We start from the raw sequence: 576716 nt of genomic DNA, 5'->3' as shown, positions 1-576716 counted from the left end.
GGGAAGGGAAGTTCCCTTCTAGGCCGCTCCGATTTCGGAGCGGTCTGGGAGGGAACGGAGGAAGGCAGCGTGGCTTGGCGCATGCAAGGTGTTCAATTGTGCACCCCCTTGAGCACACCAACCCCCAATTTTATAACATGCGCGTGCCAGTTTTTTAGGGTGCTTAATTAACAAGGGCAGGGATTTGGACATCCTTTGTTTCCTATTGGGCTTCCTCTCCCTTAAGACCCCAGTGGCAAATGATATCCTCTTCTTCCACAGACAGTTGGTATCACAATATCTGGCTGGTTGCACTCAGCCTCCCAAGTGAGTCTCCTTCTTCCTTTGAACTCGAGAAAGTCACTCTGCTGTGCACTGCTTGCAGAGCTTCACCTGGAACTCTCCAATCCATAAAAGAAAATGAACACACTCTCTCACATGGCAAGAAAAAGCAGTCTGTTCTCTCCTCTCCTGAAGCCCTAGACAGCACAGGCACTTCCCAGCTGACAGCTCCCAGGGACTCATGACAGCTCTTTTATAAACTTAGAATACATCCCACCCTTTTGGGGAGAGACTAGAACTGTCACTCAGAAAACCTCCACTCCCACTGTAAATTGTAAATCTTTACCTTCTAAACCTATGGTGAAAGCCCTGGTGGTCTTTAAAGAGGCTATTGGGAACATCAACCCAGTGTATGCAGTAACTCAGCATTCTCTCCGATCGTGGGTGCAATTCACCCCTGTCATGACCAGTTACGAGGGATCCATTCCCCCACTTCCCCTGTGGTGATAGCATGTCTTGTTATTGAAAGTGCAGGATTCATCTACCGATGACCTTATTCATGTGAGCATTTTCTCATCTTTTTCTGCTGAGGGAATACTAGTCATAAATGGTTCTGAAAACCTTAATATGAAGCTGCTGAGAAAGGCAGTAAAAAATACCACTATTGCTACCTACTATTAATAATTTATATGGTGTTACAAGACACAATATGGTGCTGTTCCAGCACAAATAAGAGACAGTCCCTTTTCCATGGAGCTTCTGCCCAGACAAGACAAATTAGAGGTTCTATGAGCTTTATGTTGAAAATGTCTAAAATCAAGGGGGCCATGGTCTGGGATAACTAGAGATCAAATTTTAAAAGCAGCCTCAAAAAGAGGAGCTTTTAGGCAGGACTCGAATATGATAAGAGAGGAAGCATGACATCCCACCTGAGAAAGGCTCTTCCAGGCATTCAGTACAGCATCCTGCCATTTAAAGGGCTTGGAAGAAGCTGCACTGAGAGAGTGACCGAGAAAAGCTTCCAAAACACCCAATCCATAACATTTTTCCGGGAATCCGGTACGGGTCACCACCTATGGCAGCTAATTGAATTGTAGGGATTCTTCCTGCGCTAATGACTTACAGCAGCATTGCAAAAAGTGATACTAAATTTGCTAGTGCAAGCCAGTTACTACTTCCTCTGACGTCTGGTTTTACATCATCCCGCCGCCGGGCTCAGCCAGGCTTTCGTTGAAGCAATCTACTGCTTGGTTTGAGTTTCCGGTGCTCTGCATGGTATCTCCGGTGATACTGGAATGCCTCTATGATCTCACAGGCCATTAGTGAGAGACTGGGCTTATGATTTATACAGCAATTCAGTGACAGCAAACATCCCAACCATTCCTCCTTAACACCATTAGATATCTATTTTCCGGCGTATAAGACGACTGGGCGTATAAGACGACCCCCAACTTTTCCAGTTAAAATACAGAGATTGGGATATACTCGCCGTATAAAACTACCCCTCTTCCAATGCATTCCAACATTTACAGCAGGAGGGAGTGACTCGAGGAGTGAGGGCGCGCTGCCCAATTGGCCGGTGCTGGGCAAAAGGGGCTTGCCGAAGCAAGCCCCTTTTGCCCAGCACCGGCCAATCGGGGAGCGAGGGAGCGGAGAATGAACTTTTTTGGGGTTTTTTGTAGAAAATGAAATTGCCTCTTACTGATTGTTGTCAATTTCATATCTTCAACTACAGGTACATATCTTATACACTCATGTAAGTAGCAAGCATCTTTCTTTCCATACCAATCTTAAAAATGTGAAGCCAGATTACATGAACCAGATGAACTGTTCATTTCACCTTCTTGTCCCTTACTTGTCACACCACTGGTATTGCCAAGTTACTGTGTCTTAAAGCTCTGAAACCGAAGCAAATTTTTTCTTCTAAGGTGCTAAATCCTGAACTTTGCTGCAGTGTAGACTTTTCTTTAGCTTTAATCGCTGGAATGACTGAAAATAAATGCTTGACTATTCACACTTAAAAAAAAAAAACAAAAACATTTTTACAGCATCCGGTGAGGGGAGGGAGTGACTCGAGGAGCGAAGGTGCACTGCCTGATTGGTCGGTGCTGGGCAAAAGGGGCTTGCTTTTACAGCATCCGGGGGAGTGACTCGAGGAGCGAGGGTGCGGGAAATGCACCAGACGCTGTAACTTTGGATTACCGACGACAACTACGGTATACGCCCTATAAGACGATACCCGGCGTATAAGACGACCCCTGACTTTTGAGAAGATTTTCAGGGGTTAAAAACTCATCTTATACGCCGGAAAATACGGTAATCTCTTTTCTTATTTGAAAGACAAGGTAACATAAGCACGTGTAGTCATACAGATCTTCTGAAAAGTAAGACAATGCTGTAAAATATAATTGTTTTAAAGGGATATGAATTGAGATTAAGGGCCTGATTTACCAAAGTTTTTTCCCCCCATTCTGTGCTCAGTGGGAAAATGCTTAGTGATTCAGGCCCTAAGAAAGCAAGAAAATAGCAGATATTCAGCTAGTTGTATGGTATATCCATGCAGGGGGCAATAAATTAATCAAAGGTTTTTTCAGTGGGTAAATTATCCACGGAAAAATGCTTATCTGATTATCTTCCCCCCACCCTCACCCCCATGCAGGTAAGTGCACTGTGAACAGCTCTTAAACTTTTAACCATGGAGAAAAGTGAATAGGGTTAGATCAAAGGAGAGAAAGAATGAACAGAGGTTTCATTTTGAGACCTCTGTGGATGCTTACCTTGTGCCTGCACCCATGCATGTGCCCAGGGGCACTCTGAGCCCGCATTGTGTGCACTGGTGGATCTGCAAGGCCCGCGAGGAGGCTCATTATTACCTCACCACCCCCCCCCCCGCCCCCCCAAGCAGAATAGCACACAGACATTTGAAAATTGAATGTACTTGTCTCGTTTTCCTCCCCTAACGTAAAAACCCCCTCCCTTATTTTTAACCCAATTAAAAGTATGTTCGCTGTGGAAGCCCGCACAAAGCCAGGCAGAAATAAGCAATTCTCAGCCAGGCCAATTTACCCAGGTAAATGGCTGTGATAATTGCCTTCCACATAGCAGATCAAATCAAATACACAGAAATGGAATCTGTCAGCTACAGAGTATAAAATAGAGATATTTTATGTTCTTAACTAACATAATGCACGAAAGGTTCTACATTCCAAATCACCTGTCGTTCCCTAAGAATTTGCCTATAATTGTGTAGTTTATCAAGATAATAAGATTACTGCATATAATATGTAATGGATTCTGCTTTTGCTGGTAAATTCCCTTGCTTCTCCTTTTCATTCTAGAGCAACTGCACCAGAATATAGAACCAAAGGACTAACTTCTTGTGCCAGGTACCTCCATGTCCTTCATTTATTAGCAAAATATTTCATTTGATTTTTTTTTATAAGTTTGTTGCCTACAGATAAAGTAAACATATATAACCAGTGGTCTCCAAGTCTGGTGCTTGTGACCTAACCAAAGGTCTCATTTCAAGATAACAGCATTGAATATTTGGACATGTAAACTTAATTTACATATTTTGGTTACATGGAAAACTAGACCAATGGTTTATCCAGGAGAATTAGAGTCAGTCATCAGTCATATATTTGGTAGAGTATAGATTAGATAGATACAAGTGCAGTAATTCTTACTGATAAACATGTAAAAGTTTTCGGTAAACAATTCAAAAAGTAAGTTAATTTTGCAAGTATGACTATTTAAGTTGAAGAGGAATATATAAATATTTTTTCATTCCTGACTATTTTGATGTGGGGACTGTTTTGCAAACCTGTTTCTCAAACCTAGAATATTGCAACTCCCTATTTCTAGGTCTGCCCAAATACCTCTTAAAACCATTATAAATATTGCAAAATGCATCTGCAAGACACTTACTAGGAGCCAAAACATTTGATCACATTTCTCCAGCACTAATCTCATTACACTGGTTACCAGTTCACTTCCGAATCCAATTTAAAGTACTAACATTAATATTTAACATCATTCACTGATATGAGTGGCATAAGATTACAACCTTACAATCCTCAACGATCATTAAGATTCCCAAAATAAGGGTTTACTGTCTGTCCCCAACATACGAAGCACACTCTTGACACAGATAAGAAACTGTGCCTTTTCCATTACTGGACCAAATCTGTGCAACTCCCTACCTGGAAGGCTATAACTGATCCCAGACAAAAAGAAATTAAAAAAGGAGCTAAAAACATGGCTCTTCAAAAACGTATACAACCTAACCTAACTCAATTAGAAGAAAGGAGTTTCTAAATTGACACTTAATGAACTAAAAATTACATTCTCAAATAATTCCCACTCAGATACACTCAACCTAAAGTGAAGAACGATTATTTATGTATACTCTTCATCAGGAACTATGCCTTTTACTCACCATGTCATCTACTATTCCTCTTTCAAATATTGACTGAGTTATGAATGTATTGAACTGACCCATGAATATATAGACCCATGTCATATACTATTCATCTTTCAAGTATCGACCTGAGTCATGAATGTATTGATTAGACCCTATGAATGTATAGACCCATATTATGAATGTCTCATCAAACTATCGAATAGCCATGATCTATGAATGTCTCTTGTGAACTGTTGTGATCTTTATTAGGAATGACGGTATATAAAATGCTTAAATAAATAAGTGTCTTTCTGAGTCTTTCATAAAGTGGGTTGTCAACATGGAGTATACACTAACAGGCTGATGTATTAACCCATATTGCAGATTGAGAAAATGTACCATTAATGTAAAACATTTTTATAACAATAACAGCCCATTTGCATGATATGCACATTGGTTTTATAAGCATTTGTTTTGTCATGAATTTTGCATGAAATCATGGACTTTACATTTTGCAGAAAAGTACCAATTTCTGCAGTTTTCTATGAAACAACTAACTGCAAAAATTGCTAATGAGCTGATTTGCATGGTTCTTCAGCTCATTAGCAATTTGGTATAATTTATGCAAACTGCTTCAGAAATGCAAAATTGTGCACAGAACAATGGCAAATAGTGTGCTTTAAAATTTGCAAAAGCAAGTACATGCACTAGTTGCCATTTTTCTATGCGTTCTCATGTTTGTGAAGCCATTGGTTTTTAGGAATGATGGTATGAAAAATAATGTAGTAGACTGAAAGATAAAAACATTGAGAACAATTTTGAAAGTCATTTCCTTGGGTAAAACTGTTTTGCCTGCAAAAATAGACTTTTTGTAAATAGTCCTTCCTATGTGCTGGTGAACGGTCGTGAGTAATCATGGAACTTTACTAGCCTCAAGGAGTTCCTGGGGATGGAATTGGGGAGGTGTTTACATTGCACACTTACTTTTGAATTTTCAAATGCATGCATTTTTTCTTGGGTAAACTGCCCACACAAAATAGCAGGTATTTACGGGTGCCAGTAGTTTTCCTGAAATAATTTTCAAAGTGAAAGTCTGGGCGTACATTCACTTGAAAACTGGGATAACATCTGTGGTAAAAAGTACCCATGGATTTAGCATAAATGAGGGCAGTTAGACAATTACTTCCATTATGGGGGAAAATATTTTAAATTTAGCCTCTCTGTGAGTGTTAGCTATGAGGGAAGGTGGGTCACATTCAGTCCTAAGGTTTTACCCTTGCAAAGTCCCACTAAACCCTGGCATGGATTCTACGAATGGGGGGGGAGGATAGAGCTCTATGTCTATGATCCCTTATTCTCTTCACTGTGTGGAATACAGGGCTACCCAGAGTGCATTAGAATGGATTCTCCTACCCTCATGGATCTCTCTTTCCCAAATACCCATAGTCCAAAGCTTATCTCTGAAACCTCCAAACCTCTCTTTTCTGCTTTCCTCTTGGCAGCAGCTCCTTTAGGGAGCCTCAGATTTCTCCTCTCTCAACCTCCTCCTATCAGTCATAGTGATCCTTCAGCCTCAAAGATACAAAATGAATGCAAAAATGCAAAATAAAACCCTTCTTTTTCCCCACTCCTCTCTCTCAGAGACAGGAAAGGTAGTTAGAAAACTTCCTCCCAAGTAAAATCACCAAACATCTAAACACTGAGATCCACAGGGGCGTAGAAAGAATTAGGCGGGCTACTCTGCTGCCCCCACCCACTTCTGGTGCCTAGGGCACCAGAAGTGGGTGGGGCAGCAGAGTAGCTGGTAAGGGCAGCAGTTTTGAAAGGATGGATGAGATGAGATGTGGCACAGGTGAGGCATGGAGCTGGAGGGTGTTTTCTGTTTTTGGGCAGATATTTCTTTGAAGAGCTGGGGTTGTTTGTCGTGTGCGACTTAAGAGAGAGAAAGTTCACGTAACGACATCACCGCCTAAGGCGGCCGGACACCCTTCCACTGGCACTGGAGATTCACCTCCCAACCACTGGATATGGGTCAGAAGATGTGGTTTTCTCACTTCCTAAGCTACTAAGAACAGGGTTATAGCCAATACTGGCTAAGGATAAGGGAACTAACAAAATGAGACCCTGCTCATCCAACTTCAAACTCAAAATGCCACATTTGACCTCTGGATCATCTGTTCCTATCTAGGCAGGAAACTACCACTGCAACAACCTCCATTGGGGTATTGTGGTAAAATGATATAATGATAATCCTCCTCTAACCTGCACTGCTTGGTCCTAACACTAGGCCAGCGTATGTAGTGGAAATCCCTATGGGATATCTACATAAGCATTCTTTTTTTTTTGAGAGAGAGAGAGAAAGGAAGTAGTTAAATTAAACTAGTTCAAATAAATGAAAGTAACAAAACTATAAATTTAAATGTGATGACCTTTTTTTGTGATTCAATAGTCCACCTCTGCATCCCTTTCCTTCTGGGCTCTCTTGCCAATCTCACAACTAATTTAATTCATTTTGATTGCCCTTTTCCAAGTCTCTTATTGAAAAAAAAATAACATAACTTAATTGTAGACATGAAGATGCAGTCTAGAAACTGTAAAAAGAAAAGGTTAGGAAATTGAAAGCACTTTAACGCCAGTAATCAAAAAGGCCAATGCACTAAACTGAGAAAAGTATTGTGCCATATTTCACTTTTAGCGCACACTATTTTGCTAGCAGAAATAAGTCCAATAGCAAAATAGAGCATGCTATTTTATTATGGACTTTATCATAAAATCTTTAACTACAACGTGAAAAACATCTACAAAGTTATTTTCATGTGTTATTATTGGGGTGGGTAAACTGGGGAGATCAGGTTGAAGAACCAGGAGGACAAACAGGTAGCCAAATGGTAAAACTGGTAATTTCTTGAGAGAGAGGAAAAAAGTCTCTCTATAGAGTTAATATGACATGATATATACATATATATATATATATATATATATCATGTGAGACAAGATACTTTCAACTCAAGGTGGGTTTAGGGGTGTGGTTTTACATACACAGTCAGAGGAATTAACTGCAAATTTGATATGACTGATGAATTTCTGTGATTTGAATCAATGAAAGGTACCAACAAGAAGAGTTGAACCCCCCCACCGAGTTGAAAGTGTCCCCTCTTATAGTGGTATATATATATATAGCATGTCACATTGACTCAATACAGAGGTGCTATCTCTCTCTCTCTCATTCTGCCCTACACACAGGTACAGTAAAAATAACAAAGTTCCAATTTGCAGAATTTTTTTTTTTTTTTTACGATAAAGCCATGCCTACTTTTTAAATGTATTATTTTCCTGGAGAAAATTATAACTGTTTATTCCATGGTACTTCAATCATATCTTTTCCTTTGATTTCAACCCAGCTAGCATGATACTGTATTTCCAAATACAGCAACCATACAGAATGACTTTCAGAACATATTCCAATTGAGATAAATACTTTGGTTTCAGTAGCTACAGTAATCTGAACAAAAAGCAGGAGTTTATGAGCCTGTCAGGAAAAAAAAATCGTATTCACTGAATACCTCAATCAAGGATAAGGATTTTCCTTTTATAATGGTAGTTCCATTACTAAAGCAATCAGGTTCCTATCAGGTCACAAAATGTAGGGAGCCCCAGAGCAAATGATCACTAAGACTTAAGTGCCTCAGAAAAGGAAGAAAAATAAAACATAAGTAAATCAGTTGCTTATTGTGTAGAAAAAATAAACTTTTTTAAATAATTGCTTCATGGTCTCTCTGTTACAGAGGAAATATGATAAAAGCATATGCCGCACCAAATGAAAGCTTTCCAGTTTAATTGGCATACGAAATAAATTAGTTTTGAGAATAAAATGCTTCATTGTTTTTATTCTGTACAAAGGTAACACATTGGAAAGAAAATGAGCCATGTGCAAGTTATTCACTGGTAGGTGTAATGAACACATTTAGAATAATGTTCTTTTATCTTAGCTTCCTCTCTATCACAAAAACAGAGAAAGACTAACTGAAGTAATGCTGGGTGGAAAAACAAATGCTGTAGTAAAAAAGCAATTAAAATTGAAAGTATATATGTGTATATTGCAACCAAAAACAAGACTGAGCACACAGCATGATCTGTTCTTACCCAAACCCATTATAGTTTTAAGGTCAGATGGCAAAACTAAGTTGAAAAAAATGCAAAATGCATACAAGTCAGTTTGCTTCCAAAATTTTAAAATAGTGCAGCTTTTGCGCGAGTTAGCCCAGAAATTCCCCTGTGATTTTTGCATACTTTTTCTTGAGAATTTTTTTTCTATGGAATTATTCCCTTTCCAAAGTTGCAGAAAATTAAACATCTGAAAATTATTTGTACTTTTCTATTAGCATATGAGCACAATAAAGCCTTTGTTGAATGGGAAGGCCTTATCTGTGGTGGATCTTACTGTAACAGAGTTAAAAATATAATAATTTATTTGTGTGGGCCCCTGAAGAATGGTCCTGGGAGAGAGAGAGAAGCAGAGTTGCATTAGCTCTATTGCTTGCTGACCTGTAGAGCCATTTTAGGGGATTATTTTCCAACTCACGTTATGGCCTCTTCTCATGCATTAAGGTGTTTTAGTAGTGCAGGGGTTAGGTGCCACTTTGACATGCAGAGTGAGATGTACGAACAGAACAGTACACGCTTGTGAAGATTTGATGACCTTCAGAGTGAGGAAACTCACACAAAGATGAGATTTGTACAATGTTCTCTCAGCCTAGCTTGATGTTTCCCAGCTAGAGAGTCCATCAAGCTAGGTTGAGAGAACATTGTACAAATCTCATCTCTTTCCTCACTCCAAAGGTCAGCAAATCTTCACAAGAGTGTACTGTTCTGTTCGTGCGTCTCAATCTGCATGTCACTGTGGCCCCTAACCCCTACACTACTATCTAATAGGGATGTGCAGACCAAAAGTTTAAGTTCATAAGTCCATAAGTCGAAAGGGGGTCCCATTTGCGGTCAATATGGACATATGGAGAATTCCATATGTGCAAATAAAAATTTAAACCCCTCACCCGCCTTAATCCCCCCCCCCCCCCAAGACTTACCAAAACTCCCTGGTGGTCCAGCGGGGTCAGGACGCCATTCCTGAACTCCTTTGCAAGGAGCACGTGACGTTGGCGTCACGTCGGAGTGACGCGGCGTCACGTGATTCCCCTCGGGTTCGCTCCGGGACCCCTCGTTGGGCTCAAAAGGAACTTTTGGCCAGCTTGGGGGGGCCTCCTGACCCCCCCAAGCTGGCCAAAAGTGCCTTTTGGGCCCAACGAGGGGTCCGGGAGCGAACCCGAGGGGAATCACGTGACGTCGGCGTCACGTCGGAGTGACGCGGCGTCACGTGATTCGCCTCGGGTTCGCTCCGGGACCCCTCGTTGGGCTCAAAAGTCTTGGGGGGGGGGATTAAGGAGGGTGAGGGGTTTAAATTTTTATTTAGATCAACAATCGCGATTTCTAACGTATTCAACATAGCTATGTTGAATAAGTTGGAAATCCGATCGTTTACGCCTCATCATTTTTTTAAGTAAAAAAAAATAATAAGTTGCGTTTTCCATTTAAGTTCAAAACGAATGTGCACCCCTACTACCTAAACCTCACCTTGAGTTACTAGATGGGCCTCCTATAGAGGTATAAATACCTAACTACTAGCAAGGACTTATAGCTAGTGTCTCTCTCTCTCTCTCTCCCTCCCTCCCTCCTAAGCACACATTATGATAAATAAGCCATTAACATAAAACATGCCCCCTTCCTATTGCATACAATAGTTTGATGAATCTAGCCCTTAAGAAGGAAATACAAACTAATAGCCACAGGGGAGGGGGGGTATAAAAGTAATCCTGCATTTGAGCTGATGTTTATTGTTTCTGCAGGCGGAAAGGGAATCTTTGAAGAGAGGGTAAGCAAAAGGAAATTTAGTTTAAACCTGCAGAGATGTGTGGAAATATTTGCTGCAGTTGAAAGTTTGAGTGAAGAATGGAATCTGTTTAATGGTGACTTTGAACACTAAATCTGAAGATTTGTCCTACTTAATTACTGGGGAAAGAAAAATCTAAGGGAAGATTTTCTGCTAAATAAAATCCTTCCATACTAGAGCTGTCTGCCAGTAATACTGACAGTTACATAATCAAAGAAAGAACGTAAATTTGAGTAGCTGGCAAAAGTTAGATAAGGATGCGTGTCTTTTAATGTTGATTTTCATTAGTCTGTTTACAGTCCATCTCAGCGATTCCAGAGAATGAGGCATACATATACCTAGATTTTTCCAGAAGATAACACACATAAAGAATAGATAGTCTCTCCTTTTCATTTGGTAAAGCTCAGGATAGTAGGTGGTATGGCCAGACGTGGACCCAAGGACCAGATGATCAAATATTTCAAGAAGAAGAAAGTGCACTAACACTCAAGCAGAAATGAAAAACCAAAGAAAGGAACATGATATTTACATACAACATGTAAATGTGGTGATCCATTTAGCCCATCAACTCTATAAACAGATGCAGTCAATAGTCCTTTCAATAGCCCAGTTGAGAAAAAGAGTGGAAAAATGTGCATGTTTGTATTAATGGGGACTGAGTATAATTGGATTTGCTATTCATTGTAAGTTGTGATTTTGTGTTGCTACTTCTCAATATTTTATTGTATGTATAATCAAAAGCTTAGAAAGGGCTCCATAAGAAGAGATACTCACTAGCGCAGGCATCTTCAATTATAATACTACCCAAGAAAAAGGACATCACAACCAGGTTCAATTATTGTAAGATATGATTTGGTCTTAGGCTTGTGTGCTCTTAATATATTATGATTTTTGTAGTTGCTGCAAATTATTATATATTCTTCATGCAAAATGGGAGAATTCCCCCTTGACTTCATGAAAACTGCACCAGAAGCCCAGTCCCAGCTATATATTTATTTAGATGACTTGTAGCCTGCACTATCTGCAGTCCTATAAAAACTTCAAATGGCACAATTCTCTCTCAAAATGCTGTCCAAATTCCAGTTCTTTCCCAGTAAATACCTTCTCAATTGTCTCATCTCATAGATAACATCCCCTCCTCTCAAAAACTCCATTGTCTAATGTGCAATTCAGTGCCCTGCAGGATGCTTTCTGCATTTGTATTCAAACGGAGTAAAAATTTAATGCAGCTATAATGCTGAAATACAATGGTTTTACTCTACATAAGTCAGTAAAGATGATCCTGCATCATATCCTAAGGAAGTATTTATTATATGTGACCGGGCCAGTCTATCACTTTATGCCTTACTTCCATTCCCCTTTCTTAAACCATCTTGAGGTTTCCATCCTCCCATCCAGGAGAGCTGGGATTGGTTGCTCATGCCATTTATAACCAGCCATTTTGTGACTAAGGTTGTGGCTAGATTCAGTGCAGAGCAAGCACCAGAGAGACAAGGCATAGAGATTTTTCCCTCTCTGGTGAGGCCTCCTTGCCTCATCAGTTTTCCTTTTTGGAGGGGCAATCACTGTGCACAACCTGCCAGTGGATTCTAAGTATTTAGTTACAGTAAGGATATCTTTTTGGCCTGACTCCTTTCGGAACTTGGACTCCTTGACTGAAGACCAGTGAGCCCATTCACTCTGTGAATGAGTCAAGCACCTGTGACAAGCTTGGCTGTGTGAGGTGCATGATGGCTGGAAGAACTCTACCACAGAAGGGACTGCATTTCACTCTGTTCCTTTGATGAAAGTCATCCTTGTTGGCTGGATTCAGAGTGCAGAGGCTGAAGACCAGTGAGCCCATTCTCCCCATGAATGTGGCAAGCACCTGTGACTGCACAAGTCCAGTCTAGAAAGGTTTTGTAGAAGAAAGTATTTCTCTTTTGTTGTGAGAAGGTTTTTGGCCACCCTTCCTCACTGGGAGTCTGGCTGGGTCAGCAGGTTCCCACCCTAAGACTTTTCTACCTGAAGAGTCACCAATGCAGAACAAGTACAAGGAGAGAAGTAAGATCAAAGAGATCCCATCCAGATTTCTAACAACATGGGACCAAGATACAGAGCTAGGTGTTTGGGAAGATGCTGGACTGTAAGAAAGGATTATTGCTATGCTAGAAGGGACCTCTAACCTAGGAATCCTGGTTAAGCCACTGGGAGAGCATTGAGTGCACAATTTACAACACCATGGGAAGCTCAACCAGTGTGCTGAAATAAAAGGACACCTACCCACAATGAAACACTCTAACTCAGTGGTTCTCAACCGGTGTGTCGCGGCACACTAGTGTGTCACGAAGCACCGACAGGTGTGTTGCACACATGCTGCTCTTCCCCCACTTTCACCTCAGCGAGATGAACACTGCTGCCGTTCCTGCCCAGGCTATCAGCACATTCAAGCCCAGAGGGGAATAGCAGCAGTGTTTGTGGAAGCCAGCAACAGGAACATGACCTTTTCTTCTTCCCGCCCCTGTGGCCCGGAAGAGGAAGTGATGTTTACCAGGCACGCGGGAAGAAGAAAAGGCCATGCATGCATGCTGCTGCTGCAGAAATTGCACCCCAAGGCTCTCCCCGGCCCCGCTACACTCAGCAGTTTGCCTGTGCTGCGATCATCGCGGCACAGAGCAGTCAGCTGAGAATATGGCCCCTAGGATTTCCTGCCCTGCGACTGTTGAGGAAAGCGTCCATCAGCTGCCCAGACCCGGAGCTGAAGATCGATGCTGGCTGGCCACTTTGCCAGGGGCTGCAGGAGTACAGTGCCGCTGCCCTCCCCTTGGCCTGGCTCTGACCTCCCCTTCTCTTGCCAGTGCAACACCAGCAAGAAAACATTAAAATAATAATAATCAAATTGTAAAAAAAAATAAAAGGCTGGGGTGGGGAGAAAAAAAAGCATAGAATTACATTTTAGGCTGACTGCTCTGTGCCGTGATAGCAACACAAGCAATCAGCTGAGTGCTGCCTTTTTACCACTGCAGGGAGGGGAGGTCATTCCTGCTGCCATTTCTAGCCTGTCAGGACTCTGCTTTTAATAGCAGAATACCGGCTACCTTGTGCTATAGCTGCCATGTGTGCCATGGGTGTGGGTGAGTGAGTGAGACAGAGAGAGTGAGCCAGCATGTGTGTAAGTGTATGAGAGAATGTGTGTGTGTGTGTGTGTGTGTGAAAGTAAGAGAGAAAACATGTGAGAGCAAGATACTACTCAGGAAAGACACTGGTGTGTGTGAGAGAGATTGGTCAGGGAGGTGACCATGTGTGTTAGAGAAAGGCATTGGTCTGGGACGTGACGTTTGTGTGTGTGTGTGTGTGTGTGTGTGTGAGTGAGAGAGAGAGTGTGAGAGAGAGAGAAAGACATTAGTCAGGGAGGTGACTGGTTTGTGTGTGTAAGAGAAAGAGACATTGGTCAAGGAGGTGATGTGTGTGAGAGAAAGAGAGATTGGTCAGAGAGGTGACTGGTGTGTGAGAGAGAAAGTGTGTGTGTGTGTGTGTGTGTGTGTGTGTGAAATAGACTAGTCATGGGCCCTAAGGAAGAAGAACATGAGGACAGAGCTTCAGCAGCCCTTGCTGCTTCTGGTATGTGCTATTGGCCTACAAGGGAAAGGAGTAGGAGAGTTACTGGAGAGGGTAAATAAAGGTGGCTTTTTAAGTTTATCTTTCTTGATTGACTGCCATTTTAATTACACTAGGCAACAATGAAAGGGTTACTGACCTAAAAAGGTCCTACTCTGTAGTATCTTGATGTGCTGAACACGAATATGACCATGAAAAGTTTTTATTGGCTCTCGTTTTGAAGATATTTAATATAGTTCATTTTCTATGTTTAGTCATGTAAATTTATCCAGGACTGTAAATAAGCCTAGAATGATGTAATATTGCATCATATTGCATAATACCATCAAGCACACATCATCCAGAGTTTATTACATCATTTTCTGATGCAATGCAGTTCTACTGCCATGCTGCTGCCGAGTAAGCTGACGTCAGCAGTGTACTATATGAAGCCCAGTCAGAAAGGGTGAGCATTTGAAATATTCATGCTGGCTGACTACTGCTGGACACTCCGCAGAGATGCTCCCAAACAGGTGTACAAGAGACAAGCAAAGAAATCTAAGACATAGTCTATGACTTCATTTTTCAAACGGTATTAATGGTAGGTCTCCTACTATTGGCATACAATTCAAGATGTAATTATATTATTGCATATTACAAAAAAACTAGAGCCAATTTTGCATTTTCACAGTCACATTCATGTTTAGCACATGGAAATGTATAAGAATTGACTAATTTCATTTCAGTAACATGACTTTTGTGAAAATTTGTTGCCGAGTGAGCTATTGGCATACAGTTCAAGATGTAATTATATTATTGCATATTACAAAAAAACTAGAGCCAATTTTGCATTTTCACAGTCACATTCATGTTTAGCACATGGAAATGTATAAGAATTGACTAATTTCATTTCAGTAACATGACTTTTGTGAAAATTTGTTGCCGAGTGAGCTATTGGCATACAGTTCAAGATGTAATTATATTATTGCATATTACAAAAAAACTAGAGCCAATTTTGCATTTTCACAGTCACATTCATGTTTAGCACATGGAAATGTATAAGAATTGACTAATTTCATTTCCATAACATGACTTTTGTGAAAATTTGTTGCCCACTGTTATTGGGCATTATGTGATGTATCTGCTTTTAGAAATATTTTATTGGTGTTTGGAGAATTTTTAATAATTTTGAAAATTTTTAATGATTGGATGTTGTTCCATTTATCAGTTGTTTTGAAACATTTATTGTATTCTAGTTTTAGAATTATTTTATATTTCTCGAGGAATGTATAAATATAGAAATGTGGAGACAAAAACTGAACTGGAAACAGCAAGAAGCCAAACTCTGTATGCAGTGCAATAATGCAAAAACAAAAACATTAGCTTTATGGTCACTTTATTCTGTATTTGGTGAGGGTCTGACTGTATTCTGCATGTGTGACCCAGCTAAGGGTGTTCTGCAAGCTTGTAGTTTCTTGGTAGGGATTTATAGCAGCTTGGCTTGTTCTGTTTTCCTAATAGGAGGTGTTTTGGTGTTTAGGCCTGGTGTAATTTTTGCAGTGCTGCCTTTTCATAGGTAGGGTTATTACTGTTTGAGTTCCATAATGCAGGTGTAACTTTGTGCGCATTAGTTTGTGTGCATTATTGCAGATCCTGAAAGTCTGTTAGGTGCTATATTTCTGTTTTGCACAGAATGCAGAGTGGCTTTTTTGGGTTTCCATTCCAGTTTCTGTTTCCAGGTAAATTGTGGTCTTTCTGTACTTGGTGAAGTTCGATTCTATGTGTGTGACCGAGGTGAAGTATTTTACTAGCATGTAGGCATTTGTATCAATATTATTTATTGTGTTTTCTCAATAGAACATGCACTGGTGGGAAATTACTGTTTTTTCATAAGGAGGGCTATTGCACCTGGTAGGAGAAAGTGTTTATGTTGCTGTTACTGAGATGACACCAGAAATATCTGTTTTGAATAGTAAATTGAACGGGGAATGTCCTAGTTCTGTTCTGTAGCCATTGTTGGGGGTCAGGGTGGATCCTGTAGATACAGAGTATATGTTTACATTTAGCCCCGTGACGATCATGTGTTCAGTGTGTCACGCATATAAGAACCATCTGTCAGGTGGTTGAGAACCACTGCTCTAACTGTACAGAAATCAGCTGTAACTGAACAAGTATTTAAAGATGGACTTTTTTTGCCTTAAACTAATCAGGACATTTTTATTTAACACCCCATTCCTGGTCCTGCCTATTTATTCATAGCATCTCCCTCCCTGGGATGCCACAGCTACAAGCATACACCCAGGATCACACACCATTGCCTGGGCCATAGACAAGAATCTCCCCCATAGAAAGAATCCCCGCAGGTATCAAGATTCAAGCTTGGGAAGAAGTCAGCTAGCCAGAGCAGCCCCAAAGTTTATAAATAAGATTGTGTGCCCTTGGAACTAAACATCCCGAGTAAGGGTTATAGATATAGATATATACCCTCATAGAAATCTAGAAATCTAAGGAAGGGAATATCCAAAACTGCTTGTGGAAACAATTTCAGATGCTTACATAAGGGGCTCATAAGGACATTGCTAACCTAACCTAACCAAGGAAGAGAGATGGCCCTTATTGCCCTGTTGGATGGTATCCTCAGATACTGAAATAGAAGCCAGGCAACAGTTCTAGTGCTAATAGGGATGTGAATCGTTTTAGGACGATTAAAATTATCGTCCGATAATTTTAATATCGTCTTAAACCGTTATGGAACACAATACAATACAGATTCTAACAATTTATCGTTATAAATCGTTAGAATCGTGAGCCGGCACACTAAAACCCCCTAAAACCCACCCCCGACCCTTTAAATTAAATCCCCCACCCTCCCGAACCCCCCCCCCAAATAACTTAAATAACCTGCGGGTCCAGCGGCGGTCCGGAACGGCAGCGGTCCGGAACGGGCTCCTGCTCCTGAATCTTGTCGTCTTCAGCCGGCGCCATTTTCCAAAATGGCGCCGAAAAATGGCGGCGGCCATAGACGAAAAAGATTGGACGGCAGGAGGTCCTTCCGGACCCCCGCTGGACTTTTGGCAAGTCTCGTGGGGGTCAGGAGGCCCCCCACAAGCTGGCCAAAAGTTCCTGGAGGTCCAGCGGGGGTCAGGGAGCGATTTCCCGCCGCGAATCGTTTTCGTACGGAAAATGGCGCCGGCAGGAGATCGACTGCAGGAGGTCGTTCAGCGAGGGTTCCTCGCTGAACGACCTCCTGCAGTCAATCTCCTGCCGGCGCCATTTTCCGTACGGAAAATGGCGCCGGCCATACGCGTATGGCCGGCGCCATTTTCCGTACGAAAACGATTCGCGGCGGGAAATCGCTCCCTGACCCCCGCTGGACCTCCAGGAACTTTTGGCCAGCTTGTGGGGGGCCTCCTGACCCCCACGAGACTTGCCAAAAGTCCAGCGGGGGTCCGGAAGGACCTCCTGCCGTCCAATCTTTTTCGTCTATGGCCGCCGCCATTTTTCGGCGCCATTTTGGAAAATGGCGCCGGCTGAAGACGACAAGATTCAGGAGCAGGAGCCCGTTCCGGACCGCCGCTGGACCCACAGGTTATTTAAGTTATTTGGGGGGGGGGGTTCGGGAGGGTGGGGGATTTAATTTAAAGGGTCGGGGGTGGGTTTTAGGGGGTTTTAGTGTGCCGGTTTTTCGATTTTTCGATTTTTTCGATTTTTAACGATGTTCCGGCGAGGGATGGGGTTCGGGAGGGTGGGGGATTTAATTTAAAGGGTCGGGGGTGGGTTTTAGGGGGTTTTAATGTGCCGGTTTTTTCGATTTTTTCGATTTTTAACGATTTTTCACGATATTTTACCCCCCCAAACGGCAACAATACGATTCCCTCCCCCTCCCAGCCGAAATCGATCGTTAAGACGATCGAGGACACGATTCACATCCCTAAGTGCTAATGGATTTCTCATATGCATTTGACTGCATAGATCATAACATCATGCTATCACTATTAGCTGTGGCTGGAATAAATGGTAAAGTCCTCATTTGATTCAGCTCCTTTCTGGCTGACAGAAGACAATCTGTACATTTCACAGACACCCTGCCAGCACCTTGGACATTGGAATGCAGGGTCCCCTAGGACTCTATACTATCACCAGTTCTTTTCAACATATACCTAAGGCTACTAGCACAGCCGATCTAAACCTTTGATGTAAAAGCATATATCGATTCCAGCTCATACTCTAATGGACGCAAGCCCATCAACAGCTATTAAAAAGCTAAGTACCAATCTCACAGCCATCCATGAATGGTCTAAGTCCAAACAAAAGAGAGTCTATGGATTCTAGAATTTACAGACATGTTCCTGATCTGAAACATCCCATTTGGATCTTATAAGCTCATTCTAAAAACAGAGGTAAAAAGTCTCAGAGTTATGCTAGACTTAGAACTAACCATAGGCCCACAAATTCTGGTAAAACTACATAACTTACAAATTACCACCTTTTCATTGAGAAGATGAATCTAATCATAGTGGCCCATGCCATGGTAACCAGATGGCTGGATTACTATAATGCTCTCTGTACAAGGGTCTTACAGATCGGGCCCTCCACAAACTCCAGATAATGCAAAGCTCTGCTGCATGACTGATAGAAGGATGCAAGCAGTGTGATCCTATCACACCAGACCTATACAAACTATACTGCTTCAAGCCCCATAAAGATCCTGAAAACCCTGATATTGATCTTCGAGGATCTAAGAGGAGATGATCCTAATTACTTAGGATCATCTCCTCTTAGATCTCTTAGGAGAGACTGTCCCTATACAAGCCCTGCAGACCAATAAGAACCTCACTGGGAACCTCCATAACCTTAAAAGAAGTCAAAAAAAGAAGTCAAAAGATCAGATACTCAACAACAATCCTTTCCAAGAGCAAAACAAGGGGCTTCCAGGTGCTGCCATGAAGCAGTTACAGCTGGTACAAAAAAGAGATATCGTATTAGAACATAAGAACATGCCATACTGGGTCAGACGAAGGGTCCATCAAGCCCAGCATGCTGTTTACAACAGTGGCCAATCTAGGCCATAAGAACCTGACAAGTACCCCAAAACTAAGTTTATTCCATGCTACTGTTGCTAGTAATAGCAGTGGCTATTTTCTAAGTCAGCCTAATTAATAGCAGGTAATGGACTTCTCCTCCAAGAACGTATCCAATCCTTTTTTAAACACAGCTACACTAATTGCACTAACCACATCCTCTGGCAACAAATTGCAGAGCTTTATTGTACGTTGAGTGAAAAAAGAACTTTCTCTGATTAGTTTTAAATGTGCCACATGCTAACTTCATGGAGTGCCCCCTAGTCTTTCTATTATCTGAAAGAGTAAATAACTGATTCATATTAACCTGTTCTAGACCTCTCATGATTTTAAACACCTCTATCATATCTGTACTGCTGCACAGATTGCCGGTAGAGCTGCCTATATAGTTTAAGTTTCTGTTGATTGTGAACAAATGTGTTCGTTCAGCTACTCCTAGCTACTTAGTGGATTTTCTTGTATCCTGTGTGGTCCCAAGCTTGCTAAAGTCTTCACAGTTGGATATTTTAGGTTCTTTGCCCCTTTCACAGGCAAGATCGAGTAGTACTAGAAATTAGGGGTGTGCATTCGTTTTGAACGCATATGTAAAACGCAACGTAATTTTTTTTTTTAACTTAAAAAAGTGATGAGGCGAAAACGATCGGATTTCCAACTTATTCAACATAGCTATGTTGAATACGTTGGAAATCGCGATTGTTGATCCTAAATAAAAATTTAAACCCCTCACCCTCCTTAATCCCCCCCCAAGACTTACCAAAACTCCCTGGTGGTCGAGCGGGGAGTCAGGACACCATTTCTGTATTCCTTTGCGAGGAGCACGTGATGTCGGCGTCACGTCGGAGTGATGTGGACATCACGTGATTCCCCGCGCGTTCGCTCCGGGACCCTCGTTGGACACAATCGGAACTTTTGGCCAGCTTGGGGGGGAATCACGTGACGTCCGCGTCACTCCGACGTGACGTGGACGTCACGTGCTCCTCGCAAAGGAATACAGAAATGGCGTCCTGACTCCCCGCTCGACCACCAGGGAGTTTTGGTAAGTCTTGGGGGGGGGATTAAGGAGGGTGAGGGGTTTAAATTTGTATTTAGGGAATCGGTGCACGTATGGACATAGACTCAACTTATAGAATTCTACATATGTCCATATTGACCGAAATTGACCCCCCCTTTCGACTTATGGACTTATGAACATAAACTTTTTGTCTGCACATCCCTACTAGAAATTGAGAGGTCGATATTCAAAAGCCATTTAGACGGATAGCTAAAATGTTACCCAGGTAAATGGCTTCTGAAAATTGCCCTCCCCAAGCCAGATGTACTAGACGGCTTTTTCTGTTTAAGGCCTGAGTCATCAAGGTATTTTCCCAAAGACACAGTAAAAAAGCCTTAATCAGGAGTCAATGGGAAAAATTCTTAGGAAATCTGATCCTAAAAAACCACAGTGCTAAACCTCAACAAATGCCCTTTTCTCTCCACATATGAAATATTCAAGGTGTATTGATTTTAGATAATAAGATTCTACCGTCCCACAGCAATGTAAGTATAGGCTAAGCATGGGCAGGAGCTGCTCTTTTGTTTTTGCTGTTTTAAATTGGAGTACCACAAAGCAATAACGAAACCACCCGTAAAACTATTTTTCAGAAAATTCACAATCTGATGCTCTGGAAACAATAAACTATGGCCTCAATATAATTTTTTCTGCTGGGAAAACTATGTCTAATCTGTTTGAATTCCCTGTAGCGTTTGATACCACAGTAGGAAGTAAAGTAGTCAAAATGTATTTTACCCCTCCATCTGTTAATAATGAAATGTTTTATTGCTTTTTGCAATCTTATACCTAAAAAAAAATGAAGTAATCCACTTGCTTATACAAGACCAGTGTTTAGTTATAGCTGTCATTTTAAACAGATGAAAAATGTTGGGCTGAGTACAGAGTCGCATTTTTCCTTTAGAATAGCAACCGTGTTATGTTCAGAAACAGCTGCAGCGCTTTGTATTTCACGCAGTGCACTCTGTCCAAAAGTTTTATATTCAAAGATATTAACTCACCTATGTGTAAACTCAGCCTGGGCTCTCCTTAAAGACTCACACTCAATGGCGAGGAAAACACTCCAGCAGGACTTCAAGGGACATTAACACTTCCTGTCCTCATCCCTGATGAGAAGGAAGGTTGATCTAGTTCCTTTGCCAAATCTGACATGAATGGGGAAATGGAGCCAGTAAATTAGGCATGGGCTGCATTATCCATACAGCTAGACCCGAGAGCATGAAAAGCAGTCCCATTATTTCAGAGCAGCTAGGATTTTTTGGATAATGATGACTCTGAGTGACCTGACAAAATCACAGTGAAACAGGAAGATGCAATAAATCAGATTGGCAGACTAAAGAATAACAGATCACTGGGACTGGATAGAATTCACCCCAGAGTTCTAAGGAACTCAAACATGAAATTATTATGGACCTGTTTCTGGTGATCTGCAACCTCCCATTTAAAACATCCTCAGTCCCTCGAGACTAAGTGATCTGGGAAATTATGGACCAACGAGCCTGATGTCAGTGCTGGGTAAAATGATAAAAGCAATCCATAAAAACAAAATCCGGGGCTCTCTGCCTGTGTAAAACTGCTGCGGACAGGGAACTCTCACTCTGGCACCCACCTACACTATTCCCAAATCCAGCTTGTTAAAGGGAAGGAGTGATGCCCAGTCACTCCTCCTAGTCACAGCACTTTAGAAATGGCAGCAGCTGCCTGGAGGAGGCCACCAAAATGATATTACTTTGGCACTTTCCTCCAGTATGGTTGGCATCATTTTGATGTATGACTTGTTGCATTTGGCGGTCTGCGGGCAGCTCCTGCAAACCACTACACTCACCTCCCCTGGCCATGCTTGTCTTGTTGCCTCTCAATGCAGCAGAACACCGCCAGCTACAGACACGGCAGGACGCCTCCAGCCCCGACCAGCTGCATTCCTCTTTAGGCTTGCGCGCCCGATGCCATCATATTTAAAGGGACCACGGTGAGAAAAGCCCCATGGCGCCTCTTGATGACCTCACCGGCTCGGTCCTTTAAAGGGCCCTCTCTGTCTTTCCCTCAATGCCTCAGCAACAGGTCCAGCTATTGTATAGTAGTGCATGTTGCATCCTAGTGTTCCTGCCTTTGTTCCAACCTGTCTCCAGTCTGCGTCCCAGCCTGTCTCCAGTCTTCATTCCAGTATGTGCCATTCTTTGCTGCCCACTTGTTCCAACCATTGCCTGCCTGCCTAAGCCTATCCGCCCCTCTCCCTCTCCTTCAGACAGATGCCCGGTTTGACCTCTGCTTGGACTCCAGATAACACGGATGGCTGCCTGCATTTGACCTCTGCCTGAACTCCAGATATGCCTGACCGCCCCCTGCCTCTAACCTCTACCTGGACATACCTGATCATCGCCTGCCTATGACCCTAGCTGACATTGGACCTTCTCTTCTATCATCAGCAGAGACCCCACCTAAGTCCTGCCGGCCTCAGCATCCAAAGGCTCAACCCAAAGGGAATGTGGACTGATATAGGTGAAGGTCCTGACCAGTCTCTGCTTCGCCGGGGTCCACCTGCCGATTCTGAGAACCTGCAGGGTTCCTCCCTGCAGGTAGAGTCAATCTTGTCAGCCAGTGTTTAAGCCTCAGTGCAAAGTCCAGCCCAGGCCTAGGTCTCGACACCAGGCATGTCCCGGACCTAGGCCTTGGCATCAGCAGGCAGTTTTATGGTCCAGAAAGGCCTGGCCAAGACCACCAAAGGCTCATAGTTTTTAAAATAGGCTTTTTTTTTGGGGGGAGGGGTTGTTTTGCTGCTTAATGTTTTATTCAGTTGACAAATAAACTGAACCAAAACTAACATTAAACTAACAGAATAGAAAAGAAAAAAACAAACCAAACTAACTTTCAAACCTATTTGAGGTATAGCATTTGTGCACATATGTGGGCATACAGAGATTTATCCTAATATTTTATAAACTGCAGCGGGAGCTACACATTTTATAACATACCACATAGTTCTGCTCTGAAAGTATGTGCATGCTGAAGTACGTGGAAGTATTTCCAATGTAAGAAAGTGTATAACATGCATGCATAATAAATACAATTTGTACAAAGAGGCAGGTAATTTATAAAGTATAGATATATACCATTTCAAAAATATATACTTGTGCCGTTCACTCAGTCCAGCTCCAAGTTCATCTAGACCTTCTAGCACTTCACCCTGACCCCCCACCAATTCACCATTACTTCTTACCCAAGTAATTGTCTGCAGCCAACAGACAAGTCTGATTAAACTTGCACCAGACAATGAGCAGTTGTAAAATTATATGAATAAGTTTGGTAATATATATATCCACATTTCTATTTTCATCTCTCTACTATGATGCAGGGTCCTCTGTCAAGGGAAGGATTATCTCCTGGGTCCTAGGTATTATTTTTCTGTCCCTTAATAAATGCCAACAGTGAAACTAGACACAATACTGGTATTCCGATATAACTTTACTAAGGAAATAGTTCAAACATGAAAAACGGCATATTCTACCAGTCTCTCTGAGATTATACATCCATATACTGAAATCTAAAAACCTTTGATTATGTGTCTAGTTAAAACTGTCATCCTTTGGTCCATCCCATGTGTTTCTTCCTTATCCTTGAACTGAATATGAAGCTTTCCTGGACAACTTGGTAATCCTTTCTTTAAGGACTCCCCTTGAAATACCTGGGATCCACAGCTCCTCAAAGCATTCTCCCTCTTTTCTCTCTCCTCTTTCTTCTGGAACTGGATGTGCAACTTTACCACAAGTAGCTGATGATGAGCCCCTAGTAGGTGACTCGTTTCTCGTCTTTCATCCCAGACTTTGGAACCAATTGGACAGCTACTTCTCCTTTACTTGCTGGTTGAACAATTTGATCCTCTGGATTAGGGAAATCACAGCTGAAAAACAGCTCTCCAACTGGGGTGGAAGGATGGATAGAATCTTCCTTCCAAAACAAAATCAGTTTTCTCAAAAATATACTCAAAAAAATCACTTAGGAGTCAATCTATTACTCACTGGTTAAGTGAGTTTAAGATTTTAAAACCTCCTTACTTCTTCTAGGGTTAATTACCCTAAGGCTCAGGGCCTTACATTTACAAATTAACAGAAAGAGAACATAAAAGCTCTTTCCTTCTCAAAATAAAACTAAGAATCTACACTAGGGGCACCTGCTTTTATAGCAAGAGGATCAGCCCATGGTAACAGTCTCAAATGGGGATACTGTAATAGACAGGATACATTCCTCTCTCCTCCTCTAAGCATCTGACCCGTTTAAAAGGTCACATCTTTGTAGGGATCTCAGTGAGGTCCTAATTCTCCCTCAGCTAGAACAAATTTTGGGAAATGTTACAAATTTATTTATATTACAACATGCATGATGTATATTTCATTAATACACGAGACAGTCATAAAATAATACAAAAACTCATTTAGGAGAGCAATGAAACCTATTCTAGATTGTATAGAGCTTTTATACAAACAGGTCCTGCAAATGGTACAGGCATTAGAATTCACTTGCTTAGGCTCCTTCCCTAGAAAGTAAAAAGCATGTTAAATACCAATAACATAATACACAAGTGAGTTGATCAAATTTGCAGAAGACACTGTTGGATTCGTGAAACCTTGAGCTGGTTGGGACAGATGAAGACTCACCGTGGGAAGACCCACAATGGATGTCGAAGCCGGGAGGCGGCACTGGGCAGGAGACCGGAGGAATCTTCACCACTGGAAGCCCGAGGTCCCCCCAGGAGGAGCCAGTGAGGACCCGAGCCGCTTGGACTTACGTGCGGTCTCCTGTGGGCCGGTGTCTGAAGAGGAGTTCCAGAGGATCGAGAAGAGTAGGACTGAAGCCTGGAGACCAACTGGAACTTCACCACTAGAAGCCCGCGGTCCCCCCGAGAGGCGCTCATGAGGACCCGAGCCGCTTGGACTTAGGCGAGGCCTTCTGGATGAAAGCTGGAGTCAGGAACCAGTGGACGAAAGCCGGAGTCAGAAGCCAGGAACAAGCCAAAGTCAGAATCCGCAACTAGCAACTCAGGATGCGTGAACCTCGTTGCAAGGCAAGGCATAGGCCTAGCTGAAGGGTTTAAATATCCCTGCAGCATCTGACATCATCTGTGGGCTGTTCCCTATCTTACCGCGCTGGCCCCTTTAAATCCAGAGCCCCTGTGTGCGTGCATGCCTAGGGGGCAGGGCCAGGCGTGGCGGATCGACGATGTCTCCCTTGAGAAGGGAGCACCACGGCAGAGGCCGGGACGGGTCTTGCCAGCCGAGGAGGAGTTGCAGCGACCCAGGCCGGCCCTGAGGTAGGTGAAGGGACCGGGGCATGGCCCGGGACCGTAACAGACACAAAATTAATAGAGTAGTTAAATCACAAGCGGAATGTGAGGAATTGCAGGAGGACCTTGTGAGACTAGAAGATTGAGCTTCCAAATGGCAGATGAAGTTTAATGTGGACAAGTGCAAAGTGATGCACATAGGGAAAAGAGCCCACACTGTAGAAAACATAAAACATAGAAATGACAGTAGAAAAGGACCAAATGGTCCATGCAGTCCGTCCAGTGTAGTTACATGTTAGGTTCTATATTAGGATTTACCACCCAGAAAAAGGATCTGGGTGTTATTGTGGACAGTACTTTTAAATCCTTGGCTCAGTTGCAATTGTGCTTAAAAAAGCAAACAGAATATTAGGAATTATTAGGAAAGGTATGGAAAATAAAACAGAGAATATCATAATGCTCTGTATTGCTCCATAGTGAGACCACACCTAGAGTACTGTGTGAAATTCTGGTAGCCGCATCTCAAAAAGGATATAGCTGAACTGGAAAGGTACCAAGAAGGGCAATCAAAATGATAAACTGGATGGAACGGCTCCCCTATGAGGAAAGGTTTAAAGAGGTTAGGGCTGTTCACCTTGGAAAAGAGATGGCTGAGGGGGGATAGAGGTCTATAAAATCATGAGTAGAATAGAATGAGTAAATGTTAATGGGTTACTCTTTCATAAAATACAAAGACTAGGGGACCCTCCATGAAGTCAACAAGTAGCATGTTTAAAACAAATAGAAAATTACTTTTCACTCAATGCACCATTAAGCTCTGAAATAATTTGCCAGAGGATGTGGTTAAGGCAAATCATGTAGCTGGATTTAAAAAAGGTTTGGAAAATTTCCTGCAGGAAAAATCCATAAACTGTTATTGACCAGGTGGAATTTGGGAAAACTACTACTTATTGCCAAATATTAGCAATAGTGCTTGGGATCTTGCCAGGTACTTGTGACCTGGGTTGGCCACTGTTGGAAACAGGATACTGGGTTTGATGGACCCTTTGTCTAACCTAGTATGGCAATTCTTATGTTCAAAGCTACAAGGCATTCATCCAAAAGGTAAACATATTAAGGAAAAACCTCTTTAAAAACATTCTAGTAAGCAGAATCCATTCTATAATCCAAGAGCATTAGGCTACATACAAATAAATTACAGAATACTACTTCCAATCCCACGAATGGATTTACTTCCTCAGCTATCATAAACCTTAATATCTTTTTTTCCTGTGTACATCTATCTTGATGAAGACACCGAAATTATTTTCTTCCATAACTGCATCTCTTCCAGTAAAACACTAAACAACATGTGGAATATACAATGACATGAGGTAGGAGCTAAGTATTACTGTCCATCTGCATGCCACTGGATGACCCAGAAAATATGCCTCAAAGCCATATTAAAATATACTCTCACTATGATGTCATGGATCAGCTCTCTCACTGCTCAGTGAACACTCTCACTGTTCTCTGGCTGTAATCAAACCAGTTATTATAAGGCATTAAACAATGCACATTAATAGCAGCAACTCTTCCTTGCAATGGGAAAAGCAAGATGCCTTTGAATCAATATATTTGTGAAATCAAACGCTTCTTCAACAGTGAAAATAATTTAACACATCACCTAAATTCTCCAAAGAAATACTCTTTTTCTACTATAGTAAATGAATAAAATGTGTACATAAATGCTCCAAATTCACTGATCTGGCCAGTAATAGGAACCAAGCTCATACATAGCAGTTACCCTTCTCATCTGCATTACCGAGGTGAAAAACAAAATTAAATATCATCATAGAATTTCATTTACTCATCCCTTTTAGGAGTTTACAAAATAGATCAAAACTACTTTTAAAGATTATCTGAAGAGATCCACTACCTCTCAAACTCAATCATTGCCAAATACTCTTGACAACAGCATTTCTTTTCGTTTTTCTAAATGAGGTACAGGTACTTCTGATAAACACGTTTCTCTGCCAAACCTGTGCAAGGAGGCAGACATTGAAGGATCTTACAGATGTAACCAAGGCCTAAGGATTCACTCCAATCTTTATCTTTATTAAAATGTGTTAATCACCTAAATACTAGGCGATGTACAAAGGATAAACATACATAAAAAATTTTAAACAGAAATGTAAAAATATCTAACCAGCCTGTTCCTAGTTATTAAAAAGGTACATAAAAACACACTATAGACAACTAATAAAATGCCTTCCTAAATAGCCATGTCTTCAGGGACTGCTTAAAGATCCTTAAACTGTCTGCCAATCGTAGAAATTCAGGGAAAGTATTCTAAAGGGCCGGAGCTGCGATCGAGAAGGCACAATCTCTTGTATAACAGAGCCTGCCATTTACCGGCAAGGGTACATTGTTGTTATTATACAACAACCTGTAGCATTGAAAGCACTCACTGTATGGACAACATCCAACCATATACAACCATATACTTGATGCGCTCAAGTATAAGAAGCCACTGCAAGTTAGTGAGTACAGGTGTGATATACTCATGTCTGTTGGTGCCAGAAATAAGGTGCACTACAGCATTTAGAAGCAATTGAAGAAGTTTCACAGTCATACTATAGGAAGAATGGATGCCTGTACTATGATTTGGAAATCACCCTTATTTGATAGGTTTTGCGACCACAGATAATGCAAAGTTTAAAGAAACCGGCTTTAATGATGTTCTTGATATGAGGATGAAATGAAAAGGCAGGGTCAATCAATGCACACAAATGATACAGGAGTTGAGCGCAAAAGAGTTATCTTAATCGTAATCATGGTGTGTTGAATTTTAGCATGAGGGTACTGAATTAACACATATTCGGTTTTAGCAATGTTGAGAGATAATTTATTAAATAATAGCCACCTCTTGATAGTTGACATACACCAGGTCAACCATCTCAGATCAAAAAGGTCAGAGCCGGATGAAAAATTGGATATCATCTGCATAAATCTTATAGCCATCATAAAGTCCCACTAGAACTTTGTGCAGAGGAGTTAGGTACAAATTAAGCAACATTGTTGAAAGGGCTGACCCCTGCAGCAGGCCTAATATTATCTTGGGCCAATCAGAGTTTTTATTGTTGAACTCAATTCTTACGGAACGATGTGAAAGAAATGAAGAGATCCACTGTAGGACTGTCCCAGATATACCATAGTCTCATAAGTGATGAAAAAGGATTGCATAATCAATAGTGTTGAATGTAACAGTAATGTCTAGGGAAATCAGGATGTAACTGTTACCGGAATTTAAACTTCTTCTAAATGAGTCCAGAAGGGATAATATAAGCAATTTGACACTAAGAGATTTTCTAAAATCATACTGATGAGGGTCAAGTATTTGCTTAGTCTCAATATAATCAGTTTAGTAAGAACTCTACTGTCTATCAATTTACTCAAAGCTGGAAGCGAGGAAATAGGTCTACAATTGTTGGGATCAGACAGGTCCAAGTTGACTTTCTTTAGAAGAGATTTGATAGAGGCTTTTTAAGAGAGTTTGGCAAAGCCCTGTCAGATAGAGAAAGATTGCCTAGCAATAACAAAGAGGGTAATAGAGCCTCTTTGATTCCCTTCAGTACTGAGATATTACAGGGATTCAATGAACAGTAGGCAGATTTAATCTGGAGAGTACCTGGTCGAGTTCCAGTGAGGAAACAGGCTCAAATTCACTCCAAGAAGAATCCCATTCAGCTGAGGGAGAAGGAAGCCAATTTGGCACAGAAGAGAAGGAAACAGATAATGAAGCAACTTTCCCTATAAAATGGTCCAAGATGTCATTACATTGAAGTCTACTCAGGTGAGCCAAAGATGCACTAAAAGATCCTGACAGAATATTGCTAAGAGCTTTTGCTATTTTGAAAAGTTCTTTTGGATTGTAGCCAATGTCGTGGATCCTTTTGGAATAGAAGATGAACTTTGCATCCTGAATTGTAGAATGGTAAGAGTTCAACAGAGAGTGATACTTTGTGATACTCGTTAAAGCCTCATTTGAATGATGTTTATGTCATCAGTGTTTGCTCCGATGCAATTGAGATTTGAGGAATCTAATCTCAGGGTCAACCAAGGGCAAAATTTCCTAGCAGTTTTATGTTTCGGTACTAAGGGGGCAATGTAAAATCTGTTATTCTAAATGCATAATTTTATTCCAATCTCCCAGTGAATTCTAGGGAACTGGCTACAGTGTCCCAGGGCTATAAAGCATTCATCTATTGTTGCATTGAACTGTCCAAATTCCTTATGTGCTGTGATAATTAACTATTCATGTTCAATAATGTGCAACAAGAACATGCTACTGTTGTAATTGCAATTTATTGTCCTAGCTACTTTAAAAACAAAAAGAGGATAACTTTCAAACAACTGTGTGTGGTGGCATATATGCATGTGTATGGCCACATGTAGAGTTACTATAGTATTTTATAACAAGTTTGTATGATATACACGTGTGTTATAAAATACGCGTATCTCTACCGTACAACATATGCACATCTGTAGGCTTACTCGTGAATACATGCAATACATTGAAACCACAATTTTTTATGTGTGAAAGTAAAATAGGACTGTGGTAGCTCGAGCAGTCAGTGGCTTGGCTAAAGCCAAAGGAAACCACCAGTAAACTTTGGCTGTGCGTCAGTGCTCTTTATTTATAGTGTATTCAAACAAACAAAATGGTCACTGGCCTTCACTTTGGATATTTCAGGACAAGAAATGCAAACAAAAGCAACAGTGCAGTAGTTCACCTTAAATCTCATGACAGTGCAGGTAATACATAGTCTTTTTACAATAGCAGCAACAAGCGACAGCCCAGTTTATCTGCGGTCTCAAAAACAGTAGCACAGCTTAGCACTTCAGATATTGCAAGTGCTATCATACGGGAACTCTCTCCATGCTCCCTGAGGTCTGTCTAACCCTTTTAGGGCCTGAGGTCTTATCCTCTGAGGAAAAGCTCCTCCCTTTACCCAGGATCCCTGCGGCTCTCTATCTGAAGGGGGACCAGGTGGGATAGCTGTGCCCAGTCCTTTAAGGTAGATTGAGGGAGTTTCCTATACACTTCCTCACACACTGTCCTTCTCAGCTCAGTCTTGCTGGGATGAGCATTTGCCTGTACAAAGGATACCTCTCTTGACAGGAAATCTGCATTTGTATTCTTCTTTCCTACCCTGTGTTGGATCTTGTAGTTGAAAGGCTACAGGGCCAGGAACTATTGCATCACTCTTGCATTGGATTCCTTGTTCATATAGATCCATAAGAGCAGTTGATGGTTTGTTATGAGCATAAACTGCCATCCCAGTAAGTGTGGGCCTCTAAGACCTACTTATTTATTTATTTATTTATGTATTTAGCATTTTTCTATACCGACTTTCCAATAACAGAATTATTGATCAATTCGGTTTACATTCTAAACAATAACAATGACAAGTAATTGTCTTACAATGAACAGGTCGAATTAACTTGGATTAAGATATATGGGGTTAATAACATAATTAAAAGGTACGGTGCCTAATGTAGTCTTGACTACTTGACTGCCAAGAACTCCTTCTCAACAGTTGAGTAGTGACTCTCACGTGGCATCAGCTACCGGCTAATATATGCCACAGGATGTTCTTGGCCATCCTTCTTCTGGACCAAAACAACCCCTAATCCGACCTCTGAGGCATCGGTTTGCACCATGAAGGGTTTTGTGAAGTCCGGGCAGATCAGGACCAGTTAGAACATATCACCTGCTTCATGGCTCTGAAGGCCTTCTCCGCTTTCTCTGACCACTGGACCTTCTCTGGTGCTTTCTTTACCAGTCCTTTAGCAGTTGACTATGAGAATGTCTGAAGCATACATGAAGCAGCCCATGATAATAGACCATGCTGGAGAGGCGGTCCCTTGCCATGGCACTGAGCTGCAGGGCCCCCTGGCGGTCCTGTGGCTCGGCAGTGATGCAGAAAAGAAGCCTTTTGTGATTCTCTCTATATTTCTGTTTAGTACCACTAATGTCCTCTGCACTTCCCTTATACTTTTTACTGTTTAAACTTGAATTTTTTAGCACTTATCTCTCACCTTGCTTGGTCTGGGAAGATGTCACTTTAAAGACCATCCCTGCATTATATGTACATAAGAACATGCCATACTGGGTCAGAACAAAGGTCCATCAAGCTCAGCATCCTGTTTCCAACAGTGGCCAATCCGGGCCATAAGAACCTGGCAAGAACCCAGAAACTAAGGGGTAGATTTTAAAAGGGGTACACGAGTAAGATACGCGCGTACCCCCCGAAAACCTACCCCAAACGCCCCTGCGCGCGCCGAGCCTATTTTGCATAGGCTCGGTGGCGCACGCAAGCCCCGGGACGCGCGTAAGTCCCGGGGCTTGCATGGAGGGGCGTGTCGGGGGGCTTTTCAGGGGCGTACCGGGAGTGACGTGGCATTTTGGGGGCGTGTCACGAGTGACACGGCGTTTCGGGGGCGGCACCATGGGCGTGGTTTCGGCCCGGGGGCATTCCGGGGGCATGGCTGCGGCCTCCGGACCAGCCCCCAGACCGGAACATGGAGCGCATCAGCCGGCCCTGCGCGTGCAAAGTTACGCCTGCTGGAAGCAGGCGTAACTTTGCTGACAAAGGTAGGGGGGGTTTAGATAGGGCGGGGGGTGGGTTAGGTAGGGGAAGGGAAGGGAAGGGAAGGTGCGGGGGGGGTGGAAGGAAAGTTTCCTCCGAGGCCGCTCCGATTTCGGAGCGGCCTCGGAGGGAACGGAGGCAGGCTGTGCGGCTCGGTGCGCGCAGGCTGCCGATTTTGGGCAACCTTGCGCGCGCCGACCCAGGATTTAATGGATATGCATGGCTATGCGCGTATCTATTAAAATCCCGCGTACTCTTGTTCGTGCCTGGTGCACGAACAAAAGTACGCGTGTGCGCAGATTTATAAAATCTGCCCCTATATATAACAAGAGTCCTGGGGAATTCTACATTTAAAATCTTCTGGTCCTTGGAGGTCAGGAATCCGGTCATTGAAGCAATCTTTAAAGAGATGGTCGGGTCCTCAGAGAGCCTACGATAAAACGTAGAGTCATTTAATTGTTGTAGTATCTCTTGTTGGTATGCCATATGGTCCATGATGACAACTGCGCCACCTTTGTCGCCAACATTGCATATCACTCCAGCACTCATTCGAACAATTCAAATGGCTCATCCTTGAACACGTTGCCCCATCTTGGCATGGCGGTGATAGACAATCTGCGCTTAACTTTAAAGAAAATCAGTGGATTTACCGGTTTCATTCAGTGGAACCTAGGGACTTAAAAGAAAACGTTGAATGATTCTCCTTAATTTAGTCCTTCTATGGTTTCCTCATTTCCCAATCTTAATTCATATAGATTTCTGGGTCTCCCCTTAGCAACTCAACAGTGGAATCATCGCCCATATCCAATGCTGTCTATTTAACAAAACATTGACAGTTTCGACAATGCTAGCATTGATGTTTTTATAACATGAGGCACATACTCGTATCTGAACAAGCATTCTTTTTCTTTTTCTTTTTTTGACAGCGAGTAGATAAAAAATGGCACCTGTGACACACCTGCCCATTTTCAGACATCCTGGAGTCCAAGAAATCACTTGGAGCTATTGACTACAATTAAAATGACGCGTCGATGATGCATATATCCATATTTGGACACCCATTTGAATAGACATCCGTTTTCTTATTTTGACAACGAAGTAGATCCAAAATGGTATCTCCGATGTATAAGCCCAGCTTGGACATATAGAGTGATAGCGCAAATAACTCATATGGCGCCATGATGATACACATATCTTCATCTGCACAGGCATTCTTTTCACGTCCTGACAGCAAGAAGATCCAATATGGCACCCGTGATGCACATGCCTATATTTGGATAGCTCACAGCTTGAGAGATGTTTAGGTGACAGCGCAAACAATCAAAATGGCGCTTTGATGACGTATACACCCATACATGGATAGTTTCTCTCTTCACTTCCGACTATTAGGTTTGAGAAATTGGCGGGCTTTGGATCTTTAAACGTCAGCGTCTTTTTTCATCGCTGTCACTGACAGATCTCTCATGGCGGGGCAGCAGACAGCCTTTTGGCATCGCGCAAGTAAGTTTTTTATCATTCAGGTAACGTAAGAACCTCTCGACCGATATGGCATCTCTTATGGGCAATTTATATTTGTTGTTACAGCGCTCATTGAAATACATGGTCGCAGTGACATAAGAATTTTTTGTGAAGTAAGTGTTCTCCAAGACTGGCACCATTTCTTTAAGATGCTTTGTTATGGGGTCAAATTAAACACACTTTCTGTTTTAAGTTCACAGTCTTTGTGCCAGCAAGAAAAATCATCCAACTCTCTGAAGAAGGAGGTTTCTCCGAAACACCACAGTGTCGGATATCGTCGGATTAATCTCATTTAGCCTGGCTCTTTATCTTCATACGGACTATACCTTTTTGCCACTACCAGCAAAACTTGGACTGGAGGGCATCTCAACACATTCAACAAGATAAGTGTTTCTTATGATAACGAAGTATCTTCCAACACTGTTTAGCTTCCATTGGGAGCATTTGTCAAAATATTCTCAGTGACCAATGATTAAAAAGGCCTAACGCTCCCCAGAGCTTTTTGAGCCTGTAGCTTTCTGGGCATTTTATATGAGGTCACTTTGAGAATAACATATTGTTGACCCATATACACACACAGCAGGATCTTAATTTTGTGTTACAGATTACATCCAAGCAGCCTTTGTGTCAAAGCAAAAGTTAGGTGCTGCATTCATTGAATTCTCCTCAGCTTAGGACACTGTCTGTCATACTGAGCTGCTTCAAAAGCTGGATTAATGCCTAAAGGATTGCCACATGAGAAGGGCAATCCAAGCTAGCACCATAAACTGCTGCTTTCCTGTTTTAGTAAATGGACAGATTGGCTGGACCAGGACCACTAAAAATGGTCTTGCACTTTACAGTCTTCCTCATGCTATGGGCATAAAATTTGCATATACCAATGACATTGCTATCCTCCATGCCAGCAAGTCGACTGAGGATTGGCAACAGTCTCTGGAGAGAGAAATATCTATTACCATCAGTGGTGGTTTCACCTCAGCACCTAGCAGACCATCAATAAACATACTCATTATTCAATAAACATACTCACTGTTAATTCGACTCCAACATTGCTCTATGCTACAATGGCAAGAGGAAATGTGGAAAAAAGGATTTGCATTCACAAAAAAATGGGGGAGTAGCTTGCTTGTTGCGGAGGTTACTACACCAAATCAGATAAGACTGATACTTCACTTTCAATGCATATCCAGCGTAGCTCTCTGCTTCAATGGCAGGGGGAAAGAGGAAAAGAGGATTTATATTCAGGCAATAACCATCAAGGACTGAATTACATAGTCTGGGTAAACAAATAAGCATGGGTGTAGCTTGCTTGTTATGGCGGTTACTACCCCGAATCAATTAAGCCAGATACTTCACTTGGAATACATATCCAGCGCAGCTCACTGCTTCAACGGTAGGGGGAATAAAGAAAAGAGGATTTATATTCAGACAACAACCAAGGACTGAATTGCACAGGCTGGGTAAACAAATAAGCGAGGGAGTAGCTTGCTTATTGCGGCAGTTACTACCCCTAACCAATTAAGCTAGATACTTCACTTAGATGCAGCTCCAGCACTGCTCTCTACATCAGTGGTGGGGGTGGAAGGTAACTAGAACCAAAAAGTTACTAATAAGGGCCAAGAGTAACAGATAAGTAGGAGAAAAAAAATAAGTGTGAAAGTTTCTGGGCAGACTGGATGGGCCGTTTAGTCTTCTTCTGCTGTCATTTCTGTTTCTATGTTTCTATCTGCTCAGTCTTCCAGTTGAAAAACAGGAAAATACTCAGTGTCTGACTCGATTGAATTCCCCTGCCATTGGATAGAACTCTCACTTTCTGTTATCACATTGATGGTGTCACTGAAAATGTGGTAGGACAGATCAGTTTGCTGGGAGACTGTGCAGTAGGGATGTGCTTTTAGTTGGAAAAATAAAAACACAGAAACATCAACATTTGTTATTTCATTTCATGTCATCTTCAAAATGTAAGTACAGGAAAAAAAAGCAAGAAATTTCCCTTCATTTTGGTTTTCATCTTTGATCATTGTAAAACATTTTAGAACATGGTAAAACCATTTAGCATGCACTAAAATGAAACGAAACTCCAAAAAAGCAATGACATAAAAAATAGCATTCAAGATAAATTTTGGACTGCACACACTTAAAGGTAAATTTTAAAAGCCAGGTGCACGCTAAAATCAGGAGGTGTGTGACCATGTAGGACATGTGCATGTTCACCTAATTTTAAAAGCCACCCACGTGCATGCTCATCTCCCGATATGAGAACATCCTACTCGGAACAAAAAAGGGTGTGATGTGGGCAGGGCATGGGTATTCCAGGGCAGGGCAAACAGAAGTGCGCACAAGTACTCACATGCCTAGGTGTTCACCCAAGTACAGTGCTGCGTAATTTTACTTCTGCTATGGAAGAGGTGGAACCAGAAAAACAGCCATTTCTTAGGGATTTAAAGGGTCTGGGGTAACTAGCTGGCGTACAAGCTATTAAACCAGGGTGTGGAAGGACCTAGCTGTACACTGGACAAAATGGTGGATGCACTGATGATGGCGTGGAAATGCACCAGTTAGAAAATTTCTCCACTTAATGTGGCTCAGACTCAGCTGTGTATGGCTGTCTGCGCTCACCTCCAATATAGGGTGCACACATACTTGTGCCCGGGCTATTTTATAACTTATGCGTGTATGTGCACATAGGTTATATAATAGCCATGTCCCTGGGCGTGCGCTGATTCACACACATCATTGTGCACCCGTGTGCCCCTTTGAAAGTTACCATCTTAATGTGAAGTCGTGATTGGACAGCAGACTTTGCTACCCTATGCTCTTCTTCACTGAATCTTGTGTACACTCCAGTTGAATGCTGAGGGGTAGATTTTAAGAAAGTGCGCCTTCGCGTACTTTTGTTGGCGCACCAGGCTCAAACAAAAGTATGCTTGATTTTAGTAGATACGCGCGTATCAGCTAAAATCCAGGATCGGCGCGCGCAAGGCTGCCGATGTCGTGTAGCCGGCGCGCGCCAAGCCGCGCAGCCTGCCGCCGTTCCCTCCGAGGCCGCTCCGAAATCGGAGCGCCTCGGAGGGAACTCGCTTTCGCTCTCCCCTCACCTTCCCCTCCCTTCCTCTATCTAACCCACCCCCCCGGCCCTATCTAGACCCCCCCTACCTTTGTCGGGGGATTTACGCCTCCTGGAGGGAGAAGTAAATCCCCGCGCGCCGAGACGCAACCTGGGGGCGGTTCCGGAGGGCGCGGCCATGCCCCCGGACCACCCCGGGCCGAAACCATGCCCCCGGGCCCGCCCCCGAAACGCCGCATCCCGCCCCCAAAACGCCGCGCCGATCCGACACGCCCCCGACACCCCCCCTGACACGCCCCCCTCGAAAAACCCCGGGACTTACGCGAGTCCCGGGGCTCTGCGCGTGCCGGTAGGCCTATGGAACATAGGCGCACCGGCGTGCAAGGCCCTGCTCGCGTAAATCTGGGCGGATTTACGCGAGCAGGGCTTTTAAAATCCGCCCCTGAGTGCTTGCCTGGGGCAGGCGAGTATATGCATCAAAGGTGGATATACATCTGAACTCTGCCTTTCCTGTGGTAAATGGCTGACTGCAGCCAACTTCAATCCATGATTTGCACATTTTGTCAGGTGTTCCAACTCATTATCTGAGATAGATAGCTGCAACTAGAATGGAAGCACTTAAAACTACTACCAATCCAGCCCACCCCCTCATGATAAGATCCTTTGTGAACTTACAGCATGATGCCTTAAGAACTAAAAGCCTTTCATCAGAGTGGTTCAGGCTTTCATTCAGTCAGACTGCTAAAGAAGAACTAAGAGTGAATGGAGAAAAGAACAACTCTGAATAGCTGGTGTGGATGGGCAGACTTGATCTTTATCTTCTATCATGTTTCCATGTTTCTCTGGCAGATTGCAGCAACTGCTGACCATTTCCTTTATTCCTCTAGACTGCAGACAGCCACATAAGGAGTGGGCCTATTTAAATTATTAGGGGCAGATTTTCAAAGGCTACGCGCGTAACTCGAGAAAATTTGCCTCTGCGCGTGCCGAGCCTATTTTGCATAGGCTCGGCAGCGTGCACAAGCCCCGGGACGTGCGTATGTCCTAGGGCTTGCAAAAAGGGGCTGCCCAGGGGCGTGGCCGGGGGCGTGGTGGTGGATTGGGGTGGTCCGGGGCGTGGCTAGGGCATGGCAGCGGTCCAGGGGGTGGGGTCAAGTGCTCTGGTACAGCAGCCTGTGCCAGGGCATGGCGCGCCGGCACGCGCAAGTTATGCTTGCCTCGGGCAGGCAAAACTTTTTCAACAAAGATGGGGGGGGGGGTTTAGTTAGGGCTGTGGGGTGGGTTAGATAGGGGAAGGGAGGGGAAGGTGGGGGGGGCCGGAGAAAAAGTTCCCTCTAAGGCCGCTCCGATTTCGGAGTGGCTTTGGAGGGAACGGGGAAAGTCATTGGGGCTCCCCTCGGGCTCGGCGCATGCAAGGTGATCCTGGAGGATCGGCGTGCGCAAGGGGGTGCGCACACATGTGCACCTTGCACGCGCCGAGCCCGAGGGGAGCCCCGATGACTTTCCCCATTCCATCCAAGGCCGCTCTGAAATCGGCCTTGGAGGGAACTTTTTTTTGTTTTTTCGATCCCCCCCCCACCTTTCCCTCCCTTCTCCTACCTAACCCACCCCCCAGCCCTAACTAAATCCCCCCACTACCTTTGTTGAAAAAGTTATGCCTTTTGACTGCCCCCGGCCCGCTGCCACGCCCCCGGCCCCACCCCTGGACCGCCCATTTTTGAAAGCCCCTGGACATAGGCGCATCCCGGGGCTTGCGCGCACCGCCGAGCCTATGCAAAATAGGCTCGGCGCGCGCAGGGGTAGGTTTTCGGGGGTTACGCGCATTACTCTTTGAAAATATACCCCTTAATCAATAAGACTGATACTTTGATGCAACTCAAACATTGCTCTCTGCATCAACAGCAAGGCATAATGAGGAACTGTGTTCAAACAGCAACCAATGAGGGTCCTGACTTTTACGGTGTGGAAAACTGATAAGCATGGGGGAACCTACATGGCACAGCAGATACTACCATAAGCTTATGGACTGGTTGGACCATTTGGTCCTTTGCTGCTGTCATTTCTATGTTTTTAGAAATACAAATGACTGAACTCTGGTCAAGAAATGTTTTCTTCAATGATCTGAAGGATGATGGGTTTCTCTCACCCAGCTTACTACAGGCGCACTAGACTGGCTGATGACAACTGCCAAATTCAGCTGTTGACTATTCATATTACATGGTAAATTTCAAAGACATGTGTACATAAAACCTGGTTTTATGCACATAAGTGGCTGTTTGAAAATAGCCCCCTTGTGTAGGTGCACAAAGAATGCATTGAACATGATCTCATACATACTTTTCTGTGCATACTAAATAGACATTCTAATTAGTGGAGTTGGGAACGGGATGAGGATTCACGCGAACCCCAAAACACAACTTTTCAGTGCTAATGATGTCAAAGAATTTAAAAACAAGATGTTTGTAAACATTTTTATATTTTCTTTAATCTATTATGATTTTGTAGTTTTCTCTTTTAAATTTTTGTTGTGAACTGCCATGATTGTATACAGAGTGACGGTATATAAATAAAATAAATACATAAATAAATAAAGATTTACATGCATACTTTTGATTTTCAAACATATGCACACAGGGAGACTAACCCTCAAACAACTGCACATGGTGGCATATATGAGTATATATGGTTGCGCGGAGATCTACAATAGCATTTTATAACCCGCGCATATCACATAATGCGTGTATTATAAAATATGCAGATCTCTACACGTGTATGCATGTTTACATGCGAATAGATGCAGGGGTAGATTTTCAAAGGGTTATGCGCGTAACCCCCGAAAACCTACCCCACCCCCACCCCCCCCCCGTGCGCGCCAAGTCTATCTTGCATAGGCTCGGCGGCGCACGCAAGCCCCGGGAAGCGCGTAAGTCCCGGGGCTTTCCTTGGGGGGCATGCCAGGGGCGTGTCAGGGGGGCGTGTTGCAGCGGCGTGTCATCCGGGGGCGGGGCCGCAGGCGTGGTTCCTGCCCGGGGGAGTTCCGGGGACATGGCCGCAGCCTCCGGACCCGCCCCCGGACCGGAACATGGCGCGCCAGCAGCCAGCCCGAGCAGGCGTAACTTCTGGAATAAAGGTAGGGGGGTTTTAGATAGGGCTGGGGGGTTGGGTTTGGTAGGGGAAGGGAGGGGAAAGTGGGGGGAGGTGGAAGCAAAGTTCCCTCTGAGGTCGCTTCGATTTCGGGGCGGCCTCAGAGGGAACGGAGGCCGGCTGCGCGGCTCGGCGCGCGCAGTCTGCCGATTTTCCTCAGCCTTGTGCGTGCCAATCCCGGATTTTAACAGATACGCGCGACAACACACGTATCTATTGAAATCCCACGTACTCTTGTTTGCGCCTGGTGCACGAACAAAAGTACGCGTGTGCGCAAATTTGTAAAATCTACCCCGCAATGCGTTGAAAACAAGTACATCAATGCATTAAACATCTGTATTTTTCCTACCTATTTAAAAAATATATGTGTGAAAATAAAGTAGGATTTATATGCATAAAACCTGATTTAAACACCACAAGTCAGTGTATTTTAAAACATGGACATGTAATTGAAATTATCAGTTTATGAATTACTCCATCAGTTTTGCCCAGTCCTTCTCCAGGTCTTCAGCCTGAACTCCCCCCAGTTCACCCAGACCAGCCACCCGGCCAGTACTATACAATAAACATGTTTATTATCACTTACACATGAAAAGCAGCAGAAGTAAAATTAGGCAAGTTGCCAAATCCATGGGGTAAATTTTTAAAGCCCGTGTGCGGGTGTCCATGTGCGCGCAGTTCCCGGTACGCACACATGGATGCGCCAATTTTATAACATGCGCACGTCGCCGCACGCATGTTATAAAATCTGATACCTGCGGGCATATGCGCGCCCAATTTTGTATCGGTGCACACATATGCGCGTAGGTGCCCACTTGCACGTGCGAGGGGGGGGAATTTTTTAACTCACACATGGCAACACAATCGGGCTTTTGCTCAGTTCTCTCCCAGTCCGCTCCAATTAAGGAGCGGACTGGGAGGGAACTTCCCTATCCCCCTATGGAATTGCTGATTTTGTAAATTTGTTAATTTTTATACTCAGTTTTTAACACAGTTCCTTTCAATTTCTCTCTCTCCTAGCACTTCACTACCTTTCTCCTTCCCGCAACTTCTGCGCTTGCTGTCACCTGGCCCCCATCCTCTCCATTTTCCTTTCCTGCTCCACCTCCCCCCTCCCTGTTATTTGTAATTTCCTCTTCCGCCTTTCCAATGTTGATTGTGAACCGGCATGATATGTCCTATGAATGTCGGTATATTTTAAAAGCATTTAAATAAATAAATAAATAAATAAATAAATAAATAATTGACCTTCCTTCCTTTTCCCCTCTCTACCTCGACCTCTAAACTGACCTTACCTACCCTATTTTTTTTGTTTCAAAATTTACCTGCTCCTTTGAGCAGAAGTAAGTTGCGTGTGCTGTTCCAGCTGCCCCCTGCCCTGTCCATACCCCACCTTCGGCCCACCCCTTTTCAACAACCTGGCAATTCCGCACGTACCGGGAGATTTTGGAAATGTGCTTGTCGCGCAGTCTGCCCAGCCACACATGTATCTCCCGGTATTTGCGTACCGGGTTTTGAAAATGTACATGTATGTGCGTAAATCTCTTTTAAAATAGCAATCTATACACATAACTGTCAGTCTTGATCCAGAACACTCCAGACCATTCTCTTTCTTACATACATATATATATATATGTGCGCAAAATATAATGTTCTTTTGGGGGCCGATATTCAAGCGCGAAGCAGAAGGTTAAGTTAGCCAATTACACCTGTCTGGCCAACATAATCGGGATATTCAGCAGCATAGCAGAGCCCCTGAATATGCCCAGCTATCTTAAAATTAGCTAGATAAATTAAGCATATCTGGCTAACTTTAGAACAACTCTGTGGAGCAACCAGAGTTAGGCATATAAGTGAAGCAGCTAATTCTGCTCCTTTTGGTAAAACCTCACCCCCGCTGCGATTTATGCGGCTACATTCTAGCATTATGTGACTAGAATCTAGCCGCATACATCTATGAATATGTTGTACTTGGCAGTCCGCAGGCCTGTCCCACAACCTGCCACTCTTACCTCCAGTTTGGGCCCATCCTGGCAGCCTCCTGACGGAGCAGCAGACCCTTTTAGCTGAGTGGTGACGGCCCAATGCAGCGCAGCCTGGACGACGCCATTGCTGCTGCTGGTCCTGGAGCAGAGTCTCCCTAGGTGTGTGCGTGCCCAACTTGCCAGGATTTAAAGAGCCCACAGCGGGAAATCCACCGCAGCACCCTCTGATGATATCACAGGCCCTCCAGTATAAACAGCCTGCCTGGACACTCCTCCAATGCCTCGGCAATAGGACAACTCTGTTGGAGAAATGCTTTGCCTCTGTGGTCCTGGTTCCTGATCCTTGCTTCCTGGTTCTGCTGTGTGTCTGTCTTGAGTTCCTGTGTCCTGTTCCTGGTTCTTGGCAGTCTGATTTCTCTTCTGAGTTCTTGCCTTCGTGGACAGTCTCCCCTTCGTCTGTCTTTAGTATCTCATTTTGCTCCTATAGTCCCTCATCCTTCTTCCCCCTCTTCGTTCCTCATCTCATTGGATTGGACTTCTGGCTTGACCTTGGATTAGACCTCGACACTGCTTATTCTGTGCCTGCCCCTGACCACTGCCTGCTCACTGTTACTGACTGAACTCTGCCTGCCCTGACCATTGCCTGAACTACAACACTGAATGAACTCCATCCATCTCTGACCACAGCCTGTATCTGTCTCCATTTGCCTGCTGCCTGTCCCGACCACTGCTTGTCCTAACTCCACTTTTCTCCATGCTGGCCTGCAACCTCTTCTACGCAACCGATCTTCACCTTCACAGAGACCCGCACCTAAGTCCAGCCGGTCCTGGCACCCGAGGGCCCAACCTAAAGGGAATGAGGGCTAGTATTGGGGAAGCTCCAGTTGGGCCTCTGCTCCAGCCAGCTCTTCCTGCCAGTGGTGGGGATCTACAGGGCTCCTCCCTGCAGGATGTGCCAACTCCATCTCGACCTAAGGGTCTACTTCTGCAGCAGAATATCACAGTTTTGCCATTTAGACGAATAACTTTTCAGTTATCCAGCTAAATGGCTTTTGAATATCGACCTCTTGATGTTTATAAAATACAGTAGGCTACTTTCGTGCATATATGCTGATTTTTACATTCATAACATTTTGAAAATTCACCCCCTTTTGTGCACTTTGAAAATTTAGGATAATGTCTGCAGGTACTTTTGTCCTGCAGACTTTAGCCCTGCACTGGCTACTGAAAATTACCCTCTACATAAAAACATAAGAACATAGGAAATTGCCATACTGTGTCAGACCAAGTGTCCAACAAGCCCAGCATCCAGTAGTCAATCCAGGTTACAAGTACCTGGCAAGTTCCCAAGCATTAAGTAGATACCATGCTACTAATACCAGTAATAGCAGTGGCGCTATTCCCTAAGTCAACTTGATTAATAGCAGTTAATTAATGGACTTCTCCAAGAACTTATCCATACCTTTTTTAAACCCATCTACACTAACTGCCCTAACCACATCTTCTGGCTAAATATTTCAGAGCTTATTGTGCATTGAGTGAAAAAGAATGTTCTCCAATTTATTTTAAATGTGCTAGTTACTAACTTCATGGAATGCCCCCTAGTCCTTCTATTATCCGAAAGAGTAAATAACTGATTCACATTTACCTATTCTAGACCTCTCAAGATTTTATAGATCTCTATCATATCTCCCCTCAGTCATCTCTCCTCCAAGCTGCCTCTAACCTCTTTAGCTTTACCTCATAGGGGAGCAATTCCATCCCCTTTATCATTTTGGTCACCCTTCCTCCAGTGCAACTATATCTTTTTTGAGATGCGGCAACCAGAATTGTACACATTACTCAAGGTATGGTTTCACCATGGAGCAATACAGAGGCATTATGACATTTCCATTTTATTCACCATTCCCTTTAGAATATTTCCTTTTCCTAACTTTTCTGTTCGCTTTTGCGACTGCCGCAACACATTGAGCTGAGATGCTCTTTTTCCTGGGAGGTAGCTCCTAATATGCATCTTTTTCCTGGGTGGTAGCTCCTAATATGGAACCTAACATTGTTTAACTACAGCATGGATTATTTTTCCCTATATGCAAAACCTTTCACTTGTCCACATTAAATTTCATCTGCCATTTGGATGCCCAACCTTCTAGTCTCGCAAGGTCCCCCTGCAATTTATCATAATCCACTTGTGATTTAACTACTCTGAATAATTTTGTATCATCTGCAAATTTGATTACCTCACTTGTCATATTCCTACCCAGATCATTTATAAATATATTGAAAAGCATAGGTGCAAGTACAGGTCCCTGAGGTACTCCACTGTTTACCCTTTTCCACTGAGAAAATTGACTTTTTAATCCTACTCTTTGTTTCTTGTCTTTTAAACAGTTTGTAATCCACGAAAGGACATCGCCTCCTAATCCATAACTTTTTACTTGTTTTAGAAGACTCTCATGAGGGATTTTGTCAAACGCCTTCTGAAAATCCAAATATACTACATCTACCAGTTCAGTTTTATCCATGTTTATTAGAGATGTGAATCGTGTCCTCGATCGTCTTAACGATCGATTTCGGCTGGGAGGGGGAGGGAATCGTATCGTCGCCATTTGGGTGTTTAGAGTATTGTGAAAATCGTTAAAATCGTGAACCGGCACACTAAAACCCCCTAAAACCCACCCCCGACCCTTTAAATTAAATCCCCCACCCTCCTGAACCCCCCCCCCCCAAATGCCTTAAATTACCTGGGGGTCCAGCGGCGGTCCGTAGCTAAATCGGGGGAAGGGGGAGGGCAGGAAAACCGGCACACTAAAATACCCTAAAACCCACCCCCGACCCTTTAAATTAAATCCCCCACCCTCCCGAACCCCCCCCCCCCCCAAATGCCTTAAATTACCTGGGGGTCCAGCGGCGGTCCGGAACGGTCTCCTGCAATTGAATCGTGTTGTCTTCAGCTGGCGCCATTCTGCACCGCCATTTTGCAAAATGGCGGCGCAAAATGGCGGCGGCCATAGACCAACACGATTCGACTGCAGGAGGTCGTTCTGGACCCCCGCTGGACTTTTGGCAAGTCTTGTGGGGGTCAGGAGGCCCCCCCAAGCTGGCCAAAAGTCCCTGGGGGTCCAGCGGGGGTCCGGGAGCGATCTCCTGCCGCGAATCGTTTTCCATACGGAAAATGGCACCGGCAGGAGATCGACTGCAGGAGGTCGTTCAGCCGGGGTCCGGAGGGTTCAGGAGGGTGGGGGATTTAATTTAAATGGTCGGGGGTGGGTTTTAGGGTGTTTTAGTGTGCCGGTTTTCCTGCCCTCCCCCTTCCCCCGATTTACGATTTTTTGACGCTAAATCGGGGGAATTGGTATTGTATCGTGGCCCTAACAATTTTTGACGATTTAAAATATATCGGACGATATTTTAAATCGTCAAAAAATGATTCACATCCCTAATGTTTATTAACCCCTTCAAAAAAGTGAAGCAGATTTGTGAGGCAAGACTTCCCTTGGGTAAATCCATGTTGACTGTGTTCCAATAAACCATGTCTTTGTATATGCTCTGTAATTTTGATCTTTAGAATAGTTTCCACTATGTTTCCCAGCACTGAATTCAGGCTCACTGATCTATAGATTCCCGGATCACCCCTGGAGCCCTTTTTAAATATTGGAGTTACATTGGCCACTCTCCAGTCTTCAAGTACAATGGAGGTTTTTAATGATAGATTAAAATTTTAACTAATAGATCTGAAATTTCATTTTTTAGTTCCTTCAGAACCCTGGGGTGTATGCCATCCAGTCCAGGTGATTTGCTACTATATGGTTTGTCAATCTGGCCTACTACATCTTCCAGATTCACAGTGATTTGGTTCAGTTCATTTGACTCATCACCCTTGAAAACCATCTCCAGAACCATTATCTCCCCAACATCCTCACTAATAAACACAGAAGCAAAGAATTCATTTAGTCTTTCTGCAATGGCCATATCTTACCCAAGAGCCTCTTTAACCCCTCGGTCATCTAACGGTCCAACCGATTCCCTCACAGGTTTCCTGCTTTGAATATATTTTAGAAAGTTTTTATTATGAGTTTTTGCCTCAATGGCCAACTTCATTTCACACTATTTCTTAACCTGTCTTATTAATGTTGTACACTTAACTTGACCAATGCTTATGCTTTTTCTGATTTTCTTCAGATGGATCCTTCTTCCAATTTTTGAAGGATTTTTTTTTTGGCTAAAATAGTTTCTTTCACATCACTTTTTAACCAGGCTGCTAATCATTTTGCCTCCCTTCCACCTTTCTTAATGCATGGAATGCATCTGGAATGCATTTCTAAGATGGTATTTTTAAACAATGTCCACGCCTGTTGTACACTTTTAACCTTTGGAACTGTACCTTTCAGATTTTTCTAACTATTTTTTTCATTTTATCAAAGTTTCCCTTTTGAAAATATAGTGTTAGAGCTCCAGGTTTACATATTGTCCCCCTTCCAGTAAATTAGTTCAAAATTGATCATGTTATGATCACTATTGCCAAGTGGCCCCTACCACTGTTACCTCTCTCACCAAATCCTGCGTTCCATTAAGAATTAGATCTAAAATTGTTCCCTCTCTTGTCTGTTCCTGAATCAATTGCTCCAATTGCATCTTGAATGAGATGCAAGAAGAACTGAGGGAACAGGAGGAAGGACATTATTAATGCCCCATTAATACCCCCTGTTCTCTCCAAAGACACCCATTTGCACAAATACCTTTCTGCCTTTTATTTTTTTCTCTGGCAGCCCTCAGACCTATTATGTTGAAACTTGTTCCAAGGTGACCTAAGTCTGGGCCCGAGCTGCATTACAGCCACTCCTCTCTAATTTAAGTCCCTGGGAGTGTTTTTGATAATTTCTAGAACTTTTACACTTGAGAAAAAATAGAAACTTCAACTGGAGCAAAAAAATATTGGATCAAAAAATTATTAACACGCTTCCCTTATTTCTAAAGATTTCCTACATTTTCTCATGCAAAAACTATTGTTAATGGATCAGTGAGGATATATTCAGTTTATCCAAGATTACCAGAGCCTCTTAGTTTTATATTTTTTTAATTTAACATAAAATGTGATTAATTTTATTCAGTAAAGTTCATGAATAACTTCCTGTCAGAAATGTTTCTCAGTACCAAATTGAGTGCTATCCCTTTATAACCCATAATCACTAAATCTTTTAAGCTTATGCAGAGTAATGTGGGTATTTGTAAGAACTTGAAATTGTGCATGAAAGGGGATAAAAAAAGACAAAATTATAATTATAATTCAATGTACGCAAATGCCTCCAGTGTTATTAAAGAGTTAAGGTACCTTTCATTTGCTCTCCAATAATACACCAGGAGCTTCTTTGAAGTATGCTTGAGTTAATCCAGTACTCAGGGATGGAGGTTTGATCACCAGACACTGTACTGTAACTCAGACTTCTTTTTAATGTAGACCTGCGAGTTTCAGTGCTTTCATTAGAATATTTATTAAATCATTGACAGAAATCACCAAATGTAACTTTTCATATACCATTTTCTGATATTCAAAGCTAATTTATTAAAATGTTTTAGAATAACACCGCTTTGACTCTGATTGCTGCTCCAATTCTGACATCTCCATGCTTAAAAGAAACAGATATATTTTTATGTGGGTGGAGTGTGGGTGGAGTGAGGAGTGTGTAATTCTGAGGGAAAATCCCTCTAATCACTGAATGAATTGCCATGTTTATTTTTTGGGGAGAGGGGAGTGAAAGGTGGAGAACCAAGTTCAGATTTTGGTGATTTTAATTCAGTAAATTAATTGCCAGTATTTCCAGTTTATTACATTTCAAAATTGGGGATAGTGTGTTATGAAATGTTCACCTTCACAAGGGATTTCATTAATGTATAATAGTAGTTTTACACAAAAGACAAACTCAATGGGGCAGATTTTAAATACTTGCGCGCGTGTGTACTTTTGTTCGCGCAGCAGGCGCGAACAAAAGTACGCTGAATTTTATAAGATACGCGCGTAGCCGCGCGTATCTTATAAAATCCGGGGTCGGCGCACGCAAGGGGGTGCACATATGTGCAACCTGCGTGCGCCGAGCCCAGCGTGCGCTGCCTGTTCCCTCCGAGGCCGCCCCAATTTCGGAGCGGCCTCGGAGGGAGCTTTCCTTCGCCCTCCCTTCCCCTACCTAACCCACCCCCCCGGCCCTATCTAAACCCCCCTTACCTTTGTCGGCAAAGTTACGCCTGCTTTCAGCAGGCGTAACTTTGCACACGTCGGCCGGCTGCCCCGCTCCATGGTCCGGTCCCGGGGGCTGTTCCGGAGGCCGCGGCCACACCCCCGGAACGCCCCTGTGCCGAACCCACGCCCACGTCGTCGCCCCCGAAACGCCATGCCCCGCCCCCTAAACGCCACGTCATCCCGCCACACCCCCGCCACGCGCCCGCCACGCCCCCAACAGGAAGCCCCGGGACTTATGCACGTCCCGGGGCTCGGCGTGCCGGCGCGCAGGGGTTTTAAAATCCGCCCCAATAGGTTCTGATCCCCAAACAACCCGTGAATGTCTACTTATGACTTATTTAGGCAATAAAAGCTATCTGGCTTGCATTGTATGTGTAATTACTCTCAGCTAGGTATATTAAGTCTTGAGGCCAACTGCCATTGGTTCATGGCATTAAAATGAGAAAAATTATAATATAATAGAGATGTGTTTTCCCACGGTTTGGGCTGAAATTATTTCGTCTGCCCCCGAAACGATGCACGAAACCCACCCCAACCCTTCAAATGTAATTCATTACCATAGAAATGACGGCAGAAGAAGACCAATAGGCCCATCCAGTCTGCCCAGCAAGCTTTCACACTTATTTTCTCATACTTATCTGTTACTCCGATCGCTGAGTTCAGGGCCCTTAATGGTAACTTTTTGATTCTAATTTCCTTCCACCCCTGCCATTGATGCAGAGAGCAGTGTTGGAGCTGCATCAAAGTGAAGTATAAGGCTTAATGTTTGAGGGTAGTAACCGTTGTATCGAGCAAGTTACCCTGATGTTTGTATACTCATAGGGGCAGATTTTTAAATCTACGCCCAATTTTATAACATGCGCGCGTGTGGGAAACAGTTGGCGGTATGAAGGGGGTTTTCCCAATCATGTGCATCCATGACAGATACAATGTATCAAGTTAAAAGCAGATTCAGTTTGAGATGTGACCATGCAGTTGGTCCACTGTCTCCGTGAACAGTTTTTCACTATAATAAAAAAAGGAGTTTCCTCTTTCCTGCATCCACCGGTGTCTAGTCTGTTTTATTCACAGTTTTCCCTAATACTTCTTTCATTCCCTCTTCCATCCCTACATCACCTTTTCATTCTCTTCTTCTGGCTCTCCATCTCCCTCTCACTACTATACATCCGCCATATCACTACCCCACCTAATATCCCCTTTCATCCCTACTAAAAGAGATTTTCAAAACTACCCAAATATTTTGACACAAAAAAAATGTTAATTTTCTAACATTTTGAAACAAGCATAAAGGGACTTAATAGGGACATTGGATTTTTTTTCACCCATTACCAAACATAGTCCTCTGGGAGCTGTAAATTCTGTCCCCCCAGAGCTTTTTCCTGCCACCTCTGCAAACATGTAACCCCAAAAGTCACCCACCAACATCCTATAAATGTACTGCTCCTTACAGTTTTGAAATACAAACTAAAATGTATTTGTATATTCAGGCAACATTATCTTTAGCTCATTTTGCATTGACTTGATGAAGGAAGTATAGCTGTTGACAGTAAGCCACAGATGTATTTGTCCAATGAAAAGATATCACCTATAATGTGTTTGTTATCCATTATTTCTACATACCCAAGCAGACTAAAACAGAAGCCGTACTACTTCTATAAAGAAAACATTTTCTGTAAGGTAGATAAACATAGCAAAAGAATAAACATTCTTTTTCACTATCAACCAACAAAATTTACTGTCACTGGTCTCTGGGGTCTAGAAAAGAGATGGAGACTCTAGCATTCAAGATTTTCAGTTTCTTGATGATTGCATCAACATAACAGTTGCCTGTGATTCTTCAGACACAGCAAGGGCCAGAAAATCCAGTTCTTGCCATGAAATTGCCTTGTCTCCGCTCACCAGATGTTGGGTCAGGGGTGGCGGGAATGACAGGCCAGCCATGAAAACTCTTCTTTACCCTGATCCCCAGTCTTCCAGCATCCCCCACTGGTCCACCCCAACCACCTGTCCTCCGTTCCCCTTGTTGATAACCCCGTACTGATCCTGTCTTCTAGAAGGAGGAGAGCAGAGGCACTTCAAGCCATGTCCTCCTTCTGGGGCCTTCTCGTGCTTTGCACTGCACCACACTTTGGTGTCATGAGTCAGGTCCCAGTGACTGAGAAGGATAATGCAGTCCAAGGATCCACTTCTTTCCTCTTCCTCCTGCCAGCATGAAGGAGAGGAGATCAAAAGGAAGGAGAGAGATGGAGAGGAGAGAAAGAGAGGGAGATCAGTTGGAGTGGGGAAGGGGAGGGAGGTTGATAAAGGGGAAGGTCTTGGGGCATGAAAGAGGGAATCAGTTGGAGATGGATGAGAGTGGGGGTCAGCTGAGAGAGTAAGAGGGAATTGACTGAGTTATGTATGTGAAGGAGCGAGAAAGAAAGACTGAGAGAGGGCATTGTGCTGGTGGGGGGGGGGGGGGGTATGTGCAAGAGTGAGAGGGAATGGGTACTGGAAGGGTGTGTGTGTGTTGGAGTGTAAGAAGGGGAATAGCAGCAGGAGAATGTATAAGAGAGAGGGGAGCTACGCCAGAAGGATGTATGAGAGTATGGGGAAGGGGTGTAAGAAAGAGAATATGTGAAATTCAGGGGAGGAGTTAGTAAGAGGTCCAGACTTAGGGGAAGAAAGGGAGAGGAGGAGAACTGGGGAAGATAAGACTGCAGTTTAATGGGGCAGTTTGTAAAGATTGTGATAATAAAGAATCCCTGGTGTTTTTACCAATCCACTTCTCTTTGGTCGCTACTTGCAATTTTGGAGCGGTTTCCGATCTGTTTCAAAGGAAGAACATCTCCCTTCCCTCTATTCAGATCCTTCTTCCACTGATCCTAGATTCTTTCCTCTTCCTCATTCTGTCCCCAGAACCCAGAACTTCCTACCCCACTGATCCCAATCTTCCCTTTTTCTGCCTTCCTCCCACCCCTTATTTCAGAGTTGTCCTAATCTTTCCCTCTACTTCCCCCTTCACTGATCTTCCTTCCCTCTCTCTCCTTGCCTCTTCCCAAATCCTTCCTCACTCATCCTTGATTGTCTCTCCTTCTCTCCCACCTTGTGACTCTTTTCCTTTCCCTTTCCACCTATATCCCCAGGGGTCTCTCCCTCTCTCACTCTGTTCAGATGCTAATCAGGCTTACCTAGAGCAGCTAGGTCAGAGTCCAGGGTCAGCAGCACACAATCTCTGGTCAGGGCCATGCACAGGTCTGGATACAAGAGTTTTAGTGCATCAGATGGGCAAGCAGAAGCATCGGCAAAACAGCAACTCTGAGTTCTGGAGTCAAACCTACAGACACAGGAAAATCTAGAGACATGAGAGCAGGACTTGCTGGGGTCAGGCATGCCCAAGGTTCAGATGATAGCACACAAGTGCTATAGAGACAACATAGAAAGATTTAATTCCTGTCGCGATTCTGCCTCCTAAACAGCCCTCCACTAGCAGAGATCATCAGCAAACCCTCCACTAGCAGAGATCATCAGCAGCCCTCCACTAGCAGAGATCATCAGCAAACCCTCCACTAGCAGAGATCATCAGCAGCCCTCCACTAGCAGAGATCATCAGCAAACCCTCCACTAGCAGAGATCATCAGCAGCCCTCCACTAGCAGAGATCATCAGCAAACCCTCCACTAGCCCTCCATCAGCAGAGATCATCAGCAAACCCTCCACTAGCCCTCCATCAGCAGAGATCATCAGCAAACCCTCCACTAGCCCTCCACTAGCAGAGATCATCAGCAAACTACCCAAAAATTTTGACAAAAAAAATGTTAATTTTCTAACATTTTGAAACAAGCATAAAGGGACTTAATAGGGCATTGTTTTTTTCACCCATTACCAAACATAGTCCTCTGGAAGCTGTAAATTCTGTCCCCCCAGAGCTTTTTCCTGCCAGCTCTGCAAACATGTAACCCCAAAAGTCACCCACCACCATCCTATGTTTGGTAATCTTCTTGCTAATCCCATGAGGCGGCATCTCCAGCCCTACTTAACCCAGCCTATCCATTCTGTCCCTGCCTCTTCATCAAGTTACCTTGACATGGCCATTCTTGCCTTGTTTCCTTGCCTTATGGCATTCCAGGTCTCCCTGCCTTGCTCTGCAGCCTTCCAGGCTTTCTTCCTTACTCAGTGACCTCCTGGGCCTCCCTGTCCTGCCTTGTTGCCTTCAAGCCTTACCTATTCCAGCCTCGTGCCCTGTTTGGGGCCTTCTTGTTTATTGTTGCTTGTTCTAGTCCTATCCTTGTCCAGTCCAGTCCTGTTTCCAGTCCAGTCCTTACCCTCACTTCAAGCCCTTGTTTGCCAGTCTTCAGTCCCTGCATTATCTCCTGTTCCTGGTCTTGTCTCTAGCACCAGCCTTGCCCTTGATTACAGACCATGTCTTTAGCCCTGCCTGTATCCAGTTCCTGCCTGCCCTCAGTACCAGCCTTGCCTCCAGCCCCGCCTGAATCCAGCTCCCGGCCTGTGCCGTTTTCCAGCTAATCCTTCCAGCCACCAGAACCCAAAGGCTCAATCTGCAGTGGAGGTGGCTTCTACAGGCAGAAGACCCAGCCCGGCTTTGCCCCAGAGTCTGGCCCTTCTCCTGCTTGAGGTAAATCCCAACCCAACCTGCCTGACCTGTGACAATTCCATAGTGGAGATGGCTAGGTAACCTTTTAGCTGCTGGCATCATTTCCTTCTTCCCAGCCTACCTTTTTCACTTGTCAAAAGGCTAACCTCAACTTTCAGATGTGTTCTGTGCTCTTTATTCCTCTCAGATCCTGAATCTCTCCCTTGTGCAGTGCATTTGGCCTTGTGGCAAGGGCAGCTCTCTCTAAACCCCTGGGCAGTTGCCCTTTTACCCCCCCCCCCTTCTTTCTCCCATCTCCAGTCCTCATCTTGCTGTTCCCAATATCCCTTCATTCTCCCCCAAATCCCAAGATCCCCTCTATTTGCTGATTTCAAAGATCCTTCTTCCCCACCTGAAAAAGCAAAATAAATACTTCAGACACACAAGCAAATTAGAATACTGTTTGTAAAATGTAATATTAGATTTACATTATTTAATGGTTAAAAGATGCAAATGTATGCAAATATGGCATTTCAGAAACTTTGCCAGAGAGCCTTCTAATTCTTGCTGCATAATCTACCCCTGAGCAGCTGCAGGAAGCTGGAGGCTGGGAAGATATATAGAGATAGCAGAGCCAGATAACAGAAGAATGGAACTTGCCATGGAAAATCACAGCATCATTTTTAAAGGCATGGAATCTATAGGTCAGTGTTCTATTTTGAAAAAATAAAAAAAAAATTCCAAAGAAATACTTTCCTAGCTTATTTGTCATGAAGTAGAAGTACCTCAATGAAAGAGAAGACTGTTTCTTTAGGAAGGAAAAAAAAAAAGCGATTGCCCTTATTTCATATCTCCACTCATTTTATCTGCCTCTTGTCCAATATCAGTGATACATTTCTCATGCTTTCTAATGAACGTCTTGTGGCTGATAGCGAACCTGCCCTGTTTGACAGAAAATCTATGAAGGAAAAAAAAAAAAAAAGCCAAGATCAAATTAGCTATTGAAGAAGAGCCCAATCTATATATGATTATACCCAGCCTACTCTATTAAAAGGTACTTGGGTCTACCACCGCTGAATTACCTTAGCCGTCTATGCATTCAATTTGTTTTTGGGGGGGGCGGGGGGTTCTGATTTCCTTGAAAAAAAAACCACTTGAAATCTAAAAAGTCTGAATTGCATAGTCAAAATATAGTGAGGCAGTTTATTACGTTCTTTATATAAATGCCAGAAAGGCTGCTTTGGGAGAAAAAAAAAACAAACAACCATACAATTATTATTATTATTTTCTTTTTTTTTTGCTAAAGCAATAAAGAGTCTGCTTTTACAAAGACCAACCAGCCAGGCAAGTGAAGCTATTGATGGCCTTTGTCATGGATCACGGTAGCCTGCCAGGCAATTCAAAGAACAAATAGAATTTAAGTCTTGCTATGGATAAAGAGGGCAATGAGCTGCATCAACAGACAGACAAGGAGTCTACCTTAATTAGTCACTGATTACATCAACAAGCTACTCTAATTTTAATGTTTTCCAATTTACACTCAACTTATTATGGGGGATTTTTTTTTCCACTTCCTTTACCTGACAAAATCTTTGCAGCTAAATATTTTAACTTATTAAAGAGAGAAATGGAAATTTAAGCAGACAGTATCCAGAATGTGAGAAATACAATCACGGCATGTTTTTTTGTCATCTTGTACGTTCCTTCCCAAATGATGAAATAACTATGAATTACACAGAAACAGAGAGTTTTGTTTAAAAAAAAAATCCTTTCTGGAGTATATTGTTATTGGCAAGTGCCTCCTGGTTTCTGCTTTATCAGTGAAAACCTTGCAGCTTGCCATTATATTACGATAAAAACGCATACTATTCCTGCGAAGGAGTCCCCACTAGACATTCTGATAATTGCTGTCAATGCCATCACCCAAGTGCATTTTACAGGACGCCCCGGGCTTTTTTTTTTTTTCCCCCTCATTATTAATATCCACCATTTTCTTTTTCTCACTAGAGATGAACTCGTGTTTGTCAAAGTATGCATGCACCTCTGAATATATGACTAATTAAAGTACACGTTGGAGGCAAAAAGGAAGGTATGAGTTGCAAATTATTAACAAATATTTAAACAAGATCTGCCACCTTGGGAATATTGTCTGCAGAAAAAGAGTACTGTTTAGGAAGACTTGCAAGACAAATATGCCATCCTAAAGAAAAAAAAAAAAAAAGCAAAGTATTACTGAATGTACTGTAATTTGTATTTTGGGGGTTTTTTTCTGTTCCCTTCCTTTCCATTTCCCTTTGCTCTCTTATATCCCCGTTTTTTTTTGTCCTGCCCTCTAGCTTCAGCATCCCCCCTCCCATTTTTCTTTCCCAATTCTCTTATTTAACATGTTATTTGTTCACTTACTTCTCCCTGTCTTGTCTGTCCTCTTGTATTTTTCTCTCATTATAATTATTATTCTACGCTCTCCATTTGGAAAAGGGAAACAGAGGAGGAGGAATGACATAAGAAACATGAAGTGTAATTTATTTTCATAGCAGCAGATAAGGTCCATCTGGTTTGCCCGGTTTCATTCCTGATGCAATACCCTATTATTCTCGGGGAGGGGGAGTCCCCCTCACTACTGTACTACTAGGGGGGTCCTCTGTGCCTCTCCCATGCATTCTTGCATTCCTTTTCTTTTCGTGGGGGAAGGAGGCAGGGGGAGTTGCTTGGCAGTTTCCTCCTACTCTTTTGGTTTCCAGCTCAATTAGAACCCAAGACTGGGATCCAGCAACATTAGCCTTCATTTGCAAGTTCCCAGTGATTTTCCTCCCTCTTTTATATTCTCATCTAATCCAGTCCTTAGCCAGAAATCATGCAACAGGGATCCTTCCAGGACCCTGAAATTCTAGGCACAAAATTCAGCCACTGAGGATCGCCATTGCATGATGACTGGGACTCCCCTCCACCAGGGGCAACGGATGGTGCCTCTATAGCATCCGCAGCCAGGACCAGTGCAAGACGACTGAGCACCTTAGGTGAATCTTCAGCTTTTCGCTAACTCCTCCCACCCTCTCTCCCCCATCTGACTTATCTACAAGCAACAGCTCCAGTATCCTCCTTATCAGGGAAGATGGTGGCTCTGGTTCAGCTTTTCCTCCTTTAACAACCGTACTCCAACATAGCATTTCCCCATTCTTGTCCCCCACTCTCTTCCCAGGATCACTCTTGTCTCTCTACCCAACAGCACACAAGCTTTTTCTCTTTCTCCCCCAGCCCGGAAACATCGTCCATTCTCTCTCTTTCTCATCCTCTACACAGCCCAGCACACAGCTTTTCCAACTGAGCAGAAGATATAGGGGGACCTCGATTCCTATTTTTACCCCTTGCAACCACCAATCTTCTGATTTGCTTTTCTGCAACATCTGCCATCCTGCTCCTTTCTTCAGAATCCACCCCATTGCCTTCTTTTCCTGCATCCATTCTTCTTGCCTCTTTCTCATTCCTCAGAACAAATCCCACCTTCCTTCCAGCATCTGCCCACTGCTTCTTTCCCCTTCCTTCTGCATCTACCAATACCTTTTCCCTTCCCTCAATCTATCTCCCTCTCTCCCTTCATCAGCATCCACCTACTGTATCGTCTTCAACTTTTGCCCATTGCCTCTTTCCCCTCCCTCCCTACACCCTGCCTCCTACCTGATCCCCTTCCCCAGTATCTGTCCCACTTACTCCTCCCACTCTCTTCTCTTTCTCCAACATGAGTCCGGCATCTGCCTCCCTACCATTTCTCCCCCATCTGACTGCTGGCTACCTTCCTCTTTAATAATTGATTGCAGTAGCCTGTGCTGTGTCTTTTCACCACTCAACCCTCTCAATGTTCAAAACTCATGGGCTGGTGGCAATACTCCCTGATGCTGATCTTGTGAATTGCTGTCATCCAGAGGTGTAATTTGCCTGCTTAGTTTGGGGGCAAGAGCTAGGCAGGTCATATTGGTAGGGGGAAGAGGGGGCCCAATTCAGCACTGGTGCCTGGAGCATTTGGGAAGGCACTGCCTCCCCCCAAATCCCCTCCAAACTACGCCTATGTCGCCACTGCTCTGCACATACTCGCAATGCTATTGAGGAGATAGAGCAGTGAAGGTCATGGAATAGACCTCCGACGTTCTGTTGTTCAGTAGTTCTTTCAATTCTTTGGCTGGTGGGGCCTGGGGATGCGGCTCCTCTCTCTCTCCTGCTGACAGGTCATGAATATCCCCACCAGCCAAGTTGCCCTATCCTGTGGCATCTTTCTCTTTTCAGCTGATGGGGACTTGGGATACCCATGAGCCACACTGATCTGCCCTGCAGCACTTCTCTCTCTTTGGCTGGCAGGTCCTGGAGATTCCCGCCAGCCACCCTGCTTCACCAGATGTCTTCTTATCTTACACTGGCTGGACCCCAGTAGCGGAGCATTTTTTTTTACTGCCAACTCCCCCCCCCCCCCCCATTTTGGCACGCTATGTTACCATCCATTTGGCTTAGTTGTAAGCCTGAACAGGTCCCCAGCCCAGTGAGTGGAAGACCCAACTCAGGGACCAAACCCATATTCCTCTGCAGGGCACTATCCAGCACTATCACTGAACCACCAAGCCTGTCATGCTTTCTTGAATTCTGTTACTGTTTTTGTATCTACCACCTCCACTGGATATACCACCCTTTTCTGCGAAGAAATATTTTCTGATGTTGCGTCTCAGTTTATCCCCTGAAATTCCATCCTGCTTTTTCCTCCCCCCACTAATTCTACTACAATGAATTCCATTCTTAAAGGGGACAATATGAGCAGAGGAAAGGGCATTGAAATATTTGCATGCCAGAAACAACTAATAATTATAGAGAAATACTAAAGAAAAATACTATATTTTGTAAGCACTTTTCTATAAACACAAGAGTTCTCTCAGTTGGTCACGCAGACATTCAAAAGCTGTGTATAACTAAATGACAAATTTCCACCGTAGGTAGACTATTTCTGGACAGCAGAACACCTTCTTAAAGAAGAAGGAAATAATATATTAGCTCTTTTTCTCTTTCTTTTGAAATATTTATTTACACAATGCACAGTTATGTTGTTATATTTGCATACCGCCTTCCTTAGGCATGATCCAACCCAAACCGATTCACAGAAGAGGAAAATACTACAATAAACAGCAATACATCGTAAAACTAGTACATCAGAAATACAATAAATAGCAATGTACATCATAAAACAATGATGGTGGGGTATGGTTGGTTAACTTACTTGTAAAACATAATTTAGAATTAAATACTCTTTAGCTTGCCAACATTTTTAGGACGATGTACTGTAACTGTGAATTATTTTGTACAGTGCTGTGTATAGGAATGACTCTACACACAGAGTGCAGCAAATTTCAAAATGCCAGCAATCAGAGGACTCCCATGATGTCCTGTCGTTACCATGGAAACTTGCATTCGCTTCATTCATGGGACAGCCATGAATTGCTTGGCAGTTGTGAATTGCTGGATTTATATTAATAGCAAATCATTTAATAGGACAATAGGACTGGTAGTTCTGACCGTTTTTTGTTTTTTTTTTTTAATTTATATTCTGTACTCAGTGAGAACGTAGGCACATCTAGAAACATTAACGATAACAGCGCTTTTTATTGTACCAGTACACAATGCAGGGATTAATAAAGCCACATGTAGCAGAGAAAACTGAAAAGAAAAATAACCTTAGGGCTCCTACTGTGTAAACCTAAAAGAATGTGGGGTTGTCAAATCCTGTTACTTTACCATGCAGGTTAAATCTACTATGGCTGTTCAAGCTCCTCAAAATATAACCATTTAAATCTATACAGAAAATACAGAAAAGCATGCCTAAAAAAAAAATAGCTGCAAAGAAGCAAAGTCTGTTATACCCTCCTTATGCAAATGATACCAATGTTTAATGTGCTTTCTTCTGCTCCATCCTATTGCCTCTTGTTTACCAGCTGCTAACAGGTCAGTGTCATAACATTATCTTGTCAGAAGCCACTAAATAAGAATGGCTGCGTTAAACTTTTCCCCCGTGCGCCAACCACGCTCCCTTTTCTTCTTAACCTCTGGTCCCCTGTTCATTAGCCAAGATTTTGAGAGTTTTCTGAGTTTCCCCATTCCCCCCACCCATGCAATGTCAAAATCAGAAAGTTCTCTTCATGTGATGCATGGAAACCCTTGATCCATGCCCTCATAATATCCCCAATTTGGAACTGGCTGGTTTCCTTGCATCTACACTCTACACTCAGCCTCGCTCGTTTATTTAAAATGTCACTACTAGACTTCTCTCCAGCCCTCCTATGCAAGGCTCGAATCAATCAGCTTCTTCTCAGACTGCACTGGTTCCCACTGTCTGCAAAAGTCTGTTTTGATTACCCACTCTTGCTCTCAATTACTTTCAGTCCTCTATGGTTTTTGTATTTTTTTTTTCAGGCAATATTCTGATAGGACATTCTGCCTTCAGGATAAAGCAACACTCAGACACTTTGAATGACCACATGCACATCATGGTCCTACTCTTTTTCATTATTATCAAGAGGCTGGTAGAATCAGTTCCTTTCTGCAACACATGTAGGACTTCCTCTAAGGTGATCGGTCTTCTGTTTTCCACATCCTTTCTGGATTTCTCTTGTTTCTACATAGCCTGCATCCATCTTCTCAAGCAATTGTGCAACTGATTCATTTACATCTGATACACTGGAGAAATGCCCAGCGTAAATAACTTGCACCAGTGATCAAGTAATGAGATGTTTCTGGGAAAATACTTGTCTTACAATATACAATGTTTAGCTACTAACATTTCTAGGGTGCCACCATACGTAAACACATTTAATTTCTTTGCTTGGAATCTATTCTAAAAAAAAGGGAACATTTGGTATATTTATTAGGAATCTGCAGAAAAAAAAGATGTCATTTTTGGTTTGCTAATCAAGTTCGTTTGCCTCCAAAATTCATTTTGTTCATTTCAAACAGTGGCTTGAAGTCCCCCCCCCCCCCAAAGCACCAGGAGGGGGTGGGGCAAAGCAGCCATCCAAAATGGCAAGAACTCCTGAAGGCATTTGTGAGTGGGGCAAAGCATCCTGAACAGGGAGCAGAAGTCAGAGGAAACCATGGAGGAAGCCTGGGGCAGTCCTGACACACACAGGTTCCCCACAGCATCGATGGTGGTGCGACGATATTACTGGGGTTGGGCTGGGGGTGACAGAGTAGGGGAAGAGTGCATGCGGAGGACTTGTTTACCTATCTTTTTAACGGGCAATTCCAGTTGTCTTGGCCCCTGCAAATTCTTGGGATTGTCACGATGAGTCCGAGAGAAAATTATGCCGCATGTTTTTCTTCCTGCTCTGTACACCTGCAGGTGTACTGGTTACCTTGTTTGCTGAGCCCTTTTTTTAGAATTATATGTGTGACGGGGCTCACTATTTCAACCCCTACCAGTTATTCCAGCTAGGACTGATGTATTAAGAAAAATAAATTATACCATCCTGGCTCCATTTTTTTTTTTTTTTTTTTTTTGTGGTCAGGGAGGAGTGTAATGGGGGCTATGCCCGTCACTATTTCAGTCCCCACCAGTTTTTGCAGCTCTGGGCAGTTGGAGCGATGTTTGCATTTTTGGACCCTCCCCTTGCATTATCCCCACCTTTTTTTGGCGAGGCTTGTGTGGGATACAAATATCCCCATGAGCATGCTCAGAGTCAGAGGGCAGACGATAACTGGAAGAGAGAGGGGTGGAGTTGGTGGACATCCCTGATAAGGCCCCTCAGGCCTGGAGAAGAGAGGGAGAGGAATGGGAGTGGAATTTCCTGAATGGTCATAGCCTCACCGCTTGGGGTTTTGATCAGAAAAGAAGGAGCCTGTGGTAGGTTTGAAAAAGGCTTCAGGACTTTCAATTTACCAGCCTGGAAGGTAGGGCTCCCCCACTGTATCCGGAAAGGCTGAGTCGCTGATCTTTAAGTCCAAGATGCAATGCAGACGCAAGGGCAAAGAGATTTATAGAGTTTGTGATAATCATGGACTCTGTTTTTGGATTTTGGTACTTTCTATTTTCCTAGTTTATGCTAGAACTGTCCAGTACCCTACTCTCCAATGGGAAGGGATCATTAGGCCTGGATGGTGGTGCAACAGGGACATAGAAACCTCAGTTTTGACTATTATGATTTTTTTGCAATTTGATGTTTTCACACTGGTTGGGACTTTATTTTTTCTGCAAATAAACTTTTACTTTGAATACCAAAATGGACTCTGCCATTTTATTTATGCTTCTATCACATGTTTGATGTTATTTTTCAGTGGGTATTGTGGTTACCCCTGTACCTAAGTGGCACCCCAGAGTACAGAGACTTGGAGCAGTGGAGTTTTCTTAGATAGATCTAGGGCCCTGGAAGTTTACCCCCCCACCCCCCACCGGCTACCAGACAAACCCCAGCAAATGTAGTTCCCTGGATGCAGCTAATAACCCAAATGGGGACCCTGCTATCTATGCAACCAATAAATATAACTAATTAACTATTAAATAACTAATTAGTCATAAAAAGTGAACATGAGATTTGATATGCCTTGTCAAGATATGTCAGACCAAGTTTCATCAAGTTTAATTTCCTGTCTCCGGCTGTGGTCAGTCTGGGTCACAACAAGTACTCATCATTCTGGAGTTGGACTGAGGTGAGGAAGAGTCTTGCAGGCTGGAAATGAAATCTGCATGGATGATCAACATATGTGACTTACAGTTTCTTCACATCCAATGTTGATGTCCTGCATGAAGAAATAATATGAGGAAATTTGTAGAAATGGTACAACTGGCTTTTCAGGTTGTACTTTTCTGACTAATCCTTATTATTGTGAAAGTATGGCCGATGCTTTGAAAAGCAGATCCCCAATATTTATTAAAGTATTATTTGTACTTGTTACAGCCAACTCTGTGCAATTCAGGTCTACATGATTTGCTGAAGAACCGTCTACAAAGTCCTAAGAGGCTAAAACTACTTCTTTATCCCCAAAAAGGGATCACTGTGAGTTGGTTCAATTAAGATAAATGCTTGAAGCATCAGGAGCACTGGCATTTAAAAGCATAAACCATAGATGGAAAGCAATTCAGCAGGAAGAGAGATGTCAACACCCCAAGGCTTGCAGAATACAGCTAGTGGATTTTAGTCTTACAATATACCAAGTAGTCTGCACTGGCATCATATATACACACAACAGACAATGACTTTTGTTAGAAAAAAAATCAAGAGTAGCATCAACATTTGCAAAAATTGAGACAGGAGTAAGACAAGAAGCACAGTGTCATCAAAACCTCAAGCCATATAAGGGGTATGGCAGTAAATAGTGGTATCAAAACCTAAAGACATAGTGAAAAGGGCAAAAGGAATCTTTTGTTTCAGTTTTAATGTGGTGCATTAAATTAGAAAAAAATCAGAGTGATTGTTCTTATTTTACTTGATTATATATTTTGAAACTGTAAATCACTAACAGAGTCAATTTTCAAATTGCATTAGGGCATTATCGTGGGTGATAGGGCCCTAACGCCCACGATAATGCTATAACGTATGTGTTATTTTTCGCATCTCGCGATGCAAATGCTAATTTTGAAAATGTATTCAAAGGGGAAGAGTTTGGGTGGGGTTTATGAAAATGAGGAGTGTTTAACGTTGTGTGTGATAGCACCTAGGTAGAGAGTGCCTCAAGCTAGGGGAAGAGTACATTGTAGAAATCTCATCTTTGTGTTCCTTTCCTCATTCCAAATCACATCAAATGTTCACTGATGTGTACTGTGCTCTTCATACATCTGACTGTGCATGTAAAACTGGCCCCCAAATCCTAAGCCACCACTAAAATCTCACTTCCAGTTACTAGTTGACCCTCCTACAGTGATATAAATAGTTGCCTAATAGTGCAGGTGTTTGTAATATACCTAACCATGCCCCTTTTTTTTTTCGTGGGCACTATTCATGCAAAATTTCTAGCAAAATGATAAATCTAGGCCTTAGAGCCTTGGCAGTTAGGCAATAAATTCAAGTAAATAATAATATAAAAATAATAGTTAAATTACCCAAAGCAAAGCAGCCAGCCACAGTGGCAAGAACACCCTAAGGCTTCATATGAGGAGCTATGGGCACCAATAATATTGGTAGAAAGACCCCAGGGCACCAAAAGAGATGCAAATGGTACCAACCAGTGGTAAGAATAAGAACAGCCCAAGGCACCAAAAGTGCAGGAAACAGGCCCAACGGTGGCAATGAATACTCAGGACACCTTAAAGGAGCAAAATGATACCAACAGTGGCAGGACACCTACAAGACATGATGAGAGGGCCAGGAGCAGGCCAGGCAGTAACAGTGGCAGACTAAAAGAGCAAGGCCCAGAAGCGGAATAGAGGTAGGGTCAAAGAAGAAACGTCCAACTTGCAATTTTTTTTTTTTCCTTTTAACAATTTTTCTTTTTGGGACAAACCATCTCAGTATAATCAAGAGAGAAGCAGGGTGGAAGAACTAGCCTAAGATTCTGTAGTGGTGTAAGAAAGCAGAAAGGCGCAGAACCAGGAAAGAGGCAGGAGGGGAGGAAAAACTTGTACATTTTTTTTTTCCCTTTGGAGACAAAACACCTCAGTATCACCAAAACAAGAAGCAGAGTAGAAAAACTAGGCCGGGATCACAGAGTGGTATAAGGAAACAGAACCAGGAAAAAAGTGGGGTGGGAGAAGGAACTCGAAAGGGGCAAAACAACCACCCGTAGTGGCAAGAACACCTAAACGTATTGTAAAGGGGGCAGAGTATCTTGATCAGCGAGCAGAAACCATAGGAAACTCTGGAAGAGCTCAGTAGCAGTCCTGCCATAGATAAATTCCCTGTGGCATTAATAGTGGGGAGAAGAGAGTGCTGAGGATGAGCTGGAAAGAGGTGAGATGGGAGGAGAAACTTGTCATTTATGTATTTTTTTTTTAATATTTTTTTCTTTTTGGAGAAAAAATACCCCAGTATAATCATCAGAGAAGAAGGATGAGAAAACCAGGCCGGGACCTGAGAATGGTACAAGGAAACAAGGCACAGAACCAGGAGAGTTGCAGGATATGAGGAGTGAGCAGGCCAGTGCAACAGCAGCAACAAGAGAGGCACCTGGCAAGGACATGGCAAGGTGCTGAGAGCCAGTACAATGGGTATTGGTTTTATGTAGCTATTCACTCAGTCCTCCTGCCATTTGCACAGAAATTCCTGGAACTCCAACAGAGAGAGGTTTATTTTACGAAAGACCAACTTTTCCACCATCTCTGAAGTGGACTTACAATGTCTCTGCCATTGAGAATACCCATTCACTAGGCACACTGGTGGATCAGAACAGGACATTTTGGGCCACATTGACAAGATCTAGATAGTTCATGGCATTGTTTGCCTAATATGCCAATGGATCTGAGCCTTGCCCTATAAGAGCTATATAGTGTGCGACTGATATTTGTGCTGGCATCTCCTTTGCTGGGGGAGGATAGTTTTCCTCTGCTGCCAACTGCTGTTCTGTTGTAGCCACAAAGTGGGATGTATAAAAATGGAGGAGAAAGTGGTAGCTGACAGGTGGTTGCTCTGGCTGCCACTACTGTATGAGGTATCTGCTTCCTCTACCACATCCCCACTCACTATCTGCCTCTGGGCTCTTGTTCCTTTCACCCTAGGCAACTATGTCTCTTTCTACTGAATTAGGTGTTAGCTTAGAGGGCAATAGTCCCTTTCACCCATGGGTCAAACAGTATGGCTAGCCTATAAATATCCTTCTGATTAATAGGTTTTGTCCTATCTTGCACTTGTTACTGCAAGGAGTCCCTCCTTTTCCTGCGGGAAACCCTCTAACTTATTCTGTAGGAAGTTGACTATGGGAATCACCTCACCCAGGGTGGCTCTTGAGGAATTGAGATCCTCTGAGGCTTCCTTGAAATGCTTCAGAACTTGTATCAGCTCTGTTAGGAACAGCCAATCATGATGCTCCGGGGCAAACTGCGCCTACCTCGCCTTCCAGAGCCAATAAATGAAGGTCTATCCATTGCTCCACTAATCTCTTCCCCATTAGATAGGTGGAATTCTACTTGGTGTATATATTCTGAATTAGCTAGTACATACATAGGCAGACTCACTACTTTCTGATTCTCACATCAATGCTGCCCACCCTTCAAGCTGCAGTGAAAGTGCCCCACTATTTCCCTGCACCTCTTCTATCAGGACCAAGCTGCCAAATTGTTTCTTAGACCCCCCCCCCACAATGTCTTTTACTTCCAGATGCAACACATTGCAAAGCAATGGATCCCCTCATAGCCCCCATCTTCCATTGCCTTTTCCATATTTGCACCAATGTTTCTCACAAAAAAAAACTAGGAACAATAGTCCTGTTTCTCTGCTCTAGCTGCCAGTCCTCCATCATCTTGCTCACTGCTGCTAAGAGAGTCACCCTTGCATGGTTCTTGTCCATCACCTGTTTGTTAAGTTCAGCCCACCTGTACCCTGATACTCCACCCCCAACAGAGCTGCTGCCTGCCTCTGCCTCAGACAGTTGTCAGCAGTGTGCATCAGGGAAAGATGGCATGTGTTAGGGATGTGAATCGTTTTCCATATCGTCTTAACGATAGAAATCATGTGGCAGGAGAAGAAAATCGTGTTTGGCACGATTATTTCATTGAAAAATCGTTAAAAATCGTTTTTTCCGATTAGTGCGCACTAACTCGAGTTAGTGCGCACTAACTCAAAATGATACAAATAGACACTTTCCAGGTCACTGAAGGTCAGTTAGGAATGAATATGTGTTCCTATTGGCTGGCAGCCCTCTTATCTATTGATGTTACCAAGGTTTCCACTGAGGTGATGGTTGGGGGGGATGGGAAATGGAACTGGAAACTCATGAACACCAACAGAAAATAGGGATGTGAATCGTTTTAGGACGATTAAAATTATCGTCCGATAATTTTAATATCGTCTTAAACCGTTATGGAACACAATACAATACAGATTCTAACGATTTATCGTTATAAATCATTAGAATCGTGAGCCGGCACACTAAAACCCCCTAAAACCCACCCCCGACCCTTTAAATTAAATCCCCCACCCTCCCGAACCCCCCCCCCCCCCAATAACTTAAATAACCTGCGGGTCCAGCGGCGGTCCGGAACGGCAGCGGTCCGGAACGGGCTCCTGCTCCTGAATCTTGTCGTCTTCAGCCGGCGCCATTTTCCAAAATGGCGCCGAAAAATGGCGGCGGCCATAGACGAAAAAGATTGGACGGCAGGAGGTCCTTCCGGACCCCCGCTGGACTTTTGGCAAGTCTCGTGGGGGTCAGGAGGCCCCCCACAAGCTGGCCAAAAGTTCCTGGAGGTCCAGCGGGGGTCAGGGAGCGATTTCCCGCCGCGAATCGTTTTCGTACGGAAAATGGCGCCGGCAGGAGATCGACTGCAGGAGGTCGTTCAGCGAGGGTTCCGGCGCCTCGCTGAACGACCTCCTGCAGTCGATCTCCTGCCGGCGCCATTTTCCGTACGAAAACGATTCGCGGCGGGAAATCGCTCCCTGACCCCCGCTGGACCTCCAGGAACTTTTGGCCAGCTTGTGGGGGGCCTCCTGACCCCCACGAGACTTGCCAAAAGTCCAGCGGGGGTCCGGAAGGACCTCCTGCCGTCCAATCTTTTTCGTCTATGGCCGCCGCCATTTTTCGGCGCCATTTTGGAAAATGGCGCCGGCTGAAGACGACAAGATTCAGGAGCAGGAGCCCGTTCCGGACCGCTGCCGTTCCGGACCGCCGCTGGACCCGCAGGTTATTTAAGTTATTGGGGGGGGGGGTTCGGGAGGGTGGGGGATTTAATTTAAAGGGTCGGGGGAGGGTTTTAGGGGGTTTTAATGTGCCGGTTTTTCGATTTTTCGATTTTTCGATTTTTAACGATTTTTAACGATTTTTCACGATATTTTACCCCCCCAAACGGCAACAATACGATTCCCTCCCCCTCCCAGCCGAAATCGATCGTTAAGACGATCGAGGACACGATTCACATCCCTAGTGTTCACACTTCCCAGGTCAGTAAAGGTCACTTAGGAATGAATATGTATTCCTATTGGCTGGCTGTGCTCTTATCTATTGATGTTACCAAGGTTACCACTGAGGTAATGGTTGGGGGGATGTGAAATGGAAACAGTTGGAAGCTTGACATGTGATGATCAGCACTCACGTGACTAGAACTTCTTTGTTTATTATTTTTGTTAGCAGGCACCTGAAATGCTAGTGCATGTTGAATTTGCCAATCACTGTGCATTTTAGAAAGGTGGTCCTGGCTGGAACTGTACACAGTTCAAATATATGTAATTGATTGTTGGTAAGTGTATTTTTTAAGTAGCCACACTGGCACAAGTATGTTTACTTTTCCTCCTACTTAACTCACTAGCTCAGCTTTGTAAGAAGGGCTTCTCTGCTTGAGTGAGGGTCAGGCAGCTCCCCCCTGTCTGTGAAGCCAGCCTCTCACTAGTAATGCAGGGAGGGAGCTGTCTCAGACTTCACCATCCTCCTCCCCCCCCCCCCCTCACCCACACACCATTCACTAGCTGGGACATGGGGGAAGTCAGGAGTGAGGGTCAGGCAGCTCCCCCCTGTCTGTGAAGCCAGCCTCTCACTAGTAATGCAGGGAGGGAGCTGTCTCAGACTTCACCATCCTCCCCCCCCCCCCTCACCCACACACCATTCACTAGCTGGGACATGGGGGAAGTCAGGAGTGAGGGTCAGGCAGCTCCCCCCTGTCTGTGAAGCCAGCCTCTCACTAGTAATGCAGGGAGGGAGCTGTCTCAGACTTCACCATCCTCCCCCCCCCCTCACCCACACACCATTCACTAGCTGGGACATGGGGGAAGTCAGGAGTGAGGGTCAGGCAGCTCCCCCCTGTCTGTGAAGCCAGCCTCTCACTAGTAATGCAGGGAGGGAGCTGTCTCAGACTTCACCATCCTCCCCCCCCCCTCACCCACACACCATTCACTAGCTGGGACATGGGGGAAGTCAGGAGTGAGGGTCAGGCAGCTCCCCCCTGTCTGTGAAGCCAGCCTCTCACTAGTAATGCAGGGAGGGAGCTGTCTCAGACTTCACCATCCTCCCCCCCCCCCCCCCTCACCCACACACCATTCACTAGCTGGGACATGGGGGAAGTCAGGAGTGAGGGTCAGGCAGCTCCCCCCTGTCTGTGAAGCCAGCCTCTCACTAGTAATGCAGGGAGGGAGCTGTCTCAGACTGGTATCAGGGTTAGGGCACTGTGTGCAGGAAGATCACAACACTCCTGGTATTAATAGGGATAGGGCACTGTAAGAGATGACTGTAGTAGATTGAATAAAGATCTGATGTTTCTGCTCTCCTCACACCAAACAAAAACAACACACAAGCAGAGAAGCCCTTCTTACAAAGCTGAGCTAGTGAGTTAAGTAGGAGGAAAAGTAAACATACTTGTGCCAGTGTGGCTACTTAAAAAATACACTTACCAACAATCAATTACATATATTTGAACTGTGTACAGTTCCAGCCAGGACCACCTTTCTAAAATGCACAGTGATTGGCAAATTCAACATGCACTAGCATTTCAGGTGCCTGCTAACAAAAATAATAAACAAACAAGTTCTAGTCACGTGAGTGCTGATCATTACATTACTTTTTTTGTCAAGCTTCCAACTGTTTCCATTTCACATCCCTCCAACCATTACCTCAGTGTTAGCCTTGGTAACATCAATAGATAAGAGCACAGCCAGCCAATAGGAATACATACATACATATTCATTCCTAAGTGACCTTTACTGACCTGGGAAGTGTGAACACTTTGTTTCATTTTCTGTTGGTGTTCGTTAGTTTCCAGTTCCATTTCCCATCCCCCCAACCATCACCTCAGTGGTAACCTTGGTAACATCAATAGATAAGAGGGCAGCCAGCCAATAGGAACACATATTCATTCCTAACTGACCTTCAGTGACCTGGAAAGTGTTTATTTGTATCATTTTCAGTTAGTGCGCACTAAATCGAGTTAGTGCGCACTAACTCCCCGTTAGTGCGCACTAACTCGAGTTAGTGCGCACTAACACGATTTAACGATTTTTAACGATAAATCGTTAGAATTTCTATTGTATCGTGTTCTATAACGATTTAAGACGATATAAACATTATCGGACGATAATTTTAATCGTTGAAAAACGATTCACATCCCTAGCATGTGTAGCGTTCTGGCAGGTCCAGATGTCACTAGCGAAATTAATGCTTCCCCTCTCCATCTTGGCCAGCTGTGCCTGCATGTGAGCCTGACACTGAGTGTACAGGCTGGAGATAACCTGCCTTCTGAATGTTGTCTGGGGGGGGGGGGGGGCACTTTGTAATTGGGGCCAACAGCTGCAGCAGCCGCTTAAATCCCATGTTCTGTACCATCTGTAAGGGCTACGCTTCCAGGGCAATTATTTTCCCAATGCAGTGTGTGACCACGTTTGATGCTGTCTGCCTTCTATTACAGGACAGTGAGGTGATAACCACCCCCATCTGCTCCATCATGTGCTTTGCCACTGACATGAGGTTGGTGGCTGCTTGCCTGTCACCTCACTGCTGAAAGAGGCTGGAGTGTCAGCTTGGGACTCCCCCAAGCTGTTCTAGCTCTTTCCTGTTTCTGCTGCTGCTGCTTCTGCTTCTTTGACTAGCAGACAGAAGAGTAAGCAGGCTAGTACAGGCTTGTACAGGTACCCTTCTCCTGAAGTCCGTGCTAATGGTTGTTTTCTTTTGACATGATGCTGAGTGTCACTATGTATGAGATGTGCTTGTATCTTTCATTTCAATATCTTGGTGAACGACATTGCAGAAGGGATGGAAGGTAAAATTTGTCTATTTGTGGATGATACTAAGATCTGAAACAGAGTGGACATGCCTGAAGAAGAAGGGAGAATAAAAAGTTATTTAAGAAACCTTGAAGGGTTGTTGAAGATTTGGCAGCTGGGATTCAATGCCAAGAAGTGCAGAGTAATGCATCTGGGATGTAGTGATACAGAAGAGCTGTATGTGATGGGAGGTGAAAGACTAATGTGCATGGAGAAAGAGAGGGATTTTGGGGTGACAGTGTCTGACAATCTGAAGACAGCAATGCAATGTGACAAGGTGATAGCTAAAGCCAGAAGAATGCTGGGCTGCAGAGAGAAGAATATCCAGAAAGAAAAAGAAGGTGATAATCCCCTTGTACAGGTCCTTGGTGAGGCCTCACCTGGAATACTGTGTTCAGCTCTTCAGTCCATATCTCAAAAAGAATAGAGACAGTATGTAAGCAGTCCAAAGAAGACAACCAAAATCATGGTGGATATCCAGAAAACCCAATTGGCTCTGGGGTCACCAGGATAAGTTTGAGAAATCATGAGTTTAATCGTTTATAAGTAATATCCTCACAATCTCAATTTACTACTAAAAGTTAGGTGCTCTTTACACTGGCAACATCAGTTTGTTCTAAATGGGCTTAACCTATAACTTAAGAGTGCAGATTCCATCAGTCTGGCCAGTATCTCAGAACAAATGAATTTGTGGTGTCTTTGGAGTATATGTGCCCAGTTGTAAAACAAATACTATAAGGATCCTAAATTACGTCAGGAAAGACAGGATGAATTTGTTTGGTTAATCCCTAAAGAGTTCCACTTTTTAATGTATTTACTAATGAACTTGCAAGTGACTAAAGGTGTTCTCCCCAGAGATCTGATCCACAGATAATAACTACTGGTTGCTAAATTGGGAATAATCTCTAAGTATGCTAATTTGAGAGCATGTCTTTCTTAACTGTATTTCACTGGGACTGTGCCACAAGGAGGCGTATGGACCATGAATTATCTTTATGTCCATGTAAACTAAGCGTAGCTAGCGCTTTAGAACTTACGTCTGAATGTTTGACCCGATGTCTTAGGATTTGGGCCACACTTAGCTCTTATTTATTGCATAACTTTCATAGTTGTCGTTCTATGTATACATCTACATTTCCATCGTTACTATTTCTTACTGACTTCTTTAAAATGCTGATATTTTCCTGGAGACCCTCACTACAAATAGCTGAACTCCCATAAGTTCATTTGCTGTCCCAATTGCCATTCCAACCACCTGAAGATAAAGTTTGCACTCAAATAGAAAATAATTGTGTTTTAGAGCATTTTCTATCAATTCTAATAGTTTCTTCTGACTCAGAGCAAGTGCCAGTAGAGAGCCTTTGATTAAACCTTGCACATGGTGATGTGGCATCCAAGCACACTGATTTAAAAACCCTTTATTCCATATGATCAGATTCAATTTACACATTAACCCTTGAACGCAACAGGTTTACCAAATAATATGAGGACAATTTTCAAAGCCATTTACGCATGTAAATTAGGGTAGTGCATGGCAAATGTTGTCCTTTCTTTTGCTTTTCATTTGTTTCCCTTATTGTTGTTTCATTCAATTTTGTCATCATTTTATTGTGTTGTGTTTCATTTCATTAAAGTCATTGGGGAAAACAATTCTTATTCAGCCCAATCAGTTGGACTGCTGAGCAGGTCCGGCACAAGCATTAGGCAAGGACTAGGGGCTGGGCGCTGTAGTTAGACTCAAGGGCGCCATTTTTTAAATGCATGAAAGCGGCTGGAGACACGAGCGGGGTATGAGAAAGATTGCGGTGTGGGAAAGGAGGTTTGTCAAGCAGGAGCAAGAGAGAGAGAGAGAGAACCATGTGATACTGTGACGTCATCATCTAGGGCGGCTGCAGACCCTTGCACCAGCGCTGGTGCTGGGAGAAACTACGGTAATCAGTTACACAAAGTACAGAACTGAGGAAGTAACAGTTTTCATTTATTTGAGAGCATTTTTTTCTTAAACTGTATTTTTTCTCTTTCTTACTTTAGTGTCAAGGATTGGATGATCATGGCCCACTATGGCGATTGTGACCTTTTCTTGGCAGAATACTGTAGAAGCTTGATTCTGCTTTCTGGCAGGCTTTACCCTGCTTAGCTTTCAAGATTTAACTGCAGGTTTTTCTGATACTGATCTGGTACAATCTTGTTGTCCAGGGTTAGACCTGGGTATGTACAGCAGGAACCCCTACTCCTCCAGGAGAAACACTAAGGGATACATTTTATAACAAGTGGTTCCAGGCATGTACACATGTACGTGCCGATTTTATAACATGTGCTCGCCGGTGGCACACACAGGAGGGGGGGGGGCTTTTGCAATTTCCAAGCGGCGACACAATCAAGCCTTCCCCCGTTCCCTACCCCTTTTCCTCCCCACCCCCTAAACCCTACCTATCTATCCTTGGTTTTATTTTTTGCTTTAATACTTACTTTAAAGCTCAAGCTGAAGTAAGTTTAATTTAATTTAATTTAAAATCTTTTCTATACCGTCGTTAAGCAGATGCCATCACAACGGTTCACAATAGGGCACATAACATATGTTGTAAATAATGTCTAGAATTCTAACAATTGCACAGGTGCCATCAAAATACTGTAACATAGTTTCATAATAAATATTGTTTGGTGGGTGTTATAATTTGTGCCCAGTTTTCTCTGTCTCAGCTATAAGATAAAGTACGAGTCTTTGGGATAGCGTTCAATGGCGCTACCCCGGCCTGCCCCGCCCTGCCCCCACCCCCCAGCCCGCCCCTTTGAAGAGGCCCAGCACTTGTGCGTGTACTGAGGTTTACAGCTTGGCCGGGCCTCTTTGAAAATTTGCACGACACTCGCAAGGCTCAGCCACACGCATAAGCGCCGGATTTTACGCGCACAGGCCTTTTAAAATCCAGCCGTTAATGTGAAGTAGAAATTTTTATTTATTTATTTTATTTTAAGTTTTTCTATACCGGCATTCGCGAAAAATATCGTATCATGTCTGTTTACAATTAACAAGTGGATAGGGAACAAAAGGCAAAAAACAACATTGATATTAGTAATAATAATAATAATAGTAGTAATGACTCACGCTCTTCTCAGGCAGCATGCAAGGACATTTTACCTGGGAAACAGGGATAGAAAAATAATTATATATATGCAGTTACATGGTTCTGAATATAGTGACTATGCTGGTCTGATCAGAACAAAATAGGCAGGCAAAATAGAGACTCAAACTCACTGGCACAGGGTACATCCTATCTAGGTAACCCTTAGAGTCCCAACACTTCCCATGCAAGGTCAGATGACAGATCCAGAGAATGTTAACACCTAGTTTCCAGGTCTGGAGCTTGACCTATTGCTATCAGTTCTCCAAAGCCAGGGGCCAATATCTGTATTTTTGAAAACTTTCTATTTATAGTAAAAAGATATTGTCTGCTTATCAACTTTGATAACATGCAGTTCATCTAGTCCTGTACCAATCTTCACCTCCTTTGTTTTGTTGGGCCAGCATTCCAGTATCTTACAAGTAGATGTTGTGGGGGTTTGGGCATGCTTTCCAAAATCATTGTTGACCTTTGCTCTATAGCTTTCAATGGATCACTTATTCAGTGCATAGATTTTTATTTACTTTTCTTTTTTGTAAACTGAAAATGAAATCTATAGATAATAAGCAGGAGTAAAAGTATATGGACAAGTTCGGTAATTTATGTGCATATAGGGGTGAATTTTAAAAGCCAAAACTAGGAGATGCGCAAGTATGTCCAGCCGATGCAGGCTGCACTGATTTTAAAAGGCGCCCATGTGTGAGCATATCTCCCAGTACATGCACAAGTGAGAAAGCCCAAAAAAGGAGCGGGGTGGGGGCATGGTCTGGGCAGAGCATGAGCAGGACATGAGCGTTCTGGGACTTTAACATATTTGTGCATATTGATGCGCACAAGCTCGCACCGGTATCCCTTGCCGCGTAACTTTACTACTGTTATGGATGGTGTATAATAAAATAAAAAATTCTAGGCTAGTAACTGTGCTTTTAAGGGTTGGTGCTAAAAGGGTAAAAGGGAGACTATTTAACTAGGGGGGTTAGGAGGTCCTATCCCTTACCTAGGCGGTCTGGGAACAAACTGGATAAACAGATAATTGCATCAGCGTGCGTGTCTACTAAAATCCCCCACTTATGTGGTAGAGGCAGCATTTGTGTGCACATGCACACATCCATATAAAATTGTGCACATGTATGCTCGTACAGCCTACTTTGTACTGTGTGTGCATATACAAGCATATATTATAAAATGGCTGCATCCGGGGGTCCGGTTGTGGAGCTGAGAGGACATCAAGCTGCCTGGTTGAGTCTCTGGGAATGAGAAGCGCCAGCTGATTTCCAACCAATTGAGCGTGGTGAGCAGGAGAAGAGAAAAATCAATAACAGCTGATTCTGAGACTCGGCGTCATCACCAGGAGACCGGGACTTTAAAATCCGAGCCACGCCGGCGGATCAGTGGGGTCCAGTTGTGGAGCTGAGAGGACATCAACCCACCTTGGTTGATTCTCTGGGAGAGAGAAGCGCCAGCTGATTTCTAACCAATTGAGCACAGTGAGCAGGAGAAGAGAAAAATCAATTACAGCTGATTCTGAGACTCGGCATCATCATCAGAAGACCGGGACTTTAAAACCCAAGCCACGCCAGTGCACAGCCGGTGCCGGCGCACTGCCTAAGCCGCGCATGTTGAAGGCACGCACGGCTTAAACTGGCTTTCACCGAGATTTGACTAGAAAAATCTGAAGTTATCTTGAAAGATGAATGGGACGTAAAAGAAAAGCTAGATTTGTTACATTCTCTCCAACCACAACCAGAATAGGCCCCATGGATGCCCATGTAAGTCGGCCGGGACCACCATTAATGGACAGTATGCATGACTCGTCTGAAGCCTCACTTAGTCCAGGCAATGGGCCTATTCCCCCACAACCACAAAGAGCTCCGAGAGAAGTACAGCAGGATGAGAAGGAATCGCTAAACGTGAGTGCAAAGGTATTGCAACTAGCATTAGCTGATTCTATTTCAACCCCTTGCCTCAATATATCTTTGACTGAGTCTCGAGAGGAAAATCTCGTGATAACCATTGGTAATTCCCATATAGACTCTGGGGATCCTAACAAAGTGACTCTTGCAGATTTGTGGAGGGTATTGGTGAAATTAAGAACATAAGAAAATGCCATACTGGGTCAGACCAAGGGTCCATCAAGCCCAGCATCCTGTTTCCAACAGTGGCCAATCCAGGCCATAAGAACCTGGCAAGTACCCAAAAACTAAGTCTATTCCATGTTACCATTGCTAATGGCAGTGGCTATTCTCTAAGTGAACTTAATAGCAGGTAATGGACTTCTCCTCCAAGAACTTATCCAATCCTTTTTTAAACACAGCTATACTAACTGCACTAACCACAACCTCTGGCAACAAATTCCAGAGTTTAATTGTGCATTGAGTAAAAAAGAACTTTCTCCGATTAGTTTTAAATGTGCCCCACGCTAACTTCATGGAGTGGCCCCTAGTCTTTCTACTATCCGAAAGAGTAGATATGAACTTGACTCAAGTTAACTCATCTCTCTCATCATTAGTAAATGTTAATAGAATTTCTATACTGGAACAGGGTAAAAGATTGAGTGAAGTAGAATCAACGAGTGTGAAATGTCTGGGAAAATTAGTAATATGCAAAATTTGGAAAATGTGTTAATTGGAGATAATACTTCTTTACATACTGAATTAGAAAATGTGGAAAACTTACTTAGAGTTAAAAATGTAAGATTAGTTAACTTTCCATTGACGAGGTTACTATCCCCAAAAGAAATGTTTGCAAAATATTTAAAAGAAATTCTAATGTATGAAGATAAAGATATTCCATCTATCTCTAAGATATATTATTTTTCTTCTCGATATAATAATAATAGGTCAGCTGAAGAAAATAGTATTGGTGTTACTACTTTTTTAGAGGAGTCGACAGACATTATTAATAGTAGGGCTACTCTGTATCCTTTATGTTAGAGAGAGAGAATGAGTACTTGTTAGAAATATTTTTTAAGAATAAAGATCTGCAATTTTGTGGCCAAAAAATATGTATTTTCCCAGATGTCTCAAGACCTACACAGGTCCGTAGGAGACAGTTCTTGGCATTAAAAAGTAAGACCCTTGAAATTGGAGCAACATTTTATTTGAAATTTCCATCTAAGTGCTTTATAAATTTCCAGGACAAAAACTTTATTTAATTTAATCTTGATAATTTCTTAAAAGATAAGACATGTCTAAAAAGTAACCAAGAAACAACATTAGAAAAAGCCCAAGAAAGTGAGAAAGATAATGTTCCTTCTCATAATGATTAGTTATGGAAGATTTACTGATTAAATAAAGTGGGCCCCCCCCCCCTTCATTATTAGTACTTAATTAGAAAAAATGTTGGGTTGTTATTTTTATTTATTATGTATTTTTATTTGTATTTATTATGCTTTCTAGTTAAAGATTGCCTATGGTTTTGTGATGAAACATGTTTTATGTTGAATTTTGGAAAATGATTAATAAAGAGATAATTGAAAAATAAATAAATAAAACGGCTGCATCCTTTGGTACAAGTCGGCATACGCGCATTCATGTGTGCCCGTGTGACTATTTAAAGGTTGCCGTCATACTGCTTACAAAATATCAACTTCCAACCCCCACCCCAGAATGACCCAAACCACTCTGCTACCCAAGTGAGAGATCTAGGGGTTCAAATTGATGAAAGTTTTACAATGAAATCACACATAAGTAAACTGATTAGATCTGGTTTCCACAGACTGTGAATTCTGAGCCAATTAAAATCTCTACTAAGCTCAACAGATTTCAGAACAGTTTTACAATCTCTCATTTTCTCAAACCTCGATTAAAACCCCTGCAACTACTACAAAATGCCACTGCTAGATTATTATCTGGGGCAAGAAAATTTGACCACATCACCCCAATTCTGATGGCTCTACATTGGCTTCCTGTACAGTCAAGAATACATTACAAAGTTCTAACTATAATATACAACAACATCAACCTGAACAACGACGATCTGCTGGGAATATCATTCTAACCTCACATCCCCCCCCCCCACCCCGAGAACTCTCAGATCACAGAACAAAGGCATCCTTGAAATTCCGAATTTAAGAGGCTATCATCTAACACTAACTAGAGATAGAGTGATTTCAATTGCTGGCCCAAAAATCATGCCAGAAGAACTTCAAACATTAACAGATAAAAAGAAATTCAAAAGCGACTTAAAAACTTGACTATTCAAAAATGTCTTCTACTCGACTGTAACACTTAGCCCCCCCACCCATGACTCAGATAACATAAATAATTCTCGTTCAAAATCCCACCTCCCCTGACTAACCCTTTTTATCTAGCTCTGTTTCTATGTTAGATGTCTACCTTTGTACTACTACCATTTCTAAGAATGTCTATCTCCCTTGTAACGCTCATTTTATTTATGAATGTTTTACAGGTAAACCGTTGTGAACTACTGATTCTCACGTGGAATGACAGTATATTAAAGCATTTAAATAAATAAATAATTAAATACTGCAAAAGTATGAGCTAACTCTTGACCTTTATGAAATAGCATATAAGGGGTGAATTTTAAAAGTTCTACATGTGCCAAAGCCAGGAGATACACACAGAAGTTGTTCGGTGCGTGCCATACAGATTTTTAAAAAATGCACAAGTATGCACGTATCTCCTGGTACGCACACATTTTTTTGGCAAAAAAAAAAGGGTAGGGCATGGGCATGGTCTGGGCAGGGCATGGGCATTCCTATATTTCTCAATGAAATCTGTGCGCAAGTATTTATGCGCACAAGTGTGCACTGGGGTCCCCTACCTCGTAACTTTACTTCTGCTATGGATGGCGTGGAAGTCCAGGAACAAAAAAAAATAGGCTTAGTCAGATGGGTTTTAAGGATAGGATCTAACAGGGTAAAAGGAAGGCTATTTAATTAGGGTAGGTTAGGAAGTCCTATCCTTTACCTGGGCTAACTGGGAATGAATTGGGGAAACTGGTAATTGCGTTGACACACGTGTCTACTAAAATCCCTCCACTTACGAGGTAGAGGAAGCACTTGCGTGCACATGCATGCATCCATATAAAATTGTGTACACATGTATGTGTATACAGCCTATTTTATACCATGTGGGAATATATGCACATATGTTATAATACGGCCATGTCCTTTGGTGCGACTTCAATACGTACATACATGTGTGTCCACATGGCTGTTTCAAAGTTACCATCTATGTGCGTACATACTACTTGCACATATAATGCTAATTTTACATGCAGAATCCCTGTGTAACTCTTTGAAAATTACCTCCTATATATATAATGCAATCATTGATCGTTGTGAACATTATTGAATTAATGCAAGTTTCTGTGTCTATAAGTCATGAAGATATAAGCACAGTAGCATTCCTACCTTTCAAGTAAAGCAGAAAAGATTGATTCTAATGGGGGTGAGTTGTTTTTCATTTCCCTATAAAATAAAGGAAAAATAATGTATTAATGAGTGTGTCCAACCTCCCATTCCTTTGCACCATTCCTTTGATCTGTACTTCCTGTACATTTCATATCGTATTTCATCAGTGGTGTTATAGTTTGGATATATTTGTATCTCTCTTCTATGTATGCTTCTTTTTCTATATTCTGGTCCATATCTGTGATTCTCTGAACTAGTTAACTTAAAATAACCCCTTTTTTGCACTAAGGTAAGGGTTTAATTTACAGAACAGGAAATGTCCTGGAAAATAATGTTAAAAGACTTTGTCTGTCTCTCCATTAGGATATTCAGGCCTGGCAATCTATAGAGGTATTTTTTTTATTTATTTACTTTATTTATTTTAAAAGGGGTTTTTTTGTGCATTCCACATTTAAAGGTGGGGTACATAAATAAACGCTTAGGCTCAGAGAGGCAAGGAAGATGGAGGCAGCTACTGTGAAAGTGCGTGCCAGCCAATGGGCTCCAGGGAAGGAGGGTGCTGATTGAAAGAAGCACCTCTCCGACCCTGGGGCTGGAGAGAATCCCCAGCATTGCCATCGGGAGGTGGGGGAGCAGAGACTGCTGAGGGAGAAAATGGGGAAAGAAAAAAAAATCTTTTCAAATCAAAATCCACATAACCATTTCATAATTACCAGCAGTGCACAGTTTGTGATGCCAGGTACCATATGCATGCAGTGGTAGTGAGCCAGTTACTGATTTGGGAGAAAATGCATGCCCATTCCTTCCCCTTGAGGATTATCAGCATTGGATAAAATCACAGCCAAACAAGAGACCAAAGCAGCTGTCATTTTGGGTACCCGGGATGCAAGTCACAGCTGCACATTAAAAAAAAAAAAAAAGACAAGCAACCTCCAAATTAATGAACATTAATATAAAGAAACATTTGTCTCCAGTGAGATTTAGTGCAGGTATCAATTATTCATGTAATTGTCTTTGGTATTATAGTGAAATCTCCTATATGAGCAGATTTACAGCAGCTGGCATGGGTAGAAAGAGTTTTACTGTGGAGTGAATGCACCACGGCAATATGCGGCTCTGAATCTGAAAGGAAATTCTCCAAGAATGAGAATCGGTCAACTTAATCAAAGCTGTACATACAATTTGTGCTCACATAAGATAACAAAAGTAGAATCTGTGTAAAAAAAGAATTTCTCATGTACTTTCCATATTCAGTAAGCCAAAGAAATGTAGTTTCTCCCTCTGATGGCACTTCGAATACCTAGAATGCAGTGGTAAATTTAATTTCCAAATTTCCAATGTCGCACTGAGAGCTGATGTCTCATATAGTCTCAAATAGGAACGGTTAGGTAGAGTGATAATGTCTAAGAAGTGCTATAATGCAGTGCATTGGTTTTTGATGCAAATCTATTAAGGCACCGGATGGCACTCGGTCCTGGGAACAACGGCCTCATGAATACATTGCCCAGGGACATGGCATAAGGAGCCAGTGTACTACTGCATAACTTATTCATGAGACTGAGCAGGAAACTGCTGATCCGACACATCTTTCTGGAGGGAGGAACTGAATTTAATCACCTTTTTCTACTTTAAGTTAAAAAAAAAGATAAGAAAAGAAAAGCACATACTACTTCAGCTTTCAAGACTTCAGGATTTATATTTCATCCTAATGGATTATGTATTTCCACTAAGCAGGAAATTAGAGTGACATTTTAAAGAAATGAGTACTTGTTCCAACTTTTCTGTCTAAATTACCCACAGAACCCACAGACCTCCCAGACCTGATGTGGTTCACCTAAAGCTCATTATTCCTGTTGCTGAGTGGGTTGTAGAGTGATTCTTGCTAACACAGCCTTTCACCTTTGAATGACAGGTACCAGAAGATCAATACAGAAGGCACCTGCAGAAAAAGTACAACATACACCAAACTTAATCATAACCACCTAAGGAAATAAAATTATCCTTTGTAAGAGATTTTTAAAAAATTGTAGAATCAAAGGTAGACCAGAATACTCAGAATGAAAATACTAAATACGGCAGACCAGAAAAAGAACATTATAGAAAACAGTTGTGCATTGAAAATATACCTAATGGCCTGTCATGATGTTTTCAGTGCTTAAACCTAGTACTAATAGTAGATTATTTTTTTTAATTAAATAGTTTTGCTCTCTTTTCTTCAACATTGTCAACTTTATGAATGCTAGTTAGCATTTCCAGAATGGTAGTTTTGTACCTACCGGTATCTATTTTTAGATGAAAAGATTATTGATAAGGAGAATGTGAAGGAAATAGAAAGGAAGCAAACCCACTAATCCCACAGACCACGGTAGCCACAGGATAGTGCTAGCAGGCTACAACTCACTAGGAACCAACTGGGTCAGTGACAATGGGAAGCTGGTGGCTGGGAACATCCAGAAAGGCCATGGGGACTTTAGAGGCCAGATGTTTGGGCAATAGCCTCACTACATGGGTGATTTTATAAGACTATCACATGTGAAAAGTTGCCGAGAGCGGAGTCGGGGCCGGAAAGGGGAAGGGTCGGGGTGGCGAGGAGGCGGATGCGGCGGTAACTTTTCTGGCATCAATAAGGTAAGACCCGTTATTGCCGCCAGTTGCGCGCCCAATAGCATCACCTTTCACGGTGGCGCTACTGGGTGCGAAAGCCGGCATCGATAACACCGCGGTGGTGCGATCGCTGCCGGCTTTCGCAGGCCTGCCCCTCCACTTCGCGCCCCCCCACCCCCACCCCCGTTACCGTGGGATTCACTAATCTTTGCGACAATAGAAAATCCAGGCCTGCGTCTTGGTAGCTGTTTAGATTATTACAATGCTTGATAAGACATGGGTGGGCAGGGTGTTGGATTAATTATGGAAATTGGTTACTCATCTACCCAAGAGGGTAGAGAGCAATGAGGAAGCAAAAAGCTGACTTGGATTTCAGGTGATATCATACAAGCAGTCAACTTCTACAGCTGGCAGCTGGGATATACAGTACCCTTAGCAATGTGCACAAAAATAACTGGACTGACTGAATGGGGCCAAATGGAAATACCTAAAATTGCAATTAGAATTTTGTTTTGTTTGGTTTTTTTTTAATGCATTCTGCATCAGTCTCATGAATGTTTTGGAAAAATATGCACACTCATCTTGGTGGAACTTTAGTAGCAGTTTCCAGGACAACTCTATAATATATTTGACTGTCTCTTTAAAATGATAAGAAGGTCCAAATTCAGCACCTTTGGCACTTGGCTGCACAAATGCCAAGATTTGAAAATTCTGCCAGTCTGACTGCCCCTGACATAGCTGGATAAATGTTTTATCTGGCTAAAAACATATCTAGCTGTGTCAGGGATCATCTAGGGGTATTTCAAGACAGCGCAGTATTATCCAGCTAACCCCTTCATTTATCAAATACTCTAAGGCGTTTTTGCATGCGTTAAGGGCTTATTGCATGTGAAAAGTGCCATTAATGCATGCGATAGCACCATATCGTATGGTACGATGCAAATCTGAAAAAGAGGAGGAGTTAGGGGGCTGGGTTTACTGTTTTGTGAAGCCCTATTGCATGGCTTTAACTACAATGTTTTCAGGAGTGTTAAGCCATATCACCTGTTGCAATGTTTGTTGTGGATGCCAGTTTTGAGCTCCCAGAGTATCCACCTAGCTGAGTGAGAGAGAGAGAGAGAGAGACTGAGACTAGCCATAATACCCTGCCCCTAGATAGGTATTTATATCTCTATGGGAGGCCCACCTAATAACTCGAGGTGAGGTTTAGGTATTAGTGTAGAGGTTAGGGACCATTTTGACATTCAATGTGAGACGTACGAACAGAACAGTGCTCTCTTTTGAACATTTGATGAACCTCGGAGTGAGGAAACTCACCCAAAGATGAGATTTGTACAATGTACTCTCAACCTAGCTTGATGTTACCCTCTCTCTCTCTCTCTCTTCCCCAGTGGTTGTATGTAGGAAATACCAAAAAGTGATCACAATTTGCAGTAATTTAGCTCTTTGCATAGGTATTAGCACAAATTGCAATAAACTCCCTATTACCATAAAAGTTGCCCATCACATGCAATATTTACTGCATTTTGATAAATCCAGGCCTAAGTTAGCCAGACAATTTTCAGCATTGTCTGGCTAATATAGCTAAATAACTTTAGGACATCCAAAAAGCAGACTTAAAGTTATCCAGATAAATGTATCTGGCTAACTTTAATATAGCTGAGTAAATTCAGCGTCATGCCCATGCCGCTGAATATCCCAGCGAAGTTAGCTGGATTAGTTTATCTGACTTCACCAGTTGCCCAGTGGCTGAATATGAAACTGAAGAAGCTTATAATAAAATAATGAATGCAGCAAACGCCATCTTCTTTTTTTGGCAAATTTTACATCAGGCTTTCCAAATCTATTCATAAGAGATTTTAATGAATGAGAATAAACTGGTAAATATCTATCCATTGTGCTGTTTTTACCCATACATTAAAGAAATTTAAATATGTCAATAGATTAGGACTATGCCAGGGGGCAGATTACAGGAAAATGTCAGCCCAGGGGAATTTTTTTCACAAGCAGCCCATCGGATATCTGACTCCTTTGCACGCTTTTCCTACAGCAAGTGATTCAACAACTCCTAAAATTCGCCCCTTGAGAGGTACATCATGTGACCTGGAACCTGGCAGAATTGAGTCAAAAATGCTCCTACATAGATTTCACATTTTCCCTAAACAACTAAGTAGTAGATCACATTCTAGACTAGGAGAGAACAAACAGAGCTGCAGTCCCCTTCCTTCCATCCATTCAGTCACTTGGGCTCTCCACAAGCTTTGGTTACATCTCTCATTTATATATTCTGGATTCCTGTTCTGGGGTTAGTCATTTGCCAACTAATCAGCTCTTAAATTAGTTGCCAAATAATGAGACGACCGCGCTGCAGTCAGCGTCAGGCACACACACACACACATACACTCTCTCGCTCTGACACAATGACACATTCTGTTGTTCTCACTGTGTGGGTGTATCTGTGCCAGAAAGACTTGCACCCACAAACTCTCTCTGACACAAAGGATGAGTGTGAGTGGGGAGAGCCACTGACTCAAAACCACACAGCTTCAGATGGACTCCTGCTTTCCCACATGCAGCCAGGGCTGGTGCAAGAGTGTTAGGCACCATACATGAACCTTACAGCCTTGTGTCCGCCCGGCCACATCCTCTTCACACACAATTAATAGACATGGAACCCATATTTCTCCTCAATAAACTAAAAAGCCAAAGGAAAGGAGGCATTGTCTTAATGTGGACTGGTAACTGGTTAAAAGACAGGAAACAGAGTAGGACCCAGTGTTCCCAGTGGAGAAAGTTGAATCGTCCTGGGACCAGTGCTGTTCAACTTCTTCAGTAATGGTCTAGAAAGGGGAGCTATGAGGGAAGTGAACAAATCTGCAGGTTACGCACAAATATTGAAGATAGTTAAAACACAGGCAGATTGTGAGGAACTACAGAAGAACCTTGAGAGAATGGAGAACCCTAACTTTAGATACACAATAATGGATCCTGCATTAACAGTAACTACCCAAGAAAAAGATCTAGGAGTCACTGTGTGGACAGTACATTGAAATCCTTAGGTCAGTGTGCAATGGCAGCAAACATAAAGGAGTGGATTAGGAGGGCCCTCCCTAACCCTCCCTTCCTCCCCTCTCTTCCCCGACCTCTAAACCCTACTTAGCCTAATTTCTTTGTCCCTGAACTTACCCGCTCCACAGAGCAGGAGAACGTTCCGTGCGCCGGCAGCTGTCCCAGCCTGCCCTGCCCCTCCACCCCTTTTTTGTAGCCTGGCACTTCCACATGTACCAGGAGATATGCATGTGGCCGGGGCCATTTCGAAAATGCACTCAACGCACACATGGCCCAGCCACACGCGTATCTCCCAGGATTTGCATGTGATGGGCATAGCCTCTAGCAGGCTCTTTATCCTGCTGGACTCTATGCCATCCTGGCATAGAGTTGCTCCTCTCTGTCATTGCGATATAATTTGTACCTTGGTATAGCAGTGTCCCATTGGTTATCCTCCTTCGACTATGTCTCTGAGATGTCAATTAAGTCTAAGTCATCATTCACTGCTATATACTCTAACTCTCCCATCTTACTTCTTAGACCTCTGGCATTAGCATACAAACATTTCAAAGTGTGTTTTTTGTTTGTATTAACATTCTGCTTTTCAGTTGTCAGGGATAATTTGAAATCTTTTAGCTCAGGTGATTCTTTACTTATAGTCACATGGACTACTTTTATTATTAGTGGAACCTCTCTGTTGGGATTCCCTAACTCTAATGCTTCATTAGTATCCTTTGAAGATACCTCGCACCGAACCATGCGCTGCTGAGTGATTGTCGGCTTTCCCCTTTGTTCTAGTTTAAAAGCTGATCTATCTCCTTTTTAAAGGTTAGCGCCAGCAGCCGGGTTCCACCCTGATTAAGGTAGAGCCCATCCCTTTGGAAAAGACTCCCCCTTCCCATTTGTCAATGGGAGATAGCAGCAAGAAACTAAATCTACTTTAGGGACTGGCCATTGTTGGAGACAAGATTCTGAGCTTGATGGACCTTTGGTCTGAGTCAGCATGGCACTTATGGGGTAGATTTTCAAACCGGCGCACATGCGTACAGGTGCGCACGCTATCCGGCGTGCACATATGTACGCTCGATTTTATAACATTCACGTGCAGGCAGATGCATGTTATAAAATCAGGGGTCGGAGGTCACGTGATGCAGTGTAGGGGAAAGCCGTGATTTTCCCTCACAGCGCCAACCCTCCTGAATCCAGCCCCATCCACGCCATCATGTCTTAAGGAATCTCGCAAAAGCACTTAAGAACGTTTCCTGTGCTCGTCTAGAGCCCGGTAAGTGCCATGGCGGCTCATTTGAAGCAAATAGAAAAGGAGAAAGAAAAGCCGCGTGGCCCGGAGATGCAACCCAATATGTGCCGGATACCCTGCCCTCGTCGGCAACGGTGGCGATTACTGAAATTAAAGCAACGATCGTGGAAATGCTGGGGCCGGAGTTAAAAGGCATTTCAGACAAACTTACAGAACTCACTACAGCATTTGCCAATTACGAGACGCAATTCTCTGCCCTGGAACAACGCGTATCCAACCTCCATGATGAAGCCCAGATCTCGGGGGGAGACATAGCAGCGCTTAAAATGGCGATCGGGAAGCATGTGAATGCCTTGAAGATTTAGAGAACAGGTCCCGGCGGTCCAATTTACGTTTCTTGGGGCTTCCAGAGACCATTTCGGATATGGACCTGCCATTATTTTTAGAAGGCTGGCTACAAAAGGAACTGGGCCTTTCACGCGATCCTGGCCCCTTATGCATTGAGAGAGCGCATCGTCTCGGCCCGAAAAGGGAGTCGGATCCTCAGCCACGCATTGTTATTGTGAAGATCTTAAACTTTGCCCATAAGGGTGAAATTTTAAGGGCAACCAGGGCTGGGAAATCTCTGGTGTATGACAAGAAAAAAATAATGTTTTTTCAAGATTTTTCGGGCGACCCTGGCTGCTAAATGCTGTGTCATGGCTCCAATATGTACTCAGCTAATTGAATCTGGATTTCAGGCCACCTTGGTTTACCCAGCTCGCCTGCGAGTGGTCACTCGAGAGGGGATTAAATGGTTCATGGAGATTGATGAGGCGAAGGCATTTTTGAGCACTTCCCCTAATCCGGGGCCCCACAGCTCTCCTGGAGGAAGTGGGCTGACCTCCCTGTGGACTGACAACTGGCATGGTTTCTTTCTGCTGTGTTTTTGGCCTGTTTGGGGGAGGGGGGAAGGGCCAGGGTGGGAGGGCGGGAGTTCTGTGCTAACTTTGCTAATGTTGTTGTCTAGGTCTGGGTAGGGTTCAGAGTCCAACTCTTCTGGGCCACAGTTATTTTTCTGTATTATTATCAGTGAAAATCAATAAAAATTATTTCAATCAAAATTGGGGGTCGGCGCACGCAAGGGGGTGCACAATTGGGCACCTCACGTTCGCCGAACCCATGCCAAGCCGTGCTGCCTTCCCCATTCCCTCCTCCCCACCCCACCTTTCCTTCCCCTCACACCCCCTGCCCTTTCCCCCCTACCTTTTTCCTTTTTTCACTGTTGTTTGAAAACTTACTTCAGCCTTGGGGCTTTTAAATATGGCTTTTAAATATGGCTTTTAAATATCTACCTGTATACTTTTAAAAATCAAACTTTGCTAATAGTTTAGGTGGGATTTGTTAGGAGGATTGACTCTCCCCATTGGGAAGGGTCTGAGTTTGATAAAACTCCTGCACTCAGCGGATGCAGGAGGAGTTTGGAGTTGCAGAAGCCCATTCTGCAGCTTGCAGTTTGGTGTAGCCATCTCTCTACAAAGCGATGCCAAGGAGCCTTTAATCACTGCACGGGGAAGCTTCCAAGAGCGAGGAGAAGCAGAATTGTTCTTGCCCTCAGAAGGTGGCTGGAGCCCAGGGACCAGGTTGGCCAGTACATCAAGGAGTTGTTAGCTGAATGGGAAAATCTAGAGGAAGTAGACAAGCAGTGGGCAAATCTTAAATGAGGTATTATAGGGGCAACTAATTATTTTGCTAGAAAAGTAAATAAAAGGTAAGAGTTAAAAGAGATCACCATGTTTTTCTAAAGAAATAGCTAAAAAGGTAAGGAAAAAAGATTAGCGTTCTTATAGGAAGGAGTTTCAGGGTTCCAAAGGAGTAGATGCTTGAGAGACTGGTGTGTACCTGGTAAGTTTTGGGAGGGTAGGTGAAGAAGGATACCTTAGTCATTCCTGAGAAAATTCTTGATGAAGTGAATTCCCTAGAAGACTGGTCTTCAATGGGAGTTCTTAGAGGAAGGCCATTACCCACCAGAAGAGAGGTCCTGTGGGAGCTCCTGTCTGATATAGGAGTTCAACCAGAAAGTCAGTTGAGTGAAAGACGTTGTTGAAAGAAAGGAAGATAGCTGCCCTACCAAACAAGTATTGGGGAGGAGTTCCTACCCCAGGGAGCAGATCCTTTAGAGAGAGAAGGTACGTTTGCTGAAAAAGACCGAGTTTATTTGTACTGATTTTTTTGGACTTGCTGTAGATGGGTGCGCCATTCTCTGGTGTACCCATATTTTGGACTTTGTGTTGCCTATCTTCACTACCAGTAAAAGAACATTTATTTTTTGAACAATTATCTTGGAGGCTGAGCGGTGTTTTGGGTATTCACTGGACTGTTGATTTGAGGAGCCCCAGAAAAGAGAAAACTTAAGATCTTTGAAAAGAAGAATTCTCCCCTCTGACCAAGGACACCCAGGAGGTCATGGAGCTTGCCCTAGGTCCTAATCCTCACTCTGAGCCCCTGTGTCTGGGCCTAGATTGGGGCAGGAGCTACATACATGTCCCAAAACTGACCCCCCCCCCCTACTGATTGGCATCAGTGCCTCTATAGACACTGAATGTGACATCAGAACAGGTGTGATAGAAGAGTTCTGACACTCCCCAGTGGGAGATGTCATTAGTTTGAAAAAAAAAAAACCTCCTGTGCCCTTGTGGTTGCAGACTCATTTCTAACTATTTCAAGTTACTACTATTCAAAAATAAATTGTTATTAGCTCCTACTGTTTAGCCTTGTTACTCCATTGCTGGCATTAGTGTGGTTGTGTGTCCTTGCAGACTTTTCCCTGCCGTTCGCCTGGGGCCGCTCGGCATTGATCAGCCCCACCGGGAGACAGCAGGAACCAGGACAGAAGAATGGATGGACCAGTGATCTCTGAGAACTACAGACAAGTGCCAACACCATCAGGAGCCACAGTATTACCAGGGCCAGGACTGGGACTGAAAGCCACCAAAGTAGTAGGAGCGATTGCAATCAGTAAGCCCCGAGCACCTCCAGACAGGTGCTTTCACTTAACTCCTTTCCTGACCCAGGCACTAAAACACCTGCACTAATTGTTCTCCCTACTAGTGCATAGCTCGTGCGTGTGCAACATTGCTATTGATTGGGACTGTGATCTAATGGACTTCTGTTCCCTCCCTTTTTCTTTCTCCCTCACATGCTCCCTTCGTCTCTCTCTGACCCACACATATGCATTGCTTTCCCACTCTTACACATTCCCTCCCTCTCTTTTACACACTTACACACACACACAAACACGTGTCTCCACAGTGTATTTGTATATTTCTTTAGTATTCTGCCACTCTGTATCAACTTGTGAGATTGCTTTCTCTGTCGTGATTTGTTGTTGTTTGAATGTTTCTGAACTTCTTATTGGATCTATTCCTGCTTGCTCTCTCTCTCTCTCTGTCCCTCTGCTCTTCCTATTGGCCACCTGACTAAAAGCAGCCTAGGACAGTTTACTTCCACGAAGGACTTTCAGTTGGAAGGCAGCTCTTGGCTTCATCCTCTGACAAGCTCTGAGAAACATCTTTTCACCATCCACTATTAACCCATAGTTATTGTCACCTTTCAGAACAATCTTACTACAGCTATATCAGTGTTTTCAATCTGTGTGCCTACTCTTGGTACTTTCTCATCCACAATGAGTGTTGAATTGTTATTCATTCAAATAAATGTTTTTTGGTAACCAAGAACTGAGTTTAACTGATATCTGAAGCTGGAGAAAGGATTAACTGACTGGCTGGGGCTCAAGCTATGAACTGAGTGCTGAAGTCAGTACTCACACATTTTCACTCATAGCACGGCCTCTCTCCCGCCTTCCTTTCTTTTGTCACCAACTGAATGGGTTCTGCTGGCAGCCCTACCAGGGCTTCTCTCGCACCTTTGTTTCTTCTGCCACTGACCCTCTCTCTCTCTCTCTCTCCTTCCTTTCTTTCTTTGTCTCTCATGGCCATACCCGGCCTCTCTTTCTCTTCCACTGCTGTTGCCACCCCTCACATATGCTGCCCTATGCAATTGCACAGTTTGCACATGTGCTAATGCTAAGCCTGACTCCCCATCTTCCATCTCACTCACCAACACCATCTTCCCTTTTCCCTCTCACACCATCTTCCATTTCCCCATTCCTCTCCCCTCTCACTCACACTGTCAATCTCTGCTCCTTCACCCTTCCTAACACCCTCATCCTCCTGTACCCTTCCTCTATCTCTCACACCCTCCTCTTACTGGTCTATTAGGACATTGCTGCTTTAGTTTCAATGGAAAGGAGGCTCTAAAACAAAGGGTCATGGGATGAGGGTGAAAGGAGGTAGACTCAAGAACAATCTTAGGAATTATTTCTTTACAGAGAGGGTGGTGGATATATAGAATGGCCTCCCAGTGAAGGTGGTAGAGAAAAAAGCAATATCTTAATTCAAGAAAGCATAGGATAAATACAGGGGATTTCTAAAGAAGTGATGGGAATTGTAAAGCTAAATTAATTAGGAAGATGGGCAGACTAGATGGGCCATACAGTCTTTGTCTGCCACCATGTTTCTAAGTTATTCTTCTGCCAGGGGAGGAGGCAACACCGCCAGTATATGGGTCTACCATAGGTCCCCTCCCTTCAATCACCTCTGATATTCTCCCCTTCTCCCCTCTCATTCACTCCCTTCTTTCTCACCATTCTCTTCCTTCTCTTTCTGTCCTCTCCCTTCACTCTCACTCATCCTTCCCCCCCTTTCCCTCCCTTCATTCACCTCACTCCACACATTTCTTTCTCATTCCCTCTCCTCCATTCACTGCATTCCATCTCACCCTCTTTTTCACACCCCTTCTCACACACCCTAACCTCCATTCACTCAGCCCTTTCATTCACTTTCTCCCCCTTCCTTCTCACTCACCACTTTTTCCTTCCTTCCCCTCTCATTCCTCCCTCTGGTCTCTCATCCCCTCCCCTCCCTTTCTCACTTACCAGGTCCAGCCAGCAATTCTTTTGCAGGCTGAGCTTGGCCTCTCTACCCATGGCTATCTTTCACAGTAGAAACAAGTGGCAATTCTTTTGCTGGTGTGGGCCTGGCCTCCCCTCCAGTGGCTGCCTTCCAAAGTAGGACTTTGCCTCCCCACCAGCAGTTGTCCTCTCCAAAGGGACTGTTTCTTTCACTGGTGTGGCTTGGCCTGCCTATTAGTGGCTATTTTTCCTGGCAGACTGATGGCTCTTCTTTCGCTGGCAGGGCTTGGCCTCCCTTCCAGAAGCTGTCTGGGACTGGGGTGAGATGTTACCTTCATGATGAGAACCTCACCAGCATATCAATATATCATGCCCGAGGACTCACTTTTCCAGTGGCCACTTTCACTTCTTTGTCTGGTTTGGGAAATGAGGAAGTCACCATTAGGAGAATTTGTGGGGGACACTTGCTGCCACCCCAAAATTTTGCTGCCTGATATGAGTCGCCCTTGCCCCTAACACTAATATATCTAAAAAAATGTTTTGTCCCCTTGTTTTACCATCTTAGCTTTTTTTATTTCCATTTGCATCTTTGTTCTTCTTATTACTTTCCAAGCTTTCCTTTGCTTTTCCAGATATTGACACCTGTCTTCCTATCTCTACAATCTCTTGAAGTTTATGAACGCTAATCTTTTTTTCTTACCTTTTCAGCTATTTCTTTAGAAAACCATGGTGGTCTGTTTTAACACTTATCTTTTATTTACGTTTCTAGCAAAATGGGTAGTTGTCCCTATAATATCTCATTTAAGAGTTGCCCACTGCTTATCTAGCTCCTCTAGATTATCTCATCCAGCTAACAATTCCTTGAGATACTCCCCCATTTTAAGAAAGCTAGGGCCTGAATTACTAAGGCTTTTCTCCCATTCTGTGTCTATGGAAAAAAATGCTTAGTAAATGAGACCCTTAATCTTCCTGAAGTCTAGGACCCTTGCCTTTGAATGAACCATCACCGTCTGCACTCTAACACTGAACCACACTGGATTCCATTCCTTTATGATAGGGTGGGCAACTCTGGTCCTTGAGAGCACCTAATAGGGCAGGGTTTTCAGAATATGCATGAGATACATTTTCATATACACTGCCTGAATTGTATCTATTTCATGAATATTCATTCTGATTATACCGAAAATCCATTGATGTTTATAGGTAGTATACATATAAATTATATATGTTCGTAGAGAGTTAACAACATAAAACCATGAATGTTTGAGAAGATGCATACTGGAAAAAGATTGCAAATATCAAAGCTATTTACAAGATTTAAAATATTTAACAGCATCAGATACATACTCTGAAGAAAGTAACACGCACCAGATAGTCTTATAATGTTGCGATATCAGAGAGGCCGAGTTTATCACTGTTTATTTATTTATATACATCATTTTTTTTCTGGTAAATCCACTGAGTTATTCCCCCTTTGAGCCTGCATTCATCAGTGGTTAATGCTTTAGTTGTAGCAGCCTTCTCTGTCCTTATATTTTTTGTATTATAGTGTAAATAATGTTTGCCTTGGGATGTCTCTCCTGACGCAGCCCTCCCTTCCTGCCCCAATGACATGCAGACCATGTCGGGGGATCTACTTTCTATGTTATGATATACTCAGCTCTCAATAAATGGCATCAAATAATTGCAACTTTTGTGACTAAGAATTTTTTCCATGGACAGTGCTTACATTATTATAAAATTTCCAATATTCAGTATTTTCTATACAAAGTCCCAATAGTGACCAACACATGAGACTGAAGGAAGTATTGTCGTGTTTGTGTAGCTCTAAATATCCAAGCAAAAACATTATCTTGAGACTGATCTCTTTTTCTCTGGTAAGAAAGAACAAGGTGTTCCAGGTGTATTGATGTTCTAATTCTTTTTTTTTTTTTTTTTTTTTAAATACAATATATTAAGTACTTAGGAGTAGATTTTCAAATGGCCCGGCCACACATGTAAGTCCGGGGGCTTTAAAATGGGGCGGGGTGGGGAAGACCGGGGGCAGGGCTAGAGGCATCCAGCACAGCGGCCATTTGCTGCTGTGCTGGCGCGCGGAACTTTCTCCTGCTCCTTGGTAGGAGCAAAGGGTACAACAAAGAAAACTGGGGAAGTTAGGATAGGGGGAGGGGGAGGGCAGAATAGGGGAAGGGGAAGGGAGGTTATGGTAGCGGGTTGGGAAGTTCCCTCCCAGTCCGCTCCTTAATTGGAATGCACTGGGAGGGAACTGGGGAAGGCCCTGATGTGTTGCTGTGCGATTTTGCAGAATTTGACCTCCCCCCCTTGCACGTGCCGACCCGGCATTTTATAACATGCACGTGCCAGCGCATACATGTTATAAAATTGCGCGTCTATGTGTCCGCACCTATGGGTAGCGCATGCATTTTTGTTTTGAGAATCTACCCTTTAATGAGTTATAGTTAACATTTTTTGCCATAATTTAGATAAGTTAAAGCATTCATTTTATGGAAAACATTGTTTCCTGTCTAGAAGTAATGTGGTTGCTGTGTCAGCCCACTCAATGCATAGAAATAAAGGTTAATAAACAGACCAAAAATGAAAAGGTGATACTTTTTCATTGGAGAACTTGTATTAAAGTTTGTCCAATAAAAATGGTATTGCCTTATATTAATGTTTGAGTTGTTTGCTAACCCGAAGCAAAAGTAAAATTCTCCATAAACTGATGAGTGTTTAACAAGTACTAAGCGATAGCAATAAAACAACAAATAAGAAATGTACTGAATTAGTAGATTAATCATATTTTACACATGCATGCATTCAGCACATGCACCACTGGCTTAAGTATTCCATTATGCCTAATCAAAACCAATAATTATGCAATTACAGTTCATTGAAAACAGTGAATTGTGATCAGAAATTACTAGTAAAACATTCTTAATATTACTTCTGCGATGAAGAGTAATTTTAGCCTGAAAAAGTCTTGTTCTAAGCTTGTATAAAGAAACTGAGGTATATGAAACCATATTCTGAATGAATAAACTAGGACTATTCAGTATACGTACAGTATGGGGCAGATTTTAAAAAGTTGCGCGAGTGCGTACTTTTGTTCGCGCAGCAGGCGCGAACAAAAATACGCCTGATTTTATAACATACGCGTGTAGCAACGCGTATCTTATAAAATCTGGGGTCGGCGCGCGCAAGGCTGCGCAAAATCGGCAGCCTTCGCGCGCCGAGCCGCGCAGCCTGCCTCCATTCCCTCCAAGGCCGCTCCGATTTCGGAGCGGCCTCGGAGGGAACTTTCCTTTGCCCTCCCTGCACCTTCCCCTCCCTTCCCCTACCTAACCCACCCCCCGGCCCTATCTAACCCCCCCCCTTACCTTTGTCGGCAAAGTTACGCCTGCTGGAAGCAGGCGTAACTTTGCGCGCGTCGGCCGCCAGCCCCGCTCAGTCCTCCGGTCCCGGGGGCTGGTCCGGAGGCCTCGACCATGCCCCCGGGCCCGCCCCCAAAATGCTGCGTCAGTAGGCCCTGCCCCCGACACACCCCCTTACAAAAGCCCCGGGACTTACGCACGTCCCGGGGCTTTACGCGCACCGGCGGCCTATGCAAAATAGGCGCGCCGGCGCGCGCGGGCCTTTGAAAATCCGCCCCTATATGTAGAAACCTTCAGGTCTCCACTAGGTGGCCCTAGATCCCTGCCCTAGGTATTTTCCAGCATGGTGGGAGAAACAATTCCCTTACAGCACCTCCCCTTGAGAGTGACTGTGAATGATAGCTCCTTAGTTCACTTGAGGGGGGAACTAGTGGCTTACAGAGGGTGGTCATTTTGAGTTGGCTTGTGGAGAGTAAGGTGCCAGGTTTTGGGATTTGATTAATTTTTTAGGAGGTCTCTGCAGTGCACCCCTTGCCTGTCAGGGTCTGCCTCCAGTTTAGGACTTTGGGCAGGTTTTCCTGAGTTTACCTGGGTGCAGGGCCGGTGCATCCATTAGGCGAACCAGGTGGTCACCTAGGGCGCCAACCCTTAGGAGGCACTAAAAATTCCGGCACAAGCTTCTGTCCCAGTGGCTAAAGAGCCTGGAAAGAAAGGCCCAGCTGGGGCTGCAGCTGACAAGCCGGGGAGAAAGGCCCAGGCAGTGAGGCTGTGGGCTGAGCCCATTCTGCCCATGACCAAAGAAGCAGAGAAAAAAGGGCTGTGAGCTGTGGATGGAGCCCACCCCAGCCACAGCTGAAGAGGTAGGGGAGAGAAGCCGGGGAGAGATGTGGGCAAAGGCCATCCTGGATGCAGCTGAAGAGCAGGGTAGAGAGCCCCGGGAAATCCACAGGTGGATCCCATCCTGGCTGCAGCTGAAGAGGAAGAGGAGAGAGGCCCGGAAGAGCCATGGGCGGAGCCCATCCTGCCTATGGTTCAAGAAAGAGAGCTCTGGAAGCTGTGGAAGTGCCTGGCATCCTGGAAGAGCTCTGGAAGTGCCATCCCGGCAAAGACACAGAGAAGACAAGCTTAGAATGAGAGACCAAGAAAGGCTGCGCATTTGTATGTGACTGAGACAGAATTATTGTGGGGTATATAAGAGAGAGAGAGAAAAGGGAGTATGTGTGAGGGAGAGAGAGAAGGCACCTGTGAGCAGTGAGGGTATGAAGATATGTGTGTTATAGAGCGGGAGTGTATAAGAGAGTGTATGGGAGTGTATGGGAGTGTATGAGAGAGTGAGCTTGTTTGTTTGAGTAAGAGAAGGATCCTATGTGTGATTGAGAGAGAGAGAGAGAGAGAGAGCCTTTGTGAGTAAGGGTGTGTTTGTGTGTGTGTGTGTGTGTGTGTGTGTGTGTGAAAGAGACAGAGTGAGAGTATGTGATAGTTAGAGAGGAACCTTGTGCGAGGGAGTGAGGGTTAGTGTCTGAGTAAGAGAAGGAACCTGAGGGAGTGTGAATGAAAGAGAGAGAGGGAGTTTGTGGGAGTGAGTGAGGATGTGTGTATGTGTGAGAGAGAGCCTGTATAAAAGAGTGAGGGTGTGTGTGAGAGAAAGAGAATGTGTATATATATGAGAGTGAGAGACCATATGTACAGGAGATCCTGTGTGCATGGAAAGAACATGGATGTGTAAGAACATAAGAAATTGACATGCTGGGTCACACCAAGAGTCCATCAAACCCAACATCCTGTTTCTAACAGAGGCCAAACCAGGCCATAGGAGCCTGACAAGTACCCAAACACTAAGAAGATCCCAATCTACTGATGCCAGTAATAGCTGAGGCCAAAAAGACCATTCCCTAAGACAACTTGATTAATAGCAGTTAATGGATTTCTCCTCTAATAACTTGTCCAAACATTTTTTAAATCCAGCTACACTCACTGCACTAACCACATCCTTTGGCAACAAATTCCAGAGCTTAATTGTGCGTTCAGTGAAAAAGAATTTTCTCGATTAGTCTTAAATGTGCTACTTGCTATCTTCATGGAGTGCCCCCTAGTCCTTCTATTATCCGAAAGTGTAAATAACTGATTCACATCTACTCGTTCAAGATCTCTCAATATTTTATAGGCCTCTATCATATCCCCCTTAGCTATCTCTTCTCCAAGTTGAACAGCGCAAACCACTTCACCCTTTCCTCATAGAGGAGCTGATCCATCCCTTTTATCATTTTGGTCACCCTTCTCTGTACCTTCTCCATCGCAACAATACCTTTTTTGAGATGCGGCGACCAGAATTGTACACAGTATTCAAGGTGTGGTTTCACCATGGAGCGATACAGAGGCATTATGACATTTTTCATTTTATTAACCATTCCCCTCCTAATAATTCCTAACATTCTGTTTGCTTTTTCGACTGCTGCAGCACACTGAGCTGACAATTTCAAAGTATTATCTACTATGATGCCTAGATCTTTTTCCTGGGTGGTAGCTCCTAATATGGAACTTAACATTGTGTAACTATAGCAAAGGGTTATTTTTCCCTATATGCAACACCTTGCACTTGTCCACATTAAATTTCATCTGCCATTTGGATGCCAAATCTTCCACTCTCACAAGGTCCTTCTGCATTTTATCACAATCCACTTGTGATTTAACTACTCTGAATAATTTTGTATCATCTGCAAATTTGATAACCTCACTCGTCGTATTCCTTTCCCGATTATTTATAAATATATTGAAAAGCATCGGTCCTAGTATAGATCCCTGAGGCACTCACTGTTTACCCTTTTCCACTGAGAAAATTAACCATTTAATCCTACTCTCTGTTTCCTATCTTTTAACCAGTTTGTAATCCATGAAAGGGCATCGCCTCCTATCCCATGAACTTTTAGTTTTCTCAGAAGCCTCTCATGAGGGACATGTAAAATGCTTTCTGAAAATCCAAATACACTACATCTACCAGTTCACCTTTAACCACGTTTATTAACCCCTTCAAAAAAAATGAAGCAGATTTGTGAGGTAAGTCTTCCCTTGGGTAAATCCATGTTGACTGTTTTCCATTAAACCATGTCTTTCTATATGCTCTGTGATGTTTCCACTATTTTGTCTGGCACTGAACTCAGGCTCACTGGTCAATAGTTTCCCGGATCTCCCCTGGAGTTTCCTGGATCCCCCCTGGAGCCCGTGTTAAATAGTGGGGATACACTGCCCACCTCCAGTCTTCAGGAACAATGGATGATTTTAATGAGAGGTTATCAATTTTACCTAATAGATCTAAAATTTTATTTTTTAGTTCCTTCAGAACCCTAGGATGCATACCATCTGGTCCAAGTGATTTGCTTCCTTTATTTTGTCAATCTGGCCTACTACAACTTCCAGGTTCAGAGTGATTTTGTTCAGTTCATCTGACTCATCTCCCTTGAAAACCATCTCCGGAACTGGTATCTCCCCAACAACCTACAGTACCTGAATGTAATCCACTTTGAAGTGCTGAAAAAAGTGCAAAAAGAGGAATATAAATCTTAAATCTAAAAAATCTTTTAAAAACCTCATTAGTAAACACAGAAGCAAAGAATTGATTTAGTCTTTCTGCAATGGCCTTATCTTCCCTAAGAGCCCCTTTAACCCCTCGGTCATCTAACCGTCTCCCTCATAGGTTTCTTGCTTCGGATACATTTTTAAATGATTTTATTAAGGGTTTTTGCATCTATGGGCAACTTCATTTCAAATTCTCTCTTTGCCTGTCTTATTAATGTTTTACACTTAACTTGACAATGCTTATGCTTTTTCCTATTTTCTTCAGATAGATCCTTCTTCCAATTTTTGAAGGATTTTTTTTGGCCTCTTTCACCTCACCTTTTAACCATGCCGGTAATATTTTGCCTTCCTTCCACCTTTCTTAATCCGTGGAATACATCTGGACTGCACATCTAGGATTGTATTTTTAAACAATGTCCATGCCTTGTTGAACACTTTTAATCTTTGCAGCTGTACATTTCAGTTTTTTTCTATTTTCCTCATTTTATCAAAGTTTCCATTTTGAAAATTTAGTGTTAGATCTGTAGATTTACTTTTTGACCCTCTTCCAGTTATTAGTTTAAATTTTATCATGTTATGATCACTATTACCAAGTGGCCCCACCACTGTTACCTCTCTCACCAAATCCTGTGCTCCATGAATTAAATCTAAAATAGCTCCCTCTCTTGTTGGTTCCTGAACCAATTGCTCCATAAAACAGTCATGTATTCCATCCAGTAATTTCATGTTTCTAGTATATCCTGATGTTACATTTACCCAGTCAATATTGGGGTAATTAAAATCTTCCATTATTATTGCACTGCCAAATTTGTTAGCTTCCCTGATTTCTCTTAGCATTTCATCATCCGTCTGACCATTTTGTCCAGGTGGATGGTAGTATACTCCTATCATTATACTCTTACCCAACACACATGGGATTTCAACCCCCTCCCCCATCCACTTCAGAGCATCTGTAGACTATTAATCAAAGTTCCCATGTATGGAGAGCTGGTGGATTTCTATCCTTGTTAGTTTTAATCATTGGGTGTTTTTTTTATGTGTCTGCTGTTTTGCAATATTTTTTTGGTTTGAAATTTTATTTTAAATGAGTTTTTAATTATTGAAAGTTATTCTGTTTGTCAGCTATTTTTAAATATTCTTTTTCAAAGTATTGGTTTTAATTTTATTGGGAAGGAGGTGATCAGGGTCAAGGCAGGGGCAGCAAAAATGAAGGTTTGCCTAGGGTGTCTAATACCCTGTTCTGGCCCTGCCTGGGTGAGACCCTAGCCCCTTTTTGGTGAGGGTCAAGATCCAAATCCATGGGCCAGGGGTGAGAAGACCTGTGTATCCTTTTCAGCTGAAGTGGAAGGGCAGCAGTGACTCCTCACCTCAGAGGGAGTTTTTGGACTTTGGATAGACAGATAAAAGTTAGCTGAATAAGTTGGAGGCGTTCCGGGCAGAGTTATCTCAACCAGATAACTTATCTGGCTCATTCCAATATACAGAGTGAGATGATTAACTTGTTATCCAGATAAGTCTGTTCATGCCTAATCAGAGCACTCTGCTGAATATCCATGAAAATGTATTTGGCTAACTCTAGCAGGAGAAACTGTATACCTTGCCATTCTGCTGAATTTTGATCTCACAAAAGCTAAGCTCCCATTCAGAAGAAATTGTGTGTACATGATCAATTAGTATGAAGGTCAAACAGAACATTCTGTTCTGGGCTGTGCCCTACCCTCTACATTATGGTCTCATCTCACCAGCTGTTGCTATTAGCAAAGCTCGTACAGCTGATGATAAACACTGAAGTTAGCAACATTGAAAGGTACAGTCAAGAGTGCTATGAAAGTTCTCAGATGGACAGATTTAGTAAAGACCAGGCTGATGTTCAGGGCTGACATGGACTATCTGACAATAAAATATTTTTGAATTACACAATATTTGGTGCTATATTGCATTAAATTGAGTTAAAAGGAAGCTATTGTTCTCAAGAGGGCACATTGATGATTTCTGGATGCATTAAATCTTGTTAGAGCTCAGCAAAATATGTAAAGTTCGCAATTAACCCATGCCACTGGTGTACACTATTTGATTAAATATAATTAAAAGTCAAATATATGTTCCAAGTACCAAATGGCCTCCCCTTGCGGCTGCTCACTGTTTTTGTTTTCAAATAGGAAGCTTCATGCTTTGTTGATTTTCAATAACTTATCAATTTATAGTTTCACAAATAAAACTATAACCAATAACACATGCATGACGAGTGTAATCTTCAGTTTCTCAGGGATCTTGATTTTGCAAACTTCAGCCCCCTGACCGAAGTGCCCTGCTGCTGGCAGTGCTGACTTCCTGCTGCTCTTGTTGGCTGTGTGGGTTTTCAGAATTTCATTTAAATGTTCAGATGGCACTGCTGGCTTCTTTGACTTGCTGATTTAATGGAACAAAATGTATAATAGGATCTACATGCGCTAGTGAGAAGTAAATATGCAAGTGTGCAGGTGCTCCTTGAAGAGAAGCACTCATGCCTGCACACATAAATGCAAACTTAAGAAAAGAAGCACAATATCCACTATTATTGTATAAATACAACACACAGCCGGATTCATCAAAATTGATGTCCAATGCCAGTAGCAATACAGGGCAATTTTTAAATTCTCTCTTCTGACTCTCTCTCTCTGATTCTTTAAGGAATGCAACATGTTCCTTTTCCCATACATATATTCATTTTCATTACTGACAAATGCATAAGTGGCTCAGCTATGCTAGATGAATAGAAATTTTGTAGCATGAGCCTGATTTTAGGAAAACTGATTTACCTGTTTGTGCATTTCCTAAGTGACTAGATCTGGAGAAGGAACCAGGGTGATCTTCAAAGTTCATAGACTGCATCGCCTTTGTATATTTTTTATTCATTCTCAGGTGAAAAATAAAAAAGGAACATCTTATATGGAGATCCTGTCCATTCATCCATGTGACTATGACACCATCTATGTGCAGTGGTTTGGTGTCTGAGATATGGGGGTGTGTTACTGGAGTTAGAGACTTTGGGGTAGATTTTATAATTTTGTGCGAGCGTGTACTTTTGTTCGCGCACCAGGCGCGAACAAGAGTACGCGGGATTTCAATAGATACGCGCGTAGCCGCACGTATCCATTAAAATCCGGGATCGGCGCGCGCAAGGGGGTGCACACTTGTGCAACCTGCGCGCGCCGAGCCCAGCGCGCGCTGCCTGTTCCCTCCGAGGCCGCTCCAATTTCGGAGCGGCCTCAGAGGGAACTTTCCTTCGCCCTTCCCCCACCTTCCCCTACCTAACCCACCCCCCCCCCCCCGGCCCTATCTAAACACCCCCCTTACCTTTGTTGGCAGATTTACGCCTGCTGAAAGCAGACGTAAATCTGCGCGCACCAGCGGGCTGCTGGCGCGCCATCACCCGACCCGGGGGCTGGTCCGGAGGCCTCGACCACGCCCCCGGGCCGGTGCCTCGCCCCCGGGCCTGCCCCCAAAACGCCACATCACGCCCCCGAAACGCCGCATCATTCCCGGAACGCCCCCGACACGCCCCTTTTACGAAGCCCCGGGACTTACGCGCGTCCTGGGGCTCTAGGCGTGCCGGCGCGCAGGGCATTTAAAATCCGGCCCATAGACTACACCCATGGCACCTGAAGCTCAATGCAGGTATATCCAGAAGGCCATCCATGTAAGGAAAGAGAGAAAGTTGGGTACGGCTGCAGCAAATGACCAAACGGGGTGGTAGAGTAGAAAAGACTTTGAAGCTACCCAGGGCAACAGAGACTGGTTCCCATGGGCCTAGGAGAGAGGAGAACATAGGCAGGTCAAACCCTGCCGTGGACTCGTAGGTAAAAAGGGGATAAGGGACACAGTGCTCGGCTGACAATCAACACCACAGCTAGGGCGTCACTGGCATCTAGAATTCCTTTTCCCTGGGAGGACAGCTTTTCTACTTGTTCATGTTAAGATTATAAAAATTGTCACGACTTGCAATTCGCAAGTTTTCCCCAGGATAACTACGGCTACCACAACTGTGGAAAAGAACAACTTCTGGGCTGCAACCTGCAAAACCTATTGAAAGAGTCAGTGTGTTCTAGAAGCATGTTCATTTAAAGTTGTTAAAATGTCTTTCCTCATCCCCGGAAGATGGCTGGCTAGATTGGTTTCTGTCTGAATTTAAAAAAAACGTTATCTCATTTTCAATGAATGATGTCTGCCAGCACTATTCTGATTGACAGTGTCTGCAGGGCAGGAGTGACTGGGGATTACGTCTGCTCCCAGAGAAACCCAAGAATTTAGATTTTGGATATGGAGGGAAACATTTGTGGGGTGGGGTTTTAGGAAGAGGGAGGGGCTTCATAGACATTTCTCAGGGGAGTAGGATATGGAAGAGAAGATAATTGGCTTTATAAGAGTGCTTGGGAGAGTGGGAAGGCTAGGGGTTTACTGCCCTTTAATCAGCATGACAAAAACTGAAACAATTGAAAATGGGGAAAATACAAAATGAAAAAATGAGTTAACAAAACATTTTCCTCCATGTATCCCCCTGCTTGGGGCTGTCCTGCATCCTTCCTGTTTCTCTCCAGTGCATCTATTTCATCCCAAGGCATCCCCATTTCTCCTGGCAAGTTAACTGATAAGGACTCACATTCCATTATTCAGATGAGCAAGCATGTTTTCACAATGGAAGAATCTCAAGCCTGCAAAACAATCGCCTTTATTCTAATAAAACAGGGGGGGGGAACGGTTTCTAAAAGTATTTTTATATAGATTTTGAAGACTAATAGATTTAGCAAAATAATATAATGAGAATAGAAAGGTCTCACCCACAAAAGCATTTGACATACAGTATGTACCCAAACATAAGCCATTTTGAAGTTATCTGATTCCTATAGTTGTATGCAAAAATTCGGCATCCCTGATCAAACTAGAGTTTCAATGAATCTCTAGCTGGTGGATTTTAAAAGCACTATGTGCACCAAAACCATGAAATATGTGCATGACTCGCACCTCATGAATTTAAGAAAATGCACGAGTACACGTGTATCTTCTGGTACACAAGCAAAATTAAAAGTTCAAAAAGGGGTGGGCCTGGGTGGGGCATGGACACGCCGAGTCTGTGCATAAGTGCATGCCAGGGTCCCCTACCATGTAACTTTACTTCTGCTATGGATGACCTGTAAATAATAAAATAACAAAAAATAGGCTAGTTAGTGGGGTTTTAAGGGTCTGGGCTAATAGGGTAAAAGGGAGGCAAGTTAGCTAGGGGGATGAGGACGTCCTCTCCTTTATTGGGGCAAACTGGGAACAAATTGGGGAAACAGGTAATTGTGTCGGCACACGAATCTAAAATTCCCCCTACTTATGTGTGAGACAGCATTTGCGCACACATGCATATGTCAAAATAAAGTCACATGCACATGTATGCGCATATAGCCAATTTTGTAACATGCGCGTGTGTGCGCCTGCACATGGGTCTTAAAATTTACCTCTAAATGACAAGAAGTTAACATACCCTCTAAATCAAAATTAAACACATGTTTCTGCAATGTTTCATACAAAATTACTATTTGCTGATTTTAAAGATTACAAATAATTTAAAAAAAAAGGTAAAAATAGCATGTCCAAAAGTTTGGGCATGCTTTAAGATGATTGATTTTACTATTTTTTTAAAAAGTTGTTAGTAAGGCTCAAAACATTGATTGACTCATTAAACCTTCATTAGTCAGGTGAAGACAATTTCATGGTTTAACAAATATGTTTATTTATATTATTAACATGTACACCATGGAGATAGAAACCTGTTTTCTGTATAATGTTATAAAAAAGCTGTTTAAATAAATAAAATAAAATAAATACACTGATTCTGATTGTTGCTTTATTACTTTCAATAACCATGGGCTCTTCTAAGCAGCTGATTAATCATATCAAGAGTAAAATAATTCATTCTTACAAATCATGGGAAGGCAATAAACTCTAAATGCTTTCAGCTAGAAAATTCGACAGTCAAAAAACTGCTAAGAAATGGAAGGTACATGGAAATGTAGCAGTCAGGGCAAGATCTGGAAAACCAAGCAAAATTTCCGCTAGAACTGCCCAAACACTTGTCAGATCTACAAAACAGAATTACGAGATCACTGCAAATGAACTGCCAAAATGTTTAGCTGACACAAGAGGATTGCAAGAAATTACAGGAGGACCTTATGAGACTGAGAGATTGGTCATCCGAATGGCAGCTGAAATTTAATGTGAACAGTTGCAAACAAAGGGAAAAGTACTGCAAACTGTAGTTACACAATGTTAGGTTCCATATTAGGAGTCAATACTCAGGAAAAGGATCTAGGAGTTATCATGGACAATACATTGAAATATTTGGCTTAATGTGCAGTGGCAGTCATAAAAGTAAACACAATGTTAGGAATTATTAGGAAAAGAATGGAGAATAAAAAGAAAATAGCTCTGTATCACTCAATGGTTTGACTGCATCTAGAATACTGTGTCAATTTTAGAAAGTACTTCCATGAGGAAAGACTAAAATCGTTAAGGCTTTTCAGCTTGTAGCAGAAATGACTGAAAAGAGATATGATAGAGTTCTATAAAATAATGAGTGGAGTGGAATGTGTAAATTTGAATTAATTGTTTACTCTTTCAAAAAATAGAAAGATTAGGGGACACTCTATGAAGGTAATAAGTAGCATATTTAAAACAAATTGGAGGAAATACATTTTCACTCAACACATAATTAAGCTCTGGAATTCACTGTTGGAGGAGATAATGTAGTTGGGTTTAAAAAAAGGATTTGGACAATAGGGATGTGAATCGTTTTTTAACAATTTAAATTATCGTCCGATAATTTTAAAATCGTCATTAATCGGTAAGGGACTCGATACAATAGGAATTCCCTCGATTTATCATGAAAAATCGTTAAATCGAGTATGGGAATTATTTGGGGGGAGGGCGGGAAAACCGGCACACCAAAACAACCCCTAAACCCACCCGACCCTTTAAAACCAATCCTTTACCCTCCCCCACCCTCCCGAACCCCCCCCAAAATGTTAAATTACCTGGTGGTCCAGTGGGGGGGGGGGGGGTCCCGGCGTGATCTCCCGCTCTCGGGCCATCGGCGCCATTTTGGCTACCACTATGCCCTCACTATGTCACAGGGAGCGACCGTCGCTCCCTGTGACATAGTGAGGGCAAAGGCAATCGGCGCCATTTTGAAACCAGTCCAGCACCGGCACCGAGGGTATGATTGAAGGGATGGCTCCCGGACCCCCCACTAGACCACCAGGTACATGTAAAAGGTTTTTTGGGGGGTCGGGAGGGTGGGAGAAGCAAAGGGGTAATTTGTAAAGGGTCAGGGTGGGGTTTTTTTTATCGGGCCATCGGCGCCATTTTTATCAGTGGTAGCCAAAATAGCGCTGATGGCCCGAGAGCGGGAGATCGCACTGGGACCCCCGCCCCCCACTGGACCACCAGGTAATTTAACATTTGGGGGGGGGGTTCGGGAGGGTGGGAGAGCAAAGGGGTCATTTGTAAAGGGTCGGGGTGGGGTTTTTTTTATCTGCTCAGGCCTCACTAAAAAATTAACGATGTGAATTGGAATCGGAACCGATTCCAATTCACATCTCTAACGAACTGATTTTTTTCTCCCTCCATCCGAACCTGATCGTTAAAACGATCGGGCACACGATTCACATCTCTATTGGACAAGTTCCTGGAGGAAAAATCCATAAACCGTTATTACCTAGGTAGATTTGAGGAAAGCCACTGCTTATCTCTGGGCATGGAATCTATTAGGGATCCTGCCAGCTGCTTGTAACCTGGATTGGCCACTATTGGAAAAAGGATACTGGGCTTGGTCCTTTAAGCATTTGAAGAAAAGAACACCTTGCCAACCACAAAGAACAAAGGTGGATATATTATACTTTGGAGATATATGACAGCCAGTGGAACAGAAAATGTTGTGCAGGGGAAAGGAAGAATGGAATTAACTAAATATCAACATATCCCATAAGCTAATGCCCCACTTCAGTGAAGTGGTTGAAGCTGAAAAGAGGTTGCATATTTCAGCAAGACAACAATTTGCAATATTCCTCAAAATCAACCATGTAATACTTATAACAAAGAAAGAAGAAGGTTTTGGAATAGCCCCAAATTTGAATATTATTGAAAATCTATGGGGAGATCTCAAACATGCAGTGCATGCAAGGAGTCCTAAGAAAATTTCTGAGCTAGAAGAAAAAGCAAAAACCCCAAAGCAAGAAAAGAAAGACTCTTGGCTAGCTACAGGAGATGTTTGGAAGCTGTTATTTCTGCCGAAGGAGGTATAATAAAGCACTAGCTGAAAAGATGCACAAATCTTTGCTTCTGCCATGTCAACTGTTTTCTAGGGGTGTGCATATGAAAAGTTTGTATTTAGTTTTGCTTTTCCTTTTTTTAAATGTCATTCCCATTTTATTTTGTATATCCAAACAAAAACAGAAAAAGAAAACTATCCCCTCTTCTGCCCATCAAACTCACATAACCAAAGTCCACCCCCCCCCCCCCAATTCCCCAGAACTCCCCAGATTTTCCACCACTCTAGCTCTTATTCCATCATGGGTTTGAGGATCTTCCAGGGGCATGAGTGATCTCCAGTTGCTCCTGCCTCATTGCTCTGGTTTTCCAAAATAGCAACTGGTCAGCTTGAGGCTCCTGACATTAGGCTATATGATAGAATCTTCCATATAGAATCTGCTGTACAACACAATGGCATCAACCTCAGGTTTATCAGTGACCATTTTGTAAAGGCAGAGCAGCAGGGCAGGAGCAACTGAGGATCGCTCCTGCTTCAGATAACATATGGACCCACAATGGGGGTAAAAACAGGGATGAGAGGAGGTCAGATGGTCCTGAGAGCCTGGGGTGTTTCATTTGCCGGCAGCAGCAAACCCATGGCCCGGCCCCCTCACCTCTCTCAGACGAATCCAGTGGGAGCACTGAGAGGAGAGGATCATCTTGCTGGTGGCTGAAAGGAATCAGTAAGTTTTTGCTTGGGACATTGTCTTTTTTTTAAAGTATTGGAGCAAAGTTAACTATTTGGGAATATTATTTAGTGTGTTTGTGCTTTTAATAGTCAGTAAGGCAGCGAATAAACAAGTTAGACTGTTGTATTTTTAAATAGTCAGTCGGTAAAGCAGCTAGTAAGCAGAACTGAGTGTTTGTATTTAAAAAAAAAAAAGAAGCCAGAAGCTAGAAATAAGCTAGGAGCAGTGTATACCTAAGTAAAAAGGTTGAAAAGTTCAGTTCAGTTACTCACCTTGGAAAGGTGTTGAGGTTGTGTGATTTGGTTTGATTAGGTACCAACATTTGTAAATCAAGAGAGCAGTGAGTCACTCTGGCTGACTAACTGAAGTTATAAAATCAGGCATACACCTTTTAAAATCTACCCTTTTAAAATCAAGCCCTGAGTTAAGGAAACTGTTGCAAAAGGCTACTTGAGGCCTAACATTACTTTGAAAGAACTACTGAAGTCTCTGGCTGACACCGGGGTAAATGCTTCCTGTTCAACAAATTCAAGAAATCTAATTCCATCATAATAGTTAACCATACTAATAAAAAAATATTCCCTCACCAAATACAGAATAACTGACCACAAATTAGAAAGAGAAACATGGAGATAAAAGCTGACCTGGAAATCCCAAATAGCCAGACTCTGCCTGCACTATAATACCAGAGAAATAAAAATGTTTTCCCTATACTGTAAAAATATAGAAATTTTCAGAGGCAAATTTCCCAAAAATGACAGAGAAAAACAAATTCTTCCTATTTTGTCTCAGAAGCAATAGCAGTCTCACCCTCCTACCCTCACAGTCCACAGCAGTCATGCCCCCAACATTCAAGCTAGACTCATATGCAGTGCAATAATGCAAAAACAGAAACATCACCATTCCTCATAAAACAAAATCAAGAAATATACTCCATCATAATAGTTACCCATACCAATAAAAAGCAATATTTCAAAACAGATAACTCATAGACCATCTGATAAATAGTAAGGATAAAATCAACTTTAAACATTTCCCATAAATCAATTAAATATTTCAAAATAGCTAACATGTCAAACACCCAATAATTAAAACTAATAAGAATAAAAAAAAATGTTTCTCCCTCCATAACTGGGAATGTCTGATTTCCAGTCACTCTGAGATTGTCTTGGATTAGTGGAGGACAGCTGTAGGGGAGGAGGGTTAGAGGCAGGAGAAGAAGGAACACACATACTTTCTCTCTCAGATATATATATATATATATATATATATATATATATATACATACACACACACATTCATTCACACACAGGCATCCTCTACCCTCTCCTTCTCAATCCTCCTTCCACCCTTTCCTTCCCTTTCATTCACTTGTCAGTCACTCACCCTCAACCTTCCCTCTCAGTCACTCAACCCTTTTTCCCTCACTCTCACTCTCTTCCAGTCACCCCTCCATCACTCACCACCCTCCCTCCCCCCTCAGTCACACATCACCCTCACCCCATCCCTCTCCCCCCTTGCCCGGTACACCAATGTTTATGTACCTTTTTGTGTAGCAGTACTGTCCATTCCTCAGTGATGTGTTTGAGCTACCCTGGCCAGCCCAGGCACTGGTGGCAGTTCAGCATCTGTAGGACAGACTCAGCAGAGCAAAGCAGGAGCAAACCCGAGAGCAAGACAGAACAGGAGCCATGCTGCTTTGCTCGTCAAGGAAATGGACAGCTCCAGGCAGGTAGCAGTAGCAGGCCAACTTCAGGAGACTCCAGCAGAAGTTGCTTTGCTTGGGAGACCGTCAAGACTCGACAAGGTGGTCATGGCCCGGCAGCAGGGCTGAAGAGGGATGGAGGGAGTGCCAGGAGCTAACTCGTGCGTGCGTGCGTTGCTTGAGCAACTGAGCACAGACTGCTGTGCGGACAAGGCTTCCCGCGTTGCACCCAAACGCTGCTTTGCTTGGGGGGGGGGGGGGGGCAGTTGAGGCTAGATGAAACGTTAATGGCCAGGCAGCGGGTCTGGGGGAGGGGCAAGAGCTAGTTATACAGAGTGCTGTGCAGAACCAGGCGCCCAGCGGGAAGCAGCGCTGACAGAGTGGGACTACTCGGAGCATGATATTTCAGATCATTTCCATTTTTTTTTCAGCATCAGGACAGTCCAGAGAAAATCTGGACAATTAGCCACCCTAGCGCGGGTGTACATTGGTGAGTATGCATCAGTATGCGCCCAGAGACGGGCCATTTTCTAAGTTACACATGTATATGCGCACATGTTATAAAATAGCCTAGCCGCACGCACATGGGCCTAATAAGTGGGCACGCAAATCCCATTTCTACAGCATAAATTGGGGGATTTTAAAAGGGGCGTATGCCCATGCCATTGCCAGTTTTACCAGTTCTTCCACCAGTTGGCCTAGTTAAGAGCTAGATCCTCCAAATTCCCCTCATTTAGCCCAGACCCTTAAAACCCCTCAGATATAGCTAGCTAGCTTTTTTTAACTTACACCTCTTCCATAGAGGAAGTAAACGTACGCGGCACTAGACCTGGGTGCGCAGCAGGCACACATAAGGATTTGCGTGGACAGCTCTCGGCCCCACCCCGGAACGCCCCTTTTTGAATCTGAGCGAGATGTGTGCCCTGCGGGAGATACGCACATATATGGGTGGCTTTTAAAATACGGTGGGCACGCATCCCCTAATTTATGCATGCGCAGGGCTTTTAAAATTCACTTTTTAGCATTTTTCTATTTGTTGCATTATTATTTTCATGTGCATTAAAAACCACATGTGCGCGTCCATGTGCAGGTGGCCCACGACTCGTGTGCACGGAGAGGGAGGGGGGGGGCGCGGATTTTATAACCTATGCGCGGCGACGCAATCGGGCCTCCCTCAGTTCCCTTCCAGTCCGCTTCAATTAAGGAGCAGTCTAGGAGGGAACTTTCCTATCCCTAACCCTATCCTTCCTCTCTCCTCTGCCACTCCAAACCTGACCCTACCTAGCCCGAATTTTTTTATTTGTTACTTACTGCTCCTCTGGAGCAGAAGTAATCTCCGCGCGCCGGCCGGCTGCTGGTGCGTGCTGTCCCGGCCCACCCCTTTGGAGAGGCCTGGAAACTTCGGCGGTAACCAGGGTTGCACGCGTGGCCGGGCTCTTCCAAAAATGTACGCAGCGCGCGCAAGACCCGGCCACACGCCTAACCCCCGTTATTTACGGACATGGCCCTTTTAAAATTGGGCCGTACATTTTTGTTTGTTCAGGGCACATGAAATAAAAAAAATAGTGCATGCAAAATCTATTTAGTGTGTACTAAAAACTGAAAACAAATCTACTAAATGCACATCCCTTAGAAATGCACTCACAACTGGCCTCTTTATATCAATACCTGTCTCACACTTCTAATTTATTTAAATTCCACCTTTTAGCACTTCCATTCAGGCACTGTGGCTATTGCCTCATCCCCAGTGGGCTTTCAGTCTAAATGAGGGCCCGATTCATCAAGGCACTTTCCCATAGACCCAGAATGGGAGAAGCGCCTTAGGGAATCAGGCCCCAAAGTTTGTGCTTGACGCAATGGAGAGGTCACAAGGATTGGTGGTGGGATTTGGACGCTGGTTTTCCTGGTTCACTGCCCGCTGCTCTAACCATTCGGCTACTCCTCCCCTCCGGATATTTCTTCATGCATGTGGAATAAACTAAACTCTTTTTACTTACAGATGAAAGACTAAAGCGGATTACAGCAGTAAAAATAAAATGGTGCGGAAACTGAGGGATTTTTTTTCCCTCCAGGTAAAATTATTCACTGCCACCTCTGCACCACGGCTGTTCCTGTTCCTCCCACACAATCAGCACATCAAGTGAAGCACAGACTGGGAAAGGTTAGCAAGTTGCTAAAAGAAGAGCATCGATCTAGTATGAGTGTTGTCATAATACCTGTTATTTTATTACTTTACGTTAAACGTTCTAATTTTCCAGGAATAAGTGGTGATATTTGACGGATGAGCACATAATTCCCCTTTGATGAGACATCCAAGAACAGCTCCACGTGATGAGCCAAAGCACTACACTTCAGCACTAACCAGGTCAGATTTTGACATTTAAAAAGAAAGGAAGCTCTTTTTAGCAATACAATGTCTTGCACTGAACCCTGATTTCTGGCAAGGCTGCTCCATGGAGAATTCCGCATGCACATGTGAATCCTGACCCTACAGGTTTTTTTATGCAGAACGTGAATTTAAAATGGAACGTATACAACAAATGAAGTGGTAAGCATACAGTACTAGTATTAACAAATTACAATTGAATAACACAGGCAATTGCTTGAATGGATTTTTAACACAGCAGTAAGTTGGAGGTTGGGTTGTTGTTTTTTTTTTCACTTTAAAACCCAAAACATTTCCAGCTTTGCTTTTGTTATTGCTTTCTTACAGACACATTACATTAAGCCATTGATGTAGAAAATGCAGGGAAAAAATCAAAATAAGATTTATACCTGATTTTATTTTCGAAAGTGACAGTAATCCTGCAAAGTAGTGTTTTATAGCACTATATAGACTGCTGTGTGTTTATATATTTTTTATCGAGTTTTATATACCATCATTCGGTTTCGCCATCACAATGGTTTACAAAGTTTCGATGTTTAACAGAGTGTTCAAAAATTCATACGCTTGTTAACATAGTTATCTTAATCGTTATACATAGTTTGGTTGTAAATTGAATAGGTTAAATTACGTGCTTTGGATTGGTTCAGCATGTTTATATGGGCCGATAGGGAGGGAAGTTGTGGCATAGAGTCATAGAGTGTTTTGGTAGGCTTTGGTGAACATCCAAGTTTTTAGTTCTTTTTTGAAGGTTTTTAAATTTTGTTGTGTTCTCAGTTCAGTTGGGAGGGAGTTTGATATCAATATCTGAAGATGGCTGCTACCCACAGCAGCTCGACACTTGGGTTCCATGTCCTCATGATGTTTCTTTTTGGCACTTTTTTTTTTCTTAAAAAAGGGTTTAAGGTACATTTTAAAAGGGCCTCATGCACGCGCCCATAAACACGTGTGTCTCGCCGCACACAGTGCTCCTTGTTAGGCACAGGAGTCCATCGGGTGGGGGAGAGAGAGAGTACAAATCAACTCCTTTTCATCACTTATAAGGTCAAAAATTCTTTAATGAGGTCAATTTTACAATGGATACCTTTGAATGTGTCTGTAACACACAGGACTGGAGGAACCACTAGGCAAGCTAGGCCTGTGCCTAGGGTGCTGAGATTTAGGGGGCGCCGCCGCCGCTCGCGGCCACTTCAGGCGACAGAATTTTGAAAGGGTAAAAAGTGCCCCTTCAAAATTCTGTCCAGCCCCCACCTCACCCTGCCCCCCCCCCCCCCCCCCCCCCGGTCATGCCACCCTCCCGAAGCCCCCCCTGGTGATCCAGCGGAGGGCCCAGGAGCGATCTGCCACTCCCGGGGCCTCGGCTGCCACTAACCAAAACAGCGCCGGTGGCCTTTAGCCCCTACCATGTGACAGGGGCCAACCAATGGCACCGGTAGCCCCTGCCACATGGTAGGGGCTGAAGGCCACCGGTGCCATTTTGATTAGTGGCAGCCGACGACCCGGGAGTGGCAGATCGCTCCCGGGCTCCTTGCTGGACCAGGTGTTTTGTGAGGGGTTTTTTTGGTGTGGAGGGGGAGGGTGGGGGAGTGGCGGCATGTGGTCCTTGCCCCTGGAATCGGGGCTGCGAGTGGAGGCGGGGCTGGGGGTGGCACGACTGGGGCGGCGCAAGGCTGAAGGTGCCTCGGGTGCCCAATTCCCATGCACCGACCCTGGTAACACCCCCCCCCCCAACCCATCCCGAATCAAAGTGCCCCCTTAAAATGGTACATACATATAGAGAGTATCAGACTGAAACCTATAAAGAGTCTGTCTGTCTCTCTCTCCCCCTCCCCCTGCAATGTTCTCCTGACTCCTGCATCTAACAAGCCAACTGAGGAAAACTAGAGGCTACGTGCGTCAGTGCTGGCTCCGCCTCTGGAATGCCCATGCCCTGCCCCTTTTCTGGGCATGTGTCATCGATGTATGTATGTAAATGGCTGTTTCTGCGCAAGCAAGTCTTTTAAAATCTACCTTTTTATGCGCAATGATTAAGAGAAAGGGTAAGGTGCGCGCCTATCCTCCCTCAAGAGCCCATGGATGCTTTTGTTCCATCTTTGGTGCAGTCTTCAAAGAGCAAGTCAACAGAAGGACAGCAACAGGCCCCTTTGGGTTTGGCAGTTCCCTCAGCTCAGAGGTATCACTGAGTTACACGGACCAGACTTCCCCCGCCTCATGCCTGGCTTTTATGAGATTGACTGTTGGTTCGCTTCTCGCCCTCAGCAGATTTTGTCCAGGGTGGTGGGGAGAAGGTGAAGGTGGTTCCAGGGGTCCCCCATCTAGGGAAACAACAGAGCCCTGGAAGGAGCGATCGCTAATGCCAGGGGAAATGGGCCTGAAGATGCCGGACTCTCTTACTTCCCAGTAGTTGTGATATCAGTGGCAAGAATGCAGACTGCACTAGGGATGTGTATCGTTTTTCTAATGAATAGAAATATCGTACGTATTTTGTTGTTGATACCTATGAGCTGAGGGAACTGCCAAACCCAAAGGGGCCTGTTGCTGTCCTTCTGTTGACTCCATAAATGGGTAATAGCCTTATTGACTCAAATACCATTTTTATTTTTATTTTTATTTGTGTTATTTCATATTCAAATAGTGATGTCCTTCCACTGAGGGTGTTCCTTTAAAAATATTGGTCTTTTTATCGAATAGCCCTCTCTTGTACGGTCACCATGTATCGCCTTATTTCATGTTGTTTTTTTACTTAGGTGTATTGAGTAAGAAGTGATCTTCTCATATAAGTCTTTCATGATAGCGAAATTGGAGCCGTCAGCCCGACACTGGCAGTGTTTCGACCATTCCATCTTCCTCAGGGACGTGGTTATATTATGAACTGGGCAGTCAGAAACAAATACAAAAAAGTGACAAAACTGTAGGAACAAAGGGGCAGATTTTCAAAGGGTTGCACATATAACACACATGCATAACCCCCGAAAAGCTACCCCAAGCTGCCCCTGCGTGCACCGGGCGGCGCGCGCAACCCCCTGGACGCGCGTATGTCCCGGGGCTTCAAAAAAGGGGCATTCCGGGGGGTAGACCTTGGGCGGGGTGCCGTTCCGGGGGCGGGGCCGAGACCTCAGGAACAGCCACTGTGGCTGCATGTAGCAGCGCGCGCTTGTTATAAAATCGGGCATAGATTTGTTCGCGCAACCCGGCGCAAACAAATCTACGTCCGCGCGCAGGTTTAAAGATCTGCCCCAAAATGTACAATTTATTTACCTTTTAAGACCTTGTAGGATTCTTAATCTGGATTAAGGATTAAGAAAGTATTTATTTAGTCAATGTACTGTGAAATCTTTTGACAGAGAATATAGCTCAGTTTGAGAAAAAGGTCTGGACAAATTTTAGATGGACAGGATCATATTATAGCTGGGTAAACTTAGGCATCACAAGGAGGAATGGAGCTCCCTATCTGGATCTGTTGGGTACTTCCAAGAGCTATGGACTGGCCACTGGACCAATAGTCTGACCCAACATGGCGCTTCTTCGTTTTCTCATCTTAATTTCTCTTTACTACTACGTTTCTTAGCTAAGCCTGCCAGTGTCCTTTTTATCAGGAAAGCCCCTTCCAGTCTTTTTCTCTGTACTACTTTTCCCCAGAAGAATTACAGGAAATGGTGACTTTATTACTACTACAAAAAAAGAACAGTAACAGAACATGCAATCTAAAGCTGCAGCATTCTCAGGGGCTAGATAAAGATGCTTACTGTATCCAGGGACAGTTTTGAGCTAGACAAAATTGTTCCTAATATCTGAAAATCTAGCCTTCAACTCAGTTTGCTTTGGCTGTGCCACTTCTGCCATTTCAGTTATAAATTTGTTAACCCTCGCACTTCTTCAGGGTTATGTGCTTGGCCTACTACAACAGCTAGGCTCTTTTTCACCTAGATAAAAATAAAATAAACTTCCATATATTCTATTATTGTGTATTGCAGTAAACTCATAAGAATAATTTGATCAGAAAAATAACATTTTTTTCTAAGAGAAACAAATATGATAATAGGATGATAAAACCAAAATCAGAACAGCCAACAATCCAGGAATTTAGCTCAAGTCCTCAACATAAGAAAAATAAGAAAAACGGAGGGCCTTGGAGTTGGGGGTGGGGGGGGGGAATTTTTTATCAAAGGGCAGAGGTAAGGCGGTTGGGAGTGGGACCTGAACATGGGAGTTTTATAAAATATATTATTTTTGCAACTACAGCCACCTCCAGGGGCTTCAGGGGGTGGGGGTGTCTCTAGAGCCCCAGGGGTCTTTTCCGCACTTGAGTGGGGTATTAGTCTTTAAGGCATGACCCCCCCAGGAGCTTTGGGATGCGCACTGGCATCATGATGCTCCCAGGGGAAGTTAGCTACAACTCAATTGCAGCTAACTTTGAATCAAATAGCACAGCTTGCCAATTTGCATTATTTGATTTGCATGCATTACGTAGTAATGAGCCGATTAGCATGCATTTGCATGCATGCAGTGCTGGGGGAAGAATAAAGCATGATGATATAAATACCGTGCGCTATCTCTGTCTTAGGCCATTTACTATGTGATAAATGACCTAACACAGCTTTGTAAATGAGGTCCTAAGTTTGTCCCTCAGGCAGTAGAGGTTAAAGTGGCTTGCTTAAGGTTCACAATGAGCAGTCAGTGGTTTTTGAACCCTGGCTTCCCTGGTGCTCAAAGTGCTGCTCTGACTACTAGACTATTGCTCCACTCCATTTATAATTTTATTTATTATTCTCCTTCCAGTGATTATGACAAATTTGATTTTGTATGATCACAATTGCCAAGGAGCTTCCATTCCTTGTACCAGGTCCTGCATTTCACTGAGAACTAGACTAGAAGTAACTCCCTTTCTCATTGAATCCAGAAGCAGCCATTAATGGTGTTTAGAAACTTTTCCTACGTGGCATATCTTAATAAGATATTCCCCATTTAACATTGGCATAATTGAAATCTCCCATTATTGTTATATTCCCAAGGGTACTAACCTTTATAATCTTTGCTAACATTACACATTACAATCTATTTCATCATCCTGATGAAATGGGTAGTGGTCGTGTACCCCTATTACCATACTATTCTCTATCACACCTCAAATTTCTATCCATAGATTCCACATGCAGTTTGTTTCCTCCAGCACTTTTATCCTACTTTACTCTATGCCAACCTTAACATTTAGGGGGTAATTTTCAAAGGAGTTACACACTTAAAAGTGGGTTTTACACATGTAAATTCACTTTACTCGTGAAAGTGGGCTTTTGGAAATTGCTACAATATACGCCATTGAATTGTCCACAGGTTTTACACACATACGTGCACTTTAAGCAAGTAAATGGACTTTAGAAAATTGCTACAATAGTATGGTACATTTACATGTGCAACTCCTTTGAAAATTACTTCCATAGTGCTACCACATCAACTTAATCTGCCCTGTCATTTTATCTTGTACCCTGGTATTATAGTAACTCATTAGATATCTTTCACCAGGTCTTTGAGATGCTTAATACATCTATATCTTCATTTAGAGCCATATATTACAACTTTCCAATCTTTTATTTATTTATTTTTAGACTTCTTGCATTTCTGTAAAGAGAAATAAATCCATGCTTTTTATTCCTTTTCACAACCTGCTTATTATTAGCAGTTCATTCAGATAATTTAAAATCATTCATATTTGCCTGCTCTTCATTTAAATCCACCTGAGCTACCTTGGCTATTACCACATCCTCTCTATCAGGATACCCTAACTGCCCTGTTTTTACAGTATCCTGATAAAACACACTGCAAACCATGCATTCCTGAGTGACTGCTGGATTTCCCCCCAGTCTAGTTTAAAAGCCTTTCTCTCTCTCCTTTAATTGTTAGCACCAGCAGTCAGGTTCCAATGTATTTAAGATGGAACCCATTCTGTCATAAGAGACTCCACCTTCCTCAAAAGGTTGCTCAGTTCTAAACAAAGCTAAAGCCCTCCACCCTCTTACCCATGCATTGAGACTCCATAGCTCACTGTGCCTCTATAGTCCTGGGTGAGGAACTATGAGCATTTCAAAGAATGCTTCCTTTGGATTTCAATCTATCTAGAATCTCCCTCCTGCACCTTTCTGTGTCATTGGTACCTCCATGTACCTGAATAGCAAGTTCCTACCCAGCACGCTCTAAAATCTTATCATGGTAGAGAGTAAGGTCTATTATATTTGTGCATGCAGGCAAGTTACTAAACAATTCACATGGCCAACAGTCACCTATCTATATATTTAAAGCTCAAATTGCCAATAACCACAACAGTCTTATTCCTACTCTTCTGGGTAACACATCCTTGAAAATGTATCCTTAGTGCGAGAAGGTATCCTTAGTGCGAGAAGGTAATGCATTGCCTGGAAGGAGAGGCCTAGCTACAAGAACAATTCTGAAATTGTCCTTCCTGGAGACCTTGCTTCTCCAAAACAGCACATGGGATGCCAGAGTGGAGGTGAGAGCACTCTAATATGCCCCTGAAGGTGTCTGTTATATACAGTAGGGATGTGAATCGTGTCCTCGATCGTCTTAACAATCGATTTCGGCTGGGAGGGGGAGGGAATCGTATTGTTGCTGTTTGGGGGGGTAAAATATCGTGAAAAATCGTTAAAAATCATTAAAAATCGAAAAATCGAAAAATCGAAAAACCGGCACATTAAAACCCCCTAAAACCCACCCCCGACCCGTTAAATTAAATCCCCCACCCTCCCGAACCCCCCCCAAATAACTTAAATAACCTGCGGGTCCAGCGGCGGTCCGGAACGGCAGCGGTCCGGAACGGGCTCCTGCTCCTGAATCTTGTCGTCTTCAGCCGGCGCCATTTTCCAAAATGGCGCCGAAAAATGGCGGCGGCCATAGACGAAAAAGATTGGACGGCAGGAGGTCCTTCCGGACCCCCGCTGGACTTTTGGCAAGTCTCGTGGGGGTCAGGAGGCCCCCCACAAGCTGGCCAAAAGTTCCTGGAGGTCCAGCAGGGGTCAGGGAGCGATTTCCCGCCGCGAATCGTTTTCGTACGGAAAATGGCGCCGGCAGGAGATCGACTGCAGGAGGTCGTTCAGCGAGGCGCCGGAACCCTCGCTGAACGACCTCCTGCAGTCGATCTCCTGCCGGCGCCATTTTCCGTACGAAAACGATTCGCGGCGGGAAATCGCTCCCTGACCCCCGCTGGACCTCCAGGAACTTTTGGCCAGCTTGTGGGGGGCCTCCTGACCCCCACGAGACTTGCCAAAAGTCCAGCGGGGGTCCGGAAGGACCTCCTGCTGTCCAATCTTTTTCGTCTATGGCCGCCGCCATTTTTCGGCGCCATTTTGGAAAATGGCGCCGGCTGAAGACGACAAGATTCAGGAGCAGGAGCCCGTTCCGGACCGCTGCCGTTCCGGACCGCCGCTGGACCCGCAGGTTATTTAAGTTATTGGGGGGGGGTTCGGGAGGGTGGGGGATTTAATTTAAAGGGTCGGGGGTGGGTTTTAGGGGGTTTTAGTGTGCCGGCTCACGATTCTAACGATTTATAACGATAAATCGTTAGAATCTGTATTGTATTGTGTTCCATAACGGTTTAAGACGATATTAAAATTATCGGACGATAATTTTAATCGTCCTAAAACGATTCACATCCCTAATATACAGTATCTCTTTGTCTAAGGACATGTGAGCAGAGGATGAAGAGAAGGAACATACAAACTTGCATGCTAAGCAAAGAAGAACCGTGAAATAGAGGATGAGAACTTGGTAAGAGAAAGAAACCTGCATTAGTTGCTAGAAGCAGATGAGGACACCTTGTAATCTTTCTGTCCCCTATGTCCACCACAGCTGTGTTGGATTGAAGCCAAGCAGTGCACTGAGAAATAAAGATATAATATTCTATAGAAGCCAGAGGTCAGAGAGTATTTCTTTACTTTACTGAGAAGATTCATGAGACTGCTCTAGTGGCAACAGTGAACCAAGAACAGTGTTACTATATCATTACAGCTACTTGCCTGATATAGCAGTAACATGCATTTACATTATTAATACATTTGCAAAATTCCTTTAATTTGTGTGGAAATTTATTTTAAATAAAAATCTCTAAATGAATATTTTTTAATTATGGTCTCACAAAAAATGGGGGAAAACAACTAACAATTGCTGTGTTAGGAAAAGGTAAAGGCTATGATAGGAAAGTGTCACAGTGTGAGGATTTAATGTTTTTGAAGAAAGGCCATGTATTCATATTTCTATGAAGATTTCACACAGAAGCACAGTTAAGGCAGGAGTCAGAATCATTTCTGTGAAAAACTGGATTGGTTTAACCACAAATTTAAATTTCCATTTTGACTTTGATTGATGGAAGAAATTGAAACTACTTTCTTCCCCTCTACTTTGTGGCTGTTATATGATCTTTGGAGCACACCATGGGTTAAGAATTAATTTACAGAGCAAGTGAAATTGTAAACAGCTCCATGGCAGATGTTACAGTTTAATGCACTAATGCCTCTGGCATTGACCTTTAGGTTTCTGATGCTTCTCACCAGAGTATCAGCAGGGGAAATCGAAGAAAACAGGGATTTGTCCTTCACTTTAGACTACTCTACTCAAAGAAAGAAGAAGATTGGTCCAGAGAGGCAGAACAATAGAAATGAAATCGGAGTTTCTACAGAGTTTGTTGCTTACGGTTTTTCAGAAACAATAAAAAAAAATTTCTCAGATCCAATGGCTATGTTTTTTTCTTTTCATTTTGATGTTTACATCTGTCCATCTTAGGAGCTGTCCAGACTATGGTGCTGAACAGCAGAGAAACAGGTTTTTATAATCCTCTAGGATTACTGAACATTCTTGGGGGGGAGGGGGGGAGACAGGGGCTTCTTAACACTGTCAATACAAGATTTTCCACAATTTGTTTGCAACACTGTTCATTTCATAATGGAGCAAACTAGCATATGATTGGTGACATCAAACTGATTGTAAGTTGAGTGAAAACGGGAGTTTGTAGCATCACCCATGAATAGAATGTGATTCTTGATTAAGATCATGCATCAACATCAAGAAAGCTAATGGTGTTTTACTTTTTTTTCAAAATGAATATATGATGTAGGGCAATATAAATGTGCAAGATGCAAAAATCTATTTTAAGATGAAAGCAAGAGTCCACATTTAAATATAATTCTAAACTGCTGAGGATGCAGAATTTAGGGGTGGGGAATGCAGATTTCTGATTTGCTGCTTGTGTACATGATGTCCCATTTTCCATTATACCTAATATGAGAAATGCTTTAGAAAATGAGTCCTACCATTTCACTAGTCAAGAATTGTGAAGTAAACAGAATGCTTATTATAACAGAACTGAAGACTAGAGCTGCATTTCTATCATTAGTTTGGCTTTCAGTAAGGACTGATGAGGTAGGGGATGGGAGGGAGGCAGTAAATGACTTGATGGGAGGATCAGAGGGCCCTTTTCCTATCAGAACACTAAGATGAAGAGTCCTAACCTGAATGTCTTCATTGCTAAAAATCATCTCAATGTAAAACACAAACAATATAAAACAAATCATTGCTTCAATCGAAGATTTATTTTACAAATGTTGTAATGAACAGGTTCAAATCTAAATTAGTGGCATTAACTCCCAGCCCTCGAAGGGCATCATCAAGGCAGGATTTCAGGATATCCTTAATAAATAAGCAAGAGAAATATTTTTATACAATGGATGCAAGTTGATATCAAATCTATCTCATGCATATTCATTAGGGATATCCAGAAAACCTCCTCTGTTTGTGGCCCTTGAGGACTGGGAGTGAATACCACCGATTTAAACCATGAAGTAACCTCAATTAAATATAATGCAGATTTTTTTTTAAATAGTTCTAATAACCTGGCTTTGTGCATTTCTTGTTAGTGTGCTGATGAGTTAATAGGGTACTTTGTGCTATAGTGCCTTTCAACTAAGGTAGTATGTGGAAGGCTTTTTATGCGTAATTATTGTGTAGTAGGATACTGCAGTATTTCCCAACCTTCTCCTTGAGGCACAACTAATAAGTCAGGTTTTCAGGATATCCATAACTAATATGCATGAGATATATTTGCATACACTGGGTCTCAATGTTTACAAATCTATCTCATGCATATTCATTGTGGCAATTCTGAAAACCTGATGAGGTAGATGTACCTTCAGGAGATGATTGGGAAACACTGAGGTACTGCACAATAATAACTTACATAATCAGATGTATTTTGGAAGACAGGGGTAACAACTAAATGCTTTACAGGGTTATGCTTACCACAGATCACATCAATCAAAAAAATAATATAAACAATTTAATTGATGTGTGGTGCGATAGAACAGGTAGTGAAGCCTATTTTTTGTGAGTCCATAAATCACAGGCGTACTAGTCTGAGTTTGAAGGAAAATAGAAGGTGAAACAGGACACTTCAAGCCAACATTGGTGTGGCTGTGTTTGACAGCTGATGAGCTTTTGGCTATTACATGCCAATCTTTTTAACTACGAGTATCCAGCTGATTTTAAAAGTAATTATTGCGGAGCACCAAACTGCTCAGAAATAACTGTATTAAAAAGCTCCCAATGACTATTTCTTTGATAGGAACCCTTCAATATGAAATGCCTCATATAGTATCCACAAATCTTTCCATCATGGCATTAATTACCAGATAATGAACTTCCCCATCAGTCATTAAGATAAACTAAATAAACAATATCTATATAGTGGAAAAAAGTATGATAGCACTGAATTTTTTTCCTGTAATTTAAATGTGCTATTTTTCTGGTTTACTTTGCTTTTTTTTATACAGCATATACATCTAAAACATCTTTTGGCTAGTGACCTTATCATGGAAAAAGTGACTACAATATAAGGCACAGCTCTGATACCATGAGGAGTAGAAGGCATTGTCCAGTAGTGTCTGTTGAAAGAATCAACATTAGTCCTAATACATGTTTGCTACTCAATAAGTATAGTTTTTAACCAGTACATTGAGCAGATATGGCCCATAAGGCACAGAACAGTTGTAAAAATCTCAGTTTTACAAACTGTTATCAGTAGAGTCTCACTTCAGAGTAAATGAGACATTGCTGAAAAATAAATACAGTAATTTAACAATTTCTTTAAGGAAAAATGGCTGTCTTCTGTTGTAGGAAGAGAACTGAAATTATTTTTGCAATATAGTAATATCAAATAGCACATCTGAAGAAGGGACCTATCTAATGCCACAACCAGAATAGAACAGAATTTCCCCCAGGACCAGCACTACCTGGGCAATATCAAAAGTATTGCACTAGACACAAGGACCTCATTGAGCTGATTCAGAACAGCTGATATGAAGTATTTGTTAAGAAATATAATTGTATGAATAGAAACTTAAAAATAAGATATTGCATTATATTATATTTCTGAGCATATCCATCAAGAAATCTAATACTGCTGTGTGCAGATTATTAGTAATCTATTTTGGTTGCAGTGGATACCAATTCAGCACAGGCTGAAAAACATCTTTATTCAGGACATGGACAATGTTTCATTTCTAAATGTTGACAATTTGCAAGATTCAGCAGCAGCTCTCTCAGGGAGTAGGATTGCAGTAGCTGGTGGCAGAATAATGAGTAAGGATAAAAGCAAAGGCAACCAGGGAGTGTCTTGCAAATCAAGAGCTAGTTAATTCCTACCTTCAACCACTGGGGGGGTGGGGCACAGGGAAGAGAGAGAGAAAGAAAGACTATCTCTATAAGGCCCTTGTAGTAGTTAGCTATTTATATCTCTATAGGAGGCCCACCTAGATGAGGTTTAGGTAGTAGTGTAGAGGTTAGGGGCCACTTTGACAAGCAGAGTGAGATGTACGAACAGAACAGTGCTCTCTTGTGAAGATTTGATGTCCTTCGGAGTGAGGAAACTCACACAACGATGAGATTTGTACAATGTTTTGTCAACCTAGCTTGATGGACTCTCAAGCTAGGATGAGAGAACATTGTACATCAAATCTTCACAAGAGAGCACTGTTCTGTTCGTACATCTCACTCTGCATGTCAAAGTGGCCCCTAACCCCTACACTACTACCTAAACCTCACCTCAAGTTACTAGGTGGGCCTTCTATAGAGATATAAATAGCTAACTACTACAAGGGCCTTATAGATAGGCTCTTCCCCCCCCCCCCCCTTATGCAAAGCACTAAGATAGCCTATTTATCACAATGGCCCTATTACCAGAAAACATGTCCCTCTTCCTATCTCATGCAATAGTTTGATGAATCTAGCCCTAAGTTTTTTAATCCAAGTCTTTCATGAGAATTTACTGTACCAATGATTTGCCCAATTTGGCTGATGGCAACAAAACATATATAGTCAATACTGTCACACTCCATTTGAAAACATCAAGAATTATTACCCAAAGAAACAGTAACTTCAGACATAAGCTCACGTTAAATCTTTCTTATGTATGGAAAAAAAGCAAAGGAAAGGATGGTGTAGACTTGTTTTAGAGAATTAGGGTATATATATTATGCCTGCTCATCCCATCCCCATTTAAGGACTTTGCAAGACTGGGAGACTGGCCATACAATTGGAAGATGATATTTAGGACCTGATTCATCAAAGCATTTTCCCATAGGCACTGAATGGGAGAAAAGCTTTAGGAGTAGATTTTTAAAGAAGGGATGACAGGCACATGTTATAAAATCGATGGGCCATGCGCATATGCATGCCGGATTTTGTGCTGATTTGCATGTGTGGCGCATGCAAGGGGGGGGGTAGATTTTAGCAAATTTCACGCAGCGACAAGAACGGGCCTCTCCCAGTTCCCTGTTCATACTCCCTCTCCTCTTTCCCTGTCCTTTCCACCCCCTAAACCCTTTACCCTACCTTTGGTAGAGGAGTAAATGGCCACTGTACCGGCCACTTCAAACCCTGCCTCGCCCCCAGACCACCCCTTTTCTTTGGACCGGCACTTCTGTGCGTAACAGGAGTTATGCACATGGCCAGGCCACTTCTAAAATGCGCGCAAGACCCGGCCGCACACGTAACCCCCGGATTTTACACACATGGGGGATTAAAAATCAGGCCGTTAGTGAATGAAGCCCTTAATGTGGACAAGTGCAAAGTAATGCACATACAGGCTAATTTTAAAAAAACCCACGTGTGCAGATCCTGGCAGATATGTGCGTGGCCGCACCAAGCGCATTTTCTAAATGACCTGGCCACGCACGTATCTGCCAATATGCGCGGAAGAGCCAGGGTTTAGAAAAGGGGAGGGCCAGGGGCAGGGTCTGGGCGGGATGGGGGTGGGCCGGAAGCTGGTTGGGACAATAACATTTTGCGCTGTCCCGGGGCAGCATGCACCGGCAGCCGGCCGGCACGCATAACTTACTTCTGCTCCTTAGAGCAGGTAAGTTGTTAAAAAAAAAATACAGTTGATAGGTAGGGTTCAGGGGTCAGGGTGGAGAGGGGAAAAGGGAGGAAGGGTAGGTAGAAGGATAGGGAATTGGGCAAAGGCCCAATCACGTCACCGCACATACTTAAAAAAATCCCTCCCCCCCCCCCCCGTGCACGGAAGTCGTGACCTGCATGTGCGCAAGGGTATCGTATTTTATAACATGCGTGCATGTTATAAAATTGGTGCGCCAGCACGCTGGGAACCACATGCACATGGATGCCTGCGCGTTTCTTTAAAAATCTCCCTCATAGAGGATAACTTTACTACATATCTGGGTGTGAGCACCATATGCTAGTATTTTGCATCATTCACACAAGTGCATGCAAATTTTACAAAATACACCTCTTCATATGTGTGCTCCTAATTTTAAGCACTTGCACGAGGAAATGATATTCGTGTATTTTCCTTTGCATTTGCCAGCTTTTACAAAAGCAAATCAGCACATTTTGTAACATGTGCGCATGCTGGAAATGACCAGTTTAACCAAATAATCCACCTGTTTGCCCAGTCTATCTCTAGATCATCTAGACCCTCCCTGGGGGTGATCTAGCTTGTGTTCCCCCCTGTGTACCCTGATCTTTCACCCAGTCAGTAACTGGCTATAAAGAGTATTATTCTGACTTACACCTGATAAATGGAAGTAAATGGGTGCACGTAACAGCCGTATATGTGCCATTTGCACTGGTTATGAAATAGCAACTTATTCTCATGATTGTTGGCCCTGCTCCGGAGCGCCCTTGCTCTGCCCCATCCTGCCTCCCCTTTTTTTTAAAAATGCACCAATTTATTTGTGATCCAGTACTTTATCAAATAGGATGGACATGTGTCTGTGATATAGGAGTCTGCATCTCTCTCTTAAAATTCACATTTTAGGTGTCATGGACCCTGCCCGCGGGTCCTCCCGCGAGCAGGCACTGCTTACCTCTCTGCTGCTCCCTCTTCCCGATGTGGCCGGACGCTGCAATTGGGCCTTTCGGTGTGGCCAGAGCCATGGACTTTCCTGCTTCTGCAGCCTGGAGGCCGCCCCTCATGCCTGCCCTTTACCGCGGCCGGAGCCGTGGACTCTAATCCCTTCACTGCGGCTGAAACCCGCGCTTCATGTCCATCTTCGCGGCTGGAGCTGCCACCGCCGTCATCTTGATCTTCGCGGACAGGAGGCCGCATCCCCGGGCTGGATTAGCGGCTGGAGCCGCCCCTGGGGCCTCCTGCAGCGGCTGGAGCCACTGCCGTCATCGGGGCCTGCGTTCAGGCCCAGTCCTGCTGCCTCTGACGCCGACGTCAGTGCAGGCCGCTGTCCGCGGTCCTGCACAAGCTCCTGCTTCTTCCTCTAGGCGCACGGCCGTGCCTCTCTTCAGAATTTAAAGGGCCAGCCACAGGAAGTGTTGCTGGCCCCACCTATGGACTGATTTCCTGCGTGAGCCCTATAAAAGGGCTGTCTTCGCACTACGTCTTCGCCTTTCATCGGAGTTACTTCACTCTGGAGGCTCCTGCCTGCCAGAGCTCCATCATGTCTTCTTCATGGAGCTCCTCTTCATTTCATCTTCATGTCATGTCAAGTCATGTCTTCGTGCCTGAGGTCCTCGTCCAGGTGTCCTGCCCTTCTTGTTGATCGCTTCAATGTTCCTGAGCCTTCTGGTCCTGTCAGGCCGTGCTCCCTCTGATGATGACTTTCCCGAGCGTGGAGAAGCCTACAGGTGGAATCGTTCCTGTGCTCCTGAGCCGTTATGTCCTGCCAGCCTTTGTGGTGCTTCAGACGACATCTGGCTCCGTCGTCGAAGTCCAACCTCGACTGGATTCTTCCCTGCGCTCGTCCCGCTCTCCACGTGGTCCGTGACCAGCCTCCTCGGGCTGTGTAGGGCGCGCAGTGGGACAGGGTGGTCCGTGACCAGCCCATTGGGTCCGCCCGTGAAGGTGGGCTGAGTAGGGCACCCTGAGAGACAGTGCCAATGTCCTCCTGCCCAGTTCTCGTCTCGTCTGGTCTTTGTCAAGTTCCTCGTCATGTTTCTGATTTCATCGCATCGACCCTGGTCCGTGATGTCTTCGCATCAGCCCTGGTGTCATGTCTTCAATAGCCCTGGTGTCATGTCTTCAACTACCTTGGTGTCATGTATGCAACAACCCTCGTCTGTGATGCCGTTGCATCAACCTTGGTGTCATGTCTTCATGTCAAGGCCCGTCTGCCCTCATCCTCAGGCTAGGCCTGCTGCTCCATGCCGATCCAAGCGGCAGGTCTGAAAGGGCTCGGAATGGTCGGAGGACCATTCACATTCCAACATCATATTTTTGGCCTTGGGTGCTTGCAGGCCTGGCAGAGGGTAAGACCGTCTGCCATGCTGGAACATGCCGTCTACCCTCGGATCGCCCCTGGATTCGTCTGGGGTCGAGCTGAGGCCCAAGGGCACACTAAATCACCCCCTTCGTAACATTAGGGAAGAGCAATCTAAATTATAGCTACACAATGCAAGACTTCACAATAGGAATCACCATTCAAGAAAAGGATTGCCATTCTGGATAATATGTTGAAATCCTCTGCTCAGCATGTGGCAACAAGCCAAGAAAGCAAAATAGAATGCTAGGAATTATTAGAAAAGGAATGGTATTGCTCCATGGTGCGACCTCATCTTGAGATTTGTTTGTAGTTCTGGATACCGTATCTGAAAAAAAAAAATAGCAGAATTAGAAAAGAAACAAAGAAGGGCTAACAAAATGATAAAAGGAAAGGCCAAAGAGGTTAGGACTCTTCAGCTTGGAGAAAAGATGGCTGAGGGATAATATGATAGTCTATAAAGTAATGAGCAGAATGGAATGGGTGAACACAAATCGGTTGTTTATTCTTTCAAAAAGTGCAAAGACTAGTGAAAGTTACTAAGTAGTATATTTAAAACAAAAAGGAGAAAATATTTTTTTACTCAATGCATAATTAAGCTTTGGAATTCATTGCCAGAGGATGTGGAGAAAGCTATTAGTGTAGCTGGATTGAAAAAATGTTTAGCCAATTTCCTGGAGGAAACCATTATTAAATGTGGACTTGGGGAAATCCATTGCATGGAATCTATTTACCTTTTGGGATCTTGTTAGGCACTTCTGACCTGGATTGGCCACTGTTGGAAAGAGAATACTGTGCTTGATGGACCTTTGGTCTGAACCAGTATGGCATATCTTATAAGTTATTCCTTCATCCAATTACTCCTTTTACACCTACTTTATTAACCTTCTGGTTGGCTAATTCTCCAGTATGCTTATTAGCCCTAGCTCAGGTCACTTGCTATTTTACTCTCTTAACTTTGCATTCCAAGAAGTTATTTTATTCTTTAAAATAACTTCTTGCAATAAAGTATAAATAAAGCTCATAATCAAGACAATGAATGACATACAAATAAGATGAACTGCTCTGGAGTCACGTTAAATGTTTGTTTGTTTGCTTGCACCCTCCCTTCCTCAACAACAGATATTAGCATTTACTTAATTTCATAATTGGTTATTCTTGACCTGTTTTTGGCTAAGAATATAGTGTTGGGTTTAAGCTTTCAGGGATCATGATGGTCCCTTATTACCCTTTTGGATAGGAGCAAATACTTGTACAATATGCTGGGTACCACCTGATTCCATCAGGAGAATAATAATATTACAACCATTGCCAAAGCAGAATGAAACCTGCTTTTAAAAACATGTCACATATGTCATAAAATAAAGCACCTCCTCATAAGGGTTCACTACATAACCCAAAAATAAGAACATAAGATCTGCCATACTGAGTCAGATCAAACGTCCATCAAGTCCAGCATCCTGTTTCTGACAGTGGCCATCCAAGTCAGAAGTACATAACAGAATGCCAAAAAATAGATCCAATCCTTCTTGGGATAAACAACCAGGGATAAAGCAATGACTCTTTCAAGTCTACAAGACTAATAATGGTTTATAGACTTTCCTCCAGGAACTGGTCCAAACCCTTTTTAAACCCAGCTATACTAACTTCTTTCACCACATCCTCTGGCAACTTATTCCATAACTTAATTGTATGCTAAGTGATAAAAAATACTTTCTCAGATTTGTTTTAAATGGGCTGCCTATTAGCTTCATGGAGTGTACCCTAGTCCTTGTACTATTTTAAAGGGTGAATAAACATTTTCTGTTTACCTGTTCCATCTCACTCATGATTTTGAACAACTCTTATCTCCTTGTCAGCAATCTCTCTCCTCCAGGCTAAAGAGGAATCATGTGTTTATTACTCACCTCATAGGGCAGCCTTTTATCATTTTCCCACCCGTCCCTGTATCTTTTCTAGTTCTGCTAGATTTTTTTTTTTAGATGGGGTGACTAGAACTGCACACAGTACTCAAGGTGTGATCGCATCATGGATCAATGCAGCGGCATTAAGATATCCTCTATTTTATTTTCCATTCCTTTTCTAATAATACCTAACATTCTCTTTGTTTTTTGTTTTTTCTTGACTGCTGCCATGCACTGGGCTGAGGATTTCAAAGTATCATCCACAATGATTCCAAGATCCTTTTCCTGGGTGGTGATGCCTAATACGGAGCCCAGCATTGTGTCCCTATACTTTGGATGAATCTTCCCTATATGTATCACTATGCATGCACCTAATCCACATTAAATTTCATCTGCCATTTAGATGCCCAATTTCCCAAAGTCCTCTTGCAATTCCTCACAATCTGCTTGTGATCTGACAACTATGAATACTTTTGTGTCATCTGCAAATTTGATCACCTCACGCATCACTCCCTTTTACAGATCATTTATAAATATATAAAAGAGCACTGGCTCCAGTACAGAACGCTAAGTTACTCCACTATTGACTTTTCTCCATTGAAAGAACAAAGTGTATTCAAGGAAGATACTAAATGTAATACTTCCACCTTTATGAAGGGTTGAAGTTCTTTCTGAAATAAAGTGAAATGGCTGAGGTATTATTCATTCACCCCTCGATAGCTCAATACTACATGCATGATTGGTTTGCATAGGTGCCTTTACTGTTTTTGACGGATTATCAGTAGTCAGGTCTGGTGCAAAGGCCCTAGGCAGACCTAAGAACGTGCATCTCCCCCACCCCCCTCCCAAATCTGATTTACCTACTGGTGGAAGCTCCAGCACAGCATTCACTCCTGCTGGCAGTACCAGCTCCAGCACAGCACACTCTTTTTTGGCAGTAATGGCTCTAGCACAGAACCCCCCTCAATCTCTTTCATCAGCTTCTGCTCCAGCTTCCCCCTCTTTTTGCCCTCTTCGCCCATAGCATTTTTTTCTTTCCCTCTATTCCATGCTTGGCATCACCCCAATCTCTTTGCCTTCTTTCTACCCTAGCTTAATCGGTCCAGCACCCTCTCTCTCTCAACTCAGCACACCTTCTTGCTTTCTCTATCCTGTCAGCCTCTCACTATAATCTTCCTTCCCCCGCCCCCCCCCCGCTCAGCATACACTCTTCCTCCAACACTCAGTTACCATTCTCTTGCCATCCCACCCAGAACTTCTTTCTTTTTCTGTAAACACCCCCCCCCCCACACACACACACACCTATCCAGTAACCCTCTCTCTCTCTCTCCATCCCTCCACAATTACCCAGTATTCGTTTCCCTCCTTCTCTCCTCTCCTAATGCGGAAGCCCCTGGACTCCTTCCTGCATTCATCTTCTGGTGGGATGGGCTGCCCCAGTGGTCCTGAGCCTCATCTTTATCTTCAACCAATCATCAAGGGAACTCCCCAATGTGTGGTGATGTGTGGTTGCTACACCTAAGACAACCACTTTGTGATTGTCTCAACGGGTACCTCCCGTGTTTATTCTTCAAATCCTTTATTGTATACGTTTTTCAATTTTTTATGTTTTACTTTTTACTTCCATGTGGTTAATGATCTCTTGAAAAAGGGAACGAAGTTTGGCTGTTGTTAAGTGAATACTGGATAGTAGAACCTCAAAAAAATGACCACTACCACCACTTGGGACAACACACTCTCCTTTTCAGAAGCGAGACTACAGGCATTACACTTACTGCACCATTCATTTTTGCAACACAGAATGGACTGAAGCAGGACCAATGGAATTCAGTCACAGCATCGCAAACATGACTAATACGAACGGAATTTTATGCAGGCACTCTCATTGTATATTGTCACACACAATGGATTCCTAGAGGGTTAAGAATACAAAAAGAACCGTGACTGTATGGAGAAGATCCAGAATTCATACAAAACTGGAATAAGATCCTAAACAAATGCTCCTTGGATTCATACAAAAATGCAACATAAACCTGCCATCTCTTGAAAAGAGACCATTAATGATCTCTTGAAAAAGGGAATGAGGTTTGGTTGTTGTTAAGTCATCTTTATCTTCAGCAGCAGGTGGGAGGTTCTGCCAGTGGCCCTGCCTCCAGACCTTTTCCTGTTCTTCAGCTGCTGGCAAGATGGGCTCTACCAGCAGCTTCAGGCTTTGCTCTGGCAGGATTATGGTGCCCTCAGAATTTTGGAGCTCTACAAAGCCATCTCGTTTGCCTAATGGAAACACCGGCCCTGTCAGTAGAAATGGATATTTCATAGATTGATCAGAAGGCTATTTTGGCAGAGAAGAGACAATTATGGAAGCACTGTGCCTGTAGTACAATGAACAGATACGTTTGCTTTGATAATGTGCAAACTAATTGGGTTCCTGGGCTGCAACAACAAAAAAAAAGTGTAGGTAGCTTTGTATAAGTATTTGTGTGAGTGCATGTGTATATCATATATAGATAGATAGATAGATATACACACACAAAGAGATATACAATTTGCTCACTAGGAATTCTTTGGTGGCACATATTTAAATGAAGGACATAACATCTTTATTTATAACTGGCCATCTACAGTAAATCAGAAGAGTTCCTAATGCTATTGTGTTAGATATAATTGAAAAATGCAAATGTTATTGCCTCAAACTAGTTAAAGTTGATAAGGTTCTGTAGCGATTGGCAAACTCACTGAAAAACTGCACATTGTTCTATTTTTCTAGCTTTGTAGGTAGCTTTGCTGGCTTTAAATTTTCTTTTCTATTTTTTTTTTTTTCGAAAGGCAATTAGCAAAAGGTCAAAGGACCCTACTGAGGCAGCTCTGTTCCTAGTACACTTCGATAGAAAAAAAAGAATAAAAATGTGGGTATGGGGAACCTATTTACAAGCTGAAGATGACTACTGAAGAGCTGTTGGCAAACAAAGAGAACAGGGGAGTAAAAATTAAAAGTGAAGGCAATAAATGGAGGACTGGGAGTCAAGGAATAAAGAACTTTTAATTTTAATGTGCCCGTGGAGAAATTACCACATTGTTAATGAATGGCAGTAGAAAAAGTTTCAACCAAACTGGATCGCTGACAAATATTTAGAAAATTGCATTCCTTGCATTCCAAAAAACTAGTTTTCTTTGATAAATTTCAGTGTCGTAGATTTATTTTAACTGCAGTAAAGTATGATTAGGAACCTTCATTTTCTTTTATTTTTTTAAATGTTCCCAGGAATTTATCAGGGTTTATTATGACAAGAACAAAAACTGGAGAAAATCAGTGGGAAAAAAGTGACCTTTTTCTGAGTAAATATTGGAGTTTATTTTTGGATAAGAGGCTAGGAAAATAAAATTAAGCAAATTCACCTTTTCACCCACTCGGCAGCATCCCTATCTCTACTCCCATCTCCTTTCTAGTATTTCATTTTCGTTCTCCACACCCCCAACGAGAATCTCCCTCTTCCTCCCCTACCCCCAGCTGCACCAGCATTCCTCCTTCCTGGCGGTGGCTCCAGCTATCTCCTCTCTCCTTCGGCAGCAGCTTGCGGAGGCTCCTGTGCTCTGCGGCACTTCCCTTTATTTTTATGGAGCCAGGGAGCCCACCAGCAAGTGCTTCTGCTGGGTGCGGCCCACTTCATATGCTGCATTGGCGGTACCAAGCAGCAGGTACTTTGGCTGCTTGGTGGGAAGGGGGAGGCGGGACGTGAAACAGCACGTCGACGGCACTGGAGGGCGAGCGCCCTTGCTGGTAGAGGGAGGGGACTTGAAACACTGTAGGTGTTTTGGCCCATACTGCAGTCCAGCAGTGGCTAGAGACTTGTTTGACTGCATCTGTAACTCTGGAGCTGCTCTTTTTAATCTGCTTAAATTAGGTTTAGACCAAATGTCACTTTTAGAAAAATCTGGGAATTTATGATTGAAACTGAAAACGAAGGACCCTAAGTATGATTTTGGATATGTTTTATTTACTATTTTCTTCTGTTTCTGGAGATCCATGACAATCTATATAATAGATATAAGTCCATAGATTAAATTAGTGGAAGAGCATGCACAATACTGCTGATCTTGTACTTCAAATACAATTGATACACTACATGGTATCCACAAGATTCATAGTCTTTAAGTCATAATTAAATGCACTTTTATTGTTGAAATAATATTGAATAATAGTTATAAGCAATATGGATTTGTTCTAGACCCACTGTGTTTCATGAATGCTATCTTTGCACCATTACCTGCAGAAACAATATATTAACACACAATGCATACAGTTGGCATTATAGCTCAAGAGTTAGGTGTTACCTCCAGAAACTTATTGGGGTCAATGCATCACTGTATGCATGGCTTTACACGTGTTTCGGTCACTCGTCCACAGCCACCAATGCAATTCAGGAATTAGCATGTCCAAAATGTGCATCCAAATCATTGTGTAGTTAACAATACTCATTACATGTAAATTCCATGTAGATGAGGTTATAAACTAATCCCCACAATGCAAAAAATTTCCCGTGTGGCCAATGCACCCATTGCAATGTGGCTGGCATAAACGTATGCCACACTGAAGGGAACATTGAAAAATAATGAAAAATGCTGCTTTGCTTTCTGTGCTTCCTCCTAATAGTATTATCACGATACTAAATAGGAGGAACCAAAGAAAGCAGTTTTAGATTAAAAAAAAAAAGGGGGGGGTTTATAAAAAAACAAATTCTGGATTCCCAACAGACATACACACAACATACATGGTCTAGGCTATGTTTCTTGTGCATGTATATGCTGGTAGCAGGCGAAAATGGACACTTGTAGATTGGATGTCCAATTTCCCAACCTGCACTGACAGCCACTTCTCCTATGCACCCGATGCGAGGAGGCACTAGGGATGCATAATTTTCCCTAGCGCCTCCTTTTTTGCATGAGCCTTAATTTAAATATTGCATCACATGCCCAGGAGAGGTGGCTGGGTGCACATTAGGAAAACAGGTGCTCAACACTGAGTGCCCGATTTCTGCGCACACATATTGCATCGGCCCCATTATTTTACAGTTTAGCATTCACATCCCTAAAAGGAGGACAAAATGACAATCTTCATTTATATTTTCTGTCAGGACTGGATCTATAGTAGCCTCAAAAAATATTTATTTATTTATTTCGCCATTTTATATACCGTCATTCCAAATGACAATCACAATGGTTTACAACATGTCAAACATATTATAGATTGACAAGTACATTGACTTGATGTGATCATATAACAATCATTTTAAAGACCAACACATACTTTGACATATGTATTCAGGGGTGAAAAAGTCTGCAGGGATGTACTTAAGTGGTAAGTTCAATAGTTAGGTTCTTAATGAATTTGTCCTTGTAGGTGCCTGCTCTGTGTTCAGATAATCTTAAATTAGGTTATAGGCATTTTGAAATAACCACATTTTTAGGTCATGTTGGAATTTCTTAGTTTCTGGATTCAGTCGTAGAGTCACAGGTAGAGAGTTCCATAGTATTGGGCCTGCTATGGAGAACATACGGTCTCTTATTTTTGTTAGGTATGTATTCTGTAATGATGGCACAGCTAGTAATCCTTTGTTACTCAAAACCCAGGCCCTAGGGCTGAATGGAAGAGAGTCCTACCACTGACAACATTTCACATTTTTATGAGGAGGAATATGCTTCTACATTATGAAGTCAAACTTTTGATGAAAGGAGGAAACTACACATATAAAGTGAGTTGAATACGATTGTCCGAAAAGATATATTTAATACATAGTGTTGCGCTAATCTAAGGTCCTCTTATTCTGACCTCATTTGCTGGCATGCTGTTCTCTGTTATTCACTGATCTCCTAATAACTACCCCTAACATCAAGTTTCTTAATTTTTCCCCCATGAAGTTTTAACTGGCATGATTCAACTATTCTCAGTTTCTTAATATTGACTCACTTATTACAACATAAGAACCAAGGGTCCATCAAGCCCAGTACCCTGTCTCCAACAGTGGCCAATTCAAGTCATAAGTACCTGGTAAGATCCCATGCTACTAATGCCAGCAACAAGCACTCGCTATTCCCTATTGATTAATAGCAGTTTATGGACTTCTTAAATGACTGCAAAAAGCTTTACACAAATGAGGTTCTAGCATCACACTGAAAAAGAAAATAAGATTTTATGATGCTCAGACTTTCACTTAGAATCCTCAGGAGGAATTGTATTATAGGCCAATAGCACCTAAACCTGTTTTCAGAGACTTCCATCCAGTAGGATTTTCAAGACATTTACAATGATTAAGCATACTATCTCCATTTTATGTAAATTGTGTTATGCATATTCATTGTTGATATTCTGAACATCCAACTGACTGGAGATCTCTGAAAACAGGTTTGGGCACCAATGACATAGGAAAATGTGGGAGAGAGGTTCTGGAAGCCAAATTTAGGATTTAAGTAGGAAGCTGAAATCCAGAACCTCCAGGGTGGTATTCTCTGAAATGCTTCCTGTTCTACGTATAGGTCCCCAGAGGCAGGAAGAGCTCCAGAGTTTCAATGCGTGGATGAGACAATGGTGCAGGGAAGAGGGATTCAGTTATGTAAGGAACTGGGGAAACTTTTGGGGAAGGGGGAGACTTTTCCGAAAGAATGGGCTCCACCTTAACCAGAGTGGAACCAAGCTGCTGGCACTAACTTTCTAAAAGGAGATAGAGCAGCTTTTAAACTAGAACAAGGGGGAAAGCCGACAGTCACTCAGCAGTGGATGGTTCGGAGAAATGTATCCTTGAAGGATACTAATGAAACAGGAGAGTTAGGGCATCCCAACAGAGAGGTTCCAATAAAAGCAAACGTAGTCCATGTGCATATTAGAGATGTGCATTCGTTTATCACGAATTAGGCAATTTCAATGAAATGCCCATAGGTATTTAGCTGGATAAAAGGAACTTATCCAGCTAAATGGCAGCAGCTGAATATCTGGCTATGTTCAGTAGCTACTACTTAGCTAATAATTTATCCTGCTAAGTAGATAGCAGATATATTGGGGGCAGACAATGGGCAGATTGGGGCTATTTATTCAGTTACCTTTATTTAATGTATTTATTTAATTCTTTTTGATATACCAATACTCAAGACACATGTCTTATCGTACTGGTTTACAGCAAAACAAGGGATAACCAGCGATATAGGCGAAAGTTACAAAAAACAGGGTGACGAATTCAGGACAATTAAGATAGGTAGAATTAGCTTAAAATAGCGCTAAGATAGAGTAAGCAACAGGCAATTTAAAATTTTAACAATTTAAAAAAATTTTTAAATGGTAAACAACAAGCAAAAGTAAACAACAAGCAATTTAAAATAGTAACTTCACATGAGACCTGGATGGCACTTAAACAGTTCTTCAAGGGGAGATTAAATCTATACAGAGCAATGAAAAAACGGAATTTGTGTTGAGTCTTAGGGGAGGATGGGTAAGGAGGGAATGGGCTAGAAGACCGATGAGGTGGGTGAAGGAGGAACAAAGGGTTGAGGATCTAGCGGGGTGGATTGCATTATTACAGGTTTGGGACCAAGAGAGCAGCAAGAATAATGAAAGTTATTAATGGATCAGTGTAGTTCTGACTGGAAATTATAAATGAAGATTTTTGTACGATCCTTATTTGAAGTGTGGCCAATCAAGGGAAGGCTTGTTTGAAAAGCCAGGTTTTCAGTTTCTTTCTGAAGGTGAATGGGCATTGTTCCAGGCGAAGTTCAGGTGGTAATGAATTCCATTGAGAGGGTCCGGCGGTGCTAACCGGATTAGTGCTAATATTCAGATTTATCCGGTTAAGTTAACTGCATAAGATAGATATGCTTAATAGCAGGTCTAAAGTTAGCTGAATTTATCCGGGTATATTCAGTGGCTTATCCGTGCTGCTGAATATTCCTTCCAAGTTAGCCAGATAAATTATATCTGTCTAACTTAGATAGTCGGATATCTTTAAACATTGGGTCCAAAATGTTTTCCTCCACATACCAGAATGGACAACATTGAAAACACATCTTTAGAAATATTTTTGCTCCTCCTGTACTCTCCAGCTCTGCACCTCTCTCTGTACTGTCCAATCCACTGTCTACTACCACACAGTACACCTTAGCTCTGCCTGAAAATTGAGCTCTGCCCCTCTCTCTGGTTGTACTCTCCAGTAGAGATGTGAATCGGAACCGGAATCGGTTCGGATTCCGGTTCCGATTCACCTCGTGTTTTTTTTTTTCGTCCGGCCCAATCGCGGTTTTGTTTATCGGCTGCACCCGAGCCGATAAACAAAAAAACCACCCGACCCTTTTAAACTAATCCCTTAGCTTCTTCCACCTTCCCGACCCCCCCAAAAAACATTTTACAGGTACCTGGTGGTCCAGTGGGGGTCCCGGGAGCGATCTCCCGGTCTCGGGCCGTCGGCTGCCACTAATAAAAATGGCGCCGATGGTCTTTGCCTTTACCATGTGACAAGGTATCCGTGCCATTGGCCGACCCCTGTCACATGGAGGGAGCACTGGATGGCCGGCGCCATCTTTAAAAATGGAGCTCCCGGGACCCCCACTGGACTACCAGGTACCTGTAAAATGTTTTCGGGTGGGGGGGTCAGGAGGGTGGGGGAAGCTAAGGGATTAGTTTTAAAGGGTCGGGGTGGGTTTAGGGGTTATTTTTGTGTGCCATTTTTCCCGCCTAATCGTACGATATTTTCAATCGTCCGAAGCCCGATTCACATCCCTACTCTCCAGCTCAGCCCCTCTCTTTCTCTGAATTGTCCAGTCCCCTCTCTACTACCACACAGTATACCCCAGCTCAGCCTGCACTTTCTGCAAAGTATGGTAGTCACTGTGATTAAGTTGTAGGCAATAACTTATTTCACTAACTTAATACATCTGTGACAAGCTTTTCAAGAGCTAAGCTCCCTTAATCAGATCAGTGAGAAACAGTACAGTTACACTGGGTTTAAGTAGTGTTGCATCAGCTAGGCCATAGGTGGTTTGCATATGCTATTACAGCTCAGCAAAGAGAAACAGGGAGTTTGGGAAAAAGGGGAAAGGCCATTTTGACAAAGATGACTGACAGCCTATACCTGATAGAGAGTGAGAAAGCCAGTTTCCTTGCTAAATACTTCTGTTAGTTTCAATGTGTCTGATCATCTTCATTTCAAATAGGCTGCATTCTTGAGTAGTTCTGAAATTCCCTTTTAATGATTATGTGGCCATAAAGGACATGATCTTCTTTTGAGAAAGATTTACCTATTCAGGTGTCACTCTGTTATTTTCTTTTATGTCTGTTGCCACCTATTCAGACTGTTGCACATCTGTTAGATCCAAAACACAAAGGTACAAATGTTAGTAATTATTAGGGATGTGAATCGTTTTTTGACGATTTAAAATATCGTCCGATATATTTTAAATCGTCAAAAATCGTTAGGGCCACGATACAATACCAATTCCCCCGATTTATCGTTAAAAAAATCGTAAATCGGGGGAAGGGGGAGGGCAGGAAAACCGGCACACTAAAACCCCCTAAAACCCACCCCCGACCCTTTAAATTAAATCCCCCACCCTCCCGAACCCCCCCCCCCATGCTTTAAATTACCTGGGGATCCAGCGGTGGTCCAGAACGGCGGCGGTCCGGAACGGCCCCCTCAATTGAATCCTGTTGTCTTCAGCCGGCGCCATTTTGCAAAATGGCGGCGGCCATAGACAAAAACGATTCGACGCAGGAGGTCGTTCCGGACCCCCGCTGGACTTTTGGCAAGTCTTGTGGGGGTCAGGAGGCCCCCCCAAGCTGGCCAAAAGTTCCTGGGAGTCCAGCGGGGTTCAGGAAGCGATTTCTTGCCGCGAATCGTTTTCCGTACGGAAAATGGCGCCGGCAGGAGATCGACTGCAGGAGGTCGTTCAGCGGCGGTCCGGAACCCCCATTTTGCGGCGGCCATTTTGCAAAATGGCGCCGGCTGAAGACAACAGGATTCAATTGAGGGGGCCGTTCTGGACCGCCGCCGTTCTGGACCACCGCTGGATCCCCAGGTAATTTAAAGCATTGGGGGGGGGAGTTCGGGAGGGTGGGGGACTTAATTTAAAGGGTCGGGGGTGGGTTTTAGGGGGTTTTAGTGTGTCGGCTCACGATTTTCACGATAGTTTACACACCCAAATGGCAACAATACAATTCCCTCCCCCTCCCAGCTGAAATCGATCGTTAAGACGATCGAGGACATGATTCACATCTCTAGTAATTATGACATTGCTACTGCATCTGATTGGATTACCAAGCAAACAAAGGTACTTGCAAATGTTGCAGAATACAGATTAGCTGCAGGACCAGCAGTGCAATGTGGGAATCTGCCAAGCACATTGCTCCTGCAGCATATAAAACATATAAATTAGCAATCTACAACTTGACTAGTAACCTGCGCATTGTGTGGGAGTGGTTATTAGGCAGCTCCTTTTATGCAAATCTTTCTGTTGACAGGGCTTTGGTGGCCCCTCTGGACTTGTGGTACATCTTGCAGGCTCCCTCAGACAGTCTTCCACCCTCTTTACAGCATAATTTTCTAATCTCTCCACTTAGAAAGACATAGATTCACTTAACCAAGAGGATGGAGATTTCACAGTTATGTTCTTACTTAATGCCACTTCTGGGAAACCTTGGTCAGGCAGGTGACTGGTGTGTGTGTGTGTGCAAGAGAGAAAGAGAAATTGGTCAGGCAGGTGACTGGTGTGTGTGTGTGAGAGAGAGAGCAAGAGAAATTGGTCAGGCAGGTGACTGGTGTGTGTGAGCAAGAGAAATTGGTCAGGCAGGTGACTTATGTGTGTGTGTGTGAGAGAGAGAGTGCAAGAGAAATTGGTCAGGCAGGTGACGTGTGTGTGTGTGTGTGAGAGAGAGAGAGAGAGAGCGAGCAAGAGAAATTGGTCAGGCAGGTGACTGGTGTGTGTGTGTGTGAGATAGACTAGTCATGGCCCTAAGGAAGAAGAACATGAGGACAGAGCTTCAGCAGCCCTTGCTGCTTCTGTTATGTTCTATTGATCTATAATGGAAAGGAGTACGAGAGTTACTGGAGAGGGTAAGTAAAGGTGGCTTTTTAAGTTTATTTATTTATTTAAAATCTTTTCTATACCGTCGTTTAGTAGTGCACCATCACAACGGTTTTCAGGGCGGCACGCATATATGTATTTGATTAAATTCTTAATAACAAAGTGCCAAAACATTTACGGTAACAATTTTCATAATCTAAGGTATATAATGTGAGATCCGGATCTTGTCTTTTATATGATTAATAGGAAATCATACAATAATTGAACTTTAAACTGCATGTTTCTTAAATTATTCTATAATGATGATAGATATACAATTATGCTAATAGGGTGACTTTAGCTTTGTGTAGATGTTCATTCGCTTATTCCTTTAAACTTCTTGTTCCCCATTCATATTGTAGAATGCTTTTTTGAAAAGCCATGTTTTTAAACTTTTTTTTAAAGCTTTTTAAATCACTTTGTAATCTTGTTTCGAGTGGCAATGAGTTCCATAATGCTGATCCGGCTAAGGAAAGGGCTCATTCTCTAACTTGGGTAAGTTTTGCTGTCTTGACTGAGGGGATGGGTTAGTAGAGCTCTGTTGGCTGATCTAAGATTTCTTTGTGGGACGTGTAAGCGTAGTGCTGTGTTTAATCAGTCTGATTTTTCTTCGTTGATCAGTTTGTGAATTGTGCATAGTGTTTTATATTGCACTCTTTGTTCTATTGGCAGCCAGTGTAATTCAGCCAGTGTTTGAGTGATATGTTCCCTTTTGTTTTTACCAGTCAGTATTCTGGCAGCCGAGTTTTGTAATATCTGAAGAGGTCTTATTGTTGAGTATGGTAGTCCCAGAAATAGAATATTGCAGTAGTCTGTGCTGGAGAATATAAGTGCTTGTAAGACTGTCCGGAAGTGCGCTTGGGTTAATAGGGGTTTAAGCCTCCTGAGGACCATTAGTTTGGCGTATCCTTCTCTAGTTTTTTGTGATATGTGTTGCTTCAGGCTGAGTTCCGTGTCAATTATTACTCCTAAGTTCCGAGCCTTCTCGGTTAGTAATATTTCTTGATTGTTTTTAAGTTTGATTGGGTTTTTAATTATCTCAGAGCTTTTATGCTCTAGGTGCTCTAGGTGTATAAATTCAGTTTTTTCAATGTTAATTACTAGTTCCATTTGGTTTAGTAATTGCTTAATTATGTCTAGGTACATCAATGCTAGGTTTAATGTCCTATCAATTGTGTCCTCTACTGGTAGTATTAATTGGATGTCGTCTGCATATATGTAGTGTATGATACCTAGTCCAGCCAGTAGGTGGCATAGAGGCAGGAAATAGATGTTAAAAAGTGTCGCCGAGAGTGCGGATCCCTGAGGTACTCCATTTTTTAGCTCAATTCTGTCTGATATTGTGTTTTTAATCTGAACTTGGAAAAATCTGTTGCTTAGGTAAGATCTGAACCATTTTATTGTTTTGTTTTTTAGGCCTATTTTGTTTTTTAGGCCTATTTCTTCTAGTCTTTTTAGTAGTGTGTTATGGTTTACTGTTTCGAACACTGCTGATAAGTCTAGTAGTATCATGATGTAGTGCTTCCCATTATCAAATCCTCGTAGTACGTTGTCAGTTAGAGAGATTAGTAGTGTTTCGGTGCTATAGTGTTTTCTAAAGCTGTGCTGTGAGGGGTAAAGTATGTTATTGTTGTCTAAATGCTCAGCTAGTTGTTTTTGTACTGTTTTTTCAATCAATTTAGCAAGTAGGGGTAGGTTTGAGACAGGTCTGTAGTTACTTAGTATCTTTCTAGATTGACTGCCATTTTAATTATTAGGTATTATGTGATGTGTCTGCTGTTAGAAATAGTTTATTGGTGTTTGGAGAATTTTTAATAATTTTGAAAATTTTTAATGACTGGATGTTCCATTTATCAGTTGTTTTGAAACATTTATTATATTCTAGTTTTAGATTATTTTATATTTCTCAGGGAATTGATAAATAGAAATCTGGAGACAAAAACTGAACTGGAAATAGCAAGAAGTCAAACTCTGTATGCAGTAAAACAACGCAAAAACAAAAACATTAGCTTTATGGTCGCTTTATGGTCACATGTCCCCACCCCCACAACTTGCACTACCCTGGATTTTCTAGCTCTAGGATTTTAATTTTTATTTTCATTGATTTTAGTAAAGTAAAGATTTGCATGTCTTGAGATCAGCTTCTCCTCTCTTTCACTTGAGTCGGCTACGCGCGTATCTTATAAAATCTAGCGTACTTTTGTTCATGCCTGGTGCGCGAACAAAAGTACGCGCTCGCGCAAAATTATAAAATCTACCCCTGTTCTTTTATCTTTTATTGTATCAGCCACCTCCTTTGTGAACCAGATAGGTTTCATTCTTTTCTTGCTTTTCTTTACTTTTCTAACATATATATTAGTCACTTCAATAATTGTTCCTTTTAGTTTGGCCCACTGTTCCACATCTCTCATTTTCTCCCAGCCTTCTAGTTCTTCCTCCAGGTACTTCCCCATTTCAACAAAGCCCGTGTTTTTGAAACGCAAAACCCTGGTTTTTGTGCAACTTCTCCATATCGTGTTAGTGATATGAAACCATACTGTTTGATTATCACTGGTGCTGAGGTGGGCACCCACCCGGACATAAGAACATAAGAGACATTATCTCCATTAGTGAGCACTAAATCGAGTATAGCTCCCTCCCTCGTAGGCTCCATTACCATTTGTTTGAACAGAGCCCCTTGCAGGGCATCCACTATCTCTCTACTACTGTTAGATTCCTCAGAAGGGATTCTCCAGCTTACATCCGGCAGATTAAAATCAACAATCACCAATTCTCCCTTCCTACCCATCTTTTCGATGTCTTCAACCAGATCTCTGTCTAGAACTTCCATTTGATTTGGAGGTCTGTAAACCACACCAATAAAAATGGATGTCCCATCATCTTTTTTTAGGACGGCCCATAAAGCTTCTTCTTTGCCCCATCTTCCTTGCAGCTCGGATGCTTGGATATTGTTTTTGACAAAGAGCCACTCCTCCCTCTTTTCTGTCCTCTCTGTCCTTCCTTAATAAGTGATATCCTGGTATGGCAGTATCCCAATCATGTCTCCATGACAGCAACAATGTCCAAGTCCGCCTCCGCCATTAGAGCTTGCAGGTCTGGGATTTTACTGCCCAAACTATGAGCATTTGTGCTAATAGCTTTCCAGCTATTCTGGTACAGGTTAATGCTTTTCTTGGACTTTCTTTGTGACTTATTTGGCTGACTTTTGTTATCCCCTTTGCCCTTTTTCATTGCACTTGTATTTGTATTTGGGTTTGGGGGGTGACATTCTAATGTCCTACTGTCACTCCTGTCATCTAGTTTAAATGCCTTATGACATAGGATTTGAATTTATCTCTCGGATCCTTTTTCCCTGCACAGACAGATGTACACCATCTTTGACAAAGAGCTTTTTTCTGTTCTATACACAGCCCCAGCCCCCAATATATCCAAAACATTTTTCTTTTCACCAGGATTTGAGCCATACATTGAAGTTATCAATACGGCTTAGCCTCTCCTTCCCCTTTCCATGGACAGATAACACTTCTGGTTGTTGCCATGTGACTAATCTGCTTCGCTAGAGCCTGGAAATCTCTCTCTGTACCGCTTGGATGCTGTTACTAGCAGGGTCTTTGGTTCCCAGATGGATGATAATATCAGCTTTAGAATCTTTGCTTTCTTCTTTGATCATGTTGACTATCTGAATAGCACTTCTGCCGTCCGATGATCCTGGAAGGTATTTAACTGTAGTGTTTCCCTCTAGAAGAGTTCCCAATAGTGCCTCTGATGACTGAGTCACCCAGCACAATGAGCTATTTCCTTTGGTTATTGATTGTATTTTGGAATTTCTGTATGCATTGGGTTTCTTCTTTCTTTTCAGACACCATGTCAATCTCTTTCATCAGAGCTTAATCCTTGTGTGATACAGATAAGGCATTTTTTTACTTGTGTCATTTGAGAGAGCGTGTGTTTCCACATCACCAGTCTTAGTCTATCAGAGCCCACAGTAATCTTGTTGATTTTGGGGTTTCTTGTCACACTGTGTAATTTGAGGGGGGGGGGGGGACATGTGGGCTGTGCAATTGTGTAGAATGGGTGTCTGTGGGTCACAGGACTTATCCTACCTGAGCCCACTGTAAACTTCCCTTTTCTTGAGTTTTGTTTTTTCTGTGTAATGAGGAATTAAATTCGGAATAATGTGAAGTGGGTGAAACTTTCTTTATTGCAGCCAATTCAGCTTTAGCCAGCTCCTTTTTGAGGGAAGAGAGTGCTGAACAAATGGGGCAAACCTTAAGTTTCCATATGATTTCCCTCAATATAAAGGCTGCACAACAGCTGCATTGGATAGTAGGGATGTGAATCGTTTTTGAATGATTAAAATTATCAGATAATTTTAAAATCGTCCAAAATCGTTAGAGTGCACGATACAATACAAATGCCCCCGATTTATCGTCAGGGGCATTTGTATTGTATCGTTAAATAGGGGGCGGGAAAACCGGCACACCAAAACAACCCTAAAACCCACCCCGAACCTTTAAAACAAATCCCCCACCCTCCCAAACCCCCCCAAAATGTTTTAAATTACCTGGGGTCCAGTGGGGGGTCCCGGCACGATCTCCCACTCTCTGGCCACGGCTGCGTTAAGAGAAATGGTGCCGGTGGCCCTTTGCCCTTATGTGACAGGGCAAAGGTAGCGCTGGCGCCATTTTGGTTCCTGGCTCCCGACGTCACGCATGCAGGAGATCGCTCCCGGACCCCAGCTGGATCCCCAGGGACTTTTGGCCAGCTTGGGGGGGCCTCCTGACCCCCACAAGACTTGCCAAAAGTCCAGTGGGGGTACGGGCGCGACCTCCTGCACGCGGGCCGTATTGCCAATATTCAAAATGGCGCCGGCGCTACCTTTGCCCTCTAAAATAAGTTTGAATTAATAAACAGTTATTCCTTAGAATTAGAAGTGCTTTTCTTAATACAGTCTCCAGGCTCTTGCCCGCAATGGGTTTCAACCAGTCTCATGTACAAGCACTAGATGTCAAGTCATTTACTTCTTCCCATTTAAAATCTCATTTCATTTTTTTACTTTTTGTTGTTTTGCAGTAATTGACTCCTTACTATTAGAACTACTTTCCCATAAAGTGAACACAATTTTCATTAACTTATGACTCTAACATAAAACTTCTCAGTCTCTTGCTGACAATCAGATCATTGTAGATTAACTGCTTCTACTGCTGCTGCCCATTGCGTTACTCCTGTTCTTAAACACCCAACATTGGCAATGTTTTGGCATGCAATCATGCCTTCTTCAGGGGACTCAACCTATTCTTTTTGGCCGAACTCGGCTCTAATACCACAGTACTCCTTCAAAAATGGTGCTCAACGCTTGCTGATTGTCAGCAAGAGACTGAGATAAGTTTTATGTTAGAGTCATAAGTTAATGAAAATTGTGTTCACTTTATGGGAACGTAGTTCTAATAGTAAGGAGTCAATTATTGCAAAACAACAAAAAGTAAAAAAATGAAATGAGATTTTAAATGGGAAGAAGTAAATGACGTGACATCTAGTGCTTGTACATGAGACTGGTTGAAGCCCATTGCGGGCAAGAGCCTGGAGACTGTATTAAGTAAAGCAATTCTAATTCTGATACTAATTCCTTATATTAATATAATATTAAGAAATTGGTGTGATTTGTAAGAGGTTTCCTCACATGGGTAGTTGTTCTATGTGAATTTATAATTGTGAGGGTTTTTAAGCCATTATTTGGATATTTTTTGTAACTCATTTGACAGGTGCAGTCAATAGTGCAACAGCATCAGGTGTCCCAGTGTGCACTATTCAGTGGTTAGGGAAATGGTGCTCTGCAGCAAGTGTCTCATATCAGACACTAAGATGGTATCCCTGGAGACATTAACCAAGGCATGCATTAACTTTTCTGTTGCTTCTCATCCTCAACAGGTGACAAAGGTGAATGTCAGATGGTTTGGTTCTTGGATCATTTCTTCATTTGAAGTGCCCAAACATTGGCACAGCTAGTCTGTCTTGGGATGAAGGGAGTGTCACACCTTGAACAGTGGTGGACAGGCAAGCCGGGAATGCATTGGACAGAGTTGGTCTCATTCCTTTGATCCCGGTTCACAAGCTTGGCTAACCCAGCAGACTACCCCACAGTCCTGGTTATTCACCTCGAAGGAAGTGATATCGGCAAATACTGTACATGTCACCAGCTCTTGAAGGTGTTGATATACAACATGGCCATTTCATCTTGAATGCCACAAACTATTATCTTGTTAGAGATCATTCCCCACATTAAGTTTGCTGACTTGAGGCTGTGGATGAGGTGGGTGGCTAGGATTAATAGCCAAGGGGTAAAGCTATTACTATCAGGCCGATACAGTAAGGACGCGGTAGAAAGAGTGCGGCAGTGCCGGGCGCACCCGCGTTTGCCGCAAGCACAGTTCGGATGACATACCGCTCGATACAGTATTTAAATGGCATGCAAATGCAAGCCGCATCCAAAGCGCGTCCAAGAAGCGTCCATGAAGCGCAATCCATTTTACTGTATAGGCGCTATACAGCGCCTGTACAGTATCCTGGGTGCGCTGGTACCTGTCATTTCAAATGTCATTTCAAATGACATTTGAAATGACATTTGAAATGACAGGTACCAGGAAGTGGATACAGGAGAAGGGCTGCCTGACCCCCTCACTCCCCGGGACAAGACCAAAGTGAATCGGGCAAACTTTTCCCCAGCCCCCGCTCACCTGCCCTGGCCGCGTCCATGGGTGCCGATCTCCCGCGCTAACAGCTCCGGAGCAGCCCCAGTCCTCTCTCCCCTCCTCCCTCCTCCCAGGGACAGCCGGCGGCGAGAGCGGCTTCAGCAGCCCGGAGCGGATCAGGCGCTCCCCATGGCTCCCTATTCTCTAAAAGGTAATGAGCGCACGCCGTGACCTCGGACATCGCACACGTGACCTGAGCGCCCGGCTGGACGTCCGAGGTCACGGCGTGCGCTCATTACCTTTTAGAGAATAGGGAGCCATGGGGAGCGCCTGATCCACCCCGGGCTGCTGAAGCCGCTCTCGCCGCCGGCTGCCCCCGGGAGGAGTGTCCTCTTCCGTGCTGCCCCCTCTGCCCCTGCTGGGGCTCAAGCACGAGGTGACCGGGTAGCTCCATGTCGCCCAAGAAGGCCAAGCCAGTCCTGGCTTTGCCCCCTTCCATTGCACGGAGGCGTACGCCCGCTTTTCTTTGTAATACATGCGGTGGGGTCTAACCTGTCCTAAGTAACCTGGAGTCACCCGGTAGCTCCATCTGTTTGCCTGGCTGACTTGGAATAGCTGGTCCATGCAAACTACCGCACCCCACCCCTTTTCCCTCCACAAAAAAAAGGGCATCGGCCATGAAAGTTCACGATGCACGCTCCAAGGACCGGGTTTTACTCTGCGTCCATTTCCTGTTGAGAGGGAAGGTGGTTCTCAACTGGATCATGGACACGGCCAAGGCAGGTGGAAAGTTTGACCTATTCACTTTGGTCTTGTCCCGGGGAGTGAGGAGGTCAGGCAGTGAAGCGGGGCTGACTGGGGCTGCTCCGGAGCTGTCAGCGCGGGAGACCGGCACCCATAGACGCGGCCAGGGCAGGTGAGCGGGGGCTGGGGGAAAGTTTGCCCATGAAATTTCGTCTCGGCTTGCCTGACGCTCCACACTAACGCAGGGGTAAGGGTAGGCGGTAAATTAGCAGGTTAAACATGCGGCAAAACTGCAGGTTAAAAAAGCGATAATCGGGGCGCACGTTACCGTATGGGAGGGAATAGCTAATCCGATCGTTTACATCTCATTTACATGCCGCGGGCGGAAAGGGTTACCCGTTGATTTAAAGAAGCGGTAAGGATGGGTTAAAAGGTATAGTGAATCGCGGGTTGGACTTACGCGGCCAAATTGCGGGTACAAAGCGGGTTAGAAACGGGGTAATCGGGACCGCGCTTTACTGTATCGGCCTGTATATTAGGTAGACGCCCTGTATGGCATGGCTGAGTAATCTGTGATTCCATAGATTTGTACAAGGATGGAGTTCATCAAACCTGAATGGGCATGATGCTGTTTCTAAATTGTTTGAGGAAGGTTTTCTTAAATCAGTTCTGTGTGCTCATTAGGCCACAGCTCTGTCCCAGGTCTTTAGGGGTGAACCTTCTCCTGGAGCCACCCCATCCTTCCAGGGGGCACATCGAGAAAGGGACCACCTATGTCGGGTGTCTGAGCCTTGGTTGGGGGAGAGAAATGGGGGGGGGGGGGGGGCAGGTCCTGCCGAGTCAGGGTGGTGAGATGTCATCTTCCAAGCCTCAGCTATAGCCCAGTACAAGGCCTTGCGATGCGGCTGCAGGAGCGGGCCTCAGGGTCATTGCTTGACAACCCTGGTGATCAGCTCCTAGATTTAGGGCTGGTGCAGGACCCCAGCAAAGGTGGTGTTGAGGGTGGGATGAACAAGTTAGGAGGCTCGGCACCTAGTCCTGTGTGATTTGTTGATTGTTATAATAAAAGCGGTGGCCATCTATATTTCAAATTGAATGACTGACTCCTATCTATTTGTGGTCCGTCCGTCCCTCCCCCCCCCCCCCCTGTTTTGTGCTTGGAGGGAGGGGCGCAGCCCACTGGTCTGGGTGCCCCTGTTGCCTCTGCTCTAAAGAAGATGAATTTCCTTTTTCTTTCTTTTTTTTTTTCTTTTGCATGGAAGAATTATTTGATATATAGAGGGTTCAGTAGAAACTTTGCAAAATACCTTACAGTAGGTGTCACTATAAAAACACACAATTAACACTTTACAGTTATTGCTGTTTCTATATTAGGTACAATAAGGTTTGGCGTTATACAGATGAGTTGAAAAAATATTTAAATTTTTCAACCATTGGCATCAAAGTCTGGTTCTAAATAAATGACAAAACGATACCAAAAACCTTTTCTAGGCTTGCAATTTGCTCAATTCCTAGACATGATTTTCAAAACTACTCACCGGAGAGGCAACTAAATCCTTATAAGGCAATACGTACGTCGGATGAAAAATGTTATCCAGCCACAGTTGAAATGAGTTTCCAATAATTGAAGCGGGACTGTAAATTCCCAAACCAATCATCAATCCACAGTAACAGTTTGTTAAATATTTCTGAACCTATGTAAGGTAATTTGATACATGCAGAGATCCAGGCTTATTGAACTAAAAGGCTAATTTTCAGAGGGAGAAAGCAATAATCGGTGGTTAGGGACAATCAAAAATTAGTGAACTTTAACATAACCAGTAGTGACAAGTACTGCTCCACAGCTGTCATTGCATTAAAAAGCCTCAATAAATGTTCTTTGCCAGATAGCTGGTTAGCCACCTACAGAATGCAATACAAAGTAAGATTATTTAAATCAATATCAGATCTAACTCAGAGTACAGTAAAGTAAAAATCCACATCAAGTTTTTTTTTTTTTTTTTTAAAGGACTATGCCTTTCACACCTTTAAAAATAAAATGAGTGCAACATAAATTCTCTACTATAGAGCACACTGGCTTGCAAACTTTAGCCTCATAGCACATGAAAATCTTAAATAAGAATTTCTGCTAAACTATTTGGGTTTCTTGATTGGCTAAACATTTCCTAGCAGAATTTAATGTAGAGGTCCCTTGGATCCCTACTAGGAGCAGGTATAGGAGCAAACCACTTTTGTTCTGGGAGGAAACATAACAACAATAGTCTGGGTGTATTACTCCCCCATGTGGAAGCTGATAAATGATAAGCTCCTCTGGCACATTAATCTTGCCAGCATTTTAAGAGTGTGGATTTTAGTTTCTTTTTCCTGAGGCAGCATGTCTTAGCTATCCTCTGCTATTTGCTGTTGATGCTTAACTTCAATCAAAACAGCATCCAGATACCCTACAGTTGTTTAAATGAACATTGTTATTTATTCCTGGAAGTATTTTTAACATATATAAGAGGCATCATAACATTTGTTCCCAGGTATCAAATATTATATGTACCTTTGATCTCAGAGGATCATAAGTAATCATCAGTCCATATTAATGGACATTTGGATTAGCATACAATTCAGAACTTTTTTTGTTTTTCTTAATGCACTTAAAAAAACAATAGCAGTTCTTTCTTGCTTCTTTCGAACAACAACAAAACAGGGTCCATCAATATCTACTGGAGATTTGGAAAAGGGGAGTAACAGGAGTATCATTTTGATACTGGAAGGTGTCATTTGATACTGGAAGGTGTCATTCAGGTACTATGAGGAAACGAGTTCAGAGGAGAAAATTACAAGGAATGGTAAGAGATAAATGACAGTGTAATTTAAACACCTTCAAACAAGAGCACTTGATAAATTATTCTATTTTTATTAGCAACATTCGATCAGGCATTGTAGAAAATTAAATATTAAATAGGACCTTCATACCATCCTGGCACAGCTTACTTTTATAAGAAAATTATCTTCTAGCACATTTGGGTCACATTTAATCATTGGTCCAGATTATCCATCAACATGTTTTGTACAATTTCTGTAATTTTTTGTTGCAAATAAAAAGGTGGAAAAAGAGTACTTCTCCATACAAATCAGGAAGAAAACGCCCAGTGTAATATCACGTGTCATAAATGCTGCATCAGGGGCTTGAATTGAAATTCCATCATAGTATCATTTCATGCAAGCCGCTGCTATATCGTATGATGCTATTCACGGCTTTCTGAAAAGCACATAATGGGAGAAGTTATCTTCAGGAGCAGGGCCAGAACTGAGTTTCTTATATATACACAAAAATTAGGAATTCCAACATATGTGTACTGTCCCTGGTGTATGATTTTGCATTTGGGACAAATGGTTTGAAGCAAAATATCCAAACACATGGATAACTGTCCCAGGACCGAGTCCTTAACTGATACTATAAGTCTTGCTGGTGGTTTACTCAACCATTTATGCATCTTTGGTACAATATACAGCACTGGATTATCTTCTATCTTCTTCTATCTATATAAATAAAAATGTAAAATAGTTTGTACGTAATCGATAATCTCAGAAACTACTGCACCAATTGCTTTCAAATTTGGACACAACCTTGCTTTCACTTTCGGCAAGGTTCTTCTCTATCTAGATTACATAGATGTCACACGGTTACAGATAAAAACATGTTTTTACATGTGTGTGGGGAAAACAGTGACATCTGTTGGACAGACATGCAACACACGCTATCTACCTTGGGAAATGAAGCTGCTGTACTGCGCATGCGCGGGCGGGAGCGCACTTCGGACACAGCGAGACCAACATGGCACTGGGAGGAGCAGCAGCGGTGCACATCGGGCACAGCGGAACCAACATGGCGCTGGGAGGAGCAGCAGCGGCGGACCGGCGGTGATAGTGGGCTTGGTAGTGTCGGCCAGCCGAACTTCGACACCTGGGAGGAGCTGTGGCAGCGATCTGGTACGGCTCACGTGCACGACAGGGAGGGATCCTCGCTGACCTCGCGTCTTCAGGAGCGGGCCGCGCAGAACCGCACAAGAGGGAGAGGGGACGGGGGGGGGGGGGGGGATCAGCTGGGAGGGCATTGCGAGCGGGAGGGAATCAGAGTCAGGGAAGGAGATTGAGAAAGGGTGTGCTGTCACTGACGAAAGGGTAGGGAGTAGGCGGGGAGAGGTGACAGTGAGGGGAGGGAGAATGAAGGGGGTGGTGAGTGTCAGGGGAGAGACACAGAGGGGAGGGGTGAGAGTTGGAGTGGGGACAGGGGAGTGAAGGGGGGGTTAGTGACCAAGGGGGAGAACGATGTGTGACTGAGGTATATGAGCAAGGGGAAGGGGGAGGGGGGGAAAAGAACCTGACTCTGCCACTGCAACGCGTAGCGGGCCACTGCTAGTCTTTAATAAAAAAAAGTTTCCCCAAATACAAAATCATTATATTAACTCTCCATTCATAGTGGGCTTCTAATTTAATAGCACTATTTGCGTACCATGCATAGTGTGTTAAAAATAGTTGATTGTCACCGGCCAATCGAGTTCAGCCACTGGGAAGAGAGACACACGGAATTTCACCAATCACAGACAGCCGTGTCAGTGTGTTATGGAAACAACTGATTGTCGCTGGCCAATTCAAATATGGCCACCATTTAGACAGGCGCTGAACGGTATACTTTCACTTTGAAATGTTGATAAAATTGCTTAAAAATTATTTAAACCTATTTAAGAATGGTTACATTTGTTTCATTAGATCATGAACGATGAAATAATTGTTTGTATAAATAAGAAACTTAATTCTGTCCCTGTTCTTGAAGATAACTTCTCTCATTTTGTGCTTTTCAGAATGCCATGAGTAGTATCATATGATATACTAGTGACTTGTGTGAAATGTTACTGTGGTGGAATTCCAATCAAGCCCCTGATGCAGCATATATGAAATGTGATATTACATTGTAATTTTTTTCTGATTTGTACAGGGAAGTACTCTTTTTCCACTTTAATTGCAACAAAAAATAACAAAAATTGTACAAGTAGTTTGGTTGGACACTCTGGACAAATAATTAAACTTGACCCAAATGTGCTAGAAGGCAGAAATATTTTTATAAAAGTAACCTGTGCAGGTGTAGAATGAAGGTCCTATTTAATATTTAATGCTTCATTTTCTACAATGCCTGATCGAGTGTGGCTAAAAAAAAAATAGAATAATTTATCAAGTGCTCTTGTTTGAAGGTATTGATATCTGCATTTCATTCATGCGACTCCTTTTCTGTGGTATTGTGTATTTAAACAAACATCCAAAAATGGCTTTCACCTTTAATACTTCATCAACATTGGGAGGACAGTATAAAGCTTGCCCTATAATCAATGGTATGGAGAAATATCAGATTAAAGACTCAATCTGCCAACAAAGGTAGGGGGGGGTTAGATAGGGCCGGGGGGGGGGGGGGGGGGGGGGGGTTAGGTAGGGGAAGGGAGGGGAAGGTGCGGGTGGAAAGAATGTTCCCTCCGAGGCCGCTCCGATTTCGGAGCGGCCTTGGAGGGAACAGGCAGCGCGTGCCGAGCTTGGCGCGCGCAAGTTGCACACATGTGTACCCCCTTGCACACGCCGGCCCCGGATTTTATAAGATACGCACGGCCTTTTTAACAGGCTTGAGCTGTTTCGGTTCTTTGGCCCTCTTGCTACTGCTGACATCACCTGACACTGTTGATGAGGCAAGTCATACCTGGTCTGGGCAATGGAACTTAGGGCAATGGAACTTCACCCCCCCCAAGGACGTCCTTGGGGGGGTGAAGGTGCATAGGATCCTGATGCCTCCTGAAGATTCAAGATCTTGGCCACCCTCTGCTGTTGCACTCTGGGGGACATTCTCCCTCAATCTCTGCAGGCCTTCTGGTTATGGTCAGAACTGAGACACAAATAATAATTGTGTCCAGTCACTGACATCATCTTCACACACTGGCAGTACCTAAACCCCAGCATTTTCCTCATCGTAGCACTTAAAGTGATTTTCTTTTTAATGAGAAAAGAGGAGAGACTCGTCCATGTGTCCGTTGTGAAGCATGGAAGAAAAAGAACTGAGAAGACTTGCACAAGATGTGCCGGAGGAGATTCTAAAGAAGCCTGCTTATCGATGGAAAAAAATAAAAGGTGAATTTTAAAAGTTGTGCACGTAAAAATAAGTACGAGTGAACAAACAGCGCATATTCATGCAACTGCTCTTTTATAATCCTCAAACATACACACGCAAGTAATGATGCATGAATACATTTGCTCATATAAGAAAGGGGAGGGCTAGCGGCAGGGCAGGGCAGGGGTATTCCATGGTTGGGGCTTAGATCTACATGTACAAGGTGCTATTTGAAAATCTTCAAATGCAATGCACATGTGGCTGTTACCTGTGCATATTTACACCTAATAATCAGGTGTAAGTCAGAATAGATTTCTCTACAATCAACTACTGACTAGATGAGGGGTCTGGGTAAACTGGGAGAAGTTAAGGCTGAAGAATCAGAGGGATCTTGATGATCTAGAGATAGACTGGGCAAACTGGTAGACTAATTGGTTTAACTGTTAATTTCCTTCATGTGCGCATGTTAAAAAGATTGATAATTTAAATGCACAGAAGCTGATAAGTATTAAGGAAAATTTCCTCCTGTCTTGAAAAGTGCTACATAGCCAGATAAGTAAGGTAGTCTGATAAGTCTTCAAACGCCAGTTACCAATCTATATTTATCGTCTGCCTACGTAGCACTTTTCTGTTACTTATACAAGCTATCTTAAGAACATAAGAAATTGCCATGCTGGGTCAGACCAAGGGTCCATCAAGCCCAGCATCCTGTTTCCAACAGAGGCCAAAACCAGGCCACAAGAACCTGGCAATTACCCAAACACTAAGAAGAACCCATGCTACTGATGCAATTAATAGCAGTGGCTATTCCCTAAGTATAATTGATTAATAGCCATTAATGGACTTCTCCTCCAAGAACTTATCCAAACCTTTTTTGAACCCAGCTACACTAACTGCACTAACCACCTCCTCTGGCAACAAATTCCAGAGCTTTATTGTGCGTTGAGTGAAAAAGAATTTTCTCTGATTAGTCTTAAATGTGTTACTTGCTAACTTAGCCGGATGTCTTAAACCACTCTATTTATTGTGGTCTATGGCTAGGTTTTGGGGTTTTTTTTCATTATTTATATTGTTTCTACTGAGAGTATTTTTCCTGTGATTAGCCTTTGCTTGTCATTTGAATTTGGCTATGTAATGTTAATAAATTCATAAATAAACAGAAAACAAACAGCTCTACTTAGCCAGATAAGTCACCACAGTGCCACTTAGCTGGATAAGTCAAAACTTGTGTCTATGTCTAAAATACATACCATGTATTTTTTGATACGCAAAGACATTGTTGGGTATTTTATGTGTGTGCATTTGAGCACATGATATAAGATACATGTTCATGTGTATACGCATTGATAGAGCTGCATATATAGTCATGCTCGCACATGTTTTTAAGTTATCTTTCCTCTGTTTATTGAATAAACACCAGAAAAAACACTTCCCCAAAAACACTTACTCCTTCACTTGCCTGCCTTGGATCCTCCACTCTATTTTTGTGCCTTTTCCACACGGACTCCTCAGCTGAACAAATGTATAGGAACATAAGAACTGCCATATTGGGTCAGACCAAGGGTCTATCAAGCCCAGTATGCTGTTTCCAACAGTGGCCAATCCAAGTCGCAAGTACCCAAACATTAGATAGATCACAAGCTACTATTGCTTATTAATTACCATAGCAACAGTTTATGGATTTATCTTTGAGGAACTTATTCAAACCCAGTTACACTAACTGCTGTAACCACATCCTCTAGCAATGAATTCCAGAGCTTAACTATGCGCTGAGTGAAAAATAATTTTCTTCGATTTGTTTAAATGAGCTACTTGCCAACTTCATGGAGTGCCTCCTGGTCTTTCTATTATCTGAGAGAGTAAATAACTGATTTACATTAACTTGTTAAAGTCCTTTCTTGATGTTGTAGATTTCTATCATATCCCCCCCTCAGTCGTCCCTTCTCCAAACTGAAAGCCCTAACTTATTTAGCCTTTTCTCATAGGGCAGCCATTCCTTGCCCCTTATCATTTTGGTCACCCTTCTCTGCACTTTCTCCAGTGCAGCTATATCCTTTTTGAGATGCAGTGACCAGAATTGCACAAAGTATTCAAGGTGCGGTCTCACTGTGGAGCAATACAGAGGCATTATGATATCCTCTGTTTATTTTCCATTCCCTTCCTAATAATTCCTAACATTCTGTTTGCTTTTTTGATTGCCACAGCACACTGGGCCAACGATTTAGCAGAGTCGCTTACCTGTAACAGATGTTCTCCCAGGACAGCAAGATGTAGTCCTCACATTGGGGTGACGTCACTGGTCAGAGCCCTATCACGGAAAACTTTTCTTTCAAAGTTCCTAGAACTTTTGACTGGTACACTGAGCATGCCCGGCATGCCACAATCCCTATAGCTACAGGGGTCTCCCTTCAGTCTCGTTTGTAGCAAAAGGTGGGAGTGCAAAAATAAAATAAAACATTTTGGACCCCTCTCCGTGGGTTGGTTTCATGAGGACTACATCCTGCTGTCCTGGGAGAAAGCAAATGTTGCTTACCTGATGTAACAGGTGTTCTCACAGGACAGCAGGATGTTAGTCCTCACAAATGGGTGACATCGAGGATGGAGCCCTGTACGGAAAACTTTTCTGTCAAAGTTTCAACAAGCTTTGACTGACACTGGCACACTGGGTGCACTGAGCATGCCCAGCCTGCAATTATCCCTGTGAGCCACAGGTGTCTCCCTCAGTCTCGTCTTATAGCTAAAAAGCGCAAGCGAAACTAAAATAAAAGTATACAGACCCAACTCCGCGGGGTGGCGGGCGGGTTTCGTGAGGACTAACATCCTGCTGTCCTGTGAGAACACCTGTTACATCAGGTAAGCAACATTTGCTTTCTCACAGGACAAGCAGGATGGTAGTCCTCACAAATGGGTGAGTACCGAGCTGAGGATGCCCGGGAATGCACCAGATACACCGCAGATGCGCAAAGGCGTAACGACTGAGGTGGAAATGGGAACGGAGGGCATCCGCAACACCATAATGGGTTCGTGGAAGGATGTTGGGTAGTGAATTGAAAAAAGTAAGAGTAGGCGGACTGGCCAAACATGGAGCATGCCGGCTAGTCAAATGTAAGCAATAATAGGCTGCGAAGGTATGGAGAGGACTCCAGGCTGCAACCTGATAAAAAAGTACAAGCAGCAGTAACCAAAGGGAAGCTGTTAAGGCTAAGACGGACACAACAGTATGTGGATACCCACAGTGTTGTAGTGAAATGTCTGCTTGTTGGTAGGAAAGGAAATATAGACCACTTAATCAGAAGGATTAGGTCTGTGTGGCCACTGGAAGTAGCAGCTTGACCCTTGCATGAAGGAAAGAGTCAAGTGGAATTCACATGGAATGCAGTGCAATGTAGATAGAATGTAAGCGCAGCATTACTGTCCAGGAATGTGGAAAACCCAGTCTCTCCCTAGGGCGAGAGAGAGAGGTTAGGAAAAATTAATAGAGTATTTCCTGAGGAAAGGAGATACAACATCTACCTGAAAAGGATAGAAAGTTGAATGCGTAGAACTACTCAGTGGCAGAGGAACGGAGTCAGGTGAGTATGGAAAGAGTGCATAACTCACGGACCCTGCTGGCAGGAATGACATTAAGAGGGAAAGAAGTTCCCTTGCCAAACTGTGGAAGAGAGGAATGGAAAGGCTCAAACGTAGAATGTATGAGACTTATAAGGAGAATATATATGTTCATTCCGTGATTAGAGAAATAGAGGCGGCTTGATCAGTGGATAATCCATGGTAAGCCGACTCAGAGAGGATTACCGAAAACGGGAACCCAACTCCCAAAACGATACACCTCCTAAGAGAAAGGTGTATCTATGTGGAGGATGTCTGGAGAACAGAATCCGAGGGAGTAAGAAAAAATGGTGGAAAAGTAAAAGGGGTAATACCTCTTTTTTTTTTTTTTTTTTTTTTTTTTTTTAGCGTCAGGAGGTAAAGCCTGCCATATTAAACGGCAAGATTTATGTTTAGAAGGTTTTGTGACGCTACCAGAACCTAAGAACATCAGTAAGTCTATGATTTGGGACTGACTGGTGAGGGAATAAAAGGTTACTGATATGATGGATTGAGAAGTATGGGAAGCATACTGATCTCAGTCAGGGAGTGGGGAAAAGAATACTGAACCCCATCCCAGTTCAACATTAGAAGAATGCTGGCTACGAGAGGCAGCAGAAGAGATATATTGAAGAGGCCTTTGATGGAAGAAAAGGCATCTAAGGGAACGCATAGGAAACATGTGTAGGGAGCAGAACCTGTGCATCGTATGGAATGATGCAGACGCAGAGGAAAGTTTAGTTAAACTCAGCGTTAAAAGATTTGCCCTGTACACATGTAATTGAGACCATTCGAGAGGATAGAACCTACGTGGAGAAGGTCAGATAGAGCGTTCATTAAATCTCTTAGATATGTGGCCCAAGGACGCATGAAGTGAACAAGGGCCAAGGGTAGAGCTGCGCAGCTGTCTAGCAGAGCAGCTAAGAGGTTGTGCGTGCTTCTGAGTTGGAAAGCACATTGTCCCTATGCTGTCTGTCTGTATGCACAAAGAATTGTTGCAAAAGCAGTATTGGAAGGCATAAGGGCATAACTCATGGGTGCAACGTCCAGGAAGTTTATGAGAAACTATGCTGGAGTGCAATAGATGCATAATGGGTTGACAGCTTTCAGGAGAAACTTTATAACCCTAAGGAATTGCGAGCATGAGTCGAAGGAGACTAGGTCCTAGTTCGAACTGGGATAAGAATCAGGGACGAAAGCAATGAAACCACTTAGGTCCATTGAGTATAGAATGTCACTGAATATAACACATAGCAGTTTTGAATTATGAGAAAAATGCATAGTGGGAAGAAACCCCATAGCCCAACCATGAAAAGTTGAAAGGTTGAGGTTATGGAAAATATGCGCAGGGACATATAACAATGTATCAGAATGTCTGTGCGCATGCTGGACAAGAGGGTCTTAAGACTGTGGTGTCCAGAAGTGTTACAGAAGGGATTTATGGCAGTGACAGTAATCCCAGTTAGTAAATGTATAGTGAGTCCTGAAAAAAGTGAGAGCTCCTTGCATGTACTGAAAGTGGTTAGCAGTAGTCTATGCAAGGAAAGTGAATGATGTTACACTCCGCAGAGAAAACAGCATTCACCAACAGTGATGCAAGAGACAGTTCACTTACCGAAGCTGGTGCCGGCGGCAGAGCTTGGGGTTGTAATGTTGACTCACCATAAAGCACATAGAAACATTAAAATAATGTACTTACTGCAGTATGGAGTGATGGTAACCAAAGATACCATTGTACCTGTGACGTCTAAAGAAAGTTGGATTTTCTTAGGTCCAGGATGTGCGGAGAGTAACTATTTTCTGTTAAAAGAAAGAATAGTGCAATTAAAACTCCCCAACCCCCCTCCCTTCTCCCCTCTGCACTTTGTAGCGCCTGGGGGAGTGTACCGGGACTTTGGTACAAGGTGGGGTGGCCGCTCTGATATCTGACCAGATGGGAGACCAGGAGGTGTCCCAATGGAGGATATCATGTAGGCTCCTGCAGGTGTGTGAGCGGTAAGTGGTACCCGCATTTCTGTATGCTGTACAAGGAGACACTGAGACCTGTGGCCAGGCCTCAAGGTGGACTTGTACATGGGGCAATGGTTGCTGAATCTCATGTTTAGCAGATCAGCCAATGCAGCTGGACCTTGGTTGGGAGGGAACCAAGAGTCAGAGCATTGGTCGGCACAGGGACTTGTTACTGACAAGAGAAGAAGCCCTGCTGCAATCCCAAGAAGATAGAGGGGTTCTCCCGATATTGTGGCTAACATAGCTAACATAGTGATATGTGACACTAATACAGTTCTAAAAGGCACATGACCCAGAACTTTTCGAACCACGGTCCGAATGGGAGAACACAACTCTATGGGAATGCCGCCGAAGCGGGTACTTACCATCCGACGTGGATCGCCGCAAGACGAGCCGGTGAAGATTGTTGACCCCGACGGTCTCCGGAGTCCTCGAGGGTAAGGCCGGGGACGTAAACGTCCATCTCGCTCTGAAACCCAGTATGGTGGCACAGGTACAGAGGAGACAGGCCAGGCGTGAGTGGCGTTTAGACTGCTAAGTGTAACAGATGGCCATAGTCCCACACCACTTGACGGTGGGGGCACGCCAGGAACAGAGGAGCCCTAACGGAACTCATGTTCCCTTCCCTCGTCACAGCGGCTCGATGTGTCGTGACGCCAATGCAGAAGCTGTCGGACCTGGATCCGGAAGTTCTGGATCACCAAGGACTGCCAAAACTGTAGGAACAGTGCTGATGGCAGTGGTGATGTCGCTCTGCCCGAGCGTTGTCCAGCCTGGAGAAGGATGGCACCGATGTGCTGGATGGCGTCAGCGGCGGACGATCACGATGTCGGCGATGATGGGTGCCACGGTGCTCGGCCCGGTCTTTCCCCAGCGCCGAGATGGAAGCCCTCGTCGTCCTGGAAGGCGATCGATGACGAACTGTCAGCACGCCTGCTCTGCTCCTGACACAATGGAGTGTCTTAAGCTAATACGGGGCTTAAAAAAGAACCCAAAGCGTGGAGCAATGTGAGGAGGCGAGGGTATTATGTGGCGGTGCTATGTCGGTATTGACGATATTGAAGGCAACCTAAGGGGCTTCGAGGATATCATCAAAATGGGTATGAAAAATCGTCGATGACTGGCCAGGAGAATGATGACAGTGACGGGCACTGACAGCAGTGGCATAGGTATCTTTGAAACGATGTGGAATCGAATAATCGAAAAACATTGCCGTTATTGAAAAAGATACCGGCATCGACTGAGTCGAAGTCGAATCAATAGGGCGTCAAGGACACCGAAGGAAAACGGAGGTGTCGAGGGCATCGATGCATGGAGGCGGGCATTTATGCCGTTTGTGGCATGGCCACGGGCATCAACTATAGGGCCACAGACGTTGACGGTATCGATTTGGACAGACTCAGATTTCCAAGTGTACATGGCATCGGTGCCCCAGACACATGTGTCGGTGGCATCGATATGGACACATATGGAATCGATGGCATGGATCTCCCAGTCGATGAATTCCATCCCGGCATCAACGCCAGTCCTGGAATCGGCATGGGCATCGATGCCAGCCATAAGGCTGGCATTGGCATCAACGCCCATCCACGGAATCGAGCCGGCATGGATACCCACCGATGGGACCCACCTGGGCATCGAATTTCACCGATGGGAGCAGCCTGGCATCGACTGCCCTCGATGGATGCATTCTAACATAGATGCCCATGGATGAAACACCTGGGCATCGGTGTCCATCGATGCAAAAGGACCCGGCACCGATGCCATCGACGGACGGCCATCCGGCACCAATGCCATCGACGGACAAGCCATCCGGCACCGTTGTCCATCGATGGGGACCATCCGGCACCGATGTCCACCGATGGGGACCATCCGGCATTGATGCCCACCGACGAATCGATGTGGCATCGATGCCCACCGATGGAAAAGGGCTGGACATCGGTGGGGAGGATGGGGCATCGATGGCATCCCCAAAAGGGGGGGTGGCATCGATGAAGTGACCCTGGGATCGTTAAAAAGTGTCTCGGGCAGCGGTGGCGGCGACCCGAGTATGCATGGCAGTGACTAACAGCGTGTGCGTCAATGGCATGCATCCGGGTAGGGACGGCACCGAGGAAGCCCAAGGAAAAAAACAGTGCGTAGGAGGAAAAAGCCTGGTAGCACTGAAAAGCAAAAAACATGGATAAAGGCATCAGGGCACCGTGGGGGGAGGGGCGCTGATGACATATAAAAGCCCAGGGCGGTTTAGGAGGGTCCCGGTGTAGCAATAGGGTATCGACTGCGTGAGGGTACCAGGGAACGAAGGACTTGAAGCTACAGAAGTCCTAAAGTTAAGGAAAAAATCCCTACCCCACTAGCATAAGCAAGCAGAGTGTCACAGAGATACTCGCAAGCTGTTTAAAGCTAACTGAAAAATGGGGGAAGGGAAGGCTTCAGTCAGTTAACAGCCTTAAGATAGTGACAGGAACCGACCGAAAAATAAGAATTAGTACTCACCGAGCGTCGTAAAAACGTACGCGGAGGGAGACCTGTGCAGGGAAAAGTGTTTTTTGAAGTGAAAAGTTAAGTGTTTCCATGAGGTAATTAGTTAAAAAATCCTCACAGAGCTCCAACCGCTATGCTGACTGCAGAGCGGAAAAAAGAAGACTGAGGGAGACACCTGTGGCTCACAGGGATAATTGCAGGCTGGGCATGCTCAGTGCACCCAGTGTGCCAGTGTCAGTCAAAGCTTGTTGAAACTTTGACAGAAAAGTTTTCCGTACAGGGCTCCATCCTCGATGTCACCCATTTGTGAGGACTACCATCCTGCTTGTCCTGTGAGAACACCTGTTACAGGAAAGCAACTCTGCTTTCTCCCAGGACAAGCAGGATGGAAGTCCTCACATGTGGGTGATTAGCAAGCTACAGGCTGAGTCATATTTGTTTTGGACCAACAGCGTACAACTTGTGCAACAGGCACAACAACTGGTGTACTGTTGGGAAAAAGGAGGCAGCCTGAAAATCACAGCAGATGGATGTGGAAGTGTTATCATCATGTGTGTTTTAGTGGATCCTTGAGTGCTGTGGAGATGACCACGCCCACAGGGAGGAGCCCCGTGAGGAGCCACAGCACTAGGCTAGGCTCTATACACAAAACACCAGGCTTGAACTCTTTATTTATACAGCTTGTAGATAGCCACCAGGTGGCAGTGGTGAGTCGTCTCAAGGACCTCGGCAGAGGGCGCCCTTCTCTCCTTGTTGACCTCAGGAGGTTCCGCAGCAAGGGTTACTGTGGATGAGACAGATGAGATATTAGAGTACTCACTCGGTGTTAGCTGTTATGGATGCAATTTCACCAGATAGTTGTTGTAGGTACAGGCACTGAGGCAGGGAGAGCAGGCCCTCAAGGAGCGAGTACCTGTTCCCTGAATGGCACCTGAAAATAGAACAGAGGACCCCTGAGAAGCAAGTACCCAAGTTAGTAGTAAAACCCCGAAGGGCAGAAGGAGAGCTTCCTGCAGGCAGCAGGGAAGCGGCAGACAGGACCAGTTCGTGACCATTTGAGCCTTTACCAACTCAATGAGCTAGAAAAGGGTACCCAGCAATAGTACCTGCACCATGAATCCCCCAATTTTTTGTACTCTCAAGAAACTCTAAATTAGTTGGAAAATAAACACTTAAATTCACAATTTATAAACACCTAAAAGAGAAGCCCTACTCATAATACAATATCAAAATATTAAATTTCACACAAAAAATTGTTTTCCTGCAACAGCTGGCATTAGCCTGTAAAATTCTTTTCATCCTGAACAACCCAACAAATGTAAAGATATTATTGTAAATGCTTTTACGTGTAGTATCTAAGATTCCTAAAAGAAAGAAAATGTTCTTATAAAAAATGCTCTTTTTTGTGCTGTCACATCAGAGAATGATAAAGAAAACCAGAAGCGTATGTACTGAAACTCAAGACAACTTTGTGGCAGATGAACACAGAAAAGGGTCATTACACCGAACACTACAAGAAGGAGTTAAAATTTCTGAGGCTGCTAATACAAGATTGATATCTAATACAGCTATTTAGAGATTACCACCAATCAAATGCCCTTTCTTCTCCAATTTAATTGAATACATTGAATAAATCTGTCATAATAATATATTGTCTAATGACATTCCCTATAGGATGTAATATTGATTGCCAATGCCTACTGATCAACAAAGGCATTTTATGTTGCTTTATACCAGGCATGATTTTAATTGATGTTTAATCACTTTAGATTTGACAATTCAAAAAACATTGTTTGCCAATAGAACATGGCATAAGTATAAACTAGTCGTGAAACAAATGCTCTGATTAGAGCAAAAAAGGTGAATATATTTGATTCTCAGCCATTTAACTAAGCTCTGAAAAGGTTCAGACTGGGAAAAATGATGCTGATATTTGTTGAAGGTATAGTTAAGTTCTGAAATGAAAAGGAATTAGGAAAAAGTGAAAACCACATGTGTTACCATATCGACATTACATTTGTATTTTGGAAGAACTACTGAAAATTATTTATTCACTTCTGCCAAATATATTTTGCAGCCTCGGAGAAATTCCCTATGACGTGTGATATAATAAAGTGAATGCATAGTCACATAAAACAATATTTTGCAAAAATTAATTATTTTGAATGTCTATCATTTGAGTGAAATTGTGAAATTTCATTGGCTGAAAAATGTATCAATGTAAGCATCCATGAATTGTTTAAACCACAAAATATTTTTCCAATAAAAATTAGTCCCTTATTAATGTTTTAAACATTACAAGCAAGACAATACAGAATTTTCTGCTGTTTGTTACAGATTCCACACACTACATGTTCATTAATATATAACCATTAAAACAGTTACTCATGTAAGAAAGTTTGGTAGCACTTGTTTTCAGCCAATTTTGAAACATTTTAAAAATATTTCCTATTTTATCAACAGAGTCAAAAATATGTTTGTAGCTTTTTAAATGTGAAATTTTTCTAATAATCTTAGGTGGCAAATATGTAATATAAGTTGACTGCGGATTTTTTACATTTCCTTAATTTTTTATGAGAGCTTTACTGTCATGCACACTACAGCTTTAAACTTTGCAGCTATTAGATTAGTTGGCTGTCTTTATACACAGGTTTCTGTCATAGGAGATAATAAAGGTCAATGCAATGTTAAGACTTGATGTACTAAAATATTTCTGATATTTTCTCTGTAGAATATATTTGGTGGAAGTGAATAATAATTTTTCATTAGTTCTTCTGATTTACATATGTAAATTCCATATGGTACAAATTGTGATTTTCATTTCTTTCTAGGTCCTTTCTTTTCAGAGCTTAACTATACCTTCAACATATATCACTGGAATTTTTCCAGTCTGAACCTTTTAAGTGCTCCGTTAAATGGCTGAGGATCAAATATATTCACCTTTTTTGCTCTGATGGGAGTATTTTTCTCACTAGTCCATTCCTTTTTTTATAGCCTCTAAAAGCAAATTAATGTTTGTTTGTATTCTCTGCAGGTGAATTTCTTGCATTTCATAATCACAGTAGTAAAAATGTTGAATTTTGTACTCTTTGGGGCGGATTTTCAGAGCCCTGCTTGCCTAAATCCGGGCGGATTTAGGCGAGCGGGGCCCTGCGCGCCGGTGCGCCTATGTTCAATAGGCCTACCGGCGCGCGCAGACCCCGGGACTCGCGTAAGTCCCGGGGTTTTCCGAGGGGGGCGTGTCGGCAGCGTTTTGGGGGCGGGCCCGGGGGCGTGGTTACGGCCCAGGGCGGTCCGGGGGCGTGGCCGCGCCCTCCGGACCCGCCCCCAGGTCACGTCCCGGCGCGCTAGCGGCCCGCTGGTGCGCGGGGATTTACGCCTCCCGGAGGGAGGCGTAAATCCCCCGACAAAGGTAAGGAGGGGGTTTAGACAGGGCCGGGTGGGTTAGGTAGAGGAAGGGAGGGGAAGGTGAGGGGAGGGCGTTAGAGGATTCCCTCCGAGGCCGCTCCGATTTCGGAGCGGTCTCGGAGGGAACGGGGGTAGGCTGCGCGGCTCGGCGCGCGCCGGCTATACAGAATCGATAGCCTTGCGCGCGCCGATCCAGGATTTTAGCGGCTATGCGCGTATCTACTAAAATCCCACGTACTTTTGCTTACGCCTGATGCGCCAGCAAAAGTACGCCTATTCGCGCGGTCTGAAAATCTACCCCTTTATTCAGATTGTTTCTATCTATTGTCACATTTAACCTATATCTCTTGTCATAACTGGGAACTCAATTTGAAAAGTAGAAAAGTGCTCCTCCAATGTATTTTAATCATTTGATTTTATTTCAGTGCATGCATTTTGTAAATTTATTTTTTTGTTGTAGTAAATATGGTTAAGTAAATTATTGTTTAACTTCGTCTAAGTGCTTTAAATTCAAACATTGTTTATTCATTAAGAATGACAGTTTGTTTACAAAAGTTTGACATTATCAGGAAATAACTGTACATACTACTTTTTGTTCAAACTGGTATATGGCTTCAAGAAGTCAGCATTGTGTTTCTAATCTGATTATTAAAATTATACTAATATTAGCCTCAGCCCAGGAGGGCAGGACTTCCTGATAAGGCAATGAGGTGTGAGGCTTTGGAAGATGTATCCTGTAATTTCAAGGGTTCAGTGGTGCTTAATACATCTAAGTTTGTGGATGTGTGGGAGTGGTAAGTGGGTGCGCATATGTGCAGAACCTCATAATGGACACTGGTATAACCTTTTTCCACTTATAGTTTTCACGGATGATGAATAATACTGTACAAGAGCTTGGTTATAACATACAGTCAATGTTGCAAATCACTGCACACAATTTACTTAGACTTGCATGTAAGCATAAAAGAGAGCTCACAAACAATCCAATCAAACTTTATGAGAAGCATACAAGTAGTCATCTATTCATGCAGCAGAAACAAACAGTGCACAGCAAATTTCCCTGCTGACAATCTAATGCACAGAATTTACCAGTTCAGCTTTAAGTCAGTATCCCTGGGTTACATTTATAGTCACAGAAAGCAAGTGTTGCTTACCTGTAACAGGTGTTCTCACAGGACAGCAGGATGTTGGGGAGGAGGGGGCAGCTGGGGTAAGTCAGGGTTTTGTGTGGTGTAGGGAGGGAGTGAACTGTGATGAGTGAGAGATTTGTTGGGGAGAGGTGTGCACAGGGGTAAGTGATGGTTTTGTGGGAGGGATAGGGTGATTGAGTGGTTTTTGGAGGTGACCCAGGTGAATGAGGGGTTCGTAGGGGGTGAGGATTGGACATAAATGGGGATTGTGAGGGAGTCAACTAGGGAAATAGATGATGCTAATATTGTGCAATGTTTCTTAATGAACTGTGTTTTGGATTTCATGTTCTGCATTGAATAAATGTTGACTATATGTGGCAGGGTCCTTGCCCCCATGAGCCTTGGTAGTTCTCACAGGACAAGCAGGATGTTAATCCTCACATATGGATGACGTCAGTGGACGGAGCCCCGCTACGAAAAACTTTTCTGTCAAAGTTTCTATAAAGCTTTGACTGACACTGGCACACTGAGTGCACTAAGCATGCTCAGCCTGCAATTATCCCTGTGACCACAGGTGTCTCCCCTCAGTCTTGTCTTATAGCAAAAAGCGCAAGCGAAACTAAAATAATAAAACGCCGGGTGGCGGGTGGGTTTCGTGAGGACTAACATCCTGCTTTCCTGTGATAACACCTGTTACAGGTATGCAACACTTGCTTTCTCACAGGACAACCCAATGGGTGAGTACCAAGCTGAGGATGCCCGAGAGTGTACCCAATGCACCCTAGATATGCAAAAGGCGCAACATTGGGGGTAGAATTTGGTAAGGAGGGCATCCTGAAACCCTTAACGGGTTGGTGGAAGGATGTTGGGTAGTTAAACCGAACAGAAGAGGAGTAGAAGGACTGGCCAAACATGGAAGCATGCTGTCCAGTCTTATGTAAGCGATAATGGGCTGCTAAGGGATGGAGAGAGCTCCAGGTCGCAGCTTTACAAATATGTACAAGCGGCACTGGCCGAAGGTGAGTTATTGAGGCTGGTACGGCCCTAACAGAGTGTGGTTACACACGGGGTTGTAGTGAAATGCCGGCTTATTAGTAGGAAAAAGAGATACACATCGTCAATTAGGAGGAATAGGTCTGTTTGCCCACTGGAACTTGCAGCTTGGCTTTTTCCACAGGAGGAAAGAGTTAGGTGTAAGTCCTATGGAGTGTAGTGCGGTCTGGACAGAATGCAAGTGCACTTTTACAGTCCAAGGAGTGGAAAACCCTCTCGCTCTGGTGAGAGAGAGAGGTGTTGGGAAAAAGTGGGCAGAATATATTCTGAGTAAGGTGAGATGCTGCCTCTTCCTTAAGAACGATATGTGGTTGAGTATGTAAAACCACTCGGTGATGGAGGGCCGGGTGAGTATGTAACAAGGTGTGGAACTCACTGACCCTGTTGGCAGAAGTGATGACTACGAGGGAAATAATTTCCCATTACAGACTGTTACGTGAGAGGAATGGCAAGGCTCGAATGGGGAACGCATGAATCTTGTAAGCACCAATATATAGGCCCCATTCCGTAACCAGTAAAAATAGAGGCGGCTTAATCAGTGGATAACCCATGGTAAGCTGACTCGGAAGGGGTTGAACTGGTAATCGGGTATCCCCACTCCCAAGTGGTACGCCAATTGGAATCCAGGCATACCCATGTAGAGGATGTCTGGGGAGCAGAATCCAAGGGAGTAAGAGAAAAGAGTGGTGTAAAAATAAAGGGGGTAAAACTCCCTTTTTTCTTTTTCTACGACATGTGGTAAATCATGCCATTTTGAATGGTAAGATTTTTGTGTAGAAGGTTTTTGAGACGCTACCAGTACCTGAGAACATCAGTGAGTTCATGATGAGACTGACCTGTGAGAAGGTGAATTGGTTACTGGTGTGATAGATTGAGAATTATGGGAAAGCATACTGGTCTCAGCCAGGAAGTGGGTCTGAGAACAGTGAACCCTGTCCCGGTGCAGCATAATAAGGATGCTGGCTATGAGAAGCATCGAAAGAGACACATATAAGAGGCCTTTGTTGCAGTAAAGGCATCCATGGGAATGCATTGGAGACATGTGTAGGGAGTAAAATCTGTCCACCGTATGGTTTGATTCAGACGCAGAGGGCAAGTTCCGTTGACCTCAGCGCTAGAAGATATTCTTCACTACACATATAATCCAAGACCATCCGAGAGGATGGAAACTTATGTGGAGAAGATTTGCTAGTGCGTTCAGAAAGTCTGTTAGATAAGTGGCCCGGGGATGCATGGAGTGAGCAAGGGCCAAGAGTAGAGCTGCACAGCTTCCTAGCAGAGCAGCTAATAGGTTGTGCGTGCTTGTGTGTTGGAAATACCACAATTTCACTATGCTGTCTATCTGTATGCACAAAGGTTTGCTGCATAGGCAGTATTGTAAGGCATAAAGGCATAACTCATGGCTCAAAGCTCCAGGAAGTTAACGTGAAACTCTGCATGGAACGGAAGAGACGCATATTGGGTTAAGAAGATGTTAGTTCGAACTCTGCAACCCTGAGTAAATGCGAGTATGAGCAGGACCAGTCTAGGTTTTGGCTCTAGATCTGCAATATGGATCATGGACGATAGCGGTTGAACAGCTTAGGTCCACTGATAACTGAATTTCACTGAATCTTACTCATAGCAATTTTTTGGGACCTATGAGTAAATGCATAGTTGAAAAATGCCGTGGCCAAGAATGAAAGAATTGAGGGGCTGAGGTTATGGTGTATGCGCGCAGAGACATATAAGAATTTGTCAGAATGTCTGCGCGGTTGTTGGACAGGAAGGTCGTTGTGACTGTGGGGTCCAGAAGTGTGCTATATGGGATTTATGGTAGTGAACAGCAATCCTAGGTAATAGATTTATAGTGAGTCATGAAGACGGTAGAGCTCCTTGCTTGGGTTGACTGTTGTTATGCAGCTGTCCTTGCAAGGAAAAGCGTGAATGATGTTTTACTCCGTAGAGAAACAGCTGTCAGTGCTAGTGATTTAATGAAATACCCAAGTTACCGAAACTGGTGCAACCGGCAGAGCTTGGGATTATAATATTGTTGATTCACCATGAATCACACAAAGAATAGAGGAGAGAGGCAACCTACTTACTGCAGTATGGAAGCATGGTGACGAGAGATACCATTTTACCTGCACCTTCTGAAGAAAGTTGATATTTCTGAGGTCCAGGATGGGCGGAGAGTAACTACTTTCTGTTGAAAGAAAGAATAGTGAAATTAAAACTCCCCCCCCCCCCTGCGCTTTGTAGCATCCGGGGGACTGTACCCTGAACCTTGGTACAAAGTGGGGTGGCAGCTCTGATATCTGGCAAGTTGAGAGACCAGGAGGTGTCCAACTGGCAGGGCTGACGTAATCAGGATATCATGTAATCTCCCACGGGAGCGTGAGCGGTAAACGTCATTCCCACATTTCTGTGTGCTATACAAGAAAACGTCGAGACCTGTCGCCAGGTCTTGAGGTGGACTTGCAATGGAGACAGTGTTTGCTGAATCTCGTGTTTAGCAGATCAATGAATGCATCTGGAATTTTGGTCCTTAATTAGGAACCAGAAACCAGAGTATTAACCAGTACAGAGTCCCGTTGCTAACAACGGAAGGATGTCTGATGTAATCCCAAATGATTGGTAGAGAGGTTCTCTTGGTATTGTGTCCGACATAGCTGGCAATAGCGATATGTGACACTAATACGGTTCTTAGAAGGCCAGACAACCTAGAACCTTTCGAACCATATGGCCCGATTTAGAGAACAGGTCTCAATGGGATTGTCGCTGAAGCAGGATTAGAGTACTTACCATTTGTCGTGGATCACAGAAGGACGAACCGGCGAAGATTGATGGCTCCGTGGATTTCAGGAGTCATCAAGGGATAGCCTAAAGGACGTACATGTCCGACTCAACTCTGTAACCTGGTATGGTAGCACAGGTACAGAGGAGACAGGCTGGGCATGTCTGGCGCTACCACAGTAGTTTGTGGAGGGTCAGAACCCCGCATCGGTATCGGTGGGGAACGCCTCAGGTACAGGGGAGCCTATATGACTCATGAACCCAGCCCTCTTTGCAGCGGCTCGATGTATCGTGATGCCAGTGCAGAATTCCGTGGAACTCGGTCCGGTCATTCTGGAGCATGGAGGACTGCCAGCGTTGTGTGGAACAGTGGTGGTGGCAGTAGCAATGTTGCTCGGCCCGGGCATTCTCCAGCACCGAGTAGGATAGCACCAATGTGCTGGATGGCGTCAGTGGCGGACGGTCACCGTGCCGGTGACAATGAGTGCCACGGTGCTTGGCCCGGTCTTTCCCCAGCACAGAGGTGGACGCCCTCACTGTCCTAGATGGTGAATGATGACAGACTGTCAGCATGCCTGCACTGCTCCTGGCAATATGTAGTGTCGTAGGCTGATATGGGGCTTTAGTAAAAAACCCCAAGCATGGAGCACTGTGTTTAGGCGAGGGCATTCCATGTAGGTGCTATGCCAGTATTGACGGTATTGATGGCAGCATGGAGCAGCCTCAAGGGTATCATCAAAAATATATATGAAAAAATGTCGATGGCCTGGGCAGAGCAATGATAATGATGGAGGCACAGACGGCATCGGTATAGGTATCAATGGCAACAATGTGGCATCGAAGGATCGAATAGACATCAATGGCATCGGGAAATTGATACCGGATTCGACGGAATCGATGGTTGCATTTATTTATTTATTTGAAATTTTTGTATACCGACATTCGTTAGGCAAACATCACATCGGTTTCCATGTAACATAAAAACTGGCCAACATGGCTTTACAATGAAACTGATAATGGAACTGGGTGGAGGTAAGGGAGGGGAAACAAAAGGGAATTACTGAACGAAAAGAATATAAGCTATAAACATGATGATATATAAGCAATAAAAATTATAAACAAAGGAATATTTACAAGTAAATTGTTTACAATGAATGAGTTCAGGGTTAGGGGGGAGAGGAGGGGGGCAGGGGAGGGGTTTGGGGAGGGAGAGTGACAGACAGAGGGGTTCATGTGTAGGCTCGTGCGAAGAGCCAAGTCTTGAGATTTTTTCTAAATTGTTTGGGGCAGGTTTCATGGCGTAGGTAGGTGGGGATAGAGTTCCATAGTGAGGGTCCGGCTAGGGAAAGTGCACGTTGTTTGATGGTTGTTAGGTGGTAGAGTTTAGGAGATGGCGTATGAATATATGCTGTGTAGGGTGTTCTGGTGGGTCTGGAGGGGAAACGGATATGTAGACTGTCTGAGAACCAAAGCATGTTAGGATTGTGGACGGCTTTATGTATGAGGGTGAGGGTTCTAAACTGAATTCTGGCAGTGATGGGAAGCCAATGTAATTGCTTGAGGACAGGGGTGATATGTTCTTTTCTGCGGGAGCCGGTTAATATACGAGCGGCTGCATTTTGCAGTAGTTGAAGGGGGGCAAGGCTGTTTTTCGGGAGGCCTAGGAGCAAAGCGTTTGCGTAGTCTATTTTGGATAAAATAAGGGCTTGTAAGGCGGTTCTGAAGTCGTTGAAGTGCAAGAGGGGTTTAAGTTTTTTGAGTGTGTGAAGTTTGTAATAGCAGTCTTTGATGGTGGATGTGATAAATTTCTGTAGATTGAACTGGGGGTCAAGTGTGACGCCTAAGTCCCTAACAGATTGGGAGAAAGTAGGTGGAGGGGGAGGAGAGTTGGTTGCAAGTGTGGTTAATGAATTGATGGATTGAGGAGAGATGATCATGAGTTCTGTTTTGTTGGGGTTTAGGGCTAAGTTGAGCTGGGTGAGGAGATCGTTGATGGATGTGAGGGCGCTGTCCCATCTTTTTAGGGCATTGGAGATGGAATCTGCAATAGGTATAAGGACCTGTACATCGTCGGCGTAAACAAAGTGTGGGAGACTAAGATTTGAAAGCAGCTGGCAAAGGGGGAGGAGGTATATATTAAAGAGTGTGGATGACAGGGAGGAGCCTTGGGGGATGCCCCTTGTGATGTCAATTGGTTCGGATTCATGGTTTTCTATTTTTACCTTGTATTGTCTGTCACTTATGTATGATTTGAACCAGCGTAGGGGAGTCCCAGATATGCCAATGTCCGCTAGCCTATCGAGTAGAATAGTGTGGTTGATGGTATCGAAGGCAGCTGAGATGTCTAATAGAGCTAGGATGTAAGTTTTACCTTGGTCAAAGCCTCTGATGACGAAATCAGATAGGGAGAGAAGAAGTGTTTCAGTGCTGAAACACTTTCTGAAGCCGTGTTGTGAAGGATAGAGTATTTGGTGTTGGTCTAAGTAGTCCGAGAGTTGGGTGTTAACGGTCTTTTCAAGGATTTTGGCAACAAATGGCAGGTTGGAGATGGGGCGGTAGTTGGCTAGGTCGGAAGGGTCCAGTTTAGGTTTCTTAAGAATAGGTTTGACAATGGCTAATTTGAGTTGTGTGGGAACAACCCCAGTGGCAATGGAAATGTTGATGATATCAGCTAGAGGTAGGGAGATGCTGTCAGGGATGGTCAAGAGTATTTTGGAGGGTATCAAATCATAGGGATGAGAAGAGGGGCGCATTTTCTTGAGAATAGCGTGGATTTCAGTAGAGGATGTGTTTTCAAATGCATCCATTTTGAAGTTAGAGATTTTTGGAGTTGAGTTGGTCTGAGTGGGAACATGGGGAAAGCGGGAGGCGATGGTGGCGACTTTGTTGTGAAAATATTTGGCGAGTTGGTTGCATTTGGAGTTAGAGTCCTCGCATGGTGAAGTAGTTGTGTGTGTCTTGGTGAGGTTTGAAATGAGAGAGAACAGGGCTCTCGGGTTGAACTGAAAGTCGTGAATTTTGGAGGCGTAGTGGTCACGTTTGGCTTTGAGGGTGTTAGTTCTGTAGTTGTGTAATAAGGTTCTATATTTGGCGAGTTGCTTGGCAGAAGGGTCTTTGCGCCATGTTTTTTCTTGGGTTCTAAGATTGTGTTTTTGTAGTTTTAGTTCAGGGGTGTACCAGGGTTGCTTAGCTTTAGTGTCGAGGCGGATCTCTTTGGTTATTAGAGGGCAGAGTTTGTTGGCTGTTTCTTTATTGATATGGTTCCATGTGGTTATGGTCGTTTGTGTGTCTGAGAGGTCTAGGTTTTTGAGGTTGACGGAGAGGGTGTCAATAAGGTCATCTCTGGTACAAGCTCTCCTGTATTGAATTGTAGTTTTTGTGTTAGATTGTTTGGTGAAGTTTTTGATTGTGCATGAGGTTTTAATGAGAAAGTGGTCTGACCAGGGAACGGGAGTGTATGTGGTGGATTGTGGAAGGAGGTGGGAATTCATGAAAATGAGGTCAAGGGAGTGTCCAGCTTTGTGTGTGGGGCTAGAAATAATTTGGTGGAGGTCCATCGCATTAAGAGCTGAGAGTAAGGATTGACAGCTGTGAGAGAGTGGGAGAACATCAATATGGAGGTTGAAGTCTCCAAGGACTATGGCGGGTATGTCTCTGTTGATGTTTGCTGCAATGCATTCGATGATGGGGGAGATGTCGGCATCTAAGACGCCTGGGGGGGTGTATACGAGGCAGATTTGTAGTTTGGAAGATTTGAAAAGGCCTACTTCATATTTGGCAGGGAGGCTTATTGGAATTTGTTTTAGCTTGAGGTGTTTCTTTGCAGCTAGGAGTATTCCCCCCCCCCTCTTTTTTTAGGTCTGGGAATGGAGTGTATGTCATATTCTGTGTTGGGTAGTTGGTTGACAAGAACAGAGTCTGTGTCCTTCAGCCATGTCTCTGTGATGGCACAGAGGTCAGGTTTCTCGTCATGGAGCAGATCATTTAGGATAAGGGTTTTTTTGGTTAGCGATTGTGAGTTGATCAAAAGCATAGCTATGGTTGAGATGCCTAGAAATTGTGAGGGGAGTGAGCATGATAGGGAGGAGGGAGTTGTGTTGACGGTGAGCTTGAGACTGGGCGTGAGGTAGGGGTCTGAGGACGTTATAGCGGAGTTTGGGAATGGGAAAAGTGGCCATTGTGGGGGAAGTAGTGAATCAGGGTAGGACAGGAACAGCACTAAGCTGTTAGTCAGGTCAGGCTTTAGTAGATGTATATAGTTGAAGCACTATAGTGAGCCTTGAATTGAGAAGTGTATGGGCTAAAGAAGATGGAGTGTTCAGAGGAGCCTGGGTTTGGGGCATGCAGATGTGGGGGGCCAAGGTTTAGTATAAGGGGGTGGGAGGGGGTCAGGGGTAGGTTTGAGCAAACTGCAAAAGTGAGAATGTAAGATGCAGGGGGTTAGGAGGGTAAGGGAGTGATATAAGCAAGTATGTTTTATTAGCAAGTGTCCTGAATAAAGCCCTGCGGGTCTGCACGAAGGGGCGCACAAAGGGGCAGGCGTCAGTGGTTTTAAAGCCGGTGGGGGATTCCCTGAGGGCTGCTGGGAGCTTTCCCCGGGTTGGTCAGCACGGCAGCGGGAGGCGGAGCGCTGCGGCGAGGAGGCGGCGGCGTCGGGATCGCTTCGGAGGGAGCCTCGTGGTCGGCAGAGTGGACCCGCTGGGGTGAGTGTAAAAGTTTTGGGCCTTACCCCGGTGGGTTTCTCGCGCCGATCGCGCAGGCCTGCACCCTTTCCTGGTCAGCGGTCGAAGAGGAAGCGGAGTCGGAGGCGTCGCAAGTTTTAAAGCCGGTGGGGGAGTCCCTGAGGGCTGCTGGGAGCTTTCCCCGGGATGGTCAGCACGGCAGTGGGAGGCGGAGCGCTGCGGCGAGGAGGAGGCGGCGTCGGGATCGCTTCGGAGGGAGCCTCGTGGTCGGCAGAGTGAGAATTGGAACGACGAGAACACCGATGGAAACGACGTGGGCATCGACGGATGGAGATGGGCGGCAACAGCATCGACGGCATGGCCACGGGTGTCGACGGCCTTAATGGCATCGACATGGCATCGACATGGCATCAACCCGGGCATCGATGGCACCGATCCGGGCATCAATGGCACCGACGACACCGAGGTGTGCATCGATGGCACCCGCCCGGACATCGATGACACCGATGGTAAAATCAGAGCCATGGATGTAAACAATGATGGCACCGAGGGACCACCGGGGGAGGGTTGTCGATGGTGTCGAAAAAGGCAGGAAGGCCTGGAAGGGAATACCGACGGTAGCGATGGGGGCATCGACTGTACGAAGGTATCGAGGTATGACTTCATCAGGGGGCCCTGGCGGCAACAGTAACCGTGGAAGTCCCTATCCCACTAGCGCTAATAACGAGGCAGAGGGTCACAGGAGGACACTCGCAGGCTATGTGAAAACATAGGGAGAGGGAAGGCCGCAATTCGGTTGGTAGGCCGAGGAAACCGTAGTGAGGTGACAGGAACCAACCAAAAAACAGGGCATAGTACTCACCGAGTATTGATTAAACGTATGCGAGGGGAGACCCGCACAGATAAAAAGCGTTTACGAAGTAAAAGTTTAAGTGTTTCCATGTGGAAAAGTTGTGAGAATTTCTAAGAGCTCCTAACCGCTATGCTTACTGCAGAGCGGAAAAAAAAAGACTGAGGGGAGACACCTGGGGTCACAGGGATAATTGCAGGCTGAGCATGCTCAGTGCACTCAGTGTGCCAGCGTCAGTCAAAGCTTTATAGAAACTTTGACAGAAAGGTTTTCCGTAGTGGGGCTCCGTCCACTGACATCACCCATATGTGAGGACTACCATCCTGCTTGTCCTGTGAGAACTACCGAGGCTCATGGGGGCAAAGACCCTGCCACATATAGTCAACATTTATTCAATGCAGAACATGAAATCCAAAACACAGTTCATTAAGAAACATTGCACAATATTAGCATCATCTATTTCCCTAGTTGACTCCCTCACAATCCCCATTTATGTCCAATCCTCACCCCCTACGAACCCCTCATTCACCTGGGTCACCTCTAAAAACCACTCAATCACCCTATCCCTCCCACAAAACCATCACTTACCCCTGTGCACACCTCTCCCCAACAAATCTCTCACTCATCACAGTTCACTCCCTCCCTACACCACACAAATCCCTGACTTACCCCAGCTGCCCCCTCCTCCCCAATTAATGACTCACTCACCTAATATCACTCCTTCTCCCACCTCACTCACTGCTCCTCCACATGGCTCACTTACTCTCCCCCCCCTCCCCACACACACAGTCTACTGCTTGTTCACTCAACACCCATGATCCCAAGTTCACTCCCTCTCTGCCTCACCCTTACACCTTTGGCTCACCAACTCCAATGACAGCAAAACAGGAGGGGGGCAGCCTTGAAGACACTTTCGCGCATTCTCCTTCCTCCCATGAGGGCCAAAAATCATGGTGTGCTTTGAACCATGTGGCTTAAAGCTAATGTTGCTTACCTGTAACAGGTGTTCTCACAGGACAGCAGGATGTTAGTCCTCACATATGGATGACATCACATGATGGAGCCCAATCACGGAACACTGCAGATACCCTGGTAGCAGTGTCAAAGATATTGTAAGATGATCTTATCTCATGCTTGCCTGCCTCAAAGCCCTTGTTGACTAGGGTTTGAAGTTGATCTTGGAACTGTTGAGGCAGGGAGTCTGGCAATTCTTGTATCTGCTTAAATAAGACCTTGCTGTATTGGGTCATATAGAGCCAATAAGAGGCAATTCGGGAGATGAGCATTGAGCCCTGGAAGACACGGCGACCAATGGCATCTAGAAATTTCTGCTCCTTGCCTGGGGGAAAGGAAGAGTGGGGTTTTGATCTCCTTGCCTTCTTTTGGGCCGACTCTACAACCACAGATTGGTGATCCAACTGAGGTTTTTGAAAACCTGGGGTTGACTGTACTAAATAAGTGGTGTCAGCCTTCCTGTTGACTGGAGCAACAGAGCCAGGGTGTTCCCAGTTCTTCTTGAGGAGATCCAGAAGAACCTGGTGAATAGGGATGGAGGTTATTTCCTTGGGAGCATCCAGGAATTGCAACAGCTCCATCATTTGATGCCTGTCATCTTGTTCGGTCTGCAATTAGAAGGGAACCAATTCAGACATCTCCTTCACAAAATTTATGAAGAAAAGGTCCTCTGGAGGAGAATGCTTCCTGCTTTCAGTAGGAGAAGATAGTGAAGGCAAGTCATCGGTGTCTGGTGAAGAATCATTAGTCCAGGTAACATCGGGATCAGCACCTGCCTCTCTAGAAACCATAGGGGGCGGGGCGGAATTCCTGAAGGTCCAGGTCTAGGGTCTGAAGGAATCGAAGGAAGAGCTGGCGGCACCAATGAAGGCATCGAAGGCACCGGTGCAGGCATCGAGGGCATCGATGGATGGATTGGTGGAGTCGAACGCATCGACATCGATGGCTGAGGCATCGGTAAGACTCCTGATGGAGGGATGCGGAATGGTGTTTCTCCTCCCGATAAAGTAAGAGGAGAGGGCACCGGAGCCATCGGTGACCCGGGATCCATCGGTGGAAAAGCTGCAATAAGCGTTTCCATCCTCGAAAGCAGCGGGGCCAACGCTGCCGGAATCGGGTCGGTAGTTAGCTCCACGACCGGCACCATTGTCGGAGGAACTTGTAGTCGATGCATCACCTTGTCGATGGCCTCCTGAACCATCCGGTCCAGTTCTTCATAGAGACCTGGAGCAATCAGCCCCGGCTCCGGAAGGGGAGAAGGAGGCAGAGGCATAGTCTGAGGGACCACTGTTAAAGGCGGAGTTGCGGCTCTCGATACCCATCCAGGTGAGGGTTGCCTTGGTGACCCGGTCGCAGAAAAGGTCGGTGCCTTTTGTGGACAGGGTTTCTTTGATGGTGGCTCGGAAGATGGCTCGTTTGATGATTTCGCTCCCTCGATGGTCCGAGACTTCCGATGTCGATGGCGATGTCTGTCTCTACGATCCCCTCGGTCCTGATGGGGAGTAGAGGGAGTTGAAGGCTGAGAAGTCGTCGATGCCGGACGGTCACCGGCCAGTGGTCGATACTGATGCAAAGTGGACGATGCCGGTTCGACGACGTCGATGCAATAGACAGCGTCGGGGTTTGAGCACGGAAGAGAAGTTCCATCTTCTCCATTCTGGCCTTGCGACCTTTTGGTGTCATTAGGGCCCATTTGGTGCAGGTCAGGACATCGTGCTCACATCCGAGAAACATTACACAGACCTTATGAGGGTCTGTTATGGACATGTTGCAGTTACAATCCGGGCACCGACTGAACCCCAATGCCATGGCCTTGAAATATTTAAGCCGCGGTACAGTCGACGGCCAGTAGGCCGCAAGGGCCAAACTCGACGGGAATTGACCAAAAACGGGTAAAAAACTTACTGGAGTACTGTGGCATGAAAAAGTTGAAGGAGGGATCCCTGTGGGGTAAGAAAGTTTTTAGTAATTCCGTGAGGAACATTCCTGTCAGGAATCTCTGCGGAGCTCCTTAACTGCATGGCTACTGCTACGTGGAAAAAAAGACGACTGAAGGGGGACCTGTGCTGGCTGCAGGGTTAGTGCCATGCTGGGCATGCCCAGTAGGTGCCAGTCAAAGTTCTAGAAACTTTGACAAAAGTGTTCCGTGATTGGGCTCCATCCTGTGATGTCACCCATATGTGAGGACTACCATTCTGCTTGTCCTGTGAGAAAGTGTGATACTAGGGCCCTGGCAAGAGAGGACGTACCAGAGCCGCTAGAAGGCTGCTTTCCTTCTCTCCCTGTTTTACTGTCATCAGAGCCAGTGAGCAAGGGGTTACAAAGTGGGGCAGGGAAAAAGTGAACTTGGAAACATGGGAGTTGGGGGAGAAGTGTATCTTGTGCCATCCACTGCACCAAATTTAGTTTCCATGGCAGGTGACCGAGGTCCTAGACTTACATATAAATATTTAATTAACATATGCATGAGATAAAATGAAAAATACCTAATAAAACCTGTAAAAACACCACATATCGAAAAACAGAAAAAAGAGAATCACCCTAATAGCCACTAAATCACTGTTTGCATTCTTCATGTAGAAATCCTTGTTAACAAGTTTCATGACATTGAATAATTATCAAAATATAAAATGAGAGATATGAGTCCTAGAAGAATAAAACACATCAAATTGTGACTTACAGTTTACAAAACCCCCATCGTTCTACATTGCCTGGTTATTGCTATGTGGGGGGGACGACTTTTTAAGTCAAAAATCCCAAGCAGCATTGCCTATGATGAGAACTTGTAGAACATTTTTCATTCTGGAAGAACATTACTGCATCATTTAGACCAGAGATTCCCAAACCTGTCCCAGCACTCCCGGGGCACCCCTAGCCAGTCGGATTTTCAGGATATCCACTATGAATATGCACGGGAAAACAATTGCAGGTGTTCAAACCAGGACAGCTTTGTGAACCACTGATCTAGACCAGTGGTCTTCAACTTGGTCCCACTGATTGCATCCCAACACCTTGCTTTCAGGACATCTCTAAATATGTATACTTGTTTACATTGGGTAATAGTAGTTTGGCTGTCCTGTTAGCTCACAAAAAAAGGAGTCAATGAACACCTATGTTTCTTATCGCATTATGAACCATAAAACACATTACCTGTCACTTTCTGATCACCCACCAAATCTCCTTCACTCCTTCCCCTTATCATTGGAATGCCATTTATGATTCGACAACATTACTTTATATTTCCCAGTAATGTCATATTTTGGTCATTTGAATTCTGACCTGAATAAGGGAGTCTGAGTCCTCAAAAGCTAGTCAAGAAATCTATTTAGTCCAATAAAAAGGTATCACTACAATTTTTATTTAACTTTTATTTCTGTACCTTGGATAATAACAACATAGTAGAAGATGGCAGATAAAGAACATTTGGCCAATCTAACTTTTCTGGTTATAAAAGTTTATAGTGGCATCCCAGCTGTCAGCTATAGAGGTTTGAGCACTTATAGGATAATGATCCTTATTCATGTCAATATTTGTTCTTCTCACCAATTCTCTAAAATCCTGGGTATATGAGTATACAATTTTTCATACTTTAACTTAGAGTCTCCTCCTCCAATACCCAATGTCCTATCACTAAGCTTTCTGTTAATCTAAAATAGCTATAAAAACTAGTGACACTGTTGCTCAAACATCTCGCCTCAGCTTCCAGTGCCCTTGCTAGACAGTACGCAGCTATCATCAACCTTCAGACATTGACTCAGTTGGTTTCTAGAGAGTTGTAGCTTGTTGGCTCCAACTCACCTACACCATGGCATGCAGTATTGCTAAATAATGAATTTTTATTTGCTCCTTTTTTTTTTTTTTTTTAAATCATCACCTTACTGGACAAATACTAGCCTTTAACTAGTCTACAGACATTAACCCAATTGTTTTCTGGGGAATTGTTTTCTGATTCCAACTCAGCTACCCCATGATTTGCAAGCCAGAGATCAAGACGGACAGCAAACAAGGAATTCCAGAAGATAAGCTGAAGTCAGGAGCCAGGGAGTCAAGCCGAAGCAGGATCTGGAACTGGAGCACGGAGGCAGGAACAGAACAGGAATAGGCTGGAACGGAGCAGGAATCAGGAATAGGCTGGAACGGAGCAGGAATCAGGAACAAGCTGGAATGAAGCAAGAACAGCAACTAGTAACTCGCAGGAGTCGACCTGTTGCCAAGGCAAGGAGCTGTGCTCTTAGTTGGGTTTAAATACCCTAGAGCGTCTGACGTCATCTCTGGGGCCGGGCCGAGGTTTCCCACCATGGCCCCTTTAAATTTGGAGCTCCTGCATAAGGGGCGGAGTCTGCAGCGAAAGATCGGCGGCATCTCCCTCATGGAGGGAGTGCCGCGAGAAGGCCCAGCTATGGCCCACAGCAGGACGGAGGACACCGCAACCAGCTGGGAAGAGCAGGAGGTGGGTTGGGGAGCCGACCGCGGACCCCCACGGTCCAGGTTCACAACAGAAGGTTTAAGAATCCAATAATAAAAAGTCAATAATCTATATATGGTGGTTACTTTGAAAACAAGACCTCTGGGACCAGAATGAGAAAACAAAAGTTGCTTACCTGTAATGGGCGGGGGGGGGGGGGAATCTCCACAGACAGCAAGTTAAATCAGACAACCTAGTGGAGGGATATCATCTGATAGCACCAATACAGGCTAGCTCTCTAGAGTTCAGAAAAACCTTGAAGACTTTCTGATAGTGTGCGGGAATCCCTGTATAGCTGATGCCTTATTAGCCTCCTCAGTCTATTATAAAACTTAGAAATCAACTCTCCAGAATGGAGGGTGGGTGTGTCTGATTTCTCTTGTCTATGGAGAACCCCTTACAGGTTAACAACTTTGTTTTCTCTGTCGACAAGCAGGATGAAATCAGACATGCGAGTGGGGAATCCAAAGCTGAGGGTGATAATTATTTATCTAGTTTTCTTTCCTTATGTGGCTACCCAGACAGTAAAGAGTGAAGTTGACTCTTAAATAGGAAGACTACCCAAAAATGCTTGTCCAAATGCATTTTCTTTTCATGACATGTTATATGCAGTAGTAGGATATGAAGGTATAGATGGACGACCAAGTAGTAGCTCTACATATTTCTTTAATGAAGACAGAATGAAGGCATGCCACTGAAGCTGCCATTGCTAGTACTAGATATGCATTCACTGCATTGTTCAGTTGCAACCCAGTTATGTTGAAAGAATGTGATATGCAATCTGTTAGCCAGTTTGAGGGAGTCCTAATCTATTAAGACATAGGAAGTGAATAGTTGACAGACTTGCCTATATGGCTGTGTTCTCTTTATGTGGTAGACTAAGGCTCACTTACAGTGCAGCATAGGAAATGCTTGCTCACCCTTGTGTGTGAGGCCTTCTCTCTATACACCCTAAGTTTCATGGGCAGAAATTTGGGGTGTATAGAGAGAACCACCCTACTGTGGAACAACTAACAATATGGATGGTACAGAGACAGTAACTTTCAAACAGGCACGTAGGCGCACATGTACACATATGCCTTTGTGCGCACCTACAGATGCAGCAATTTTATAACATATGCACACATTATAAAAAAGCTTAGGTGCGCGTACGTGTGCACCTTATTTTGCAACTGGGCGCGCATAGCCGTGTAAAGACGTGTTTGAGCTGTGCAAGTGGGGGAATTTTATATCAGGCACACATCCATGCCATGACCAGTTTCACCAGTTTAGAGCTAGGTCCTCCAAACATTACTGGTTCTTTAGCCTGCACACACCTCAGTTACTTCAGACCCCTTAAATCCCTCAGGGATGCATTTTTTTTTTTTTTACTTGCACCTCTTCTAAAGCAGAAGTAAACTTTTGCAACACTGGATTTGGGTGTGCACCCAGGTCTGTAGGCACTTGTGCGCATAACTCTTGGCTCTGACCCAGAACACCCACGCTCCGCCCACGCCCCCTTTTCATGCAAAGTGACATTCGCATATTGGGAGAAGTGCGTGGTAGTTTTTAAAAATCGGGTGGTCACGCGCATGTCCTACATGAGCGCACATCCAATTTTTGCATGTCCAGCTTTTAAAATTCACCTCAAAATAAGCACTTGAAGCTCATTTACTCTGTATGATGATGTTATAGGTATAAGAAATAAAATTTCTGATTTGGAAAGTGTTAAGTCCATCAAATCTAGAGGTTTGAATGGAGATTCTATGAGTTGAACTGTTCACTGTGGCAAAGAAGTCTATTGTGGGGAAGTTTGAGATTGGAAATGTGTCTACTGCTTGATCTAGAGACCATCTGTGAAGTTCCAACAACTGTCTGAGTGTCTGCAAGTACATTTTTAGATCCGAGAAGGTACGTTGCAGATAAAAAGAGTCCTAAATCTCAATGGCTTCCCTGCAAAGGCCAAAGGAGCCTGATCCTTCTTGTTTGTTTAAGAACATAAGAACATAAGAAAATGCCATACTGGGTCAGACCAAGGGTCCATCAAGCCCAGCATCCTGTTTCCAACAGTGGCCAATCCAGGCCATAAGAACCTGGCAAGTACCCAAAAACTAAGTCTATTCCATGTAACCACTGCTAATGGCAGTGGCTATTCTTTAAGTGAACTTAATAGCAGGTAATGGACTTCTCCTCCAAGAACTTATCCAATCCTTTTTTAAACACAGCTATACTAACTGCACTAACCACATCCTCCGGCAACAAATTCCAGAGTTTAATTGTGCGTTGAGTAAAAAAGAACTTTCTCCGATTAGTTTTAAATGTGCCCCATGCTAACTTCATGGAGTGCCCCCTAGTCTTTCTACTATCCGAAAGAGTAAATAACCGATTCACATCTACCCGTTCTAGACCTCTCATGATTTTAAACACCTCTATCATATCCCCCCTCAGTCGTCTCTTCTCCAAGCTGAAAAGTCCTAACCTCTTTAGTCTTTCCTCATAGGAGAGTTGTTCCATTCCCCTTATCATTTTGGTAGCCCTTCTCTGTACCTTCTCCATCGCAATTATATCTTTTTTGAGATGCGGCGACCAGAATTGTACACAGTATTCAAGGTGCGGTCTCACCATGGAGCGATACAGAGGCATTATGACATTTTCCGTTTTATTCACCATTCCCTTTCTAATAATTCCCAACATTCTGTTTGCTTTTTTGACCGCCGCAGCACACTGAACCAACGATTTCAATGTGTTATCCACTATGACACCTAGATCTCTTTCTTGGGTTGTAGCACCTAATATGGAACCCAACATTGTGTAACTATAGCATGGGTTATTTTTCCCTATATGCATCACCTTGCACTTATCTACATTAAATTTCATCTGCCATTTTGATGCCCAATTTTCCAGTCTCACAAGGTCTTCCTGCAATTTATCACAATCTGCTTGTGATTTAACTACTCTGAACAATTTTGTATCATCTGCAAATTTGATTACCTCACTCGTCGTTTTCTTTCCAGATCATTTATAAATATATTGAAAAGTAAGGGTCCCAATACAGATCCCTGAGGCACTCCACTGCCCACTCCCTTCCACTGAGAAAATTGTCCATTTAATCCTACTCTCTGTTTCCTGTCTTTTAGCCAGTTTGTAATCCATGAAAGGATATCGCTACATATCCCATGACTTTTTACTTTTCCTAGAAGCCTCTCATGAGGAACTTTGTCAAACGCCTTCTGAAAATCCAAGTACACCACATCTACTGGTTCATCTTTATCCACATGTTTATTAACTCCTTCAAAAAAGTGAAGCAGATTTGTGAGGCAAGACTTGCCTTGGGTAAAGCCATGCTGACTTTGTTCCATTAAACCATGTCTTTCTATTTGTTCTGTGATTTTGATGTTTAGAACACTTTGCACTATTTTTCCTGGCACTGACGTCAGGCTAACCAGTCTGTAGTTTCCTGGATCGCCCCTGGAGCCCTTTTTAAATATTGGGGTTACATTAGCTATCCTCCAGTCTTCAGGTACAATGGATGATTTTAATGATAGGTTACAAATTTTTACTAATAGGTCTGAAATTTCATTTTTTAGTTCCTTCAGAACTTTGGGGTGTATACCATCTGGTCCAGGTGATTTACTACTCTTCAGTTTGTCAATTAGGTCTACCACATCTGCAGCTTCCCTCCTTTTTGCTCCATGCTTTACTTTCTAGGTGCCATTCTTCCACAGTGCCTGCTAGGGACATCATGGTTGAGTTCAAGGCACCAGAAGCAGACAGAATAAGTATCTGTGGACATTTTCCATTCACAAATGGATCTTGAACCCACCCATTTTGAAGACTGCGTCAGCTAGGTTGAATTCATACTTTTTTCTTTTTTTGAAAGTGGAGGTGCTCAGAGGGATTGTCAGAAAAAAAGATTCAATATGAAAAAAAGGAAGATAATTTTATTTTAACAGTACAGAAAAAACTTCTCAGTAAGAGCAAAACGCCCACATCTGTGCTGCTGCTTGAACATAAAAAAAAAAAAAAAAAAGACTGAGGAGGTTCATGAGGCATCAGCTGCACAGGAATTCCTTTATATGCTCAGAACATTTTTTTTTAGGTTTTTCTAAGCTCTAGAGATCTGATCCATATTTGTGCCATTGAATGATGTTACCCCACTTATTTGGCTAATTTCATTCTGCTTGCTGATGGAGAACCATGTATCTAGACTACTAAAAGTAGAAACTAGCCTACTCATTGGTTCTAATACTTCTGTTGAGAATCTCATTGCTATGTATCTTGTATTGTTTTCTAGGCAGATTTGGGGTTATGTGTTTATATTACTTTGGCATAAAAGGTGTACACAGTTTCTTATAGATTAACCCCCTTTTTTTTTTTTTTTTTTATAAACTCTTTATGCTTACTTTTCAAACATTTTGATATTCATTAGTAAGCACAATGAGGTTCTGAGCAGAATTGGTATAGCAGCACCCCAATTTAGTAGCATTCATGGTGGCAAGCATGGCAATGCAGGAAAATTCTCGTGATTTATGCAGATGTTCTTAATCCATATTTCTTGTTTTGTAATATGATCAAAATTCTAAACTGAAAAAGAAAAACCAACACTTGGTACCTCCTTGGGAACAATGTATGAATGAAAAACCTAACTTTGCTACTTTAAAACACATTGGGGTAAGATTTTAATACCTATGCGAGGGCGCAGATTTGTGTGCGCAACCCGGCACATACAAATCTATGCCCAATTTTATAACATGCGCGCGCAGCCACGCGCATGTTATAAAATCCGGGGTCGGCGTGCGCAAGGGGGTGCATACTTATGCACCTTGCACACGCCGAGCCCTAGGGGAGACCAGGTAGCTTTCCCAGCTCCCTCCGAGGCCGCTCCGAAATCGGAGCGGCCTCGGAGGGAGCTTTACTTCTGCCCCCCACCTTTCCCTCTCCCCAGCCCTACCTAAAACCCTCCCTAACCTTTCTTTTGCAAGTTGCACCTGCCTCTGGGCAGGCGTAGATTGCACGCGCCAGCCAAGTGCCGGCGCGCGATCTCCCAGCCTAGAGGCCCTATGGAGGCATCAGGCCACACCCCACCTGGACTGCCCACGCCCCGCCCTTTTTTTTCAAGCCCCAGGACATACGCGCGTCCTGGGGCTTGTGCGTGTCGCCAGGCCTATGCAAAATAGGTTCGGCGCGCATAGGGCTTTTAAAATCTGCCCCATTGTGTTTTAAGTATAAAAGTTTTTTTTTTCTTCAAACATTTCTTAATAGATGACAGATGACCTTTTAAAAATTGCATAAAAGCATAAATTATGTAACTGAAAACATCAATTTTCATTTATGAAATCCAGTGCAGAGAATGTGATGTAAACACTTAGAAAAAATATGCACATCAAATGAAATAAATATAAAATTAATGTATGCTTACTAACATTTCAGTTACATAAACCCCCCCCCCCCCCCCCACTAAAATACTCGCAAGCACAAATTAATCTTACACTGGTTTCATTTGGTATACCTGATTTCTCTCGATTACTAACATCTGGCTGGTGAACTATTTTGTCTGTTGAACTGTTAAGCATCCATAATTACTTTGCAGAAATGATTTAGCACTATTGTTTCCAATATCTGGAGTGCTTATCATCTTGCCTTTTTCCTTGTTGCAGAAATTTTGATGCCACCAACTATGTATGCACCAGTTTGATTCCTATAGTAAAACATTCAAGAAAAAGTTTGGAAAAAAAGGTTTAAATGTGCATGGATATATTTATTAAAAATGACATTGCAATGGAGCAAACATTGGCTTCTCTCTCCTGTTACTGCATTTTAAAGTAAAGCTATTGCCTGGTAACATTATTAATTTTACAATCATTCCTCTGGCAGCTTGCCAAGGCATAAACTAAAAATGATGCTGTTGATGTGGAATCAAGCCAAAGACAAGTTTAGAGGGAGAAACTTTTTTTTCTTAAATGCAACTAATTTAAACATTAAATCATAGCCATAGCAACATTTATTTTAAGAAGTGTTTTCAATCTCCCTTTAAAATCTGCACTACTACAAAAATTTCTCTTTAAAACAATATTTCAGCATAATTATTCATAAAGTCATCAGTGCTTAAATGCTCATTGGTAGGCACACAGTCCTATTATGTAGCACTATATCCATTGTGAGGGCAATTTTCAAAGCAATTTACTTGGGTAGTAAAGGGGCTGTCTGAAAATTCTACCCACCTTCCTCCCTCCTCTCCCCCCAACCACACAAATCTGGCTAATAGTACATGTGGTCTATCAGAGGACACATACTTTTAGCTGGACTGCAAGTAGGAGGTTCCAGAGGTATGTTTAGGTCAGAGGGGGACAAATAAAATGCACAGATTATTTTTTCAAATCTACGCACAATGTTTCCATTAAAATGCCACCCACAGAAAGAGCAAGTACAAAATCCAAAGGTATTTTGATCCTACAGACAATTTTCAAGAGGGAAGTACAAGTGTACGCTTCCTTTTAAAATTATGTACAAGGATCCATAGGTACAAATTACCCACGGACTTTGCACCAAGGCAGAGAGTTAGAAAATTGCCCCCTTAGCGGTTAAGGATAATTTTAAAATCAAAATTAGAAAGTACATGCTTTCCTACATAACATAGTCCAAGGACTTGCTTTTTTAGTCCAAATTTTTACCAAAAAGGAGCATTATTATTTTGTTTAGATAAAATGAAAGAATGCTCTAAAGCATTTTGATGGTCAAGATTATTGCATTTTGAGTGCATAGTTATACCTGAGTACTTTAACAAATTTCAAGTTGAGACCTGTCAGTTATCAGGCACAAAAGCATAAAGATAAACAAAACCCCTGTTTGCTCCCAAATGGTTTTCAAATATAGTTAAATATTTTTTTCTAAATTCATTCCTAAACTGTGCCAGATTTACATACGGAGAATAAAATAAGACAGCAGTTTCTCAAATGTAGGTCACAATAGTCACTGAGGTTCATTTGTGCATTGGTTTCCTTGAAAATGAAGCTACCCACATAGATACGGGCAGCATGTATCTAAGCAACAAGGCTGCAGAATGAAAAAGGGGTATTAATGAAGTATCTAAGCCTGAATAATTGCAGTTAAAAGTTTTATTGAACAAAAGAAGGTAAAACATGGTAGTCTGAATTCACTGAGCAAAAAACAGCTTTCCTGCAGAAGCTGTGCTTTGTGCTAAATAACCTTATTAACTGAGACTATACAAAGGACAAGTCATATGCAAGTCATTTCAACAGGAAAGGAGGAAAAAGGTAGACTAAATTTAATCCTAAGAACAATTTGGTCAGATGACAAATTTAGTTGTTCAAGGTTAACATGTTTCTAGCCCTTATCTAACCAAGATCAGTATAAATGTACAAGAGGCCTTACAGCTATACTGAAACGCCATATAAATTATGCCCTCCCCACCCCACCCCCACCAAAGTATGCAGAAACAGCAACAAACACGAAGGAGATACAATTTCCCCCTCCTTGAAACAGCAGTTCAACATTTGAAAGGTGAAAGTCACCACTGAAAGTAATTGCTTCATCCAAATAAGACAGAAAAAAAAAGGTATTATTTTGAGAAACAAACCTGGCTACGAAGGATTTAAAGGGCCAAAATATTTCACTTGCACTACTATATAGTAATTTTATTTGATAGTTCTCAATTTCTGTCTGCCTAAAAATAATAATTATATGCGCTCAAGGTCCCAGAACTAAACACTGGGACAAGTAAACAGATATGTCAGAAGTCCTGTGTGAGAAAAGAGAGAGGTAGCTCATGCCAGTTGACAACCCATTGGTTCCATTTTAGTTTGAAGAAGGCCACCTCTGTTACCTGTAGTCACACACAAAAAAATTTAATCTGATATTAACAGTTACAAGTTTGCTACATTCTCTCTCTGGCTTTATTGATTGGGCTTTCTAATTTAAGGTACCTCACATCCAGTAGACAACATTAAAACGTACCTAATTTTAACATTTGCTAGACAATGCCTTTCTTTTCATTTGATAAACATTTGGCTCTGTTGAATACAATTTTCATTTTGTTTACTGCTTGACAAACATCCTATGCCAAATAAACAGTACAAGTAACTTCACAGTCTCTTTATTAAAGACTTTGTACCGACTGCTGCAGGCCACGCCTAACAGATAATATTGAAGGAAAATTATAGAGGATCCATGATGCAGTGCAAGATATTATTACATCTTAAAGTCAAAGGATGATTTTTAAGGTGCTGAAAGAGGAGATTCCCTAGATGGTGATCCTGTGTTGTCCTCTGGTGGAAAAACTGTAAGAGTACAAGCTCGAATCCCACCAAGGGATTCTGGGAGGTCAAAGACTTTGTGCCATTCATCCTTTTCTGGGTCATATTTCTGGACAATTTCCACCATACACCTGTTATTCCAAGAATATCCACCAACGACATAGATTTTATTTTCAAAGACCGCCACACCAACATCACTCTGTCCTCGCAACATAGCAGCTATTGGAGTCCACTGATCTAATGATGGTGAATAGTATTCACAGCTTAGAACATCATCATAATCGCTAGTTCCTCTGAAATGATTTCCACCAATGACATAAAGTTTGTCTCCAACAGTACACATGCAGTGCAAACCTCGCACTGTTGTCATCGGAGCTTTCTGAGTCCATTTATCTGTGTCAGGGTCAAAGCACATGAGTTCCTTTTGGAAAGTATCATGGGTAATTCCTCCTGCAAGGAGAAAAATACATTCATCAAGTAAAAACAGAAATAAAATTAAGCCATTACTTAAACAATGGATCATACAATAAAGCAGGAGTTCTCAGCAAGGGAGGCAAAAAGTTGTGCTTTTCAGAAAAGCCACAATTAATTAGATATATTTGCATACACATGGTCTAAGACAAGCCTAAGTTGAATAGCTTGGTCTCCTTGAAAACAAAACCTCTGCTACCCTGAAGTACTGGAATTGAAAACACTTCACCATATTACAAAGTTAGCCTATTGCCAAGATGACAAAGATCTGAGAGGTAAAAGGAGTAACTGATTTTTGTTTTGTTTGGTACAGTAAGAAGCTCTCTATGGTACTCAAGACAAAACTAAATGCATTAGGATGTGTGGGATTTGGTACAGTCCTAATTTGGTAGTAACCATGGAATTAAAGAATCATATGAAGGCAATTTTCAAACAACCCACTTAAATTAGAAAGCAAAAATGAGCACAAGTTACACCAAAGTCCAAACAGGACTTATGCGCCTAAGTTCACTTTGAAAAGTATCCCTACCAAATTTACCTGTACACATTTAGACCTGCTATTATGGGCACAGAACATTTTCAGAAACATTTTTGTGCATACTTTTGAAAATCCAATATATGTGCCAAGTTAAAATCCCTCATCACCACCCATGGGAACACCTCTGCTTAGTCTAGGTTAATTTACACGTGAACAGAACATACACGTGTGAGTTTATTCACATCTCAGATGGGTAATTTTATAAAAGGAAACTCTATATCTGACTGTGCTCTTCAATCACTGCACTTCAATATTTCTATAAAAATGAAAGTACTTCAATAGACAAAGTCCTCAAATAACTTCTATATGGATGGCTTACAAAGCTATATATGATCAAGATTAGAAATAGAATTAAAGTGAATGTCAAACTTGTCAAACATCACTTCTTGTCATGGCGAGAAAGCAAGCACTGTAAGCGAAAGTTACCAGAAGTAGGTAGTAGCCATAATGTGATAATTTACATGACGAAAAATATTTTTGCATAAATTCAGATGATGGAATACCATTCTACTTCCAGACTGAGCCCATGACGTGCAATGATATTTAAATAAAAATTGTTACCTTGTACTGAGACTATGGGGTCGATTTTAAGAACCGCGTGCGTCCATGTGCACCTGTTTCCCGGCAGGTGCATGTTATAAAATCTGATGGCTGCGCATACATGTGCGCCGGATTTTAAAATCTGCGCACACATGTGCGGGCCGGCCCGCAACTCGTGCGCGCTAAGGTGTGATTTTAGCAAAATACATGTGGAGACGCAATTGGGCCTTTCCCAGTTGCCTCCCAATCCGCTCCAATTAATTACTGCTCCCTGAGAATAGAAGTAATCTCCGCACGCTGGCCGGCTGCTGGCTCATGCTGTCCTGGCCTACCCCCCCGCCGATCTCAGACTACACTCCTCGGCCCGCCCTTTTTGCAGAGCACGGCACTGCAGCGTGTAATGGGGTTTACGTGCATGGCCAGGCCTGTTCTAAAATGCGCACGGCTCGGCCACACGCATAACCCTCGTTTTTTACGTGCGTGGCCCTTTTAAAGTCGGGTCGGATGTTGGCAATTGCCAGCTTATACAGAAGGAGGAATATGCTCAGCAACATGGATGGTTGAATCTAAAAGCTGTGCAACACTTCTTAAGACACTGGTCACACCTTAGATAATTTAAAGTGGAGTGTATTGCTCCTCGCATATGAGGTGGTGATGGACAATATAGGCTCAATATGAGAGAACTATTCTGGATCTTTTATTTAAATACCATCGTGCCTTATGAAAATAGAATGTTATCCCATCATTTGAATTTATGCCAAAAATTTTCTCAGTTAATATATATTTTTTTAACATTCTGTAAATTTCTTTTCAGTATAAATTTTTCCTGCTATAGCATATAAATTATCATATTAATTGTACTACTTCCTTCTGGTAACTTTCACCTGCCGGTGCCTGCTTTGGTACCATGACAAGAAGCAGTGTTTGCCAAGTTAGAGGCTGTGCTGTTTGAAGTTTAACTTTAATTCTGTTTCTAATCTTGTTCGCATATAGCTCTATAAGCAATCTATATAGAAGACGTTTGTGGATTTTGTGTATTGAAGTATACTACTTTCATTTTTATAGAAGTATTCAAGTACAGCCCAGTCAGATATGGAGTTTCCATGCAACCCTCAACTAATTCTATAAAAGGCCGTTTCTGTGGGCAAAATCCTTTTACCCATCGAAATGTCTTTGAAAATTCTTCTCCTTAAAATGTGTAATAATTTTTTTTTTTTTCATTAAGGCATGCAACATTGTCTGGTGTCAAGAATGCTGCAGAACTCCATCACTACATTGGAGACCCAGTGAACACAAATCTATCTCATGCATATTTATTGTGGTGATGCAGAAAATCTGAGTGGTTAGGTATGCATTCAGGGTCGAGTTAGGAAATACTGCTGTACGTGTCAACTTGGATACCAGTGCTAGACATACAACAGCTGACATGTCATTGGTCCAGATCCCTTGCTTTACCTTGTTTGTCACTTACTCTAAAATTTGTGGTTCCTAAACTTTATCATTTTTGCTAATTTTCATAATTAAGGCTTGCTGTGAGTAATAGTATTACTGAAAGTTTCCTCGCACAAATCCATGGCAACAAACTTATTCAACATCATTACATGAGCTTTGTTGGATAAAGCTGATGAAATACTAGCTTTATTACATTGTCCCTTCTCCCCTCCTTTACTCCCTTTTATAAAACAGTGGTAAAGAAGAGGTATTAATATGTGGTATGTCGTTAAAATAAAGCGTGTTTTTATTTATTTATGTATTTATTTAAAAGTTTTATATACCGCACAATGGGGTAGAAGTCTATCCGTCTAGGCAGTTTACAAAATAAAACATACATAATTAGAATCAAATACACAAAATACATACAGAAATTAATATATTGCAATGTTAGTTGGTGGAAATATAGTACATTATATAGAAATCTTATTGTAAGTTATATGCTTGTGCGAATAGATATGTTTTTAGCAGTTTTTTAAATTCTCTGCGGTTTATTGTCAAACGGATATGGTCTGGAAGAGAGTTCCATAAGGTGGGTCCGGCTACGGAGAAAGCACGTTTTCGTGTTAAAGATAAACTGACTGATTTTATGGAAGGAATTTCTAGAATACACTTATCGACAGAACAGAGCTGTCTGGTGGGCTTGTAAATTCTTAGTATTGAACATAACCAAGTAGAGTTAACATTGTATAGTAGATTATGAATTATAGACAATATTTTATAAGTTATACTGAATGAAATGGGAAGCCAGTGTAGATATTGTAAAGTAGGTGTGATGTGATCGCTACGTGATATGTTGCAGAGCATTCGAGCAGTTGCGTTTTGGACTAGTTGTAGTGGATAAATCGTTGATTGAGGTAAGCCGAGATACAAAGAGTTACAATAGTCCAATGCAGATAGGATTAATGCTTGAGTAATTAAACAGAAGTCATTTGGAAGTAATAATGGTTTGAGTTTTTTTAACGTGAATTTTGAAAAAAGATATTTCAGATATATTATTATTCATTGCGAGTCTGGAGTTGATGATTACACCCAAGTTTTTTGCATAATGTTTTCTTGTAATGAGTTGGTTATTGAACATAAAAGTTGGAGGTGGTTGATGAATTGAGTCTGGAACAGTTGAGAGATAAAGTAACTCTGTTTTGCTCATGTTCAGTTTCAACCTGTTGTGAGATAGCCATATTTTTATTGTAGATACGTATAGCTGAAGTACAGAAAAAGTAGAGAAAAAGTGTTAATACAGAACTTTACCATGACATTCACAAAAGGAAAAGAGGCTCCAGTTCAGTGATAAACCTCCCACGGACGGAGCCCCAAGGGCTTCCCCACAAAGAGGATTTGTGACATGGAAGGGGTCGAAAGATATATTCCTCTTTTGAGGAATGAGAAGACTCCCGACACTACCCTCCTGGTGTCTACTCCCCTTAGGGTTCGACCAGGAATGCAATTCTAGGTCAGTTCTGTAGCTGCAGCACACAACCTGTTGTGCTTGCAACGAGGGAAACACACACACACACACACACCCATACAGTAGAGGGTAACCGGAGAATAGAGCCCTCCGCTGTAAAAGAACACTTACCAGTACTTATACAGTGGTATCCCATCCTATGGATGGCAGCACACCTGTGACCCCACTCGCAGTATTTGTGGGTAGAATCCCATGGCACAACAAGAATCAAGCACTACTTGATAGAGTCGGTGGCTGTACACAAGCAAAAGGCAGATCACAGAGTGTGTGATGACGCCTTCCTCACCAGTGCTCCCCAGTACTTTGTGGTGAAGAGCTGATGAAGAGGCTGAGGCCTTGACACAATGATGGCAGAAACCTGGCATGACTGAGAACTGCACAGACAGGGAGAATGCTGTCTGCCATTGCCCGAGATGCTTGGAGTAGATGTATTATTGTATCCAACCGTGCATACTGAGCTCCACTGTCACAGTAACTCCCAGTGGAGTGCATAGGAATAGTGTGACACAGCATCCTTAGTACTATTGGGGCTCTGGGTATGGCATGGTGGTGGGTGGCGTTCGATTGACTCGAGGGAGGCCACTCACGCACCTCGATAGGATTGAGGGCATCGATGGCATCAACATCAAAGGCAGCTCCAATGGCATCGAACAAGGACCATGGCGCTTGATGGCAGATCTGGTCCCCGACACTAGAGGTCGGTGCTGTTATTCTGCCACACTGAGGCCCAAGGAGCTTGATTTATTTATTTATTTATTTCTGATTTTTATATACCGATTTTCATGCATCAAATGCATATCAGACCGGTTTACAATGAAACAGTGTAAGCAGGAAAAATAGTTCCTTAGTCTAATACATTGAACATCTGTAACAAACTAATTGTACATAGAGCAAAAGGCTACACAACATTACTAAGGTAAAATTATTAACAAAAATATACATACAATTATTTTAAAAGGAGCACGAAGGGGAGCACAAAGGGGCAAGCCCCTTTGTCGCGCCCCTTCGGCGCGCGACGCCTGGTGGACCGGCGTCGTTTAACGGCAGAAACTCCGAGCGTGGTGACGTCACAGTGGGCGGTTCTCTTTTTCCTTCAGATGTCAGTAACTTCTTTGTTTCCCAGCGATGACTATGGTGCATCAAGCCACGTCCATAGATACCTACGGCACAGAAGGCACTTACAGCATGGAGAGGTCATGGACCCTGAAGGCATCAAGGGCACACCAGCACCTCGATGGCATTAAGGGTGACCATGGCACTCAATGGCAGTCCTGATATCAATGAGTCAGATCAACGGTGTGCTGGTCATAGATGTGCACAGGCAACAGTTACTTGGCATGGCACCAAAGGTGCAGCAACAAGCTGCTTGCCCAGGTTCTGTTCACACTCCCTCACAAGTAGACTGCACTGCCATCACCGGCAAGCAGTAGGGGGGACTATGTCATCCAGGGCTCCTGCCCATGGAGACTAGTTCCTTTGAATGTGGGGAGGATGAGCTCTCTCCCCCCAACCCCCCCCCCCCCCCCCCCCCCCCCGGGAACAGTGTGGTCCTCGACCTCTGCACTGTCAAAACCTCCATCAATGCCGATAGATTGGTGAAACGACATGTAACTCCTGCCCAGGTAGAACTCAGATGAGTTCCCAGGCTAAGCAGTCTACAAGAATCACCCACGGACTACATGTAGTCAGTCCTGCCAGCACCTGACAAAGGTACAAGATAGATAGAACAAGGAGAAGACATGTACACACACAACGGAGTTAGCTGTGAGTATCAAATGGGTATTATGCGATCAAATGTGGACATGGAGGGAGCTGTAATTAGGAGAGGAGTAATAGTAAGAAATATTCCGGGTGTATCATTTTGTTACCGGTCAATCCAAGGGATTGATTGACACTGCGGAGAAGATGGGAAGGGTATTTGCACTGATTGGATGTTTAAGCAGAGACGCTGTGGGATTGGACATATTTCAAAGAAGGGGAGGAGTATAAATATGTAGGCTTTGAGAAGGAAGCCTCGCTATGAACCGACTTTGTGAGACCGTAGATGCTGCCATAAGGACGGTGAGGGTGAGTGTTGTTGTCATCATATTGGGTAAATTGCAATATGTTGAGGAAAAGTGTAGTAAACAAGTTGATATAAGGGGCTTGTTTCCCTTTTTTTCAGTACTTGTAGAAACATTTAAATGGTGAAGGACGACCGGGATAACTTTGAACAAATTATTTGTTAAAACACTTACCCCGAGCCGACTAGAACGGTTGACGGAGATAGTGTCAGCCTTCAGCTTTAAGCCCTGATCCTGCCTTGAGTATTTAAAAATTTTGAGTCCATATTAAGGTATGTGAAAAGTTCATTGCGTTTCATGGAGGGGTGGGCATGGTTTTTTTTAAAGCCCTTGGCATGAGTTTTGCGATTTGATGTGTCCACAGGTGATATTTCATAAGGCATAGAAGCCTTTGGTATACACATAGCTATGTGTGTGCAGTTTTCCTTCCTATGATAAATGGAGGTTGAAGAGTGGTTGTGCTAGTAAGTGGTATTGTTGAGTAGAAATAGTGATTTATGTGTTATGTTATAATATGGTTTAAGGGTTACATAATACCATTATGAGGATATATGTATAAGACATCTAACATAGAGTGGTGATCTCTAATATAAAAGACCAACAACAATTAACATCAGATCAACAAAAATGTAAAAGATCTTAGGGGACCAGATCTGCCATCAAGCGCCATGGTCCTTGTTCGATGCCATTGGAGCCGCCTTTGATGTTGATGCCATCGATGCCCTCAATCCATGCCATACCCAGAGCCCCAATAGTAGGTGTACATAAGGACGATACCTGAATGAAAAATGTTTTGATTTGATAGCAATTTAAGATCATTACATTGGAGAAGATTAGAGAGGGTGGCTCAAATGGTTTTTCTTTATGAATATTTTTATAGGTGCACACTAGGGTTCGGAAGATTTTTTGGTCAAATAGTGAAGAAAGAGCCGTGTGGCCTTATAGAACCCAGTGTCTTTTCTGATCCACTCCTTTTTGTTCAGGTAGGAGTGTGTTCAGTAAAAAAATTCTTTAACAATTACAATTTTTAATGAATTATGAGCATTTAAATAAAGAATATTGTATTATTTTACATAATGGATGACAATCATATTAATATTCTACATGTTATATATGTGATATCATTAAGTGGGAAGAGAAAGGTAGAGAGAGATATTACATGGTTTTGGAGGTTTTAATTGATAGGGGTAAATTATATATCCCAGGGGTTATAGTATGGTGAGTAACTTTATTTTTCTGTATTGTTAGAATCAAGAGGTGGGAGTGATTTTTTTCATTGGTGTTTGGTCTCTTCGAGTCAATTCCCCTGAAGAAGCCAGGAGGGCGAAACAAGGGCCTTGTTGGGATAGAAGAAAAACAATACAAGCGGGGCACACCATGGATGAGGGGGTTATAAATATGTTTTTAGATATCTACATGTGGTATTGTTGAGTAGAAATAGTGATTTATGTATTATGTTATAATATGGTTTAAGGGTTGCATAATACCATTATGAGGATATTTGTATAAGACATCTAACAGAGTGGTGATCTCTAATATAAAAGACCAACAACAATTAACATCAGAGAAACAGAAATGTAAAAGATCTTAGGGACAGATTGAGGTTAGGAGGAGAATAGAGTTGAGGGCTATCAACAGTTGGGTCAAGGTTGATATAATTGTTTTGGTAAACTGTTAAGATGTGTATATGAAGGATATGTATATGAAGTAACAAGTAATATATCATCATAAGGGAGTGATTAACATGATTGGTTTTATGTAACTAATTGAAAAAATTAATGTCTTAATGTATTTACAATAAATAAATTGATTTTAATTTTAATAAGACTAGATTTTTGGTATGGTGTACCTGTAAGCCAAAGTGCTTTTTTTTCCTTTTTCCCCCAACAATTTGTTTTTGGGGGATTTTTTTTGTGTGTAATACGAGGAAGCACAAGTGAAATATATACATTGCCTCTATTTTTGATTTATATATATATATATATATATATATTAATAAGGGATAGAAATAGACTGCCAGATTGTACAGCTACTAAGGCTTGCCATGCGACTGGCAGACAGAGAAAAGGAGGAGGAAAAGGAAAAGAAATAAAACTACTATAAGGTAAAGAAAACAGCTGCAGCTCGAGAAAAAAATCACTTACAAAAACTGTGAGGAAAGAGCAAAGCTGAATACCATGAGACACATGGCTCCCGTGAACACATGGCTCCGTGGAAAAAAAAAAAAAGAGACTGAGGGACTCTGCCTAGAAAGCGGGGTGATGACTACAGCTGCACATGCTCAGAAGGGCATGTTTGAACATTCTAGATTCTTTGAGATCAAAGTTCCATGCTGGGCTCCATCCGATGATGACACCCATCCTGCTTGTCCTTGGAGAAATTTCTGCTTTCCTTCCCTCTCACTGCAGTTGGTTTGTGATGGGGAGGGCTACCCACCAGTGCTGATCACCTTGTAACAGCTAACATCCAAGGTAAAAAGACAAAAAAAATTTGAAAAAACTGCCTTTGAAACTGAGGAGAGATTTCTGTGGGGAAAGCCATGATTCTGAGACCCGCCCCTTCCCCTGACATCATCGCAAATGGATCCGGGCAGTTTGAAAGGCGCCAAGCCAGCAGGCGCCGCGCGCCGAAGGGGTGCGACAAAGGGGCACTCCCATTTGTGCACCCCTTTGTGTTATTTGTTTAAAAAGCTCCTTGTTATACCTTTTGCTTAATTGTTAAGAACTTTGATTTTGATGATTTTATTTTTGTAATCAGGTACAAAATTTTAGATTGTAAGCCCTTTTAGGGGATAGTGAATTACCTATTGTACCTTATTGTAAACCGATGTGATATCTCTTTTTGAAATGAACATCGGTATATAAAAATCGTAAATAAAATAAATAGTGTCCTAATAGTTTGGAGAAGAGACGGCTGAGGAAGGATATGGTAGAGATCTATAAAATCATGAAAGGACTTGAATGGGTAATTGTGAAACAGTTATTTACTTTTTCAGATAATACAAGGACTAGGGGACACTCTAAGAAGTTAGCAAATAGCACACTTAAAACCAATCAGAGAAAATTCTCTCTCATGCAACACACAGTTGAGCTCTGCAGTTTGTTGCCAGAGGATGTGGTTAAGGCAGCTAGTGTAGCTGGGTTTAAAAAAGATTTGGATAAGTTCTTGGAGGAGAAATCCATAAACTGCTATTAATCAATAGGGAATAGCCACTGCTTGTTGCCAGCTTTAGTAGCATGGGATCTATTTAATGTATGGGTACTTGCTAGGAATTGTGACTTGGATTCTCCACTGTTAGAGACAGGATACTGGGCTTGATGGACCCTTGGTCTTACCCAGTATGGCATATCTTATGTTCCTATGTAACATTTTGCCTAGAAAAAATATGGCCTAATAGAAATATGCCTAGAGCTAGATCGGTGCGTCTAGAGGGTGTAAACAAAAAAAATTATCGCACAGAAATGGCTGATTTTGAGCAACATTTTAGGTCAAAATTGAAACTACAACACCAAAGTTGTAGTTATTTTTTTCTATTTTTGTGATATATTGTCTCTTTTTGCATGATATTTTACCATGAGAAGCAGAGGAACTCCCTTATCTGCATAATTAGCTTGAGATTTCCCTATTTGCTTAAAAATTAGCATTAAAAACATTTTTGCGAGATACTGCAAATAACATATGGTGAAATAAAATACCACACATTGTATAGCTTTTTCCTCATAATAAGACCATTTTAACGCCCTCTCAGGGCCCAATTTTATCAAGGCTTTTCTCCCATTCTGTGTCTATGGAAAAATGCTTAGTAAATGTGGCCCTTAGTTTGCAGACAAAAATTTTAAGAAATATTTTTGCTTATTGTAACTTTGGAGAATTTTAAAATTTTATACACACATACAGTATATGAAAATGGGGTAGATTTACTGGGTAAATTCATAGTTTACAAATTTTTATTCCTATATTTGTATTCCTTATTTCTGACGATGTAAGAGCAAAAGCTTTTAAGAGCTATATATTTAAAGCAATATAGTACTACTATAATTCTGATTGGAAAAAGAAATTGGTTCCATATAACTTTTTTTCTACTAGTACTTCCTCTCTGCATATTTCAATCATCAGACCATGTGTCAACACATCAGAAGACAGAGGACCTGTCCGTGGCCACACAATTTAGGGTAGTAGTGCCTACCAGATATAGCTCATCTCTAAGGTGAGTGTCCAGAACATTTGCCTCACATGATAAAGTGAAATTTCGTCACCGAGGAAGACAGATGCAGAATCATACATTTATTTATTTATTTTATTTATTTAAAGGTTTTTATATACCGATAGCCGTTTGCACATCGTATCGGTTTCCAGAAAACTAAAACTTTTTGACAGTGTCATTAAACAGAACATTTGGCACTGCCATTACATAGAACAGTAAACTTTGCATACAATAGATAAACATCAGCAAACAGAAACTGGGTAACTATTTACAGGGAACGGAGGTTCCTAAATTGGGAGCAGATGAAGGAAAAGTTAACAAGCGTACATTGTGAGGATAATACATGTAAAGCACTGTAAATATATAAGGAAATGAATGGGGAGAAGGGAGTTGAGAGAGAAAAGTCAGCAGAAGCACATTGTAAATGGTGGTGCAAGGAATGCATTATACACCGTTTGGGGGGACATCAGGAGGATGGTTGTTGAGGGAGGGGTAGGCCTGTAAGAATAGCCAGGTTTTTAGCTTTTTTTTTTAATATAGGAGTAGATGTTTCAGTGCGCAAGTCTGGGGGCATAGAGTTCCACAGGGTGGGGCTGGCCAGGGAAAAGGCTCTGTTCATAACACATAACAAAGAACTCAGTAAGCTCTCTGAAGATAATATAAGATCATAAGATAAGAAAGGTTTGGGAATGTGGGAATCCATACAGGTCTGAAAAGGTTATCAGTAATTATGTTAAAAATAAGTGAAACTGTAATGCAGAGACAGAATCTAGGCTAAATTATGCTGAGAAGCCAAAAAAGTTCAGCAAAATGTAAACAATATATCTTACTTGCTGGATGGCACCAAGATGTCTTTAATTACTGTGTCATATTCATCTTAGTTCCTGAGAACATTCTAAGCTCAGGATTATTTGTTCATGTATGTTTCATAAACATAGTTGCTATGGTTGTGAGTTTACGTCATATGAAATTCATCATTTTGTAGCAGATGGATATATTATTGAGATACAAGATGAGTAATAAGCTGTTATCTTAATTCATGGGACGCAGACGGATAAGGAGATGCAGGAATATAGGAAGAGAAAGAAATCTCTGATGGTGATAAGAAAAGGAAAGGACACTCGTTTAACATGAATCAATTAGTGAACAGATTATCTGCCAATGTACTTGTATCTTGTCTATGCAAAAATGCTGGATCTCAGCCAGACCAGCATATAAAAAAATAAATATAATCAATACAACAGAGTAACTATTGGAATTACTTTCCTGCTGGGAATGGTTTGGGACATGATACTGGTCGCAGGGAACTGAGGTGCTGTTTCATGGATATATACAGTATGAGGTAGATCTTCAAAAAATACGCGCGCGAACAAAAGTACACCAGATTTTATAAGATACGCGCGTAGCCGCACGTATCTTATAAAAGCCGGGGTCGGCGCGTGCAAGGTTGCGCAAAGTCGGCAGCCTGCGCGCGCCGAGCCACGCAGCCTGCCTCCGTTCCCTCCAAGGCCGATCCGAAATCGGAGCGGCCTTGGAGGGAACTTTCCTTCCGCGTCCCCCAACCTTCCCCTATCTACCCCACCCCCCAGCCCTACCTAAATTCCCCCCCCCCCACCTTTGTTGGGCAAGTTACGCCTACTTGAAGCAGGCGTAACTTGTGCGCGCCGCCCCGGCATCCCCCGGCACAGGCTGCAGTGCCAGGGGACTCGGGACCGCCCTCCCGGCCCGCCCCTGAACTGTCACCACGCCCCCGGACCGCCCCCTGCCCCCAGACATGCCCCCGGACACGCCCCCTCCCGCCCCTTTTAGGAAGCCCCGGGACTTACGCACGTCCTGGGGCTTTGTGCGCGCCGGCGGCCTATGCAAAATAAGGGCGCCGGCGCGCAGGGGTTTTAAAATCTACCCCATGTGTGTATATCTAATATGTATCTCTATCTATCTAGCTATCTATATAAGGATAGATAGATAGAGATACATATTATATATACACACATACACATATATACACACACACAAAAACACAGAGGTTTGGGGTTGTCCAGAGATTTAGTATTGTATCCCAACATCGTTGCCCAAGGAAAGAGGAAATGGATCGGTAAAATAGGACTTTATTGAATCTTGCCCGACTCTGGCCGAGTTTCACTCAACGAGCTGCCTCAGGGGTTTAAGAGCCACTTAAAATGGCACCATCACGAACTCATTATTACTGAGAAACATGAATATCTCGTAAAGGTGAGCAGCAGGTAGTTTGTTTCTGCTGATGAATATTTCTCTAATATGCAACAGCAGCATACGAGATATTCATGTTTCTCAGTAATAATGTGTTCATGATGGTGCCAATTTAAGTGGCTCTTAAGCCCCTGAGGCAGCTCGTTGAGCGAAACTCGGCCAGAGTCTGGCAAGATTCAATAAAGTCCTATTTTACCGATCCATTTCCTCGTGTTCATTGCTTTCAGCCATCTTGGATCAGCTTCCGCTTTGTTTCTTGAGACCAAGGAAAGAGGATTCACACATGTGCCCAACCAAACTGTTAACACAGTAACTGTAATAGCAGTTAACACAGATATCAGTCATAATTGACCAGCCAGTGGTTATCTGTTGCATCAATGTATTCTAATTCCAAATAGAACAGCAGATTAAAAATAAAAAGAAATTAGTAATAGTTCCTGGAATTTTATTTAACTCTTCTTGAACATTTATTTTTATGTGAAGACTATTTGCCTTATATAAATAATATACACAAATGTATCCTTACCTGAAATGTACATCAATCCCCCATAAACTGTCCCAGCATGACCATAATGTGGTTCATTCATTTTTGCCACATAACTCCATTCGTTCATTCTTGGGTTGTAACACTCTACTGTGGCTGTTTAGAAAAGAAATCACAATTTAAAATAGTTGCACAATAAAATGTATTGTGTTTTTAAAAAAAATGATTAGACATTCATACATTCATAAAGCATTAATACTGCAACTAATGTATAAATGTTAAAACTACACAGGCGCTTGTACCATAGTTTAGGAAAATTTTCAAAGAGAAATTACTCAAGCTATTTCTCTAGACCTCTCATGATTTTAAACACCTCTATCATATCCCCCCTCGGCATTATGACATTTTCCATTTTATTCACCATTCCCTTTCTAATAATTCCCAACATTCTGTTTGCTTTTTTGACTGCTGCAGCACACTGAACCGACAATCTCAATGTGTTAGCCACTATGACGCCTAGATCTCTTTCTTGGGTTGTAGCACCTAATATGGAACCTAACGTTGTGTAATTATAGCATGGGTTTTTTTTCCCTATATGAATCACCTTGCACTTATCCACATTAAATTTCATCTGCCATTTTGATGCCCAATTTTCCAGTCTCACAAGGTCTTCCTGCAATTTATCACAATCTGCTTGTGATTTAATTACTCTGAACAATTTTGTGTCATCTGCAAATTTGATTATCTCACTCGTCGTATTTCTTTCCAGATCATTTATAAATATATTGAAAAGTAAGGGTCCCAATACAGATCCCTGAGGCACTCCACTGCCCACTCCCTTCCACTGAGAAAATTGTCCATTTAATCCTACTCTTTTGTTTCCTGTCTTTTAGCCAGTTTATAATCCACGAAAGGACATCGCCACCTATCCCATGACTTTTTACTTTTCCTAGAAGCCTCTCATGAGGAACTTCGTCAAATGACTTCTGAAAATCCAAGTACACTACATCTACCGGTTCACTTTTATCCACATGTTTATTAACTCCTTCAAAAACGTGAAGCAGATTTGTGAGGCAAGACTTTGCTGACTTTGTTCCATTAAACCATGTCTTTCTATATGTTCTGTGATTTTGATGTTTAGAACACTTTCCACTATTTTTCCTGGCACTGAAGTCAGGCTAACCGGTCTGTAGTTTCCTGGATCGCCCCTGGAGCCCTTTTTAAATATTGGGGTTACATTCGCTATCCTCCAGTCTTCAGGTACAATGGATGATTTTAATGATAGGTTACAAATTTTTACTAATAGGTCTGAAATTTCATTTTTTAGCTCCTTCAGAACTCTGGGTGTATACCATCCGGACCAGGTGATTTACTACTCTTCAGTTGGTTAATCAGGTCTATCACATCTTCTAGGTTCACCGTGATTTGGTTCAGTCCATCTGAATCATTACCCATGAAAACCTTCTCCAGTACTGGTACCTCCCCAACATCCTCTTCAGTAAACACCGAAGCAAAGAAATCATTTAATCTTTCTGCGATGGCCTAAGTGCCCCTTAAACTCCTCGATCATCTAACGGTCCATCTGACTCCCTCACAGGCTTTCTGCTTTGGATATATTTTAAAAAGTGTTTACTGTGAGTTTTTGCCTCTACGGCCAACTTCTTTTCAAATTCTCTCTTAGCCTGTCTTATCAATGTCTTACATTTAACTTGCCAATGTTTATGCTTTATCCTATTTTCTTCTGTTGGATCCTTCTTCCAATTTTTGAATGAAGATCTTTTGGCTAAAATAGCTTCTTTCACCTCCCCTTTTAACAATGCCGGTAATCGTTTTGCCTTCTTTCCAACTTTCTTAATGTGTGAAATACATCTGGACTGTGCTTCTAGGATGGTATTTTTTTTTTTTTTTAACAATGACCACACCTCTTGCACACTTTTAACTTTTGTAGCGAAGCACAAATATCGCTGGGAGTAAAAGGTTAACCCAAGTCACGATAAACTACATATGTGAAGCACTAAGATAGTGCGTGGTGTGGTAAGTCTAAAATCATCATAGCCATGCCCCTTTTCCTTATCACGGACATTATTCATGCAAAAATTATCGCATTTTGATAAATCTAGGCCATTGTTGAATTACAATCATGAATGCCATTTTGGAACAAAATAAGAATGCACCTAAAACCTGCATACCATCACGTTGCACGTCAACAAAGGCTAATCCCAATAATGATATCGCCAATTACACAACTCCTAGGTCTCTCTTTGTTCACTCTAACTCTATTTAACGCTCAGTCGCTCTCCAAACAAAACCACACATCCTCAATGATTATCTTATAGAAGTCAACCCTGACATCTGTGCAATCACAGAAACCTAGTTAAAACATACAGATATTGTCCTAACAAACCAGCTTCCCACGCAATCTTAAGACCTCTTCTCAGTCCCCAGACCCAAAAAAAAGAGGTGGAGGGCTCCTCTTGGCAGCAAAAAAAGGACTAGGCATAACTCTATAACAAACAAACACCTCCACCAAACTAGAATTCTCCCTCTTTAAATCGGAACAACTTCAATTAGCCCTCATCCACGCCCCACCAGGAACCCTAGAATCAGACACCTCTCCTTTGATTTAGCTTATAGCCAAACACTTTAACGCCGACAAACCCGCAATAATCCTAGGAGACTTTAACCTGCATGTAGACACTTCTCCTCAATCCATCAACTGCGTAACAGTTCACTCCTCAATCAGTCACTTGGGCTTCACTCAAATTGTCAACGACCCCACCCACAAGGCAGGCCATACATTGGACCTCATCTTCATTAACGATAGCTTTACCATCTACTCCAATCCCACCTGCTCGCCAGTTCCCTGGTCAGACCACCGGGTCATCTACACGACCCTTAAGATAAAAAAATCCACCACCTAAAGTCTCCAACAAATCCACCATCCATTTCAGGAAACCAAGTTCACTAGACCTACTCAGCAAAAAGTTATCCAAAGCTCTAAACCAACTAGACCTCACAGATGCAACCACAGCAACCACCTCATGGATCAATCTCACCAATAAAATTGCGGATCAAATCTGCCCAACTTCAACCAAAACCATACAACCCGCATTGGACAATAGAAAACCTTGGTTTACCCCTGAACTTAAATCCCTCAAGCAAACTAAGAAATAAAGAACAAAGCTAGAGAAAAAACCCAACCACTTTGTCACACACTATCTACAAATCCCTTCTCAACACATACAGGAACGCCATCCTTAGAACCAAAAAAGACTTCTACGCAAAAAAAAATCCACAACTTCATTTTCGACTCAAAGGCACTTTTTCCTACGTCTCTTCACTTACCAAATCACCTCCTCCAACCATTCCAGACCACCAAGCACTCAACACAGCCAACAAACTCGCCAATTATTTCAAGACAAAAATCTCCAACCTTACCTATTCTCTCACAACCAACAGCCTCCCCCAATACACCATCTCATAACCCTACCTCAACATAATGCGAGTCTAGAGTCATTTGAGCCCACCTCTTCTCTTGAGATAGAAAATACCCTCAAGAAACTCAAACCATCCTCCCACCCATCAGACCCAATACCAACAAACCTGCTCATCGCCATCCCGAACCCCATCTCAAAAATAATTTCTGAGATTATTAACACATCTGTATCTCAAGGCCTAGTACCTAACCAGTTAAAATTGGCAATCCTCAAACCTCTGCTAAAAAAACCTAATGCCTCTCCATCGGACCCAGCTAACTTCCAACCAATCGCAAACTTACCTCTCATTGCCAAATTGATGGAAAAAATTGTCAACAAGCAACTGTCAGAATATCTGGAAGATCATAGCATCCTGTCGCCGGCTCAGTACGGCTTTCGCAAATCACTAAACACCGAGTCTCTCCTACTATCACTCACGGACACCATCCTTGTAAACCTGGAGAAAAAACAATCCTACCTGCTTGTTCTTTTAGATTTGTCTGCTGCTTTTGACACGGTAAAACACACAATACTTTTAGACCAACTAGCCAACATAGGCATCAAAGGCTCAGCTCTCAATTGGTTTCAGTCCTTCTTGAGCAACAGATGCTATAAAGTCAGGATAAACAACAAGGAATCCCATCCCGTCTTTACAGACCAAGGAGTCCCTCAAGGATCTTCACTTTCACCCACACTCTTCAATATCTACCTCCTCCCTCTCTGCCACCTACTTGCAAACCTTAAGCTTATCCATTACCTCTACGTGGATGACATACAAATCCTTATCCCGATCAAAGAATCCCTCCAAAAAACTATCACCTATTGGAATGACTGCCTTCAGCCAATCAAAGACCTACTCTCTAGCCTTAACTTAGTATTGAATGCCAATAAAACAGAAATGCTCATTATCTCCCATGACCCCCCCCCCCCTACCACCATCTCATCAAGCTCCTCTCAATCAACAAACTCAAACAGCAAGTTCTCTCCTGATGTCAGGGATCTAGGAGCCTGGATAGACAACAATTTAAACCTAAAATAATTTATAAACACGACCACAAAGGACTGCTTTTACAAACTGCAAGTACTCAGAAAGCTAAAACCCCTCCTTCACTTCAATGACTTCCGGATAGTACTCCAATCCATCATACTAACTAAGCTCGATTATTGCAACTCCCTTCTACTCTGACTCCCCACAAACTCTATCAAACCTTTACAGATGGTACAGAACGCCGCCGCCAGAATCCTCACAAACTCCAACAAAAGAGAACATATCACCCCAATCCTCCGTAACCTTCACTGGCTTCCCATTAAACACAGGATCCTCTTTAAAGTTCTCACAATCGTTCAAAAAGCAACTCACAAACTCGCTCCTATCATCTTAAGCACTCAACTTCAACCTCATACATCTTCTAGACCCATCAGAAGCCCATACAAAGGCACACTGTATGCCCCGCCAGCAAAAACATCACTAAGGAAACGAGCACTATCTTCAGCAGGCCCCCACCAATGGAACGCGCTCCCCCCAGATCTAAGACTTGAACCAAGTCATCAGGAGTTCAAAAAAAAGCTAAAAACTTGGCTCTTCCGCCAAGCCTTCCCAAACACTTAATGCTGCCTAAATGCCATGATAAACTCAATCATGGGCCACCTCATTGAGTTTCCTATTCTGACTTTTTTAATTGTACTACGTTCCTGAGTTGAAACGTTTCTTGTAACTACACATGACTATGTTCAATTTGCTCTTTGTTCGATTGTTTTATGTAAAGCCCCCCCCCCCCCCTTTTTGGGGGTATTTTCACTGTTTTATGTAAACCGGAGTGATTTGTATTTCATACAAGAACCTCGGTATATAAAAATTAAAAATACATAAATAAAATAAATATAAGACCAAGTTGTCCTTCATAATAGCAGACTCATATTCTTCTGGTTTTGTATCCTTTTGTTCCATGTTAGTAATCCAAGTCTCATGTTAAAGTTCTCTTTCATAGCCTTCCCCGCCTTGTCTTAATATTTTGTAGCTGAGTGAACAACAAAATCTGTACTGAAAGAGAGAGACTTCTCCAGCTCAAAAACAACCTTCCAGAAATCATCCATTATAATTATTGGTGGGGTTTTTTTGGATTAGAGGACCTCTCCACTAATATTAGAAACTTGTAGTACACCTGTGGGTAAAATACTTTCCAGTTTCTCATAAATTCAGTCTCCATCTTGCTTTACGAGTCAGCAACTGCTCCAAGGCTTGCTCCCCCTGCTGCCGCAGCTTACTGATCTTCACGCCTCTGTCCTCCTTCCATCTGTGTTGCTCAGTCTGCATCATCAAGGAGGGCCATAGCTCTGAGACCTATTGAAGAGCTCAGCACTAGCTGCAGCAAGGTTATGCGCTCCTCCAAAACCTCAGAATCCAGGGATGCTCCTCCATCCAAGCTCAGTGAAGAAGTCCCCCTCTTGACTCATGCCTTCCTCTTATGTCCCATTTAAGCACGGAGGTGAAAAGGTAAGCTATTTCAAGAATCTGACAGTGGTGCCTCACTGTCTTGTGTCCATCTTGGATCCCTAGAGAACATTTCAATTTTCATTTTTTTTGTCAAAGTACCAGAAAATTAACTAAATACCAGTGAGTCCTAAAACAGTAATAAATACAAATATATCATAATTTTGAATTTGTAAAAGTTATGATGTATGCTGTCTACATCAAGTAGCATTACTGAAATGTTAAATAGTAGTAGTATGTTAAGTAGTAAAGGAAATCACAAGTCATTTAATATTTATAAGGAATTACTAAAACACTGCACCAATACTGGTAATTAGATAGTTATTGTGATTTGGCACCTTCAAAATATCTACAGAGATTTCAGAACTGAACAGTTACTGACAAAAATAAAAATAAATACTGATTAGAAGATGAACATCTTAGTTTAAAGCTATTCAAGGATGAATTGGAGCCCATTATCACATTACTGGAAATGAGTACCTAAAGCAGTGTCTGACCCTTAACAGAGGCCATGAAGGAATGCAGAAGTATAAAGATTAGACATTATCGGAAACTGTCCTGGGGGAAGCTATAAGAAGTTTACGAAAAAAAACTTTTCTAACTACTAAGTAGCTCTTAAGAGTCCTTTCTCAAGAAATCACAGCCAAGAATTTAAAAAAGATATAGGCCTTATTAGTACATGTCAGTTATGACTATTTGCCTTACATCATTTGTCTATTCTATTTTTTAAGACACAAATTATATTTGATTTTATGTCCATGTACAAACAAGAACACAACACTAATTATGTAGGATATCATTAATTAAATTACAGTGGTTCTACTAAGGTTAATACATTGCATAAACATAAAAATGACTTCTACATTAAAACATTTACATATTTGCATGGAACATATAGTCTACTTAAGAATCACTGTAAAACACACAGAAATTTAGTCTTGCAACCTAACATCCCAGCTCAATTGAATTATTCATACCACTGTCAAAGTGCTGTAGGTTTACATTGTTTTCTGCATTCTAACAGTAGTAAACCAAGTGCAGTGTTTTAACACAGATCTATTTTTGGCTAATGAGCAAATTAACTTGGAAGTAAATCAATTGTCAGCACAGACAAAAAAAAATGTTAACATTTTAATACCCCATCACCCCAAATCAAGGAAGGTATTAAAAATTAAATGGTTTATTTTCTCATATGTGTGAATCATAGCTGGCTCATCACTTGGATGACGGGAGAATTCCTAAAGACATCTACGAAGAGTTAACCTCCAGCAAAAAGCCAATCAGCCCATTGCAATTCCAGGTTGGCCGCAAGCGAGACCTTAAGGGTCTTGACCACAACATTAAAATCTGGGAATTATCTGCTCAAGATCGCAGTCTCAGGAAACACAAACTCCACAAAGGCTTTCAAAAATATAAGAAAAGATTGACATAGATCTAGAAAGAAAAAAATTCACACAAACAAAAAAAACCCAAAACCTAAACTTGGACATAGCTGTATCAATTTTCTGTTGCACTTGCTGCAACAGTGTGCCATGTGTGTGTGCGCGAGTCTTTATAGTCAAAGAACGCACTGCCTACCTAAAAGACTGATAAGACCATAGAAGGTGCATATCCAAGGTCTCTAGAGTCCAAAGGAGCAGAAACAAAATTCATGCTTTTCAAAGAAAACCACACATGATTCAAACTATTTGCATGATTTAAAATCAGAGCTTATTTACAAGAGAAACTCAAATGTGATTTAACAGTTTAGACTTTTGAAGGGTACAATAGCGTGATATGTGGCATCATAAAGAGATTGAGTTGCATTACATATAAAAAGTGTAAAGGGCAATAAAGAATATGTTTGAACAACAAACTGCTTAACGTTCATCCTTCTTTTGACACACAATAGGGTAAAAAAAAAAAAAAAAAAAAAAAAAGATTATGCCCCAGCATGAATTTCTTCAAATTACTACAGTTCCTAAAACTCCATCCATCCAATAACTGAACCAGTTTCTAAATTTTAAGACAGGCAATTTACAATAAAAACAAAGAAAAGAGATGGATTGCTAAAGATAGAAAGTAGACAAATGATTGTTAGCAATCTATAAAATCAGCAGAAAAGAAAATACTTCTCACTCTAGGGCAACAAAATGTAGTGTTCCCCTTGGAACCTGTTCTATTGAAGTGTCAAAGAAAGAGGAAATTTTAAAGACTTAAAAGGTAATTTTCAAAGGAGTTATGCATGTATATGTAAATTACTATTACAGCAATTTTCTAAAGCCTATTTATGCACTTAAGTGCACTTAAGCATGCAAAACTATGGACAATTAAATAGCATATATAGTAGCAACTTTCGAAAGTTCACTTACACATCTAAAATGCATTTACATGTGTAAAACTCAGTTTTAAACATGTAAATCCTTTTGAAAATTACCTAAGTGTTATTTCTAGTGTGCAAAGTGCAAATAGTTTATAGTTAGGCTTGATTCCATTTCCTTTTGCCATAGAAGGATGAGCCATCAGCCATGTTGGGTTGCTGACACTTTTATGGCTTTCTTGGTTGCTTTTGAGTATTTAAATCAATTGATTTTGCCTTAGAATTTTTTGTTTTTAGTCCAGCACAAAAGCTTGAAAGAAAAAGTAAACAATGAAATATGAGAATCATTGCTTTCATTTTCTTTGGACAAAGTTTTGTAGGGTCTGTTTCAAAACCTTATTATCTGGATTGTAACTTGCTATGAAATTTGGCACTTCCAATTCCTTTCAATTGTGTTAACTTTGGAAGACAGCCCTTACATTGTGTTCTTGTCTTGCTCAGTAAGCACACTTCTTTTTATCAGTGGAGATAAAAAGATTTTCACAAAATTGTAGATGTTATTGCTTATTCTATAGGAACCTAAAAAAATAAGTCATCTAAAAGAAATGCACTGCAGCAGCCTATGTAATGAGATAGTCTTGAATACTTTCAGAAAAAAGTTGTAATACTCCAAGTTTGGGTAGTACATGTAGTTGTTAAGATTTCCAATAAACTCAGGATTCTTCACTGTAATTACATCTTGCTAGATCTTAAGAATTATAGTCTAAAAGATTGCACAATACCAAATCATATGCCGTTTTCATGATAAATAACTTTCTGCAACCCAGAGTTCACTACCCTTAAAATATGAGGCGTTGGAGAGTTCCAAGCAAAACACAGGGACAATTTCTCTGTGATATATATATGCTCTAAATCAGGTTCATAATGTAAGTTGCTTTACTACAGGTCTCATTTCTCACAAGTACAATATATTTCCTGGGATTTCCTAACTGAATTTATTGTATTGTCACTTGCAAAGCTACAATTCTTATCAACATCACAAATATCAACTATTTATAAGCTTCACTCATATTAGTTTTTCAGTACAGTGCCCATCATATAAATTCAGCAGCCAAGTTTCCTACATTGAGAATTCTTTGGATAGTTTAACATAACTGTTATACAGTTAAAACATAATAATCATAACTATTACAAATGATTATAAAGCACCATCAGTTAACCAAATTCTTGTCAGAGAAGTTCTCAAACTGGGAAGATGGTCTCTCCTACATGGAATGGGAGACACGATTTACCTATCGTTTATTTTACAGAAGTTTTGAAATTGCTGGAAAATTACCACCAGTATAAATGTTTCAGCTTGCAGAGAACATACACATTTAATAATTTTATATTCTGCAAATCCACAATTGTGTCCAATGTGGATCACACTGAAACATACATGAGAATTAAAACACAAACATGTGGGTAGAGAAAGCTGTGATTTCAATTAACATTTATCTTGCACTGGAGCTCCTGAGAACCCAAACAGTTCCAGTCTGCTACCCCATGCCACCCCCAAAAGGGCAGTGAGAAGAGACTATCAAAAAAAAGGCCCATTTTGTCAAAACAGAATAAAATGTACTCCGTAACAGAGCAATGAAGACAGCAAAAACTCATGAAAAATGCAATACCTGAAACTCTGATAGCGCTCATTAAAAATTGTGATTTATATGTAGGCTGAGCAATTTACCACCCTTTCAGTGTGAAGCATATGCTGAAGTTCTGGAAGAAAACAGTATGTGAACTTATAAGCTACACTGGAATCTGGATAAAAAGGATAAATCTTTTCAAGAAAAGCTGAATGGTTTTATATGGTAAAAAATTATCACTACAGCACAAAAGGGAGCATCCACAGTCGGTGAAGTCGGGAGGTGCTGAAATAGGCCCACAGACTTGGTATCTCATCCTGTGGAAACCGCTATCAAAATGTAGACAAAGAGCACCCAGATGTGAATGACTAAACTGCCTGTATCATTTGCTAATAAGCAGGTTGTGAATACAAAGAGAACTGAAAGTACAAATAAAAAACATTTCAAAATAATTGTATATGAATGCCACAAGTCTGAACAGTAAGATGGGACACTGAGACCAGAGTATAAATTATATCAACATGATAGGGCAGATGGAGGGGTGGCACTATGTGTAAAAGATGGCATAGAGTAAAGCATGATAAATGTAGGAAACAAAATGCATTGTGGAATCCTTATGAATAGAAATTCCACGTGTGATGAGTAAGAATATAGCAATGGGTACGTACCACTACCACCTGACCAAAATGAAAAAAAGACTATGAAATGCTAGGTAAAATTAAAAAAACAAACAAATTTGGGAACACAATAATAATAGGAGATTTCAATTACCCTGGTATTGACTGGATCAATGTCTCAGTGGGAAATGCTAGAAAGTTTAAGTTTTTAGATGCTATAAAATAATTACTTTATGGAGTAGATGGTCCAAGGAATCGATGACGAGGGCAGCTACTTTAGATCTAGTCCTCAGGTGAACACACAACATGGTGTGAGGGGTTACTGTGATGGGGCTGCTAAGCAATAGCAATCATAATGCAATCAAGTTTGCCAATCACTGGAAGGACGACACTAAATAAAACAATATGCAAATCTATCTCATGCATATTCATTGTGGATGTCCTGAAAATCTGAACTGTTTGGGCTCTTGAGGACTGGAGTTGGTGCATTTGAAGCAAAAATCTTGAGAGGGAGTCAGTGGGGCTACTATTTATTTATTTAAACATTTTTATATACCAAACATATTGTTTGCACTTCAAGTCAGTTTACAGATAAGTTGGGGACAAACTATTCTTACTTTGTCCCAAAAACATAATAACTGATGTAAAGTAAAAAATAGCCAGTTATAAATAAAAATAAAATTAAAATTAAAAGTTTAAAAATTAAAATTACACCAGATAGCGCCCATTGGAATTACTAAAATCTCATTAAAGTTCTATATTATAGAAACATAGAAACATACATAGAAATGACGGCAGAAGAAGACCAAACGGCCCATCCAGTCTGCCCAGCAAGCTTCACACACTTTCTCTCATACTTATCTGTTTCTCTTAGCTCTTGGTTCTATTTCCCTTCCACCCCCACCATTAATGTAGAAAGCAGTGATGGAGCTGCATCCAAGTGAAATATCTAGCTTGATTAGTTAGGGGTAGTAGGGGTAGTAACCGCCGCAATAAGCAAGCTACACCCATGCTTATTTGTTTTACTCAGACTATGTTATACAGCCCTTATTGGTTGTTTTTCTTCTCCCCTGCCGTTGAAGCAGGGAGCTATGCTGGATATGCTTGAAGTATCAGTTTATTCTTCTCCCATGCTGTTGAAGCAGAGAGCCATGCTGGATATGCATCGAAAGTGAAGTATCAGGCACATTTGGTTTGGGGTAGTAACCGCCGTAACAAGCCAGCTACTCCCCGCTTTGTGAATGCGAACCCTTTTTTCTTCTCCCCTGCCGTTGAAGCAGAGAGCTCTGCTGGATGTGTGTAGTATCAGTTTTTTCTTCTCCCCTGCTGTTGAAGCAGAGAACTATGCTGTATATGCATAGAAATTGAAGTAACAGGCTTATTTGGTTTGGGGTAGTAACCGCCGTAACAAGCCAGCTACTCCCCCCTTTGTGAGTGCAGATCCTTTATTCCACATTTCCTCTTGCTGTTGAAGCTAGAACGATGTTGGAGTCACAGTAAGCATGTGTACGTTTATTGAATAAGGGTATTGTCTCCAGGCAGTAGCCATCATTCTGGCGAGTCACCCACTCTTCATTGGCGGCCTCTTGACTTTATGGATCCACAGTGTTTATCCCACGCCCCTTTGAAGTCCTTCCCAGTTCTGGTCTTCACCACATCCTCCGGAAGGGCATTCCAGGCATCCACCACCCTCTCCGTGAAGAAATACTTCCTAACATTGGTTCTGAATCTTCCTCCCTGGAGCTTCAAATCGTGACCCCTGGTTCTACTGATTTTTTTCCTACGGAAAAGGTTTGTCGTTGTCTTTGGATCATTAAAACCTTTCAAGTATCTGAAAGTCTGTATCATATCGCCTCTGCTCCTCCTTTCCTCCAGGGTGTACATATTTAGATTCTTCAATCTCTCCTCGTACGTCATCCGATGAAGATCCTCCACCTTCCTGGTCGCCCTTCTCTGTACCGCTTCCATCTTGTCTTTGTCTTTTTGTAGATACGGTCTCCAGAACTGAACACAGTACTCCAGGTGAGGCCTGACCAAGGACCTGTACAAGGGAATAATCACTTCCCTTTTCTTACTCTATATTCCTCTCTCTATGCAGCCCAGCATTCTTCTGGCTTTTGCTATAGCCTTGTCGCATTGTTTCGCAGACTTCATATCATTAGACACTATCACCCCAAGGTCCCTCTCCTGCTCCGTGCACATCAGCCTTTCCCCCCCCCCATCGAATACAGTTCATTCGGGTTTCCACTCCCCATATGCATGACTTTGCACTTCTTGGCATTGAATCTCAGCTGCCATATCTTCGACCACTCTTCCAGTTTCCTTAGATCCCGTCTCATTCTCTCCACTCCTTCCGGCGTGTCCACTCTGTTGCAGATCTTAGTGTCATCCGCGAAAAGACAAACCTTGCCTTCTATCCCGTCCGCAATGTCGCTCACAAAGATATTGAACAGGACCGGTCCCAACACCGATCCTTGCGGTACACCACTTAAAACCGCTCTCTCTTCAGAGAAGGTTCCATTTACCATCACACATTGTCTTCTGTCCGTCAACCAATTTGCAATCCAGGTCACCACCTCGGCACTCACTCCCAAGCTTCTCGTTTTATTCACCAGTCTCCTGTGCGGAACCGTGTCAAAAGCTTTGCTGAAATCCAAAAAGTCAATCAGATTTGTCTGACAGGATCTTCCCCTGGTGAATCCATGTTGCCTCTGGTCCATCAATTCTCCGGACTGTTCACTATTCTCTCTTTCAGCAGTGACTCCATTACTTTTCCCACCACCGAAGTGAGGCTGACCGGTCTGTAGTTGCCAGCCTCCTCCCTGTTCCCACTCTTGTGAAGCGGGACCACCACCGCTCTTCTCCAATCACTCGGCACCACTCCCGTTTCTAGGGATCTATTGAACAGGTCACACAGCGGAGCTGCCAGAACATCTCTGAGCTCCCTCAATATCCTTGGATGAATCCCATCAGGCCCCATGGCTTTGTCCACTTTCAGGTTCTTTAGCTCTTCCCACACATTTTCTACTGTAAAAGGATTTTCATCTATTCCACTTCCCACCAGTTTTTTGTTGTGTAGAGATGGTCCTTCTCCAGGGTCTTCTTTAGTGAACACAGAGCTGAAGTATTTGTTTAATATTTCTGCCATTTCTTCGTCTCCCTCCACGCATTGATCATTACCACCTTTCAATTTCACTATACCACTTTGGATCTTTCTCTTTTCGCTGATGTATCTGAAAAATGTTTTGTCACCATTTTTTATCTCCTTGGCAATCCTCTCTTCCGCTTGACTTTTTGCCAACTTGATTAATTTCTTCGTCTCCCTCAGTTGATACAAATATTCTTCTTTGTGTTCCTCCCTTTGGGATCTTTTATATGTCTTGAATGCTGTTCTTTTAGCTTTAATTTTGTCAGCCACCTCCTTTGAGAACCAGATAGGTTTCAATTTTCTTTTGCTTTTCTTTACATTTCTAACGTATAGAGCAGTTGCCTTGGTGATTGCTCCTTTTAGATTGGTCCACTGCTGATCCACATCTCTCTCGTTCTCCCATCCTTTAAGTTCTTCCTCCAGGTACTTCCCCATTTCCTCAAAGTCTGTGTTTTTGAACTGTAAAACTCGGGTCTTTGTGGTTCTTTTCCCTATTCTTTTAGTGATATTAAACCATACCGTTTGATGATCACTGCTGCTGAGGTGGGCACCCACCTGGACATCTGAGACATTATCTGCATTAGTGAGTACTAAGTCGAGTATAGCTCCTTCTCTGGTGGGTTCCAACACCATTTGTTTGAACAAAGATACTTGCATGGCATCCACTATCGCTCTGCTATTTTTAGTTTCTGCAGATGGGATTTTCCAGTCTACATCTGGCAAATTAAAGTCACCCACGATCACCACTTCTCCCTTCTTACCTATCTTATGGATGTCTTCAACCAGGTCTCTGTCCAGCTCTTCCTTTTGGTTTGGAGGCCTGTAAACCACTCCAATATAAATGGACGCTCCGTCATCTTTTTTTAGGTCGAGCCATAGAGCTTCTTCCTTACCCCAACTTCCTTGTAGCTCAGATGCTTGGATGTTGTTTCTGACATAAAGAGCCACACCTCCCCCTTTTCTATCCTCTCTGTCCTTCCTTAACAAGTTATAGCCTGGTATTGTTGTATCCCAATCATGAGATTCTGTGAACCATGTCTCTGTGATAGCAACAATGTCCAATTCTGCCTCAGCCATTAGGGCCTGCAGATCTGGGATTTTATTTCCCAAACTATGAGCATTTGTGGTCATAGCCTTCCAGATACTCTCTTTAAGGTTATTGCTTTTCCTGGACTCCTTATAAGATATTAGTTGAGATTTGCTATTCACTTCACTCCTTCTTTTTGTAGTTGTGCCACTGTTGACAGAGTTATTCATCTGAATTAGATTTTTCTTTTGGTTATGGATCTTGAAATACTGCATGCATTGTGTTTTTTCTCTCATTTCTGGTAACACTTCAATGTTTTTCTCAAGAACTTCTTCAGTTTTTAATATAGAGATGGCTTGTTGTTCTTTTTCCATTTGGTACATTGTGTGTCTCCTCATCACAGGTCTAATTCTACCTGAGCCCACTGTATTCCTGGATTTTAAAGAACTTAATGACCTGTTTGAGTGGGGGGGTGTACCTCTTGGCTGCCCATCTGTCAAGAATGGGTGACTGTGGGTCCTACCTGAGCCTAATGAATCTCCTTTTCTTGACTCCTGGTTTTTTTGTGATATTGGGGAATTATGTTCTGAGTAATGCAATGTGGGTGTATTACTTTTAATTGAAGCTAATTGATCTTTAATCTCAGTCAGCTCCTTTTTCAAGGAAGAGAGTTGTGCACAAATTGGGCAAGCTCTAAGTGTCCAGATGCTTTCCCTCAGAATAAAGGCTCCACAGCAGTTACATTGGATAGTCCTCATCATGGTAATTTGTGAATTGTATTTTCCTGACTTTTACCAATGCACTAATTTATCTCGCCGCCAATGGTACGTTAGGCAGTCTTTATTAGAAAACAAGCCCCAGGGGTGGGTGGGTAGAGGGGCAGGGTGGGAGGGAGTCAAACAGTTAAGCCTGGGACAAGCTGGGTAAAGCAGGGCACTTCTGGACGGCTCCTTGCTTTTTGGTCAATTGTTTTAAAAAACAGTCTTTATGCCCCAATTTTTTGTTTCAACAACTTATTTATGCCAGCTAATTCCAAAACAGAGAGACTTAAACAGTTTACAAGCTGGAGAGCGATTTGGTATGGGGGGGTGGGGTTTTTTTGTTTTTTCTTTTTTCAACTTATGCAGCAGACAGCAAAATTAACTTACTAGAATAATATCTTACTATCAAGAACTGAAACACACTCTATAATTAAAATTAAAACACAGACAGGAATAAAGAACAGAAGCTTTCTACACAACTTCTAAGCAACAGCAGAAATACTTAGCTCAATGCAATATACACTGCCTCCAAGAGAACACACTCTAGCGTGTGCACAGGACCACAATGGCTCTCCTGCTCTAGGTCTGAGACACACCCAATTCAGTTAGATTACGTCACTTCTGGACGGCTCCTTGCTTTTTGGTCAATTGTTTTAAAAAACAGTCTTTAAGCCCCAATTTTTTGTTTCAACAACTTATTTATGCCAGCTAATTCCAAAACAGAGAGACTTAAACAGTTTACAAGCTGGAGAGCGATTTGGTATGGGGGGGTGGGGTTTTTTTGTTTTTTCTTTTTTCAACTTATGCAGCAGACAGCAAAATTAACTTACTAGAATAATATCTTACTATCAAGAACTGAAACACACTCTATAATTAAAATTAAAACACAGACAGGAATAAAGAACAGAAGCTTTCTACACAACTTCTAAGCAACAGCAGAAATACTTAGCTCAATGCAATATACACTGCCTCCAAGAGAACACACTCTAGCGTGTGCACAGGACCACAATGGCTCTCCTGCTCTAGGTCTGAGACACACCCAATTCAGTTAGATTACGTCACTTCTGGACGGCTCCTTGCTTTTTGGTCAATTGTTTTAAAAAACAGTCTTTAAGCCCCAATTTTTTGTTTCAACAACTTATTTATGCCAGCTAATTCCAAAACAGAGAGACTTAAACAGTTTACAAGCTGGAGAGCGATTTGGTATGGGGGGGTGGGGTTTTTTTGTTTTTTCTTTTTTCAACTTATGCAGCAGACAGCAAAATTAACTTACTAGAATAATATCTTACTATCAAGAACTGAAACACACTCTATAATTAAAATTAAAACACAGACAGGAATAAAGAACAGAAGCTTTCTACACAACTTCTAAGCAACAGCAGAAATACTTAGCTCAATGCAATATACACTGCCTCCAAGAGAACACACTCTAGCGTGTGCACAGGACCACAATGGCTCTCCTGCTCTAGGTCTGAGACACACCCAATTCAGTTAGATTACGTCACTTCTGGACGGCTCCTTGCTTTTTGGTCAATTGTTTTAAAAAACAGTCTTTAAGCCCCAATTTTTTGTTTCAACAACTTATTTATGCCAGCTAATTCCAAAACAGAGAGACTTAAACAGTTTACAAGCTGGAGAGCGATTTGGTATGGGGGGGTGGGTTTTTTTTTGTTTTTTCTTTTTTCAACTTATGCAGCAGACAGCAAAATTAACTTACTAGAATAATATCTTACTATCAAGAACTGAAACACACTCTATAATTAAAATTAAAACACAGACAGGAATAAAGAACAGAAGCTTTCTACACAACTTCTAAGCAACAGCAGAAATACTTAGCTCAATGCAATATACACTGCCTCCAAGAGAACACACTCTAGCGTGTGCACAGGACCACAATGGCTCTCCTGCTCAAGGTCTGAGACACACCCAATTCAGTTAGATTACATCACTTCTGGACGGCTCCTTGCTTTTTGGTCAATTGTTTTAAAAAACAGTCTTTAAGCCCCAATTTTTTGTTTGAACAACTTATTTATGCCAGCTAATTGCATTACAAAATAATAAAATACATTATTATTAAAATACCATCACTAGTGGTAATATCATTTAAAAACTAAATTTTATAAACTTCTTAGAAGAATTTATTTAAATCAAATTTCAAAATTCCATGGGAGAGTCAGTAAAAGAAAATTAGTCCAGCTTGTTGTAGGCCTGCTCAAACAACCATGTTTTTAGCTGTTTCTTAAATGGTTGTATACTAGCCTCTAACCGAATGTTGCATGGAAGAGAGTTCCAGAGCTTTGACCCACCCTGACTGCATTTAAGTGTGCTGATTTTGGTGATGGAACTGTGAGTAATGCCTTGCCCAAAGACCTTAAGTTACGTGAAGGAGTGTGAATATGAAGAGATGCGTTCAGCCATTCTGTATTGTCACCATAAATTGTTTTGTGGATGAGAGTCAAACATTTGTACTGAACTCGTACGTGTATGGGCAGCCGATGGAGATCTCTCAATATGGGGGTAATATGGTTGAATTTCTGGGAATAGGTCAACAGGCATGCAGCAGCATTTTGCAAAAGCTGCAAAGGACGGATGGATGCTGAAGGAAGGCCCAAAAGAAGAGCATTGCAGTAATCAGTCTACTAGATGACCGAGGTGCAAAAGGGGTGCTCAGGGAGGAGAAGAAAATAGCCGAAAAACTGAATGAATTCTTCTCCTCGGTCTTTACAAAGGAGGTTGTTAGGAACATACCTACACCTAAAACATTCTTTCATGGTGAAGTAATCTATAACCTATTATTTAAAACAGTCAATGTGACACAGATTTTTAAAAAGGGTTCCAGATTTAATGCGGGAAACTATACAGGCTCACCAATCTATAGTTTCCTGGATCAACTCTGGACCCTTTATAAAAAAAAAATCTGCATCTCACTGGCCATTTTCTAGTCCTCAGGAATCATGGATGTTCCCAACATCCTCCTTCGTAAAGCCCGAGACAAAATTCATTCAGTTTTTCTATTTTCTTGACCGAGATAAAATTAATTCAGTTTCTCTATATTCTTGTCCTGAGCACCCAATTTGCCCATTTTAGCCTTTTTATATCCATTTTGTTACGATCCCCCCTGTTGCTGCGCTACAGGAGGTATCTTACCTTCCCTCCGGAGGCTGCTCCGAGGCCGGGGCCTCGCCTGTGTACCATCCAGGACTTGCTCCGGGGCCTGGGATGCCTAGCTGTTCCCGAGGCCTGCCTGTGGCTTGCTTGGCTGTGTTTGGACTTCCTGATTGGCCACGCCCTTCTCCCTAGGGGCCGGCCCGCAGCTCTCCACCTCAGTTATAGGGCCAGCAAGGGGCAGTCCTGGCAAACTCCTCCCAGTGAGTTGCCTACATCCTGCAGTATAAAAGGACTCTCATTTCACTTGCTACTTGCCTTTGGATTGGGTTCTACAGTTGCCTGTAACCTCTCCCGATCCAGGTCCTCCGTGGTCTTGCTTGCTTTGATGGCTTCTTGTCCTGTCTCTGCCTTGATGTCTGCTCCTGATGTTTCCTGATCCAGTTCCAGTTGTTCTGCCCTACGTCTTCGTCTGGCTCCTGAGCCTTCTGTCCTGTTGGGCCCCGGAGTGGCCAACAGGAGGGATTCGTCCCTGTGCTCTGCAGCTTCCCTTCCTGCCAGCCGATGGGCTTCGGATGTCATTGGTCCCGGCATCGGAGTTCCTTCTCGCCTGGATCTTCCCTGCGCTCTCCTGTTCTCAGCGTGGTCCATGACCAGCCTTCCTGGGCTGTGTAGGGCGCGTATGGGACAGGGTGGTCCGCGACTCAGTCCCGCGGGTGGGCCGAGTAGGGCACCCTGAGGGACAGTGCCCATGTCTTCCTTCCAGCCCTCATCTCTGATGTCTCTGCACCAGCCCTCATCTCTGATGTCTCTGCACCAGCCCTTGCCTCTGATGTCTCTGCACCAGCCCTGTCTACGATGTCTCTGCACCAACCCTGTCTACTATGTCTCTGCACCAGCCCTTGCCTCTGATGTCTCTGCACCAGCCTTGCCTACGATGTCTGCACTAGCCTTCGTCTAAGATGTCTTCCGTGTACTAAGGACTCTGGCTGCCCTCGTCCTCTGTCCGGCCTGCCGCCCTTTGCCGTTACCCAGCGGCAGGTCCGAAAGGGCTTGGAACAGTCGGAGGACCGTTCATCAACCAACATTGCGTTGCTGGTTGTCATGGGCATGCAGGTCCGGCTGAGGGTCAGACTCCGCTCCTTAACCCCTGGCTTCAGTACCTGCCTGGCTCACCATGCCAGCACCGGCTCACCTCCCACGGTGTGGCTGGGGCTCCTCCCTAGCTCTCGCCGTGGCCCAATGGCTCACACCACCTGCTTTAGAGACGGCCGTGCTCCTCGCGCCTACGATTGTACCCGAGGGCGCCCAAACCCTTGGCCCGTCAGTGGCATGGCGGACGCGCCCATAACACATTTGACAAGCAAAATGGAAGCAGCCATTCTTAAGTACAAAATCACTGGCCATATAGACAGACAAAGCTTAATGGGAAAGTGTTAAGATGGTTTTTGCAAGGGGAAGTCTTGTCTTATCAATCTTCTAGCTTTTTTTTTTGAAGGTGTTAATAAACATTTATTTTATTACAAAAAAAAAAATAGTCCACTAATCCAAGAATCTTAGCGGATAACAATAAGCACACATAATAAAATCATCAAAATACATACAATCGACAAAATATCTGAGAGCACAAGACACAACCCAACAAACTATTACAAGAAATTACAAAGACGGATACCAAACATTAGCTATAGCAACCAACAATACATCTGCATTGAATCTGCAACTTGAATATTGTGTGGAATTCTGATCGCTCCTGCCTTAAAAAGGACAAAGCGAATATAGAAAAGGTGCAGAATAAGATGACAAAAATAAAAGAGGATGGAATATCTCTATGGTGAAAGGCTAGGCAGGCTAGGGCTCCTTAGCTTGAAAAAGAAATGGCTGCGAGGGGACATGATAGTTTATAAAATCATGAGTAGAGTAGAATGGGTAAACATGAAAAAACTAAATCTTATCTGATAATTTTCTTTATTTCTGTTACACCAGTTCAAATGGATTGGGTTTGTCCCTCTTCTAGCTGATAGAGGCAGAGCACTTGCTTTTTTCTTTTTTATGACATCTCTACTACTTATGCTTACAGGTGAATTTTTAAAGGAGTTACTCATGTAAACATAACATTATCATAGCAATTTTCAAAAACGCTTAGGAGTAAATTTTCATACCTACACGCGGGCGTACATGTGCGCGCCTACCCGGCGTGTACACATGTACGCCCGATTTTATAACATGCGTGCGCAGGTGCGTATATGTTATAAAATGGGGGTTGGCGCGTGCAAGGGGGTGCACACTAGTGCATCTTGCACATGCTGACGCCGGCGGCCTTACCCTGTTCCCTTTCCCCTATTCTAACCTTCCCACCCCCTTCCCCTAACCTTTCCCACCCTACCTCTATCATAACTTTTGCACATGCAGGCAGGCGCAAGTTGCGTGCGCCGGCATAATACTGACACGCGATCCTGTGACACAGCGGCAAATGGCTGCTGTGCCGGAGGCCTCTGGCCCCAGCTCCGCTCCTTTTGTAAAACCCCGGGACTTAGACGTGTTTCAGGGCTTTATGTGCATCGCCAGGCCTTTATAAAATAAGCCCAGTGAACGTAAACCCCCCCCCCCCACGTGCATAGGGCTTTTAAAATCCGGCCCTTAATGCAGGTAAAACCTATGGACAATTCAATAGTATATATTGCAGCAATTTTCAAAACTCACTTAACCAATGTAAAACCCAGTTTTAAGTATGTAAATGCTTCAAAAATCAGGCCCTATATGTGGAATAGATTAAGCCAGTATTTCTCTGACAAAGCTTATTTAAAAAAAAAAAAATGAAATCTTCAGATAGGCCAAAAGAATAACTTTTAAAACATTTGCTAAAGACGTTTCTCTTAGAAATTGAATGAACTATTCATAAAACTTTTTTTTTTTTTTGGCTTTTTTCTTTCTTGATTCCGGGGTGGGTTTCTGTATTGGTGTAGCAGAAATAAAGGAAAGAAATTATCAGGTAAGATAACCGGAACACCCAGGACTGCTGCCGCCTTGGTTCTTAATCAGCCCTCCCTTTACTCTTACCCAAGGAATGACAGAGACCTTAGATTCGCATTGGAACAAGTATGGCCGCAGTTTTATTAACATTAATCAAGCAACAACAACTATATTTTTGTTATTTATTTCAAATCTTTTATATACCGACGTATAGCAATCTGCCTTCACTCCGGTTTACATGAAAACAACTTATTACATCGAATTAACATTGGAACAGTATATTACAGTAAATTTTACACTTGAACGAGAGACTTCAAAACCTAGGTGTTGAACCTCATATGATACAACCCGTTACCCCCTATCCTCCCCTTGAGTTGGCCACTGCCCAAGCCCACAGAGTTACTACAGGGCCATGTGTCTTAAACCAGATGCTCTTGTAGATTAATCATTGGCCCCATGTCATGCAATGGGCCTGAACCTATCCCTAGGCAATCCTCATCCAAGGCCAGCTGTTACTCTCAAGGCCTTGCCCATGGAGTGTTGCACCTTAACTCAGCCTTGTGCTCTGTGTTCGAGATGGGTGGTAATAGACTCCTACACTGGACAAACAGAATACTCCCCCATCACCCAGAGGCTCTGATACCTGCCAAAGTTGAGTCTTACCCTGCGAGACCTCGCATATGTGCATCCAGTGGTGAAGGCTCAACCTCCCACCCTACTGTGTGGGTTTCTGGACTGGTGCAGCAGAAATAAAGGAAAGAAAATTATCAGTTAAGATTTAATTTTTTCTTCCTTGTCTTGTGCTACACAAGTACAGAACCATTGGGCAGTACCAACTATGCTGGGTGGGAGGATGTTAAAGAGCACTCATTCTATACACAGTGTCCTCTTTTGTGAGAACATCCAATTTATAGTGTTTTGTAAACATATGAAATAACCATGTGGTTGCTTTATATATATATATCTGCTGGATTTTCAGCACTTAATTCTGCCCATGAAGATGAATGTGCTCTTACTGAGCGGGCTCGATTATTTCTGGAATTTGTTTGCCTTTCAACATGTATGCTGAAGACATTGTTTCTTTAGTCATCTCACTATTGTAGCTTTGGAAGCTGTTTCCCCATTGCATTGTCACCCCAAATAACACAAAACTTATGTCTTGCAAAATTAATTTGTAAATTCTAAATATTTCAATACAATTCGACAAACATCAAGACATTTTAAAGATTTATTTTTCCCTTGACATTCTTCCTTCAAAAAACTAATAAAATAATGGATTGATTGAAATGAAAGATTGAAATTACTTTTGGCAAAAAAGAAGGAACTAGAATTATAGCTATTGAATCTGAGTTAATTTTTTAAAATGAATCTGCACATTTTAAGGCCTGAATTTCAGATATTCATTTTGCAGAAGTGATAGATACTAGAAACACTATCTTCAATGTAAGATCTTTGACAGTAGCATGTTTTAAGGGCTCAAATGGAGCTTAGACTAATACTTTTAGTACTCAATTTATACTCCATTGAGGAATCACTATTTTGAAGGAAGGAGGTATTTTCTTAACTCTTTTTAAAAAATCATTCATCAGGACAAGTTTCCACCGATAGCCTTTTGACTCTTTCCCTGTGACTTTTATAGAGTTATGTCCCAAACCTTTGCCTAATCCCCTTTGTAAAAAGGCTAAAATATCTGATATCTGTGATTGCCATGGTAAGACTGATGTATCTGTGCAAAACACTTTAAAACAATGCTATATACAAATATATATTAAGGAGGTTGACTGTTTTCTTGCCTTTAGTAAGGTAGGAATCAGAAGGGGAATATTCTTTTTTTTTTTTTTTTATACCAATTTTGTTCTCTCAAAAGACATGCTGTAAGATAAAATGGAGACCCTGGTTAAGGAGACCTGGGACTCCTGCAAAATACAGAGGGTAATCGATGGTTAATCTCATTAAATCTGCATATCATGATCTTCTTTTCCAATCTGAGGCAACTAGTACTTCAGCTTTTTTCCTTCTCTACATTCCTTAGTATGCACCCAATCAAGGGTCACAGAGGGAAGAAGCAATTCAATGCAGACAAGTGCAAAGTAATGCATGTTGGGAGAAATAAACCCAGCAACAGGTACATGATGTTGGATTCCATGTTAGGAGTGGAATCACCACTCAGGAAAAGGAACTTGGAATTTTGGTGGATGAGACTGAACTGTGTCAATCCCATTTGTGCTATTCTCTGCTGAAACATCACTTCACCTTGGCATTTTTGAGTTGCCATTACATCTTTGTGGAGTGCGCTCCATCTCTTTTTACTATCTTCTGAAAACCTTCATGGCCCAGCTCCCACTTGCCTGGTTCTAGGAGATTTAGGCTTACAAAATCGGCTTATATGTTTTCCTTCCCTGCAATATGTAGTGCACAAATTTGTTGTAGATTATCTTCTGCCCATGAAAGAAAAGATTTGTCTCCTCCAATGTGCCTTCACTTTGAGTTCCTCTTTATGTATGCCATAGCTATTGCACTGTCACAAAGAGATTTTACAGTCTTCCCTTTCATACTGTAAGGAAATGAAGAAATGCAAAATAAATCATTCTGGTCTCTAATCTGTTGATCAACCAAGAAACTTCCGTCTAAGTCCACTGTCCCTGGGGCATACTGATTTTGATAGTGTGCTCCCCAATCCAATAAGCTTGCATCTGTTTTATCTATTATCTATGATGGTGGATCTATTAATACTCCTTTTCCTATATTTATTTTGTTTGACCACCAAAGAAGACTCTTTCGCCTACAGTGGGAGGGGGAAGATGATAATCATAATTTTGTTGCTGGGGTCTCCAACATAATAGTAGAGAAAATTGGAGGAGTCTCATGTGCACTCTTGCCCAAGGCACTAAATCTATAGTTCCTGACATGTAACCCAATAATTGAAGATAGTCACATGCTCTTGGGGGTTCTAGCCCAATGAGTTTTCTCATTTGTTCAATAATCTTTTCTATTTTTTTGTCAGTTAGATATACACATCTCTTCATGGTTTTGAAGTGAGCTTCCAAAAATTCTATTGATTGGTATGATTGAAAATTAATTTTGTATAATTGACTATGAAATCTAATCTCTCTAAAACTTATAACAACCTGGTCGTAGCTTTAATTCTGGCTTGAAGAGATTTTGTTCTGATTAACCAATCATGCAGATGTGGATGAACCATAATACCTTCCTTCCTTCCTTAAGAAGGCTGCTACTACCACCTTTACCTTAGTAAATGTTCTTGGAGCAGTTGCTAACCCGAAAGGGAGTGCTCTGAACTGTTAATGTTTTCCTTGTTATACAAAAATGAAGAAATATGCAATGATTGTCTTTTTTTGGAATATGGAAATATGACTCTAAGATCTAGAGTCTTCCAGACTGATAACATGCGTGAATGAAGAGTTTCCATTCAAAAATGTGGAACATGTAAAACTTTTGTTCACCCTTTTTAAATCTAAAGCATATTGAACAACTGTGCCTCCGTTTTTGGTAAAGTACTGGACAGATGGCTTGTAGTTTTCACCACATTTTTCTATGTGGGAGTCAAACATGGAGACACTGTGAATGCCTCTTTTATTGGACAGGATAGTTCCAAGGAATAACCATTTTGAATAATATTCAAGACCCATTGGTCTATAGTTATATGGATCCACTCTTTGAAATAGTTCTCTAAGTGTTCTCCTAGTGGCTGAATCAGAGAGAGTGGATCCCAAATCCCTCATTGAATGCTGATGTCCTTGCTCAATCAGATCTTGTCTTTCTGGCTCCTCAAAAGTGCAGCATTCTTCCCCTGGATGTGAATTATTATGAAACAAATTGTCAACCAGGGCATATCTTCTCAAGTACAGATAGTGGTCTCATGCTCTGAAAGGCCAAATGAAAACCTTGCTTCTATCTTCTGGCAGATATTGAAGTTTAGATTCTCCCAGGCTTTTAAGTAATCTCTCAAATTCTTCTCTGAACAAAAACTGACCTTTGAAAGGTAATTTACAGAGACAAATATTTGGCCATGAAGTAGCTATCCAATGTCTAAGCCAGAGATGTCTTAGGATATCATGTAAACCATCTGTTAGATAAGTAGCTGCAGATTCAAGCCTTGCTGTCTCTTTTCCCCCTGGAAGCGGTTGATGCAGTGTAACTGAGATCTACACAACTTAAGTAGCCTGCCTCTTGAATGGACATGGTAGTTAATGAAAAAAAAACATGCTTTAATGTAAGTTCTATCTTCTTATTCTGCAGGTCTTTGAGAGACTTCCCACCTTCTACTGGAAAATTAATCTTTCTGGTTACCGCAGAGATATTTCAAACAAGCACTCTTGAACATCCACTGCGAGAGAATGTAATTTGGAAAAAGTTTTCATGTGCTTAAAACTGGATCCTGTAGATTAAATACCATATTCTCAATTTCTGAATGGAGGGGAAAGGATTATTGGATCACAGTCAAGAGTCTCTTCTATCTTACTTTGAGAAAGCCTTAGTGCAGTATTCACTTGTGAAATTAAAACAGTAATTTCATCCTAATGGAATAGATGAATTATAAAGTCATCTTCCCTTTTAGAAAACTGTCCCCTTCTTCCAGGGAATTTTAGTCACTTCCCCTTAAGAATTCTGCAAAATACTCACTGGATGGATTTCTGAATGGATGGATGCACTAAATTTTCAAATTCAGGTCTGATCTTTCACTTCTTTGATTGCTTAGCTGAAAGGAAAGGCAGAGGATCAGGCTGCATTTGTATATTTATTATGGAGGCTTCCTCTCCATCGCTTTGCTTTTGCAAAGCACAGAAGCTTGATGGAGAAAATGGAAGAGCTCGGGAGAATTGCTACTCGTGGAAGGTAAATTTGAGTCATAGCAAGCACCCTTCTGTGTGCATAGATCAGGAAATAGGTTTGGAGGATCTTTTTTTTTTTTTTTTTCAATTAAATGTATATGCCTGTCATAGGAATGGTTTAATTGTTTTTCAAACTGGCCACTGTGACCATTTTAACCATCAAATTCAACCCCTCTCAGTATTAGGAAAAGTAAAAAAAATTGTCCATTTTGAGTTCTGGAGCCAGAAACAGTCTTTTGAAAAGAACTTTGCAATCGGCACGGCTTTTGAAAATCCGCTTATGCTTCTGTTGCCACAGAGACAGACAGAGCAACCTGAGATGGTCTTTGATGAAGTGTGTTTGCTGTCACAAGCAGCACAATGGTGGCACTTTTCAGACATTAGTGGCTCTAATAGAGGATGCATGCTTTAAAACCAGGGATGGTAACTTTCACACCGGTGCGCGTGTGCAAATTTGAGCACATACATCAGTCCACACCCAGGGACACAATCTTGTGACAGCAAACATACTTCATCAGACACCATCTCAGGCTGCTCTGTGTCTCTGTGGTGACAGAAGCACATGCTTGTTATAAGATAGCCTGGCTGCGCGCACTTGTGCACAAAATTTTAAGTAGACACGTGATTGTGTGCGCAGATGCCCCTTCTACTAAGTAAACTGGAGGTTTTTTTTTTTTTTTTTTTAAAAGGGGTGCACACTAACGCTATTCCCAGATTTACCATGTTGTCCCCGGTTTGCCCAGGCAAGAGATAGTCCTTTAAACCCTCCTAGTTTAATAGCCTTCACTCCCTCCAGTTAACCTCCGACCCTTAAAACCAGATCTGTCTAGTTTTCTTTCTTTTTTAACTTACACATCATCCATTACAGAAGTAAAGTTACGTGGCAGGGAGCCTTAGTGAGCACGGGTTGTGTCAGTAATTTACACCCGCATCTTTGGTTCATGCCCCAAAATGCTCATGCCCTACCCCCACCCATTTTCTTGAAAACATTCAAGATATGCATGCTGTGAAAGATACGTGCATATATTGGTGACTTTTAAAATCTGCACTGCACACCCGAGCCCAACTTTTTCATGCGTGTACCAGGCTTTTAAAGTTCACCTCACAGCTTCCTTTTAGCTATCAGTTCAAAATAAAAATCTTCTGTTAAAAGGTAAGAGGTTTTATGGCCTCCTTTAATCGTACCTTAACAGAGATATGGCTCTGGCTCTTGCTTCAAAGTTAGTTTTCTTTTTTTTTAATTTTCTTTGTCCTAAAGACAGGCAACAGATCATAAGGAAAGTAAAAAAAAAATATCTCTCAAAGAATCCTCTTCTTTATGTCAGGCAAATTTTAATGCTTAAATAGTCTCCATCAAAACCTTCACTATGAGGAAGGGAGCTTAAGTTAAGGGTTCGCTTCACTGTGAACAAGCAGGAACATGACCCAAGAGCTTTAGCCTCTATCTCTCTTTTTCTTTTAATATTTAAATAGGCCTCTCTATGAAAATAAGAAAAAACTGCTGCACCGTTAGAAGTTCTTCCATCAACTAGAAGCAGAGAATATTGGCTTAACCTGTTCTGTACTTAGCATAAGTAAGTAGTAATGATGTCATTAAAAAAAATTCAAAACAAATTATTTGCCTCCATCAGATAAGAAGGACAAACCCAATTGTTCTGGACTGACGTAGCAGAAAGACAAAGAAAAGATGGTTATTTAGCCTTTCAAATAAAACTAAAACAAGGAGACATTCCATGAAACAAACAACCAGCAAACTCAAAACCAAAAAAGTCCATAACACATTATTAGACTAAAGAATGCCACCGCTATACCTGGGAGTGAGTAACAGGAATTAGATCTACTTTATGGGATCTTCCAGGTATTTACGACCTATATTAGCTGCTATTAGAAACCTTGGTCTGACCCAACACGGTAATTTGTATGTTCAGAATCCTGTTCTATCATATGTCATGCCTTCTATAGCTATTAGCATACATAGTGGAAAGGCACAGTAAGTTAGTCATTATGTACTTTTATGTAATTTTTATGAATAGTACTTTGTTCCTCATCTTGAATTATAGAAAGTGAGGGTTATAAATGTTATTAAATAAAGAAGTAACCTTTCAACTTGCAAGACAAATCTTCAAAAAATCTATCAACCTATTAAGGGGAATTATACAGATACATCTTTATAGGATTGTAACCCACTGGAGATAATGTGAAGAGGATACATTCTTTTGGTTTGCTCAAATGGTAAAGTTAGGCAAACAAATGGATACTGTGGTGAAAAATCATTCTGAGAAGCTAGAATGTTTGGAAAAACAGCTTAACCAAGTACAAGAATTCAAACTGGAATAATGAAGGGAGAAGTAGTCAACTCTAGAAGGAATGAGATAATTGAGAATAATTCAAGACAAAATAACATCAGAATTTTGAATTTCCCCAGTGTAAAATTTGTTTCACCACTTGAACAGTTTAAAAGATTTTGGGGGGAAAATTTACAGCTTTCCTTAGAAAAAATTCCACTTATTGAAAAACTTTTCTTTATAGTTTCTAAGAAAAAGGGAAAAAAATGAAGGATTAAATCACTCTCAACAACTAAAATTACAGATTTCGTAGAACAATCGATAGAACAACAAGTGGAATCAAGAGGAACCTTGTGTGTAAGATTCCTGAAAATGGAGGATAGAGATAATATACTGTCTGCCTTCTGTTTCCAGTTTGTTCCTCGACCTGCCTGCCTATGACCTCGTCTGACCTCCGGAACCTGACCTCTGCTTTGCTGACTACTTCTCGGACTGACCCCTGGACTCTGACCTTTGCCCGCCTGAACACGTCTCTAGATTCTTGCTCTGTTCTTAGCCTTTTCATCACCTATGCTCTTCTGGTCCTCCTCGTTCCATCTGAACTCCAGTCTTGAACCTGACCACACTCCCCTTCTGTCCTGTGGGCACGCCGGATTTCCATCCTTCCAGGAGACCCTGAGAGGCCCACCTAAGTCCAAGCGGCCCGGGTCTCTACGGGCTCCTCCCGGGGGGGGACCTCAGGCTTCCAGTGGCAAAGCTCATCCTAGCCTCTGTCTCCTCCAGTGCTCCGCTCCCTGGGGACAGTTTCTTCCTGGTCCCTACCAGGGAGCAGTTCTCCACTGCTCCAGGACAAGGGTCCACCCCCGAGCGCAACAGTCACCCCAGCATTTGACCCCTGGGGAAGTGGGAGATGGGTGAATGGTGAGGGTTTGTGTGTGGTGAACTCTCTCAGGGTCGATGCAAGAGTATTAGGCACCATAGATGAAATTTACAGCCTTGTAGGCCTCCACCCTCAAACACACAATTCATAATTATGAATATCAGATTTTACATGAAAAAGGACATTCAAAGTACAGTCTCCTGAGATAAAATGATCACTTACAACATCATGCACATTATATTTACATACACTGCTGTGCTGTCAATGAGGAAATCTTTCAAAAGACACTTGGAAATCATATGTTATCAGGCCTATTGTAAAGTGTGTTGCGTTTGGCCATGGTCCTCAAAAAGTCATAAGCAAACTTAATTGTAATTAAAATATACTAAACGTCCCATATCAAAACAATGTTAACTGCCAGCAATCAAACAGTAAGAACCCTACCCATGAAAATACAACACTGCAAATATTACTCCAGGCCCTAAAACACCAATATACTTTCTATTAGAAAAACAGAACAAGTCAGGCTGCTGTACATCGCTATACAGATATTATACTATATCTCACTTTAGTCACATATGCAGAGCACAGACAAACCCTCACCAAATACAGAATAAAGACAACCATAAAGCTGTTTTCTGAGACCCATGCTCTTTGTGTTTGTTTTATTTGTACATTGCTTAGTATCTATGAGTAGGCGATTCATAAATTTAAATAAAGATAAAAGATAAAGACAAAGATAATAGAAACGTGCAGACAAAAATTGAAGTGGAAACTGCAACAAGCCAGAGCCTGCTTGCATTGCAACAATGTAAAAACAGAAACATCATCATTCCTCATAAAACATCAAACAATACAATCAAGAAATATAACACATCATAATAGTAAAACCATACTAAAAAAAAAGGATAAATATTTCAAAACAGCTGACAGGTAGAATAACAGTCTACAATTAGTTATAAAAATGTTTAAAAAGTTTACAAAAACCAGTTATATTTCAAACTCCCAATAATTTAAACTAATAAGGATAAAAAAATATTCTTCACTCGCCATATCGCGGAACCTTTGATTTCCAGTCACCCTGAGATTGTTCTCAATTAGTAGCGGGAGGAGGCTGCACACAGAACTAGTCCATGCTCTCTCATATACAGACACACAAGTTCATTCTCACAAACACACACACTCACTCTTCTTTCCCTCCGGAACACACAAGCAGCAGCAGCCTCCACCTTTAACCCATGGAGCTGACTGGATTCTTCCTCCTTCCTCCCAGGACCAATGTTGATCCTGCTCCTCCTAGCCGTAACTGTGACTTTTTTCCCATCCATGCAGGTCCATGTGACACCACTTCCTATTCTATGCCCATACAGAAGAAAAGAACAAGGAGCCACAATCGTTGCAGCCTTGCCATCCCCAAAACTGTGGTGTTCTAGGCAGCTGCCCAGTGCTCCCACTGACATTGCACTCCCACTCACCCCCATCCTCTCTTTCTTACTCCTATTCTCCCAGCTCACTCAAACCCTCTTCCCTTTTCTCCCCTCATTCACATCATCCTTCCCTCTCCTAGTCCCTCTCACTCAACTCCTTCCCTCTCAGTTATTCTCTTCCCTCCCACCCTACTCCACTGACTCACTCCATCTCCTCCCCTCAATCACTGACCCCTTCAGTCTCATCCTCTCTCCATACATACATTCTTCTCGCTCTCATTCCTTCCCTTCTCTTCCTGTATACCTGACTCGCCCACCAGGTTGTCTTCTACACCATGAATGTGCCACTATCCCGCGCTACTATGGGGGTGGGGGTGTGGTGAGAACCTCATGGGTGGGTCATCATTTGGTGGTGTTGCTGTCAAAACAGCTGGGATATTTTCTGCCTGCAGGCAGGACTGGCTTGCCCCTAAGATAATGGTGGATGGGCGAGAGCCAGGGAGGCTCACCCCTTTCCAACGCCTATGCAAAGTTGTTATATCCTACTTGAAGAAAGTCACTAGATCCTGAGAAAAGTCTCCAGATTGAGTAAAAAGTAACTAAAACCATGTTGTGGTGCAGTGATGTCAGCATAGCTAGTAAGCATAAGATTGGTGGGGAAAGAAGTGTGGCTTACACTCACACACACACTCGCTTGCTGTCTCAGAAACGGACACACACATACTCACATTCTCTCAGTCACACACACTGAGACACTGACACACATTCTCTCTCAGACACAGACACACACTTTCTCAAACACTGACATTCACACTTCTACTTGCTGCTCATGTGCTCACTTATATGTGAATTTTCTAAGGTGTCACGTGTAAATGTAACATTCTATCATAGCAATTTTCAAAAGCCATTTACGCGTGTTAAGTGCACTTACAAACAAATTCTATGAACAATTGAATGGTACATAGTGTAGCAATTTTCAAAAGCCCACTTAAAGGGGTAAGGTGCATTTACACATGCAAAACCTAGTTTTACACATGTAAATGCTTTTGAAAATCAGGCCCTTAGTGAGTATCCCATATTCTGGACTGGCTAGCTAAAGGCACTACAGTATCATCATACAAAGTTCCTGCCCTTGTTGCCAACTCTCACCCAGTCTGCCCTCTTCAGGCACTCACTGTTCTCCATTTGCTCTGTCAATGGCCTACTACACAGCCCTTCTCCAAGATCAACCCAGCCAACTCACAGAGAGGCTTCACCAGCAGGGCAGAGAACTTCCCCTGACTCCCAGCAGCAAAAAAACAAAAACAAATTACTGATGATAAAACATAGCCCTTGCCTTATTTTCTGTTCTTTTGCTGCTGTCAGCCTGCCATCAGATTGCGATAAAGTTGTTACTGCAGTTTTGGTTTTTTTTCCCCTGCTGTGACTTGCCTCTCCTTCCAACAGAACGAGGTGGTCTGTGATATCATCAGATTCTCTGAGGTAGGAGGAAGGGAAGAGACTGAACCAGCAAAGCCTGTTCCAAGGAGGAGGGGGGGAGGGGGGGCAGGACCAGCAAGCATGGCACTCCAGCCAGAGGATGTCTCACTCACTTGCACTCTCCTGCAGAACTCTAGCAGGAGGAGGATTTCTCTTACATTTTTCAGCTTCCAGATATGCTCGGTAAGTAGGGAGCCAGATGGAAATTTAAGAGAAGGGGAGGAGGGAGCAGTCATTGCCTGTGGCCCCCTCTTTTCGATGCCTATAAGCTAGAACCTCTCAAAATTGCTGGTGAGGTCTTACAGTGAATAGCTAACTGGTTAAAAGACAGGAAACAATAAGAATAGATGAGCAGTTTTCCCAGTGGAAAGAGGTAAATAGTGGAATGCCTCCGGGATCTATATTGAGACCACTGTTTATTTTTTAATGATCTGGAATACAGAGCAAGGAATGAGGTGATCACATTGCAGTTGAAAAAATTATTCAAAACAGTTCAAATACAAGCAGACTGTGAAGAATTACAAAAAGACCTGTAGATTTAAAGTGCAATGGAGAAAGTATTTTTTCACTCCACACACAATTAAGCTATGGAATTTGTCTGGAGAAATGGTCAAGTTCCTAGAAGTCCATAAACAATTATTAGCCAGGTAGCCATGGGAAAAGCCATCATTCATCCCTGAAGTGAGCAACAAGAAATGGATCTACTCTTTGGGATCTGCTGGGTACTTACTAGAAATCCAGATTGGCCACTGCTGGAGACAGGATGCTGGGCTTGATGGACCAATGGTCTGACTAGGAAGTCATTTATGCTCTTAAATATCTATGCAATGCTTATTTTAAAATATACTTGTTAATGTTTAGAAACAAGCCATGATACATCTGCATAAAAGATCTGCTCTGAAATGATTGCACCTGGAGAATTTCCCCTTACTCCCCAGTTAGGCTTGAGCTAGGGATATAAAATATTAAATGATTAACTGTTATCTGTAAATATAATCTTATCTTTGAATAATGAGCCTTGCTGTTTAATCGTTTAATATATTAGCTCTTTTACAACTGCAAGAGCTCAGCCTTGGAGCTCCTGGGGGAGTATGTGAGGGAGGCTGACACCACCTGCTGTGAGAAAGCTGAGATGGGGAGGGCTCTAGACTGGCTTCAATGCTTCCAGGCTGTGGCCCTAGCAGCAGGATCATCATAGTACTGATGCAGCTCTACCAGGACAGAAATGCTTCAGTTGCTGCAGTTTATTCCCTTCTACCTTGCACTGTGTAACAACTGTCACACCTTGCTTCCAGGCTCAGGGTCCTGCTCCACTGCACTAATGTGCTATCCTGTCTCCAGCTCCATGCTTGTTAATGGTTAAATGGTTAATCATTCTTTTAAACACTGTTAAATGATATTTACATCTCTGGCTTGAGCTACCTCAGACTCCAAATACAGCAGTTCTCAGACTTTTATTTTATTTATTTATTTTTATTTTTTCTATACCGACATTCTTGTAGAGATACAAATCATACCGGTTTACATTTAACTTCAATTTCGCCTTAAAGCGATACAGTAAAACAGGTTAGCGAATTCAACAATTTTAACAGTAAAAAGAGATGTAACATTCTGATCTGAACATTGCCTTATAAGATCATAGGAAATTATTTATACATATCAGACAAGCACATCCAAGAATCAGAGGAATTGAGATATTCATCTTAAAGGGATGAGAGTAAGGTTAAATAAATAAAGAAAATGATGAGGAAAGTGGAGGGAGTAAGAGGCAGAGAGAGGGATGGGTGAGAAGGATAGTCTGAAGAAAAGCAAGTAGAGAGAATGTTGAATGGAAGATAAGTTAATTGTCCTGAAAGGCTTGGCTAAATAGCCATGTTTTTAGTCTCTTTTTGAAGACAGTCGGGCAGGATTCTCGTCTTAGATCGTGTGGCAGAGCGTTCCAGTGGTGTGGGCCAGCTGTCGAGATGGCACGTTTTCTGATAGAAGTTTTGGCTTGGGGAGCAAATAGTGTGTCTTGGTAGGCACTCCTAATAGGTCTGGAGGAGGTATGAGGTTTTAGAGGAGTGGAGGTGTTGAGGAAGGTGAGGTTGTGGATAACTTTATGGATAATCGAGAGCATCTTGAATAGGATCCTAAATTTGACTGGAAGCCAATGTAGTATTTGAAAAGTGGGGGAGATGTGTTCCCTCCTTTTGGTATGGCTGGAAGACCAAGAAGCAGAGAGTTGCAGTAGTCAAGTTTTGTCAAGATGATTGCTTGAAGTACAAGTCTGAAGTCTTTGAAGTGCAGAAGTGGCTTGAGGTTTCTGAGTACTTGAAGTTTGAAAAAGCAATCTTTAGTAGTGGTGTTAACAAATTTCTTGAGGTTGAACTGATTGTCAAGGATGACCCCAAGATCTCTGACAAATGGTGAGGGTTTTATCGTGGTGAAGGTTGGTTGGGGTGAGTTCAAGTTGTCTTGAGAGATAATAAGGATTTCTGTCTTGTTGGAATTCAACACAAGGTTGATAGAGGCGAGTAGATTGTTGATAGTTTGCAGATAGTTGTTCATAAGAACATAAGAACATAAGAAAATGCCATACTGGGTCAGACCAAGGGTCCATCAAGCCCAGCATCCTGTTTCCAACAGTGGCCAATCCAGGCCATAAGAACCTGGCAAGTACCCAAAAACTAAATCTCAAGAGATTTATGATATTTTGAATGGAATCAGTGATTGGGATGATTATTTGAATGTCATCTGCATAAAAGTAATGTGAAAGATTTAGCTTAGTAAGCAGGCGGCAAAGTGGGAGTAAATAAATGTTAAATAGTGTGGGTGAGAGGGAGGATCCCTGGGGAACACCCATATTGGAGCTGACGGCTGGAGATACATTATTGTTAATCTTGACTTTATAGAATCTATTGGTCAGGAATGATTTAAACCAGCTTAATGCTACTCCCTTGATGCCTATTTCAGCTAGTCGTTCCAGAAGAGTAGAATGGTTGACCGTATCAAATGCTGAAGATAGATCAAGTAGAGCTAGTAAGTGCTTTTGACCTTTCTCCATGTTAAGGATGTTGTCAGCGAGGGATAGGAGTAGCGTTTCTGTGCTAAATGACTTCCTAAAACCGTGTTGAGATGGGAAAAGAATATGATGATCCTCAAGGTATTCAGATAGTTGTTTGTTTACCACTTTTTCCATTTTTCGAGGTTCTTTTCTACTAAGGACCCATTTATACCATTCAACAGGTCCCAAGGCTGCCTCAAATAAATCCACAGGCTAGGGCCAATCATAGAACTCTCCAGACTCCTGCAACAGGGTTTCTTTGTTACGGTTCTGGCTGCTGTGCAGCTTCCCCTCCACCAGAGGACTCTGGTAAGCACTGTTCTGAACTGTACTCTCCAGCACATCCCTGGTTTCTTGTTTCAGCCAGTACTGTAGCCTCCGCACCACATGGGTACTTCCTTGAGCACACTCCCTGTGACCAAGCTCCTCTTGCCTGCCTGATGTCAAGACTCCAATTTACTTAACTTTGCCTGTCCCTTGCCTCAATGCTTCGGCATCAAATTCCTTTGTACTCCTTGCTCTAGCCACTTCTGCCTTGCGGCCTTCTAAGGCCTTTCCTTGTTTTGCCTCATGGCCTCCAGGCCTTCTGATCTCTGTTTTGCCTTGCCTTGTCCTTTTGGCCTTCTGACATCAGCCTTGACTCTGTCTTGTGGCCTCTTGGCCTTCAGTTTGGAACTAGTCCTGAGGCCTCTCTAGGGCTCTTCCTGACTCAAAGCCTCTCTTGGTCTCCCTGACCTCTGGTCTAGCCCCGAGGCCTCCCTAGATCTCTCCCTGATTCCAGGCCTTTCTCTGTCTTGCCCCTCGGAGCCTTTCTGCATTGTTGCCGTTGCGCTTTATGTTCCATGTTCTATGGTATTCTTGTCCTGTCTTAGTCTGTCTGTGCCCTTTGTTCCAGTTCCAAATTACCCGCATTGTGTTCCAGTGTTCCTGAGTTTCATTCTTACCTCCATGCATCTTCAATCTTTTTCTGTTCCAATTCAGTCTTACCTCCACGAAGCTCCAGTCTGTTCCCGAGTTCCGGTCCAGCCGGCACTCCGATCCCGAGTTCCGGTCTAGTCTGCACAGCCTACCTTGCTCCAGCCTCACTGGTCCATCCAAGTCTAGCCCTAGTCTCTCTTCATGCCATCCTTCGCCACTCCGGAGGTGGGGTCCACCACAATCCTTCAGCAACGATGCCACAACAATATTAATACAATTTCTGTAACATGGCCTTAGTGAACTGTATGCACTTTTGCCTATAATGCATATAGGAATGCTGTTTAAAGCACTGATTCTGATCTTCTCTACTTGGATGTGGAACATGATGTTGAAACAAATGTCCCTTTTGCCAACACAGACTAATCAGGAGCCAGCTGCTGGAATGATTTCATTTTCATGAGAAGCTGTGTTGAGAGCTGCTTTGAAGTAGTCGTTACGCAGGAGCCAAGTACACTGACACATGGTACAATTTCAGCTGTCCTTAGTTCCTCAGTCCACCCTAAAATTATCTGGGTTGCTTATCTTGTAGAATTTTAAAATTACAATTCAGCATGTTTTTTCAAAAATGCATAGAACATCAATGCCAATCTTAGAGCAAAAATAACCTAATTGCTGCAAAATTAAAATTTATAGAAAGGAAGCAATGCTGATTTTAAAAGTCTGTGAGCTTGAGAAACAGAGTGATCATCTTCCATTTACTTGCAAGAACTCATTAGAAACAGCCTCTTGCTATGAATTTCAAGCAGCCCAGATTACTTTAACCTTATTGGGAATTTTTGTCCAAAAATTATTTTTAAACTAAATTAATGGAAATGGATCATGCTAGATGTACTTTAGTGTATTGCTTACCCCAATCCAAATTTTTGAGAAATAAAGACAGTAGCCACTAAAATCTCTGTAAGTTAGCATGAACAGCTGGACTCTTCCAAGGTCTGTTACACAAACCAGTCAGATGGTAAAATTTCTTTGTAAACATATCTGTAGCCTCATTCCCATATACTGTAAAAATAGGGTTAATGTGTCTCCCAAACAGATATCTGAGACAATAGGGATTTGAGGGCAAGAACAAAAACATGCATCTTTTTGTGTTTAGACAGCACAAAAGTCTGTATTAAGGATGGAGAGGATGCAAGACTAAATTCAATATAATCAAAGTCCTGGTATGTTAGTATTTGCTGACAATAGCCCTAAAACATAACGTAAGTTCAGATGATTTTATTTAAGAACCATCTACCAGTAAAAGACAGTCAAATGCTCACCAGAGAAACAGTCTACTTGGGTTGGGGAGAGGGAGAGAGGATTTATATCTGATTAGGTTTAGGGTTCTTTACTCAGTGGTCTATCAGATGGTGTAATGGACAGTGGGTGGAACTCACTCATTGTGAAAACAGAAATCATCTCCATTTCAGTTCACAGCCTGTCCCTTAATTTCAATAAACGAGCATATACTCAGCTGGTGTGAAATCTTCAGAGGGCTAGCCGTGTAAGTCTGGTGTAGCAAAAATGACGGGCATCGAGTGGCACCTTATAGCGCATCCTAATATACTTTACCTTTTTAAAAATTTAGATCTTTTAAGCCCAGAAAGAGAACATGTACTTCGAGTAAAGCGCAGTTGCTTACCTGTAACAAGTGTTCTAGGACAGCACGATGTTGGTCCTCACATGTGGCTGACATAATCCGATGGAGCCCGGCACAGAAAACTTTTGTCAAAGTTTCTAGAAGCTTTGACCAGCAGACTGAGCATGCCCAGCCTGCTACTATCTGCACGTCCACGCGAGATCCCCCTTTAGTCTTGTAACATAGCAAAATAAGAGCAAAAAATAAAACAAATCGAAGGTGAACCCAACATCATGGGGAGGCAGGCAGGATTCCTGAGGACTAACATCCTGCTGTCTTAGGAAAACATCTGTTTCAGGAAAGCAACTGCGCTTTCTCCTAGGACAAGCAGGATGGTAGTCCTCATATGTGGGTGAGTACAAAGCTCCAGATGGCCCCATTCAACTAGAGAGACCAACAGTGACCAAACAAGGAGCCAACGGGCACATCATAACTGCGGCGCTGTTGGTAAACAGGGGCAGTCTGGGTCTCACAAGAGCAGGAAGAGTTGGGTTCACGATTGGAACAGATTACGCAGGACGGACTAATCAAAGACGCTGTCCTGATGGCCGTCCCTGTCTAGGCAGTAATGGCCCACAAACGTGTGACGAGAACTCCAGGTTGCAGCTCAGCAAATTTCAACAACGGGGACTGCACGTAAGTGGGCCACCAAGGTCACCATAGCTCGCAGAGTGAGCTTTTACTCTGCCAGTCAGCTGAAGGCCTGCGCATACCAGAAGGCAATGCAATCTGCCAGCCAGCTTACCCACTGCCACTCCCAGCCTGTTGGAGTCAAAGTACATGAAAAGCTGGGTGGACTGTCTGTGGCTTGCCGTGCGATCCAGGTACAATGCCAAAGCCTGTATACAGTCCATGGTGTGAAGCGTCTGTTCCCCTGGATGGGAATGAGACCTCGGAAAAAAGGTAGGCAGAACGATGGACTGAAGAGGTGGAAATCAGTCATGACAACCAGATGCTCCAGCAGGGGTGCCAACGATGATGGCGGAGACTTGGGCACCAGTATGGGGGCCGGTGGTGCCGGCAGTTCAACGCTTTGCAGCACTTTGAGCACGGCCGACTGCACCCTGTGGGTCCAACTCCTCCTGAAAAGTGCAGGGTGGCCAGGACTGATTGAGGGGAATGAGGCGTCATCGGCTCCTCCTCAGGTCTCCGAGATGGCATGGTGCCCTGCACCGGTGTTGGTGGGGAACGCCTCAGGCTACCAGAGGCACTGAAGGATGGGGCCTCCGATGGCTGGTGCCACTTCGATGGTGGCTTGGTAGCCGCCAATGCCGCTCTGGAACCGGAACCGTGTGCCAACGGTGACCGGTGTCTATGCTTGTAGGATCTTTTCTGGTGCTTGGCCCGGTCTTTCCCCAGTACAGAGGAAGCCAATGATCCCAATGAACTGGAGAGCAAGGACATCGAGGATCGATCCCCTCTCCCTGATCCTTGGAGGTACTGGCCAGGGGGACCGCGAGGGGAAGCGGGCCAGATGGCTCCCCACCATCTCTCGGCATTGAAGGGACCGACGCAGGCATAGAGGACTTCGGGGTCCTGAAAAGTTTCTCCATTTTATCAAGGTGCGCCCGATACCCTTTGGGTGTCATCTGGTTGCACATACCGTACCGTACACCATTTGGGTGTCATCTGGTTGCACAGACCGTGCCTGGGGTAGAGGTTTGCAGAGAAGAAACATCAAATTTTAATAGTACACCATCCCTGTACCCCATGTTATACAGAGCTCCTAAATTCCATGAGTCTTTGCACACTCCACCAGGTAGACCCATAGTTTCCAGCAATGGGTTGATTTTAGAAACTTTTGCTAAATTCTTAAATGTTTTTTATAAACCACATGTTTCTTGGATGAAGTCAATCATCCAGGATACCATTCAGATTCTTGACAAGTTAAACCAACTTCCTGTTTTGTCAGAAAATATTCTGTTGGTATCCAGGGATGTAGTTTCTTTATACACAAATGTGTCTCAATAAGGGCATTGTGAGTGTTAAAGCGGGTTTTTTCTGGAGTGACTTACCCGAAACGGATCCCTTCAAGTTTTCTGTTAAAGAATGCAGAATTAATACTCAAGAACAACAAATTTTTGTTTAAAAATTATTATCTTCAGACTAAGGGAATAGCTATGGGATCCTCAGCAACACTTTCCATGGCAAATTTAGTAATGGTTGACTTTGAGGAGCAATATATTTATACTTCCCCTTTATTTCAAATCTTTAATGAAGGTTTGCTATATTGATGATTTATTCATTGTTTGTGGTGCTTCTATTTCTGAATTGTTAAGAGTTTTATCAATGGATAAATACCTGTGATCCATCTCTAGAGTTCCCTCTGATTTATGACAACAGAGAACTAGCTTTTTGGATACCAAAATTCTAAAACAAAATGGGTATCTGTTCACTACGGTGTTCTGGAAGCTATGTGATAGAAACAACCTGTTAAAATATCACAGCTGTCATCCAAGATCCTTTAAGTCAGGAGTACCAGTAAGCCAATTTTTTCAAATCAGGAGAATCTGGTCAACACCACAGGAATATAATCAGGCTTATTTACTGGCTTATAGGTTCTTTGATCGGGCAAATCTGTATAGTGGTTAAGAAAGCTTATAGGAGAGCACTATTTTCTGATCGATCTGCCTTTCTACAATACAATGTGAAACAGTAGCAGACAAGATGTGTGTGTGTGCTCCATCATTCAAAAAAATCAGGAATTATAGCTCGGAGTATAAAACGGCACTGGCAAGTTCTCCCGCTTCATGCTGCAATCTCCCATCCTCCTTTAATAGAATATTCTCAGGGATCAAGTATATGAGATTGTGCTGTTAAGGCAGCACTACCCTGCTTAATGGATAATGGATATGATAAATCATCAATAGGCCATTTTCCTCACCAAAGCTGTGATTAATGTGCTTTGACTATTCCACTGTGGACACTCCTAAATATTAAATTTGAGATCAGATTGAAATTCCTGACTGACTGCAATTCTACAAATGTAGTTTAAGTAATACGATGTGTCTATCCACAACTATATATAGGTAGAACTAAAAGGCTGGTTAAAAATCAGATTACAAGAACATTGTGGGCCGGATTTTAAAAGCCCTGCGCGCGTAAATCTGGCCGGATTTACGCGCGCCTATTTTGCATAGGCCGCCAGCGCACGCATAGCCCCAAGACATGCGTAAGTCCCAGGGCTTCGTAAAAGGAGCGGGAGGGGGCATGTCCGGGGGTCAGGGGGCGGTTCGGGGTGGGACCGGGGGCGTGGCGCCGGCCTGGAGGCGTGGTCGAGGCCTCCGGACCAGCCCCCGGGTCGGGTGATGGCGCGCGCAGATTTACGCCTGCTTCCAGCAGGCGCAAATCTGCCAAAGGTGGTGGTGGGGGGGGGGGGGTTAGGTAGGGGAAGGGAGGGGAAATGAGGGGAGGCGGAAGGTAAGTTCCCTCCGAGGCCGCTCTGAAATCGGAGCAGCCTCGGAGGGACCAGGCAGCGCGGGCTGGGCTCGGCGCGCGCAGGTTGCACAAATGTGCACCCCCTTGCGCGTGCCGACCCCGGATTTTATAAGATACGCGCGGCTACGTGCGTATCTTATAAAATCCAGCGTACTTTTGTTCGCGCCTGGTGCACGAACAAAAGTACGCGCGCGCGTAAATTTATAAAATCTACCCCTGTAGTTGTTTTTTCTGGGTTCTCAAACAATCACCTATAGTGAAGCACTGTATATTGTAGGTCATAAATTTGAACAATTTCGTTGGCATATTATAGACTTAGTGGTACAATCTTGTCCAGGGAGGAGACTTACAATCTGAACTAAATTGCGTGGAACAAAAATGTATTTTTTAAATTAGATTCCATCCATCCTCAAGGGATGAATTAATCCATTGTTTGGTTTACATTGATTTGATACCAATGCTCTTATTTAGTCTTTTGGTCATGAGTAACTTTGATTTTAAAGCTATGTGAGACTGTGGGCCACTGTTCTGACTGGATGTTTCAACTTCATTCTTTGATTGGACACTAGTTTTTCCTTAAGACTGACTGATCAATTGTTAAGATGAAGATGCTTTTAAATATGGCATCTTTGTTTGTAGCTTTTGCAGGCACAATAAATATGAACTGAGTATATGTTTAGCAGTGATAAATACCATGGATGATGACTATATTACAGAAGTTGTGATAAGCAAAATAAGCTTTGAAAGTCCCTGAGAAAAGCAACAAAATATGATCATTGTCTGGCAGATGTTTTCAGAAGATTGAGCAGGTGTTTTTAGAAGATTTTGCATTTACTTAAGAATATGATGGACCTGGATCTTTTCACTGCATATAATTGGGTTCAAGTTGGAAAACAAGTACTGTTTTATATTTTTAAATGCAGAAAAGAAGAAAAATTAAAAAAGATTATACTGAGACTGATGATTAAACAAACAGTGGGAAAAAAAAACCCTTTACATATCAGAAAGAATGTCTGTAGTCAACACACAATTAAACTCTGGAATTTGCTGCCAGAGGATGTGGTTAGTGCAGTTACTGTAGCTGAGTTTAAAAAAGGTTTGGATAAGTTCTTGGAGGAGAAGTCCATTACCTGCTATTAATCAAGTTGACTTAGAAAATAGCCACTGCTATTACTAGCATCAGTAGCATGGGATAAACTTAGGGGTAGATTTTAAAAGAAGCGCGCGCGCATGTTATAAAATCTGGGGTCGGCGCACACAAGGGGTGCACAATTGTGCACTTTGCACGCTCTGAGCCCGCTCCAAGCCGCACTGCCTTCCCCTGTTCCCTACCCCTCACCCCACTTTCCCTTGTCCTACCGCCCCAGCCCTTTCCCCCTACCTTTGATGACTTTTTTTTTTTTTTTAATTCAAAACTTACTTCAGCCCTGGGGTTGAAGTAAGTTGCGCCGGCCAACTACCGGCACGCGATCTCTGACACAGTGTCAAATGGCCGCTTTGTCAGAGGCCTCTGGCCCCGCATCTTCCCATGCCCTGCCCCTTTTTACGAGTCACGGGACTTTACGCGCGTCGCCGGGCCTTTTGAAATTCCGGCCCTTAGTTTTTGGGTACTTGCCAAGTATTTATAGCCTGGCTTGGCCACTGTTGGAAACAGGATGCTGGGCTTGATGGACCCTTGGTCTGACCCAGTATGGCAATTTCTTATGTCTAACCTGTACTGCAGATGGTGGATAAGACACTGACTGGTAAGTTAAAAGTTGGATTAGTAAAATATTTATATCTTCCCCTGCAGGTGATACTCAGAATAGCTGGTGGTCTGATGCTGGTGTATTTTGTATTTTATTAAAATCTATTGATCGCGTATGCCTAAGCCCTAAGCAATGTACATGGCCTCATACATAATAAGAAACAGGAAATCAAACTTAAAACAAACTAAACATAAATAATCACCACTTTTCAATGATAAATAATCACAAAAATTGTCAACAACTGTAGCAACATATCCGACAAAGGCTGAAACTTCCTGCACCACTGAAGACTAGCAGTTCAGTCAAATAGTAGTTATTGGACATAACAGTAAAACCTCAGTCTCCATGGTTTCCTTAGTTTAAATCCCACTGCAACCATACATGTTCTGTGACCTTAAATTAGCTATTTTCCTTAATCTACCTTCACATCCTCTTAGCGATCTTTCAGTCTTCACCTCCTGTACAGCATCTCTCTCCCATGCAATACATTAGTATGAATCTACCCAAAGTCCAAAGTATTTATTTACCTTTAGCAAAACAGATTTCTTTTACAATGAAAATAATTTAAAAAAAAAGCTGAATCCAACATAAAAAACATTCTTTTTTGTAGTGTTCTACTCCCTTTAACAGAATGTATATGATAGGAGCTATAAAACAAATTTATGATCAATTGCATAATTTGATTGTTTTTATACACATTGTTAGAATCCAAGCTTAACTGCTACTTATATGCACTGAATATAACACTGGAACAAATCCACAGTTTGTAAAAAGTCTATGAAAGACTTTGTATTCCTTGATAGATCATTTATTAGCTTGCCCACATCTATAGTCTTGTTTATAACAGTATAGGCTTGCTCAAAAATTGCTGTTAGCCAACATAACTCATACAACTTCACCAGTTTTCTTCAGATACTTAACAGTTCCACTACAAATCATTTCTTAAATGAATTCATCTAATTACTTTGGCTTAAACTGTACATTACCAGTCATGGCACGTTTAAACAGAAAAAGCAGTCAGAAGCAAAGAAAGTAAAGGTTAATTTACTTATAGGCAAACCTATGTAAATCATCTTGTATCATGGAAATAAAGGTTAACAAATAGAAACAAAAGATAAGGTGATATCTTTTTATTGAACTAACAATACATTTTTTTTACTAGATTTCAGTAGCAAAAATTCTCTTTTTCAGGTCAGAATATAATAAGCAAAATATATTACATATATCATATTTAACCATAAAAAAACAAGCTACTACAAAAAAAAAACCCACCCCAAAAAAACCTAAAGATGACACTAAAAAAAAAAACAAACAAAAAAAACAAACAAAACCTACTATTGGATTGGGACAATGGTCTGGTGATTCTATTACTCTATCATATTTTTGTGATTAGTTAAATAAGTATGATACAAAGCTTCAATTTATCTTTACATCCAATACATTAAGGTTTTATTTTTGGATATTATGATTTATAAGACAGTAGACAGATTTCAGTTTTCTATATATAATAAACCTATAGACCGAAACACATGGTTGCCATATGGGAGCTCTCATCCAAATAAACTTCATGACATATACCTATGGGACACTTTTCACATTTACGCAGGCTGTTTTCAACTACACTGGAATTTAAGGCCTGAGCAGTGGATATGAAAAAGGCTTGGACAAAGAGGTTATTTCAGGCATATCATCAACTGTACATATAAAAGGGCACACTGGGCAAATCAGGATTTGCTTCTACAACCAGTTGCTAAATCAATCACCAGATGTCCTGTGTTTTACCTTAATTGCCTAACACTTATTAGTAAAGCACAATATGAGACAACATTGGCATATACTTAAGTCTACATCACATACTGCATGAACCTCTTTTGTTTGTTCTAATGAGAGGGCATAATCTCAGACCACCTTGTTCGATCTATCTATATCCCTCTTCGGACTACAACAGGAACCTCCAAGTTGTCCAAAGGTAATTTTCCATGCGGTCAAACTCAATGTGTACTTTTTCATTCAATAGAAGTATATTGCTATTTGTAGATCGTCGACCAATTGAATTAACAGCCTAACATCATGTGATACAACTGGAGTAATCTAAATCAGTGGTCCCCAACCCTGTCCTGGGGGCCCACCAGCCAGTCGGGTTTTCAGGATATCCACAATGAATATGCATGAGAGAAAGTTTGCATGCACTGCCTCCATAACAGGCACTGCCGCCATAACATGTAAATTTTCTCTCATGCATATTCATTGTGGATATCCTGAAAACCCGACTGGCTGGTGGGCCCCCAGGACAGGGTTGGGGACCATTGATCTAAATGATTTGGTGTCCATGCCTGCTGCTATACATTGGGAAGACAAAGTCGAGGTTATGTATCCACATAAAGAACATTGAGCTGTATTCATTTTGAGTACATTGAGGCACTTGTAGTGTGTCTCACTGGTTGGATAAAAGACATACTCTAGAAAGTTTGAGAATTGTAGTATTGGATAACCCCCCAAGGAGAACATTCATGGTAGAGACCACAATTTAAATCTTTTAAGATGTGAAAAGTGATGGATTCACAGTTTGGGGTTAGTGGCCCCTTGTGGGTTAAACAAGAAATAACCCTTGTGGGTTATTAGGATTTTGGGTAATTTTCCTTTTTCATGTTTATTCTTTATTTATTTTTTTATCGTGGTCTGGGATTGCTGTAGACTTGACTTTCTGATTGGTTTTGAGGATTCATGCATAAATTCTCTGATTGGTCCTTGCAGATGCACAGTGAGACATTTTAAATGGAAGTGGTAAGATATAGCTATATTAAATGACTCAATCTGATGTTTCACCATAAAGATTTGTTTTTTGAATCAGAAGATGTTTCCATGAGATGGTGACATTCATTATTTTCCTCTTTTTGTAGTGCTTGAAAGGCCCCTGATACAGCCAGTAGATGCCGAAACACTAGACAGTGTTGGATCACAGCTATGGCACAGTATAACACGTTTCCTGCCAACCTTAAAAATGCTGCAGTGTTGACAAGCTTCCCCATTCTTTAGAGTTATAGCCACAGCAGGGTGCGACAGTCTCCCCACCAATGCTAGAACTGCAGCAGTGTTTGACAGCTTGCCAATTCTTCAGTTAATGCTGCTTTGCAAACCATTACAGAGCAAAGTATTCTGTTTTCTATTTTTTTTTTATTTTTTTATTTTTTAGTGATTTTGACATGTATAAGAAAAAAAAAAGACATTAACATAAGTATTCTTTTTCCTATTCTTTGGTTATTTTTACATGCATAGAAAAAGGTAAATCATTAGAAATGATGCTGGAAATAGTCTATAAGGTAACCTGTGATATCCAGTTAGTGGTTGGTACCATTTCAGTACTAAAATTTGGTACTGTTTATATCTTGATTTGTTAATCACATTAGAATTAGATTTTATGAGCTGTTTATCTTTTCTAATGCTCTCACCTAGATATATATTTAACCATAAATCAAAACAGCTTGCACCTACATCAATTTTTGTTCTTTCTAAAGATTCAGAACAATTATGATTTTGTCTATTCCAATACTTCTCATCAACCTTTGAGAATATGAAAAATTTCCCTAAAGGATGTCAAATTGTACAATATAAAATGGAAATTTTCAAGCATGTAAACACTTACCCAATTCACCAGCTGCATTTCGACCACCAACTGCATATAAATGACCTTTGAGGGCACTTAGGTGGAAGAATGTCCGCTTTTCATTCAAAGATGCTACTTGCATCCATTTATTATAACGAGGATCAAACCTGAAGACAGTGTCAACTGCTGTTTTTCCTTTTGTGTCATAATTACTCTGTCCACCAACTACATAAAGAAAATTTCCAATTACGGCAATCCCGTGCTGGTATCTTGGTGCATCCATGGGAGCTAAAGATTTCCATTCATGTGCCTTTTCGTCATACATTCGTAGTTCTTTGCTGACAACTAGTTGCTGCCTTAAAACGCCACCCAGTGTTACTAGGTGAGTGCTGTCAGACCGAATAGCAGTTCTCTCTGACTGCATAACAGGTTGCATGAATGGCATCATTTGGTAGTTGCTGGCTTCCAAAAGCAAATTCACACATGTGTTATCAGTTCTCATGAAATCCACTGTTTGTACGTGGTTAATAAGATCCTGTGGTGTCATGAGTGGAAATCTGATGTTCTTCATTAATTTTGCAGCAAATTCCATTCGGGGTTCTTCATATCGTAGCCAGCGACAGGCAGCCTTGAAGAGTTCAAGTTCAGTGCAGTGCTTAAGGCTATTACTTGAAAGCACAAAGGCAAGACGATCAAACGGGAGCTTCACAAACTCACCAGTACTTAATAAAGGAGGAAAATTCTTTAGGATGAAATTATTAACATATTTATCCACTTCTGTGAGATTGTAGGTATTGGCAATTCGTCCAATCTCCACACAATTTTCTAAAGATACCTAAGTGCAAGAGAGAAAAGCTATGAAAACTGATAATTCTGTTTTCTAATTTAATTTTCATTTAAACAAAGAACAAGTAAAAATTAGTCAAGAAATACTCAAAAGCACATTTTTATATTACACTCTACTCAAAAGGTTCTGGACTGGTCTAGCAGGATTCAAGGAAAGAAAATAAACAGGTAAGACTAAATTTCTCCTTCCTTGTCATCCTGCTAGACCAGTATAGACACACAGGAGGTAACCAAGCAGTCTTGTTCATTGTGATTTCCCAATAGGAAATATATTGGTGTTCTAGGGCCCAGGTAATATTTGCAGTACTGCCTTTTCAAAAACAACAACCTTGCCTATGGAGTCCAGAAAGTTAGTGTTACTGCAAGTAGGGCACATCTCTGCCCTGATCTCCTTTTTACATTTCTACAACCCTGCGCGCTTGCTTCCTCTCTTATACTCTAACCCTCCACAACTTGATATCTTCCTTCATGATTTTGTACGTTATGCAATGTTGTAGATTATACTTGTATCTCGCTTGTTCATACCTTTCTACACTGTTTTATACTCTCTAATTACACAGTTATCCACCTTTTATGTTTAATCACGTTGGTTCATCAACCTGTTTTGCTAACTATACTTTTCTGTTTATCAATTGTAAAGCACTGTTGCTAATTTCAAGTTATCTGTAAACCAATGTGATGTTACTAAACAAATGTCGGTATAAAAAAAACCCTATAAATAAATAAATAAATTTGCTATAAATGTGCCAAGTGGTTTTTTTTGGGGGGGGGGTTTTTGGGGGGGGGGGGGAGGGTGGTGGTGCAGGATTTTCAATTATTTCACAATGTGCCTAGAGTGGAGGGAGTTTGTGTTACTGTTACTTAGATGACATCTGAATGTTTTTGTGTGGTGAGGTGTAGGGGAAATATCCTGCTCTTTCCCCATTCTTAGAGGAGTATGTGAGAGATTGTGGGGTTCCTGTGGATAGAGTATACATTTACAGAACTGGAGGTACAAGATTTATAATGGGTTTGTCTTGCACATACAATGACAAGAATGAACCCCACTCTAAAGCTAAAGATGGGTATCCTCGTAAACTATCAAATTTACTGCTAGTGCTCTTAATATTTTCATTGTGCCAAACAGTTTCTTTCTGACGATTGTTTGGTTTAATATATACTGGCAACGTATTAAGATGATCTTGGAAGTTCTTTTTAATTAGGTGAATAGTGCCCAAATAATTAGAACCTTTTCTGTATCTTTAGGCCACATTTTCTTGGTCTCTTGGGATTTGATCTTCTCACTCCCCATACATAGTATAGAACAGCGTCTTAGTATTGACATCTACTAGTAAAGCTGATTTTATAGTTTTTTCCTTTACTACTATATCTGGTTTTCTAGCAACAAGCATTTTATTGGATGACCTGGAAATGAATAATTATACTCTATGATTTATACAAAGAATGTATGTAAAAAAAAATCACATTAACTGTTAACATAAAGTAAGAAATTGGCAGTGGGAGCTCAAGGGCAGGGCCAAAAGTAGAGCTTGGTTGGGTTCCCTCCAAGCAAAAAGGCATTCTGCTGCCCCTATCTATGTCCAATTATACAGCCATAAAAGCCTCCACACCAAGTAAACCAACACAACTGACACAGGAGGCAGCCTAATAAGATCATACATTATATCTGCCAAAAAAGCGGCCCCAGACTCTAATCGGAACATCTCTGAACTCAATGGGAACTGCTGCACTGGGAACTGCTGCAAAAGCTACATAACCCTCACAAATGGAGGACTAGATGGCCAAGAGTTTAAGAGGAATTCAATCTTTCTATCCTGAGGATCTTTAAGGACTGTTCCCCCCTCAACTGGGCTAGTCATCCTGCAGATCATGGTTAAAACCAGGGAATAAACTCAGGAAACTAGAAACATACATTATCTATCCTTTGCTTGTCCAAAGTCTTATGCTTTGAGATCCCCTTCAGGGGAACTCCATTCTGACAAGATCATGCGCTTCATCGCTTATGACGAGGAAAAACCTTAGATGGCTTCCTAACTCTCTCAAGCATGGTTGCTACCCTTAGGAGTCTCCTCAACTCTAGAAGGTTACAGCTGGAGAGCAGAAATAATCTGAGAAATCAGAGAAGTGAGTTCCTCTTTTCTAAACAACTTAATGAAAGAGGAATCCTCACACTCTAAGGAAAGCTTCCCAGCCTTCAAATTTCAGAATTGAGGGGGGAAAGGCTCAAAAACTCCCTGAGGCCCTCTCCTCCACCAAGCTTCTGCATGGCACAGAAGGCCTAGTGCATCTCCAACACAAATTCAGGAGAGACATGCCTTTGGGATAAGGAAAAGGAGAGACACTCTTGATGATGCTCCCAAAATTCTCTCCTATTCCAGAGCCAACACAGGAGGCTTTGGGTTTCAGGCCGGAAAAAATTGGGAACACTGAAGAGAAAAGCTGGGTCACCTGCAGAATGAAAACTGGCGGCCATTCCAGTCAGCATGCTGCCAAAAGTAGAGAGGGTGCAAGTTCACACTGCCCTGACGTCTTTCCCAAAGGAAACACACCCCCCCCACCTCAGTTACCATCGTATACAAGACAAAAGGAGCTGCTTGCACAGGACATGAACCAGCTCCCACATCCTCTACACTGATGGCCTCTCTCTGCCATTAGACCAGAAAGACTGCCTCTTCCCCCAGACCAGCCCTTACTGCAATCAGCAACGAAAAATGGTGCCCATCCAAGAGCTGAAGTCACTCACCACCACTTAATCATGGGACGGAGTTTACTGAATTGGCTGAAGACCCCCAGTACACCCCTTCACAGATGCCTGAGCTCTGTACAGCCTCAGACATAGCAGCCAGCAAATTCCTTTCTGCTTCTCTTTTTTTTTTTTTTTTAAGCTTCACCAATGCTGAAAGAGAAAACAAAACTAAGGCAGGCGGGAGAGGGAGCCCAGAAGACAAGAGGCGACAGAACCTAGATAGGAGATATGTGCCTGGGGGGCTCTCTCCTGACACCTCCCCCCCAAAAAAACTTGACTCAACCAGGCTTAGTCAGAACCAGAAAGCCACCTACCAGGATATACTCAACCAGGGTCTACACAGGGTCGGCAGTTCAATTTTACATGCAGTATAAAATTGGTTTAATGATTCATCATTTATTGAAATTCTTTCCCTTAGGCTAATGCCCTTCTGAAAATATATAACCCTATGCGTGCTTTGTTGTCTATTACAAGATGTTTGTTGGATGTTCCATCGCCCAAACAAGCCTGTCCCATTGAAATGAGGGAATTCTTTGTAGCTGCAGCATCCCTGTGGAACTTTCATCCTGAACACTTGGCGCCTCATGGAATGCACTAAGACATTCAAAACATCATTAAAAACTTTTTTGTTTACGCTAGCTTATTTGTAGGCATTTTACTTTTTTTATTTAAAATTGACAACACATTTTTATAATGTTACATTCAATTAAGGTGTTGTCTCTTTGTTTATAAGGTAGCACTTTGACTTTTTATTTTAAATGTTATGAGTTATTTGGCTTTACCTGTAGGTATTTTAAATCAAAATTAATGTGATAAATGCTTGGCATTTTATCATTATGTTTTCCTAGGGTTCTGTCAAAACTGTTTTTAAGATTGCACTGTGATTCCTTATTGTTAGGGTCCTTCATTTTCAGTTTTTATTTTATTTTGCCTGGGAATTTCAATCTTAGACCAAAAAAGTAGTCAGTGGAAAAATTACTTTTCCAATGATTTTTCACCTACTTATTTTGTTATAACATTGAAATTACAGTCAAAATAAAATTAAAACTGAACATGAACATCACTTCTTATGGTATATGGTGTTATGAGTTATGCAGCTCTGCCTGGTATCTTATTTTATGTTTGCGTCACATTGTTTGATCCTAGATTGTAAATGTTTTATTTTGTAAATTGCTTAGTGCTCTGACTTTAAGAGATTCATAAGTCCAAATAAAGATCAAACTAAAGTCATAAAGGCTTCTATAAACTAAAATTAAAGATCCTGCATCTCCCTATTAAAAAGAGCAGGGCACAACATGGACAGGGAAAGAGCATAGGCAGTTACTGCAGGGAGGGGAAGGGGGAGGGAAGATAAGCAAGGAAGGCATGGGAGGCATGGGAGGAGGGTGGCAAAGAGTGCAGCAAGCCAGGGAGGGGATGAAGCAAACATATAGGAAGGGGTGGGGTAGGTAATAAGAGAAGAGGAAAGGCAGGTTCATGGGCTAGGCTTAGGCTTTAAAGGCCAGGGCTCAGCACAGGAACCCCCTTTTCTTGCACAGTTCCAGCTCTGTGCAGCTCTTGTACCAGCTCTGCTCTGCCGTCTTACCTGTTCACTTGAGTGCAAGACGCAAGCGATAGGCAATAAAGATAAAAGCAGCAGCCATCCGCTAGGCAAGCAGGGACAAGGGAGCAGCACAGCCTGGCGGCAGTACAACGATAAGGCAGATATTCCAGCAAGGGATTTGCAGTAGCTTTGGGACCTTTACAATTTTTGCATGTGTGGCTATGCACATGGAGAGCGATTGTGACTTGTGGCCACTCGGCGGGCCATGCTTATGTGGATGGCAGGGGTGCAGGATACGATCGCTAGATGAAGGTGACCTGCAAGTTTCCCAGAATCAGGTTTATTGTGTGATGATATTGTGCTGGCTCACGATCAAATTACCATTAATCTGCACAAGTTAAAAAATGAGCAAGCAACAAAAGGGGGAAAGCATTATTTTAAATAGGTCGAAAGGGCACGTCACCTGCCTGGTGATGAACCTGGAGTGCTACTTATCTCTTAGGCTTGATGTGCCAGGCCCCCTGCTTATACATGCAAATACACTACTGCTGTCCTGTTTCCAGTTTATACGTGTGCTGCGAATGAGCCCAAGGGCTGATAGCAAGGGCGTAGATAGCAAGGGCTATTCCACGCACTCATTCAGGACTGGGGCAGCTACCTCCGCTTCAGCCTTGGATCTAACAAGATATGCGATAATGGCTGTGAGCAGCTGGCATTCACAGCATTACCAGCTCTGTGAGGCCTGAATCCTACTATCACTAGCATCAAAATTAATATTTTATGCTTATTCCAAGTACAGATCAACCAATGTCTGGATCATAGAGCATTCTTATGTGCATTAGGCGCATAAACAGGCGCTAGTGAGACCACTAGGGGAAGATGTAGGAATGACAGCATTTCCGATTGCAGTAATCTGGTTGAGACACCAGGGAATGAAGCGGGGGCCTATTGATGCAAATTATCTGGCGTTTGCACAAGGAGCAACCTTCCCCATGGGCAATAATTTCCACCTGAGAGGACATTATATCACTTGCAGGCACAGTGTTGAATTGGTTCAAGCAATACAGAAGAACTGCATCATAATAGCGGGTTTATTCTGGAAGGCTTGCATCATTTGGTTTTGCATCTTTCCCAGGAGAATATGGAAAGGCAAGAGGACTCATTAAGCATTGGAAAAAAACAAGGAAAACATTGAAGTAGTGGGTAAGCAGGTTTATGCCTATCTTAAATGGTATCAGCCTACTGCATGACTTAATTGATGAGAGCTGCCTGGGACTTTCCACCCAGATAAAACATATTTGTCCAATGGGGGCCTAGAAATATTCAACAACAGGCTTCATGATGTTATTGAATTGCCATCAACCCGAATGGGCTGCAGCATTTAATTTAAGGTGGGGGGCCCCCAGGTAAATGAGGTTTCGTTACCCGGGGGATGTGGCATAAGGAGTACCCAGCACAGTTTGTTGTTCATGAGAAGAGATTGCAGTATGTAGAAATGGCCCAGCATATACGCTATATAACAGACAATTTTGAGCGCCTGCCACCATAGCAACACCCTCCGCTTCTACAGTAGGTAGGTATCGACAACACAATATCGACGGATCCCCAACTTCGATGGTAGGGGATTACAAATACAAAGGTGGGGCCCAATCTAGCATGCTCATAGTGCAACAGCTTTGATAGGTGAATTCAACATATGTGAGGATAATAATGCTTTGATCATATTGCTGATGGATCTGTGCCGAGTCTACCCTGTATGTTGGTTTTGGATTCTAATCTTATTAGCAAGTTGCAAGCTGTTTTGTACTATAATGTTGCTTTGCACTATGTGTTATGCTGCGATCCTATTTTATTCCACATAAAGTTTATTTATTCATATACAAAGATTTGTATTCTGTCCTTTCTGGAGAAAGATGCCTAAAAAGTCTTTTCCAAAATCTTTAATGGGTGGAGACTACAGATGCTGACTCGCAGTCTACACGTATGCAGCGCCATTGGGTGAATGGAACCGTCAGATTTAAGTGTAATTCGCTTCATTTAAGATATGTTTGCACTGCAGATGGCTTTTGAATACACACTTCATATGTGATTCAATTCAAATTGTTTTCAAATTTGAGAGTTCACTTTGAGCCCCTGAGGCAGCCACTAGAAGGTGGTGAAACTTGGCCTGAGTCGGGCAAACGTCTCCACCCATTAAAGATTTTGGAAAAGACTTTTTGGGCATCTATTCCTTTTGTTTTTCCTCATGGCTTTTTTAGATTGCCTACCTTGTTGTTTTCTGGGCATTTTCTGGAGAAAGATCAGGGCAATTCACAAGATAAAATCACACAATGTATTTACATGTATTCTACATTACATATAGTACAATCTCATTATATCTAATTTCTTTAATTATTTACCAAAAGTGTTATAAAAAGTCAAGTTTTGAAGGTCTTCTTGAAAAGCTTAAAATCAGTCAGTGTTCTTAAGTATTCGGGCATGGTGATCCACAGCTTTGACTCAGTTTTGAAATTGCTCTCTCAAAGTTCTATAAGATGGGTGCAGTAGATACATCAAGCAGTCTTTTATTTGCAGATCTTAACGTTTTCTGGGGAATGTAGAAGCGTAATATAGTTCCCAGCCATACACTGTCTTCATTATTAATGATTTTATGAATTATTGCAAGTACCTTGAATTGTATATGATATTGTACTGGGAGCCAATGCAAGGAAGACAGGATCAGTGTGATGTGATTTAATTTTTTACGCCTGAAAGTAACCGCGCAGCTGAGTTTTGGAGCATTTGAAGGGATGTCAGAGTATTTGCTGGAAGACCCAAAAATAGGAACTTGCCCCCTCCTTACCTTCACCACCCCCCCCCATCCATCTTGCAGCTTCCTATATACATTTACCATCTCCCCTTCCCATCGCCACCCCCTGCTCCCTTGTTCAGTTCCACCCCCACCCCGCCTCCCCCGTGCGCTTCACCCCCGCCCTATCACCCATACTGCCTCCTCTTGTATATAATTAATCTTGGCTAATTTTATCTAATTTTACCTAATTTGGTTATCTATATGTAACCCCGTTTATTAACTGTGACGCCCGTTGGCTCTACAGCAAAGGTATCTCACCTTCTAACTACCTATCCTTTCTCCACCTATCATTGTAATTTCCTTTCTCAGTTGTCTGTAAACCGACATGATGGTTTTTTTTTTTACGAATGCCGGTATATAAAAAGTTATAAATAAAATAAATAAATAAAATAAATAAAATTGATTTTTGAAAATATAGGGGCAGATTTTCAAAGGCTATGCGCATAACCCGAGAAAATCTGCCCTTGCGCGCGCCGAGTCTATTTTGCATAGGCTAGGTGGCGCGCACAAGCCCTGGGACGCGCGTATGTCCGGGGCTTGCAAAAAGAGGCAGTCCAGGGGCATGGTGGCGGTCCGGGGGTAGGGTCGAGTGCTCCAGCACAGCGGCCTGTGCCGGGGCATGGTGCGCCGGCAGCCCGCAAGTTATGTCTGCCTTGGGCAGGCGTAACTTTTGGAGTAAAGGTAGGAGGGGGATTTAGTTAGGGATGGGGGATGGGTTAGATAGGGGAAGGGAGGGCAAGGTGGGGGGGGGGGGGGGGCCGCGGAAAAAAAGTTCCCTCCAAGGCCGCTCTGATTTTGGAGCGGCCTTGGAGGGAACGGGGAAAGCCATCTGGGCTCCCCTTGGGCTTGGCGCATGCAAGGTGCACATGTGCACCCCCTTGTGCGCGTCGAGCCCGGATTTTATAACGTGTGTGGCAGCGTGCACGTTATAAAATCGGGCGTAGATTTGTTCACGCCTGGTTGCGCGAACAAATCTACGCCCGCGCGTAGATTTTAAGATCTGGCTCATTACTGTTTGTGGTATTAACCAAAAGTAATTTTGTTCAAGTTGTGGTTTTAGCTGCCTCAGCTTGGGAAGATTGTAATATCCAGATTTAATAATTGTGCAAATGTGTCCTATCATTGAAAGTTTGTCTAGAATTACCCCAAGATCCTGTACGGAATCTGAGGTGAAAGTATTATAGGAGCCAATTTTTAACAGGGGAATTTTTTCAATGGTCCGTTTTCTTAAAAGATGAATCAATGTTTAATATGAGTCTATTATGAAACAGCCATTTTTGAATCGCTGTAATTTAGATGATTAAAGAAGTTTAAAGGTATGTGAAAAGAATGAGCAACTGAGATAAAAAGTTGCACACTGTCAACATAAATGCGAAAATTGAGACCGAGCTAAGAATTTGCAAAGGGGGTATGAAGCATATATTGAAAAGGATTGGTGAAAGTGCAGACCCTTATGGGACACCAAGAAGAACCGCCATTAAAAATTTTAACTTGGAATGATCTATTCTCTAGAAATGACTTTATCTACTCGAGTGCCTGTCCACTCTCAATCATGTTAATAAGATGTGACTGACTATCAAAAGCTGCTGAAAGATCAAACTGTCTGCCTTCAAAACCTTGCCAGATAATATTGAAATCAGATAGCAAATGTTGCTTACCTGATGTAACAGGTGTTCTCACAGGACAGCAGGATGTTAGTCCTCACAAATGGGTGACATCGAGGATGGAGCCCACCACGGAAAACTTCTGTCAAAGTTTAAACAGAACTTTGACTGGCCCCTACTGGGCATGCCCAGCAAGGCACTGACCCTGCAGCCAGCAGGGGTCTCCCTTCAGTCTGATTTTCAAAGCTACAGGCAGTGCCTAGAAAGTAAGAATAAAACGAACCCAACACCGCGGGGAGGCGGGCGGGTTTCGTGAGGACTAACATCCTGCTGTCCTGTGAGAACACCTGTTACATCAGGTAAGCAACATTTGCTTTCTCACAGGACAAGCAGGATGGTTGTCCTCACAAATGGGTGAGTACCGAGCTGAGGATGTCCCGACTTGCACCAAATGTACCCAACGGTGTGCAGCAGGCACAATAAGTGAGGAGAAATTTGGGAAAGGGCATCCGCACCCAACCGGGTAGGTGGAAGGGTGTTGGTACATCAGGTTGGAAAAAGGTTACGCAAGACAGACTGGCCGAAGATGGAGTCCTGTCTTCCAGCCTTGTCCAAACAATAATGGGCTGCAAAGGTATGGAGAGAACTCCAGGTTGCAGCTTTGCAGATGTCAGGAAGCGGCACCGATCGAAGGTGTGCCACTGACGTCGCCATGGCCCTCACAGAGTGTGCTTTAACACGGTCTTGAAAAGGAATGCCAGCTTGCTCATAGCAAAAAGAAATGCAGTCCGCCAACCAGGAAGAAAGAGCCTGCTTACCCACAGGTTGTCCCAACTTATTAGGATGGAAAGAGACGAATAATTGAGTGCTCTTCCTATGGGAAACTGTACGGTCTAGGTAAAAAGCTAGAGCTCGTTTACAGTCTAGGGTATGCAGGGTCTGCTCTCCAGAGTTGGAGTGGGGCCTGGGAAAAAAGATAGGTAGTATGATGGATTGATTGATATGAAACTCAGAAACTACCTTAGGTAAAAATTTAGGGTGAGTGCGGAGTACCGCGCGGTCCTGCAGGAGCTTAGTGTAAGGCGGATAGGTAACTAGGGCCTGTAATTCACTAACCCTGCGAGCTGAAGTAATAGCCAAAAGGAATAACACTTTCCAAGTGAGATATTTAAAGTCACAGGAGTGCAGAGGTTCGAAAGGAGGTTTCATAAGACGACCAAGAACCAGGTTAAGGTCCCAGGATGGGGCCGGAGGACGCAAGGGCGGCTTTAGATGGAGCAAGCCCTTAAGAAAGCGTGATACTAGGGGTTGTACTGAAATAGGATTACCCCCAATACCGTTATGGAAGGCGGCTACCGCACTGACATGCATTCTGATAGAAGAGGTTTTAAGACCTGATTCAGAGAGATGCCATAAATAGTCCAAGAATTTGGAGATTGGACAGGAAAGGGGATCAAGGGACTGAGAAGTGCACCATGATGTGTACCTTTTCCATTTGTATGAGTAAGACTTTCTTGTGGAAGGCTTTCGTGAAGCTATCAGGACCCGAGAAACGGAAACTGAAAGGCTGAAGGACTAACCTTTCAACATCCATGCCGTCAGGGACAAGACTTGGAGGTTGGGATGGAGGAGGCATCCGTCGTTTTGAGTGAGCAGATGCGGGTCCTTTCCCAGAGGAATGTGCCTGCGGATGGAGAGATCCTGGAGTATTGGAAACCATACTTGGTGTGGCCAGTAAGGTGCTATCAGGATCATGGTTCCTCCGTCCTGGCGTAGCTTCACGAGAGTCTTTGACACAAGAGGGAGTGGAGGGAATGCATAGAGCAGACCGGTTGTCCACTTGAGGGAGAATGCATCCCTCGGCCGAGAGTGCTGGCTCCGAATGAGAGAGCAGTAATCGTCCACTTTGTGGTTCTGAGGGGACGCAAAGAGGTCTATGCGGGGAGAACCCCACTTGTGAAACAGAGAGGTCGCTACCAGAGGATCGAGTGACCACTCGTGTGGTTGGAAGACACGGCTCAGCTGTTCTGCCAATACATTGTCTACTCCCGGCAGGTAAGTGGCCCTGAGGTACATGGAGTGGGAGAGGGCTTCCGCCCAGATCTGCGCAGCTTCCTGACACAGAAGGAAGGAGCCTGTGCCTCCCTGCTTGTTTATGTACCACATGGCCACTTGGTTGTCCGTCTGGATTAAGATTATCTGATGAAAGAGATGATCTTTGAAAGTGCGGAGCGCATAGCGGATTGCTCGAAGTTCCAGGAAATTGATCTGGTGTTCGGCTTCCTCTTTGGACCATAACCCTTGGGTTTGAAAGTCGTCCACATGGGCTCCCCAACCGATGTGAGAAGCGTCGGTGGTTAGGATTACTTGCGGATCCGGTGGAAGAAAGGGTAAGCCCTGAAGGAGGTTGACCTGAGTCGTCCACCAGGTTAAGGATAGGCGCAGCGCTTGTGTGACTGTGACTATGGAGGACAGAGGCTGAAAAGCTTGAATCCATTGGTGTCGTAGAGTCCATTGTGTTACTCTCATGGCTAGTCGGGTCATGGGAGTGACTTGAACCGAGGATGCCATGTGCCCTAGGAGAATGAGGAACTGGCGAGCCGTGGCAGTGTTCTGAGACTGGAGCTGGCGAGCCAGGGACATTAGGGTGTGGACCCTCTGAAGAGGAAGGTAAGCCTTTGCCTGTAAGGTGTCCAAGTCTGCCCCAATGAAGGATAAGGTTTGAGACGGGACTAAGCAAGATTTCTCGTAATTGACGAGAAACCCTAAGGAAAGGAGTGTTTGAATTGTCAATTTTAGGGAGGATTGAGCTATCTGTTGGGTGGAGGCCCTGATTAGCCAATCGTCCAGGTATGGGTAGACGTGGACACCTTCCTTCCTTAGGAATGCTGCTACCACTACGAGACATTTGGTAAAGACTCGTGGGGCAGAAGCTAGACCGAAAGGGAGGACACGGTATTGATAATGGTCGTGGCCTACTAGAAACCGCAGATATTTGCGATAGGATTGTGTGATCGCAATGTGGGTATAAGCGTCCTGGAGGTCGAGAGAGCACAGCCAATCCCCTCTTTGTAGCAGAGGGAGCAGCGCGCCTAGGGTTACCATTTTGAACTTCTCTTTTTGAAGGTATTTGTTAAGGGCTCGAAGGTCCAAAATGGGACGTAGTCCCCCTGATTTCTTTGGTATTAGGAAGTATCTGGAATAGAATCCCGTGCCTCGTTGAGAGGGAGGAACGGGTTCTATAGCATTTGATTGCAGAAGAAGGGATACTTCCTGTTGTAATTGAGCCAAATGGGTGGATAGACTCCACGCTTGAAGAGGCGGGGAGTCTGCCGGAAGAGTTATGAAGTTGAGGTGGTAACCCTGTGCGATAATTGTTAGCACCCACTGATCTGAGGTGATCTGCAACCAAGGTTGTAGAAAATGGTACAGTCGACCTCCTACAGGGATGTCCGGAAGAGGGGTTTGGCATGTGTTCCCTACAGGGGAGTCAAAGGCCAGCCGCAGGCCCAGGAGGAGGGGCTACAGTAGGCCTTTGTTTCCTAGGCTGACGCGGCTGAGGCCTAGTAGAGGATCGAGCTGGACGAGGCCTGGCCGATGGAGGGTAATAACGGCGTGGTCGAAAGAATGACTTCTTAGAGTCTTTCTTTTGCGGTTGCTTGGAGGTCAGCTCAGGTGGGACAGATGAGAGTTGTTTCAACGTCTCATGGTGGTCTTAACTCCGCCACAATCTGCTGAATTTGCTCTCCAAACAAATTATCGCCTAAGCAGGGTAAATCAGCAAGACGATCCTGAACCTCTGGGCGAAGGTTGGATGATTTTAACCAAGCCCAACGTCTGGCTGAGATGGCTGTGGCTGAAACTTTTGTGGAAGCATCGAATATGTCGTAGGCAGTCCTAATCTCGTGCTTCCCTGCCTCAAATCCCTTGTGAAGAAGGGCTTGAAGCTGCGGTTGGTATTGGTCTGGCAACGTGTCAGCATAGTCTTGCATCTGCTTAAGGATGGCTCTGTTGTACTGAGTCATGTAAAGTTGATATGAAGCTATGCGTGAAATCAACATAGCTCCATGATAGACTTTCCGTCCAACACTATCTAGGAACTTGTTGTCCCTGGTAGGTGGGGTAGAAGAGTGTGGCTTAAGACGCTTGGCCTTCTTCTGCGCGGACTCAACCACAACAGAGCGATGATCCAGTTGAGGTTTTTGGAAACCTGGTGCTGACTGGACAAGGTAGGTGGAGTCAGCTTTTTTGTTAACTGGGGACACTGATGAAGGAGATTCCCAGTTTTTCTTGAGCAGATCCAAAAACACCTGGTGTATAGGGATGGAAGCGATGATTTTTGGAGCATCCAGAAATTGAAGGAGTTCCATCATCTGGTGTCTGTCATCAGCTTCAGATTGTAGTTGAAAAGGTACAACTTCTGACATCTCTTTCACAAAATTAATGAAAGATAGATCCTCAGGAGGAGATCTTTTTCTACTCTCTGTAGGAGATGGTGGCGAAGGCAAATCTGTGTCAGAAGATGTATCATCATCATCACCCCAGGTATCGTAGGGATCAAGTGGGGCTTGTAGCCCTGATGGACCTGGCTGAGGCTCTGAAGGCATCGATGGAAACCGAGGTGGAATCGGTGCCGTAGGTGGAACCAGAAATGGCATCGATGGCTTCGGTGCTGCCGATGGAATCGGTGCCTGGTGTGGAATGGATGGAACCGAAGGATATATCGGTGGAGATATACCAGAAGGCACCGATGGAACCACCCCAGAAGGGGGAATCCGGAACGGTGTTTCTCCTGCCGATGAAAATCCAGTCGGAGACGGTGGTGTTGTCGATGGTACTGGAATCACCGATGGAAGGGCCGTCATGAGCGCCTCCATGCGGCTCAGTAGCGGTGCTAGCGCTTGTATCAACGGCTCGGTGGTCGGTTCCCTCCTCGGTGGCGAAGCCGGTGCCGGTGTCGGGGGGCGGCACTGGAACCGGTGCCGGAGACGGTGCCGATGGAGGTTGCAATTTCTTCATCGCTTTCTCGATGGCCTCCTGGACCAGCCGGTCCAGTTCTGCCCGGAGACCAGGGGTAACCATACCCGGCTCGACGGGAGAGGGAGGCTGAGGCAGGGCCGGAGGGACCACCGTAACCGGTGGGATCACGGCCCCCACACCCCGGGAGGGTGAGGGTTTCCTCGATGCCGGCGAACGAGACGTGGAGGGTGTCCGGTCTGTTCGCGGCTTCTTTGTCGGTGGCTCGGCTTGAGCAGAGGTCGATGGCTGTGGATCCTCGACAGGCCGAGACTTGTGCCGTCGATGGCGGTGCTTTTCCTTCCGATCCCCTCGCCCATCCGGGGAAGGGACGGGAGTCGACGGCCGAGAAGCGATCGATGGCGGACGGTCACCGGAGGGTTGACGATGATGGTACAACTTCGACGGTGCCGGTTCCGATGACGTCGATGCTATCGATGGCGTTGGGGTGGGTGCATGGAAGAGGAGCCCCATCTTCTCCATCCTGGCTTTGCGACCCTTGGGTGTCATTAAGGCACATTTGGTGCAAGTCAGGACATCATGCTCACTACCCAAACACATTACACAAACCCTGTGGGGGTCTGTGATGGACATAGTCCGGGTACAATCCGGACAACGGCGGAACCCCGTTGCCATGGCCTGAAGCCAAAATTTAGGCTGGGGATCGGTAAGTGCCAACAGGCCTCAAGGGCCAAAATCGACGGTAGTCGATGGAAAAAGGCAAAAAACTTACCGGGTTCCATAAGATGACTAAAAATTTGTCGAAGGGAGACCCCTGAGGGGCAAATTTTCTTAGGAAATTAACTTCCAAATTCCTGTCAGGAACGTGGTTAGAGAGCTCCTTTCACCGCGTGGCAACTGCTGCGCGGAAAAAAGAAGACTGAAGGGAGACCCCTGCTGGCTGCAGGGTCAGTGCCTTGCTGGGCATGCCCAGTAGGGGCCAGTCAAAGTTCTGTTTAAACTTTGACAGAAGTTTTCCGTGGTGGGCTCCATCCTCGATGTCACCCATTTGTGAGGACAACCATCCTGCTTGTCCTGTGAGAAAGTAATAATGTTTCTGTACTATAGTGCTTTCTAAAACCAAATTGATTCTGAAAGAGCATACCATTTTCTTCCAAATAATCCGTTAGTTGTTGCAATACTACTTTTGCCATAATTTTGGCTAGAAAAGGTAGTGACAAAATTGGTCTGTAACTGCCTAATGTGTTTGGTCAATGTCTTGCTTCTTTAGTATAGGTCTGATGGAAGCTCTTTTTAGAGAAGATGATATTGAACGACAGGTTGACTAATTTAGTTATCGTGGGCGAGATCTTGATGCATGCATCTTTCCAAGCAGTAGTTGGAATGGGATCTAGAGGGCAACTAGCTGGATTCATTTTTGCAATGATTTGCTGGACCTCGAGTTCTGAAGTAAGTGCTAAATTATGTCAAGTTATGTTGGATATGGTCTGGTATACAAGTTGTGTCTTTTGTACAGGGGGAAGCATTTTTGTTAATTTTTCAATTTTGTTAAAGAAATCAGCAAAATTATTGCATTTTGATGGCAATAGGCCATTGTTATTCAGATTTTGGGTGAAAGGTTTTGTAAGATGTTTTACTGTGGAATACAAAAGCTTTGGATTAAATTTAATTACATTGATTTTACTAGAGTAATACTTTCTTTTTTGGCTTGGTTAATAAGAAGCTCGATATTTTCCTAGATGTGCTCTAAATATCCCCAAATTCTAGGTGTAGTAATTTTTCTCCATTTATGCTCTAGACTGCATAGAACATGCTTACATTTTCTAATGTCATCACTATACCAAGGGGTATTTTTTTCTTTTGTGATCTATAGTTTTATTTTGGATTGGGCTAATTTCATTAACAATTTTTAAGATGATTTCATCCCATTTTTCTATGGCTGTAGGGGTGTTATCATAGATTAACTCTTCAAAACAATCTGGGATTTTAGATTTAAGGTTGTCAGTTTTGTTTGTCTTTCAGTATGATACATGCTGTTTATGGTAACCTTTGTTTGTACCTGAAGTATGTAATCCCACAGCGATGATTATTAATTTATGGTCAGACCATGGGACAGTGGTTAAATTATCAAAATTTGTGTGTATGAATATTAAGTCCAATTTATGTCTGGCCTTGTTACTTCATTTATTTCTTGGTCCCATCCCAGGGATTCCATAGATTCAAGAAATATCATTCATACTACTGATTTAATTCATGCATCAACATGTAAGTTAAAGTCTCTTAGGACAAAAGTTGAAAATGGATCAAGAGAACTACTAGCTAGGAATGGGATGCTTGAATGGCTCCTTTTGCTACTAGGCTCTCTACTTCTTTCTTCAAGAGGGATTTGGTCATGTACCTCGGCGGCGGGGATAATCGAGGCAAGCTCAGGGGAGAGTTTAACTGTAAGCGGTAGCCCTGTTGAATTATTTTCAATACCCATGGTTGTGGAGGTTGCGGGCAAGTTTGCTGGTAGACTGGTGTCCTATGCTGGGTGTATTGTTTGTAGGGCTTTCGTTGGTAAGATGGTTTTTTTGTACTGTGAGAACAGCCATCTGAACGAGGTGGGTGGTCTGTTTGCAGTGTGAGGGTTTGCACCACCCCTTTTTTTCTTTGTTTTTTGCGCTACTGCTAGTTTTTCATGCACGTCCTAATTGCACTCGCTCGTAAGCAGGCAATCCTACGGCCGCTATAGAAGATGATGAAGTTCTTGAAGTTGTTTCGAAAGCCTTGTAAAAGGAACGGAGGAGATGCCGAATGCCTTATTTTTATGGGACTTGGCTTCAGTCGGCTTGGGGTGCTTGGTTCGTTGTTTCGGTTGCCCCGCCATTTGTAGACCCTCTGATGACACTGGTTTGTATGTGTCTCTATTTTGGGGTTTTGGGTCTGGCGACGACTGCATGGAATGGCGAGGCAATGGCACATAGCTGCCTGATGGCGAGGATACCGTCTCTGCATCACACAGCCTTGCAATTTTTTCGGCCCTCTAATGCTGGGCCCTGGGAGACATGCGTTCATAGTCCCTATAGGTGGACTCGTCATGGTCAGGACCAAGGTAAAGGTAACAGTAATATGTCCATCTGTTGCAGACAATGTGGCCGCACGATCAGTATTTGAACCCCGGAGCATTTTTCAACATCTTCCTAGCACTGAAAAGTGTTGTTTTGGGGGTTTTTGTTTCTTTTTTTTAAACTAACAAACAGACCGGGTCATTCATCAAGCTGCAATGTGGCCTTATTGTATGGTTTAGGGCCTTATCGCGTGTGATAACGCCCTACCACACGCAATACTGGCTGCATCGAGGCGGTACTATTCAAGTTAAGGGAAGGGGAGGAGTGTGGGTGGGGTTTGGATGGAGTTATGTCCCGGCAGCGTGGCAGGCGATAAAGTTATCGCCAGCAGCACTGTGGGAAGTAACTACACCTTTTTCCATGGCGCTATGGGAGTATTAGTGTGTGGCATGGCCACACACTATCTCCCCCCCCCCCCCTGCCACTTGTTTGTTTGCGGGCCATCATTCTGCTATAAATATAGAATGATGAATCTAGGCCTGAGTGAGAAGATTCGTGACTGATCGGTAACGCGGAAAAAATGCAACAGAAGAACTGATGATTGAGGTAATCACGCGGAAGCATCTGCACATGGGCAGAGCGTCAAACTCTACTATTCTGAGAAGGTTCCGAGCTGCATGCCGCCGAATAACGTCGCACCCAAGACAGCATGGCTATTTCACTCGGCTTATCGATGGAAAATGACATTTTAGGGTCTGGTGTAAATTTCAGTGTTTTCTTTTCATAAGCAGGGTTGTTACCGTTTGAGTGCTGGCAGTTATAGCAGTTTTAATATGGCATACTTACTATATTGAAATTGTAATTAATTTTATTTGTGGCTTTTTGAGGGCCAAGCCCATAGCTAACACACATTACAATAGACCTAATACCAATTCCAAGGGTCCTTTTTTTTTTTTTTTTTTTACTTATTTGCAGGGTTTTACAGCACTGCATGTAGATATAATATACATGTTGTAAGTGATTATACTTAAAATGTTCTTGTTCATGCAAAATCTATCATCATAAATGCAAAATTTGTATTCATTTATTTATTTAAATTGTGTGTGGGAAGGGTGGCAAGCTGTAACTTTTGCCCAGGGTGCCTAATACCCTTGCACCGGCCCTGCAACTTCTCCCCTCTCCTTCAGGACAGGTGGAAGGGGGGAAAATAACAGAAGATGAAGGATCCTTGCAGGCTGGGCTGGAGCAGGAGCAGAGAGTGAGCTGAGGCGAAAGGCAGACAGGCAGGCATTCTAGCTTTCTTCAAAAAATTGAATTAAAAGCTAAGAAAGCTTCAGGAATGTTGATTCTGCAGCAAGTTTTTATTGTGTAGCAATAAGCTAATTATGCAGTTTCTACCTGCAAGCACACAATCACAGGAGCCTAAGGGCACTGTCAATAGTGCTCCAAGATGCATCAGTTAGATCCTAAAATCTTAATGAACTACAGGTACTTATTCTTCTTTACAGCAAGTTAATCAACATTAGAGAGAAAATAAGTGATATATTAATTTCATATGTGAACAGTCAAATGGCAATCAACAGGTTTACTTCTATACTAAATGATAAATTTACTACCATAATTTGAATGATATGCATCCAATGAAAAGCTACAGCGACAACAGGCTCTTTTCACAAATGAAAGTAAACAATGAGGAAGCAATAGTAATACGTGAACATCTTACCCCAGATATAAGAAACACTTTACAGAAGTCCAAGACAGGCAAAATCTGCAAAAAGCTGGCAGCTTCTAATGTATCCTGAAGATTGTCCATATTCAGGGAAAGTTTTGCAGTATAAATGAAATCAATAATTTTCTTTAGACCTATTTTGTTCACACCATGAAGCTTAATGCACATTAAATCTTGTTCTTTCATTCCACCTAAGTGAGAAATTAAAATAATTACCATTATTCTAATTATAACACTGAAATAATTTCTGAAAGTACTAGAATGTATTAAATGCAGCAATAAAGATACATGAAATGTTACATTTTCAAGAATAAAAACAGTTAAGTCCAATGTTTTAAAAAATGTACTAGGCATATAAAATGTAATGTGAAATGCTGCCTTCTTTTCTAACTAAGCATAACTGAGCACAGCTGCTTAAAGATAATACACCTTTCTTTCAAAATATATGGTGCATGGAAGACAAAGCACTAACATATGCACAGCCTTAAAGGAGAACCTATGTTTACCTTAAAGTTTTCTCTGTAATCAAAATTTTGTTGCCTTATTTGTCTCTCTGGTGGTCATGCACAAATCTGATTTCATTTTTACCAAAATGGTTTAATTTTGTATTCTTATATTTCTGTCCATTGTACTTAAAAATGTCGTCTTCTGAGATAATTATAGCATAAATTGCTGAACAGTTATACTCTGAATGTACTGGGTAGAATTAAATTATTATTCTGAAGACAATCAATATAGCAACAGCCAGATTTCCTTACATCCAAAACTGAATAGCTACAGTAAGCAAAAGGACTGTTCAATAACATAATACTTATTTCAACTAAACTATGAAATAAATATATCTGAACTAGCTGATACTGAGTAAAATACCTGTGAGGTCCCTATTCAATCCCTTCCTTACCAACCAAACCCAGCAAAATATAACCCCCTCTTCACCCCAACCCCAAAATTCTCTCCCATCGTAGCACACTCAGACACCTGTCCTAAGCCTGAGCCCAGAACTCTTTCCCCGGTATACTCTGATCATTCAACCCAACCTGAGCCCTGTACTATCTCTATCCCATCTCAATTCTACCACAAACCACTTCAACCCTGCTCCCTAGCCAAAATCCAAAACTCCTCACACCATTCCCACCCCAACCCTTGCACTCTCTGACCCCCCTTCCCAGCTGATGCCTCCTCCTTTCTCTCCAGTTAACCCCAGCACTCACTTCACTCCCTTCCCTAGCACACTCTCTCTTCCCTTCCTTCACCTCCTTCCCTGATATTTGCCATCCCCACTCCCAGTTCAATCCCATTTCCTCCCCCTGTAACCTGACCCAAGAAAATTTGCTATTTTCTCCCTCTTACCCATATGTTTATTTCTCTGGTTCCATGGCTCTCTCTTCCAGGTTGCCTATCACTGTGACACTTGTCGATACCGCGATTCTCTGCTTTCCTGTGGCTCTGCCAACAGGCCCTATATCCGCTAGGTGTATAAGCTCCTCAGCAATGGGTAGGCTGTGCATGCGAAAGCATTTGTAGCCCAATAGTTCCCATGTATATTGGTCTCACAGCAGAACACAAAAGTGTAACTTAGAACTTACACACACGCGCATTCTGAGCTATGTGACTTGCTTGGCAAGTTCATGCTTATGTTCCGAACAATGCATGTATGCTTCTCCGTGGCCAGCAGGGTGTGCATGCGCATTCTGCCAGTTCCCAAGACACATCACTTTAGGATAAGCGTATTATACATAGAATGTAATAGTTTTGTTTCCATCTAACAGCAGACATTGGTAGATAAGAATTATACATTATTATAAGTCTTTATTTTTATAGCGCTGTTGGATGTATGCAGAGCTGTACAATGGTGATAAGTATACAGGTACAACCATAAGCCGTTCATTACTGTGTTAACTGTCACTCCATGCAGTTACCCCACCATGCATTCTGTTAAGGGTAGTAACTGCTGTGCCATGCAGTTTACCCCATGCACCCTTTTCTTTATTCCCAACCTCTAGCCTCTAAGGATCCACAGGGTTTATCCCAAGCTCTTTTGAATTCATTTATTGTTTTCATAGGATAATTCCATGGCCCAAAGAGCTTACAATATAGATGGATACCAGAGGCAATGAGAGATAAAGTGACTTGCCCAAGAAGGGTCAGTAGGAGAAGCATGATTTGAACCCTGCCTTCCTTGGCTTTCAACCCATTGCTCTAGCCATTAGGCCTCTCTTCCTTCCAAGGACTATCTGATCTGCCTACACTTCTGTAGCTGAGATTATCTCTGATCTGTTAGTGTACAAGCTTCACCAATTTTATTTTTCTGGCTATGGCAATCAGCCTTCCATATCCTCTCTTTTTGCCCTTAGCCACTGCTCTAAAAATCTCTCAGTTGTACATGCTTGACCATCAGCAGATTACCACTTCTTATCCCTAGCTGGTAAGTGAAGCCAAGTTATCCTGCAGCTTATCCTAGAAAAACTGCAATGTGCTCCCAATTCTAAGAATACATGAAAGCCTTGTGACATTTTTCTATAAAAGACGGCTCTCTCTCCCTCCTTTTTGGGCTCTCTATTGTTCCATATGATTGTGCATATTGGTCTCTACATTCAGGCTGCTCCCATTTCTGTTACCTACTGCTCTCCCACCTACCCTTGCCACTACCTTCTGTATCTGCCCCAAGAAATCCCTTCATGGTTTTGACTACCAGCTATGCTGTAGGCTATTGTGAATTTTTGTTGTAAAGCACCTAGTATTTTAGATAGGTGGGATATACATTTCATAAATAAATAAATGTCTAATTAGCTAATAAATGACTAGATGAAAGAAGAGTGGGAGGATAATTATTTATTGCTATGCTTACTGGACAGGCTAGTTGAGGTTGAGGTGTTTATTATGTATATTTTTATGGGGTTTTGTTTTTTTATTATTATTATTGTAACCACTTTTGAGTGGTTTCCTAAGTAAGTGGAAATCAAGTTGAAATATTTAAAAAAAAAAAAAGTTAATGGATTTATACTCCAGAAACGTGCACAACCTTTCAGTTTAGTTATATATTAACCCTCACCAAATTCTCTGGCCACAAATTCCACATCTTAATTGTATGCTAACCGAAAAAAACACTTTCTTAAAATTTGTTTTAAATCTGCTACCTGTTAAGTTTCATACAGTGTCCCTTATGCCTTGGTACTATTTGAAAAGGTAAATAACCATTCCCCTATTAACCAGTTCCACAGATGATTTTAGAAACTTCTAGCCTCCATGCTGATGAGCATTAACCTGTTTAGCCTTTCTTCTTAAGGCAGCCGTTCCATTCTATTTATTATTGCTTTTGTAGCTCTTCTCAGTACCCTCAGTATATCTTTTTTTGAGATAGTGCAGAAGTGCACATACATCTCCAAGTGTGGTTGCACTATACATACAGTGGCATTAAAACATTCAGTTTTATTCTCTATTGCAGGGGTGGTCATCTCCAGTCCTCAAGAGCCATTAACGAGCATGGTTTTCAGGATATCCAAAATGAATATGGCATGAGATAGATTTGTAAACAGAAGCAGTGCATGCAAATTTATCTCATGCATATTCATTGTAAATATCTTGAAAACCCAAAGTGTATGTGGCTCTTAAGGACCAAAGTTGGCCAAACCCTGCTCTATTCTTTTCTGAACAATGAGTTTTACTTACACAAGAGATCAATACTACTACATAGCAGCCAGATACCCCCCTCTAAGTATGGCTCTGTTTTTTCCAGTCCCTGCAGTGCCTCAGAGAATACATACTGTTCCATGACATGACATCTCTGAATCTTCACATTACTCAGCCATTGTTCTACTACTCCTTCAAGCACTATTGTATTTATGTGAGTTTCCACTTACACTTCAGCTGTCTCTTGCTCAGTTTTGCCCTCCATCTCCATCCTCCTTATGAATTCTCCCTGTGCCCCTCTCTCCCTGCATATTCCCCACTTAATAATTTACAATTAACCCATTTTATCCCAGTTCCTTGTGTCTATAATCCTCATGCGGACACACAAAGAAATAAAGACTGCTCATATTTAGTGACCAAGATTCTAGAAAGTTGTGAATTGCTACATGGAAAAAAAAAAAAGACAATACCTGTAAACATAGCCTTGAAATAATCACTAGCTGATGCCATCATAGCCCTGTGAACAGGGAAAACTTCCTCCCCATCTCCTGGCACCAATGTGACATCACAGAGCAAGCCTTCAATTCGTAGCTGGTCAAAGCCCTTGAAACAAAATTGACAAAAATAACCATTTATTTCATATTCTAAACTTAGACAATACTGGCAGGCAATAAACTTTGTCTCTATCTTAATTTCCCGCATCATTTATTTCTTTAAAAGATGGTGACACCGTCACTGTGATATACATTGCTTCAGTTACAAACATTCTTACAACAAAAATGAAACAAAATTAAAAGATACATTATTAAATTACACCACTGTATGAGGTCTTCAAGGGGCACAGCTCATAGATGAGCTATTGATGCAGCCATGGCTCTTACTTGATGAGCCTTGATAGAATCTAAGATTTGGATGCCTGCCAGAGCAGCGATTCTGAACCGGTATGTCGTGACACACCAGTGTATCGCCAAGCATTGGCAGGTATGTTGCGCACTGCAGCTGGCCCGGCTACTCTTTCTTCTCCTTCAGCCAGAGTGAGTGCAGACATCCTTGCACTGCTGCCAAAGCCCATCCAGGCTGTCAGCATGCTTAAGCCCGGACGGCAATGACACCAGTATTAGTGGGAGTTGGAAACTGCAGCATTGACTTTTTTTCTTCCCACCCCCCCATGGCCCAGAAGAAGAAGTGATGCTCAGCGGGGCATACGGGAAGAAAGAAAGGACATGCTGCATTCAAAAGTCGTGGCAGCATTGACCCAAGTAGCAATGCCTGGCCCGGAGAAAAATAGCTGACGATCTGCAATGGGAGACAGCAGATCTCATGGCCGATGGGAGTGTGAGTGAGTGTGAGAGTGTGAGTGAGTGTGTGTGTGGTCAGGGAGCAGACTGGCGTGTGAGAGACTGGTTGGGGAGCTGACTGGTGTGTGTGTGCTTAAAAGAGGCAGAGAGACTGGTCTTGGGCCCTAAGGAAGAGGACCATGAATTCAGAGCTTTGGTAGCCTCTGCTGCTTCTGGAGTGTGTTACTTGGCCTGCAAGGGAAAGGAGTAGGAGTTGCTGGAGAGAGTAAGTTAAAGTGGCTTTTTAAGTTCATTTTTCTTGATTGACTGCCATTTTAATTATTGGGTATTATGATGTGCCTGCTGTTTTGAAATAATTTTAGGTGTTTGGATAATTTTTATTAATTTTTATGAGTTTGTAATTGTTGGATATTATTCTATTCATAGTTGTTTTGAAACAAGTATTCTCTTTATTAGTAGAGTTTTACAATTATTATTTTATAGTTCTTGAGGAATGTATAAACAAATGTGCAGACAAAAACTGAACTGAATCAAGAAGCCAAACTTTGTAGGCAGTGCAACAATGGAAAAACAAAAACATTAGCTTTATGGTCTCTATTCTGTATTTGGTGAGGGTCTGGTCTATGCTCTGCATGTGTGACCCAGGTAAGGGTATTCTGCAAGTCTATAGTTTCTGGGTAGGGATCTATAGCAGCTTAGCTTGTTCTGTTTTCCTAATCAGAAGTGCACTGGTGTTTAGTGCCTGGTTTAATATTTGTAGTGTTGTCATTTCATAGGTTGGGTTTTTATTGTTTGAGTGTGTTCCATAACGCAGATGTAACTTTGTGCAGATTAGTTTGTGTGCATTATTGCAGACCCTGGGAGTGCGTTAGGTGCTATATTTCTGTTGCTACTTCTCCAAGTTTGCACTGCATGCAGAGTGGCTTTTTTGGGTTTCCATTCCAAGTTCTGTCTCCATATTTGTAATTTGTGGTTTTTCTGTATGTGGTGAAGTTTGGTTTTGTGTGTGTGACTGAAGTGAGGTACTTTACTAGCATGTCGGTATTTGTATAAGTCTTATTTGTTGTGTTTTCTCAATAGGACATGCATTGGTAGTGAACTGCTGTTTTCTCATAAGAAAGGCTATTGCGCCTGGTAGTAGGGAGAGTTTGTGTTGCTGTTACTGAGATGATTCCATATCAGCTTTTTTGTATGGTGAGTTAAATGGGGAAGTCCTAGCTCTGCTCTGCACCCATTGTTACGGATAGGGGGTTCCTGTGGTTGTAGTGTATGTTTATTTTTAGCCCTATGACAGTCATGTGTTCAGTGTGTCACGCATATGAGAACCTTCTGTCAGGTGTGTCCCGACAGAAAAAGGGCCGAGAATCACTCTGCAGGAGTATAACAACGTACTATACACTTTGCCAGCCAATAGGATAATGTTTGTTTGGCCACTGCAAAGCCTAGTCAGTTAGGATTGCAAGATACAAAAAGCTGCAAAGCCTGGCGATGTGGTTGAGTTCTTCTTTTGTAATAAGTCAAAGGCCTCTTACAGTTTAAGGTGCAGAAGGCCTTTTTACCATCATGTGCATGTGGGCTCGAGAAGAATGTAGGGGGCACAATGGCTCAATTAATATTAAAAGCTGATACTACTTTTGGTAAACATTTTGCATGGGTGAGGAGCTTTAACCTATTATGGAAGAACTGATTGTAAGGTGAATAATGAACTAGAGTTTAAAGTTCATCAAGTCTTATGGCTGATGTTATTGCTATTAGGAATATTGCTTCCCATGTAAGGACCTTGAGAGAAGTCAACTCCAATGGTTCAAATGGTGGCTTTATGAGTTGCACCAGAACAATACTGAGATCCCATGAAACAGGAGGTTTTATACCTGGAAGTCTAGATTGCAACAAATCTTTCATGAACTTGGGCACTAATGGATTAGTAGAAACAGATTTACTATTGATATCAGTTTGGGAAGCAGCAATGGCGGTGAGATGTACTTTTACTTGTGAAGTGCTGAGATCTGAAGTAGAAAGACAAATAATAAACAGCTTGGGCTAACATGAGAACAGGTCCAAGGAACCTCATTGACATGTGCAAAACCTTAACAATTTAAAACTGTAGACTCTTCTTGTTAATAGTTTTCTGGAGAATATTAGGCTGCTCTCAACTTCCTTTGACAAGGACAATCTGGCAATAAATGAGCACTCAACATCCAAGCTGTCAGATTGAGGGATGAGAAGTTTCAATGAAACAAACATCCCTTTCCTTAGGTTAATAATACTTGATCTGATCCCAGATAGCTTGGAGGACTGCTGGATAGCTGTACTAGATATGAGATCCAGATTTGCCTGGGCTATGCTGGAGCTATGCGAATTGAGCAGACCTGATCTTTGAGTACCTTTAGCTCTGTTCTGCATATTAGTGGGATAGGTGGTAAAGCATACCTGATACAGTATTTGTATTCCAGAAGAGTAGAAATGTCCCGTGCGCTATTCTGAGTTTGCTGGGAAGAACGAAACAGAAGTTTTCTAGTTTCCTGTTTTGTTCTGTTGCAAACTGGTCAATTGATGGAAGACCCCATAGAGAAACAGCTTGTTGGCTGTCGACTGTTGTAGAGACAATTAGTGTGGTTGAAAGACTCTGCTGAGGCGATCTGTAATGTGGTGGAAATCTCTGGATGATAGCTTGCAGGCAGTGTAGCATGATGCTGTTGCCCATTCCCATTTCCATGACCCTGTGCCCACTTGTTTGTTTGTTTACAAAGAACATGGCAACTTGGTTGTCTACCTAAATGAAAATGCTCTTCCTCTTGAGCAGTTGAGTAACAGCTGTTTGAGCATATCTGATTGCTCTCAATTCTAGAAGATTGATTTGAAATTGTTTTTCTTGGAATGACCAAGTTCCTTGAGTCCGAAAAGAACCTGTGAGGGATCCCCAACCTTATCCCTTGCCAACATTACTTGGCGTGGGATGAAACAATGATGTATCCTCTTGGAGCATGGGAGAGAGTAGTGACCAAGTAGATCTTGTTTCATTTCTATTGAAATCTGTACTTTTATAGTCAAAGATTGAGTCAGCTGGTCCCATTGTGAACAAAGATGCCATTGGAAGCAGGTTAGAGGAACTATGTGGATCTCTGCCATCACATGGCCCAGAACAACCATTGTGTCTCTGGGTGTGTAGCAGTTTGTGATCAAGTGACCTGAGAGCAGGTGCTTGATCTAAGGGAAAGAATGCTCTGTCCTCCAGAGAATCTATCCATGTGCCGATGAACTTCATTTTCTGAGTGGGAATTAAAGTTGATTTCTCAAAATTTATTAGGAATACCAGGGTCTTCAGCAGTTGACTCTGTTTGCAAGGCAGCTAGTGTACTTTCCTGTTTGCAAGGCAGCTAGGGTACTTTCCTGGGTATTAGCTGTCACCAGCCAATACCCAGGTAAGGAGAGGCTTAAATGCCCTGTTGTCATAAACATGCTGCTACTACCGCTAGGCATTTCTGAATCTCTTGCTGCTGATTACAGGCCAAAGGGGAGCACATTTTATTGATAGTGAGGAGTCCATTATAAATTGCAGATACTGCCAGTGGAAAAGATAGATGGGGATATGAGCAAATGCATCTTTTAGATCCTGGGCACACATCCACTCCCCTCTCTGGATGAAGGGAAGGATTGGGTGGAAGGAATTCATTTTGAATTTTTCCCAGAGTATGTGTTTGTTCAGGATTATCTCCAGGATGGGTCTCAGTCCCCCATTCTGGGGAATGAGGAAACAGTACATGTAGAACCCTTAACTATACAGATGGGAAGGAATTGGCTCTATTGCCTGCTGTTCAAAAAGCAACTGCATCTCCAGGAGTTGCATCAAGTGAGACAGATCTGGATTGAAGGCTGAACGATGAGGGAATGTGGGAAGCCAGAAGAAATGTAAGTGGTATAAAGACCACATGATCTTGAGAACCCAGCAATCTTTCGTGATCTTACACCACTCCTCCAGTTAGTGTTGGATTCTCTCTCCTACTGCTGAGGTTGTTTGCTGGATTAGAAGGTGGTCGAAAACTTTGTCTAGATTTGGGCTGGATTTGTTGAATAACTTTGGATTTACGACGCTCACGCTGTCTTTGAATGAGACAGACGTTACTGGTGTTGCGGAAGTAGAGGCAGCATCTGGTAATGGTGGAACTGCCGGAAAGGACATCTCTGGAAATATGGTCTTTATAAAGCGCAGTAAAAATATCTGATGGATTGTTGTTTTTCTGGTCCCACAGAGAGAGACTGGACTGCTAAATTTTTTTCTTTAATTTGTACCATTGCTTCCATGAGGTTTTCTCCAAACAGGTGTTGCCAAGGCAGGGTACATCTGCTAACTTTTCATGGACATCATCACAAAGGCTACTGGCTCTCAAACAGGCCATGCAGTACATTCCCATGCAGGCTGAGGAGGAACGAGCGGTGGTGTTAAAGGCCTTGTAGATCAAACAAATAAGATGGCATATATATTCTTTTGCATCAAAACCTAATGGAGGATATGAGGTTCCACTTTCACTGGCCAGAGGAAAAGGTTTCAATTATGTAAGTAATGCACCCTGGGTAAAAATCATTGCATTTAGCATGGAACTTTGAAACTTCTTTTTGCCAAACTTGCCTGGAAGACTGGAATCTTTCCCCAGAGGTATATTTGAGTTTATCCCCATTTTCTTTATTTTCTTTAGAGCTGTTTCTACCACAAGTGATTGATGGGGTAGCTGTGCAATTCCAAAATCTGGAGATTTTTGCACCCTGTACTTAAGGTCAAGTTTCCTTGTTACTGTGATGCAGGTAACAGGATTTTCCCACATTTTCATTTATAATTCTTGCAGGATTTGATGGCTCCACTGGTGTTTCCAGAATTTGGAGAAGACCCAAAACATTTGCGTGACCATCTCTGTCCTTTTGCACATGTACTCCCAAGGCTTTTACTAACTTGTCCATAAACATGGAATATAAAAGGCCTTCCAGGGTGATGAGTGCTCTGGCAGTTCTGCAGGAGGATCGGAAGGTAATGTCGTTGAACCCTCTTCGAAGCCTGTGGGGAGAGAATGCTAATCCAGGACTCAGATGATGACAATGTAGACTGAGGGGTCCAAAGTCAGCTCGGACGAGTGTATTCCTGGCGGGTAACCTCTGAATGGCTAGAATTTGCTGTAAGTGAAAGTCATGGGCTAGAACCTCCATGTGAAGGTTCTGATGGTGTATCCATGTGAACTAGAGACAGCAGGACTCCCACTCATGGGAATACAGCTGATATTCTATAAAGGAGACGTTGGATGATACTCTCCTTGTCTTTAGCCACTAAAGAGGTAAATACTTCCTTCATTAACCCTGCTACCTGGTCAATGGGCTGATGTGTATTCTTGACCTGATATTTATTTATATAAATCTTTTCTATACCGTCACAACGGTTTACAGTAAGGCACATAAAAGTAATGATACCAATGCACCCCTTCGTGCAACCCTTGTGCTTGTAAAAAAAAAAAAAAATCTTTTATATTTTTCTTTTATTTAAACTTTATTCCAATTCTTTACCTTTTCTTTTCGCTTGTTAATAATTTTAATTAGAAATGTTCTTTGTATTAGACTATGGAAACTTATTTCCTGCTATTCTGTTTAATGTAAACCGGTATGATTTACATCAGATGTAAGAATGTCGGTATATAAAAATAATAAATAAATAAATAAATAAATAAATAAAATCTATCAGTTTACCCAGGTGTCATAAGGTTTGGTAACATAGTTTGTAATCAATATTAATTGGTAAATGTGATAAATCATGTCCAAATCTCTCTATATCCGTTTTGAGTACAAAACTAGCTTTATCATTGTAACTTATCTTTTAGTGATGAACTATAAATAAAAAACTACACACTTAATGATTACTGCAGTGTGTGTGTGTGTGTGTGTGTTCAATTGTTCGTACCTTGCACGTCCCTGGGTTCTATTCCCCCTTCTCTTTTTGAAAAGCTTGTTTAAAGAGCCAGGTTTTTAAATTTTTTCTAAAGGTTTTGCTGTCTCTTTGTAATCTTAACTCCAAGGGCATGGAGTTCCATAGTATGTGTCCAGCCAAGGATAGCGTCCTTTCTCTTACTTGTGTTAGTCTTGCTGTTTTGATTGATGGAATAGTTAGGAGTACTTTGTTGGCTGATCTTAGGTTTCTGTTAGGGACGTGTACGCGAAGGGCTGTGTTCAGCCAGTCTGCTTTTTCGTTATGTATTAATTTATGTATGGTGCATAGTATTTTGTACTGTATTCTTTGCTCAATGGGAACCCAGTGTAATTCAGCCAATGTTTCGGTGATGTGGTCTCTTTTTCTTTTGCCGGTCAAAATTCTTGCAGCAGTGTTTTGCAAAATTTGTAGTGGTCTTAGTGAGGTGTATGGTAGACCCAGTAGAAGGGCATTACAATAATCAGTGCTTGCAAATATCAACGCTTGTAGTACTGATCGAAAGTTGGCGGTTGTTAGAAGTGGTTTAAGTCTTCTGAGAACCATGAGTTTGGCGTATCCTTCCTTTACTTTTAAAGATATATGTTGTTTTAAGCTTAGTTCCGTGTCAATTATTACTCCTACATTCCGTACTTTCTCTGCTAACATTATTTGTTGATTGTTTTTTAGTGTGATTGAGCTCTGAATGATCTCCATATTTATGCGTTCTAAATGTAGGAATTCTGTTTTCTCTATATTAATTACTAACTCCATTCGGTTTAGTAGCTGTTTGATGATATCTACATACATGTAGCTATGTTTAATGTTTCCTCAATTGTGTCATCGATGGGTAATATTAATTGAATATAGTCAGCGTATATATAGTGTGTGATGCCCAAACCAGCCAGCAGGTGGCATAATGGTAACAGATATATGTTGAATAGTGTAGCAGATAGGACGGATCTCTGTAGTACTCCTGTTTGAAGGTTTATTTTTTCTGACATTACTTCTGATTTGTACTTGGAAATATATGTTACTTAGATATGATCTAAACCATTTGATAGTTTTGTTACTTAATCCTATTTCTTCTAGTCTGTTTAAAAGTATGTCGTGATTTACAGTATCAAAGGCCGCTGACAGGTCTAGCATCACTAGAATGTAATGTTTACCACTATCAAACCCCCTCATGATGTTATCTGTCAGCGCAAGCAGTAGTGTCTCTGTGCTATAGTGTTTTCGAAAGCCATGTTGTGAAGGATACAGGATATTATTGCTATCTAAGTGTTCTGCTAGTTGCTTTTGTATAGTTTTTTCTATTAATTTTACAATTAAGGGTAGGTTTGATACTGGTCTGTAATTGCTCAGATTAAGTGGGTCGCTGTTTTTCTTCTTTAAAATAGGTTTTACGATTGCTCCTTTTAGTGCATCTGGCATGGTTCCTTCCTCTAAGGATAGATTAACGATCTTTGCCAATGTCAGGGATACTGTGTTGGCTACTTTTTTTATGTCTACGGTTGTTATTGTGTCATATGCATGTGGGGTGGGATTTAGTTTTTTTTTAGTATAGATTCGATTTATAGGTGATGGAACATATTCTTCAAAGACTAGGGCCTCTATATCCTCCAGACTCTGAAAAATTTGAGTTGAAGTTATGTTAAAAATGAGAGGCACTAGAGAGCAAATGGGATTGGTGTTTCAAGTCTTAGAACTTGGTCCAGTAATTTCTTTGGTTACATTGCTCTAGTAATTGATTGAGGAATATCTCCTCCTCATCCACCTATGTACAACTATGTAAGTAGATATGCAGCCCAATATGCTTCAGAAGACAAAGGGGTTGAGGCCAGATGTTTTGAAGCTTGGTGTATGGCAGAATTGTCGATGGTGTCGGAGACTTTTGTTTCAATGGCACCAGTGAAATCTTGGGCTTCAAATGCGCTGGTGGAATTTTGTGCTTCATTGGCACCTACAAGGCCAAATGCATCAACAATGTCAATAGCGCCCCATGCATCAATGGTGCCAATAGCACCAAGAGCGTTGACTGTGTTGATTTTGCTTCATGCATCAACAGCACTGGTACCGCTTCATGTGTATGTGGTACTGGTGCACTTGAGGCTTTATGGGGGGGTTTTTGTGCAGAGTACTCAGTTTTCTAAGGAGCATTGCCACCTCCTTTTATTTGATGCATACCAGCTGCATCTACTCAACCGCATGGATTTGGCCTGCTCTGCTGATGGGGAGATAGTTTGAAGGAGCACCTGCTCAACTCCCTTCTTGATGAACCAGTTGAGGATGCAATTCAGGATAAGGAACAACTTTGGCTTCTGCAAGCTTTATGAGTTCTTGCATTTTATAGACCCTCACTTTCTGTGCAAAATGGGATATTCATCCACAGTTGTAACAATTAGACTAGTCATGGTCAAGACCCAGACAATGGTAGCAAAGCTCATGTCCATCTGTAATGGGTTTATTTCTGCCACAAATGCTGTCTTTAAACCCATTCACTGTGGCTTTTTTCTTTCCTGACATCGTGAGGAAAAAAATGTTCTTTTTTTTTTTAATAGATAGTACTGAAAAGTGTTCCTTATGGGGCTGCTGAGGCAGCGAGGCAACGTTTTAGATAGAAAAAATGTAGACAGAACTCTTCCTGCTCCAATAATTCTTTATATTGGCTCAACTGTTATGTATTTTGCTTCCCCCCCACCCCCCTTGCCGCAATAATGTTATGTGTCAGCCCAAATCGCTATATATATACTAAATTCGATATATTGCCAATTATATTGCTCCATTTTTACCTTCCCTCTATTCCCCAACTTGTTCCCCCAAATTACTCACTTTACCCATACCTCCCTTGTCTTCCCCAGCATCCCACGATAATGTATACCTCCTACCCTTGTACATAACCTAATTCAAGTTACCTGTTAAATGATATGCTACCCCTCCAAGTTTTGCTCCCTGTTCTTTGTACAATGTTTCAAGTTACATGTAAACCGATATGATGTACCCACGAATACCAGTATAAAAAAAGCCTTTAAATAAATAAATAAATAGATAGATAGATAGAGAAAAAATAGAGAAATAGAGAGAGCGGTTCACATCCATGCTGTTGCTCAAATAAAAAAAAAAAAAGACTGAGCAGCTCATGAGACAATGCTTGAGCAGGAATTCCTGCACATGCTCAGCAGAGAAAAAGCTCTATTAGCTGTGAGAAATGTCTGTTCGGTGCCGCCAGATAATGTCACTCACGTGCCATGGCTAATTCAGTCCTGCTTATCAATGGAAAAATAACTGTCCAAAACAGTGTACAATAAAACATGCATAAACATATAACAAAAAATGAGCTAAAAATAAAACAAAGACAGTTTATGCTGAAGATTACACAATGATATATAGCAAAATAGTAAACAAAATTTTATAAAACATTCTTTATCCATGATCTAGCAACTTAAACATTATTTAAATTGATGAATCGTGCACTGAAGGAAGGACCAAACTCTGGATGTTTATTATCATAAAAATATTTGGATGTTTGGGGGAAAAAAAAACAAACATACACAATTACAGCACCACTCGAGAGAAGATCCCCTTCCAAAAAATATTATAGAGAAGAAACTTCTTGAAGCAGTAGTCTCTGTCATTCTAGAAGATGGCAAAGAGATACTACAGTGTCTAGTAAATGTCTTTACACCCTTGTACATCTTTCACATTCTGCTGACTAGAAAATACAAATGAAAATGCAAAGGTTTACTTCACTGACCAACACAACCGACTCTATACTTTCATCAAGAAAAATCAATTATAGAAATATTTCAAAAGTAATTAAGAATAAAAAACTTGAAATATATTGACTGCATGCACTTTGACACTCCTTGGAGGAAGTCCCATTTGTAGCAATAACTGCCATGAGTCCTTTAGGATAAGTGTCTACCAACTTTGCATAGTGGGATGGTGCATTTCTTTGCCTATTGTTCTTCAAAGAAGAGCTAAAGCTATTTTAAGTTGGATGGGGATCATCTTTGGACTGCAGACAAAGTCTTGCCACTTTTATTGTTGAATTCAGGTCTGGGTTTTGACTGACCACTCAAACATTCTCTTTCTTCTTGCAAAGTCACTCCATTGCTTTTGTATTGTGATCAGAATCACTGTTCTGCTAAAAGACGAATCTTCTCCCCAGTCTCAGTCTATGAAGACTGGAATAGGTTTTCATTCATGATATCCCTTTACTTTGCACCATCCATCTTTACCTCAATCTTCACAAGCCTCCATGTCTCTACTGTTATAAAGCATCTCCATGGCATTATGCTGCTACCACTATGCTTTACTGTAGGGATGTTGTTCGCAGGGTGATGCAGTGTTTGTTTTACATCACACATATCACTTAGCAATGAGACCAAAGAGTTCCACTTTGGTTTTATCAGACCACAAAACCTTCTCCCACATGCATGCAGTGTTCCCTAAGTGTTTGTTTGCAAATGATATGCAGCACATCATATGGCTTTTCTACAGCAGTTGCTGCATTCTAGCTACTTTCCCATATAGGCCATGTTTGTGTCATAATCTTAAAATTGTTGACCAGTCAACATCTTCCCCAATCTTAGCCAAAGACCTCTGTAGTTCTTTTAAAGTAAACTTAGGCATCACAATGACCTTCTGCAGCAGTTTCCTTAACCAACTACTATTGACTTTAGAGGGATGGCCTAATCGTAGCAATATCTTGGAAGTGACAAACTGTTTTCACTTTACGCTGAATAACCTGCCTCAAGAAATATTTAAGCACATTTAATGTTCCAAAACCTTCTCCAAAATTGTACCTTTGAACAATATTATCCTGGCATTTTCTCAGCATCTCCTTCCTTAACATGTTTTGACTTCTGGTTCAAATTCACGTCAAACAACAAAAACAGCTTGATACTTCATCCAGTAGTATTAGAATTTGCTCATCTACTCTAAGTGAACATAGATGGGTTCTATGTAACTTACTATGGGCTTTGTTAAAGCAAGTTTTTGAACCAGAGATAACTGGGGTGTGCTATGGCAAAGGGTGTGAAGACATATGCTTTCTTAGTTCTAAACTATGTTCATAGATCAGTGAAACAAACTTCAAATTTAAAGCATTTTTTAGACAGCACTATGTGAAAAATGTACATGGATGTGGAGACTTTAACAAGGTACTGTATCTTTCATCCATCCATGTGATCTATACCAGGGGTCCCCAACCACCGGTCCGCGGACCGGGACCGGGCCATGGGAGTTTTTTGCCGGTCCGCGGCACCGCCAAGCACCGGCAGGTGTGTCGCGCGCTCCCGGGTCTCTCCTGCTGCCATTGCCGCCGGGCTGTCAGCACGTTCAAGCCCAGTGGGAATGGCAGCAGTGCTAGAAAAGCTGTGGCACCCGCGGCTGATCTTTTCTTCTTCCTGCGCCCCCCCCCCCTTCCGTGACCCGGAACAGGAAGTGATACGCGGTGCGCGGGAAGAAAGAGCCGTGCCGTGTGATAAAGTAGCAGCGGCAGCTGCAGCATCGGTCCCCGAGCTATTGAAGCAGCCGGTAATCGAGAAAGGAGTCAGCAGCATGAGCCTCCCGCGGCCGATGGGATTCTTCTTTCTTGGCCTGCGGGGGCTGGAGGAAGAGGCTGCTGCAGCTCCCATTTGTGCTCGGGGGAGAGGAAGTGAGTGAGAGAGAGAGAAGCAGCCAGCCTGTGTGTGACTGACTGGTCAGAGAGCTGATGTGTGTGTGTGTGTGTGTGTGTGTGTGTGTGTATGTGAGAGACAATGAAAGTGACTGCTCAGGGAGATGACTGATGTGTATGTGTGAGAGAAAAAGCATGGAAGTGAGAAGTCTGGGTATGTGGGAAAGCATGGGCGTAAGAAGCCTGGTGTTGTGGGGGTGAAAGAAAGCATGGGAGTGAGAAGCCTGGGTGAGTGTGCATGCATGAGAGAGAGAGACTGCTTGGTAAAGTGACGGTGTGTGTGAGAGAAAAAGACTGGTGGTGTGAATGTGATTCAGGGAATGAGAAGCCTGTGCACGTGGAGAGTGAGCATGGAAATGAGAGAGACTGGTATGTGTGTGTAACAGAGAGAAAGTGATTATGGGAATGAGAAGCCTGTGCATGTGGAGAGAACAAGCATGGGAGTGAGAGACTGGTGAGTGAGTGTGTGTGAGAGAGAGAGAGACAGAGAAAGTGATTATGAGAGTGAGAAGCCCCTATAATGTAAGTAGAACAGGGGAGAGGGAAGCCTGTGTGTGTGTATGGCATGAGAGAAACTGTTCAGGAAGGTGACTGGTGTGTGTGTGCCAAAGACTGTTTGGGAGATGATTGGTGTGTGAGAGACAGAAACTGGTCATGGGGGCATGACTGGTATGGTGTGTGTGTGAGAGACATGGGCACTAAGGAAGAGGACCATAAGTATAGAGCTTAGCTTCTACTGCTGCTTCTGGTGTGTGCCACGGCCTGCAGGGAAGGGGAGTAGGAGAGCTGCTGGAGGGGGTAAGTAAAGGTGGCTTTTTAAGTTTATTTTTCTTGACTGCCATTTTAATTGTGTGATGTCTGCTTTTTTGAAATATTTTATTGGTGTTTGGAGAATGTTTAATAGTTTTTATGAGTTTTTAATTGTTGGATGTTATTCTGTTCATAGCCATTTTGAAACATTTATTCTGCTTATTAGTATAGTTTTACAATTATTTCTGTGTGTGGATCTATAGCTGCTTGCTAGTTCTGTTTTCCTAATAAGAGGTGTATTGGTTTTTAGGACCTGATTTAATATTTGTAGTGTTGCCTTTTCATAGATAGGGTTGCACCTGTTTGAGTGTATTCCATAATACAGGTGTAACTGTGTGCGGATTAGTTTATGTGCATTACTACAGATCCTGGGAGTATGTTAGGTCGGTTCTGTGTCTGTTACCGAGATGAGATATTTTTCTAGCATGTAAGCGTTTGTATTGGTCTTATTTGTTGTGTTTTCTCAAGAGGACATGCATTGGTGGTAAACTGCTGTCTTTTCATAAGTAGGGCTATTGAGCCTGGAAGTAGGAGTTTGAGTTGCTGTTACTGAGATGTCACCAGAACCAGAATATCTTTTTTGTAGGGTGAGTTGTATGGGGAATGTCATAATTCTGCTTTACATCCATTATTGTGGGTCAGGGGGGGTTCCCATGGATACAAACTGTACTTTTACATCTAGCCCCGTGATGATCATGGGTCAGTGTGCCATGCATGTGAGAACCTATGGTGAGTTGAGTCACATTCACATTATAAATGTCATAATTAAATAAGTGTGCACTAAAATCCAACCCCCTCCATAACCCCGCCCCCATATGACCAAAGACCCGCCCCTGCTCCACCCTGCCGGGCCATGGAAAAATGGTCTTGCTTGAAGCCGGTCCCTGGTGCAAAAAAGGTTGGGGACCACTGATCTATACAATATAATTTATTACTGAATTTGCTTGTGGTATGGATAGAAACATCTCAATTAATAGCAATGAAAAGAAACATTGCCACTGGAATCTGGCATTGGTGTCTAAGAAATAATTATATTTAGAGGGACCACCAGAATTTTTGCCTAGTTTAAAGGTCCAGTATAGAAAGCAAAATTGCTTACCTTGTAATAGGTGTTATCCCAGTACAGCAGGATGTAGTCCTCACATATGGGTGACGTCATTGATGGAGCCCTATCACGGAAAACTTTCTGTCAAAGTTTCTAGAAACTTTTGACTGGCATCCTGAGCCGACTGAGCATGCCCAGCATGCCATGATATTCTCAGCCACAGGGGTCTCCCTTGAGTCTCATATGTAGCAATAAGCTTTAACAAAAATAAAATAAAACGTATCGGACCCAACTCCGCGGGGTGGCAGGTGGGTTTCGTGAGGACTACATCCTGCCGTCCTGGGATAACAGCTATTACGAGGTAAGCAATTTTGCTTTATCCCAGGACAAACAGGATGCTAGTCCTCACATATGGGTGATTAGCAAGCTATAGGCTGAATCAATTTGTAAATAGACCAACAGTGAAGAATTGTTGGTAAAATTGAGGCAGCCTGAAATCACAGCAGGTTGGATGAAGGAGTTGGGATTATACTGGAAACAAGTTCTTTAAGACAGATTGTCCGTAGGCTAAATCTTGTCATCCTTCTTTGTGCAAAGGTGTGAAGAGAACTCCATGTTGCAGCTTTACATATGTCGAGAACTGGCACTGAACGATAGTATGCTACTGAGGTTGACATTGCTCTTACTGAATGTGCTTTTACTCGCCCTTGGAGAGGAAGGCCTGCTTTTTCATAACAGAACTCTATACAATCTGCTAGCCAGTTGGAGAGAGTGTGCTTGCCCACTGGATTACCCGGTTTGTTTGGGTGAAAAGAAACAGAGTTGAGTGGATTTCCTGTGGACTGCAGTGCGGTCTAATTAGTATGCTAGCACACACTTACAGTCCAAGGTGTGTAAAGCTCTCTCACCTCGGTGAGAATGAGGTCTTGGAAAGAATGTGGAAAGAATGTGGGCAAAACTACAGATTGATTCAAATGGAATTCCGTAACTATTTTGGGAAGAAATTTTGGGTGTGTAGGAATTTTGTGTAGGGTGAGTACGTGACAAGGGCTTGTAACTCACTAACCCTTCTAGCAGATGTAATGGCTATTAGGAAGATAGTCTTCCATGTAAGAAATATGAAATTGCATGAATTCATGGGTTCGAAGGGAAAACGCATGAGCCTTGTTAACACCAAATTAAGGTCCCATTCTGTGACTGGTGGCCGTATTGGTGGTTTAAGATGAGTTAAACCTCTCATGAATCTACTGACAAAAGGTTGTATGGATATTGGTGCATCTCCCATCTTATTTTGGTAAGCCGAGATTGCACTTAAGTGTACTCGCACAGATGAGGTCTGGAAACCAGAGTCTGAAAGTTGACATAAGTAGTCTAGCAAAGAATGTGTGGGGCAGGAGAAAGGGTCAATGTCTACAAAGTAAATCTTTTCCATTTCGAAGAATAGTTCTTCTGCGTGGAAGGTTTACGTGAAGCTATAAGCACTTGAGAGACATTAGTTGAAAGATTGAGTGGTTGTAATATCAAGCTTTGAACATCCATGCTGTTAGAGATAGGGATTGAAGATTGGGATGGCGCAACCTGCCCTGATCTTGAGTAATGAGAGTAGGAGCTACACCCAGCCGAATTGGCTCTGAGATCGAGAGGTCGAGAAGTATGGGAAACCATATTTGTCGAGGCCAATGCGGGGCTATGAGTATCATGGACCCCTTGTCCTGTTGTAGCTTCATTAGAGTTTTGGTTATTAGTGGTATCGGAGGATACGCGTATAGAAGACCTGAGTTCCAAGGGCGAGCAAAGGCATCCTTGGCTGGCTGTTTCTGTTTGTGCAGAGAGCCAAACCTGTCCACCTTGTGATTTAGGTGTGATGCAAAGAGGTCTATTGTTGGTTGTCCCCAACATTGAAATATCCTGGTCGCTATTAGGGGATCCAGGGACCATTCGTGAGGTTGGAATTGACGACTGAGGCGATCTACAACTACGTTGTGGATGCCCGCTAGATAAGTGGCCCGGAGAAACATGGAATGCGTCAGGGCCCAGTCCCAAATCTGTGCTGCTTCTTGACAAAGGAGATATGAGCCCGTATCTCCCTGTTTGTTCAGGTATCACATGGCTACTGTATTGTCCAATTGAATTAGAACAGTCTTGTGTGAAAGGCAGTCCTTGAACACATGCAGAGCTTAACGTATAGCTCGAAGTTCCAGGAAATTTATTTGAAATGTTGCTTCGAGTTTTGTCCTATCTGTGGGACTGGTTGTTGGAAGGGTAGGCCCTTGCGCAAGCTGTCTCTGTTTGCCCACCAAAGGAGAGATGAACGTAGCTGGTGGGAACCTGAATTGGAGAAAACAGTGGTTGAATGGCTTGTATCCATTGTGACCTTAATGTCCATTGGGTTATTCTCATGGCTAATCTGGCCACAGGAGCGACATGAACTGTGGAGGTCATGTGACCTAGTAAAGTGAGAAACTGATGAGCTGTCACTTGTTTCTGCGAGTTTAGCGAGTTTGCTAATAAGGAGAGTGTTTCTGCCCGATCCTCAGGTAGGAAAGCTCTTGAAAGGATGGTGTTCAATTCTGCTCCAATGAATTGAAGCAGGTGAGATGGGATGAGATGGGATTTTTGGTAATTGATGAGAAACCCCATCGAGTGCAGCAGAGTGATTGTTTGTCTGAGAGAAACAAGAGCTCCTTGTTGAGATTGACTTCTGTTGAGCCAGTCATCCAGGTATGGGAAAACGTGTACACTTTTTGTGTAATTGAGCTGCTACTACTGCCAGGCATTTCGTAAATACTCTGGGTGATGAGGCAAGTCTGAATGGTAGTACCCTGTATTGGAAATGCTGCTGACCCACCAGGAAACGCAGATATTTGCGATGAGGAGGGAATATTGGAATGTGAGCATAAGCGTCTTGTAGATCCAGAGAACAAAGCCAATCTCCTGTCTGAAGAAGGGGAAGCATGGTGCCTAGAGAAACCATCCTGAACTTTTCTTTCCATAGAAATCTGTTGAGATTTCTGAGGTCTAGGATGGGATGTAGGCCTCCTGTTTTCTTTGGAATGAGGAAATAATGGAAGTAGAATCCTCTGCCCTGCTGAGTCTAGGGTACCAGTTCTACGGCTCTGGTTCTCAGAAGGGTGGATAATTCTGCTTGCAGATGAATAATGTGATTTTCATTTAGCGAAAAGAGCCTTGGAGGAGAGTCTCTTGGAATCTATAGGAAATTGAATTGGTAACCTCGTGATATTATCGAGAGTACCCATTGGTCTGCTGTCAACTGGAACCAATGACTGTAGAAGGAGACTCGACCTCCTACTGGTACGTTTGGGCTGGGATTGTGGAGATGGCTTTTGTTCTCTGGCACCTGCCTCAAAAACCTACAGCTGGTTCTGTCTGCACTGGAGGTTGAGGCCTAGCGGTTCTAGGGTGTCTGGGCTGAGATCTTTGCCGTGGACGAGAAGATCTAACCCTAGATGCCGGTGGATAATACCTTCTCGGCCTGTAGTATGGTTTTCTGGTGTCCTTTCTCGGTGGACGGCGGGACGCTGAAGAGGAAGAGTCTTGCGGGACCGCCAATAATTGACGCAGTGTCTCTGTGTGTTCTTTAAGTTGGGCCACTGCATCCTGTACCTTTGACCCAAACAGGTTGTCGCCCACGCAGGGTAAGTCCACCAACTTATCCTGTACCTCAGGCCTGAGGTCAGAGGCTTTTAGCCAGGCCCAGCGGCGCGTACTGATCCCTGAAGCTGCAACCCTTGAAGAGGTTTCGAAGCTGTTGTAAGCCGCACGGACTTCATGCTTTCCAGCTTCTAGTCCCTTATGGATTATTGTTTGAGCTGCATCTTGGTATTGCTGAGGTAGGGAATCAGTGAGCTCCTATATTTGCTTCCATAGATTCCTCTGGTATTGCGTCATATAGAGCTGGTAAGACACTATCCTGGAGTTAAGCATAGCTCCTTGGAAAACTTTTCTCCCTAAAGAATCCAGGAATCAATGATCCTTCCCTGGTGGGGCAGAGGAATGAGGTCGTACTCTTAGATTTTTTCTGAGCCGACTCAACTACTACGGATTGGTGTGGTAGTTGTGACTTTTGGTAACCAGAGACATGTTGTACAAGATATGTAGTGTCCACTCTCTTATTGATTGGCAGAACAGAACATGGATGTTCCCAAAGCCTATGTTGTAATTCCAGGAGGACTTCGTGGATAGGAATGGTCAGGACTTCCTTGGGTGGATCCACGAATTGTAGGACATCTAATGTCTGCTGCCTTGTATCTTCCTCAGACACTAAATTAAAAGGAATTATGTCTGCCATATCTTTGATGAAGGTAGTGAAGGACAAGTCTTCTGGTGGAGACTTTTTCCTTCCTTCAGGAGGAGATGGCTCAGACATGAAGCTTTCAGATGAAGAATCTGTATTTTTCTCCTCCCATGAGTTGTATGGTACCTGTTTGGAAGGAGAGGTAGGAGAAGACCTCTGTGGAAGTGATGGAACCACTGGTCTGAAGAGTCCTGAAGGTCCTGGTTGAGGTTCATCAAGTGGGCCTTGTCCAGGAACGTGCCATAGTCCTGCAGGCTTAGTAGGGAGAGGTTGTGGTGGGATGGCACCGACGAGGGCACCGAGTCTATCCATTAGCATTTGAAAAATTGAGATGTCCGGTTGCCCTGGAGCCCCAGGCATGGGTATTAGCATTGGGAATGTCATCGGGATTGGCATCGGTGCTGGTCCAGGCATCTGTGCTTGTCTTGTCCTCGGGGATGGCCCCGGCATCGACAATGGTGTCGGCTTCGGATATCGGCATCAGTGTCGATGGTCGATGTTCCTGGAGCACTTCTAGCACCACCTGGCGGATGAACCCTCTCAGTTCCTCCACAATAGCTGATGCAGGCAGAGCAGCATTTTGTGGTGGCGGTGGGAGCATCATCGGCTCTACCACAGGGCCCTGTGGAGGCTCGATGTCTGGCACTTCGAGAGGTGGAGAACATCTCGGTGTCTCTTGAAGTCGAGGTCGCTTGGCTGCCAACTTTTCTGGAGATAGTAGGGATTCCGGAATCGAAGAATGTCGATGCCGATGTTTAGAACGTTGCTCCGTGGCTTTTTCAAAGCCCAATGTTGATTTTGTTGATGCCGCAGATGGGGTCGGTGACGACCGGTCCCCCGAACCCTCCAGACGATGCTTTTTAAGAATTATCCTTTTCGATACTCCAGCCAGAGACGACTGGGTGGACGTCAATGTAGAAGGTAGCAGTTGGATGTGGAACAAATGTTCCATTTTTCTTGCCGTGCTTTCTGACCTTTAGCGGTCATTTCCGCACATTTTGGGCATGATGAGACATCATGGGATTGACCCAAACAAAGAACACACTCAAGGTGTGGATCAGTAATAGACATCGTTCGATTACATTTGGGGCATTTTTTAAAACCTGAAGCCATGATCACAATGACAGCCGTCGATGGATGTGTGACTAAAAGTTTTGTAAACTCGATAAGAGTCGGAAGGAATATTCTACTCACTGGCCGGTGGTTAAAGAGAGACCCCAATGTGGGAGTGAAAAAATAAAATTTTAATCTGATTTTTTGTCAGAATTGTGTGAAGAATTTCACACAGGGCTCCTGCTCCGTGATGCTGAAAACAGCACGGAAAAACAAAGACTGAAGGGAGACCCCTGTGGCTGAGAATATCATGGCATGCTGGGCATGCTCAGTGGGCTCAGGATGCCAGTCAAAGGTTTCTAGAAACTTTGACAGAACGTTTTCTGTGATAGGGTTCCATCAATGACGTCACCCATATGTGAGGACTAGCATCCTGCTTGTCCTGGGATAACATAATACAGCAAGTGGCATCTTAAACAGAATGACCATCTCCCATGCAGCAAAAATGTAATCTAAAGAATATGTTATGAACTTAAGCCAGGGAATTTGAATGTGGAAAAACAAACATGTTCTGACACTAATGTGAGACAGCATACCATATATCAAGGGCAGATGGTGGTTCTGAAAATATTCTGTAAAACAGGAAATATAGTATATTGATGGCTGCCAAAAGAATTCCAGTGCCAACCCAATATATCTTCAGTGGAAAGTCAACAGTGAAACCCCCACTGTCCTTTGGACCTGGTGTTCATACAGAACCTGGGAAAAAGGCAATTCTAATATCCCTAAATTGTTTCTTTAAATTTCCACACATCCCTACAATTGTAACCAATTTAATCCTTATCTGATGATACAAATGGGCAACTGTGCAATTTAACGATAATGTTAAACTGATGGGATTCAGAACGTCCTTTGCTATTCAGCAGTTTGAGATATAAAATTTATGCAAAATAAAAAGTTTCATCAGTCTTAAAGTACATATACTCCCAAATATATCAAAAGCAGTGTAAGAAATGAACAGATTTTTATATATATGAGGCAATCAGAAATATAAATAGTAAATCTAATCTAGAGTAACCATGCAAATGTAAAATTAATTTGGATGGGAACACCTGTATAATACTTTTTATCTTGATCCACTAGCAGCTTTTGTTAGAGCTAAAAATTAAAATGTCAGCATGAAACTGAAGACAGTAGAGGAGTCAATGAAGAACTCTGCAGAAATATCATTGATTTACCATTGATCACATCTCTTTTGGAACATTTAGGAGTGATGATAAGTCTATGTAATTAGACTGTCTGAATTCACACATCAGCTTAGAAAGGAGGGAGAGATTAATTAGTTATATTGCTTGATCTGAAATAATTTAGTATTGGCAGTCTAAACTATGCCAACTTTGATGCCTTGACTAATTGCATATTGTCCCAGCATCCTATTACCTCAGCTTGCTTGATTTAATGTATTATGTTGCATGGCACTGTTTTATAATTACATTTTCTAAATCAACTATATTTTTCCTACTAGATTAAAAAGAATTATATATGCTGTGCAAAGTCTTGTAAATGCACTGGCTGAATATCACTGAAGAGTAAAATTACCTGTAATACCACTGAACTATGGGTATTGCTGGTGAAAAACCTTGTGGTCCCTGTCTTTGAAGACTGGAGATGGGCTGACACACCCATATCGCTGCTCCCAAGAGATACTTTCATATGAGGGTCTTCCTCTTCCACGAGAGATCTAAAAAAATTAATTAAAAGCTATATTTAATCTCTTCACAGATAGATGTTTATATGGAAACTTATCCTATTTCAAGTTTATCTATAAAAGAACTTTAGTTCATTCATTTAATAGTTAATTCATATATTACCTGTGGACAAGAAACATAGGTCATTATCACAGAAAAATTATACATCAAATATATAAAGGGTCAAAATTTCAGGAAGAGTGATCACAGAACACAGTCAGAAAGTAATCATTAGAAATAATTAAAGACCATATTGAGGGGAACAAATAAAGGAAACAGAGGATCACTAGAAGAAAAAGCTTGGATGTATTTATTTTTACATTTTTGATTTATATTCTATCATGACTTAGCCAGCCAGTTCAAAGCAGATAACATTCAGGTATTACAGAGGGATTACAATCTAAGGCCTCATTTACCAAGTCACATTAGGCTGTTTACCATGCAGTAAATGGTCTAACGCAAAGATAACGCACAGTATTTAATTATCATGCATTATCCTGCCCCCAGATCTATAAGCATGCTAATCAGCTCATTAGTACCCTAAACCATGAAAATAAAACAACATGGCTTGCCTCAAAAATCATAAGCCACATTATTTGAACTGAAGTGAGCGACAACTCACCAGCTGTGGCTAACTTTTCCCAAAAGCATCAGGAAGTGTGTTGCTCTCAAGTACATGCTTTCAAAGAGGACTACTAGCTTTAACACCCTCTATCCCCAACAAGTATGTCAAAATCCCTGGGGGTCTCTGTTGACTCTCTGTCCCACTCTCCCATCCCTGCCACCCATGGAGGTAGCCGAAGTAAACAAAAATAAATTTTTTGTAAAATATCTCTAGTGACAGGCCCTGCCGCAACCCCTCTGTAAGGGTGCTTTGAGAGGGTTTTCTATTAAATCAGATTAGCTTGGTGGCGGCAAAGAAATAGAAAGATAATAATAGCATAATCACAGCACAATGAGATTGCATTGAACAGACTTGTAGAAATAGTCAAAGCTGTTGAAATGCTAAAATATGTTAAAGGTCAGCACCGAATTTCGCTTCTGTGTTCTGGATTCAATTTACAAGACATCATATGACTTACAAGAATTCAATCTTAACATTTAGGAGATAAAATTAAAATATTAACCAGTTAGAAAACGCTATGCAAATAAACAAATAAACCTATTGGTATAAGTTTAGTTGAGGTGATTAACTCTCAGGAACTCTGAGCTGGAGTTCTCTCTACATTATTTGGTAAGCTGAACTGCTCCTATTATGACTTATAGTAAAAGACTAAAGATTTTTCTCTTACTGGCTGTTTGAATTCAATGTTTACTAGCACCTCCTTTACCTCCTCTATAATTAAAAATTAACCACCCCTCCTCCGAAGCTGGCACCCCCACCCCAGCCTCTGGACACCCCCTGGACTTACCAAAGTAGCCCTATGCTCTGGACCCAACAGTAGCTATTTTCCAAAATAGTGGTAGCCAACCACTAGTTTGCCTTTGCCCCATCATGTGATAAGGGGCGCCACCAGATCTGGAGCCTAGGGATTCTCTGGGCCCCCACTAGACTATGAGGGCTACTTTGGTAAGACCACAGGGCTCCACACAGTGAATTAGGGGAGGGATGGAGGGGATCAATTTTTAGTAAAAGGCATGGCATATCCTCACAAGACTGAGGCATGGCATATCCTCATAAGTATTTTACAGAAAATATTTTTTTTCACTTCAGCTGTCTCCATGGCACGGGTAGGAGATGGGTCAGGGCTACTGCCCTGGAGGGAATGGTTAGGTCAGCCGTCATAGTTAGTGATTAGATTATTAGGAATGTAGACAGCTGGGTGGCTGGTGGGCATGAGGATCGCCTGGTAAAATGCCTACCTTGTGCGAAGGTAGCGGACCTCACGCGATACCTACATAGGATTTTAGACATTGTTGGGGAGGAGCCAGCTGTTGTGGTACATGTGGGCACTAACGACACAGAAAAATGTGGGAGGGAGGTTCTGGAAGCCAAATTTAGGCTCTTAGGTAGAAAGCTGAAATCCATAACCTTCAGGATAGCATTCTCTGAAATGCTCCCTGTTTCACACGCGGGTCCCCAGAGGCAGGCAGAGCTCCGGAATCTCAATGCGTGGATGAGACGATGGTGCAAGAGGGATTCAGTTTTATAAGGAACTGGGGAACCTTTTGGGGAAGGGGCAGTCTTTTCTGAAGGGATGGACTCCACCTTAACCAGGGTGGAACCAAGCTGCTAGCGCTAACCTATAAAAAGGAGATAGAGCAGCTTTTAAACTAGAATAAAGGGGAAAGCCAACAGTCACTCAGCAGTGCATGGTTCAGAGGGAGGTATCTTCAAAGGATATTAATGATGCATTAGAATTAGGGCATCCCAACAGTGAGGTCCCATTAACAAGAAAAGTAATCTAAGTGCCTGTAATTAAAAACTCACCTGAGCTAAAATATTCCAATTTATTCCTATCAATTAGAAAGCAGAATGAAAATACAAACAAAATACACACTTTGAAATGTCTGCATGCTAATGCCAGAAGTCTAAGAAGTAAGATGGGAGAATTAGAATGTATAGCAATAAATGACGACAGACTTAACTGGCATCTCAGAGACATGGTGGAAGGAAGATAACCAATGGGAAAGTGCTATACCTGGGTACAAATTATATCGCAATGACAGAGAAGAGCATTTGGGAGGCGGGGTGGCGCTTTATGTCCGGGATGGCATAGAGTCCAACAGGATAAAGATCCTGTATGAGACTAAATGAACAATTGAATCTTTATGGGTAGAAATCCCTTGTGTGTGGGAGAAAAGTATAGTGATAAGAGTTTACTACCGTCCACCTGGCCAAGATGGTGAGACGGTCAGTGAAATGCTAAGAGAAATTAGAGAAGCTAACCAAATTGATAGTGCAGTAATAATGGGAGATTTCAATAACTATAAAAATATATCAAGGAGAGTCAACACAGTAACCCAATAGGAAAACTGTAAACAAAAAAAAGGGGAACTGAAACTTTAATTCAAAATATTGCCTATAGTGACGGTGTCAGCAAGCCAGACATTGTGATTCAATCCCGAATCCAACCGGACCTCTAATCATTCACCATCACTTAAAAAACTCTTTAATTATTTTTGTATGAGAATATTTTTTTATGTGTTTTTCTTTTTCTTTAAAAAATTAGTCAAAAAGACTTATATATTTCACTCCATTAATGACGTAAAGGCAAGAAGTAGCTGGCATTCTCTCAATGTGTTGTATACAAAAACGCTCTCAATGTGTATACAACACATTGAGAGAATGCCAGCTACTTCTTGCCTTTACGTCATTAATGGAGTGAAATATATAAGTCTTTTTGACTAATTTTTTTAAAGAAAAAGAAAAACACATAAAAAAATATTCTCATACAAAAATAATTAAAGAGTTTTTTAAGTGATGGTGAATGATTAGAGGTCCGGTTGGATTCGGGATTGAATCACAATGTCTGGCTTGCTGACACCGTCACTATAGGCAATATTTTGAATTAAAGTTCAGTTCCCCTTTTTTTTTGTTTACAGATTTCAATAACTCCAATACTGACTGGGTAAACGTAACATCAGGACATACTAGAGAGATAAAGTTGCTGGATGGAATAAATGACAGTTTTATGGTGCAACTGGTTCTGGAACAGACAAGAGAGAGAGCAATTTTAGACCTAATTCTTAGTGGAGCACAGGTTTTCGTGAGAGAGGTAACAGTGGTGGGGCCCGTGGCAACAGTGATCATAATATAATCAAATTTGAATTAATGACAGGAAGGGAGACAATAGGTAAATCTACGACTCTAGTGATAAACTTTCAAAAGGGAAACTGAAGAAATGATAAAAATAGCTAGAAAAAAAAACTGAAAGGAGCAGCTACAAAGTAAAAAGTGTGCAAGAGGCGTGGACATTGTTTAAAAATACAATCTTAGAGGCGCAGTCCATATGTATTCCACACATTAAGAAAGGTGGAAGGAAGGCAAAACAATTACCGTCATGGTTAAAAGTGAGGTGAAAGAGGCTATTTTAGCCAAAAGATCTTCATTCAAAAATTGGAAGAAGGATCCAAAAGAAGAAAATAGGATAAAGCATAAGCGCTGGCAAGTTAAATGCAAGACATTGACAAGACAGGCTAAGAGATAATTTAAAAAGAAATTGGCCATAGAGGCAAAAACTCATAGTAAAAACTTTTTAAAATATATCCAAAGCAGAAAGCCTGCAAGGGAGTCAGTTGGAAGTTAGATGATCGATGGGTTAAAGGGTCACTTAGAAAAGATAAGGTCATCGCGGAAAGATTAAACAATTTCTTTTCTTCGGTGTTTACTAAAGAGGATATTGGGGAGATAGCCGTTCCAGAGAAGGTTTTCATGGGTAATGATTCAGATGAACTGAACCAAATCACGGTGAACCTAGAAGATGTGGTAGGCCTGATTGACAAACTGAAGAGTAATAAGTCACCTGGATCGGTTGGTTTCTGAAGGAACTCAAAAATGATATTTCAGATCTATTAGTTGAAATTTGTAATTTATCATTAAAATAATCCATTGTACCTGAGGACTGGAGGATGGCTAATGAAAACTCCAATATTTAAAAAGGGCTCCAGGGGCGATCTGGGAAACTGCAGACCAGTTAACCTGACTTCAGTGCCAGGAAAAATAGTGGAAAGTGTTCTAAAGGTCAAAATCACAGAACATACAGAAAGACATGGTTTAATGGAACAAAGTCCGCATGGCTTTACCCAAGGCAAGTCTTGCCTCACAAATCAGCTTCACTTTTCTGAATGGGTTAATAAACATGTAGATATAGGTGAACCAGTAGATGTAGTATATTTGGATTTTCAGAAGGCATTTGACAAAGCTCCTCATGAGAGGCTTCTAAGACAAGTAAAAAGTCATGGGATAGGTGGCTATGTCCTTTCGTGGATAACAAACTGGTTAAAAGACAGGAAACAGAGAGTAGGATTAAATGGATAATTTTCTCAGTGGAAAAGAGTATACAGTGGAGTGCCTCAAGGATCTGTACTAGGACCCGTGCTTTTCAATATATTTATAAATGATCTGCAAAGGAATACGATGAGTGAGGTAATCAAATTTACAGATAATACAAAATTATTCAGCGTGGTTAAATCACAAGCGGATTGTGATAAATTGCAGGAGGCCCTTGAGAGACTGGAAAATTGGGCATCCAAACAGCAGATTACATTTAATGTGGATAAGTACAAGGTGATGCATATAGGGAAAAATAAATGCTGTAGTTACACGATGTTAGGTTCCATATTAGGAGCCCAGGAAAGAGATCTAGGCGTCATAGTGGATAATACTTTGAAATCGTCGGCTCAGTGTGCTGTGGAAATCAAAAAAGCAAACAATGTTAGGAATTATTAGGCAGCGAATGATGAATAAAACGGAGGATGTCATAATGCCCCTGTATCGCTCCATGGTGAGACTGCACCTTGAATGCTGTGTACAATTCTGGTCGCCGTATCTTGAGAAAGATATAGTTGTGATGGCGAAGGTACAGAGAAAGGGGACCAAAATGATAAAGGGAATGGAACTGCACCTCTATGAGGAAAGACAAAGAGGTTAGGGCTGTTCAGCTTGGAGAGGAAACGGCTGAAGGGGGATATGATAGAGGTCTTTAAAATCATGAGAGGTCTAAATGGGTAAATGTGAATCGGTTATTTACTATTTCGGATAATAGGAGGAGGAGTGGGCACTCCATGAAGTTAGCATGTAGCACATTTAAAACTAATCACAGAAAATTCTTTTTCACTCAATGTACAATTAAACTCTGGAAATTGTTGCCAGGGAATATGGTTAGTGCAGTTAGTGTAGCTGGTTTTAAAAAAGGTTTGGATACGTTCTTGGAGAATTCCATTATCTGCTATTAATCAAGTTGACTTAGAAAATAACTACTGCTATTACTAGCATCAGTAGTATAGGTTTTTGGGTACTTGCCAGGTACTTGTAGCCTGGATTGGACACTGTTGGAAACAGGATACTGGGCTTGATGGACCCTTGGTTTGACCCAATATGGTAATTTCTGATGTTCTTATATTCTAGGGGTCTATGGAAACCAGCAAGAACTTTGACATACTTGGTGGTGCATGGAGACTCCACAGTCCTGGGGCTGCCATCACATAGAATTTATGGTGCAAGTAATACAGCATTATTTTTCTTGGCAATATTTTACCACTTAGGAAAATACCAGGGGATTTACAAAGTGGAGGTGCCAAGTTCCATTGCTTAGCAAATCCCCTGGTATTTTCCCCCTCCAGGAAAAATACAACAATTTAGTAAATTTATTTATTTATTTATTTAGAACTTTTCTATACCGACTTTCCAATAACAGAATTACTGATCAATTAAATTAAATTAAATTAAATTAAATCAATTAAATGAGGCCTTAAGCTTGTACCTGAAACAATGGAGTGACTTGCCCAAGGTCACAAGCAGAATTTGAACCCTGGCTTCCCTGGTTCACAGCCTGTTGAGCTAAACACTAGGCTACTCCTTCACTTCACATTATATGTAAGATGCAGTTTTTACGCATATTCTGCATAAAAACAGAAAGATTTAAAGAACAGCAGAAGAGAGAATTTAGGCTGGGATAAAAGCCCCTGCTCTTAAATTTTGCTCTGGTTAGTGAAAGACACTGAAGGGCTAACCAGGGCTAGTCAATGAACCAAACATTACTACTTATGCATTTTGAAAAAACTGAGGGTGAACAGCAATTGAAATTTCATCTACAAAACTGAGTATTAACTAGTTTTACTTACATAACAAAAACATAAAATTTAGCATGTAATCAGAAATGTCTTAGTCAACTTTAAAATCTTTAGAAGCATGGCACACTTACCACGCACTATTTAAATCATATAGAAGCCAGGTAGTAGTGCTTGTATAAATTGAAAATGTTGTTGAAATATAATTATGTTTTTATTTTTTTTAAACATGCTCCCTAACCCCCAGATCCCACCCCTCCCCATAAGCACAAAAAGCAAATGTTGCTTACCTGTAACAGGTATTCTCACAGGACAGCAGGATGTTAGTCCTCACATATGGGTGACATCATCAGGATGGAGCCCAATCACGGAAAACTTCTGTCAAAGTTTCCAGAACTTTCACTGGCCCCTACTGGGCATGCCCAGCATGGCACCAACCCTGCAGCCAGCAGGGGTCCCCCTTCAGTCTTATTTTATAGCTACAGGCAGTGCCGAAAAAATAAAACAACAAAGCGTTATGAACCCAACACCGTGGGGCGGCGGGCAGGTTTCGTGAGGACTAACATCCTGCTGTCCTGTGAGAACACCTGTTACAGGTAAGCAACATTTGCTTTCTCACAGGACAAGCAGGATGGTAGTCCTCACATATGGGTGAGTACCGAGCTGAGGATGTCCTAACATGCACCAAATGTACCCAACGGCGTGCAACAGGCACAACAACTGGGGTGGAATTTGGTAGAGGGCATCCTGAACCCCACCAGGCAGGCGGAAGGGTGTTGGTACGTCACGTTGGAAACAGGTTACGCGGGACAGATTGGCCAAAGATGGAATCTTGTCTTCCGGCTTTGTCCAAGCAATAGTGGGCTGCGAAGGTGTGGAGTGAGCTCCAGGTGGCAGCCCTGCAAATGTCAGGAAGCGGCACCGATCGTAGGTGTGCTACTGAAGTCGCCTGGCCCTCACAGAGTGTGCTTTAACACGGTCGTGAAAAGGAATGCCTGCTTGCTGATAGCAAAAAGATATGCAGTCCGCCAACCAAGAGGAGAGAGTCTGCTTACCCACAGGCTGCCCTAATTTGTTGGGATGGAAGGAGACGAATAGCTGAGTGCTCTTCCTGTGGGCAACTGTACGGTCTAGGTAGAACGCTAGAGCCCGTTTACAGTCGAGGGTATGCAGAGCCTGTTCTCCTGGATTGGAATGGGGCCTGGGAAAGAAGGTAGGTAGTATGATGGATTGATTAATGTGAAACTCCGAAACTACCTTAGGTAAGAATTTAGGGTGAGTGTGGAGTACCGCCCGGTCCTGCAGGAGTTTAGTGTAAGGCGGATAGGTAACTAGGGCCTGTAATTCACTAACCAGCGAGCTGAAGTGATAGCTAGAAGGAAAATCACCTTCCATGTGAGATATTTTAGGTCACAGGAGTGAAGAGGCTCAAATGGAGGTTTCATGAGCCGACCAAGAACCAGATTAAGGTCCCAAGAAGGGGCTGGAGGCCACAAGGGTGGCTTGATATGAAGCAAGCCTTTAAGAAAACGTGTTACGAGGGGTTGTACCGATATAGGGACATCCCCGACACCTTTATGGAAGGCGGCTACTGCACTGACATGCATTCTGATTGAGGAAGTCTTTAGACCGGATTCCGATAAATGCCAGAGATAGTCCAAAAATCTCGGGATTGGACAGGAAAAGGGATCAAGGGACTGTGAAGAACACCATGATGTATACCTTTTCCATTTATAGGAATAAGACTTTCTTGTGGAAGGCTTCCGTGAAGCAATGAGGACACGAGAAACTGAATCTGAAAGGTTAAGCGGCTGAAGAATTAACCTTTCAACATCCATGCTGTCAGGGACAAGGCCTGAAGATTGGGATGGCGTAGACATCCGTCGTTCTGAGTGATCAGGAGCAGGTCTTTTCCCAAGGGAATGTGCCTGCGGATGGAGAGATCCTGGAGTATTGGCAACCACACTTGGCGTGGCCAGTGAGGTGCTATCAGGATCATGGTTCCCTTGTCCTGTCGGAGCTTCACGAGAGTCTTCGAGAGAAGAGGTAGTGAAGGGAATGCATAAAGCAGCCCGGCTGCCCACGAGAGGGAGAATTCATCTCTGGGCTGAGAGTGCTCGCTCCGAATGAGGGAGCAGTAATTGTCTACTTTGTGGTTCTGAGGGGACGCAAAGAGGTCTATTTGGGGATATCCCCATTGCTGGAAGAGAGAGGTCGCTACCGAGGGATTGAGTGACCACTCGTGTGGTTGGAAGACACGACTCAGTTTGTCCGCCAAGAGATTGTCCACTCCCGGCAAGTAGGTGGCCCTGAGGTATATCGAGTGGGAGAGCGCTTCCGCCCAAATCTGAGCAGCCTCCTGACAGAGAAGGAAGAAGCCTGTGCCTCCCTGCTTGTTTATGTACCACATGGCCACCTGGTTGTCCGTCTGAATCAGGATGACGTGGTTTGATAGGTAATCCTGAAAAGCTCTGAGAACATATCGCATTGCTCGAAGCTCCAGGAAATTTATCTGGTGTTTGGATTCCTCTTGAGACCAAGATCCTTGTGTCTGTAGATTGTTTACATGAGCTCCCCAGCTGAGGTTGGAAGCATCAGTGGTGAGAATGAGTTGAAGATCTGGTAGATGAAAAGGCAGTCCCTGGAGGAGATTGTTGTGATCTTTCCACCAGGCGAGAGACAAATGGAGTGCGTCGGTGATGTGGACAATGGTTGAGAGAGGCCGAGTCGCTTGAGTCCATTGTGACCATAGAGTCCAATGCATGACTCTCATGGCCAGGCGGGCCATTGGAGTGAGATGGACTGAGGACACCATGTGTCCGAGAAGGACAAGGAATTGCCGAGCAGTTGCTGTGTATTGAGACTGCAACTGGTGAGTGAGAGACACGAGGGTTTGTACTCGTTGAGGTAGGAAGGCTTTTGCCTGTAAAGTGTCCAAGTCTGCCCCAATGAAAGACAAAGTTTGAGATGGGTCTAAATAGGATTTCTCATAATTGACGAGAAATCCTAGAGAGATTAGAGTGTGTAGGGTCAAATCCAGGGACGATCGAGCTGCTTGCTGGGTTGGGGCCCTGATTAACCAGTCGTCTAGATAGGGGTAGACGTGAACACCTTCTTTCCTGAGGAAGGCTGTGACAACTACGAGACATTTGGTAAAGACTCGTGGTGCCGATGCTAGGCCGAATGGAAGCACCCGGTATTGATAGTGCTTTGGACCTACTAAGAACCAGAGGTACTTGTTATGAGCTGGAGCTATCGCAATGTGGGTGTATGCGTCCTGGAGGTCTAGAGAGCAGAGCCAGTCTCCTCTTTGTAGAAGAGGTAGAAAGGAGCCCAAGGTTACCATTTTGAACTTTTCCCGCTGGAGGTACTTGTTGAGGGCACGTAGGTCCAGAATTGAACGAAGGCCCCCAGATTTTTTGGGAATCAAAAAGTACTGTGAATAGAACCCTAGGCCTTGTTGCAAAAGAGGAACGGGTTCTATTGCTCTTAACTGGAGAAGAAGGGAAACCTCCTGCTCCAGAAGGACAGAGTGGTCGGCTAGTCTCCACGCTTGTAGCGGTGGGGAGTCGTGTGGGACAGCAAGAAAATTCAGATGGTAACCCTGAGCAATGATTGCCAGCACCCATTGGTCGGTTGTGATTCTTGCCACATTCTATGAAAGTGGCATAGTCGACCTCCCACCGGTATGCTTGGCAAAGGAATTAGGCTGCTGCTCTCCAAGTGAAAGTCAAAAGCCTGAAGCAGGCCCCGGCTGGGGAGTTGCTTGTGACTTTTGCTAGCGAGGCTGGGATTTATGATAAGTCCTCGTCACTCGGGTCCTTGTCGGTGGAGGATAGTACTTCCTTGGCCGGAAGAATGACTTCTTAGGGTCCTTCTTGGAGGGCGGTCTAGACAGGAAGTCAGAAGAAATCGATGAGAGCTGTTTGAGGGTCTCATGGTGATCCTTCAACTCAGCCACTATTTGCTGAATCTGTTCACCGAATAGATTGTCACCAATACAGGGCAGGTCGGAGAGCCTGTCTTGTACTTCTGGGCGAAGGTCCGAGGACTTGAGCCAGGCCCAACGCCGTGCTGAAATGGCAATTGCAGACACTCTAGAGGAGGTGTCGAAGATATCGTAAGCTGTTCTTATTTCATGCTTTCCTGCTTCAAAGCCCTTATTGACAAGGGTTTGAAGATGTTCTTGGAATTGGTCAGGCAGGGTTTCAGAGAAGTCCTGTATTTGCTTAAAGATGACCCTATTGTATTGGGTCATGTACAGCTGGTAAGAAGCAATTCTAGAGATGAGCATGGCCCCTTGGAACACTCGTCGACCAATATTGTCTAGGAACTTGTGTTCCTTGACAGGAGGGGTAGAGGAGTGTGGCTTCGTTCTTTTCGCTTTCTTCTGAGCTGACTTCTACCACAACTGAGTGGTGGTCAAGCTGAGACCTTTGAAAGCCCGGGGCTGACTGTACTAGATAAGTAGTGTCAGCTTTCCTGTGTACTGGGGCTATAGATCCAGGATTTTCTCAGTTCTTTTTGAGGAGGTCAAGAAGAACTTGATGAATGGGAATAGAGGTGATCACTTTGGAGGCATCCAGGAATTGGAGAAGCTCCATCATCTGGTGCCTATCATCTTGCTCCGTCTGAAGTTGAAAAGGGACCATCTCAGACATTTCCTTCACAAAATTAATGAAAGAGAGGTCCTCTGGAGGAGAACGCTTTCTACTTTAAGCAGGAGAAGGAGGTGAAGGTAAATCATCGGTGTCTGTGGAGGTATCATCACCCCAAGTGTCATAAGGATCAGAAGGCTGACCTGTAGGATGAGAGGGTGGTTGGATACCCGAAGGACCCGGCTGAGGCTCCGAGAAAATCGAAGGAATCGCCGAGGGCACCGCGGACACCTTGGGGGGCATCGGTGCCGGCATTGAAGGCGCCGATGTGCGTATCGCCCCCGATGAGTGAATCGGTGGCGAGGGACGACATGGCATCAATGGCTGAGGCACTACCCCCGAAGGAGGAATGCGGAACAGTGTATCTCCTCCTGATGAAGCAGCCATCGGGGAGCGCACCGGAGCCGGAGACCCAGGAATCACCGGTGAAAGGGTAGTCATGAGCGCCTCCATCCGGGATAGCAGCGGTGCCAGCGCTTCTGGAATCGGGTCGGTGACTGGTTCCACTCTCGGTGCCAGTGTCGGAGGGACCTGGAGTCGTTGCATCGCTTTGTCGATGGCCTCCTGGACCAGCCGGTCCAGTTCTTCCCAGAGACCTGGGGCAATTAGCTCCGGCTCCGTGACGGAAGAGGGAGGCTGAGGCACAGTCGGAGGGACCACCTTTACAGGCGGAATCGCGATCCCAAACCCCGATCGGGTGAGGGTGGCCTCGATGTCCCGGTCACAGGAGTGGTCGGTGCCGCTCCTGGACGGGGCTTCTTCAACGGTGGCTCGGACGGTGGCGAGGTCGATGATTTCGCTCCCTCGACGGTCCGAGACTTATGATGCCGATGGCGATGCCTCTCCCTTCGATCTCCTCGATCTTGAGGGGGAGATATGGGAGTCGATGGCCGTGAAGAAGTCGATGGAGGGCAGTCACCGGACGGTTGTCGATGGTGCGACTTCGATGGTGCCGGTTCCAAGGACGTCGATGTGATGGACGGCATCGGGGTGTGAGCACGGAAGGGGAGTCCCATCTTCTCCATTCTGGCTTTGCGACCCTTAGGTGTCATGAGGGCACACTTTGTGGAAGTTAGGACATCATGCTCACAGCCTAAACACAAAACACAGACTCCATGAGGGTCTGTGATAGACATGGTGCGAGTACAGTCCGTTCACAGACGAAACCCCGACGCCATGGCCATGGAAAAATTCGAGCCGCGGTACGGTCGACGGCCAGTAGGGCCAAACTAGACTGTAATAGACGAAAAACGGTGAAAAAAAACTTACCGGAGTAGCGCAGTCGAGGAAAGTTAGAGGGGGGACCCCTGTGGGGCGAAGTATTTTAAATTAATTCCGTTAGGAAAAATTCCTGTCAGAAATCAGTTCAGAACTCCGAAACCGCGAGGCTACTGCTGCGTGGAAAAAAGAAGACTGAAGGGGGACCCCTGCTGGCTGCAGGGTTGGTGCCATGCTGGGCATGCCCAGTAGGAGCCAGTCAAAGTTCTGGAAACTTTGACAGAAGTTTTCCGTGATTGGGCTCCATCCTGATGATGTCATCCATATGTGAGGACTACCATCCTGCTTGTCCTGTGAGAATGGGAGAAACCTCAATAATCATAAGCACTTTCTAATGCCATTCTACAGTTTGCTTCAAGCTGTGGATGCTGCTCACTAATTTATATTTTAGTGCTGAGTTCTCTGCTTAGCAAAACAAGAAGGCTAAAATGCCTGGACAGCACTTGTCAAATTTTGCTTTTTTTCAAAATGCAATACCAGTATCCCTGAGTTAATTCATGGCTCCAACTTGCACAGTTTAGGGCATGAGTTTTCACATGGAAGAGACAAAGGTCCTGCCAAGAAGTGCAGAGTCATGCATCTGGGATGCTGTAATCCTTAAGAGCTGTATGTGATAAGGGTGAAAGACAGATGTGCACAGACCAAGAGAAGGATCTTGTGGGATAGAGTCTGGAGATCTGAAGATGGCGAAGCAATGTGACAAGGCAATAGCTAAAGCCAGAAGAATGCTGGGCTGCATAGAGAGTGGGAATAGGAAGGGAATTATCAAAATAAAAGAAAATCCCCCTTCTACTTACATCCCTAACACTAGTCTGCATGACATGGAAAATATCAATAAAATTCCTTAATGGGCAGCAAAAAGTACAGCCTTTGTTCCAATGGGTGTTTATCCCATGTTTTCTTGAATTTCATCATTAATACTGTCACACTTTTGCATGCATCCACCACCTTTCTGAAAACCAAGTTGCTTACCTGTAATGGGTGTTCTCCATGAATAGGATAATCAACAAGAAAAGGAAAAGGTGTTCTCCTAGGACTGCAGGATGTTAGTCCTCACAGATGGGTGACCTCATTAGATGGAGTCCGGCACGGACACGGGGAGCCTCTTCAGTCTCGTATCTTAGCGAAAAAAGACAAGTGAAAAATAAAATAGCAAACCTACAGAGAACCCAACTCTGCGGGGTGGCGGGACTAACATCCTGCTGTCCTAGGAGAACACTTGTTACAAGTAAGCAACTCTGCTTTCTCCTAGGACAAGCAAGATGGTAGTCTTCACAGATGGGTGAATACGAAGCTACAGACTGCCCCCAGAAATGCAGGACCAACAGCACTTAACTATGTGCCAATAGGCACAACGGAAGTGCTATGGGAGACAACAGGAGGCAGCACAAACCAAACACTAGGCCCTAGGTAGGAAGAGTTGGGTTCTTATGCTTGGAACAGATTAGAAAAGACAGACTGACCAAAGGTATTGTCTTGTCGACCATCCTTGTCCAAACAGTAGTGGATGGCGAACATATGCAGGGAACTCCACATCACAGACATGAACATCTCAACGATAGGGACCACATGAAAGTGCGCCACCGACGCTGCCATGGCTCTGAGTGTGCTTTGACGCGGCCTCCAAGCTGAAGGCCCGCCTGCTCGTAGCAGAAGGATATACAGTCCGCCAGCCAGTTGGACAGGGTCTGTTTGCCCACCGCAACGCCAAGTCTGTTTTTATCAAAGGAGACAGAGTTACGTGGACTGCCTGTGGGCTGTCATGTGCTCATGATAAAAGGCAAAAGCACGCTTGCAGTCCAGGCTGTGCAGAGCCAGTTCATCCTGGTGGGAAAAAGGCCTCGGAAAGAAAGTGGGAAAAACTATGAACTGACTGAGATGGAAATTAGTCACTACCTTAGGCAGGAACTTAGGGTGAGTACATAGAACCACCCTGTTATGAAAGAACTTCGTATAGGGCAGATACGTCACTAACGCCTGAAGCTCACTGACCCTGCGAGCGTAGGTGACCGCAACCAGGAAAATGACTTTACAAGTGAGATGTTTAAGCTCGAAAGAGTGCATAGGCTCGAAAGGAGACTGCATGAGCCGGGCTAGTACTACGCTGAGGTTCCAGGACACAACAGGAGGAAACAGAGGGGGCTTTAGTTGCAACAGGTCCCTCATGAAGCGGTCCACCAAGGCCTGCATAGAAATGGGTGTACCACTTATAGGGGATAAGCGCTGATAGCACTCAGATGAACTCTGAGGTAGTCTGTAGCCCAGACTCAAAGAAGGACCACAAATAGTCCAATAATCCAGTATTCACAGAATGAGGGACAAGAAAGGGTCTAGGCCTTTCACCTCACGCCAGACAGAGAACTTCCTCCACTTCAACCGGTAAGACTTCTTGGTGGAAGGATTTTGGGAAGCCACCACTACCTGTGACACAGTATCAGAGAAGTCAAGGGACTGCAAGACTACCCTTTCAACATTCAGGCAGTGAGGGCCAGCAACCAGAGGTTTGGGTGGTGCAATCTGCCCTGATCCTGGGATGTGCCCAGACATATTTGTTCCTGGCTCAATAGGTCGCGCAGGATCGGGAAACGGACTTGTCGCAGCCAGTATGGGGCAACCAGAATCATGGTGCCCCTGTCCTGCTGGAGCTTCACGAGAGTCTTCCCCACTAGCAGGAGTGGAGGATATGCATACAGCAAGTCCCTGCCCCAAAATCGGGCAAAGGCATCCAAGGCTGATTCCCCGTCCTCCCTGTACAGACAGCAAAAGTGGATCACTTTGTAATTCTGGAGGGAGGCAAAGAGATCCAGTCCAGAATGCCCCACAGGCAGAAGATCCTGTCTGCAACTGTCAGGTTGAGAAACAACTCGTGGGGGGCAAATGTTAAAACTCAGGTGTTCCGCCATCACATATATCTTGAGTAGAACCCCTGGCCCTGTTGAGAGTGGAACATGAGTCCTACTGCCTCGGCCTTTAATAAGGCCGAGAACTCCAACTCGAGAATTTCCTGATGCCCCGACAGGTCCCACATTGGCGGTGGCGGAGAATCCGCTGGGACTGTCCTGAAATTCAGGCAGTAACCATGTTGTACAATGGTCAGAACCCAGCAGTCGGTGTAATAGGCCAGTGGTCTGCTAACAGACACAGCCAGCTCCCGACCAGTGGGTAGGGGTCCGTGGGTACCACAAGTTGGCATCCACTCTCACCACCAGTCAAAAGCCCGCAGCTGGACTAGGCTGTGGGGCTGGTTGAGGCCTAGGAGCACACTGTCGGCGAGGCCAGTCCCTGGTCTACAGCATGGTGCCCTAGCGTGGGAAGCAAGAGGATAGTATCTCCTCTGGCGGTAGAAGGGTTTGTGTGGCCTGTGATGCAAAGACTTGCGCACGGAAGCTGGTGGGTCAGAGGTCCTGGCTGAAAGCTGCTGCAAGGTCTCATGATGGTCCTTGAGCTGAGCAACCGCATCTCTGACCTTGTCCTCGAAGAGATTTTCTCTGGTGCAGGGCAGGTACGCCAGCCATTCCTGGACCTCTGGCCGAAGGTCAGAGGCCCGAAGCCAGGCCATGCGCCCGGCGCCAATGCCCGCAGTGGATACCCTGGCCACCATCTCGAAGATGTCATAAGTTGATCTCACCTCATGCTTCCCGGCCTCCAGGCTCTTTTGTACTATTGTCTCCAGCACATCCTGCTGCTGTTGAGGTAGGTGCTCTGCCAACTCTTGAACTTGTTTCCAACAAGTTCCTGCTGAATTGAGCCATGTACAACTGGTAGGAGGCAATACGAGCAATAAGCATCGCCCCTTGAAAGACCCTCCTATAAGGGTACTTGCCAGTTTTTATCGCCTGGATTGGCCACTGTTGGAAACAGGATGCTGGGCTTGATGGACCCTTGGTCTGACCCAGTATGGCATGTTCTTATGTTCTTATGTTTTTAAGGGCATGCAGGGCCCTTGCTCTTGGCCTGGACGGGTGGAGGAATGGGTACGATATCTCCTGGCCTTTTTTACGGCAGACTCCACAACCATGGATTGGTAGGGGAGCTGGCATTTTTTAAAGCCAAGTGCCTGTTGGACCAGATAAAGAGCATCTGTCTTCTAGTTGACCAGTGGTACACTGCCCGGGTGTTCCCACATCCAGTATAGAAGTTCTAAAAGAATTTCATGGATTGTGATGGCTACTACCTCCTTCGGGACATCCCCAAACTGGAGAACTTCCAGCATTTTGTGGCGGGCATCCTCCTCTATGAAGAGTTGGAAAGGAATGGCTTCTGCCGCAGCCTAACAAAGCCCACGAAGGAGAGGTCTTCTGGGGCAGAGCGACATCTCTCATCTGGCGGAGAGGGCTCACAAGGCAAGTTGCCAGAGTCATCGGAAGAGGATGCCGATGAATCATACCCCAGGGATCGTATGGCACATCCTTCTCACTAACGTCCACAGGAGGATGGCGAGGGAGGTCAGTGCCCAAGCCAGCGGTAGCCTCGGTGCCGGGGGCCTCAAGGGCAATGATGGCACCGAGGGCCCCAAGAGCCCTGGGACTCCCAATGGCCCGGGAACAGGCTTGGGGAGTGCAGGCACCTTCGAGGGCCTCGGGCGTGGTTGCGTATCTTCTTCCTCGGAGGATCCATTAATCGGTATTTCTCTGGAGGGGTCCTTGGTGGCCAATGGGGAGCCCTGGACACTGGTTGCATTGGCTGAACACCCAACAAAACGTCGAGATACTCCAGCAGGGGCGCTGGCTCTGGCAGCGGTATGGGGGCCGGCATCAGGGGTGGTTCAATGCTCTGGAGACCTAGGAGCACCGCCTATTGCACCCTGCAGTCCAACTCCTCCTGAAAGTCCAGTGATGAGAACGCAGATGACGGAGGAGGATGAGGAGAAGAAGGCGTCACCTGAGCCTCCACGGGGGGGGGGGGGGGGGGGGGGGGACTCCTGGGTTCAGAAGAGGATGGGGCTTCTTCGCCATGGGGTCGTTTCAGAATCGGCACTGGCACCCTGGGATGATGACTGCTGGTGCCGATGTCTGTGTTTCCCTCGGTGCTCAGCCCGGTCCTTCTCCAGCACCAAGGAAGCCGACAATCCAAATGCCTTGGAACAGTCAGACGAGGGAGAGGGCCAGTCTCCTGAGCCCTTCTCTTCATGAGGAGGGATCTGACAGGGCGTGGAAGGGGTCTCCGTGACCCCTCAGTGAAGTCTCCGATGCCAGAGTTGATGGAGCCAATTTTTTGGCGCCAAAAAGCTGCTCCATCTTGTCTAGTCGGGAACGACGGCCTTGGGGGTCATCTGAGCACAGTCTGGGCATCTGCGGACGTTGTGGGAAGCCCGCAGGCAGAGGATACAGATCTCATGCGGATCTGCGGGCATTGGGGGCACTTAAGAAAACCAGAAGACGCCATGAAAATAAGCCGGCGAGTAGTCAATGGCCAGCAGCCACAGAGAGGCAACACATGGAACTGACCGCAAAGAACTAGAGAAACACCTACCGAGACGACGGGGGAACAGACTGTGAAGAGGGACCCCACATGGAGGAAAAAGGGAGGAGAGCTCCTTCAAGGTTAGGATCAACAATAAAGAATCGCACCCAGTCAAATCCAACCTGGGAGTCCCCCAGGGATCATCCCTCTCACCTACCCTGTTCAACATCTACCTTCTCCCGCTCTGCCATTTACTCACTAACCTAAAGTTAACTCACCTCTATGCGGACGACATCCAGATTCTCATCCCTATCACAGAATCTCTTCCCAAAACATGGTCCCATTGGAACAGATGCCTTCAATCAATCAACCTACTTCTTACCAGCCTCAACCTTGTCCTCAACACCAATAAGACAGAGATTCTTCTCATATCTCAGGAGAACAACAACGTTCTTCTCAACTCGCTAAAACATAGACTAATCACTCACCATATGTGAGAGACCTAGGCGTTCTGCTTGACAACCAGCTTAACCTAAAAAAAATTCGTAAATAACATCACCAATGAATGCTTTTTCAAACTGCAGGTACTAAGAAAACTGAAACCTCTCCTTCACCTTCGAGACTTCCGCTTGGTGCTCCAATCCATCATTCTGTCTAAAATTGATTACTGCAACTCCCTTCTTCTGGGTCTCCCTGCTAACATCACCAAACCCCTACAGATGGTCCAGAACGCTGCCGCCAGGATTCTCACCAACGCTAACAAAAGAGAACACATCACCCCCCATCCTTCAGAACCTTCACTGGTTACCCAAATACAGGATTCTCTTCAAAGTTCTCATGATGATTCACAAGGCCATTCATAATATCTACCCCCTCAAGCTAAGTTTCCAACTACGTCTGCACATTTCGGACAGACCCATTAGAAGAGAATACAAAGGCACTTTGTATGCCTCACCCACAAAAACCTCTTTAAGGAAGCGTGCCCTTTCCACAGCTGGTCCTCCTCTTTGGAATGTGCTCCCCCCGGACCTCCGCCAAGAACCCTGCCCTCTGGTATTCAAAAAGAAACTTAAAACATGGCTTTTCAGCCAAGCCTTTTTGGAGAGATAACACTCACTGAGGCCCCCCTGTTCCTCCAAGGGGCACCTCCAGAGTTCTCCTCACCCCTTTGGTTCCAGTTTCATATTGTCCAACTACTGGTTAGCATGTCCAGTTCCCTCCATGCAGACCTACCCCTTATTGACCCTTAGCCCTTTTTACTTAACCTGTAAGCTAGATATTCCCTAAGCATTTTAACTAACCTGTGAGCTAGATGTTATATTAACCCATATTAACCAGTGTTTCTTAACACGTAGCTAGAAGTCTCTTTCTTAACGAACCTTTAAGCTAGATGTTCTTAATGTATTATTATGCAGTCCTTCAACTTTCCCAGCAATTATTGTTCGCACCCAAAGTGTATTTGAAGTGAAATCATGTATAGCTTTATGTTTCTTATTTTACTATTTTATTGTATTCTATGTTCCTTGTATTCGCCCCCAGGTGACAGTTCAGTTTTTATGTAAACCGGTGCGATATGTATGCTATACAGGAACATCGGTATATAAAAGTTATAAATAAATAAATAAGAACCACAAGGTGACTGCTTCGCGGAAAAAGACGAGACTGAAGAGGAACCCCGCGTGGTCGCTTGGATAGTAGCATGCCGAGCTCTATCTGATGATGTCACCCATCTGTGAAGACTACCATCCTGCTTGTCCTAGGAGAAGCACAGCGTTTTCTATAGCTGTCTGCAAAAGCATAGAAGGCTTTACTGAGCACACACGGCACTTCCCACACAGTCACTGCTGCACATTGCCTACTTAGTTTAATATATAAGCTTATCTAAGAATTCAACTACAGAAGAGGAGATGGGAAGCTATGTATGGTTGAACATCCTACTGCCCAAGAACAGAACCTAACCAAACCATACTTCACCCACAAGATAACTTATCTGGTCATGTCAAAAAGTTTTAATTTTCTTTAGAAATAGAGAAGAAAACATTGCCTTAATGGAAAGTGTCCACCAATCATGGCTAAGCATAATCATAAATCTGAAAAATCTCTCAAATGTTTACAATGATTTTTCATAATTATATAATGTCTATTACTCTTGTGTAAAGAACATTTAGAAAATATATTTCAAATAACATCAAAATAGACAAGTACCGACGGGGCCCACATTTTGCCCTAAGCGCTGCATCGGGAAACTTCAAAAGTGAATAGATAAAGCACAGATTAATAAGTGCACATAAGCAAAATCTTTCCAAAGAAAATATCTTAAAATGTACTTACATGCCAGATGTGAGCCTTCTAACATTCCAGTTCCAAATCCTGAAAGATTCCCAAAACAGGACTGAACCTATTCCCCCCTACTTGTTCTGGCAGAACATAGGTATCTGATTATCTATCTGAAGGAGGACAATTTTCCTGGCCACCTAATCTCTGAAAAGCCCTTAGAGCCTTCAGAACTGCCAGTAGTTGTAGGAAATTGATGTGTTGACAATTTTCTTGACCAGACCAACAGCTCTGAGTATTAAGCCTTCAAATGTTGATTCACCTAAAGTATATCCTAGATCAGAAAGATTTTCATATGGTAGTCAACTCTTTGAGTCATTAACATCCTTAACTACTGTATTGCCTTGCATGTTGGCTTCCCTAAATCAACAATGTATGCATTGCAGCTGTTGCAGTATACAGTAGCATCCCCTGGTTACAGATTGCCCTTTGTGTGTGACCATATTTCTCCTCATTTGTGTTTCATTGTCTTCCTGTTGTTGCGTGTGCCAGCCACAGCAGGCCCGCGGTCGGGCCCACTTACCCCCGTTTGCCTGCTCCAGTGCCTGGTTCCACCTCTCTTGCGGCCATGGGCAGCTGCCTCCGTGCTCGGGCTGCCTCCAGTGCTCCCAGCTCCTCCGCGGATGTTCCAGCTCCGCAGGAAGATGCCGTCGTCGCACATCATGCCTCTCCCTAGGCGCGCACGCGCTACTGGTCTACCTTTAAAGGGGCCATGGTGGGAAATCACCCCACGGCCCCAGATGATGATGTCACTGGGTCCCGGTATATAAGCCGGGCCCAGCCAGTGCTTCCTTGCCTTGGCAACAGGTCTCCACGCTTGTCGTGTGCTTAGTTGCTCATTCCTGCCTTTCCTCTGTGTTCCTGGTACCTTTTCATGTTCCTGAGCTCCGTGTCTACCCTGCTTGTCTCGCTACTGATTGATGACTGGCTTGACCTCCGCTTCGTCTGACTTCGCTACTGATTGATACCTACGTTCTTGCTTGTCTCCTGGTTTGACCTTTGCCTTGCCTGACCATCCTCTGACTCCTGGTTTGACCAGTGTCCATATTGCCACTTCTCCTTGCCTGCCACCTGCCCTGATCTCACCCTGCTCTTCCACTCCTCTGCTGAATCTACTCTGGACTTGGCCTCTCAGGCTTCGGCCTGCTCTTACTCGGGCACCCCTTGTCTTGCTCCCAGTTCTCCTTGGTGCCCGGGTGTCCGGGACTCTGCCTCATCCTGACTTGTTCTCCGATCTCAATCACCACTGCTGGCCCCTGGCCGATTCTCACATCACTTCTGGGAAGACCTCGGATGGAGGCCCTCCTAAGAGGAGCTGGCCCCGGTACCCAAGGGCTCAACCTGTGGGGAACGAAGGCTGGTATTGGCGAAGCTCCAGCCAACCTCTGTCAATCAGCCAGCTCCGCTTGCCGACGGTAGAGACCCGTAGGGATCGCCCCTGTGGGTAGCATAACACCTGTTGAGTAGAGAATAAATTTTAAGGTTGCTATACTGGTTATTAAAGTTTTAAATGACTCCCTGAGTTATTTCATTAACCTGAAACAAATATGTACCATCACACCCACTGCATTCTGCCTCCTCCCAGTCCCTATTGATTATGCTTCCTTTCTGTCCAATGTGAAATTGGCTCTGCTTTAGAACACTCACAGGCAAGCCTTTTCTATCACTGGTCCTACTTCATGGAACAACCTCCTTCAATCGATTAGATAAATTCCTATTACAAACATTTTTTTTAACAAGTCAAAGCATTTTATTTTGTTCAAGCCTTTGGCTAAGAGTTTTATTTTGTTCTTTTTACCCATTATGGACATATGGTAAGAATTTTATGTCTTGTATTGACTAGTCTGTAGAAGTATTATTATATTATTATTGACTTGCAATTGGTCTAGAATGATTATATTATGGTGGACTATAAAATAAAATGTAAATAAAATTAATTAACAGGGGCAGCCTGAACCATACTTTAAACAAATGATAGGCGGTTAGTATCCCTAACCTCCTTTCCCCCACTCCCCCAGTGTGAAAAGAGCATCAGCAGCATCACTTCCCCAATAGGGGAAGATACATTTGGTGGTCCTTCAGTCTCAGAAGAGAAGGTATTGGCAATGTCTCGCCCTGATCTAGGTGAAGGGGAAAAGAACCTCCCACTAGGCCAGAAAGAGGAGAAGGAAGCGAGACTAGCCTCCTGTCAGGCTCACCAAAGGAGAAATCAACCAACTCACAGAAGAGAGCAGCTGCCTGCTGATCCTGTGATATACCTCCCAAGACCTCGTGTCACACCATTGTGTTCCAAACACACCTGTTGAGATCCATAGATCTAGGGGATTAAAGCACTGCTCTTAGATTTTGAAATCGTAATTTAAAAGAGGAGCAAGTAGATATTGAAAGGCTGAGCAGATAACTGAAATCTTTGATTAAATTTAGTTTTCCTACCAGAAAGAAGTACATTTTTTATTTTTAATGAAATGGACCAACAGCATTGACAATCTAGGCGTAGTTCATTCAAAAACTATTTATGGTTTTTTAGCCAATAATGCCAACAGACAATTAATAGTTTAACCTCATTGCTTGTCCAGTCTCAGAAGTCTATGGACAGTCAGTCATAACAGACTATATAGACAAATAGTGACTGGAGCCTAGAAAGATCCTACTGAAGTCTGTTCATTTGGGAAACAAATTAGACTTGAACCAACTTCTCCAAAAGTGGACAAACCAGAGCACAAACACTGCACTACTATAACTATTACTTTATTACAAAACATGAACTATGCACTGTACTTATGCCTCATCTCTATATACACAAACAAACGAAATGTGCCTGCCATTGTGTGTGCATGTGTACCTATGCCTACTTCTCCATCAGGCCAATGCAATAAAGTGCGTGCAAAAAAACATGCGTCCAAACTGTTTTTTTTAATGTGCGCACATCCACCTCTCCTGGGCACCTATCCAATATGTAAATGACCTGCCGCACTGAAACGGATGCGCTAGGGATAAATTGTGCATCCCTAGAATGTCCTTCGCATTGGGCACCCAGGAGACTTGGCTGTGTGAAGGTTTCCAAAACAAACGCTCAATTTACGAGCATCCATTTTATACCATGGCAGCGAATTTACCAGCACAATATATACACACAATATACACGGCCTGGAGTGTATATATTCTGCATGTGCATTGTGTGCCCATACATTTTTTTCCCCTCAAGCCTTTTTCAGGATGCTGCTTTCTGTGGTTATCCTAGGTAGTAAGAACCACAGAAAAACAGTATTTTTTATTTTTAAGTAGACCCCTTGATGTGCGGCAAGACTTTACGCCTACTCTGGATCAGATGTAAAATTTGACTGGTTAAGAAGTGTGCCTTGGGTGCACGGTGATTTTTTGCATTGCGGGGTAATAGCTAATAGCCTCATCTACATGGCATTTACACATGATGAGCAATATTATCTCTGCCTTTATTTGGACGCACATTTTGGAGGCGCTGATCCCCTCATTGCATTTGGAGTTATGGACATGCTTCTAAAATACGCATTGTTAACCTGTGCACTGGGCTGGTCACACTTTATTGTATCGTTCTACAGAGCGCGAGAGATAGGATTTCACAGACACAGCACAACAGCAAACATCACTCAGCATCGCTTGGGTTGTCTGGGCAATAACAATCTGTACGTGCCTGTAGGTATATGTATTCCTGCATGAATGCACACCTGTGTATTTGTGTGTGTATGTGTGTGTCTGCTCAACAGTGCTTTCCAAACAGAGCATATTGCCTTTGCACAATATACCTTCCACTTTTCCAGGCCACTGACGTATGCTAGTGTGACTAAAAAGATTAGATAGAGATGGCACCACTGCTTTCAGAAATGACTAGAACCACCTATCAGCTAAATTTCCAGTTGTTCACAAGTGCTCTGCTTTAAAATTCATTTCAAAAGAGAAGCTAGAGTAGGAAACAAGAAACTTTCCATTTTCACTGCCCTAGTGAAACACACTCCTGAAAATAAACCAGTGAAATGTATATTTTTTCACTATAAATATATATGCTGTATCTATTTATTTATAAATATATTTATAAATATATATGCTGTATTTATTTATTTATATTTATTTATATTTATTTATTTATATTTATTTTTATTTATATTTATTTATATGTATTTATTTATATATATATTTATAAATATATATGCTGTATCTATTTATATATTGTATAAATATATATGCTGTATCTATTTATTGATTTCACGGACGCTGCCCGGCATAATCAGCCCTATACCCCATCCCTGTTTTAGCCTCCTTTGTTCTCAGTTACATGTAAGGGCACTGCCCAAAAGTTAACCTGTTTTTCAATGTTATATGTAAGGGTTCTGCCCAATTGTTCCTGTTTAACTGTAAACCGATGCGATGTGTAAACGGTTATCGGTATAAAAGAAACTTTAAATAAATAAATAAATAAATAAATATAAATATCTGATAAAGTTTCAGCTATAAAGTACTATGATTTATATATTTACGGCTCAATTGCAATCTTCAGTTGCCTATGAACTACCAGAGTCTAATGCCATAAATCCCTGGTGCTGCTCATCCCATGGACCCTGAAGTGGATCAAAAATATACATGCCAAATAAGGTTCAAGTTTTTAAGTACTTTAGTATATAGTCCATCATTTCTTAGACGTAAGATACAACTGATTAATTTATATTAACTTAAAATGTCTTGACATGTGCCATGCTGTCAGACCAATGATCCATCAAGCATAGCATCCTGTCTCTGACAAATGGTCAGTTTTGGTGGAAGTACCTGTTGCTCATTCTCAGAAATAGGAATTGGCAATTCCCAGGTTTGCTTTGCTAATAAATGTTAATGGACCTGCACTCCAGACACTTGTCCAAATCTTTTTTTTAAACTCATCTATCCTTTTAGCCTTGACAAAATTTAAACACATTCCAGAGCTTAATTGTGCTCCGACTGAAAGCACTTTCTTAAATGTTTTAAATCTGCTAGCTGCAAATTTCATGAAGTGTTCCCTAGTCCTAGTACTCTTTGACAGAGTAAATAACCATTCCCTATTAACCTGTTTCAAATCCATGATTTTTTAATCCACTATTATATTCCCTTCTCAATCAACTCTTCTCCAAGTTAAAGAGCCCTCTCTTCATAAAGGATCCATTCCATAACCTTTATCATTTTACTGCCCTTCCATTAATTAATGCCGATGTATTTTGCAAGAGAAAGGAAGTGAAGTCCAAAAACTTGTCATTGGCCAACAACACTTTTGAAGGATTTTGATTCTAAATATGTCATTACAATGAGATAGGTTGCTACGTTAGACTTAATTTAATTTTTATTTAAAATCATTTATTAGTCATGCACTCAAATGATTATGGTGGCTCCCAAAATAAAATTCATAATTAAAACAAAAAACACATAAAACATGTAAAATTCTGTATTTTCCTATCATATTTTGACATTCAGATTCCTTTTATTTTAGAATTAAAAAGTTACAAGCTAGCAGAATCACAGACTCTAAGAGGATGTGTCATATTTAGTAATTTCTGGTCCTGTTTCCTGTGTATTTTGTGAGTGAATTCAGTTTTTCTGTTTATCTTAACCAGGAGTGTTGCAGGCCCAGAAAGAGGCAGTACATGAATCTGTAGTATGTAGAGAATAAAGTGTACAATACTGTTGAGGGCCCTCTCAATCACTTGGCTTAGGTGACACATGTTGCCTTTATTGACTCTGAGTCAAGTCTAACTCCAGGATAACGAAACCTTGTTTATGCTCTGCTCCTTCCCCCCAGCTTCAGCTACTGCAGCAGTCATATTTATCTTTAGGGCATTCTGAAACAAACTTAGGAATATGTCCAAACCAGTATCTGAGAGATGCACATCATCAGGCTGATTCTGGCTGCCACAACTGGGTCTAATGAGATCGTAACAGATTGACAGCCCTCCGTTTCTTGTGATGAATTTACTCATTTTCCAATTTTCTTTACCTACTCTTACCTAATTGCTAGTGGTCAATCACATCATACCATATTCTTCAGGGAATGTTATTAGACCAAATAATCCTCATGCCTTTACAAATTACTGAATTCTGCTGGATTGTCTCAACTTAATTCTGACAATTAGCAACCCTTTTGATAGTGCCCCTTGAAAGTAACTACACAAAAGCAGCAGCTTCGTTAAACAGGAGTGTAAATTAATCTTTAAAACCAGGTTATTACTCCATTACATATAATTAAATTTAGCTTGCTATGTGGCCAGATTTGTAATGAACAGAAAATATGTCAGATGAGTCTACTTACTTTAGACACAGATAACCAATGCAGCTCATTTTTATTGACTGATGTTTGATGCCAACCACTATAATTAATTACACAATAATAAATGTAAAACTATTGACTAATGCTTTATAGTAAGTACAGTACATCAGGATTAGCCTTGCTAGTAAAGAAAGCTAATTAATTTTCTAATTCTACTGTATAGTTCAACTTCTAATCAATAAGAGTCATTGAAATTAAATTTGCAAGATTAGCATTTTTAATCAGGAAACAAAGGTCACAGAAGGATTCATGGAAAAGACTCAGCACTGAAAAAATATGGTTCACAAGTTATGGGAGTTATAAATTAGGTGTCAAAATGTCAAAACTGAAAATTGGTGATTAGATAAATACTAGGTGAAAATGTCTGCAATGAGAGAGTATCTCTATATACAAACGAGGGGAAAATGTTTTTCCTCAGTTCGCATGCTGACTGGATGCGGAGCAAAAAGAGGATCCTTTTCACTGGGCCGCTTTTCATTATTTGGAATATAAACCTTAAAATATTTACACAGGATCATTTTTCAAATTGTGGCATTTATATGTACCGTTCAACTATGTAGAGTGATATAAAGATCATAATTACATCCATTTTTACATATCTTAAAATGTTTATTCTTTCAGAGGTATCTTGTTTCTATCTGCCTCTGTTTAGTGCCTTCTAAAAGTCTTCACATCCATGTACATGCTAGTTCAGATTCTTGTCTAAGAAATACAAATCAAAATGCCTTAGAATAGGAATTAGTTGCACTGATCTACACAACATACCTACGCTTTCATAGTGAAAGAACAATTATGGAAATATAAAACTAATTAAGAAAGCAAGTATGCTTATCGTAAACAGTGTTTTTCAAAGATAACACACTGAATTAACCTTAATATGCAGTGACATCTGGAGGCACCGAACAGACTGGTCTCTCCCAAGTTAGTAGAGCTTTGAGCTCTAATGAAGATGTGTGGGAGTTCCCACACAAATATCACTTTGAGAGCCTCCTCAATAATTTTTTGTCTGAGCTACAGAATAGACATATACTTTGACTATCTTTCAAAAATTTTCCTCCAGCTTCTGAAAATCACTTAATTTCTCTTTTCAGTGCTACCAAAAATAAAAGAAAAGAACAAACAAGATGATAGATTCTTCTAGAACTCCTTCACTCAAACTTAGTCATATCAGGGGAAAAAAGCATGGTTAGTAGCTTTAAAAGTTGCATTTGTGGACAAATAATGACCATCACTAATGGTCATCAGCTGTGCTACCGGTATTTAGGCCCAACCACAATCAAGCAAACTGTAAGGCCTGAGTTCACATGTCCTCGTGGTCGCAGCACTCCAGAGCAGCCAAGAATAAAGGGCTGCACCAGTTGGTCAGGAGATGAAAGTTTCCATGGGTAGGGTGCATAGTTCTTAAAAGATTCCCCTTTTGGCACATACCAAAGCCTCAGGGCTGAGTGGATCTAACCAACATGGGTTGCGATAAAAACAGCATCACTCAGAATAGCCACTGCGTGCAAAGTAAGACAAAAAAAAATGTGATGCGTTAGCACAAAGCGCATCGATAGTCTTGTTTTCGCATCAAGTTCCAATGCACCTAAAGACCGCTGCATCAGTGCACAGCGCACCCTGCTACACCAATGTGCTCAACACAGAGTCCTGGTGCTTTCAACCCTCAATATTTTGATGCTGTAACAGCATTCAGTGATTAATTCCACTCTGATACATCCAGGCTTCCAACCTTCGTTCCGGGCTCCATGGGTCTTATTGACGCACTCAATAGTGTCTTCTCATTGCAGCTCCAAGCTGCAAGTCAGATCACTCTAAGCTTAATAAGTCCTCTTCTGCTTCCAAGGGCTCCTCTTCACGGTCCCACAGCCTTATTATCAAAGAAAAATTAAAACAAAGAAACAAAGTATTGACTGCACAATCTTCACATCCCTTGACTCAATACTTATGGCTGCAAAAGGGTCTACCACAACAGCCACAAGTCATTTAGGATAAGTTTCTACCAACTTTGTACACAGCATGGTGCAACTTTTGCCTATTCTTCTTCACAGAAGAGCTCAAGCTCTCAATTGGGCTGGATATGGTCTGTGGACTGCAGTCTTCAAGTCTTGCCACAGACTTTCTATTGGGCTCTGACTGGACCATTCATTTTCTTCTTGTTAAGCTATTCTATTGTTGTATTTTTTTTATGCTTAGGTGTATTTTCTCCTTAGTCATAGGTCTGTGGCTAACTGGAACAGGTCTTGCAGAATCTGCTTGTACTTTGCACCATTCATTTTTCCCTTCAATGTTCAAAAAACTCTCTATCCCCACTGCCATCACCATGCTTTACTTTAGGGATGGTGTTAGCAGACTGATGTACAAAAATGTTTTTTAAGTCACACCTATCGCTTACCACTGAAGCCAAATCCACTTTAATCTCATTAGTCCATAAAACTTTGTCCCACGTTCATGCAGTGTCCCTCAAACGCTACACAGCACATCATATAATTTTACTTCAGCAGTGGCTTCCTTCTTTCCACTCTCCCACATAGGCCATGTTTATGGAGTAATCTAAAAATTGTTGAACAGTCAACATTTTCTCCAGTTTCAGCCTGAAAGTTCTGTAGTTCTTTTAAAGTAATCTTAGGCCTCACAGTGACCTTTTGCAGCAGTTTCCTTAACCCAAGGCTACTGAATGGAGGAACAGCATGATCACAGCAGTGTCTAGGTGGGGACAATGATGGACCTGCCTGCCCGAAGGAATATTAAAATACTCAAATTTTCTAAAAGTCTTCCCCCCCATCTTTACCTTTGAACAACATTATCCTGCAATTCTTTCGGCAACATCTTGCTCACCATATTTTGATCTTTGCTTCAGATTTACTTCATACAACAGAAACAGCTCGATTCTTCATCCAGGAGTATTCATCTATTATGACTGGACACAGGTGGGCTCTATTTAATTTATTATAGGCCATTTTAAGGCAATTTTTCAACCAGAGTTAACCTGGGTTTGCTATGAAAGGGAGTAAAGGACTTGTGAAATCAATACTTTTTTTATTCTTAATTACTTTTGGAATATTTCTATAAATGTTCTAATGAAAACCTTTTACACAGCTATTTATCTGAACTAATTTGGATCCTTTTAAGTCAATGCAGATGTCTAAAATTCAGCCCTACAGAAAATGTGACTCAAGCATGAATGAGTTTATCAAGTAGGTATATATGCAGATGTTTAATGATAACATACATTTTATCAAAAAAACACTTGTGTATCTATTAGGAAAATTGTTATTGTAATTATTAATCATTTTTTACAGCTCTCTACACATACAACAAAAATATCGATGTAGAGATTTTACCTCCATTTTAGGGTAAATCAACATGGACTCTTACATTACAAACTGTTTGCTAGAAAAGGTGTAGAGGTCTTGTTTCCATCTTTCGAAAGGCTTATAGCTCAAATTATTCTCCAATGATCTGTGAGTATGTATGTCCCAATTATTGGAATATGGCATCTTTTGAAATTTCATTTGACATGAACCAGAACTATTAGCAAGGGGTGTGTGTGTGCGCGCATGTATGTGCATGTGCGGTAAGGACACAAAAAAGCCGATATCCCCCAGGCAACTCCAATGGCAAGATCCGCCATTACAAGGTCAGTATCCTGCAGGCTCTCTTCCTAACAGGATCTGCTACACAAAACATTTCACACCACAATCACACTATGAGTCAGCACAATTACGGATGCCAGGATAAGCAGCGGGTTTATTATTAATACTAAGATATGCTCCAGAAAGCAATGCAGGATACACAGATATAGCAAAGTAGTTGCATGATAATGTAGTAAAATCCTCTTTTACTATTATTAAGAGGGCAGCAAGTTGCTTCTGTCGGTGATGATTCTCTCTCTGTCTGTCCCTCTCATCTCTCTCCTCTGTTAGTTATACCCTTTTCGTCTGTGCATCAGAAGGCATGTTTTGAGAAACGTATAAGGTTTCCCCAAAACACGGTCCAGGATGAAAACATCTTCCCCAGAGAGCTTGCACATCTGGAGTTTACTCTTTCTGCACTCACAGTTGTTGTACAGTCACGTGATGCAACTACTGTTCACCAGTATCAAAGCACTGCAATTATTACAGAATGCAGCTGCCTGGTTAATTTCAGGTTGCAGTATAAGAACTCATATTTCTCCTGTTTTATATGGCCTTTGCTGACTTCCTATACAATTGAAGGTTAAACTTAAAACTGTCATCCTAGTTCACAAACTCCTAGCTTTGGACGCACCACCATGGACTAACACTCTGCTTCAAATTTACAATACTGGCAGAGACCTATGTTCTGCACAAAGGGACTTGTTGGATGTTCCCTCAGTATGACATGCCAGACTAACTGATACTAGAGAGCGAGTCTTCTCAGTCACTGCCCCTGATCTCTGGAACACCTTGCCTCAGGAACTGTGGCTGATGTTCCGTTATATTTAAAAGAACGGCCAAGGCATTTTCTTTAGACTAGCATTTTTGTAAGCTTTATATGCTATAGACTGGCCATGAAGCAATAATCCAGGGCTTGGGTCCTTTGTTATAATTTCCATGTTTTTGGTTTGAGTGTTATTATGTATGTTGGCTTGTGCGCCACCTAGAACATTGATTTAGGTGACATATAAATTAAAATTTATATTTTAATTTATATGTTGTTTGGTGAAGCCTTTGCCCAACTCGGATGACCATTCAGGTTCAGATCAGGCAGCTTTGTTAGTTGAACTACATCACCAGCAAGCCGCTCTGAGGAGTGATATACCATCAAATGTTCTTCAGCTGTAATACTCTTACCAAGTTATCTAATTGTTTTTCCCCGTTTGTTTGACTCCAAGTCTTGATCTCCCTGTTCAATGTAATGCATCCTTGTGCAAAGTTTATTGTTTGAATGTAAACCGAGGTGATTTGTAACTTGTTACAAGAATATCGGTATATAAAAATGCCAAATAAATAAATAATAAAATAAATACAAATACAAATGTGGGGTTAGTGTGAGAACATTGAGTTCAAGAAGACCTAACCTCTAATTACATCCTTAGCCAGAGTAGACAGACTTATGCTAATCAATTCCATTACACCACGCTGCCGAATACACCTAGACAACTCCCAAAGTTTTCTGGGTATGTTTATTTGGATAAATTTAGGACTGCCTTTTGGCATGACAGAAGTCATCTGGATGACTTATTTGGAAAATTTTGAATTGTCTGTCAAGAAATGCCCCCAGAATGTGCCTCCTCCTTTATCCAGATTAAGGGGTTTGGAGGGAGAGGTAATCAAGAGAGGAAGATAGCAAAGTTAGCTTTGCCTCATTGGTTGCTAGTTGCTGAACATATACAGTATAAGCCATTGGCAATAGTTTTCCTGGTATGTGAAATAACAGGCCAAAGTACCTGAATGATAAATTACAATGGCATGCTCCCGTCCATGCTTTACGCTCATCTTGGGGCTGTCAATTTATGCTAGTATGTACTATGAGAAATCAGCATTATGCAAGGTGGACTTTTTCGACTGTAGCACCATTGTAGCACTGTTCAGCTTGGAGAAGAGACAGCTGAGGGGGATATGATAGAGGTCTTTAAAATCACGAGAGGTCTAGAATTGGATAACAGAAGGACTAGAGGGCACACCATGAAGTTAGCAAGTAGCACATTTAAAACTAAATCGGAGAAAATTCTTTCACTCAATGCCCAATTAAGCTCTGGAATTTGTTGCCAGAGGATATGGCTAGTGCAGTTAGTGTAGCTGGGTTTAAAAAAGGTTTAGATAAGTTATTGGAGGAGAAGTCCATTAACTGTTGTTAATCAAGTTAACTTAGACAATAGCCACTGCTAAGATCTACTTAGTGTTTGAGTACTTGCCAGGTACTCATGACAAATCAGAGATATTTCCTGTGACCAGGGAAAGCAGAGTTGCTTACCTTTAACAGGTGTTCTCCCAGGACAGCAGGATGTAGTCCTCACATATGGGTGACGTCACTGGATGGCGCCCCATCATGGAAAACTTTCTGTCAAAGTTTCTAGAAAGCTTTGACTGGCACACTGAGCATACCCAGCATGCCAAGATCCCTGTGTCCACAGGGATCTCTCTTCAGTCTTGTTTGTAGCAAAAAAGTGCGAGCGAAAAATAAAATAACAAAACATAAGCAGACCCAATTCCGCAGGGTGGCGGGTGGGTTTCTCGAGGATTACATCCTGCTGTCCTGGGAGAACACCTGTTACAGGTAAGCAACTCTGCTTTCTCCCAGGACAAGCAGGATGGTAGTCCTCACATATGGGTGATTAGCAAGCTACAGGCTGACACATATTACAACAGGCCAATAGCAGATAACTCATGCAGCAGGCACAATAATTGGGGTGCTATTGGCAAGGATGAGGCAGCCTGAAATCACAGCAGGAGGTTGTGGAAGGAGTTGGGGATTATACTGGAAGAAAGCTTTTCAAGACAGGTTGGCCAAAGGCAGAGTCTTGACAGACTTCCATATCTAAGCAGTAGAGGGCTGCGATTGTGTGAAGAGAGTTACATGTCGCAGCCTAGGAAATGATGACAATTGGTACTGAACAACAGTGTGGTACCGATGTTGTCATGGCCGTTACAGAATGTGCCTGCACTCACCGCTAGAGAGGAAGGCCTGCTTTGTCATAGCAGAATTTGATACAGTCTGCTTGTCAGTTGGAGAGAGTTTGTTTTCCCACTGGAACTCACAGCTTGTCTTTGTCAAAGGAAAGAAAGAGTTGGGTGTATTTCCCATGGAGTGCAGTGCGGTCTAGATAGAATGCAAGTGCACGTTTACAGTCCAAGTGTGGAAAATCCTCTCACCTTGGTGAGAGAAAGAGGCCTTGGGAAAAAGTGGACAGAGTATATTCTGAGTAAGGTGAGAGGCTGCGTCTACCTTAAGAAGAATATTAGGGTGAGTACGGAGGACCACTCGGTGACGGAGGAACCTAGGGTCGGGTTAGTATGCAACAAGGGCTTGCAACTCACTGATCCTTTTAGCAGAAGTGATGGCTACGAGGGAAAGAATTTCCCATGCTAGAATTTTATAGTTCTAGGAATGCAAAGGCTCGAACGGGGAACGTATGAGTCTTGTAAGCACTATTTGTAGGCCCCATTCCGTAATCAGTGATCATAGAGGAGGATTAGTCTGTAGAGAACCCGATTCAAAGGGTTGAGCTGTTAATCGGGCATCCCCTGCTCCCAGGTGGTACGCTGAAATGGAACGGAGGTGTACCCGTGCGGAGGATGTCTGGGGACCAGAATCCGAGGGGTATCCTAGATAGCCTAAGAGAGATAGAGTGGTAGAGAAAAAAAAGAGGCTAATGCCTTTTTGTGCACACCATGCGGTAAAACTTGTCCATTTCGAAAGGTAAGATTTACGTGTTGAAGGCTGTCATGAAGCTACAAGTACCTGAGAATATCAGTGAGTCTGTGTTATGAGACTGACCTGTGGGCAGGCAAATTGGGTACTGGAGTGATAGGTTGAGAAGTTATGGGGAACATACTTGTCGAGGCCAGAACGTGGTTGTGAGATTCATTGGAAACCTGTCCTGCTGTAGCATCACTGGAATTTAGGCTATGAGCGGTATCGGAAGAGACACATATAGGAGGCCTTTGTTGCAGGGACAAGCAAAGGCGTCCCTGGGAACGCATCTCGATGCATGTGTAGGGAGTAGAATCTGTCCACTCTGTGGTTCAATTCGGACGCAGAGGTCAAAGGTTGGTTGACCTCAGCGCTAGAAGATTTTGCTCCCTACACATGGATTCAGAGACCATTGGTGAGGATGGAGACATCGACAGAGATGGTCTGCTAGCGAATTTGGTATGCCTATTAGATAAATGGCCCGTAGATGCATGGAGTGTGCAAGGGCCCAGGCCTAAAGTTGCGCGGCCTCCTGACAGAGCAGATAAGAGCCTGTGCATGCTTGTGTGTTGGAATACCACATTGCCACTATGCTGTCTGTCTGTATGCACAAGGTTTTTGTGAGAGGCAGTGTTTTAAAGCATAAAAGGCATAACGCATGGCTCGAATCTCCAGGAAGTTGATATCAGACTTTTCATGGAGCGGAGTAGATGCATTTTGGGTTCGGAGAATGTGGATTCGAGCTCTCCAACCCTAGTTGAATGTGACTGTGGCCAATATCATCTGAGGATTTGGTACTGGATCAGTAAAATGGATCAGGGATGAAAGCGGTTGAACGGCTTAGAGCCACTGAAATTTGAAAATCCACTGAATCTTACTCATGGCTAGTCTGGCCATAAGAATGACGTGTATAGTGAAATACCCTGCGGCCCAGCAATGAAAGAATTGATGGGCTGAGGCTATGTTGCATGGACGCAGAGATGAGGAGAATTTAACAGGATGTCTGCGTGGTTGTTGGGCAGGAAGTCCGTTGCGACTGTAGGCACAGAACTACTCCATATGGGATTTATGGTAGTTGATCAGAAATCCCAGCCAAATTAAGAGAAGATTTATAGTGAGTCTTGGAGAATTTAAAGCTCCTTGCTTGAACTGATTCCTATTAGGCAATTGTCCATGCAAGGAAACGCATGAATGCTGTTTTACTCCATAGAGAAGCAGCAGTCACTGCTAGGCAGTTGGTGAAATACACAAGTTGTTGAAGATAGTGCGAACGGCAGAACTTGGTATTGAAAATGTTGACTCACTATGAAGCACCTAGAAAGACCAGAGGAGCGAGGCAACCCACTTATTGTAGTAAGGGAAGCACAGTGAAGAAAGACATCATTCTGAACTTTCCCTTCTGAAGAAATTTGTTGAGATTTCTGAGGTCCAGGATAAGCGGAGTTTGCATGCTTTCTGTTGAAAGAAGGAATAGCAGGATTAAAATTTTCCACCTTGTTGTGTCCAGGGAACGGTACCCCTAGCCCTGGTTCTTAGTGGTATGGCCGCTCTGTCTGGCAAGGTTGAAAGTCCAGGAACCTGCCCGTCTGGCGGAGCTGATGTGATCAGGATATCATTTGGTCTCGAGCGGGAGCAGTATAAGTCCTTTCCGCATCTATCTCTGCTGTGCAAGAAAACAGAGAGCTGTTGCCGGGTCTCGAGGTAGACTTGCAATTGAGGCACTGTCTGCTGGACCTTGTGCATGGCATATCAGCTAGTGCATCCGGAAGCCAGACTATTATCAAGTACAGAGTCCTGTTGCTAGCAATGGGAGGATGTCTCGAAGAAATCCCAAGTTGCTGGCAGACAGGTTCTCTTGGTGTTGTGTCAAACATAGCTGGAAATAGCAATATGTGACACCAATATGGTTCTTGAAAGATAACACGACCTAGAACCTTCCGAAAACATCTGGTCCGTTATAGTGACCAGGTCTCGATGGGATCGGTGCTGAAGCGAGAGTAGAGTGCCCATCGCCCTTCGTGGTGGAGGCGCAGGATGAGTCAGCGGCAATGACTTAGGCTGTCGTTGGTAGGTATAACAACGAGGCAGTGCCACAACGGTGCAAATATCGATGGCTCCGGTGTTAGTAGATTTCGAGAGGCATAGAGGACAGCCTGAGGGACGTAAACATCCGGCTCCACCCTGTAAGCTGGTATGGTAGCGCAGCTATAGAGGAGACAGGCTAGGCATTACTGGCGCTTCCACATTATTTTGTGCTGGCTCAGTACCAGGCATAGATGTCAGTGGGGAATGCCTCGGAGCACAGGACTCGTGTACCAGGGCCTGCTTCGCAACTGGTTCAATGGACATTGATGCTGGTGCAGAAGCAATACTGGCACCGAACATGGTACCACGTCAGTGCTGGCTGTTTCCCTCGGAGCTTGGCCCAGTCATTCTCCAGCACCGAGGAACTGCAACCGATGTCTAGAATGGCATCGGCGGTGATTGTTTACCGTGACAGTAGCAATGTTTCCCTTGGCGCTCAGCCCGGACATTCTCCAGCGCCGAGGAAGATGCCCTCACTGCCTTGGATGGCAATTGGTGACGGACTGTCACCGTGCCTCCACTGCTCCTGGCACTGTTTAGCACCCTAAGATTACACCGGGCTCTGGTTTAGAAACCAAAGTATGGCGCGTTTTGTTTAGTTCAGGGCATGGATATAGGTTCTTCGGTAGTATCGATAGTATCGATGGCAGCATTGAAGGCGGCATCAAAGGCATGGGTGAAGCACAGATGGCTTCGATGTGGGTATCAATGGCATCAACATGGGCATCGACAGCATGGATGAGGGCATCGAGGGAATCAATGGAGGCACCGATGGAACAGATGAGAGCATCGATGGCGGCCCTGGCAGCAATGTGAACCATGGACGTCCCTATCCCCCTAGCCCCTATGAACCCGGTGGAGGATTGCAGGAAGAACACTCACAGTCATCGTGGTGCTGAACGAAGGTAGGGAGAAAGAAGGCCACAATTCGGTTGGTAACCGGGGGAACTGTTAGTGAGGTGACAGGAACCGATCGAAAAACAGGGCATAGTACTCACCGAGCATCGATGAAATGTACGAGAAGGGAGACCCGTGTAGGGAAAAATTATTTGTGAAGTAAAACTTCAAGTGTTTCCGTGAGGAAAAGTTGTGAGAAATCTCACAGAGCTCCTAAAGCAAGGCAAAAATCTTCGCGGAAAAAAAAGACTGAAGGGGACCCCTGTGGACACAGGGATCATGGCTCGTTACCATTTTGGTACTCTCCAGTTGTATTATTTTGGAATCTTTCCTTTCTTCCAAAGCCCATGTTCATTCCCCTTGTTCAATGTAACTTTTACCTTCTATATATTGTTAATTGGTTTTCCCCTAGTTTCATTGTAAACCGGTACGATAAGACCTCGTCTTGAGCATCGGTATATTAAAAGAATTAAAATAAATAAAAATAAATGGCATGCTGGGCATGCTCAGTGTGCCAGTCAAAGCTTTCTAGAAACTTTGACAAAGTTTTCCGTGATAGGGCTCCCTCCAGTGATGTCACCCATATGTGAGGACTACCATCATGCTTGTCCTGGGAGAAAATCTCGAGGGTATGCATCCTTTAGGTCGAAAGAGCATAAGCCAGTGCCCTTTTTGGATAAGGGGGATCAAGGTGCCCAGGGAAATCATCTTGAACTTTTCTCGTTTTAGAAACTTGTTCAGGGCCATTAGGTCAAGGATGGGACAGAATCTCTTTGGAATCACGAAGTACCTGAATCAGAATCCCCGCCCTCTTTGCCCTGGCGAGACAAATAGATTAGCAAATGTTGCTTACCTGTAACAGGTGTTCTCACAAGACAGCAGGATCTTAGTCCTCACATATGGGTGACATCACAGGATGGAGCCCAATCACGGAACACTTTTGTCAAAGTTTCTAGAACTTTGACTGGCACCTACTGGGCATGCCCAGCATGGCACTAACCCTGCAGCCAGCAGGGGTCCCCCTTCAGTCTTGTTCAAAAGCTACAGGAAGTGCCAAAAAAGAAAATAAGAAACGTAACGAACCCAACACCGCGGGGTGGCTGGCGGGTTTCGTGAGGACTAACATCCTGCTGTCCTGTGAGAACACCTGTTACAGGTAAGCAACATTTGCTTTCTCACAAGACAAGTAGGATGGTAGCCCTCACATATGGGTGAGTACTGAGCTGAGGATGTCCAAGTATGCACCAAATATACCCAGGTGTGCAAAGGCACTAGGACTGGGGTGGAATTTGGCGGAGGGAATCCTGAACCCTACCGGGCAGGCGGAAGGGTGTTGGTATGTCAAGTTGTAAATAGGTTGCGCAAGACAGACTGGCCGAAGATGGAATCTTGTCTTCCGGCTTTGTCTAAGCAATAATGGGCTGTAAAGGTATGGCGAGAACTCCAGGTGGCAGCCCTACAAATGTCAGTAGCACATCGAGCGCAGGTGTGCTACTGAAGTCGCCATGGCCCTCACAGAGTGTGCTTTAACACGGTCTTGAAGTGGAATGCCCGCTTGCTGATAGCAAAAGGATATTCAATCCGCTAACCAGGAGGAGAGAGTCTGCATACCCACAGGCTGCCCCAATTTGATGGAGTGGAAAGAGACAAACAATTGAGTGCTCTTCCTGTGGGCAGCTGTACGGTCTAGATAGAACGCTAGAGCCCGTTTACAGTCAAGGGTATGCAGAGCCTGTTCTCCTGGACTGGAATGGGGCCTGGGAAAAAAGGTAGGTAGTATAATGGATTGATTGAGATGAAACTCCGATACTACCTTAGGTAAAAACTTAGGGTGAGTGCGGAGTACTGCCCAGTCCTGCAGAAGTTTAGTGTAAGGCAGATAGGTGACTAGAGCCTGTAACTCACTAACTCTGCGAGCCGAAGTGATTGCCAAAAGGAAGATCACTTTCCATGTGAGATAGCGAAGATCACAGGATTGGAGAGGCTCAAATGGTGGTTTCATGAGCTGACCCAAAACCAGGTTGAGGTCCCAAGAAGGGGCCGGAGTACACAGCAGAGGCTTGAGGTGAAGCAAGCCCTTCAGAAAACGTGTTACAAGGGGCTATACTGAAATAGGAATGTTCCCGATACCTTTATGGAAGGCGGCTACCGCACTGACATGCATTCTGATGGAGGAAGTTTTTAGACCGGATTCTGACAAGTGCCAGAGATAGTCTAGAAACTTCGTGGTAGGACAGGTAAAGGGGTCAAGGGATTGAGAAGAGCACCATGACTTAAACCTGTTCCATTTGTAAAGGTAGGATTTTCTCGTGGAAGGCTTCCGTGAAGCAATTAGGACACGGGAAACCGGTTCCGAAAGGTTAAGTGGATGAAGAATTAACCTTTCAACATCCAGGCCGTCAGGGACAAGGCTTGAAGATTGGGGTGGCGTAGGCACCCGTCGTTTTGAGTGACATCATGTATAGCCCCATGTTTTTGATTATACTATATTTAATTTACTTGTATTACATGTTCCTTGTACTCACCCCATGGCGACAATTCAGTTCCTATGTAAACCGGTGCGATATTTATTCTATACAGGAACATCGGTATATAAAAGTAATAAATAACTAAATAAATAAACAAACAATAAAAAAGTCACAAAAGTTTGCATCTTAAAAAGATTATAGTAGGTTTCATAATAGTATTAACTTTACCCATATACTTAGTTTTCTGTCAATACATTATAATTGTGCATTTTTACTTGAATTTCAAGAAGAACGTACATCCGGGTAATTTGGACTGGCATTTGTACCTTGATTTTGGTTCAACCAAACTTCCGCAATATTGTTCCTTGCAGTTTAGTTTTTAATGATTTTTGCAGTTTTTATGGATGAGTGGATTGGGACTTAAGAGATGGGATTTATTTATATTCTGCTTTTTCAGGCATATCAAAGTAGATTACATTCAAGTACCGCACTATAGGATTTCCCTGTTCCCCGGAGGGCTTACAAGCTACGGGAGTCATTTACTACACCACAATATTTATTGGGAGGGGGCAAAATATAATTGGATGCATCCTGCGATATTTAGCCCCTTCTTGACAAAATATTGCAGTGATATCACCATGCGATTTTTTTTTTTTTTTTTTTAATCAAAGGACAAAAAGGTGACAAAACGGGGCCTACTCACACAATGGCAACCCATCTTAGCTGGGACCACTATCTTGTTAAAGAGCCCAAGACCCTCAAATTGTCTCCCCCTAAGAAAACAATTCCCTCTGTGGGTTCTATGGAGATCCCAGCCCTCAGACTTCACTCCTATTATGTGACAAGAGCAAAGTCAGGTTGAAGTCATTTTGGAAAATGGCATCAACTGGGCACAGAGCTAGGAGTGCTCCGGCCACCATTATATCCCAGCAAGCCTTCGGATAAGCAGGAGGGACATGTTGCTTTTCCTAGACCACTAGGATCTTTTTTTCTGGTGAGAGGAGGGACTTGGTGGAGGGAACACTAGACCTCCCAGGGATTTTGTCTTATTTTGACCAGTGGAAGGAGGAGGAGTGGGAGCTGCTACATGGAGGGGTTAATGGAAGGGAAAGTGCTTTTCTTAGGGCAGGGGTTTGTTCTTAAGAACAAGGGGAGGGGTTTGGATAGCGGGCAGGGTGTCACTGCGCAATCTCTAAGCAGGCGGCTCCAGGATGGGCAGGAGGGTGTACCTAGACCCCCTGAATCATTTCCATATTTTGGGAGGGTACGGCTTTTGGGAGGCCTGTCTCTTAGGCCTCCTGCAGCATTGGGATGCGCCTTAGCATCCTGATGTCCCTAGAAACAAACAATTACATCTCCCTGAAATACGATACAATAATATGGCTTAATCTTTTCAAAGATTTTATTTTATTTACATGGTATTGATTATTCATGAAGGTGAGAAAATCTTTTAAAATAATATACATGAAACTCTGTTTAATGCATGGGTGGAGGCGGACTTGGAAGTTGTTGCTGTCACAGAGACATGGTTCACACAATCTCATGATTGGGATATGGCAATACCGGGCTATAACCTGTTAAGAAAGGACAGAGAGGATAGGAAAGGAGGAGGAGTGGCTCTTTTATCAGAAACAAAATTCAAGCATCCAAACTGCAAGGAAGATGGGGCAAGGAAGAAGCACTATGGGCCAACCTAAAAAAAAAATGGGGCATCCATTTTTATTGGAGTGGTTTACAGGCCTCCAAACAAAAAAGAAGAGCTTGACAGAGATCTGGTTGAAGACATCCAAAAGATGGGGAAGAAGGGAGAAGTGGTGACCGTTGGAGACTTTAATTTGCCTGATGTAGACTGGAGAATCCCATCTGCAGAATCTAACAATAGTAGAGAATCAGTGGATGCCCTGAAAGAAGCTTTGTTCAAACAAATGGTAATGGAACCCACGAGAGATGGAGCTATACTAGATTTAGTGCTCACTAATGGAGATAATGTCTCCATTGATGAAAAGATCTCTGCTTCAATGGCAGGGGGAATGAAGTAAAGATGATTTACATTCGGACAACAACCAACAAGGACTGAGTTGCACAGGCTGGATAAACATGAGTGGGAGTAGCTTGCTATGACGGCGGTTACTACCCCTAAATAATTAGCTAGATACTTCACTTAGATGCAGCTCCAGCGCTGCTAACTACATCAATATCGGGGGGTGGAAGGGAAATAGAACAAAAAGTCACTAACAATGGACAAGAGAAACAGGCAAGTATGGGGGAGAAAAAAAAAGAAAAAAAGTGAAAGCTTGCTGGGCAGATTGGATGGACTGTTTGGTCTTCTTCTCCGTCATTTCTATCTTTCTAAGTATTGCCTAATCATGGCTTAGTAAATGTTCCTGAGGCAATGGAGGGTGAAGTGACTTGCCCAAGGTCACAAGGAGTGGCAGCGGAATTTGAATCCTTGTTTCCCTGGTTCACAGCCCACTGTTCTTCTCCTTTATTTTGTTTTCAGGTATATTATTAGTATTGTATTTTTATGTTTTCTTTTTCATTGTACTCATTTTGAGGGCGTGTCTGCAAAGTGGTAATCAAACTGAAACAAGTAAATGAATTGTTTTTCAAATTATTTTTTTCATTGTGCTTACTATAAATTTGAAGATGTTACCCCCTTGGTGTGTCATGCGGCAATGGTTACTGTTTGATTACATAATTACACTATGACTGGATTTCAATTAAACAAAATAAAGGTGTTTATAATCTTACTATACTTTTTCTTCAATGATTACCACATTATCAGGATTTGAAAACTCCACTCACCCGAGACAGAAGGCTTCATTATATTTGGCCCCAAGTATCAAATTTTCTTCTTTAGGTTTTGGAAATGTTTCTGTACTATATGGGTGATATACATTTCTTCTCTGGCACTTGTGCAACTCCACCCTCACCCCAATGTATCCCTATCCACCTAAACTTCCCACCTTATCTCAAACAGATGCAGTTCTCTGTCTCTCTTCTCTTCACCTACGACCTTACCACCTAACTTTCCTCTTCTACTATGAAGATTTCTCGATCTCCTCCTGTTTCCTAATCTCATCACTATTCCTCTACTGCCCCCTCCACCTTGTCCTCTAGGATCAAAGATGCCTCACATTATCGCCGGCAGCGGTGCCGCGGCCAACTACTCCCCCTCCCCAACTCCTCCAGCTAATTTAAATCCTATCGCACGCGAAAAGGCTCTTTTCACATGCGTTAGGGTCTTATCGCGCGCGATAAAGCTCTAACGCACACGATAAACGTTTAGTAAATAACCCCCCAAGGCAGAAAAGTTGGAAAGCTATGATTACAAATACTCGTAGTCTGGGCAATAAAATCTCAGAGCTGCAGGCCTTAATGGTGGAGGAAGACTTGGACAATGTTACTGTTATGGAAACTTGGTTCACTAAATCTCATGACTGCGATACGGCTATCTTGAGCTATGACTTGTTAAGAAAGGACAGAAAAGGGGGAGAAGTAGCTCTTTATGGCAAAAACGAAAAAACAAAAGAAGTAGCTCTTTATGGTAAAAAAAAAAAATATCCAAGCAACTGAAATGCAAGGGACATGAGGTAGAGAAGAAGCATTAAGGTTGTCCTAAATAAAAAATAAAAATAAAAAAAAGATGGCACTTCTATGTATACTTGTGTGATCTATAGGCCTCCATCTCAAGAACTAGACAGTGATCTAATCGAAGACATCCAAAAGGTGGGAAAGAAGGGCGAAGTGTTGCTCACTGGAGATTTTAATCTGCTGAATGTGGACTGGAGTACCCTTTAGAAAATCTATAAGTAGAGAGATAGTGAATGCTCTTCAAATGGCTCTGCTCAAACAAATGATAATGGAACCCATGAGGGAGGATGTGATAATTGACCTGGTGATCACAAATGGGAATAATGTCTCTAATGTCCTTGTAGGTGCCCACCTGAGCACCAGAGATAATCAGATGGTATGGCTTGATATAACAAATAAGATACAGAGACGTTGCACAAAGATCCGGCTTATGAATTTAAAAATTACGGACTTTGTGAAAATAGGAACACACCTGGAGGAAGAACTAAAGACTGGGAGGAAATGGAAGAGGTGGAACAACAGAAGTCCAAATTAAAAAGGAGCTATTACAAAAGCTACAAATCTCAATGTTAGAAAAGTTAACAAAAGGAAAAAGAAAAAGAAACCGATCTGGTTCTCAAAGGAGGTGGCTGAAAAAATAAAGGCAAAAATAAAAGTGTTCAAGAAGTAGAAAGGATCCCAAAAAGAGGAAGACAGGGAATACTTAGTGAAAGTGAAGGAGATGAGGAAAGAAATCAGGAAAGCAAAAGGTCAGATGGAAGAAAGGATTGTCAAAGAAGTAAAACGAGGTGACAAAACATTTTTCAGATATATTAAAGAAAGTAGGATGGCTCGAGGTGATATAGTGAAATTGAAAGGTGACAAAGAGCAATGTGTAGATAAAGATGAGAAAATAGCAGAAATATTAATTACTTCAGTTTGGTATTCACTAAAGAAGATCCTGAAGATGGACTGTTACTGGTTGACAAAACCCATGGATGGAGGTGGGGTAGGTGCAACCTCGTTTACAGAAGAGAATGTATGGGAAGAGCTAGAAAAACAAAGAGGACAAGGACACGGGGCCAGGTGAGGTACATTCCAGGATACTGAAGGAGCTCAGAGATGTGCTGGTGGATATGCTGAAAGACCTGTTCAATAGATCCCTGGAAATGGAGTAATGCCACAAGACTGAGAAAAGCAGTGGTGGTCCTGCTTCACAAGAGTGGCAGCAGAGAGAAAGCTGGAAACTAAAGGCCAGTTAGTCTTACCTCGGTGGTGGAAAAATTAATGGAGACTCAGCTGAAGGAAAGGATAGTGAACTATCTACAATCCAGTGGGATGCTGGACTGAGGCAGCATGGATTCACCAGAGTAAGGTCCTCTTTGACAAATCTGATTGATTTTTTTGATTGGGTGACTACAGAATTAGATCGAGGAAGATCACTCAATGTGATCTGCTTGTATTTCAGTAAAGCTTTTGATATGGTCCCACATAGGAGGTTTGTAAATAAAATGAGAAGCTTGGGAGTGGGCGCTAAGGTGGTGGAGTGCATTACAAACTGGTTGACTGACAGAAGACAGAGTGTAATGGTAAATGGAACCTAATCTGAAGAAACAATGTGTTAATTGGAGTGCCACAATGATTGATTTTGAGACCGGTTCTGTTCAATATCTTTGTGAGCGACATTACAGAAGGGATAAAAGGTAACGTTTATTTCAGGATGATATTAAAATCTGCAACAGAGCAGACACTCCTGACTGAGAAGAGAAATTTAAGAAAGCTTGAAGAGTGGTCAAAGTCTTGGCAGCTGGGATTCAATGCCAAGAAGTGCAGAGTCATGAATCTGGGGTACAATAATCCAAAAGAGCAATATATGATAGAGAGAAAGACCTTGGTGTAATAATTTCTGATGATTTGAAGGCAGCGAAGTAATGCAACAAGGCAATAGCTAAAGCCAGAAGAATGCTGGGCTACATAGAGAGGAATGACTAGCAGGAAAAAGGACATGATAATGCCCTTGGTACAGATCCTTGGTGTGGCCTCACTTGGAGTACTGTGTTCAGTTCGGGAGCCTGTATCTCAAAAATGACAGAATGGAGGCAATCCAAAGAAGGGCGATCAAAATGGCATGGGTCTGTATCGGAAGACTTATGAGGAGAGGCTGAAGGATCTGAATATGTATATCCTGGAAAGAAAGGATGTGTGGGGAAGATATGATACAGTCCTTCAGTTACCTGAAAGATTTTAATAATGCACGATCTTCAACTCTTTTCCGTTGGAAAGGGAACTGTGGAACTAAAGGTCATGAAATGAAACTCCAAGGGAGATGACTCAGAACCAACATCAGGAAATACTTTTTCACAAAGAGGGTGGTGGATTCCTGGAATGCCCTTCCAGAAGAAGTGGTGAGGACAAAAACAGTAAATGAATTCAAAAGGACATGTGATAAACATGGTGGATACCAAAGACTACAGGTTGGAAATAAAGAAAAGGATACATGGGAGCAACTTGTACGGAACAGTAGTTACTACCTTACACAAAAGGCATGGGGATTACTACCTTTAACCAATTAGCCTGATGTTTGTGACACAACTGCAACACTACTCTCCTTTTCAACGGCTGGGGGAAAAAGGAGGAATTAGATTCAGATAACAGCCAACGCTAGGCCCCAAATGTTATGGTTCAGGATACTGATATGCAGACATTACGAACAAAGCACAGAACTGCTTCTATGGCCAAATCCAAAAAGCAAAGCATTTTAAAGCAGTATTGTCTAAATTATCATGAAGGCTGTTCATTCTGGAAAATACAATTTGTAATGAATTTGACAGTTGCTTAGTTTAGATTATAAATATTGCTAACCTTAACATAAGGCTTGGGGGTAATCTGCACAGAGTGGCAGTTACTACCATAAGAAACTTGCTGGGCAGACTGGATGGACCATCTGGGGTTTTTTTCTGCCGTCATTAGTATGTTACTCCCAGCAAAATAAAATTATTGGGGGTGAATTATTAGGGGCACTGGAGTACATGATGTATTTCATCTCTGATGAATAAGTCATGGAAGAATTTTTCAAACCCTGTACATCATGGCACTTTGGAATGCTGCACCGCATAATGACAGATGCTAAGGAAATTAATGATATTAGAAAAATGGGATATTTTAAAGTTTGATATTTCTTCCAATGTGGTGATTTTAAACAGGCTATCACTGAGTGGTCTCTTTTCAAATGCATATTTATTTATTTATTTTATTTAAAGCTTTTCTATACCGGCATTCATGATACAATCATATCATGCCGGTTTACAAAGAACAGGGGGGTGCAATAACTTTATTCTTTTAACAAGTGCAGAGGAAGCAAAAGTTACAACATAACAGGGTTGTTGAAACTGGGGAAGGAAGAAGAGAATAGACATGAATAATAGAATCTTTACAGAAGTAAATTAATTTACATTGTGCGGTAATGTCTCTTTATGTATATTATTTACATAATGCAGTAAAGTCTCTCAATGGATATTAGACTCGGGAAAGGCTTGTTTAAATAGCCAAGTCTTAAGCCTTTTTCTGAATGTTAATAAGCAAGGTTCAAGTCTAAGATCAGGTGGTAAGGTATTCCAAAGAGAGGGGCCCGCTGTAGAAAAGGTCCGGTCTCTGAATGCTATATGGTGTGTTGATTTAGTTGGGGGAACAGTCAGGGATCCTTTGTAGGCTTCTCTGATGGGTCTGGATGATGTGTGTAGTTTGAAGGGGATTTGCAGGTTGAGAGGGGCTTGGGAGTGGATGGATTTATGGATGATGGTAATGGACTTGTGTAGGATTCTGTAGTGTATTGGCAGCCAGTGTAGATTTATTAGAATGGGAGAGATGTGGTCTCTTCTTCTGGAATTTGTCAGAATTCTGGCTGCCGCATTCTGGAGCATCTGAAGTGGTTTGATGGATGAGGATGGGAGACCTAGTAAGATAGAGTTGCAATAATCCATCTTGGAGAATATTACGGATTGTAGGACTGTTCGGAAGTCATGAAAGTGTAGGAGTGGTTTCATTCTTTTGATTACCTGCAGCTTGTAGAAGCAGTTCTTGGTTGTGTTGTTAATAAATGTTTTTAAATTCAGATGTTTGTCTATTACTACCCCAAGGTCTCTAGCTTGTGTAACAATGGTGTTGACTGGAGCAATTTGTGGGGAGTTGCTGTTTTCGGGGGTGATGAGGAGGAGTTCCGTTTTGACCGAGTTTAGAATTAGGTTTAGGTTTGCGAGGAGTTGGTTGATCTCTTGGAGGCAGTTTTCCCATTGTTTGAGAGTTTTTGTGATAGATTCTTTGATGTGTATCAGAATTTGTACGTCGTCGGCGTATAAGAAATGTTTTAGTTGTAGGTTCGTCAACAGTTGGCATAGAGGAAGAAGGTATATGTTGAATAGAGTTGGGGATAGTGAGGAACCTTGAGGAACTCCTTGTGAGGAATTGTAGCGTGGGGATTCTTTATTGTTGATTTTAACTTTGTAACCTCTGTTACAAAGGAATGTTTTGAACCATGAGTGAGCAGTGCCTGTAATTCCAATGTCCGAAAGGCGGTTATAAGGAGGGTGGCATGATTGACAGTGTTGAAGGCTGCCGACAGGTCCAATAGAATTAATAGGAAGGACTGTCCTTTGTCCAAGCCCATGATGAGGTGGTCTGTTAGCGATAAGAGTAGTGTTTCAGTGCTTAAAGCCTTGCGGAACCCGTATTGTGTGGGGTGTAGTATTTCGTGATCTTCGAGGTAGTTAGAGAGTTGCGAATTGACCAGTTTTTCCAAAATCTTTGCTACAAAAGACAGGTTGGAGATAGGGCGGAAGTTATTTGGATTCTTGGGATCCAAGTCTGGTTTCTTTAGTAGTGGTTTAAGAGAAGCGGTTTTTAGGACGTTGGGGAAGATTCCCTGTGATAAGGAACAGTTTATAATGTCCGCTAGTGGTTTGGAGATGGTTTCGGGTATTAGCAGGAGCAGTTTTGACGGTATTAGGTTGAAGGGATGGGAGGAAGGTTTCATTTTCTTTAACAGAGATTGGTAGTAGGTTCGAACGAATCCAGTGAGATTTTTTCATTGAGGAGGTGGTAGGAGCTGGTCAGAGGGGTGGGGCTCGGAGGCAGGAGGGTTAAAAGATTAGTGATTTTACTTTGGAAGAATAGGGCTCGTTCATCAGCTTTGGATTGAGCTTGTTCATTGGGGATGGACGGTGTGTTAGGTTGTGTTAGTTCGGATACGTAGGAGAAGAGGGCTCTGGCGTCGAAGGTAAGATCGTGAATCTTGAGAGCGTAGAAATCCCTTTTTGCCTTTAGGGTAGAGTTCCTGTAGTGGTGGAGGGCAGTTTTGTAGGTGGAAAGTGTGCTGGGACACGGGGTTTTGCGCCATAAGTTTTCCTTTCTTCTGAGGATTTGTTTGAGTTTCCGTAAGTCCTCGGTGAGCCATGGTTGTCTTTTTGGGGAATTTGGGTTGAGTGTTTTTGTTGACAGTGGACATAATTTATTCGCTATTTCTTCTGTGATATTGCTCCAGGAAGATAAGGCTGAGTTGGGATCTGAAAGATTTAAGTGTGGAAGTTCTTTAGCCAGGTGGAAGCTGAGGTCATCGGAAGAACAAGATCTTCTGTAGGGAAATTGAGATTGAGGGGGGTGAGAGTTACGGGTTTCTGTTATTGAAAAAGTAGCGGCGATAAGTGAGTGATCCGACCAGGGGACTGGAGTACAAATAGGGGGGGATGAGTGTGTGATACCAGAGTTTGTGAAGATGAGGTCCAGTGTGTGGTCTGCTTTGTGGGTGGGCTTGTTGATAATCTGTTGGAAGCCCATGGCTGTAAGTGAGGAGAGTAAGGCTTCACAGTTGGTTGTGCGTGTATTGTTGTTGACATGAAGGTTGAAATCTCCTAGGATCACGGCGGGGGAGTCCAGGTTAATGTGTTTTGCAATTAATTCTATTATGGGGGAGGCATCTGAGTCGAGGAGGCCTGGAGGGGCGTAGACTAAGAGGATTTGGAGCTGGGATGTATTGAAGAGGCCCATTTCCAATTTTGGATCCGATTTTACTGGGAGTTGGGAGACTCAACTATTTTTTGGTTGCTAGAAGTAGTTCCCCTCCCCTTTTCTTTAGACGGGGGAGGGAAAAGAAGTCATACATCTATGTGGGGAGTAGATTTATTAGGGCTATATCTGTTGGTTTAAGCCAAGTTTCCGTTATGCCGCAGATATTTGGTTTGGTGTCTAGGAGATAGTCATTGAGGATCAGAGTTTTCTTAGTGATGGATTGTGCGTTGAAAAGAGTTAGTGAGAATAAAGCGAGACCAAGGAATTGGCTGAGAGGGGTGATCAGAATCGGGATGAGTGTTTTGGAAGAGCGTGGATGATATTGCATTGTTGCTTTATTTGTGTTGTGAAAGCTGCGGTGAAGAATAGGAATTGGGAATCCCGGTAGCATAATGGTCTAGTTATGTGATAGGGGATGGGTTGAGTGCTGGATGAATGCTGTAAGAGGCTGGATGAAGGCTGGATGAATGCTAGATGATGAGGCTGGATGATGAGGCTGGATGAATGCTGGATGAAGAGGCTGGATGAGGAGTAGGTTTGTTGGCTGTGACTCGACGGTATCAATGCTGGGGTGGGGCAGACTATCGTAGGAGGGGGCCTTAGTCCTAAATCTAAGTCCTCAGTAGAGAAGGGAGTCCATTAAGCGACCTGTAGGAGGACCGTTGCTGAAGGGTGTAAATTACTGGTGATTGCTGTACAGTAGTCCTCAAGGGTTAAGATGTGGGGCGAGTGGACGCTCTGGAGAAGAATCCAGTGGATATCCCGGTGTGGGATAGTAGAAGGAGAGGTGTAGGCAGGAAGGGCCCCTGTCCTGGTTCCTGGGGCTCAAGAAGGGGCGCACTAAGGGGCAGGCCCCTTAGGTCGCTCTCCTTCATGCGCGCGACGCCAGGCGCACGACGCCACTGGGAAGCGTGAATGTTTAAAGGGCTCTAGCCACGTGCTGATAGGCCGGCTGCCCTGGGGGCGCGGTTTAGGACTCACCACGATGTCTCTCTGCTTCGTCGGGGTTGGTTTTTTTTTTTTTCCCTTTTTCTTCACTTCCCTTCCGCTTTAATTTAATTTATGCCGCTTTCTTCTCTGCTCGGCTCACGCGGGGTGAGCGGGCTCTTGCCCCGAATGGGCCACGCAGATCACGCGAGCCCCGACAGAGGTAAGGTGGCGGCGGCGGAAGGCGGGTGGGCGCCGAAAATTAATAATAGACAGTACTGTGAACTCCATAGCCACAGTATGAACAATTCAAAAAAAAATATAAACTGCCAATCTCATAATAAATAACCCAACAATCATATTTCACAAGAACAAATCTCATGAAAAAAAGGAAACTAAAGGGAAGACTTTATAACATTTTTAAACAATAGATGTGCCCTACACTTTCCCAGGTTTTTTCTCAGATGTCTATTTATAAAAAAGGTATTTATAACCCACGCCCTCCAAACATTCGGGGCAGAGTACAATAAAATCATAAATAAAATACATGCTACAAGATCTGGTTTTGACTGGATTTTTTTCTAGTACCTTCAGTTCAGTAGCTCCTCTCTGTAGAGGCAGGTTTGCACAGTTGGGCCAGCTAGGAAAAGTAAATCCAATTTTTGTTTCCAAAGAGCAGATTTATCAAGCAAAGCCCCTCTCAAATGCTAGAACAGCCCCTATAAATTTCTTATTTAAAAAAAAAAAAAGAACAAACAGATTCAATAACCAAGCCATAAACAGCTATTAAAAGGGAAAATAAACAGGGCAGAGTTATAAATAAATGCAAATAAAATTCAATGGAAGAGTTTTTGTGATAATTAGTGGTAATGGTTAAATTTTAGGAGTATTTCGATGTGCTCGTGATTATAGAACAAGATTGGATGGGATTAACATAAGAAAGTCCTCATGAAAGAGGATGTTGGAAGAAATTAATAGCTAGTTCCGGATTAGTCCCTGAGGAAGCCCTCATGAAAGAGGGTGAAACAAAGATATCCTTGTCGGACTTGGCTCATATAAGAAGATTATCTTTAAAGAAAAATTTATGTTGGAAATTAGTAGAAAGAAGGGATTTGGTGCATAAAAAAAGATTTTTTAAGAAAATTTATATTGGAAATTAGTATAAAGGGGATATTAAAAAAACGTTTTTGTAATCATAGGAATTTTGTAAGTGTACATATAATTAATGAGGAACATTTATAAATGTGGTTCTTTGGTAATGTGTATGAATGTTGATTGTATGGGGATGTATGAGATAGATTTTAATTGTCTAGATAGAGTGCATGATATCTTGTTTTGAATAAATATAATGATATTGTGATGTGTACATTTCTTCTCTGTGTGTTGTTAACTCTATAGATAATAATAATTTTTAATATAACCCTTTGTGTTTGTGATACCTACATCTGTCCATGGCAGGAAAAAGGATCTTATGTGAGAAATTCAGGTCAAATGTTATCAGGCATTTAAACTAGAGAATGGGTGTCATGGAAGGAACACAATGGACTAGGAATTTCATCCCCAAATACAAATAGTGGGTGTAGAAATTACCAAAATTAATCAGCTCAATACTCTACTCCTAAGCAAAAGGAATAAAAAGGAAGCCATGAAAAGCAGCAAGCCAAGAAAAAATAGCTGGAAAGCTGCAAGTACAAATGCTTGTAGTCTGAGTAATAAAATTCCAGATCTGCCGGCCCTAATGATGGAGGTAGATTTGGATTTTGTTACTATTACAGAAATGGGTCAGTCTGATGCCCTGACCTCACCCTGCGGCCTAGAGGCCGCTTCTGAAGCTTGCCTAATTCGCCTGTGTCTGTGCAGTGAGGCTGCCGCTGTCCAGAGTGCTGAGTCTTTTCCAGGCCCTCCTCTAGGCGCCAGCGCGCACCTCTTCAGTCCATTTATAATTCACAACCTTCAATTCAACGCCAACGCCCTCTTTTCTTACGTCGCAGACCCCACCACCCTCGAAGAACACTCCAAGGATAGATGCGAGGAGCTTGCTAAATACTTCCAACATAAAATAACCAGCATCCTCCTACGCTTCCCCCACAACCCCATGACCACCTCCCCCCCACCAAATCCCAGTAGCACCGGCATCAGATCCTTTGACCTCACATCAATCCTTGAAATTGAGTCCATCCTCAAGAAGATGAAACCGGCCACACATTTCACAGACACAATCCCCTCTAAAATTCTCCTCACCATTCCTACCACCATCACCAAACCCTTGGCTGATATCATCAATTGCTCCCTCACCTTCGGCAAAGTCCCAGATCCCCTCAAACTAGCCGTTGTGAAGCCTCTCCTTAAAAAACCCTCCATGGATCCCTCCGATCCTGCAAGTTACCGGCCCATCTCCAACCTTCCCTTCCTTGCAAAAGTCCTTGAGAAAGTAGTCAATACCCAGCTCACCGACTACCTCGAGGAACACAACCTCCTGCACCCATCGCAATTTGGATTCCGGAAAGGCCGAAACATCGAGAATCTCCTTTTAGCTATCACTGACACCATACTTATTGGTTTAGACCAAGGAAAATCTTTCCTACTTGCCCTACTGGATATATCGGCAGCCTTTGACACTGTCAATCATCATATCCTTCTCGCCCGCTTGGCAGAGATAGGCATTGCCGACACAGCACTAGACTGGTTCGCCTCCTACCTTACAAACAGAGAATACCTTATAAAACTCGATAACTTTGAATCTGCTCACGTGCCCCTCTTGCAAGGCGTCCCCCAGGGATCTTCCCTATCCTCCACCCTATTCAATATCTACCTCCTCCCCCTATGCAACCTACTCTCGGACCTAGGCCTGGACTTTTTCTTATATGCTGACGATGTGCAAATTCTCATCCCCATCCAAAAAACGCTCAATGAAACCATCCTTTTCTGGGAATCCTGCCTAGTCAGCATCAACTCCCTATTAGACAATCTACACCTTGCGCTTAATGGAACCAAAACCGAATTACTCCTCATATCCAAGCATACTGAACACGCCTCCCCCCCCCCCCCCCCACATCCCCCATTTCCACCACTGCCCATGCCCTACCCCCCGCCGTAAGAGACCTGGGAGGCACCCTCGACCAACACCTCAGTTTCAAACCACACATCAAGTCCCTGCTTAAAGCGGGTTTCTACAAACTCCAGATCCTTAAAAAGCTCAGACCAGTACTCCATACACAAGACTTCCGTTTAGTCCTGCAGTCCACCATATTTTCCAAAGTGGACTACTGCAACGCCCTGTTGCTAGGCCTCCCATACTCCACCATCAAACCATCAGAACGCCATGTCAAGAATCCTAACTAATACACGCAAAAGAGAGCATATTATACCCATTCTTATAGATCTGCATTGGTTGCCCATCCATTTCCGCACCCAATATAAAACTTTAACCATACTTCACAACATTCTCTACAAAAGTAACTCTGCCTGGCTTAAGGAAATGCCCCACTTTCACACTTCCCATCGCCCCACAAGATCCACTCTTGCAGGCACCCTTCACACACCCCCCCTCAAGACAGCACACCTCTCCACCACCAGGGAAAGAGCTTTCACCATCGCAGGCCCTGCCCTCTGGAACTCCCTCCCCACACACCTCCGTCTTGAGCCTTCCCTGCCCAATTTCAAAAAAGGCATCAAGACCTGGCTTTTCAAACAAGCCTACCCTGAAACCAACCCCCCGTAGTCTACCCCCCTGTTGTCAATAAGTTATAATGTATAACCTGCTGTAAATAAGTTTGATTGTATAACCTGTTCTAAACTCGCACACCTCTGCAATCCTTCTGCTGTAAATATCTCCATCTATAAATACCACCTCCACTTTTGTAGTTACTCTCCTCTATCTTCCCAGCTGCTCTACTTTCCTCCTATCTATCCCCCCCACTCCCGCCCCTTTTCGCACCTGCTCCTCTTTTACCCTCTCCCTGTTTTTTGTATTTTCCTCCTTTCTCAAGTTTTATTGTAAACCGGCGTGATGTGCCACACGAACACCGGTATATTAAAAGCTGTTAAATAAATAAATAAATAAATTTAGAGAGCCAGTGGCGGGAAAAGCCTGTGGCCCTACAAGAAGTCCTCCAGCTCACTTCCTGGTTTAGCCCTATAAAGGGTTTCCTCTTCAGTTCCTCGAGGCCTTCAGATCAGCTTGCACATTGTTGTGTTCTGTCTGCTGGTCCAGGTTCTCCGTGGTCTTCAATGCGTAGATGGCTTCGTGTTCAGTGTTATGTTCCTGATCCTGATGTTTCTGGTCTCCTCATAGGAATTCCTTCGTCTGTAGTTTGGGATGTTTCCTGATGTTCCTGATGTTTGCAATCTAGCCCTGATGTTCCTGATGTCCATGTTCCTGATATTCGTATTCCAGTCCTGACAACCGTGATGCTCCATGATCCAGTCCTGACGTCCGTGATCCAGCCCTGATGTCCTGTACCTTTGGTTCCTTGATGTCCACCCTTCCTCGTTCGCAGCACAAGCCTCCGGAGGGTAATCTTTGCTTGAAGCCAAGTCTTGTCTTGGTCCTGTGTCTTGCACCTGATTCTTCGTCTCCTGAACCTTGAACCTTGCAGGCCCTCTGATTCTTTGTGTCTGCTCCATCCCTGTGTTAGACGCTGTTGGAGCCTGCATCGACTAAGCATGGTCTGCAACCAGCCACAGGCGTCTGTGTAGGGCACGCCCTGGTGCAGGCCTCTCAGTTTCTGGAACATGTCCTTCTCACTTGCTCCATTATCTCATCTAGATTCTGCCCTGCATCAAGCATGGTCCGCGACCAAGCCCACGGGTGGGCTCTGTAGGGCGCGCTACGTCGCAGCCTCAACCTAGTACTTGACTTGATCTTGAACCTGAGTCTTCGTCTCCTGACCCTTGATCCTGAGTCTTCGTCCAACTATCTTCGTCTTCCCCTGAGTCTTCATCCAAGTATCCATGTCTTGCCTGGCCGCCGTCCGGCCTGCCGCTTCTTGCAGTTACCCAGCAGCAGGTCCGAAAGGGCTTGGAATGGTCGGAGAACTGTTCATCGACCACCATTGCGTTGTTGGTCTTCTTGTAGCATGCAGGTCCGGTGGAGGGTCAGTATCTTCGGCCTGTTCCTGTTCCGGATAATCCATGCCTTGCCTTCACTCCAGCCTTGTTCCTGCTCCATCTGTGCTGGTACCAGCTCATCTCCCGCGGTGTGTCTTGGGGCTCCTCCCTGAGTCAGGCCATGGTTCAAGGGCTCACATTCCTCTCAAGACGGATCGCACTTCCGAGCTCCTGACCGGGCCTGAGGGTGCACTTCATAACAGTACCCGAAGGCCATAAGCTCAGTCCCGATGAGTGTGATCTGCAACAAGAATTGTGTGTCCCCAGCATTCAAATGCATCGGGCGCCCACAATTGTAATGGGCGTTCAATACGAGTATCTTTTTTTTATCCCGCTTCTTTTAGCCGATTTTGCTGAGGATGCTGAAGACACTCATAATTAAGCGCCCCTTGCTATAAGCGTCTAAATTGTGCATCCAGAAGACTTTTTTTTTTTTTTTTTAAATCAAGCCAATATACATTTATTTTTCAACACCGCAAGCACTAAATTTAAGTGGCACAATGATACAAAGTAAAAGGAACCATGGAGGACCGTATTTTTTAATTTTTCATGAACCCCTGACTCACGGATTGACTTTATGCCACTTCCGGGGCTGGAGTTAAATTTTACACATTAAAAAGTATGTGTTGGGTGTCCAGTGATTTTCTGCAAAGGGGGTAATAGCTTCATCTACATGGAATTTACATGTGATGGGCGTAACCAGCTCTGCATTTGTTTGGGTGCGTGTTTTGGATGCGCTAATCTCCTTACTGCATCGAGTGCTAGTCTAGCGCCTCCAAAACGCACGTCCAATCACAGGTAACCCTGTGCACTAAGCTGAGTGCACTTTATTGCATCAGCCCCAGAGTATTTGGGGAAAGGAGGAAGCTCTGTAGACGTATTAAAAAAAGATGATGGCACATCTTTCTGCATTAGTGGGGTCTACAGGCATCAGATTCAAACAGAGGCACTGAACAGATATCTGGCCAAAGACATCCAGAAGGTGGGAAAGAAAGACGAGATATTGCTTGTTGGTGATTTTAATCTGCTGGATATGGATTGGAGTACCCTCTGCAGAAACTGCAAGAAGTAGAGAAATTGTGGATGACTTTCAAAGGATTCTGCTTAGGCAAACAGTGATGGAACTCATAAGAAGAAAAGAGATACTGGACCTGGTACTCACAAATGGAAACAGTATCTCTAATGCCCATGTACGTGCCACCTGAACACCATCAGAAGGTTTGGTTTAATAGAATGGCTAAGTCTAAGAGAAGTCACATGAAGATCAAGGTGTTAGATTTCAAAAATATGAATTTTAGTAAAATGAGAATGTACTTTGGAAAGGAACTATAAGGCTGGGACAGGTGGAACAATGGACCAAACTGAAAGGAGCTATAACAGCAACTAATCTCTATGTAAGTAAAGTAAATAAAAACAAGAATAGGATACTGATGTGGTTCTCCAAAGATGTGGCTGAAAAAAAAGCTAAAAGATCAGCAATCAATAGGTAAAAAGAAACTCAAAAAAAGGAACACAGGTAAGACCTGGAGAAGCTGAAAGCAACAAGGAAAGAAATCAGGATTGCAAAATCTCAGCTGGAAAAAGAGGATCACTAATGAGAAAAAGCGAGGTGATAAAAGATTTTTCAGATATATCAGAGAAAGGAGAAAGTCCAGAGGTAGTACTATAAGACTGAAAGGAAATATGGAGTTATGGGTGGAAAAAGATAAAAATGTAGCAAAAATATTAAATAAATACTTCAGCTCAGTGTTCATTGGGTAGGGCTATTGCTGTTTGAGTCCTCAGAGTTGGTGCTATTATGGTATAGCAGGCTTGCTACACATGTGCAAAATGGTAGTAGAAGGGGTTTAATTTTGCTGTTACAGAGGACACCAGAATCAAAATATCTTTTTCATATGGTGAGTTGTACAGAGAAATATCCTACTTCTGTTTAGCATCCATATTAGGGGTTGGGGGGGGGAGGGCTCACATAGATACAGAACATATGCTACATTTAGCTACAAGACAGTTACATGTTCAGTGTGTCACGCATGTGAGCATCATCTGTCAGGTGTGTTCTGACAGTAAAAAGGTTCAGAACCACTGGGCTAAGATGACTGGAGATTGAAAAATGAATTGAATGGCTGCAAACAGAACACACACACGTATTCAAAGAAAACAGAATGTGGCTAGGGAGAAAATGAAGACTGCAGGTAACAAGACTGAAAAATATGACTGTCTAGACAAAAATTTTATGAACATAGCAATTAAACATGGAAGCTCTTAACATGTTTAGTGCAGAATTAAAAACAAAACACATTGATTTGCAAAATTAAGGATCACTTCAGGAAGACACTTTCTTAGGGAAATCTGAGGAGTTCAACGCTTTTTATAAAAAATTTTTACTCTCCAGACAAACCCTATTTCCTTGATATCAACACCTTTCCGGATTTGGGATTTAATTACTTGCCTGTCCAAACCCATCCTCAAACAGAATTGCTATTGGTCCCTACCCACAGGGAGCTTATAATTTAAAAGGTGAACTTTCAAAAGGTGCACGTGTAAAAAAAAAAAATAGCATATATGCGCAAAAAAAGATTTACATAAGCATATGCTATTTTTTAAAATGCAACATACACACGTAAATCAGGGTCCACAAGTAAATTTATGTGAGTAAAAAAAGGAGCAGGACTGTGGTGCTCTAGGGAAAGGGACTAACATTTATGAAAGTAAATTGTCATTTTAAAACCTGCCAAAGTAAAGCGTTTAAGTCTTTTACTTGTGGATATTTACACCTGGTCATTATCTGGCACAAGTGACTGTAAACATCTTAAAAGTGAAAAAATGACTGAGGGAGAAATCTGGGTGAAATGGGGGGACTTCAGGCTGAAGAGCCAGGAGGGTCTTCACGAGTTGGAGATGGACTGGATGAACCGGTAGACTATTTGATAAAACCGGTTATTTCATTGCCGCATGCTTGTTAGAAAAATCCTCTGACTTGCGCATATAAAAGCTGGTTTACAGGGGAAGGGGGGTAGTAAATGCATCTAAATAATGAGAGTAAAATCTAATTGCATAGCCTTTAAAACCGGAAGGACAAATATGTGTTTAAATCATTTGCGCACACTTATCTGGCTAAATTCTACTACTTAGATGGACAAATTTGAACTTATCTGGATAAGCAGCTATTTTATTTTAAACACTTATCCAGCTATCTTAAATACCCAGATAAAATCAAAAAGCGCTAAACAGACAAGTAGTATTTTTCAGACTTATCTGGATAAGTTCTGCTACTTTTCATGAGAAGTCTGAATTTGCATGGGTCATGAGTTTTACATACACAAGCATTTGTACGTGCATATATAGTATTTTATAACTTGTGTATATCATATCCACGCAGTTATAAAATACTATAGCAACTTTGCGTGTGCTGATATAAACATATGTAAATGGGTGCATGAGAGCAAGTTAGTATCTGAGGCAGCGGAGGGCAAAGCGATTTGCCTATGGTCACAAGAAGTGTCAGTGGCAGAAGCAGGATTTGAAACCTGGCTTGCCTGGTTCTCAGCAAATGACTCTAATCACTAGGCTACTCCTCCACACTCCAACAATGCTCTGGATATAATTTATCTTGTACAGGTACTTGGTGAGGCCTCACCTGGAATACTGCATTCAGTACTAGTGCCCAAATCTCAAAAAGGATAAAGGCAGGATAGAGGCGGTCCAAAGAAGAGCGACCAAAATGGTGAGGGGTCAGCATTGAAAGACCTATGAGGAGAGGCTGAAGGATCTGAATATATATACCCTGGAAGAGAGAAGGTGCAGGGGAGATACAATACAGACCTTCAGATCCCTGAAAGGTTTTAATGATGCACAATCATCAAACCTTTTCCATTGGAAAGAAATCAATAGAACTAGGGGTCATGAAATGAAACTCAAGGGAGGATGACTCAGAACCAACATCAGGAAATACTTTTCACAGAGAGGGTGGTGGATTCCTGGAGTGCCCTTTCGGTGGTGGTGGTAAAGACAAAAACAGTGAAGGAATTCAAAGGGGCATGGGATAAACTCTGTGGATCCCTAAAAGCTAGAGGATGGAAATAAAGAAAAGTGTGCAAGGGGGAAACTGGGGGTAACTTGCTGGTGTGGCAGTTGCTACCCTTAACAAAAAAGCCTTGATACTGTTAATGCAACTCCATCATTGCTCTCTGCTTCAACAACAGTGGGAAATGGGGAATTGGTTTCAGACAGCAACAAAGGGTCCCGACTTTTACAGTTTGGGGAACAAATAAACATGGGGGTAATTTGCTGATGCGGCTTTTACTAGCCTTAATCACTAAGCTTACTTTTGATGCAGCTCCAACCTTGCTCTCTGCTTCCACAGCAAGGGTTAAGGGAAATTGGATTCAAATAGCATCCGAGGGCCTTGACTTTTACGGTATGGGAAACTGATAAGCATGAGGGTAACCTACACAGTGCAGCAGATTCTAGCATAAGTTTACTGGGCAGACTGGGTAGATCATTTGGTCCTTTTCTGCCATCATTTCTGTGTTTCTATATATGTTTGCATACAAAGATATATTGACTTTCAGATTAATGGTCTATTGAATATACAGTATATAGCCTGAGAATGCCTAATCATTTGTGCCATGGGTTTGATAATTTAAGAAGGATTAAGGGGTAGACTTGTCTGATCCCACACAGAACACTGAAACAGAGAGAGAAATCCTTTAACAACTCTAGCCTGAGTGTATGAGTAAAGTACTTTGATGCAATTTATATAACCAGTGGGAAATTAAAATTTTCCTAATATGTCAAACACACCTGTTCAAAAGCCTTTCTGGCACTGAGGGATAATATTAAATCAGGAAACTTTTTCTTATTTGCCCATTTTACTGTATTTATAAAATGCCAGGTATTCACTGATGAAAACCTACCTTTTATAAACGGTTTGATTTAGGTCTGTAAGACCTCGTATTAAAGTTTCAAGATACATCTGAAGAATATTAGTTAGAATCTTGATTTTACATTAACAAGATTAGTTTATAAGATCTGCAGTTAAGCTCGTTTTTATCATTTTGAGGCAAAACGAGATAGATAAATAGTTCTATTAGCAAGGAGAAATAAGTGTAAAGCATTTTTTATATCACAGAATGTGGTAGCTATCAGGACTAGGGCAAGAACCAGATAGGAAAAGCATAATAATGTTATATAATTCAGGCACAGAAACTGGAGCCTCCAAATGGAGCCTAGAAAAGTTTGCTGATAAGTTTTTCTCCAAGATCAGTTTCAATCCTGATAACCTAAAATATTTATCCTAATATATAGGTCTTAGAATATAAAAATCTCAGCAAATCATAAATTTGTCACTCATTTCTACCTGTCCAGATTTGTTACAAACTTGATAGTTTTTAATCATTGGGATTTATTTAAAGTAATTATGTTTTAATAATTTGCAGATTAAGTGTAAGATTTTATAAAGTTGCACGCGCTACCCAGAGCACATACATGGACGCCTGATTTTATAACATGCGAGCACCTGTGTGCACAAGTTATAAAATTGGGAGTCGGCGCGCGCAAGGGGGTGCACAATTGTGCAACTTGCACGCACAGATGCCCGCAGCCTTCCCCCGTTCCCTCCCAGGCCGCTCCAATTTAGGACTTGCCTGGGAGGGAACTTCCCTACCCCATAATCTATTCTTCCTACCCCTTTCCCTAACCTTCCTGCCCCATAGCCCTAATCTAGTCCCCCCAAAAAGTTTTAACTTACTTCTTGCGCCTGCTTCTTACTTCTTGCGTGCGCCGGCAGCCTACTGGCATGTGATCTTCCGACAGAGCGGCAAATGGCCGCTATGCCGGGGGCCTCGAGCCCCACCCCTTTTCTTCGGCCCTGGGATTTATGCGCATCCTGGAGCTTTACTCGCATGGCCAGGCCTTTTTAAAATAGGTCCGGCACGTGTAGGCCTTTTTAAATCTACCCTATGGATGACCTAATGGAGTGGAGTAATCTCTGCAACATAGAATGTTGTATTTTGTTTCAGAAGAAAGCGTGCAGAAGAGGTCCACAAAAATGATAAAGAAGATGGAACATCTTCCCTATAATGAGAGGCTACGCAGGCTAGAGTTCTACAGTTTGGAAAAGAGACTGCTAAGAGGGGACATAAAATTCTGAGTGGGGTGGAATGGGTAAATAAAGAATGGTTATTTGCACTTTCAAATAAAACTAAAACAAGGGTACACTCCATGAAACTAACAACCAGGAAATTCAAAACAGATTGTAGAAAGTACTTTTTCACTCAGCACACTATCAAGTTGTGGAATCTGTTGCCAGAGTATGCGATCAAGGTAATTAGCATAACTGAGTTTAAAAAAGGTTTGAACAAATTTCTGGAGAAAAAAATCTGAAACACATTAGCCAGATAGATTAAAGAAAGCTATTGCTATTCCTGGAAGTGAGGAACAGGAATTAGATCTACTTTATGGGACCTGTCAGGTACTTGCGGCCTGGACTGGCCACTTTCAGAGACACGATGCTGGGCTCAATGGACCTAGCATGGCAATTCTTATGTTTATAAGGGCCAAGAAAATGTTTCATTGAACTGAATAGCGTTAAGAATCAGCTTTATCTGAACATTAAGCATAGCTCTTTCTGAGAGAAAAGGTACGACACTACTAAATCTTCAATTCTACTTCTGGGCTGATAGGTTGGCTTGTTTATAAGAATGGTCTCACCTTTTTCTTTCTTCATGAAATCCACTTCTAAACCCTAAATCATGAAACCCTAAGTCATGAAACCTTCTAAACCCTAAATCAGATGTATCTGAGAAAATAGCCCAGTTGTCTCCCACACCTTATTGATATGGCATATACTGTGCACCAATCTGGGTGTTAAATATGAAGGTTAGTCTTCATTGTCCCCTATTCACTACAATCCAATTATTTCAATTTATACTTTATTTTTAAAAAGGTCTTGTTTGGTGGGAAGATCTGGGATTAAAATTTATGTGGACAGTTGCAGTCCTCTGACCAAATTAATTCACTTAACTAGCAAGTATGATATCCCTTGTGATCTTTTTCCAATCTATTTAAAAATGAAAAAAAATGTACAAGTTTGAAAGCAGGAGAGGAATGAGAATTTGGGTTCTAAAGCAATCAATCAAATTTAGTGGGGCATTACTATATGAAAGGGGACAGTAATCTCAAATTGATCTCTTCTACATATTAGAGCAGTGGTTCTCAACCTTTTTTTCTATCAGGACACATCTGAGAGATGACACTCACATGCTTGACATACTGGCCATCATGGGACTAAATATAAACATATACTCTGCATCCACAGGAATCCCCTGCTTCCTAACCATGGGTGCAGAGCAGAACTAAGACATTTCCCTGTACAACTCACCATATAAAAAAGATATTCTGATTCTGGTCTCATCTCAATAACAGCATCACAAACTCCCTCTGCTACCAGGTGCATTGTAAAATAATACAAAACCAGGAAAAAAACAAACAAACAAAAAAACAAAAACACTTCACTCTGTACATGTTTATCAAATCTGCCATAAAGAAGCAGCACTCTCCAAGAAATGAAACAGCAATTGACTTACCCATGAAAAGGCAGCAGTTCACCACCAGTGCAGTATCGTATTGAGAAAATACAACAAATTAGACTGATACAAATCCCTACATGCTACATCTCATCATACACAAAGAATACAGGTAGACCTACCTTCACTTAATATAGAATAAAATACCACAAGTTACAAATGCGGAAACAAAAACTGGAATGGAAACACCAACACCTTCTCATGCAGTGCAAAACTGGAGACCTAGAAATAGAAATCTATTTCCTCCTACACTAAGCAAAGGTCAAAGAGAGAAGAAATGCATATTCTCAAAACTGACATATTATGACTCTTGTACCCCGTCACCCCCCTCCATGCGCCCAACACTCCTCACTTCTCCCAACTACTCAATCGTCCCTTCACATGCTCATATCCCTGTCCAACATTTCTGACACCCCCACTCCTGTATCCTTTTCCCTGTGCCGCCTCTTTCCCTTGCTCAACTCTCCCTGCCCGTTCCTCTCCCCTTCCCTACCCAGCAAACCTCTTACACCTCTTTCCCACCCTTTCCTGCTCAGCATCCCCTGACCACCCCCAACCCAGCAGGCTCCACACCTCCATTTCTCTCTCCACGTCCTTCTCTCCTCCCTGCCTAGCAGCCCCAGTTCCTCCTTTCTCCACCTCTCCCTACCCAGCAATCCCAACCTCCTTTCCCTCACCTCTTTCTACCCAGCAGACTCCTGACTCCCTATCTCCCAAGGCCTTCCTGCCCAGCACATTTCCCCCTCCTCCTGGCCTCCAGCCAGCATAAAAGTCTTCAGTCCAATCCAGAGACTCCCTCCCACTTTAGCAGCAGCAGATAAGGGCAAGAAGCATTGAGGAGAGAAAGATGAGACAGAGCAGCAGAATTCAGCAGTGGATCTAGAGAGCACGCACCTCTCTCCCTCATGCTCCTGCTTTCATGTCCAGGCCCCTTGGGGTGAAGAGAGCGTCAGCAGCTTCACTGCCAGGCCAGGAAGAGGAAGATAAAATTGGTGTCCTGCCAGGCCTATTATGAACAGGAGTTGGAGATATCTTGCTCTGAACTGAATGAAAGAGAAGGGAATAAACTCCTACTGGGCCAGGAAGAGAAGAAGGAAGCAAGAGCAGCTTCCTCTCATACCCAATAAAGGAAAAATCAGCCAACTACTGTCCAGACTGATGAGAAAAGAGCAGCCTTCTGCTGAGTCTGCGACACACCTTCCACGACCTCGCGACACACTGTGTCCCGATACATCTATTGAGAATCACTATTAGAGAATACTAGAACAAATCAGTGATCAGATTGAAAAAAAAAAAAAAGGGGGGGGGGATTTGCTCACAGATAGAACAAGAAACTATTCAGCTAAATGTTGAGAAAGAAGTTCATCAATCCCATTATGTCACAGATGCTCAGACCTGATAAGGCTTCTTCATTACACATATGAATTTCTACTTTACTACTATAGACAAACCTAAATTTAACCAAAATGTGTTGAAGACTGAGCAGTTCTGAGGGTTATATATGCAGGCCTGGTAGACTTGTCCTCAAGTCTTGAGTTTTTGGATGAATGTACTCTGAAGTATCCTGTATAATTGGTTCTCCAATTGAGCATTTTCCAGAATTGGGCCTGCTCAACCATCAAGGCAGGACATAAGTGACTGCTAAGATGAAGCGATCAATTTCTCAGATGTTGCTGGATGCTAGGCTTACAATTGCTAAAATTTTAGAAACACTCACCAAGTGCAGATAATAACCATGCTCAATGTTTTAAACTGAATGTATTAAAAAAACTTACCTGATCTCTCAAAGGTGATAGCTACAAATGTGATAGCATACGGGAAATTTGGAGATTTTTATTCTGTACAGCACAAAGCTTGCTATAACTAACTGGAATTTGTCTTCTGCTTGATATTTAAGGATATGTACTTTTTTCACCAAAGTCACTAGATCCATATAACTCTTCTTCTGAAGTCACTGCATTGACTCCATCCATTCCTGCATACAGTTCAAGCGCCTCTTACCTACAAGGGCCTTCAACTCTGCAGCTCCTCACTACCTCTCTTATCTCTCTCTCTACATCCCTCTCCTTGTGCACTCTGCTCAGACAAGTTACTCCTATCTATGCCCTTCTTCTCTACCGCCAATTCCAATCTCCATGCTTTCCATTTGGCTGCACCATGTGCTTGGAATAGACTTCCCGAGCTGGTGCATCATTCTCTCGTGCCTTGTTTAAATTACATCTAAAAACCCAACTTTTTAAGGCTGCTTTTAAATCTTAAGCCTGATTGTTCACCTTCAGCCTCATTAACTAATTAGTTGTAACCATTGTCTTACTATATGAAATTCCCCCAAGTCTCTTGACTTGTTTAGATTGTGACAGAGTGTATAGGAAACTCCCTCAGTCTATCTTGAAAGACCGGGCACAGCTATCCCACTCGGAACCCCTTAAGATAGAAAGCCAATGGGAATCCTGGGTAAAGGGAGGGGCCTTTCCCCAAAGGATAAGACCTTAGGCCCTAGAAGAGTTAGACAGTCGCCGGGGAGCTGATGGAGTCTCAGCATATGCCAAGACCTGTTATATCTAAGAATAGTAGAGACTTTGCTTAAAGACTGTGCACTTGAAAAGACTGTGCACTTGAAAAGACTGTGCATTGCCTGAGGTTAAGGTGAACTGCCTGCAGTATTTGATTTCTGTTTGCACTACCGGTTTTGGATTACCTGAAGTAAAGGTCTGCTGCCATTTTGTATTTCCAATGTAATAAAAGTGCACTTAAAATAGAGCCAAAGTCTACTTATGGTTTCCTCTGGCTGTTACCTAGCCACTTCTGCTTGAGCTATCACAGCTCTATTAAGCAAGTGTAAGTGTCTCTTATGTGTTGTTTGTACAGCACTGCATACTTTGAGTAGCACTATAGAAATGTTAAGTAGTGGTAGGTCTAGGTTTGTATGCATTACCTGCCATTGTCTGTCGAATTGAAAAATAAATTTTGCTTTTTATTTTTATTTTTTTTAAAAGGCTCAGTTTAGCTGTACTAAATGGTACAATTAGTGGTTACCTGCTAATTTTCTTTCCTGGAGACTTGACAGACCAGTCCATACTGTGGGATTTGTTCCTCCTGCCAGCAGATTGAGGATACTCTTCCCCTGACTTCCTTCTATTTAGGCTGGAGTAGCAAGGAAGGGGTCTGTAGTTTCTTGCCCAAGCTAATCCTTAAATTCCCCCAGGCTCTCCAGATTTCCTATTACCTTATCCCCCTTTTTTTCTTCTCAAAACAGAAAACAAAAACATGATTCTAGTGCTATCTCTGCTTTCTTTCCCTGGCTGCATTTTTCCTCTGATGCTTATTCCCTCTTTCCTTTTTCTTTTTTCTGAAAAACAAATACCGTACTTTTCGCTCCATAAGACGCACCTGACCATAAGACGCACCTAGGATTCAGAGGGGGAAAATTAAAAAAAAAAAAAAAAAAGTGGTGTGCTAAACCGGCTTTGTTCCCGGCGTCTGTGCATCTTATGGAGCAAATTAGGGGAGTGCATAAAATATTTCTGTCCCCGTTTCATTTTCGGGTCTAGGGAGGGCCATTTCGGTCCACTCCCCAGATTGGAAAACTTTTATCGTTCTCTTTCTGTGGGAAACCCCCCTCCCCAAAAAAAAAAAAAAAAAAAACAACCCATCCTAACCCTTTAAATTTAATTAACTGCAACTCCCAACCCTCCTGACCCCCCCTCCCAAAAAAAAAAAAAACCCAACCCATCCTAACCCTTTAAATTTAATTAACTGCAACTCCCAACCCTCCTGACCCCCCCCCCCCCAAGACCTGCCAAAAGTCCCTGGTGGTCCAGTGGGGGTCCTGGAGCTATCTCCTGCACTTGGGCCGACGGCTGCCAGTAATCAAAATGGCGCCGACGGCCCTTTGCCCTTACTATGTCAGAGGAGCTACCGGTGCCATTGGTCGGCCCCTGTGACATAGTAAGGGCAAAGGGCCGCCGGCTCCCGGACCCCCGCTGGACCACCAGGGACTTTTGGCAGGTCTTGGGGGGGGGGTCAGGAAGGTGGGGGGTTGTAGTTAGATTTTTAGGTTTTTTTTATATTTCCCCCCCACTTTTGGGGGAAAAAAGTGCGTCTTCTGGAGCGAAAAATAAGATAACTGAAAATACCCCTGTGGGTAAATATTATTTCTGCTCTCTCATCTGGCTTTTCAAGGCCCTGCCACTATTATACACTTCCATCCTTCTCTCTCTTCAGGGTGAGTTCTGGACTGGTCTGTCAGGACTCTAGGAAAGCACTAAGACAGTAACTTTTATATAGAAGTGTGGGCACACGGGCACCTTTTAAAATCCCCTCAGTGTGTGCCGGCCCAACTTGTGTGCATATCTCCCAGTTTTGGTGCACACCAGGCTTTTAAAATTCACCTTTTAATTGTACCTTCCTCTTCATCCTGCCAGTCCTGTCCACATAGTGGGATGTACCTGAGCTATACTTATCCCAGGCAGGAGATACCCAGAGTTGTTTCCAGGACTCCCATGGCTAATTTGGTTTCTTCTCTCTTTTGAATGTGTAACCTATAATGTTTTGTGAAGGTATGCACAAAGGCCTCTATGGACGCTGTACAGATGTTGATTGGTACTACTGCTCTATACTCTGCCCATTTTCTCTAACTTCAGGAACCGCAACTCTATTTTATGGACACATTCTGCTTTCCTTAACCCTGGCAATGAGATTGCTTGGTTAAGATGGTATTCCGAAACCACCTTTGGAGAAAAGGAGGAATTGGCCTGATAATAACTTTGCCCTTTGAAAAGGACAACTATAGATCAATAAATGAGAGGGCTTGCAATTTTGAAATTCTCCTTGCTGAGCAAACTGATACCAAAAAGACTGTCTTAGTGTTAGGACTTTCACCAAAATTTTACTAAGGGATTCAAAAGGTGCCCTAATTTGCAACCTTAGGACAAAATCAGATCCCATGGAGAAACCAAAGGTTTTCTTGGGGGTATAGGTGCTTCGCATCCCTCAGAAAGCAAACTTCATCCAGATATGCTGCTACGGAAGATATATTGACCTGCCCTCCCACAGCATGTGATAGCAGCTCCCTGGACCCTCAAAGAATTTACTGCCAGTCCCCCATCTAGACCATCCTGCAAAGGTTACAGCTAAGCACCCTCACATGGGAATTCCATGCAAATCGGAGAAATTACTACTAACCTGATAATTTCCTTTTCCTTAGTAAAGACAGGTGAATCTAAAACCATTGGGTTATGCACCTCTACCAGCAGATGGAAACGGAACAAAGCTGACATCACAGTAAATATACCCCTGCACTGACATCAGCCCGCCAGTGTTCTCTGCAAAAGCCAACTGTGGACAAACTAACAAAACTTGATTATTAACAGATAACCATTCCAGCACTCAGCCAATAGGAAAACACTGAGCTCAGGCAAAGACTGTAATAACACCAAGCTAGGGACTGGATTGACATTTGCCTCCCTAGAACACACAGCCACACAGGAGAACCATAGCACCACCATTTGGCAGCCAAGGGTGGGAACATGGATTCACCTGTCTGGACTAAAGAAAAGGAAATCAGGTAAGTATTAATTTCTCCTTTCTTAGCATAGACAGACAGATGAATCCAAAACCAGTGGGATATACCAAAGCTACTCCCCAACAGGGTGGGAGGCTGCCCACGGTCCAGTCAAAACCGCACGTGTGAAGGCTGTGTCCTCCCGGGCCTGCACATCCACGCGATAATGCCTGGAAAAGGTGTGTAAAGAGGACCACATTCCAGCTCAGCAAATGTCGGTGGGCAACAATCTAACTTCCGTCCCATGATACTGCCTGAGCCCTAGTGGAATGAGTCCTAACCTGACTAGGTAATGGCTGCCCAGCATCCACATAAGCAGCTGTAACTACCTCCTTAACCCAGCAAGCTATTGTAGCCCACCACGCCGGCTCACCCTGTTTACACCCACCATGGAGAATAAACAGCCAGTCTGTCTTCCTGAGAGGTTCCAAAACCTCTAAATGCCTTAAAATATGCCTTTTGACATCCAAGGGCCGTAACAGGTGATATTCCTCCGCATCTCTTACCCTGTTCAGAGATGGCAGGGAAACAGACTGATTCAAGTGAAAATCTGAGACTTTTGGCAAAAAGGAAGGAACAGTACCCAGCTGCATCGTCCCTGGAGACACTCGTAGAAACAGCTCCCAGCAGGACAAGGCCTGTAGTTCGGACACTCAACGCAATCCACTATTAGCTGAAACACCTCGTTTGACAATTCCCATTCTCCTGGATCCAGACTGTCTGCTGAGAAAGTCTGCTCTTAAATTGTCTTTTCCTGCAATGTGCAAAGCTGAGGTTCCTGATGATGCACTTCCACCCATTCCATATGTTGGGCTATTTTCTGTGATACTTGTCTTCTCTTGGTTCCTCCCTGCCGATTGATGTAAGCCACTGTTGTTGCATTGTCCAACATTATCCGGATCACTGCACGGGTTTCCAGCCATTTGAAGTTCTAGAGAGACTCTTCTGCACTCCAGCACACTCTTGCACTGTCAGCTCCTTACAGTGAGCTCCCCAAACCTGGATGCTCGCATCTGTCGTGAGTATTAGCCTGTCCGGTGATCTTAGGGAAACCCCCTTTCTTAGATGATCTACTTGTAACCACCACTGTAGCTGAAAGCAAACCTCACTCAGCAGGTGGAGCTGAACTGAATAATTTTGAGACTGTGGGCTCCAATGAGAAAGCAGAGTGCACTGAAGAGGACGCATATGCACCCTCACCCATGGTACCACCCTCCAGGGTCCCCGCCATCAATCCAAGCACCTGAGGTTAAGATCACACTGTGCCTGCGGATGGAGAGATCCTGGAGTATGGGAAACCACACTTGGCGTGGCCAGTGGGGAGCTATCAGGATCATGGTTCCCCTGTCCTGGCATAGCTTCACGAGAGTCCTTGACAGAAGAGGAAGTGGAGGGAATGCATAAAGCAGACCTGTCGTCCACTTGAGGGAGAAGGCATCCCTCGGCTGAGAGTGTTGGCTCCGAATGAGAGAGCAATAATTGTCCACTTTGTGGTTCTGAGGGGACGCAAAGAGGTCTATGCGGGGAAAACCCCACTTGTGAAACAGAGAGGTCACTACCAGAGGATCGAGTGACCACTCGTGTGGCTTGAAGACACGGCTCAGCTGGTCTGCCAATACATTGTCTACTCCCGGCAAGTAAGTGGCCTTGAGGTACATGGAATGGGAGAGGGCTTCTGCCCAAATCTGCGCAGCTTCCTGACACAGAAGGAAGGAGCCTGTGCCTCCCTGCTTGTTTATGTACCACATGGCCACTTGGTTGTCTGTCTGGATTAAGATTATCTGATCTGATAGATGATCTTTGAAAGTTCTGAGCGTGTAGCGAATTGCTCGAAGTTCCAAGAAATTTATCTGGTGTTCGGCTTCCTCTGGCGACCACAACCCTTGGGTTTGTAATTCGTCCACATGGGCCCCCCAACCGATGTGGGAAGCATCGGTGGTTAGGATTACCTGTGGATCTGGGAGGAGAAAGGGTAAGCCCTGAAGGAGATTGACTTGAGTCGTCCACCAGGTTAAAGACAGGCGTAGCGCTTGTGTAACTGTGACGATGTAGGACAGAGGCTGGAAAGCTTGAAGCCATTGGTGTCGCAGAGTCCATTGCGTTACTCTCATGGCTAGTCGGGTCAAGGGAGTAACTTGAACCGAGGATGCCATGTGTCCTAGGAGGATGAGGAATTGGCGAGCTGTGGCAGTGTGTTGAGACTGGAGCTGGTGAGCTAGAGACATGAGAGTTTGGACTCGTTGAAGTGGAAGGTAGGCTTTTGCCTGTAAGGTGTCCAAGTCTGCTCCAATGAAGGATAAGGTCTGAGATGGGACCAAGCAAGATTTCTCGTAATTGACAAGAAACCCTAAGGAGAGGAGTGTGTGAATTGTCAACTTCAGGGAGGATTGCGCAATTTGAGGGGTGGAGGCCCTGATTAGCCAATCGTCCAGATAGGGGTAGACGTGGACACCTTCCTTCCTGAGAAATGCTGCTACTACTACGAGACATTTGGTAAAGACTCGTGGAGCAGATGCCAGCCCGAAAGGTAGTACCCGGTATTGATAATGGTCGTGGCCTATCAGAAAACGCAGATACTTGCGATGAGATTGTGTTATCGCAATGTGGGTATAAGCGTCCTTGAGGTCGAGAGAGCACAGCCAATCCCCCTTTTGCAACAGAGGGAGCAAGGCGCCCAGGGTTACCATCTTGAACTTCTCTTTTTGCAGATACTTGTTGAGGGCCCGAAGGTCCAGAATTGGACGTAACCCCCCTGATTTCTTTGGTATTAGGAAGTATCTGGAATAGAATCCTTTCCCTTGTTGAGAAGGAGGGACGGGTTCTATAGCATTTGATTGTAGAAGAAGGGATACTTCTTGATGTAATTGAGTCAAATGGCTGGTTAGACTCCATGCCTGAAGGGGCGGGGAGTCTGGCGGAAGTGTTATGAAGTTGAGGTGGTAACCCTGTGCGATAATTGCTAGCACCCACTGATCTGAGGTAATCTGTTTCCAACGGGGTAAGAAGTGGTACAGCCGACCTCCCACAGGGATGTGTGGAAGAGGGAGTTGGCATGTGCTCAATACAGGGAAGTCAAAGGCCCGCCGCAGGCCCAGGAGGTGGGGCTACAGTAGGTCTTTGCTTTCTCAGCTGACGAGGCTGAGGCCTGTTAGAGGACCGTGCAGGACGAGCCCTAGTTGACGGAGGGTAGTAGCGGCGTGGTCGAAAGAACGACTTCTTAGAGTCCTTCTTTTGCGGTTGCTTGGAGGTCACCTCAGGTGGGACAGATGAGAGTTGTTTCAACGTCTCATGGTGGTCTTTTAACTCCGCCACAATCTGTTGAATTTGCTCTCCAAACAAATTGTCGCCTAAGCAGGGCAAATCAGCAAGACGATCTTGGACCTCTGGGCGAAGGTTGGATGACTTTAACCAAGCCCAACGTCTGGCTGAGATGGCTGTGGCTGAAACCTTCGTGGAAGCATCGAAAATGTCGTAGGCAGTCCTAATCTCGTGCTTCCCTGCCTCAAATCCCTTGTGAAGAAGGGCTTGAAGCTGCGGTTGGTATTGGTCCGGCAACGTGTCAGCATAGTCTTGCATCTGCTTAAGGATGGCTCTGTTGTATTGAGTCATGTAAAGTTGATATGAAGCTATGCGTGAAATCAACATAGCTCCATGATACACTTTCCGTCCCACACTATCCAGGAATTTGTTGTCCCTGGTAGGTGGGGTAGAAGAGTGCGGCTTAAGACGCTTGGCCTTCTTCTGCGCGGACTCAACCACAACAGAGCGATGATCCAGTTGAGGTTTTTGGAAACCTGGTGCTGACTGGACAAGGTATGTGGAGTCAGCTTTCTTGTTAACTGGTGACACCGATGAAGGAGATTCCCAGTTTTTCTTGAGCAGATCCAAAAACACCTGGTGTATAGGGATGGAAGCGATGATTTTTGGAGCATCCAGAAATTGAAGTAGTTCCATCATCTGGTGTCTGTCATCAGCTTCAGATTGTAGTTGAAAAGGTACAACTTCTGACATCTCTTTCACAAAATTAATGAAAGATAGATCCTCTGGAGGAGATCTTTTTCTACTCTCTGTAGGAGATGGTGGCGAAGGCAAATCTGTGTCAGAAGAGGTATCATCATCATCACCCCAGGTATCGTAGGGATCATGTGGGGCTTGTAGCCCTGATGGACCTGGCTGAGGCTCTGAAGGCATCGATGGAAACCGAGGTGGAATCGGTGCGGTAGGTGGAACCAGAAATGGCATCGATGGCTTCGGTGCTGCCGATGGAATCGGTGCCTGGCGCGGAATCGATGGAGCCGAAGGATAAATCGGTGGAGATATACCAGAAGGTACCGATGGAACTACCCCGGAAGGGGGAATTCGAAACGGTGTTTCTCCTGCCGATGAGAAACCAGTCGGAGACGGTGGTGTTGTCGATGGCACTGGAATCACCGATGGAAGGGCCGTCATGAGTGCCTCCATGCGGCTCAGTAGCGGTGCTAGCGCTTGTATCAACGGCTCGGTGGTCGGTTCTCTCCTCGGTGGCGAAGCCGGTGCCGGCGTCGGTGCCGGGGGCGGCACTGGAACCGGTGCCGGAGACTGTACCGATGGAGGTTGTAATTTCTTCATCGCTTTCTCGATGGCCTCCTGGACCAGCCGGTCCAGTTCTGCCCGGAGACCAGGGGTAACCATACCCGGCTCGACGGGAGAGGGAGGCTGAGGCAAGGCCGGAGGGACCACCGTAACCGGTGGGATCACGGCCCCCACACCCCGAGAGGGTGAGGGTTTCCTCGATGCCGGCGAACGAGACGTGGAGGGCGTCCGGTCTGTTCGCGGCTTCTTCGTCGGTGGCTCGGCTTGAGCAGAGGTCGATGGCTGTGGATCCTCGACAGGCCGAGACTTGTGCCGTCGATGGCGGTGCTTTTCCTTCCGATCCCCTCGCCCATCCGGGGAAGGGACGGGAGTCGACGGCCGAGAAGTGATCGATGGCGGACGGTCACCGGAGGGTTGACGATGATGGTACAACTTCAACGGTGCCGGTTCCGATGACGTCGATGCTATCGATGGCGTTGGGGTGGGTGCATGGAAGAGGAGCCCCATCTTCTCCATCCTGGCTTTGCGACCCTTGGGTGTCATTAAGGCACATTTGGTGCAAGTCAGGACATCATGCTCACTACCCAAACACATTACACAAACCCTGTGGGGGTCTGTGATGGACATAGTCCGGGTACAATCCGGACAACGACGGAACCCCGTTGCCATGGCTGGAAGCCAAAATTTAGGCTGGGGATCGGTAAGTGCCAACAGGCCTCGAGGGCCAAATTCGACGGCAGTCAATGGAAGAAGGCAAAAAACTTACCGGGTTCCGTAAGATGACTAAAAAATTTGTCGAAGGGAGACCCCTGAGGGGCAAATTTTCTTAGGAAATTAATTTCCAAATTCCTGTCAGGAACGTGGTTAGAGAGCTCCTTTCACCGCGTGGCAACTGCTGCGCGGAAAAAAGAAGACTGAAGGGAGACCCCTGCTGGCTGCAGGGTCAGTGCCTTGCTGGGCATGCCCAGTAGGGGCCAGTCAAAGTTCTATTAAACTTTGACAGAAGTTTTCCGTGGTGGGCTCCATCCTCGATGTCACCCATTTGTGAGGACAACCATCCTGCTTGTCCTGTGAGAAACCATGAACACATCCCGAAGCACACTGTGAAACTCCAGCGCATAGCCATCTATCATTTCCAGCACTCACTGGTCCGTTGTGATCTCGACACACCTCCGATAAAAGAGAGAGGCGACCTATCTCCTAAATCCCGGAGGTGGGTTGGCACACCTTCATTGGGAGGCTTGGGGTGCTCCACTACCTGAGCCTGCACCCCTTCTGGGCTGCCTGGGACGGAAGGACTGAGATCTACCCAAAGGTTGAATCCTCTAGAAAGCCGCTCCTCTGAAGGGTCGAAAACATCCGAACTCTCAGTACAACCTCTCGTGCTGAAAGATTGTGGCGCCTGTTTTTTATCCTCTGGTAATTGAGAAACCGGGGACTCATTTCACTTATTGGCCATTTTCTCCAGCTCACTCCTAAATAAGAGTGAGCCTTTAAAGGGTAACTGCATAAGGTTACACTCTGAGGTTGTATTGGCCAACCAGTTTCTCTGCCATATCAGTCGCCTAGCTGCCGTTACCGAAGCCATCCCTCTGGCTGAAGGGTGGACCAAATCGCAACAAATGTCTGCCAAAAAGGCAGCTGCTGGTTGCATCACGGCTCTGGAATTTACACTAGATTCATCAATCTCCTGAGAGAGCAATAAACAAGAGCAAGCCACCAGGGAACAATTGGAAGCTATCTATAAATTCATTGCCATTGCTTCAAAGGCCTGCTTAAGGATAGCCTCAATTCTCCTATCCTGTGAATCTTTCAAGGTCGCTCCCCCTTCTACGGGAATAGCCGTCTGCTTGGTAACAGCACATACAAGCACATCCACCTTCAGAAAATGTAATTGCTCTCTCGCAACTGATCCAGGGGCTACAGTCCTTCCAAGACTTATCCCCCTTTAAAATTAGCTTCTAAGGCGCCCCCATTCAAGATAAACTAATTCTTGAATGGCCTCCATAACAGGGAAGAAGCATGAGGCTTTAAGCAAGAAAATCAAAATGGGATCTTTCTTTGGCTCAGACATGGATTCAGCCTCCCAGCATCTTCAATGCATGAGAAATCAGAGCTGTTAACTCAACTCTATGAAAGAACCTCAACATAGCTCTATACGACTCCAATCCCGAAGGAATTTCCCCATCCTCCAGGGAGTAAGGATTGGTCTCCTCATCAGTGCCATCTGGATCCTTATTGGGAAGATCGGCTCCAGGTGTACCCCGATGTTTACCCACAACACCAGACATGCAAGATTTCAAAGCTTGCGATCCTGATTTGTTAAGACTGGCCAGGGACGAGGACTGCAGTCCTTGAAAAAATTCTACCCAAGAAAAGGCAGAAGGATCCATGCCAAAACCAGAGGCTAACTGTCCTGTGCCCACTGAACTACCTTCCCCTGACGACGAACCAGTTAAGGGAGCTCCAAAATCAGGCAACCCTTCTGGCAGCTCTTTTTTTAATTCCCGCACCAGGCTGGGAAGAACCAGGCTTAGTAAAAACAAAAGGATGTAATTCTCTCTGATCCTGCAAACAGCGCAAATTTGAGGGAACACCAGGTCGAGATGCCCAAATATGACAAGCAGCACATAGGGCAAAGCACTAAGGCTTCTTTGCTATGAGCGCCATTAGTCTGCCAATACGCCCTAACAGGCGCCTGACAATAGTGCACCCCATAAAAAAATGTAGGCGCTCACAGATAAGGCGCACAAAACTGTGCCTGTATAACTGTCCAAACTGAGCTCCCTCAGAACACGCAGATAATGTGCGCAAAAATGGGAACTCCTATGCGCCGAACTAGGCACCCAACTAGGCACACATCCAAACGCACAATGGGACGCACAGTCAAGCGCACAAGGACAATCTGATGGAACTGAAAAGGGCAGTCTACGGCACACAAAAAACTTGCAAAAACGCCACTGCGGCCTACCACACAGCGAACCAGACAAGCCTTGGAGCGGGGCCTAGCCACAAGGGCTGCTCAACCCACCAGGCTGCCCCTTTCCCCTGAACTACACCGGAGGGAAGGAATGACTGTCGGATCACATGCCAAGCCCAGAGACAGAGGCGTGAGGGAGGAATCCCTACTCAACTCTCCTTCTCTTCGCTGTAAAAAAAAAAAAAAAAAAAGTTAAGTCCAAGCCAGTTTGGAAAACCACTATCGGACCAAGGCACTCATCTGAGGGACCACGGAAATCACCTCAAGAATTTTCAACTGAGGTTGGGACCATAAGGTATCACCACAGGAGAGTGGGGCGAATTAATTTCCCTCTTCGTTTCTCCTTCTAACATTTTAAGCAATCTCCAGTAGGGAGATGCATGTCCACCATCTGCTGGAAATGGAGAATACTGGTGGGCAGATGCAACTGCAGGAGTATATATACTGTGATGTCAGCTTTGCTCCATTTCCATCTGCTGGTAAAGGTGCATAATCCACTGGTTTTGGATTCACCTGCCTGTATGCTAGGAAAGAGAGAATTAAGCAGTAATCCCTGATACCGAGAGACTGCATCGAGTCAGCTCACATTTTTTAGCGCTGGAAATTTAACTCCAGGTCACAGCTGGAGTTAAGTTTCCAGCACTACTGCACTGGTACTTAAAACCCCTAAAAAAGGGGGAAAAGTGTTTTAAAAAGTTTAAAAATGTTTGCAGGTAAGTCCAGACTTATCCAGCCAAATAGTGGCTGCCGCCACTTACCTGGATAAGTACTGACTTATCCGTCTATCTGGCAGAGGGTAACAGCTGACAGCCGGATAAGTCAGTACTTAGCCAGCTAAGTAGCCTTGACCCATACCAGATAGACAGATAAGTATTGCCTTATCTGGTTATCTGGCAGCTGCATCCTGCTGCCAGTTAGATGGATAAATCTGTATTTATCCAGCTGGAGGCCACAGCTGACACAGACGGCTCCCCCTCCCTTCCTGAGTTAAAATGTGCATTCAGCCTGTGCCAAAAGCACATTTTAAAGTTTTTGCACCTTTTTTAAATCCCAATGCATTTGCATAACATTAGCTTACTGCATTGGGAGTTAAAAAAATTTACATGAGAGCATTAAAAATGTTTGGTGGAAACAATGTACAGTTTTTTGTTTTTATTTTTTTTTAAACACTCAGCTTATTGCATCAGCTTATTAATCAGCCAATAATTTATATGGAGGTGGCAAGTCGCTTAATGCAAAGTTTATTTATTTAGGTTTTTATGTACAGTCATTCCAAGTGAGAATCACTAGATCACAACAGTGTATAAGGTTAAATAAAAAGTATAGAGGGAGAGTTGAAAGGTAGGTATTTAAACAAAAAGACATTCGAAGGGCGTATCCTATAATTAAGGGAAGCTTTTAGTTACAGAGAGGCTGATACAGTAAGGTGCGGTAGAAAGAGGTGCGTTGGTGCCGGGCGCACCCGCGTTTGCCGCATGCACAATCTGGATCACATACCGCTCGATACTGTATTTAAATGGCATGCAAATGCAAGCCGCGTCCAACGTGCGTCCATGAAGCGCAATCCATTTTACTGTGTAGGCGCTATACAGCTATACAGCGCCTATACAGTATCCTGGGTGCGCTGGTACCTGTCATTTCAAATGACATTTGAAATGACAGGTACCAGGAAGTGGATACAGGAGAAGGGCTGACTGACCCCCTAACTAACCCAAAACTTTCCGCCAGCCCCCACTCACCTGCCCTGGCCGCATCCATCTCCCGCACTGACAGCTCCGGAGCAGCCCCAGTCCTCTCTCCCCTCCTCCCGGGGACAGCTGGCGGCGAGAGCGGCTTCAGCAGCCCAGGGCGGATCGGGCGCTCCCCATGGCTCCCTATTCTCTAAAAGGTAATGAGTGCACGCCGTGACCTCGGACGTCCCAAATTATAGATACACAATGCAAGGTTCCACATTAGGAGGCAGAGTCACCACTCAGGAAAAGAATCTAGGCATCATTACTGATAATACATTGAAATCTTCTGCTTAGTGTGCTCCAGCAGCCAAGAAAGCAAACAGAATGCTAGGAATTATTAGAAAAGGCATGGAGAATAAAAATGGAGAATATCATAATACCTCTATATCACTCCATGATGTGACCTCATCTTGAGTATTGTATGCACTTCTAATCACATCTCAAAAACTAACAGAATTAGAAAAGGTACAGAGAAGGACAATGAAAATAATAAAGGGCATGGAACGATTCCCCTATGAGGAAAGGACAGCTGAGAGGAGATATGATAGAAATCTATAAAATAATGAGTGAAGTGGAAAGAGTAAACTATTGATTATTTACGCTTTCAAAGAGTACAAAGACTAGGGGACACACAATGAAGTTACTAGATGATACATTTAAAACTCTAAGAGAACTTTTTTTTTTTTTTTGCTCAACACATAATTAAGCTGTGGAATTCTTTGCCAGAGGATGTGGTGAAAGCTATTAGTGTAGCTACATTTTAAAAAGGTGGACGATTAGAGGACTCCTGGAGGATCTAAGATGGCCACACTAGCAAGACACGTTTAAGGGCTCCTCTTACCTGCTCCTTTCTTGGGTGAATATGCCTCATTCTGCCTGCAAGCGGAGAGCCAGGGAGTGGGAAGTCCCATTTGCCTCCTCCCCAGGCCTTGCTTCGGGACCCATGTATGCTCATGTATGTTGAGGAGCGTTTATTCCAGGAATAGAGTCACTGGAGAGGTCTCAAGTAGAGCTGTACTTGATCCCCTCCCTGACTTGGTTTATCTGTCCCCGGAAGATCGGATCGCACCTTCGAACCTTGCCTAGGCGCTGATGCTGGAAGAGCATTGAGATTTGGCATTGGCAGAAAACACGGCATCCATTGAGTTGAGCTCTGGGACCGTGAGCCCAGCTAAAGCAGCACTGGAGACGCCATACATCGGCGACATCAATCAGCAATTGACTGATAGAGAGGCAGTGTGGCAGAGAGAGAAGACTGCAGATGCGGAGAAGGAAACCAGTTTGCAATTTTTTACTTTGATAAAATCAGCCATATTCTCTCTTGAAACGATTTGGGAGACAATTAAGACTCTGAATAATAACATTTCTTTGCAAATAAACCCTCTCGTATAGCGTTTAAATGATCTGGAGACCCAGGTAGGGTTACTGGAATTGGAGAGTAAATCTCTAAAATAAACAAATGCTTCTTTTAAAATGGAAAGGGCCAGTCATACTGTTCTTCAGCAGAATACATTGAAAGAAAAACAATACATTACATCTCAACTGGAGCAATTAGAAAATCAAGCAAGGGGAAAAAAAATCTTCAGTTTATTAACTTTCTTAATCACCTACTGACAAGTTCTATCTCCAATTAGGCCACCGGATTAAAATTTGACTACAATTTTGGAATCTTTTCTCTGTCTGAGGTAGTTACGCCAGCTATTTTAATTGCGGTTTTCCTTGTAGAATCAGACAGAGATTGGGTTCTAAAACATTTCTTTCGTCACAATATGGAATTGTTCTTGAATCTTAAAGTACGAGTTTACCCTGATATTTCAAGACAAACTCAGGAGGCAATTCTTGCTGTTAAGACAGTTTTGGAAATAGGTGCTTTCTTTGCTCTTAAATTTCCTTGTAAATGTTTTATAAAATTTCAGAGTGTTTCATATTTTTTTTTTCCATTCATCACAGTCTCTTTTTTGAGTGATAAAATCCCACAGTCAGCGGATACTCCACCTCTGTTGGTTGATAATGCCTTAGAATATCAGTCATAATCTGAATATATTATTTAACTTTCCCCTGTTGCTATGTTTTCTTTTATTATATTGAGTTGAAATTTTGTTCCTCTCTTTCCTGCAGTACAGTTAGGATCCTCCTTACTGAGGACTTGGAATGTTATGAGGCAGAAGAATAGTTTGTTGAATTTTTGTACTGCTTCTATTATGTGATTATTGTCTCATTGTTTTCTGATTTAAATTCAATTCTGATATATACGGTACATAAAAATGAATAAAGAATTAAAAAAACAAAAAAAAAGGTTTGGACAAGTTCCATATTAAGGTGGAGTTGCAGAAATCCACTTCTTATCCCTGGGATAAACAACATGCAATCTATCTACCCCTTGGGATCTTGCCAGGTACCTGTGACCTGGATTGGCCACTGTTGGAAACAGGATACTGGGCTTGATGGACCTTTCATCTGACCCAGTATTTCAAAATCTTATTATATACTTATGCTTGACTATACTTAACCTAAAAAGTGAAAACTACCAAAGTTCTTTTGTAACCAAATTTCTGAGTCAACTACTTTTCTCCAAAATCATCTTCTATGAATTTCAAAGAGACTAATGCTCTTTGCACACTCATTTGAAGATATTGTACATTGTAAAAGCCTATCAACTTCTAAACAGAGCTGCAGGGCCTTTGGAGATACTGTAGTATGGTTATGAAACAATACAGACCTAAATATAGAAAAGTACAGGTGTATGCATTCAAAATGCTGCATGTCATCACTTTCAAATACAGGACAGGTCTCAGATCCAGTTAAGGCACAAAGACAGAAAACTAATGGCCTGACTTACGAAGGCTTTCTCCCATTCTGTCTATGGGAAAAATGCTTAGTAAATGAGCCCTTAAATGTCTTACTTTCTTAAATAAAAACTTAGTATATGCTAGTTTATTTCATGTTTTTTTCAATTGTCAGCACTTAAAAACACACTACATGCTTGGCCAACCCAATGACTGTGCTATGCTCTACCATGCAGAGAACTTGGATTTATTTCCCAGGCTGAGATTCTACTTTCCAGCCAAGTCGTAACTGAGGATGCTGTGAAGGCAATGTTTTCTGCCTTGAAATGAGGAAGTCCCAGTCATCGCACATTAGTGACACCTAGTGACCTGGCTTAGAACTCATGATTACAAGGGTAAGGAGAGTCACTATGACTGAGCTAAGTGAGCTGAGAGAGAATATAAAACAGGAAACAAATTCCTAGATAACTGAGAATGAAGGCTCATGAGCTAGATCCCAGCCCCAATTCTCATTAAAATGGAAAACCAAAGGAGCAGAAAGAAACACTACATGCCAATTTACTTTGCACAAACTGATACAGACAACAGCTGCTGAATCTGGGCTATATTCTACATAAATAGAACATGAAGCAGTATAGTGACAGCGAATTAGAGCATTAGAGAATTTTATGACTAATTTTGTTAGAGAGAAATTTAAGTTTTCTTTGATTTGTGAAAAAAAATGCTACTAATTTAAGGGAGCTTTGTAGAGGATAGAAATAAAACATCTTAAACTGATCTGTTTTCCCATCATTACAGTTTTATGTGACATATGGCACGCCGTACAATTTTTGTGATAAAAAGTCCTTTAATATATTAATATTCTTTGGAAGGGAAGAAAATTATGCACCATATATTTCAATCTGCAATGTTGTTTAATTATCTTTTAGTTTGCCTCTGTCATCAGCAAACTATGTGCAATTATTGAACCAGAAATTTTTTTTTTTATATACACAAGTCATCTTACTGCCACTTCAACAAAGTAGGGGCTTACAGGTGCAGATCAATGGAATTAACAAGCATAAAGAAGCTAAACTGAATTTCATAAATATAATTCCAAAATAGGCCAGGTGAAAATCCAAACAATACCATGATGTCAAACTTAAAGCTGAAAAAAAATCACACATGGAAAAATTCCTTACTCAGAGCACCATGTTATTATTAATACTCAAGCATTAAAGCAGCAGTCTCAGACTAGCTGCAAATATTTTTATTTACATTGTCTCTCTCTCGGACTCATTTTTCATAATCTTTGGGAGAGGTTATGGTTTGTTTTTTTTTAAGAATAGAAGAACTACACAGTAATAGAAAACTTAAATCTTCGAGATGTACTCAAATGAATGTATAAAAATGTTATCTATAGTTACTTTGTAACTAATAGATTACAAAATTAACTAGAGCAAATGTTAATAATTTATATAGTTATCTTGTAAATATTATATATAGTCCTGCATGTTTCCCCTTGTTCTAGGCTTTATATGTTTTACATGTTTTATTTATCATGTTCTCTGTCAAGTGCCTCCCAATCGTATTTTTGCATTTAATGTACACAGATGTGATATCACTAATGGACGTCGATATATAAAACTGTTAAATAATAATAATAATAATAATAATAATAATAAATTAAGCTACTGGAATATCTCCTACATTTCATCTTTTGAGATGCAAGCGTGCACATCAAGCAGCACTATAGAAATGATAAGTATTAGTAGCAGTAGTACATAGTAGTACCAATTGGGCGCTCTTGCAAAAAACAAATAATTGGAGACCAGGTGAAAATCCCTGGTGGTCAATGCTAAGAAACCAAGTAAACATTTTTTCCATTTTGCTTTCCAAAAATCCTCAAGAACTAAAAAAAAAAAAATAATAATAATAATAATAATAAATAAATCACAAAAATAAACAAAACAAAAAACCCCAAAGGTAATTCATCATATGCTGTAGTGTCCCAATCAGTTATTGCCATGTGCAAAGCAAATTAGATGTTTTTGCAGCCATTATGAAAAAATACTATTCTAATTTGAAAAGGAATGAAATACACCGAGTAGCTCATTGTTTAATATTTCTTTCAATAGCAGGGGACTTGATATACAGAAGCATTGTATATGTTTAGATATGCATTGTTATTTTTCTTTATATTTTTCTCCTTTGAATAATTATTCTGCTTGCAAATTCAAATTGCAATTCTTGAAAAGAATAATATTTCAAGTCTGTTCTTATCTTGTTTGTACTACTTATAATAGGTTCTCTCCTCTTCATTGTTTAAGTTTCATAGTGAAAAGAAAACTGAATATAACCTTTAATGTTATTGGTGTTGTTGGGATAGTTTGAAGGCCTCAAACTACTCTCTTGATACCAATTCTTTTTGCTATATGTTTCTATACAATGCATTCATTGTCCTCTACATTTTTTGTATAAAAAGCATTGCAGAGCACTTTTCTAAGCTCAAAACTGGTTGTGTCCCTCACTTTTATCTGCTTGTATAACACATTTCTTTAAGAGACACTCTAAATTGATCTATGATTATTCATATTTGCATTTTGTAATACAAGAACATATTTATTCTTTGTGAATGTTATATACTATGCATTTCAACTTTAAGTAATAGCAAGGACATATGATACTGTCTTGCACCGCATCTGTACAATGCTTGGAGTCTGTTTCTTAACAGAAATATATATCCATAGAAGAGTGATGCTGAATCTCCATACTTCAGCCAAAACAAAAACAATGAAGAGCCAAGTGGAATGATTTCATGCATGGCACAAATATAAATCACTACCTACTATTTTAAAAAAAAAATGTATCTCCACTTTTACTTTTTAGCCACGGTTTAATAATGGGCTTTTGCACTGGAGTAAACAAGTAATTGTTTTGCTGTAGCCCTATAAATAAATCTCAACATCAGGTTTCAGTGACAATCTTTTTAAAGAGGTAAGCATTTTAGTACTAGTTTTCTCGCCTAGTACTGCAGAAATAAGTTGGCTATCAAACACACGTGGATCCTAATTAAACACTAAAAATGACAGTTAATGTGCAAGATGAGAACTTCCCTAAAACATTCCATAAATAAATGCACAAAGTACACATACAGATACACATTTAAAAATAAATGCACATTATGCATGCATTGCACAAGACCAAAAAAGTCAACTGCCAATATTGCTCCAGCTTCAAATATTGAATTTGAAAGCACCTAGCATAATGCATTTAGAAATGTTTTGCAGTTTCTGCATGAACTATAAATAGTACTTTTAGTATAGACTGTGTATTTAAAAACTGTATACTATAGGAAAAATATTTTAAAAAATCTTAGTGCATCCTTTATGACATAAATTATTACATTAAGTATTTAAAATTATTATTTTGTTTTAATGTTAACATGTTTCTCCTGATGGTTATGCATGCTCCTTAAAAGTCAACTTATTATCTAATTGTCTTTAGAATAATCACTGTCAAACATATGTTATGAAGTATGCTTTACAAATAAAATTGTTTCATTTGCACAATTTAAAAAACCAAGACTACACTGCATTAATGAATAGTAAATGCAATGGTATTTCTTTATATATTTTTCTCTAAAATGAACTACAGAAATTCAAAAGTAAAAAACCCCTGAATGTCATTAAAGCAAGCAAAGCATGGTATTTGCCACAGGGTATTCTCATGAAATTAGTCCCACCTTAATGTCCTCATTTCTCTCACTTACATGTATGCTGGAGAAAGTGGCGATGACCTGGATGTTTTAAGCACAGGAACTGGGAATTTCCAGATAGCAGGAGAGCTCGTTTTCCATTTCAATGGCATGTTGTCACCACGGTACTACAATAACAGCAAACAGCGTTTCCATAACACACTACCAACTAGGACTTCCATCCCACACACAACTGACACAGCAGTGGCTGCTGCTGCTAAGAACAAGCAAATGATTCTGCCAATGCCCTTAAACCAAAGCTTCCAATCTGTAAAATAGGACTGCAAGGCATCTCCTTTTAAATCCTCCTGTCCCCTAAAGCATTATGATGATTCTTTCGTTCTAACTCAACAATAGTGCCACCTCGTTAGGAAAGCGTTGACTGCAGTATACGTTAAAAAAAAAAAAAAAAAAGACTGCACTGTGCACACCAGTTCAATGCAGCTTTATTTACTGAAAGCAGTTAAGAAATTAAGCAATACTATTGTTCTACCTCAACAGGGATAATGCAGCACTGGTCTACATTCTGCACCTACAGCACTAACCTGATTCTGACCAACACTAGCTAGAAAAAAACAGATGGCATTTGTATGAATATAAACCAACGTACCTACTCAGAATACACTTGTCATCGTCTGAACAGTCTTCCTTTGAGCTGCAACAATACAAATGGGATATAAATCTCAGCATAGCCTTAGGCCACGGCTAATAGGAGATCAGTGACTAAATTCAGCAGCCCGTTTTCGTCCTGTGCAAGCTCTGTCCAAACAATGCAAGAATGCCATTATGGAAAAAGCCCATTTAAAAAAAAATAGTCCTTCTAATCCATAATTAAGAAGGGAAATTATATAAAAGTCTGAACTGCTGCAAATTTCTGCATACTCTTGTAGAAGCCTCTGATTCAGGTTGCTCTCATTTTCTTAGCATTTCCAAGCAGGATGAGCCAAATCTTATGCATTTAACAAGCTGTGCTAACACGAATATCACTCAGTCTTCTGCAGTACAGAAGCACATAGTAGCGTGTTCTTAATAGCGGTCCTTGTAGGGACGCTATCAACCATCTAATCCAATGTCCCCCTCCCCTCCCTTCAACAGATCACAAATTGCCTGAAGTACTGACGAAGCAGCCGGTCATGCAGGTGTCCATCTGGGACCACTGCAGCTTTCTGGTCTGCTTGATGACCTCCAGGGGCTAGTGACTGACAGTGAGGTTTGAAAACAGAGCTGTCGTAAGCAATTCAGGCATCTAATCAAAAGTGGTGCAGAAACATCAGAATAATAGTGCAAACAATGGGAACAACTGATCTACTTAAAACCTGTTCCAGTGTCCAAAATTTGTACATTGGAACAAATTTTTTTTTAACCACTAGAACAGAACAGATGAAACCCTAGGGCACTGGACTAAGCATGCAGACTCAAAGTAAAACATCAGTATACTACTTAAGCTAAATCTTCAGGAAGTAGATTGTTCTCTTCAGGCTGTGTGGATCAACATCACTACCCCAGCTTGGTGCTAGGCTTTTGAATATAGATATATGAATCACTCTTCTCAATGCTAGCTACATTTGCAACTGCTATTTTTATGGTGATGCAGGGATATATATATATTTTTTTTTTATTTTTAAAGAGTTTTCTTTTTCAGGTATATTTCTAAAATGCAAAAATACTCATACACACAGAAGTACACTTACATACTATGAACAAAATATGATTACATGCAGAAATACATTACCAGCGACAAGGGTATATATCTTACCAGTCAATCAAATGGCTCTGCAAGCTTGCAGGGTATCAATTTTTAAAAATACTTGCACAATATGATGCATTCTGATAGGTGCCTATAATCAAACACTGTAATCTTAAAGGAATGTTCAGATTGACACACTGATTCCTGATTGGTTACATTACAAGAGATCATTAATAGCCAGAAAACACCCACTAAATAAAAAGTTAGCCTAGCAACATCTCTTTTCCATGGCTTTCAGAAACACGAAAATTCCCAACTTCTTTCTAATTGCAATGACAAACACAAATATTACACAATTCATAATAAATTATACCAACAAAAACCTACTGAATTTTATTTGTTAATGCTAGCGGAATGGACTTTGGGCACTTAACTTCACTAAGGGCTCCCCAAAGTATGCATAGAAACATTCATTGGTGAGAAATCATTCCTGCTCATTGCTGAATGAACAGTGGTCACTGGTGGGATGGGCAGGTATAAGAACAGTAAAGCTGAATGTTTCCAGTACTTACAAATGTGAAAGGAATGACAATTGAGGCATGCATTATCAGCAATAAAAACACATGACTGCAACTGCTTCAATACAGATCTAGTAAAGATCTGCTTAGCAAGCTATAAAGATAGAACTAACAGAACACTGATCATCAGCAATAAAAACCCTATAGCACAATAGGAAGCACAATAGGAAACACACACACACACACACACACCCATGATAAGGAATTAATAGTTTATTCACAATTTAAAAATTGAAATAAATCACTTAAAAGTGCTTAGAAAAGTTAAGCTTGGATGATGCCACTTTGGTGATTTTTTAGAACACATTTAGAACACAGTTAAAACACAGTCATCACATGCACAGATCTTTATGCACTAGTCAAAGCAGTTTTTCACATCAAACAGAAAAAAAAAAGTTCTCCAACACACAAAACAGTTAAAATAGTTTTGGCAAGGTTGAAAACCACAACAGATAAAAATAAAAATATATTATAGAATTTTCAACCATCCTGCTAGCATTCAGCAAACAACCATCTTGAGCAAACAACCTTCTTGAGCAAACAACCATCCTGCTAGCATTCAGCAAACAACCATCTTGAGCAAACAACCATCCTGCAAGCGTCCAACAAATGCTCAGCAAACCATCCTGCAAGCATTCAGCAAACAACCATCCTGAGCAAACAACCATCCTGAGCAAACAACCATCCTGAGCAAACAACCATCCTGAGCAAACAACCATCCTGAGCAAACAACCATCCTGAGCAAACAACCATCCTGCAAGCATTCAGCTATCAACCATCCCGCAAGCATTCAGCAAACACCCTCACTGCAAACAACCATTCTACGCTCATCCAGAGCCCTAACCAATTAATTATTTCTTCCTAATCCCAGCCTTTCCTCCCATCAGTCTTCCGCCTATCCACGGCACCAGCCATCAGTCATTCGCCTATCCACGGCTCCAGCCATCAGTCATCCGCCTATCCTCGGCACCAGCCATCAGTCATCCGCCTATCCACGGCACCAGCCAGCTAACCATTCACAATGTCTCTAGTACTCCCAATACCAACATTACAACACCGCCTCCCACCTAAAGATTATCTGCCAGACGAGCCCTCCTCAAGAACTTAAAAACCCTCACCTCCATCTCGATTACTCCAATCACACAGCTTTTAGGCCTCTCCCTCTTCTCACTCTCACTCTTCAATGCACAATCCCTAACAAAAAAATCCCTAATCTTTAATGATTATCTCAACGACGCCAAGCCAGATATTTGTGGAGTAACTGAAACATGGCTCAAGCCCTCAGATACAGCGTTAATAAACCAACTACCTACACATACCTATGACGTCTTCTCACTCCCGAGACTGAAAAAAAGAGGAGGTGGAATCCTTTTGGCTACCAAAAAAAGTCTGAACTTCTCCCAACATCCATTCAGCTCTAACTCAAAACTGGAAGTCGGCTTCTTCACCTCACAACATCTTCAAATCCTTCTTGTCTACGCCCCCCCAGGGTTCCTAGAATCCAATGTCTCCCCTATCCTTGAAATCTCCACCTTGCTCATCAACCTGGATTCTCCAGCAATCATCTTAGGAGACTTCAATCTACATATTGACAACCCCTCACCATCCAACAGCTGTATAACCCTCCTCACAGCCCTATCTGCCATGGGATTCCAACAAATAGTCAATGAACCCACACACAAAGCGGGTCACACCCTGGACTTGATTTTCTTCAACAAAGGGATTACAAACACGTACAACTTAAAGAACAAAAAGGTCCCTTGGTCAGACCACTCTCTTATTTCCACCTCTTTCGCACTGGAAGAAACCAACACTCCTAACATCCCCTCTCCTTCATTCCATTACAAAAAGCGATGTTCTCCAGAAGACCTCAACACCCAATTAGTCTCCCAGCTCCCCCTATTAGACTTATCCGACCCTAACACTGCCATTCGTTCATGGAACAACATAACAGAAAATATAGCCAACAAGCTCTGTCCTTCAATTACAAAAAAATCTCACACCAATGCAGCCAACAGACAACCTTGGTTCACCAACGAACTCAGAAAACTTAAACAAACTTTAAGAAAAAAAGAAGCGACCTGGCGTAAAACCCCTTGCGACACCACCATCTCATCATACAAATCCACACTTTACCAGTACAAATCCCTCACCTCAAAATCAAAAAAAGATTTTTACGCATCCAAGATTCACAACCTGGTCTTTGACGCTAAAGCCCTCTTCGCCTATGTCTCCAGCCTCACTCAAACCATACCGCGAGAAATCCCCGGCAATATGGCTCAGTCCAAAGCCGAAGAACTCGCTCAGTTTTTCCAAAATAAAATTTCCAATCTCCTAACACAACTGCCTCCCGACACAGCAGCCCTCCAGACATATCAACAACCTGCACACAAAAATGCCAGCTTAAACACCTTTGAACCTGTAGCCTCCACTGAGATACAAGCCATCCTGAGAAAAATGAAACCTTCATCTCATCCTGCAGACCACATCCCCTCCAAATTACTTCTATCTATTCCAGACACAATAGCTACATCTTTGACAAATATCATCAACTGCTCTCTAGCCCAAGGAATCTGCCCTGATGACCTCAAAATGGCCTCAATCTCACCGCTCTTAAAGAAACCTAACCTTGACCCGAAGGAACCCAACAACTTCCGCCCCATAGCTAACCTCCCATTCATCGCCAAGATCATGGAAAAACTAGTGAACTCTCAACTCTCAGATTTCATCGAAGACAACAATCTTCTCTTCACCCCACAACACGGCTTCAGAAAAAATCGAGGCACAGAATCCCTCCTCTCCTCGTTGACAGATTATATCTTAATGGGCCTTGACAAAGGAAACTCATTCCTATTGATCCTGTTAGACCTCTCAGCAGCGTTCGACACGGTCAACCACGCCATCCTCCTAAACCAACTCTCGTCTATAGGAATCAGCGGCACCGTCCTATCCTGGTTCAAAACCTTTCTCAATAACAGAGGTTACAAAGTTAAAATCCAAAACAAGGAATCCTCTAGATTTGACTCTGTCATAGGAGTCCCTCAAGGTTCTTCATTATCTCCGACCCTATTTAACATCTATCTTCTTCCTCTCTGCCAACTTCTCACCAACCTCAATCTAAAGTACTTCCTTTATGCAGACGATATCCAAATCATCATCCCCATCAAAGATACATATTCTGAAACTCTTGACTACTGGGAATCATGCCACCTGAAAATCAAACAACTACTAAACAACCTACACCTCATCTTAAACTCTTCTAAGACAGAAATCCTTCTCATTTCTCCGGAAACCAACATCTCCACTACTCTTCCCACCAACCTACCTACCACACAAGTTCGAGACTTAGGAGTGATAATAGACAACCGGCTAAACTTCAAGGCCCATATCAACAAAACAACCAAAGACTGCTTCTATAAACTCCAGGTTCTGAAGAGGATAAGACCTCTTTTCCATGCCCAAGACTTCAGAACGATCATCCAAGTAGTCTAATTTTGCAAAAATGACTACTGCAATTCCCTATTGCTAGGTCTGCCCTCTTCCTACTCCAAACCACTACAGATGGTTCAAAATTCAGCAGCTCGATTACTAACAGGCGCAAGAAAGAGAGACCACATATCCCCCATTCTGAAAGAGTTACATTGGCTACCCGTCCACTTCCGTATCATGTACAAAGCCATTTGTGTCATCTTCAAAACTATTCATCAACGCATCTCCCTCGATCTACAAATCCCCCTCCAAGTATACAACTCGACAAGACCTACCAGAAATGTCTACCGAGGCGCCCTCAAAGTTCCTCCTGCGAAAATGACCAAACACATCACTCTAAGAGATCGTGCCACCTCCACTGCTGGCCCTTCTCTGTGGAATTCCATTCCCACAGATCTCAGACTGGAACCTTGCCTCTTAACTTTCAGGAAAGGACTTAAGACTTGGTTATTCAAGCAAGCTTTCCCAGACACAATCTAATATCACGTCATAGATACAAACCAAGGACTTCAAATATTCAGCCATTAATCATGCCATTTTTACATAGCATTTAATTTATTTGTATACCGTTCAACCGTTTATTCTTTCCTATCTCTTCCTTCTTATCCAAGTTCTGCTACCCTTGTTATTTGTAACTGCTCCTTCGATCACCACAGTTCTAGTTGATGTATTTAATGCACTCCCGTTTCATGTAAACCAGCAAGATATGTGCTCATGATTGCCGGTATATAAAAACCTTAAATAAATAAAAATAAATAAATGTAATCATATCTTACATAGACAAATAACTGGCTAAAATTTTAAATACTTGCCACTATATTAGTTCCAACAGCTAACCAAGAAACGTTTGTTACATTTCATGCATATTCATAGCTAATGAGGGACTAAGATGCAAAATTATGCAAAACAGCTCATTAACTATGAACACACAATTAAACTATGCATGGAAATAGCTTCACAAACACACTTCTACAAAAAAAAAAAAAAATTAACTATCTTATTAAGATAGAAAGAAGTCTTATTTTCCATTGTGAAGTGCAGCATTATATGTAAATGGTTAATTCTTAGCTTTGAAATTTTCTTCCTCAGTTTGGTGACTAAGCTTCTGTAACTTCTTTGCTGTGGATGTCTTATACGGGTCTGATTTACAAAGGCTTTTCTCCCCATGCTGGTTCTATGAGGAAAAAGCTTAATAAATCAGGCCTATAGTCAGGTGACAATCACACAGCAGCCTATGTTCTGAAGTGCAAACTATTTTGGTTTTAATGCATATTTTTCTATGAGAATTCCTAATAAGCTCAGCATATGTGTGCAATTTTTCTACTGACTTTTTTGCAGTAACTTTTAATGTCTTCCAAAAGACAACGATCATGCTGACATTAACTGCCACCTTTAGATGTTAGCCAAAAACTTTAAGTGGATCCCACCAGTGTAACTAAAACATCTACTGAACTGTCCCAATGGTATCATTCCTTCTTGATGTAAGGACTGTAAGAAGAAAATCTACCTATCTTCCATGGTATGTTACATAAGAATTTATTCCTGTTAACATTAAACTAGAGGACACAGCTATAGAAAACTAAATAAGATTTATTTTCACTCATGACTTTGCTTTACTCTGCAATTGCTGAGTGAAAACAAATATACAACAATCCACTAAAAAAAAAGGATAGGCTTACAAGGCTTTGCAATACATGCTCTCTAAGATGATGATCTAAGCTGCTTACACAGATATATTTTATAAAAGGAAACACTGATATATTTTAAAAAAGAAAATCAGTTTATTTTTATTTTTTTTTTTTACTGTACTGAGTTTGAGATGGTGATGATAATCAAGGATAATTACTGCTTACAATTTTCAAGAGCCAAGTGGTATTTTAAAAACAATCAAATCAGTTGGTCACACAAATATAGGATGTTTCACCATTTCCTACAGAACAGCAGGAGCTGAAAAATGCGTATCAGAATCTAACTCAATTTAGATAATGTATCTTCTTTCAACCTAACATACGGGGACAGTAATTTTTAAACAGCCGTACATGTATGCGCATATGCCGGCTCACGTGAATCAGTGCAGCCATTTTATACTATACGCGCGGTTGATATAAAATCTGCAGTATGCACATACATGTACGTGCAATTTTGTATGGACGCATGCTTTTGCGCACAAATAGCCGACTCTACTGCATATGAGGGGGGATTTTATTAGATATGCAATTACCAGTTTTCCCAGTCCATTTCCAGTTCGCTATAACCCACCTAATTAACCTTCCTCCCTTTTCTCCTACTAGCCCCGAACCTTCAAACCACACTGACAAGCCCTGATTATTTTTATTTTAAAACTTACACGCCATCCATAGAAGTAAAGTTATGCTGTAGGGGACCCCAGCAAGCGTGTGTGCGTGTAAACATTTACGTGCATACTTCAGGTTACAGACCCGGAACAGAGAGACTCTTCTGTACTCCAGCACCCTTGTGCTGTCAACTCCTGAGAGTGAGCCCCCCAAACCTGGAGGCTCACATCCTTCATAAGTACTAGCCAGTTTGGTGATAGTACAGAAATCCCTTTCCTCAGATGGTCCACTTGCAACCACCAGTGCAGTTGTATGCTGATCTCCACCGCTAGGTGAAGTCATATCGAATAGTCTTGAAACTGCGGACTCTGAGCCAGCAGAGTGCGCTGAAGAGGACGTATATGCGCCCTTGCCCACGGAACCACCTCTAGGGTGGCCGCCATCAACCCAAACACCTGTAGTTAAGACTACACTGTTGGGCATATTGATTCTGTCAATAGTCTCACTTGTGCCATCAGCTTCTGAATGTGGCCCTCCGACAGTAACACCCTGTCTTGCTTTGTGTCAAACCAAAAACAGAAATACTCCAGTGTCTGGGATGGCTATAGATTGAACTTGGCCAAGTTCACCACCCAACCTAGATCTTGTAGCAAGTAGTCTTGCGTGAGAACTGAAGGCTCTTTTCCAGACTCTTGACCCGAATCAGCCAATCATCTAAGTATGGGTGAACCACAATGTCATCCTCTCTCAACACTGCCGTAACCACCACCATAATCTTGGAAAAGGTTCTGGGCATGGTGGCCAACCCAAAACACAGTGCTCAAAACTGATAATGTTGCCCCGAAACAGCAAAACGCAGAAACAAACAGTTGATACTCCAAATGGATGGAAATATGAAAGTACACTTCTGACATGGAATACACTTAGCTTTTGGGTACTTGCCAGGTTCTTATGGCCTGGATTGGCCACTGTTAGAAACAGGATGCTAGGCTTGATGGACCCTTGGTCTGACCCAGTACGGCATGTTCTTATGTTCTTAAATCCAGAGAGGTCAGAAATTCCCCCGACTGTACTGCTATTATCGTTGAGTGTAAGGTTTCCATGAGAAAATGAATCACCCACAAATGACAGCTGACTCCCTTGAGATCTAGGATGGGGCAAAAGGAGCCCTCCATCTTGGGCACAATGAAACAGAATATTGGCCCATATTTTCTTCTGACATGGGCAGTGGAACTACAGCCCACAGGCTGAGGAGCCTTGACAATGTACACGCCAATGCCTGCCTCTTCTGCGGAGAGTTGCAGAGAGACACCATGAAAACGTCCCAAGGGATACAAACTCCAGAGCATAGCCTTCTCTTATCAACTCCAGAACCCACTGGTCTGTTGTGATCTTGACCCACTTCCAATAAAAGAGAGAGAGGCAACCCCCTATCTCCTGTTCCCGGGGGTGGGTCGGCATATCTTCATTGAGAGGCTCGGGGGGGGGGGGGGGGCACCACTACCACAATCTGCGCCCCTTCTGGGCTGCCTAGGATGAAAGGACTGAGACCTACCCAAAGACTAAGTCCTCTGAGAAACTACTCCTCTGTAGGGTCGAATGCACCTGAAACCCCCAGCATGACCTCTCGTGCCGAAGGAGTGTGGCATCTGCTACTTATCCACTAGTAACCGAAGAACCTGGGACTCACCCCACATATTGGCCATTTTTTCCACGTCACTTCCAAACTAGAGTGATCCTTTAAAGGGCAATTTAGTAAGATTAGACTTCAAAATTGTATCGGCCGACCAATTCCTAAGCCATAGCTGACACCTGGCCGCTATTGCTGAAGCCACCCCTCTGCCAAAGTGTGGACCAGATCGCAGCCCACATCTGTTAAAAAGGCGGCTGCCGGTTCCACCATTGCCCTGGAATTCATGTTAAATTCAGACTTCCTGAGAGAGAGGTAAACAAGAGTGAGCCACCAGGAAGCAACAAGAAAATATCTGCAAATTCATTGCCATCGCTTCGAAGGCCTGTTTAAGGATGGCCTCAAATTCTTCTATCTTATGCATCCTTCAATGCCACTCCCCCTTCTACGGGGATAGTCGTCCACTTGGTGACGGCACACACAAGCGCATCCTTTTGGAAAGTGCAATTGCTCTCTCACAGTCAGATCCAAGGGGTACATCCCTTCCAAGGCTCGTCCCCCTTTAAATTAGCTTCCGGGATGCCCCATTCAAGATCAATCAATTCTTGAATAGCCTCCATAATAGGGAAAAAAACATGAGGCTTTACGCAAAAAAATCAAAATAGGATCTTTCTTTGGCTCAGACATGGAATCAGCCCTCGCTACCGCCAGCACCTTCAGTGTCTGAGAAATCAGAGCTGGTAATTCATCTCTATGAAAGAAATGCAACATAGTTCTATACGGCTCCAGCCCTGGAGGAATTTCCCCATCCTCCAGGGAGTAAGGATCGGCTTCATCATTCGTGCCATCCGGGTTCCTATAGGCGTGATCCGCAGCAGGTCTACATACTCCGCTGCTACCCACAGAACCAGACGTGCGAGAATCCATAGCCTGTGATCCTGATCTGTTAAGACTGGCCAGGGCCATCAACTGTGCCTAAAGAAAGGACTACATCCCTTGAAAAAATTCCACCCAAGAAAAGGCAGAGGGGTCCATGCCAAAACCAGGGAGGCATCACTCCTGCGCCCACTGAACTACCTTCCCCTGCTAATGAACCAGTTAGGGGAGCCCCAAATTCAGGCAAAACCCCTTGTGGCTCTCTTTTTCCATTCCCGCATCATGCTAGGAAGGATAGGGTTCAGCAATTGCAGACGGAGACAGTTCTCCCTGAGCCTCCAAATACTGCTGATACAAGTTAAAGAGAACACCAGACTGAGATGCCCGAATATGGCAAGCAGCACAAAGAGCAAAGCACTTAGGCTTATTTACTATCAGCGCCATAAAGGTTGTTAGTAAGCTCTAACAGGCGTCTGAGAACTGTGCACCCATCTGTGCTCACAATAGGTGCCTGAAAACCAAAAAAGGTGCTCAAAAAAAAAAAGTGCTCAAAAATTAAGTTCCTAATTCACTATTCAGGTAGACGCACAACTGAGCCCTTAAGCATACCACTATGTGTCCACATAGGCGCCCCATGCACCCAACTGAGCACCCAGCTAGGCGCACAACTAGATGCACAGCCAGGCACAGAAGCATGAAGCAACGTACCTGAAGAGGGCAACCTTATGAGCAGAGAAAGAGCACACGAACGCTGCCGTCTCCTACCATGCGGCGAACAATCCAAGCCTGAGAGCAGGGCCTAGCCCAGAAGGCTGCTTAACCCGCTAAGCTGCCTGAGTCTCTAAGCTCCCCCGGAGGCGGGAACAGATGTTGGATTGGCACGCTGAGCTCGAAGACCAGAGGAGAGAGGAATCCTTAAAATCAACTCTCCCTTAATTTAAAAAAAAAAAAAATGTACCATTTACCTGATCTCAGCCCTTCCCAGTCAAGTACAGAGTCAGTCTCCAGCTACGGGGGAGAGGGCATAGACCTTCACCGCCATGCTTGCTTCCTGCACCCACTTGCTTTTCAGCTTTTTTTGGGTTTTTGGTTTTTGGTTTTTTTTACATAGCCAAGTCCATGCTGGCAGAAACCAGTTACCAGACCAAGGCACTCATCTGAAGGAGGGATCCGAAGATATCACCTCAGAAAACTCGACTGAGGGAGAGACCATAAGGCAGAGGTGGGCAATTCCAGTCCTCGAGGGCCACAAACCTGTCGAGGTTTTAGGATATCCTAATGAATATGCATGACATAGATTTGCATACAACTGAGGCAGAGTGCATGCAAATCTCTCTCATGCATATTCATTAGGGATATCCTGAAAACCAGACTGGTTTGTGGCCCTCGAGGACCGGAACTGCCCACCCCTGCCATAAGGGGTATCACCACAGGAGGGCAGGGCAATAAACTTTTTTTCTCCTTCTACAAAAAACTTGCAACACAATCCCACTAGGGAGATGCATGTCTACCATCTGCTGGAGACTGAGAATACTGGCAGGCTGTCAGTGTAAGGGTATATATACCGTGATGTCGGCTTTGCTCAGTCTCCATCTGCTAGTAGAGGTGCATAACCCACTGGTGTGGATCCAACTATCTCAATGCTAAGAAATTTAAAATACAAATGAAAAAATGTATCTTTAATCTCTCTCCTCTGGGCTTCAAATATGGGGGCAAAGGAATATCAAAGAAATAAAAAATACAAGAGCCATGAACCCAAAATAAAATGTAGATATTTTATATTTGGCTTCACATTTATAAACAAAGCACTATATCAAGTAGATTAATACAACACTGATTACTATTACCCATCAAAAGACTCCATGACCTCTCCATTTGCTATAGAGAATTTTGCAGAATCTAAGAAAAAATTAAATTTCGAGGGCTCATAGAAAATGTACAAACAACTTCAATTTCATCAAACACAGGGATATTGCAAATACATTTCTGCATCTAGAACCAAAGCTTTTGGTAGATTTCTAAAAACGTTCAACTTGTCTGGGTAGCTCTGGAAATACTCGTATCCTATGAGCCAAAAAATCTAGACTATCCAGAAAGATTTGTCCATCTGACTGTGCTCCCTATTGATTTTTCCCTACAGCATTCAAATGCTTCCCCATTGAAACATAAGTCCAAATGACCAGAGGGACTGCATCTGCTGAAGTCTTAAGAATCTCCATGAGATATTTCCTGTAGTAAACCTAGGAAAATTCAGTTAGCACAAATTTAACAGCATGGTCAGATTTTCAAGCACTTCTAATTTGCAATACATTACCACTTCATCTTGAGTTACTACAGCACTGAAAGCCTGCTGGCTATGCATACATTGTTCCAAGGTGGTAATTTTCTCTGTTTGGACTGCCAGGAGAGACTCCCTACTTTGTGTTAGATAAAATAATCAAACAAGTTATTTAGCTTGGAAAGTGTGCAAATAGGAATGGGCCAGATGTACTAAAAGTTTTCCTCCATGTTGTGTTTATGGTGAAAAGGCTTAGTACATAGAGCCTTATATTGCTGCTTGTCTAACGTCCATGCTTTCTACTGTTCATCCTGACCTTAAAAGTGAAAACCTAAGGGATTCAAGATGGTGATTAGGTGAAGCTTGCCTGCAAAGCTTCTATATCAGAGAAATATTTATCCCCAGATGCTAATGGCTGAATAAATCAAGTCCAAAGTCACAACCACAAGCTTTACCAAGGGACTCCTGGTCAACATGGTTCCCCCCAAGACAGAAGGCACAATAATTCTACTACTCTCATCAGTTTTTACCATCAAGAAAGAATCTATGGCCAAATTCCTCTCTAAAATCCTACCAGCAGGCTATTATATAAGGCAGGAGCATAGACCTATCTCATAATATTGTGTTCACTCTCCTTACCTAGAGAAATGGCATCTATATTGGAGGCAGAAATAAGCTGTACAAAAATATCTCAAGAATAGGGTGGGGAATTGCTCTGTTGGCGGGTCCAACCAGGTAGTTGCTCCCTTGCTGACATCATTAATGGATGCTTCTGATTAAAAATCACCCGGCAAGTAGCACCAAGGACACCATTGACAACTGCCTGAGGAGAACTGCCGGCATGCATTGTGATGGAAAAGTCTGCACCTGGCCTTGCATTTAACCATGACTGCAATGAAAACTTTGTCATCTTCTCCCCAGGAGTTCAACATGCAGGCAAGTTTCACCTAATCACCATCTTGAATCCCTAAGGTTTTCACTTTTAAGGTCAGGATGAACAGTAGAAAGCATGGACGTTAGACAAGCAGCAACATAAGGCTATATGTACTAAGCCTTTTCACCATAAACACAACATGGAGGAAAACCTTTAGTACATCTGGCCCATTCCTATTTGCACACTTTCCAAGCTAAATAACTCGTTTGATTATTTTATCCAACATTACATGGAACGAATCAATAAATAGGAAAGTGGAAGTACATAACATAAGAACATAAGATTTGCCATACTGGGTCAGTCCAAAGATCCATCAGGCCCAATATCCTGTTTCCAACAGTGGCCAAGCAAGGCCACAAGTACCTAGCAAGATCCCAAGGGGTAGACAGATTCCAAGCTGCTTATCCCAAGAATAAGGAAAATGTATACTTACCAGATAATTTCCTTTCCTTTGGTCCTAGCAGTTCACTCCACACCTGCGGGATTCCACCTGCTTGCTAGTAGGTGGAGACAGTGGACTTTTTCCACATTTTTATTTTTGCTTATCTCACTCACGTTATATATCCTTGGATAGCTGGGTGATTCCTCAGTAACCTCTTGCCCTAGCCTATTAAGTTGATGTTCTGCATTTTTTTAAATCCCCGCCCCCCCCCCCCTTTTTTTTTTTGGGAGGGTACTTGGACTGGTCTACTAGGACTAAAGGAAAGGAAATTATCTGGTAAGTATAAAATTTCACCTTCCTTTTCGTCCTGCAGACCAGTCCACACCTGCGGGATGTACCCAAGCAGTACCTAATTCAGGAGGGTTGAGGCCTTAGAGGCCACCAACACTATTTTGCTAAACTTCAAATCCTCATCTACCTGCAGATTAGCCTGTAATGGTTTGTAAAAGTACCCCAGGAGGACCATGTGTCTGCCCTGCAAATGTCCTGAGGTGTTGTCGCCCAACTCTCCACCCATGAGGTTGCTTGAGCTCTAGTAGAGTGGGCGCACAAGGCCCTCTGGGCCTGCTTCCCCTGCGCAACATATGCTGCTTCTATCGCTTCCCTAATCTAGCATGCAATTGAAAGCTTAGAAGCTGCCTGGCCCCCTTCTTTGGTGATATTTAAGTAATTTATTTATTTAGATTATTTTACTATACCGATGCTCAAGACAATGTCTTATCGTACCGGTTTACAGTATAACCAAGAGAAACCAATAACCAGAAGAGAGAAAGTTACAATAAACAGGGATTACAAAACAGGACAATTGAAAGAGCAAGAATTAGGTTAAACAGAGTTCTCCTAAGAGTATAACGAGATAATACACCATTGATTAGCATAGATGGTGGTTAACTAAATGGTTCAAGCATAAACAGTTCTTTTCAATCAGGGGTAGGCTTGGGAGAATAGCCAGGTTTTCAGTTTCCATCTAAAGGAGAGCAAGCATTGTTCTTGTCGAAGATCTGCGGGAAGTGTGTTCCATAGTTGTGGTCCCGCGGAGGACATTGCTCGTTTTTGTATAGACTTGTGCATGACTGATTTATGCGGGGGTGCCTGGAGAGTTCCTTTGTGTGCAGCTCTAATCAGCCTGTTAGAAGAATGGGGTTCGAGTGGGATTGTTAGTTGGAGTGAGGTATTATGATAGATGGATTTATGGATGATGGTCAGTGACTTGTACTGAATTCTATAGTGGATGGGGAGCCAATGTAGTTTTTTAGTATTGGTGTGATGTATTAATGTATTAATAAGTAATGTATTAGCATCCTTCAGATGTCTAGAGGGTGAGGGCTGCCCCCCTATCTGGTGAAACAATCTCCTGATTTGCAAGAAATTCTGACACCACCTTAGGTGAGAAGGATGGGACAGGACGAATAACTATTCTGTCCTTGTGCCTGGATCTCAGAGACCCTTCGGGCTGAGCATATTACCACTAGAAAAACTGCCTTTAAAGTGAGGTCTTTTAATGTCGCCCCTGTAAGTAATTCAAAGGGTGCCCTGGACAAGGCCCTAAGGACCAAATTAAAATCGAGGAGGGAAGTGGAGGCGATCGTGTGATCGGCGCTCCGACCAGCTGCCGACCTGCCTGAAACCCACCAAAGGCTCCTAAGTATTTTCTACCCCCCCCTCTCCCTGTTTCCCTGCTTGTCTAACCTGTTTAACCTGTCCTCTCTCTCTCTCTGCTGCTTTCTTGTTTCCTGCTGCTCTGTCTCTCTTTCTCTTGCTGTTTATCTGCCACACAGACGCTGCCCGAGGTCCCCGGAAGTGCTGCCTCGCTCCTCCCCCTTGGCTGACGTCACTGAACGCCAGGAGAGGGGATTTAAAATCGAGGAGGGAAGCAGAGGCACCGCGCCCCGAAGGAGCGCACCAAAGGGGCATGCCCCTTTGTACGCCCCTTCGTACACCCCTGAGAAACCATGGAACCGATTACAACAACACTACACATCTACCAACTTTCAACATGGACAAGCAAAATGAACTACTAGATGAATTATCCAATTGCCATCTGCATAAACAAAGGTAAATATGAGAATAATTAAAGAGCAATACTAGAGAGAGAACAAAAAAAGACAATAACATCCTCATGCAATAATTTGATACAGGTAAAAAAGAACCATATTTCTATTTCCAAAACTTCTGCAATAAACGAATTGATCATGCTAACATTCATCTTAGTAAATGCACATTTAGTTGCAAAGAAATTCCCAATCATTACGGATTTACTGTATGACAAACCAAACTTTGTTGCAATAACGGAATCATGGTTAAAAAAAAACAGACGTAGTTCTAAAAAATCAAATAGCACACAAAAATTATGAAGTATTTTCAGTCCCCAGAATAAATAAACGCAGAGGAGGTCTCCTACTAATTATTGAAAAAACCTTTAAATGCAAACCTATCCAAATAACACCCCCCCAAAATCATGAAATTGCCATTTTTGATACCAACAATTTACAAATATGCCTTATCTACTGCCCACCAAGCGTCCTAGAATTAAATATATCACCGCTAATTGAGTTCCTTACCTCGGACTTAAACATCTCTAAACCAACCATAGAGCTAGGAGATTTTAATCTTCAAATGGACGCCCACCCTTTAACAAATGCATGCCAAACACTATTAGACGCTATGACAGCATTAGGCTTCTCACTAATAACCAACAAACCAACACAAAGCTGGACATTCACTGGATCTCACCTTTATTAACCACAGCTGTTTAGAACACTGTAAAACTGAATACACACAAATTCCATGGTCTGACCACTTCCTTAATTCATTCCGATGTAAAATTCCTTAAACCTCAAATCAAACAAAATCATAAACCCATATAATTTAAATACAGACCACCTTTTAATACCGAAAAACTAAACGACAAACTAGAAGAAAAACTAACTGATAATGACTACAACTGTAGTTCTGCCACAGAAACATGGTTAGAAACAACCAAAAAAATAGCTGACGAAATAAACCCCATCAAATCAATACAGGAAAAAGAAGCAAGACAAAAAAAACCCCTGGCACAATGTAAAAGTAAAAGATGCAAAAAGGACCCTCAGATCAATGGAAAAAAGATGGAGAAAACACAAAACTACCGATAACCTAACCAAATACAGAAAACAGCTAGCTCTTTACAAACATTTAATACTCAATGCTAAGAAAGAATATTTCAGCAATAAAATAGAAAAGTTTGCGAACAATCCAAGAACACTATTCTCAATAGTTTCAAACCTAACCAGTGACAAGCAAGAATCACCACAAAACCTACCAGAAGCAAAATGTAATGAAATCGCCAAATTTTTCAGTGACAAAATTACTAAATTAAGAGACAAACTTCCAAACGCTGCTAACCAAGAAATCAAAATGCAAAAAAGAGACGTCAACCAATGGACATCATTCACTGAGATATCTGAAATGGAAGTGGAACAAATGCTAAAAAATGTAAACCCCGCCCCACACAAAATTGACGCAATACCAACTATTGAACTTAAGAAATCAGCTATCACAGTCACCCATACATTGACTAAAATCATAAACCTATCCCTTGAAGAAGGAACAATGCCAGATATACTGAAAGGAGCAATGATAAAACCAATCATTAAGAAAAAAAACAGTGATCCCCTTATCCTGAACAACTACAGACCAGTATCAAATCTTCCCTTATTAGCTAAACTAATTGAGAAAACAGTACAGAAACAGCTAGCTGAACACCTGGATGACAATAACATACTGTATCCATCGCAACACAGATTTCGAAAACACTACAGCACGGAGACATTGCTCCTCTCTCTAACAGATAACATTCTAAGAGGCTTTGATAGCGGTAAACACTATATTCTAATAATGCTCGACCTATCGGAAGCCTTTGACACAGTTAACCACAAAATACTACTAAATAGACTAGAAGAAATCGGACTATAAGGCAAAACATTAAACTGGTTCAGCTCATATCTAAAAAACAGGTTTTTCCAAGTTCAGATCAATAACACATTATCAGAAAAAATCCTCAAAACAGGGGTTCCGCAGGGATCAGCCCTGTCTGCGACCCTTTTTAACATATACATGCTGCCATTATGCCACTTACTGGCAGGACTAGGAATTATACATTACATTAATGCTGACGATATCCAACTAATTCTACCTATAGATGACACAATAGAGAAAACATTAAATCTAGCTAACATGTACCTAAGCATTATAAAACAACTACTGACACAAATGGAACTTGTTATTAATATTGATAAAACAGAATTTCTACACCTAGAACGGAAAAACACTGAAATCAGCCAAACCTCAATAATCCTCAAAGACAACCAGAAAATTGAACTAGCTGGAAAAGTACGTAACCTTGGAATAATAATGGACCCTGAAATCAATCTAAAACAGCACATATCACTAAAAGTAAAGGAAGGATACGCAAAACTCATGGTACTCAGAAAACTAAAACCACTACTAACTCAAAATGATTTCCGAACAATTCTACAGGCACTAATTTTCTCCAGCACTGATTACTGTAATGCCCTGCTGCTAGGACTATCAAATACTACACTAAGACCACTTCAAATACTTCAGAACACAGCAGCTAGAATACTAACCGGAAAAAGGAGGCGGGACCACATAACCGAAACCCTAGCGGAACTACATTGGTTACCGATTGAACACAGAATTAAATACAAAACCCTATGTACCATCCATAAACTAATTCATGATGAGAAATCAGACTGGCTAAACACAGCATTACCGGTACACGTCCCACACAGACATCTTCGATCAGCAAATAAAGCACTCCTAACCATCCCTTCAGTTAAAACAGCAAGACTAACCCAAGTGAGGGAAAGGGCCTTATTAGCAGGACCCACAATTTGGAACACAATGCCTCCAGAGATCAGATTACAAAGTGATCTCAAGGCATTTAAGAAAAGTTTAAAAACATGGCTTTTTAAACAGGCATTTTACAAGGAGATGGGAGAATAGAAATTATTCAGGAATAAGCAGATAAGCACAGACACACAGTACTTAGGACGATACAGTAGAGTAGTCTATGAACCCCACATCACAACTAGCATATTGATAACACTATGTATGATAAATTTACCAGTAAAAGTACTTTCAGTACACTCGGTCATGACCCACTTCTCTAAAAAGTATTTTGTCTAATGATATATTGTAACCGAACCTTTGACGGCACCTGTTAGAATGTACTATAGTACACTTTTAGCTACATTAAATATGTGCCTACATGTAAACCGTTGTGATGGTATATAACTTAGCGACGGTATAGAAAAGATTTTAAATAAATAAATAGGGTCCCTCGCAGGTATTCCTTGGTGCTTCCCTTTGCATTTCACTGTCCTCAAGAAACATGCTATGTCAGGGTGAGCTTCTAGGAAGCCTCCTTGCATTTTGCCCTTAAAACAGGCTAATACTGCCAACTGCACTTTGAGAGAGAGAGTTTAGGGCTAACCCTTTCTCTAGGCCATCCTGCAGGAACTGCAAGATTTCCCTTGTTTTCACTTTTCTGGGGAGACATTTCTTCGCTTGCACCACTCTACAAAAACCTTACAGACCCTACCATAAGCCCGGAAGTTAGAGTGCCTCCTAAATCTTATCAAAGTGGCTACTACTGCACTTGAATAGCCTTTTTTCTCTAACCTGTCCATAAGATGATAATTGATCTGACTTTCCCCACTTGACTGGGGCCTGCCTGAGCAGGCTCTCAGCTTTCCCTAGTTTTAGAGGTATATCCCGGCCCAGCCTCACTAGGTCCACATATATCATGACCTTCTGGGCCAGTCTGGCCAGAATGATCCAGCCCCCATGAACTGCTTTCCTCAGTACTCACGCTATTAAGGGCCATGGCAGAAAAACATATAGCAACTGGTCCACCAGCCACAGTTGGACTAGGGCATCTACTCCTTTTGAACCCTGTTCCTGGTGCCTGCTGAAAATCTTTCTGCCTTGGCATTCCTTCCTGTTGCCATCAAGTCCCATTCTGGCCTTCTCCACCTCCCTACCGCTCTTGAAAATGCTTCCTCCATTAATTCCTATTCTCCCTGGTCTAGTGCATGCCTGCTGAGATAGTCTGCCTGTGTATCCTCTTTCACTTCTATATAACTGGCTGTTAACCCTGCCAGGTTCTTTTCTGCCCAGCTCATTAGCTGTTCCGCTTCTTCCTCTAACTGCCAACCTTGCGTCCCTCCTTGCCTGTTTATATAAAACACTGCTGTGGTGCTGTCAGAAAAGACTCTTACCAGCTTTGCTCTGACCCTGAGGCATAGGTAATTGAGTGCTAGCCTTACTGTTCTCAGCTCCAACAGATTTGCTGAGGTGGCCTCCTTCTTGGCTGACTATCTGCCCTGCACCACCAGTTCCTCACAAGGTGTCCCCCAGCCTAACCTGCTGGTGTCTGTCATTTCATCCAGTCCGGCAGAAATAGACTGTCCCCTGCTAATAAGCTGCTTCTACTAGCCAACAACATGGGCTGGCTCTGGCCTTGGAAGGGAGCCTGAGCCTTTCTCCATATCTACGTGTGCTGGGTTCCATCTTGAAAGCAACGATCTCTCTAGTGGGTGCATATGAGCCTTTGCCCACAGGACCACCTCTATGGTCGCTGCCATAGACACCCCAACACATGCACGATAATCCCTTGCTGCCGGTTTCCTAGCCACTGTAAGCTTCCTCACCTGGTAACTCAGTCTGTCTGCCCTTTGCAGCGTCAAAAATATCTTTGCCTGCCTGGTGTCAAACTGGGCCCACAGGTAAGCTAACCTTTGGGAAGACTAAATTCTGTTTACTACCCAACCTAACTCCTCAAGGAGCACCTTCAATCTCCTTGTAAAGCTGCTGCTCTCCTCCTCTGACCTGGCTCTGATCAGCCAATCGTCCAGATATTGGTGCACTGGTATACCTTCCTTCCTTAGTGCTGCTGCCACTATCATCATCACCTTCGTGATGCTGTGGCTAGCCCAAACGGCAGTGCTTTGAACTGATAATGGTTCTCCAGTACTGTAAACCTCAGGTATCTGCAATGCAATTCTCTGAAGGGAACATGTAAATATGCTTCTGCTAGGTCCAGCACAGTCAGAAATTCCCCCTTTCTGACAACCCCAATGACCAACATCAATGTTTCCATTCTGAACCCTCTCACTCTGAGGGCTCTGCTCACCCTTTTCAAGTCTAACACCGGGCAGAATGCCCCTTCTTTTTTGGGTACTACAAAATATAGGAAGTAACAACCTGTCCCCCTCTCTGGGACTGAAATCAGTATTATCGCTTCTAGTGCCACCAGATTGTCTGGGGTCATTCTGATTGCCTCGTTTTTCTGCTGCAATCTGCAGGGGGACTCCAAAAAGAATTCTGGCACTGTTAGGCAACCACCCACTGGAGAAGGTTCGGAATGGGTCCCCCGACTTTAGCCCCCCACCCCAGGAGCTCTGGGGTCTTTATCTCTAACCCAGCCTTTTCAGTGGTTATAAACATTACATAGATTTAAGTTTTTAAAATATCTGTAGAGTTCACCAATCATATTTTCTCTTCTTCTCTATGGAATGCTATCAACAAAGTATTCATTCTATCTCATCACCCCATTTTTAACATTTCAATATTTTGCTATCCAAATAAGTTAAATTTTAACCATGTACTTACTATAAGGCAGGTATTTAAATTATACAGTTATTTCATCTTCTAAACATTAAGCGTCAACCTGACTGATGAGCGACTTAGGGCTTGCTACAATCAAAAGCCTAAAAGACAAATAGCCATGATTATCAGAAACTGTGTATTTCTCTAGAATACCTCTTCTTAAAAAAGTAGATATTCAGTACTATTTCTTAATGGCAGTAGCACCTAAAGCTCCACATCCAGATCTCCCCACACCTAAGATTATATATTGGCTCCCAATCTCCTTGAGGATTAAATTATAAGTAATGACTCTTATGTTTAAGATAAGTCCCAGGCTTCTGAAGGGTAAATTTTCATGGAATGCACCTTCGAGAGCTTTACATTCTTCCCAAAATGCTCTGCTGCTCATATGCTGAATCAATCCATAGGGCTCTGTCTTGGTTGGCCCAATCTGGAATCCTGTTCCAAGTGATTTAAGATGTCAGTGATTGTTGTTTAGTAAGCATTGTAAAATGTGGTTATATATGGAAACTTTTAGTTGTGTACTTTGATACCAACACTGAATGATTTCTGCTTGAGAAAGTCTGACAGACTATTATATTGTCATGTTTTTATTATTTTACTTATTGCATTAATTTATTTTGTATTGCTTTATTGCTGTTGTACATCATCTAGGACCTTAATTTGACTTGGCGGCTAAGACATTTACATAAATAAAATAAAATTTGGTACAAATGAATAAAGAATTATCTGACTGCAGTTGGGGAAAGAGGCATAATAAAGGCTCCATTAATCACACTGCACCCAGAACTGCCCACTAGGGGACTATGCACCCACAGATACAGATACATGACTAATTTACCTCTGGAAAAGCTATGAGCAGACTATTTCTACTTCTGCCTTTACCAGCAGTAATCTACCATAAGGTCTACTAGCACCAAGAAACTCACATTACTTTCAATTAGAAAAAAATGATTAAATTAATTACTTTTCACTATATAAAACAGCATGGGAGGGGGCAGCCTAGCAATTTGCTGGTAGTTTTGCACACTTCTAAGTGGAGGACTTCTGTTTGATTCCCATATTAGGTCAGGGCTGGGCATGCTTTACAGGCATCTTCTATAGCCAGGAGGGGAGGGGGTAGATTCCTAGTCATTAAACAGCAGCAACACCTAGTGTCCATGATTGCAGGGCTCAGAAAAAGAGCCCAGGTGCATCTCTCTCAGCCAATGACTTTCTCACTAGGCTAATATGTTGGGGACATAAAATAGGGGAACAGGGCAGGTCACATGATGCGCTCTAGCAGGAGGACTAGGCTGAGCTGAGCTCCCCTTCCCTATACTAAAAAACCTTGAAAAACTCCTTGGTCTGGCCAAGCAACGATGGCTGCAATGTGAAGGAGTCACAAAAGAGTTCCTTGCCCCTATATTGGGCAGATAAGAAGCCTCAGCCTCCGAGGAAGAGCAAGGAAATAGTGGCAGAAATCTCAGGCTCAAGGGACGACTCAATATCGGAGGAGAAATGGCCGCTCGCAGCCACACCACTTGATATGACTAAGCAGTTACACGAGATGATAGAAGTAATTTTGTCCGAAAATTTCTCTGATATCAATGCTAAGTTGGTGGTGGTAGAAAAAGTAGCACAGCTGGTGTCTACGGCAAAAGATAATAGCGCTCAAATCACAGAAAAAGAGGGCCACATGGAGGAATTAAAGCTGTCTAACCGAGGCTCGAAAGAAAGTGGACACTCTCAAACAAAACTAACGGCCATGGAGAAGCTAGACGATCTGGAAAATCGCAGACGAACAAAAAAAATATTAGAATAGTAGGGCTTCCTGAACTACTTGAAAGTTCTGATGTCATGGGTTTTTTCTCTGGATGGATCCCGAAACTCTTGGGCCTGGAGAGCAAATGTGACCGCATTAAGTTACAGCGAGCGCACCGCGCCCTAGTGCCCCCTCCTGCTCCTGGGGGTAGGCCCCGAGTGATAATCATACAATTCCATCATTACATGGACAAAGTTAAAGCTCTGGACAAAGCCCAAGTGTTAAAGTCTATAATCTACCAAAATCACCAGCTATTTTTTTTCTCGGTTTTTACCCAGCAGGTGCTGAAGAAATGGGTGGGCTTCATGGAAGTGAAGCATCAACTACGCCAGTGCAGCCTACAATATGCCTTATTATATCCGGCAAGACTGCGTGTCTCGGTGAATAATTGCACACATATATTTGATTCTGCAGCTGAGATGCAGCGCTTCTTAAAAAATATGGACAGAATGTCCCCTGGAGGTGACTCGGAGCAACTCAGTGCGTGGCCAGAGACATGAGGTGTAGTAAGTTATAGGCCAAGTTGTCAGGTCGGTGTGGCATGTGAGCCGCAAGACTTTTAGGCAAGGGGAAGCAACCGGCAAGTAAGTGATCCCACTCTGTTTTATTGAATATTTTCTTTATAGGGTTTTATTTTTGGGAGGGAAGGAGTATCAAGCCATCCAGCAGGTAAATTATATACAACTTTAAAGCTGTTGGTGCCCAAGAGGTATTTTATGACCCGCTATATCTTGTGTGTGAATGCTGCTAAAGAACTGTTATTGGATCTGGTGATGGAGAAAAGAGTTCACTGTCCCAAGTTCGAACTGGCATGCATGATCATGAGATCTGTGGATAACAAGCAATTGGCGCTGGACGTCCGACAGTCCACATGCTCAAGCATCAGAACTTTAGATCAAAGGTTTTTTGGAATTTATGTTTTGGCGAAGGGTGATGATGAGATTGGTGGACGAGCAGGGAAAAGGGGATTGTTTGGTTTCTGGAGAGGCGATTACTGAGAGTTTTCTTTTTTAGTGTTCAGGGAGGGCGGGGGATTTGGGTTTTTTTACTGGGTTGCTCTGGCTAAAAGTAGGAGCCTCTGGACAGAGTTATGGTTTCCAGAATGGCTTCTTGCTTCTATGATTAAAATATTGAATATCTGTACCTCCCCACAGTGAGGGGGGTTTTCCAAGAAGGTGCAGTTGAGAGACTAGAAGATCAGGGAAACCAGAGCGGGGATAGGGAGGTATTTTGGGGTGACTGGGGAGTAAGTTGGTTCTATCAATGGTTCAAATTCAGGCAGTGTTAAAAAGAAGCACAGGGTACAGATACTGGATAGATGTCTTGGTTACACCAGTTCTTTCTTATCCTGGTGGTTTGTATGGTCAATCTCAATATTTCATAGCACCTTGTTGTATATTTTATATTTATGATGTACGGTGTGAAGATGTTACATGACTTAAAGATCATTTCTCTGAATGTATGGGGAGTTTCTTCTCCGATAAAAAGATCCAGAATTCTGCAATATGTTAAAAATCAACATGTTGCAATGGCTTTCTTACAGGAGACACATTCGTGGCTATATAACTGACAATCTGATTTTTTTTATAGCGGACTGCAACAAATTCTGTTGGGATATGATACTACAAATTTGTGTATGGGAGGGGACTGGAAATGGTGTGTAAACCCATTGGTCGATAGGTCAGGGAATCAAAGTTTAGTTATGAGACTGGAGGGAGATTTAGTAATTTTATGCAATACTTCCAGCTGGTGGATATTTGGAGAGAGCGTCACACTAGCAGCCGGAATTATACTTTTTTCTTCCCTAGGCTTCATACATATAGTCGTATAGATTATTTTTTATGTAATGGATTGTTTGCAACATCCATCCTGGATACAGATATTTTATCTTGCAAGGTCTCAGATTATCATGCAATGGCAGTAGTGTTTGATCTGAACCATTGTCAGGGGCGATTTAAACCATGGAAGTTAAATATGCCATTGCTGGGGGACAAAGTTTGAATGCAAAAAATAAAGACAGCTATTCAAGCATATGAGTGCTACAACCCAGCTGAAGATTGTACCCTTCCTCTGAGATGGGAGGCCCTTAAGGCACTGGTGAGAGGGGTCATTATTTCCCATGATAGCTTTATCAATCGCCAGAAAAAGCAGAAACAAAAAGATATTCTAAGCAAAAATGGTAGGGGGGGGGAGGCGGGATCTCTTATGGCCAAACTGGTTCAAGACCAGTTTGGCCATAAGAGATCCCGTTGTTGCCTGTGGTTCAAGACCACAGGCAACAACGATTTATGGGATTCGGGTGCGGCATGGAGATATTAAGTATTTAGCCGAGGATATTAATAAGCAATTTGCTTCATATTTCTCTGCTTTTTATAAAGCCCAGCCTGCATCAGATATGGAGGAAATGGCAGCCTTTTGGAGTCTCTGGCCTGGATCATCTTGCTCCAGAGGATGCAATGGGCTTGGTGTCCCCAAAAACAGCAGACCAGTTGTATGCTGTGAAAAGGATGGCAGGGGGAAAGTCCTGGGCCAGATGGCTTCCCCATTGAGTTTTATAAGGCCTTTGCAGAGCAGGTAGTCCCACATTTACAAATGGTGTTTAATTACCTTTGTACCCCTGGGGAAGAAGTAGGCACTTTAACTGAAGCTCTCATAGTTCTGATATATAAAAAGCCAAAAGACCCTATGGAATGTTCCTCATATACACCGATTTCCTTGATAAATGCGGATGTTAAACTTCTGGAGAGATTATTACAACTCAGGCTGGAGAACATCGTGCCTGACTTAATTCATCCAGACCAGACTGGATTTATACGGGGACGGCTTTCTACTAATAACACGAGGCGGTTATTTAATATTTTGCATATATTTATTTAACGGTTTTAATATACCGGTATTCATGTGGGACATCATATCGGTTTACAATCAACTCATGAACAAGAGAGAAATTACATTGAACGAGGGGCAAGCAACTGAGGAGGGAGTAAGCACAGATTTTAAAAGTTAAACAGATCAGTTGCAACAATGGCAGCTGTGATTAATTGATTAAAAGGAGATACATTATTATATACAATATACATTATTATTTACATATAGGTGGTTTTGAGACTGTTCGTTGCAATTATTATTTACATGTAGAATGTGCCAAAGGTGGAAGATGCGCGAGGGATGGGGTAGGGGGGAGGTGGTAGTGCGGGGATATTATTCTGGGAACGCTTGCTTGAACAGCCAGGTTTTTAAGCTTTTTCTTGAATTTTTAGGTGCATGTTTCAAGACGAAGGTCTGGCAGCACGGAGTTCCAGTGGGTGGGACCAGCTATAGAGAAGGCGCGTTCTTTGGTAGCTTGGAGGCGATATGAATTGTGTGGGGGAATGTGGAGGGTGCCTTTGAAAGTTGCTCTGGTGGGTCGCTTGTGGGGGTATAGGCGTATGGCGTTATCGAGCCATTCCAGGTTACTGTTGTGTAGTGTTATGTGAGTAATAGAGAGGCTCTTATATAGCATGCGGTAAAAAGAAGACTGGGGTAGCTATAGTGTCCATGGACACGGATAAAGCTTTCAACCACATGTCTTAGCCATTTATGTTTGCAATACTTTATCATTTCAATTTCCCGGAGGCTTTTATATCAAGGATAAGGGCGTTATATACTGGGACGAGAGCCAGGGTGTTATCAGGCAGGGTAGTTTCAGATCTTTTTGGTATAGAGACACAAGCAAGGGTCCCCCCCCATTCACCTTTATTATTCGATTTGGTAATAGAGCCATTAGCTCAAACGGTCAGGGTGGCCCAGGTAATACACGGTTTTTCAGTGGGTGGTGTATCTCACAAAATATCTCTGTATGCGGATGACACATTATTCTGACAGACATTTCTGGATCAAGTACAGTGCTGCGCCAGCTTTTGGACCAGTATGGCTCCTTGTTGTGGTATACTGTTAATTATTCCAAATCTGAAGTTATGCTGATTGGGTTGGATAAACAAAATACAAGGAGTATAGACATGCTGCAAAGAGCTCACATGGGGTTTCAATATCTGGGCCTATGGATATCTAAAGATATTTCAGAATTGTACAAAGATAATTATACCTCACTGCTTGCTAAGATTCAAAAAGACCTTGACGACTGGAAGCAGTTACCAATTTTTTTACTAGGAAGGGTTAATGTGCTTAAGATGATAGTATTGGCCCGCTTGATCTATCCATTTATGCACCTACCCTGTGATATTCTAACGGCATTGTTCAAGACTCTTAAGAGTGCTTTAATATGTTTTTCTGTGGCAAGGGAAACTGCCACGATTAAAATATTCTGAATTGATAAAACATGGGAATGTGGGTGGGTTAGGTTTCCCAGAATTTAAGTGGTATTTTTGGGCCTGTCAACTTGCATGTTTAAGGGAGTGGACAGGAGCGGATCCACCACAAGTGTGGTTAGAATTGGAAAGACAAGCTACCAGGGGATGTAGTTTAACGTTGCCTCTTTATATGCCCCCCTTCTTTGAATACTCTCAAATCCACTATAAGAGACCATAATATAGTAGCACATACTTTAAAGGTCTGGAGATCAGTTCAACGACACATGAAGTTACCTGAGGACTCCCATTCATATATGATTCCCATATGGGAAAATCCACAGGTATCATAGTGCACATTCTCTCCTGATATGGAAGGATGGGTGGTATCCGGTTTAAAATATTTGGGTCAATTGGTGGATGAGGGAAAGTTAAAGTCTTTCACTGATTTGGTGAAGGAGCTTCAAATATCACCTTCTACCAGGTATTTATACATGCGGTTGAGTAAGTACATTACCAAGAAGATGGATGTTAATGAAATTCAGGAGGAATGCAATGGGGTAAAAGATGTGGTGTGCTGCAAATTGAGTACAGCACTTAATCTGTCTTATATGTCACAATTTGGACAGGTACTGTAATAGGACTCAATGTTATCCAAAAATACGCAACAAGCAAATAATAAAGATTTGGCTACAGAAAAGAGAACTCTGTATTTATTCTCTAGCAACCGTCATACTTTGCCACAGTGAGCTCTGTAGCTTATATTTGAAAGCCCGTGAGCAACTGGGCTTGTCTAATCATAGGTTGCTGAGCAATCGGATAATGCTGACACTGTGTAAAAAAACTACTGTGTGAGCACTTATCTTGTTCCACGATTGACGGAATAGTATATATAGTCCTGAAGTGTTGCTCCAACACTGCGGTGTTTCGGAGTGTTAGACTCCTTCCTCAGGGACCCTCCAGGTGGTAATATACTGGTAGTTAAAGCCTGTTGGTTGCAGTCATTCTGAGAAGCTATGAGAACGCTTGTGAAACATCGGTGCACTACTGATGGTGCAGCCTCACAGCGATTGTGCCGTTTGATGACAAGCTTTGATGACAAGCTTGTCATCAAACGGCACAATCGCTGTGAGGCTGCACCATCAGTAGTGCACCGATGTTTCACAAGCGTTCTCATAGCTTCTCAGAATGACTGCAACCAACAGGCTTTAACTACCAGTATATTACCACCTGGAGGGTCCCTGAGGAAGGAGTCTAACACTCCGAAACACCGCAGTGTTGGAGCAACACTTCAGGACTATATATACTATTCCGTCAATCGTGGAACAAGATAAGTGCTCACACAGTAGTTTTTTTACACAGTGTCAGCATTATCCGATTGCTCAGCAACCTATGATTAGACAAGCCCAGTTGCTCACGGGCTTGCAAATATAAGCTACAGAGCTCACTGTGGCAAAGTATGACGGTTGCTAGAGAATAAATACAGAGTTCTCTTTTCTGTAGCCAAATCTTTATTATTTACAATTTGGACAGGAGCAGGAGACATTGAGTGGTTTGATACGAACCTGGAATGAGGATCTGTGTATGGACTGGGATGGGAAAGACTGGAAAATTATTTGGAAAAGATCCCGTAAGATTATCATATGTGGTAAGGGGCAAGAATTGTTATATAAATTGTTACACCGAATGTACCCCTGCTTGCTTGGCCCAATTTAGTGAAGCGGGGAAGGAATGGCCTAGAGCTCGCGGACCCCGATTGCTGAAGTGATCGCCATCAAAAATATGACCTTCCAGGTCAGGTACTTCAGCTCACAGGTGTGCAGTGGCTCAAAAGGAGCTTTTATCAGTTGAGCTAGCACCACATTGATGTCCCAAGACACAGTGGGAGGCTTCAATTGAAGCAGGCCCCGCACGAAGCGTACAACTATAGACAAAACAGATATGGGCATACCATCTACACCTTGGTAGTATGCGCCAATTGCACTAAGATGAACTCTAACAGAGTTGGTCTTTATTACCAGCCTCCAACAGATGTAGGAGGTAGTCAAGCAGTTTTTGTGTGGGGCAGAAGAACAGATCTAGGGCCTTTTGCTCACACCACACGGAAAACCTCCTCCACTTCAGTCCATAGGACTTACTAGTTGAAGGCTTTACAGAAGCTACCAGGACCCGAGAGACATCCTCAGAAAGATTGAGGGGTTGCAGAATTAACCTCTCAACATCCAAGCCGTGAGCGACAGGGCCTGGAGGTTGGGATGTCGCAGTCTGTCCCGATCTTGTGTCATGAGATCTGGGAAAATCCCCAGACTGATCAGTTTCCGGATGCACAACTCCCGGAGAAGCAGAAACCAGATCTCAGCAAATGAGGGGCTATGAGGATCATAGTCCCTCGATCCCCTCAAAGCTTCAAGAAAGTCTTCGTCACCAGAGGAATCAGAGGATACATGTACAAAAGACCCTTGCCCCAATGGCGGGCAAAGGTGTCAGAGGAAGATTCCGGTCTGACCTGTACAGGGAGCAGAAATGGGCTACCTTCCTGATGCAGGGGGATGTGAACAAGTCCACCACCTGGTTCCCCCAGAGGTGGAACATCCAATTCGCTACCCGCTCGTCCAGAGTCCACTCATGGGGTCTGAAGGCATAAGAAGGTCTGAAGGCATACTGGGTCAGAACAAGGGTCCATCAAGCCCAGCATCCTGTTTCCAACAGTGGCCAATCCAGGCCATATGAGCCTGGCAAGTACCCAAAAACTAAGTCTATTCTATGTTACTGTTGCTAGTAATAGCAGTGGCTATCTTCTTAATCAACTTAATTAATAACAGGTAATGGACTTCTCCTCCAAGAACTTATCCAATCCTTTTTTAAACACAGCTACACTAACTGCACTAACCACATCCTCTGGCAACAAATTCCAGAGTTTAATTGTGTGTTGAGTGAAAAAGAACTTTCTCCGATTAGTTTTAAATGTGCCACATGCTAACTTCATGGCATGACTCAGTCTGTCAGCTATCATGTTCTGCGTTCCAGCCAAGTATGTGGCCCTGAGAACCATCCCATGGGACAGATCCAAGGTCCAAATATGGACTGCTTCCCTACACAGGAGGTACGATCCCATGCCTCCCTACCTGTTGACATACCACATCGCAACTTGGTTGTCTGTCTGGATCAGAATGATTTTGAAGGATAGCCAATCTCTGAAAGCCCATAGCGCATACCTGATCGCCCAGAGCTCCAGGAAGCTGATCTGACACTTTGCTTCCTAGGCAGACCACAGGCCCTGGGTGCAGAGCCCCTCTAGATGAGCTTTCCATCCCAAGGTGAATGCATCTGTGGTAAGAACAATTTGGGTGGGGAGATTTTGGAAGGATATTCCCCATTCCAAATTCGAGAGCACCTGCCACCAGGGCAAAGAGTCCTGGAGAGACAGAGTGACTGGAGGCTACGCGTGGCCTGGTGCCACTGCGACCTCAAGGTCCAGTGGGCTCTGAGCATGTGCAAATCTGTCAAGGGAGTAATATGCACACCTGCGGCCATATGGCCCAACAGCCTCAAAATTTGCCGAGCTGACACCTGCTGGCTCTGTTGAATCCCCTCCGCTATGGACACTAAGGTGATCGCCCTGGTTCACGGTAGGAAGGCTTTTGCCTGAGTTGTCTAGCAGGGCTCTGATAAAGTCCAATTGAAGTGAGGGGCTGAGATGGGACTTTGGGTAGTTGATGATGAACCCTAGAAACGCCAACACCCAGATCGATATGTGCATGGATCAAGTGGCCCCAGCCTAAGACGTGCTCTTGACTAGACAATTGTCCAGGTAAGGAAAACATGCGCTCCCAGTCTGCGGTGGTGCGTCCCCACCATGGCCAGACATTTTGTAAAGACACGTGGGGCCGATGCTAGTCTGAACAGCAACACCCTGTACTGGAAGTGTTGTTTTCCCACTACAAATCTGAGATACTTCCTTTGACTGAGGAAGATCTCGATGTATCCTTTAAATCAAGGGAGCATAGCCAGTCCCATTTTTGCAGGAGAGGAATTAGTGTGCCTAGCAAAACAATCTTGAATTTTTCTTTTTTTTAGGAACGTGTTCAAAGCCCTCAGGTCTAGGATGGGATGGAGTCCCTCTGTTCTCTTTGTGATCAGGAAGTACTAGGAGTAGAATCCCTGCCCTCTTTGCTCTGGTGGAATGGGCTCAACCGCTCTGGCCATTAAGAGGGTGGAGAGCTCTCTTAGAAGTATGTCCTGATGTGCTATAGGCCCCCAAAATGGGCACGGAGAACAATTTGTTGGGACACCCAAGTTCAATTGGTACTCTTGGCGGACGATGGATAGAACCCACTGGTCTGAGGTTATACTGGGCCAATGGTTTGCGAAGAACTGTAGCCTGCACCGCAGGTACAGGTGGCTGGCTCATGCTCCTTTCAATCCAATCAAAACCCCAACCCCAGGTTTAGCTGGGGAGCCAGGTCGGGCTTTGGAGCTCTCTGTTGCCAGGGACAGTCACTGGAGCTCACCCTCTGAACAGCAGCAAGGGGCTGGAGGATAGTACTTCCTCTGGTGATAAAAAGACTTCTTCTGACCCTGCCTCGCAAACCTCCTGGCTGAGGTAGGCAGGCCCAAAGTGGTGGCAGAGAGTTGTTGGAGGGTCTCATGGTGATCCCGTAACTGGGCCACTGCACCTTATCTCTGAAGAGATTCTCTCCTATACACGGCAAGTCCACAAGTCTTTTTTTTACCTCTGGATGGAGATCTGAGGCCTGCAGCCATGCCATTCTACGGGCACCAATTTCCACCACAGACATCCTCACTGCTGAGTTGAAAACATCATAGGTTTAATGAACTTCGTGTTTTCCACACTCCAGGCCCTGGTGCACCAATGATAGGAAAGGGTATTGCTACTGTTGAGGCAGCCGCTTGGCAAGCTCCTGCACCTGCTTCCAGAGATTGCGTGAGAATTGGCTTATGTAGAACTGGTAAGAGGCAATGCACATGGCCACCTGGAATACTTTTCTCCCAAGAACGTTCATTGCTCTATGATCCTTCCCCCCAAGGGCACCGAGGCGTGGGTCCAAGAGCACCTGGTCTTCCAGAAAGCGAATTTGACCAGTATCGACTGGTGCCAGCTGATGCTTTTCAAATTTGATAGCCTGTTGACGATGAACCCAACGTCCTCGACCTGGAAGAGACTGACAAAGGACGGTCCCCAGTGCCCCTATTCGCCAATGGAACTGAAGGAACCGAAGGCCCTGCCAATGTCAAGGGCTCAGTGTCCTTTGGTGCAGATGCCAATGTTGATGGCTCAGACTTCCTTGACCAAAAGGGCTTCTCCATCTTGTCAAGTTGAGCATGATGTCCTTTGGAGGTCATCTGAGCACAGAGGCAGCAACTCTGGACGTCATGCGATGCCCCTAGGCAAAGGACCCTCTCCTCATGGGGGTCCGTGATGGACATGGTCCTCTGACACTGGGGACACTGACAAAAACCTGATGAGGCCATGATTGATGGCGAAAAGAAGAGGGAAAAACAAGAGATAGTGATGGCGAGCAGCCAACACCAGCAGGCACCAAGGCACTGCCGCCAAGCGGGAGGACAGAAGCGAAAAGAAACTTACCGAATTGCCTGAAATTCATGAGGAGAAAAACGAGCTACATCCAGGTGCAAAACCAAGCGACCATCCCCAACCTGCCCCCCTGTAGCAGCACAGGGCTGCCATTTGTGTCTTTAAAGAGTTTAGCGCTAAATCCTTCTCCAAACCAACCTGCAGAAATTCCAGGATTGAAGACAATTGGGTTCTGAACGGAGTTAGACCCTTGCTACAGCACCAAGCCCTAAAGATTTATTTATTTATTTAAAATATTTATTGCTCGCTCTTCCTACGTTCAGGGCAGGGAACAAAATACATACATAATTTAAAATATCAATAATACAATAAAAAAAACTTATCGTAGCACATTTCGGAGTTCCCGATTCTATTTCTTACTCTGTTTGCTAACAGATAATTTTTTTTCCCCGATTCGATGCCACCAAAAAGAAAAGGGAGAATGAGGGTTTTTCCCTCGGTACCCTCTCTCCCTTCAGGGACAAAAGACTCTTACCGAATGTGCCCAATTCAATCTGATTCAGGAGAAGCCAGCCTCCGCTGGTGAAAACGACAAGGAAGCAGCCGTTTCGTCTGGGGAGATAACGCTGAGCCCTCCGATGCTAAAATCACCGCAGGCAATTTCCTCGACGCTCCCGTTAGAAACTGCACTGGATCCCGCGAGACTACGGAGCTCAACGGGACCCTTGGAGGGAGCAGAGGCGAGTGAAGCATTGGGAGGAGAAACATCAGTGCCGGGAGGCATTGCAACTCCAAGGTTGGATTTTTCTTCTAATATAAATGCTATAAAGCTTTTCTCAAGCGATGGAACACATCAGGAGATTGCTATGCCGGCTAAACCGCCTGTAGTCACTTTGGATACACTCTGGGAGCTTATGGCTCAGCAAAATTTAGTGACTCATGGAACAATGGTTCAAGTTACTCAAATTGCTACACGTCTTAAGATGGTGACCCAAGACCATAATTTAAGACCGTCTGAACAAGGGGAGAAAATACAGCAAATAGAAACCCAGTTGAAAGCTATCCAGAAAGTTCAAACAGCTACAATTCAAGATTGTACTGTTTTGAGCAAAAGAACTGAACTTTTGGAAAATCGTTTAAGATGACTAAACTTGAGGCTATTGAATTTCCCCAAGGTAATGGGAGAGTTACCTAGGGTAACATTACATAAGTACTTGACTGAAATTCTTCACATTTCATCAGAAGATATTCCAGCATTTAATAAGATGTATTTTTTGCCTTTTACACGATCAAGGAGTACTGGAAATCAAAACCCCATAGACCTGGAGAATCTGACAGACTATTTAGAATCATCAGGATTGGAAATTGTGGAAAGGGCCACCTTGCTTATTTCTTTAATATATGAAAAAGACATGGGTCTTATTATGAGGAGTTACTTTTAAAACATGGGCACTCAATTTTTGGGCCAATTTTGCAAGATCTGGAAAAACCTGCACAAAGTCACGCAAGAGAGAAGGAGGGGTTTCCTAGCACTCAGGCAAGAGACAAGGGTGCTGAGTGCTACATACCAACTCAAGTATCCATGCAGATGTGTGGTGAAATTTAACAACAATACCTATATATTTTTAACCCCTGAACATCTAAAGGCATGGATTGACTCCCAGAATCGGTTGTTGAGAGTATCATCACCAATAGTTAGTCCAATATCTTAGCAATAAAGTTAAGGGATTGAAATAGAGCAAGTTAATGGCAATTTTCTTTGATGGCTTTTTTCTTTGAGTAAAATTGGCTTCCATTTGTTGTCCTCCCCCTTTAATTAAAAGATTAGTGGGCTAAATAAAGGAGATATTTCTTATTATATGAATTTGATTTATTATTATATATAAATTTATTTCTGTATTTCTGTGCAAAGATGAAATGCTTTGTAATAATTTGAAAATTCAATAAAGAGAAAATACAAAAAAAAAATAAATACAAAAACGTATGCAGTCACTTCATTAAAAACAAAGACAAAATATGGCAGTGAAATATCTTCCTTACTTTCAGCATCGTCCAGATTAACACTTCCAAACAGCCATTCTTTCTCAATCTCTTCCTTTCAATTACCAGGCCAGAAGATAATGGAGCATCTGGCACCAATTTTGTCACCATTCCATGTTGAAGAAGCCCCTTGTCCAAAGCAAGCCTCAGTGGTTCCTTTCCTTTAATCTGATCAGATTCGCATATCAGCAGCATCTGGCCCAATATGGAGCTACCAACATGATCTGCCCAAGGTGGGTCGTGATCTTTTGGAGAACCCACCTTATCATGGGAAAGGGAGGGAACAAGAGGAAAAGCTCAATTGATCGCCAAGGTTGGGTCAGAGCATGTATCCCTTTTGAGGCTCTCTCCCATCGTCAGCAGAAGAAATCTGTTGCCTTGGCATTTCAGTAGGTTGCCATCAGGTCCCAGCAGGGGTTTCCCCATCTGGACACAATCTGTACGAAGCCCTGTTCTGCAGACCCCCACTTGCATATCTTGATTTTTACATAGAGTTAAATGCCATATGGAAAACTGATTAATGTAATAAATAATAGTATGCACTCCAAAATCATTTGTACTGTATACAACTTAATATTAAATAAGGAATGGTTTCTGATGTAAACTCTGTTCTCCTTTCTGCCCTCCCCTTATGGCCCCCCTTCATGAGTACTACTTTCTATCTCCACCATGGACCCTTCCAAAGCATCTTCCCTTCTTCCCTGCTTTCATTCACCTACAGACTCTTCTTGAGTACTTTCCCTTCTGATCTTTCCTCCTCCTCTGGTTCTGTATAAAAGAATGCAGATGGGTCCTTCCATTGTATCCGACCCTTGACACAGCACACCATGTTCCTTAGGCAAACTAGGAGGCTTCCTGCTCAACAGCCTGTTAGGCCTGTGTACCAAGGCTTCCTTGGGCAATCCAGTGCCACCAAAATAACCACTGAAGGATCGTCCTCTATCCTCTTTATCACCTTGCCTACAAGGAGCCAGGGCAGCAAGACAAGAGTAGACCGTGTGCTTGCCATGGACACAGGACATCTGTTCAGCTGGAGCCTCTCTCCACTAAGTGGCTCAGGAATATGTCTGTTTTGGTGTTTGATTGAATAGCTATCAAATCAGGCTCCTGGTAAGCCCCATTGATTCACTATTATTTGAAAGGCCTCTCAGCTCAAATTCCACTCTCCTGGGTTTAGTCTGTTTCTGCTGAGGACGTCAGCTTGGCGGTTCTCCTTCCTACTTTGTAGGATGATGAGAAGTTCTCTTCTGCTCACTGGCACAGCTGAGCCATTTCAAACACCACTGTAGGATTGCGGGTGCCTCCTTACTTGTTCACATATACCACTGTCTTGGCATTGGTTGACATGATCCTGTCAATGTATAGCAGTAAATGATGACATAGACTTGATTGGCATCTCAGAGACATGGTGAGACATGGTGGAAAGAGGATAACCAATGGGACAGTGCTATACCAGGGTACAAATTATATCGCAATGACAGAGAGGAGCACTCGGGAGGAGGTGTGGCACTTTATGTCCGGGATGGCATAGAGTCCAACAGGATAAACATCCTGCATGAGACTAAATACAAAATTGAATCTTTATGGGTAGAAATCCCTTGTGTGTCAGGGAAGACTATAGTGATAGGGGTATACTACCGTCCACCTGGTCAAGATGGTGAGATGGACAGTGAAATGCTAAGAGAAATTAGGGAAGCTAACCAAATTGGTAGTGCAGTAATAATGGGAGACTTCAATTATCCCCAATATAGACTGGGTAAATGTATCATCGGGTCACGCTAGAGAGATAATGTTCCTGAATGGAATATATGATAGCTTTATGGAGCAATTGGTTCAGGAACCGATGAGAGAGGGAGCAATTTTAGATCTAATTCTCAGTGGAGCACAGGACTTGGTGAGAGAGGTAACGGTGGTGGGGCCACTTGGCAATAGTGATCATAATATGATCAAATTTGATTTAATGACTGGAAAAGGAACAGTGTGCAAATCCAAGGCTCTCATGCTAAACTTTCAAAAGGGAAACTTTGATAAAATGAGAAAAATTGTTAGAAAAAACTGAAAGGAGCAGCTACAAAAGTAAAAAATGTCCAAGAGGCGTGGTCATTGTTAAAAATACCATTCTAGAAGCACAGTCCAGATGTATTCCACACATTAAGAAAGGTGGAAAGAAGGCAAAACGATTACCGGCATGGTTAAAAGGGGAGGTGAAAGAAGCTATTTTAGCCAAAAGATCTTCATTCAAAAATTGGAAGAAGGATCCAAAAGAAGAAAATAGGATAAAGCATAAACATTGGCAAGTTAAATGTAAGACATTGATAAGACAGGCTAAGAGAGAATTTGAAAAGAAGTTGGCTGTAGAGGCAAAAACTCACAGTAAAAACTTTTTTAAATATATCCAAAGCAGAAAGCCTGTGAGGGAGTCAGTTGGACCGTTAGATGATCGAGGGGATAAGGGGCACTTAGAAAAGATAAGGCCATCGCGGAAAGATTCAATGATTTCTTTGCTTCGGTGTTTACTGAATAGGATGTTGGGGAGGTACCCGTAATGGAGAAGGTTTTCATGGGTAATGATTCAGATGGACTGAATCAAATCACGGTGAACCTAGAAGATGTGGTAGGCCTGATTGACAAACTGAAGAGTAGTAAATCATCTGGACCGGATGGTATACACCCCAGAGTTCTGAAGGAACTAAAAAATGAAATTTCAGACCTATTAGTAAAAATGTGTAACTTATCATTAAAATCATCCATTGTACCTGAAGACTGGAGGATAGCAAATGTAACCCCAATATTTAAAAAAAGGGCTCCAGGGGCGATCCGGGAAACTACAGACCGGTTAGCCTGACTTCAGTGCCAGGAAAAATAGTGGAAAGTGTTCTAAACATCAAAATCACAGAACATATAGAAAGACATGGTTTAATGGAACAAAGTCAGCATAGCTTTACCCAGGGCAAGTCTTGCCTCACAAATCTGCTTCACTTTTTTGAAGGAGTTAATAAACATGTGGATAAAGGTGAACCGGTAGATATAGTATACTTGGATTTTCAGAAGGTGTTTGACAAAGTTCCTCATGAGAGGCTTCTAGGAAAAGTAAAAAGTCATGGGATAGGTGGCGATGTCCTTTCGTGGATTGCAAACTGGCTAAAAGACAGGAAACAGAGAGTAGGATTCAATGGGCAATTTTCTCAGTGGAAGGGAGTGGACAGTGGAGTGCCTCAGGGATCTGTATTGGGACCCTTACTTTTCAATATATTTATAAATGATCTGGAAAGAAATACGACGAGTGAGATAATCAAATTTGCAGATGACACAAAATTGTTCAGAGTAGTTAAATCACAAGCAGATTGTGATAAATTGCAGGAAGACCTTGTGAGACTGGAAAATTGGGCATCCAAATGGCAGATGAAATTTAATGTGGATAAGTGCAAGGTGATGCATATAGGGAAAAATAACCCATGCTATAATTACACAATGTTGGGTTCCATATTAGGTGCTACAACCCAAGAAAGAGATCTAGGTGTCATAGTGGATAACACATTGAAATCGCCGGTACAGTGTGCTGCGGCAGTCAAAAAAGCAAACAGAATGTTGGGAATTATTAGAAAGGGAATGGTGAATAAAACGGAAAATGTCACAATGCCTCTGTATCGCTCCATGGTGAGACCGCACCTTGAATACTGTGTACAATTCTGGTCGCCGCATCTCAAAAAAGATATAATTGCGATGGAGAAGGTACAGAGAAGGGCTACCAAAATGATAAGGGGAATGGAACAACTCCCCTACGAGGAAAGACTAAAGAGGTTAGGACTTTTCAGCTTGGAGAAAAGGCGACTGAGGGGGGATATGATAGAGGTGTTTAAAATCATGAGAGGTCTAGAATGGGTAGATGTGAATCGGTTATTTACTCTTTCGGATAGTAGAAAGACTAGGGGGCACTCCATGAAGTTAGCATGGGGCACATTTAAAACTAATCGGAGAAAGTTCTTTTTTACTCAACGCACAATTAAACTCTGGAATTTGTTGCCGGAGGATGTGGTTAGTGCAGTTAGTATAGCTGTGTTTAAAAAAGGATTGGATAAGTTCTTGGAGGAGAAGTCCATTACCTGCTATTAAGTTCACTTAAAGAATAGCCACTGCCATTAGCAGTGGTTACATGGGATAGACTTAGTTTTTGGGTACTTGCCAGGTTCTTATGGCCTGGATTGGCCACTGTTGGAAACAGGATGCTGGGCTTGATGGACCCTTGGTCTGACCCAGTATGGCATTTTCTTATGTTCTTAACATCCCTTTTATCAGGGGGAGAAAGTATTGCAGCACCAGCCTAAGGACCCTTCTCTAGCCAGTTTATGGACCATGATGCTTCTTCCACTGTCCAGTACCTTTGTGTTAGCTGGCCCTGACAATGAACTTCCAATTCCTATAAACTCGCATCCATGGTTACCATGATTCATTTGAGAGACTCCAGGATTATTCTCTTCTATAGGTTGGAAGGTTTCATACACCAACTGTAGCAAGTTCTGATAAGACTCTCAAATGGGAAAATGAAAATACATCTCTGCGAGGTCGAGAGAGACTAGGTGTCCTTCATTTCTTACCACTGCAGTGACCAAATGGAAAGTTTCCATTCAGAAGTGGGATGTGGAAGAGTCTGTTGACCCCTTTTAAGTCCAGAATAGGATGAAAAGAACCATCCTATTTGGTACCACAAAATATATCAAAAAGGCACCTTGACCCTTTTCCTGAGGGAGTACTGGTACTATAACCCTTGAAAGGCTACAGCACTTCCAGGCATCTTTTACTGCATGTCTTTTGATTTGCAAAGTACACAGGGAAACAATAAAGATCTTTAGAACTGGCCTCATGCATTCCAGTGCTTATCTGCTTCGAAAGATGTCCAGTACCCATTGGGTCTGATATAATTTAGGTCTACTCAATGCTACTGTAAGAGGTGGCCACCCACTGACACTATCATCAGAGGGCCCGCTGTATATCACTAGATTGGGTGGCTTCCTTTTGCTGCTGCTGGGGACTCTGCTTTAGCTCTTCTGGCCCCAAAAAGGGATAAGTCATTAATTTAAGGGGTGCATGGGGGGGGGGAGGGGAGGAAATCACCTGGCTGTCTTAAATCTGTGCAGGTCTCAGAGGCACTGGAGTCCAGACCTCTGTGCCTCCAGCTGGGTCCTATTTCCCAAGAATCTTTGGAGTTTTCTCTCCCCCAAATCTCTGACCAACTTTTCCAAGTCTTCTCCAAAGAATAAACACCCTTTAAAGGGAACTTGAAAAGGTGCACTTTAGAAGCCAAATCTGCCACCTAGTTGTGCAGCCAAAAAAGCTGCCACCCCAGAGAACAATGCACAAGAGAACAACTTGATCAAATCAAAAATAGCATCTGCCAAAAATGCTAAGACCAACTCCAGTAAGGCTATTTCAGTACTCTTTAGGAGTTGTTGGATCCAGTGCCAAAACGTCCCAGCCCATATAACATCTACAGATAGATGCCTGCAAAGCCATAGAGTTTGCAGAAAAAGTCTGTTTTAGAACGGACGCTATCTTCCTATCCTGAGGATCTATTTCCTCTCTCTACAGAGATCTTTTGTGTTATTGCCGAAACAAGCGTATCTACATTGGGAATCCTGAGGAGATGGAGTCTCTCTTCTAGGGGCAGAGGGTATACTTTATTCATAACTAGCTCTTTTGAGTCCCCCTTGAGGGTTGTCCCATTTTGAAACACAGAAACAGAAATATGAAGACAGAAAAAGACTGCATGGCCAATCTAGTCTGCCCATCTTCCCAACTAATTTAGCTTTATAATTCCCATCACACCCTCAGAGATCCCTTATATTTATCTCATGCAGTCTTGAATTGAGATACCATTTTTGTCTCCGCCACCTCTATTCTCCCAATAGAGGTGGCGGAGACACCACTACTTCTCTATATCAAAACATTTCCTAAAATTACTCCTGAGTCTACCCCTTTCACCCTCACCACATGACCCTTCAATTCTAGAGTCTCCTTTCCTTAGTAAAGAGGTTCATCTCCTGTGCATGGACACCTTTGAGATAAATAAATATCTTGCCTTTCCTCTAAGGTATACATGTTTAAGATCTTTAAGACTGTCCCCATATGGTTTAGAACAAAGACTACTGGCCATTTTAGTAGCCACTCTCTGGACCATGTCCAACCGGTTTGTATCTTTTTGAAAGTGTCCAGAATCGTACACAGTATTGTAAATGAGGTCTCACCAGGGACGTATACATGGGCAATACCTCACCTTCCTTTTTCTGCTGAACATGTCTCTCCCTATGTAATCAAGCATTTTGCTATAGCTTTATCCACCAATTTGGCCGCCTTAAGATCATCAATATGATCACCCCTAGATCCTGTTCTTCTTTTGTGCTTGGAATAATTTAATCTCCAATACTGTACCTCTCCCTTCATTTTTTGCATCCTAAATATATTACTCTGCATTTTTTTACATTAAATTTTAGCTGCCAGACCTTAGACCATTCCTTGAGCTTTTATAGATCCCTCATCATGTTTTCCTCAACTTCTTAGCTGTCTAACTTATTGCAGATTTTGATGTCATCCACAAAAAGAAAAAAAAAACCCAACTTTCCCGACAATCCTTCCACTATGTCATCGCTCACGAAAATGTTGAAAAGAACCAGTCCAAGGACCAATCCCTGAGGCATACTGCTAGTAATGTCCCCCTCCTCAAAGTAAACTCCATTTAACACTACCCTTTTTTGCCTCCTATTCAGCCAGTTTCTAACCCACTCAGTCACTCTGAGCACCCTTGGTATAAGCCCTAATTTATTTATAAGTCTCCTGTGCAGATGTCAAACACCTTACTGAAATTTAAATGCATTACATCTGGTGCTCTCCCTTGATCCAACTCTCTAGTCAGCCAAGAAAAGAAATTGATCAGATTTGTCTGACAAGATTTACTTCTAGTAAAACCATAATTCGCTACCGTCTGTTTAGCAGCAATTCCATTAATTTGCTCCCCACAAAGGTTACATTAGATCTGCAGTCCCCAGACTCCTCCTCAAACAAAAAAATATATACAGGACTAACCCTATATACTGTATTTCTTGATTGGCTTTCAGATTATATTACTTCCTTCCTAAGGTCCAAATAGAATGAACAAGACAGAGCAGAGCAAAAGATGACATTGTAGGAAAATATTAGCAACTCACAGAATACAATACAATGGTAATGTGAAAGGGAAAGGAGTTGGGGGTTTGGTATGTTAGAGTGATAAGAAGGTGCAGAAAGCTGCAGTTAAAAAAAAAAGTATCTGTTAAGTCCTTTTGTGTCAGTTGCAAAGCATTTGGTTACTTTAACTTCAAATTCTGGATTGTTCTACATTTATCTTTTAGTATCCTGATTATAAGATAGTTGATGCACGGTCCGGGCTGGAGTGTAATACATTTCTTGGCTAGCTTTCAGGTGTTAAATTAGTACCATAAAAAGGTATCATCTTCTATGAATTGTTTGTTTGCTGGCATTTATTTCCATGCATTCAAGTGGACTAATACAGCAACCACACTGCTTTATTCACTTTCTACAAAGAATCAGGTCTGCCACCATCTGGTAACTATGTGAATTTATTAAGATATAACAATTTTTAGAATAGAACTGCTTTAGTAAAACTAATTTTCAGAAAGAAAAAAAAAGTCTCAGAGAAGGTATCTTATTGTCAGATTAATCTTGCACTGTTCACAGATGAAAAGTAAAGAAAAATAAAACTATTTCGATAAAGTAAAAGACAGACACCAAAAATCACTATCAATGAATTAATAGCCACATACTAGGTTTTAAACTAGCATCAAATAAGAGACTTATATAAATTAAATACATAACAAAAACACAAAGTTAATTAAAATCAACAGAAATACACACATATAAAGGTGCTTAAGCATATGTGTTATCTACAACAGTGGGTTCTGGACTTGTGTGAGTAGATGACAGCTGAACATTACACAATACTATTCCTGCGAGGATCAAACACATTTTCTCAGGGGCATCTCTTTGATTACACCGTGTACTCTTTTTTTTCTTAAAGCGGTACAATGTTCCAATCTTTGTCCTTAGATAATTGCAATAGGTATAAATGGAAATATGGTGTCAACAGTGCCAATGATGTTAACAGAGTATAAATACTTACTTAATCATTTTAATGATTAAGTAAGTATTTAAGCCTTCCCGAACTCCACTTAACACGCCCACCATTAAAGACTCCACTCAGCAACTGTATATTTCGGATTGTGTATATATACTGTACTATTGTATATAATTAACCTCCTTTTTCTCTTTCTATTTTCCCCCTCCCAGTTATCAGCCCCTGTTAATTGTAACTGCATCTCTTCTTCACGTTTATTTATGTTCTTGGTTGTTTCTTCACACCCCTGTTTCATGTAAACCGGCATGATGTGAATGCTTTCATGAATGCCGGTATAGAAAAACCTTAAATAAATAAAAAATAAATAAATAATGTGCTTATAGGGGTAGATTTTAAAAGAAGCGCGATCAGCCTACTTTTGCTTGCGCATCAGACTCAAGCAAAAGTACGCTGGATTTTAGTAGATACGCGCGGAGCCGCGCGTATCCACTAAAATCCTGGATCGGCGCGCGCAAGGCTATCGATTTTGTATAGCCTGCGCGCGCCGAGCCGCGCTGCCTCCCCCCGTTCCCTCCAAGGCCGCTCCGAAATCGGAGCGGCCTTGGAGGGAACTTTCCTTTGCCCTCCCCTCACCTTCCCCTCCCTTCCCCTACCTAACCCACCCGCCCGGCCCTGTCTACACCCCCCCCCCTTACCTTTGTCGGGGGATTTACGCCTCCCGGAGGGAGACGTAAATCCCCGCGCGCCAGCGGGCCTGCTGCGCGCCGGGCCGCGACCTGGGGGCGGGTACGGAGGGCGCGGCCACGCCCCCGGGCCGTAGCCACGCCCCGTACCCGCCCCCAAAACGCTGCCGACACGCCCCCGGAACGCCCCCCTCCGAGAACCCCGGGACTTACGCGAGTCCCGGGGCTCTGCGCGCGCTGGGAGGCCTATGTAAAATAGGCTTCCCGGCGCGCAGGGCCCTGCTCGCCTAAATCCGCCCGGTTTTGGGCGGATTTAGGCGAGCAGGGCTCTGAAAATCTACCCCATAGTGTCCATGCGTTGTGCTTTACAATATTTTCAGTTCCTGGTGAGTTATAAGATGCCCAAATACCCTAAGGTTTTGAAAACGTATATTGCCATCCCCAAGCCTCAAAAAAGTCATTCATGTACATTTTTATAAAGCACACTGTTGCTAGTATTAAGAATGAAGGATCAAAAATTCCAATATTCAGCAGTGCACAGGGCCTTCCATTGCTTGGATCGCGATCGCATATTAAACATATGAGGCGCCGAACATATTTACCCAGTGAACATTTCAAAAATAATTTCTATCACTATATTGTAAAATAGCATCCTACTAGAGGTTAAAAGTAAATACAAGAGGCAAATAGATAATAATGCATTTATTCTATATTACTGAAACCACACTTATTCGTGGAAGTCGGCATCTCCACGTCGCACAACAGGAAATGTCCCTTTAAACTTCGTGCCGTGCAGTGCAACCCTCTTTTATATAGTTTTCTAAAAATAAACATGGTATACCATAAGTAACGCTTTAGGGAATCCAAAAGTAAAACGGAAGTGAAAGTATAAAAAAGCAACAGAAGTGAATTATGAAACAGTAAAATTTGAAAAAATATGAAATCATTTAGCAGAAGTACCAAGGTTAAAAAATACTGAGCACCAATGCTGTCTACTGCAGAATTGTGATATCGCTAATGTTCTGTCCCCAGGATTGGGTACATGTTTGTATCTATACATATTGTAGTTTACCTGTGTTTAGTGCAGTCCTCCTTTCTGAGGATTCTTAATACTGAAACACTTTTTGTAACCCATGATAAAAGTCTGTGAGCCTTTGCCTTTAAGAGAAGCTCCCTCCCCCCTCCAATTTCTCTCACCTTCAGAAGAGCTTGAATGCCCCTCAATCTAACTTGAGGCTTCCTAAATGTCTTATAGGCTCAAGGGACTGCCCTTCATGCTCCCCCTGTGTCACATGGTTCTTAGGCTCGCTGCCACTGGACCTTGCCCCCCTGCCCCCAGCTTGTGGAGGCGTTTCCTTTAGCAGCTCTCGACGAGAGTTCAGTCTTGCCCATGCTTGCTTCTGAGCCAACAGCGCTCTGTAAAACCCTGTGAAATGATAGGGTTTTTCTTACTGCCTTCGTCTGAAGACTAAATCAGCCTCATATCCCTCAAGCTTCCTACCTCTACCATAAACTAACTGCTGCAATACAAGAGACCTCCTTCTCCCTCCTGCTACCCTGTCTCCAGTTACTAAAGATCTTTGCTCTGGGGCTTGCGTTTGAGATGCAACAATTGTAAATAGAATTTACCTGTACAATAAATTATTTCAAACTTAAAGAATCTTTGTCTTGAGGACTGATTGGAGAAAACGTTTAGCTGCCTGGAAGGCAAACTCGGATGTCTGCCTGACCCAGAACAGCTAATGTGACCTCTCTTCAGCGAGTATCCAAACTATTAAAATATTAGTGTATCTTTTACTTTGAAAAAATATTAGAATGTGTAGGGGGTGCAACATACAAACATACGGCGATTGCTCATCTTTAGTTTACTGTTGTTAGTGACATTAATACTTCTTTTTAAAATTAAAATGAGTAATTTAAAAATAGTACATCCATAACCATTGCTATAAACTATGAAGTGAACCTTTAACTACCCGAATACGTATTGCATCCTTTAATTCTCAACGAATGTTAACCAAACCATTATTTCTATTAAAAACAACTGTATCCAGACTATTAATCATCACTGACAGAAAGTTTTCCATGATAGGGCTCCGTCTGGTGACATCACCCATATGTGAGGACTATCATCCTGCTTGTCCTGGGATAACAACCTTTCAACATCCAAGCCGTCAGGGATAGGGGTCTGGAGGTTCGGGTAGCGTAACTTGCTGTGATTCTGTGTTATGAGATTGGGCACCATGCCTAGGCGAATGGGTTCCTGGACAGAGGTCGAGAAGCATGGGAAACCAAACTTGGCATGGCCAATACGGGGTTATGAACATAAGAAAATGCCATACTGGGTCAGACCAAGGGTCCATCAAGCCCAGCATCCTGTTTCCAACAGTGGCCAATCCAGGCCATAAGAACCTGGCAAGTACCCAAAAACTAAGTCTATTCCATGTTACCATTGCTAATGGCAGTAGCTATTCTCTAAGTGAACTTAATAGCAGGTAATGGACTTCTCCTCCAAGAACTTATCCAATCCTTTTTTAAACACAGCTATACTAACTGCACTAACCACATCCTCTGGCAACAAATTCCAGAGTTCAATTGTGCTTTGAGTAAAAAAGAACTTTCTCCGATTCGTTTTAAATGTGCCCCATGCTAACTTCATGGAGTGCCCCCTAGTCTTTCTACTATCCGAAAGAGTAAATAACCGATTCACATCTACCCATTCTAGACCTCTCATAATTTTAAACATCTCTATCATTAAGCCTCAGTCCTGTTGTAGCTTCATGAGAGTCTTGCTTATTAGCGGAATCGGAGGGTAGGCATATAGGAGGCCGGTATTCCAGGGGCGAGCGAAGGCATCCATGGTTGGTACTTTTCGGTCCCTGTGTAGGGAGCAGAATCGTTCCACTTTGCGGTTCTGGCTGGATGCAAAGAGGTCGATGTCCAGCTAACCCCACCAGTGGAAGATTCTACCTGCAACAGAGGAATCCAGAGACCACTCGTGGGGCTGGAAACTTTGGCTGAGGAGGTCCACTACTGCATTCTGTGTGCCTGCTAGGTAAGTGGCTCACAGTAGAATTGAGTGCGACAGGGCCCATGCCCAAATCTGCGCCGCTTCTTGGCAGAGCAGATGAGAGCCCGTGCCCCCCTGTTTGTTCAGGTACCACATTGCTACTTGGTTGTCTGTTTGAATTAAGACGACCTTGTTGGATAAGCAGTCCTTGAATGCATAAAGGGCATACCACATCACTTGAAGCTCTAGAAAGTTGATTTGATAGGTCACTTCGGCTTTTGTCCAAGTCCCTTGGGTTTGAAGGCCTTCGACATAGGCTCCCCAACCTAGGTTGGAGGCGTTCGTGGTCAAGGTCACCTGAGGAGCCAGTTGCTTGAAGGGAAGACCTGTTTGTAAGTTGCCTTTGTGTGTCCACTAAGCAAGGGACAGACGAAGCCGGTTGGTTATGTGGACAAGGGACGAAAGTGGCTGAGTGGCTTGGTGCCATTGAGATTTTAGGGTCCACTGAGTCAGTCTCATGACTAGGCGTGCCAATGGGGTGACATGGACTGTTGATGCCATGTGGCCAAGTAATATGAACGCTTGGCAAGCCGAGGCTGTTTGTCGACTGCAGATAAAGCTGGCAAGGTTGGACAGCTTGGTTGCGCGGTCGTTGGATAAGAACCCTTTGGCTCCTTTCCTGGACTGGCTTTTTATGAGTCAGTCGTCAAGATATGGAAAGACATGGATGCCCTTGCGGCGTAAGTGAGCAGCCACGACTGCCAGGCACTTTGTGAACACTTGGGGGGCCGAGACCAGGCCGAATGGTAGCACTCTGTATTGGTAGTGCCCGTGACCCACTACAAATCACAGGCATTTGCGTTGAGGGGGAAAGATGGCTATATGGGCATAAGCGTCCTGAAGTTCTAGAGAACAGAGCCAATCCCCTTGTATTGGGAGGGGGGGGGGAAGCATGGTGCAGAGGGACACCATTCTGAATCTTTCTTTGTGAAGAAAGATGTTTACGGAACGGAGGTCCAGAATAGGCCGTAGGCCTCCGGTCTTTTCTGGGATTAGGAAATAGCGAGAGGAGAACCTTTCCCTTGTTGAGTCAAGGGGACCAGTTCTACAGCCCTAGTATACAGAAGGGTTGTGAGTTCTGACTCAAGAAGGGCTGTGTGATCATCCCGGCTCCACGCTGGACTAGGTGGGGAGTCCAGGGGTACCACTGAAATATTTAGACGGTTACTATGGACAGTACCCATTGGTCCATTGTAATCGGGTGCCACTTGGTTACGAAGTGGCAATAGCAGCCTCCCACTGGTAAATTAGGTTGTGAAATCAGGGGGAAGTGGTTGCTGCTCTCTGGAAAGGAGTCAAAATCCAGTCGCAGGACCAGCTTGTGGAGCTGCTTGCGCTCTAGGTGTTCTTGTTTGTCGTGCGTGTCCCATCTGAGGGGCCCGAGCAGGTCGAGCACGGGACGCGGGAAGAGAATACCTGTGTGGTCTATAAGATTGCTTCCTGGTGTCCCTATGTATGGCCCTGCGGGCTACGAAGGGTACCTTGGAGGTGACAGTGGACAGCTGATGCAGGGTTTCATGATGGTCCTTTAACTGGGCCACTGCATCTTGAATTCTGTCTCCAAATAGGTTTTCTCCTGTAAATGGGAGATCTGCAAGCTTGTCCTGCACCTCCGGGCATAGGTCTGAGACCTTGAGCCAGGCCCAGTGTCTAGCACTGATGCCCACTGCCGAGACTCTAGAAGCTGTCTCAAGAGTCGTAAGCAGCTCTCACCTCATGTTTACCTGCTTCCAAACTTTTTTGTAGGATGGAAGCTAAGGTTTCTTGATTTGTTGAGGTAGCGTGTCAGCAAATGCCTGGACTTGTTTCCAGAGATTTCTGTTATATTGGGTCATGTATAATTGCAATGCAGATATTCGTGTTATTAACATGGATCCTTGAAAGACTCTGTGCCCCAATGCATCCAGTGCCTTCTGTTCCTTACCAGGAGGAGCAGAGGAGTGTGGACGGGATCTTTTAGCCTTCTTTTGGGCTGATTCCACCACTACGGAATGATGGGGCAATTGGCTTTTCTGAAATCCTGGGGCTTGCTGGACCAGGTATGTAGCATACGTATTTCTGTTTACTGGAGGAACGGTACCTGGATGGTCCCATAAGCGGTGCAAAAGATCAAGAAAAACTTCATGCTTTGGTATTGCCATTTCCTCTTTTGGAGCGTCTATGAACTGTAAGACCTCCAACATCTTGTGACGAGCGTCTTCCTCTGTTATCAAAGAAATGGGATAGATTCAGACATCTCCTTGACAAAGCTGGCAAAGGAGAGGTCTTCAGGAGGAGATCGATGCCTTTCTTCCAGGGGTGAAGGCTCTGAGAGCAACTCCTCAGAAGCTTGTGAGGAATGGTCAGAAGATGCTTCCTCCCATGGATCATAGGGAGTTTCTTTTTCTCCCGTCGGTATTTCTGAGTGAGGAAGGATGCCAGAGCCAAGAGGGTGAGAAGGCATCGATGGATATTGAGGTGGCATCAATGGATGCGGCATGGGCATCAAAGGAGGCAGTGCCGGCATCGAGGGCACAGAGAGTCCCGATGGCCCCCCGAACGGGCTCCAGCAATGCTGGATCCCATATGGGGATCGGGCAGGAAGTCCCCTCTTCTTCCTCCGAGGACCCCGGTATGGGAATCGGGACCTGTGGAGGCCTCGATGGTTCACTCGATATCAGCGTGTCCGATGGCACGGGCCGAATCGGCAGGGCACCGATGAGCGTGTCTAGGTGCTCAAGGAGCGGTGCAAACATCGAGGGCGCCGGTTCCGGTGCCAGTATGGGGGCCGGCGCCAGTGGCGAATGGAAGCCCCGAAGGACATCCAGCACTGCCTGTTCAACCATTTTGTCCAATTCATCCCTGAAGGCTGGCATGGATAGCACTGCGCTTGGGATAGGAGGCAGGCTAGGCGTTACTGGAGGCTCCACAGTGATCTGTGGAGGCTCAGTACCCGGCACTGATATCGGTGGGGAACACCTCGAGGTCCCGGGTCCAGAGGAGACTGGGAGCTCCTCTCCCCTGGCCCTCTTCACAGGCGGCTCGATGGTAGTCGATGCCTCTGCGATATTGGTGCCGGCACCGGACGGAGACGCACATCGGTGCTGATGACAATGTTTCCCTCCGTGCTCGGTCCGGTCCTTCTCCGGCACAGAGGACGATGATGCCGATGCCTTCAAGGGTGTTGGTAACAGACGGTCACCCGCTCCATGATGTTCCTGGCGAGGAGTCTCCGAGGTCAACGGACCCTCTCCGGTCGGTGCCACTTCAACTGGAGTCGATGGAAAAAGAATGTTTTGATGCAAACAAGTGCATCATCTTGTCCAGTCGAGCGCGCCGGCCTTTGGGGGTCATTTGTGCATAACTGGGGCATCAACGGACATCGTGCAGGGACCTAAGCATAAAACAGAAACACTATGTGGGTCCGTGATGGTCATGGTCCTCGGACACTCAGGGCATTTTCTAAACCCGGTCGCCATACCCAAAAAAAATGGCGGGCGCGCGGTCGGAAACCGGCAGGCACCGAGAGGTATGCCACCGGGAACATAAGAACATGCCATACTGGGTCAGACCAAGGGTCCATCAAGCCCAGCATCCTGTTTCCAACAGTGGCCAATCCAGGCCATAAGAACCTAGCAAGTACCCAAAAACTAAGTCTATTCCATGTTACTGTTGCTAGTAATAGCAGTGGCTATTTTCTAAGTCAACTTAATTAATAGCAGGTAATGGACTTCTCTCCTCCAAGAACTTATCCAATCCTTTTTTAAACACACCTATACTAACTACACTAACCACATCCTCTGGCAACAAATTCCAGAGTTTAATTGTGCATTGAGTAAAAAAGAACTTTCTCCGATTCGTTTTAAATGTGCCACATTCTAACTTCATGGAGTGCCCCCTAGTCTTTTTATTATCCGAAAGAATAAATAACTGATTCACATCTACCCATTCTAGACCTCTCATGATTTTAAACACCTCTATCATATCCCCCCTCAGCCGCCTCTTCTCCAAGCTGAAAAGTCCTAACCTCTTTAGTCTTTCCTCATAGGGGAGCTGTTCCATTCCCCTTATCATTTTGGTCGCCCTTCTCTGTACCTTCTCCATCGCAATTATATCTTTTTTGAGATGCGGTGACCAGAATTGTACACAGTATTCAAGGTGCGGTCTCACCATGGAGCGATACAGAGGCATTATGACATTTTCCGTTTTATTCACCATTCCCTTTCTAATAATTCCCAACATTGTTTGCTTTTTTGACTGCCGCAGCACACTGTACCGACGATTTCAATATGTTATCCACTATGACGCCTAGATCTCTTTCATGGGTTGTAGCACCTAATATGGAACCTAACATCGTGTAACTATAGCATGGGTTATTTTTTCCTTTATGCATCACCTTGCACTTATCCACATTAAATTTCATCTGCCATTTTGATGCCCAATTTTCCAGTCTCACAAGGTCTTCCTGCAATTTATCACAATCTGCTTGTGATTTAACTCCTCTGAACAATTTTGTATCATCTGCAAATTTGATTATCTCACTCGTCGTATTTCTTTCCAGATCATTTATAAATATATTGAAAAATAAGGGTCCCAATACAGATCCCTGAGGCACTTCACTGCCCACTCCCTTCCACTGAGAAAACTGTCCATTTAATCCTACTCTGTTTCCTGTCTTTTAGCAAGTTTGTAATCCTCGAAAGGACATCGCCACCTATCCCATGACTTTTTACTTTTCCTAGAAGCCTCTCATGAGGAACTTTGTCAAATGCCTTCTGAAAATCCAAGTACACTACATCTACCGGTTCACCTTTATCCACATGTTTATTAACGCCTTCAAAGAAGTGAAGTAGATTTATGAGGCAATACTTGCCTTGGGTAAAACCATGCTGACTTTGTTCCATTAAACCATGTCTTTCTATATGTTCTGTGATTTTGATGTTTAGAACACTTTCCACTATTTTTCCTGGCACTGAAATCAGGCTAACCGGTCTGTAGTTTCCCGGATCGCCCCTGGAGCCCTTTTTAAATATGGGGGTTACATTAGCTATCCTCCAGTCTTCAGGTACAATTGATGATTTTAATAATAGGTTACAAATTTTTACTAATAGGTCTGAAATTTCATTTTCTAGTTCCTTCAGAACTCTGTGGTGTATACCATCTGGTCCAGGTGATTTACTACTCTTAAGTTTGTCAATCAGGTCTACCACATCTTCTATGTTCACCGTGATTTGGTTCACTCCATCTGAATCATTACCCATGAAAACCTTCTCCAGTATGGATACCTCCCCAACATCCTCTTCAGTAAACACCGAAGAAAAGAAATCATTTAATCTTTCCGCGATGGCCTTATCTTCTCTAAGTGCCCCTTTAACCCATCGATCATCTAACAGTCCAGCTGACTCCCTCACAGGTTTTCTGCTTCGGATATATTTTAAAAAAGGTTTTACTGTGAGTTTTTGCCTCTACGGCCAACTTCTTTTCAAATTCTCTCTTAGCCTGTCTTATCAATGTCTTACATTTAACTTGCCAATGTTTATGCATTATCCTATTTTCTTCTTTTGGATCCTTCTTCCAATTTTTGAATGAAGATCTTTTGGCTAAAATAGCTTCTTTCACCTCCTCTTTTAACCATGCCGGTAATCGTTTTGCCTTCTTTCCACCTTTCTTAATGTGTGGAATACTAGAGATGTGAATTGGAACCGGAATCGGTTCAGTTCCGGTTCAGATTCAAATCGTGCATTTTTTTTCGTCCGGCCTGATTTTTTTGTTTTGTTTTGTTTTTAATCAGCTGCGCCCGATCTGATAAACAAAAAACCCACTCCGACCCTTTAAAACCACTCCCTTAGCCTCCACCGCCCTCCCGACCCCCCCAAAAATGTTTTAAAATTACCTGGTGGGCCCTGGGAGCGATCTCCTGCTCTCGGGCCGTCGGCTGCCACTAATAAAAATGGCGCCAACGGCCCTTTGCCCTTACCATGTGACAGGGTAACCGTACCATTGGCTGGCCCCTGTCACATGGTAGGAGCACTGGACGGCCGGCGCCATCTTTAAAAATGGCGCGGGCCATCCAGTGGACAGTTTCATAGGATTTCTTTTTTTTTTTTTTTTTAACTGTTTGTATCTTCTTTTAAAATGTTGTGAATATTAGTTGAATGGAATTCCTGTCCCTCGTAGAGGATGTCCCCCTTACATTTCTTCTACATATAATTATTATTATTATTATTTTTTAAACGTTGAGGAGAAGAGAGAGCGTCGCGCACTCAGTCACGCGAAAGAAAACGGACTGAGGTGATTTGGAGTAGTGCGGCATAAGGCAAGCAGGCGCTCCTCACTGGCAAAGATCTGTTTTTCAGCTTTGAGTCTCTGCCACCTAGTAGCATGGAGGACGTTCCCAGACAGCATGACTAATTCATGCTGCTTATCTACGGGAAAATCCAATGACACCCTCTCAGAATCCAGGCTGGGAGAGAAATTGGGATAACAACTTCCCCTGATTCTGAGTGATGTCAATAATGAATCCTGACTGACAATCATGGTCCCCCAGTCTCTTCTGAATTTTAGTAGGGATTTCCCATCAAAGGAATTGGAGGATAAGCATACAGGCAGCCTTGTCGACAATGTAGGAAGAAGGCACCCGTTCAGGAACTTTCTGTTCAGTGATTATGTAAAACAGATCTACTGCAGGCGTATACCAATCATGAAATAAGAAAGTTTGCTTACCTGGCAAACAGGATTCTCTGTTGACTGTAGTCTGAATCAGCCAGAACGCACGAATGATATCTGATGGCAGCAACCCCACTGCCTCAGCTCTCAGAGCTCAATAAAAGGCTTTCTGAGCATGCACAGTTCTTGTGCACACATACCTTTTCCTGAGCCCTGAGCTAAAACTTTAGAAGTTAGTCAACCCTCCACGGAGGTGGATGGGTATAAGGAATCGGCTAATTCAGCCTGCTGTCTACTGAGAACCCTATATTAGATACGCAAACATAAGGTTTCAGAATATCCACAGAATATGCATGATATAAATTTGTATACCATAAAGCCTCAGTATATACAAATTTATATCATGCATATTCATTGTGGATATCCTGAAAACCTGACTGGCTGTGGGGTCCCCAGGACAGGTTTGGGATGCCCTGCCTTACAGCATAAGGGTATGTTTCTCAATTCAAGCAGACTTATCTGCAGATGGCATTTCACAAGGGACCACACCCCTTGAATCCAGGCAGCTCCAACATGTGCTCCCCACTCCCTGGTGAAAACATATGTGGACATAGTCACGTGAATTGCTAGAACATATAGACTAGGCCTACTGGTAGGACCCTCAGTTTCAGCTACCACCAAAGGGACGCAAGCATCAGGGGCATTAGCGATTCAGTAGGTTAACAGTTGATAGAGCTGATTCCACCAACCTTTGAGAGCCCACTGGAGACCCTGCATGTGTCCTAGAAGCACAAGAATCACCCTTGCTGACATCCAGTACTGAAGCAGGAAGGACTCATCAAAACGCCAGCCCTTTCAGCAGAAAGACATGTCTTCTCCTGAAGGGAATCTATATAGACCCCAATGAACTGAATCCTTGGGAAGGAACCAAACTGGACTTGAGTTGACCAATAACTCCAAGGATTGCAGCAGCGCTGAGGGACTCAAACACTCCTGCTGGAGACGGGCCCATCAACAACCAGTCATCCAGGTAAGGGAACACACAGGCTCTCCGCTGACGAAGTTGTGCAAATACCACCACAAGAGATTTTGTGAAGACTCTCAGGACTACTGACAGTCCAAACAGAAGAACCCTGCGTTGGTAGTATAACTCTTTCGCCACAAATCTGAAGAACTTTCAATGAGAAGGATGAACGTGATGTGCGCTTATCCAATACCTCGGTTTAATAAAAGAAGAACTGTTGGGGAGGAGTTCATCTTGAACCTGTATCAAACCAACAACTTGCTGCATTGTGGCATATCCAAAATAGGCTAAAATCGCTCTGACTTCTTGGGGATTAGGAAATACCAAGCGTAGAACCCCTGGACACATTCCTGAGAGGGAACCAACTTGATTACCCACTGATGGAGGAAGGCCACTTTCCGTTGCAGTTAGGCTGAATGCAAGGAGTCAGAATTGAAAACTGATCTCCACTGAGAAGGAGGGCAAGAGAAGGATAAGCAATAACTATACTTTGCAATTCTGAGGATGTCCTGGGTGATGTGGCCTTAGCCGCCCCCCCATTCCAGCTAGAAGCAGACGTCAGACATCAAAAACTAGTCCCAGGTTTAGGCTAGAACTGCTGGCTGGGCTTTCAATTGCCGTCTCTCCCTCTGTATGCTTCCGGGAGGCAGCTGCTGTGGCCAAGCTAGCGGAGCTCACTGGCATAGGAAAGGATGGAAAGAATGTTTTTGAAAGTATGACTTTTTGTAAGCAAAGTACTTGCATCTGATCATAGTGGGCTGGTCACCTGCTGTTGCCGAGCGACCAACCCACTATGATCATCAGAATACACTGATGCTCCATAATGAGACACACCATTTCCTACACTTGTCCCCAAACAAGTTCTTCCCTGCATACAGTATGTCCACCAGGTGGTCATGTACATTCTCAGAGACAACTCGCTCGCTATCTTTTTCATTCCTATTCATATTGCCAAATCCTGATCATAGTATTGAAGGCCTCATAAGCAAACTGGATAAGATGTTTCTCGCATGCCTTCACATCTTCCACTGCACGATACAAGTCTTCATGACCAGGGTCTAATGGCTCCAACAAAGGCTTCAGCTTTTGAACACACTTATGAACATATTGCACCATGTAGAGCTGGTATATGACAATATGGGCATTAAGCATGTATCCCTGGAAGATCTTCCCAAACATGTGCAATGCCTTACAGTTATGTCCAGGATTCTTTGCCCATTACAGGTCCAATTCCACAACTACTGAGTGATGCAGCAAATGGACAACCCTAAACCCTGGTTTGGTCCTTATACTTCTGGTCAAGCTTCTGGGCCACTGGCAGACAAGACACGGGGGTGTGCCATACTCATTTGCAAGTCCTTGAAGAGGCAATGTACCAGGATAAATGTGGAGTCTGCCAAAGGCTGAAGAAACAAACAACCCAAAACACATCCACTTTCAGGTTCATGATCCTTCTGCTCATTGATTGAAAGTGTCTTTGCCAACATGACCAAAACCGAGAGTAATTGATGTCTTCTGCGGAAGACATATACTAAGGCAGATCCAGGAGATGGTTTGATGAGATTTCAGGGAAATCTTCCTCATCGCACCATGGGGGAATGTTCAAACAAGACTGACAAAGACAATAAAAAAAGGAGACCTCTGTGGATCCGAGGAAGAACCAAGGGGGAAGGAACAAGTGAACAGATTCTGGACCATCCTCTTCTGACTCATGAGGGGACTTGCTGGGAAGGGATGAAAGTAGCTTCTCAGCACATGGACTTGTTCCACTGCCAGAAGTCCTTGTGACAAAGTCTAAAATTCTCACAAGCTTTGCAGTTCCCCAGTGTGAGGAAAATCTCCATCTTGGATAGAAGTATTTTCAGCATCCCTCTCTGGTCTTAAAAAAGCAAAGAAATTCCTCACAAGATCTGTAAGCTGGATATCCACCAGCTGAGGGCCCCTCTATACTGGAGCAGAAGAGATGTCCTCCTTGGAGACCCAGATGGGCTCATCATTGCTGAGGGCCATCTCCAACGGTGGGGGCACTAGCTGTAAATTTGAGATTGAGATCATACCCAGCATATCCTGGCTTATCAATGACATTCATTTCTATCATAGTATGCACAAAACTAACCTAGCCTATCTGGAGACAGTACTCCATGAGAAAATCAAAAGTAAAAATCAGAAAAGGGAGACAGTGGATGTTAAAAAGACAGGGAGACCAATTTTCAGCCTTGCTGTAGAGCTTGCAGGCCCATGGGCCTACAAACCAGTTTTCAAAAGGAAACACCCCACAGTTTCTCTTTGAAAAAAATCAGTAGCTCAGAGTAGCCGCATACCATGAAGCCTCAGTATATGCAAATTTATCTCATGCATATTCATTGTGGATATCCTGAAACCCCGACTGGCTGTGGGGTCCCCAGGACAGGTTTGGGAAGCTCTGCCTTAAAGCATAACATGATTGTTCTCAATTCAAGCAGACTGATCTCCTTATGTTCCCCCACAGTTTGCAGGTTTTAGCTTCCTCATATACCTTGCCAAGCCAGCCCCACCAAATCATACTACCCATTTTCCCCATGTGGTGGGAGGCAAATTTTCAAAGGGGGCCTTCTCCGCATGCACTCATTCAGCAACAGAGAATCCCTTTGAAAATAGTATCTTAAGATAAGAACCTAAAAGCTATGAAACAAAATATAAACTATTTTCATGCAAACTATGAATAATTCAAACAACATTTTTGGTGACTGTTAGAAAACCATTAAAACCAGTAAGCCTTTCACAGTAAATGAACTAAGAGAATGTAATGTATTTAAGATTACATTTTTAATATAGTTGTGTAACAGTGGGAAGGTTAACGAGATCTGAATTTTGAAACAACCTAATATGGGCGATTATAGGGCTCAGAGTAATATTCTTAAAAATATATATATCCACAGTAGCCCTAATTTAAGCAGCGTAGATACAGGGTATCTACACCATCTATCCTAAGGGCAGCCCAGAGGTTAAAAAAATCTGCCTTCTGATGTTGCTAGTTGGGTGCTAGGCAACAAGCTTGCACTTCCAACTTTGTATGACACCCTTAGCTAGTACATACAGCAAAACTCTACCACGCTCAAAATTTAGACTTGTAGGACCTTTGGTGGAATAATTTTGACAGCTACTGTAATTTTAAAGCAATTTAGCATATTGAGCATAGCATATTGCATTAAAATGTCTGTTTTTATTATGATTTGATACACTAAAAGACATCTCACTTATAGGCTATTTTTTTCCAAAAGTTAAAAAGAAGAGTCTATAAATGAAGATTACAAAATTTTTATTTGTTGGCTATAACTACAATGGTTAGAACTGGGCTGCAAATTTCACTGCAGGACTGTAACTCCATATGCAGAGATGTCATTGCAAGGATTTTATGCTTGCAGTAACATTAAAATCTAAGATACAAAACATTTTATTTGTACTCTGTGTAATTTTGTGCATATTTTCAGGCTAGCACACTTTTTTTTTAACTCCCAATGTATTAGCATATCATTAGCTTACTGCATTGGAAATTAACTCAAATTTTGTGCACAAAGTACTGATTTTAATGCAGACACCACTACTAAAATCACAGCCTTTTATGGTACATAATTACAGTGCTCATTAATAGGGTTTGAAATATTCCTCCAGCTCTGATGTAATGAGGAATGCTAATGTGTGCACACATGTTAGTGCTGGGTGGTGCACACATTTGTGTGCACCACCCAGCTGCATAAAATATATTTTATGCACAGAAAATGAGCTTTCTGCTCAAAAATACAAGTTATGCGCACAAACGGAGTGAGTGGGAGAAAAAGGTGAGGAAATGGAGTGAGGATCGCCTGGTAACATGCCTACCAGGTGTGAAGGTGGTGGACCTCACGTGTCACCTGGATAGGATTTTAAACAGTGCTGGAGAGGAGGCGGCTGTCGTGGTACATGTGGGCACCAACGACATAGGAAAATGTGGGAGAGACGTTCTGGAAGCCAAATGTAGGTTCTTAGGTAGAAAGCTGAAATCCAAAACCTCTAGGGCAGCACTCAAATGCTCCCTGTTCCATGCGCAGGTCCCCAGAGGCAGGCAGAGCGCTGGAATCTCAATGCATGGATGAGACGATGGTGCAAGGAAGAGGGATTCAGTTTTGTAAGGAAGGGGGGAGTCTCTTCCGAAGGGATGGGCTCCACCTTAATCAGGGTGGAACCAGACTGCTGGCGCTAACCTTTAAAAAGGAGATAGAGCAGCTTTTAAACTAGAAGAAAGGGGGAAGTCCAACTGCCTGTAATTAAAAACTCACCTGAGCTAAAAAATTCCAAATTTATCCCTATCAATTAAAAAGCAGAATGAAAATACAAATAAAAAACACACTTTGAAATGTTTGTATGCTAATGTCAGAAGTCTAAGCAGTAAGATGGGAGAAATGAAATGTAACTGGCATCGCAGAAACATGGTGGATGGAGGATAACCAAAAGGATAGTGCTATACCGGGGTACAAATTATATCGCAATGACAGAGAGAAGCATCTAGCAGGCGGGGTGGCGCTTTATGTCCGGGATGGCATAGAGTCCAATAGGATAAATATCCTGCATGAGACTAAATGCACAATCGAATCTTTATGGGAAGAAATCCCTTGTGTGTTGGGGGAACAGTATAGTGACAGGACTATACTACCGTCCACCTGGTCAAAATTGTGAGATGAACAGTGAAATGCTAAGAAAAATTAGGGAAGCTAACCAAATTGGTAGTGCAGTAATAATGGGAGATTTCAATTACCCCAATATTGACTGGGTAAATGTAACATCAGGAAATGCTAGAGAGATAAAGTTCCTGGATGGAATAAATGACAGTGTTATGGCGCAATTGGTTCAGGGACAGAGAGGGAGCAATTTTAGATCTAATTCTCAGTGAAGCATAGGATTTGGTGAGAGAGGTAACTGAGGTGGGACCGCTTGGCAATGGTGATCATAATATGATCAAATTTGAATTAATGACTGGAAGGGGGACAGTAAGCAAATCCACAGCTCTAGTGCTAATCTTTCAAAACAGAAACTTTGATAAAATGAGAAAAACAGCAAAAAACTGAAAGGAGCAGCTACAAAAGTAAAAAGTGTGCGAGGTGTGGACATTGTTAAAAAAATACCATCCTAGAAGCACAGTCCACATGTATTCCACACATTAAGAAAGGTGGAAGGAAGGCAAAACAATTACGGCATGGTTAAAAGGTGAGGTGAAAGAGGTTATTTTAGCCAAAAGATCTTCATTCAAAAATTGGAAGAAGGATCCAACAGAAGAAAATAGGATAATGCATAAACGTTGGCAAGCTAAATGTAAGACATTGATAACACAGACTAAAAGAGAATTTGAAAAGAAGTTGGCCGTAGAGGCAAAAACTCACAGTAAAAACTTTTTTAAATAAATCCAAAGCAGAAAGCCTGCGAGGGAGTCAGCTGGACCGTTAGATGATCAAGGGGTTAAACGGGCACTTAGAGAAGATAAGGCCATCACGGAAAGATTAAACGCTTTCTTTGCTTCGGTGTTTACTGAAGAGGATGTTGGGGAGATACCTGTTCCGGAGAAGGTTTTCATGTGTAATGATTCAGAAGGACTGAACCGAATCACGGTGAACCTAGAACATGTGGTAGAGGCCTGACTGACAAACTGAAGAGTAGTAAATCACCTGGACCGGCTGGTATACATCCCAAGACTCTGAAGGAACTAAAAAATGAAATTTGAGATCTATTTTAAAAAATTTGTAACCTATCATTAAAATCATCCATTGTACCTGAAGACCGGAGGGTGGCTAATGTAACCACAATATTTAAAAAGGGCTCAAAGGGCGATCCGGGAAACTACAGACCAGTTAGCCTGACATCAGTGCCAAGAAAAATAGTGGAACATGTTCTAAAGATCAAAATCACAGAACATAGAAAGACATTGTTCCATTAAACTAAGTCAGCATGGCTTTACCCAAGGCAAGCTTTGCTTCAGAAATCTGCTTCATTTTTTTTGAAGGGGTTAATAAACATGGACTAAAGGTGAACCAGTAGATGTAGGGTATTGGGATTTTCAGACGGCATTTGAAAGTTCCTCATGAAAGGCTTCTAAGAAAGTAAAAAGTCCTGGGATAGGTGGCGATGTTGTTTCGTGAATTACAAATTGGTTAAGAGACAGAAAACAGAGAGTAGGATTAAATGGATAATTTTCTTAATGGAGATGGGTGGGCAATGGAGTGCCTCAGGGATATGTACTTTTCAATTATATATATATAGATAGATATATATATATATATATATATATATATATATGATCTGGAAAGGAAAACGATACGTGAGGTAATCAAATTTGCAAATGATACAAAATTATTCAGAGTAGTTAAATCACAAGCAGATTGTGATAAATTGCAGGAGGAACTTGAGAGGCTGGAAAATTGGGCATCCAAATGGCAGATGAAATTGTATGTGGATAAGTGTAAGGTGATGCATATAGGGAAAAATAACCCATTCTGTAAAGATGTTAGGTACCATATTAGGAGCTACCACCCAGGAAAGAGATCTAGGAATCATAGTGGATAATACATTGAAATTGTCAGCTCAGTGTGCTGGGGCAGTCAAAAAAGCAAACAGAATGTTAGAAATTATTAGGAAGGGAATGGTGAATAAAATAGAAAATGTCATAATGCCTCTGTATCGTTCCATGGTGAGACCGCACCCTGAATATTGTGTACAATTCTGGTCGCCGCATCTCAAAAAAAAGATATAGTTGCAATGAAGAAGGTACAGAGAAGGGCGACCAAAATGATAAAGGGGATGGAACTGCTCCCCTATGAGGAAAGTCTAGAGGTTAGGACTGTCCAGCTTGGAGAAGAGACAGTTGAGGGGGGATATGATAGAAGTATTTAAAATCATGAGAGGTCTCGAACGGGTAAATGTGAATCCTTGGGCCAGGGGAGGGCCTGGGAATCTAGTCTACAGGAAGCTATTTCCTTGCAGCAACCAAAGAACCAACTTGTTTGGGCATTGTTCTGTGTCACCAATAGGTCCATCTCTGTGTATCCCCAGGGTTCCACTATCATGCGAAATGCCTACTGGCTGAGTTCCCACTCCTCTGGATCAGCATGTTCCTCCTGAGAAAATCTATGGTGGACAGTTCTTGAACAATTTCTCTCCTTGCAATGAGCAACACTGATTGGGGGAGGTTTCCTTCTGCACACCTGAGTATCCCACTTGTTTTCTCTTCCAGCCTCAAAATGTGCATACCTCTCAGTTTGTTTACATAAGCCATTGCCATGGTGCCATCTGAAAATACTCTGACTGCTTTACCTTTTAACAACAAATGAAAGGCCTGCAAGGCCAGGCTGATTGCCCTCGAATCCAGTCAGTTGCTTGGCAAAAGTATCTCTTTTATCAGGTTCTCTGGCCACCTGTCCCTGCCAGTGAGCTCCCCAGTCACTCAGGATGGTATCCACAGTCAGCACAATCCAATCTGGCAGGTCCAACTCTTCTGCTTGTGAGATTGTATGGAACTGTCCACCAATCCAGGTTCTCTGCCACCTCCCAGCAAAGCTGCAGATGACACTTGTAACGCAGGAGGCTGGGGATAAGTGTGTTAACACCTACTAGAGTGGGCGAATGTGTGTCCTTGCCCATAGAACTATGTCTATAGTTGCTTCCATAAGTCCAGGCAACTACAGGTAAAACACTACCTTCAAAGGGATTAGTGAAAGAAACTCTCCACCTTAATCCATCAGCTTGGTTACTCTTTTCCAGGGAAGGGATACCCACCCTATTCCTGTGTCAAATAGTGCACCTAAGAACTCCAGGTTCTGAGAGGGCTCCTAATTGCTCTTTATGTAGTTTACAATGCAGTCCAGTTTTTCCAAGAGTTGGATAACAGAGTCTGATAACTGTCTACTTTCCTGTGCAGCTTTTGCTCCGATGAGCCAATTGTCTATATAAGAATGATTCAGAACTCTGTTTTCACAGGTGTAATGATTTGGCTGACTGCGGGAATGCCCCACAATCAGCCGTACCTACCCCTAACACTGCCAAGACCACAGGACACTGCCAGGATTTCATCACGGCAAAGACGCTGCTATCGCATGCTTGGTCCATCATGCCACGCCTTCTCTGCATGTGTGCACACACTCGCCCTGGTCTTTAAGGCCCCGCAATGGGAAAGTTCTGATGGTGCTCCCTAATGACATCAGCATGGCTGGGTATTTAAACCCCAAACACACTTCAGCCCATTGCCTCAGCAACAAGTCCTCCTGCTTTGCAGTGTGTGTTACTTGCCATCTCTGTGCTTTGCCTTGCCTCATTACCCTGCCTCGTCCTGCCTTGTTCTCTTGCCCTGATTGTCCCTGCTGTGTCTTGGTCCCCAGTGCCTTGTCTTTGTCTCATCTTCCATCTCTGCCTCACTTCTGGTTTTGACCCTGGTCTCGGGCTCAGACTATGGGTTTGATATGCGATAGGAAGTGTACAATTTTCAAAGCTCAGTTCAGTTAGGGGTCAGGTACGAGAGTTTGACTCAGAAAAGTCAATTCTGTTTATATCTGAAGAAAGTTTGTTATAGTGGAGCCATTGTTTAATGGTTTCAAGATAGTGTGATACAAAATTTCAGCAACATAATTTATTTTATTATTTATTATTCCTCTTTTTCAGGCTCTTCAAAGCACATTAGATTCAGGTAAGATTTCCCTATCCCCAGAGGGCTCACAATTTAAGTTTTATACCCGAGGCAATGGAGCGTGAAGTGACTTGCCCAAGGTCACAAGAAGCAGCAAAGGGATTTGAACCCTGGTTTCCCTGGCTTGCTGCCTGCTGCTCTAACCACTAGGCTGTGGTGAAGACCAGAACTGTGAAGGACTTCAAAGGGGCGTGGGATAAACAATGTGGATCCATAAAGTCTAGAGGACGTGAATGAAGAGTGGGTGGCTCGCGGGAATGACGGCTACTGCCTGGAAATAATATCCTTATTCAATAAACATACACACGGTTAATTCGACTCCAACAATGCTCTAAGCTTCAACGGCAAGAGGAAATGTAGAAAAAGATTTGCATTCACAAAAAAGCGGGGAGTAGCTTGCTTGTTACGGCGGTTACTACCCCAAACCAAATAAGCCTGATACTTCACTTTCAATACATATCCAGCATAGCTCTCTGCTTCAACGGCAGGGGAGAAAGACCGATACTTCACGCAAACCCAGCATAGATCTCTGCTTCAACGGCAGGGGAGAAAGACCAATAATTCACGCATATCCAGCATAGCTCTCTGCTTCAACGGCAGGGGGAACGAAGAAAAGTGGATCTATATACAGACAATAACCAACAAGGACTGAATTACATAGTCTGGGTTAACAAATAAGAATGGGTGTAGCTTGCTTATTGCAGCGATTACAACCCCTAACTAATTAAGCTAGATATTCACTTAGATGCAGTTCCAACACTGTTCTCCTCATTAATGGTGGGGGTGGAAGGGAAATAGAACCAAAAGGTTACTAAGAGCCAAGACTAACAGAAGTATGAGAAAAAAAAAAAAGTGCAAAGCTTACTGGGCAGACTGGATGGGCCATTTGGTCTTCTGCTGTCATTTCTATGTTTCACCAAGTGGCATTAACTGGTATAAAAAAACAACTATATATCGCTTGCAGAGGCCTTATAGCAGATGCCTAACCCGGTTGACAACTTATAAAGAGGAACAAGATAAATATTAAACAAAAGCAGTAGATAAGGCTGAACTCTGAGGAGACCAAATAACTATATCCCGCCAGATTTATTTTACCTATTAATCCCTTATGCACTGTTTTGCATACTATTGAATGTTACAGTGGGATAAGGAAGAGCCAGAGATTGGCTGGGGTCTGTGGCACTGTTCTAGGGGTGTATTTGGACAGACTAGATAGATGGGCCAAATGGTCTTTATCAGCTGACACGCGCTATGGCAGTAGTAGAAACATGGTTGGGAGGTTGCAGTATTACAAACAACCCATCCTTCATTCCCTCTAAAGTAGAAGCAAGGGGAGAGATAAGAACAAATATAGTAATGATGGCAGAAAAAGACCATCTGGTCCATCCAGTCTGTCCAACATGTTTCCTATGGTTGTATATGTCACTCCGTGCAGATTACCTTCCAAGCCTTATGTTAAGTAGTAATCTTAACAATCAAAACCAGCAACTGTCAAACCCATAACAAAATTACTGCTTGCAACATTTTTATAGGATGAGCAGCCTTCTCGATAATTCAGAGAATACTGTTTGAAAATGCTTTGCTTTTGGACTTGACCATAAAAGCAGTCCTGCACTTTTTCCCTGATGTCTGTGTATCAGTACTCTGGACCGTAAAAGTCAGGGCCCAGCATTGGCTGTCGCCTGAATTCAATTATTCCCCATTTTTTTCTCCCCCCACCCTCTATCGAAGCGAAGAACAATGTTGCAGTTGCATCAAAATCATATAAGCTAATTGCTTAAGGATAGTAATCCCCATGCCCTCTGTTAGGTGTAGTAGCTGCCACTCTTTGCAAGTTACCCCATGCCCCCTTTTCTTCATTAGGGATCTTCAGTGTTTATCCCATGCTTTTTTGAATTTGTTTACTGTTTTCATCTTCACCATCTCTTCTGGTAGGGAATTCCAGGCATCCACCACCCGCGCCATAAAGAAATATTGCTCTTCTCTTTGGACAAAAAAAGAGAACAGAATCAAAGTGCAACACAGCATGCCATAGGGTAGGTGGATTTGGTACCAGCAGGCAACACCTCCCAAAAGCCAGCTGGGTCGTTCTAGAAGATTGATGGTGGCTAGATGATGGTCAGATACTGTCCAGCAAGTCCACAAAGCCTTAGGATGACTGCTGCCCTATTCTAGTAGCTGTCTTGTTTTCAAAGGTAACCCATACTGTAGTTATACAATGTTAGGTTCCATATTAGGAGTTAACACCCAGGAAAGAGATCTAGGCATCGTAGTGGATAACACATTGAAATTGTCGGCTCAGTGTTCTGTGGCAGTCAAAAAAGCAAACAGAATGTTAGGAATTATTAGGAAGGGAATGACGACTAAAACAGAAAATGTCATAATGCTTCTGTATCGCTCCATGGTGAGACCACACCTTGAATATTGTGTACAATTCTGGTCGACGCATCTCAAAAAAGATATAATTGCGATGGAGAAGGTACAGAGAAGGGCGACCAAAATGATAGAGAGGATGGAACAGCTCTCCTATGAGGAAAGACTAAAGAGGTTAGGACCATTCAGCTTGGAGAACAGACGGTTGAGGGGGGATACGACAGAAGTCTTTAAAATCATGAGAGGTCTAGAATGGGTAAATGTGAATCAGCTATTTACTCTTCCGGATAATAGAAGGACTGACTAGGGGGCACTGCATGAAATTAACATGTAGCACATTTAAAACTAATTGGAGAAAATTCTTTTTCACTCAACACATAATTAAGCTCTGGAATTTGTTGCCAGGGGATGTGGTTAATGCCATTAGTGTACTTGGGTTCAAAAAAGATTTGGATAAGTTCTTGGAGGAGAAGTCCATTACCTACAATTAATCAAGTTAGAATTAGAAAATAGCCATTGCTATTACTAGCATCAGTAGCATGGGATATACTTCGTTTTTGGGTACTTGCCAGGTACTAGTAGCCTGGATTGGCCACTACTGGAAACAGGATGCTGGGCTTGATGGACCCTGGGTCTGACCCAGTATGGCAATTTTTTATGTTCTTATGGCACTATGACATGGATGGTGAGGAAAGGGTGTTTTGAGTATACAAGATCCCATTCTTATCTACCCAGGATGGTACAGAATCCCTGCAGTAACTTGCACAGAGTAGCAATTATAAACCTCAAAAGTAGTGGGTATGGCTGCACTGAGCATCCAAGAAGCTAGGATAGCCTGCACATACTGATCATGGTTAAAACCCCAAAATGAATTAATATGGGGAGGCCAAATGTTTGTTCAACAGCCTCATTAATTTTGGTGGCCATGTAGATTACAAAACTTAATAGGATGACATAGAAGAGGACCCAATTACAGGATTACGAATCAAAGGGGTCTAATTACTAATCTGCGACATACATGTTAATGCAAGTTATTAGTAAACAGGCCCTACTGCCACTACTAAGCACCAGTAAACATCAGGTGTTATGGTGTATACAGATTAATAAATAGACCCCAAAAAGAATAACAAGGCCTAAAATAGTCTATTTGTAAAGACAATGGGGACCAGCATAATGGCAGATTTTAGACATGCTTGGGACAAATGTGGAAGAGGGCAGTGATCAGAAGGGGGTTAAGAAGACAAGTGAAAGATACAGCTGTGGGGAGTTGGTGTTTACTTGCATATAGGAATTTGTAAGCTCATCTACCCAAACAGAAAGCCAGATGAAGAACCTGAATTGAGTAGACTGGATGGGTCAATTAGTCTTTATCTTCCATTAATTACTACGGTACTATGGTGTCTACATTTTTAATTTTTTACCTCAAAAACTTTGCCAAAATATTTATTCAGGACTTTAAACAAAGAAAGTTGAAACTCAGATAGCTTAAAATAATTATTCAAGAAAAGAGTGACAGGGTAAGTTTAAATGCTCATTACAAAATTAACGTTAATGTATTTTATATTAATGATTGTACAGCTATTGACTACTGAAGAGTGGGACATTTGTTTAACAAATTCCCCAATGTGCGTTATGTTGTGTGGGAATGGTTAAATTTGGAGTAGGTATACTATTCTACATTTGAAACTTGTAAATCTTCCCTCTAACCAAAATTAAGAGAAAATGAGTAGGATTCAAATGAAACACTTTTTTTTTAAAAAGTCATTTGATTAATCAATCTCCAATGTACATCCCCCACATTGCTGGAACAAGGGGTTTTCAGGTGAATTTCATCAATAAAAATGTAAGAGAATGAATGTTTTGGTCATGTGACCAGATTCTGTCAAATTAAAAAGTCTCACTTTTTACATATATACTGCATATATGTAAAATTCCAAGTTACAGATGCACTATTTCCTCTAGTGATTTAGGTCCTATTTAAATAAAGGGAGGCAATCTTTAAATCACCTATTAATAATCTTGCCTTGTATCACTTATTAGTGCAGCTTCCGCTTCACACTGTAAACTGGATCAGCTGATTACCAATCACTATAATACCAAATGGCTTCTCACTTAGTGACTTTCTACAGCACCTATAACTTAGAGAATAATAAAAAACTGGACACTTTATTATAAAATACTGGGCATAACAAACCTGAAAATAAACACATACATCGACAGATGGTGGCTCTATAAACAGCTCACACAAAGTATGTCACGCAACCCCTATTGCCTGCTACAGTAGTAACTATTAAAATACACCTTCTATTTCAGAAGTACATATTTGGCTCATCAACTGTTGACTCAAGCCAGATTCTACAAAAGACTAATGAAACATTACACGATAGTCCTGTCATTTCAGCCACTGAGCAGGTGAACTAAGTTATACCTATCAACCCTAACTTTTTGTAATAATTTAGTACTAAACATTTTAAACATAGTAAACAAAAGGGTCCATGTTTCAAAAACAACCTCAGGCTATCAACTGCTTTCTATTCATAATTACAAGGGCGAACATTTTACTTCAAATATTCTAATTTCCTAATATGCTACTAAAGCTGCTAAAGATCTTCATATGAAAGAGTTTATTTCCGTTTGATATCCCGTCTTTTGCTATAAGCCTTAAAGCAATGAATAAAAATCAAAACAGAGAAACAAAATAAGAACATATAGAACTACAGACTAGGGGTGTGCATTCGTTTTGAACTTATATGTAAAACACTACTTTTTTTTTTTTTTTTTTAACTTAAAAAAGTGATGAGGCGAAAACGATCGGATTTCCAACTTATTCAACATAGCTATGTTGAATACGCGTCGGAGTGACGCGGCCGTCACGTGGTCCACCGCGGTTCCGCTCCCGGACCCTTCGTTGGACACAAACGGAACTTTTGGCCAGCTTGGGGAGGTCAGGAGGCCCCCCCAAGCTGGCCAAAAGTTCCATAAATTGAGTCTATGTCCATATGTGCACCGGTTCCCTAAATAAAAATTTAAACCCCTCACCCTCCTTAATCCCCCCCCCCAAGACTTACCAAAATTCCCTGGTGGTCCAGCGGGGAGTCAGGAAGCCATTATTCTATAGATGCCAATAGTCTTGAAAAAAACTTTATTAAAGTGGAGACACAAAGTAGCCCGACTCAGGCCGAGTTTCGCCGTATCAAGACGGCTGCCTCAGGGGCTTGTGTATATTCTCTTCAGTACACAAATAAAACAAATCATATATGAAGGATCATATATACCATTATATGATCAATGAAAGTAATGAATCTTGCAGTCGCATGCACGGATCGATCTCCACTTGTGCGGACAAACATGGTCCACCGCGGTTCCGCTCCCGGACCCCTCGTTGGACACAAACGGAAATTTTGGCCAGCTTGGGGAGGTCACATATGGACATAGACTCAACTTATGGAATTCTCCATATGTCCATATTGACCGAAATTGACCCCCCTTTTCGACTTATGGACTTATGAACATAAACTTTTTGTCTGCACATCCCTACTACAGACAATACGACAACCATAATCCCTATGGTTACTTAGATTAATGACCATCATACAAAATATTCAATTTTCCCCTCAACAGCCCAAACAGTTCTATCTTAAGCTCGTTTACCTCTATCTCTGCTTTGATTCTGCTCCAAACCGCTTCGTGAAGATGCTCCCCCACTATATATGGGAGCCAGTCTCACTTATGAGGGTCAGATGAAGAGAAAATTTTGAGAAGAATAAAGGATATCTAAATGTTCTATGCAAAATACAAATAAACATATTATAGAACACCAGGACACTAATTATTATCATCTCTTACTTTTAGCAACATACTGAAATTTTGTGATATTTTTCTAAATTTGTTTCTAATATTATGGATTCAAATGAATACTTGTAAGAAGATAATTTTAGGCAGCTCAGCTACATCCCCAAAAGACTTTGTGATGGATCACAACAGGCTCTAATGATTGATGATTATTGCATATAAGTTGAGTACAGATACTGTATAAAGTCATGACACTATCACATTGTTCCAGAGAGCTGAGGTGGCCCCAGGGAACATCTGGTGCCTCTGGGGAGATGAAAGACTAAGATATCTGGTGTCTTAACAGCTGGGAAAATCAAATACCAGACTAGTACCAATGCCAATGAGCTGATAATGAGTTAGGACATTTTGTGTCTCTTAACAAATGGGGAGATTAGACTAGTATATATAAGGAATTGCATTTGCCCATATCTTTGGATGATCTGAAAGGAACAAAGAATGAATCAGCTGGTTCTTTTTAGGGTCCCCAAGTTCACAGTCTTCCAGGTTTCCAAGAACACTGGCTTATAGATGTAAGACATATAAGGGAAGTGTTCTTTTTTGTCCTTTGATTAAGATTCTATCTTTATCTCTGTCTGTTTCCTATTTCCCTGTACTGATTTATGTATATACTGTGATACTGAATTCAATTTTCATATTACTTATCTTTGCTGATTTACTTCCCATATATTTACAACATTTAGTAGACTAACCACATCATTCATCAAAATGCATTATGGCGTTAACGCCATAACACATGCAAAAAACATTGTAGCAGATGGTGCAAATGGAAATTTGAGGGGGGGGGGGCGGGAATTAGTTAAATTAGGGCAATATCGCACCGTGCGATAGCATAACGTATGCTATTGCACGGTTTTAATGCCAGGAATAACTACATCTGTTTCCCTAGCGTTAAGCTGTGCGATATGCTGGAAATGGCCATAACGCAATTCTCGATAAATTTATGGAATTGCATTTTGGCCATTTCTGGGCTTGGGGAGATAGGGAGAGGGGCAGGGGGGGAGAGAGAGAAATTGAAAGAGTGCCCAAGGCTCTATTCAGGTAGAAGCACAACTTAAGCACCCACCTAAGCATTCTTAATTGCACCACTGTGCACCTAGATAGGCACCGCTACTGGGCACCCAGCTAGGTGCACAACTAGACACACAGCCAGGCATGTAATTGTGAACTGACGTACCTGAAGAGGGCAGCCTTATGCACAGAGAAAAGCATGCGAATGCCGCCGTGGCCTACCACACAGCGAACAAGCTAAACTCAAGAGTGGGGCCTAGCCTAGAAGGCTGCTCAACCCGCCAAGCTGCCCAAGTCCCCAAGCTCCTCCGGAGGCAGGAACAGACGTTGGATCGGAGCACCAACAAGGGAGACCGGAGGGAAGAGGAATCACTAAAATCAACTCCCCCTTACGTTTTTTTTTTTTTTTTTTTTTAATTACTCTTTACCTGAACTCAACCCGTCCCAGCAAAGTATAGAGTCAGTCTCCAGCTGCAGGGGGAGAGGGCATAGTACTTCACCGCTGTGCTTGGCTTCCTGCACCCACTTGCCTTTCAGCTGTTTTACAGCTAAGTCCACACCAGCTGAAACCAGCAACCAGACCAAAGCACTCATCTAAGGAAAGGATCTGAAGATATCACCTCAGTAAACTCGACTGAGGGAGGGACCAATAGGTATCACCACGGGAGAGCCAGGCAATAAACTTTCTTCTTTTCTCAGTCTACAAAAAAACTTTTAATGCAATCCCCAGTAGGAAGATACACGTCCACCATCTGCTGGAGACAGAGAACACTGGCAAGCTGATGTCAGTGCAGGGATATATATCTACCGTGATGTCAGCTTTGTTCCGTCGCCATCTGCTGGTCAAGGTGCATAACCCACTGGTTCTGGATCCACCTATCTGAATCCTAAGAAAGCAATTGTTTGGGCACGCATTCTGGACCCGCTAATACCCTATTGCATGGGGTACTAGTCTAGCATATCCAAAACGCGCATAAACCTGTGTGCTGGCTGGGCACAGTTTATTGCATCGACCCATTAGATTGTGAGCCCTCTAAGGACAGGGAAATACCAACATTATCTTTATTAATCAGCTTTGAAGTGCCCGTAAAAAGCTTAATATAAATTAAACCACATAAAGCCAACAAGTCCATAAACATATAACAAAACAAAAACAGGACAATGGTCCTGCTTTTTATCAATTAAGAGGTACTATAAGAGCCAAAACATATGAGACTGTTAAGTCAGGTGGAATACAGAAATCAGATGGTCTTCAGTAAAGACTGTAACCCGAGTTCTGCTGTGACTTTAAAACATGAAAATGACTGACAAAGCAGAACTGGGAATGCTAATTTAAATTTACTAAACTCCTTCTGTACTTTCATTTTGTAGTACCTTTGTAGGGGTTTTCTGTACAAATACCAAAAGGAAAATTCTTCTCTAGGCATAGATTAGTCATTCTATTTAATAAGGAAATACCGTAAACAGCAGTAGAATGTGTACTAATTAATAAGTTATCTACATTATAAAACACCAAGTATCTGGTATTTTATTTTCATATCTCAGAGCTGGAGATTCAATTTTTGTTTCATATGAACTGTTTGAACGTTGACTCTATAGCTTGATTTCTAGATTAACAAAAAAGTATCACAAGAATAACACGTTCAGTGCCAATAGGAAAATCTTAATTTTGAAATGCATGAAACTCTGCAACTGTTATCTTTGCACATATCTTTGCAGCATATCTGCTGTAAATACAACTAACTACGCTAACATTAAAGACATTCAAACCAATCACTTCCCTGTAGGTATCAACTTTTTCACTTCAAGCATGACATTAAATGTACTTAAATCTAGTCTTGTATCCTTTGCACTTTTCTAATACCATTTCCAGAATACTATTTTGTTCTTCCTAACAAACGTGTGAGCTGTCAGCTTCTTCACAAGTGCCTTCTGCAATGCGGCACACAAAACAAGATAAACAGATTTAAAACATTAAAAAAAAAAAAAAGAAGATTTTACCTATGAGATGGGGCCTCTTCAGCAACAAACTACTACTGTGGACAAGATTATTTTTGGAAATAATAATTCATGCAACCTATGTATCCAAGCAAAACTCTAAAATTCAATTAAGTTTTTTTACTATGTTGAAGCAAAGCTAGATATCTCAAGTTCATTAAGGGTAGATTATCATGCACTGTAACTTAAAGAATCACACACTTTTAAAGCGTTAATGATATCTTTCTAAATACTTCTGCTTGAAGTTCGGCTGTAGCCCTTCTCCTTCCTCATGAATATGTGAATAAAAACTCCAGAGAGATCCCTCACTTATTCTTTATATAACGTTCTGCTGGCACTACCCAAGTTTTCAGCTGGACCAAACAATCCTTGTTTTACTTCTGTAACTCCCTATATGTAGAAATAAACGACTTCAGGTAACGTCTAATAACTGTGTTTAACTCATATGCTCCCATGAATTATGAGATATGACATGAAAAAAGAAGAATCCAAAAAATTATAAATAAAAAAGGATGTTTTTTGTTTCACAGAAAACTTGACAGTCACTTTTACGACTCAGACTTCAAAGAGACAGTACAGATCACTAAAACTTTAGGAAGAAGACTTGCAACAAGAAAAGAAAAGAAGGCCATAGATTTCAGAACTGAGGGGGGCCATTTGGTAATCAATAAAAACGTCTCATAAAACAAACAAACAAGCGCAGTAATCCTAGTTTATAACTGTCAGGAACTTTAAGGCGTATCACGCAAAATTAATTATTCTTCCAGTTCAAAGTGTTGAAACTCAGGTACCCAAAACTTTTAACAACTTCGGCGGGGGTGTGTGAAGGTATCAACAACCAAATTAAGACAAGCAGAAGTGTCCAAACGTGATTCAGAGCTTGCAACTGTGCCCACGGGTGCTTATTTATCGACTTGTAAACAGTACGTGACAGTGGTGATGGGGGAGAAGCGAATAATAACAATATTAAATTAAAATAAACCTGAGGGGCTCATTACACTGCCTACAGGAGCGAACTGAAGGCAACTTACTAACTCCCCTAGCCCCGAGAGCGGGCGCTGGAACAGGGGGCATTGTACGGTCAGTGCCTGGTGCCCAGCCCCTGTCTCCCCCGAGCTGTTGTTATGCCGGCGCTGGGAAGGCGCATACCTGTCATGGAGCACCGCTGACATCATCTCCCCTCTGTGCCCCGGGTGATCCATGCCAGTGTTGCCAAGTAGGCGGTTTTCCCGCCAAATTGGGCAGCTTTTTTTGAAATTTATAGAAGTTTTCTCTCTGCAGCGGATTTTTCACCGCGCTGTCAGCGACAATAAGTCACAACTCTTTTCCTCTTCGCTTCCACATTCAGTTCTGGCCCACACCGTGAAAAGGCGGGGGCGGCGCACCGCGCATGTGCCTCAATAAGGAAACGTCACAGGCTGCCTGCCGGTGAGAGCCTGCTGGAATCCAACGGCCGCTTCCGGTCTCGATGTGACTAAAATATATTGCGCATGCCCTTTATGGGCTGCTGTTGCGCTTATCTCAGGTGTAGTAACGGCTAAGATAGGCTTATCTAATGTGTAGTGTACCGCGGTGTTTTCTAGCTGTAGCGAGCGAGTAAGATTTGTCTTTTGAAACTACATTGGGCTCAGATAAAGTAAGTTAAGGGTGGCGAGGCATATTTAACTATCTTTACTGCAATTATTGTTTTTTTATTTTATGACTAAACTGTGCCATGGTGTAAATGTGATGTGCGCACCGCGCTGCCGGCACCCTGTTGGGGGTGCAATGAAGAAACAGGTCGGTGGAAGGCTCAAGACCTTGATGAAGGATTTGGGACACAGAAGAATCTGTGAGAGTAGCGGGATTTGGAGCAGTTCTGAACGATCCTAGGGTGACTTGGTGCTTAGTTCTTGTGCTCAAGACGGTGGAAGGAACATTTCTCTGACTATGATGGGCTGTGGCTTACGGTTGCTATAAGAACATGAAGCCCTGATGTTTTTATTATTAATGTAATCTTTGTACAATTGATGGGATTGCTAAATCCAAGTGCCATAACCGAATAGATAAGTCAGTTGTCCGAGAATTTAGGTGCCCATCCTTAGCAGTGAGGTAACCCCCCCCCCCCCCCCCTCCAAAAAAAAAAGAAAAGACTAGGGCTGAGTACCCAAACCCAGGACCAATTTTCACTAGATACTTAAAGTGGGTGGCTATAGGGGTGAAGACAGCACGGAAAAACTGTTAGAAACTTGGCACCGATTTTTCAACACTAGATCAGTTTTTAAAAAATGTTCAGTGCTTTATTTAGGGCCCTACATTTTAGAAACCCAAATTTATGGAAAAACGTTGTCAGACTTAAATACTTACGTTTTTAGCTGAAAATTCTCAGTAATTTTATGGTCCCAGCTTTTGCGATGTACATCGTTGATGCTTTTGTATTTTTTTTTTCAATTTTTTCTTTTTTCATTTAAAAATGTTTAAACAAAAATATCAAAAAGTAATACAGATGTAATTACTTAACATAATGATAATTACCATAATCATCTACATCTCCATTACATAACCCATAAATGGGGGAACTACATATTCATAATAATCAAATAGAATTAAACATTTGAAAGGAGAGAGAGACAGTGGAATTCTATTGATCATCAATACTACCTCTTACAACTTTTTTATCCAACATAAATGTCTCCAACTGCAATGGATCAGAGAAACTATATTTATTTCCTTGGTAGGTTACTAAGCACAAACACGGATACTTTAAAACAAGCTTGCTCCCAGAGCAAGCAATTTAACCTTCATGGAGAGGAAATGTCTCCTTTTTGCCTGTGTGGCTCGTGAGACATCAGGAAAGATTAAGATTCTCTGACCGTGGAAATTCAGATCTTTATGTTTAAGAAAATCCCTAAACACTTTATCCTTGTCTGCTTCCAACTGAAAAGATACAAATAAGATAGCTCTCCTATGAATGATATCTATGGATTCTTCTAGGAAGGTCGAGACTCCCACTCTTGAAGTTGCAGAGTTTCCTCTTCCTTTTCTCCCATTTTTTTTGAAAAATAAAAAAAAATTTTTAAACTGCTGGTGTCTCTCTTCATATATGCAAATCCTCGTCCCTATTCAAGAATCCCTCAACAAATCTCTTAAGTTTTGGGAAATATGCCTCGCCTTCATTAACACCCTACTCTCTAACCTCTACCTTGCTTTAAACTCCTCCAAAACTGAACTCATTTCAAATCACCCTAACTGTACGCCACCCTCTGCTTGTGACCTCACCCTCCCCTCAAATGCTCTTCCCTTCTTTGTGTGAGATCTTGGTGTCTCCCTAGACCACCAACTAAACTTCAAAAACCACATTAACACAATCATAAAGGGAGGATTTTTCAAGCTCCACATCCTCAAAAAAACTTAAACCTCTGCTCCACTCGCAAGACTTCCGCACAGTCCTGCAAGCACAATGCTATCAAAAATGGATTACTGCAATTCCTTACTTCTAGGCCTCCCCTACTCTACAATTAGACCCCTGCAAATGTTACAGAATGCTATGGCAAGAATCCTTACAAATACACGTAAAGCTGACCTCATCACCCCTATTCTTAAGGAACTCCATTGGCTTCCCATCTCCTCCTGCATCAGATACAAAACCCTCACCATTATTCACAACTCTCTGCACAACCACAATCACTACTGGCTTGAGGATGCTCTTCGATTCTGCTCCTCCAATCGTCCTACTAGAACCGCACTCTCAGGAATCCTCCCCTTCCCTTAAATGTGCTCACCACACTTCCACCAGAGAAAGAGTCCTATCCATTGAAGGCCCCTCCCTCAGGAACACTATGCCACTTGAGCTCCGACTAGAACCATGCATTCGGAAATTCAAAATGGGTTAAAACATGGCTCTTTAAAATGGCCTACCCTGACTGCACCTCCTTATTTACCCCCTTCCCCTTAAACCCTACCTTCCCAATAGCTACCCCTGCTAGACTATATATAGTTGCCTTTCTGAAGGTATAATTTGTAATGTCATATAGGGCCTCATTTTCCAAGGAGTTACCGTGTGTGATAATTCCGCAAACCGCGCTTAACGTGATTTGTGAATTTTTAATTTTGTATTCAGGGGGGCAGAGCAAATATAAAGTAGGGAGGATTTATTGTGTGCTGTGAAACAGCTGCACTGTTAGTGTGGCTCCTAATGCAGAGGCTGGTAAAGGTTTATTGTGGTTCATGATGTCTCCTGACATGCCTGTTTCAGTATGATGTGAGAGAGAGAGAGACTTGCCATAGTGCCTCCTCCCTAGACAGGTATTTGTATCCCTATGGGAGGCCCACCTAGTAACTCGAGGTGAGGTTTAAGTATTAGTGTAGGGGGTTAGGGGCCACTTTCATATTCAATGAGACGTACGAACAGAACAGTGGTCTCTTGTGAAGATTTGATGACCTACGGAGTGAGGAAACTCACTCCAAGATGAGATTTGTGCAATGTTCTCTCCACCTAGCTTGTTGTTACCCAGGTAGAGAGTCCATCAAGCTAGGTGGAGAGAACATTGCACAAATCTCATCTTGGAGTGAGTTTCCATCGTGAACCGCGATATACTGGCAATGTAGCCCAAATTGGGCTAACAGCGCAACTTGCAATAACAGCCTTTCGCATAGCTGATAGTGCAATTCGTGATACACATGCTTATTAGCATAAGGTACACCCCTTTTGTGCTATCGCATGCGATATTGGAAAATGAGGCCCATAGTGTCTTCATATGTACTAGTTAAAAATAATGTATATTGTTGTATATATGGCAGCAGAGCGATGATCTGGCAATGGTGGACGCCCTGAAGGCCCAGCGGGACTGGGGGAGCGGCGTTTCCACCACTGGAGGTGAGCACAAAGCAGAGCAGGTAGAGGGGAAGCGGTGGAGACCGCAACACATGTCACGAATAATTCATCCTGCTGTCTACAGAGAACTCGATTTATGATAAGCAAACTTGTTTTTCCAACTTAGAGAGAGGAGCTAGTTGAATGCCAGTGTCCTTCTGACTCAGGACTAGCAGATTTCCCTCCCTAGAGTCAATGGGAAGGATTTGCTGGGGCTGGCCAAGTCTTTTCTGGTGCTAATTCTTTTCCTCCTTGGCAAAAATCTGAGGTGCATGCTTTTGGTGTGATTTAGACATTGCTTTCACATCATCTCCTGAGGTCCAGATGCTCTCTTGCTTCTAACCTCAGCACTGAGAACTTGCCCTACATGCCAGACTTACTTATATACAGTTTTACAGCAGGGAAGCTGAGCAATGAGAAAAAATGCTTACTTTAGTATGAATATACTATTTAGTTCACAAGTTCTGTGGGCTCTTAAAAGCTAAAGTTTGATGGGTTAGCATGCACGCAGTTTTCATGCGCTATGGAGATTATTTCTTTTGCTCATAAATACTAAAATTTAGTGCATAGCCCTTAAGTGTTTTAGCTTGCATGTTAAATTATCAACATGCATGCTAAAACATTTTTGGCCTGCGTTTTAGTGCATAAGCCCCATAAATGTAGATTATTTAAAATTTTCAGAAATAACTTTTAAAATTTAGAAAGGAGATGAATTTCACTAAAATATTTTCACAATGCCACTTTCATGAAGATTCATTTTCAAATGCACTTTAATCAGCATTTCTGGATCTAGTCTTGGAGGCTACTCCCTCCCCTACAAAATATCTTTTTTTTCAGGGTAACCAAATATATCTCATGCATATTCATTGTGGCTATCCTGGAATCCAGATCAGTTGGGATAAAGGGCAGATTAGTAACATGTTATTTCCTAGCGTGTAGCAGATGGACTCAAAACAAATGGGTATAGTGTGCTCGTGCTAGCAGTTGGAGACGGATCTGACGTCAGCCCGGGTACATATACCCCCACAGGAAGTGAAGCAATTCAGTAATTTCCGTCTCCAAAGCAGTTTGGAGCTACCCATGCTCGCTGAGCATGTTTCCAAATTCTATCGACTAAATTCATAGAAGAAATCTACTGAAGACGAGCCCCGCACTCGTGTGGTGATACCAGGCGGTCACTCACCCAGTTGAGTTTCCCGAGCTGACTTCCGTGGTCCCTCGGAGGTAGGAGCCTCGGTCCGGTGGCCGGTTCGCGGCAGGGACTCAGCCCCCGAGTGAGAAGGGCTCGGACGCGGCTTGGCCCCCGAACGGTTCGGGCGCAGCCTAGAGGCAGCCTCGGTCCCGGCGTGGACTTGGCCCCCGGGCGGTTCGGGCACGGCCTAGAGGCAGCGGGTGCACTTCCTTAAGCGCGGCGGTGAAGGTATTCCCCTCTCCCCCCGCAGCCGGAGACCGCCCGGGTCGCAGCCGGGAAGCGCCGAAGACAGGGTAAGGCGTACATCTTTACTTGGTCTCCGAGGAAGTGTGGACTGACTGGGCCTGCCTACGAGGCCGCCCGCCTGGGAGGTCGCCATCTTTGCCTGCCTACTTCTCTTTTCTAATTAAGCGCTTTTGCTTGCTAAACGCTCACGCGATAGGTGCACGTTGTTAGCGCACGCGATAGGCGCATGTTGTTAGCGCATGCGATAGGCGCATATTGTTAGCGCACGCGATAGGCGCATGTTGTTAGCGCACACGATAGGCGCATATTGTTAGGCTAAGACGCCCGTTCATAGTCGCACGTGTATAAGACGCCCGCTATAGGCACACGTTTCTAAGACGCCCGCTATAGGCGCACATTTCTAAGACGCCCCGTTCATAGGTGCACTGCTTATAAGACGCCCGTTCATAGGCGCACTGTTTATACGACGCCTGCTATAGGCGCACGTTTATATAAGACGCCCCGTTCATAGGCGCACGTTGATGAGACGCCCGTTTATAGGCGCACGTTTATATAAGACGCCCGTTCATAGGCGCACATTTCTAAGTCGCCCGCTATAGGCGCACATTTAATAGACGCCCCGTTCATAGGCGCACTGCTTATAAGACGCCCATTCACCGTTCATAGGCGCACTCTTTATACGACGCCTGCTATAGGCGCACGTTTATATAAGACGCCCGTTCATAGGCGCACGTTGACAAGACGCCCGTTCCAGGCGCATGCTGTTACGCGCCCATGTTAGGCGCACATCATAGGACGGCATCGCATTTGAGGAAAATGGAGCATAAGAAGGCCTCTGCATCCGCAGAACTGGCGCCCCCAGAATCAGGCATGAACTCTCTAAGCCTCTGCTCAGAATGCAATCTTAGAGCCACACAGAGCGAGGAGGCAGACTCCCTATGTGCCCAATGTGAGGAAGCCTTGGCAGTTCCAGGACAAGACCGGTCTCAGCCCAGCGGTTCCTTAGAGAACACTCCGGACTTAGCAGGCCGCGGCGAGCAGCCAGGGAATCCGAGAGACCTGGTACCCCGGCGGCCAGATCTGGCTTCGCTTTCCTGGGTGGAATTATTCAAGGGGATTCACGCCTTTGTCCCGATGCAGTCTGCTCCTCGGAGGGGTCTTTCCATCCCGGTTGATCCAGCCCCTGGACCCTCGAGACCTAGGCGCAGCCACTCACCACCCGACAGCCCCAATCATGAGGATTCGGATTATTCACAGGTAAGTGAGGAGCCCCCCGAAGAAAATGAACTTCCCTCGGAGATAGAACCATATCGGACCATGAGACGCTTCTTTCGGAGAGAAGATCTGCCAGGCCTGGTCTCACAATGCTTATCGGAGCTGGCCATTCCGGGCCAGGACCCCTCAGGGATTCCTGTACAGAACCCTCTGCTAGAGGGCCTGCGCCAAACGGCTCACCACTTTCCCCTCCTACAAGCAGCACAGCAGCTAATCGAGCTGGAATGGAAGGCACCAGAGGCCTCATTCAAAGGGGGTCGGGCCTTGTCAGGCATGTACCCTCTAGATCCGACATCCAAGGAATTGCTGGCATGCCCCAAGGTAGACGCCATAATTAATGCAATCGTGAAACGCACCACCATTCCGGTGGAGGGGGGAGCGGCCCTCAAGGATGCACATGACCGACGCATGGACACCATTTTGAAACAAGCTTTTGAGGTAGCAGCCATGTCCCTTCGAATCGCAACTTGCTGCACCGTGGTGATGCGCTCCTGTTTATCACAGGCAAGAAACACCCTGGGAGAAGACATGGAATCGGCTCTCGCATTTCTCACAGACGCAGCCTCCGACCTCGTCCATACGGCAGCCAAGGGAGTGTCCTCCTCAGTGGCAGCCAGGAGACAGCTTTGGCTACGCAATTGGGCTGCCGACTCGTCCTCCAAGACTCGACTCACAAGAATGCCCTTTAAGGGTTCACTACTGTTCGGCAGCGACCTTGAGAATTGGGCTACTAAATGGGGTGCCTCTCCGTTACCCCGTCTACCAGAAGACAGGTCAAGGAGGAGCCAGCATCCTGTTTCCAGACCATCCAGAGGTAGAAACTCGCAGCGCTTCAACCCTTACAGGTCTCGCTATCAAGCACCTCGTTCTCAGGCCAGGAATCAGCCCTTTCGGGCTAAGCACACCAAGAAGAGAACCGGCCCGGGTTCTGGCCCCGGCCGTAACCCACAATAACAATCAGCCGACCCATCTGAGGGTAGCAGCCATAGGGGGCAGGCTAACCCTCTTCTACCGCAGGTGGGTCGAGATCACTTCGGACCAGTGGGTCTTCGCTATTATCCGGGAAGGATATTACCTGGATTTCTTTCGGCTTCCGCCAAACAAATTTGTGGAATCTCCTTGTTCGCCGCTCAAGACAGCGGCACTAGAAGTGACCTTACAGAGGCTCCTGGCCCTAAAAGCCATAATCCCAGTACCTGCGGAAGAGGTATCTTCTGGGCATTATTCCATTTATTTCATAGCCACCGCGCCGCGGATCTTTACCAAGGTAATAGTAGTAGTGGCAGCGGCACTCAGGAAGGAAGGAATCCTCGTCCATCCCTACCTGGACGATTGGCTGATCAGGGCAAAGTCGCCGGAGGAGAGTCACCGGGCAACCAACAGAGTTATAGCTCTCCTGGAAAGCCTAGGATGGGTAGTCAACATAAAGAAGAGTTCCCTACAGCCATCCCAGTTGCTGGAATACCTAGGGGTCCAATTCGACACCCAAGAAGACAAGGTCAGCCTGACCTCCAAGAGACAGTCAAAACTCCGGAATCATCTGCAGGTCCTGCTGAGCGCCAGCCGGCCCAAAGCTCGGGATTATCTCCAAGTCCTCGGCCTCATGGCATCCACTCTGGAGGTGGTGCCATGGGCGAGGGCTCATATGAGACCATTGCAACGCGCCCGTCTATCTCGATGGAGTCCACGATCACAGGACTACACCATACACCTGCCTCTACCAGCCAGTGTGCAGAATCAACTACGCTGGTGGTTACGGCCCGGCCACTTGAGCCGGGGGTCAAGAATGTCCTCCCCAACCTGGATTCTGCTCACCACAGATGCCAGCCTGAATGGATGGGGAGCGCACTGCGAGGAGCTCACCGCCCAAGGACGGTGGACCAGAGAAGAGTCAAAGTGGAATATCAACCGACTAGAGGCACGGGCAGTCAGGCTAGCGTGCCTGCGATTTGCCCACAGACTTCGCAACAGAGCGGTCAGAGTGATGTCAGACAACGCCACCACAGTGGCATACGTCAATCGACAGGGCGGAACCAGAAGCCAACAAGTGTCTTTGGAAATAACTCCCCTGATGATTTGGGCAGAAGCCAATCTTCAGTACATCTCCGCCGTACACATTGCCGGGAAGGACAACACTGCGGCAGACTTCCTCAGCAGAGAAAGCCTAAACCCGGGAGAATGGCAGCTGTCACCCACAGCCTTTCAGATAATTGTGGATCACTGGGGGACGCCAGCTATGGACCTATTAGCAGACAGGTCCAATGCTCAAGTCCCCAGATATTTCAGCCGCAGGCGGGATCCTCGAGCTCAGGGGATCGATGCCCTGGTACAGCCATGGCCTCAGGGGATCCTGCTATACGCATTTCCTCCATGGCCCTTGTTGGGCGCCATTGTTCACAGGATTCAGCGACACAGAGGTCTAGTTCTTCTAGTGGCCCCGGACTGGCCAAGAAGACCCTGGTACGCAGACATGAGAAGACTACTGGCAGGGAATCCTCTTCCTCTGCCTCCATACCGGGACCTGCTACGGCAAGGCCCCATTCTCCACGAGGATCCAGCTCAATTCTCATGAGGCCATGACCTCATGATTCATATGGACAATCAAGTGGCATGTTTTATGTGAACAAGCAGGGTGGCTCGGGATCTAGGAGTGGGCCCTTAACAAATCAGTAACCCTAAGGGCCATGTATTTGCCAGAAATAGCGAACACTTTGGCCAACCAGTTAAGCAGAGTGTTCCATTCTCATAAGTGGTCTCTCAACCAGTCTGTGGCTCACAAAATCTTTCTATAGTGGGGTCAGCCTTGGCTGGATCTTTTCACCACTGAACAAAATCAGAAAGTGCCAAGTTCTGTTCAGTCCATCCCAGTTGGCTCAGAAGAATACAGGATGCCTCTCTCATACAGTGAATGATGGGTCTCCGGTATGCGTTTCCCCTGATTTCTCTCATCTCAAGAATGGTTCAGAAAATGATCCGAGATAGGGCTTGCATGATTCTCATAGCACTCGCGTGGCTGAGGCAGCCCTGATTTGCATATCTGGTTCAGAATTCAGAGAGCAGTCTAATGTCTCTCAGTCAAGAACCAGATCTCTTAAAAAAGGAGGGGGGGGGGGGCTCCCTTCTTCACCCTCTCTACTCGTCCCTCCAGCTGACTGCCTGGATGTTAAACACAAAGTCTTGCAGGGCTTAATTCTTTCGGTGGATATTCAGTGAGTTATCATTGCAGTGAGAAAGCCATCAACTAGGCCTAACTATTCCTTCAAGTGAAAACAATATGTCACATGGTGTCAGGATCATCGCATTAACTCCTTTTCCTCACCACCCAGATAGATTCTAGATCACTTATTTTATCTTTCAGATTCTGGCTTGGTGACATCTTTCATATGAATCCATTTAAGTGCTATAGCGGCTTATCATGAGAGGGAATTCCCATCCTTTGTTATCTCGTTTCATGAGAGGCCTCTTGCACCTTCATTCTCCCATCAAAAAGCCTTCAGTCCCCTGGGACTTGAATGTAGTTTTGACTGCTCTAATGAAGGATCCTTTCAAACCACTATGAACCACACATTTGAAATTCCTCACTTGGAAAGTGGTTTCTCATAGTGATAACCTTGGCCCAGCAAGTGAGTGAGCTACAGGCCTTGGTTCATTTCTCGCCCTACTTGCAGTTTTATCATGACAAAGTAGTGCTCAGGACTCTTCGCGCCAGTAGCCCTTCAAAAGGGCTCCCTCTGTGCGCGTGCGCAAGCCCTAGAGGCGGGGCCTGTACCTCCCGACGGCGTCTCCCTTGTGGGAGCGCCGTGGGCTAGGCCGCAGCGGCGGACTTGCGGAACTTGCTGTCCCCCCGAACCGGAGCCGAGAGGAGGTAAGGGGCCGGTCGCGAGGAGCGTGACCGGTACCGTAATACCTCCTGCCTCCTTAGGCACAGGGCCACGCCTCTTCTCAAGATCATGAGAGGTCTTGAACGAGTAGATGTGACTCGGTTATTTACACTTTCGAATAATAGAAGGACTAGGGGGCATTCCATGAAGTTAGCAAGTAACACATTTAAGACTAATCGGAGAAAATTCTTTTTCACTCAACGCACAATAAAACTCTGGAATTTGTTGCCAGAGGAGGTGGTTAGTGCAGTTAGTGTATCTGGGTTCAAAAAAGGTTTGGATAAGTTCTTGGAGGAGAAGTCCATTAATGGCTATTAATCAATTATACTTAGGGAATAGCCACTGCTATTAATTGCATCAGTAGCATGGGTTCTTCTTAGTGTTTTGGTAATTGCCAGGTTCTTGTGGCCTGGTTTTGGCCTCTGTTGGAAACAGGATGCTGGGCTTGATGGACCCTTGGTCTGACCCAGCATGGCAATTTCTTTTTTTTTTTTTTTCAACTTTTTAACATATACAAACAAAAAACATTTGTATTGGAAATACAGAGATATTATACTCACATAATCTGAGGGCTAAACTAGCCCTTTTAAATCTCAAATTTCAATCATCTCTATATCAGATCTCTTGTTATATAGGAAAATGGAGAGAGAAAAGTAACCTTACAAGGAGTATATAACAAAAAGTATTTTCACAGTAGGTGCCCTAACCACCACCTTTATTTTAATTTCCTCTTTATTCCTCGGGGGGTCTCCTGCCAGCTAAGAAACCCCTCAACTGGTCTGGTAAAAAGAAAACATAAGTATTTCTGGCCAGTTGAATGATACATTTACAGGGGTAGCGTAGTTTAAAGCTTCCCCCTAATGCTATGGTCTCAGCTCTCATGGATAGAAAATCTTTTCTATGCTGCTGCGTAGACTTAGCTAGGTCTGGATATACACGGATAAGACCCCCATGAAACAAAACATTTATATTTTTTAAATAATTCTTCATGATCAAAGAAACAGCCATTTCATCAAAAAAAGAAACAAAAAGCACTGCACGATCCATTATTTCATCACTTGAGTTTTCTAAATAATCAGTCAGATTCTGTAGATCTGATCGAGAAGGAAATGCTAACGGCGTGCTGCTTCTTTTAGGGAGAAAGAAAAGTTTTTTAATAGCTGGTATCTCTTCACATGGGATCTTTAATACCTCCATAGCATACTTTTTAAAAGACAACAAGGGTATTTCCCCTGATAGAATAGGGAAATTCAAGAGTCTTAGATTGAGATGTCTCATATAGTTTTCAATAGACTCCAGCCTTCTCAAAGATGAAATTCTTTCCAAGACCATTGTAGTATTAGCATTTTGGAGGCTTTTTATATCTTCATTAATCTTCTTTATTGAATTATTTTGCTCCTTAAATCTATGACTTGTGTCCTTTTCCAGTACTCCAACCTTAGCAGCTATTTCATCCAGCTTAAGAGTTTGATTATCTAGCTTAGAAGACATTCCCGCTATAAGTTCCCAGATGTTATCTAGGGTTATTACCGCCGGTTTGTTTAATTGCTGGGAGAGGTTTCTTACCCCAAATCTGGCAATTTCGCCTTGTTCTCCCGTTGTTCTGGGGATAACCACAGCCGTTTCTCCTCCTTCTCCCGGCGTCTCTGTCTCTCGGTGTTCCGGAGTAACTCCCTCCTCTCCACCCGCTCGGTCGGCGTCTGGTCCACCCGGCAAGTTTCGTCCGATGATGTCATCGGACTGCGACTCATCTCCTCGGTCGGCTGTTAGGGGCAAAGTTCTCACCGGCGTTCTGAGGTCAGGAGGGGTCAGTGAGAGTTCCCCTGGAGAATATGGCTCTCCTCTCACCTGTTCTCCTGCGGGGACTGACTCCCTCAATTGTGGTGGTTGGAGGGCGAAGTCGGTTATTAATCGCTGTCCGGCGGCAGAGTTCGGGTCGGGTGGAAAGACCCGAACTTTACCTTTCCTCTTATGGGGCATGAGAAAAGTATCCGCGGCTCTCGTGGCCGCAATGAAAAGCTTCAAAGGAAATCTGGAACCAGAGCAAACGAAGGTACGTCCTCTCAGGGCGCCATCTTGTTTTTCTCCCCCCTTAGCATGGCAATTTCTTATGTCCTTATGTTCTTAAGATTGAAAGGGCCAGTCCTCCTGGCTCCTCCTTATGATGTCATCCTGGGTGTTCCTCTTCAGCCCTATAAAAGGGCTCAGCCTTCATTTCCTCTTTGCCTTCACAAGGAGTCAGTCATGGAGTCGGACTGCTCCTGGATCCTCCATTCCAGCTCTTCAGTCGAGGAGTTCCTGATATCCAGCTCCACTTCTTCAAGGCACTCTGTTCTTCGTGGGAATTTCTTTGTCTTCCTCTGTGGTTCCTGATCCTTCGTCTCATCTTCGTTCCATGTTTGGTCTCTTGCCAGATCCTAAGTCCTTGTCTTCAGATGTTTTCGTCATCCAACCCTCCTGATGTCTTCACCTTCAGATCTTCCTGATGTTCTCATCTTCTGATGTCCTGTCCTTCCAGAAGTCCGTCATCCTATTGTTCTGCCTCTCAGAACCTCCTCACTGCTCTTGGTTGGGTGACCTGGGGTTGAAGTCCAGATGTCCTGACGTGCCAGATGTCTTCATGTCAAATTGTCTTCTTCTTCAGAATCCTTTTGACATCCTCATCTTCAGTCCTTTTCGCTGTCAAGCGTTTGGAACCTTTTGGCTCCTACATCAAGGAGCCTTCAGACTCTTTGGCTCCTTCATCAGGGTAGCCTTCCTCTCAGATATCCTGGTTCTGGATTTTATCTCCTAGTGGACTGTCCTCTTCAACTTCGGTTGACCTTCTGATTCGTTCTCCGCGTTGGGTCTGAAGTCATCGCTTCTTCAGGTTGACCTGCGCCAATTACACTGAGTCCCCAAAGCCTCAGTTCAGGATGGATGCTGCTACGAGTCATGGCTGGATACCTTCATACTGAGTTTTAACTCTTCAGTCATCTTTTCACGCAGCAAGTGTCTTCATCAGTGTCCCTGATGTTCTTCTCTTCAGCCTTGCCTTATCCTTATCAAGTCCTCATCAGATCCTCATCTTCAAGTATCATCTGATTGTCTTCAGTCTTCAAGTCTCGTTGTGTTCCATTTCCATTATCTGCCCTTGACCTCTGTCCATCCTGGCGCATTTGACTTTCTTGTACGGTAGGTCTGAAAGGGCTATCGAGTGGCCGGAGGGTTATCCCAGAGACAAGCATTGTGTTGTTGGGTCTCTACTGATGCTTCAGGTTCAGCGGAGGTGCGAGTTCCTGGTCTTCTGCCTGTCCGCCTATGCTGGAATACATCTCACCTGCCTTGGCACTTCTAAGGAGCTCCTCTCTGCAGTCGCATCATGGTCCAAGGGCACACCACTCTCCCCGGAAGCGGGATCGCTCCCTAGCACTCCCGCAACATAGCACACATGCTCCTAGGGATTCCATTACTGCATATCAAGTGTGAGCCACAGTGACCTCCATCGCACATCTACAGAATGTGTCTATTGATGATATATTTTGTGCGCCCCTTCGTGCGCACCTAAACGCTGCTCAGTAGAAACCTCACTCCCTCCAAACCCAAGCCTCTTCCAAATTGAAGCCTCTGCCAGCAACTCACTGAATAAGAATTTTACCACCCTAGCCTAAGCTACAGTTCCCTCTTCCAGGGCTTACTCCACTATTCAACAGCCACCCCTCACTCCTACTCACAGACTATCTTTAGTCGGCTCCCTCCATTCATATTTCATCAACTCCAAAGACCAGCTCAAACATAACTTAAGCCTATCCCATTCCACTCATTGAGAAGGCACCATGCAAACCTTCCCTATCCCTATCATATACCATCGCCACCTTCTTCACAGAAAGGCTTCTCAACAGCCCCCGAGACATATAACCAGATCCCTCATCCCAATCATGACTTCCCCCCTCTCGCAGTTGCTAGGACTCATGATGTTCTCTCTAACTCTGTTCAATGCTCAGTCACTGACGAAGAAAACTCACGTCCTTGATGATTACCTCTTGGACTCAAAGCCAGACATCTGTGCCATTACGGAAACCTGGCTCAAAAGCTCAGACATAGCCCTAATAAATCAATTACCAATACACCTTTATGACATTTTCTCAATTCCCAGAAAAAAAAAAACGAGGAGGCGGTCTTCTCCTAGCCACCAAAAAAGAATTCAAACTCAATCCACAACCAGTCAAGACCCCCACCTCCACCAAACTCGAACTAGGTCTTTTTAAATCTAAGCTTCTACAAATTCTACTAGATTATGCTCCACCAGGACTGCTAGACTCCGATGCCTCCCCCCTCATAGAAACAATAGCCAAGCACATCAACACGGACTCGCCAGCCATAATTATGGGGGACTTCAATCTCCATGTCGACGCCTCTCCCACCCCCAACTGCGAAGCTCTCCTCACCACACTTGGGGCTATGGGCTTTGAACAAATCATCGATAAACCTACCCATAAAGCAGGACACACTCTCGACCTCAACTTCTTTAATTCCAACATATTTTACAATAACGTTCCGGACTGTACCCCTGTTCCCTGGTCAGACCACTCAATGATTTCAACCACCCTCATGACTCAAGGAAACCCTAAGCCTCCTCAGCCCCACTCCACCATCCACTTCAGGAAAACTTGTACATCAGACACGCTCAGTGAACACCTTTCCAAAGAACTCCCCAACCTGGATACCACCAACCCCAACACAGCCCTTCTTTCCTGGCACAATATCACAGAGTCAATAGCAAATAAATTATGCCCTAAAGTGGTGAAAATAATCAACTCAACTCAAGAAAAGAAACAACCCTGGTTCTCCCCAGAACTTAAGCAGATGAAACAAGACCTCAGACACAAGGAAAGCGAGTGACGCAAGACCCAACTCCACAACTTTGTCAGACTACAAACGCGCCCCCCATCTCTACAAGAACTCCATCTTACGGACAAAAAGAGACTTCTATGCCAGCAGAATTCACGATCTTCAATTTGATGCCAGGGCACTGTTCGCCTATGTCTCCCAACTCACAAAATCCTCTACCCCCGCCATACCAGATGACCAGGCTCAATCCAAAGCAAATGAACTAGCACTCTTCTTTCAGAAAAAAATTGCAGACACACTAGTGCGCCTCCCCACCAACTCAACCCCCCCTTCCTTAACTCCAATACCCCACCTCACTCTGGAGCCAACCTAGACTCCTTCGAACCCACAACCCCCCTGGAGATCGAATCCATAATCAGGAGGCTGAAACCACCTAACCACCCATCAGACCACATTCTGACTAAACTTCTGCTTCTCATCCCGAACTCTATCTCTAGACCTTTGGCCAACATCATAAACTGCTCACTTTCCCAAGGAATCTACCCTGACAGGCTAAAAACTGCTTCTCTCAAACCGCTTCTGAAGAAACCCAACCTGGACACAAGAGAACCCTCCAATTTCCACCCCATCTCTAACCTCCCTTTTCTTGCTAAAATCATGGAGAAATTGGTAAAAACAACTCAGATTATCTGGAAGAACACAAAATCCTCTACCCATCCCAATACGGCTTTCGTAAATCATTGAGCACGGAAACCTTCCTTATCTCCCTCTCAGACCACATCCTCATGGGCCTTGACAAAGGGCTCTCTTTCATCCTAGTCCTTCTAGACATCTCGGCCGCCTTTGACATCTTGAACCACGCCATCCTACTAAATCGCCTTTCAGAAATCGGATTATTTCCTCAGCAACAGAAGCTTCAAAGTAAAAAATCAATAATAAAGAATCTCCAGACGTCAAATCAACATTAGGCATACCCCAAGGCTCTTCCCTTTCCCCTACCCTCTTCAATATATACCTCCTGCCCCTCTGTCAGTTGCTCACAAACCTAAAATTAATACACTACCTCTATGCAGACGACGTGCAGATTCTTATCCCCATAACAGAATCCCTCCCAAAAACTCTCACCTACTAGGAAAACTGCCTCCAATCTATTAACTGCTTTCTCACCAGTTTGAACCTGGTTCTCAATGCGACCAAGACAGAACTCCTTCTCATCTCCTCTGACCACACAGCCCTAACCCATCCGACATCTCCCAACACCCAGATCACACAAGTAAGGGACCTAGGAGTAATCCTCGATAACCATTTGAATCTAAAGAAATCCATCAACAACATTACCAGGGATTGTTTTTATAAACTACAGGTTATGAAAAGGCTCAGACCCCTCCTTCATTTCCAGGATTCCAGGACTGTGCTCCAAACCACGCTCTTCTCCAAAACAGACTATTGCAACGCTCTCCTCCTTGGGCTCCCCATTTCCTCCATCAGACCATTACAGATGATCCAAAATGCAGCGGCTAGAATCCTAACCAACACCAACCGAGGAGCACACATCGCTCCCATACTCCGGAACCTTCATTGGCTGCCAATAAAATACAGAATTTTGCACAAGGCCCTTACCACAATTCACAAAACCATTCATAATCAGCAACAACTAGACCTTCAGATCCCTCTCAAATTATACTCATCCTCAAGACCCATCAGAGAAGCGTATAAAGGTACCCTGCAAGTCCCCCCAAAGAAATCCACGCGTCTATCAACCACCAAAGAATGAGCATTCTCTACAGCGGGTCCGGCCATTTGGAATAACATGCCCACAGACCTCAGGCTAGAACCTTGCCCTCTAACCTTTCGAAAAAAAAACTTAAGACCTGGCTCTTCCTCCAAGCCTTCCTTTAACTTTCAAAACCATCCATTTTCTACCAGACAGGACTCCGCTTACCTGACTAGGCGCCCTGCCTAGTTTAGGCTTGATATTTTTGCCTCTGTTTCTTTGTTTCATTATTTAGTTTATTCAGTTTTGCTGTCCTGTGCCTCTGGCTAACTTAGCCCCCCAAGTTACTACCTCCTTGTTATATGTAACTTTAGCCTCTTGTTAAATGGTTGAGTTCTACCCCTTGTTACAAGTAAACCGATTTGATTTGAATTTATTCATGAAGGTCGGTATAGAAAAGTGTTAAATAAATGAATAAATATGTAGAGTGGCTACTTGGACATCAGTCCATACTTTCACTGCTCACTACTGCCTAGACCAACTAGCAGCTTCAGATAGCGGGTTGGGATGGGCAGAGTTGTCCATGATGAATAGCCAGAAAGACTTGTCCACAGGGGAATTAGAATAACAACAACAACAAAAAAGAACATTAAAAGAAAGAACGGAGGTAAAAGTCACAGTTGCAATCCAGATACTGCAACGGTGTGTGCTTAACACCTTCGTTTACTACTTTTTTCTTTCTAACTCAAAGCCTGGGACTCCCAAATAGCATGGCTAATTCAGCCTGCTTATCGACGGAAAGAAGCAAGTTTGCTTACCATAAATGGTGTTTTCCGTAGATAGCAGGATGAATTAGCCATGCATATCCTCCTTCCTCCCTGGACATGCTTTTCTGCTTCTTTCTGATCATGGTGCATGGCACTGCCATCTAGTTTTATTACAAACTGAAGAGACCGATGATGCGCTGCGCACAGGAAGTGCCATGCAGACGGAGCAGAGCATAGCTCTGTCTTGAAGACAGAATGTCCATGAGAGCACAATGATGTCACCCAAATAGCATGGTTAATTCATCCTGCTATCTATGGAAAACATCAAGTATGGTTTGCAAACTTGCTTTTCTTTCTAAGCTAAATTTTCATATATACTTTAGCAGTTGTTAACCTACTGCTCACCCACCTTCATTGGCTTTACTGATGTTATCACATCAGGTGCAACACAGTGGTATTTCACATGTATTTATTTATAAAATTTCTAATCCATATCAGACCAGCTGTGCTGGGCGGATTACATAAGAACATGTAACAGTTTAAAACAAACAACAATAATGACAAACATCACTCAGAGAAATGAACAACATGTTCGGTCATGCTTCAAAGACTAAAAGACCCCTCAAACCTGTTGCCATAGATGCAGAATAGAGTAAAACCCTAAATAATAGCAGGTTGAATGTAACATGATCTTGTGTCACCTGCACAGCACCAGGAAGCAAGGGGCATGATGTGCCAGACCAGAACATATCAAAACTGGGTCACAATTCCCAGTTTCAGCCTGGTTGGGTGTTGCCTGCTTTCCATAGTGACCACACAGACAACTCATGTGTATTGGTAGCTGCGTTACTCAGTTTACCATATGTAAAGGTTTCAAGACCAAGCTTTCATTAGTTGCTGCTGAATGGTTATACTTTCTGAAAGACTTATTTGCAGAGCTGGGAAATATGATCTTACACCAAGGAAAGCAAGACTGCCAAAGAAAGCCAAGCATTACAGTATGAGCACTTCTTGATGTCAGGCAGTTAATTTCCTTCTTTTCTATAGGCTTTCACATAGCTATCTGAAATTTTCAGATAGCTTAAAAATGTAAAAGCATCTGCTGTTGCTATGGCTAGTACATTGATTTGCTTTTTCAGAAGGCAAAAATAATATGCAGAGCATATGCTATTGAGCAGGCCTGTCAAACTCAAAACACTTAAATCCAACTTTAAGACTCTGGTGATATCATCTGGAGGTACCCTATGTGAACCTTTCTCTCTTGCTTACCCCTGTGCCCTGGTTCCACAATCCTCTCCCTCCACAAGATCCTCCTCTTTTCATCCCTTCCTTTTGGCTGACAAGAGGAGAGCAGTGCTTCTTACCTGTGTCTGCTTCCTCTGCTGGCCTGCTTCACTCTGAGAACATAAGAACCTAAGATATGCCATACCTGGGTCAGACCAAGGTATGGCCCAGTATCTTGTTTCCAACAGTGGCCAATCTAAGTCATATGTACCTGGCAAGTACTCAAACATTAAATAAATATCAAACTACTATTGCTTATTAAATAATAGCAGTCTATGGATTTTTTTTTCTCTAGGAACTTATCCAAACCTTTTTTAAACCCAGTTACACTAACTCCTGTAACCACATCCTCTGACAATGAATTCCAGAGCTTAACTATGCACTGAGTGAAAATGAATTTTCTTTGATTTGTTTTAAATGAGCTATTTGCTAACTTCATGGAATGCCCCCTAGCCCTTCTGTTATCTGAGAGAGTAAATAACCGATTTACATTAACTTGTTCAAGTCCTTTCATGATTTTGTAGACCTCTATCATATCCCCCCTCAGTCGTCTCTTCTCCAAACTGAACAACCTTTTCTCATAGGGCAGCCATTTGAATATGTTGTTTTGGCAGAAATTGTGAAACTGCAGGGCCCCACGTGTTCATTCCATAGATTGAAGATGGCCAGCAGAGAAGACAGATGCAGCATGATGAGTCACTCTTCTCCTGCTGGCCAGAGGAAGCAAGATCACATTGGGGCTAGAGATGGGATAGTCAAGAGCCATGCAAAATTGTATTTTCCAAAAACTGATGGGCCACATTATCAAGCATGTTTGTCAGGCCTGCTACTGAGGGATATTATCTTATCAGCTATTCTGTCCCTGATAGTTATTAGCAGAGAACTGACTACAGAGTTTATCATTCTACAGTGATAATTCACCTGAAGCAGGGGGAACTGGATGGCTCAGTGAAATGGTCACAGTATTAGAGAGCTGGCCACCAACTCCAACCCCTGCTAAGGTGGCCTATGTTAAATGAAATGGTAGTCCTAGTTCAGTTCTAGGGGCCATAGTAGAAGCATTCACATCACAGTTCTTGTCAGAATCCTATGAATTATTAATTCAGCTGTATGCCTCGTCACTGACTTGTGACAGGGGCGCAATCAGAGAGATCTGAAACAGTAGAGGAAGTGTAAGTAAATTGTATCCACAACTTTGAACTACTGTAGACTGACTTGTGATTAATCACATGAAGCAAGGTCAAGTGACTTTCCTACAGATGCAGAGTTAGTAAAGGGAAGTGATACTATTTATTTCAATCTTTGATTTCATAACTGTGTTGCTTAGCTACTATACAGTAAAGTGCTGGAGGCAGTACCCAGGGGATTGTTAAATTATTTTATAATAAAGACTGACTCACTGATTGGAATAGAACTGTGGAGCTTCTCATGATTAAAAAAAATTGTTAACACATCACTTCTACTATGATACTATGTAGTGCAATGATACATGTAAGCCCTGTAATTCCCTCCCTCTCAGATGTCATCATCCTTTATAATATAGAAATTAAAGAGAAGGCAAGGAGTTAAGATTCCATTATCATCAAGATGTAGGCTTTAGATTGTTACTGGTGATGTGGCATTCTAAGAATGTTTTGAATTACTTAATATAGTTGTAGGCAACTCTGGTCCTGGGGTGGTTTTCAAGATATCCACAATGAATATGCATGAGATATAGTTTCATCCATTGCCTCTATTGTAGGCAAATATAACTCATCTAGCCTGGTCCACTTTAAAAGCCAGAGAGAGAGAGAGCTAGGAGTGGGGGGGTCCTCAGAGGAGGACTAAGAGCTGGACCCCAGATAGGGATAGTCAGGACAGGCCCAGGTCTCTAGGAGAAAGCAGCTCCTGCCACATTGCTGTCCTAATGATGAATCTTGTATGTGAATGCTGAAGGTATTGTACTTGTGAATACTCCTGAAGGTAAGCAGTCATGTTATGTTTCATGTCCACTGTAAATAAAAGCAGTCAAAGAAAGCCTTAACTGCTCATTTACTGAGCCACAATGTCCAGAAAATCAGATTCCAGGATCAGAGTTGCCTACTCCTGAAATTAATGGAAAGCTCCCAACTATCTTAAGGAAAGCCACAGTTAATCTGGCACCTGCACCTCTGATGAAGACATAAATGAAGCAGAAAAGATCTTTGTATCTGCTAGTGTGATACATCAGATATAGTTAAAGAGAACGAATATAGTCTTCGAGTGTAGCAAACAAAGAAGGATATTGGTAACTTCATATTTGTTCTCTTGGGACATTCTAAATAAGAATTTTTTTAAGGACATTTATTTGCAATTTTTCTAAAAGTGGTTTTAATGGAAATATAATTATTTTCAGATTTTATTATTTGAGTACATTACTAATAAAATATGATTAATACTATTTGTTAATTTGTTATTTGTAGCATTATTTTTCAAGTGTTCATTTTTCTTCTGTGATTGCTATATTGTATTTAGAACACTTTAGCTTTTACTGCAATATTATATCAGTATATATATATATATATATAAATATTTGTAGCCCTGGCCTAAATTTGGAGACTGGAAACTGTATGTATAATTGTGCTCTTCCTCTGCCATTAATCAGACTGGGCAGATGGTTCTGCAATCTAGGATAACCTTTTATTATTCCTTTGAATAATGCATTAAGAGAGATGGCCTCTAGGGGGAGTATATCCATGATACATATAAGTCTGAGTTTTTAATAGATGTGATTCAATGAGTTTGAAATCCAAAGGTAGAGTGTTCATCTTGGATTCTGGGGATATCCCTTATTGCCTGCTGGATGCTGATGGGTCAAAGGATTACTCCCAGGTGCTAAGGCCTAGTGGCTTATCACGTGCACTAGGAGAAACATTGGACATCCCTAATTATCAGAATAATTGCCTTCAAGGAGGAAGTTTACACTGAAGGACTCAGGTCATCATGGGGTTAAGCTGGGCATTTTGTTTTTCATGTGTGTGGATTACTGGAGCTGTTGACGTTTTAATGGCTGTGCTGCTATAGAGATTTGGGATCTGTTTTTGCCAAGGCTGTCTGTTGATTTTTCTATGGTAGGATCCTGTGATTTACTCTGTTTCTAAGTTCTACTGCTAATTTTTATTGTTGGTGCCCCAGAAAAACAAATATAAGTTAGAACAGAGACTACCTTTGTGAATCACAGGTTGTGGTTTCAACAGGGAAGACACATTTTAAAGAAAGTCTGAAAAGGAGTGTTGAAGTTCCACTTTGGAGAAAAGCTGTTAGGTGGTCACAAAGGGAGAAAATGTTTTGTTTCCCTTTCTTTATCCTGCACAGAATTGCACACCTTTGCCCTCTGAGCTAAGTCCAACCTGACTATGGTTTTGTTTTTTTTGTGAACCCACAGAGCTGGTGCAAGGACAGAAAAACTCTTGCATTAAGACTAACCAGTGCTTGTTATATGAGAGAAAAAATACACTCTAAAAACAGTGGGGCAAAAGCACTTAACAAACACAAAAAAATATGTACCTTTGAACAAATTGTTACAATATCCCTGAATGAATAAGCAAATTATGCTTTTACAATGTTACTGCTTAACAATGTTACATTCATTCTCAATGTATTAACAATAAAGACTAGAAACAGGGTAAGCTGTTACAGTGTCTCAACAAGGCCCTTGTTTCACCAGACTGGCGTCCTCAGGGGAAAAAACCTGATGAACTGGACAACCAAAATTGTTGGACATTGTGGTGAATATACGAATCATGCTCAGTTCCAGGGTTTCTCGTCTTAAGTTCCAGCAGTCTGTCTTCAGTTCTTCAGCCCACCCTCCATGTCTTCAGCCCTCCAATTCATCTTCCCTGCCTGCACATCTGTTCTGCTCCTTGCCTTCCTGCCCAGCCTATCCATCCCGCTTTTCCCTTTGGACAGATACCTGGTATTGACCTTGGCCTGACTCCTGGATACTCCTGATCGCTGCCTGCCACTAACCACTGCCCACCTCTGGATTCTCCTGATTGCCGCCTGTCACATTTGCCTGCCACTGGATATGCCTTGCCTACTCCTTCTCTGACCAAACTACCATGATGGATCTCTCTACCTTCAGCAAAGGCCCCCACCTAAGACCTGCTGGCCCTAGCACCCAAAGGCTCAACTTGAAGGGAATGTGGACTGGTAAAGGCAAAGCTTCAGTTGGGCCTCTGTCTCATCCAGGTTCACCTGCCAATGGTGGGGACCTGCACGGCTCCTCCTTGCAAGTTGTGTCAACCCCGTCTCAGTCTAAGGGTCCACAAATGCAATAATCACTTTGCACTTGTACACATTAAATTTAATTTGCCATTTGCATGCCTAGTTTCCCAGATTTGCAAAGTCCTCTTTCAATTTCTCAAAATCCTTTTGTGATTTAACAACTTTGAATAATTTTGGTCATTGGCAAATTTGATCACCTTATTGTTCCCATTTCCAGGTCAATAATAAATAAAACAGATCCCTGGGGCACTCCACTATTCACCATTCTTTACTGGGAAATTGTACCATTTAACACTACTCTCTGTTTTCTATCTTTTAACCAGTCCACAATAGAACATAGCTCCTTATCCCATGACTTAATTTTCTAAAAAGTCTCTTATGAGGGGATTTGTCAAATGTTTTCTGGAAATCCAGATACACTATATCATCTGGCTCACTCTTATCCACATGTTCATGCCCTCAAACGTTGTAGCAGATTGGTGAGGCAAGACTTCCCTTGGCTAAATTCATGTTGGCTTTCTCCCATTAACTTTGTCTATCTACTGTATATGTTAAGCTATTTTTTTCTTTATAATAGTTTCTATCATTTTGCATGGCACAGTTGTCAGACTCACTGGTCTGTAGTTTCCTGGCTCACCCCTTGATTGCTTTTTAAAAATTGATGATACATTAGCAACCCTCCGGTCTTCAGATACCATAGACAATTATAATGATAGCTTACAAATTACTAATAGCAGACCTGCAATTTCATTTTTCAGTTCTTTAAGCACCATGGGATATATACCTTCTGGTCCAAGTGATTTACATCTTCCAGGCGTGGGCAATGTACTTGCACAAATGTGTGCCTACCTGCTGACTATTGTTCCTGCTTCTCTGCTATGGCTTCGTCATTCCTAAATACCCATTTTACTCCTTGATCATCTAATGGTCCAGCTGACTCCCTTGCAGGCTTTTTTACTTCGAATATACCTGAAAAAAGTTTTTATTATGAGTTTTTGCTTCCATGGCCAACTACTTTTCAAATTCTCTCTTTGCCTTCCTTATCAATGCTTTGCATCTAGCTTGACAGTGCTTACCCCATTTCCTGTTTTCTTCATTCGGATCCCATTTCCATTTATTGAAAGATGTTCTTTAAGATATTATAGCTTCTCTTACCTCACATTTTAATCATGACTGTAGTTGTTTAGCCTTCCTTCCAGGTTTTTATTGCGTAGAATCTATGTGGTCTGGGCTTTCAAGATAGTATTTTTAAATAATGACCATGCCTGATATAAAATTCTTAATTTTTGCGCTTGGGTATTTTTCTGCTATCATTTGCTATGTTACTATGTAAAAGCAAACAATTCTAGACTGTATGGTACCATTCTGGTAATTTACAGGTTAGTTCATGTTGAATAATTTTTGACAGACCTATTTCTAGCTATTCTTTAAAGACAGCAGGTCCCCAGATTGGTTGAAATGTTATAGCCTTGGGGCTGCCATTGTGTGATTTATTACTGAAGACTGTGTTGTGTGCTCAAACAGAGCTGTAGAAAAATTTATGAAACGTGCGTCTTTGCAAAGCTGAGTATACAGGAAATGATTTATTGCAGCCAATTGCTTGATTTGTTAAAAGATATTTAAAATGTACCATTTTATCCCAGTTTTAAGAACAATCAATAGGAAGTGGTCTGCTCCTCAACATGGTTCCCTATCAATTTTTTTTTTCTAGTACCGCTAGCTTTTGTGTACATTTGAACCTCTGCTCAAAAGTTTCATGGTGGATGTGGAGGTTTCAATCATTTAGCACTTTTCAACTGTTAGTTACTGCTCTCCATATCAGCAGGGAATCTGCCTGTGCCAGTCTACTGTCTATCCTATAATCTTCTGCTCAAGCCTAACAGTGAGTTTCTGAGGGAGCTTGGGCCTCCTAATAAAGCCCAGTTGGGAATTAGCATAGTGTTGATAAGGAAACACTGAACTTTAAATGACCACAATATGTATCCCTACTGCTTATCAAATCCTAGGAAAGATGAGTAAAGATAAATCTTTCTGGTACACATACAGTTTATTTGTCTTTTGAGACACATGCACAATACATAAACACATTTTAGTATTTAAAATGAGATCTATATGTATGTGTGTGTCATTTTAAATACTATAAACACCATGTCAATGAAATCAGGCTATGCTGAAGTGCAGGGCTGGTGCTAGCTTTTTTGCTGCCCTGTGCAAACAGTTATTGTGGTGCGGTGCACCGCCTCCTCCTACACACACACACTCACTTCATTCACTCTCTGTCTCGGGCCTGCCAAAAAAAGCCCAGCTCCTTCCAGCAACCTAATCTTTAAACACTGTCACCCCTCTAGTTTCCAGGTCTTTAACCCCCTCACTCGGAACCCATTGCTGGTGCAAGAGTATTAGGTACCCTGGGCAAATCTTATACCCTTGCAACCCCATCTCCTGCTCCCGTCATGTACAGAATTAAAAAGAATGCTTTTATAATAGATTTTACATGAAAAAGAATATTCAAAGTACAGCCTTCTAAGGTAAAAAAAAAAAAATCACAAGTATTTGCATGCACTTCTTTGGTGTCAACCAGAAAAACCCTACAAAAAAGACACTTGGAACCCATATGGCATTAGGGCTACTGTAATGAGTGTTAGGTCTGGGCTTGACCCTCAGAAAGCCATGAGTAAATTACAATTAGAATATAATAAACCTACCACACCAAAACAGCTTTAACTGCCATCACTTAAAAATGTAAAAACCTTGCTTATGAAAAGGCAACACTGCAAATATTATACCAGGCCCTAAAACACCAATACACCTCATATTAGAAATCAAAACAAGCCAAGCTGTTAAAAATTCCTACATGCTAGCAGAATCTCTCATCTCAGTCACACATGCAGAACACAGGCAGACCTTCACCAAATACAGGAAAAAGAAACCATAAAGTATAAATAGAAACATGCAGGCAAAAGCTGAATAGGAAAACCGCAACAAGTCAGTCTATGCAGTGTAACAATGGAAAAACAGAAATCATCACCAATCCTCAGACATTAAACAATAAAATCAAGAAATATAATAAAAACATCAATCATAATAGTATAAACATACTAATAAAAGTATTTCAAAACAGCTGGTGAACAGAAGATCCATTAATTAAAAACTCAAACAACTTGTTTTAAATTTCTCAAATACCAATAAAATATTTCAAAACAGCAGACACAAATAGCATCCAGAAATTAAAACTAATAATGATAAAATAATTCATGCTTGCAATACCTGGAAACTTTTGATTTCCAGTCACTCAGATTGTTGTGGATCAGTTAGGGAGGGATGCATAAACTTTCTCCTCTCTCATACAAATGCATACATATGCTCTATCCCTCATACTCACACATGCTCACTCCCTCTTACATACATATGCTCACATGCACATGCTCCCTCTCTCTCAAACACATTCTCACTCACACACATGCTCCCTCTAACATGCATACACATGTTCACACACACGTTCCCTCTTACATACACATATACACACAAGATCCCTCTTTCTCACATATACATGCTCAGACACACATACATACACTCACAAACATGGCCCTGCAACTTCTATTGCTGCACGGCCTTGTGGCTTCTCCTCTTCTTTGCCACGCAGCGAATTGGGAACCGCTGCGCGACCCTACGGCTCCTCATTATCAGCACACAGCAGGTTGGAAACTGCCGGATAGTGGCACCAGTAGCTCACTCGGCCTCAGGCCGCTGCCTCTTCCAGGCTGCCACCCCGTGCAAGTGCACGACTTGCACAGTGGGTTGCGCCGGACTTGCTGAAGTGCTTCTCTGAGGATATAGCATTTAGAGTGGCAACTATAAATAAACAAGAGGTTCTTACCACTGTAATGGTGATCTTTCAGTATCCATAGTGCACAGTGGTTTACAAAAGAAAAGTTTTGACTTTCATTTGATCCTAATCAGACCTCCATTTCAGACTTCATTTAAAGCTCATTAGAACATTTAAAATGGCGGACACAAGTGAAAAAGAACACAAATATATCTGTAATGAAATTTATTTGCTGGCCCCATGGCTCAGGCTGGTACATTAACTATTGGGATGCAGCAGACTTGGGCATGTCCTGGAGGCAGAGAAGGTAGTTGCCATGACTGGTGGCCCCTGCTAGCTACAAAGAGATATTAACAGATATGTCTTCTTTCATAAAGACTTGTCTACAGCTCTTGGGAGTTGGAGAGGTTACCCAGATTGTCCAGGCAAGCAGTGTGGGGTAGAGACTTTAAATAATGAAGAAAAATGGAAAGGGGGAGGGGGGGGGGGAACCAAAAGAAAAAAAATGTATTTCTATTTTTCAAAACAATGCTGGCTGCACCATGAGCTGGATACTGGTTCCAAGCTCCCAGAGTATGGAAATTGGGTGAGGAGGATGTCAGCAGGGGCAGGAAAGAAAGGGAGAGGGTGGCCTTATGTTTGATGATCTTTGTTTACATTTTTTGTTTTGCTTTTGTGTGGGGGAGAAAGGGGGAGGGAGGCTTTTGAGGCCTGTAGGCCCACAGCAATTGATTAAAATTTGGGGGTTTTGGGAGGAAGGAACATTGGCTGGCACAGTCGGCATTGATTTCACTTGGGAGATAGGGCCAGCATGCCTGCTCAGGAGCCTTTTCTATGTTAATTTTATTTTTATTAATTTTCTCAAATCTACACAAAGCATCCACTTTGTAACAGGAAAAATCATGATTTTTTTGAACCATAAACATGATATTAGATTTTTTTTAAAGTAACTTTTCATTACCATACCTAGATACTTTTCAGTGAAAAAAGATATCAGTAGTGTGGCTCTCTCAGATATTTCATAGGCAGAAAATTCTAACATTGCTGTTAAATTTCCCAGATCAACAGAAATAGGTTGAGATTGCATATTTGAGCGAGAAGGCAAAAAATATACTTTATCCAAGGGGGGAGCAGATTCATTTGTAAAATCAAGAACTTCTAAGAAATATCTTCTGAGGGTAACTTGTGGAATTTCTCCCACCACTCTTGGAAAGTTTCAAACTCGCAGATTTAAATGTCTTAGAGCATTCTCAATATATTCCGCTTTTCTTTTCATGGCTCTACAGTCTTGGATAATAACCGACTGCACTTCCTCCACATGGTGTAAATCCGTTTCCATAGCCTTAAGCTTTTCCAAAGTTTCTTGTTGATGTACTTCATTATTCTTTGAGATAATTTCCATTTGTTGAGTTATCCCATTTATTTTCATTGAACAATCAGAAAACATTTTTACCATAGGACGTAAGATCCCATAAGGAATCCAGGGTGACTACTGCTGGTTTCTGGACCATAGTTAGTAAATCTTGGCTCACCGGGGATTCAGCAGCAGGCCTTTCTCCAACCACAACCAGGCCAACCACTCTGACCCTCCACCAGCTTCCTCACTGGCTTCCGACAAACTAAACATGGGTAAATCGCATGACGCTGCTCCCTTGACCTCCATATCCTGAGGTCTAACATCGTGACTCAGAGCGGAGCGCAGCGACATGACTCCCTGTGTTTCCTTCACCCATCGGCAAGATCTCATCCAAAGTTGGAGCGGGTTCTCCTCCTCCCTCCGCGACAGGCGGAGGGAGGAGGAGAATGTCGCTCCAGTACACTGAAAGATTATCTTCTGCCCTGGTGGTGGAGTAGAGCTTGAGGAGCTTGAATGTCGCTCTAGTACACTGAAAGATTATCTTCTGCCCTGGTGGTGGAGTAGAGCTTGAGGAGTAAATTCTTACTCCCCCCTTCCTTTTTGGAGGCATCAAAAATTCAAGAGATAGCTACAATTAAAGGAAACCTTCCAGTGGGGCAGCTCAGTGCTTTGGTTAAGCTGTCATTTTGAGAGCGAGAGAGAAAGAGAGAGAGACTCTAGGGGCAACCCCATAGTAAGCAGCTATTTATGCTACTATAGGAGGCCCATCTAGTAACTCGAGGTGAGGTTTAGATAGTAGTGTAGGGGTTAGGGGCCACTATTACATGCAGAGTGAGACGTATGAACAGAACAGTACACTCCTGTGAAGATTTGATGTCATTTGAAGTGAGGAAACTCACACAAAGATGAGATTTCTACAATGTTCTCTCACCCTAGCTTGATAGACTCTCTATCTGGGTAACATCAAGCTAGGTTGAGAGAACATTATACAAATCTCATCTTTGTGTGAGTTTCCTCACTCCAAATGACATCAAATCTTCACAGGAGTGTACTGTTCTGTTCATATGTCTCACTCTGCATGTAATAGTGGCCCCTAACCCCCTACCCTATGAGCTTAACCTCACTTCAAGTTACTAGGTGGTCCTCCTACAGAGATATAAATAGCTAATTATTACAAAGCCTTGTAGATAGTCTCCCCCGAGATTCCCACCATGACGTATAAATAAGGAGGCCCTGCACATGCGCGCACGTTCCTAGGTGATTCCAGAAGTAAGATGGCAATTGGCAGCACTCACACCATCTCAGGGATGCCGAGAAGGTTGGTGTTGGTTAGCAGAGGCTACCATTCTCCCAATGATTGACGGTGCAGGGAAAAAAAAGGTGAACATGAGAGGTCGCAGACGCCTGCGACCAGGCGCAACACATACTGTTTCACTATTTCCCTTTTTCCCCCAAATTTATTAGTCACTATGATATGGCATTTTATCAGTGGAAATTGTGCCAAATGCCAAATCCCAAACCCATGAAGAAGAATTTCCTAAGCTGTTTAATGATCTTGATTATGGAGTAGTAGAATTCACTCAAAAGGCAGAAGGCAAAGACTTGTATAAATAGTGTCACTTAAGTTGGCCAGAAATTGACTGTATGCATATATCTGATATTATGAAAATAACTATTGAAAAGGAGAACCAATCAATAAAAGCACAGAGCCACAATCACATTGTTGTGAGTGGAGGGGTGGACCCTTAGGCCAGCCTGACAGAGTGAAGAGGTGGAAGAGGAAGTGCACTCCGTGGAGAACAGCAAGCCGGGAGGCAGATACAAACAGGCGTTGAGCAGGAGTCTTCACCCTGGAAGCCCAGATTCCCCCGGGAGGATCCCGTGAAGGCCCGAGCTGCTGGGACTTAGGTGACTGATGTGAAGAGAAGACTTCACCCTGGAGACCCGAGGTCCCCCCGGGAGGAGCCCGTGAGGCCCCGGGCCACTGGGACGTAGGTGAGAAGAGGAAGCAATCCGAAGTCGAAGCAGGCGGCAAGCATAGGAGACCGGGAACAGGCAGGAGTCAGGAACCAGAGAATCAATACCGAGAACTGAAGGAGATCTGGAACTGGAACTGAAGCTGGAACTGGAACAGAAGAAGATCCGGGACTGGAACTGAAGCAGGAACTGGAACAGAAGAAGATCTGGGACTGGAACTGAAGCAGGAAATGGAAAGAAGCACAAGCAGGTCCAGGAACCAACAGGCAAGAGACAGCCAAGCACAGCAACTAACTTCCAGCAAGGAACCTCGTTGCAAGGCGTCTGACTGAAGCAGATGCCGGCTTTAAATACTTGCCGGCGTCTGACGTCACACTGAGGGGCGGTCCGTGGTCCGGCGGGAAAAGCCCTTTAAATTGGGCTTCTTCGCACGCGTGCCTAGGAAGGGAGGGGCTGGATTCGGAGGCCTGGCAGTGTCTCCCTCGTGGAGATGCCGCCGCGAGGCAGACAGAACAGGCCAACCACCCGCAGACCCCGTCCCCGGCATGCCGACATGGAGCGCGGTTGCCCGAGCTGCAGACCCCGACAAGGAAGCCCCGTGGAGAGAGGTAAGGACCCGGTCGCAGAACCTGCGACCGGGACCGCAACACACATGACATTACTTTTCCCCTCTCCCTTTTATGCTTTAAAATATTTATATGATATTGTATTTTAAACAAAGAATACTTTATTTAAACCTATATTAGTTCCTTATTCAGACACAGTCCAGATAGCAAAATTAGCTGGATAAACTTATCCAGTTAACTTTGGAGGTATATTCAATAGTGTGGCTGCACTATTGAATATAGTCAGAGGGAGTCAGTTGGACCGTTAGATGATCAAGGGGTTAAAGGGGCACTTAGAGAAGATAAGGCCATCGCGGAAAGATTAAATGATTTCTTTGCTTCAGTGTTTACTGAAGAGGATGTTGGGGAGGTACCGGTAATGGAGAAGGTTTTCATGGGTAATGATTCAGATGGACTGAATCAAATCACGGTGAACCTAGAAGATGTGGTAGGCCTGATTGACAAACTGAAGAGTAGTAAATCACCTGGACCGGATGGTATACACCCCAGAGTTCTGAAGGAACTAAAAATTGAAATTTCAGACCTATTAGTAAAATTTGGAACCTATCATTAAAATCATCCATTGTACCTGAAGACTGGAGGATAGCAAATGTAACCCCAATATTTAAAAAGGGCTCCAGGGGCGATCCGGGAAACTACAGACCGGTTAACCTGACTTCAGTGCCAGGAAAAATAGTGGAAAGTATTCTCAACATCAAAATCACAGAACATATAGAAAGACATGGTTTAATGAAACAAAGTCAGCATGGCTTTACCCAGGGCAAGTCTTGCCTCACAAATCTGCTTCACTTTTTTGAAGGAGTTAATAAACATGTGGATAAAGGTGAACCGGTAAATGTAGTATACTTGGATTTTCAGAAGGCATTTGACAAAGTTCCTCATGAGAGGCTTCTAGGAAAAGTAAAAAGTCATGGGATAGGCGGCAATGTCCTTTTGTGGATTGCAAACTGGCTAAAAGACAGGAAACAGAGAGTAGGATTAAATGGACAATTTTCTCAGTGGAAGGGAGTGGACAGTGGAGTGCCTCAGGGATCTGTATTGGGACCCTTACTTTTCAATATATTTATAAATGATCTGGAAAGAAATACGACAAGTGAGATAATCAAATTTGCAGATGACACAAACTTGTTCAGAGTAGTTAAATCACAAGCAGATTGTGATAAATTGCAGGAAGACCTTGTGAGACTGGAAAATTGGGCATCCAAATGGCAGATGAAATTTAATGTGGATAAGTGCAAGGTGATGCATATAGGGAAAAATAACCCAAGCTATAATTACACAATGTTGGGTTCCATATTAGGTGCTACAGCCCAAGAAAGAGATCTAGGCGTCATAGTGGATAACACATTGAAATCGTCGGTTCAGTGTGCTGCAGCAGTCAAAAAAGCAAACAGAATGTTGGGAATTATTAGAAAGGGAATGGTGAATAAAACGGAAAATGTCATAATGCCTCTGTATCGCTACATGGTGAGACCGCACCTTGAATACTGTGTACAATTCTGGTCGCCGCATCTCAAAAAAGATATAATTGCAATGGAGAAGGTACAGAGAAGGGCTACCAAAATGATAAGGAGAATGGAACAGCTTCCCTATGAGGAAAGACTAAAGAGGTTAGGACTTTTCAGCTTGGAGAAGAGACGACTGAGGGGGGATATGATAGAGGTGTTTAAAATCATGAGAGGTCTAGAACGGGTATATGTGAATCGGTTATTTACTCTTTCAGATAGTAGAAAGACTATGGGGCACTCCATGAAGTTAGCATGGGGCATATTTAAAACTAATTGGAGAAAGTTCTTTTTTACTCAACGCACAATTAAACTCTGGAATTTGTTGCCAGAGGATGTGGTCAGTGCAGTTAGTATAGCTGTGTTTAAAAAAGGATTGGATAAGTTCTTGGAGGAGAAGTCCATTATCTGCTATTAAGTTCACTTAGAGAATAGCCACTGCCATTAGCAATTGTAACATGGGATAGACCTAGTTATGGGTACTTGCCAGGTTCTTATGGCCTGGATTGGCCATAAGAACCTGGCAAGCCCAGTATCCTGTGTCCAACGGTGACCAACCAAGTCACAAGTACCTGGCAAGTACCCAAGCTAAAACTCCTTATTAATTAATAGCAGTTATTGGACTTCTGTCTAGGAACTTATCCAAACCTTTTTTGAACCCAGTTATACTAACTACCATAACCACATCCTCTGGCAACAAATTCCAGAACTTAATTGTGCGTTGAGTGAAAAATAATTTTCTCCAATTAGTTTTAAATGTGCTACTTGCTAACTTCATAGAATGCCGCCTAGTCCTTCGAAAAAGTAAATAACTGATTCACATTTATCTGTTCTAGACCTCTCATGATTTTAAAGACCTCTACAATATCCCCCCTCAGCCGTCTCTTCTCCAAGCTGAACAGCCCTAACCTCTTTAGCCTTTAATCATAGGGAAGCTGCTCCAACCCCTTTATCATTTTGGTCACCCTTTTCTGTGCTTTCTACAGTGCAATTATATATTTTGAGATGCGGCAACCAGAACTGCACACAGTATTCAAGATGCGGTTTCACCATGGAGCGATGCAGAGGCATTATGACATCTACCATTTTATTCACCATTCCCTTCCTAATAATTTCTTTCCTAACATTCTGTTTACTTTTTTGACTGCCACAGCACACTAAGCCGATGATTTCAATGTATTATCCACTAAGACACCTAAAACTTTTTCCTGGGTGGTAGCTCCTAATATGGAACCTAACATTGTGTAAACACATCATGGATTATTTTTCCCTATATGCAAACACCTTGCACTTGTCCACATTAAATATCTTCTGCCAATTAGATGCCCAATCTTCCAGTCTCACAAGGTCCTCCTGCAATTTATTACAATCCGCTTGTGATTTAACTACTCTGAATAATTTTGTATCATCTGCAAATTTGATAACCTCACTCGTCGTATTCCTTTCCAGATCATTAATAAATATATGGGTCAATTTTAAAAGAACCGCATGGGTGTCCATGTGTGTACGGCTCCCAGTGCACGCACATGGACATCGCTATTTTACAACATGCACGCGTTGGTGCACACGGGGACTGGCCACGTTCGTATCTGCCAGATTTTACATGTGCATGCGTTTTAAAATTCAGCCGAATTTGAAAAGCATTGGTCCAAGTACAGATACCTGAGGCACTCCACTGTTTACCTTTTTCAATAATATGGAATAGTGAATTATCCTAATGGATCAAAATGATCGTTCAATATAAAAAGGAGAGAAGACTAACAGAATCTAAGAAAAACAACATTTTTATTTTGCATATAATCTATGAATCTATTCTTTTATTTATATATTTATTTATTTATTTGAAGGGTTTTATATACCGGTTTACATAGATTTTGACATAAGAGTATATGCCCCAGCACTATGGGCATTATACATGCATTAGTATTATCACCATTTGGCTGGCTAACCTATGTGGCTTAGGATCTCCAAGTTAACATGCACCACATCCCCTCTTTCATCTCCCCAAAATATAAAAAGGGTCTTTGGATACTCAAGTCTACCACCACCTAAAAACACAAATGAGGGTATCCAGACCCTTCTTCCATACCCTTGCCACAGGAGGTCAAAAAAAATCTTTCAGACCCCTAATCCCCACATCCTCCAAAGTAAAAAAACACCTGTGCTTTGCTATGCGGATCAGAATATGGGCAGCAGCATTTCAGATTTAGTGCCATTGCTAGCAAGAGAGCAACTTTCTTCCTTTTGCTGGTGAAAATTCTGGAGACTTGGGAAGGAGGGGTGGGATACGGGGCTTGAAGGGATTTTTTGATCTGGAGATGAAGTGGCCTAGAAGTCCACATTTGTTTTTTCTGTGGAGGTGGGAGATGTGGTTAAAAGCTGGGAGTCCCTTGGGTTTTTCTTTGGAGAGGAGGTAGAGCCCCTGAGTTGGCTCTGTTCCTCCTCATGTTGGGTCTCCTTCAGTCCGTGTTACTCAGCCACATTTCTTAAGGACAGTTAATGCTCACTGGATGGGGCAAAGCAGATTTATTATTATTTTATTATTTATTTAGTGCATTCGGCTCAGGCCTTTTCATTGTAGCTCAAGGCGAGTTACATGCAGGTCCAGGAGGTTCTAGCAGTGATAAAATGGTCCTGGTTAGTACAACCCCCGGCATTTTTACTGTCACCATGCTGTACATGTCACTGTTGTTCTAATCTAAATCCCACATTACCTGCCAAGTCCAACAGGTTATTGACTTTAATAGGAGAATTTCTACATAAATGGAAGAAGACAGTTATATTTTCTGGTTTGGCAGCATGTTGATGATTTAAGGAAGGGAGAGGGATGCTTGGGACAGAGTATATTGGTAAGGATGGGTAACAACTCATATGGATGGGAAATGACAGGTGGAAGAAGTGAAAGAGGGGACTTGAAATGTGGAGGGGCAAAGAGGGAAAAACACAGGCCAGTGTGACACAAATTGGAAATACAAATGCTTCAAACTTGGTAAAACTCTAACACCAGTGGTAGGGCTTCATTTGATTACCATGGGTTTAATCTTAACTATCCAGGGATAATCAGCAAGGAGTGGTAGTTACAACCCCTAACAGCAGCAGTACAACTGCATCTGGTTTTATGAAGGTTGGGATTTTCTGCAAGAAGAAACCATGACTAAAACCCAAATCTATGAAATGGGAGAGACCAGGAGGCCAATATTCAGTAGGCCATTTAGTGGACAAGTTATCCGGCTAGAATTTAGCCAGATAAAGGCTAAATGTAGCTGGGTATGCCATTTAGATGGATAACTGTAAGTTTAACTTTAAAGCTGTGTTAAACTCCAATGTTAAACATTAATTTCACATTAAAAGTTATATTGCCTATGTTAAACACCATATGTATTCACCTGCTTAATGTTATATGTATTGTTGTTTCAACTGTAAACCGTTGTGAAGGCCAGTTCCAAACAATGGTATATAAAAGCACATAAATAAATAAATGGCTTTTGAATATTGACCTCCAGATGTTTTTGGAGAATGGCCTTGTGTTTGGTGGTTGAATAAATGATACAAGACTTGGCAAGATACAGATGAGGGTCTGAATGTTGAATTAAGTTTGGTACTGTAAATATCAGAAAGGAAGATGACAAAGTTTGGAATAGGCCACTAGTATATAAAAAATAATAAATAAATAAATAAATAAATATAGGAGGGAGGGGAGGTCAGAACTGTAATGGAATCTGGACATGCCTGATTCATATATATTAGGCAGTGGTAGAAACAGGGTTGAAAGGCTGAGTAAACCTGGTAGCAGAGCAGGCCATGGGGAAGCTGGGTTGGTATCAGCAGTCCGCAATTCCACAGAAACCAACAGAATTGATACATGCAGGCCAAGGAGATCTAAATAGGTAGATGTTTGGGCAGTATTTCACTAGTTTTGGTGGCTCTTGGCTTGTGAGATGGGGTGGAGAAAGGCTGATGGATACTGAACTGAGTGTGTAAACTTGTATTCTCAGCTGCATAGAATGGTGGACAATCAAAATGGAAGTCAACAAAAACTGAGATAAGGAGCAATATCCTACAAAAGGTCAAGTTTCTGTGGCCGACAGATTTGATATATCATTAGCAATGTGCACCAAATAATTGGCGAACTGGATAAACCAGTTGGCCTTTTTCTTCTCTCATCTACTATGGATGCAATGAAATGTGTGCATTTTGCCAGTTTTTGACTGTCTCAACAAAACTATTTTCCATTTAAATTATAAAATTTAAAAAAAATCCACTGAAGTATACATCTTTTCCAAATTCTTCTGTAAAGTTAGAAAGCTTGGGTTTTGCCATTTTTGCTCTATAAAATTCTTAATATGCAGATAAACTTCCCCATGTGTGATCTGTATATACATGTTTACCCCCAGTGAGCAGAGACAGTCCTGGAAGCCAGGTTGGGAAGAGGTTTGCACTTATGTCCATACTTTTGTATTTACAAAAGATCTTATTATAGTAAAAAAAAAAAAAAGAAAAGGACAATGTCATGTAAAGTTTATAAAACAAAATTAAATTCTTTCTAACAGAGATTTTTCTAATAAGTCACTTATACATCAATCAGTTTTAACTATCATAATAGGCACTTCCAGATTATAACAACTTCATTTGCCTTATATTTAATCATATGGATAAGGTTGTTCATTAAGAAGAATATGTTTTGAAATTATTTTTAAATGCATATAAAAGCACTTAACTTTGGTGCAGCTTCTTACAGATCATTCTATGTATAACCCCGACATGTGTACATGTTTTGAATATGATTTGCATCGGGGGTATTCAAGCAATAGAAACAGGAGTTGTTCCACTTTTCACGTCAGTTTTCTTTCATAATTATTTGCCAGTTCGGCATCTAACTTCATTTTGGTGCCATTTATCTAAACCTTTTATATAAAGATTAAAAGCATGAAGAACTGCAGCCTTGAAAAGCAAAGCCCTGATGGCTATATTGAACTCTGCATTGGTGATTGTTCAAATTTTGTTTTCTTACTTTTTGCTATGATTAAATGTAAAAAGGAAAGTGAAGGAGCCTCCCTGCTTCATCTGGTGGAGTCTGACACAACTTTGAGCCCGTATGAAAAATAGTCATCTCCTCCTCCTGTCTGCAAGAATTGTCAAGTCGGTTATAGCTTCTCTCCTAGTCTGGAGAGTAGTGGGAGAGATGATCAGGCCTGGGGACTAACAAAGATGGCACAGAGAAATGGAGGGAGAAACAATGGGTTATCTGCAGCACTGCTGGAGCTGACTTAGAAGGGGAAGGATAGCTTGGAACATCCCAGTTGTTGCGTTCAGCAACCATAGCCCTGTACCCACGGCCCACCGTTCTTACCTCCAACCCAGGCCCATCTTTTCAGCCTACCAAAGGCACAGCAGACCCTTACGGCTTGGACATGGCCACCCACCATAGAGCAACTAGGCCAACGTTGACACTGCCGTTGGCCCTGCTGCAGAGCTTTCCCTAGGCACGTGTGCATCTGACTTGCCAAGATTTAAAGGGCCCACTGAGGAAATCCTCCACTGCGCCCTCTGATGACATCATGGGTCCTCCAGTATAAAGACCTTGCCTGGACACCCTCCAACGCCTCATAAATTGGTTATCTCAGTTGAGAAGTGTGTTGCCTCGGTATTCCTGAATCCTTACTCCTGTGTGGTGTCCCTGAGTTCCTGTGTCTTGTCCCTGGCTCTGTTTGGCAGTCTGGTTCATCTTGCATTCCTGTTTTCATGATCAGTCTTTCCTCGTCCATCTTCAGTGCCCTCTCCTGCTCCTGTGCTCCTTCTTTCTCTTCTTCATTCCTTGTCTCTTTGGATTGGACTTCTGGCTTTGACCTTGGATCGCACTTCTGGCACTGACTTGGATTGGACTTCTGGTTTGACTTTTGGATTGGACCTCGACACTGCTGATCTCTGCCTGCCTCAACCACTGCCTGAATCACAACTCTGACTGAACTCCACCTGCCTCTGACCACAGCCTGAACTTGCCCTTGCCTTGTCTGCCCCTGCCCTGACCACTGCTTGTCCTGACTTAGCTGACTTATGCTGGCCTGCAACATTCTCCTTGTGATGGATATTTACCTTCACAGAGGCCCACACTTAAGTCCAGCCAGCCCCGGCACTCGAGGGCTCAGCCTAAGGGGAACAAAGGATGGTATTGATGAAGCTCCTGTTGGGCCTTTACTCCAGCCAGTTCCACCTGCTGATGGTGAGGACCTGCAGGGCTCCTCTCTGCAGGTTGCGTCACCTCCACTTCGGCCTAGGGGCTCATGCTTGCAACACCTGTGTAAGATCATCTGATTTGGCACTAAATAGACCAACTAGATCTGAATAAGATCTCCTGTCAGGCCCTCTGAAGCAGTTGCTTTATCTAACTTGAGCTCCCAGTAGACCTTTGTTAAGTCAGCTTCTCTCATACTTAAGTCTATTTGGTCTGCTTTGACTAGCCTTGAATACATGGTCTCAGCTGGTAGACTTGAATTCTCAGTTTTGAGTACATGAAACAGGTTATACAGTGAGAGGTTAAGACAGTAGAGCAATGTACTCAGCAGTTAACCTCAACTCAGTCACTATTACTCCAACATAAAAATGTGATCTATTGGAAGTTAGAAAATGAGTGTAACTTATCCAGAGATCTGAGTTTGAGCATACTTAACTTCCCAATTATTCTTCCAATATCTCCAGCAGAAGTGTTCAAGCAATACCTTTCTGGGAATTTGGGAATTTCTGGTCAGTCTGTCCCTCCTTTCACTTTAATTTATTATTAACTATCTAAAAAAAAGAGAAAATCAAGCTGGTCACTTACAAGGTGGAGAATTATCTGCTGACAGCTTGGACATTACTGGGTTTCTAGAAGGGTTTAAAGAAGATAGGGTTTTGAAGCAGGCAACCCTGTTGGTGTCCTTTGTATTTCCTTAAGCAGGAGATTCTATTCTACATATGGTTTTTTGTTTTTTTTTAGGAAAAAACAAGAATCGTTCTATGGCCAGTAAATATGGATATTTGCTGATGTATGTAAGCTTACACAATCATGTAGGCAGAAATGTTTAGAGTTGCATAAGGAGATTATCTCCTTGGGTGCTAAAATGTTTGTTAGATTTCCTTGTATGTGTGTGTAATGTTTTGCTGAGCATCATTAAGATTTTTTTTTTGAGCCTTTGAATTGCATTTTTTCCTAGATTTTAAAAGTCAGAGTGTCTTGGGAGTTGCTGGTGCTAGTGAATGATGTGCAGACTACTTAGTTGGTCTAGATCCTATATAAATTACAGGGAGGTACATATTCCAAAGCATTTAGATGGATAATTTAAAAGTTATCTGTCTAAACTGTAAAAGATAAATAGGGGGCGTTCAGGAGCCGTTGTGAGGAGGAGCAGCGTTAGCTGGATAACCTATCTGGCTAACTCTAGTTCAGCCACAGACCTATCCTAAAGATACTATAACAGGATAAACTTATCTGGCTATCTTTAAGATAGTTTCATATATTCAGTAGAGATGTGAATCGTGTCCTCGATCGTCTTAACGATCGATTTCGGCTGGGAGGGGGAGGGAATCGTATCGTCGCCGTTTGGGTGTTTAGAGTATCGTGAAAATCGTTAAAATCGTGAACTGGCACACTAAAACCCACCCCCGACCCTTTAAATTAAATCCCCCACCCTCCCGAACCCCCCCCCCCCAAATGCCTTAAATTACCTGGGGGTCCAGCGGCGGTCCGTAGCTAAATCGGGGGGAGGGCAGGAAAACCGGCACACTAAAACACCCTAAAACCCACCCCCGACCCTTTAAATTAAATCCCTCACCCTCCCGAACCCCCCCCCCCTCCCAAATGCCTTAAATTACCTGGGGGTCCAGCGGCGGTCCGGAACGGTCTCCTGCAATTGAATCGTGTTGTCTTCAGCCGGCGGCGCAAAATGGCGGCGGCCATAGACCAACACGATTCGACTGCAGGAGGTCGTTCCGGACCCCGCTGGACTTTTGGCAAGTCTTGTGGAGGTCAGGAGGCCCCCCCAAGCTGGCCAAAAGTCCCTGGGGGTCCAGCGGGGGTCCGGGAGCGATTTCCTGCCGCGAATCGTTTTCCGTACGGAAAATGGCGCCGGCAGGAGATCGACTGCAGGAGGTCGTTCAGCGGGGGGTTCCGGCAGGAAATTGCTCCCGAATTTTGGAATGTTCCAAGAGTGTGGGGAGAAACTGAGCTGGCTGGTACTCATTTTAAGCGCTAGCTGGGTAACTTAGGTATCTATCCTTCACATCACAAAAAAAACCAATAAACACGTTTTACAAAAAAAGAAATTAAGTAAACCAAATTCTAAGCAAATGCAGGAGGTCGTTCAGCGGGGGGTTCCGGACCCCGCTGAACGACCTCCTGCAGTTGATCTCCTGCCGGCGCCATTTTCCGTACGGAAAACGATTTGCGGCAGGAAATCGCTCCCGGACCCCCGCTGGACCCCCAGGGACTTTTGGCCAGCTTGGGGGGCCTCCTGACCCCCACAAGACTTGCCAAAAGTCCAGCGGGGGTCCGGAACGACCTCCTGCAGTCGAATCGTGTTGGTCTATGGCCGCCACCATTTTGCGCCGCCATTTTGAAAAATGGCGCAAGTTAGCCAGGTAAAGTTATCTGGTTAAGTAGCCAAGCCACACAGTAGCTGAAAAGGGACCCCAGGGTGTTTCCACCTTAGTAATATTCTTTTTTGCTTTTATCATTTTTGATAGTTTATCCTTTATTCTTTGAATCCACTCTTATTTGTGGACTATCGAGTTATGGGGGTATTATTTATTTATTTATTTATTTTATTATAAATTTTTATATACCGCCGCTCATCAAAGATATCACGTCGGTGTACAGTGAACAGGAACTTACGCCGGAGCGTTATACATTTAACAGAGTTATATAAGTTAAATCATAAGGGTATATGATTTATCCACAGATTTTACACCAATTTTCAAAGGGAAGGTATGTGCCTACTTTAACTATGAAAATTATCCCACCAAAACTACCTGCACGTATTCACACCTGATAGTTTTGTACAAGTAAATTTTCTGAGAAATATATGCACAAACTTTGGAAAATTCCAAAGTGTGCATGCAAATGCAAGCCCTTCCTTCTGCAGCCCCACTCTCACACTGCCTCTTCAATGTGCAGGTAAAGTTATACATGTAGTGGCAAGGAACGCAGAATTTCACCCATTGCCCTGGGCAGGCAATTTTCTAAAAAGCTCCTTTCAGCAGATCAAGCGAGTTTATATCTGCAGAACTTACTTTACAAATTGCCCTCAAAACAGTCAACCCTGCAGTGTTTTCATGAACTGACAGCTCACTGAACAACAAGGGAGGGGCAGGAGAAAATGGAGCCTTTTGCACCTCACATGAGGGCTCTCTATTTGCACCACCTACCCAGAAGCCTCCTCAGAGGTCATGCCTACCACCCTTATACTGATGCAGATGGCTCTGCCTTCATGTGCCATTTCATGGCAGGAACTAAGAAACTCGTACACCACATCTGTCGCCCATTTCCCACTTTTTCAGCTCTGTAAATGGATAATGCAAGGCTTTAGATATGTAGTGAATCAAATAATTAGGGGTGAATATAGTATATGCAACCTCACACGAAGACAATAATTCCAAATGTCAAAGAGTGTGAGAAAAAAGTCCTGAATCTCAAAAGGTTCTTCAAAACAAGGTCTGGTGCTCCAGTGCAAGTTAATATCAAGGGATTCACTCAAAATTTACCAAATTTGACAAGATATGAAATGTTCTACATAAATCATAAGTTGTTTAAATTAAGTAACCTGACACGGCCATGTTTCACTGGATGGCTTCCTCAGGAGGGACATAGCTGAAACACAATTAGAGCTAAAAATAGAAAATAACACCTCAGAGAGATAAAATAATGCAATAATATAAGAAAATATAACAAAAGCACCCACTAATTGTAACAATAATACATATGGGATAAAAATCCCTGTATCTGAAGCAGCATGAAAGACACTAAGAGATACACCTTATCGCATCTGTCAAAATGGTGTTTACAGGATGAAAGGAACTCACAGCTGATAAACAGGCCGATACAGTACAGTGCACTGTTAGCCTGCATTTGGCCACGAGTTTTCAACGCGCTATTTTTACTCCTTATATAGTAAGGGGTAATAGTGAGTCGAAAACACGCGGCCAACCCCCCCCCCCCCCCCCGAAACTAATAGCGCCCGCAACATGCAAATGCATGTTGATGGCCCTATTAGTTATTCCCGCTCGATACAGAAAGTAAAATGTGCAGCCAAGCCACACATTTTACTTTCAGAAATTAACGCCTGCCCAAAGGCTGGCATTAATTTCTGCCGGCACTGGAAAAATGTACAGAAAGGCAGAAAAAACTGCTTTTCTGTACACCCTCTGACTTAATATCATAGCAATATTAAGTCGGAGGCCCCAAAATTTAAAAAAAAAATCAAAAATTAAAAAAAAAAATGTTTAAATCGGACGGCTGCCCGCGGGTTGAAAGACGGACACTCAATTATGCCAGCATCCGTTTTCCGAACCCATGGCTGTCAGCGGGTTCAAGAACTGACGCCGGTAAAATTGAGCGTCGGCTGTCAAACCCTCTGACAGCTGCTGCTCCTGTCAAAAAGGAGGTGCTAGGGACGCGCTAGTGTCCCTAGAGCCTCCTTTTACTGCGGGCCCTCATTTGCATACTGGATCGCGTGCCCAGGAGAGTGGCCTGGGCGCGTGTTGGGAGAGCAGACGCTTGCCTCGGAGCGCCGGCTCTCCTGCGAATTTTACTGTATCGGCCCGAAAGTAAGCTCAGTTTGCAAAATGGCTTGAAAAGGTGACATGGTATAGAAGTAACCAATCAAAAATGAGTCAAAAACTGACCAAGCAATGTCCCGTTTAAGCCCAGTGGTCCAAGAGTCTGTAGTGAGAAAATTAGGCGTTGTTCATGTTGTAATAGGGCCCTGTTCAGATCACCTCCTCAACAGTTCTTGTGAATTTGATCAATCACAAAAAACTTTAAATCAGAGATCACATGTTGTGCTGCTTGCTAATGTGGTACAAATGGGACATTCTCATTCAAACGGTGAATATTACTACAATGCTTGTATATGTGAGTTCTCAGGGTGTGGAGCGTCTTATAAAAGATTACAAGGACATTTGATCACATATCAACACAAGTAGAGCCAAAATCTGAGGTAAATCTTAAAGGAAACATCTTTTTTGAAAGAAGATGATTGTATTGTAACATAGTTAAGGATAATTCACAGGCACAGCAGTGACCACAGGGTCGGTGCCCCAGATGTACAGCTGAAGGTGGACGATTAGGGATTATGTCTGAAGAGGTAAGTATATCTCTAAGATTGAGGGCCCTATAAAATGAAAATGGGGGGGATTCTGAAAAAATCCCAAAGGGGGTCAGGACAGGCCAGTTTTGATGGATTAATCTGCATACAGATTCTGCTTTATGTGAAAATGGGAGGATACATGCTATCCTGTTTGAGTTATCCTTATCGCGTGGAAAGAACAGCAAAACCTTTATTAATATAGAGGGCTCTTTTAAAAGCTTGTTCAATCACATGGCGTATGTATCCCCTTTCTCTGAATTGATCGAACATCAAATGAGTTTGAGCAATGAAGTATGACCTAGATGAGCATAAATATCTAAGCCAAAAGAATTGTCCCAGAGGAACACTGTCATGTAATGGGTGAGGGTGGTGATTTATGTACTATAAATAGCATTTTCATCAGTGATTTTTCTACAAATGGATGTAGTTAAACCCTTTCTAGCCTTACCAGAATGTCCAAAAAATAAATCTTTGTAAGATTTATAGTATGTGTGAACTGGAGGTTGGAATCAGAAGTATGTAGTAAAAATACAAAAAAAAAACCTATTTCTGTACCACCACAGATGAAAAAAATTGTTGTCTTTGAAACAAAGCCAAATAATCATGGGCCAGAAAGAAGAGCTATAAAGGTAAGATGTTTCAAAATTAGAGACATAGAGGCAAGCTATGGATGGGGCCATGGTGGCCCCTATGACAGTGCCCTTAATTTGGAGGAAGAAATAGAGATGTGAATCATGTGCCCGATCGTCTTAATGATCGGGTTCGGCTGGAAGGAGAAAAAAATCTGATCGCTGGAGATGTGAATCGGAATCGGTTCCGATTCACATCGTAAATTTTTTTTTAGTGAGGCCCGACCCTTTAAAAATGACCCCTTACCTTCCCCCACCCCCCGAACCCCCCCAAAACTTTTTACGAGTTCCTGGTGGTCCAGTGGGGGCACAGGGACTGATCTCCCGCTCTCGGGCCATCGGCGCCATTTTGGCTGCCACTCAAAAATGGCGCCGATGGCCCAATTAAAAAAAACCCACCCGACCCTTTAAAGATGACCCCTTAGCTTCTCCCACCCTCCCGATCCCCCCAAAACATTTTTAAATTACCTGGTGGTCTAGTAGTGGTCCCGGGAGCGATCTCCCGTTCTCGGGCCGTCGGCTGCCAATTATAAAGATGACGCTGATGGCCCTTTGCCCTTACCTTGTGACAGGGTATCCGTGCCATTGGCCGGCCCCTGTCACATGGTAGGAGCACTGGCTGGCCGGCGCCATCTTTAAAGATGGCCGCCGCCATCTTTAAAGATGGACCATCTGCACAATATAAAACTGCTGCTCATTGTCTGATTAACAGAAGGTAGTGGAGGCCGAAAAAACAGTAACAGAATTCAAGAAAGCCTGGGATAAGTAAAGTCGATCTTTAGTTGCAAGGAAGTAATGGAAACCAAGAAATGAAGTGTGGCCTGTGGTAATTTGAGCAGAATAGATAGGCCTCAAGGTCCTTAATTTCCATTCTATTCTATGTTTCTATGACAATGGCCATGTTTTAATAACTGCCACCATCTGATTTCCACCCTTTCTAGCAGCTGCTCTACACGGACCAGTACTAGAAACCCAGTGACGACACCTGGCATCTACTCCTGCCATCTCCAGTAAGTATCTGTGTGTTTTCCCATATTAGTTTATTTGAAATTTAGAGTTGGAAATTAGTCCAATGTGTGCCATAAGAATCAGAGTGAGCAGTAAATAATAGTGGTTTTCTAATTTGCTCTGACCTTGTCTATACCAGGAGTTAAATGATGTGTTCTCTTTTCTGTTTTTCAGACTGACCCACATCCTGAGTCAACACATTTGTGTAAAGGTGCAGGATTCATAAAACAGCACTCTTTTTCTGGCCTACTTTAAAAGAAGGGGGCGGTTGTGCCCTCCTGGAGTAGCTCCTGGAGAGATGTCAGGGATTAGAAGGCTATGCCACATTCTCAATGGCCCCCTTTCATTTTCCTTTACATATGTGTAGCAGGTCCCCCGTTTTGGTACTTTATCCTCAACTAGGGGTGCTATGGGCCTGGGTTCAAGTCCGAATGGGAAGAAAGACTTATCTTCCGGGACTTCCCTGGCTCAATCCACCACAATCTGCGTGACAACTTCACACTCTGTGTTGAGAATCTCCAACAGGTGCTAAATAGTAAAAAAATAAGGAGCAGGGAAGCAAAATTCAAAACTGGTGGCAGGAAACAAGAATCACAACAGGGTCCATCCATTCCCTTTCAGAGTCCAACTAGGGAAAAACTCAATAGAAAATTCCAGAGTCAGAGATTGGTGTTCAAATAAAATACAGTCTTTACTGCAATTTAAAGAAAAGGATCCAAGCCAGAACCATAAAAATTAGAATTAGCATACATCCAATGATTACAAAAAAAAAGCAGATGGCTTCTGTCCTTTCTTTTTACACAGTTCCCTTCCTGTTCTTGCACCTTCATCCTGAGAAATGATATCCTCACAGGTTGAGGGTGGGATAGCTAGAGTGTAACTCCAACATCTGAGATCCTGTGGAAAAATGTGTCCCCAAGTCTAGAAAAATGATCAAAAATAGGGGTTCCAAATTTTCTAATAACCATTTTCACCAGTTAACTCTCTTTCTTCTCTTCCCTTCAAAAGTCTGCTGTTCTCTTCACTCTTGCTCTTGCATTGCAGCTTGGGCAAACAAATCTCTGACACCTATCTTTAGGGAGACAGGGGGGGGGGGGATTGTTCCCTTCGGACTAGTTCAATGGAAAAATTCTCCAAAACTCAAAACACTGCTCCTCCGTCGAGACTCAGGAGGAATCAAAATGGCTCTCCTCAACTGAGACTCTGGATGAGTCTCCACTCTCTTCAACTCCTTCCTCTCTCCTACTCCTCTCTCTCTTCTCTTCCACTGGGCATGCTCACAGGGACTATAAACCCCTAAAATGCCTTTCCCCCAAAAAGGTGAGGTTAAAGCAATGGGAGGAATCTCAACCACTAGTAACTCCTCCTATTACACCTAGCTTAGGAAAAAACTCCTGGGGAAAAATATTAGTGACGGATAAAGCCCCCGTCACATATGCACTGGTGTCCAGCAGAGAGCTTGTACCCATGTTTGAATGTACTTTCATATGTTGTGTCTATCTGGCACACTGGTGTACTATTGTTTATCCAGCAACGTAGTCTATGTTATCATCTGTCTGTGCCCCTAGCTATATATAGGCCGCACCTCAAGACCAGTCAAGTTGAGACTGGGAGAGCACAAGTCCAGATTTAATACAGCAAAAATGATGGCACCAATGGTGCAACATCTGACAGACAGGGGACACACCATTGCCGATTTGAAATGGACGGTATTGGAACATTTGGAAACCCCGCTCAGGGGCGGGGACCACAGAACTCTTCTTAATCAACGTGAAGCATTCTGGATTTTTACCTTAACCACATCAGCCCCACGGGGAATGAATGACGATTTAAATTGGAACTCTTTGTTATAATAGCTTGCGTTCAACCCCCAGTGACTATTTAATATAAAGATCCCGGGACATGTCGGTAAAGCACAGTTATACACCAAGGGTGCTCCGGAAAGGAACCCGGTCGCAGCAGCTTTTGATTAAACCCTTTAATATGGTATCCAATCGTGTTCAACGCGAGTATGACACCTAGTTTCCTGTCAGTTCGGAGAGTACGTCGGTAGCTCCGTACATAAGCTCTCCATCAGGTCGGCGTCATTACGTCAGTAAGCGAGTCTGACATCAAGTTTCCTGTCAGGTCCGGAGAGTATGTCGGCAGCTCCATATACAAGTTCTCCATCAGGTCGACGTCACCACGTCAGTAAGCTCTCATGCGGTCATTGGTTAAATCTTGCTCTTCCGCTGACACATAAAAAAGGGTCTCATACAATACATAAATCACTCTTCCGGTGACGGAGCCAGAGCAACTCCGTCAAGAGTCATCCACTTAAGACCACTAGAGGACTTTTTCAATGGAGTTTATCCAGATTCCCAGGAAGTTGGTCGCATTATAACGTTCCACATCCCTGAGGAAAGACAACCAGTCTGAAACACGGATCGGCTGTGTCGGGACCATCGTTGGAAACTGGACAGCATACACCAACACCTTAAAGGGAAGTCTGAATTTCACTCCTTTACAGTTCATAGTTGATAGTAGAGAGTTTACAGCTCTTCAAATTTAGCACCGTCATGGTATATAATTAATTCGATGTTCGCCACACGGAAGAGGTTACAGAGGTGAAGTAATTCCAGCAAAAAACTTTTTACAAAAAAAACTTTCACAGGAGGAGGGGGATAGTTAATGATTATATCACCACACAACCGTGGTGCGGAGACACCAACGAGTTTATATGAAACTTTCCTCCAATTCCTTTACATTTTTAATAAACCAACACACAAACAATACTCTAATCCACACATACACAGAATAGAGTAAGTGTCAAAAAAATTTTTATTTCAAATAATTTTTCTAAACAATTTTCTATAAACATTTCATTTAAGGACACAAAAATATATTATTCCAGCGATTGAGTAGCAGCTCATGATTCATTGATTATAGTTATAATCGCTGTAGCAGTGGCATATTGATTTTTTCCGGTTTGACACTGGTGTACTAGCCTAGGTGCTATGTAGCAGGGATGTTTTGTTTTTGTTGGCACCACAGTTTAGAATTTTTATACATTACATGCCTGTTGCTTACATCTCTGATCTGTGAGCTATGCTAATATAGCAGGGGACTTCTGGAGACACTCCAGCCCAAATATATATGAAATTTGGGGTTCAGATTGGCAACTAAAAAGGATGTAAGCATGTGGGTAAATTAACCCCTTGTGGGCTGGTGTAGGGGTGGAGCGGGGTCTTAATGGAATGTCTGTGGTAGCGCTATACCAAATATTATTTTGTCTACCTCACATATCTCCTAAACAGAATACTTTATGACAGTTACTATGCAACAAAATCCACATTTCCTGAGAGATTCGCCCTCTGTAGCACAAAAAGACCAGGTATGAATTGATCCTTGTTCTAAAGAAGTGAGAAATGGTTTTAAATGTGATAGCAAACCAGCCAAGTTTCAGAACAAGGCTAATCCCTTATTAAACCAAACAATAAAGTGCTAATGGATCCTAACAGATAACAAATCAAGCAAAGTTTAGTTGCCTGTGGTTTCCCAGTACTGACTGGTATGTGTTCATCTTGACTCTAAGCTATCCAGACAAAAATGATTGTAGTGTCAGAGTCAGAAATGAAATTGAAAGGGACGATATACCTGGGACGGACTCTGTGCGGAAACCTGCCAATGATTCTCTAAGGTCTGCCAAAATAAATCTTGAAGAGTCAGACATGTCCTTGGCACAGTCTCAGATTAGCCTTATGCTATAAAGAGAAAACATGATTCAAAGCAAAGGGCATGCACTTATATTATCAACATGAGAAAAAGCACACCAGTTTTACAACTGTTAGACTGAAGTACCCCCCAGACACCTACAAAAAAATGCATTCTTATCTTTTCCCTTTTCCCGAAAATGACCTTCTTTCTGCATCGGTCCCAGGGAATAAGAAAGATTCCAAACATTTATCTTGAATAAAATGAGAGTTAAGGTCTCTGGAGTGTCACTTTATATTACTACCACCCTGACAAAGCCTCTATCTTTTTAAAATAATACAGTTTCCTATGATCAAGAACACGAATAAACAAACAGCTTAGGAGCCAGCAGATAGGGAGCTGGGGAAGGGGGGGGTATTTCTGTGGGAGTGGGAGGGGCGTCAGGAATCAGATCTTAGTGGGAAAGGGGGTAGAAACCCCCTACATGATCTTAAGGGGGGGGGGTATTTATGTGGGAGTGGGAGGAGAGTCAGGAATCAGATCTTAGTGGGAAAGGGGGTAGAAACCCCCTACATGATCTTAAGGGGGGGGGTATTTATGTGGGAGTGGGAGGAGAGTCAGGAATCAGATCTTAGTGGGAAAGGGGGTAGAAACCCCCTACATGATCTTAAGGGGGGGGGGTATTTATGTGGGAGTGGGAGGAGAGTCAGGAATCAGATCTTAGTGGGAAAGGGGGTAGAAACCCCCTACATGATCTTAAGGGGGGGTATTTATGTGGGAGGGGAGTCAGGAATCAGATCTTAGTGGGAAAGGGGGTAGAAACCCCCTACATGATCTTAAGGGGGGGGGTATTTATGTGGGAGTGGGAGGAGAGTCAGGAATCAGATCTCAGTGGGAAAGGGGGTAGAAACCCCCTACATGATCTTAAGGGGGGGGTATTTATGTGGGAGTGGGAGGAGAGTCAGGAATCAGATCTTAGTGGGAAAGGGGGTAGAAACCCCCTACATGATCTTAAGGGGGGGGGGGTATTTATGTGGGAGTGGGAGGAGAGTCAGGAATCAGATCTTAGTGGGAAAGGGGGTAGAAACCCCCTACATGATCTTAAGGGGGGGGGTATTTATGTGGGAGGGGAGTCAGGAATCAGATCTTAGTGGGAAAGGGGGTAGAAACCCCCTACATGATCTTAAGGGGGGGGGGGAGAATCAGGGCTCGGAATCCCAGCCATGATCATTGGCTGCAGGTGGCCCTTTAATCACCTGCGGGGGCTGGGGGAGACGGTAACATAGCTAGCTGCGCTGCCAGCTGTGGTAAAACCACTAAACATCCTTTAGTGACTACCTGTATTTAACATGTGTTTTTAGTACTAAAGAAATAATGATTCTGATTTTAGCATTTCACTGTCATTCCAGGCTCTACACAAAATCCATTGCTGGAAATTGTAGTCTCAAGACAGGGAACCTTGGTGTTAATAATATTGAACTTATCTCCCAGGACATTTTGTAAATGATAGTGCAGTGCTCTAACCGCTAGCTTCCATCTTTTCCCTAAATGAGAGAACAAAATGTAAGTCCCATCCGCCCAATTCCCACTATCTCTTCTAAGAAGGGGCGGGAGGGGAGGGGGGTTTCGTTCTGAGCAGGGGGAAGCTTTACTTCTGGGTCCTTCCAATGTATATGCATCCACAAAAAAAAACAACCTGTGCTCCAAAAATATCTTGACTACACATAAACTTCTTCAATAGTGATTAATAAACTTCTTCAACAGTAACATTTGGCATTTGGTAAAAATAAAATCTGTATTCTTCATTTTCCTATCCACAGTTATTAATCAGAATTTCTAAAAACCCCGTATGCCAATAAATCCTACTGACTAGAGTTAAGGGAATTCTTTTTATCCTCTTCAGATGTCCTGGTACCCGGAAATCCTGTTTCTTCACAGTTCTCATGCTACACCTCTGCAAGCAAAACTCCTCTACTTCTGTTTAGCACCTTTTGGGCAAAACTCCTCTCCTCTCTCTGTGTGATGCCATGCTAGAACCTGTTTACGTTGACCAGACAGAGCAGTTTACTCATCTTCACTCTCAGGATCACAAATTATCTGTCTAAATGGGTTAAAAGACATATTGAGCCTCCTATCCGGCAAAATTATAGCCAGAAGCAGGTCTAAAGTTATCCAGCCTCATATGGTTATAACTTGGCCTAGGTCTTAGCAGTGAGACTTGGCCTTGGCCAAGCCCCTAAGTCAGGACCAGGCTTTGGGCTAAGCCTGGCACTGGGCCTAGGCTTCAAATCGGGTCTCAGAACCGGGACTAGGCCTCAGACATGGTTGGGCCTCAGACCATGACTTCTGGGCCTCAGCACCAGGTCTTAGCCCAAGCATAAGCCTTGGGCCTGGTCTCAACTCAGGGACCAGGCCTTAGTGCCAGGACAAAGCTTCAGTCAGGCCCTGGTTGGGCTTTGGCAGTGGATCCAGGCCTCCAGTCAGGACTCAATACTGGAACCTGGTTCCAGTAGTGGTCTTCTATTTATTTATTTAATTATTTATTCATTCTTTGCAGTTAGGAAGGTTTTTTATTTTGGGGGAGGAAAGTTTATTTATTTTTTTTTTAGGTTTGGCAAATAAAATGAACCGGAAATAAAATTAGGCAAACTGAATCATGACAAAAAATAAATCTCAAAATGAAACTAACTGAAAATTTTGGGGTTGCACTTCCCTAACAAACACCTTACATTGACTTTAAGTCAATAGTCTTCATGGTACCCAAACAAACAGATTTAGTTGTCAGATTATTCACAATTACTATTTATGAGTGATATTTTCATGTTATTTAGATTATTTATTGATATTACATTGCTTTGTGGTTGACTTTGAAAAGGTAATATCCTGGAAGAAACTAAAAGGAAATGTTATATATATATCTACTGAAGATGGTGGAGTACTAAGCAGGAAGACTGTTCTGGATAAGGATATATTGCATGTGGTTATACTCTTGTGGCTGCCAACTGGGATATATCCTTAATAGTATGGACAGAATAACTGAGCATACTGGAACGGTCAGTTGATCTTTTCCTGCCATTATCTACTATGTTACTATATTTGAAAAAAAAAAAGAGGTTAATTAGCATATTTTGTTTACCATAAAAACCAGAACTGTTTAGAGTCCACAGAGATCAGAGTTAGTGATTGGTGACTCCCTAATGAGCACAAAAGCATCTGCCCACTAGACATGATGTCCTGGGATGCATGATGACTACTAGGCACTAAGATCTGAGACATAATGGAGAGATTTCTGAGAATCATCATGTCTATTGACTATAATCCAATGCTACTCATCCATATTGGAAAATAGGTAGTAAGGTGATGGCAAAGGCCAGAAGGATTCTTGGAATCATAGGGTGAAGAATAACCAGCAGAAAAAAAGAGGTTATATTGCTTCTGTACAAGTCTCTGGTGAGACCTCATTTAGCATCTGTGAACAATTCTGGAGACCACATCGTCAAAAAAAAACTGGATGGAGACGGTCCAGATGGCAGCTACTAAAATGGTCAATGGTCATCATCATAAAGCATATGGGGGACAGGCTTAAAGATTTAAATATGCATATCCTGCAGAAAAGGAAATCATTTAAATATCTCTAAAGATTAAATGCACAAGAAGCAAGCCTCTTTCAAGAACATAAGAACAAAAGAAAATAAGAAATGTCATGCGAAGTCAGACCAAGGTCCATCAAGTCAAGTGTCCTATCTCTGACAGTTGCCAGTCCAGGTTGCAAGTACCCAGCAGATCCCAAAAAGTAGATCTATTTCCTGTTACTCCCATGGATAGCAATTGCTTTCTTTAGTCTACTTGGCTAATAATGTTTTATGGACTTTTCCCCTAGAATTTATCAAAACCTCTTTTCAACTCCCACTATGCTAGTCACCTTGACCGTATCCTCTGGTAACAGATTCCACAGCTTGATTGTCAGCTGAGTGAAAAAATACCTTATATAATTTGTTTTAAATTTGCTGATTGTTAGTTTCATGGGGTGTGCACTTGTTTTAGTATGTGAAAGTGTATATAACCATCCTTTATTCACCCATTCCACTCATGATTTAAAAAATGTCTATTGTGTCCCCTCTCAGCCTTCTCTTTTCCAAGCTACAAAGCTCTAACCTGCGTAGACTCATCCTAGGGGAATGATTCCATCCCTTAAATCATTTGTGTCACCCTCCTCTGTACCTTTTCTAATTCTGCTTTGTCTTTTCAGTGGAAAGGAGGCTTTAGAATGAGGGTGAAAGGGGCCAAAATCAAGAGTAAGCCAAGGACATATTTCTTTACTCAGAAGATGGTGGACAGACTGGACACATGTAATGACCTCCTAGTGGAGGAGACGGAGATGGGGATATAGTGTCTGAGTTCAAGAAAGCATGGGACAAGCACAGAGGATCTCTGTGAGGAAGGGACTGTAAAACTAAGCAGGCGATGTGGATGGGCCACATGGTCTTTATCTGCTGTCGTGTTCTTAACTTCTGTGTAACTAATGCTGTAAGACCAGGCAGGAGAATGCATTAATCGGATAGCACAGCTCTCAACTCGCATTCAATAAAAGGGGGTTGGGCAGTGACACTTAGGTTACAGCAAATGTTCTCTTGCATACATTGTTTCACTCAATAGACATAAATGCCATTACTGTCAATAACATCAGTCTTTTTCCGTTATAAACATCATAAGTCACAAAATCTCTCTTTAGTTAATCAGAAGGTTGAGAGATATGTAATGTTCTTCCAGATTGTTTCAGTAATCATTGTGTGTCTATGTTCTAAAAAGTATGATGCCTGAAAGTAAAATCTGTTCTAAAGTGCAGCATGATTAGAGTTTGCATCAATTCAGCATTAATCAGTTTTGGTTTTGCATTGCAAAACATTTTCATCTTTTACATCATTTTTATTATGGCATCTGTTCTGCAAAATTTCTTAGCCGCATGAGTGACTGATTATCTGGCAATACTTGGCTTAAGTAATTTCACTCATGCTGCCAAAAAATGCTATTTCCTTAGACTTGGTGGACATACAGCTCTGTCCTATTCAGATGTACTCTTGTGCATAATATTTTGCCCACCTATGAATTTTATAAAATAGAAGACACAGTGCTTACGCCTTTTAGAACTACCTAAGTTCTTTGATTGTAGATTTGAGCTAAAAGAGCTAATTATTCTTGAATGAATTCAAATTTGATTGAGCTGCTTCACCTAAGCGGCAACTTATGAAAAATTCATAATCTCATGTAGGATAAGCTTTTGAACAGTGTCATCAATTCTGCTTTTAAGCTCCTCTAAAAAAGGCTGTGAAAGCTTACTGTTCCAAAATAAAACTTTACTGAACCTACTTAGTATGAAAGTGTTTAATCAGTCCTGTGCCTCTTATTCATTTTGTACTGCATAAAAACAGTACATTCTTTTGTGAACTATCTTAAATTTTCTAGAAATCGGTTTCAAAAACAGTTGTAAATGCAATCTATAATGATTTAAAACAATTTAGTTTGCAGTTCAAAACTGATGTGAAACCACTTTCAAAATTTATTCATTAGGAATGTCATACTCTTATGCTAGGATGTTTCAAAACTATTGCATAGTTTGAGCAATCATTTTACAGCTATATGTTTTTTCAGCCATCAGCAATACTCTCTCTTTAAGCAGTTCAGCGAATGCATTAATGAAATTTAATTTTTGGTAATTTTATTTTAACAGAATTGTTGTGGCCTGCTGCAGAACACCACAACCGGCCACACTTACCCCTCAGCTGGGCCCTCCTTGCTTCTCCAAAAGCCGCGGTCCTCGTCCTTCCTTAGCACGACGGGGAGTCAGTCCCACTGCCGCTATGCTGCTGTGCCACCAGCCACAGCTGCCATTAGGCGCGCGCGCACGCAGCTCTCCCCTTGCCTTAAAGGGGCTGCGGCATAAGAAACCTCTCGCAGTCCCGGATGTGTGGCACCACCCTAGGACCTATATAAAGCAGCTCCTGCTGCCTCACCTTTGCCTCAGTAACAGGTCCCACTCTGCTTTGAGCTACTGGTTGCTTTCGCTTCATGTTCCTGCTCCTGTTCCTGCTCCGTGTGATCCTGCTCCTGTTCCTGCCCCATGTGATCCTGCTCCTGTTCCGGCTCCTCGTCCCCTTGGCTTTTTCTCTTCTTGTTCTTGACTCAGCTCGTCCCTGGATTCTGCTTTTGTCTGCTGCCTGCCCAGACCACTTGCCTGCTCACCGTTCTTCTGCTAGCCGCCTGTTCCGACCTCTGGCCCGTCCCCGGATCCTTCTATCTCGCCACCAGCCCTGACCCCTGGATTGCGTGACTTTGCCTTCGCCTTCCGTTTTCAGGATCGTCCTCCCCGGAGACCCACTCCTAAGTCCTGTTGGCCCTGGCACCCAAGGGCTCAACCTGCGGGGAACCTGGGCTGGTATAGGTGAAGATCTGGTTGGGTCTCTGCTGCCTACATCCGCCTCCCAAAGACGAGGGCCTATAGGAAGCCTTCTATAGGTAGCGCCAACTTCGTCTCAGCCAAGGGTCCACCTCTCCGCATAAGAATATTACAGAAATATTTCTTTTAGCAGAAATTTTTGTGAAAGTTAATTGGGGACAATAATGCTGAATTGTTGTTTTACTCTTGGCTGCCATTATTTAGCTGAACTGGGTTCAAGCACCAATATGTGAAAATGTTTTAAAAGAGGATCACCTATTAAGACCTTTGACCAGGTGTGGTTTTTAGGGCAAGCAAAATATGAAAATTAACCTGGTTCTGAGACCAAATATATGCAGGTATAGCTTTTGAATATTTATTATGCCTAGCCAGATTTGATTGACAACTGAGTTTGGAAAACGCTGCCTTTAAGTCTAAAAAAGATATAAAGGTCAACCTTCAAAGCATTTGTGTGGGTTTCTTTTTCAGTTATACGCACACAAACCAAGCTTTAAATATTTTCCCCTGCCAAATACATAAATTTTGTGAGCACAACTTTGTGTGCAACATTTCTTTGCACAAAAAAGGCTCCAGATGGGTGCATGTAGGCTGAAGTCCAGGATGACATTAAAAGGAGCAGAATTCAAGAAGGAGGTCCCATGATTCTGGTTGCATCAGCAAGAAAGCTAAATATGTCTGGGCTTTAAATACTCTAGCCAATCAGGCGTGGCTTCCTTGGTGGACCAATGGGAGTCTTTCCTTTCCTCCTGGATCTTCAAGCTAAGTTACTGATCCTTCATGACCAGCATGGCTTTAACTGACAGGTATTCAGAATAGTCACAATGAACCTACAGGAGATGCATTAGGCATGTGCTTTTGTTCAAAACAGATATAACTTCATTATGTTTTAAAAATGAAACAAATGAAAAATTAAAGTTTTTTTCCATTTTTTTTTATTTTAAAAAATGTCACAAAAACAAAGCCCTGCTAGACCTTTTCCCTACTCAGACCCCAGTTTACCTGTAATTAGGGATGTGAATCGTTTTTGAATGATTAAAATTATCATCAGATAATTTTAAAATCGTCCTAAATCGTTAGGGTGCACGATACAATACAAATGCCCCCGATTTATCGTCAGGAGCATTTGTATTGTATCGTTAAATAGGGCACGGGAATTATTTGGGGGAGGGCGGGAAAACCGGCACACCAAAACAACCCCTAAACCCACCCCGACCCTTTAAAACCAATTCCTTACCCTCCCCCACCCTCCCGAACCCCCCCAAAATGTTAAATTACCTGGTGGTCCAGTTTGGGGGGGGGGGAGAGTCCCGGCACGATCTCCTGCTCTCGGGCCATCGGCGCCATTTTGGCTGCCACTAATTAAAATGGCGCCGATGGCCCGATAAAAAAAACAACCCACACGACCCTTTAAATCGACCCCCCTTAGCCTCCCCCACCCTCCCGACCCTTTTTGTTTTAGGGAGGCCCGCGCCGCTAAAAAAAATAACCCACCGACCCTTTAAATCGACCCCACCCTCCCGACCCCCCCCCCCAAAACCTTTTAAAATTACCTGGTGGTCCAGGGGGGCCTCGGGGAGAGATTTCCCGTTCCCAGGCATCAGCTGTTCTAAAAAAAAAAATGGCGCCGATACCCCTTTGCCCTTACCATCTTTAAAGATGGCCGGCGCCATCTTTAAAGATGGTAAGGGCAAAGGGGTAAGGGCAAAGATGGTAAGGGCAAAGGGGCCCCTGTCACCTTACCATGTGACAGGGGCCGGCCAATGGCACAGATACCCTGTCACATGGTAAGGGCAAAGGGGCATCGGTGCCATTTTTTTTTTTAGAACAGCTGATGCCTGGGAACGGGAAATCTCTCCCCGAGGCCCCCCTGGATCTCTGCTCTCCCCGAGACCCCCCTGGATCTCTGCTCTCCCCGAGGCCCCCCTGGATCTCTCCCCAAGGCCCCCCTGGACCACCAGGTAATTTTAAAAGGTTTTTGGGGGGGGGGTCGGGAGGGTGGGGTCGATTTAAAGGGTCGGGTGGTTTTTTTTTTTTTTAGCGGCGCGGGCCTCCCTAAAAAAAAAATTAGCGATGTGAATTGGAATCGGAAACGATTCCAATTCACATATCTTAACGATCACATTTCCCCCCCCCTCCCCCCCAGCCGAATCTGATCGTTAAGATGATCTGGCACACAATTCACATCTCTAGTAAGCATCTTCCTGGGGCAGGAATGATCCCCAGACATTCCTACCCTGTTGATGCTAAATCCAAAATGGTGCCAGCAGGTCCTGAGATGGGCACCATTTTATTGTGTGGAGGTAGAGAGGTACAGATAATATAACTCCATGCAACAAATACTGCTGGCCTCAGGACATGCTGGTGCCATTTTGAATAGAGTTCTTGCCTAATGAAAAATGCTTGTAATTGTGGGTAAGTTGGGGGGGAGGAGGGGGACTCAGGTGGCTAGGGGGATGGGGAAAAGATCCAGTAGGACTTGGTTTAATTTTATAGAATCATGGTTTTTACAGTGGAGGAGGAGAGCCGCAGGGTTGGCTGCTAATGCCTTATTTTATTTTATCTTTTAATGTGGATCAGGTTCCATTTCTGATCCATATGCCAATAGTGTTCTTCTTTGACCTCTTCTTGAATAGTATTCAATCTCTACGTATGAAAAGCAATGGGTTGTAAGTGTCTCGTGGTAGCTGGTTTACAATTGAGGCTGTGCCTTTAAATTTTGATGATGTCACAGTAGGACATCTAGTGATATAAAAGGTAAAATTTGCCTAGAGGGCTTGACATTCTTTTGGGGATTCTTTTGAAAACTTTTGTGCAGCTGTTGGTCAGTGCTGACTCTATTGACTGTTTTTGTGTGTGCTCGCTGGTACAGAAGCCAATAGAAACAACACATTTTTGCCATGGAGGGAGTAAACCCAATGCTGTGCTCCTAGGCTTATGGCCTAGTTTCTTTTTGAAGATCTCCCAGCAGAAATTATGGGGACATTGCCAAAGAAAATGGCATGTCACTTGGTAATCTCATCATTTATCTTAACTTCATTGATTTTGCATTGAGGAACTGTGTAGGAAATTTTGCCAGGAAAATTAATTCCATAGGTGAGGGCCCTAGACTTCAGGAAAACTAACTATGTTAAAATGGGGGAGTGGATCATGTGATGCCATGAGAGCAGTAAGGTGATTCACTGCTCTCCTGGGCCCCATCCCACCACCCACCGTATTTTGGACTGGAACCAAGACTTAACAATACTACTTTTGCTCTTCAAGCTTCCTTTTGCTCTTCAAGCTTCCTTAAATCAGACATAGGTATTAGAGATGAGGCCCTCAACTGGTTCAAATCTTTCCTACAGAACAGACAGTATAAGGTCAAGGTCAACAAGGAAGAATCTCAACCAGTCACCTGCAACTTAGGAGTCCCACAAGGATCGTCACTCTCTCCAACATTATTCAATATTTACCTCCTACCACTCTGCCAGCTCCTCATCAACCTAAATCTCATCCACTACTTATACGCAGACGATGTTCAGATACTGATTCCAATTACGGAATCTCTCCAAAAAACTCTGGACTTCTGGAACTCTTGCCAACAAGCCATCAACAACTTACTCACTAGCCTCAACCTGATCCTTAATCAAAACAAAACAGAATATCTCCTCATCTCCCAAAATGGAACCAACACACTTCCAAGTACCATCATGTCTACCCAATTAACAATGACCCCACAAGTCAGAAATCTAGGAATTATACTGGACAATCAAATGAATTACAGATCACTCATAAATAACATCGTAAAGGACGGATTCTTCAAATTACAAGTCCTAAAAAGACTGAGACCTCTCCTACATTTTAAAGACTTCCGATTAGTTCTACAAGCAATCATTCTCACGAAAATAGACTACTGCAACTCACTTCTACTGGGTCTACCTGCAAACGCCATAAAACCGCTACAGATGCTGCAAAACGCTGCAGCGAGGATCTTAACCAAGTCCAACAAAAGAGACCACATCTCACCCATCTTAAAAAGCCTACACTGGCTTCCCGTCAAATTCAGAATACTTTTCAAAGTGCTCTCAGTAACCCACAAGGCACTACACAACCTGGCACCACTCGAGCTCAAATTCCCTCTCCAACTCCACACCTCTACCAGACCAGTGAGACAAGCCTACAAAAACAACCTTCAAATCCCACCGATGAAGTCAGCATTAAGCAAAAGAGCTTTCTCCACAGCAGGTCCTAAAATCTGGAACACTCTCCCGTCAGATCTCAGATCAGTGCAATGCTCCACTACATTTAAAAAACGACTCAAGACTTGGTTATTCAACCAAGCTTTCCCTTAACATCAACTTGCGGAATATCCCTGCCAATGATCCCCTCCGTGGGAACACGCTAGAGAACTATATAGACCTTCTCTAGAAATCACATATTCTTTGGCAGTCTAATTATCTAACAACATTATAATACCACCTGTTTAGCTAGACTACATTAGGCACCGTACCTTTTAATTATGTTATTAACCCCATATATCTTAACCCAAGTTAATTCGACCTGTTCATTGTAAGACATTTACTTGTCATTGTTATTGTTGAGAATGTAAACCGAATTGATCAATAATTCTGTTATTGGAAAGTCGGTATAGAAAAATGCTAAATAAATAAATAAATAATGTCTCATTCTCTCCACTCCTTCCGATATGTCCACTCTGTTGCAGATCTTAGTATCATCTGCAAATAGACAAACTCTACTTTCTATCCCTTCCACAATGTTGCTCACAAAGATGTTGAACAGAACCAGTCCCAACACTGTTCCCTGCGGCACTCCACTTAACACTGTTCTCTCTTCAGGGTAGGTTCCATATACCATCACACGCTGTCTTCTGTCAACTAGTTTGTAATCCACACCACCATCTTGATGCTCACTCCCAAGCTTCTCATTTTGTTCATGAGTCTTCTATGCAGGACCGTGTCAAAGACTTCACTAAAATCCAAGTAAATTACATCAAATTTTCTTTCCTGATCCAATTTTCTAGTCACCCAATCAAAGAAATCAATCAGATTAATCTGACAGGACCTTCCCCTGGTGAATTCATGCTGTCTCAGATCAAGCAACCCACCAGATTATAGGTAGTTCATTATCATCTCTTTCAGCAGAGTCTCCATTAATTTTCTCACCACCAAGGAGAGGCTAACCAGCCTGTAATTTCCAGCTTCCTCTCTGCTCCAGGTCTTGTGAAGCAGAACCACCACCACTCTTCTCTAGTCACTGGACACCACTCCTGTTTCCAGGGATCTATTGAACAGGTCACTCAGCGGAACCACCAGCACATCTCTGAGCTCTCTCAGTATCCTAGGTGAATCTCATCAGGCCCCATGGCTTTGTCCACTTTCAGTTTTTCTAGCTCTTCCCATACATTCTCTTCCGTAAACGGAGTTTTGTCAAATCCATCCCCATCGACAACCTTGTTAACCAGTGATGGTCCTTCTCCAGGCTTTTCCTTAATGAACATCGACCTGAAGTATTTGTTTAATATTTCTACCTTTATTTCGTCTGTTTCCACACATTGATCCTTTTCACCTTTCAGTTTCACTATACCACTTCGGACCTTTTTCCTTTCTCCAATGTATCTGAAAAAAGTTTTGTCACCTCTCTTTACCTCTTTGGCAATCCTTTCTTACTTTTGCTTTCCTGATTACTTTCTTTGTCTCTCTCTTTAACCAGATATTCTTCCCTGTGTTCCTTGTTTTGGGATCCTTTATATTTCTTGAATGCTGTCTTTTTATTTGTATTTTATCAGTCACCTCCTTTGAGAACCAGATAAGAACATAAGAACATAAGAAATTGCCATGCTGGGTCAGACCAAGGGTCCATCAAGTCCAGCATCCTGTTTCCAACAGAGGCCAAACCAGGCCACAAGAACCTGGCAATTACCCAAACACTAGAAGATCCCATGCTACTGATGCAATTAATAGCAGTGACTATTAGAGATGTGAATCGTGTGATCGATCGTCTTAACGATCAATTTCGGCTGGGAGGGGGAGGGAATCGGATCGTCGCAGTTTGGGTTTTTTAAATATCGTGTAAATCGTCTAAATCGAAAACCGGCACACTAAAACATCCCTAAAACCCACCCCGACCCTTTAAAATAAATCCCCCACCCTCCTGAACCCCCCCAAAATGCCTTAAATTACCTGGGGTCCAGAGGAAGGGTCCCGGTGTGATCTTTTACTCTCGGACCTCCGGTGCGTTGTAGAAATGGCGCCGGCGCTACCTTTGACCTGTGATATGACAAGGCAAAGGTAGCGCCGGCGCCATTTTGTTTTTTTGTCCCCCGACGGCAGGAGCGTAGGAGATCGCTCCCGGACCCCCGCTGGACCCCCAGGGACTTTTGGCCAGCTTGGGGGGGCCTCCTGACCCCCACAAGACTTGCCAAAAGTCCAGCGGGGGTCCGGGAACGACTTCCTGCACGCGAATCGTTTTTCCGTATGGAAAAACGATTCGCGGCAGGAGATCGTTCCCGGACCCCCGCTGGACCCCCAGGGACTTTTGGCCAGCTTGGGGGGGCCTCTGACCCCCACAAGACTTGCCAAAAGTCCAGCGGGGGTCCGGAACGACCTCCTGCAGTCGAATCGTGTTGCCGTACGGCCGGTCGTTCCCCTGACCCCCTCCTGACCCCCACAAGACTTGCCAAAAGTCCAGCGGGGGTCCGGAACGACCTCCTGCAGTCGAATCGTGTTGCCGTATGGCCGGTCGTTCCGGACCCCCGCTGGACTTTTGGCAAGTCTTGTGGGGGTCAGGAGGCCCCCCCCCCAGCTGGCCAAAAGTCCCTGTGGGTCCAGCGGGGGTCCGGGAGCGATCTCCTACGCTCCTGACATCGGGGGACAAAAAACAAAATGGCGCCGGCGCTACCTTTGACCTGTCATATGACAAGGCAAAGGTAGCGCCGGCGCCATTTCTACAACGCACCGGAGGTCCGAGAGTAAAACATCACACCGGGACCTTTCCTCTGGACCCCAGGTAATTTAAGGCATTTTGGGGGGTTTCGGGAGGGTGGGGGATTTATTTTAAAGGGTCGGGGTGGGTTTTAGGGTTGTTTTAGTGTGCCGGTTTTCCCGCCCTCCCCCTTCCCCCGATTTACAATTTTTTGACGATAAATCGGGGGAATTGTTATCGTATCGCGGCTCTAACGATTTTTGACGATTTAAAATATATCGGACGATATTTTAAATCGTTAAAAAACGATTCACATCCCTAGTGACTATTCCCTAAGTCAACTTGATTAATAGCAGTTAATGGACTTCTCCTCCAAGAACTTATCCAAAACACTTTTGAACCCAGGTACACTAATTGCACTAACCACATCCTCTGGCAACAAATTCCAGAGCTTTATTGTGCATTGAGTGAAAAAGAATTTCCTCCAATTAGTCTTAAATGTGCTACTTGCTAACTTCATGGAATGCCCCCTAGTCCTTCTATTATTCGAAAATGTAAATAACCGAGTCATATCTACTCGTTCAAGACCTCTCATGATCTTAAAGACCTCTATCATATCCCCCCTCAGCCATCTCTTCTCCAAGCTGATCAGCCCTAACCTCTTCAGCTTTTCCTCATTTTTCCCTAAAAGCAACACCTTGCACTTGTCCACATTAAATTCATCTGCCATTTGGATGCCCAATCTTCCAGTCTTGCTAGGTCCTCCTGTAATGTATCACAGTCCACGTGTGATTTAACTACTCTGAATAATTTTGTATCATCCGCAAATTTGATAACCTCACCCGTCATATTCCTTTCCAGATCATTTATATATATATTGAAAAGCTCCGGTCCAAGTACAGATCCCTGAGGCACTCCACTGTTTACCCTTTTCCACTGAGAAAATTGACCATTTAATCCTACTCTCTGTTTTCTGTCTTTTAACCAGTTTGTAATCCACGAAAGGACATCGCCTCCTATCCCATGACTTTTAGTTTTCGTAGAAGCCTCTCATGAGGGATTTTGTCAAATGCCTTCTGAAAATCCAAATACATTACATCTACCGGTCCACCTTTATCCTCATGTTTATTAACCCCTTCAAAAAAATGAAGCAGATTTGTTAGGCAAGACTTCCCTTGGGTAAATCCATGTTGACTGTGTTCCATTAAAGCATGTCTTTCTATATGCTCTACGATTTTGATCTTGAGAATAGTTTCCACTATTTTTCCTGGCACTGAAGTCAGGCTCACTGGTCTATAGTTACCCAGATCGCCCCTGGAGCCTTTTTTAAATATTGGGGTTACATTGGCCACCCTCCAGTCTTCAGGTACAATTGATGATATTAATGATAGGTTACAAATTTCAACTAATAGATCAGAAATTTCATTTTTTAGTTCCTTCAGTACCCTAGGATGCATACCATCTGGTCCAGGTGATTTGATACTCTTTAGTTTATCAATCTGGCCTACTACATCTTACAGGTTCACAGTGATTTCATTCAGTTCGTCTGAATCATCACCCCTGAAAACCATCTCCGGAACTGGTATCTCCCCAACATCCTCATTAGTAAACACTGAAGCAAAGAATTCATTTAGTATTTCTGCAATGGCCTTATCTTCCCTAAGAGCCCCTTTAATCCCTTGGTCATCTAATGGTCCAACCGACTCCCTCACAGGTTTCTTGCTTTGGATATATTTTTAAAAGTTTTTATTATGAGATTTTACCTCTGTGGCCAACTTCATTTCAAATTCTCTCTTCGCCTGTCTTATCAATGTTTTACACTTAACTTGGCAATGCTTATGTTTTATCCTATTTTCTTCAGAAGGATCCTTCTTCCAATTTTTGAAGGAAGTTTTTTTGGCTAAAATAGCCTCTTTCACCTCACTTTTTAACCATGATGGTAATCGTTTTGCCTTCTTTTCACCTTTCTTAATGTGTGGAATACATATGGGCTGCACCTCTAGGATTGTATTTTTAAGCAATGTCCAAGGTTTCTTATTTCTCTTGCTTTTGTAACTTTTCAACATAAAGATTAGTTGCCTTTGTAATTGCTCCTTTTAGTTTGGCCCACAGTTGTTCCACCTCTCCCATTTTCTTCCAGCCTTCAAGTTCCATCTCCAGGAATTTTCTCATTTCAGCAAAGTCCATATTTTTGAAGTTTAAAACTTGGGTCTTCGTGTGACTTCTCCATATCCAATATCAAACCATACCGTTTGAGGATCACTGTTGCTAAGGTGGCTCCCGTCTGGACATTTGAGATGCTATCCCCATTTGTGAGCACTAAGTCAAGAATAACTCCCTCCCTTGTGGGTTCCATTACCATTTGTTTGAACAGAACCCCTTGCAGGGCATCCACTATCTCTCTACGTCTGTTAGATTCCACAGAAGGGATCCTCCAGTCTACATCTGGTAGATTAAAGTCTCCAACGATCAACACATCCCCCTTCCTTCCCATCTTTTGGATAGCTTCTGTTGTGTTCCGTGGCCATGGCACCCCACGACCGCGGCCCCCTACCTTGGCCGCGACGTTCCTTCATCGCGGGAGCCCCGGGGAGGACTCCGATTTGGGCCGTCGCTCCCATGCGGCCTCCAGTGCTGCTCGCTGCAGGGGGAGCCATCCTGCTATAATGTGGTTAGTTAATTGTAGCACTTTTCTTAATAAAATGATATTTCTTATAATTTATTGTGTTAATCTGATAAACATAAAATTAAAAAAATAATAAGCTAAGCCTCAACTACAAAAAGACAGAGATGCTCTGGAATGGGAAAAAAAGATCCTGTTCTCCCTCTCCTGAAAGTGATCCTTGGGGAACAACTCTTACTTTCAGCTTGCAAGTTTGGAATCTTAGCTTCATACTAGACTCTCAGTTCACAAGAGCCCAGGTCTCTTGGAAGTCCATATTCAAAAGCAGTTAGCCGGCTAAATTAATATTTGGGCACATAGCTGGCTTAGCTCTAGGTTAGGAGGCTAGAATTTAGCCAGCTAAATTAGGGATGTTCCAGGGGCATAACTGGGAGGAGCTGAGTTAGCCAGCTAGGGGGGTCATGCATCAAAGGGCGTTATGGCATTATCGCATGCAAGAAACACTGTAGCGCATGGCTCAAATGCAAGTTTGGGGGGGGGCGGGATCGGGGAGGAGTTTTGGGTGGGAATTAGTTAAATTGGAGGCCATATCGCGCTGTGTGATAGTGTAACACATGCTTTCGCATGGATTTTAATGTCGGAAATAATGACACCTTTTTCCCTGGCATTAAGCTGTGCGATATGTCCGAAATGGCCATAACATAATTCACGATAATATATGTAGGACTCCCCAAAATCCTAAACTGCTATCTACATCTTATACAGAATGACCCACACGATAATTGTTAGGATTCTGTATTATCAGTTGGTGGGTGAACCCTGGGCTGAAGTGAGAGATGGTACCGCCCACGGGGAGGAGCCCCATGAGCCTCACTGTTGGGAGGCTAGGTCTCAGCTGAGGATAGACATGGAAGCAGTATAGAGTCTTTATTAGAGAGATAAAAGCACTACCCGTGGAGCGGGGGGTGCCAGAGAGAAGGTCACACAGACCCAGAGATACAGGGTCGGTGGGATAGGATGTGCCCAGAGGGAATACCTCCATAGCGTTGGTAGAAGTCCATGGAGCGGGTACACCGAAGAGGTCTTGGTAGAGATGGTAGTGGCCTGCGAGGCGGGGTACACCAATAGTGTTCTTGGTAGAGATGATAATAACCCGCAGAGCAGGGTATGCTGGTGGGGTACTCGGTGAAGATGACCGCGGTCCACAGAATGAAGTGCACAGTCGAGGCCCTAGGTGGCAATGGCCCGCAGAGTTGGTACACCGGTGAGGGTCCTCGATAAAGCTGGTAGTGGTCTGCAAGGCGGGGTGCGCCTGTGAGGTTCTTGATAGCATGGTAATGGGCCGCAGAGCGGGTAATTCTGAAGGAGTCCTCTATGGCGATGGTAATGGCCCGCAGTGCAGGGTACACCAGAGAGGCACTTGATAAAGCCAAAAGTGATCTGCAGGGCAGAGTTCTCACAAAGAGCAGTGTTAGTGCCAGGGAAGCCCCGGGGCACAAGGCAGGCAGAGTTCCATGCGTCCATCAGGCCCTCTGAGGAGCAGACAGCCAGGACAAGAGAGAGGCCCCCGAGGAGTGGGTACCTGAGATGTTCACATCGGAACAGGAACTGGAACGCAGGGTCCTCAGGAAGCAAGGCAGAATTAGCAAGGATGAGACTCTTTGCCAAATTGTCTTAGGATAGGACCAGCTGGTTTAAATATCCAAAGGTGATGACGACATGGAGGGGATGCCCCCGAGGTTCCTGCCATGACGTGGATAAGACTGGCCCGTGTGCGCGGGCGCCTACAGGGACCTGATGTCAAGATGGCGGTCGGCAGCGTCCATGCTGACTTGAGAGGCCTGGGAGCAGTAGGTGGGTCGTCAGTAGCTAGCGGAGGCTGCCAATCTACCCCATGGTGTCAGAGAAGCAAAGAAGGAGGTGAGCAGTAGTGGTCACAGCCGTCTGCGACCGACGGGCATAACAATAATGAAAGTACATAAATTTGACCACATTACCCCACTCCTGAAAAGATCATTCTACCTGCCAATATTCTTCTGCACCAAAGTCATGACTTGTAAATCTCCCATACTCCTAAGCCCATCATATCTCAGCAAAGCCATCACCTGTTCTGAGCCTTCCCGCCCATTATGTCCACAGTTGCAAGCCCATCTTATGACCCCCACCTCTGAGAAACGTGCGCCTTGTCACCACCAGGAATACAACCTTCGCAGCCTCTGCCTCCACCCTCTGGAACTCCTTGCCTCCTTATATAATGCTGGTCTCGACCTCTTAGCTTTCAGAAAAGTATTAAAAAACATGTCTGTCTGATGCAGCTTTTGGTACCAGACATTAACATCTACAATTCCTTTTTCCAAACTTCTAAAACCTTTGCTCAGATCCCTGACATCTGTAGCTTCCTGGTCGGACAGACAAAAAATCCCTACTCTACCTGTGCAAGACCTGCTATAGTCTATTCCCTTCTTCGACTGAGGTACACTGTATGTAACAATAAACAAAATGATTATGTTTGGTTTTCTTACACCCTGATCTGATGCAATGTACCTGATTACAATTTAACTAATTGTAATTTGCTTTCAGCTCTCTTGATGGAAAGTGTGTCATAAATAAATGATGATGAATTTTGCAGAATTGAGACCTCATAGATCAGAAGCATAGTTTGACCTAAATAGTAAAATGCCTAGCTCCAGTTATAGATGCTTCCTAAAAACATCAAAGACTAAGCTACTGTGTATGCTCATTCCCCTGTGTGAAGGACACCAGATTAGTTGCTGGAAATCTGATATCTGATTTGTCAGGGTTAGTTTAGGGCATAATTACTATAACTGGGAGCCCTTGGTCTTTGAAAAAGGCAGCACTTAGAAGAAAGATGGCATTGTCTTATGAATGTAAGGCGATTTTTTTCAGTTTCGTTCAGAAGAAATGCTCAGTTAACATTTTCCCATACAATAGCAGTGACTTAATAAGAATGTCAGGCTTCCTATTACTGAATGTAAGAAAACCATCCACTATACTTCTAGGGCTAATACCAATTTCTAGAGATCTTTTTTTTTTTTGGCGGGGGTGAGGGGAAGGGATGAGTTTCAACTCTAAGGATTTTTGAGAAAAAAAGACAGCAAGTGACCTTGACAAACATCATGACCAATGCTAAAGTTATAGTCCAGGAATAGGTATTACACAGATATTATTATATCCTGGTATCCTTTCTCCAAAGTCACAACCCGGTCAACACAGTTCCTACAATGGTTGGACTGTGGTTCTGATTTCCAATAGCTGCAGCGCTGTGCCTAGCAATTAGTGTATGAAATCTGTTTCTATGACTATATAGACAGGATACAAATCTTTTAAATAAGTAATAATGTGTCTGTCTTTCTCAGTTTGACAGAACATCATTTTACAAGTATTAATGCACATTTTTAGATTATGCTGACATTTTTATTTTACAGCCTCCCTGAATATGTGACACTTTCCATAATTCTTCACAGAAAAGTTTTTATGGTTATGGAATGTAATTCTGACACAGTTATTGGTGTATCAGACAGTAGAATAGCTGTCCTACAGGTTAAATGACATGCATTTTTGTGCCAGTGCATACATTATACGGTCCCTTTATTTTTAATTTAACAATTTCTGCAAACAGTAATTGCTTGTTTTCCCTTACTAATATTTTTTTAATTGAGTTTTTTAATGTTCTGTCATTCGGCACTTCAAAGTGGATTATAGGCATTAAGAAAGAATTTGGACTTAAGCCAAGAGAATACTGAGGAAAGTGGGCCTTCATTAGAATATGTTCTTGTTTGGACCATGATGTAGAAGGTCAAGTGGAGGTCATTTGACTCATGCACCTATCTAACAGAACATTATTTTATTTTCTTCTCTCAAGGGCTAGCCTTTTGGTTGTGGCATCTTCAACAGACAACATACTATTCTTTTAATGAAAATATGTTTATCTGTGATTTAAAAATATATTTTTAACCACACAATAAACATGTTCATATCTTTACCAATTTACTTTTGTATATTGCAGTTCAGCTCTTGCTATTATTTTCTGTCAATAAGCAGGCTGAAATAGCCATTACATGTGGGTGACATCATCCGATGGCACCAAATGGTCTTGCCTCTCCAAGCTAGTACAGCTTTGAGCTGTACTGAGCATGTGCAGGTGTTCCCATGTAGGCGTTGCCTCGTGAGTCTTCTCAGTTATTTTTAATCCAAGCACAACACAGAAGTGAGCTATGTCATATTTTTTCTATAAAAATCCTTAATCAATATTTTTTATTTCAGTTTCTTTCTTCTTAAATAGCCTTGCTGCCTTTGCAGCCCCACAATAGCACTTTTCAGTACTACTAAAAAAAAAAAAGAACTCTTAATTAGTGTGGCCTTCTCTTCTACCATATCTGGGCAGAAGAAGAAATCAACTACTGTGAGTGGTTTTAGGAGTTGTATCTGTGTAAAGATTATGTCGCTCTCTGATGGTCATGAATTGTATTATCAAAGCCTCAGACTGGATCATGACCAGAAGAACTGCTATGTCTGTGGAAGGATGCCCCTGCACTTGCAGAGGTCTAGGGTGTTTCAAATTGAGGAACTGTGTAAATCTCTCTCGAGTCACAGTAGCTCCTTGTCCTAAAGTGCAGCCTTGTTTGTCTACCAGCTCCTTAAAAAATCCCCTGTCCACTCAGGCCAAAGCCATGTGATCAATTTACACCAGCCACCCTGCACTGAAAACAAACTGGCATCAATCATGGGAACCACTACAGCCTGGGTCGAAGAAGCAATCATTCTAAGCACAGTGCATCAGTACCGGCACTATAAGAACATAAGAACATGCCATACTGGGTCAGACCAAGGGTACATCAAGCCCAGTATCCTGTTTCCAATAGTGGCTAATCAACATGGATATCATTGGCACCAACAGTATCAGCAACACATGATGCATCGACTTGCCCAACAAAACGTCCACCAATGCCAGCAGCACATGGCACATCAAGGTGCTCAATTCATGATGTACCAAGGCGCTAGACACATGGAACTCTGATACATTTGATGCACAATGCATTTGATGTACAATGCCCCGGCACACTCAATGTATGATGCGCCAATGCATTCATCACACAATGCTCTGATGCCACACAAGTCTGCATGATCCCATGAAGCATAGTGCAAGAACTCATGGCACAATTCAGATGCAACCGATGCAACATCAACCTGCACCAGATTCCTCAACGTGCATCTCTAAAGACCTGTTGAAGCATGCCAAGGCATCCAAGGCCACCAAACACTCTACCCCATCAAAGCCATCGATGCATCCACCTCATGATTTGATTTATCAAGCTCCTTTACCAACACAGATCTATACAACTCATCAGGAGATGGGGTAAGTTTACCCTTGCCACTGCCAATAACCAGTGAGCTTACTCTGCTTAAACTAGTGGTGGAGGGAATTTGCCTGGAGACTGCAGACCCAGTAATCTCTATAGTACCACTTACTTTGAACAGGCTTCTTGTCCTCATGCAGCAGCCTATCCTGATCTTGGAAGATGATGTTTCACCATCAATGCCAGGCCAGGGGACATATCAGTTGCTTAACAAAATCACAGACTTGGCACAGAGCTTCTTTACCTCTCTGACCAAGAAGACAGAGAAGAAACTTTCCAGCCTCTCCTCTCCACTCTTGCTACAGTGATACCACAGACCAGTGTCCCAATATCACCCTATGGGGTGAACTCATCATCAGAATCCTTGCTCTGTAGTTCTTCATCATCGATTGCAGTGGATTCAAATAAGACTGAGGTGTTAGACCAGGCTGATCCTCCTTTGAGTCAACAGAAAACCTCTCCCAGTTTGCCCTCTTTGTCATTGAGTCCTGGGTACTCAGATGAAGAGATTACTAGCATATGCGCCAATCTTCTTCCAGATCCTCTGGACCACAACTCTCCACTAAAGGATCTGACCTATGTTAGGTTTGTAAAAAACATGGGTAATGCACTGGGCATCCATGACTGCAAAGACAAAGACCTCCAATCTGAGCTCCTTGGGTTCCTCAAATATCGGTCATGCATGCAGAACCAACAGTCCTTCCAGTTCAGAACATTCTCAATGCTTTACAAATGTGGGAAACTCCAATTTCAGTCATCCCAACTGCTAGAAATTCAGAGTCCAATAATTACTAAGATTTGGTGTCATTCAGCTGCCTTAATAGTCTGTAGTAGTTGAATTGGCTTTGAAAAAAGTGAAGAAGTCACACATTCACTTAAATTGGAAGAGACCACAAACTTCTAGATAACTTTGGCAAGAAAAATTTTCAAATTACAATGTATCTGCTCACATTAACATCAATTCGATACAGTAACATAGTAATAAAGAGAATGATGGCAGATAATGGTCCATCCAGTCTGCCCAGCAATTTTTCTTTTTTAAAAATGTTTTAACTATTATTTTTAAGGGTAGTACTACAAACATGACTGCATGCAAAAGTTGAAGCACTTCTTACCTTCCACGGAGAAAAGCAATTACTATCCACAACCACTCCTAAATGCAGAAGAGTGCATCCATCATCTTCTCCAATCAGTATATAAATCTTTTGATTCCATTTCATATACTTCATTCGCCTCTACTGGAGCTAGATGTATGGCGTGCCTTTGAGTGAGTAACATCTGTGAAGATGTCCATGAAAAACTAGCTGATCTCCCTTGCTTAGGGATCAATCTTTATGGTCAAAAGCTCTGTGAGACAGTTACTCAGATTAAAGGCAAGAATGTCAACAGCTCCTAAACAGTAGGGATGTGAATCGTGTGCCATATCGTCTTAACGATTGAAATCGTGTGGCAGGAGAAGAAAATCGTGTTTGGCATGATTATTTCGTTGAAAAATCGTTAAAAAACGATTTTTAACGATTTTTCAACGAAATAATCGTGCCAAACACGATTTTCTTCTCCTGCCACACAATTTCAATCGTTAAGACGATATGGACCGGTAGCCAGGTCAGTTAAGGTCAGTTTAGGAATGAATATGTATTCCTATTGGCTGCCCTCTTATTTATTCATGTTACCAAGGTTCCCACTGACAGTATATGGGGGATGGGAAATGGAAACAGTTAGTAGCTTGACAAAAAAAGTAATGTGATCAGTCACTGTGACTAGAACTTGTGCCCTAACCCTGATACCAGGGGTGTTGTGATCTTCATGTACACACAGTGCCCTATCCCTATTAATACCAGGAGTGTTGTGATCTTCCTGCACACAGTGCCCTAACCCTGACACCAGGGGTGTTGTGATCTTCCTGCACGCAGTGCCCTATCCCGCCTGCATTACTAGTGAGAGGCTGGCTTCACAGACAGGGGGGAGCTGCCTGACTGTAGTAGATTGAATAAAGATCTGATGTTTCTGCTCTCCTCACACCAAACAAAAGCAACACACAAGCAGAGAAGCCCTTCTTATAAAGTTGAGCTAGTGAGTTAAGTAGGAGGAAAAGTAAACATACTGGTGGCTACTTAAAAAATACAATTACCAACAATCAATTACCACATATATTTGAACTGTGTATAATAGTTCCAGCCAGGACCACCTTTCTAAAATGCACAGTGATTGGCAAATTCAACATGCACTAGCATTTCACATGCCTGCTAACAAAAATAATAAACAAACAAGTTCTAGTCACATGAGTGATGATCATCACATTACTTTTTTTGTCAAGCTTCCAACTGTTTCCATTTCACATCCCCCCAACCATTACCTCAGTGGGAACTTTGGTAACATCAATAGATAAGAGCACAGCCAGCCAATAGGAATACATATTCATTCCTAAGTGACCCTTTACTGACCTGGGAAGTGTCAACACTTTGTTTCATTTTCTGTTGGTGTTCGTGAGTTTCCAGTTCCATTTCCCATCCCCCCAACCATCACCTCAGTGGAAACCTTGGTAACATCAATAGATAAGAGGGTAGCCAGCCAATAGGAACACATATTCATTCCTAACTGACCTTTACTGACCTGGAAAGTGTCAATTTGTATCATTTTCTGTTAGTGCGCACTAACGGGAGTTAGTGCGCACTAACTCCCGTTAGTGCGCACTAACACGATTTAACGATTTTTAACGATAAATCGTTAGAATTTCTATTGTATTGTGTTCTATAACGATTTAAGACGATATTAAAATTATCGGACGATAATTTTAATCGTTGAAAAACGATTCACATCCCTACTAAACAGCCCTCCACGGGATGATGTCACTGCTATCTATACAAATGACCGTAATTCCACAGGAGGCCTTACTCGGCTTTTCAACAGCTGTCTTTTCAGAGCTGTCTACAAACCCTTCCAGCCAAGCATTAACAGTCACTTCCAGCCAGGTCTTGACAAAGAGAATGCTGGAAACAGAAGCCTACACAACAGGCCCAACCCAAACCAGGGCCTAGTTTTTTATCCCTCTGAAGAATCCGTTTCTGACTATCCTAGTAGGGGGAAGAACGTTTTGTGGAGGAGTGGCGTCAGATCACCAAGGACCGCTGGCCCCTTCAAATTGTGAAGTCTGGTTAGTGTTTGCATTTCTCCTGGCCTTCATCCCTCCCACATGGACAAAACCAGAATTTTATATTTTCTGTCCAAGTCAGCACAATATAAGTGACTAACAGCATATTTTGCTTTCTCTTGTAAATTAATCTAAATATTTTTTATAAGCTTTTCTTTGACTGAAGTTTTAGGCAAGGAGTTGCAAAATCTCTGCCTTCTCTCTCTACTATCCAACAGAGGAATGACAGAGAATCAAATGGTCATTGCTCAAATTGCTCTTAGTTTTACTCTCTCCCCCCAAAAAAATATAACAAAGAAATTACAAGGAGCTGCCAGCTAGGAGAGGCTGGATAATTAGTCCTGCTCCTTCTTTGTCCAACCCATTCTGTTCTGTCTGGCTTGAGGTATAAATCATGCATTGGTTTCCTTCCCACATAGACTTTAATGGGACGAGACCAAATGAGGCAAAAAGGATTCAGATTTTTTTAGAGGGACTGTGCCCATTCTGTTTAGTTGTTCAGAACCGAACATCAACATATTTGTTGCATTTTTCCATTCACATCAAAACAAATGTATATCGCTATTTTTCATACAAATATATTTACTTAAGATATGCCTCTGGATATACCTACCCAGTCAGATTTTCAAGATATCCACAATGAATATGCATGAGGTAGATTTACATGTACTGCCTCCATTGTATACAAATCTATCTAATGCATATTTATCATGGCTATTCTGGAAACCTGACTGGCCAGGTGTGTCCCGAGGAGTGGGTTGAGAACCACTGCAGTAGAGCATTGAAAAAACAAATTTCAATTGTGCAAAACATCAATACACCAACTTGTGAAAAAGTGCACATGTGCATAGACTCGCACCACATACACCATGCCCTCTTCACCAAAAGTGCTTTTAAATAGCCTTCAGTTTACCTGAATTTTTGGTTATATGAACAGACACTATTCCTAGTTAGTTTGCAAACTCAACGCACTACTTGCAGATAAGGAAGAAAAGGTGCATAGTAAAATTTACTTTTCCTGGAGATTTCTGCTATGGGAAGGATAGGGTGAAAGTTTCAACTGGGGGACATGGTTGTTCTCCATTCAGACTAATATTATTGTTTTGAGTCTCAGGGCTCCAAGATTTTAAAGCCTAGAGTATTTTTCACTCTGTTAGCCTGCTCTGGAAACACAAAGTGCTATAATTGTAAGATTTCTGAATCCCAGAGCGATTGCACCATTTATCCAGAGATATTGTAGGTCCTCCAACTTTTATTAATTGCTGTCATGAATGAAAATAATGATGTCATGTTAGATGGTGGGAATATGAATGCTTTCTTTTGGGGGGGGGGAGGAGGGGGGCAAGAGGTTCCAGCACTGAAAAGTTATAGTGAAATTTATTCTGATCAGGTGGCCTATCTTTTAACCAATCAAACTGAGCTTTGAAAATGCAAGTTTTATAAATGTAAATATACATTTTCTTTTCAGAATATGTGCACCTCAGCAAAATATTTTTTGCTCTGGATAAGTCACCTTCCCTTCTGATAAGATCAAAATCACAAGGAGACTGAGGCTTTGCATCACCAATAAATAGTGTGCTAAGAAAAACAGAATCACGGGGGCAAATTGCTGTAGCACATCAAGTGCTTGTAGATCTCTGGTTTCAATATGATAAATGCCAGCTTGTCATGCCTTTATAAAGTAATACTGTAGAAGTTATTCATGTGGAAAGAAATCAGTTCTGGAACAAAGAGCTAAGGCATATGAAAAAAATAGAAAATCCAGAATTTCAGACCTAACCTATAATCATCCTGTGGCACAGCTCTCTTAAATTTCTTTTTCTTTTCTTATCACACAGCTTTGCCAAGCTTCTGTTCCAGATAATGCCATTGATTTGCAATTTTTCCTGGTGTTATGAAGCAGGTAGGGCTGCACAAATAATGACACTTCATTTGTTCCCTTCCCCAATGCTACGCAAGGTGAATTTTAAATAGGGAAAACTTTGGAACTACCAACCGAGATCTTTCTCAGATGGCGAGACGTCCACCTTGGGAGACCCTTGTACAGCCCTGACATTCCTGAACAAGTTGCCCTATCTGATGCTATTCTGTTTTATTCACCTGGCTCCAAGGGATGACTGGGGCATGACACTCGAACAACGTCTGATAGAAATGCACATTTTGTGTCGTGTGCTGTCTGCAAGATATCTTTGAAAATAGTCACAGTATTTGCCAAATAGTTTCTCAGAGGCAAAAAAAATCTCAAACTTCAGCATAAAAGGACACCAAAATAGGATTACATTTGCGATGATCGCATTAGTGTTCATTTATCCTCACCAAATGCATTGTACTGTAGCAGGAGAATTGATTTAGAAAAAAACAAACAAACTCCTACTGTGATCCATATTTTATATTCTCATTTGGAGAGTTTTTTGTGCAAGAGAATATTACGATGCAGCACCTGAAAGGGCTGACATTAATAAAATATCATAGTCCACCATCCCACTGTGAAAGCATATGGCCAACAGTGCATCACCTCAGTCTAATATTGTTCTTCAGAATTACTTTTCTATTATTTATAACTCGTCTCAACTTTTGATTCCTTTCACCCCTTAAGAGACATGCCTTAAAGTAGTAATTGTTTCCCTCTCATTAGGAGCCATCCTACCTTCCCCGGGTTGTTCTCTTCAAGAGATACAGTGCATGATGAGTCTGAAGTTCTGCACTATACAGTTGCTAACGGTAATTCAGATCAGAAGATACTGAACGTCTAATTAGGTTCAAATATTATGAAATATAAAACTGGACAAATTTTGAGAGGAAAAGATATTGGTAGGTGTGAAGATCTAGCTAGAGACATGCAAACTTCTTTAAAATATATTCACAAATGGTTCAAACCAGGGGGGAAAAAAAATCTGTAAATTTCTTGAATCAATTTGACAAATCGGATTTTTGCTTTTATTTTATATATATAAAAAAAAAGCAGCACTTTCTTCCCTCTACTGCCAATCGCTGCTCCCTCTCTTTTCCCTCCTCACCATTCACCATACCCCTCCCTCCTACACCCATACTGACACCTTGCAGTCTGCTCCCTCCCTTCCACCTCCCCCTTCTGATGCCACTCCCTGCTTGCACTGCAGAAACCCCTTTCCCTCTGTGTGTGTGTGGGGGGGGGGGGGGGAGGGGGTGCGCAGTGATATCAGAAGGCAATGGGAAAACAGGGGCAGCCAGGAGAAGGGAGAGAGAAGGATCGATGGCGTCTTGAGCGACCATGAGGGAGAGGATGGGGGTACACTGACCTCTATAGCTAAATCCCTAGCCGACATCATAAATTGCTCACTGTCATCTGGCAAAGTCCCAGACCCACTCAAAATAGCAGTCATCAAGCCCCTCCTCAAAAAACCTTCCCTTAACCCCTCTGACCCAGCAAACTATCGTCCTATTTCCAACCTCCCTCTCATTGCCAAAGTACTAGAGAAGGTAGTCAATTCACAATTATCTGACTTCCTCGAGGACCACCACATCTTACATCCATCCCAATTTGGATTCCGTAAGGAGCGTAACACTGAAAATCTTCTGCTAGCGATCACCAACACCATCCTCATAGGCATGGGCCAAGGGACATCCTACCTCCTTGCCATCCTTGATATCTCAGCTGCCTTCGACACCGTCAATCATCAAATCCTACTTTCCCTTCTAGCAGAAATAGGTATCACAGGCACTGCTTTATTATGGTTCTCCTCATACCTCTCCCATAGAGAATACTTAGTAAAAATTGACAAAGCTGAATCTTCGCACATTTCCCTCACGCAAGGAGTTCCTCAGGGATCCTCACTCTCTTCCACCCTTTTCAATATTTATATACTCCCTCTGTGCCACCTGCTCTCCGACCTAGGATTGAACTTCTTCCTATATGCCGACGACGTTCAAATCCTCATCCCCATCCAAAATACGCTAAAAGAAACCCTACAACTCTGGGACTCCTATCTTACATCCATCAACTCACTACTATCCAACCTTCACCTTGCCCTTAATGCTTCTAAAACTGAGATACTCATTATATCCAATCAACCTGAATTCTCACTCTCACCCCCCTATAACACTTCATCTCCCCCCACCTCATCCCCATCTGTGAGAGACCTTGGTATTGAACTAGACCAGCGCCTCGATTTCAAAGCCCATATTAAATCCCTTCTAAAGGGGGGCTTTTATAAACTCCACATCCTGAAAAAGCTTAAACCCCTGCTCCACACACAAGATTTCCGCCTAGTTCTGCAGACCACTATCCTCTCCAAAGTGGACTACTGCAATTCCCTCCTCCTTGGCCTTCCAGAGTCGACCATCAAACCCCTACAAATCCTACAGAACGCCATGGCGAGAATCTTAACTAACACCCGAAAAAGAGACCACATCACCCCTATACTTAAGGACCTCCACTGGTTACCTATCTCTTTCCATATTCAATATAAAACCCTTACCATCCTTCACAATCTGCTCTACAAAACCAACCCCTGGCTCAAGGACTCGCCTCACTTCCGCATATCCACCCGTCCAACCAGATCCTCCCTCGCAGGTACCCTTCATACTCCCTCCCTTAAAATTGCTCATCTCACATCCACGAGAGAAAGGGCCTTCACTATAGCCGGCCCTACACTCTGGAACTCCCTTCCCACTTTTCTCCGCCTTGAACCCTCCCTGGCCACCTTCAAAAAAGGTCTCAAAACCTGGCTTTTCAGAAAGGCCTATCCGGAAACCAACCAAACTTAGACGTACACACCTAGCCCTCCCCCCTCCTAATCTCCCCCCCCTCCCCCCCCCGCCCGACCTTCCCTCACCCTAGGCATCCCCCCTCCGCCCTCTCATTCCATCGTATTACAATTTTACAAGAATGTTTTAATTAAACTAATGTAATCTATGGTAAATAGTTCTAATGTAAATACATACCTCTGTAAATAAGTTCTATCAACGTTAACGGTTGCCCTTTTCTTTCTCATGCTACCTATCTCTTCCCTCTCTTCTCCTGTCTCCCCTCCCCTTCTCCTCTTTCTGGCCTGCTCCAATCCCTTGTTCCCTGTTCATTGTAATTTCCTCCTATATTTGAGTTACCTGTAAACCGGCGTGATGTGCCATACGAATGTCGGTATATTAAAAGTTGTTAAATAAATAAATAAATAAATAAGAGAGCTTGGCAGCTTCAGCGGGGGCAAAAGAAGGTGAAGACAGGGTTTGGAAGTTCAGTATTTGGGAAAGGAGAGTACTTGGTAGCACCAGTGCGTATGGCAGGGAGGGAGGAAGGGATAGGACTTGATGGCATCAGCCAAAGAGAGAGAAAAGAAGGGAGGTGGTGTCCCTCTCCCGACCTGCAGTGTTTCTATTTCTTTCCTTTCTTCTCCTTCCACACCCCCTCCCCCCTCCTTTCCTCACACTTCCACTGCTGCTCCATCCACTTTCCCACCTCAGATTTCATGGCTCACGGAAGATGCCAGTGATGTCTTTGGTGACGGTGGCAGTACAGCATGGCTGTAGCACTGGGAGGCTGCAGATCCTCAGCCCTGCAAAGGCTGTCAGGAGCCTTGAGATGGTAAACATGTGCAGAAGCCCAGGCCTGTCTTACCCAATGGTATCATAAAGAATATCACCCTCATTGCATAAAACAACCCAGTTCATTGCATAGAATTTCGTTTGTGATTACCTCCCAAGCACAGCTGTTCATGTATGTGACAAGAGAGCTGCAGGGGAACAGCTTTAAAATATTTTTATTTAGTTATTTAAAAACTTTTCTAAACCGTCGTTTAGTAGTATACCATCACATCGGTTTACAGATAGGCACATAAATAAGTCTGGTTAGGATTATAAATTAGCTAGTAGGTGCCAATAAAGTTTCGGTTACATGATTCAAATAATATACGCTCTTTGGATTGTGGATTGGAAATTCCATTTATATGAATAATAGGATATCCATATATGAGAATACTGTACTCTTAAATTAATCTTTAGGTATGAGAAAAAATAATAAAGGAGGGATAACTGCTATTTGTTGACTTTTAACAGTGTGTCAGAGTTCTCTTTCTTATCTGCTAGTATTCCTTACTCCCCACTCTCATTGTGAAAAGCTTTTTTGAAGAGCCATGTTTTTAAACTTTTTTCAAAGAGTTTTAGATCTTTCATTAGTCTTATTTCGAGTGGTAGTGTGTTCCATAATATTGGACCGGCAAGGGATAGTGCTCTCTCTCTTACTTGCGTCAGTTTTGCTGTCTTTACAGAGGGAATGGTTAGTAGAGCTTTATTGGCTGATCTTAGATTTCTCTGGGGGATATGTATTTGTAGTGCAGTGTTTAGCCAGTCAGTATTTTCCTCATAGATTAGTTTGTGGATTGTGCATAGTGTTTTAAATTGCACTCTTTGTTCAATTGGCAGCCAGTGTAATTCAGCGAGGGTTTGAGTGATGTGATCTCTTCTGCTTTTTCCAGTTAGAATTCTGGCTGCAGAGTTCTGTAGGATTTGTAGTGGTCTTAGTGTTGTATATGGTAATCCAAGGAAGAGTGTGTTACAATAGTCTGTGCTCGCGAATATAAGTGCTTGAAGAACAGTTGTAAAGTTCGCTTGGGTTAATATGGGTTTTAGCCTTCTAAGCACCATAAGTTTGGCATCAACTTCCCTAACTTTCACTGATATGTGTTGCTTAAGATTGAGTTCATTGTCAATTATTACACCTAGGTTTCTGGCTTTTTCGTTTAGTTCCACTATCTGATCATTTTTAAGTTTGATGGGATTCTGTATTAATTCAGTGGTTTTTCTTTCAAGGTGTATGAATTCTGCCTTTCAATATTAATTAACAGTTCCATTTGGCTTAATAGTTGTTTTATTATATCTAGGTACAACATTGCTAAGTTTAGTGTTTTTTCAATTGTTTCCTCTACTGGTAGGATTAGCTGAATGTCATCAGCGTATATGTAATGTATGATACCTAGTCCTGCCAAGAGGTGGCATAGAGGCAGCCTGTAGATATTAAACAGAGTTGCCAAAAGTGCTGACCCCTGTGGGACCCCAGTCATTAGCTTGATTTTGTCTGATATTGTGTTTTTTATCTGTACCTGAAAAAATCTATTGTGTAGGTAGGAGCGGAACCACTCAATTGTTTTGTTCTGTAGTCCTATTTCTTCAAGCCTTTTTAGTAGTATGCTGTGATTTACTGTGTCAAATGCTGCTGACAGGTCTAGTAATATCATAACGTAGTGTTTTCCGCTGTCAAACCCCCATAGTACATTATCTGTTAGTGAGATTAGTAATGTTTCAGTGCTATAGTGTTTTCTGAAGCCGTGTTGTGAGGGGTAAAGTATGTTATTGTTGTCTAGATGTTCTGCCAGTTGCTTTTGTACTGTTTATTTAATTTAATTTAGCAAGCATGGGTAAGTTTGAAACAGGTCTATAGTTACTTAAGACATTTGGGTCACTGTTCTTTTTCTTCAGTATTGGTTTAATTATTGCACCTTTAACCTTTTAGATCCTGCTCATTGAAGGAATTATTTCCTGATACCCCTTTTTACATATCTTAGTTAACTAGACCCAAATATGGTATAAAAAATTTGCAAGTAATTTAAAAGTATATGAGAGAATGTTCCACTTGTGGAACATTGGTACCTAAAAGGTTAAGAGAGTCTGGCATTAGTCCTTCACTAAGTGATAGGTTAATTATGTTTGCTATAGTATAGGAGGTTATATCAGCTAGTTTTTTGATGTCCATGGTGGGAATGGTGTCAATCTTATGTGGAGCGGGGTTCAAATTTTTTATCATGGATTCCACTTCTCTCTGGGATACCTCGTCAAATGTGTCCCATGGTGTTACATCTCTTTTGTGCATCTTAATTTCCTGCTTAGTTAAGATCGGTTTGCCACCTTTATTTATTTTTAGATTTAACTCACACCTTTTTCATTGGTAGCTCAAGGTGACTTACATTCATGTATAGCAGATTGTAGGCCTTCTGGGGACAGGGGAATACCTAAGACTATGGAGAGTGAAATGACTTGTCCAAGATCATAAGGAACATCAGGAGGATTTGAACCCTGGTTTCCCTACTTCTCAGAAGGGATTTTCTAAAAAAAATGAACAACACAATAAGAAACCTCATTTCATTTTCATTCTATTAAGAAAAACAAGGAAAAACACTACTTCCCCTCAGACTCAAATTCAATGGGGTTTTTGATTTCCTTTCATTTTGAAAATGGAAAAAAAAAAATCCAGCACTGCTAACATCTTAAAATTGAAAATCATTCTGCCCTCAGGCCTTCCCCTGTGTCCCCCACCCTCTTACTCCATTTGTGAGTTTCTCTGATGTTGAAATGACTCCTGTTTTCAAAATGTTGCCAGCCAGCCGGTCCTGAGACCAGTGCCATTTTGCTGTACAGCCACCTTCTCTGTGGTGGTCTAACAAAGCTGCATCAGCCTCAAGGCCAACTGGTGTCATTTTTACTTTTTAACTTTTTGCTTTGGTGTTAATTTTTCTTCTGCTGCTCCAACCACTAAACCACTCCTTCACGTCACTATTGAAGAGAAGAATAAGGAAGGTGTATATGCCTGACTCTTACCAAAATGACAGTTGGAGTCAAAGAGTTCAAGTACAAATGTTAACCTAACTAATAGCCTATTCCGAGGGCTTGCCAGTATGGCTGTGCTGTCACTTCTTTAATTTCATTTAAAGGTAGATTTTTTTTTTCAAAATGCATGGGCGTCCATGTGCTCGCGGTTCCCGGTGCATGCACATGGATGCATCAATTTTATAACATGTGCGCGTCGCCACACGCATATTATAAAATCCGGCACATGGTGAGGAATTTTTGAAAAATGCGCACGGCAACGCGATCAGCCCGTTCCCAGTTCCCTCCTAGTCAGCTCCAATTAAGGAGCAGACTGGGAGGAAACTTCCCTATACCCCTTCCTGTTCTGCCTCCCTTTTCCCCTCTCCTTCCTGACCCCATAAACCCCTTTCCCTACCTTTTTCTTTTTTATTTTTCTTTTGGAATTTACTTCATCTGAATAGATGAAGTAAGTTCCACGCACCTGCTGGCTGCTGGCACGCGGTTCCCCGGAACAGCGTCTAATGGCCGGGCCATTTCTAAAATGTGCTTGGTGCGTGCACGGCCTGTCCACTCATGTATCTCCTGGCATTTACATGCGCAGGCCTTTTAAAATTCACCCGTTCGGGCCTATTACATTTTTTAGTGTGCATTAAGATGGGAACTTTAAAATAAGTGAGCAGGCACTCATAGATACGCGTATGGGCGCACAAGCGAGCATATACTGGAGTTATAAATCATGCGCACAGTTACATAAGAACATAAGAACGTAAGAAATTGCCATGCTGGGTCAGACCAAGGGTCCATCAAGCCCAGCATCCTGTTTCCAACAGAGGCCAAAACCAGGCCACAAGAACCTGGCAATTACCCAAACACTAAGAAGATCCCATGCTACTGATGCAATTAATAGCGGTGGCTATTCCCTAAGTAAACTTGATTAATAGCAGTTAATGGACTTCCCCTCCAAGAACTTATCCAAACCTTTTTTGAACCCAGCTACACTAACTGCACTAACCACATCCTCTGGCAACAAATTCCAGAGCTTTATTGTGCGTTGCGTGAAAAAGAATTTTCTCCGATTAGTCTTAAATGTGCTACTTGCTAACTTCATGGAATGCCCCCTAGTCCTTCTATTATTCGAAAGTGAAAATAACCGAGTAACATCTACTCGTTCAAGACCTCTCATGATCTTAAAGACCTCTATCATATCCCCCCTCAGCCGTCTCTTCTCCAAGCTGAACAGCCCTAATCTCTTTAATCTCTTTAAAATATGCCTGCCATGCATAAGTATGCTCCTAATTTTAAGAGATTATTCGAGCAAACATACTTTACGTATCCTCCTTAGAACTTTGTCGGCTTTAATGCATGCAGATAAGCAGATTTTAATACATGATCGCACCAAGGACAGTCCCAGTTTTATCAAGTAGTCCACCAGTTTGTCCAGACCATCTTGAGATCATGTAGACCCTCTGGTTCTTCAGCCTGCACTTCCCCCAGTTAATCCGGACCCCTACCCTATTGTGTTAGGCTTAAAACACAATTTCTTCAGATTTACTCCTCATCAGGAACAGCAGTAAATATACGTGGCTCTGCACACTGTGGCCTCCAGTTATAAAATATGGATTTACATGCATAACTGTTGGTCCTAACCCATAACACCCATACCCTGTCCCTTTTCCACTCCCTTTTTTTAGCACGCGCATGTATGCACATAATTAGTGGCTTTTAAAATCCACATTGCTCATGCATGTCCCACATACTCGCGAATATGGGCCTTTTAGTGCAAGCAATGGGGCGGATTTTTAAAGGCCCTGCTCGCGTAAATCCGGGCGGATTTACGCGAGCAGGGCCTTACGCGCCGGTGTGCCTATGTTCCATAGGCCTGCCGGCGCGCGCAGAGCCCCAGGACTCGCATAAGTCCCGGGGTTTTTCGAGGGGGGCGTGTTGGGGCCGTGTCGGGGGCGGGGCCGATTGGCGCGGCGTTTCGGGGGCGGGCCTGGGGGCGTGGTTTCGGCCTGGGGCAGTCCGGGGGCGTGGCCGCGCCCTCCGGAACCGCCCCCGGGTCACGTCTCGGCGCGCTAGCGGCCCGCTGGCGTGCGGGGATTTACTTCTTCCTCCGGGAGGCGTAAATCCCCCGACAAAGGTAGGGGGGGGTTTAGACAGGGCCGGGGGGGGTGGGTTAGGTAGAGGAAGGGAGGGGAAGGTGAGGGGAGGGCGAAAGAGAATTCCCTCCGATCGGAGCGGCCTCGGAGGGAACGGAGGTAGGCTGCGCGGCTCGGCGCGTGCCGGCTACACGAAATCAGCAGCCTTGTGCGCGCCGATCCAGGATTTTAGCGGATATGCGCGGCTACGCGCGTATCTACTAAAATCCAGCGTACTTTTGTTTGCGCCTGATGCGCCAACAAAAGTACGCGAAGGCGCACTTTTTAAAAATCTACCCCAATGCTTTTAAAATTCAGTTCTAAATGTTTTAGTGCACCAAAACACCTTTCTAGCTTGTAATGCATTTTTAACACATATTAAAATGGTTTTAGTAACCATTAAATCAAATGAGCACTAAAACAAATCAACATAAAGCAAAATTTTAAAAATAACGACATGAACATTTTTTTTTTTTAAATGAGGAGCTCCATGCTGCTACTGCCAGTAAGGACAAGGCCTTCCATGAAAGAGTTATGGATCATTGTAATGTTGAGAAGATATGGTTTCATCTATTAGAAAATGTGTTTTGTGTCATATTATCATCATTAAAGAGGTTTTGATTCAGATAGAGGATCAACACTTTTGTGAAGAGTGATTATTGTGGTGACTGAAGCTTTGCTTCTTCCCATATTCAGAATGCTCCTGGAACTGGGACCTCTTTGCTGGTCTCAGCTTCTCCCAGCTAGCTCCCTTCTGTATTTGTTCCACAATTGAAAGCTAGCTTGGAAAATGGACCAAACTTTGTGATTCTGTATAATAACATCAGTCACACAGGACATCTCTAGTGCAGCATAATGGCTCTTTCAGAATTTTCTCCATCAATAATTCTTTAACTATGATTCAGGCTGATGCAGTAGACACAGCACTTTGATTTGCTAGTAGTGAAATGCTCAGTAGTTTTCTTGCCATGGAGAGTCTCACATATAGTATTCAGATACAAATTAAATAATTGTGAATAGGGTTATTGTGCATGCACAAAGCAATACTTGTTTTTCTATACAAAAACAAATACAATACAGCATTCTTCCAGCAAAATTTAATTTCACATACAGAACAGCTATTCTTATCCTACTAGGTAATACATTTTGCTCATCTTTTGTTTTTTGGCGAGAAATGGTATTCCCACCTTGTGAACGATGCAAGGTCAGCTGTAATTGTATGGAGTCAGACACCATATGGCTCCTGTCTTCATTTTTCTTGCAATGTATGATGGCTAGTTCTAGTAAAACTCAAATTGGCTCTTGTCATTTTTTGGGAGGAATGAAGAGGGAAGAGAAGCATAGGCATTGTAGTTATAAAATAAAAGTAATCACTGTACGTAGTTACTCATTTATCTCACCCCCTATAATTTAATTCATGAATATTAGACCGTTTACTTTAAGCTTTTTTTTTCTAAATATATTTTTAAAATGTGTTTTAGGCCTATATGGATACTGTGAGGTTAATGCATGTCAAGTCAGGCTTTTATGCAGTGTAGTATGAGGAGGAATAGGATAGAGTGCTGGGTCATCTTTCTGTGCAGTGTATTGTGCAGCTCTAACATCCTGGTTATGGAGAAACTGATTAGTGATACCAGTGAAGATGGAAAGGGATGAAGAACATAAGGAATATCACATTGTATCAGGCTAATAGTTCATTGAGCCTAGCATCCTGTCTCTGACAGTGGCCAATCCTGCTCACTTGGAAGACACAAGAGATCCTAATGGAAAGATGCATTCCCTGTTGTTCACTTCCATTTCCATACAATAAGAAGTGGCATTCCCCAAGTTCTAGGCGCCCTCCTCTGTACCTTTTCTAGTTTGGCTATGTCTTTCTTGAGTTGGGGCACTCAAAACTGCACACAGTATTCAAGATATGGTCGCACCTTGGCTCGATACAGAGGCAATATATTTTCCATTTTATTCTCCATTCTTTTTTGGACAATTCCTAACAATGCTGCTGTGCACTGAGCAGGGGATTTCAATGTATTGTCCATAAGAACTCCAAAGTCCTTTTCCTGTTTAGTGACTCCCAATACAGAATCCAGCATTGTGTACCTGTAGTTGGGATTATTTTTCCCCATGTGCATCACTTTGCATTTCATCTACCATTCAGTTGCCCAGTCTCCTTATCTAACAAGATCCTTTGCAGTTCCTCACAATCCAATGTCATTTTAACAACTTTGAATAATTTTGTGTCATCTGCAAATTTGATTAGCTCACTTGTCATTCCCTTTTCCAGATCATTTACAAATATGTTACACAGCACAGGTCCCAGTATTGATCTCCACTTACAACCTTTCCCCATTTGGAAAAATGACCATTTAGTTCTACCCTCTGTTTCCAGTCTTTTAACTAATTTAGCAATCCACAACAAAGCACTACCTCCTATCCCAGGACTTTGTAATTTTCTGAGGAGTCTCTCATGGGGGATTTTGTTAAATGCCTTCTGAAAATCCAAATACACTAGGGTCCGGATTTTAAAAGTGTTACGCGCATAAGGTACGCGTGTAACCCTTTTAAACCCCCCCGCGCACACCGAGCCTATTTTGCATAGGCTCGGCGGCGCGAGCAAGCCCCGGGACGCGCGTAAGTCCCGGGGCTTGCAAAAAGGGGCGGTTGGGGGCATGGCCAGGGGGCGTGGTTTCGGATTGGGGGCATGTTTGGGGGCGTGTGGGTGGTCCGGGGGCATGGCTGAGTCCCCCGACACAGCAACCTGTGTCGAGGCCTGTCGCGCCGGCGCGCGTAAGTTATTACTGCGAGGAGGAAAGTGGAAGGAAAGTTCCCTCCGAGGCCGCTCCGATTTCGGAGCGGCCTCGGAGGGAACGGGCAGCGCGCGCAGGGCTCGGCACGCGCAAGTTGCACAAATGTGCACCCCCTTGTGCGCGCTGACCCCGGATTTTATAAGATATCTTATAAAATCCAGCGTACTTTTGTTCGCGCCTGATGCGCAAACAAAAGTACACGCACGCGCTGTCTTTTAAAATGTACCCCTATATCAACTGGCTTTATCTACAGGTTTATGGTAAGACAAGACTTCCTCTTGTTAAAATCATATTGACTTTTCTCCATTAAGTCATGTCTCTCTGTATGGCCAGTTATTTTGATTTTAAGAATGGCTTCTACTATTTTGCCCAGCATTAATGACAGGCTACAGTCTATGGTTTTCCAGATCAACCCTGGAGCCCTTTATAAAAATTGGTATCACATTGGTCATTTTCCAGTCTTCAGGAATCGTGGCTGTTTTACAGATTACCAGTAACAGGTTAGAAATTTAGGGGTAGATTTTAAAAGGCCCATGTGCATAAATCCCGGGGTTTACGTGCGTGACCGGGCCTTGTGCGTGCCGGGCGAATTTTCAAAGGGGCCTTGCCATGCGCGTAAACCCCGGTACGTGCATAAGTGCCGGGAGCTGAAGTTATGAAACAAAAAAAAAAGGAAAGATAAGGTAGGGTTTAAGGGGTGGAGAGGAGCAAGAAAGAGGGAGGGAGTATAGATAGGGGGGTAGGGAACTGGGGAAGGCCAGAATGTGTCGCCACACGGAAACTGCGAAAGTACCCCCCCCCCCCTTGCGTGCACCACCCGCACATACACATGCGGATTATAAAATCCGGCGTGCATGTGCGCACTGCCCACAGATTTTATAACATGCACACGCATATTATAAAATCGGCACGTCCATTATAAAATCTACCCCTTAGTTCTTTTAGAATGTTAGGGTGGATGCCAACCGGTCTTGCTGATTTGTTACTCTTTAGTTTGTAAATCTGATCTATTATATCCTCCATTGTCACAGATATTTGCTTTAGTTACCCAGAATCTCCACCATTAAAGAATGCTGCAGTATGGGCATGTTGCTAACATCCTCCCCCGTAAAGACGGAGGCAAAGAATTCATTCAGTTTTTCTACCATTTCCTTGTCTTCCCTGAGCACCCTTTTTGCTCCTCAGTCATCAGGTGGTCCAACTGACTCCTTCACAGGATTTTTGCTTCGAATGTACTTGAAAATGTTTGTATTATTAAGTTTTGCCTCACTGGCAAGCTTTTTTTTTTTTCTTTTTTCAAAGTCTGTCTTGGCCTGTCTCACTACTGTTTTAATCTAACTTGCCAGTACATATGCTGATGCCTACTTTCTTCATTTAGGTCTGCTTTCCATTTTTTAAGTTACCCTTTAAGCTTTAACTGCCTCCTTTACCTCACCATGAAACCATGCTGGCAGTCATTTCGTCTTCCTTTGACCTTTAATACAAGCAATACATTTTGTCTAAGATTCCAAAATGGTATTTATACACAGTCCATGCCTCATGCAAACTTTTAAGCCTTGCAACTGTTTTTTCTAACTAATTTCCTTATTCTATCATAATCTCCCTTTCTAAAGTTATAAGTCACTGTAGTAATTTTACTTGATGTCTTCCCTCAAGTGGTTATGCCAAATTTGATTGTATTATGATTGCTATTGCTTAGCAGCCCTACCACAGTAACCCCTCGGACCAGGTCGTGTATTCCACTGAGGATTAGATCTCATTGGTTCTAGGACCAGATTCTCCATGAAGCAGTCATTTATGGCATCTAGAAACTTTACCTCTCTAGCAGGTTCCAATGAGACATTGACCCAGTCAATACTGCAGTGAGGGGGGATCAACTGCATTAATGGGTGAGGTTACCAGAATCTTATCTTGGAATGTTAATGGACTTGGATAACCTATAATGACGGACCGACAAGCGCCTGCGGGGAGGGACCCCTTAACATGGCGCTTGCCGGCCGGTCAACCCCACACCTCTCCCCCCTGTTTCCTGCCCCGGGATCGGCTTACCGTGCGCATCCCGGGGCCCGGCGTCCAGGCGGCGGTGGGAGGAGGGCCCAGCAGGTCGGACGCGTCGCGAGGGCTGGGGCAGGCATCGGGGCGCGATGACGTCGCCGCGCCGGCGCACAGCAACGCGCGAATATCGGCCCGAGGTCTCGCGAGACCTCGGGCCTCAAGTACCGAGCGAGCGCTGGGCCAGGCCTTTTCGGCTGGCCAGCGCTCGCGTTTGATCAGACGGCGCAGCAGCGGCAAAGAACGCGGCACGAAAGCGGCGGCGGCGGAGAGGCCTACAGGAGGGCGGCGGCGCTAAAAACGGGCAGCATCGACGACCCGTGGAGCTGGCCAACGCTCAAGGAGGCAGGCCGGCGCGGGGTTAATAAAATTTTAAAAAAAAAAAAAAAAAGGGGAGAGCGGCGAGCGCCCGTTGCTGCCCTAGCACCCAGCGGCCACGCGGCAGCCCAGCGGCCACGCGGCAGCCCAGCGAGGGGCAGAGGACAGCCAAGGAGAGGGCGATCGAACGGACGCTGCTCAAGAGCCTGCACTACAAGGCCTGGATTAAAGCTGCATCAGTGCACCCGAGGACCTCCGGGCAGTTGGGACACCCCCCCCCCCCCCTGCAGAGACAACCGCAGCGGGTCCAGCGGCTGGGGACCTCACCGCAGCGGAACTGTGAGTACTTGGTTACCTTTTGCGGCGGCCCGGAACCGGGGAGAGATTAGACTTTAAAACTGGGGGGGGGGGGGGCGCGTCTTTTAAAGCGGAAAGCGACTTTAAAGCCCGAGAGGAGACTGTCAAGCGTAGAGAGACTTGAAAGCCGAAAGACGCTCAAAGAGAGGAATTAAAGCGTGGGGCGCCTTTTCAAGCGAACGTTAAGACGAGCGAGACCTTGGCAAGCAGGACTTTGTGCTAAGTGAGACCTTGGCAAGCGAGACTGTTGCAAGTGAGACTGTTGCGAGTGAGACTGTTGCACGCGAGGCGGTTGCAAGTGAGGTTTTCGCAAGCGAGAGTTCCGAATTGCAGCGAAGCGGAGATGGCAGGAAGAGGAAGAAACGCAGGCCCTTCCCCCAGACAGGCAAGGGGTCGGAGTCAACAGCGGAAGGTGGCCGAACCACGGACGGGAACCAGGACAAGACCCGATCCTGCGGGCGAGGCGGGAGGGCGTCGCGGAAAACGCCTTCGGACAGCCACCGCCAAGGCCCGAGAATGGGAACAGACTCAAGCGGATAAAGGAAACAAGAGGCAGAGCGGAAAAGCTGCAAAGGGACCGGCACCGACAGCAGAAGGCAGCACGGCGCCTGGAGAGGCTGCAGGCGTGAGCGAGACGCAGCCAGAGACCAGCCGATACAGCGCTCCCCCGTGGGGCTGGCACTCATGGCCCCCAATGGGGCCGGTTGGAGCGGAGGCGGCAGCATCGGCGCAGCGGACGCAGGAGGGCGGCCCTTACAGCTACAACGCATGGCAAGCACAGATGTACCCGCCATGGTGGCAGGTCCCACCGCCATGGTACTCTGCACCAGCACAAGCAACCAGCGCAGGCGCGCAGACATCTGCCGGCGGAGCGAGAGGCGAGACGGCGAAGGACACAGCGGCGGGGAGTAACACAGATGTTACCACAGCGCAAGAGACTACTCGGGGCGAGGCCGCTATCGCCAACGAACAGACCGGGGCGGCACTAAGCGACGCAGTGGCAGCACGAGAGGCGGGTGACGAGGTGACTGGAACCAAGGATGGCAGGGCGGCATCGGCCGGAGACACAAAAGGCAAGAGGGCCAAAAGGAAGAGACACGAAAGTGGCTCATCGGGGCGATCCTCAGGGGAGGAGTCAGAGGAGAGCGAGGCGTCAGGGGACTCGGCGGAATCCCCCGCTCGTGACTCTGGGGCCTCCAAGGCGATCGCAACAGCTATGCCGAACATGGATGAGCTGTGGGAGAGCGTGCCAAGGGCATTACGGAGCAAAATCCGCAAGCGTGAATACATAGATATATTCACAATATTGGAGGGCAGAAAGGGGGCAGCAGAGAAAAGGAAAGGAAAGAAGAAGGAGGAGCAGAAAGGGGATGAGGTGAAGGTAGCCAGAAATATCACTAACTGGACACGGGCATTCCTGAGGATGGTTAGTGTAATCGGGAGGGAGGACCCTTCGCAATACGCCCCCATGCTGAGTTATGCGGACTCAATTTTGGAAGCATACAAGGAGTATCAAGGGTGGTGTTGGCTGAAGTACGATGAGAAGTTCAGGGATAGGATGGAGGATAATAAGAACTTGTCATGGGCAGCGCAGGATGTAGGATTGTGGCTACGTCAGATGACTAGCAAGGTTATGGAGTCGGGGGGCGGCACGCAAACCGTCAAGGCCATCCGGCGGACAGGCCGGCGCGGGTAGTTCCCATTGGGGGGACAGCAGTAACAGTAAGGTGTGCTGGCGCTTTAACAAAGCAGGATGCACCTTCCAGGATTGTCGGTTCAAGCACGTATGCGCAGTATGTGCGGCACCGCACTCGGCGGCGAGATGCCCAAAGAAGGGGCAGGGGTTTTCAGCCGGGAGTAATGGTAAAGGGAAGCAGTAAAGCAGAGGGTAAGGCACCGTCCCCAGTGCGGCTATCCGCCATGGGGGAATGGCTGGATAAATACCCAAAGCAGAGGGAGGCCAAACAATTGCGGGATGGCTTTGCATATGGTTTTAGGATTCCCTTCCAGGGGCAAATCACGGGTACGGGCTACACTAATTCAGCTTCAGCAGTTAGACAAGCAGACATAGTACAAAAAAAGGTAGAGAGGGAGATTGAGTTGGGTAGAATGGCGGGTCCTTTTGCTGACCCGCCATTCGATAACATGATGTTGTCCCCCCTGGCAGTGGTACCAAAAAAGGAACGGGGCGAGTTCAGGCTTATACAGAATCTATCATACCCGCCGGGGCGTTCTGTGAATGATGGTTTGCCGGAGGAGGCGTGTACAGTGCAATATGCCTCATTCGATCAGGCTGTAGCACTAGTGAGGCACTGCGGGGAAGGCGCGTTGATGGCGAAAGCAGATATTAAGTCGGCATTCAGATTGCTCCCGGTGCACCCTGACAACTTCCCCATTCTAGGTTTTCACTTTCAGGGGTCATATTATTTTGACAAATGCATGCCGATGGGGTGCTCAGTTTCTTGTGCATACTTTGAAATGTTCAGTACGTTCTTGCATTGGGTGTTACAGCAGAGGGCGGGGAATGCGAATGTGGCACATTACCTCGACGATTTTTTATTTGTGGGGCCGGCTCACGCAGACACTTGTGCTAAAACTTTGTCTGCATTCCAAGACATGGCCCAAGAATTCGGGGTTCCGTTAGCCGGGGAGAAAACGGAGGGACCAGTGACCACATTATTGTTCTTGGGGATCGAGCTGGACACGCAGGCCATGACATCGCGACTGCCGCTAGATAAGTTGCACAAGTTACGGACCATGCTCCGGGGGGCATTGGCATGCAGTAAACTAACGTTGGGGGCCATTCAGTCCATAATAGGTAGTTTTAAATTTCGCCTGCCGGGTGATTCCGATGGGGAGGGCATTCCTGAGGCGTTTGGCCGACGTGACCAGGGGAGTAAAAAACCCGCGCCATCACATCAGGATTACACGGCCAATAAAGAAGGATATGGTAATGTGGCTGGAATTCCTGGATGACTTTAACGGGATTTCAATATGGCAGGACGAGGCAGTGTCGAATCACGATCTCGAAATACACACAGACGCATCGGGAGGGTGGGGTTTTGGGGCTTACTGCCAGGGCGCATGGTGCGCAGCACCATGGCCGCCCGAATGGATACAGAGCGGGTTAGTAAGGAACATCACATTTCTGGAGCTTTTCCCGATATTAGTGGCAATCACGGTCTGGGCGCACAAATTGCGCAACAAAAAAATAGTATTCTGGTCAGACAATTCGGCAGTCGTGACAGTTATCAACAGGCAAGCGGCACGATGCTCCAAAGTGGCGGAACTGCTCAGGGAGGTGGTATTGCAAGGTCTGCGACTTAACACAACAATACGAGCCAGGCACGTGCCAGGTGTTCATAACCAGGTGGCCGATGCGCTGTCCCGAGCTAAGTGGGATCTCTTTCATCAACAGGTGCCAGAGGCAGACGTCGAAGGAGCCCCCATACCGAGCCGGTTATGGCTGATTGGAATGTAACAGAATGGGGACTGCTGAAGGCATCTGTTGCTCCAGCGACATGGAAGGCCTACTGCAAAGGGTTTACCAGAATACAAGCCTTTTTGAGGGGGCAGGGATGGCAAGGGGGTAGGATAGAGGGCAGGCATATAGAGCGATTCGTGGCCTGGGCAAAGGAGGAAGGTCTATCTAGGGGAGTGACGGTAAACCAGTTAGCGGGCTTCGCTTTCTTCGCAAAGGCGCAAGGCTGGGGAGACCCCCTAGATAACTTCATGGTCAGGAAGATGCTGGCGGGCTGGGCCAGGACGGTAGCATGGAAAGGGGATAGGCGGCGGCCAATAACCCATGAGATATTGGTGCGCTTATGGTACGCAACAGCGCAAGTCTGTGCTGACGGGTTCGAGGTGGTATTGTTCAGGGCCGCTTTTTGCACGGCATTCTTTGCGGCCTTGAGAGTCAGCGAATTGGTGGCGGCGTCCAAACAGGACAGGGGAAACGACGGCATATTACTGCACAATGTAGTAGTGGAGGGGCAGGCAATCAGGCTAAGGGTACACAAATCCAAAACCGATCAGAGGGCAAAAGGGGCTGAGATAAGGTTGGCCCAGGTGGCGTCACAGGTGACATGCCCAGTGAGGAACGTGTTGAATTTTCTGCAGATTAGACCAAAAGGGGGTTCCCATTTATTGATTCACGGCGACGGGGTACCACTAACTAAATTTCAATTTGCGGCAGTACTACGTAAGGGATTGGCATACATCGTGCTAAACCCGGGTGACTACGGTACTCACTCGTTTCGGATCGGGGCAGCGACAAACGCAGCCCAAGCGGGTTTACCTATGGAGGTCATACAAAAGATTGGGAGGTGGCAATCGGCGGCGGCCAAGAGATACGTTAGGCCGGGGGCTGTGCAATTGGGTCACTAATCATGACATTCCTTTACCCGCAGGTCGGGGCCTACGAAGGAAGATAGTGTGGGTTATGGGACACTCCTTCGTGCATTGGGCGGCCAAGAGGGCCCGGGAGAGAACATATGGAGCGCACCTGGGGCTGGCACCAAGGGGAATCCTCTTGACATGGATGGGAATCCGTGGAATGAGATGGGAACAACTGATCCCGGAGATACAGAACAACCTGCGTACCCGCCGGAAGCCAGATGCCATAGTCATACACCTAGGGGGCAACGACCTGGGGGGAAAGAAAAGGGATTTGGGGGAGATACAGGAGCTGACATGGGACACAATCATAATATGGTCCGAAATCATACCCAGGCTGAAATGGCAGGGTGACAGATTATGGGCCAGAGGGCGGAGGAAAGTGAACCGGCAGATCGAGGTATGGGCTAAAGCAACGGCCATAGTTACCATACGGCATGAGTGGGCTGACGAGCCATGTCTGGGCCTGTATAGGCAGGACCTGATTCACTTATCAGACGTGGGGTACGACATATTTAATAATGCAATACAGGAGGCACTGGAGTGTGCGCCGACATAGTTGGGGCCGCAGTAGGGGTGTTGGGGGGTCCGGGACAAGTGTAACACTGTCCCAGCCTGGTGGCGGGGGTACCCGAGTCAGGGGCCAGGAGGGGCCTGGAGGACACGGTGGACAAACCGGGGTCCGAGAGGAAAGGAAGTGCGTAGAGGTGGGCGTGGGCTGCCCGTGGGGGTGGCCCCTTGGCTTGAACATGGCGGGGGGGCCGGGAAGATCGTGTGGCGGACTGGCTAAAATGGCGGACGCCGGTACGAAGCCCGGTTCAGATATATTTGAGAGACGCACTAATACTCGGGTACCGAAATGTTTGGTTTATATTAATTATTAATAAAAAAGCTGCGGCCTGTTTTCACCAATAATGGTATATGTGTGGTTATTTGATGGTTGTCGGATAAAGGGAAGGGGGGGGGACACGGGAGTGCAAGCTGCCAATGTTATGACGGACCGACAAGCGCCTGCGGGGAGGGACCCCTTAACATGGCGCTTGCCGGCCGGTCAACCCCACACCTCTCCCCCCTGTTTCCTGCCCCGGGATCGGCTTACCGTGCGCATCCCGGGGCCCAGCGTCCAGGCGGCGGTGGGAGGAGGGCCCAGCAGGTCGGACGCGTCGCGAGGGCCGGGGCAGGCATCGGGGCGCGATGACGTCGCCGCGCAGACGCGCGGTGACGTCATCGCGCCGGCGCACAGCAACGCGCGAATATCGGCCCGAGGTCTCGCGAGACCTCGGGCCTCAAATACCGAGCGAGCGCTGGGCCAGGCCTTTTCGGCTGGCCAGCGCTCGCGTTTCCACCCACCCACCCAACAGGAGCCACAACGAGGGGGGGAGACAAGGCATAGGAAGTGGCACAATAGTGCCAGATAGTCAGGACACAATGTTAGCAAGAAATGTTACAGTTTACAAATTTGTCGCAGCAAGCGGGATGGCGGGGGTACCCGAGTCAGGGGCCAGGAGGGGCCTGGAGGACACGGTGGACAAACCGGGGTCCGAGAGGAAAGGAAGTGCGTAGAGGTGGGCGTGGGCTGCCCGGGGGGTGGCCCCTTGGCTTGAACATGGCGGGGGGCCGGGAAGATCGTGTGGCGGACTGGCTAAAATGGCGGACGCCGGTACGAAGCCCGGTTCAGATATATTTGAGAGACGCACTAATACTCGGGTACCGAAATGTTTGGTTTATATTAATTATTAATAAAAAAGCTGCGGCCTGTTTTCACCAATAATGGTATATGTGTGGTTATTTGATGGTTGTCGGATAAAGGGAAGGGGGGGGGGACACGGGAGTGCAAGCTGCCAATGTTAAGAAGAAGAAGGTTTTACAGCAGTTAAAAAGGAATAAGGCTTTCATTGCCTGCTTACAAGAAACTCATTTATCTGCCACACAGGCCGATACAGTAAAAGTCACGGGAGAGCAGGTGAGCGCCCGCTCTCCTGTGCGCACGATTTAGTATCGGCCCTAGCGCCTCTTTTTTGATAGGAGTGGCGGCTGTCAGCAATTCCTGCTATTTCTCTGCTGCAAAAAAGCAAGAAAGCATGGATTGCTATTCTTATAAATAAATCCATGAATTTTTCAGTGGACAATGGCAGAGTTGGCTCTCCAGCAATATCGGACCATGCTCAAATATGGGTGGATTTAAGATTTTCAGGGCAGGAGCAAGAGAAGAAAATATGGAATTTCCATCATACTTTAAACATGATATTGATTTTCAATCCTTTTTGTAGAGCAAATGGAAAGATTTTGAGTTTCATAATAAGCAACATTTGGTTATGACACAATTGTTTTGGGAAACCAGTAAAGCAGTACTTACTACTTAGGGGAGAAATATCTTATCAAATAGGAAGAAATAGCTGTATAAACAAGACTTTTTTACAATTAGAAGATAAATTAAATCTGGCTAAAGGAAAACTGGTTAAGAAATTGACTGCAGAAAATAAAACAGAATACAACTCCATCTTAGGGAGCTTGAACACTTGTCTACAAGGGTACAAAGAACAAAACAGATTTTGGAACATAACTTTTTCAGATTCAGAAACAAAGCTGAGAAATTCCTGGCTAATGCAATTCGAATTTGGTGAGGAAAAACATTTATTGAAATATTGAGGTTTATACAAGGCTTGGTACTGTCTAAGAAAACTGAGATCTGTGAGGTTCTTAAATCATTTTATGAATCTCTCTACACTTAGAACATAAGAACATAAGAAAATGCCATACTGGGTCAGACCAAGGGTCCATCAAGCCCAGCATCCTGTTTCCAACAGTGGCCAATCCAGGCCATAAGAACCTGGCAAGTACCCAAAAACTAAGTCTATTCCATGTTACCATTGCTAATGGCAGTGGCTATTCTCTAAGTGAACTTAATAGCAGGTAATGGACTTCTCCTCCAAGAACTTATCCAATCCTTTTTTAAACACAGCTATACTAACTGCACTAACCACATCCTCTGGCAACAAATTCCAGAGTTTAATTGTGCGTTGAGTAAAAAAGAACTTTCTCCGATTAGTTTTAAATGTGCCCCATGCTAACTTCATGGAGTGCCCCCTAGTCTTTCTACTATCCGAAAGAGTAAATAACCGATTCACATCTACCTGTTCTAGACCTCTCATGATTTTAAACACCTCTATCATATCCCCCCTCAGTCGTCTCTTCTCCAAGCTGAAAAGTCCTAACCTCTTTAGTCTTTCCTCATAGGGGAGTTTTTCCATTCCCCTTATCATTTTGGTAGCCCTTCTCTGTACCTTCTCCATTGCAATTATATCTTTTTTGAGATGCGGCGACCAGAATTGTACACAGTATTCAAGGTGCGGTCTCACCATGGAGCGATACAGAGGCATTATGACATTTTCCGTTTTATTCACCATTCCCTTTCTAATAATTCCCAACATTCTGTTTGCTTTTTTGACTGCCACAGCACACTGTACCGACGATTTCAATGTGTTATCCACTATGACACCTAGATCTCTTTCTTGGGTTGTAGCATCTAATATGGAACCCAATATTGTGTAATTATAGCATGGGTTATTTTTCCCTATATGCATCACCTTGCACTTATCCACATTAAATTTCATCTGCCATTTGGATGCCCAATTTTCCAGTCTCACAAGGTCTTCCTGCAATTTATCACAATCTGCTTGTGATTTAACTACTTTAACAATTTTGTGTCATCTGCAAATTTGATTATCTCACTCGTCGTATTTCTTTCCAGATCATTTATAAATATATTGAAAAGTAAGGGTCCCAATACAGATCCCTGAGGCACTCCACTGTCCACTCCCTTCCACTGAGAAAATTGCCCATTTAATCCTACTCTCTGTTTCCTGTCTTTTAGCCAGTTTGCAATCCATGAAAGGACATCGCCACCTATCCCATGACTTTTTACTATACACTGATGATGTATCATGCGCCATGCAGGAGCAAGGAGAATTTTTTAGCATCTTCCCTTGCTATGATTGCGTAGCCCCATTTTGAATTCTTAAACAGACAAATCCAAGCATACAATATTCTAAATGTAATTAATAATAGTAAATTTGGTAAAGCCCCAGGCCCAGATGGTCTGTCTTATGATTATTTTAAAATTTTGAAATCTCAAGTTGTGGGGCGTATGAGCAGATTTTTGTAGATGCTCTTCAGTAGAATGTCTTTCCTAAAAATTTTAATAAGACTTATTTTGGCTAAACCAGGCAAAGATCCTCTTTCTTCTTCATCATTATAGACCTATATCTCTATTGAACTGTGACCTAAAGATCTTCATCAATGCCTCCATCAATGCTCTTCTCTCAGACCTTCACCTAGCTCTAAACGCATCAAAAACTGAACTGCTTCTCATCTCCCAACAATCACCCCCTAAATCAGCCATTGCAATTGATCCCGCCTACGATACCTTCATAAGGCAGCCCGATGCATGAAATCTTGGATTTCAGATAGACCAACAACTGAACCTAAAAAAACATATCAATCTTATTCTCAAGGAAGGTTTTTTTAAACTTAATGTCATGAAGAAACTGAAACCCTTACTTCATGCCAGTGATTTTCGCACCATCATTCAAGCCACTTTCTCAACAAAAATTGACTACTGCAACTCCCTCTTCCTAGGCCTCCCCTACTCTACAATAAAACCCCTCCAGATGTTGCAGAATGCAGTAGCAAGAACCATTTCTAACGCCTGCAAATATGACCATATTAAGCCCCACCTCAAGAATTTGCACTGGCTTCCAATCCCCTCTCGCATCATATCCAAAACCCTAACACTGACCCACAAAGCTATACACACACACAATTCAAACTGGCTCGTTGAACCATTCTGCCCCATACGATCTAACAAATCTACCAGAGCTTCCAATAATGGAACCATCCACGTACCCTCACTAAAAAAAGCACACCTTACCTCCACAAGGGAACGAGCCCTATCTATTGCCGGACCCACGCTCTGGAATTCTTTACCCCCCAATCTCAGGCTTGAGGCTTGTACTTCTAAATTCAGAGCCAACTTAAAAACATGACTTTTCAAACAAGCCTATCAACAATAATTACCCTACTCACCTCCATGAAAACCCACCTGAACCACGCAAACACACCTGAACACTATGCAAACCCACCCTGAACCCATGTATTTAGTTCTTTTATGTTACAATTATTATGCTCAATGTTAACTCTCTTGGCTATCTTATGTTACAGAGTAGCCTGATTCCTATGCACTTTCAATCTAAGTTCTCTTAGTTCCTCTCCCTCCCTCCCCTTTTCCCTGTTTTATGTAATTTCCACTCTATAATTTTTGTTTGATGTAAACCGATATGATGTCCCCACTAATATCGGTATAGAAATATAATAAATACATAAATAAATAGATAAATAAATAAATAAATAAAACTTGGCTAAACTATTGACAGATAGAATGAGACTGATAATATCCTCTATTATATCAAAGAACCAAGTAGGTTTCATGAAAGTAAGAACAATGGAAACTCATATTGTCAAACTATTAACAGCCTTGACTTTATGTAAAACAGAACAAATTTCTGCTATTGCAATAGGCTTTGACTCTGAAAAAGCCTTTGACTGGGTCTAGTGACCATATATATTCTCGGTGCTGCAAAGATTTGGCTTTCATGGGAATATTGTAAAATAAGTCTCATTACTGTATGGGGACCAACCTCAAACATAATTGCTAATGGTTTTAAGTCTGTAGTTTTTAAGATACAATAGGGAGTAAGGCAAAGCTACCCTTGCTCGCCTTTATTGTATATTATCTCCATTGACCCATTGTTGAGGAAAATAGACTCAAATATGAATATCAAAGGGTTCTACAAAAAGAACCAAACCTTCAAGGAAGCAGCATTTGCTGACGATGTGTTAATTTTCCTCACCAATCCAAAAGAATCCTTGGGCATCTACTGGAGACCCAAAACTTATTTGGCAAAGTTGTGGGATTAAAAATTAATCAAGATAAATCCGAGGCTTTAGATATCTATGGTAACTTTAAAGAGAAGGTTTCCCGCTGAGGTGGATAGACAGGGAAATGAAATACCTAGGAATTAAAATACCCACTAATATTGGGTCTATCTATAAAGTGAATGTGCTCCATTATTGCAGAATATAGCTAAATCTTTGCAACATTGGAAAGCTTTGCCACTTTCACTCACTGGGAAGATACATTTACTTAAAATGATGATAGTCCCTAAGTGGCTTTATATAATGCAAATGTTACCTATTTGGTTAGCTAGAAAAGATCTTAAGGAAGTGGAAAAGCTCTTTTGAAAATTTCTTTGAAATGGGAAAAAGGTAAGAATTCCATTAAGGATATTGATAAGACCTACTGGGCAAGGGGTCTAAATTGTCCAGACATGCAACGTTATAATTTGGCATGTATGCTTAGACATATTGCAGATTGGGTTTGTGGCTCTTTCTTTTCACCTAGAAACATCTACAAAGCTGGCTTGGGCCAATTTATCTGAATGTACTGCTTTAAATAGACCTGGGATTAGTTCCGAAAAATCTGAGATCATATCTGTTTGTGAATTCTTGTAGGAAAGCTTGGGCGTTAATGTATAAATTATTATGACACGCCAGCAGAGTCATGTCTCTCATTCATTTTTGCGATAACCCATTGTTCCTTCCAGGTATGGACAACTCTATATTTCAGAATTGGCACAAGAAAGGTTTAGTAAATATCCAACAATTATTTATTCTGCATTACAATGTCCTACATAGCTTTCAAGAGCTGCAAGAGAAATACTCATTTCCCCATAAAGAATTTATTGCAGACTTGCAACAGAGGCATTTCATTATGAACTCTTCAGAATATTTTAAGGACTTTCATTCTATCAGAAATCTGAAAGAGATCTTAGAGGGGGCTGGGATTAGAAAACCATCAGTGGTGTCATTTGGTAGAGCTCTGACCAATATTAAATCACCAGAAACAGTTCATATGTTGTACGATAAACTGAACAGATGTTGCGCTCGTGCCTATTTCTCGCCCTCGCTCCGCCCTCTCTACCTTGTGGCAACTTCCTTCGGCTCTGATGGACAGATGCAGCCGCAGTTTCTCCCTGCCTCTTGGTCCCGGTGTCCCGGGGCTGGCTTGACGCTACGGATCCGCCATGTTCCTGATGATGTAAGAGCGCGCATGTGCGCGCACTCCAGACTTTGTACCAGCAAGGGCGCAAACCTCGGGTACGTCCCCCTGTAGTGACATCATCCATTCTCACTTTAAAAGGTCTTTGGACTTGCTTCGGCAGTCCACGCTACTTGCAACAAGGAACTCCTTTGGACTTGCTTTGGCAGTCCACGCTACTTGCAACAACGATCCGAGTCAGCCAGGGGAACTCTTCTCCACTGCTCGGCCTTTTCAAACCTACCAGGAGTACCCGCTCCACGGGGGCTCCGCTCTCTATTCTTGATTTCAGATTGTTGGACAGGATCCGGTACTCACTCTTTGAGGGCCTACGTTCCCGAAGACTCAGAAGACTCCTACTGCCTGGAGGCGATCGCAGACGTGAACACAGTGAGTCCTATTACAGACGAGGGCCATTGTTCCTAATCGCTAAGGCTCCCTTCAGTCTAAGACGTTATCGCAGGTACGGAGATCGTGAGTTACCATTGAATGTAGGAATTGGTACTCGCTCCACGAGGGCCTATGTTCCTAATTCCTTTCTCTTACTCTCTTCTTCCTCAGAAGATATCGCATACCTATATCTTATGGATTGTTATTACAGATTAAACAGACAGGAACCGGTACTCGCTCCACGAGGGCCTACGTTCCTAAATCTCTTCTAACCTCTCTTCTATCCAGAAGCCATCCCATACACAGTTATTGTGAGTTCTATTTCAGACTGCTTACAAGAGCCAGTATTCGCCTGCGGCTCCTGTTCCTGAATACTGAGGACTCTCTGTTGCATAAAGAAGAGACTACAGAGATCTACAATTGTGAGTGTATCATCTACCACTGGTTATGCCCAGCATACCTGTCTACTCACTACCTATAGTCTCTCCTTACAGATCAGCAACTCAGAGATCGTGGTTCCAGTATCAGAGGGACTTCAGCTCTGCCGGGCATATCAACTCACTACTGCCACCTCTGGTGGTTCTACTTCCAGTCTAATAAAGAACTATCTGTGTTTGTCTCAATACTCCAGCCTAGCCGGTGGTTCCTCTCAGGATCTCCACTTGAGGGCGCTGTCATCTGCCATCGGCCCAGGGATTCACTATTCTACTGGGTGTCATTCCTACACTAACAAGAGTGGTATTATTATCATCTGCCACTCTGTGGGAGCCAACCCACATCAGACCATTACTCCTCTCTCTGCGGAAGCTGATCCATATCACATAGCTATCTCCCCGTGGGGATCATACAGGTTGCTGGTTCATCTTTCTACAGGAACAAGCATAACAGTTGCTACTCTTTCCCTCTGGAAGAGCAGAGCACTAACAGATTGCTACTCTTTAGCAAGAACCGTAACAGTGTGCTACTTTGCCCCCTGGCGGGGGATCGCTAACAGATTGTTAACTCTTTCTTCAACGGGAGTATCCAGCATCCAGAGTCATTACAGATTACTCACTCCTCCCCTCTGGGGGAACAGATCTATAACAGACTGCTTACTCCTGCTTACTCCTCCCCTTTGGGGAGCTGGTCTTCATCAGATTGCTAACTCCGTCCTCCTGGTGGGGTAGGCGTCAACAGATTGCTAACTCCTCCCTTCTTGAGGAGCCGGCCACAACAACAGATGGCCAGATTTTAAACTCTCTATACAGGAATTTTATTTCTGTCTGACTCACATACATGAGATTACAGAAAATATGTTTTTAAGAGAAACACAATATAAGTTTCTGCAACAATTTTATTTGTCTCAAGACAAAGCACACAAGATCAAGCTCTGTACATCAAATGTAACAGAGAAGAGGGTAGTTATCATCATGCTTTCTGGTCGTGTCTGGAAGTTCAGCAATTCTGGGAATGTATCCAGTCATTCAGTTCCAAGATATTTAAGATATCCTTACCAGGAGACCCGAAAATCTGGTTTTTTGTATTTATGATAACTCTTATTCAGATCTCGAGTTCTGTTAAAAAAAAGGATTTTTTGTTAACGCTGGTCTAATAGTGAAGAAGGTATTCCTATCAACCTAGATTTGAGAAAACTGCCCTCAGATGGCCCATTGGCAGACTAGAATGGTAAAACTACTAACTATTGAATACCTTACAGCCAAGAATTGTTCCAGTAAAACATATGCCAATATGCTGGATATTTGTCAAAATTTCATAGACCACCTCCCTCCCATAGTTCGCAATGTGGTACTTAACTTATAACATTGGATTTAAAAGTGTACTGATTGCTCAGTAAGGGGTCAATATAGAAGAAAACCCCAGAATACAGTTTTTTCCTGTTATTACTATGAGGAGGAACAGCTATAATTACATTAACGATAATAAAAAAAAAATTAAATAATAAAATAACTAATTATTACAAATAATATGAATAATAATAATGATAATAATAATAACAACCACAATAATAAGTTTAGGAATTACAATACGAATGGGGACTGGTTAGGGTGGGAAGGGGTGGGACGGGAAAGGAAGGGGGGAATAAAGGAGTCCTGGGTATAATTAAGAGTTATGTCTGGTATAGGTATTTCAAGTCCTATGGATATAAGAGTATTATATGGATTATGTTGGTTAAATATATAAGAATTGTAACTCATTGGCTTATAAACTAATAAATAAGTTTGAAAAAATAAAAGAGACAGTTGAGGGACTGTCCGTCTCACCCACCCCTGGTTACAGCCCTGTCACCTTTTATTTTTTATTTCCTGTTTGGTTTTCTCTAACTCACTCTCCTCCATTTTCCTGCAGATATTATAAAGCAATTGACAGTGACATTGTTTCTTCGTGGAAAAACCACTTGTCTGTGTAGTTTTGTGGGGGTGGGTTCCTAATCATCTATGCTCGTTCCTTTCTTTTTTTAAATATATGTAATGTATAATTTCTGAAAATTAAATTGAAAAATAATATATAGATTCTGTTGAATGCAGCTACTAATTATGACCAGGAATTACTTTACAGCTAACCGATGACAAGAAGCAAGCATCTTAACCCATTATGCACCAAGCTGCAGCACCTTTCAGATCAGTCCTTGACTCTGATGGTCAAATAGCCAAGCCTTTATTCTTCCTTTCTCACAAGATATGGACGATCTTTGCAGAAATGCATCAAAATAAGTCACAGCTAATCATCTTAGGTAGAACCCACTGCCGAGGGGAATATATTAGAAAATATAATCGTGAAAAAAGTGGTTTGAAAAGAGGATTTTTAAAGTCACCGTTTCTGCTGTGACTCACAGCAAGCTTTGCCTATCAGGACAAGTCACAGGTTTTTGAGTTATGGTTCATATGTGTAGCTACATTCTGCAATCATATTACTATTTCTTCACTGTAAGTTCCTCCTCAGTAGACCCAGAGACCAAAATACTGCAGAATCTTTCCATGAATGCCATATGATGTATTTTATCGGCGAGGTCCACAGAGATAAATGACTCCGTTTGCACTGCAGCTTCTGTCCCTTCTGATTGCTGACATTTAGAATTCCAGACACACGCGCCGCATTTTGCTTTCTGCTTATTATGCAGCTGTTGAAAGAAGTGTGCTTTTCTATATTGTGAATCTGGATTGTAATTGAATGGCAGCCTGAAAACAAAGTGAAAAGAAATCAGAATCAAGTTGTGCTAATGGGCAGGCTATTTTATGTGGTATTGTCTCCAACTAGTTTTTTTTTTTTTTGGTTTTTTTTTTTTAAATAATTAAATATCGTTACACAAGACAGACTGTTAAGTGAGACTTTTTCTATTTATGCTGTCTTCCTTTCAATCTATAGTAAGGCTGTTGTGGAGTCAAAAACATAAAATTCTTTATCATCTGTCTTGCCCCTCCCCCAAATATCTTTAAAAAAAAATTCCTTCCTATCATATGTACTAAAACATATTCCTATGTTCTTCCCTTCCCAACCAGTTTCCCTTGAGTTTATCAGTGGTGCTAGTTCATCTAGGTTAAGTTGAGCCATTTCTTGTTTTCCCCCATTATATGCAGAGACTTCAAATTCTAATTATTCCAACAGCAGCTGGACTATAATGCCACCTATGATATGGGATGGAAGTCTAAACAGGACTTTAACCTGCCTCTGATGACTGATATCATATTATCTTTGATCTCTTCCTATTTCTTTAGATTTCCTCTATCTTTTTTCCTTATTTACCTTCTATCTGTTTTCTTGCATCTGCCAGTCTAATGTGAATATGAGATTCTTGTTTATATAGATATATGCAGGAACCTTTACACTAAACATCGGTGGATCCTTTATCTGCTGAGGGTGCATTTGACTTTGCATTCACACAGTGTTTTTTATTTTTTTTTTTCAATTCTTTATTTTCATTTTGAAATTTACCCAAGAACACACTTGTACAGAAAATAAGTTGTTGTCCAAAATACAATAATAACGAGAAAAAAATATAATCAATACATTTATCTTCAATGTATCCAACAACTAAATTATAAGAACTAAGGGGGGGGGGGGGGGGGGGACAGAACAGAGCGTCAAATTAGGAAATATCAATTACTTAAAAAGAAAAAAGAACCCTGCCAACTAGTGCTATAACCTTATTTACTCTGCTGAGGAAGCAACAGGAGGTTCTTGCGGGGGTGCACGTAAGAAGGCTCTGAGCTGGTCAGGTTCTGTATACACGTATTGTAAATTTCTATATCTTATACAACATTTTGCTGGATATTTTAATATAAAGCTAGCGCCTAGCTGTACAACCTCGGGTCTCATAGAAAGAAATTCCTTTCGTCTCATCTGGGTTACCTTTATAACGTCAGGGTAAATCCAAATAGGATGTCCAAAAAAGGGAGCCTGTCTATTTCTAAGAAACATTTTTAAGATAGAATTTCTCTCAGAAAGAAAAGCAAAAGAAATAAGCATAGGCTTCCTTATATTAATTTCTGAATCCAGAGAGGTTTCCAGGAAATTTGTTAAATCCAAATTGTCCACTTGGGGTCCAGCTCTGGCTTGCTCTTGTCTTAAATCCTTTTGCTGTAAATAATAAGCTTTTACAATCACTGGTGTTGCAGCTTCTGGGATCTTCAAAATCCGATTCAAATAAATCTTGAACATATCCAAGGGGGAAGTAAACTGTTGTACCGGGAAATTCAATACCCTCAAATTATGGGCTCTCAATGAACAGTGTTTTTCTAGCTGGCCCTCAAATCCCCCTCCAATCTCCTTAGATTGTAAGCCCTCTAGGGATAGGGAACTACCTGAACACAATCCGCTATGAAGGGTCTGAAAGGTGGAATATAAATCAAACATTTTTTTCAGGATATTCATAATGAATATGCATGCCATAAATTTGTATGCACATTCTCCCTTGCATACACGTTTATCTCATACATATTTACTGTGGACATTCTGAAAACCAGCCTGGCTGAGGTAGGGGGTGGGTGTTCTTCAAGGCCAGCTTGAGAAGCACCGCATTAAGGGGTAGGGGCTAGATTTTCAAAAGGTTACGCATGTTGGGCCTATTTTCAAAAGTCCCGGTGACGTGTGTAAAGCCCCGGGACGCGTGTAAGTCCCGGTACTTACAAAAAGGGGCGGGGAGGGGGCGGGGTGGTCCGGCACGGGGCCAGAGGCTACCGGCACAGCAGCCATTTGCTGCTGTGCTGGGGATCGCGCGCCGGCCACTTCCCTCTGAGGCCGCTCCAATTTCGGAGCGGCCTGGGAAGGAACGGAGGAAGGCAGAGTGGCTTGGCGCAGGCTCAGCGTGCGCAAGGTGCACAATTGTGCACCCCTGGCATGCGCCAATCCCCAATTTTATAAAATGAGCGTGCCTGCACGCATGTTATAAAATCGCGTGTCCATGTGTACGTGCCAGGTAGCGCGCGCACACAGATGCGCTCACTCAAGTTTAAAAATCTACCCACTACAATTGTGTACATTGCGCGCACCGAGCCCGTGCCAAGCCCGCGCCGAGCTGCACTGCCTTCCCCTCTGACGCCGCTCCGAAATCAGAGCAGCCTCAGAGGGAACTTCCCTACCCCCCCCCCACCCCACCTTCCCCTACCTCCCCCCCTTCCCCCCTACCTTTTTTTCTGTTTTTTCTTCTATTTCAAAACTTACGTCAGCCCTGGGGATGTGTCAAAAGCCTCTTGCCCCACCCCTGCCCTGCCCTGCTCTGCCTTCTCCCCATCCCTTTTTGCAAGTCCCGGGACTTACACGCGCGTCGCCGAGCCTTTTGAAAATGGGCCCAGCGTGCGCGTAACCTGTTGAAAATCCGGCCCTAAGAGAGATGCTGGGTGATTATTTCAAGGCTCATCTCTGTCATTGACACTCTGTGTGACTTTGGACAAGTCACATCAGTTTCACTACACCTCTGGGATCCAGTTGAAGACAAAGCATGTGCCTTGATATGACTCTCCTGGTTAAGGAATTAAATAATTGTCACCATGATGCTGTGAATATAGGATCTGGAATGAACAGAACCATCAGAAGGCATTTTGTTTCTCCAACACAACAGCACACGCTATTATGTTGATTCTTCTTATAAAACTGCAAAAGCTATTCCCCAGATAGCTATGCAAAACCTGCTTTCTTCAAAAACATGAATGTCCTGAATTACTTTCCCTTGGTTCTTTCTTTTTCTGGATACAGAAGCCTGATATTTACATTGTTTGTGTTCAAAGATAAAGACCTTTTTAATTTTATTATAAACTATATCCAAAGCCCAGCTTTTGGGAGTTGAACTACTTCCAGGGCTCATTTTTCTTCTGAAGTCTGTATAATCTCAGAATTCCCAGATGTGACAAAGAGAGGGAATTTTGGAATGCTTTTAGCTCCTTACGCTACACTTCACAGAATTCATTTTGTAGACTGTTATACTTCAAAAAACAACTGTGCAAAACCCTCAAGAACAAAACAGCGCCAGCAACTGACTTCAAAATCATTTCTCTGTCCATATGTTATTTTAACTTCCGAGTATTAAACATACTTCTAAATTGGGTTATAGTGAATTTGTAGACATTTTCAAACTTTGTATATCTGATTTCCAAACTATGAAATGTAACTACATTTGTGTTGTTTGTTTTATTCACTATTGATTCAATTCTTTTCTCCTTTCATTCTCCCAGCACAGGAAAAGCTTTCAGATAATGAAAACAATTCAGAACCACAGCTGCCATGGGAGGGAGGCTCTTGGCCATTCTTGGTTTTCTGGCATCATTCCCATTTTGGTATGTGTAATGTTGGTTTAAAACTGAAGAAGTTAAACTACAAATTCTACAGTACACTTGGAGTTAAGTTTCAAAAAAGACAGAGCTATTTATTTACTTTATACATTTTCTTTTCTACAAATAAGTATTTGAGGTAGAACACAATCGTGAACATACATAATCTTAAAAACAAATACATACAAACACATGCCAAACAAAGGATGACAGCATAGACTTAAAACCATGTGAATGACTGCATCCTGAGTGAGCAAATAAATGTTTAGCCACTTCATACAGTGGGCACATCAAATAGAAAGGGACCATTTTGATTGTTGGTTAACTGTATAAATAGAAATGTTTTCAGTGCCTTTTGAAACATTTCTGAACATCTAATCTCCTGAAGTTGCTCAGGTAGACCATTCCAAATCCATGGGCCTGCCATTGAAAAAAACCCTTTCTCTAGTTTTGCCCAGGTATGTCAATTTTTTGAAAGAATTTCTAGTAAATGTTTATTCACTGAGTGAGGCGATCAAGAGGGCTTGTCAAATTAATACCACATTAATTCATGGGATAGCATCACTGTTTATGAATTAGTGTATTAAAGTTGCTATCTTATATTGGATTCACCAGTGAATTGGCAACCAACGAAGTGATGAGACTACAGGCATTATATAATCTCTCATCTTAGCTTGCTTCGGTATCCGAGCAGAGAAGTTCTGTATTATTTGCAAGACAGGGATGGAATTTGCTGGAAGTCCAAAATATAAAAAATTGCATTAGTTTAAACCATTTAATATTAGAGATTGTAATATAGAACAGAAGTCATGCCTCTCCGACAAAGGTTTATGGCATCTTAGAAAGCATAGTTTGAAAAAGGAGGACTTCATGATATCACTAATATCGGCTTTCATTGATAAGCTTGTGTCAATGAATATGGCTAATTTTCTTATTTTTTGTTAAATTGGAATGCAGACACCATAGTAGCTGAAAGTAGAAGGAATCTCAAAAGATAAACATTTAATAGCCATGAGTATTATAATTTCAGTTTTGTCTATATTTAGTTACAGTCGATTAGAGGATAGCCATTGCTCTACTGATTTAATAGACAAAGAAACTAGGTTAAATATGTCAGTCCAGGACAGGTAATTTGGAACAAAAAACTGTATGTTAACAACATAAATTTTGAAATTCATGCTACAACATGCCAGAACTCTGCATAAAGGTGAACGATGGATTTTAAGAACCTTTGCTGGAAGGGAGGAGCCTTGGGGCACCTCAATGGTCACTGCATTCCAATTTGACATAGCATTCCCAATTCTGATTTATTACAAATGATGAGACCAATAAGAAGATAACTATTTCAGAACTGTCCCTGAGATGCCAAAGAACTGCTGTCTGGACAGCAAGATTCCATGTTCTAAGGTATTAAAGATGTTATGTGAAGGGAGGCTTGAGAGGCCTTCGCAATCTGTTATGTGCACACAGGCTTTGGCTAAATGTAACAAGAGATGCCATGAGCAGCTGCTGCGCGAGAATAGGAGATGTGTGCCCTTGGACCTCGGTGAACCCAGAGAGGAGCTCCGGGGAAACACCGAGGCTGGTGAGACAGATCCGTGTCTGGATCGAGGCCAAGCCCAGGCCCCTGCTGACCTGCATACCTCAATGAGACCAACCACCCTTGGTTGGTCTCTGAGAGGTCCTCCTACTACTTCAAGCCCTTTCGGACCTGCCACTGGAAACGGCAATGGCAGAGGGACGGACAGGAGACGAGGGCAGATGAAGGCTCTGGAACATGAAGACTGATTCAGGAGACTTGGGGCGTGCAGACTCAGATGAGAAGCTTGGGATATGAAGACTCAGACGAGAAGCTTGATCACAAAGACTCAGGATCAAGGTTTAGGAACAAGGTCAAGTACTGTTTTGAGGCTGCCATGCAGTGTCCCCTACACAGCCCACCAACACGGGCGGACCCAATGGGCTGGCCACAGACTACGTTTGAGAGCTAAGTGGACTCCAGATGAATACGTGGTAATTGAAGCCGGAACATGGCGAAGATTCAGTAGAAGCCTGTACCAAGGCGTGCCCTACACAGCCGCCCATGGCTGGTCGTGGACCACACTGGAATGGCACAGGTTCAATCAGAGTCTTAGGCATGGACAGAGCAGCCACCAGAACATCCGAGGGTTGAGACCATTTCCAGGGTAAGGGACCAAGACGAGACTTGGCTTCGAGCATAGGGTAGGGGGCCAAGACGAGACTTGGCTTCAAGTGAAGATGACCCTCCGGAGACTAGTGCTGCGAACGAGAAGGCAGGCCCATGCCACGAGGTGACGAGACACAACGTGATACGCCAGAGAAGGTAGTGATGAGGAACCAAGGGTCCAGGAAGCAGAAGTGGAGACGAGGCATCAGGAAGGAACATCAGGAAGGCTACGAGACATCAAAAAGACAAGGGATAATCCAGAAGAGACCAGGAACATGAAGAACAATGAAGGATCTCACGAAGAACAGGAAATACCAGCAGGAGCGAAGACGAGAAGTCCTGGAAAGGAATTAACTCCTTGCGAAGGCCACTAAGGAGTAGAAGCTGGGCCCTAATATAGGGCTGAAGATCAGGAGAAGCCCTGGGAGGAGTCCAGATGGGGCCAGGAAGCTGGCCCTTTAAATCAATGAAGGGAGTGCGGCCCGTGCCCTAGGAGACAGGAAGTAGGAAGTTATGCAGAACCATGGCCAGCGGCCATGCTGCAGGAGCAGTGCAGGTAGAAGCCGGGCCTCTGCACAGGCCTCGATGTCAGCAGCAGCTCCTGCCACTGCTGGAGGCACTGAGGGCGGCTCCAGCTGCCAGGAAAGCCCGGGGACTGGAGCCTCCAGGCCACTAAGTGATGATGGCGTCGGCAGCAGCTCCAGCCGCATTGAAGTCTCAAGTTCGCGGCTCCCTGCCGCGGTGAAGAGAGGAATCAGCTGACTACAGCTCCTGCTGTGAAGAACATTGACAGCTCTGTGCCGCATTGGCAAGTACAGAATCATAACAGAAGACTGCTGAGATGTCAAGAAGGACCAGGACATAGTCCACATTCCTGTTAGAATTCCTAATGATTGTATGAAAACTGGATAACAATAATGTTTCTATACTAAAGGCTTTCCAAAAGCCAACCTGAAACTGGTCAATAATTGCATTATCTTTAATGGACATTATCTTTAATGGACATTATCTTTAATGGCTTAGTGAGGAATGTCAAAGATGATATTGAATGGTAATTCAACATAATAGCTGTATCAGTGATTACTTTCTTTAAAATAGGTCTGACAGAAGCTTGTTTCAATACGGCAGGTAAAACACCATCCACCAGTGATAGATTGGTAATTTTAGTGATAGACTTGCAAATGTCCTCCTTGACCAGTTTCAATATGGCAGTTGGACAAGAAGTTAGTGGGCTTGAAGAGGAGAGTTCATTCTAGTAATTATATTCAAGATGGTGTTACAGAATATAGGGTCAAAAATCTCCCAGGTGGACTTCTCACAAGACGACATCTCTATTGTGATGAAAATGATCACAAATCTTTGTGATCTTAGAAATAAAATAAACAGTAAACTGATTACAACATTCTTCTGATACCTCTAGACTGATGGTTTTGTAAGGCAGTTAAAGATTTTACAATTCAAAAGAACTCTGAATAATTATTTCTAACTGTGTGTGTTCTAGCAAAATAGTATTTCTTTTTAACTGTGTTGCCTAGATTCCAATATTCAACTTAACTGAAAGAACATATGCTGCTTTAGTTATTACATTAGGATCTTTCCGCCATCTCCACTCAAGATGTCTGAATACCTGTTTCATTGTTTTAAAAAATAGTGTATACCAAAGTATATTGTTCTGACGCTTCAAGCACAGGCGTAATATCATCCAAAACTGACAATATTATATTATGCCAAGAGGCAACAGCTTATTCTGAGATTTCTGCCTCAAAAATTGTTAGTTAGTTATTGGGATACAGATTTCTGAAGTGGTAAGTATTAAAGTGCCCTCTTCTAGTTAGTACTCGTCATGTATCTGAAACCATTAGCTTTGAAAGTTTCAGTAAGCAAGTACAGGAAATAAGAAAATATGAGAACAGAATATGCTTGTTGCCTGTAATTCGAGGATGGGAATGCCCCGACAAATCAGGATTAATGAAGAGCAGGTCCAATGTATGGCTCTGCCTATGTGTACAAAAATGTATAAATTGTTCCCTTTGCAAGACCGTCATCATATCAAGAAAAATTTCTGCTGTATTGGAAAGTGGATTCTAATCGATATGGAAATTAAAATCCCCAAGCACTATCATTGATGTTAAGTCAAGGGGGCACTCCATGAAGTTAGCATGGGGCACATTTAAAACTAATCGGAGAAAGTTCTTTTTTACTCAACGCACAATTAAACTCTGGAATTTGTTGCCAGAGAATGTGGTTCGTGCAGTTAGTATAGCTGTGTTTAAAAAAGGATTGGATAAGTTCTTGGAGGAGAAGTCCATTACCTGCTATTAAGTTCACTTAGAGAATAGCCACTGCCATTAGCAATGGTTACATGGAATAGACTTAGTTTTTGGGTACTTGCCAGGTTCTTATGGCCTGGATTGGCCACTGTTGGAAACAGGATGCTGGGCTTGATGGACCCTTGGTCTGACTCAGTATGGCATTTTCTTATGTTCTTAAGTTTCAAATACAAAAGGATTTCAATTATTGATAACCTATAGACATAAGGCCTGGCGGACAATCCAAAAGTTAGCAATTGTATAAGAAACAATGAGTTATTCATATGGACATACAGAATCAATGGTGATACTGCAAGCAATGTATTTCTCTTAAATGATTATATTTAGCCCAACACCTCATTTACTATTAGCCCTCAGTTGCGATATAGCAATATACTCAGGGGGTCCAGAGTCAGCATCAAGTAACCAGGTCTCCGAAATGCGCAAACAATTGAGAGACCTAGCCTATAGAAAATCATAAACAACTGAGATTTTCTTTTTTACTGATTGTATATTCAAGAATATAAACAAGAGGGTAGAAAAAGCCAACAGAGTATAGGTAGGTTTTAACATTATGGGACATAAACAACAGGGACACAGTTGAACTCTCTTACACTGAACAAAGGCTAACGGATCTTATCTGCCCTGACCAGTGACAACAGGGATCATAATAGCAATTATAGAAATAAGCAGTGGTAAATTCCACAGAACAATTATACCAAAGGTAAAGTAATGAAGCATCCAAGTTACATTGGTAGACTTCAGTAGAAGGAGGAGCCTACAAGTTTGAACAGTGAAATACAAACCAGGGTTCAAATCCCACTGATGCTCTTTGTGATCTTGGGCAAGTTATTTTATCCTCCACTGCCTCAGGAACAAACTTATAAGGAGATGCATAAACCACGTAGGGCTATAACATGCATTAAAACAGCATATATCATGGTGATATGGCATGATATTTTACATAGCCTCGCTGTGTTTTGCCATAAGACAAAACTGTGACAATACAGCCACCATGTTTTTTTGATGGATTAACCCATTATTTTGCTACATCCCCCCACATGATAGTGGGGCCCCTCCTGAGAAAAAACATTGTGGCTTAGTACAGCCAGGCTTTAGATTGTAAGCTTTTTGGGATAGGGAAATATCTATAGTACACAGTAGCATAGTAACGATGGCAGATACAGACAAAATGGTCCATCCAGTCTGTCCAACAATTTACTTATGGCACTAACTCCCACTCCATGCAGGTTAACCCCATGCGTTCTGTTAAGGGAGTAACTGATGTTCCGTGCGGGTTACCCCCACATGTTCTGTTAAGTAAGTAACTGCCATTCTGTGCAGGTTTCCCCCATGCATTCTGTTAAGGGAAGTAATCCACTTTGAAATGCTAAAAAGCAGAATATAAATCAAATAAATAGAATAGCAGCTGGATCAGCATGCTTAATGGTACTTGGCATACATGAAGGAGCAAGCGAAAAGGCCCCCCTCATAAATTGGGCTACTTGGCAGATACATTTTATTTAGGATTGCCAACTGGCTCCAGATTTTTCAGAATAGACTGATTCATACCTGGTTTTATTCCCTGCCTGCATGGACTTTTCTTAGGGGAAGCCATAGGGATACCAGACTGTACAGTAAAACCACGATTGAATCAACCTTATCCTGAAAATCTGGAATCGGTTAGCAATCCTATCTTTATTTGTCAGTTTGGCTAACATATTTGGATAGAGTGCAGGGGTGGACCCAGGAAGAAAGATCATAAATAATCACACTATTTTTCATAAGTCCTATTTCTATAAGTAACCAGCATGATCGGGGAACCTCATCCTGGTTATTGCAACTTCTCCACATCATTTTGATGTGATTTCCAATTGTAGTCTAGTAAGTCATACCCGACAGGGAATACCCAAATTATGGGCAGGATTTGAGATCACAGATCAAGAACAAGCAAGCTTTTTGCCACCCTCTGTATGTTTTTTTTGTCTAGATTGAAAGTTTTACAGAGACTTACCAAATAAATCAGGAAAGGCGCCAGCAGCAGACAGCCACTTGTAATGAAAATATTAATCACCAATCAGATGACAATTGCTGTGACCTACAATAAGGATGCCTTCATTTTAGCAGCAAGTCTAATGGCACTAAGGTTCCCAGGGAATGGATATTTTTTGTTGTACTAAGACCATCTTCCCAACTCTGTTTTATTTTAACTTGCACAGACATTTACCAGTATGAGCAGGCTCTGTCCATTTCAAGGCAACAATGCAGCCATTAAATGTCAGATGTTATCACTGGACGCTGTGTCTCAGAATATCATTCCCTTGTTCCCTCTCAGTAAATTGTAAACACAAATCCATTTTAAATTTTGAAATGTAACATTGCCACTGCATAAGTTAATGTTACATTTATATTCTGCTTTTCTCAAAAGACTCAAACGACAATAATATTGTTAGGATTCTGAGATATCAGATGGTGTGTGAACTCTGGGCAGAAGTGAGAGGTGTTACTGCCCATGGGGAGGAGCCCCGTGAGCCTCACTGTCGGGAAGTCTCAGCTAAGGAAGGCACAGAATGAATAGAGTCTTTATTAAAGAGATATAAGCACCACCCGTGGAGTGGGGGTGCTAGAGAGAGATGGTCACACAGACCCTGAGACACAGGGTCGATGTGATAGGTAGTGCCCTGAGGGAATACCTCCATAGCGCTGGTAGTAGCCTGTGAAGCGGGTACAACAGAGAGGTCTCTTGTAGAGATGGTAGTGGCCTGCAAAGCGGGGTACACCAAAGAGGCCTTGATAGAGATGGTAGTGGCCTGCGGGGCGGGGTACACCAATGATGTCCTCAATAGAGATGGTAAAGGCCCGCAGAGTAGGATATGCAGATAAAGTCCTCAGAAGAGATGACAGCGGCCCGCAGAGCGAGGAGCACAATCAAGGCCCAAGGTGGAAGTGGTAGTGGCCCGCAGCACGGGGTACACCGGTGAGGGTCCTTGGTCGGTCTAGTAGCGGTCCGCAAGGCGGGAAGCGCCTGTGAGATCCTCGATAGCATAGGAGAGCAGGCATTACTGGCAGAGCTCTCTATAGCAATGGTAATGGCCCATAGCTCGTGGTACACCCAATAGGCACTTGGTAGGTAGGAAGTGATCCACAGGGCAGAGTACTCACAAAAGAGCAAGTTGGTTCCAGGAAGCCCCGGGGAAAGGAGCAGACACAGTTCCAGGTGTCAGGCCCTCCGAGGAGCAGATAGCCAGGACAAGAGAGAAGCCCCGAAGAGCGGGTACCTGAGACATCCACGTTGGACCTGGAATCTGGAACGCAGGGTCCTCAAGAAGCGAGGTGGAAATAGCAAGGATGGGACTCTTTGCCAAATCATCTTCAGAGAGGGCCAGCAGGTTTAAATATCCACAGATCCTGACGTGGATAAGACTGACGTGGATAAGACTGGCCCTTGTGCACGCGCACACGCCTATAGGGACCTGATGGAAAGATGGCGGTCGGCAGCGTTTGTGCCAACCCGGGAGGCCTGGAAGCAGTAGGCAGGTCGTAGGTAGCTAGTGGAGGCTGCCAATCTACCCCATGGAGTCAGGGAAGTGAAGAAAGAGGTGAGCAGAAGTGGTCGCAGCCGTCTGCGACCGAATGGGCGTAACAAATATATAATAAAATAGTCAACAATACAGTTAAATACAAAATGCAATAAAATATCAAATACATTGCAATATATATCCCCAAATAACAAAACATCCCAAAAACCTCTCTGGTTATCCCAACCACTCTTTCTCACAAAGCGGCCAGGAAATAACTAAACCCTCCACCCCCCGTCCCAAACCTCAAATACTCTCAAACTAGGTGGAGGGTATCAGAACTTCAAAAATAGTAAAGGGTCACAATAGCAAGTTCATCCAATGAAATCTTTGGCCCATTGGATGAGGTTCATTCAAATAGAGAAGCTCCTTTATCTCACCACAATAGCAGCAACCCACTCCCTGAGCTGGCCCAGCTCTTCACCCACTGTCCAGCAATGACATCACCAGTGGGAGGCGCAACCAGTGGGTGAGGTGCAGGAAAGGGAGGTCACAAGCTAACCACAGGCCCTTCTCACTCATCTCTGCTGCTGTTGATGTTCCTCCTTGATGATGTTTTGATTTATATCACTAAATTCCTGGCAGATATGCAAGAAGAGGGAAAAAATGATAAAGGAACAAGACCATTTTAAATTCTAATTTGGAATAAAGTAATTCCTGATTCCACAGTGTAACAAGTCAAAAAGGCCAAAACTCATTAAAGCATTTTCCATATGCAACAGAAAAAACTCTGTTGATTGTGTTGGTTCTTTGTGCTTTTTAAAGTGTGCTAGATATCTTAAAAGATCAGCATGCACAAAGCATTTCAGTGTATTTAATTCTGTAGATAAAATCTTTCTTAGCTCTGTTGTTTTTCTCCTCCTCCTCTCTTACTATGCAACAAAGATTAGGTAAACAACAGCACCTTGGAGTTGGTAATATTGAAGAAAGAGATCAGACAAATGACAGGAGTGAAGAATGGGTCATCTTCTAGTGTATACTTGTCATTATTAGACTAAGAATGCCAGGAAAATGACAGTGCTGAAAGGTTGTGATAATACAACAGATTCTATTCATATTCCTTTGGACAGCTGAATTTCTTTGAAATGCTGCCATTATCTCCTTCCTCAAACCCATGACACTGTCATATGATCTCTCTCTGGAAGACCCCCCTTTCCTCCACTTCTAAACTGGAATATAAATATGCTGCTTATATAGGGAGACTGGTGCTTCAAGAAGGCTTTGTTAAAGTTTTGCCCTGGTAGCTTCCTCCTATTCCTTTGGGCTTCAACCCATTTACAACTGTTCAGATCAAGGCAGAAGATCAGTTTTAAGCCCTCTCCTCCTCCTCCCCTTTAACAATCCTACAGCAAAAGAGCATAAAGGGTGTTTCCTTTTGAAATCAAGCATGAGTTTCCCCCACTCAAGCCAGCCAGTCAGCAGGCAACACCGGTTAGTGATCACTTGGAACTCCGTTCCCATTCCTCAGCATCCCCATCCTTGACAACCAGAGGAAATTGAAGCTAGGTCTTCATCAGGGCAGCAGAGCATGTTGGGCCATTGTGCCAGCCTATGAAGACCTTCCATCCAGTGTACTCTTGAAAAAGACGCTATGGAAGAGGGCAGTGCTGTCACAAGAGGTGGGCAAAATGACAAGTAACTGTCACTATATTTTAATATCTGCCGATATTACACTGTCTGGATTCTAGCATTGCCAATTGACTTCATATTTTCACGATATATGTTGATCCTGTCATAGTTTTTCTCCATTGCATGCATGGACTTGATGTTCTGATTTCCCTAAGAGAAGCATGCCTATTTTAGATCAAGGAATGCTTTGATCTCATCTTGAGGTGTCCTCAGGTAATGACTACAAATCCATGGAAGCAGTGGAACAAAACCATGTCTGAATCAGCTTGACCCAAATCAATGAAGCTAGTGGCAACCGTCTGGGTTCTAATTATTGTACCTGCCTCTAACTTTTTTCTACCTACCTGCAGTCCCCCAGTATCGTCACTTTCTCTTTAGGTTATTTTATAAAGAACATCCATAATTGTGTTCCTGTTTCAGTTCCAGCAGTAATAACGATTTTAGGTTTTCATCAAGGTCTCCTCTTGTGCTGAATTATCTTTGTGTGGGTTCTGATGTAATCCAGTAGCAGGCAAGGCATTGTGGCCTATTGCCCTATATTTCCTGTTTCCATTTTGTGATAGTGCTGTCCAGTATATTCCAAAATAAATTGTTTAATAATTTTATAGCTCTGATACATTTAAATTTCTTGTCTGGATAATCTTAACAGAAGAGTTGAAACAATTAAAAAAAATACTAAAAATAATTAAGAACCTGTAACCTAATTTTGTAATTTCAATTTTGTGTTGGTGAAATAATGAAGTGAAGAGATAGCAAATTATTAATTAGCCGCTGGGTCTGTCTGGCAGGTTGCAAGTATAGCAATTGCTAGAACTAGAAGTTCAAGGTGTTGACTTATCCATGTCTGTCTGGCAGGTTATGATGATAATTTATTAGCAACTGGGTCTGCCTAACAGGGTGCACGTACAGTAACAGCTAGAAGTAGGGATGTGCTTTTTTTATCTGAATGGGTAAATATAATGAATGAGTTGATTTTTGGTTCAGGTCATTGAAATTAAACTGAAATAATGAGGCACCTGAACCAGGCTGCTGGTACTAACCTTTAAAAAGGAGATAGAGCAGCATTTAACCCATTATATCCCTAGTTTTTTTTAAATATCCTCTAAATAGGACACTGGGACATAATGGGTTAACCAGGATGATTGGGGAAAGCCGACAGTTGCTCAGGAGTGCATGGTTCAGAATGATGTGTCCTTGAGGGATACTAACACAGTAGGAAAGTTAGGGCTTCCCAAAAGAGAGGTTGCAATAAATGCAAAAGTGGCTCAAGTGCTGTTAAGTAATGAACAGTTGAAATATTCCAAACTACCCCTCTCAACTGATAAGCAGGTTTAATTCAAACAAAAAGCATGCTTTGAAATGTCTGATTACAAATGTGAGAAGTCTAAAAAATAAAACAGGAGAGCTACAGTATATGGCACTGAATGAAAAGGTAGGTACAATTGACATCTTAGAGGCCTGGTGGAAAGAGGATAACCAATGGGGCACTGTGTTAGTAGGGTACACAAATTATATCGCAACAATAGGATGGATCAAATTAGTGGAGAAGTGGCACTGAGTCAAACAGAAGAAACGTACTGCAGGAAACAGTCAAACAGTGGCACTGAGTCAAACAGAAGAAACGTACTGCAGGAAACAGAATTCAATGTTGAAATCTGATGAATAGAAATATCGTGAAAAGGGGGATAAAACAGCCTTGGGAATGTATTAAAGTTCACATGGCCAGAATGAACAGACAGACAATGAAATGCTAACAGAAATTAGGAAGGCTAACAAAATTAGCAGCACAGTGCTAATGGGTGACTTCTGTTATCCCAGCATTGACTGGATAAATGACACGTCAGGACATTCGAAGAAGGTGAGTTCCATGATGAAATAAATGATTGCTTCATGGAGCAGCTGGTACAAGAACCAAGAGGGGCAGCTATTTTAGATCTAGCCCTTAATGGACCACAGGATTTGGTGCAAGAGGTAATGGTTTTGAGGCCATTTGGCAACAGTGATTTCAAAGTTAAATACTTCTGATTTAGAAGGCAATGGGGCACCATCCTTTTAAAACTGAGCCTCAGTTAACAAAGAGGAAATAGTATGAATTACAGTAACCACTGACTTGTCTGGATTCAATTGTAATTTATTAGCATTGTGAATTACAGCAGAAAAAGACACAAATGGCCCATCCAGTATGTCCAGCAAGATTTTTCAGAATTCTAACTGTTGCTCTGTGCAGGTTACCCCAGTACCACATTTCCATCCTAGGGATCCTTGTGTATATCCCATGCCTTCTTGAATTCTGGTACTGGTTTTTTTCCATTACCTCCACGGGGAACTATTTAATCTTTAGTGGAACACATAATCTGGTGTATGAGTTAATGATGTTGGGGTCACTTGGCAACAGTGATCATAACATTTAACATTTAATTTTCAAAAGGGAGACTATGGTAAAATTAGGGAAAAAGTTAGGAAAAATTGAAAGGAGCAGCTGCAAATGTTAAGATTTTACATCAGGCATGAACATTGTTTAAAAATACCATCTTCGAAGCCCAGACCAGATGTATTCCACACATTAAAAAAGATGGAAGGAAGGCCAAATGACTGCTGGCATGGTTAAAAGGTGAGGTAAAAGAGGCTATTCTAGTCAAAAGATGGAAAAGGAATCTGAATGAAGAAAATAGGAAACAGCATAAGAACTGGAAAGTTATATGCAAAGCATCAATAAGAAAGGCAAGGAGAAAATTTGAAAAGAAGCTTGCCATGGAAGCAATAACTCATAATAAAAACTTTTTCAGGTACATTTAAAGCAAAAAGCCTATGATAGAGTCAGACCATTAGATGATCAAGGGGTAAAAGAGGCACTTAAGGAAGATGGCATAGTGGCGAAACTAAATTAATTCTTTGCTTCAGTCTTTATTGAGGATGATATAAGGGAGAAAAAAAAACCATGCCAAAAATGATATTTAAAGGTTCTAATTCAGAACAACTGAAACAAATCTCTGTGAACCTGGAAGATGGAATAAGACAAAATGATAAACTAAAGAGTAGGAAATCACCTGGACCAGATGGTATACATTCCAGAGTGCTGAAAGAAATGAAAAATGAAATTGTAGACATACTATTAGTATGTTTATTGAAAATCATCTACTGGAACTGAAGATTGAGGGTTGCCAACGTAACAGTAATTTTAAAAAATGGTTCTATGGATGATTCAGGAAAATACAGACTGATGAATCTGATATCAGAGCCAGGCAAAATGGCATAAACTATCATTAAGAAAAAATTACTGAACATATAGATAGTCACAATTTAAGGGACAGAGCATATATGACTTAGCCAAGGGAAGTTTTGCCTTACTAATCTGCTATACTTTTTGAAGGCATAAATAAACATGTGGATAAAAATGAGCCAGTTGATATAGTGTATCTGGATTTCCAGAAACTGTTTGACAAAGTCCTTCATGAGAGACTTCTGGAGAAATTAAAAAGTCATGGGATAGAAGGCAATATCCTATTGTGGATTGGGAACTGGTTAGAAAACAAAGAGTAGGACTAAATGGTCAATTTTCTTCGTGGAGGAAGGTGATTAGTGGAATACCACAGGGATCTCTCCTGGTACCACTGCTTTTAACATATTTATAAAGGACCTGGAAATGGGAACAATAAGTGAAATCATCTGGTCAGTATGCAACAGCAGCCAAGAAAGTAAATAGAGTGCTAGGAATTATTAACAGGTCAATCCAGTAACAAGTGGTAGGAAGAACTGCGTTAGTGCCCGGTGCACCCGTGGTTGCCGCACGCATAGTCCAGCTCACCTACTGCTCGATCCCGGTATCAGGGTTACGGCACTGTGTGCAGGAAGATCACAACACTCCCGGTATCAGGGATAGGGCACTGAGTGCAGGAAGATCACAAACACTCCCGGTATCAGGGTTAGGGCACTGTGTGCAGGAAGATCACAACACTCCCGGTATCAGGGATAGGGCACTGTGTGCAGGAAGATCACAACACTCCCGGTATCGGGGATAGGGCACTGTGCAGGAAGATCACAACACTCCCGGTATCAGGGATAGGGCACTGTGTGCAGGAAGATCACAACACTCCCGGTATCAGGGATACGGCACTGCATGCAGGAAGATCACAAGGGCACAGGTTCTAGTCACATTGACTGATCACATTACTTTTTTTGTCAAGCTACCAACCATTTCCATTTCCCATCCCCCCAACCATCACCTCAGTGTGAACCTTGGTAACATCAATAAATAAGAGGGCTGCCTGCCAATAGGAATACATATTCATTCCTAAACTGACCTTAACTGACCTGAAAAGTGTCAATTTGTATCATTTTCTGTTACTGCGCACTAACCCAATAAACGATTTTTTTTAATGATAAATCGTTAGAATTCCTATTGTATTGTGTTCTTTAACGATTTAAGACGATTTTAAAATTATCTGACGATATTTTTAATCGTTGAAAAACGATTCACATCCCTATAGGGCACTCCAGGCTGAGATGCCGGAATATGACAGGCAACACAGAGAAAAAGGTGCTTAGGTTTCTTGTTCATCGGCACCATTAAGTTTGTCAGTCGACCGAGAATGTGCATCCAGCCAGCTTGCACTGAAAAATTTCAAGCGCACAAATTTTATGTGCACAAAAGTTTGGCGCCCCAAGTTTATGCACCGCCAAAAAACAATACACAGTGTACCAAAATCTAGGCGCATCACCGATATGCTTAAAAAATGTGCGCACAGGAAGGGTGCCCAAAACTGGGCACACAATTCATACACAGAGCCAGATGTACTGTGCACACCGACATTCCCATAGAGGGCAGCCAAGCATGCACAGAAGCACACAAAAACACCGCCATGACCTACCATGCGGCACACAAGAAAAATCCCATCAGCGGGGCCTAGCCCACTCAGGCTGCTCAACCCTCCAGGCTGCCCAATTCCTTTAACCCCCATGGGAGTGAGAACGAATGTTGGAATGGAGTGCCAAGCATGGAGACAGGAGGAAGTCCTACAAAACCCTCTGCACTGTCTTTGACTTTTTTTTTTTTTTTAAACTTATCTGAGCTCATTTCTTCCTAGCTGAATACAGAGACGGTTTTCAGCTGCAAGGGGAGAGGACATCTGCCGTCACCTTCACACTCGGCTTCCTGCACCTGCTGCCTTTAAGCTGTACCATCAGCTAAGTCCACACTGGGAAAACCAGCTACCGGACCAAGGCACACATCTGAGGGACCATGGAAATCACTTCAGGAATTCTCAACTGGGGGAGGAGCCATCTGGTATCACCGCAGGAGTGCGGGGCTTTTTTTTTTTTTTAATAAAATTCTCCTTCTAAAATCTGAAGCAATCCCCATAGGGAGATGCACGTCCACCATCTGCTAGAGATGGAGAATACTGGCAGGCTGATGTCACTGCAGGAATATATATACTGTGATGTCAGCTTGCTCTGTCTCCATCTGCTGGCAGAGATGCATAACCCAATGGTCCTGAGTCCACCTATCTATGCGCTAGGAAAGCGCACTTTTTTCAGGCTCAGGCCTTCAACTGTCCAGGTATTTATCCATTACTGATTATGAATCTTTGAGAAAATCCTGTTTTACTAGCAGTAAAATCCCAGAGTCTGGATTTGCTGTTTTGTTTACCAGTAATCCTTTATCTACCTTGCTTGTCAGCCTCCTGTATTAGTAACTCCAGTTTATCACCAGTGAAGCCAACCTTAGAATCACAGACACTGGCTCCTGTAGCTCCAATAGTATTTCCACTTCAAGCTTTCTCATGTTCAGCTACCATAGAAATCTTGACTTCAGTCCTGGTACCAGGCAATTCAGTGCCTGCCAAATGGAAATCTGCTCCTGTTGAAACCCTAGTATATATGTTCCAGGGCTTACATCTGTCCTCAGTGAGAGACAGATTATACATCTGGCTGCATCCCTGTACTGCAGACTCTATTCCAGTCAACAGGAGCTACTCCCAGCCCTGCTGTGCAGATTTCATTCCAGCCAACAGAAGCTGCTTCCAGTCATGTGTTGCAGAATTCATTCCAGCCCTGTGTTGCAGATGTCGCTTCCAGCCCTGTGTTTCAGACTCAATTTCAGCAGGACTCTGATTCAGCTCCAGGTCTTTTCTTGCAGGCTCTGCTCCAGCCAAACTTTGACTCTGCTCCATTCCAGTATGGTGCTGACTCTTTTCCAGATGCCTTAAACCCTATGTTCATTGGGACTTGGGAGGAGGGGCACTCCCGAGGGGTGTCTGGAATCCACATTTTTAGAGAGGTACTATGAGGGTCTGTGTGCAGTGCACTTCTCTCACCAGTAAGGGCCCTCAATGGGCCAGGTTACCCTCTGCTGAGTCATCCAAGCCCTATGGCGTGGAGTTCCTGCTGGTGGCCATTTTTCCTCAGCACTCCCACAACTTAAAAACCAGCCTCACAGTGAGCACCTTTCTTCAGCTTGGAGTCTTTCTTTGTTGTGGCCTCTGTTCATGTCTTAGCCTTAGCCTCAGCTTGGGTCTAAATTTATTCCTCACTGTGGCCCTCCGTAGTTTAGTTCCTAGTATTGTATTTGTCCCAAATAATGTGGCCTTCTAGATCTGTGTGTTTGTCTTGTTGATTGTTCTTGTTCTAAGAAGAGGGGAGGAGTAATCTAGCAGTTAGAGCAGTGGGCTACAAACCTGGGAAGCCAGGGTTCAAATCCCACTGCCACTCTTTGTGTCCTTGGACAAGTCACTTCAACTTCAGGTACAAACTTAGACTGTATTCTGACCCCCTCTGGGGACAGGGATATACCTATA

General features: G+C 43.1%; 1 protein-coding gene and 1 long non-coding RNA gene across 7 annotated transcripts; one reads left to right on the top strand and one right to left on the bottom strand.

The window, feature by feature from the left end:
• Window positions 1-185538: 185538 nt before the first annotated feature.
• On the bottom strand, window positions 185539-451955 carry KLHL13 (kelch like family member 13). Of its 5 annotated transcripts, XM_029606698.1 has the most exons (9): window positions 451668-451955; window positions 378099-378143; window positions 377504-377616; window positions 293164-293305; window positions 271890-272022; window positions 267784-267980; window positions 248483-249278; window positions 201605-201718; window positions 185539-188524 (listed from the first exon to the last, which is right to left on the bottom strand). In XM_029606698.1, exons 3-9 carry the CDS (start codon window positions 377599-377601, stop codon window positions 188037-188039), a joined length of 1968 nt encoding a protein of 655 aa, XP_029462558.1. In that variant the 5' UTR covers window positions 377602-377616; window positions 378099-378143; window positions 451668-451955; the 3' UTR covers window positions 185539-188036. The 5 variants fall into 5 exon arrangements, with proteins under 5 accessions (XP_029462558.1, XP_029462562.1, XP_029462561.1 ...); XM_029606699.1 differs by lacking the exon at window positions 378099-378143 and having other exon boundaries at window positions 188037-188524; XM_029606702.1 differs by lacking the exons at window positions 377504-377616; window positions 451668-451955 and having other exon boundaries at window positions 378099-378178.
• A 47-nt stretch (window positions 451956-452002) lies between these two features.
• Window positions 452003-508121, top strand: LOC115094051. Of its 2 annotated transcripts, none has more exons than XR_003857489.1 (5): window positions 452003-452154; window positions 455298-455373; window positions 497008-497073; window positions 497246-497282; window positions 505014-508121. It is a non-coding gene; the product is annotated as an uncharacterized LOC115094051 (long non-coding RNA). The 2 variants fall into 2 exon arrangements; XR_003857488.1 differs by having other exon boundaries at window positions 497005-497073.
• Window positions 508122-576716: the final 68595 nt, after the last annotated feature.

The sequence above is a fragment of the Rhinatrema bivittatum genome, chromosome 6 (genome assembly GCF_901001135.1).
Source record: "Rhinatrema bivittatum chromosome 6, aRhiBiv1.1, whole genome shotgun sequence".
In the NCBI taxonomy this organism is placed as follows: Eukaryota; Metazoa; Chordata; class Amphibia; order Gymnophiona; family Rhinatrematidae; genus Rhinatrema; species Rhinatrema bivittatum.
This window is presented reverse-complemented; position numbering and strand designations above follow the sequence as displayed.

Coding starts and splice junctions, on each gene's coding strand:
- KLHL13 (XM_029606698.1), bottom strand. CDS start 377,601: ATGCCATTGAAATGGAAAACGAGCTCTCCTGCTATCTGGAAATTCCCA. Junction 293,306..377,503: donor CCACTTTCTCCAGCATACAT/GTAAGTGAGAGA, acceptor TAATTTTTTTAG/ATCTCTCGTGGAAGAGGAAG. Junction 201,719..248,482: donor AAATGCAGCTGGTGAATTGG/GTAAGTGTTTAC, acceptor TTTTCTAAACAG/CCACAGTAGAGTGTTACAAC.